The sequence below is a fragment of the Pleurodeles waltl genome, chromosome 3_1, assembly GCF_031143425.1.
Source record: "Pleurodeles waltl isolate 20211129_DDA chromosome 3_1, aPleWal1.hap1.20221129, whole genome shotgun sequence".
Lineage (NCBI taxonomy): Eukaryota > Metazoa > Chordata > Amphibia > Caudata > Salamandridae > Pleurodeles > Pleurodeles waltl.
In genome coordinates this window covers 291,133,253-291,604,241 of record NC_090440.1, presented here as the reverse complement: position 1 = coordinate 291,604,241, position 470,989 = coordinate 291,133,253, and the positions used below count along the sequence as shown (strand labels likewise).

At 44.2% G+C, this 470,989-nt stretch overlaps 4 protein-coding genes across 9 annotated transcripts; 2 read left to right on the top strand and 2 right to left on the bottom strand.

The window, feature by feature from the left end:
• Positions 1-43,393: 43,393 nt before the first annotated feature.
• PIGBOS1 (PIGB opposite strand 1) lies at positions 43,394-60,540 on the bottom strand. Its single transcript, XM_069222436.1, has 2 exons — positions 60,416-60,540; positions 43,394-43,852 (listed from the first exon to the last, which is right to left on the bottom strand). Exon 2 carries the CDS (start codon positions 43,788-43,790, stop codon positions 43,629-43,631), a length of 162 nt encoding a protein of 53 aa, XP_069078537.1. The 5' UTR covers positions 43,791-43,852; positions 60,416-60,540; the 3' UTR covers positions 43,394-43,628.
• Positions 60,541-61,164: 624 nt separating this feature from the next.
• PIGB (phosphatidylinositol glycan anchor biosynthesis class B) lies at positions 61,165-250,008 on the top strand. Its single transcript, XM_069222435.1, has 12 exons — positions 61,165-61,339; positions 108,370-108,505; positions 115,004-115,121; positions 122,408-122,512; positions 155,343-155,473; positions 155,654-155,794; positions 166,833-166,884; positions 167,026-167,237; positions 167,739-167,803; positions 187,853-188,072; positions 201,404-201,584; positions 249,610-250,008. Exons 1-12 carry the CDS (start codon positions 61,240-61,242, stop codon positions 249,730-249,732), a joined length of 1,584 nt encoding a protein of 527 aa, XP_069078536.1. The 5' UTR covers positions 61,165-61,239; the 3' UTR covers positions 249,733-250,008.
• CCPG1 (cell cycle progression 1) lies at positions 249,998-385,028 on the bottom strand. Of its 4 annotated transcripts, XM_069222434.1 has the most exons (11): positions 384,892-385,011; positions 367,905-367,938; positions 350,003-350,071; positions 327,261-327,375; positions 319,499-319,566; positions 318,653-318,860; positions 309,268-309,513; positions 273,735-273,856; positions 262,128-263,467; positions 253,714-253,804; positions 249,998-250,793 (listed from the first exon to the last, which is right to left on the bottom strand). In XM_069222434.1, exons 3-10 carry the CDS (start codon positions 350,060-350,062, stop codon positions 253,756-253,758), a joined length of 2,208 nt encoding a protein of 735 aa, XP_069078535.1. In that variant the 5' UTR covers positions 350,063-350,071; positions 367,905-367,938; positions 384,892-385,011; the 3' UTR covers positions 249,998-250,793; positions 253,714-253,755. The 4 variants fall into 4 exon arrangements, with proteins under 4 accessions (XP_069078535.1, XP_069078534.1, XP_069078533.1 ...); XM_069222433.1 differs by lacking the exon at positions 367,905-367,938 and having other exon boundaries at positions 384,892-385,028; XM_069222432.1 differs by lacking the exon at positions 253,714-253,804 and having other exon boundaries at positions 384,892-385,010.
• Positions 385,029-385,259: 231 nt separating this feature from the next.
• PIERCE2 (piercer of microtubule wall 2) lies at positions 385,260-418,110 on the top strand. Of its 3 annotated transcripts, none has more exons than XM_069222428.1 (3): positions 385,265-385,694; positions 405,133-405,177; positions 417,573-418,110. In XM_069222428.1, exon 3 carries the CDS (start codon positions 417,576-417,578, stop codon positions 417,924-417,926), a length of 351 nt encoding a protein of 116 aa, XP_069078529.1. In that variant the 5' UTR covers positions 385,265-385,694; positions 405,133-405,177; positions 417,573-417,575; the 3' UTR covers positions 417,927-418,110. The 3 variants fall into 3 exon arrangements, with proteins under 3 accessions (XP_069078531.1, XP_069078529.1, XP_069078530.1); XM_069222429.1 differs by lacking the exon at positions 385,265-385,694 and adding an exon at positions 395,501-395,584; XM_069222430.1 differs by lacking the exon at positions 405,133-405,177 and having other exon boundaries at positions 385,260-385,694.
• The last annotated feature ends 52,879 nt before the right edge of the window (positions 418,111-470,989 follow it).

Sequence of the window (470,989 nt, the reverse complement as noted above, 5' to 3'; positions counted from 1 at the left end):
CGCACTCTTCATGAGGGGCAAAAGGTGGGGGGGTGGCCCCACCACCCTAAAGGATTTTCCGTGGCTGACAGCATGTGTTTTTTCTTAGAACGATCCCCTATTTTTTAATTAAGAAACAAAAATCAAGATTACAGTCAGATCAAACTAGTTACACTGATTCATAAGCAAAAAGTCAGTCATCAAGTGAATAGCTATACTTAATGTCTATGTTAGTGTATACCCTGTTAGAAGTGAATGAGCCCTGTTGGAAATTTGCCCTTTCTGCAGGGTCATCCCAGATTTTTGGCATTCTGTTGCTGAACCCATATTTATTGACCATAGGACTCTGTGCACTTTACTCTTGCTTACCTGTGATAAAGTGCTTGTGCCCTCCTTTCAAACATGTTAAAATTAGCATACACCTAATTGTCACATTTAATTTACTTATGAGCGCCTAATATACGATACAACCTGTACCATGGGTCAGTAAATTAAATGCTACTAGTGGGCTGCAGCACTCTTTGTGTCACTCAAAGTAGCACTATAAAAGCATCTCTACAGGTCGGACCCTGCAGCCTGGATGTGCAGTTTTAAACTGCCATTTCACCCTGGAAAAAGCAAATCTTGTGCCAGGCATCAACCTTCATTTTTATTATTTATAAGCCACCCCTAAAGTAGACCCTAAAAGCCCATAAGGCAGCGCACATATTATTTAAAATATAGGACATGTGCATTTAATGTTTAATATGTCCTGACAGTGAAAACTCTCCTGAGTTGTTTTTCACTGTGGCAAGGCTGGAGTTCCCAGAGGCTAACACTGGTTTATAATATTACATTTATTAAGTTCTAAATTCATTTTGGGAGTAGCTCAAAAAATGTTTCAGAGGCTCATTTTAATAGTGATTTGAAATCCAACTTGATGGTCAAGTTGGATGTCAATTTAGCATTTTAGAAATTATACTTAGAGAGACTTGTAATTTTTCTGGCTAAAACTAGAATGCTTGTGTCCGCGTCACCTTACACGATGGAGTCCCGGTGGTGAAATGTGTATTGCGCTCAGACAGTGGATAAAGGGCTCTGGGTGTGGGTTTCACTCTTGACAGGATAGCCTGGGAGACCTGAGCTTCAAAGAATGAATACCTTGTCACTGTCAGCTGAATCTCATCACTAGGCATGCCTCCACTTTGTTTTTAGTCAGGCTGGCACCAAAGCAAGTGGGAGTTGAGTAACTGACCAGAACTGCTTTAGGGCATGGACAGTGGCTTGCCCTCCACTCACTCTCTGGCATAGGGCATAAAAGTGGACACCCCACTCTTCTAAGAACACTTTTGGGCATATGAAAAATCAGGACAGCCTTGCTCTCTGAAGAACCTGAAGCAAGACTGAACCTGCTTGTCCTGAACCAAGGACCGCAGCAGTGACTCCGAAGATCACCTGACAGAGCTACAGAGACAAAACAAGCATCCAGAGGGATCTCTCTCTGAAGCTGCCCAGTTGACCAGTTCCAACTGCACCTGCCCTGGACCCTGATGCTAGCTTCTTTTGGAGCGGGATCTAATCCTCTTGGCTGGCTTTAGAGTGTATTCCTCCTGTCCCCAACTGCAAAATCAGAGACTTTGAAACTTTTTGTCAACTCCCTGTCTGGAAACCAACAGTGACGGACCAGGATGACTGCCAAAGCATCAGCTGTTGATTCGCCAGTTGGCCTCAGCTTGCTGGTTTGCTATACTGAAGATCTGATTTTCAGAAATGTTTCTAAGGCTGAAAGTAGAAGGATTCATCAGGACAGATGCCAAGAAGGAACCCATCGACATTAAGGCCTTTCTGGGTACAGACTTCGGAGTTCACCTGCTTGGAGCTTTCCCGTCTTCATTGACTACCATGCTGGCACCCCGCTCTTCAGCAACTTGCTGTAGTCAAGCCCTGCTTTAGATCCAGCTTGTAGCTTGCCCTGCCAATGACCACTCTTCTTACAGAAATATTTTAAGTCAGAAAGCAATGTTTCCAACAGGACAAACCTGGTCTGTGCATCCAACCGCCACTTCATTGGGGTCGGCCTTCATTTTTTATTTGAACTTGGTTTAGTGCAACCAGATAACCACAGGTGACATTTTGTGCTTTTTGGCACTATTTTTAATTCATCCTTTAAAAATCTATATCTCCGGTTCTACTTATTGAGCTTATGCCATTTTGGTGTTGTTTTGTTTATTACAATCGTCTTTATCTTAGTGAGTTTGGGATTTTTCTTGTGTTGAATTTTCACTTTATTACTGTTTGAGTGCTGCATAATACTTTATACATTGCCACTAAATTAAGCCTGAATGCTCTGTGCCAAGCTACAAAGGGTCAAGCACAGGTTCATTTAGAGATTATTGTAGTTCACCCTCATAAGGACTGTGATTATTATTTGAGGTGGGGTTGCACCTATCTCCACTAATAATACCCCAATTTCTTACAAGTCCAAAATAAACCTAGGTCTAGTTTTTTGTGGAAAAGGACATGCATATGATTGAAGTTAAAATGATGCTCCATCTTAAGCCTGCTTCATGGCTGTAGAGTACATGTTCAATGGGACATATGAATATGTTCAATGTCTTTCAAAGAGAAAGCCAAGTCATGTAATTGTTTAATCCATATGCATCTGTGAGCAACATATGACTCCAGGATTGTTCTCTCACAAACAATGCATCTGTAACAACAGAGGTCAGAGTGTGTGGATTCAGTCATTTTATGATAGTCCACTTCATGTCATCTGTGTGTGTTTTCCCTGTAAAGTGTGAACTCTTCTTAGTTGTCCAGCACTTGCATCTAATTTTGGTCCAATATTCTTTAAAGCATAGCCTAATTGTCCAGGTGGTCATACCAATGTAACATAATTGAGACTGTCATGTAATCATACACACAATATTGTCAATATAACAGCAGGCATGGCTCTCCCACCCATGGAGTAGACAGTTCCTAATCTAAAGTGGCCCTGTATTCTGGAAAAAACAACATTCACTACAGCCTCCACAAAGGGAAATATCAGTTGACTAGTTGTAAATTCTGAAATGTACAATATTCTCCCTTTTTTGGTATTGTGTAGACCAGGTAACCTATTATTTTTGTACTTCTTTTAAATTCAAACAGTGGAGGTCTAAAACAGTGATTGCCAAGTTCAAGATGTTGCAATATCACTTAGTGATTTTGTAGATGTGATTGGAGGCCTGGGACAAAGTAATCACGCCAGGTTAATTTTATTTCTGGAATGTTTCAAGAAGAGAATCCTTGTTATTTCTTGCTTGTTTCTGGTGCAACAAATAATTATTTGTTGTGGACATTTTACTCTCTAATTTCTGTGTCAAAGCCTTTGCTTGTTCATCAAATCGAGATAGCAATGTCGTTTCTCCTCAGTCTCTAAAAGGGAAAGGTTTTCCCTCAGGGCTCTGGGATGCTGGCTATCAAGCAAAAGAGAGATTTGCAATGAGTGGGCTTGGAAAATAAGCATGTACTATGTCTCCCTTTATGTTCTATGAAGAGAAGATTAAGAATATTGAGGTTCTCTTGTCCAATCAGCTAGAGAAGTGAAGATGCAGGTTCAAGTTATTGATCCATTGTATAAATTGATTGGACCTTTTAATGTGATGATGCCACAAGGATAACCTTTAAGTACCACTTCAGCAGACATATGTGGTGGGTAAAAGGATTGCTAAGACTCTACAGGTGTTAATACTAAAACCTGGGCATGTATCCATTGGCTAAGCTCAGGACATACTTGCTGCTTATACATTTCCTCTTGAAGCATTAAAAAATTATTTCCATACTTAAAATAGTTCTTTTTCTTGCCCAGGAAGGCACAAACTACTGAAGGACACTGGAGTCACATACTCATATTCAGTGCTTCTCAGCAGATCTTCTATAGTCAGACCCTCTATGATTTTACAATGGCGCAATTTGCAAAACAAAAAACAAATTGGGACTTTTGTAAAAATCCTGCGATTTTTGCTAAAGCCCTGATAAAAATATTTTTTAAAAACTTGGAAGCTTATTCAACTCTCTTTTTATTGACCTTGCACTGCCGCACTAAATCAATAAAAGGAGGATAGGAATGAGAGAGATGCTTTCATTCTCTGTTTCTCCTTCGCTTCAATGCTGCTATGATCTTCCTGGAGGCAGAACCCTTATCTAAGAACCTCAAAGCAAGCCGTGCCAGGCCAGCACTGAAAGTGCTGGAGACTGGGACACAGCAGATATGCAAGTGCCCCGGCCTCCTTTGGCATTCTTTCTACTGATTACCCAACTGCCCTGCCCAATAGGGGTCTTCAAGCCTTCTCCTCACCCACCTGCCCCTTGCATTCATCCTACTTTCCTTTTTGGCCCCCTTCCCTGTTTCTCTCTGCTCCCCACCACCCCCTACATCACTGAGCTGCATGAAATACATGCTGTTGCAGGGGGCTGTTACAGTACACCTACCACCATTCTCACACCTTAGATTGAGATGAGAGGAGGGTGGGGGCATTAACATCTGCCTCTAGCAGCATGTATACTGTAGCGTTGTGAGGCTATGTGCACTAGGCAGGACACTTGCTGTTCAAGGCATACTCAACTGACACATTACTTAACTTGCTGGGAGGTGTTAAAGTGTGGTTATTAATGAGTATGATGTAATCTTAGTGCAGTATGTGATAATATGCTGAGGAATAAAGACATTTGTTACAGACCTCTGTGTGTTGCATTTTCATTTGCATGCTCCTAGGCTGGGCCGGTTGATACAATTGGTGATGAGCAGAGGATACATGCCCCAAAGAAAACACTGCTCTTCCTGAGAGTTTGCAATGATACAGCAAACTGCTTGTGCATGCCACATGAGCCCAAATCAATGAGAAGCAATCCAAAGTTGGCATGTGTGGAGTAAAACCCCCCCTCCAGGCCATATACAGCCTTGAAAAAGTAGAAGGCCCTGCAGAGGGGCACACTTGAAAAGGCCATCAAAATTAATTGGTAAGGCTGAAAGAAGAAATACTGAGTAGCGCCATAACACAGAGCCATCAACGATACAAAGCAAAATGCAGTGACAACCAGGTACGATGCAAAAAGGTAAACACTACAATGATCAAGTGTGAGAAACAGAACCATTACTCACCATCAAGAAAGAAGATGATGATTCAGGACATCAGGTTGGAGTGATGACCCAAGTGTGAGCACACAGCAGGTGATTGCAGAAGGTACAGGTCCAAGTGAACAGCGGCAGCCATCTGAACAGCATATGCTCTCAACGGTATTAGAAAAGAGTGCAGAGTATGATGCGGCTGTGTTTCTGAAACCATCACCGGCATTAGATACCACCAAGAAGCAAAATATTGGAACCAGGTGGATCACATGGATCGAGCCATTCAATGACTTCATAGATGCCCTAGAAGAAGTAGATGATAAGAAAATCATTAAGTGCCTGATTTAGAGTTTGGCGGAGAGGGTTACTTCTTCACAAACATGACAGATATCCTGTCCGCTGTATTACAGTTCCATTATAGCCTAAGGAACTAGTAATACGGCAGATGGGATATCCATAACGTTTGTGATGGAGTAACCCCTCTGCCAAACTGAATCAGGTCCTAAGTATTTGAAGAACCTTGCCAGTGATGGAGTAAAAGAAGTGCTGAAGAAACTCTTGAAGACTGATGCAATATAGTTCCATAAGATCAAAGAAGCATTAGGTAACAAGTTCAATCCAATTCCGAATTTCAAATATGAAAGCTACATGTTCAATCAAGCGAGACAGCAAGTTGGTGAAAGAATGAGTGAGTTTGTTGAAAGGCTTGATGTGCTTATCAAACACTAAGTTCAGTGACTTTAATGATGAAGAAGCCATACACCTGAGTCACTGATGGCTGTATTTCAGACTCTTTAAAAAGACTCATGTTCAGACAGATGCTCAGTTTAGAGAAATACTAATGGCTGCAAGAGCCATTGAAAGAACAGATCGACAAGCTGCTGAGATGGAACCTAGAACAACGAAAAATATATCAGCGTTGGTCATGAAAAGCAAGCATAAATACAAGGTAGATGCAATAAAGTCAACGTCTTCAAAGAAGAAAAAGGTATGTTTCCGATATGGGGTTTCATTTCCCTATGAAAGTAAATATCCAGCTATAGGACAGACAAGGTTTGCAAAGCGAAAGAGAAACTAAAAACGTCACAGCAAGAAGAGAAAATGGACGCCAGATGCCTCCAGAAGTATTTTCGCCATGCCCACAAGGTCAAAAAGCAGAACCAGTTACAACAAGTAGCAACTAGACAAAGTTGTTCATTGTCGAGCTCATTCTACAAAGGCTCTTCAATGTCATTATCAAGTGCCAGTGAAGAAGACTGATGTGCGATAATAGTTTCAACCAAGGAACAACAGGCACATGTTGGTTTGGCTGCTTGCAAGGAAGAACAAAATACAAAGCCAAACCATGAAACAAAACAAGTGAAATAATTTGGAGACTGCTCTAAGAACACAGTAAAAGTCAACGGTTGCCCCATAACCTTTATCATAGACAGTGGTGCGTTGATTATCATCATGCCATTGGAGACGTTCAATAGCCTGTCTCCTGTGCCACGACTCAACCAGTCAGACATGAAGGTATACACACAGGCTAATTCTAAACTGAAGCAGAGTCAAGGGTAATTCACAATGACAATGCGACAAAGCATTATCACTGCAAGCTCCAATTCACATTCTTCAAGAACTTTGTCCAGTGCATGCCTAATCAGTTTTGCCACTGCTGCTGACATGAGACTGATATCTCTTAATTATAGCCTCCACACTCGATATGAAATTGTGAGTCAGTTTCCGCTGTTGTTTCATAGCCTAGGAAGACTCAATACAATGAAATTGAGACTTCACATTATTAAGGACATTCACCCTGTTGCCCAGCGGCACAGCAGTCACTTATCACTTGCGAGAAGCAGTTGAAAAGAAATAGAAATGCTGTTGAAATATGACATTATTGAGTGCTCTACCGGTCATACGACATGGGTTTCGCCCATAGTTGTGGTGCGAAAAAAGGATAGTAGAGTTGTAGGATGCATCTGTGTTGATATACGCTAGGCCAACAAAGCAATCGAGAGAGAAAGACATCCTGGTCCACACATAGCAGACATGATTAGGCAACTGAACAGTGCCAAAGTCGTCTCCCGTCCTGACTTGAACAAGGGATACCATCAACTCTAATTGGAAGAGAACTACAGATACATTGCTACTTTTCTGACTCATGTTGGTTTGTTCAGACACAAAAGGTTACGTTTTGGAGTATTGTCACCTGCAGAAATATTTCAGGATGTTATACGCCCAATAATGAAATCTTCCATCCATGCTTTTATTTATAGTGATAACATACTTGTATTTGGAGCAATGCAGTAGGAGCATGACAAAGCTCTTACACAAGTGTGCCAGTTACTTGCTGATGTAGGTTCCACTCTGAACCCAGCAAATTGTGAGTTTAACAAGACAAAACTTAAATTCTTTTGGCACATATTCTCTGATGGGGGAATTACTTCTGATCCAGATAAAGTGCAAATACAGACAGCTACTTGTCCCCTACAAGATGTCACCATGCTGCGATCCTTCTCAGGCATGGCTAGTTATTGCTCAAAGTACATTTGTGACTTTGCTACAGTAAGTTCCCCAATGAAAGACTTGACAAAACAAAATGTCCTTTTCCAGTGGTCTGCTGGATATGATCAAAGTTTCAAAAGAATATAACATTATTGAGAATGCAACTGAGATGACCTATTTCGACCCCAAGCTACATACTGAGATCACAGTAGATGTAAGCCTGGGTGGTCAGAGAAGCATTGTGCCAGTTGAAGCCTGTCTGACATAGAAACTGCCTTTTCTCAGCCGGAGGAGAGTCTGGCTGTAGTGTGGGCCTCCAAACATTTCCATGTGTTCTATATGGAAAACATTTCACTATCATTACAGACTGCCAAGCGTTACTCACTATTTTTGGAAACCAGAAAGCCAAGTTGTCCCCTCGCACTGAGAGGTGCGGGTTGCAACTGCAGGAGTACGACTATGCAATTGTACACAAGCCGGGTAAACATCAGAACTGTGCTGATCACTTTTCACAAGTACCACTACACTGTCACAGTGCGACATTCAAAATGGCTGAGAAGTACATTAACTTCATTGTGAAGTCTAGCACGGCAGCAGCCCTATCCATTGAACAGAGGTTTGCTGCTATTAATGCCAATAAGAACATGCTTATCCTGAAAGGCATAATTTTAACTCAGTTGTGGAAGGAGAAAACTAAACCTTTTGCTGACAATGTTGAATTAAAAAAATGTACAGGATGAACTGTCCGTAACCAGGGAAGGTGTTGTATTGAGAGATTCAAGAATCGTCATACCTGAGAGTCTAAGACAGCAAGTCATTCAACTAGCCCATGAGGGACATTGCGGCATTGTAGCCACCAAAAAAGCCCCAACACTGAGTGTGGTTTGTGCGCTTAGACAAGCAAGTTGAAAGGTAACTAAAAGAGTGCTATGTTTGCCAATGTCTTTCCCCCAATCACGCAGCAGCCATTGACAATTTCTAACCTTCCTGCACAGGTTTGAGAAAAAGGCAGAATGGGAGCCTCTGCCTGCTCTCTCCAATCAGGCACTGCGGTGCTGGGTTCGACAGAGCCTACTGTGCATGTATGTTTGGCCGGCCCGAGACAGCCGGCCAAACATACATGCACAGTGAGGGGGAGTGCTGTGCACTTCCCCTCGGTCCCTGTCATGCCAGTGGCCCGCCCCTTTTGCAGTAAAAACATAATAAAGATAGTTTATTACATTTTTACTGTAAAGGTTTTGCAGCTACTGCTTCTGGCGGGGGTGATGCTCCTCTGCCATAGCGGAGGAGCTGCCCTTGAATGTTGTATCGTTCACATTTTAAGGTTGAGCATAGCAGTGCGCAAGCGTTGTTTTCCGACGTGTTGGTATGTATTTGGGCTTTTAGCCCCGCCCACCTCATGCCCATCACTACTACTTGTTCGTGCCCTTCAAAAATCCTTTCATGACATTGGTAAATGGTTTACCTTTGTCCCTCCTTGGGGCGGTTTTGTTACCGCCTTGGCCATTGCCCCTGTTACATGGCTAATTGTACTTTTGCCAATAAGTTTGACTGCGAGCGAACTTCTTTTTCCATTTGTGTCTCTCTTCACGCTGATGCTCACGGCGGCTGTGGAACTGTGAATCAGCTTGCTTATGTGAAACTGTTTTACTTTTAATTTTCAATTTATGTGGCAAGTAAAGTTGGATTAGGAGTTAACAACGCTAATAGCTCTTAACTCGAGCAAATGCAAGACTCATTACATTGAAAATGCTTGTTCTTCTTCCCATTACAGCGTTCAATATGCGGTAGAGGGTCAGCTCACTTGCTCACCCGTTGTCTAACTCCCCTTCTCTGTGACTGATGCCTTTCAGCCTTTTCAGAAAGAGCATAACCACACAAAGTTAGTTCACCTCACTGCTAGTAATTACTATTGCAATGTGTGCTTTCAAGACAAAAAGAATTGTGTTTTTCCATTGGTGAGGGGCTCACACAACAACATTTTGCAATAACAATGGCTAAGCATACAAGCGTTGACAAAGCCAACAGGTTGGCATGCACCACTAGGCCAGCTGGCCCTGCCAACGCTTGTTTAAAGATTAGAATGTGCTTGGTGGCTAGCACTGCCTGTCAAGAGGAACACAGAGGTGTGAAATAGCCTAGTCCTCAGAGTGAGTGGATTGGGAATGAGGCAGGGGTATCAATGACATGTTACTAGCCACTTGATTACAAGGAGACCCGGACTTCTGAGTAAACATCTCAAGATATGGACACACACATTCTCCCCATTCCATACCCTTTGGATGGCAGCAGCCTTGTCCCCACATGGGCTGTATACCTCAGTGCTGCTCTTAAGCCATGCTAGCACATGCTTACCTGTCTTTTTACTAGGAAAGTCACACTTTCAGACCTTCAGGCACATCACTGGTTGGGGCAAGCATGAAAGTCATTTAGAATACTTTCACCACCTTTAACTGTGCATACATGCCTTACACTGGTGACTGCACCATCATCTGCTTTCTTAATTTTTTTATTTTGCAGAGCCATTCAATAAATACACTGCTTTTTTTCTCTTGGCTGGAAATTAAAACTTAAATTAGCTCTTTCATGAATGCTTTTAACCTTTGGAGAATGTTGCCTTAAGATTACTGCAAATAAATGTTTGGCTACAGCAAAATCTAAGCTATGTAACTCAGACTGGTGTAACCGCACAGGATGCAGACTGCTTTCTGCCCTTCCCTTTCTCACGGCCATGCAAGGTGGTGGAGTGATGCATTCTCAAAAAGGGCAGGGATGAAGAAAGGAGCATGCATTTTTCAGAACAGTTGCTAACAGGTTCGCTGTCCTAAATATCGGATTTTTCCATAGGAGTACATCACCAGACTTAGAGGAGAGAAGCTGTTTGCACCAGTGTAGACTTTTATTCCTTTTCAGCAGCACGTACATTTTTGTGCCTCCTCACACTTACCAGATGGGTGCTTAATGTTTTGCTGAGGCACAAGCATTTTACAATTCTGCTTCTTCCATAAGGCATGTTGGTTATCAAGCCAGGCTACTGTGGGGCTTGGGCACACGCCCCGGAATAGTCCAGGCTGGAGAGAAGCTGTGGGGCTGGGCTTAACCAGTTGCTTCTCGGGAACTTTGTTTACATTTCTGTAATGACTGCTACAGTCAGAGCAAAATGCAGGCCCATCAACCTTCACTGGCAAGAAAACAGACTCAGCAAGTTTGTAACATTATTATATATATATATTTTTTTTTACAGTCCATCGAAGCACTCCACTGTACATATACCCACTCCACTCCATAACACAAAGCTAAAACACATTAACAATGCTTATAGCTCTTGATTGCTGAGACCTACTGGCTTTGCCAATGCTTATTGTGTGTTTGGGGTAGCTTGCACTTTCATAACTACCTTTCCACAAAAATATTCACAACAATTTTGCATCCTTTTTTCCAACATCCAGGGGAGTCCAAAAGAACCAAGCATTTGCGGACCCACTGAAGAAACAGAGAAAGTAGACACAATAGGGGCAAAGAAAAGTGGCATCAACTAAAGGATTCCCAGCAGGAACCAACAGAGTTGTATCAAAAAACAGTTTTCACTAGTTTTTAGATTTTCCTGAGAGTTAGTCAATTTTTCCTGATTTTTGTGGTCTCAACCTACTTGCAGTTCATGGTGGAAACCCATGGGCAACCCTCGAAAGCTACACACCTCTGCAAAAGTAGACAAACATTCTGAATTCAGCAAGGGATCATTTCTGTAGATGCCTCAAGGTTTTCTCAAAGAACCTAATCACTGGAATAAGAAAATAATAAAAAGAAGTAGGAAAAATAGCCACTGTTAGACAACCTTATAGGTTTTTACCGCTGCGACCAATGGAGCCTTCTGTCCACAGAGATATTTAGGGTTTGTCGGTTATCCAAAATGAATAAAAAATGGGAATAAAAAAAGCCCATATGTAGGAAAATGCCACTGTTGGCACGGTTACCCATTAACCTTTTGCCTTCTGTTGATGCCAGCTTTGATTGAAAGTGTGCCGGGACCCTGCTAACCAGGCCCCAGCACCAGTGTTTTTTCCCTAAAACTGTACTTTTGTCTCCACAATTGGCACAGCCTGGCACACAGTTAAGTCCCTTGTAAAAGGTACCCCTGGTACTAAGGGCCCTGTGGCCAGGGAAGGTTTCTAAGGGCTGCAGCATGTTTTATGGCACCCTGGGGACCCCTCACTCAGCACATGCACACTGCCTCACAGCTTGTGTGTGCTGGTGGGAAGAAAAAGACTAAGCCGACATGGCACTCCCCTCTGAGTGCCATGCCCACAACCCACTGCCTGTGGCATAGTTAAGTCACCCCTCTAGCGGGCCTTACAGCCCTAAGGCAGGGTGCACTATACCATAGGTGAGGGCACAGCTGCATGAGCACTATTCCCCTACAGTGTCTAAGACAATTCTTAGACATTGTAAGTGCAGCGTAGCCATCCAGAGTATATGGTTTAGGAGTCTGTCAAAAGCGAACTCCACAGTTCCATAATGGCTACACTGAATACTGAGAAGTTTGCTATCAAACTTCTCAGCACAATAAACCCACACTGATGCCAGTGTGGGATTTATTGAGAAATGCACACAGAGGGCATCTTAGAGATGCCCCCTGTATGCCAGCCCTACTGTTAGTGTGTGACTGACTGGTCTGTGCCAGCCTGCCACTTCCAGACGAGTTTCTGACCACTTTGGGCGAGTGAATTTGTGCACTCTGTGGTCAGAAGCAAAGCCTGTCCTGGGTGGAGGTGCTTCACACCTCCTCCTGCAGGAACTGTAACATCTGGCTGTAAGCCTCAAAGGCTCAAGCCTGGTGTAACAGCGCCCCAGGGCACTCCAGCTAGTGGAGATGCCCGCCCCCCGGACACAGCCCCCACTCTTGGCAGCAAGTCCGGGGAGATAATGAGAAAAACAAGGAGAAGTCACCTCCTCAGCCAGGTCCACCCCTAAGGTGACCAGAGCTGAAGTGAACCCCTCCTTGGAAAATCCTCCATCTTGTTTTGGAGGATTTAGCCCAATAGAGATAGGAATGTGCTCCCCTCCCCAAAGGGAGGGAGCACAAGGAGGGTGTAGCCACCCTCAAGGTCAGTAGCCATTGGCTACTGCCCTGTGACGCTAACATGCCCCTAAATTCAGTATTTAGGGGCGACACTAAACCCAGGATTTTAGATTCCTGACGACCTACAAAGAGGAAGGACTGCTTAGCTGAAAAACTGTGCAGAGAAGAAGGAAGACGACAACTGCTTTGGCCCCAGCCCTACCAGCCTGTCTCCTGCTTCAGAGAACCTACACCAGCGACGCATCCTGTGGGCCCAGCAACCTCTGCTAACTCAGAGGACTGCCCTGCAAATAAAAAGGATCAAGAACTCCCATGGACAGCGGACCTGTCCAACCAAGAAGGAAGAAACCATCTTTAAAGGGACTCTCACCTCACTCCAGAAGCGTGAGCCCCCACCACTCTGCAGCCGAAGCCCCTGGCCCTTGTCCAGAGAAACCAATGACCCAGAGAGGATCCCCAGGTGACTCAGACGACGTGTTCACCATGGGCTGACTTCTTTGCACCCCCAAAATGATGACTGCAGAGGGAATCCTAAGGACCCCCTGACCGTGACTGCCCGGGATGAAGACATCTGACGCCTGGAGAAGCCCTGCACCCGCAGCCCCCAGGCCTGTGAGAAACTGACCACCGTGCAACAGTGACCCGCATGCGGCCCTCACCCTTGCCCAGTCAATGGCTGGCCCGAGAAGCCCCCTGTGCCCTCCCTGCAACGTCTGAGTGACCCCCGGGTCCCTCCATTGAAATCTATTGAACACCCGATGCCAGGTTTGCCCACTGCACCCACCCGCCCCTGTGCCGCTGAGGATGTGTTTTGTGTGCCTACTTGGGTCCCCCCCCAGTGCTCTACTAAACCCCCCTGGTCTGCCCTCTGAGGATGCGGGTACTTACCTGCCAGCAGACTGGAACCGGAGCACCCCTTTTCTCCATAGGTGCCCATGTTATTTTGACTCCTCTTTGACCTCTGCACCTGACTGGCCCTGTGTTGCTGGTGCTGGGTGTTTGGGGTTGCCTTAAACCCCCAAGAGTGGGCTACCTATGCCCCAGAGACTTAACTTTTAAGTGATTTACTTACCATAATACTAAACTGTACTTACCTCCCCCAGGAGCTGTTGAAAATTGCAGTGTCCACTTTTAAAATAGCCTATTGCCATTTTATGAAAAACTATGTACATTACTGTTTTGGTTCAAAGTTCTAAGTATTACTATGTAAAGTACCTTACATCTAATGTACTTACCTGCAATCTGAATCTTGTGGTTCCAAAAATAAATTAACAAAAGAATATTTTTTCTATATAAAAACCTATTGGCCTGGAGTGAAGTCATTGAGTGTGTGTTTTCACTTATTGCTTGTGTGTGTACAACAAATGCTTAACACTACCCTCTGACAAGACTAACTGCTCAACCACACTACCACAAATAGAGCATTAGTATTATCTATTAGTGCCTCTGTCACGCCTCCTGGGGAACCCCTGGACTCTGCACACTATGGGGGTCATTCTGACCCTGGCGGTCTTAGACCGCCAGGGTCATGAATGACGGAAGCACCGCCAACAGGCTGGCGGTGCTTCAAATGGCATTCTGACCGCGGCGGTAAAGCTGTGGTCGCCCTGCCGGGGCCGGCGTTATTCCGCCGTTTTTGCCCCGGCTGGGAGAATCCGCCAGGGCAGCGCTGCAAGCAGCGCTGCCCTGGGGATTCTGACCCCCGTACCGCCAGCCTGTTTCTGGCGGTTTTCACTGCCAGGAAGAGGCTGGTGGTAAGGGGTGTCCTGGGGCCCCTGGGGGCCCCTGCACTGCCCATGCCAGTGGCATGGGCAGTGCAGGGGCCCCCTAACAGGGCCCCGGCCAGCTTTTCACTGTCTGCCTAGCAGACAGTGAAAAGCGTGACGGGTGCAACTGCACCCGTTGCACCGCCGCAACACCGCCGGCTCCATTCGGCTCCATGCTCCTGTGTTGCAGCCTCATTCCGCTGGGCCGGCGGGCGCTAACTTGGTTAGCGCCCGCCGGCCCAGCGGGAATGCTGGAATGGGGACCGCGGAAATTTGCCCGCATGGCAGGCAAATGGCGGTTTCCCCCTGGCGGGCGGCAGTAGCCGCCTGCCAGAGTTGGAATCACCCCCTATGTCTCATTTTGATATAGTATATACAGAACCAGCTTCCTACACCATATATTTCTGAAATATGCACCAGACACTAAGTTTGGGAAAAGTCGTTGTTTTCACACCTCGGAATTTGGGGTTACCCACACTATCATGGGATTTGGATAGCATTTACTGGCTTCAATTACAATTGAAAACCAAACATACACAGACATCCAATTGGTAATCACAAATGTTTTACTCATTTAAGTTACCCACTTCCCAAAACAAACCCACCTGTGTGTCTGGGTGAAGCGACCTGGGCGCAAAATGCCCCAAAAATGTACCTGGAGACATTATATTTTGTCATGGTGGCTGAGAGATCCTTCTGTCCGGAGAGATAATTAGGGTTTGTCGGTTCTCCAAAAACACACAGAACCCAGAGTCAACAACTGAGTTGCACCTCATACTGATTTTTCTTTGTGTACCAACCATACAGTAACTCATATGGTAAAATATAATGAAGGGCAGTGTGAATGGTATGGATCTAATGACTTAATTTTTATCCGGAAGCCCTTGCAAACTTCACAATTTGTCAAAAAAGTGCTAATTTTCCCAAACATTATATAAGGGAAATTTCAGGAATCAGCGAGAATCCATACATTTCCTGCCACCCAGAGTTCCTATGTTTGTTCTGCTAAAAAATGGTACACCACTTGTGTGAGTGGGCCTGGTGTCCACGACAGGGAAGGCCCCAAAATGCAACATGGACAGATCACATTTTTCCACTCAACACAAACCCTTTATAGGTATCGGCTGCTAAAAGAGCATGTGCTGTCATCACCGCGAGTGAGATCGTTTCCAATAAAGTGCTTAGATCCCACCCGTTTCGTATAATTTGTTGACATCATTATCGCTCTTCTTTGCTGCCTCCTATTTGGCCAGCTCATGCCGGGCGTCACTTCCTTCTCGGTCTGTGGAGCATGGAGCAAGAAAAGACTGATATATCTTAATTAGTGTCCATTGGCTGTTCGCTGTGATTGAGGTACTATTTTTTCTTCCTCTCCCACCCCACTTCTCCAGTTTGCTTCTTTCCTACCACCCCCTACTCCAGCGTCCAGCTCCACAACACTGCTGCCACCTGGCTTCATCTACTTTATCCCCACCTGGTACAATATCTGTTGCTCCCTCACCCACTAGCCACGCCCAGTCTAAAATGTATTTATTAGTAAACAAGCCATTTCTTGGATCAAAGGTTGAGATAGCCGGTACCATATTGTATAATAATTGCATTTATATAGCACAAGGTTCTGAAGCATTATAGGACAATTCCATGGCAACTCAGGCAACTTTCCATGCCACGGAACTCCACTCCACTCAATGCTACTCCACTCAGTGCCACTTCCACTCCATTCCACTCATTGCCACTTCCAGTCCACTCCATTCAATGCCATTTTACTCCACTCCATGCCACTCCACTCAGTGCCACTTCAATCCACATGCCACTTCACTCAGTGTTATTCCACTCAACTCAATGCCACATCCAGTCCACTCAGTGCCACTCCACTCTACTCAATGACACTGTACTCAATTCCACTCCACTTAGTGCCACTACACTCCATGCCACTTTATTTGGTGCCACACCAATCAGTGCCTCTCCACTCAGTGCCACTCTACTCAACTCAGTGCCACTCCTCTCCACTAACTGCTACCCCACTCAATGCCACTCCACTCCACTTAATGCCTCTCCACTTCAACAAAGCCAATAGATCTGACACCTACTGGATTTGCCAAAGCTTGTTTTGCAATGTGGGTAGCTGTGGGTTTTGGGTCTGGCTCAGTCGCCACCCTAAGAAACCATACCCAGACCCATCTGAAAACTAGACACCTTGGGCAGTCCAATGTGGTCTGTTTTTTTGGGGTCCAACTACCCTTTTTTACCCACAATGCCTATCAAATCTCAAACTTTGGCTAAAAACACATTTTCCCAATATTTTTCTGTGAAAGAATCTTACAGAATCTGTGGGGATCCCACTTATGTGGTTGGGGCCAGTGCCTGAACAGGAAACAATCAAACCAGGGACCATGTGAAGACCACATTGACTTTGGATGGTCTGTGGATTGATCCGTTCCTGTTGTTTAAGGTAGACCGATCCATACAAGTGGGATACTATTTTGTATCAGAAGTGTGGGATCATTGGGTGGTAGGAATGTTGTGCAGATTCTGTACCTTTCCCTCACAGAAATGTGAGCAAAATTTATGGTTTTAGGCAAAATTTGAGTTTTGCAGAACACTGTGGGTAGGAAAACATCATAGTACCCAGACAAGGCAGCCTGCTTTGGTCTCTCCTGGGTATCTAGTTTTCAGAAATGTTGTAGTTTGGTAGGTTTTCCTGGTTACCGGCTGACCCAGTGCTTGAAGAGTGCAGCCTTTCAGGATAGCAATTGGGAAGAAACAGATTTACCTACACTCTGCTGACCCATATGTTGTTTTTGCATTGGCCACCCTAAGTGTGCTGGGGATGGGCTCACTGGAACCAAGCTTTACATGACTGAAGAGCTTGTGTCCGGTTCATGGAGGACCTGGCCTGGCAGTTCAGGCTGGACTGTTACCAAGAGGAGCAGGGTCAAGACTGATTTGCATATGGCTGGGTCCAAACTGAGGTTGCATGGTGGGCAAAATAAGGATGGATTGGGATGCAGCCCAGAGCCATTATCTGTTGCTGAGATTATTTAAAGCATTCCATCCATCACCTTGTTGTTTTTGCCTTCAGGCGTGGGAGCATGGCCCAATGCTAGACAAGCCACTGCTAAACCCTCATTTTTGGGGCAGTAAAAAATTCCTGGTGTCAAATGGGTTTGTTTATTTCCTGGGGGAGCAAATTAGGGACCAAAACGCTCCAATATGTCTTGTGGTGGGCAGAAAGACAATTTTTTTAAAAAATATATTTTTATTGAGTTTTCATAACAGATCCATATACCATGATTTTATGATTGCATCAGCAGGATTTGGTTGATCCAGTAAAACATTTACATTCAAACAACAAAACAAAGTGTACACAAGTTAGGTCCGGTTATATCGTCCAGTATGTTTGTCTGCTATATCTGACTGATAGGTCTTGTATTTGGTGTTAAGTGGCCACTCCTTTAGTTGGTTGAATACTCTATTCCCTGCTGGCCTCTGCTTGTTTTAGTGGCCAGGAATGCCGTTCTGTTAGTCTATTAGTGGCGTGTGTTAGGAATGTGTTGTGTGTGTGTTCTGTGTGTTTGCCCTGCACTTGTTGGCTAGTATGGGTGTCAGCGGGTGTAGGGCTTGGGAATAATTGTGTTCGCGTTGGTGTGTCGTGTCACGGACGGTTGCGTAATAGTGTTATAAATGGACAAATACTATCTGGCTGTGTCTGTAATTCTTTCATTCCCTTGTTCATGGTGGTTTCTCATAGTTTTTAGCCTCTAGTCTGGCTACTAGCATTTCCCAGGCTTCACATCCTGTGTGTTGTTGGCCATCCCGCGCTAGTTTCCTTAGTACCTGGTGTTCTGTGCGGGACCAGCGCAATGTGAGGGTATGCCAAGTTTTCAGATCAGGCGCGTTGGGTGCTTTCCAGTACATGGCTATCAATCTTTTGTACATCACATAGGCTAGGTCTGCAAACTTGTGTAGGTGTCTATGTTTTTTTACTCTTGTCCTCAGCCCTAGTAAGCAGGATTTGGGATCCACTGTCAGTGCGAGTCCCGTCAGTTCTGTAATTTCTTTTACCACTCCATTCCATTCCTTTTGTACCCGAGGGCACTCCCAGACCATGTGGTAGAAGTGTGCCAATGGGGCGTTACATCTAGGGCAAGCCAGGTCCGACCCAGGGAACATTCGTTTAATCCTGGCTGGTGATAAATATGTTTGATGTGTGTAGCTAAACTGTGTGTAGCGGATTCTAGGATTTCTCGACACCCCTCGGGTGTGGTATAGGACTTTCGACCAGTCTTCTTGGGGAATCGGGTCCGGTAGAACAGTATTCCACCTGTCCCTAGCCCTCTCCAAATTAGGTTCAGGGGACTTACTCAGGAGTTTGTATAGGTTTGACACTACTTTTACTTGGATATCATATTGCAGCATGTGATGTAGTGTGGGGGAGATCTCTGGCTCTTGATTTCCGGCCGCCCATGTTTTTTTGATTGAATGGCATATGGCATGATAAGCTAAGAATTGTCCTGGGTTCACTGCTGTGAGGGCTTGTATAGATTTGAATGTCATTAGTTTACCTTCTTCAAAGCAGTCTCCTACTAATTGTATGCCAGCTTTCGTCCACACCGTGAGTGGGTGCAACCCAGCCTCAGCCCAGCCAGGGAGCCGTTCCAGAGGGATAAGCGGCGAGTAGGGGAGCACCTTGCGTCCTTTTTGTACATACCTCCCCCAGCATGAATGCGCCACTGCCATTCATGGATTATCAGACCCGCTTTTGAGGTTTTTATTTGTTAGCCATGTGAGCAGAGGAACCCCCTGTAGTCGGGCAGACAGCCATGCGGACCCCACTGACGCGGGCCTGTGGAGCCAGTTCAGTATCCACTGTAGCTGTGTGGCAGCATAGTAGAGTTCGAAGTTGGGAGTGCCCAGACCTCCAGCGCCAATTGGGCGCTGCAGTGTGGAGAGTGCAACGCCCATCCTGCCCCCTCACCATATAAGATGCAGCAAGACTGCGTTCAGATTACGGAAAAAGATCTTGGGGACACTGAGTGGCAGTGCCGCAAAGTAATATAACAGCCTGGGCAGTATCAGCATGTTCGCCACCGCCACCCTGCCCAATGGTGATAGTGGTAGTTTATTCCAGAATCGCAGCGACACCTTCATAGAAGCCAACGCTCTCCCCAGATTACCATCTCTGAGGTCCTCAGTTTTATGATATATGTAGACCCCTAAATATTTGAATGTTTCGAAACACCATTTCAGGCGTCCTGCTGGGGCATTTTCTTGTCTTGACGGGGGCCATCTAGTTAGTGGGTACACACACGATTTTTCCCAGTTTACCACCAGGCCCAATATCCCTCCGTATTCGGTCAGTAGTGATATTACAGAGGTTATCACCTCACTTCTTTTCCGTACATATATTAAGGCGTTGTCTGCATATAATGATATAGTGTGTTGTAGCCCATTTCTGATTATTCCCCATCTGTCTTTCATTGCGCGTATTCGTGTCGCTAATGGATCCATTGCTATGGCGAACAGCAGGGGGGAAAGGGAGCATCCCTGCCTTGTGCCCCTAGTGATCGGGAAGCTGTTGGATATATCCCCTCCCGTTTTCACCCTAGCTTGTGGTTTGGTGTATAATGTCTGTACCCAGCGTATATAATTAGGGCCAATTCCCATTCGCTGCATAGTGGTGATAGAAAGTCCCACTCTAGTGTGTCAAATGCCTTCTCGATGTCTAGTGAGAGTACCATTTCGTCATGTGCATTCGGAAGGGTGTCTCCCATTACGCTCAGCAACCTATGGATATTTTAAAAAGTATTACGTTTTGGGATGAATCCGTTTTGGTATTCATGTATCAGGGTGCGCATGATGGGGGCTATCCTGTTAGCCAATATTTTGCCTAGTATTTTACAATCTAAATTTAGGAACGAGAGTGGTCTGTAAGATTTAACATCTGTGGGATCGCGCCCTTGCTTAAGGAGGACCACTATCATCGCCTATCTCTGTGTTGGAGGCAATATCTTGTTGGCCCATGCCTCCTCAAATACTTTCAACCGATGAGGCTTTAAGCGTGCCAAGTAAGTGGAGTAGTATTCTATCGGGAGGCCATCTGTGCCTGGTGCTTTGTTCCTAGGCATCTGCGCTAAAGCTAAGTCTAGTTCCCCCAGCGCGAGGAGCCTCCAGTATCTCCCTATCTGCCTGTGAGAGCTGCGACAGGGATGAGCCTGCCAGAAAGGACTCAAGTCTTGCATGGTTGCCATTGTGCCTGCGCCTGCCCTTATAGCCCCAATGGGGGACTGCTGCCGGCCCTCACTTAGGAGCCACGCCAACAGCCTGCCCGATCTGTCTCCCTCTGTTTGTAGTCGCATTAAGTGGTATTTATGGTCATGTCGGCGGAGTCTGGTCTCTGCCTCGTTATATTTTTCTTCGCGCTTCTTTTAGTGCTGTGTAAGGTGTTTCATTGCGTGCCACTGCAATTTCTACTGCTCTCCGTTCCTTTTCCAGTTTGCTGACCTCTGCATGTAGGGTGCGTCTCACTCCCCATGTGGTTGAGATGCAATGGCCTCTGATCACTGCCTTGTGTGCATCCCATTCTACAGCTCTGGAGTTTGTGGATTCATCGTTTATTTCCCAGTACTGTCTCAGTGTTGTGTTCAGTGCTTCTGTGAATACCTGATCTTGAAGAGCTTCCACCTGTAATCTCCACCTGGGGATCACTGGGCGTTTCCTGCCCTAATTCAGTGTTATTCCAAGCGGTGAGTGATCCGATAATGTCTTAGCTAAGTATTCTGTCCTATTGACCAAAGTGCATATATCCTGAGTTCCCCATATTATGTCAATTCTGGTATGTACTTTGTGTGGTATTGAATAGAATGAGTATTCCCTCTGTTGTGGGTGTTTCATGCGCCATACGTCATGGAGTCTCATGTCGCCAGCCCATGCCTGCAGTGGGCATCTGGCATTTCTATTTGCTGTCGCTTTCAAGTGAGTGTTTGACCTATCTAATATTGGGTTCGGTGTGCTATTGAAGTCACCGCCCCATATGGCCGGGGTTTACCAGTAGTGCCGGAGTAAGTGTGCCCAAGAATTCTGTTATCGCGCTATTGGGGGCGTATATGCCAATTAACGATAATTGTCTGCCATCCAGCTGGCCTTCCACCACCACAAATCTGCCCCCTTGATCTATTCTGTGCGAAGTTTGGACATATGGGACGCCTCCTGCTATCCATATCAATACTCCTCTAGCAAAAGCCGAGTATGATGTGCCTATGACCTGTCCTCCCCACTTCACGCGCATCTCCTGTAAATCAGGCTTCAGTAGGTGAGTCTCTTGTAAGATGGCGATGTGTGTGCCCTGGCGCCTGAGGCGTGCATATACCCGGGATCTTTTGCTCGGTGCCCCCAGGCCCCTCACATTCCATGTGACTATTTCATATTAATGTGTGGTGTGATTCGCATTTTGAGCCATGTAACATTGTGAGGTGTATCTGCATGTGACACACTCCTATTTACCAAAACCCTTCCAAGCACCTCCCGGCCCTGCCGAATATTTAGTTAAGACTAACAGCCTCAGCAGTATTTTCTGTGTTTTGGATAGACCTATAGTGTACAAGTTAACTGTTCCCCCCCCCCTCCTCCCACCCCAAATGATTCCCTAACCCAACTATGAACTCGTGCTAAACTACACAACCCGCAGTTGTGTGAAAAAACCTGTATCCATGTGGATATCTGTGGTGGAGCTATTGTAACAACCAGATGTGGCTCTTTTACGGGGCTCACATCCTTCCGCAGACCTAGTCTGCAAATGCAATTGGGCGCTCCCGGAATGCTTGCACCCCCCCATTCACATGTTCAGCAGCATCAAACAGTGCACTCAGTAAAGAGATGGAAGTTTGTACAAAAGATACTCGTTGGTATAGGTTACATCCTCCATCGTGTAACCACGCTCACGGATGTCCTGTGCCTTCCTTCAAGTTTATCGGTCAGTTCAGTAGGAGAAGCTGCACGGCAGCATGCAGTCAAAGTGCATCCGCGGATCTGGGAGTGAGTTTCGGTCCCTTCAGCACGTCTGTTATCGTAGAATCTGAGTTAGCCGAGTCGGATTCCAGGCTGTCCACAGGGATCACCCTAAGTGCCTCGAAGGAGTTCTGTGTGAGCAGAGGAGTTTCTTTCAGAACTTTTGCCCTTTCCTCCGCTGCCTGTTTTTCAGTGGGTTGTCCCTTAGGTCGTTTCCTGGAGCGCTTCTGCGAGGGGGAAATTAGCCATTCCTCACCGTCATCCGTGCCCTCCTGGGATCGTGCAAGCCCCTTGGCGTGAAGCCACATCCAGGCATCCTCAGGGGAATTGAACACATGGGTGCGATCATCTGATGTCACTCTTAATTTAGCGGGAAACAGTAGGGCATATTTGATATTGTGCTCATGTAGCCGTTGTTTAATTTTAGCATAGGAATTACGTTGTCTCTGTACTTCTTGAGTGAAGTCTGGATAAGCATTAACAAGTGAGTCCTCATATCTGAATGGGCCTTTGTTGCGGAACTGCTGCAGTATTGCATCGCGGTCTCTGTAATTTAGGAATCTGGCTATCAGCGGTCTAGGTGGTTGGCCCGGAGCCGGCGGTCTCCCTGGGACTCTGTCCGCCCTTTCAACGGAGAAGAATTTCGATGGAGCCCCATTCAGTACTTCTTTAATTAACTATTGTTCTAGAAATATTTCTGTGTTTTGCTCCAGCAGTTTTTCGGGAAACACTAGAAAACGTACGTTATTGCGGCACGATCTGCCTTCTGCCCGTCTCCATAATATCTTCATCTCTGCGTCCAGGCGTTGAATTTGTTTTTGATTATCCAAGGCCATTGGAGTCCGCTCATTCAACACCTCTTCTGCTGATTTCACTCTCTCCGTCAATTTGCGGTGGTCCACTCTAAGTAGGTTCAGGTCTTGTGATACTGTGTCTATTTTATTTTCCAAAGAGGATTTAGTGTCCATGATCGCCTGTAGCACTTTTTCAAATTGTGTGGAGTGGGCTTGGAGCGTGCTTTCCAGTGATTGTAAGGTTGGTATTAACTGTTGGTTGCTGGGTGCTAGTCCATGTGTATTTCGGTCTTGATTTTTTGCTGATTGGATTTCTCAGCCATTTTGCTTTACTGTTGGGCACCTTCTGAGGTGCAGCGGAGCGTAACTAAGTGTTGCCTAATCAGCAGATTTCACTTTTGGTGCGCCCTCGACCCAGCGCGTATTACTCTTCACCTTGGTGCTGCCGGGAGCGCTTACATTTCCCCCGGACAAGCTGGGCAACGGTGGCGTGCGTCGCAGGCTTTTGGCTGACAGGCACTCACTCCAACTTATGGATGTTCTGGGGCAGGGGCCTGTTACCAACCAGCTGTCCCCAGTTATGTAGGGCCTTGGGAGGTCTGGGCGCCCCCTGCTGTGCAGCACCCGTGTAGCACCTGTGTGTCTATGTGGCCCCCAGCAAGGACGGGGGCAGGCGGCAGTAATGCACGAGGAGCAGCGGCGAGGAAAGAAAAGGGGGGGGGGGAAGGGCTCCGTCCTCACCCCCCCCAAACAGCTCCTTCACAGGTTCTGTGTCCAAGTTGCCGGCACCGCCGGGGAGGGGGGGTGGAAGGATCCGCTGTTAATAATGGGCAGGGAGCTGCAGCTCCGGTTCCTGAATATCGCCCCCGCGCCCGGGTGGGCAATCTCTGCAGCAGCGCGGCAAACAAGCGCCCGGGCCAAGTCAGCTCCTTTTTACCTGTCTTAATTGGCAGGCCTTCATTTCTTGTGCAGCACGCGGCTCCCAGATCCCCGCACGGGATCCGCCGCAGTCCAAGCACCGGGATGGCCCATCAGCAGGAGCGCCGGAGTTGCAGCGGTCGCCTCCACACAGCGCAGGTGGTGGGAGAGGGGGGAGAGAGCCCCAGCCGAGACCTGTCTCCTCCAGTTGAAAGCCCCCCTCTGCGGCTGCACAATCACTGCGCGTCCGTGTCTCACGGCCGGGGCTGCAGACCGTGCCCCGCGCCGCCCCAGCCTTCTTATTTCCTCCGGCTTCCACACGGCCGCTGCTCAATCTCCGCGACCATGTTGCCACTCACAGTGCCGAACGGCCCCTCCACCGCACGCCGGCCACCCAAGCCTGGCCACTGCTCCTGTAGGCACCGGACACCGCTCCGGGAGCACCCGGTTGAGTCCTTCTCGGCCGCCATTTTGGCTCCTCCGTCAGCAGAAAGACTGTATTGCCCATCTGTTGTAGGGGCATGCCCTGTGCCCAGGTGGGCTGCACTAATCCGTTTCCTTAAAAAAGCACCAAAAAAAAGCCCTGGTGCCTAGGGGGCTTTTTCCCCTCCCGTGAGGGCAGACTGGTAGCAAACCCCAATCTGACTCCAGTGAGGAGGGGACCAAAAGAATGTCTTTCATCCTTGGGAACAAGTCATTCAGTCAGAACATGGTAAAGACGAAATGCTACAAAGATGGGGCAAACAATCAGCATAGTAAGGAAGAAAAAGTACAGAGGCAGGACACTCAGAACATGGTAAAGAAGAAATGCTACAGACATGGAAGGGAACACATCAAACAGGAAGGAGGGGAATGGAATAGACATGAAAGCCACTCACTCAAGAGCAAGTGACTGGCACAAAGCAGACCATGGGGGTCATTACAACCCCAGCGGTCGACGATAATGTGGCAGTAAGTACTGCCAACGGGCTGGCGGTACTTACCGCCACATTCTGACATTGGCAGGTTGGCTGAAGCCAACCCGCCAATGTACCACTCAGACCGCCACGGCGGTAACAGCCACCGGGCTGGAGAGATACATCTCCAGCCCGGCGGCCACCATTGTGCTGCATGCGGGATTATGACCCCGCCTACCGCCATGGTTTTCGTGGCATTCGTAACGCCATGAAAACCATGGCGGTAGGCCATGTCAGTGACAGGTAATTCCTTTCCTGTCACTGATAGGGGTCTCCCCCCCTCCTCTCCAGCTACCCTCCCCTACCTCTCCCAGTCCCCCACCCCCCTACATTCACGCCCACCTTCACACACACATGCATACACACACCCATTCACACATGCTTACATGCATGCATACATCCAATCACACACACGCTTCCAAACATACCGCAGACATGCATTCACATTTCACAACATACACGCACTCACACGTCCGTACATGCACACACGCATTCAACAGTCAACATACACCGACATTCACGCACACACATATATTCACAAACACACAACATCCCCCTCCCCTGTCACTTACACAACTGTCACTTACACAACTTAGAATTATAAAAATAACCAACTTTTTCCTTTGCGAATAAAAAGCTGGGAACTACAAACAGTATTGACAGAAAGGTAATATCGCACCAACAAAAAAGTAAATCGGAGCGGCCATTGCATAGAAAGACAACTACGCACCGCCTCACATGAGACACAAACTGTGACACAAACCTGTAGTTGACATTAACTTATTTTTACAGAATGTAGTTGCACACTTATAGAGGGCAGGGTTCAGTGAGAACCAAAAACAAACAAGCTTTGTCACATAATCCCTCTGCCCAGTTTGAGGCCCTGAGTCCTACCAGCGTAATGGGGATTTGGTGGTTCCCTGCCCGAGAGTTTTTTTCTTTTAAAGGAGGACAAATAGTGCATTTTACAAAATAAAGAAGAATTTAAATTTCCATCAGTTCCTCAATAAGGAACTAAAACAGTTAGTGTGTTTACTCCAAGCAGCACAACAAGCCCATTTCATACCCTCACAGCGGAGTGTAACAGTCACCTCGAAGAATTACATTACAATCTTGCCAACAAAAGAAAGAAGCGGTCTCATAGCAACATCAAGACAGTAACAAAAGTGCTTAATTTGAGCCGGTGGATTCTGGTGCCAAAACCGGCTCTTATAACACAGTCTGCCTTATGGTGGCACTGTTGCTCTAATTTAGAGAGGAACATTACATTTGTTTGTTAATTCAATGTACCTTAAAATGACTAATACCTGCTTTCAAACCATGATTATAACTTTGGGTAACCTGGAGTAGTCTGAATTTTCACACTTCTAGGACTGTGATTAGTAGTTGAGTTGGGACTGCCTTTGGCAGCACTGGCAGAGTCAATGGGTGGTGCAAACTGCACTGATCTCCTGGTGAGGGCACTGGCACATTTTTTTTCTTCACATATTAAGCTCTGAGAAACAGCATTTCAAGTCCACAGAGATAGAACACACTGTGAGGCTCCATTCACCTTTTCAAAATAAAGACAGCCATGGGCCTGCAGTTACAGCCAAATAACCCTTATTGACCCATAGAAAGATGGTAGGAGGGAATACATCAATTCACATGCTCCTCACAAAAGTGTTAAGAGGGAGACAAACCTTAGTCATTGGTTGAATAATATTTATCCTTCGGTACCATAAGCCAGGTTTCAAAAGGGGTACAGTAGGCTGTGGATTTAAAGATGGGGTTTGCTGTAAATGCCCTACCATATGCAGATGACAAAATGCTAACATATTTTCTTGAAGCAGTGCCCCATTGCCCCACGGGTGACCATTATGAGAATATCTATCAGCTTAGTGACAGAGGGAGAGTGTGACAGGTGGTGCCTGTGCATAAAATCAGTTGTCCTTTGTGTCGATTTTAAAATACAATATTGATTCATGTCAACTGATTTCTGCCTGGTACAAGGAATGCGGAGGTGAAAGTAGGCTAGATCAGTGTGTGACTGCTTTTGACAACGCCTCGCTCTTATTTGCTAGCCGGGAGGATGGTTACTAAATAGTTGTGAAGTTTGGGGCAGCAATGATTTGCTTGGGGGTGATGCCTGCTATTCAGAGGTGAACCACGTCTGCTGGACATTTGAATTTACCTAGCGACTTTCCAAGTTTGCAGAGATTTCTTTTATTTCCATTCAGACCCGCGGCACATCAAGGTGGAAAAGATGTGGCATAATGGTCAGAGCTGCCAACTTTGGAACTGAGGAACCAGGTTCCGGCTTCGGCGCCGGCTCCAAATCCTGTAATTCAACGTAAATCACTTAATCTCCCCATGCCTAAAACAGATTCATGTATCCTTGTGTGATGTACATGGTGCTCATGTAAATCGCACCAAGACCTTCGTGCTATATAAAGCATCAAAGGGGAAAAAAGGTGAAGAATTAGATTTGACCCGTTTCGAGCACAAATGTGAATGAAGATTGTGTGCTAACAGAGGGCGTTTTTAGTGTGGAGAAAATGGTGCTGGGTTAGCGAGGAAATATTACAAGGAAGCGAGATCTGTGTTTTACTCAGAATGTTTAACGGTACATTTGAAATTGAGACTGTTTTGGATACAAGTTTGGATAGTCCATTGAATGGAAGCTCAAGGGTACCACTATGAAGAGGAATTGCCAAGTGGCCAGACCAATCTATAGGTAGGGGGCATTGACAGTTTAGACTGGGCAACCAATAAATAAAAAATAAAGAGTTCAAGGTGTTGTGTGTGAAATATTTTGGAACTGTGATGCGATACAAAATACTGTTTGAGCAAATGACATCTACAAAGGAATCTCTCATGTGTCTAGTGGTATAGTCCACTGGAAGATAAACCTCATCAAGTTATGAGCTACTAGAATGAGAGGTTATGGAGATGAAATAAATGAAGTCAGCAATTAAGGGTTTGTTATATCCTGGTGAGCGACTGGTAAGGCAAAAAGTGATAGCGAATGCAAGTGCGCGGGTCAATGGCATCAATGTGTTCAAGACAGCAGGAGACTCGTAACCTGGATGGAGATCCTGTGAATCATGACGTGGTGATGCTGGGTTTTGTGTATGCGTGGTCGGTGGATGCATGCATTTTTATGGATTCTAGGTGGATGATGGGTGTTTGAGAGAAGGGGTGATGTAGAAGACGGGGTGGTCCTGTCGCCATTCTCAGAGAAAAACAGGAGCTACTTGTACATGTTTTCAGATCCCGAAGGGATCAGGAACTGGTACCTGAACAAGAGTTTGAGCAAAATCCTGTGTATTCTTTAACATCGAATAACTCTTCATGAATATGTTTGAAGTGTTTTTTTTTTTGCATTTTCTTTTAGTGCTAGATTTGAAAAGGTAAAATAATTGACTTTAGTTTTTTTTCGAGTTTGTTTTACAAACGTTCATATAAATATACTTACTAAGGCAGTAAAATATTTGCCAGGTAGAAAACTTTGGATACACCAGGTGAGAACATGTTGCCAAATGATGGCTTATCTACTTTGTTAAATAGGGGAAGGAGGAGTATGGGTGAAAGTCCTATAGGGCCTTGCCTTTTTCAGCTTTGGCTGTTAGCTGTGGCAGCTGGGATCAGAGTCCTGGCAGGGTAATTGAAGAGAGAATGAAAAGAGTCACATGTAATCTAATCAACCAATTAGGAGGGTGGTGCCAGGCCCAGCTCTCCACCTACCTCTATTGACCCTCGGTCAGCTCCAGGATCCGTGTTTTTCTAGGCCCTCTCTCCTCCGCTGCATTCTTTTGCTTTCTCTTACGCCACTCTTTTCTCGAGCCTCTTCTTGCTCTCTTTCCCGCCCACTTCCCACTCCTTTTTCTCACTCTCCACTTCAGTCTTTCACCTATTGCTTCGTTCTCAACTTACTCCTTCATTCTTTTTGCTTTTATCTGCCCTCTTTGGGCCCTTTTAGTCAGCTTTTGCTGCTGTCCCTTTTTGACCTTTTCCCGCATTCTCTGCCCCCCTTACATGCTCCTGCTTTGCTTTCCCAGCTTTTCACTAGCCCCTCCCACCGCCTCTTAGCACCTGCCCCATCTCCCAGGACCTACTTAACGGCAGCACAGGTGCACCACTGGCGTGCAAAGTCAAGCCCATCTGCACCCATCCCTGTTTGGACCTGCCCATCGCCAGGAACGCTGATCCAATCGCCACCCAAAACTACATTTCTCCGCACCCTGGACACTACCACCACACCACACTCCATGGTAGGATTTTTCACCTGCACACTCTGCCACTTCACCTGCCACAACACATGCCCCACTCCTCTCAGCAACAACCAGACCACCTGCTGCTCAACCCCAGCTACCTACTACCAGCTCGCATGCACCCCCTCAACACTTGCTCACTCAGCAAATATGTCACCAAGGTCTGGGACCTTATTGAATCTCACGCGCCTGACTGCCTTTCTCACCGACACATGGCTCAACCCTGTGTTAGCTTCACACATTGTCACTGCCATACCAGCAGGAAACACAGTCACCCACCATGACTGCATCAACAAGCCAGGTGGAGCAATCACCATCATCCACGGGGATTTCATCAAATGCACCATCGCCATGGACGACCCCATCCCAGCATGGGAATAACCCAACTTCACTATCCACCAATAGGGGAAACCTCGCATACTGTCCACCAGGACCTCAAACCACCTTCATAACCAATTTTATCGCCCCCCTCACCATCGTCTCAAATGACTACATGTTCCTGGGCGACCACAACTTCCACTTCAACGACAAAACCAACCGTAACCCCGCCAATCTCCTTGACAGCCCAAACAATATTGGCTTCACCCAACTCGTACACAGCCCCATGCACTTCGCAGGACACACAACTCAACCCCATTTTCACCTCCAGCAACTGCATCAAATACAGCCACACCACCGAACTCAGAAGGACTGATCGCTTAACTGCCCATTTCATCACACAGCCCCCACGTCCCCCAACCCAACACAACCCAATTCCACCAGTCACAGCTGGAACAGGGCCTCAGAGTGAATAGACCAACACCCTCAACCCGCCTACACCACACCAACGTAAACCAAAATGTCAGAAGCTTCAACCCCTGGACAACTGACTGCGGCAACATCATTGCTTTCATAAAGAACAAAAAACACAGATGATTCAACAAGCAAGTCAGCTAGTACACTAAGGACCTCAGGACAGCCAACTGCCACTGCAAGCACCTCTAGAGAAAGTATTCCACCACCAACTATGTGAGACAAGGAAAAAAAGCTTAGGCATTGTGCATTGAAGCTAGGCCCAACAACAGTAAGGAGCTCTTCTGCATAATCAAGCAGGCAATGGCGACAAACATCTCTTCTGCTCAGGACCTATGAGACAGCCTTGCAGATTTCTTCCACAATGAAATCTACAAAATCTACAGAAACTTCAATCCCCAACTCAAGCCTGAAGAATTTTTCAATGGCCATACCTCCACAAACGCAACCATCCCAAGGCTAACCACCTGGAATCACCTCACCGCTCAGGACGCCATCACCATCTTGAAGTCCATCCACTCAAGGGCCCCATCTGACCCATGCCCACCACCACTTCTTCAACCTAGCGGCATCCAGGATCGGCCTTGAACTCTTCACCCTACTTAACACCTCACTGGAGTCTGCTACCTTCTCAGAGGACTGTGAGCACGCAGAAATCAACCCCCTGCTACAGAAACCTTCAGTGGACCCCAACAAACTCAGCAATTACAGACTCATCTCCCTGCTCCTTTTCCCAGCCAAAGTTGATGAAAAAGCCATCAACCAAAAAACTTACCGTCTACCTGGAACATAATCACCTCCTGAACAACTCCCAATCCGGATTCCGTAGCAACCACAGTACCATGACAGCCCTTATCGTGGCCACAGACAACATCCAGGCCTTCCTTGACAAAGAAGAGACAGTTGCCCTAATCCTCCTTGAACTCTCATCGGCCTTCAACACCATCTCCCACCACATGCTCATCACCAAACTTCACGACGTAGGCATCAAAGCAGCCGCCTCAGATGGATTGCTTCCTTCCTCACCCACAAGCACGAGTCCATCGACCACCCTATACCTCCAAACCCAAATCAATCATCTGCAGAGTCCCTCAAGTCTCATCACTCAGCTCCATCCTCTGGAACATCTATATGCTCCCCTCCCTTGCCAACGAAGTCAGATTCTATGGACTCAACATTGTATCCTACGCTGACAACCCACAAGTCACCCTATCCCTCCTCAAAAGCTGCAACACCTACATAACAAACTTCCACCAATACATGATGAGTATTGCCAATTTGATGAGGGATAACTGCCTCAAGTTCAACACAGACAAGACAGACGTCTTGCACTTCTGCAGCAACAACTCCCCCTGGGACGCCTCCAGGAGGCCCACAGAACTAGGGCCCAGTCCAACCCCAGCTGAGCACGCCAAGAACCTTGGTATCGTCAGCAAACTCACCATGAGGTCCAAAGTCAATGCAGTATCATCCTCCTGTTTCATCCTGCGCATTTTACATAAGATTTTCAAGTGGCTTTCCCAAAACACAAGACATACCATCACCCAAGACCTCTCCCTCGTCACCAGTTGATTGGACTATGGAAACAACCAATTATGTTGGAATCGAGGCCCACCTAGTTCAAAGACTACATGCTATCCGGAATGCCACAGCAAGATTCATCCTGGATATCCCTTGTCGCACCCATATCACCCCACCTCAAAAAATAAAACACTGGCTCAGAAGAGATGACAGTTCAAGTACCTCAGGGATGTGGAATTCCTATCGCCCGGGACATCTTGTTTGGGGTCAAGGGCAACAAGTTTTTATGTTTACTTTGTCCTTGGGACAAGTAGGCCCAACCCTCTGCAGCACAAACCCTTTGGCTGCCAGTTTACAGAGAGTGGAACTCTCTGCAGTTGAGGTAATGTGTTTCCAAAGGATAATGCTGTTCGAACTTGTATTTATGGTTCATTATTTGAAAGCCTTCATTATTAGGGTGAGTGCTGTAAATAAATGTTTTAAGGTCACACTTCACTACTGACGTTGGTTCCAGTACAAAAAAAACAAACGTGTATACACATGTTTGAAAAGTTTAGGCTATGAGGCTAAGTATAATGCACCCAGAATGCTCTCTGATTAGATGCAAATGAAGTGTCATTTAGTAAAATGTGTTGATGCATGCTAGTATTTCCCAAAAATATTTCTAATGGAAAATCAGTGTAACCATTTTCAACACGATTATGGGAAGCATGAAAATAAACAAACACTAACAAAGCCAACTGATCTGACATATTTTTATAAGTCTTTTAGTTTCATCAATGTGTGTCTTGTTTTGACATGGCTTTTGTAACACTTTATTGTTGTGGGACCTACCAGGCCCTCAACATTGTAACAAACACTGGCAAAACCCCCCCAAAAAGTTTTTGAACTCTAAAAGCACACGTTGCCAACAGTGGCATAACAAAGGCCCCGCAGCCGCCCTCCAGGGGGCCCCTTCAGCACAGCACCTGCCCCGAGTGAGTCTGGAGAGGGGGCTCCTCCATGTTCTTTGCAAAGGGGCACCCTCCAGTTTTGTTACGTCACTGATTGCCACTGTAGTTCCTGACACTGAACAAAACTACTTTGTGTGCCAATATGCTCCTTGTGGAAGAGCAGAATGCGATCACTCACAGTAAAGCTAGCCGAAAGAGAGAGGAATAGAAGTTTAATAAAAACAAAATGTCTTTGTTAACACCAGACCTAATTAGGGACCAAGACCCACATGTAGGTAGCTTTTTAACCTGGTTACCGAATCGCAAAACGGGTTTGCGACTCGCAATTAGGAAGGGGTGTCCCCTTCCTAATTGCGACTCGCAGTGCAATGTAGGATTGTTTTGTGACCGCGAACGCGGGCGCAAACCAATTGCAGTTTGCACCCATTTCAAATGGGTGCTAACACTTTCGCAAAAGTGAATGTCACTGTAAACATGTCCTGTGGACCACTGCCTGCTCTGAAAAAATGAAACAAAAACGTTTAATTTTTCGTTTTTGTAATGCATCTCGTTTTCCTTTAAGGAAAGCGGGCTGCAATACAAAAAAAAAAAAAAAATGCTTTATTGAAAAGCAGTCACAGACATGGTGGTCTGCTGTCTCCAGCAGGCCACCATCCCTGTGAGGGCCGCCATTCGCAAGGGGGTCGCAAATTGCGACCCACCTCATGATTATTCATGAGGTGGGCATTAGCGAAGCCCTTACAAATCACAGATAGTGTCAGGAACACCATCCTACATTCGGATTTGCGACTCGCAAATCTGAACCTACCTACATGTGGCCCCAAATTCTTAAAGAAAGTCACAAAAGTGCACCCATGGTATATGTCGTACCCCTATAAAATATTTGTGAACTGTATTTTAGCATGGGTAAATACGATGTGTAGATTTGCTCATGTGAAAATCTATTGAGCATTTGCAAGTCCATTTTCCCTCACGCCACTTTCTTTCCAACCCTGGAAGAAGTTCTAATTCTGCCATTGTCAGAAGTAAATGTCCAACCTTTCTTATTATGGGAAAATATTAGAGAGAAGCTGGTGAAAATCTTTAAAACATGCATGTTAGTAGGTTTGCAGACTCAAAGGCATTCCAGCCCTGGAGCTATTGCTTACTGCTTCCTCCAGCCCCAGTATGCAGATCTGCAGAAAGATGGCAAAATAAGGAAATTGCTACAGTGGGGATTGAAACTGCAAGTATTCAAGCCCTACTATGGTAGTAGCCCTGGCGTAATCAGAGAGGCTATTATCAGAGCTCTTACATAATGAGATTGCTGCCATAATTTGTCGTCACACTAAATGGCACCAAAGGGACAAGTAGATCTTTTTACAGGACAAGTAGATTTGAGAAGCAACCTGTCCCCTGGACAAGTAGATATTTTAATAAATTCCACACCCCTGTACCTCACCCATGCGTTCAAGGCCTTGCATGACTCTGGACCCTCCTACATTAACCACTGCTTCAGATTCCACAAACCCGTGAGCATATACCCCCTGCATATAAGCAGAGCGGGAGGATGTTCCTTCTCCTACCTCGAAGCCAAAGTCTGGAGCAGCCTCCCCCTGGAACCTCAGGATCTCCCCTACTCTATAGGACACTGAAAACCTGGCTCTTCGAATGAGACCCTGAATACTGCCAGCGCCTGGACAGCCTTACGGGTGACAAGTCCTGCTCTACAAGCCGACTGATTGATTCATTCATTTATTCATTGAGGCTGCAGTCGCTGATTGGACGTTCCTGCCTTCTATGCCCAGAAGGTCAACCGGAAGATGCCCGTGGAGCAAATTAGGAACATGGCAGTTGGAAACTTATTGTTGTTACAGGGTGGCTCTGGACTGACTCCAGTAAAACATAATGAACATTGTAAGAGAAGAAAATAAGCAACTGAGAGAGGAAGCTTTACATTGTGTAATATTTACTAAAGACCAAATGCCGTCTTTGAGAACTGTTTTGGTGGAGAGTAGGTGGGCTGATTTAGCACCAAAGGCACACATATCAAACTGTGTCTGTTAAGGTCCCTTTCCACTTCTAAAGCCCACTTAGTGCAGACCACATCAATCAAAATGTTATACAGTGAATGGGCAACAGAGAAGCCTTTCACTCTAAAATCATGAAGATATATATGTCACCAAAAATACAGCAAGGCGCAAGCCACTGACAAAACATCCTGCTGACTTGATTTTTTAAGGTAGATTGAAATGTGGGGTCAGAGTATAGTAAAAATGGTTAATGTTGTTTAGCAAGGGGGACATATGAGGGAGCTACAAAAGAGTAAAGATAGTTCTGAGCCATAAAAAAGCAGTAAAGACAGTTGTGTAACCCAATATGAGGGGACCCACCTGAAGAATCTGAAGAGGGCCCCTTTTTGGTTAGCAAGTGTTGAGAACTGGAGAGACCAAAAGCATCCTCACTAACCTGGAGGTAGGATTTCAAGGGGTCATTGCTACTGAAGGTCAAATTGTTTTAGGATTCTCATTATACTACCTTCCTCAACTGACTTTAATTGTCACTCAACTACAAAGCTCTTATGCATGCTATAATCTTGAAGTGCCTCCCAGTACGACCCCTACACAATACATGTGTTATTTAAAATTCATTATAGTTGTTTTTAATAGACAGACGCACTTACAGAAGCCTCAAGTGTGAACAGAAACTAAACCTGAAAATGAAGAAACGTTATACAAACCATTGGCAACGCCAAATTTGGCATTATGCAAAAATAATTGCCAAACATATACAAAATGTAAAAAGGAAGGAGTGGCCAGGCAGCCTAGGCACACCACGGCTGGCACTGCAGTGCACTCCTTTTCAGACGGCTGTTCACATGTGATCAGGCAAAATGCCCTCATGCTAGGTGCAAGAGGGCAGTTGATGAAGTAGACTGAGACACTGACCCATGCTGTGTACTGTGGTGGGCAGAAGCAAAATGTGAACTATAGTTGAACAGACCAATGGACAAAGATGACTGACCAAAAAAAGCCTATGCTAATCTGTATATACTTTTAGCGTTATTTTTTTCTGGAAACCTTGAAGCCGCAAGAAGTCTAAAGTTGTCTTTAGGCCAGGACAAAAAAAAACATAAATGGGATGTGAAGAATGCAGGATTGCAGGAGAGGCAGCTAAAGCTTGCTTTTAGCTAAGTGAACATTGAATATCTGTACAGAAATGAATCCACTCGGGGAAGTACAAATGGACAATGTTAAGAAAAAAAACACCACGTGCTTCCATGAAAGATAGTCCCCTCATTAGTGAATAATAATTTGGATAGAATCTTTTGTAGGTTTACGTTCTTAAGGAACGAATGAAATTTCTAAAGCATTGACACCCCATTGTATCAATGTAAGTTAGAATATGCAAGAAAAATTGCTTTGACTACATAATTTGCATTTGCTCTCTGCATCATTATTAAGTGAACCCCGCTACATAGTTCCATGCTCCACTGCCACATAACAAAGGGATCCAGCAATACTGTGTACTTTTTGCTATCGTCTCGAGTCAATCTAGCACACTGATGAGAGCTGCTGATATAGTCAGTCTGAGAATAAGACTGTGGCACACTTTCTCCTTTTAAGTTCATTGCCTGTTGAACAAAGCTATGATTAAGGCCTATGTTAGTCTGCAATAGCATACGGTCCTTACAGAAGTAAAGCCAGATGTACAAAGCCATTGTCAGGGTACACGCCCTGTGATTTGCAAAGCCATAGGTTCGAAGGTCACAACATGGCTTTTTGCTATGTACTAAACTCATTTTGAGAGTCTGAAAACCACTTCCAAATCACAAAATGTTCTTTGAGGGAGCAGGCAGTGCGTGGTCCAGGCAGGCCCCGTCCCCACGATGTTGTTGAGAAATTTATTTTCATTAGGTAGGTCATTCTGCGACCCCAAGTGACTGCAGAATTTGCAATGTAACCTATTAGTATTTAGGTCACCTTGCAAAGTTGGTCATAAAATGATGATGCACAGTTTGTGCCATATTTTGTGGTCAGTTGTGAAGTTATTTATGCAAGAAAAGCTTCTCCCGAAAGTCTTTGCTCTTCTATCTGACATAGGTGAAATAGTAATACAGTTAGAGGAGACTCTATAGTTGGTAAATTCGTCGGTGGTGTCAATTGTAACTTCTTCAGTGAGTAGCATCCTACCCCGGAATTCAAAGTGGATTAGTTGTGAATTTGTATACGGAAATTGAATTTGTTCATTTGAGCGGTGGACATGAAAGTCTGGTCGTTTGATTGAAAAGAATAAAGGAGGGATGGAGGAGGAGTTGAGAGTGTTATCTGGGAGATCATAGTAGAAAAACGAGGTTTAGGATGAGCCAAAGGAGGGACAAAGTCTAAAAAAGGTTATTAGGGAGATCACAGTAGTACAATGGGGTCTGGGATAAGTCAGAGAGTGGAGGATATATTGAAAGAGGTATAGGTAGGACCACTGGAATTATGGGATTTTGCAGCTGCAACGATTTTCACATAATTATAGCTTTGCCGCATTTTCCACATAATCTATCATTTGCTACATAATCTGCAGATTTTTTAAAAAAATTGATTTTAGCTCAAACGCTTGAAGAATGACAAAAAATGCAACAGCATGTTGCTGAATAGTGGACGGCCCTTTGCAAAGATGGACTGGTCAACTTTCTATCGCTTATATCTATATCTGGTGGTACTAATGAGGTGCAACCCATGCCCAGAGAGTGCTACCAAGGGTAGAAATTACAAAATAATAGAATTAATACTATTATAAAATGTGCTGCATTATGCTGCATTATTAGCCTTTTCTTGACGCATACTTTACTCAACTCTGCTGCATAATTCCAGTGGGCCTGGGTATAGGATGAGACAGAGTACTGAACTGGAGAGAGTTGAAGGTTTTTGTTATTTTTCTATGGCAGGCTTAGAGTAATCAATGTATGGATACATAAATACATAGAAAGGTATACATAGATGTCGTGGTCCGAACACAGGCACCAAAGACAGATTTCATGAGGGTTAGTGATGGTCATTTGACCCTAACAATCTAAATCTGGCTTGAATCAAGACCTCCTTGGCGCATTTCAACCCTGGCGGTACAGGACCGCCAGGGCTGAAATGACGGAAGCACCGCCAACAGGCTGGCGGTGCTTCCAAGGTCATTACGATCGCGGCGGAAGCGCCGCGGTCGCACCGCCGGGGCCGGCGGTTTCCCGCCACAATGGCCCCTGGCGGTAGTTATCCGCCAGGGCAGCGCTGCTAGCAGCGCTGCCCAGGGGATTACGAGGTTTGAACCGCCAGGAAAAGGCTGGCGGTACGGGGAGTCGCGGGGCCCCTGCACTGCCCATGCCACTGGCATGGGCAGTGCAGGGGCCCCCTGACAGGGCCCCATGCGGCTTTTCACCATCTGCTCTGCAGACAGTGAAAAGTGCGACGGGTGCAACTGCACCCGTCGCACGGCCGCAACACCGCCGGCTCCATTTGGAGCCGGCTCCCATGTTGCGGCCCACATCCCCGCCAGCCCAGCGGGGAGGTCATAATGGGCACCGCAGGAGTGCGGCCGCACGGCGGTTACAACTTGGCGGGCGGTTGTAATGAGGGCCATAGTTCGGAAAAAACTGCACCAAAAGTCTGTATGTTGAAAGAAGACTTTGAAAAATCAAGAGCTCTCCTCAGGAGAGTGGAAGAGTTCAGTATTGTGTAGAAGGAGATGAAAAAAGGGAACTGATGTCATTATGCAGACGGGGGCACTTCATGGCTCTAGTGATGTGATGCAGGGCCGCGTGCGGAGCTGTCTTTAAGCCAACTCCCCCTATCGGTGTGGGAGAGCTATTGAAAAGATTCCAGTTTAATGTGGTGCATAGGGCTATTCAAAAGACGAGGATTTTGCAGATAAATGTATACATCAGAATCCCAAGCAAATTGGTCCTTTTTACTGCATTAACACTCTTACCACGACTAGTGCTTACATATGAGAAAAATCTATTTCAAATAAACCTTTCTGTACGTTTCTCCTTTTTTGGTATAATCTGTTTTAACCAATTAGTTGTCCCTTTTTGAGGAATATATTGTATGCCTGAACTATTTTCTGAGCAAAAGCATTTCTGAATAATGGAGGATTGCACTAGTGTCAAAGGGGGCACCAAGAGGAAGTATCTGCACGTTCTATGCTGTTTTCAAGTGTGAGTTGAGGTTATGAGCATTTGGTAATAAGCACATTTGTGTTGGGCAAATATCACAAGGGGCACAGAACATGGTAGTCAAGATCACCAGGGGCACAGAAAATGGTAGTTTACTGATGGATGTTTGAGAGGGTGAATTTTACCTATTTATGCAACATATGGCATTTGTAATAAAATGTTGCAGCACACAGTGGTGGAGAGTGGATAATAGAGGACTGCTGAAAGAATGAAACATAAGACAGTGCCTGTGTTTAGGGTGCCATTCAACTTATTTTCCAGGATATCAAACCCAGTTCGATGATCTACTCAAGCATTGGCAGGGTCAACAACACCTCCTGCTGGAGAAGTGGTCATTCCCTCTGGTAGATTCAAAACAATCAAGAAAATCCAAACACGTTCTTTGAAACTACTAGAGAAATTAATGTGCCTACAAGCTACATAACAGCATGGACAGGGCGGAGTAGCTACAACATGTAAAACAAAACTTGCATCCTCCTTCCACTATAGCTCACACTTTAAAATTAACTAGCAGACCTTGTACAAACAAACAAGATCATGACACGAGTATGTGGCAGGACTCCCAGTCACAGCTCCTCCCTTGGTACGCAAATATATGAGAGAAACGAGACATCAGAGCACCTTTTACGAGGATATATGAGAGGAATAGGACATCGGAGCACCTGGCCTCAAGATAATCTTGTTTGTGGTGAACAAAATGTTCCACTTGTTCAAGGAGCGGCCAAAGATTTGTCACTCAAAATCCTAGCAAGTAAATTGTCAATGCTGCTGTGCCTCTCTTCTGAAACATACATTTAGATGCCAGGGAAATAGATGCATCACCTACATGTTTAATATTTCCCAGAGGACTAAAACTAGTATCAGGTTTGTAATGTATCAGGAATTACTGGCTGGACTGATCCAGAGTGTGTGTAGTCCACTGCCGTAGGTGTTAAGAGCAGTCAGTGGAATATGACTTGAAACACTCCCCCACAGCCACCCCTCACTAAGTTAGTTATCATCTTCTAACAAGATGGGTGCAAGAGGTGGGTTTCAACCTCTGATTTGAAATTAGTTGATCACAGGTCATGACAGTGTTGGTGAGTTTCAAGGCACGATAGCAACTTCCATGTCTTGCCATTGAATAACTAGTTTCTAAATAAATTTACAAGAACGTTCTGTTATTGTTATCCTGCCAGCTGATGTCCATCAACAGTGCTGCAAATGTTGTATTTTGATTTATTTACCCACAAAGGTGACTTATTAAATGTGCTGGATTGTGCATGGTCTATTATTATGGGGTCACTACCATGATAATCATAACATTTGATGCTGGCTTTTACAAGTGTGGATGCAATGTCTACCTGATCAGTGACTGAGAAGTGTTCAGAGTGTTTTTAGGTCGAGCGCGCAAGCGCTTCCGACCTGTTGTAAGTATTGTGGGCTTTTAACCACGCCCAAGTCATACCCATCACTTTCATTCGCTCGTGGGCTGGACTTTCAAAAATCCCTTGAGGGCGTTGGTAAATGCTTTATGTTTGTCCCACCTTGGGGCAGTTTTGTTACCACCTTGCCAATTGACCCTGCTACATGGATTATCGCAGGATTGCCAATATGTTTTATTTGCGCAAACAATTTTTTTCTTCTGTGTCTCTCCTTCGTGCTCGTGGTCATGGCAGTCATAGTGCTTTGAATTGGCTCGCACTGCCGTCCCCAGCACCATTGCCCGTGACATACAAAAGTTGCTTTCAAACGCTTGACTCTTTGGGAGCTCCATTCATACAACTGTTTATTTGTACTTTCACTAAATATTTTTCAAACACCGTTGCGTAGTCATATACTGTATTAGATTATTATGCATGTAAGGTATTACAATATGCGTTTTCAATGCTGTACATTACTTCACCCCACAGAGAAAATTCTCTCTAGGGAGTCCTCCATACTATAATGCTAACCCTCTTTTTATTTACAATAAACTGTTTTCTATTGTTACTATGGCAACATGGCCGACGCTGCGCCTGGCACTGATAAATGTAGTTGTGCACTATAGCGCACACCTAGACTAGCATGAGAAATGTGCTCCGAAATATTACAACTCCAGCAATACACCACCACCACCACCACGGGGAAACTGTACGATGGCAGGGACATATTTTTTCTCTACCTCGGAAAAGCTAATTGCATTGCAGTATTAAGTCTAAGCGGCAGGATGCAAGGCATGCATTAAAGTCTGCATTTTGCTTTGCTGTTTCATTTCAGGGACTAAGGGCCATATGTACGAACACTTTTTCCCATAGACACAGAAGGGGTAAAAACCTTTGCTACATCTGGCCCTAAGTGCGGTTTGTGCTGTAATGGCCATCGGGGCCAGCAGTTAGCATGTCGGTGTCACTTGCGGCTGCTGCACTGACTTTGGTGTGGACTATAAAGGTGTGCAGCTAGCATGTTAGTTGGGGTCAAGGCCATGTCGTATGGAAAGAACAAGCTTTATCAAGAGAAAGGGTTCAACAAGAAGGAAAGTCCAAAAGGTAATGTTTATTGTTTTAGTTTAACATTTTTGTACTAATTTTAACATAGGACGAGTGTAGTAGTCAGTACACTATCACAGATATACTGACAAAGACACAGACCAACTTGATCTGTATTTACATTATCCATCTGAAAGCTAAAGTTAAGAACAACCTTGAAGCAACAATAATGGAAGGCCTCAGCATGTCTGCGTAATTGCCAGCATTCTATGAGCTAAAACAGAGAGGATATTTTAGGCTTTCAAACCACCAATTATCTCGATTATGACATCACTGCAAATTACATTACGTGGCCTCTTTCCCACAGATGACATACATAACATGGGGGCCAAAGCAGAAAACATTAACTTCATTACTCTTAGCACCGTGGGTCCTGGTCACAGCCATTACAAATAAGGTAATATCACCTCATTTTTTTGTAGTTGTCGTTTTATATAGCCTTAAGGCTCAGGGAGAATAAGTGATTTGCCCAGAATCACAGAATGTTGAGCTGACACCGAGACTCAAACTTGATTCACCAACTTCAAAGTCGACAGCTCTTCGCGTTAACACTACATCTTCTCATGACAGCAACAAAACAGGAGGACCTAAGAAGGCTGACCCCACCACTCAACATGGGTGGAATAAAAGGTACTGGCACTCCTGGCTCCTTCTGTACATACAGTCAAATGACTGAAATGAGGATGGGTAATGTAATGGCTGTGACGAGGGCAAGATGAACTAAGGGTAATGAAGATTGCCCTTTTGTCCCTCGTACTCCTACCAGTCATTACAAAGGAGTCATTCTTGTGGTAGTCTAGGTGTGCGTGATTGTGCAGGACTGTTTCCCACAGTGCCTCACACAGCTTTAGAGCGGTGGCCATGTCGCCATAGTAACAATGGAAAACAGTTTATTGTAAATAAAAGGAAGGTTAGCATTATAGTATGGAGGAGCTCCCTAGAGAGAACTTTCTCCGTGAGGTAAACTACAGCATTGAAAATGCATGTTGTAATAAATGACGCGCATAATAATTTAACAGTATATTCCTACATAATGGTGTTTAAAATATATTTAGTGAAAGTACAAATAAACAGTTGTATGAGCGAAGCGTCCAAAAAGCCAAGAGTTTGAAAGCAACTTTAGTATGTCCAATCTTTATGTAAAGACCAGTGTAAAATATTCAGTGCCATCTGGTGTACAATGGAAAACGTAGACCTTTCTAATATGGCTCTTCTATTTGGGTACTCCTGGCTCATGGTGGTGGCCTGTTTTTGGGTCGAGCGCAAGTGATTCCGACCTGTTGTAAGTATTGTGGGCTTTTAACCACACCCATCACTTTCATCTGTTTGTGGGCTTGTCTTTCAAAAATCCCTTTGAGGGCGTTGGTAAACGCGTTATGTTTGTCCCGCCTTGGCGGCGGTTTTGTTACTGCCTTGCAGACTATTCTTGTTACATGGATTATCGCACAATTGCTGATACGTTTCATGTGAGCGAACTTTTTTTTTCTGTCTCTCCTCGTGATCATAGCAGCTATGGCGCTTTGAATCGGCTCGCACTGCCGTCCCAAGCACCTCCCATCTGTGCCTCAGTTTCCTGTTTGTGCCTGCCATCCCCACCACCCCTCCCAAGCCGTTTTTTTGTTATTTAACTTATGTCACAAGTCGCTGCTTGAGTGAAAGTTAATTGTGTGATACATTTAATTGCCAACATTCCCTTGCCATTGCATTCAATCCAGCAGCAAATAAGTTTCAAAGACCTTATTACAAAGGCCTTGATGATATAAGATTGCCTGAAGTGCAAGTTAGCTCAAATTTGCATTATATTGTTTTTTAGAATGTTGCATTCTAAGAAACACTAATTTGCAGGCAGAGTTGACCAATTTATGTGGCAAGGAAAGTCCAGTTATGAATTTACAATGCCAATAGCTCTAACTCGAGCAAATGTGAGACCCACTGCATTGCAAATTCTTGTTTAGAATGAGGATGATGGCCTTGCAGTCAAAGTCAATAGTTTATTAACCAAACATATTACTGTTGAAAGCGGAGTTGTTGTGAGATGTAGCTACTGACTGTTTCTATTTTGTTACGGAATTGGAAAAGTAAAGAAAGATAATCACAGTACTCAGTTATCTTTAATAGAATTTAACTGTCAGGTACAATACCATAGAAACCATATTCTTATTTTAAATGCATGCATGGTTACAAATAAACAAATTATGTCCTTTTATGCATTGAACCTTATTGATTGAGGACAGTACCAATTTTCTTTCTGCATCTCCACTTACTAACGATTTTTAAAGACATCCCTGCACTGTTGATATATATGGATCGTCCACATTGTTTTCACATCACTTTTGATTCTTTTCCTCTTGTGGTTTATCTTCTGTTTCTTTTGTTGTCCTGTTATCCCAATAATACTGTTCATAGATTGGTTTATAAATGTAGAATCCTCCTGCTATGCCAACGAGAGAGGCTAAAAGCATCTGGGGTACAGTAAATCTACGAAACATTTCAGAGACTGGAATGCAGATATTCTGGAACTTGGACTGGAACAAAAGTAAAATCTTCAAATCTGGAGAAAAAATAAAATAAACAAGGCAGGAAATTGGCCTTACTATATTGAGCTCCATTGCAGACTTATAGTCATTGACATAATACAGGCTTGCATTAGGGTTGGTGATGTATCAGATATGAGGTAGTCTAGCACAAGGGTTACAAACTTTCAAACACATTAAAACGGAACCATGCAATCTTTGATGCTCTGTTCAGAAGTAAGTTGGTTTCTGACAGTGTGTTGATCTCAAATGACCTAATTGTGTAAATCCAGTATGCTGTTCCTGTATTATGACTGATGCAGTTTAATGAAATGTCTTCGGACCACATATGCTATAGTGCCACAGCAAAAGGCAGTGGCTGCACTTTTAACTTGCGCCCGGAGCCCTAATGACGTTCAATGCAGGGTGACAAAATCAAAGCCATTTTCCCTTCACTTCTCTGGTAGACGGCACCCCGAACAGTTGGATGATCTTTAAATTATCTTTTAAAAGAGTAAAGTGGTTGTTAACTCAAACTATCAGCTTCATGTACTCAAACACAATGATTGCGGTGGAAAAAGCAAGGTAAACACAGTATCTGCCCACATATTAGCAATTTCCAACGAACTCTAGGACAGCACTTTAAAGCTGCTATTTAATTTAACTTAATAAAGGGCACTAAGTGGGAAGAAACGTATTTAGGACTTACAAACATTGGCATACAGATTTTTTAAATGTGGTCTGCAATCTCTAGAAGGCTTCGTTGGAGGCTTTCACGAGCCCTAAATATCTGGATAAGTAAAAACTGAAACGTTTTTTGGTTAAACTTTTAAATGTACAGAAAGTGGAAAGTGTTCTGGCCCATAAAGCTCCTAAACTGCTGTGGAGTTCATTTCCCAGTTAGAGGAGGCAGACTTATCAACATAGCCGAACTGATTTCATTTTTCAAATGTGTAAACCGATTGAATGCCTGATTCTGTCTGAGGATGAGCCTGATAAATGAATTGCTGAAAAGCCAAGTTTTAAGGGATTTCCTCATGGAAGGCAGGTTTGGACTTACCTTCTGCTGCACGGGAGTGAGTTCAACAATTTAGCAGTTTGCGTAATGAATCTTCCATTCCTCCTCCTCCACCACCACCACCCCACTTCCAATCCAACTGCCCCCTCCCCCCCTCTCCTCCAACGCCTCCCCCAAGAGACTTATTTGAACTCTGGGACAAACATATATTTGGCTGTGGAGGAACTGAGCTTCTGGGTGGAGAGTACCAGGCGAATTTTTTCCTCAAATATTCAGGGACAGAATTGTGTAAGGCTTTGAAGGCAGTGCAAAGGGCCTTGGATTCTATCCTTTTCATATATAGGAAGCCCGTGGAGCTTAATAAAGGCCTTAGGTGCAGGTTGGTGTTTAGGAACTCCTAGTAGAAAACGTGCAGATACATTCTGCAGTTTGTGAAGAGATCTGTGTTGAACATTTAGGAAAGGAGCATTACAGGAGTCCAGTTTGGATATGGCAAGTGCATTTACTATGGTTTTCTGAAGGTCCGTGGTAATGAAAGAATGTACCTTCCTGATGATTTTTAAAATAAAGAAAACTGAGCGGGCTAGGACGTTGACCTGATCTCTGCGGGTCAGTCTCCTGTCAAATACAATACCCACATTTCTAACTTTCTTCACGAGCATGGGCACTGAGCCCAGTTCTTGCGGTCACGAGATGGGTGTCCAGTAGGCGGTGTCACTGCCCAAGAGAAGCACCTTAGTTTTCTAGTTGTTTAATTTAAGACAGTTGATTTTCATCCAATTGTTTATCCGTCTCATACAATCCTCTGGATTTCTGGATACTGATACCACTATTTGTGTATCGTCAGCCTATGACAAGAGAAAATGTGAAAGATTTGATGAGCCTGACCAGTGGGGCGACAAAGATTGAAAGGAGTGGGGCTCAGGGAGGAGCCCTAGGGCACCCCACATGGCAGATGGAAAACGTCAGACACAAATTCGCTCACGGCTACAAATCGTTCCCTCTCCGAGAGGAAAAATTTCATGTGAAGACTGAAAAGCTGGTCAATCAATAGGCAAGGAATGACCATGTTGAATGCCGCTGAAAGATCCAACAGGATAACGGCGACCTTACCCCCTCATCAAGTGTGGATCTCAACTCCCATGAAACGACAATCAGAGCTGACTCGGTACTGGAAGCACCCACAAATCCAAATTGTGTGTAGTGCAAATGCTTGTTGGCATCAATAAAAAAAGGCATGTTCAAGATGTAATGCCTTTTCTAATATTTTAGCTGGAAAAGGTAGTCAGGAAATAAGCCTACCGCTACTGGGCTTTTGTGGATTAAGGTTTGGTTTCTTGATGAGAGGAAGAATGGAGGCTTTCTTCCATTCTACAGGAAAATGTCCTGTATTCATTATCTCAATAAAGATTTTGGCCAGATAAGTACTCAGAATTTCAGGGGTAAGATGTATTATTTTAGGTGGACATAGGTCTTGTGGGGTGGAGGGAGAAATGTTTACTTAATGGTCTTAGTTAGGCTTAATACTTGCTCAGTGCTGAGCAGGGAAAAGGCATTTAGGCTTTCAGGACTAGATGGGACTTCCTGGATGAAAAGGGATTACCGAGTTAAATGTTTATTTGTCACAAAAGTATTAAAAACATCCTACCCTTCAGCCTGGAAACAGCCCGCACAAGTATTACAGAAGGCTAGGCTGCAGTTATTATTGTGATTCTGGGTGAGTTGTTTTTTTTTTTTTTTTTTTTTTAACTTTAGGAGAGTTCTTTGATTGATGAATTTTATTAGTGAAGTATTGCTTTTTTCCCCTCTAGAATCAGTCTTATAGTCCACGATTAATTGTGTGTACAACTTTCTCACCAGTGGATCTCAATTTAATCTCTGCTTGTGTCACCTACAGAGCGGTTTCTTAGCTCGGAATCTACCTGCGAACCAGGGTTCTGATGGATTATTTCTCAGGTTAGTATGGATTTTTTTCAGGAGGAAGCAAATCCATCGCCGGACCTACGTATGACAAGTAGTTCAGTATGGCCGATTTGATATCCTTAAAAGCTAAAAGCAGTGGGCTTAGAACTGGACAGCACCCTATTAAAGTTTGAGGGCTCAATTTTGTGCCAGGTTCAACCCTTACTGACCGTGGGAGTAATCCCATTTCTAGATTGCGAGCAAGGTACCTTAATGGAGAACATGACTGCACTATGATCTGACCATGTTAATGGCAATGAGGTAGTGAAGTAAAGGGAGTGCTTATTGGAGAAGATGCCATCTAATGTATGACCTGCAACATGGGTAGGAAGGTTCACCAACTGATGAAGACCTAAACTGGCCATTATGTCGACCAAAAGATCTGTGTCTTTGTCAGCAGTGTTCTCCAAATAAAAATTGAAGTCTCCTAAGACGTCAAACCTGTACAATTAAAGCTTGATTCAAGCAGAGGACTAATGACATGTACAAAGGAGGTCCTAATGCCAGGTGGACGATATAGCAATAGCCCTTTAAAAGTATAGCTTTTTGTAAGTTCTATATGAAATAAGAGAGCTTCACAGTCAGAGCTACTAGGAACTGATAAGAAGGATGCAGTATGTTGGCACAAAGAACCATCACCAACCTGCCAATCCGCTTACCTAATCTATTTATATATCTAAAAAAATAGAGAATCCTGCTGGAATCACCTGGACCAAGTCAGGGCCAGAAGCTAGATCAGCCCACGTTTCCATGACAGCGTGATGTCTGGCTTATGGGCATGTAAAAACTCAGTAAATTTGCATTTATGCTTTATTAATGATCTGGCGAGAAGCAGGGAATGTGCAAAAACCTTGTGCGTGACCACTGTAGTAGCGAGGTCTGGCATGATTAGATGATTTCATTGGGTGGTGTGATTCATAAGAGTTAGGCTGCATGAAGTGTATTTCACTGTTTCAGACAAAAAATATGGCTCAAGGACGATAGGTTCTTACCTGACTTGTTTAGTGCCACCAGTTCCTCCCTCAAGTACCTCAGTAGCGGAGACACCACTGAAGAAAAATGGGCAGGGGTTCCAGCACGTGGTGCAATTCGGGTGTAGATGGGCTTCCCTTAGGCATGCCTCTGGCATGCCCACTGCACAGATGTGCAATGAAGGTGGTTAAGCAGCTCATCATCAGGGGGCGCGTCAGGGAGTGAAGAGGTCAGTGCAACTCAGGGTGATGGCAAAAAGGGGAGGACAAATAATATATGAAAGGGGGTTCAGCAACCCCTCTGTTCTTCCCCAGGACCCCCTCTGAGAAGAATAATACTGGTAAATTAAAACTAATTAAAGGAAACAAGTAAAAAAAAAAAAATTATAAAATGAATGAAAGAGAGGCAACAGCCTTCTCAATACGGCACCAGGAGTCAGGCACCTCCTGTAAAAACAGGCACGCTAATGCCTACAATTAAATAAATGTGGAGTAACTGGAGTCTCTACCTTAGAGGCAGAAGCTGCACAGAAGCACAATGATTGGTGGGTAAATAGTCTGTCATTATGGGGCGTGTCAGGGCAGGAAGAGGTCAGTGCAACTCAGTGCAGTGGCAAAAAGGTGAGGAGAAATAACATATGAACTGGGGTCACTAGCTCAAAGTCTTATGTCCAGACTCTAAAAGGTACTAGACGTGCCAGGAGAAATGTGAACAGTTCAACTAAAACTAGAATCTTCATAAACAGACTGTGTAGTGTGAAGATAATCCCTGAACAGCACCATCTGCGAACACCTGGAGCAGATGTGAAGAATTTGAAGAAACAAAGCCTCTGGTGAACGAAGGGGGAGACGGTGCTGGTGTCAAACTCACCTAAATCTCTTCCCCAATTTAATGGTTGTAGAATAAAACCCAGCAATGCCTTAATTTTTACTATGACATCTAACCTACATACAATTTCCTCCACATTTATCTCCTCTGATGCTGAACCATTTGCTCAAACAACATATGATGCCACTTTGCAATGGTGCCATTGGGTGTGTTGTGTGCTTTCTGTTACTACTATTTATTAAAACAAGGATTTCATGCTCACTTTTCGAATACTCTTGTTTGCCTTCCAAACTTCTCTATGGTTGTTCCTATTAAAGCACGCTAGTACCCATCTCGTGTAGAGAGCACTGTATATAACAAGCCTTGGCAAAGTCAATGAACTGGACACTTAAACTTTCTCAAAGAAAACTTAGGTTAAGTTTCAATGGGGTTGGGGCGACCAACTCTGGCAGGGAGCTAATCAGAGTGACCAGAAAGGTCCTCAAGTACAGTTACCTTCACAAAAGAAGCAGTCCTTAATTAGCTCAAGGCACTTTTTCTGTATTGCAATGGATTCCTATGGAGTGGTTCTGATACGAGTGATGAAGGATGCTGAAGATACTCAAAGGATGATGTGAATGTAATGCGGTCAACTGGGATCTTCCTGAAGGGATTCCTTGGTCCACAAAGATAATGAGTGGTCCTGGTTGCAGGATCAATGTCCCACTAGGTCATCTCTAGTCTGGCCAAAGTCCAGTTACCACTGGACTACCAGTCGGCGGCTGTTGTGGTCACAAGCCAATTCTTATTTGGTCAATAAGTTCCAACTCTCTGGCAGCACTTCTGGGCCCAGCGAACTCAGGTGCAACTCTGTGCACCGGGTCTTGGTCCTTACTGCTGGAGGCCGCAGTAGTGGTGATTTCAAGACTTTGGGCTACCAACTTGCCCCAGTATGCTTCTTCAGCTGTTGTGTCTCTCTGCTGCAAACAGGACAGTCAACTGGCCAATGGGGTTCTCTTGGCTTGACTGGGCTCTTGAAGTGTTGTGTAGTCATTTTAGTTATAGCTCCATGCACGTTATTTTAACACACTAGGCCGCTGTGCATTTTGACCTAGATATATTTTATTCAGCTTTGTCTTATTGTGACAATAACCAGTTTTATGGTCTTGTTTTATTTTCAATTTATCTAACTGTTTTTGCCTAGACCAGCACTCCGTTCTCAAACAAGACATCCTTGATCACTCTGTACTTCTTCCAAGGCTACAGCACGGAACATTGCTGGTGAACGTGGTAGAAGTTTAGTCTCCAACATTCGTAGAAAACACACATTCCAGCCAGGGAACCACGACTGTATGCGGATTGCTGAATGCTTTGCTACAGATGCTAATGCAGACCGCAGGCATTTGCACAGGTATGGGGGTGGATGTCTTCCCAGGGGAACCTGTAGGGCAGAATTAGAGCTTAACATGCTGTGCTCTATCATAGCCTAGGTAGGAGCTAGTCCATTGATTATAGTGACAATATGATAGCATTGTTTTTATGCTTCACTCTTCTCGTCACAATTTTAATACTGTCATGTTGTGTCGTCCTGGTTATTGCAGCTTTGCTATCTAAGATGCAGTTCTTTTATTAATTAAACTCATTATTGAAACATATACTGCTTCTGTTTGTCATTTATATATGGGACTGAATTGTAAATGAGAGCAACGGATGAGACCTGAGTGACCACGACTTCCCTGAGAAGCCAAGCATGTCATGCGCCCGGCTGCCCAGTCATCCCTATCCTTGGGTAGAGATGAGGCACTGCTAGTTAGCTGGAGCAAAACCCAGATTGGAGCTACAGGTGTCACCCACCATGGATGAGACTTAGTCTCCCACACCGCGGGACCTACATCCAGTAGTCTCATTAGAATAACGAGAGCCTACGCAACAGAAGGAGACTTCTCCTTCATCAGGATATGGCAGTAGCAGGGCAGTCCTGCTTCAGTCCTCCTTCCAAGTCAATTGAACTCTTATGCCTGGGTGCCAAGCGCGCACTCTTTATGCTTGGAAAGAGCCCTCAGAGCAGAATATGGTTGGTAACCACTGGGCTACCAGGTTACCTCACACCTGGTGACTACTTCTAGTGGAGTGTCACATTTGGCTATCTCTGGATGCACCATTCTGCCCACTTCCAAGGTGGCAAGACCCCTCTCTCAGTATTCAGACCTCAACAGCCCACCCCACAGGGCATGGCTACCTTAGGGCTATAACCCCTGGGAAAACAGGTTTGGCAACTTGTTTCCCATTCTCTGCGCCCTGTGCTTCACCTTTGAAGCTTGCCTTTTGAGGCTAACACACAAGTGGCTGCCTGCAGGAGGGATGTGAAACCTCCATGGCCTGCAATCTCTGACTGTTCTCTTTCCTGCAGGTCCCTGGCCTGACCCTCCAGGAGGGCAGAAAGTCGTCATGTGGAGCAAGCTCCAGGTGTGTCAATGAAGACACAGGACTTTTAAAGGCAACTATGTAGCAGCTTTGCTAAAGCTGCACAATGCAACAAGTTACATTAGTTTCTACTTGGGATACAAGTCGAGCATAATGTCATGAGTTATTTGCTTACTTGTAGGGCCTACTTTGGTCACACTGTTCACGAGTTAGCACAGCTGAGAGATCAGCATGTAACCCTGTACTCGCCAATTGGCGACTAAGTCTTCCCACATTCAAAACATTTGTTTTGCGTGTTTTACTGTCAGGACATGCAAAGTACATGTCCTGTGACATATGTTTCCCCCTGCCTTTAGGGCTTGGTAGGCCTGCCACAGGGATGACTTACACATACGCCCAGGGGAAGTGAAGGCTTTGCATTTGCTTTCAATGAGGAATCTCCAGGCAGGCACAATCAGTGCTGTAGGCCATGGGGTACCCTTCTCACTTACTTGTTCTGGGGACCAGGGGACCATTTACTAGCAACTTACAGGTTAATTAGCCATTTACAACTAGGTAGAGCCAATTTGACATACACTTTAGGGTCAGGGCACTAGCAACTTAGGTCTGATAGGAAACCACAGTACACTCTCAGAGTCGAAAAACCAGCACCAATAGTAGAACAACTTGGGGGTGACCATACAAAAAAGAGGCACTTCCTTACACTGTCCCAAAAATGTGTGCCTGCAAGTTTTACATTGGACACCTGAATAAATGAGGCAGCTACCTGTAAGTTTCATGCAGACTGTATATTGCAAGAAGGGGTCAGCAGATGTCAGGCAAGAAGGGATCCTGAATACTGTACGTATAGTGCTTTCGCATCTTAGTTGAGGTATCTCCATATATTGGGCAATCACTCCAGCCACCTCACCCTTCTCCTACCATGTAAATAACAACAGGTACCAACTTGCTTGCTTACAGTAAACAGAACAACATAACAGAAAATTGAATTTTCAAGGAAAATTTCACTCCATCTATTTCACCATTCTCCTTCCATGTAAATAGTAACAGGTACTTCTTCTCAGTAGACAGAACAACATATGAGACCATTTTCACAGCCAATTAAAGGCGAAATTGCCCTGGTTCAATGAAGTGCATGTAACAATATGGTACTTTCTGTCACCAAAGTGAGAATGCATGCAATAATGCAAGCCCATTGAAAATGCTAATTACTTGAGGTGACAAATATTTAAAAGGAGGGTTTTTGGCCGGTCCAAAGGGGTTATTTTGACTGGTCACGTTTGCAGTTTAAACCTGCACAGCCAGGCTTCAGAGGGTAAGACTACAGTCATGTTTGCATTGTCACTACAGTGTTTGATCCAATGAGTGCTGTAGCCCATTGGTGTCATTTAACTTACACATCATGGATAACCTTTGGGCACCATATACCAGGGACCTGGCAGCAAGTTAAATAAGCCAATTAGAGGTATGCCAATTTCACCATGTTGAACGAGGCGGGGGTTAAGAGCACCGAGTTCTAAAGCCAGTAAAAATAGCCTTCAACAAAAAGGCAAAAAACATCTAGTGTGGCCCTGTAAAAAAGGGCAAACCTCCCAACAGTTTATCACAAAATGGTGAGCTGCTGTAGAGATTAAGAATTTATTGAAAAGCAAAATCAATATTGAGCCATTTGATATGAATATTACTGTGGTCTAACATATAAAATATGTCTACCCAGAGAGATAACTCTGCGGTTTAGTGGATGAGATTGAGTGCGCTGTAACTTTAATTTTATTATTCTGTCCTGAAGGTTCCCATTCATACAGATGACTAGGAATCTGCTACTGTAGTTTCCAGGAACTACCATTTTTATGCCTAGGAATCTGTTTGGAAAAAGCAGGAAAATAAAATTAACGATGAAGGTATTCTTTAAAATACACCGTATTTGATCTGCCTTTTCAACCTATGTATTGACAGCCACTTTTGGACATTGTGCTGTAAATGCAAGTGGCATGACTTCATCCATAAGTACCACTCGGGAGAGTCAGGCTCACTCTCCAGACCGCAACATTGGACTACTAAAACAGATGCCATTCGGAGCTCCTTGTAAAAAATAAAATGGTTTGCTTCTTTAAAAAAATATGCTCTCAAAGGCACTATTTTACCCATTTTTTATTTCAAAATTATCACCAGGGGAACAAACCCTCCATGCTCGACCTGATGTAATGGGGTACACTTGTTTCATTTGCTCTTTTGTGCGTTTGCAACCCACCTGTTGGAATGCTCAGTTGTCGCCAGGACAGGAGAATGCAAATACTAATGTGAAATATACCAGGGTGACCTTATTTTGTTAAATTTGACTGGAGTAGGTTATTATTAAAATCCTCTTTGTGAGGTCTGCCTTGCTTGCTGGGGAACTCCAGGATAGAAGAACTCGGGCTGTAGAGTGAAGCAATGATCATTTGTGAGGAGCATCTTCTGAAAGGAAGCAAGATTCAATGTAGGGATAGCATATGTGAACAATATGCTTGCTAAATAAATATGGGAACCCATGTACTGGACGGACTCAACAAGGGCAAAGAGCAAGGTAGGTTTGGGGCTGTAGGAATCAATCCAAGAAGTATAAGAACAGGAGGGCTTCAGTATGGTTAAGTAATCATTTCGGGTGCATCCCTGCGACTTTGTGAATTGGCGTGAGGGATCAAATGTTTGGATTTAGCAACCGAAGAAAAGGGCAAGATATTACATTCCTCAGACTTGCGGGACAATGCTAGTCCACACAGTTTGCAATGACGAGAGCGGATAATGCACGCTTCTATTTAACATGTTGCGTTTCAGAGGGGATATTAATGAGGTCGCTTAGAGTAAGTCTTGTATTTCAAAGTGGACAGAAGTATAGAATGCAAGGGTGCATGCCTTGAACTGAACAATGGCTGCTTACAATCAGACATGATTGCTAAATTAAATTAGCAAATAGGGTCCCCTGACAATGGACTGCAGCATGAAAAGCAGAGGACTTGCACTGAACGATGCAGCAGGCTTTGTAGCAGTAAATGGAGACAGGCAACTCAATTCAAAAGAAGAGCATGCTTTAAAAGCTATTGACAATGTATTTCAGGAAGTACTAGTTTCTTGTCCAATTGTTCTATTATTTTCACTGTTCCTATATCAGATCTGGTTTTCCGTTCAGCATCATATGCCGCAGGGTTCAGCAGTGCTACATAAAACTATTAATTAAATAAATAAATGATGAACAAAAATGGCATTCCAATGAGGAGTGTTCAGTTAAAAGTGAGGGGCGGCACTCTATGAATAGGGCGAAACAGAAAAAATAAAACAGGAAATTAAAAATGCTGTAAGAAATAAAATCAGATACAACATTATAAAAATAGCACATACCTCTCGGGGACACGCGTCAATCGCCGTGAAGAGATCGGAAATCGATCGGCGTTTTTGCAGGAAATGTTAAGGACATTAATACAGGGCCTGCAATTGACCCGTTACAATATTAGTTTTAAATTCTATATCAGGACCGGAGGCGAGGATTATGCAGATCTTTCTTCACTTTTTATTAATTAGCAAGTTCAAAGTTAAACACAATATGAACAGAAAAACTACAAGTTCCATGAAGCCGCCGCCATGGTAACCAGCATCCAATGAGGACCCTCCAATCACGTCCATATAAATATTCCCAGGTGCGTCAACCGTCCTCTTTCTTCACTGCTACGAAGTCAGATAAGTGCCGTTTTTTCTGCCTCCGAGTAGAGTTTGGTTTGAAGTTAATGTTTGTTTGCTAGCGCGTTAGCCTATTTGCTTTCAGGGCTTCGCACGTTGTTTTCCTTCGTTTCTATTATTATTTATAAATACACGTCGGGCCCACTAGAGGGCGCCAGAGGTGTATTTTTGCAGCGTTTTTTCGGGATTCGAGTGTTTTAAACTCGACGCTCGAAATTACAAAGGTTTTTCCAATTTTATTCACAGTTGTTTGTAACAAAGTTGTAATTGCTTGGTTTTCCCTGCCCTGTGACACCTCATTGGTAGGATATTACCCCGAAGGGAAGTAATTTAGTTTTTTTCTTGTGAAAATAATTTATAATACAACAGAGGGGGTAGGGAATTACCCTTTATAAAATCTATAGGGTGTTTTCTCTGTCATTATTTTGTTTTCGTCTGAACCTCAGTATGCACTCCTCTCAGGAACATGAACCTTTCACCAACATGTCCCCAGGGGAGGGTCCCTCGCACAGTGCCCTTCCCCCTGGGATGGACGCTTTGTTTTCACAGGCAATTTCACATGCGTTGGCCCCCCTTAGGGACACCGTCGCTAAACTGATGGAACAAGTCTCCAAGGGGACGGGCATGTTTGGTATGACGGGAGTGGAAGGTACTACCTCTACCCTTCCGGCTCCCAAGAAACAGCGCAAGCGCGACGCGGGGCACCTGGAGGATAGTGAATTTCTATCTCACTCCAAGAGTGCGCGCGCGCATAAGCGTTTACCCTCCCGGGAGGGCCGTTTGCCCGGAGCAATGGGTGATTTCAGTCACCACCTATGGAACCCTGATAGCGGGTCACCTAGAGGCATCTTAGAAGGTTCAGACGACGGGTCCTCTGAGGATGATGACTCAGGCCGTCCTTGGCGTCCTGGCGCTTCGCTACCAGATCCTTCGGAGCTGGGGGATTCGGACTCTGATATGTTTGAACCGGAGGGTATCTATCATCCGCGTTCATCAGAGTGGCATCCTGACCACAGGGTGGCCGACTATGTGGCCAGCAAGATTAGGCAACCTTTGGACAAGGAAGTGCGTGCCCGTTTACGGGCGGAATGCCCACGCCCTTTTCTTTCCGATAAGGTTGCTTTTACTCCGGAAATAGACCCGAAAATGTGTACATTTTTTGCCAAGTACACTAAAGATCCCAAGAAGGGAATCGACCGCTCCTGGAGGGCATGCCAGGATAAACTTCTTGATATACTGGGCCCCCTCACTCAGATTATGCAATTGGCGGAACGCGCCAAGCAATCAAACACTACCCTTCAAACAGACATTATCGCAGGGTGGGCCCAGAGAGCAGTCTGTCTTCTGGGCAATGCGAACTGTGCCATTTCGGCAGAAAGACGCAGGTCTTTATTAATCAAGATAGACCCCAAATTAGGGGAACTTTCTCACTCGGAGGCAGGGGCTGTTGCCCAGGGCAATTTATTTGGTGACCCTTTTGTTAAGGAGTTGGGCAAATTCGTGGCTACGTTTTCGGCTCTCGATAAGGCCCAATCATCCATAAAAAAGATTTTTCCGAAGAAGGTTTTTGGCGGGGCCGGGCGAGGCAGGGGTCGCTCTTCCGGCCGTCCTTACCAACAAGACCCCGGTGCCTCCCGAAACAACGGCTGGCGTGACGGCAGACAGGGAACTTTCTTCCCCAACAGGGGAAGAGGGAGAGGCAGATACTCTAGGATCGCACGTGGAGCAGCCAATGCCCCAGGAGGTCCCTCTGGTAAGGATTATCCCTTTTTCCCCTCGCGATTTCGGAGGGAGATTGCGTTTTTTCAAGAACAATTGGAGGCGCATTACATCAGATGCATGGATTCTACAGACAGTATCAGGGTTCCAGATAGAATTCTGGGGTTCCCCGTGTCAGGATTCTCTGCCAACACCGATAGTGTTCTCAGCAGAAAACTCCAGGCTTATAGACTTGGAAGTTCAAGATCTTCTGCACAAGGGCGCCATATCCTTAGCGTCCCTTCACCCCACAGGTTTCGTAAGCAACATCTTCTTGGTAGAAAAGAAAGACAAGGGGTTTCGGCCTGTTATCAATCTTCGGGCCTTCAACGATTGGGTCATTTACAGACATTTCAAAATGGAGGGTATTCATATGCTCCGAGACCTCCTCCTGCAAGGGGACTGGATGGTGCGTCTAGACCTCAAGGACGCATACCTCACAGTCCCTATATTTCCCCCTCATCGCAGGTTCCTGCAATTTTTCTGGAACGATCAGGTCTTCGAATTCACCACTCTCCCTTTCGGGCTATCCTCAGCACCGTGGTGCTTTACCAAACTCCTCAAACCGGTCGTGGAAACCCTGAGATCACAAGGCATACGTCTCATCATTTACCTGGACGACATCCTTTTAATGGACCAATCCAGGTCTCAACTGTTATTCAATCTGAACACAACTATTGCTCTGTTCCAGGATCTGGGTTTCGTCATCAATCAGCAAAAATCGGAGCTCTCTCCGACCCAGTCATTAATCTTTCTCGGTTTCCGCATAGATTCTCGGTCAGCGTCCCTCAGTCTTCCGACGACCAAGATATCCAAAATAAAAAAGGAAATCAGGAAAGTCCTTCGTCGCGACAGCATCTCGCTACGGCAATTAGCCAGAGTGGTCGGTCTGCTTTCTTCCTCAATTCAGGCCATTTTTCCAGGTCCCCTGCATTACCGGGCCCTACAGCGCCTGAAGGCCTTTCACCTTCGTCGAGGGGTAACGTATTCCGAGCTCATCTCCCTGTCTCAGGAGGCAAGCACGGAACTACGTTGGTGGCTGGATCACATGGAGGCATGGAATGGCAGAGCCATTTTCGGGGCCGCCCCAGACCTGGTAATAGAGTCGGACGCCAGTCGCCAGGGATGGGGAGCTCGATGCGGGGACGTCTCGTTTGGGGGACGCTGGACCCCGCAAGAACTGACCATGCATATCAATTGTCTGGAGCTCCTTGCGGGATCGTTTGCGATCAGGTCTCTGACGAGGGACAGGGTCTCATGTAGAGTGCTACTACGGATGGACAATATATCGGCGGTACAATACATAAATCGCTTAGGGGGCACACGATCGAGAGCCTTAGCGGAATTGGCAAAGGATTTTTGGCATTTTTGCCTTCAACATCAAGTCTCGGTGACAGCGGAATATCTCCCAGGAGCCCAGAATGTTCGGGCGGACTGGAATTCCCGGTGTCTCACGGACCCCAGCGATTGGCAACTACATCTTTCGATTTTTCAGGCGATCATGGCCCGTTGGGGTCCTTGCTCAGTAGACCTCTTTGCTTCCAGATGGAATGCTCATCTTCCCCTATACTTCAGCTGGCGCCCGGATCCGGGAGCAGCGGCAGTAGATGCGTTTCTCCAGCACTGGGGGACGCTTCAGGGTTATGCTTTCCCACCTTTTCTTCTTATCCCGCGGGTCGCAGCTCAGGTGCGGCGTCAGGAGGAGACAGTGATTCTAATAACCCCCTGGTGGAGATCTCAGGCGTGGTTCCCAACTCTACTGGAACTCTCTTGCGAGTGCCCTCTTCGTCTCCCGGTTTTTCCATCGATCCTCAGGGATCCGTCGGGGCTTTATCACCCCCTGGTCCTTCAGGGTCATCTTTTCCTCATGGCCTGGAAGATTTCAGGCATCGTTGGCAAGACTACCGACTTTCGCAAGCAGCTAAAAACTTCATTGCGCAGGCATGGGCCCCTGGGACATGCAAGCGCTATAGATCTGCATGGAACAGATGGGCCAGTTGGTGTGTGGGCAAACACTGTGATCCCGTGGGGGCCAGTATTACAGACATCATGAATTTCCTAGCAGAATTAGCGGAGTCTGGTCTAGCTTATTGTACGATCAACTCTTTTCGTTCAGCCATCTCTGCGGGCCACCCCCCTCTGAACAATCACCCTATTGGGGAACACCCCTGGATTTGTAAACTTCTCAAGGGTATTAGACTCTCTAGGCCTCCTCAACCCAGATACGCAGAACTATGGGATGTCAACACAGTTCTTAATCTGTTAACCTCTTGGCAGGATAATCACCTTCTGTCGAGAAAGGAATTGTCCGCCAAATTAGCCATACTTTTGTGCCTCATCTCATGTAAGCGGGTATCAGATATCAGAGCTCTGGATGTTTCATCTCGAATCTTTACCCCAGAGGGAGTCACTTTTACTATCTCACGGAGAACGAAGAATCTTACCAGGTCAGTATCCTACCCAGCTTTCCCTGATTCACCAAAATTATGCGTCGTTAGATGTCTTAAAGTGTATGAAGAAGTGACCGTGAATCTTAGGCCTGCAGGAGAAAATCAATTATTGATTTCTTTAAAGAAACCATTTAAGGCGGTTTCTTCTCCTTCCATTGCCAGATGGGTCAGATGGATCCTGTCTGAGGCAGGTATTAATATTCAGGTGTTTGGCGCCCATTCGACTCGAGGAGCCATGGCTTCAAAGGCTGTACAGGTGGGTGGTAGATTAGAAGACATTATGCATGCGGCTGATTGGTCTTCTGAATCTACTTTTAAACGTTTTTACTTTAAACCAATTCATGATGCAGCCTCTCTGGTGGTGAGTAAGCTTTGAACCTGCATAATCCTCGCCTCCGGTCCTGATATAGAATACGAAATTTCCTAGCTATCGTGAAGGAAAGTTTCAATTCTATTAAGGACACGGAGGCGAGGATTATCCCACCCACATACTACTCACGAGTCTGTTCCCACCCGATCTGGTCTTCGTACTGAGGTGGTATATATCTTTGCAAAACATTTCTCTTATATTTGCTCTTATGTTTACTTTCATTAAAGGGAATTGATAACTATTATGCTTGTACTTTGGCATTACAGTTTCAGAACGTATATGTTTCCATTCTTTCATAACTACGCATTGTGACATTATTTATCAGTATAGCCCCTAATATCATCATCTTTTGTAGGTTCCGAGGCTACAACCAATTGATTCTACCAGGATTCTTTCTGCAGTGAAGTCGAGGACGGTTGACGCACCTGGGAATATTTATATGGACGTGATTGGAGGGTCCTCATTGGATGCTGGTTACCATGGCAGCGGCTTCATGGAACTTGTAGTTTTTCTGTTCATATTGTGTTTAACTTTGAACTTGCTAATTAATAAAAAGTGAAGAAAGATCTGCATAATCCTCGCCTCCGTGTCCTTAATAGAATTGAAACTTTCCTTCACGATAGCTAGGAAATTTCGTATTGTAACCAGGTCTGAGAACAGGAGGGACTCGACCCAACCCCCGAGTACACCTGCCTCAATGTCATACCGTGCAAAGCATCAGTAGCTAAAAAGACAGAAATTGTTAAGGTGCCTCGCTTCATGAAGAAATCTGTAGTTATGAACGTTATTTTTTTGTCTTAGTGCATTCACTGGCTGCTCCACAGAAGAATATTATTCGTCGAACGGGTCAGGGGTTGGCTAAATTTCCCTCGGCGCATACGTTCCCCCTTGCTGTTTCTCAATCACCCAGAAAGGGATTTCTCAAAGGACTGTTTTACATTTCCAGGGTCAATAAAACGTTCATTAAAGATAGTCCACACGTGTTAGGTTGAGAACCTGTATCCCATTTCTGCGACAGAGAGTACAGCGGCTTCCAGCGTGTGTCCCATCCATCGTGGCTACTGATTGTTAGTCATAGATTAGATTAGTTTATATCAGTGTTAACAAATAACTCGGTACTACTCACCTCTTAACGTTCCTGTCCCGCGCTACTATCACGTGCCTGACTTTATCATGGCGCCCTCCGAGAGAACGGATCACTCGCAAGGACGGGATATTTCGTCTTCTCCAGAGCACTGGAGAAATTGACACAGAAGAGGGACAAAAAGCCAAATACCTTATTGTAATAAATTAGCGGCCATCTTAAAGAGGAAAGGGCTGTCCTACTTCTATGACCTTCTCTGTACTGCTTTGAAACATCTCACCAGAGACTGTTTTGCAGTTTACGTCTAGTTCTGACTTCCCTTCAGAAGCCTACTACCTTTAGGAGGTAATCTTCCAGCCCAATCTCCCCGTATGCGGACTATAAAATTATCATCCAGCCTTTAACAGTGAAAACCCCACTCACCAAAACCTCTTAGTGGTCCACAAACATCCTAAAGCCACTGTTGCTCGATGGCCGTGTTATTCCTTGGGGAACCGTCAACTACCCCACGCCCTTTTCTTGTTTGCTATAACATTAATTCATAATAAATAAAAGATAATTATCCGTCTCTCTCACTCCAGGAAACTACCCTTCACTACCCATATCGCGATTAATTCACTTTACAATCAACCACGATGTGTTTGACTAATTTGCACAGCCTCTTCTGTGAAACCTCACTCTCAGGATTAGCGAGTGCGGTTCACCGCTGCTGCCCAAGACATACACCTAAGATCTAGATGGAAGTAGACACAACAAGTGTTGGGCGCTGTGCTTGTCATGTGATCTGATGTTATTGCTAAGGGTTACTCCTCTAATGGGACCAGGCACTTCTGTCCTGCTGTCTCTACTTTGCGGCACCGAGCAAGATGAGTTTTACGCTTCGTAAAAGAGACCAGCAGGTGCAACTGAGGAAGAGGAAATCAGTGCTTTACAGCACGGAGGGTGCAGGCACTCGGACTGGGGCAGGTACTGTGGGGAAATAGGAACTGTGGGAACAGGCGTGCATGATGGTAGGAAGTAATGGATAGTGTCAAGACAACAGGTGAGGAAGTATGGGATGAAGGTGTAGGGAGAAGGTCGAATTGTGCGAGGGGAATTAAATACGTGATGAGAGGCGAGTGGAGTGGTGAAGTGTGTCAGTAACACAGCAGTCCAAGCCTAAGTAGCTTATTGGGCCAGGTTTGTTTTGCTTTGCATTCTGGGACGTGTGGTCCGTATTTTATAATGAGCTAAACAAGACTACAAGTATCAAATTAGGTGTTAAAAACAGAGATTAGATGAGCTACGAGCACAGGTGTGTCCCGCCTTATATTTCTTTTGATACCTTATAAATAAATTAACACGGATAGGGTAACCATCAATTACCCTTAGAGGTCGACACAGATCTTTGGACACAGATAGGAATGAGATGCTCAACAACAATGAGATCAAATCAATAAACATCACTTTTCATTTTGGAGTTAGTAATTTATACGCACAATGACCTATGTGGCCATGAATCACCACAGCAGTTTAGTAAAGTTCAAACATTTATTGCCCTTTAACTTAACAATACTAAGATCACATAGACCAAACACAAGACCAAATGATAAAAGTACATGACTAAAACAGGCTGATTACATCTTCTAAAGAATCTTAGCCTAGACAGAATATTTATCATTAAGTGTTTAAGAAACACCATGCAGAATAACAGTAGCAAATGAATGATAGACACAGGATACATTTAGTTATCACAGATGAATTTGTTACAATCAATTTATATGAACAGTCAAATTTAGAATGTGATATCCTTAGCTATTACTCTAATCTGAGAAGCCATTTACCATTTATTTAATTGTTGTCAGCCTATCCGGCCTTAACAATAGTACACAATAAGTACCAATCCATCACACGCAATAAAATTACATTAAATAAAACATTGTAATAAAAGAAAGACTATACTTGAGTTTTTGATTTTACATGGCCCTAGGTGAATCCAATATACCCTGCAATATCATAAAACTTGATAATTAGCCATAATTGGCATAAGACTCTTTACTTATTCTAAAAGCATTATAGAACTAAAATTTAAATATCCTATTCTTGCACTAATCATTTGGGTTCTTGCGATACCTGCCAGCAATATAATAATAACCCAGGACCTAGCCCGGTTTGATCAGCAACCTTCAACAGTTTCCCATATAAATGATAGCTAGGATAACACAAGTAATTATACTTAGGCCAACTGTGAGTACATTAATGAACGTAGCTTCCATGCTTCCAATATATAAGTTGAAACCTTCGCCACAATATGTTTCTCATCTGATCGCATACAAAGCACTTCCGCCTCATTACATTTCCTGATTCCGTATGATCTAAAAAGCGGACGTAAGTACAATTTGCGGAGTTTAAGCGTAAAATTACATAATAAAAGGAAGTGGGATAATGTTTCTTGACCACCATGAAGGCAAGGACAGCAGTCTGAACCGCGCTGTGAGACGGCTTGCCATCTGTTAGTCACCGCCGTCACTGGTAATGTACCCATACGGAATTTAAAATAGCCCTTTTTTCTTCCGGATAAATGCAGTCAATGAAAATTGCTGGTTTAAGCTCTTGATTGAACAAAATGTACCGCTTGAGTAAAGGGCTAAGTATCTCACACATACTCTGGGTCTTTTGGTCCCAGTATGCCTTTTTAATGACAGATAAACTTGGCCTTCTGATTTTCCCTGGATGAAGCCAGAGGTCTTCTTGGCCAATAGTAGGGTAGTTGAGATGTGTTTAAACCAAGGCAATTTTCGATGATTTTGTAGCTTCATGATGTCCATGAGTGTATCTCTGTATGGTTTGAGTTCCTCTTTTGCCCAGATACGGATCCAATATCTTATTGGGGCCAGTGCAATGTAATCCTCGACCTTTCTCATTTGTAGATCAGTTCTCAACGCAATCATTGGTACGGCAGTGCCTAAGCAAAGTAATCGGCGTAGAAAATTATTCTCGGTTACTTGTATTAATGGGGTCTTTCTAAATCCCCAGATCTCTGCGCTGTAAAGTGCTGCAGTCCTTGCTTTGGTTTTATAAGCAAGCAGTGCAGAGCTCACAGAATGATTGCCTGTGGCTTTAGCAAATCTAAGTACCGCTCCAGCGTGCTGGGCCAAGGAGATGTTACTTTTGTAGATTTGTGATTTCCATGTCTGTTTTTCATCCAGTCTGCAACCTAGGTAGTCACTCGGGCCAAGGGCTTGTTGTTTACCCTAAAAGTCGAATGCATCGTTTGTTTTGGGTTAAGAATCATAAACTTTGTTTTCCCCTCATTAATTACCATGCTCCTTGAAGTGCAAAATGATTCGAAACCCCTTAGTAGACGATGCATTGCTATCTCTGTTCTTGCCAGTAGTACAGCGTCGTCAGCAAAAAGCAGGATAGGTATACTTTCGTTGGCTAGTTTTGGCACATCCAGATTTAATTTCCTCAGATCTTGGCTTACCTTATTTATATAACAGTTAAACAAGGTTGGGGCCAAAACACATCCTTGTTTTACACCACGCTGGATTGGAATTTCTGCTGTATAATCATTTCTCATAGAATATCTAACCCTGGCAGTATTCCCTGTATGCAGTAGAATTAGCAGCCTTAGAATTTTTCCCTGTATGCCCATTTCCGACAATAACTGCCATAATGTTTGGCGATTGACGCTATCAAAAGCTGTTTGGAGATCCACAAAGACCAGATATAATGCACAATCTTTTAGGGTGGCGTATTTCACGCAGATCATATTTAGCTTAAAAAGTTGGTCTATTGTACTTTGGCCTCTCCTAAAACCAGCTTGGTGTATCGATATTAAATCTCCATCCTCCAGCCATTGGTCTAAACGCAGCAGGATCAATTTGGCGAAGATTTTTTCAACGCTGTCAAGCAGTGAGATAGGCCTATAATTGCACACCATGTCCCAAGGTCCTTTTTTGTGAATTGGGACAATTATTGATTTCTTCCAAGAGGTAGGAATTACCTCGTGGTGCCAAATACTGTTGAATATACGTGTTAGAGCAGGCAGCCATAGCGTTAACTGATTACGATAGACGTCTGAAGGGATACCATCTGGGCCTACATGCCTTGTACGGCTTTTGAAGGAGAATAACTTGTTTAATCTCTTTCTCGCTGAATTCCGGTATCAGCTCCATTGCGCAAGGGATGGCATGGGTTACTTGCATGGCATTTGTGCCGGGGAGTTCGTTTGGGACTAATTCATTCTGGGTTCCATTTGTCGACCTAACAAACCTTTTTGATGATGCTACATAGGTCGTTTGAAGTGGAACTACCTTGTTTGATCTTTGATTACTACCTTCCAGTCCTTGGATGAGGCTGGTTGAGTTATTTGTACTCCGGGATGCCGTCTTGACCTCATCCTGATACAAGGCGGTAAAATGCTCTACCCAGAGTTGTGGGTTGATATTCAGTTCTAGGTTTTTTGAAGGGCCTTCGCATCCCCATCTGACTATCTCCCAAAACTTTTTGCAGTTTCCTGCCGATATTGCCTGCAGGAGGGATTTCCAGAGCTTATGTGGAAATGTCTTCCTTTTATATCTTAGTAATTTTTTGTACTGTTGCCTGCATTCATAAAAGTATTGCTCATTATGGTTATTCAAATGCCGATTCTTTAGTGCTTGCGATAAGGTATTTTTTAGTTTCAAACACTCTTCATCGAACCAGCCTTCCATCGTATTAGGGTTAGTTTGGGGATGCTTAATTCTTTCCTTTGTTGTTTGTAATAGCAAGTTGTTAAAATTATCCAGGAGGGGTAAAGCTTCATTAACTGGTAGGTTTAGAAACGTACTAAGTGATAGAAACCAGGTTTGACTAGGTACGCTCAAATAGGGTTCATCTACGTTTGACCTTAGTATGTTTTTCCTATTTGGTCTCATGGTTATAGCTAAGCAATTTCCGTTAAATGGAAACTCAACCTTCCCCAGGCTTGCGTCCGGATGGATTATCTCCATTAGCAATGGGTCGTGGTCACTCTCGATCCTGTCCCTTATTTCCATATCGATAACATAATGCCAGGCTTCGATGTTTATTGCCATATAGTCAATTATACTATGTCTTTTTCCAGTTCGAAAGGTAGATTTAAAAGTTCTATCTGAGTTGGTTCTTCCGTTTACTGTGCGAATTCCGCCTTCTATTAGTACTTCAAAGATTAGTTCCCCTTTTTTAGAATCTTGACAACGTTGGATGAGGGGCGTTGGTATATTCCAAGCGTGATCTTCCTCTACTACTTGTTCATCCCAAAGGATAGAATGGGGTTTAGTGTTAAAATCACCACATATTAGTAGAAGGGTTTTACAAAACTGAGGGGGACGGTTGTTCGCGTAACCTAGTATTGGGTTCCTCCAACCCTTAGATCTTTTATTTAAAATATGTTCTTCGAGGAGCCGCACACCAGGCGTGACTTGGGCCCGGCTAATGGGAGGGAAGTACACGTTTACTATTTCAAGTGACCACTCCTCATGTTTTACTGCAAGCGTCTGGATTTCCTTGCTTAGTATAGCATGGGTTACAGCAGAATTTCCCAATAGCGAAGTTCTGATCCAAATGATCAGACCTCCCGATGGTCTTCCTTTTTTTTGTTTGATAGCAGGTATGTAAAAAGTGGAAAACCCGTCTAGGTCAATGGCGTTGGTAGACCAAGTTTCTTGGAAACAGCTGATATCTTGCTGTTTAATAAATTCAACCCAATCCTTGTCTTCCATTTTGCTTTTTAGGCCTGCAATATTCCAGCTTAAGATTTTTAATGTAGGACTAGTACTATTTTTTATGTTTGAGCTGCCCATTTGTTGCTACAAATTTCTAGATGGTTGGTCTTCATCATTCTGCAACTGTGGGGGATTGCCCCTGCTGTTTCTAGGGGAGTTAACAAGCAGGCAGAACCTCATATTGCTCAGGTTTATTCGTTCAGGGAGTTGTTGTTTGGAACTAATTGCTCCCTGTAGTATCGAACCAGAATTGCCTTCTACCTCTTGCCTGCCCGAAACATTTTGCTTCGGAGCTTTTTCAAGAAATATTATTGGATACGGTTCCTTTTGTGGAGTAGCAGTAGATATTCCCCATGTCTTCATCATGTTAGAACATTTTAAAATCTGTTCTACTTTCCAGGGTGAAGCCCAGACTGTTTCTGTTGATTCCCCGTTCTCCAATTCTTTCCTTTGCATAAATCTTACTGAGAGGAGGTCTTTAGTTGTTACATTCTGCAGAGCTGGCAGAGAATTGACCAAATGTAGGATGTTAGTCCTATTTAGAATGTCATGACTTCCTCTTGAGGAGTACTCGGGAATAAACGTGATTGTGGCATCAGGCTCTTTAATTATTGCAGTGGGAATCTCGGTATGCCCGTTACCTCCCTGTGACCATCTTCCTTGAGATTGATTATCTTCCTTTGCTTTATTGTAAATAGTAGCTGCCCGACTAGTCAATGTTCGTTCTACCTGGCATTTTTCCCTCCCGAATTGCAACTCCTTGTTCCTATGTTCCTCATGAGGTTGTCTTTTTGGAGGCCAATTATCCTTTTTTCCTTTAGTTTCCAAGTCAAGCACCGGACGCGGTGGGGAAGGTGGATCAGTCACCCACCCTGGCTGGCTACTAAAGTTGTGGTTTCCCGAACTTGCCTGAGAGCAGTGTTTTACTTTTGACCGAGGTGCGGGAACCGGGGCTATTGTATTATCCACGCACAAGGTTTTTCTTGTGCTTTGTTCGCTTCTTGTGCATTCTGGGCTCTCTGCCCTTCCGTTTTCACTTTTGCTGTTTTCTTGTTCTACCCCCTCGGTAATAAAGTTCAGAGGCTGCTGACGTTTTCCATTATGGACTCCTACTGTATTTGGATAATGCGCCTGAATTGAGTGTTCTATTTTTATGGCTGGGAGGTGCTTATCAATGCCGGTACTTGATTTTGTTGTCTCTGGGCTCCATTTGTATTGTCCATTGGCTAGGGGATCGTTTGCCTCATTGATCCCGTGATTTGTACCTGAGTCTTTTTCTGGCCTCTTTCCTTTGTCTAAGTCGTGCCCAGATACTTGGTAGCCCCTAGGACCAATGGGAATTCGGTTTATATGAGAATGGTGGGTGCAGCTTTTGTCGCACAATAATCCAGGATTTTTATTTATAAAACTAATATCTTTGTCAGTTGGTTTCTCGAGACTCTCGGGCTTGATGCACTGATCTTTAGGCTGCTGTTGAGTAGACTCATCGCCTGTGTTCCTGGTCTGCCCTGTTGGGCTTGCCTGTTTCGGCATATTTTGAGCCTTTTTTGCTGGTACTTTGTTGTTTCCTCTAGGTTTTTTCCATGTGTATTTCCATCTACCTGTTTGTTGATGCCCTTTACTCAGAGTCTTTTTTTTTTAACTATATTTGTGATTTCGATTGCTGATACAGGACTTTTGTTGATTCTCTCCGTCTTGTCTATGTGGGTTTTTACGTCTGGGTGCTCGTCTCGTCCCGTGCCAGAGGGCCCTTCTTTATCTTCGCTATCTATTGGTCTTTCAGTTAATCTCGATTCTATTTTTGCTGACTCGTGATTGCACGCCTGTGTGTTTTTGAGACTAGATTTGCAATCTTCGATTATGTCTTTAATTACTTTCGGAACTTCCAGTAATTTTTCCAGCAGTGGGCCACAAGCTTGCCTGTCCATCTTGTCCATTTTTTCAGCCACTGCCTGATGTAACAGATTTTCCCTTATTACACCCTCTACTAAGGCCATCCTATGGTCTATGGTCTGTAATGAGTTAGTAAATTGTTTAGTTAGCTCAAGTTGATCATCAAATTTTTGAGACTGGACCATGATCGTTGTTGCAATTGAGTCCAATGTTGTGCATATAACTTTCATGATGCTTAGAATTGGTTGATCTAATGGGGGATCGTCTCTATTTCCCCAGGTTTGCTCACTTTGCTCATTATTTGTCTGGCCTTCTAGGTTCTTATCATCCTCTCCTCTATGACCTAACATTATACTACCTTCCAAGAGGTTTAAGTCTTCCGATGTTATACTGTTTAATTGGGGCTCTATACTACCAATTACGGAGTTGTCAGGCGAGGAGAGCTCCAGACTACAAGAACTATGATCAAATCTACTCAACGTTAGGTTCGTTTTTACAATTTGGCTTCCATGATGAAGCTGTGGCGTAGAGAGCTTGTGTGAGTATTTCTGTGATGATTGTTCTATTTCAGGCCCCTTTACATTTTGGAGGATTGTAGGTTCTACTTTTAGATGAGGTAAAGGGAATATCAGTGGAGAGCTCCCAGAATGTAGTGGTCCCATTAGGGCTTCCGAATGAGGTGATTCATTACTTTTTCTTTTTCTTTTTCTTTGTCTTTGTTCTTCCGAGAAACTGCCCCATTCTGGGGAACTAATTGACCCCACTTCACTACCCACAAAGGAGTCGTTTGTTCCACAGGGTAGTCGTGATGGTCGGGCAGGTCGCTGCTGGGATGGACAGGAATCCTGATGCCCGGTCTCTAAGAGCTCCAGCTCGCCCTCCACATTATTGTCAACTTTTTCCCCTGATGGCTGTGATGGGAGGTCGCTAGCTTTAGAGCTTTGCATCTGCAGCCAATCAGTATTTAGATTTATATGATTGTAATAGTTGGTAATAGTATTTATCTTTGATTTAATTTCCCTTGCTCCCCTGGTCCCACCTGGGCCCAGGTGCGTTGGTATATACTGTTGTCTCCTAAGTGGAGGACTTGCAGGGCCCCCCGCCATTTCACCTGCATTCAGTGATACATGCCCCATGTCGTCAGAGTCAGTATGGACTAGCAGCATAGACAGCATAGGCCCTGGTGCCGCTTCGGGTGTCCCACCCGGTTCTTCTCCTGATTTGCTTTCATCGTTGGGAATCCCAACTGAGAAGCATGTTTGGGCTTCATGCAAAATAAAAGAAGACAAAAATTAATTTGGAAAACATCTGACTATGGCACTAACCAAATATAGCAGTTGGGTTTCTAAAAGAGAAAACATAAAAATCTGCAAGAGAAATAAATGCACATTTTGGTTTTACCTCTCCTAAATGGATCAGCAGACAGCTATGTCTTTATCAGTGGAGCATCGTCTGGTCATCTTCATTTGACAGTAACATAATAGGGAACAGTTCAGTATTGTTTGGCATTAATGCATCTGTACTGTCAGTGGCAGGAAGCTAGAGACACAGCACGTTATTACACTAGCAGAATAAAAGAAATCTGCAAACAGCCGAGAGCTGCAAGGCACACAGGAACAGAAGAAACTAAACTTCCATCACCTAATTCTGTTATAGTAAACTCCTAGAAAGCAACTAGCCAAAACTCTATTGGTCAGTCTATGAGGTGGTTTAGGTCAGAGTCAATTGCATTTTCTCCATGTTCGAGAGGTATCTTTTCTTCATTTTATGCATTCACCGTTGGCTCATATCTCCTTGAAGTCATCAGTTTCCACAGTAGAATACAAATGTTGCATATTACACATAAGCCTATGTAGAAAGACAGTAAGCTTTTGTTCACAGGTACACATTATCTTCTGGAAGCCAAATAAATGTTACAGGAGTGGACCATAACTTTTCCACTGCAAACAAAGAACAAGTCACAGGATGCTTAGAAAAACATTTTCAAAGTATTAGCATTTTAAACATTGCTGCTTTATTTTACTAAAATCAAGCCTTTTAAAATGAATGCTAAAACATGAAAGGTAAAACATTTCCTAATTTTCCAGCCAATAATCCTTTTAGTGCATATTCATTTTTGTTTTTCAGTACATTTAATTATGAATTCACAAAATACATTTCATTAGACAGTTATTTATTATTATTATTCTCGAACTAGCTATGGCTGCCGCCAAAGTGGTCATGTTTTCCAAAACACACGTTTTCAGTATTGCACATTTTAAACACGTTATTTCATTTTGGTTTAGTGTCACAATTTTATTGATGATGTTTGCACTCCAACAATCTGATGACTGTATGTGTTGTCACAAAATATAATTACTAATACTTGTATTAATACTTATATCAGTTCAAAGTTTAGTTTGTCTACAGTATTTATTGTTTCTCGGTTTTCTCAATTTTTCAGTTTGTCTCAAATCATGAAAATATCTGCTTCTCATTTTCTCTAATTTAATTTCTTCCCTCCTCTGTTAAGTTTTCATCCTTTGTCTTTTAATCAGTATGTACAATTTGTAAAATCCGATCATACAGATGACACATACAAGCACAATTAATAATGGTTTCAATATTTTTCCCACAATACCCTTACCAACCCAATTTTTCACTTTTGTAACGCCTTTGCCAACATTCTCCCAACCCCTAGCTCTTTCAGATCTTGTAAGTCTGAATTTGAATCTGTCAGGGTCTTAATAAAATTTCTAATTCCTTTACTATTGTCGGGTATATAAGTACAACAATGTTTTGTTTGCAGCATCCAGCAGACTCCGCCCTCCTTTACTAAAAGGATGTCTAATGCAAGTCTGTTTTGCAGAACCATTGAACGGATCGTGACCATTTCAGTATCCATTAAAATGACAGCTTCAGAAAAACCAGTTAACATGTTATCTACAATAGTAGACAACTTTCTAATTTTCAAAGCATTCATAATAACTCCTACAGAAGGAATAACTGCTCCAACTATATCCCCAATTATTTCAGAATAAGTTTCCCTTTTTGATCTTGGTCTCCACAATTCATTCGAGGTATGTATGTCATCTATATTGTCAATCTGGTAAATCCTCGGGAATACAACTCCCAAGTAACAAGTCCTATACCATCCCCCTCGGAGACGATAATAAGCGTGTCTTCCACAGATGTAATATACCCCAGGAATCACAGGATCTTGTCCATTTAACATAAAGTCCCATATATGCTTAAAAATAAATACATGTCTGCACTCACTCATTCCCACAAATTTAGTAACAAATCTGGATTGAGGTCTAAAAATGCAAAGTTTTCCTACATGTTGAAAATCTAAAGAAAGCTTTCCTTGTTTTTTAGTTTCACTGAATGCATAGTCATTTCTGAATGTCCTATTAACTTACCCTTTCTCTGCTTTTCTCCTGTCATCAGTTTGATCTAGAAACCATTTTTCTACTGGTGAAAGCAAACGTCAAATTTTTGCAGTGAGCATAAGCTGTGCTAGATGATAATGTAGGCTCAAAGAAACCTCCTACAATATCAGTATGTCTCTCTTTAGCTATGTAACTCAAATGTTGGTAAAAAAGAAAACACTAGATCTAATTTGGAGTAGAAATATTGTATGTACTCTTGGTTATACAGCCTTGTTAACAAAAGACTACAACTAATTCCATATGTTAATGGCAAGCTATGGTAAGTAACTCCTTCCTGTACTGATGAAGGAATCTGCGTGCAAACATTACAGTCTCTCACATTCATCATTTCAACATATTCATACAACAAGCAATAGCAAACATTAGAAGAAAGATCTCCTTTTGAGATGTCTAAATGCAAATATTTCTCATCCCTGTTATTTTTTTCTAGCTTCAAAAGTGTAGTAGTTTCTAAAGAACTAATGTAACTATTTTCAGGTGTAGGATGAAACCCATACTCACAATCAACAACCAACATACTATCACACATACAATTCCCAAACTAATACACATACACTTGCAGCACCTATTGTTTTTAACACAATTGTGATTGTTATCCATGTCCTATAAAGAATCAGAAAGTAGAAGAAAAAGAAAAAAATAACTATGCAGACTAAATCAAAAATAATCTTTCATACTTTTCTCCAGAACTTTGTCAAAAATCGATTTAGCAGCTTGTCAAAAATCAGTTTTCAGAGCCTCTTTCAGTCAATCAGAGATTTGTAAAGCACAGCTAATCACCCATAGGGTCTCAAAGCACTGTTTGTGGGCGTGCTGCTCAGTTGAAGAGCCAGGTCTTGAGGTCCTTCCTGAACTGCTTCAGTGATGCAAACTGCCTGAGCTTGAGAGGTAGTGTGTTCCATGTCTGGGCTGCCAGGTAGGAGAAGGATCTTCCTCCTGCTGTGCTTTTCTGGATCTTTGGGACGGCTGCATGGGTGGGCTAGGAGGAGCTGAGATGTCTGTTGGGTACGTAGAAAGTGAGGCAGTGGTTAAGATATGCCGTTTCTATTTTGTGCAGTGCGTTGTAGGTGTGGATCAGGAGTTTGTTTGTGATGCACTTGTTGACTGGGAGCCAGTGTAGGTCTCTGAGGTGGGAGGAGATTTGGCTGTGTCGGGGGATCTCAAGGATGAGTCTGGCCGCTGCATTCTGGACTCTTTGTAGTCTTGATTGTAGTTTCTTTGTGATGCTGACATAGAGTGTGTTGTCGTAGTCCAGTTTGCTGGTGAGAAGTGTGAGGTTGACTGTCTTTCTCGTGCTGGAGGGGGGATCCACTTGAAAATCTTCCGCAGGAGGCGGAGAGTGTGAAAGCATGACGAAGAGACGGCTTGACTTGGTGAGTCATGGAGAGAGAGGAGTCCAAGATGCCCCTGGGCATTTCCCAGAGAGGTTCGCCACCAAGAATCGTTCCAGGCAGAAGGGGTGGAGCCGATTACGAGGATCTCTAACTTGTCCTTGTTGAGTTTGAGGCAGCTGGCCTCCATCCAGGCGGCGACTGCTCTCATCCTTTTGTGGAAATTTCTCTTGGCCTTTGGACTGGGAGAGGATCAGTTGGTTGTCGTCGGCATAGGAGACTATGTTTAGCCCGTGTTGTTTGATGATCTTGGCAAGCGGGGCCACGTAGTTGTTGTAAAGCGTGGGGCTGAGTGAAGATCCTTGGGGCACTCTGCAGCATGTGTCTCTGGGTACTGATGTGAACGGCGGCAGTCTGACTCTCTGTTCTTACGGTGAAGAAGGACCTGATCCAATCCAGTGCTTTATTCTCAGATCCTGGCATTGTGTAGTCTGTCGCAGAGGGTAGAGTGGGAGATGGTGTCAAATGCAGTGGAGAGGCCGAGGAGGATGTGTGCGGCCATGCCTCCTTGGTCCAGTATGATGGGTATGTCATCGGTAGCTGCTAAGAATGCAGTTTCAGTGCTGTGGTTGCTTCTGAATCCGGATTGGAATGGGTCCAGGATATGGTGTGTCTCGAGGAATTCGGTGAGTTGCTAGTTGACGGCCTTCTCTGTTACCTTGGATGGAAAAGGGAGTAGAGGGGTGCGTCTGTAGTTCTTCAGCTCCCTAGGGTCAGCAGTGGGTTTCTTGAGTAGTGGGCTGATTTCAGGGTGCTTCCAGTCTGAGGGGAAGGTGGCAGTCTAGAAGGATCGGTTGATAGTTCGGTAAAGCTGCAGTGCTATGGTGGCGCTGGCCAGGTTGAAGATATGATAAGGGCACGGATCCGAGGGTGCTCCTGAGTGGATGGAGTTCATCAGTCTTTGGGTGTCCTCTTTGGTGATGGGGTTCCAGGAGTTGAGTATACGGTGAGGTGCTGTGAGAAAGTAGCCTCTTTCTAGCCTTGTTACCCCCACTTTTGGCCTGTTTGTGAGTGTATGCCAGGGTGTTTTCACTGTCTCACTGGGATCCTGCTAGCCAGGGCCCAGTGCTCATAGTGAAAACCCTATGTCTTCAGTATGTTTGTTATGTGTCACTGGGACCCTGCTAGTCAGGACCCCAGTGCTCATAAGGTTGTGGCCTATATGTGTGTGTTCCCTGTGTAGTGCCTAACTGTCTCACTGAGGCTCTGCTAATCAGAACCTCAGTGGTTATGCTCTCTCATTTCTTTCAAAATTGTCACTAACAGGCTAGTGACCAATTTTACCAATTTACATTGGCTTACTGGAAAACCCTTATAATTCCCTAGTATATGGTACTGAGGTACCCAGGGTATTGGGGTTCCAGGAGATCCCTATGGGCTGCAGCATTTCTTTTGCCACCCATAGGGAGCTCTGACAATTCTTACACAGGCCTGCCACTGCAGCCTGAGAGAAATAACGTCCACGTTATTTCACAGCCATTTTACACTGCACTTAAGTAACTTATAAGTCACCTATATGTCTAACCTTTACCTGGTAAAGGTTAGGTGCAAAGTTACTTAGTGTGAGGGCACCCTGGCACTAGCCAAGGTGCCCCCACATTGTTCAGAGCCAATTCCCTGAACTTTGTGAGTGCGGGGACACCATTACACGCGTGCACTACATATAGGTCACTACCTATATGTAGCTTCACAATGGTAACTCCGAATATGGCCATGTAACATGTCTATGATCATGGAATTGCCCCCTCTATGCCATCCTGGCATAGTTGGCACAATCCCATGATCCCAGTGGTCTGTAGCACAGACCCTGGTACTGCCAAACTGCCCTTCCTGGGGTTTCACTGCAGCTGCTGCTGCTGCCAACCCCTCAGACAGGCATCTGCCCTCCTGGGGTCCAGCCAGGCCTGGCCCAGGATGGCAGAACAAAGGACTTCCTCTGAGAGAGGGTGTTACACCCTCTCCCTTTGGAAAATGGTGTGAAGGCAGGGGAGGAGTAGCCTCCCCCAGCCTCTGGACATGCTTTGTTGGGCACAGATGTGCCCAATTCTGCATATGCCAGTCTACACCGGTTCAGGGGACCCCTTAGCCCTGCTCTGGCGCGAAACTGGACAAAGGAAAGGGGAGTGACCACTCCCCTGACCTGCACCTCCCCTGGGAGGTGTCCAGAGCTCCTCCAGTGTGCTCCAGACCTCTGCCATCTTGGAAACAGAGGTGCTGCTGGCACACTGGACTGCTCTGAGTGGCCAGTGCCACCAAGTGACGTCAGAGACTCCTTCTGATAGGCTCCTTCAGGTGTTAGTAGCCTATCCTCTCTCCTAGGTAGCCAAACCCTCTTTTCTGGCTATTTAGGGTCTCTGTCTCTGGGGAAACTTTAGATAACGAATGCAAGAGCTCATCCGAGTTCCTCTGCATCTCTCTCTTCACCTTCTGCCAAGGAATCGACTGCTGACCGCGCTGGAAGCCTGCAAACCTGCAACATAGTAGCAAAGACGACTACTGCAACTCTGTAACGCTGATCCTGCCGCCTTCTCAACTGTTTTCCTGCTTGTGCATGCTGTGGGGGTAGTCTGCCTCCTCTCTGCACCAGAAGCTCCGAAGAAATCTCCCGTGGGTCGACGGAATCTTCCCCCTGCAACCGCAGGCACCAAAAAGCTGCATTACCGGTCCCTTGGGTCTCCTCTCAGCACGACGAGCGAGGTCCCTCGAATCCAGCGACTCTGTCCAAGTGACCCCCACAGTCCAGTGACTCTTCAGTCCAAGTTTGGTGGAGGTAAGTCCTTGCCTCACCTCGCTGGGCTGCATTGCTGGGAACCGCGACTTTTGCAGCTACTCCGGCCCCTGTGCACTTCCGGCGGAAATCCTTTGTGCACAGCCAAGCCTGGGTCCACGGCACTCTAACCTGCATTGCACGACTTTCTAAGTTGGTCTCCGGCGACGTGGGACTCCTTTGTGTAACTTCGGGTGAGCACCGTTTCACGCATCCTCGTAGTGCCTGTTTCTGGCACTTCTCCGGGTGCTACCTGCTGCTGAGAGGGCTCCTTGTCTTGCTCGACGTCCCCTCTCTCTCCTGGTCCAATTTGCGACCTCCTGGTCCCTCCAGGGCCACAGCAGCGTCCAAAAACGCTAACCGCACGATTTGCAGCTAGCAAGGCTTGTTGGCGTTCTTTCGGCGGGAAAACACTTCTGCACGACTCTCCACGGCGAGAGGGATCCGTCCACCAAAGGGGAAGTCTCTAGCCCTTTTCGTTCCTGCAGAAACCTCAGCTTCTTCTGTCCAGTAGAAGCTTCTTTGCATCCACAGCTGGCATTTCCTGGGCATATGCCCATCTCCGACTTGCTTGTGACTTTTGGACTTGGTCCCCTTGTTCCACTGGTACCCTAGATTGGAAATCCACAGTTGTTGCATTGTTGGTTTGTGTCTTTCCTGCATTATTCCTCTAACACGACTTCTTTGTCCTTAGGGGAACTTTAGTGCACTTTGCACTCACTTTTCAGGGTCTTGGGGAGGGTTATTTTTCTAACTCTCACTATTTTCTAATAGTCCCAGCGACCCTCTACAAGGTCACATAGGTTTGGGGTCCATTCGTGGTTCACATTCCACTTTCGGAGTATATGGTTTGTGTTGCCCCTATCCCTATGTTTCCCCATTGCATCCTATTGTAACTATACATTGTTTGCACTGTTTTCTAAGACTATACTGCATATTTTTGCTATTGTGTATATATATCTTGTGTATATTTCCTATCCTCTCACTGAGGGTACACTCTAAGATACTTTGGCATATTGTCATAAAAATAAAGTACCTTTATTTTTAGTATAACTGTGTATTGTGTTTTCTTATGATATTGTGCATATGACACTCGGTGGTACTGTAGTAGCTTCACACGTCTCCTAGTTCAGCCTAAGCTGCTCTGCTAAGCTACCATTATCTATCAGCCTAAGCTGCTAGACACCCTATACACTAATAAGGGATAACTGGGCCTGGTGCAAGATGCAAGTACCCCTTGGTACTCACTACAAGCCAGTCCAGCCTCCTACATTGGTTGTGCAGCGGTGGGATAAGTTCTTTGAGACTACTTACCACTCTTGTCATTGTACTTTTCATAAGAGAAAAATATACAAAACAAGGTCAGTGTATATACACATAGCCAAAAAGTTTTGCATTTCCTCTTTTCACTCTTTTCTAAGTGCTGAAAAGTACTTCTAACTTTCTAAAAAGTTCTAAAAAGTTTTAAAAGTTTTTTTTCTCTGTCTTTCTAAAAGCTCTGACAAACTTTTTTATCTTTTTCTATCACTTTAACTCTCTCTAAAAATGTCTGGCACAGGCCAAAATGTTGATCTGTCCAAACTTGCATATGATCACCTTAGCTGGAAAGGAGCAAGGAGTCTCTGCATAGAGAGAGGTTTGAGTGTAGGGAAGAATCCTTCCTTGGAATTGTTACTTAACATGCTTAGAGAACAAGATAAGGCAAGAAGTGCCCCATCTGTTGAAAAAGTAGCTAATGGTTCCCAATCTGATCCAGGGACTCCCCCAGGAAAAGATTCAGGAAAGAAACTTCCTAGCCTGCCCATTACTAGACAGTCTAGCATAGTTGGTAATGATGTGGAGTCACACCATACAAATAGTGTTGTCTCACATCATAGCAAAAGCATTTATTCTCACCACAGTGGTACTGATGTTTCTGTTAGCCAAGCTGTTAGGGTGCCCTCTGTAAGGGACAGGTCTCCTTCTGTCCATTCTCACCATACTTCTGTTTCAAGGCATGTCCCTCCCACCCACCCTGATGACAGATCGTTAGAAAGGGAGCTCAATAGATTGAGAGTGGAACAAACCAGACTGAAGCTCAAGAAGCAACAGCTGGATTTGGATAGACAGACTTTAGAAGTAGAGAAGGAGATACAGAAACTGGGTTTAGAAACCCATGGTGGCAGCAGCAGTATTCCCCATAGTCATCCTGCAAAAGAGCATGATTCCAGGAATCTGCAAAAGATAGTTCCCCCTTATAAGGAGGGGGATGACATTAAAAAGTGGTTTGCTGCACTTGAGAGGGCCTGTGCTGTACAGGATGTCCCTCAAAGGCAGTGGGCTGCTATCCTATGGCTATCATTTAGTGGAAAAGGTAGGGATAGGCTCCTTACTGTGAAAGAAAATGAAGCTAATGATTACAAAGTTCTTAAGAATGCACTCCTGGACGGTTATGGCTTAACCACTGAACAATACAGGATAAAGTTCAGAGAGACCAAAAAGGAGTCTTCACAAGACTGGGTTGATTTCATTGACCATTCAGTGAAGGCCTTGGAGGGGTGGTTACATGGCAGTAAAGTTACTGATTATGACAGCCTGTATAACTTGATCCTGAGAGAGCATATTCTTAATAATTGTGTGTCTGATTTGTTGCACCAGTACTTGGTGGACTCTGATCTGACCTCTCCCCAAGAATTGGGAAAGAAGGCAGACAAATGGTTCAGAACAAGGGTGAACAGAAAAGTCCATACAGGTGGTGACAAGGAGAACAATAAGAAGAAAGATGGTGAAAAATCTCAAGATAAGCATGGGGACAAGGGTAAAACCAAAGATCCCACTTCAAATCTTAAACACTCTTCAGGGGGTGGGGATAAAACAAATTCTTCCTCTTCTTCTCAACCTACACAATTTAAAAAGCCTTGGTGCTTTGTGTGTAAAAATAGAGGCAATAGGCCAGGGGATAAGTCCTGTCCAGGTAAACCCCCTGAGCCTACCACCACTAATACATCAAGCTCTAGTGCCCCTAGCAGTAGTGGTACTAGTGGTGGGACTGCTGGCAACAGTCAAGCAAAGGGTGTAGTTGGGTTCACTTATGGGTCCATCATAGAAACTGGGGTAGTCAGTCCCAAGACAGTTTCTGTCACACCTAGTGGCATTGGCCTTGCCACACTGGCTGCTTGTCCCCTTACAATGGATAAGTACAAGCAGACAGTTTCAATAAATGGTGTTGAGGCCTTGGCCTACAGGGACACAGGTGCCAGTATCACTTTGGTGACTGAAAACCTAGTGCACCCTGATCAGCACATCATTGGACAACAGTATAAGATTATTGATGTCCATAACTCCACTAAGTTTCTTCCCTTAGCTATAATTCAGTTTAGTTGGGGTGGAGTTACTGGCCCTAAGCAGGTGGTGGTATCACCTAGCTTACCTGTAGACTGTCTCTTAGGTAATGACCTAGAGGCCTCAGGTTGGGCTGATGTAGAGTTTTATGCCCATGCAGCCATGCTGGGCATCCCTGAGGAATTGTTCCCTCTCATTTCTATTGAAATGAAAAAGCAAAGGAGAGAAGGCCTGACAACTCAGGATCCCTCTCCATCAACAGGTAAAAAGGGTATCACAGTATCCCCTAACCACCCTACCATTCAGGATACCATTCCTGTGGTGGGAGAAACCTCTCCTGGGGTGGCACCTGTTCCAAGGGAATCATCAGCTGGCAAAGCTGGACTCCCTGAGGTAGAAGTACCTCTCTGTGGGATAACTAACATTGGTGAGAAAAGGAGCACCATTTTAGTTAACATGGAGCATCCCTCCAACCCTCCCAGAGAAACTTTAGTGCAGAAACCCTGCACTGCCTCACAACACTTAGGACAGCATCCCTGCCCTAGTGTGGAGCTCATAGGACAGCATCCCTGCCCTGCTCCAACTCAAGAGAAACAGCATCCCTGTTCTCTCTTCCAGCCATATGGACAAAGTTTTTGCCCAGCTATGGCTTTCCTGAGACAGCATCCCTGTCTGGCATTTCCATCACTACAAATAGGTTCAGTGGACAATTCCCACTGCTCTAAACTAAAACTTATTGATAGAAACTCTGAAAATACATCTTCACATTGTTGCTTAGCTAAAAAACTTCAAACAGGGTGGTTTACATCCCCACAGGGAAGTAACCATATAGTGGATGATAAAGGGAGTAACCAGTCTATTGCAGAGCTACTCTCTACTTATCACCACTTAGACAATAAAGTCTCAACTGGCCAAGGTTAGCCTTATTGTCCTTCGTTTGGGGGGGGGTTGTGTGAGAAAGTAGCCTCTTTCTAGCCTTGTTACCCCCACTTTTGGCCTGTTTGTGAGTGTATGCCAGGGTGTTTTCACTGTCTCACTGGGATCCTGCTAGCCAGGGCCCAGTGCTCATAGTGAAAACCCTATGTCTTCAGTATGTTTGTTATGTGTCACTGGGACCCTGCTAGTCAGGACCCCAGTGCTCATAAGGTTGTGGCCTATATGTGTGTGTTCCCTGTGTAGTGCCTAACTGTCTCACTGAGGCTCTGCTAATCAGAACCTCAGTGGTTATGCTCTCTCATTTCTTTCAAAATTGTCACTAACAGGCTATTGACCAATTTTACCAATTTACATTGGCTTACTGGAAAACCCTTATAATTCCCTAGTATATGGTACTGAGGTACCCAGGGTATTGGGGTTCCAGGAGATCCCTATGGGCTGCAGCATTTCTTTTGCCACCCATAGGGAGCTCTGACAATTCTTACACAGGCCTGCCACTGCAGCCTGAGTGAAATAACGTCCACGTTATTTCACAGCCATTTTACACTGCACTTAAGTAACTTATAAGTCACCTATATGTCTAACCTTTACCTGGTAAAGGTTAGGTGCAAAGTTACTTAGTGTGAGGGCACCCTGGCACTAGCCAAGGTGCCCCCACATTGTTCAGAGCCAATTCCCTGAACTTTGTGAGTGCGGGGACACCATTACACGCATGCACTACATATAGGTCACTACCTATATGTAGCTTCACAATGGTAACTCCGAATATGGCCATGTAACATGTCTATGATCATGGAATTGCCCCCTCTATGCCATCCTGGCATAGTTGGCACAATCCCATGATCCCAGTGGTCTGTAGCACAGACCCTGGTACTGCCAAACTGCCCTTCCTGGGGTTTCACTGCAGCTGCTGCTGCTGCCAACCCCTCAGACAGGCATCTGCCCTCCTGGGGTCCAGCCAGGCCTGGCCCAGGATGGCAGAACAAAGGACTTCCTCTGAGAGAGGGTGTTACACCCTCTCCCTTTGGAAAATGGTGTGAAGGCAGGGGAGGAGTAGCCTCCCCCAGCCTCTGGAAATGCTTTGTTGGGCACAGATGTGCCCAATTCTGCATAAGCCAGTCTACACCGGTTCAGGGGACCCCTTAGCCCTGCTCTGGCGCGAAACTGGACAAAGGAAAGGGGAGTGACCACTCCCCTGACCTGCACCTCCCCTGGGAGGTGTCCAGAGCTCCTCCAGTGTGCTCCAGACCTCTGCCATCTTGGAAACAGAGGTGCTGCTGGCACACTGGACTGCTCTGAGTGGCCAGTGCCACCAGGTGACGTCAGAGAGTCCTTCTGATAGGCTCCTTCAGGTGTTAGTAGCCTATCCTCTCTCCTAGGTAGCTAAACCCTCTTTTCTGGCTATTTAGGGTCTCTGTCTCTGGGGAAACTTTAGATAACGAATGCAAGAGCTCATCCGAGTTCCTCTGCATCTCTCTCTTCACCTTCTGCCAAGGAATCGACTGCTGACCGCGCTGGAAGCCTGCAAACCTGCAACATAGTAGCAAAGACGACTACTGCAACTCTGTAACGCTGATCCTGCCGCCTTCTCGACTGTTTTCCTGCTTGTGCATGCTGTGGGGGTAGTCTGCCTCCTCTCTGCACCAGAAGCTCCGAAGAAATCTCCCGTGGGTCGACGGAATCTTCCCCCTGCAACCGCAGGCACCAAAAAGCTGCATTACCGGTCCCTTGGGTCTCCTCTCAGCACGACGAGCGAGGTCCCTCGAATCCAGCGACTCTGTCCAAGTGACCCCCACAGTCCAGTGACTCTTCAGTCCAAGTTTGGTGGAGGTAAGTCCTTGCCTCACCTCGCTGGGCTGCATTGCTGGGAACCGCGACTTTTGCAGCTACTCCGGCCCCTGTGCACTTCCGGCGGAAATCCTTTGTGCACAGCCAAGCCTGGGTCCACGGCACTCTAACCTGCATTGCACGACTTTCTAAGTTGGTCTCCGGCGACGTGGGACTCCTTTGTGTAACTTCGGGTGAGCACCGTTTCACGCATCCTCGTAGTGCCTGTTTCTGGCACTTCTCCGGGTGCTACCTGCTGCTGAGAGGGCTCCTTGTCTTGCTCGACGTCCCCTCTCTCTCCTGGTCCAATTTGCGACCTCCTGGTCCCTCCAGGGCCACAGCAGCGTCCAAAAACGCTAACTGCACGATTTGCAGCTAGCAAGGCTTGTTGGCGTTCTTTCGGCAGGAAAACACTTCTGCACGACTCTCCATGGCGAGAGGGATCCGTCCACCAAAGGGGAAGTCTCTAGCCCTTTTCGTTCCTGCAGAAACCTCAGCTTCTTCTGTCCAGTAGAAGCTTCTTTGCATCCACAGCTGGCATTTCCGACTTGCTTGTGACTTTTGGACTTGGTCCCCTTGTTCCACAGGTACCCTAGATTGGAAATCCACAGTTGTTGCATTGTTGGTTTGTGTCTTTCCTGCATTATTCCTCTAACACGACTTCTTTGTCCTTAGGGGAACTTTAGTGCACTTTGCACTCACTTTTCAGGGTCTTGGGGAGGGTTATTTTTCTAACTCTCACTATTTTCTAATAGTCCCAGCGACCCTCTACAAGGTCACATAGGTTTGGGGTCCATTCGTGGTTCACATTCCACTTTTGGAGTATATGGTTTGTGTTGCCCCTATCCCTATGTTTCCCCATTGCATCCTATTGTAACTATACATTGTTTGCACTGTTTTCTAAGACTATACTGCATATTTTTGCTATTGTGTATATATATCTTGTGTATATTTCCTATCCTCTCACTGAGGGTACACTCTAAGATACTTTGGCATATTGTCATAAAAATAAAGTACCTTTATTTTTAGTATAACTGTGTATTGTGTTTTCTTATGATATTGTGCATATGACACTAGGTGGTACTGTAGTAGCTTCACACGTCTCCTAGTTCAGCCTAAGCTGCTCTTCTAAGCTACCATTATCTATCAGCCTAAGCTGCTAGACACCCTATACACTAATAAGGGATAACTGGGCCTGGTGCAAGGTGCAAGTATCCCTTGGTACTCACTACAAGCCAGTCCAGCCTCCTACAGGTGCTAGATCTGTGGTGGTGGTGTGCAATGCTAGTGGGTTTTGGTTCCTGAAACCTTCTTACATGTCCTGGATCTTTCAGTGAAAGAAGGTGGTGAGGTCGTTGCAGAGGTCTTGGGAGGGAGGGATGGCTGAGGTGGCTGTCCTGGGGTTTGTGAACTTTTTGACAATTGCGAAGAGCTCTTTGCTGTTGTGAGTGCTGGTGCTGAGGTGTGCTTGAAAGGCGGCTTTTTTGGCAGCTATGATATTCTGGTGGTGTGTGGTGACGGCATTCTTGTAGGCTGTGGGGTCTTTGGTTGATTTGCTGATCCTCCATTTCTGTTCCAGTCATCTGCAGGAGCGATTGGATTCATGTAGGTCTGCCGTAAACCATTTTGGTGTTTTGGTCTGTTGATATCCTTCTGATTTCCTTAGGGGGGCTAAATTGTCAGTGCAGTTCGATAGCCAGCAGTGTAGATTGCGTGCGGCTTCATTAGCGTCCGGTGGGAGACAGTGGTTGAGAGCGTTGGTGAGTTGTGCTTCTGTGACTTTGCCCCAGCATCGGGCAGGGGGGTGTAGTGGCATGCAGTGTTCCTTGTGTAGATAATGAGGAGTAGGTCGCCGAGCAGGATGTAGTTGGAGGAGGTGAGCGCTTGGGTGGTGATGAGGTCGGCAGTGTCTTCGCAGAACTGGGGTCAGGGTATGGGTGACCTGTAGATGAGGGTGCCCTGGAGGGAGGTTTTTGGGTTGGTCTGAATCTGGAAGTGTAGGTGCTCATGGGTTTACTGAGACTGTGACTCATTGGTGGTTGTCAGGCGGAGGTTGTTCTTGTAGACTATGGCAATACCTCCTCCAGGCCGGGTGGCTCTTTCAGCAGATCATAGTCTATTGGACAGTGATTATCACTTGTAGCATGCAGTGTCTCTCTTGTTCAGTTGACAATATAGTTTCAACTTTCAGTTCAAAAGCAATTTTATGTTCCAATATATTGATCTAGAAATTCACGATCAAAACAAAAAGACAAAATTCACGTTGCCACTCATCTGTTTAAAATACGCCCATTCAGAACCTGTGTATCTTCGACTTGCAACTCTTTTTCTCTTTGATCTCTGATTTGCACTTATTTCCCCTTCACTCAGATCTTCATCTGTATCTACTCTTATTGTTGTATCTGTCTCTTCATTAATGGTTGACAGTACATCTGGAACCCTTCCATTTCTCTGCCATTTAGGATACTTGTCTTCTTTCACAGCTTTCTTTGACAGTGTTGTTTGCAAAACTAGACTTGCAACTGTTCTTGATTCGTCAGGATTTTGACTTAAACTTGACTTAGCTGCAGCGGTAGCTAATTCCACGAGGAGTCAAATCTGTATGACTTTGATTCAACTTAGCTCCATCCTCAGCTGCTTCAGGAAAAGTGATTTGTTTCAGCTTATCTTCCCTATCGTCTACTTCTGGGAGAGTTCTCCTCTGACTTAACTCTTCTGCAACATTTGCTGATATTTGAGCAACTTCAGGTAACTCTATTTCATCTCACAGGGGTGTGTTTGCTTTGTCTCTTAGGAGAGGACCTGAATCTTCACCAGTTTGCTGTGTCTTCACAGTCTCTCTTCTTGCTCCTTGAGACTTTACAATAGTTGTTGGTACTCTCAGCAACTCTTCTTCATCTTCCAGAGGATAGGGCACTTGTCTAGTGTGTCTGACGTGAATCCAGTTTGGAATCCCAGCGTATGTCACCAGTACGACCTGGTGTGGGCCCTTCCACCTAGGTTCCACACAGTTTTCCTCATGTGCTTCTTGACGACCACCCAATCACCAGCTCGCAGACTATGACACTGGTCTTGGGATGGCTGCACGGTTGTAGCTTCCACCTGGTGAGAGAAAGAGCGAACCACAGCAGCCAGACTTTTGCAGTAGTCCAGCACCATATCATCCGTTCTAGTCACAAGAGCATTTGCAGGAACAGCTGGCAACCTTATTGCTCTACATATGTGGATTTTGTGAGGAGAAAGTCTGGACTTTCTATCAGGTGTGTTTCTCATGCTTATCAAAGGCAAAGCCTCTGGCAATTTTAGATTTGTAGATGCACACATTTTTGCAAGTCATGCTTTCAGAGTACCATTCATTTGCTCTACTAATCCAGATGCTTCAGGACGATAGCTACAGTGCAACTTCTGCTCAATGTTTAAGGCTGAACATAGTAATTTTATCACTTCGTTATTGAAGCAACTTCCTCTGTCTCATTCGAAAGAGGCCGGTAACCCAAAGCTACGTATTAACTCTCTAAGTAAAAGCTTTGCAACTGTGAGACTATCATTTCTACGTGTAGGGTAAACTTCAATCCAGTGACTGAAAATACAGACAATCACCAACACGTATCTGTGACCACCACACACAGGCATCTCAATAAAATCCATTTGCATTCTGTTGAATGGACCTCCTGCTCTCCCAAATTGACAACTGTTCTTTTCCCCACATTCATCTGTTGGCATGTAACACTTCTGTGAAAAAGTGCTGCAGCAACCTGTCTAAACTTTGGATTGAACCAGGACTGTTTAAATGTTCGAATCATTGCATCTCTGCCAATATTTGCTTAACCATGATAGTATCTTGCCATTTGCAATGGTAGACAGTTTGGCAACAACACCTGCCCTTCATTTCAAACCATAGGTTGTCATCTTCTTATGAATACACTTCAATTTTATCCAACCTTTCTTTTAATATTCAGAAACATTTTCTTGCAAACATTTGATTTCCTCCCATGTATCGATCACTGTTACCATGTAATTTTAATTTACTTCATCATCTTTTACTTCTTTCCATCTTTCATTAAAAGAAGTGCAGTTCAACGAGCAAAAACCTTGCGACTTGATCCGCATAATCATTTCCCTTTGAAATAAAATAATTTGATTTCTGGTGTGCACTGCATTTAACCACAACAATCCTCTCCGATAATTGTAGGGCTTGTAACAAATCATGAATTTGTTTTGCTTTACTGCTGACTGTGCCAAAATACACACACTGAAAGGAGTCGAAAAGATTCTCTGGAATTCACCTCTTAATCTGAAGAAGACATATATTATATCTTTTTGCAAGCCCCGTGAAGGAGGCCTGTATAGCCAAAAGTGTACTTTGAAAATGTGCAACAATGAAGTAAGACCATGTACAAGGAATCTTCAATCTATAAACAGCAAATATATACATGCAAGGATACAAACGCCTATATTGATATATGTATATATTCATATACAATGCAAAGCAAATAATTAATAAAAATGCTCCACAGTAGGGCCTGTCTGATGCTTCATCTTTCTCCTGCCAGCAAGTCGATGACCCTGTTCGACTGAAGCGAGAAAGAGAGAACTCTACCCTCACGGGAAATATATCAGACATTTGACGTAGAAAATTCTGATTGAGGTCTTTAAACTCCCTCTGTCAACCTGGGTCTCTTATATATCTTAAAACGAGGAAAGGGCTTTCTGGAAAAAACCCTCCTGCTGCGCAAGAAGTTTAAAAAAAATGCTGTCTATTTTAGATCCGAGTTGAAAGAAACAGGTTGGAAGTGGCCAGTTTCTCAAGGTGTCTCTCCAAGCCAAAGCCGTTCCCTACTGTATCATAAACATTATTCTAGTACATCCTTATTGTGATGACAGACTGACTCCTCCACGTTGTGTCCTAGCTCTACAGAGAAAAAGAACATGCAGAATAGAAAACACGTTGCATAACATGTTTTATATGGAAAATTTCTCGCACCTTTAACGTGGCAGTGAAGCTAAGGCTAAGCTGAATACAAAATTAAGTCTGTACCTGGTGACCACTAATGTGACGGTGGACAGCTAAGCCAAGTGCAAAGTGGTGTGACCGGAAGTCAGTGGCCAAAACGCCAATATCACTATAGAATTCTATCACCATTTCTAATTGGTGAGCCAGAAGACGTCATGAAACCTCTCTGTGACCACAGCTGACCAAAGTAATGGACAACTCCAAATCCATACTGACTGTCTATAAAAATTGTAACTTGAAGCTGGGCAAAAATACAGCATGCTCTATTAAGAGGCACCAGTTCAGCCGCTTGTGCAGAAAATACTCTTTAAAGCCATGAAGCTTCAAGTATACCAGAAATGTTGCACACCGCATATCCAGATTTCAATATTCCCACATTATTTCTTAGACAGAAACCATCAACAAAAACAATTTGATCATTTTCCTGTAACTGAGTATCTTGAATATCAGGTCTGTGTTTCGTGCACAATTCAGTAACCTCCAGACAACCTTGTTCAACTTCTTTCAATTTCAACATTGTCTACTGGGAGCAAGGTTGCTGGGTTAAGCACTGTAGTCATATGCATATTTTGTAAGCCTTTCATTTGTCATGTATTTGGTTTATGTTCTTGTGAGCAAAACTTTAACAGATTGAGGGACCAAGACAGTTAAAGAATGTGCCATCACAATACTCTCACCCTGAGCTGGTGACAAACCAACCACTGCTACAGCTCGCAAACAGACAGGTAAAGCTGCTGCAACTGGATCCAAAGCAGCAGAAAAATATGCTACTGGGCGATTTACACCACCATGTACCTGGGTAAGAACGGAAAGAGCACAAAAATCACGTTCATGACACAACAACATAAATGGTTTCATATAGTCAGGCATTCCCAAAGCTGGTGGACTGCACAAACTCTGTCTCAACTCAGTATAACATTTCATTCAAGCTTCATCAAAAGGCACCGGATCAGAAATATCTTTGTGGGTCAGTCTCTGCACTGGCTTTGAAATAACAGAAAAATTGGGAATCCGTTGGTGGCAGTAACTTACCATTCCCCAAAACATCCTGACATCTCTTTGTGCAACAGGAGGATTCATTTGCTAAATAGAATTATATGGACTGCTCAGCAGCTCTTTTAGAACTCCCTGCTTCACAAGATCTGCAATAACAAGAGCAACTCCTTCAATTACATCTAGTGCCATATGATATTGCAGAATTTGTGGAAAAACTACATTAGGCTGGACTGTGATTTTAACTGGTTCAACTCCTTTGAACAGACCAATATATTTCCCAGAAAGATCCCAAACTTTTAAAGTAACTGTACCCTGTAAGTCAGTTGGCAAATCTTGTACTGTAAATGCAGGATAGAAACTAATCAGTGGAAATTCTTCATTAACTGAATCACGTTCAATTTGCATAGATGAATCATCATCATCATCACTATTCATTTAAGTAGCCATTCCATAATTTGTACAGGTAATGAAACATTTTGTTTTGCACAACAAATCTCTTCCCAGTAAGGAAACTGGACTTGAGCCATAAACTACAAATTCATGCAAACCTTCAAAATTGCCAATTTTTACAGGAACCGGTTTAGTAATCGGGTTTGTCAAGAATTGATTTGCAACTCCTACAATCTGCACAGTTTCCCCAGAAAGTGGCACATTAGGAACTTCTGCAGTTCTTCCTGTAGAGCGTGTAGCTTCTGTATCAACTAAGAATGAACATCATGACCCATTACTTTTCCGTTTACATAAGGGCCCTTTTGATCCAGTTCTAGTGAAGCTGCTAACACACATTCTTCTTCGTCCAAACTCTCATTCATCACTTCACATTCCATAGTGAAGATGAATTGAATGATGAACTGTTTTACCATATGATTAATTTGGTTTAACCTTTGACCTGTGTTCTGCAGAGGAAGCATTGTCTGCTGCTATACCATTGGAGCTTGAGGTATCTGCATTTGTTGCTTTGGTATCATCTGCATTTGGGGCTGTATTTGCTGTGACTGTGGTACCTGGAAACGTGGCACCTGTGTCTGTTGCATCAGTTGGCAACTTTGCATTTGTTGAGGAATCCGCATCTGATTACTATTATTCTGTACATTCATCTTGTGTAACAGCACCTTCCTGTACCATCATTGGACACTCCCATTTCAAATGCCCTAGGCCTCCGCAAGCGTGACAAGGTAACATCCTTTTCATTGTCTGCATATCACCTGGATTAACAACAGACCACAATTTCCATTTCCATTACCACCACGATCTCTACCTCTTGCCTGTCTGTGATTTTGAAACAGTATACAAGTGTTTCCCTGCTGCTGTGGAAAAATTCCCTGCATTCCTGATTGTGCCGCTTTAATCTGTATCACTGTTAGACTTGACAGCCTTAGGGTGGTCACCCCCAACTTTTGCCTGCCTTCCTCCCCTTTTTGACTTTTGTTGCTGGTTTTAGGACTCTGCACTCTTTACCACTGCTAACCAGTGCTACAGTGCATATGCTCTCTCCCTCAAAATATGGTGACATTGGCTCATACCCAATTGGCATATTTGATTTACTTGTAAGTCCCTAGTAAAGTGCACTGCATATGCCCAAGGCATGTAAATTAAATGCTACTATTGTGCCACCCACATAAGCAGCCCCTTATCCATGTCTCAGGTCTGCCATTACAAGGCCTGTGTGTGCAGTTTCGACTTGGCATTTAAAAGTACTTGCCAAGCCTGAAACTCCCCTTTGTCTACATATAAGTAACCCCTAAGGTAGGCCCTAGGTAACCCATAGGGCAGGGTGCTGTGTAGGTAAAAGGCAGTACAAATACCTGTGTGTTTTATATGTTCTGTTAATGGAAAACTCCTAAATTTGTTTTCCACTACTGTGAGGCCTGCTTCTTTCATAGGCTAACATTAGGGCTACCCTCATCTACTGTTTGAGTTTAGGTTCTGATCAGACAGGGGTAGACAGGCCATACTTAGTATGGCCAGAATGGTAATACAAAATCCTGCTGACTGGTGAGGTTGGATGTTATATTACTATTTTAGAAATGCCACTTTTAGAAAGTGAGCATTTCTCTGCACTTTTAAAATCCTTCTGTGCCTTACAGCCTGTCTCCAATCCACGTCTGGGCTGAGCTGGTTGACAGCTACATTGTGCATTTCACTCAGACAACCACAAACATAGGATGCTCAGTCACACCTGCACACATCTGCATATAGAATGGGTCTTCCTGAGCTGGAAGGGTGGGGGGCCTGACACCTCCATTTCAAAGGACAGTGGCCTGCCCTCACACAACGGACTGCCAAACCCCCTACTGGGTCCCTGGTTGACAGGGTTGTACTGAAAGGGGACCTTGTGCACTTCAGAACCACTCTTTGAAGTCTCCCCCACTTCAAAGGCACTTTTGGGTATATAAACTGGGTCCCTGACCCTACCAATTTAGACACTTCCTGGGACATATACTCTGAACCAGACCCTGCAACCTACCAAGAGGAGCTGCCTGGCTGCCCAAAGGGCTCACCGGGACTGCTTTGCTGTGAAGGACTGCTGCCTTGCTGTTTCCCTGCTGCCTTGTTGGCCTCTGGTGCTGCTGAGAAGTGCTCTCCAAGGCCTTGGATAGAGCTTGCCTCCTGTTTCCTGAATCCTCAGGGCCAAAAAGACTTTGTCTCTGCAAAGAAACTCCTTGTGCGACAAAAATCGATGCATTGCCTGGCTTGTGGTGAAAGAATCAGTGCATCGCCGACCTGGAACGACCCAGCCCGCCTCCCCAAGTGGAGATCGACGCAGTGCCAGCATTGCGACCTGAACTTGGACGTAGAGACCACTGGATTGACGCATCGCCAAGCCGGAACGACTCAGTGCCTGCCATGTCACAGAAACTCTGATGCATCGTCCACTGGATCGACGCAGCACCTGTGACCTCGTCCTGCATGCTGAGGATTTGCACGCCTTCGTCCCTGGGCGTCAAAAGACCCCACATCGCAAAGAGGATTCAAGCATGCATGCCGGTATTTGACGCAGAGTGCTTGCAGCATGGAAAGGACTCGATGCATCGTCTGTGTGCACCCGGAAATCCGACGCACACCTTTCATTTTCCACACATCTCCTCCTGTGCGGTCTCCGTGCATGTAATTTTGATGCATACCAGGTACTTTGTTCTTGCAAGCGACACTTGTTGCTTTTTAAAGACCTAAAACTCTCCTTATCATTACAAAAGTGATATTTCAACTTGTACTTATCCAATCTTGATCGTTTTGACCTTACTTCATTCAGATAAATATCTCATATTTTTCTAAACCTGTGTGGTGTATTTTTGTGGTGGTCTCACTGTTATTGCATGATTTATTGCACAAATACTTTACACATTGAGGTCTAAGTTAAGCCTGACTGCTCAGTGCCAAAGTGCTCCTGTGCCTACCCTACTAGAAGGTGGGCCCAGCATAATTTGGATTGTGTATGACTAATCCTGACTGGGATTGTGGTCCCTACTTGGACAAGGGTGTATACCTCTGCCAAATAGAGACTCTATTTCTAACAATCACCATCACCCTTTCCTTCAATTTCTTCTGCTTCATTTCATTCTCATCACTACAGTATTTAGCGACTGGTTTTGCTTGCCAGCAAATCAAATGACTCTTAAGCATATGGCTAATTTCAGGTCTCATCCTTCAACAAATCTGAACAAAAAATTATTCATGTCTTTAGGCTCATTTGCTTTTGTACCTGTGTAATGTTTAAATGCTTGCAGCAATCTCTCATAGAATGCATGTACTGACTCTTTCGCTTCCTATGCTGTCCTATCAGTTCTCTGCCAATCAGTACTTTTAGGTGAAATTCTCGTTTAAAAAAATTCTATCACTTTGTAATAGTGCTTCATTGCATCGGGAGATGGTGCACCTGTAACTGGATCTCATAGAGGCTCTCTTATTGACCAGTCAACACTCCTTTTGCATTCAACCCACAAATCAGCTGGAACCACTAATTCTAACAAGGTATTCAAAATCTTCTTGCAGGCATTTTCCAAGCCTCACAAACCTATCTGTCTGCGGGTACCATTCCACTGCTTTCTCTCTTAATCTCGGGTAGTCATTTGTAAATGACAAAATATCACACCTACTCTAAGGAACATGTACATAATTCCCTCCAGGTATTTCTCTCATTGGTAATATCTTCAATGGATTATCAATCTGCTGCACATTAGCATTTGAATGTGCAGACTCCCTTTTCTTTTGATCTCTTTTCTTTACCCATCTGCCTTCCAGTTTCTTTAATGCTCCCCATGTTTGAATATTCTGAATTAATTCCTTAGTATGAATTTTCATTTCTGGTATTCTCATGTTCTCAATATCTTTTGAATCAAATTCTAATCTATAACCTCTTCTCAGTGGATTTGATTTCTCAATTTCTATTTCATATTTCTGTGCAAGTTCTGCTAATTTCTGGTGTACCAATTCTGCTCTGTTCGTAACATTTTTACATATGATGCGTAACTCGTCTTCATAATATGAATCAATCCTATTTAACTCAGGTGTTCCCTCAATCATTTAATTTAATTCTAATTTAAGTCTTGCCAGGGTCAATAAATTTCCTGCTTTAGCATTTTTTTGTTGCTCCACTCATTTTTTCTAACCAGTCTGTTAACTGCTGAGCTGTCAAACCGTGTGGTGAAGCATTATTATTTACATTAGGCACACATGGTGGAGTAATACATGGAGTTTCAGGACTTATCAGAAACAAATTTGAATTCAAATCTGACTTTCCAAAATTCAGTGAATCGAAGACCTGGAATAACAACTCAATCAGTGTACCTGTTTTGTCAAAAGTCTGATTCATTAGAGATATGTCTTCTGAATTAACATTGAATCTCTCCATTTCTACATTTGAATAACAAATATTCTGTACACTACTTTCATTATTTCCCTGGGTAAACAATGGTACAACAGGACCTGTAGTAACAGCTACTGTTACTGCTTCTGGACTTGATTGAACATTCAGATTTTTCGAGTACATTACTCCTGAATTCTGATCTGACAACATTGGAGAATTCAACTGTGATATTGTTACAGGTGTGTACTTCGGCATAGCCTGGACCTGCACTGGAGCCATTGAATTAGGTGCAGGCTCCACCTGGAGCATCATTGGTTTCTGGTGTGTCTGTGATAACTGTGATGATTGCACCACTGGTACTGTCATGCTCGGTGCAAAACTTACAACAGGAATTGTAGGATAGACTGCAGGTAGCTCAACCTGAGACATTGGTGTCTGAGTAACTGTGATAGCAGGAACACTGTTTGCAACCTGTACTTGACTCTGTGTTAGTACAACTGGTACGGGAGCACTTGGACCAGTACTAGTACCTTGACTTGTCTCTTGTGCTGCATATGGTGGAGGATGACTTCTCAGTTACGGCATTATTAATTCATCACCATCTGAGTCATCATCATAAGTCAGTGATTTCCTAGCCTCATCTGACTTGGACTCATCTTCTGCAGAAGAGTCCTTATTCTTCTTCTTGGACTTTTGTCTGACACTGCTCTCCTTCTCTTGTGTAACTGCAGGAAACATCCCAATTCCCTGTAAAGTTTCAGTTCTCCAAAATGTTTGCTCATTGTCCCTTCTTGCTTCTAATAATGTATTCTAAACCTTTCTCATTCTCCTCTCAAATTTTAATTTCTCTTGTTGTCTGGCCACTAACTCCCAAATGGCTAAAGCTTCAAATTGTGTTGGTCTCGGAGAAGGTTTTAATTCGTACAGCACTCCCTTCTCTGGGGCAAGTTCTCCTACTCTAACTGGAATAAAAGCATCTCCCTTGAGCACACTCTTCAACGCTTTCAAAATTTTAATTTTTACTTTAATTGGGCTTAAAACTACAATTTACTTTCAAAACAGTAAGTAATTCAATCCCAAAATCCTTTTCGCTTGCCTCTCTCAACCAATAGCCCTTCACGGTTGTCCACCAATCTGTTCACGGCTCCCTTTCGCAAATCGACCTATCCTAATGCGGACCTAAGTGACGTCACACTCACAGTGGCTGACAGAGTCTTGTGGCTTAGCCTCCAAAACACAATCCTCACAAAAAACGAATGCAGAATATTGCGAGCACTAAAGAAAAATCAACACATCAACTTGTCTGATTACTACCTGTAGGGCATACAATCACTTCGGAAGCCTTACAGAATTTTCAACTGTGGCTTTTAGCTCTGACAACTACTCGTTCGACTTTGGCTTTTTTTGATTCGCAAGTAAAATTTGACCAGCAAATTCTACCCTTAACTAGATCCTCCTTGTGCACTTAGGAATCACCAATATCTGTCAAACTAACACTCCCTTTAACACACACTTTAGGAATACTATTTGTCAACCACGCCAGATTGACCAACTAAACTGACAAGTTACAACAAGAACAACCAAGTGTACTACACTACTCCTGAGTCTTAGACCACGCACGGTCCGTATACCAACAACCATGTGGGCAATTTTTGAGCACAGAGTGCCACACCCAATTGAAGTATGAGTTTCCTATATACACCCTCTGGAGTACGCACACTCCCTAACAAACTACATTGGAGTACGCAAACTCCCTAATTCTCACAAACATCAGTTTGCTAAAGCAGTGGAAGCGCAAACCCTATCTCAATCACAAACCACACTAGGAACATCTTCAAACAAGCATTGGCAAAACCAGTTTTCATCCAAGCAAGCATTGGCAAAACCAAAATGTCACATTTTCATCAAGCACTGGTAAAACCAAATCACCCAATTCTTTCTAAATGACCTATAACCACCTTCTATTGAGACATAACCATCCTCTGCTCTACCAAATGTATGGGTGTGTCCATCCTTATATTTCTTTTCATAATTTATTTATAAGGTGACTATTATAGGGTAACCATCAATTACCCTTAGAGCTCGACACTGATCTTTGGACTCATATAGGAGTCAGATGGTTAACGACAATGAAATCAAATCAATAAACATCACTTTTCATTTTGGAGTCAGTAATTTATACTCTATGTGGCCATGAATCACCACACCAATATTGCTAGGATCACGTAGACCAAACGCAAGACCAAATGCTAAAAGTACATGAATAACACAGGCTGACCTAATCTTCTAAAGACTCTTAGCCCAGACAGAATATTTATCATTAGGCATTGAAGTACCACCATGCAGAATAACAACAATAGCAAATGAATGATAGACACAGGACACATTTAGTTATCACAGATTAATTTTATTACAGTCAATTCATTTGAACAGTCACATTTAGAAAGTGATATTCTTAACTGTTACTCTAATCTGATAAGCATGTTTGGGCTTCATGCAAAAAAAAAAAAAGACAAAAAAAAATTTGGAAAACATCTGAGTATGGCACTAACCAAAAATAGCAGTTGGGTTTTTGAAAGAGAAAACCTAAAAATCTCCTAGAAAATTAAATGCATACTTTGGTTATACCGCTTCTAAATGGATCATCGGACAGTGATGTCTTTATCAGTGGAGCATCTTTTGGTCACCTTCATTGGACAGTGACATAACTGGGAACAGTTCAGTAATGTTTGGCCTTAATGCATCTGAACTGTCAGTGGCAGAAAGCTAGAGACACAGCACATTATTACACCAGCAGAATAAAATAAGTCTGAAAACAGCTGAAAGCTGCAAGGCACGCAGGAACAGAAGAAACTAACCTTACATCACCCAATTCTGTTTTATTAAACTCCTAGAAAGCAACTAGCCAAAACTCTATTGGTCAGTCTATGGGGTGGTTTAGGACAGAGCCAATTGCATTTTCTCTGCGTTTAGAAGTATTTTTTTCTTCATTTTATGCATTCACCATTGGTCCATCTATTCCCCATGCAGTCATCAGTTTCCGCAGTAGAATACAAATGTTGCATATTACACGTAGGCCTGTTCAGAAAGTCAGTAAGCTTTTGTTCACGGGTACATATTATCTTCAGGAAGCCAAATAAATGTTACAGCAGTGGAACTTAACTTTTCCACTGCGAGCAAAGAACAAGTCACAGGATGCATAGAAAAACATTTTCACAATGTTATCATTTAAACATTTCTGCTTTATTTTACTAACATCAAGCCTTTCAAAACAAACGCTAAAACATGAAAGGTAAAACATTTAATACATTTCAAACCATTAATTCTTTTAGTACATATTAATATTAGTTTTCAGTACATTTAATTATGAATACGCAAAATACATTTCATTAGACAGTTATTTATTATTATTGTCGAACTAGATTATGGCTGCCACGAAAGTGGTCATGTTTTCCAAAACACACTTTTTTCCAAAACACACGTTTTTCAATATTTCACACTTTAAACACATTATTTCATTTCAGTTTAGTGTCACAATTTTATTGATGTTTGCGCTCCAACACCAGTAATCACTTTTAGTGTACGGATCATGGTGAGATGCATGTAAGTAAAAAGAGAGGTGTAAGTAGAGAGACTGATTTGTGGGGATACAGATGATGGAGAGGATGCCTGCAGAGGGTCAAGACAAGAGTTAGAGCCAAGAGAACAACGAACAACAGGATAAGTGTATAGCAGTGGTTCCCAACCTGTGGTGTGGGGGCACCTGGTGATCCACGAAACCTACCCATGGGGTCTGCGACTGCTTTGAAAATTAAATAATATTTACAGATTAATAAAGGGCTATAAATTAAAAAAATGAAAATGTGAACCTTTTGAAATGTTCTATAAACATGCAGGAATTTAAAATTGGAGGCTAAAATATCAGTTAGTGTCCTCATTTTGATTTGTTGAAGCATCACAAGTGCATCAAACAGAATTTAGTATGGGTGAATAGTTGCCTCATTTGAATTAAGAAAAGGTCTGACTTTCCTATTAAAATTTAGATTATTTTTAAAATATTTGTTTCGGAATTAAATAATTGATTGAATGGTTTGTGTATTTGTTAGAAAAATGCTTGTTTCTGTATTTTTTTTTTCTGTATTGCTTTACGGTTCAGATAATCGAAAAATGCTTAGGTGGGGGGTTTCCTGCTTCAAGTAATGACTCTGTGGGGGCCCCTGGATTTTAATAGTGATTCAATAGGGGTCCTTGGGTTCCAGTGGGTTTTACAGGAGTCAAAAGGTTAAGTACCACTGGCGTATAGGATAAGTTTGTCACGTTTGTCTAAAACAAAAATCCGATTATATGCTGTACTTGCAATACATTCTATGTTCAGCCACCAGAGAACCCTTTTCAGCCACTCCGCTGAGATCGCCTCAGAGGACGCTCCTACTCCCACCTCGCTGCCAAGTCCCGGAACAAACTCCACCTCCACACTGCCACCTCTCTGAAGGACTTAAGGAAGCAGCTCAAGACTTGGCTATTTGACCACCACCACCAAGCAGGCCTCCTTCGCAGCACCAAACCAGCACCCGTAGACCTCCCAGGGTGACAAGCTTGCACTCTACAAGAGCCTCCTGATTGATGTGGAGACCAGAGGCTTCAGATTAGAATTTCTCTTACTCTTTCGTGTTTTTTTTTTTTTTTTCCAACCAGAAGCAACATGCATCCATATAAACAGAACAAACCATAAAGATGTAGGCAAAAACTACAAATCCAAGGGATCCAAGTTAACCAGACATGTCAGAGAGAATGTCCAACATCCAATCAGCAATTCCATCAATGTTTAAACCAGAGCAACAGTATTCTCTCTGCCTCTTCTTTGCTGCTCGGCGGCCATAATAAGTGTTACCTCACTGTATTCAGTATTGTATTTTGTGAATATTGTTTGTTTTCCTGGCTTAAATTTGTAGTATGCCCCCGGATTGTTTGTTTTTCACTATCTATACTGTCCCAGCCCACTGCTTGTCAATGACGGTCTTACTTTAGTTTGTCCCCAGCTGGGTAGCACCATACCACCGGTGTAGTTGCCATTTTATGATTCTTTCTCAGGAAACAGATGCAGGCGGTATCTCACTGTGAACACTAACTGAGAATGTGGTGGTTGCTTTCCTTGTCTGCTATGCTCCTTCTTCTCATAGCTCGCTCATCAGAACCTGCAGCGGCTGCTCTAACTGCCGGCTCTGCCTACACTATTCCTCAAAAGTCCTATCGAGCACACTCTTATGTGACCTACACTTCGCAGCCATACACTTACAAGCCCTCTCTCTGGGCCTTTCCTCTGGTGGAGATGGCCGTTTTTTTTTTCAGGCCATGAGACGCCTTCAAGTGGAGCTGCAAAAATATTAACCTTTACACCCGCAAGGGCTGCATTAATGACTGAAGAAAGGCTATAGCCCGTGAGTGATAATTTAAAGAGCATATATGCCAACTCCCCCGATTGAGGTGGGAACCTAATACTACCATTTTCAAGGCTAATCTCCCACTTTTCAATTCCTGCACGCAGAAATCCAGTTGTAGCAGAATCATGATCTGCTGGTGATAGGCAAAGCAGCTAGAGTTCCTGCACAACCCCTTTGTCACTCTCTCTACCTGCCATAGCACTGACTCTGTGTTATTATCAGGTAAGGGAAAAACAAAATATATCTTGCCATTGCTTTGACATCCAATCCTGCAGCAGTGCGCTTGCGCTAGCCCTTTCTCCCCTCTGTCCCGCTATCCTTATTCCTTGATGTGCTTGCTTTTTTAATTCACATGTATATAGACTTATATTTGGGATGTTAGTGTTCATGCACTCATTTATTTGTCTGTGTATTGGTGTGTTTTAGACCACACGTGCCTTTGTGGCCTCACCAAGGTTCACCCGCCTGTCAAAACAAGGCTTACTGTGAGCAGTGAAGAGGTGCCCTTTATATCTGTAGGACTTTTGGGGTTTTAAATTAAGACTGCTCATTCCTTTCTGTCACAATGTCTCAGCTCAGTTCTACTGACCTACCTATTGATCTAACACAGGTGAATACTGCCATTTTCATTATGAGTCCTGAGAGACAGGATCTGTCCCAAGCCATGCAAAAGTATGTCCACAGGACCATAAAAAGTCTTTAGGACCTTTGGCAGAAAAGCTTCAAACCTTCTTTGAAGGTATGACTCAGACGATGCCTCAGTTCCGCCAGAGCAGAGACCCCCTCCACTGAAAGCAATGTCCTATGTGGACTTCCTGGCACAATTTAAATCAGCCTACTTGGATTCTATGGCATCCCTTCTGGAAATTTTGAAGAAAACGCCACCGTTAGTCTGGTGTCCATACAGTATTTAAAACATTGAGTGGGTGGTTCAGATGTTTCTGATGAAAATGACTCTAGGTCCTTCTGGCTCGTCTCTGACCCCCTTGTAATGGAATACCTTTGATCTTGAAGATATTGCAAATCTGTGTTCCACAGAGTGTACGCCTTTTCCCAGGACTGCCGCCCTTCTAGAACAGACTTCACATGTTTTTCCCTAAGGAGGTTTGAAGTCTCCTTTGCTCGGAGTGTCCCTGGCCTTCCTTAGCAGACAAGGTGCTTTGACCCCTGACATTGATCCTAAATTGTTCACCTTCCTATGTAAATTTGTCAAAGACCCATTAAAGGGATTGATCGTTCTGTGAAAGATTGCTAGGACAAGCTCCTGGGTATTTCAGGCTCTTGCGCAATAATCTTCGGCATGGTCTTCCTGGCAAAAGGACCAAGGTCCCCGGTTGATCCTGACATGCTAGCTGGTTGGGCCCAACGAGCAGTCTGTTTTTTGGGCAATGCTAATTGCTCTTTGTCCTCAATATGCCGTCACTCTGTCCTCCGTTGCATCAACCCCAAACTCTGTGAGTTGGCTGTGAATGAGGCTGGTCCTTTGACCGAGGGTCTGCTTTTTTACAACGTTTTTGTGAAGGAGGTGGCGAAATTTGTGGATACTTTCAATTCCCTGGATGTAACACAGGCAGCATCAAAAAAGGTATCTATTTTCTCGGGCTTGTCGAGGCTGGGGCACCTCCACCGGTCGCTCTCAATATCTAGGCTCCTTATTTTGAAGGCAGCAGAAATAACAATTCTTGGGATGGAATGATGCACAGAGGGGAACCTCCTACTGCCCTACTCAAGCACGGGGATGTAGAGGCAGATATCACCATGGGCATATCAGTGGGGCAGTACCTCCTTCCAAGGCAAGTCTTCTCCTTTCTTCCCAAGTATTGTTAGGGGGCAGGATCTGTTGCTTTCTGCACAACTGGACATCCATTACCCGTGATGTGTAGGTTCTCCAGACTGTTCCAAGTTTTCACCTGGAGTTCTACCAGACTCCAGTACAGCAGTTAATTCCTCACCAGCTCCTTTTTAAGTCTCTCTGGAGTTGATTCATAGACCAGGAATTGTCTTCCCTTTTACGGAAACGAGCCGAATGCAGTATGCAATCTTTGTCCCTTAGGGTTTCTCAGCATCGTCTTCCTCGTGGACAAAAAAGGTGGAAGTTTCCTTCTAGTTATCAACTGCAAGGAGTTCAACTCTTTTCTCCTTTTCAAAATGGAAAGGATTCATTTGTTAAGAGTTTTACTGAGACAAGGTGACTACATGGTCCGTTTGGACCTGAAGGATGCCTACCTAACAGTTCCCATCTTTCCGCCACATCGTCATGTCTTGGAGTTTTAATGGTGGAGTCTTGCCTAGGAATTCTTCGCAATGCCATTTCCACTATTGTTAGCCCCTTGGTGCTTCACCAAGCGCCTCAAGCTAGTCGTAGAGAGAGAAAGGGATCCAGTTGTTTGTGTACTTGGATAATATCCTCTTGATATCTCACAATATGAATTTTCTCATATAACAGTTGAGTTTTAAAATCGCCCTCTTGGAATCCCTAGGATGTCATCAACTACAAGAAATCAGATCTTCTCCCAGCTCAACAAATGACATTCCTAGGATTCACCATTGATTCTGTGTCAGCCACCCTGGCCCTCCCAGGCTAGCATGCCTGGTGGGCCTTCTGGCGTTGTTCATCCAAACCATTTTCTCTGGCCAACTCCATTACCATGCTTTGCAGTGTCTGAAGATTGCTCATTTACACAAGGGCATGTCTTATGCTCATCAAGTGGCCTTCACTCCAGAGGTGCAGCATGAACTGCATTGGTGACTCGGCTTCATGGACGGTTGGAGTGGGAAGGCCATTTTTGGTCTCACATTGGACATGGTGGTGGAATCCGACACCTGCTGTTGAGGTTGGGGCACCCGCTGCGGCAACGTTTCAACAGTGGGGGTGCTTTTCCAAAGCTGAACTTTCTTCTCATATCAACTTCCTAGAGCTTCTAGCGGTACCTTTGTGATTCACTCATTTTTGCCCCTGCATGTGCATTGCTGTATTCTCTTGAAAATGGACAGCATGTCTGCAGTCCACGATGCCAACCATTTGGGAAGCAAGCATTCCCGGCTGCTAGCAGCCATAGCAAAATACTTTTGCCATTATTGCCTTCACAGTGTGACCTTAGTCATAGCTATTCACCTTCCAAGCACTCAGAATTCAGTAGTTGACTGGACCTCGCTGCACCTCAGAGATGCCACGAGTGGAGGTTGAATCTGGACCTGTTCTCCAGATTTATGCAGATATGGGGTCGATGCCAGACAGACCTGTTTGCATCCTGTCTGACATTCCAATTACCATTCTTCTATAGTTGGAGACCAGACCCTTTGGCTCTCGTGAAGGATGCCTTCTTGAAGAATTGATGTGGGCTGAATTATGCCTTTTCCCCTCTTCTCCATGTTATTAAGAGTGACCCTTCAGATCTAGCGTCGGGTGCAGAGGTGATTCTGATTCCTTCCCTTTGGAAAGCTCAGAGTTGGTTTCCGACTCTGCTGGAACTCTCTAGTGAGTGTCCTCTCCTACTTCCTTGTTTTACAGTTCTCTTGCTGGATCCCCTCGGGGGCCAACATCACTTAGTCATGATTCAAAAATTGAAACTAGTGGCTTAGAGACTCAGCAAACCCTGGTAAATGCCACACCTTTCCGAACAGACTCTCTACCTCACTGACAAAGCCTGGGCGGATTCCACACACAAAAGCTATTAGGAAGCTTGGAAGCAATGGTCCGGCTAGTGCGTGTAATGGAGTTTGAATCCCGCTTTAGCAGATGTGATTCATATAACCAGTCTTTTGGCTTGTCTTGCCTCAATGGCCTTTCTTACAGTACCATCAGTTCTTACAGATCACCTATTTCTGCAGGTCACCTTCCTGTTTTCAACAAACTGGTGGTGGAATGGCCGCTGGTGTCCAAGCTGCTTGGAGGAGCACATTTTTCCGTTTCTGCACAACCAAAATATTCCTCTCTTTGAGATGTCTCCATTGTCCTCAAATTTCTTCACTTTTGGCCTGAAAACTTTCTTTTATCCAGGAAACAACTCTGTGAAATTAACTCTTTTTGTGCCTCATCTCCTGCAAACGGGTCTCTGATATTTGAGCACTGTATCTCACAGGTTGATCTTATACCCCAAGACGGTTTTATTCCTCATCTCCAAGCGTTCTAAAACTGCAATCCAGCTCTTCCAACGGACAAAAACTCAGTGTAGTTCATTGTCTATGGGAATATAAAAGAGCTACGACTCCCTTACAAAACCCCCCTGATGGTCCGCTACTAATCTCTTGGTTACGGGCCAATGACCCTGTGTCTTGCCCTACTTTTGCACACAAGGTAAAATGGCTTCTTTCTGAAGTGAGTCAACACTTCTATATTTGGCGCTCACTCGGTCCGGGGAGACATGGCTACCAAGCCCTTTGTGGTGGGAGATTGATTGGAAGAAATCATCTGCCAGCAGCTTGGTTGTTGTAGTCTGTGTTTAGAGAATTCTATCATAAGCCACTAATTAATCCTTTTGGTGGTTGATAAACTTTAAACTTGCATAATCTGAAGCCTCTGGTTCTGACATAGAATCGAAAATTCTGAAGAGGAATTGTCAATTCTTCTAAGGACACAGAGGCAAAGATTATCCCACCATTTACTTGTATTATGGAATCCTACTGACTTTGTTAAAGATACTGATATAGTTGTTTATGTTATTTTCAGAAAGATGTAATTTTTACCCACTCACATGTATAGCTGATGTTTAGGTTGTTTTGTTTTCAGTTTCAGATTAAAAGCAAGAATGATGTTGAGAATTTCGGTATCCAGGACAGCGTTTCCTCACTGCAGAAGAGGAAGAGTTAATGCTATTGCTCTGTTTTATACATTGACCGGATTGCTGATTGGATGTTGGGCTATCTCTATAACATGTTTGGTGAACTTGGATCCCTGGGATTTATAGCTTTTGCGCATATCTTTTTTTTCTGTTTATATGGCTATACATGGCTGCTATTTTAAAATAAAGCAAGGAAGAGAATGCATAATCATCGCCCATGTGTCCTTAATAGAATTGAAAAATATTTTTCCACAAATTAATACAATTTACGATAAACACCCTTTTGAAGCAAGTGTGAACACATATAGACACACGCATTCTTTTGTATTTTTTCTGCATGTTTCTTGTTACCATTTTCTTGCAGTTTAGGGGCCATGCTAGTGGGAGTTATTGCTGGGCTCTGTTTTACTTGTTTTGTTCACATTACCCGAATGACAGTATGAACTGGCCGCAGGAAGACTTGAACAGTGAGATTTAGACCAACTAATTTGGAGTCTCTCTTGGAATGATCATTTATATTCCGGGTCACTGGAATTATGTGGCAGAGTTGACTAATTTATGTGTCAAGAAAAGGAGAATTCTGTAGATGTTTTTGTGATAGCAGTACTGCATAATTTTGTAATTTATGCATTGTTTGTCACAAATCTCACCTCATTTGGACCAATCTAACAACCAAAAATAGCAATAAGTAACTGAAAGATGACTAGTCCGCCTTTATGAAGGGCCTTCCACTGCACAGGGAACACCCGCCACCACGTTTTAAATAACTTTTGATTCTTTTGAGCTAGAAACAATCTACAGATAATGGATTATGTGGCAAATGTGACCACAAAAATTATATGGAAAACACAGTAGCCACAAAATAGCTTAATTTCAAAGCTTGTGGAATTGTAACAGCCAAAGTTTTGGTATGTCCTCTGAGTACCACAGTTTATTATTACTTGCCCAGACACATACCATATTTGAAAGATATTTGACAAAGCTTTGCTTACAAGTGCAAAGGACTTAAAAGACAACACTCACCCATGTATGATAAACCTTAATATAAGAAACGGTGGCAGTTTGTAAAATTTGTAAGTGATTGACTGACAAATTAGCTGTCAAGGAGGAGGATTTTAGAAATGTATTTGGGCTCACATACTACTGAAGACAGTATATAGGACACAAATCAAGCTTCCAAGATGGCAATAGTTGATGGCTGGGGTTTGGTCTCCCCTACACTAATTAAGGAGTTTCACTAATCGAGAATAAAGACAGATTTGTTCTTAAGATGGACATGTAGGATGCATTCAATTAACTAAAAAAACTATTTTAACAAATTTAAACAGGGCAGTAGATATGACTCTCACCTCAGGTGTTCTTTAGCAGGTTTTAACATTATTAGAGAATTTAGCTTATCATTTACAAGCCAGCCATGCACAAGTTCCTATTTCACACCTATGAGAGTGCATGGTTTTTATTCGCTTCACTTTTTTGTGCTCCAGCTCTCATATCCCTGCCCCTCCGTGCTCTCTTTGTTGGTCTCATACTGACCTGTTGCTCTTGTTTGAGCTTTTTTTTTCTTTTCAACCAGCCTAGCTCCTTGTTGTTCCCCTGTCACCACTGCTGCACGGCACTGAGTTGCTCCTCCATTTTCCTCCCAACAACTTTCCATTGTTTTTGTTAATTTCTGATTCTTCTTTTGTTTTTTTTGTTTTCTGTCGGGGGCCGAGGATTGCCTTTTATTAGCGAGATCTATTGACTTTATTAATGCTTGTTTCTATTACAGTTAACCATTTTGACAGAGCCTTGAATATTCAATATTTAGTATTCAACAGAGTTGCACTCTCAACCCAGTAGTTGGGGGACATTGCTTTAATTTTTTGTTTTCTACTAAGTTCTTCCTTATACATTTCTTGTGTTCAGTGAAGCACAAAGGGTGCACAAAACATGAAATTAAGTCCACAGGAGTCCTGTGGCAGGGCAATCAGTCAATCAATAATATCAGTGGCGACTAATCAGAAATATAGCAAAAATGTAATGCTGAATGAAAAGCCTACCTTAGTTTCTCACTGTGAGAAATTGGGTTGTTGGTTCAGGGTGGTGTGAGCCCTTTTCAATAAACAGCCACAATTCTTGTCAGGGTGAACTACGAGCATCACTAAATTAACCTGTGCTTAACCCCCTGTGGTAGCCTGGCACAAACGTAGTCAAGCTTAACTTAGAAGCAATGTGTAAACTATTGATGCAGCACTCAAACAGTAATAAAGTGAAAACACAACACTAGAAAAATCCCACACCAATTTAGAAAAATAGAGTAAAATTTGATAAGTGACTTTACACCAAAATGACAAAAATAATCAGTAGAACTTGAGATATGCTATTTCAAAATGTAAGATGCATATAGAGCCTAAAAACACAAAGTGTCTCTTGCACGTATCTAGTCATGCAAGACCAGATGAAAGTCACAAGTTCATCGGCTGTGATGGAGCACAGGCCAAATACAGGAACTGGGTTAGTCCAGTTGAAAATGTTACCACTAAAGTCCAGAGCAATGAATTCCATACATGTTGGAGGAGGCCGCAAGAAACAGTGAGAGCATTGGGGAATGGCTGTCACTGTAGCAAAAAGAGCACGCCGGGTGTCATGGACTGTTGTTCCTGTAGCATGAAGCGTCATGGATGGTCCATGCTGGTGCTTCGTGGGGGCAATCACTGCGGGTTGTCGATGCTGTAGCGTGAAGTCCAGCTCTTGCTTTGCTAGTCCTGACTGGCTGTCCCTGTAGCGCAATGAGTCTAGTTCACCAGAGCTTCACATTGGCGGTCAGCGCAGGTGGCAAGACCTTTGTGTGGACATGCCTGAGAAGAGCCTATAACATCAGGATTTCTCCTTTTCTTTTAGGAGGAGCTCAGCTAATGCCACAGCAAGGGCCCAGTGCAACAGGTCATCTAAGCAGTTTCAGGTAGACCACTCAAGTTTGTTTTATCCATCTAGCTCAAAAGAGGAAGTCAGTAAGCTGACCCGTGGAGTCACTTCCACCAGGGATAAAGGTTGCAAGTCTAGGCCTCTTTTTCAGACAGCAGGGTAGGCTTCAGGAAGTAGGGTAGTCCTCTGGCAGTAGGACAGTCCTTCTGTAATATCCACAGGTCCAGGAGTGTACCAAAGGCAGGGTCCCAATTTTATACCTGGTGCTAGCTTTGAAATGGGAGAAGCTTCTGGAGTTTTCCCCTCGCAGTGGGACCTACCCTAGTCCCAGTCTGTCTGGAGTCGCAATAGCCTAGTGTGAAATTATTTGTGTGTATGCTGAGGCAGTGTTTTTGAAGTGCACATGTGGTAGGGGACCCACCCCCCCTCAAATCAGGATGGCTCATCCTGCCAACAGCCAGACCACCTATTTTGTGGCTGTCTGTGAGGAATACACAAAGTCCAGCTGCCAACTACACGTAGTCATGTGACCCAGGAACAGGCTGCAGGCATGGTTAGGGCAAGAAGGTGGCATTTTCTGAATTATGACTTAACATCCGACTTTACCATTGAAGAGGGTTTTAAATACCAATTCCTCAGACACCAAACATGGTATTCCCACTTGCTACCAATTGAAAGTTATCACTCATTAAATGTAATAAGGTAACCCAGTGTTATCCTATGGGAGAGGTAGGCCTTGCAGCAATGAAAAACAAACTTGACAGATTTTCACTACCAGGACATGCGAAACTTAAATGTACACATCCAACCTTTCAAATACAATGTGTATAGTGCAGTATAAATTAACCAAAGGATTCACAGAGGGCACTGATAACCAGAACTGAGTGACCAGGTGTTAAAATGGAGGTGAGCATCATGGATCTGGAAAATAGCAGAAAATGGATCAGTATCTCTGTATTATCAATTATCATAATAACTATATATTATGGTTTTCTAATACTGTAGAACAGCGGTTCCAAACCTGTGGTCCACATGTGGTTCCCAACCTGTGGTCCACGGACACATTCCCAGGGGGTCCGAAAGCCTGGGCTGCCAGGAAGACACTTCTCCAGCTGAGGCTTCATCAGAAACATGCTACTTCATTTCTGCAGCAGCTTTAAAAGGACTGCAAAGTTCCTAGTACATCCAGCAGATTTCTTGGCAAAAATAAGTGTCAGGATAACTCTGGTGATTAATGTACCTGCTGGAGAGAGATGGGAGTTTTGTCTACTGGCAGTTTTGACTCATCTAAGGTAGTGCAGATGGTTAATATGCTTGCTGCAAAGAACGTGGATCATGCAAAGAAAAGTATTTTATGTGCATAACACTGTGGGTTACTGCTTATGTCACACACATTCTTTTGTAACTGTGCAGCTCATAAGTTACAATTGTAATCTAGCACAGTGAGCTATGAATGCTACTGAAGAACTGCATGGAACAAATTAGAAACTTATGTTTCTTTCCCATTCTTTCATTTTCCTTATGCTTGTAAAAAAAGCTTTGCTTGTGTAGAAATACATTATTATTAAAGTCAACGCTAGCCACTGTGTTATGTTCTGAATTCTGTGTTTGTGCTTCTCCAGACCAAGCACTCTTAGAAAATGCCTACCAGTATGGATGGCGTGAATCCTACACCTCGTAGTCTCCTGTAAAGTGCTCCAACACCCTACACTGGTATGAGAGGTGCTATAAAACAAACAAAATACCTGTGAGAGGCTATGGAGATATGAGAGGCCCGTATGGTTTTACGTCCTTTCCCTACCACATATTATATGAAAAAGCTTTTTCAGATCTTATGCACCTAAAAAATAAAAATTGTTTGGGAAATGTAGAATCTGAGCTGAGAACTCAGCTTTCCTAAACAAAACCAAACATTGAAAAGTTAGTTGCCGAGATTCAGCACCAACCTTCCCTTTAAAATTGATCAGTTTTTCCATATTTTTTCAATATAAAATAATTAAATCATTAGTAATTAGAATATTTGTTTGGTGTGTACGTGTTTGTGTATTTTTTGAGAATTACTTTTGTAATGTTTGAAATTTAAATCGTACAAATTGCTTGGGAATCTCCATCTTCCAGTAGTGATTCAATGAGGGTCCTCAGGAGTCAAAAGGCGGTGAACCACTGCTGTCAGTGAGATGATACTAACACCTGAGTCCTCTGGTTGAGCGCTTTGTGAAAGTCAGCAGAGCCCAGACCACTAGTGGACGACATTCACATCACCATTAAGAGTTTTTTTTTATCTTTTATATGCCATGTTTTTCAAACGGAAACATGTTGATTGAAAGTAATGCTGTACCTACATTTACTTCTGGGCTTCCTGCTTATATGATGTAATTCATGTTAAATAATGCACAGATCTGATATTGTCCCAGGGAATTCAGGACTTTGAAAACACTGCCCTCTGTAAAATAATAATAACCAAACATGTAAAATATGTGGCTAACTGGGCATTATGATGCTTTTGCAAGTAGCTAAAGGAGTTTGTGACCTTATACTGTGAAGTGACGTTGAAAGCTGCATTTCCTTTTAAGGTGCTAGAACGCCCAGGTCCGTTACAATACAGTTGTAATAGAACAATCCCCAACCTTTCACAGCGCTCGCATGCTCATATCCACCAGTGATGTATTGTCAGAAATGTGCCATACTTCACGTTTCTGACATTAAACAGATTTAGAAACCTAGAGTAATGCTAATAATTTCTGTTTTGTTTCCACAGGTCTTTTTGGTGAAAACGTCTATCTGGTGTTGCTGGCCATAGCTTTCCGAATAATTAATTGTTTTTTAGTGCAAACAAGTTTTGTTCCAGATGAATATTGGCAGTCGCTAGAAGTTGCACATCACATGGTGTTTGAATATCCTTTGACTTTGAAACCATCATAAGCAGTTGTATGACTTTGTGTTAACCATGGCATAACTGGTGCAATTGTGTGCTTGACCTGGAAGCTGTTCAGTCATTTCTTAAACCCCTAATTGTGTTAATCTATGCAAGAGAGGTGTCATTTTACTTGGTGAATTGTTGTAAGGGTACTCTGTATACTTTGTCATTTTTTGTATGACCTGCATTAGCGAGTGCGGAGTGGAATCTGGGCGATATTAAGATGGCTACAAAGAGTTACTAAAGTGATGCGTGTCGGACACTACGATGCAACAGCCACGCAACTCAACAAAGCAATTTATGAGTTATGTCAAATAACCTACTAAGGACAGGAGTGTTCATATGGGAGGCACATTCATCAGAAAGAAGGTACAATTTGTTATGCTTTAGTTGAAGATGGTCTTGAGTAATAGGTGGCACTCGGTGTTTCTGTTTCCTGGCTTTTGTGAACATTTTTGTGGAAGCATCACATTGGAGCTTGTTGTATTTCACAGAATGCTTACATTTTAGCAGATTATAGGCTTTCCAAAGTACCTTTTTGTCGAAATATAAAAAAAAAATAACGTTGAGAATTTGCAGCAAATTTAGGTTTTTAATGAAAATATTGTCTGACTGGTTTGTAGTTTGGGTGCTTCTAGGTTTCCTATCTAGCACGCATCCATCCAGGTAAAGTAGCATTTTTGTTGGACCCATCCGATAACTCTGCTCAAAACTTAAAAAGCCAGGTCTTGAGTTTCTACTTGAACCCTATGCATTTTGATAATCCTCTTCTCTCCAGTGGAAGGGTGTTCCATGCTGTCGCCACCTGAAAGGCAAGAACTGTGCCACCTTGATAGGGCTTCATATTCTTCTATACCTTTAGGACAAATGCTGGGGGAAAACGCCAAAGACCTAGGTGATGGAAACCAAAAGAACATTTGCCAAATGAAGAGAGGACCTTTGCCATAAAGAGATTTAAATTGATACAAAGACAGGGCAGAGATGGAGAAAGTAGCACTGTCCAAGATCATAATCTTATCTAGGTTCCTCTCTCTGTTTGTGAGTGTGTCCACTGTCGTTCCGAGGTGATTCTTCAAAATGCTGAACTCTCAGCTGTTAGATTTAATCTGGCTGGAGGCAGACACAGGATTGCGCGGTCAGTAAACTCCAGTTGCCAACTGCAGAGGGAGGCCTCAATCTCTCAATGTGCCTGTTTCAGAAAACTATTTAAATGCAACCCCACTGCAGTAGGTCTCCCGATGGTGCGGTCATTGTGGGTGGGGGTAGGGGGCCTTGCTCTAGTCCCATCCCAGCTGCTCTAGTGTTTTTTTTTTTTTTTATTGTTTATTTATGCGTAGAAAAGAACATATATAACTATGCACTACATTATAGCAGATTACATTTAGGGGGAAATTACAGTTAGCCGACCGGCCAATGGCAGTACCAGTTTGAGACCCCAACCCGAGTCCACACATTGTGCTCTGACCTAGTAAGCATAGAGAAATAAAGCTGTTCTAGTCTTTAGCAGTGAAAAACAGATGCCCTTGCAGTCCCTGCTTCTGACAGAGGCTCAACACTGCTGGAAGAGTTGCTTGCCCCATACCGGGATAATGAGGGCCTACACACCTGTCTTTCCATTACATTAGTAAGCTGAATTCAAGCACTAGGGCGCGTGTGCCGTTCTGGCAGGAGGCGGACCTTGACATACTGAGTGTGTTATTTGAGGGTCATCAGTTGAGGTCATCAAGGAGGTAAGTGAACCTGAGGGCTAACAGTGCGACAGTGTTCAATATTCAGAGCTGTAAAGCGTGACAACGCACACAGCCTTACTGGAAGTACTAGCACATGGGAAGGGTAGGAAGGCCATGACTATGTTGTACAGAGCAATCTCAATCTGAACAAAGGTCAGCCTGACACAATCTGAGAGAGAAATGAAAGGCAGATGCGCAGGTGCCATTCACAGATGGGGAGTGAGGCTAGAATTCTGCAGTATCCTACAGTTGTCTCCAGGAATGCAAAATGTAAATTATTACAAAACAGACTCCTTCACAGGGCACACTTAACGCCATATATTTGCACAGAATCTTTGTGGCAGTGAGAGACACTTGCTGTAGGTGTGGCACTGGGAATTCCGATCCTCTTGGCATTGCACCACTCTGAATTCCCTTTAGTAGGAAGTAGCAGAAATACTCTCGGAGGTCACAGGGAGGACTGGGCTCCTACACTTCAAGGGATGCATATTGGGTCTTAGCTAACTCAAGACCGCTAAAATAACGAACAGGTTTGCACACCTGAGCTTTCTTTTTGTGTTGCAACAGACAACCGTGACCTGGAAACCCTCCATCCTGCCCAAACAGAGAGCGGCTGACAGAAATGGTAAATTGGAAGGCAACTTACTGACTGCAAAGCAGCATAATTTCCTTAGGCCCCCAGAATGCCTGTGATGTAATACGGGGGGCCCCTCCGGTCTGTGTGACTCTGAAGTAGGAGTGGTCGACACACCGGATGGTAGTTGTGCTTCCTTGGCTACGCTCTCATATGAGTGAGTAACCTCTGCCTCCTCCCATTTTTGGAAGGTAGAAGAATGTCATAAGGTGGGAACCATGTGTTAAGATGTTAATGTGTCGTGTAAAGTTCCTCTGAGTCATGGAAATGGCAGATGAAGGAGGGGAGATGTCCTTGTGCATGGGAGTTATTAGTTTATTGTGATGGATGGCTATGAGTTACGTAATGAGGAGACAATTCAAAAGATAATCGACCATCCCCAATGTTATGTTATTATCTGTACAAGTGAAAAAAAAGAATTTACAAAAATAAACTGATACAAAGGTATTTAAACAACACAAATGGACTGACCGTCCATGCACAGCCTGCTGATGGCAACAAATAGAGGCGCGCGTAGGCAGTTGAGTAGGAAACAGGTTCCTGCATTCTCCAAGATACACTGCATTGTCCTAATCTGTTTGTGCACCAACTAGTGTTTGGAGAATCAGGTCATGGTCTTGCCCAGAAGGAAGGGCGATAGTTTTCTTAAAACGTTACGTTAAAAAAAGAAACAGGAGGAAAAGACTTTTGACGCCTGTGCTTTGAATGATGATTCATCATTGTACACGAGTCCCAAGTTTTTCACTGTGTTAGTAGGTGGGGATAGTGGCCCATAGCCTGCGGCCACCAACCTGTAGACAAGATTGAGGCTGGGACACCGTGTATAATGAACTCTGTTTTATCTGAATTTAATTTGAGACAATTACTAGACATCCAGCCTGCAGCAGCCCTGAGACCCACATGGAAGATTGTCTGCAGTATTGTTCCCATCAAGCCTACGAATCCGCTGAGTATCCTCAGTGGAACATATGAAAGACAAATGGTAGAAACACCTAAGTCCAGTAAAGGCAGACGCATAAAAATTAAATATCATAACGATCAATATATAACTCTATTGTATGCCACGAAATACTTGGTGAGCCGATGACCTAAATGAAGGCATAATGTCTCTCTTGCTACGAACAGTTAGAAGGGAGTGGATCCGTTACAGTGCCTTCCTTTGACTCCAAACTCTTGCAGCCTCTACATAAGTGTGGTGTGATGCATAGTGCCAAAGGCTGCAGAGAGTTCAGAGAGACGGAACTCACCCACATCTCTCTGAAATGGAAGTAATCGAAGTTAATTCTGCACAACTAAAGGAGTGACTTCTGTTCATCGCTCCCCCAAAACCCTGCATGAAATGGGATGAGCAGTGAGTTATCTGCAATAAAATTGGGAGATCTGAGCAATCCCCTCCGCAAACAACCCTAATCTCACAAGCAATCCCCAAAACACTGATACAAATCTCACTCCGAATTCTAATCTAAACAAAAATCCCTTTAAAATGTACAATATAAAAAACAAAAACACAAGGAGCAATAAAAATGGTCAGGATGCATACAGTCCTGCAAACAGTCGAACTATATATTCCCCTGCAGCGTTGCACATGCTCTTACATCCCTTATTAAGCTACCTCCAAAATGGCTCTAGCGAATTGGGGTGGCTTCTAAACAGCTATAAAATGAATGAAATACTTATGCACCCCAATCCCACAAGCACTACTCTAGTACTCTTAAAAATCTCTCTCAGAAACATTCTCTAAGCAAAAACAAAACACTAGAATTAGGATACATACGGAGTATTAACTGGGACCAGTGTAGAGATGCTTTTTTTGCATTTCGTTTTGTTTTTTTATGTAATCTCAGAGGTGCTTCATACCACACAAGCACTATAATTATCTGGAGTTATGGCTGTTTCCAGTTTTGTGATAATGTATGTTATTCTCACGAAGAGTTGTAGGGCAAGACAAGCATTAGCATTCAAGTATAGTTTTTCAAGCGGGGGTGCGAGGGGTGCACACAATTGCTGCTGGAAGCAGGAAATGTGAATGTGATGCTAGAGTAGATGCTGAAATACGTAGCTTCATATTGTTGAAATTATATTTTAATCTGCCCTTCTTTTTTCTTGATTGAATGGTCCTGGCTACTTGGAATATTAAATTGTATTCAAAGTTATAACATTTACTTTAATATTGTCTGTGTGGTTATGCTTTACGATGCCAAAGATGTTTTTGATCATTACTTAATAGGGCTTTGGTGTGCTCTTTAATTAAAGAAATGAATATATAAAAGCAATCTTGCTTTATTCGTGCAACATATTTTTAATAGATTATGTTGCCCTATCAGTTATTCTGATACCTAATTCCCTATTTCATTGCACAATGGACAGATATAATGCTTGCTCTTGTCCTGAGGTTTATTGGTGTGATTACTAAGATGTATCTCTTCACCCGAATTGTATTCACTGGTGTGGATAGTCTCTTTGCACTATTGAGGTAGCTTAGTGCTCTGACACAGATGCCCTGATGAAAAACAGTCTTAATCTGTTTTATATTCTTCACTGAAAAGAAAGTGCTAACATCTCAAGGATCAGCAAAATGCGCGGTTGATAGGGAAATATGAGTTACTGCCCTGGCTACATCGTTTTGTTGCAACACTTACAGTTTCTGTAGTATTTATTCAGTAGTTAGCTCTAGTAGAGCAATTAGGTAATTTCTTTGATGAACGTAGCAATGGTATCCTTCCATGCTGTACAAACACCCAAAGAGATATTTTGGCAAATGTGGGGTAAAACAAATAATCTCATAGTTTGAAGAGGCCCTGATGAAATTCACATACATACTTATTGTTAACATACTATCAAATACCACTCACAGTGATCAACTGTGTCTTATCTCAAAATGTGAGCACCTAAGAAGGAAATGGTTATATATAAATTCCCTGATTTTTATAATATTTCTAGGGTGGCAGTTATGAGCATCCGTGTTTTTGTCTTTAAGTCTGCCAGTGTTCTGTATTCCACTTTGGAATTAAGCTATGATCATACTCTAGATTGTATGTGTGAATATGTTCAGAGTTAGTCATCTGAGCTTTCTGCTTGCCTAATGCTTGGTCATTGCAGTATGGACCAGAAAAACCATATCAGAAAGGAGCGTTGTCACTTTAAAAGAATTAGAAGCCGAGTGTTTTTTAGGTTATGCTCTCTAAATGTTTACTAGGTTAGAAATCCATATTTCTGTAAGAGTCATAAGTATTTTATACTTTCTTTGTTGCTTCTAGTGTAACATATGTGAATCCGATTATAGGCATTTTAGCTCTTTCAAATTCATATTATTTGACAGCCAAATATTGTTGTGTTGGTTCCTAAGGCCCCTCCTCTCTCACCTTTTTAGTTTCTATTGCCCTTTGGTAAACCATTTTCTATTTTGATTATCCAGTAGATTTGTTCGAGTGCTCCAAAATGTCTTTGGCCAGGTTCATCTTGTTATAATGGATTTAAACATCCTCTCTATGGAAATTTCCTTTGCTCTGTTGAGTGTGCTGTTACATGCTTGATGGAATGATGACTATTTTTTAAAATTCGATTCTCCCATTTGAATTTTATGCATTTTCTTTTTATATACTGTGTTGACATGTAAAACGAATCGCCTGTAATACAAAGAAGCAGGATCAGTGGATTATGCTTAACAGTATACATACACTACAAAGTGGATGATTTTATGTGAATGGCTTTATAGTAATGATCAAAGTGTAAAAGAATCAGAACTCCTTTTTGTATAATTTATAGTTAGTGTCAAACCAGGCTAGGGTCTTATCTATCTTTAATTACTTCGTATAGGACCTTGCTGTTACGGTTTGAATACTGTTTTGAGAATATTTATTGAAGAACTGGCAAAGACAATTTTTTTTTAATTTTCACTATTTTCTCCAGTGTGAAAGCTGATGCGTTTTCTGTCAATTAGAGTAAAACATGAATCTGAATTTAACCAAGAGGATACTGTTATTTTTTTTCACATGGAACTGTAGAAAATTGACCTAAATGGTGTGTGTACTCCAAACTGGTATATCGGCTGTAAAATCGAACTCTTTTAGCATGTTACATACTTTGAGAACTCTCTCCTTAACAATCTTAATTATGGTTACTTAACCTGGGAATGGATTGAAGGATTACGAGGTTACTCTTACCCATTGTTCTTTGCAAGCATCTATAAAGCTCTACAGCTGCTGAACAAGGATAATGCCCAGCTTCTGGTGAGTAGTTTGATCCGGGGGCCTCTCTAAAACTAAAGCTCTAAAGGCATGTTAACGTAGGCTGATGTAAAACCCGTGGCCTTTGGTTACTTAGATCACATTTATCACTACCCATGCTTGAAAATAAGTAAAAAGCTCAGCTAATAATCTAATTTGTGTTACAATGTACCTTTACTCAATAGATCACACGTGGCAATCCTCAAAAAGCTTCACTGATAAATTGGAGCATAGGGTCAGATGTAGCGAGCCGTTTTGCATGTCGCAAACTGCAAAAATCGCAGTTTGCGGCATGCAAACGGCCGAACGCGATGCACATTCACAAATTGCGAGTCGGTACCGACTCGCAATTTGTGAATGCGACTCGCAATTAGGAAGGGGTGTTCCCTTCCTATTTGCGACTCGCATCGCAATTCAGACTTGCTTTGTGACCGCGAATGCGGTTGTAAAGCAACTCGCAGTTACCACCAGTGTCACAGAGTGCCACACAGTGGTAACTCATTCGCAAAAGGGAAGGGGTCCCTATGGGACCCCTTCCCCTTTGTGAATGTCGAGAAGAACGAGTTACTTACCTTCGGTAACGACTTTTCTGGTGGATACATTAGCTACCTGTGGATTCCTCACCTCATGAATACTCCCATGGCGCCAGCATTCTACGGAAATCTTCTTACTAGTCTCTGCACGTCGACGAGGACGTCACTGTCTCGCACGCGACGCCGTCTGACGTCATACAGGCAATAAGAGGTCCTCGACGACGTGCGGACGTCAGTACCAATCATTTTTTACGTGCATGAGAACAACCAGGCAATGCAATGAAAGAACAAAGCAACATCCATTATATTGTAAAAATACACCACATTGTATGAATAACTGTAAATCTTTTTTATGTACATATATATATATATATATATATATAAAACTCTTTCTTTTTAAAAATATATACACACACCAAGTATATACATAAAGATATATACACCTATACCCATATATATATATATAAATATATTATATATATACACATCTATTGCACCCTCAAAGATCAAGAGGAGCGCACTCAAGGATTACTTGGCAAGACCATAAAGGCAACGGGGAGGCGGGTGGGACCGTGAGGAATCCACAGGTAGCTAATGTATCCACCAGAAAAGTCGTTACCGAAGGTAAGTAACTCGTTCTTCTGATGGATACAACTACCTGTGGATTCCTCACCTCATGAATAGAGTCCCAAAGCAGTACCACGCCCGGCGGTGGGTGCCTAAATGGTCAAACCAAGAAATCCTGCAGCACTGACCGTGCAAAATGGCCGTCCCTTCTAACCTCAGAATCTAAACAGTAATGTTTTGCAAAAGTGTGAAGGGACGACCAAGTTGCGGCCTTGCAGATGTCGACCACAGGAACACCTCTGGCTAAGGCCGAAGTGGCCGACTTAGCTCTGGTGGAATGAGCTCTAATGCCCTCAGGAGGATCCTTCTTTGCCAAAGAGTAACATATTTTAATGCAAAGAACAACCCACCTGGATAGTGTTCTCTTGTGGACTGCCTTTCCTCTCCTCTTGCCCACGTATCCAATAAACAGCTGATCCTCCAGCCTGAAATCCTTTGTTCTATTGATAAAGAAGCTCAACGCTCTCTTTGGATCCAGACGGTGCAGTCTTTCTTCCTCTTTGGAAGGATGAGGCGGAGGATAGAACGTGGACAAAGTAATTGCCTGAGCCAAATGGAAGGGTGAAACAACCTTCGGGAGGAAAGCAGCCTTGGTCCTCAACACCACCTTATCCCCATAAAAAGTTGTATAAGGGGGTTTTACTGATAAGGCCTGCAACTCACTCACTCTCCTTGCTGATGTTATAGCTATCAGGAAGACTGTTTTTAAAAACAAATACCTTAAGGGGCAAGAATGCATAGGTTCAAAAGGGGACCCCATAAGGAAAGTCAGGACTAAGGACAAATCCCATTGCGGCATAACGAATGGCTTTGGAGGATATTGATTTAGAAGACCTTTCAAGAATCTGATAACAATAGGGGATTTAAATAAAGATGGTTGGTCTGGAAGACATATGAAGGCTGACAAGGCCGATAAATAACCTTTAATGGTAGCCACTGCACAACCTTTCTGCGCCAGAGATAGAGCAAAAGACAAAACGTCCGATAGATGAGCTTGTAAAGGATCAATCTGCCTCTCTCCACACCACGCAACAAATTTAGACCACCTATTAGCGTAGATAGATTTAGTGGAGTGTCGCCTGGCCGCTAATATAACATCCACTACCTCAGGCGGGAGAGAGAAGGAACTCAGGTTGCCCCGTTCAATCTCCAGGCATGTAGGTGCAGACTCTGGAGGTTGGGGTGTAGAACCTGCCCCTGCGACTGCGAGAGGAGGTCTGCCCTGAAAGGGAGACGGAGCGGCGGGCACGTTGAGAGTTGGAGAAGGTCGGAGTACCACACCCTCCTTGGCCAATCCGGAGCTATTACGATTACTAGAGCCCGGTCTTGGCGAATCTTCCTCAATACTCGAGGAATCAAGGGTATGGGAGGAAACGCGTAAAGCAACTGGCCGCACCAGGTCATTTGAAACGCGTCCCCCAATGCTTCCTGCATCGGATACTGAAGGCTGCAGAACAACGGACAATGCGCGTTCTCTCGAGTGGCGAACAGATCTACCCGAGGAAACCCCCACTTCTGGAAGATTAAACGGACTTGATCTGGATGGAGACGCCACTCGTGGTCTGCCGAGAAGTGGCGACTGAGACTGTCCGCACGCACGTTCAAGACTCCGGCCAGATGGTTTGCTATCAAGCAAATCCGATGGTCCTTTGCCCAGGACCATAGTCGAAGAGCTTCTCTGCAGAGAAGGTACGACCCCACTCCTCCTTGCTTGTTTATGTACCACATCGTGGTAGTATTGTCCGTTAGGACCTGTACCGACTGACCACGAAGGGAAGGGAGGAAGGCCTTGAGAGCCAGACGTACAGCCCGTAACTCTAACAGATTGATGTGAAAAATCTGTTCCTCTGGAGACCAAAGACCTTTGATCTCCAGATCCCCCAGATGAGCTCCCCACCCTAGAGTGGAAGCATCCGTTATGACTGTGGCCACTGGTGGCGACTGCTGGAACGGTTTTCCTTGTGAAAGATTGTTGCTTGCAATCCACCACTTCAAATCCACAGCAGCATCTCTGGAGATCTTGACAGTACCCTCTAGATCCCCTCTGTGTTGAGACCACTGCCTTCGGAGGCACCACTGAAGAGCCCTCATGTGCCAGCGAGCATGCGTGACCAACAGAATGCAGGAGGCAAAAAGACCGAGCAGACGAAGAACCTTGAGGACTGGAACTACCGCTCCGTTTCGAAACATTGGAACCAAATCCTGAATATCTTGAATCCGCTGAGGCGGAGGAAAGGCCCGACCCAATGTCGTATCCAGTACTGCCCCTATGAACAGGAGGCGCTGAGAGGGCTCCAGGTGAGATTTGGGCTCGTTCACCGAAAAGCCCAGGTCGAACAACAACTGGGTTGTTGACTGCAGATGACGCAACACAAGCTCCGGGGACTTGGCTTTGATCAACCAATCGTCCAAGTAAGGGAATACTGCTATCCCCTTCCTTCTGAGCTCTGCCGCAACCACCGACATCACCTTCGTGAAGACTCGAGGTGCTGAAGTAAGACCAAACGGAAGGACCGCAAACTGGTAGTGTTGCGATCCCACCACAAACCGGAGATACTTCCTGTGTGACTTGAGTATCGGGATATGAAAGTAAGCATCCTGCAAGTCGACAGACACCATCCAGTCTTCCATGTTCAACGCCAAAAGCACCTGTGCTAGGGTCAGCATCTTGAACTTTTCCTGCTTGAGGAACCAATTCAAGATCCTCAGGTCCAGAATTGGTCTCAAACGACCATCCTTCTTGGGAATTAGGAAATACCTTGAGTAAACTCCTTGACCCCTTTCCTGCTCCGGGACCAACTCCACCGCGCCCTTTAAAAGGAGGACTTCCACCTCCTGTTCTAGCAACAGGAGGTGTTCTTGTGAACAATACGAAGGGCGGGGCGGGATGAGGGGCGGAAACTCCCGAAAGGGAAGGGTGTAGCCTTTTCCCACAACACTGAGAACCCAAGTGTCCGACGTAACAGTCTCCCATTTGGTGAGAAAATGCTGTAATCTTCCCCCTACAGGAGAGGAGTGAGTGGGAAATGGTGGAAGCCTAAGGCTGCTTCCCCTGCTGCACCCCGCCAGAGGATGAGGAAGAGGCAGAGTGCTGCTGAGAGGCTCCCCTGGTGCGGACCCTACCCCTCCCCCTAAAAGATCTATAGGGGTGGGAAGAGGCAGGTTGCTGATATCTTCCCCGAAAGGAAGAGGAGGAAGAGCCACGCCCAAATCCACGAAACCTCCTGAAGAATCTGGAAGAGGCCGTGGAAGAAGGAGCTTGGAGTCCCAACGACTTAGCCGTGGCCCTGCTCTCCTTAAAACGTTCCAAGGCCGAATCAGCCTTAGCCCCAAACAGTTTGTCCCCATCAAACGGGAGATCCAACAATGTGGACTGTACATCTGCCGAAAAGCCCGAGTTACGTAGCCAGGCCTGTCTCCTTTCCACCACAGTTGTGCCCATTGCTCTGGCTACCGAGTCGGTGGTATCCAGTCCCGTCTGGATAATTTGGGTCGCAGCAGCCTGGGCATCAGAGACAAGATCCAAAAGACCCTGGGGAAGCTCTGTAAACGAAGAGGAGATGTCATCCATCAGAGCATGAATATACCTCCCCAGGATACAGGTCGCATTAGTGGCTTTTAACGCCAGACTGCAGGACGAAAAAATCTTCTTCGACTGCGCCTCTAGCTTTTTTGAGTCTCTGTCCCCAGGCACCGTCGGGAAAGAACCAGGCGCTGATTTGGACGAACAGGAGGCCTGCACAACCAAGCTCTCCGGCGTAGGGTGCCTAGATAGGAAACCAGGATCAGTTGGAGCCGTCCGATACCTCCTGGCCACGGCTCTGTGAACTGCTGGGGAAGATGCCGGCTTCTTCCACACCTCTAAAACCGGATCCAGCAGAGCGTCATTAAAAGGTAATAGAGGCTCCGCCGCGGCTGAGGCCGGATGCAACACCTCTGTCAAAAGGTTTTGTTTCGCCTCCACCACCGGCAAAGGCAGGTCCAAAAAACTAGCTGCCTTCCGTACCACTGTATGAAAGGAAGCAGCTTCCTCGGTATATTCCCCCGGGGACGAAAGGTCCCACTCAGGGGAAGTGTCCAGCCCACTGGCCGACTCCAGTCCACGCAGCCCATCACCCGAGTCCTCTAGCTCTCCTTCCTCTAGGGCTCGTTGGTACTCCTGCTCCTCTAGTACCCGGAGAGCACGCCTCCTTGAATGCAGTCGTTGCTCAATCCGCGGAGTCGACAACACCTCCGCCGAAGTCGGAGATCGGCGCCGATCTTCCGAAGCCACCGACGCCGCATCCGGCGCCACAGGTAACTTCGGCGCCGACTGAAGAGCAGATGAAACGGATGGACCCACCGGAGTCACAGGCCGAAATCTCGACGTCGACGGGATGGAAATCCCTGGGGCCAATCCCTCCGAAGCCATCGGAGCGGCCACCGGCGCCGACACTGGCGCCGAGCCCACGTTCCCAAACGGGAGAAAGGGCATAAAGGGTGCCGGCCGAAGAGGCGCAGGATCACCCAAAGAAAAGGCCAAAGGCCCAGCCGGAGCACCCCCTGGAGCCATCTGTTGGAAGATGGCATACATCGCATTCAAGAATGCGGAACTATCGGCTCCAGGGGTGGGAAAAGCCGGATACTGGGGTGCCTGACTCGGAGGCGACCCCGACGCCGGCCTCGGCGTCTGCGCCGGAGAAAACACCTGAGGCTCCAATACCTCAATCACCGACGCCTGTCCAGGCGAAGTTGGAGACGTCGGAGAGAGCAACGGCGTCGAAGGATGCGGCGTCACCGTGGGGCTGACCTCCCATGTCCTCCGGCGCCGATCCGGAGACCTGGAACGAGCCTCCCTTGAATGACGCCGAGATTCTCTACGGCGCCGGGAGTCTCGATGACGCCGATGTCTTGGAGAAGACTTTTTCTTGTGATGCTTCTCCTTTGACTTGGCCATAAACAGCTTCGCCTCGCGTTCTTTAATGGCCTTCGGATTCATGTGCTGACACGAATCACAAGTCGAGACGTCGTGGTCGGAGCTCAAACACCAAAGGCAATCGGAATGAGGATCCGTCACCGACATCTTGCCTCCACACTCACGACAAGGCTTAAATCCAGACTTTCTCTGCGACATTATTTCCACAGAGAAGGAGTACGCAGCAAGATATACACTGTAACCGCAAGAGTAACAGTTGCTCCCTCGAAGATAACCGTTTCGAATGCACGGAAAAAAGGGAACTGACGTCCGCACGTCGTCGAGGACCTCTTATTGCCTGTATGACGTCAGACGGCGTCGCGTGCGAGACAGTGACGTCCTCGTCGACGTGCAGAGACTAGTAAGAAGATTTCCGTAGAATGCTGGCGCCATGGGAGTATTCATGAGGTGAGGAATCCACAGGTAGTTGTATCCATCAGAAAAATATTTTTTCAGAGCAGGCAGTGGTCCTATGGACCACTGCCGTCTCTGAAAAAGGAAACCAAATGGTTTTGGTATCGTTTTCATTTTGCAACTCATTTTCCTTTAAGGTAAACTGGCTGCAAAATGAAAAAAAAAAAAAATGCTTTATTTAAAAAGCAGTCACAGACATGGAGGTCTGCTGACTGCAGCAGGCCACCATCCCTGTGAGTGCAGGGACTCGCTATAGGGTCACAAAATGCGACCCACCTCATGAATATTGATGAGGTGGGTCTTTGCGACCCCATATCGAGTCGCAGAAAGTGTCTGAGACGCCATTCTGCATCCGTTTTTGCGACTTGCAAATTGCGAGTCGGTTAGACTCGCAATTTGCAAGTCGCAAAAACTGATTTTGCTACATCTGGCCCTAAGTGTGTTATCACCAATCCCATCACATAACAGTTTGTAAAACTTCATTGTTACTTGTGAAGTGAGTTTTCCTAATAGTTTGTGTTGCTTGTTTTACAATTTTTTTTACAGTATTTGCTAGGCTCCAAGAACATATTTTTAAGTGTACGTCTTTAAAAAAAGGTGGCATTTTGCATTCTTTTCGGCTCATTAATACACTTGAAGAAAGACAGTTGTCTTGCCCTAAGTGAAACAAACTCTGTGATTTTTATGAAAATGTTACGTACTTGTTTGTGGTAAATCCGTACAACGGCATTAAACACAACCTGTCTATTTTTCATGTGTAGATTTGGATACCTCGACTGGTACAAGCTAGTCTTTCAGCTGTAGCAGATGTAAAGATGTACTCACTACTAAAGCAACTAGAAAATGCAGAAGTGGCAAAGTGGGTGGTAAGTGTGTCACTGAGCCCTGTCTGGGGGGCATATACCATACCTTTTGGACAAACAAAACATTATTGGAAAAATACATATATTGTCGCCTCAGAAAAGAAGTTTGAGTTTCTAATTAATTACTTAATGCTTCCTAACATTCCCTACAGTTGTACCCGTTGTTTTCCTCTATGTGCTGTAGGCACTACGATTCTGTATTCAAAGGTGCACTTTTGACCACAAACTAAATGTTGCTGCCTTCTCTTTGGATGAATGCTCAGTTTTACAATGTTATGCTCGAGCTAAGTATTCAGATTCAGAGTCCTCATTCAATTTTCAGGAAAACCATGGTGTGGGATGCTGACACTGTCTTGGACTGCAAAATGCCTTAATTATAATTTCAAAATATGTTTAGAACAAATGCCATCTGAACGCCATCTGGCAGGTGACTTCATTGCCCACACTGCCCTGCAAACTGGGAGCTGAGTGGAGTCGAGCAAAGGCTCACAACACTATTGAGAGCCTACCCTCATCCCAGTGCGCAGGACTTGCCCGGGCGATAGAGCAGGCTCATGTGCGGCCAGAAGAGGATGGGCTGGGCCACCACTCTTGGCCCCAAGTCCTGTATCCTTTGTCCTTTTATCATCCAGGTATCCCTCCTTTTCCCTTTTAAACTACTATTCATTCGCGTTATTTTTTAACTCTCCTGGAAGTCTTGCGTTGGGGCACTTTTCTGGTTACAGAGTAAGGTCTGTGCAATTCTAGTGGGTCTGGACGGCATTTGTTCTAATTGATGGTTTGTGCCCTCTCATTGGTATCTCATGTTATTGTTTCAGGTGTCTGTTCGTTTTTCCCTGCCCCTTATCCTTCCTTTCCTTTTTTTTATCCTACATATTGATTTTTATCCCTATTTTTTTTCAATTGTTACATCAAGAATTCACTTGCATACTTTATAGTGTTATTGTTTAGGGGATAGAAGTTCCCGGATTTATCCAGCATGGGGAAGAAAAAGGTAGATGAGGTCGAGCATGGGCCTCATAAGGTCAAAAAACATCTGTCACTCGGCAGAGAATTGTACATCAAAGGAAATTGACTCCCTAATCAAGGAGATAAAACAGAAGGGCTCATGTGCTGCAACCGAGATCACTCACTTCTTTAGTAATACTGAGAAACGGATTTTACCCACCACAACTATCACTACTAAGCTTCCCACCCCCAACTCTTCTGATGACAATAAACCAACCGCCCTCCTTAAGGAAAATGAGGTCGCTAATATTCTGCTACCCTGCAGCAATAGATATACATGGTTAGCGAACTTTGAAGACCACGAGATAAACAATCCCTAAGTATTCTCTGTTCCCCTTTCTCGAACCTGCCCATAAAGATTTGTCCCAATCAAATAGTCATTTCTTTTTCTGTTTCTGATCATCCCAGGCAGGCAATTGGGCATTTGAAATCCAGGGTCTCCAAGTTGACCAGATAGCTAAGGACAATCTCCTAGGGGTGTTCAATTGTGCCCCCTGAACTCAAGTCGAACCCCATTCCATGACTGACATCTTGACCCCACTAGTTTCCAAGAAACCTGGCCTCTCTGACAGACCATTTCCTGAGCTTGTTCTCCCCACCCCCCCCACTGAAACACACTTGATCCAAGATTGGTGGGTTACGTGCCTGTAGGAGGCTGGCCTGGTTTCTAGTGGGTAACTAAGGTACTTACACCTTTATAAAGGTCCAGTTATCTCTTATTAGTGAAATGCAGTCAGTGTCTAGAAGCCAGGCTCTCTAGGGATAGTGTGGATGAGCAGCCAGGGTCTAACTAGGAGACATGCAAAGCTCATGCAATACCACTGTAGTAACACAGTACTCATACACTTGAAAGAAAATACTCAGTGTTACAAAAATAAAGGTACTTTATTTTGGTGACACAAATGTCAAAAATACCATAGAGACTATACTTCCTTAGGAGGTAAGTAATACACAAATTATATACACTAGTATGCAGAAATAGCTGTAAAAACAGTTCGAAAACAGTGCATACAGTGAAAATCACAATAGTTAGAAATGGGCCTGGGGGAACACAAACCATATACTAAGAAAGTGGAATGCGAAAGTCAGTTTCCTACCTAGGCAAGTGTAGTTTGTAGAGGGGCGCTGGGAGTATTAGAAAACACCAAAGGTAAGTAATAGAACCCACCCCAGAGCCCAGGAAAGCAGGAGTAAATCACACAAACACACAAGAACACGAGAAAGAAGATTATGCAAGAACCAGAAGAGCCTGCAAGACACCAGCAATGGATTCTTGGACCTGAAGACCTGTGGAAGAAGGTGACCAAGTCCAAGAAGCACAGAAGAGTCCAGGAAGAAAAGGAGTCCCTGCTAACCCGGATGAAGGTACAAAAGAAGAACCGCTGGTGAAGAACAACAGTAAGTACTGCACCCAAGAAGACAGATGTGGCTTCCTGGTTGGTGCAGATAATGTCCCACTAGAAACCAGGCCAGCAACTCAGAGAGCCCTCAGAAAACCAGGCAGCATGCACAGGAGTCCCACAGCACGGGGACAAAGAAGGTACAAAATGAGGCCCACGCACCACTACAACAAAGGGTCTCACGCGGTCGGAGAAACATGCAGGAAGCTGTGCATCACAGAAAGAAGTGCTGGGGGCCGGAGCTGCACGAAGAACTTTGTGGAAGGGTGCCAACAAGCTTTGGCAACTGCAAAACATGCAGTGCATGGGTTACTGTCTTGCAAGATCTTACCTCCACTAAATTTGGACAGTAGGACTTCAAAACCGTCTGTACCACTTCAGTCCACCAACTGTGGTGCTGGATTCATGCACTTCGTCAGTAGAGGGGACCCAAGCCACCGGTCGTCGCTGCAGAGGGGTGCCTGCTGAAGCAGGGGTGTGACTCTTTCACTCCAAAGGAGATTCCTTCGTTCTTCTGGTGCAGGATGATACAGGACCTGGAAACAGTTGCAGTTGATTGCTGGAGCTGAAGATACAATGTTGCAGAAGTCGTCTTTGCTGCTTGTTGCAGTTTGTAGAGTTCCTGGAGGGTCCAGATGCAGTTTCTTCGGTAAGAAGGTGAAGTAAAGGATGCAGAGGATTCCTGCTAGAGTCTTGCAATCCAACTCTGAAGAACCACCCAAGAGAGAGACGCTAAAAACCCCTGAATGAGGAATTGGCCAGCTAAACGGGTAAGCACCTATCAGGGGAGGGCTCTGACGTCACCTGCTGGCACTGGCCACTCAGATGCTCCCAGAGTTCCCTGCCAACTTGGAATCCAAGATGGCAAAACCCAAGGACCCTCTGAAGGAGCTCTGAGGTGGTGATGGACAGGGGAGTGGTTACTCCCCTTTCCTTTGTCCAGTTTCGCACCAGAGCAGGGACTGGGTGGTCCCTGAACTGGTGTAGACTGGATTATGCAAGGAGAGCACCAAATGTGCCCTTCAAAGCATTTCCAGTGGGATGGGGAGGCCCTATTTCCAAAGGGAGAGGGTGTAACACCCCTCTCCCAAAGGAAATCCTTTGTTCTGCCTTCCTGGGCTTGAGCAGCTCAAGCAACAGGAGGGCATAAACCTGTCTGAGAGGTTGCAGCAGGAGCCCCCAGAGTGCATGGAATCATACAACCAATGCTTGCAAAAGCATGGGGGAATGATTGCTACATGTTTGATACCAAACATGGCCATATTCAGAGTTACCATTGTGGAGCTGGACATAGGTAGTGACCTATGTCCAGTGCACAAGTAAAATGGCGTCCCGCACTCAAATGTTCCGGGAAAATGGTTGTGGGGGCACCTCTGCTAATGCGGGGGTGCCCTCACACACAGATACTCTGCACCCTGCCTTCAGGGCTGGAAGGCCTGCTATAGGGGTGACTTATAAGTGACCTGGTGCAGTGTAAATGGCAGTGAAAGAGTGCATGCACCTTTTCATGCAGGCTTATATGGCAGTCCTGCAGAGCCCTTTGCATGGGATCCCTATGGGTGGCAAAAGATATGCTGCAGCCCATAGTGATCGCCTGGAACCCTAACGCCCTGGGTACCTAGGTACCATATACTAGGAACTTATAAGGGAGCACCAGTATGCCAATTATGAGTGGAATACTGTGTGAACAGTATCCAGCAACCACATTTAAAGGGAGAGAGCATAACTACTGGGGTCCTGGTTAGCAGGATCCCAGTAGACACAGTCAAACACACCGACAAACAGGCCAAGAGTGGGAGCAACCATGCTAGAAAGAGGCTACTTTCCTACAGTGCCTATTGGGACACAACCCCCCAATGCTCGTGTCAGGGGACCATCCTTGAAAAGCCTGTCCTTGACTTCTAGGCCTTGTGATGGACATGCAATACCAATCACATATATGAACATTTCTTACGTGGGCGATCTCTCTTCGAACAATGAAAAGGGTATTGCTGGGACTCTTCTTTTGTCAATTCCACCTTGCGCAATAGAAAGGACAGCACAATATTCATGGCTAATGTCCCAAAATATAGGGGGCAGGGACGGGAGGATACTGAATCTTTGATTAGTAAAGTAATTCACTGGCCCAGGCATCGGAGGGGCTGTCTCTTCCTTAGTCGCTCCAATATTATTTTCGCCCCAGCGCTTTGCCAGAACTTCAAATCCCCTACATTTCATAAAAGTAGAATTTATAGATTAAAAATTAGCTGAAGGTTTGGTGAGCTTGGATGCCGGCTTATTCCCTTTGAATGGCTCCTTCATCCAGTTCAGATATATTGCTATTTAGCCTAAGTCCATCCCAGTTGACCAGGACATCCCTTCCTGTGAACCATTTGGCAGTGTTAAAAGGTACTTCGTCCTCCTGACCTAACTCTGGTAGCCCATTAATAGAAGTTGATTGACTACCTTCACCTGGGTACCTAACAGGTCTCACAGATCCCATAGAAAGGATCCATTCTTCTGTCCTGATGCATTGTCCAGTAATTTGAACAAGGACCCTATAAACAAAGCGAATAATTTTACCATCTCCCAATAATCTGACCCAGTTTCACTTTCTCAAAATCATATAGAAAACAAACATATTTCCAAGCCTGGTACCTGCATCATCTCTTGAATTGTTGCTGGTTTACGGCACAAATTAGTTGGTCCTGCCTGGCATACTTTTATGGATACTTATCACATCGGTTTAATCCAGGAATCTTGGCCTTTGACCCAGTTACATAGACCTGGTTATGCTACCTACAGTATAGATACCATATCATTGAGCTCTGTCTGTCCTTCGAACAGGCTGATTACCTGGTTAAAAATCTCCTTACAATGCCATGTCGAAAAAATTAATATTCCATCTCTTGATATTTTAGATCTTAATATCAAGACCTCCAGTGGGCTCTGTGTCCGTATTTTTAATGTGTTATATCTTTGTTGACTATCTTTTCTCTCTAAATAACTCTTCCTTTATAATCCTTGCTGGCAATTTTAATACCACCTATGAATCCCTCAAATGTATATCAGATCTAACTCAGTGGGAGGAAGAGATTGCGGGGGTACCTGCTCTAGAGGCTGTTTCTAATAACAATCTGGCATACAGTTGCCTTACAATTAGCATTTTTAACCCTGTCTCGTGGATTATGGGCATGTAATGGGAGGTCTATAATAAGACAGGGACCTAGCTTTTACATTTAGAAGGGGCAACCTGAAAAGCAGAATCTACTATTATATCTTGAAAATTAGGATCTGTGGGAAGTTCGTTGATTTCAAGATCATCCCAAATTGGGATAGTGTTCATAATGCTTTAGATTTATCGTTAATTACTGAAATCTTTCAAGATCTGCCCATCTTGAATCAGTGCACCTCAAGAAAGCTGATTATTTCCAACAATAGAAGAGAAATAAAATGGCCAAGTATCTCAGGGAACCCTGCTTTACTGGCCAATATTTATGACCTTTTTTTTCCTACCATTTTGGCTTCTTTTGAAGACTCCCCAGAATATATCAATAACTGATTGTCACACTAAATTGTTTGCCTCCATAAAAGGTCTCTAGTTCCAGTATGCCCCTAAGCGAGGACATAAAGTAACTTCATTGTTTTTCAAGGACTTCCTTCAGTCCAAATTCCATCTTATCTCAGCCATTGAATGTCCTCCTACTAGTATTATCTGGTCATCAAAAAATGTGATTGGGATGAGGCCAATAGATAGGACCTGCTAGATGCTGCTCAGAATAGAAATAATATTGCAGTTTGTCAAATAGCCCATGGCAGTTTAGCCGATAGCACATTGACATAACATTTTCTTCAGCCTAAACTTTGTTGCAATCATTTCTATGATTTATATTCTGATATTGATTGTGATGCTTCTCATTTAGAAGGTGGTACACCAGGGATGACACTAATAGAAATCCCTGCGGCAGACCAAATTGTTTTCTTCTTACTTGATACTAGGAAGGCCATTGAGGTTTTCCATCTGGAGAAGGCCCCAGGTCCCAACAGCATCCTAAGCAACCTATACAGATCTGAGATTGATATTTGGGCCTCCTGTATCAATATCCAATAAGATACTAAGTGGAGCAGATCTACCTGCTTTTTGGTCTGGAACCCACATCATACCAGTTTATAAAAAAGGGTTGACAGGGTGACCCTGGGAACTATCGACCAATAAGCTTTCTTGACAAACTACAAAAACATTTTTGTAAGCATGTCCTGGACAAGCTCCAGGGAAGGATGGATGATGCCCAAATCCTTTTTAGACAGGGTTTCGCTCCAAACACAGCACTATTCATCTAATTTTGTGATTCTCACTTATCTCTTGGAAATACATTACTCTGTTGAATGAACACTTGTATGTGGCCTTTGTCGATCTAAGGTCTGTATTTGATTTAGTCACCAGAAACACTTTATGAGAAGTCCTTAGATCAAAGGGTACGCCCTCTCATATTTTAGACATTATACTTAGGCTCCACCAGTCCAGTTATGCTCAGGGTTGGTGGAGCAGGTCGGGGAACTTTACTAGTTCAATACCAATTCATAGAGGTGTTCCCCAGGGCTGTGTTTTGGTCCCTACTTTATTTTATCAAGCAACTTAATTGTTGCACTAATGATTCTCCGAAATTGAGGGGTAATAAGGTTCCAGCACTCCTCTTATTGGATGATAGTTCATTTTTCTAGAAGAGCTTTTGGTCTTTAAAACCTTTTAAACAAGTTACAAGACTTTTGTAACATTAAAGGGCTGGATATAAATATCCAGTAAACTAACTATATGGTCAGTAACCTTCACAAAACTGGAAAGGCCAAACCCAGTTTGGGAACCTCCTTCCTTGTACCTCCTTCATTGTACAGACATTTGGCTATCTAGCTCTGAGGGTGTCTAACTCTTTATCATAGTGCCCCCAGATACAGAAAAGCAGCCTTTTTGTACATCATAGAACCGTAGCAATCTTAAAAAAGGCAGATGTCTACCCAGTGCAAAGCAGTTTCCCTGGCTCTCCAAGTGTATAAAGCTAAGGTCCAACTGGCTGCTCCGTATGGAGCAGAATGCTGGGATTCCACTAATGTGAGCTGTTTGGCAACAGAGGAGTTCATTTTTCTAAAAACCTTATTTAGACTTCCTCACAGCTCTCCAAACCTGCACCTGATCCTTGGCACTGGTCTTAAAAGTATTGATCATTTAGCTGCACTGATGCCTCTCCTCTATTGGGTGAGGCTGTTGTTCCACCACAAACTGGACATTTTATATAGTTGAATTGCAAGAGGTCTTGGGTCTGGACACTAACATAAAAGTAAAGTGGTTCTCCTACGAGAAAAGTTGGTTCATCAGAATGGGGCTTCACACATTACGCCATGATCCATTATCCATTAGAAATGCTATGAAAAGTACTTTAAAAATACCTGTTGGGGTTTCATTGTAGAACAAAGGCATCAATCGGCTAATACTGGGAGTCGTACCAATCAGTTTTTGAACCACAAATCAACCCCAAGCTTGAAGTATTTTAGATGAAATCTTTCCACCTTCTGCTAAAACCCTTTATATTAAATTCAGATGTGGACCTTACCCCTAAATGCATTTACCACTAAGTGGAGCACCAATCAGGGAGCTACCCCCTTCTGCTAAAGTTGTACCAGCATAATTAAACATATTGAGCATTTTGTATTTTTTGTCCTTGTTACATTAGACCAAGACACAAATGGATCCGCCCCTTATGTCTGAGTCTAGAAGTTAGGTATATCACTGCCTCCTGGCTTCTGATCTGATATAGTAGGCTAGTTGTATTTGGTTTGAGGAAATATTTGCTCTCTGCCTGGATCCTAAGGAAAAAAGTTTTATATTATGACTTTTGGTGAAGGCTTTAAGAGCTGGCGAACGTTTTGGTAGTAAGCATTTAATTTTGCCTTGGTCCATATTTAGTGCTGTTTTTAAGCCTATTTTTATTTAGCCACCATTACGTGTCCTAGGGTGTGTGAAGGTCCTCTTCTCCGTTTAGTACGAAATTATGTTCTCCTTAAAAGGAATCAACTCAAGCAGCCTGTTAATTTGCATATTTCTGGTATATATTATGCACATTGAATTGAATTCTAAATGACTGTTTAATGGGGATTTTCCTGATATTATTGAGCCTTTTGCTGACTTGATGATTTAAGAGGTGGCTCCGAACACCACTGTGAATATAGTGAACCCCATATTTGAAGTTTTTGTTGACAGGCATTTGTTATGTGAGTCCACCTGATAGTAATTGTCTTTAGTCTCTCTTTGCTAGTTGTATATTGTAATTTCACTCTGCACATTGCACTTTTTTATTGTTTCTATATATTTGTAATTAATTTTATCTACGTTTGAATATGTGCTATTATGGTGTAAATTGACTGAAATAAAGGGCTGAATTTAGAACAAAATTCAACCAAAGCTTTTTTTTACGTTTTATTGCGATTTGTTTCCATCAGCTTTATCCATTTCAACAATTTTGCAGCGTACAATTATTGTTCAGTATTAACATACAACTGAGGCTTTGAAGCACAACAAGCTTCCTTTTAACTGGTCCCAGAGATGGGATCTGTTAGAAATAGGGTCTCTGGTTGGTAGTCAGTTTGCACTCTGTCCAAACAGGAACCCTCACTCTAGTCAGTGCAATGGAGATACACACCTAGGCCCTGCTCACCCCCTTGGTAACTTGGCACAAGCAGTCAGGCTTATCTCAGAGGCAGTTTGTGAAGTATTTGTGACAACACACACACAGTAATGCAGTGAAAACACTACAAAATTTATCTAAGTTGAACTAGTCCAAAACGACAAAAATCCAGCATACACAAGTAAAGTTATGAATTTTTTAAATAAAGACTCTTTCTCCATAGAACATAATCAATGCGATGGTGTTACACAAAGTACCTGGTTTGCGTAAAAAAACAAAGCCGCGCGGGCAAGTGCACATCGGAAAATTCTGCAATGCAGTGATTCCTTACACACAAGTGAGGCCATGCATTGTTTCTTCTCTGGTTTGGAAGGCGATGCGTCATTTTGCTCTCCCGCAAGAGAACGATGCGTCGATTTTCAGAAAGGCACCTTGGTTCTGCCAGCTTCACCTTTCAATGGCCCAGGGACTGAATAGGGCACCACTTGGCAGGGTAGGAGTCTCAGCAGAGAGCCCAGCTGCTGGCAGAGGAAGTCTTTGGTGGCCCGAGACTTCAAAACAGGAGGCAAGCTCAGTCCAAGCCCTTGAAGACACCTCACATGCAGGAATATACCACAAAGTCCAGTCTTTGTCCTCTTTCAGGTAGAAGCAGCAACTGCAGGCCAACCCAGCAAAGCACAGTCACAGGCAAAGGGGCAGTACTCCTCCTCCAGCTCTTGGTTCCAGAAGTAATCTAAAAGTCTGGGGTTTTTGGGTCTACTACTTATACCCCTTTCTGCCTTTGGTGTAGGCAAACTGCAAAGGAAAGTCTCTGTTGTTCACAAGATCCTGCCTTGCTCAGGCCTGGCCTCAGACACACATTTTTGAATTGTGGGTTCAGAGACCCCAAACTCCACATCTCCATCTGCTCCCAATGGGAAACTACACTTAAAAGCTATTTCAAGGCAATCCCAATGTTAACCTATGGGAGAAACAAGCTTTGCAATAGTGGAAACCGAATTTAGCAATGATTCACTAACAGGACATGTCCTACCTTTCAAATACACTGTACCCTACCCATGGGGCTGCCTTGGGCCTACCTCAGGTGTGACTTACATGTAGTAAAAGAGAAGGATTGGGCCTCGCAAGTGGGTGTACTTGTCAGGCTGACACAGCAGTTTAAAGCTCCACCCACAGACAGTGCAGTGGCAGGTCTGAGCCATGTTTACAGAGCTACCCATGTGGGTGGCACAATAAGTGCTGCAGGCCCACTAGTAGCATTTGGCTTACACTTCTAGTGCACTTCACTAGACACTTACTAGCAAATCAAATATGCCAATTATGGAAAAGCCAATTACACATACAGTTTTACACAGAGAGCACTTGCACTTTAGCACTGGTCATCAGTGGTAAAGTGCCCAGAGTACAAAAACCAGCAAAAACAAAGTCCAGCACACAGTCGAAACATAGGAAGTAGAGGCAAAAAAAACATTGGAGATTATGCCAAAGATGCTAGGTCTAACAGGATTCAACTGCAGCTGTGCCCCCAGATCGGCTACACCCCACTGGGGTCCTGAATTTCTCTCCATGGACCCACATCCTGTCAGATACTCACAGGCTTTGTACATGGTCCATTCTAGCTGTCCAAAGTGCCAAGCCCGGGATTTCTCCACTCACACATAATCAGGCGATGTCCCTCCTGGTGGCCAAGAGAGCCACATTACAGAACAACAGGGTGCATTAAGGTCGGCTCTTTTTCCCCATATTCTCAGTGTGGCCAATGGAGGGGGTGGGTTGTTAAGTGCCAGGCTTTCTTCAGTGACCGTTGAGGTACGTCGTCCCACCCATGTCCAGAATGACTGCTGCCTCAGGCAGTCCCATGGGGTAGGTAACATTGTGGCAACACGAAAGTATGATGGATGGAGTGTTGAAACATTTCAAACACTCACCCCCCAGTCACAAATCAGGGTTTATTCCACCGTTCTTTTGCTCACCATGCCACCCCAGTTTGGACCCAGCCACATGCAAATCAGTCTTGACCCTGTTTTCCATGGGAACAGCCCAGCCTGAACTGCCAAGCCAGGTCCTCCCTGGACTGGAAATAAGCATCCTAGGATCGGTTTCAGGGTATCACCCTTCCTCAGCAAGGGTAGCTTGAATCCAGTGGCACAGTGAGCAAGGGACCCACATCTGGGAATATCCTTCCCACTTAGGGCAATTTTAGCAACACATAAGGATGATGGACAGAGAGTTGAAAAGGTAAGAGTGTGTTAGCCTGCCAATGTAGAGAAGAGGGGTTGCCCTAGTCCTAGTCCCAGTCTGATGTCACTATATCTGTCTCCTGGGAGAAATTGTTGGGGACTTCATATAGCGTGTTCTCCAGCATATAAAGGAACTTGGGTAACATTATCATTTTATAAGGGGCAGCTCTGACCATTAGGGGCATGGGGAGTTTCCTCCAGTACCCAACATCTTGCCTATACTGTTCCGAGATCCTTCAGAAATTATGCTGTTGGAATTCAGTTGTGGCCAAGGTTACATAAGCTCCTAAATTCTTCAGGAAACCTCTGCAGAGGACACATCCAATCCGCCAAGGGCTGCAAATGAGTGATTAGAAAAAGCACAGACTTATGCCAGTTTGTGCACACCCCTGAGTGCTTCCCAAATGTGTCTAGGATCTCAAGGGCTCTAGGGATGGAACGCAACAGGTTTGCTAAGTATAGAAGCATGTAATTTGCATAAAGGGATATGCCATCCTCCCACTCCAAGTCACACTGTAATCTCCATCTCTGAGCATCTACCCTCACCCAGCATGCTAGGGACTCAGGTGCAAGAGAGGACAGAGGAGATAAAGCAAGCAACCCTGGCTCATCTCCCTCCCTAAGCTGAATTATTTCAAGGTTGTCCCATTGATGCTGACTCTAGCCACAGGACTAGTATAAAATAAATGTATCCAAGATAAGAACTCCATTCTAATCCCCATCTTATACTAGGCTGCCAATAAATAACTCCAGTCTATTGAATCAAAATCCTTTTCAACATCTGAGGCCAGCAGAATTACTGGCTCTCATAGAACTTGGCATCTTGTCAGACACCCAAACAACCTTCTAAGTGTATGGCGTGTGGATCGCATAGGTATAAAGGCAGACTGGTCAGGTGCAATGAATTTGTCAATCACCTGCAGGAGGTGGTTGGCCAGCTCTTTTGCCAAGATCTTAACAACCGTATTAAGCAGTGTGATTGGCCTGTTGGGGGCAGACTGGTCCACAGGCTTGTCTCCTTTATGAATACGTACAATGGATGCCGTTCTGATATCCTTTGTTAAACTCCCCTCCATCCTAGCCTCATACAGTATATGTGAGAGTGGCTGTCCCACGTGCCTTCCCAGGCTTTTAAAAAATATGGGTAGTATCCATTGGGTCTCGGAGATTACCACTCTTTGGACGTTTGTCTTGCCTCCCACTTCTCTTCTAATTTCCATGTTCTGCGTTTTCGAATCATCCCAACTAAGTGCTGGGATAGGATGTCCTCCAGAAATTCCTGGATTCGGTCTGCGAAGTCTCTGGTCATAGAGTGGTATGTCAGCGATATAGGGCGCAAATGTCTGGGCTATTTTTTCCACTGTGTCTACCACCATTCCCTCATCATTCACCACCATGTGAACACCGCGCCGCCTTTCTTCCCGTCTTGTCAGTCATGCTAGTAATTTATTCGCCTAGTTACCAACCACGTACAGTTTGTGCTGTTTGGACCTAAATGGTCCATTCCCCTCTCCTTCTACCAGTCAGTCTATATTCTTCCATGGCTATCACAAGTTGGTGCATTAGCTCCGAGTTGAGCTGCTGAATACACTGCCTCCCAGACCCTCAGCCTGGTGTCTAGTTCTGTTACTTCAAGTCTCGCTCCTTTCCCCATTGTGTGGAATAAAAAAATCCCCGATTACTGCCTTGTATTTTACCCATAGTGCCACTCCTGAACCCACCTATCCCACATGCTTCTTGAAATATAATACTGTGTTAGCCATTGTCAACCCTCTGGTGTGCCAGTCACTTAGCTCACAGGGTCTGATTTCCAATCAGCTTGTGTCTGAGCAGCATGCTGGGTTGTCCACATGCTTAATGGGGAGTGTCCTGAGATTCCCATAGGCAAGTATCTTGTGTTGTGAATCTCCAGTCCCCCCATCTGCAGAACCAAAAAAATAGTTCAGTCTAAACATGGAGCTGGTGGTGCCGGAAGCATAGGAGTATTGTCTATTGTAGGGTGCTAATACATCTTCAGATCTTCTAGTCCCAGGGCCATGACAAAAGTCCACAGTCAAGTGCCCTCCCCCCCAACCCAGGAACATCTCCCTCCATCCCCCAACCTTTGTCAGCTGGTTACCTCTGAAGTCTGTCTAGCACTCCCTTCACGGTGAGGTTAAAGTAACCCCCTAATACTATGATCATGTCCCGAGTTCTTGCCATCCGTTCACCTACTTGTTCTAGCATCATGGATTGAAGTCCAGGAGGGAAATACCAGCAGGCCAATATCTGCATTTCACTCCCTCTGCACTGATGTATGTCACCGTCCAGGGTGAATAAATGTCTCAGTGACAGTCAGCTAAAGTGAACTGCAGACCAGTAAGCCTACTCCCATGGAGCATGATGTGAATCCCTAGTACACCAGAATTGTACATGGACCTCTTCCCATGAAGCCACAGTTATTCTCCACCAGGTGAGTCCCTTGCAGCCACCAGGTGGGTCCCTTCCAGCCAGATGAGATCAGGGTTGTGCCTGAGTGATATATGATACTACCCCTCTTTTCAGTGTATTTCCCAAACCTTCGGCATCCCCGGATAAGTTGTTAAGTCCCTGTCTCTAGAGGTCAACTTCTTCCCATGTAGTCACTGATCAAGTTTGGCAGAACGTCCCCAAGGTGTCTTCCCCTGCGTTTCTGCTTGTATATGCCCTGTAGTGTCGAACCTCCCATGCATTCATGAGGAACCTCCCTCCCTCATTCTCCCTACTCCCTTAATCTGCGAGTGTGGAACTACCCACGTCCCCAAAGCCTGATGTATCTGTGGCCCTCCCAATCCTGACTTTAACCCTGTTTGTATTCACCAGCTTTGTCTCCTTTCTCCAAATTGGAGAAGTGCCACTTAGTTGTTTTTTCTGGTGCATGGTTGTTGCGTGTGTCCTGCCTCTGATAGTGTTGTCACTTTTCTCTTTGTTAGCACTTCCAGCTTTGCCATCTTCCCAGAGAATGTCTGGTTTGGAACAGCCCCTGCGTGTTGTTCCCGCACGGTGCCTTCCACCTTTTCACCTGCAGCCGCCAGTATTACATTACGGTCCGCTGTACTTTGGGACGTAAAAGCTCCCCCGTGTCTCTTGTTTTCCACGGGGTGACATCCATCCAGTCCTCCCTGGGGAAGCACAGAACCTGTTTTTTCCATCTCCTTTTATTCTCCCTTTCTCCGGGAATAACATCATATACCGCAGTTTAGGTTTTCAGATTTTAATGTAACTTTGTCAAACGTTCTCAGTCTGGCCTGTACCTTTTGTGCATATGCTGTGAATACCATAATAATTCGTTTTTCATATTGCATCGAACTATGTTGATATGCCGCCTGCAGGATTACATCACAGTCTTTGAAGCTGAAAATGCAAAATATGGTCGATTGTGATTTCTGAGGGTACCCGGTGTGCACCCCCACCTTACAAATTGGGGGGACAAACTTCGGGGATTCAACGTATTGCACACAAAATCCTATATACATTTTCTGCATTTGACTCTTAAGCAGTGCTTGAAATGGAAAAATAGAATTGCAGCGGCTCATGGGCCCTGAAAACTGCCTCATACACAGATCTGGTCATGGTTGGGAGAAGCCGGAAAGGCCCTGCGATCACCCACCTCATTCTATCCTTGTGGACTTCACTCAGTTTGGGCAGGTCTCACCACCTCATTTCCTGGGACATAGAATTGAGTCCACAGTCAGAGGGTGGATTCGGCCAGCCCTGCAGTCTGCTGCAAGCACACCACAGGAGTTTTCCCTGAGAGTGCCAGACTCCTGGTGCTTCCAGGGGTGTGGAATTTATTAAAATATCTACTTGTCCAGGGGACAGGTTGCTTCTCAAATCTACTTGTCCGGTAAAAAGATCTACTTGTCCCTTTGGTGCCATGTGGTGTGGCGACAAATTATGGCAGCAATTAATAGCCTCTCTGATTATGCCAGGGCTACTACCATAGTAGGGCTTGAATACTTGGAGTTTCAATCCCTACTGTAGCAATTTCCTTATTTTGCCACCTTTCTGCAGATCTGCATAATGGGGCTGGAGGAAGCAGTAAGCAATAGTTCCAGGGCTGGAATGCCTTTGAGTCTGCAAACCTACTAACCTGCATGTTTTAAAGATTTTTACCAGCTTCTCTCTAATATTTTCCCATAATAAGAAAGGTTGGACATTTACTCCTGACAATGGCAGAATTAGAACTTCTTCCATGGTTGGGAAGAAAGTGGCTGGAGGGAAAATGAACTTGCAAATGCTCAATAGATTTTCACATGAGCAAATCTACACATCGTATTTACCCATGCTAAAATACAGTTCACAAATATTTTATAGGGGTACGACATATACCATGGGTGCACTTTTGTGACTTTCTTTAGGAATTTGGGGCCACATGTAGGTAGGTTCAGATTTGTGACCTGCAAATTGCGAGTCGCAAATCCGAATGTAGGATGGTGTCCTTGACACCACCTGTGATTCGCAAGGGCTTCGCAAATGCCCACATCATGAATAATCATGAGGTGGGTCGCAATTTGCGACCCCCTCGCGAATGGTGGCCTGCTGGAGACAGCAGACCACCATGTCTGTGACTGCTTTTCAATAAAGCAGTTTTTTTTGTTTTTTTTTTGTAATGCAGCCCGTTTTCCTTAAAGGAAAACGAGATGCATAACAAAAACGAAAAATGAAACGTTTTCGTTTCATTTTTTCAGAGCAGGCAGTGGTCCACAGGACCACTGCCTGCTCTGAAAAAATGTTTACAGTGACATTCACAATGGGGAAGGGGTCCCATGGGGATCCCTTCCCTTTTGCGAAAGTGTTAGCACCCATTTGAAATGGGTGCAAACTGCGATTGGTTTGCGCCCGCGGTCACAAAACAATCCTACATTGCACTGCGAGTTGCAATTAGGAAGGGAACACCCCTTACTAACTGCGAGTCGCAAACCCGTTTTGTGATTCGGTAACCAGGTTACTGAATCGCAAAACTGGGTTTGTGCATCGCAATGTGCTTTTTGCACGTCGCAAACAGCGAAAGTCGCTGTTTGCGACATGCAAAAAGCTACCTACATGTGGGTCTTGGTCCCTAATTAGGTCTGGTGTTAACAAAGACATTTTGTTTTTATTAAACTTCTATTTCTCTCTCTTTCGGCTGGCTTTACTGTGAGTGATCACATTCTGCTCTTCCACAAGGAGCATATTGCCACTCAAAGTAGTTTTGTTCAGTGTCAGGAACTACAGTGGCAATCAGTGACGTAACGAAACTGGAGGGTGCCCCTTTGCAAAGAACATGGAGGAGCCCCTTCTCCAGACTCACTCAGGGCAGGTGCTGTGCTGAAGGGGCCCCCTGGAGGGCGGCTGCGGGGCCTTTGTTATGCCGCTGGTGGCAACGTGTGCTTTAAGAGTTCAAAAACTTTTTGGGGGGGTTTTGCCAATGTTTGTTACAACGTTGAGGGCCTGGTAGCTCCCACAACAATAAAGTGTTACAAAAGCCATGTAAAAACAAGACACGCATTGATGAAACTAAAAGACTTATCAAAATATGTCAGATCAGTTGGCTTTGTCAGTGTTTGTTTATTTTCATGCTTCCCATAATCGTGTTGAAAATGGTTACACTGATTTTCCATTAGAAATATTTTTGGGAAATACTAGCATGCATCAACACATTTTACTAAATGACACTTCATTTGCATATAATCAGAGAGCATTCTGGGAGCATTATACTTAGCCTCTTAGCCTAAACTTTTCAAACATGTGTGTACACGTTTTTCTTTTTTTGTACTGGAACCAACGTCAGTATTGAAGTGTGACCTTAAAACATTTATTTACAGCACGCACCCTAATAATGAAGGCTTTCAAATAATGAACCATAAATACAAGTTTGAACAGCATTATCTTTTGGAAACACATTACCTCAACTGCAGAGAGTGTTTGTGCTGCAGGGGGTTGGGCCTACTTGTCCCAAGGACAAAGTAAACATAAAAACTTGTTGCCCTTGACCCCAAACAAGATGTCCCGGGCGTCAGGAATTCCACATCCCTGTGCTTCTCAGGGGCTTCTGATTACCAGCTGCCATCTAGAGATATGGCCCCAGCGATCGTTCAACCCAACACTATGCCAGTTATGGGAGTTTTTGTTTCCCCCAAGATTGCCTGCCCCTGCTAATCGCCACTCCTCACCATCCATGATCAGAGGATGGCTCTAACGCCCTTGGAGATGGCAGATAATTTCTGCACACGGTCATCCTAGGTAGGAGCTCACTTGGCAGGCAACATGTCCTTCTGCATCCAAGCCACCAATTTCTCAGCCAAAGTTACAGACTTAAGTGTCTCTATTATATTTTATAAAGAATTAGAAATTGTGATTAAATATGCATTTATTTTTACAGAACCTTAAAAAATTATTTTTGCAACTAAATCCAAGGGTGTATAATTTTGGGTTTGTAGAGGATTCTGTGGATGATACAGGCCAAACCCTGTATTTTGATGTTGAGGCTCGTTTCAATGTTCACATTTAAAGGAAAGAATCTCCCCTGTTTTAACTCATTTTAAGGGAGTAATTTCACAACAACTTGTTTTGCTCTGTCAAAGTATGTATGCCTCAGGCTTTTTGAAGGCTGCAGTATTAATCAACATATATACACAAGTAAACCTATTATCTTGAGTTTCACGAAGAGTTCCCAGTACATCACTTATGGACCATGGTCACACTAGTGTCACAGCATGCGTGAGAGTAGATGACGCTACAATTTGTGGCACATGTGAGCTAATGTAAAAAAGGGGCACGAGTGTGTGATGCATTCATATGTTGACATTTTTGTTAAACAAAACAAAAAAAGTTTGCCAAAAAAATGGTTATTATTATTGAGAAGGAGTTTGTTGTGAATGTCAATATGGATGCTCTCCACAGCTGGTCTTTTATGTGCCAGTAATATTGGATGAGTGTTGTACAATTGCACATTGTTGGTGAATTGGCTGTAGCGCCTTAAAATTACTCCGACCAGTTGACAAATTGAGATGGGATCGAAATAGTTATGGCTGACTCTTTTAGGATTAGGATTAAATCTCAAGGTTTAGCGCCACATGATTTTTAGTTATGCGGCCACAGGGGCATTAATGTCAGGTTTTACCTTAAAGACCAATAATCGATTAATAAATTACAAAATAGAAATGTTGAAGTAGGCTGGAAAGTATAATTTAACAAGAAAAAGGATAATATTGAATAAATTGTAGAAGAGCACGGAGTAGTGCTAATGAAGAATATTTAAGGGTATTCAAATAGGTACCGGTTAGAAAATTGAGTTAAGGTACCACTAGCTTAGGAATGGTCATCACAGAAATCCTTCCTTAGTATATATAAAAATGGGGGAAGCGATTTAGAGAGATTTCATAAATAGTCAAAAGTACAGTCTGCAAAAGAGGTGAGCATGCATTGTTTACATTTGTTATTTAGGATAAAGGTCTAAATAGAGGAAGAAAATAAGACAAGTTTTTAGATTTATACCAACTGACCAAAAATAACAGATAGGTTTAGAGACCATAGAGTCTGTGGAGCGGTTACTAGTCCTCAGAGTGCATGTGATAGATTGCAGCCCCTTACCTAGCTCTTGTGAGGGGATCTATATTAGAAAGTGGATAGTTACCATCATCTCTGTTTGATGGAATCTGGATGCCTCCTCAAATTAAAGTGGCATGCTGAAAATTGAACTGTAGTTACAATCTAAAATGAATTGTGATTTGCCATGCACATGAAAAGGAAGTCTCACCTGAAGCTGGTCAGAAGAAAAAGAGCTAATCAAATCACTTGGATGTAATATGTAAGGGGGTGACTAGGTGGCATTAACCAGTAGAAAACAGTTACATTGCAGGTTCAGAATATGAACTGATAGGCAGTCGTGGTTGTTTCTATAAGGTTTTGTCTGTGTCTCCTCAATTGGCTGGTATGTCTGTTCAGTGGCCCACAATTACTATTAATTAGCAAATTAAGCATGCATTATGATATAGGAGATCACACGAGTCCTTATTGGACCCAGTCAATACTGAGTCAGAGTGACCCAATCTAACCAGGCCCTTGGTGGCCAGATCGGAGTAAGGATGAAGTAACAGCTGACTCCAGTAAGAGTGGTTGTATTGCAAGGATAGATTAATCTTAGCGATGACAGGGTGACATGAAGGATAATGAAAAATATATAGAGTAGATGGCATGGGAAATTGGTGGAAACAAGAAATATACTTATCTGGCAATGCTGACATTAATATGTCTCCATTTTTAAGTAGTTTTATAAACCCATGAATAGGAGTACAATTGCTGTAAAAACTGACAAAATTTTAAATAACCCACCTATTGGTAGAAGATGAAAAACCAACTATGTCTGCATGCACAAGATGGCACTTGTGAGGCTCCCGTTGGGCACCTAGGAACCCACAACATCCTTCAACAATCCTGCAAGAAATGCACCGTAGCCGCACGCCCAGGAGACTCCATGCCTTCCACAGTGTCCCTGACTGCAGAAGTGATCTCAGGGCGTGGACGAAGGCCGCTGCACTCTTCATGCGAGACAGGGGACAGTAAGACTGCACAGGCCCTGAAAGGGCACAATTGGTCCGGGCGTGCTGAAACCCCACTCCTGCCCGACTCTTCCTGCGGACCACTAGCGGACTCCCCTGTCTTCCTCAGGTTACCACACCATTCAGCGCTGTGGGGGTTGGGGCTTTGCAGCATCAACCTGTGCAGCTTTGGAAGCAAACGCGGCCCCATGAGGAGTGGGCCCCGGATCTTGTACACCGCCTGCTGACCGAGCCCACGGCATCAGCGGTGAACTGGTTCTGGTCGCCAATCCTACCTACGCAATGAAAAAGGAGCATGCCTGCACTGGAGTGGAGTGGCGGGAAGTCTGGGCCTGCTGCAGTGAGGACGATCAGCTCTTGCTTCGTGGCCCGCCCTGGGGTGCCTGCGCGATGGGATGACTAAACTTGCCCTGCCTGGGTAACTCACCTGCACCACCATAAGTGGATGGCTCCTGGGATTGCTGCCTACAGGAGTGGAGAGGAGGCCTTGCCTCTAAGGACATTCCTTACAGAGTGATTCCTGTACCTGGTTGGGGTGATGGGATCATGTATTGCAATTGTTCCACTTGCAAGACTAAACATGCAGCCCTTACAACAGTGCCTTGCACAACAATGGTCACAGGCACACAGTCATCTTCAAGATCTAGTGTTGATAGACCGCCAAACATACATGTCCCTTCAGTGGTGGAATTCCACAAACCTAAACAAAGGGCGGCCATTTCAAGACCCTGTGCCTCAGACCATAATTACAACAGATGCATCAATGATCGGCTGGGGAGCTCACCTCAACAATCACAACATCCAAGGACAATGGGATGCCCAACACAAACAGCTACACACAAATCACCTAAAGTTGTTAGCTGTTTCCCTAGCACTCAAAGCTTTTCAGCCTCTTCTCATTCAGAAGAATGTCCTGATCAGAACAGACAACATGACCACCATGTATTACCTCAACAAGCAAGGAGGGACACATTCGTCCCAACTCTCCCTCCTAGCTCAAAACATTTGGCAATGGACAAGCAAGGAGGGACACATTCATCCCAACTCTCCCTACTATCTCAAAAATTTAGAAATGGGCAATACACAAGCAAATTCACCTGGTAGCACAATACATCCCAGGGATACACAAACAACTTGCAGATGTTCTCAGCAGAAATCATAAACAAACACAAGTGGGAGATTTACCCCCAAGTACTTCAAAAATACTTTCAACAATGGGGAACACCAAACATAGATCTGTTAGCCACGAGCGAAAACGCAAAATGCCAAAACTTCGCATCCAGACACCCACATGCCCTATCCAAGGGCAATGCTCTATGGATCAATTGCTTAGGGATATTTGCTTACGTTTTTCCCCCTCTCCCACTCATTCCATTTGTAGTCAACAACTTGCGTCAAAACACACTCCATATTATACTCATAGCACCAACCTGGGCCCGTCAACCGTGGTACACAACATTATTTGACCTATCCGTAATACCACACTCCAAACTCCCAAACAGACCAGACCTGTTGACACAAAACAAAGGGCAGATCAGACACCCAAATCCCAACACACTCAATCTAGCGATTTGCCTCCTGAAATCATAGAGTTTGCGTATTTACAACTACCATCAGAATGTATGGAAGTGATTAAACAAGCAAGAAAACCCACTACTAGACAGTGCTATGCTAACAAATGGAAAATATTTGTATATTATTGTCAATCTAAACAGATTGCCCCTCTTACAGCATCAATACAAGATAGTGTGGGCTATTTACTTCATTTACAAAAATCTAATTTAGCATTTTCTTCTATAAAAATACATCTTACTGCAATTTCAGCATATTTACAAAATATACAGCACAGCTCTTTATTTAGAGTTCCTGTTATTAAAGCCTTCATGGAAGGCTTCAAATGCATCATTCCACCCAGAACACCTCCAGTTCCTTCTTGGAATTTAAACATAGTGCTTACGCAACTTATGGGTCCACCATTTGAACCTATGCACTCATGTCAAATGCAATTCTTAACATGGAAGGTTGCCTTCCTAGTCGCAATTACATCATTGCGAAGAGTCAGTGAAATTCAAGCTTTCACTATTGAAGAACCGTTCATACAAGTACATAAGCATAAAGTCGTACTACAAACTAACCCCAAATTGTTTCAAAAAGTAGTATCACCTTTTCATATCAATCAAACAATGGAACTGCAAGTCTTCTTCCCACAGCCAGATTCTGTGGCAGAAAGAGCTCTACATACATTAGATATTAAAAAAGCACTAATGTACTATATAGATAGAACAAAACCATTCAGGGAAACTAAACAGCTGTTTGTAGCCTTTCAAAAGCATCATACTGGTAACCCCATTTCAAAACAAGGATCAGCAAGATGGATAGTAAGATGCATCCAAACATGCTACGTTAAAGCCAAAAGACAATTCTTAGTTACTCCTAAAGCACATTCCACAAGGAAGAAAGGTGCTACAATGGCTTTTTTTTAGGAAACATACCAATGGCTGAAATATGTAAAGCAGCTACTTGGTCAACACCACATACATTTACTAAACACTATTGTGTAGATGTTTCAGCAACACAGCAAGACACAGTAGGTCAAGCTGTACTCAGAGCATTATTTCAAACAACTTCAACTCCTACAGGCTAACCACAGTTTTTATGGGAGGACTAACTGTTTTGTAGTCTATGCACAGCATGTTTATCTGAAGCTACACATGCCATTGAACGGAAAATGTCACTTACCCAGTGTACATCTGTTTGTGGCATGTTCCGCTGCAGATTCACATGCTTCTCCCACTACCCCGGCAGCCTGTAATCGTTTAAGTTAACAACATTTGTACATATGTAGATATATATATATTATATTAAACATTCCATTAGCATGGACATCTCTTTTCTTTATACTCTATCACTCCTACCTTACCCTCTGCGGGAAAACAATCTAACATGGAGTCGATGCCCATGCGCAATGGAGCCGAAGAGGAGGAGACACTCGATCCTGTGACTCGAAAACACTTCTTCGAAGAAAAACAACTTGTAACACTCCGAGCCCAACACTAGATGGCAGAAGTATATGCGCAGCATGTGAATCTGCAGCAGGACATGCCACAAACAGATGTACACTGCGTAAGTGACATTTTACATATATATATATGTATTTAAATAATGTTATCACTGAACTCTATACACTTATGTCTGGTACTTATACTACTATATGAAATGATGTTATCAATTATTGCATGTAATATTTTGATGTTTCTTTTTTCCTTTCTCTTCCCTTTTTTTTAACTGAAAAATTAACAAAATCTGTTTAAAAAAAAAAAAAATGCACCCCAGGTATTAGTAAACACATCAAACAATTGACAACCTGGTGGTATGGTACAGTTTCAAATATGCGGGCACAGAAAGGCCAGGATTAGAAGGATACGCAGGGCAGTACATACGCCTCTCCTTTCGTTCTCCTATTTTGACACAGACTCTGCATCTCTAACAAGGAAAGTCTTTTTTTTGTGTCTTGGAGGACTATATTAAGGAAACTGGCAATCTTTCAGACTAGCCACATCCTCAACTACTCTGATTCTAGGAACACTTTATTGCTCTACTTCAACCTGGCTGCCTATTACAGATGACTGAAACTATTCAAAAGTAATCTTGAAATCTGAAGACCTTTCTTCGAAAACAACATAAGCCAACATTTTGTATCAGATATTTGACTTTCAAGCAACATTGAAAAGTTCCAAACTTTGATCTACTTATCTATTCCTCCCATGTGCTTGTTGTAGTCTCTAATGCACTCTGGTTTGTGCACCTCTGCTACCTGACCCCAAACAGTCAAGAGTGAAGTACTGTCATTGTGAATAGTTGTGAGCATTTAGACATCCCTTCTGTCTGACAATTTCAATGCAAGTAGTTCATTGTTACACCAGGCACTGCTCTGTCCTCTTAAAGGTTTCTTACACACAAGCTCCTTAAGATAACCTTGATGGTAAGACTGCCACAATGCCAACTCTGAACAGATGTTTAAATAATTGCGCACCGGTCTAGAAATTGTCCATTTATAAATGGTGACATTTGTGAAAAAAAGATCTGGCCAGTCGTCACACAATTTTTTTCACTGACTCCAAAAATGGAAGGACAGTCAGGGGGGTCATTTGAAGAATCCCTACTAGTGTACTCCCTGAAATTGTACACATATCCACCACATACAGCTTAATAACATAACATGCTCCCTTGCTGGGTATGTATTGTCTGAAAACCAGACGGCACTTGAATAATACTAGAGACTCGTCCATGGATATATCTTGAACTGAAACATAGATCTCTGAGAAACAATGAACTAAATGGTCAGGATAGGCCGAATCTGGAAGGGAAGGTCAGGTCACAATCTTGGTGATCTTATGGCAATGCTATAGCATTATTCACAAAATGCATCATCCGCTGCAGACACAAAAACCGATCTCAACTCATGTTTGCTGGAAAAATAGCAGTTACCATCAGGGAAGAGCAGACAAATATAAAGACAGTTTCTTTAACAATCCCATCAAAAGTTAAACCACAGATCTGCTTCACCTCATAGATGTTTAGGGTTCTACTGCATAGTTCTAGTGTGGGTCTTAAAGATAGCACTGTTCTCCCTTAAAAACTGTTCTGAATACCAATTGGTCGGCTCAACCATATCATCCCAAAACACATCATTAATAAAGAGCTGGAATAAGTTGATAAGCAAAAAGTTATCTGTATTAACTCTACAACACACAACACCACTAAAGGCAGGCAGACAGACTGCACCAAGTTAAGGACATCAATGTCTTCCTCTAAATGAGGCACTTCATCAGTGTTAATAGTGGACCAGATGATTCCTCTTGGAGAGAAAATTCAGTGCCAGAATCTTGCGCATAGTCCTCTGCCTCAGATGCAGTCAGTCCCAGAGCCAAGTTCAGAGGCAGAATTATAAAGCAAACTAACTACCTGCTGGGCAGTCTGCCTGCAAGTAGACATACTGTTTACGAATAAAAGTGTCACAAAAAACAAGCAACCATAAACAGCACTGTGTCAAATTAGAACTCCACAAACTGTGGCTGGATCAAATAGTAAATACAACTATTGAAATATTACAATCCGCAAAAAATCTGTCAATACAAACCATACAATGACCTTTCTACTTCAAAAAGATACCTAGATACCTCTTACTTGCCACGTACAGCTAGAATGAGGATCAACTGCACCTACTTTGCACAGGCACAGCAACCACCAAAGATATCCCACTAGAAAGGAAAAGCAAAAACATTGCACACAAGACAACACATTACAGATCTTGCACAAATCCAAATGTAAATTTGAAACACAATGAAACATAACCTAAGTATGCTACAATTATTACAACAGTTAAAAAAAAAAAAACATTCCAGCAGGGCAATGATACTCATTTGAAGTAAACACTTCAATAACCGTTTAGTTACCAAACACATCCAGCTACACAAACAGCAGATCTACCAGTGCCGAAACCGCAACCACGATCAGCCTAAAAATCAGGCAGCCTGCACTCTAGACGGTTGAGTGGGCAACAAAGCATGTGTGCATCAATATGTGGACTGACCCTCACTCAAGCGGCTGCTTCCCCACGAACACCAACAAAAAATCTCTGGTGGCACAGTGGAGTGTATTCCTTCTGCATGACACATTCCTGCTGGTGATACACTCAAAAAAGACACTGGGGTAAAGGAAAAACTTTTTCTTTTTCCGTCGGTGGCTCCATACCCTCTTGATCCTCCCTGCAGCAGAAGACGTACCAGCCATTTGCTTCCTTTGGGCTCCTGGTGACCCTTGACAACATGTGCGCACCAGCCTCATCATATTGCTGGGGAAGGGAGCACTGGTGCAGGTCCATAGCACCCAAGGATTAAAGCTGCTCAGCCAGGGTGTAGCCAGGTGGTTATGTCATGATGAAGCTCATAGGTCCTCACACTACAAATTACTTTAGACCTGCTCAGGAATATAACTTTTTATGTAATCAAGTTGCTCTTCCATTGATGTTAGTCATCTTAGATATATTGTATACCACCATTTATGAACACTCACTTTACACTGAACGCTGCATCATCTACACCACAATGTTTAATATTCACATTCTTTGTCCACTTTGTTTTTTGTATATACAGGCCCCTTCATTTTTTATGTACAGAAAGCTATATTGAAGTTGATGCTTTTTTTAGTCAGGAGGGTAGTTATCTAAAAAAAAAAGGTAATTAGTGTGTAATATATTAATAATATGGAATTTCAAATCTGCAGAGCAGTAATTAATGAGTGAAAGTGTGTTTTACTATGGTGAATCCAAATAATGTGTTATTTGGCGACATTTATTTTCCTCATTATGACATACATGTATCTATGCTTGGCAGTGAAAATATATCTGGCCCAATACAACTATTCTTTAAAGCATTTTTACTAATAAACACACATTTATAACGCCAGTGCCAAGGTCAATTTGTAATTTATTGCCACAGTACAGCAGAAGTGACATAAAACAGTTAAATTATACTACCTCACAGACTGCATGTAACAATTACTTTACACATGGAAAAAACTCTTAATATTTAAAATTTCTCTTGAGTGTAATTTTAGCTTGTTGCACACATTTAATCCCTGGCATCCTGGTTTTGGTTAAATACATGTAATAAGAGATGCACATGAAGAAATAGGCCATGGTATAACCCTTATAAGCAGATGTGCATGGTATAATATGCTATTTCCATTGTTGAAGAAGGAGATAGGCATCATGACTCCATTAAAACGTTGCCTGTTGTAAGACGTGGCCTCTGCACCCACCTCACTCACCAATGGTAACCTGTAGCATATTACACTTCGAACATCTACAAGCATAATATTTATTTAAGGTGTACAAACAATCCTTTTTAACTATAACCAGAATGCAAGGGGTTATGTCTGTGCAGTGCGATAAATTCACAGTAAATAGGCCTCATGAGCATGGCCACAGTTATCTTCTGTGAAGTGATTCTAGAATGGAATCTGTGAGGCATTAAACAGACAGTTACACTCTGCTGTGATAATAACACCGCATGTGTAGCGTTCCCCCAGCCTGGGTACCCTCTAGGTACTCCAGCCAGGTACTCCACAAACAGAGGTGTGTATTACATGTTTTTTTTCCTCAATGGGTAATTACAAACTCCGCATTCTAAACTTGCATTCACTGCCCCATGTTCTAACACTTGCATCATCATGCTACAGAGTCTTTCAGGATTCAAAAAAGGTTCCGTCATTCATAATCCCAAGACGCACTTCTCCCCATCTGTTAAATATAAAATTACGATTTTGTTTTATAAAGTATGCATATTATAATTCTTCAGTGAGTCTTATTTATGCTCTTATAACTCGTCCGATGATGTCTTTGGAAACTGGGAATCAATAATCAGACTGTCCATGATCTACCTTGGTGATGTAAGAGTAATGACAGTCTGGGATTTTCCATAGGTTTTCTCTGATCCAGTCTCTGACATTAACGACCGCCGAGCATTGAGCCAGCTGTTTGAAGTGCAAGGAATCTTGTATGAGAGATTTTCCTGGACGTTGGGCTAGCATGTGCCCTTTGCAGGTGACAACTTGAAATGGCTCAGCATGAAAAGGAGCGTCAGAGTTTTGCCATTGTGGTTGACAAACAAGCACTTGATCTCCTGGCTTGAAAACAATGTTCTTTGTATGTTGCCTTTTGTCAGCAAAGGCCTTCATTTTCTGCTTACGGCTGAAGTTTGTTGGCTGTATCTTAGCATCAGTTTTGGATCTGATGTTGGTCCATTGAGGCAAATTGGTCGTTATGGCTCTCCCAAACATCAGTGTTGCAGGGCTTTCACCTGTGGTCGTGTGAGGAGTTGAATAGTAAGCCAGTAGAATAGAATTCAAGACAGTCTTGAGGTTGAGATTTTATTGTGCAGCATGCTGAACAGCTTTCTTTAACTTACTTATGAAATGTTCAACTAGGCCGTTAGCCTGTGGTCAGAGAGGTGTGCTTTTTAGATGCTTCACATTAAGCAGATAGAGAAAGTCTCTGAATTCTCTGCTATTAAAAGGTGGGCCATTGTCAGTTTTCAAAATCATAGGAATCCCCATGTCACGAAAATGCCATCTAATGTCTTAATAACTCGGTGATCAACAAGAGATCTTCATCTAATGGGACGCAAGAGTATTGTCCACAATCACCATCAGATGATGTCCATTGTCAATTTGACCAAAAAAGTCAACAACATTTCTTTCCCAGGCATACTTGGGCATCTTCGACTTGTTTAAGGGGTGTGGAGTAGTTTTCGAAGACAGGCAGTTTTACAGATTACTGGTTTCTCATTCTTTTTCAATTCATTCATCGAGATGAGGAAATCCGTCTTGATCGCGGAGAGCTCATTTATTGGCAACAATTCCATTATGTCCCTCATAAGCCGCTTCAATCACTTGCTGTCGCAAACTCTCTGGAATAACAATTCTTGAACCCCCCCGGATAATTCCTTCTTGTGTCACTGACTGTTCATCTTTGAAATTTTTGTATTTCTGAAACTGAGTATCACTGGTAGGAGGTCGAGTATGTAGATTCAATGACTGATGGGTGAAAATGTCTTTCAGTTTTAACATGTCACTATTTTGGCTCATGGCAGTGACAATTTGTTCTAACAAAATGGCAGCTTGTGTGTTCGATTTTACTGTAAGACTAGGCTTCAGCAGTCTTAGATAAGATACCTGGACATTGTATGGGTGCTCTTGAGAAGTAGTCAGCAGGGTTTTGAGCTTTCCTTGGATGATGTACAATTGTATAGCCATACTCTTGGAATTGTAGACCCCAAACCCACCTTTCAATTTATGGAGACTTCTTGGCTTTTGAATTGCCAAAGATAGTTAGAAGTGATTGATGATCCATCACAAGTGTGAAAGGTTTTCTGTACAAGAATACATACAAATGTTCACCAACCACACCACTGATAGACTTTCTTTTTCTGGTTGGGACTAAGCACGTTCAGTCTTGGACAGACTTTTACTTACTTAGGCCACAGTATGCCTTCTAGCATTTGGCTGTCTTCTGTGTTGTGCAAGAATAGTGCCTAATCCAACTGGGCTGGTGACAATAACAACTTCAATATGTAATTTCGGATCAAACTATGCCATTTCAGTATCATTTTCCATAGCTTCTGTAATGCTCTTAAAACTCAGCTTGCATTCATGTGACCAGTGAAATGGAACATGAAAACATTGTGGGTGAATGGCAGTTGACAACGCTTTTACTTTAACTGGATCGGGTGTCATGCCCCTATAAGAAAAGCTATGGGCAAAGAATTTTAGCTTTGTCATATTGAATTCACATTTTCCAGCATTTAGTGTTAAACCAGCATCAAGTAAACAACACTTGCTGTAGAGCCTTTTCATGTTCCTTTTGTGTAGCTCTGAAAACCAATATGTCGTCACTATAGTTGAAAGTATTTACAACAGGTTGTATGATACGTCTAATGACATCTTGAAAAATCTCTGCATCTGAAGACACAGCAAAACTTAGGGCCGGGTTTAGAGTTTGGCAGCGGGTTTACTCTGTCACAAAAGTGAGTTTTATCCCATCCGCTGTATTACGATTTCCATAGGATATAATGGAATCATAATACGGCGAACGGGATAGCCGTCACGTTCGTGATGAAGTAGCACTATTGGCCAAACTCTTAAATCAGGTCCATAGTCTTTTCGTATTGAAACAGACCAATATGTGTAGAAAAAGTTGTAATGAAAGTGAAATTCTCCTTGAGTTCCAACTGATAATATCCTTTTTTTAAATCAAGGCGAGAGGAGACTTTCACATTATTCTATTGTATTATCATATCAGCAATGTGCAGACCTGGATGTCATTCTCTTTCATTTGCCTTGTTCTCTTGACACATGTCCACACAGATGCCTATAGCTCTCTCACTTTTTTGGCACTATTACTATGGGGAAAACCCATGGTGTCGGAACAGTAGAAAGCTCAATAATGTCATGCTTAAATAGTGATTAGAGTTCCTTTTCAACAGCTTCTTGTAAATTAAATGCAATTCTTCTGTGTCTTTGAGCAACAGATTGAACAACTTCATTGATATGAAATTGTACTTTCATAGTCTTTTTTTCTTAGGTTTCCTAATCCATGAAATAATGAAGAGATCTGACTCACTATTTCATGATGAGCATTGATATTGTAATTCACCAGTCCGATGTCAGCAGCTGCGCTGAAATGGAGTAGACGGGCACTTGATGCTGTATCTTTCAGTACATGAACGGGTGCTTGCACTTTTGTTTTCTTGTGTTTCATAGGCCTTTACCTTTACTTTTCAGAGGCATTAATGCAGCCCATGTGTACACTTTTGTTTTCAATGGTGTAAGTTGCAGTAATGGAGACAGTTCATTGTACTTCTCCTCAGGTATAATATTTATTGATACACCGCTGTCGATAATAAAAGGTATCGCACAACTAATTATTTTCATTTTAATCTTTGGACATGTTTGAATGATTTGGTTGCTTTCTTATGTTGACTGTTATTTGACTGGTATTTCTCTTCACATATGGCCAGTCCAACATGTGCGCATTTCTCTGAGGTAAACATTGACAATGTGCAATCATCTTCTTTACTTCCACTTGATACTGACAAACTTTTCATTGATGATTTAGATGACGATCAACTTAGTTTGGTATTGATTTGTCTCAAGTGGTGTTGTCACTTGGCCTTGTGGGCGCACATCGACCGTCACTTCTGGAAAATTCGGTCTGCCATTTTGCCTTCTCGACGTGACTTGCTTACTTTTTCCTTTGCCTTGCAAACCATCACAGCGTGGCCTTTGCATTTCTGTCCGATGGCGGTACATTTGTTTTCATGTGGAAACGACAATCCACATCTGAAACACAACTTCTTTTTCCATGGAGGCATCACCTTGTGTCCTTCAGCTTTGTGTTTGTGCTTGCTTTTCATGTTCATGACTGACTCACTTTGGGCGCCTCCGGCCTCTATGTCAGCAGCTTGTCGATGAGCAAGCTCTTTGGCTCTAGCAGCCATGAGAACTCGCTTCAGACTAGGAATTTCTCTTAGCATTCGTCGTCTGAATGAATCTGACAGGCATCAGTCAATAACTCTGAGAAGTATAGCTTCTTTGTCATTAATTCATTGAATCTGCAGTGTTTTATGAGTGTATCCAGTCTCTCAACAAGTACATTTACTGTTTCACCAACTCTGTCATACCTGACTAAAAATATACCTTTCGTAATCTGCATTCAGCACTGGATTGAACTGGAAGTTCAAGGCTTCCTTCATTTGACAGCACATAACTTCATCAGCTCACTGCATTTTTTGACTCTCTTACACCATCACCAGCAAGAGTTTTGAGGTACTTGATAATCATCTGTTTCTTGTAGCGCATCAATGAAATCATCAATGTTTCTATCTAAGCAGTCCATCTATCGCCAAAATATTTTGCTTTTTGGCAGCATCGAAAGGTGGTGGTGGTGTCAAGAAGACTGCAGCATTGTAACTGTTCACAGGACTGGCTAATACTACAACTGGAGCTCTCTCCAGCTTGCCTGTTGGATGTGGTGAATTGGTTCATGCATACCATTTTTGAGGGCTTGTGACATGCTAGCTTCTGGATTGTCTTTGACAGCCTCTGGAACAGTAGCCTCTTTCTTGGTCTCCATTGGAGCCCTTCACTTCTTGGAGGGTTCTTGAGTTTTGCTAAGCCGCCACCCAGCAGCTTTGGTGGTGGGCCAGTTCAAGTATTGGATAGCTTCATAAGCACAACCTCTGTGCTTCTTTTTGGGTCTCCTTGCCCGTCACTGAGGTCATAGAGCTCTCCTTGTCAAGTCTTAGGTAGGTGTAACTACAGTATGCTTCGTTATCAATCGTTCTGTCAGCTAGTGCTCTTTTAACACTTTTAATTTGCTCTTTTATTAGCTCTTTTAATTTGATTGCAGCATTAATGCCTATTCTACTGTTGATAACTGCTGCACTTTTGAAATGTGGTTGTATCCGCCTTCAGCAGTAGAACTCTGTTAACTGTACAGCTCTTTATTGCGTAGTAGCACAGTACTTGTATGGCCTTGATCATTATTTCTTGAACACTGATGTGTAGACTTCTCAGTAAAGCTTTCTTTATCTTCAAATGCTCTATATAGGCTGGAGTTGCGCTTTGACTCCACACCTGCCAACTGTTGATTCAGCACTTTGACGTTTGGACCACTGTAAACTCTCCGGGAGAGAACTGTAGATCTTCGAGTTACTTATCCACTATCTCATCGCCAATTGTAAGGTCCTCCCCAACCTAGGTACCCACTAATGAAGAATGCCACACACTGAGTTATGTATTATTCTTCAGCATGTAACCACGAACTCGACATTCTAAACTTACATTCAGTGCCCCACATTCTAACACATATGTCATCATATTACATAGTCTTTCAGGATACAAAAAGGCTCCATCATTAATTCTCGCAAGACATGACACCATGCTATAGTAATAAATATGTGAATTTGTAATTGTTATTAACTGTCCTGAATAACATGTTATTGATGTATATTTATTTTTACCCACCTCCACATGCTATATATATATATATAAATAAATATGGCTTACTAGTGAAAATAAATGTGGCACAATCTCATATTATTTAGAACGTATAACCAGAATTTTTTTATTTTGGTGAAATATGGACAATATGTCACATGGCATCATCTCTGTGAGATGTGGATTTTATACCATAATATTTTTTAAATAAAAGCACTCAAAAATGTATATCATATTTTCAGATGATAGAGTGTAATATGCTATTTATTACCATTGTTGATTATAGGGAGGAGACATCGCATGTTCTGGAATCATTAAGAAATTAATAATGTGCTCTAAATAAATTAATATTGGAAAGAGTTTGATACTCTTACCTTGGTAGGTAATACTACGTTTTATTTCTACAGTTCTTTTGCCAGCTCTGCTCCTGGTTCACCTGGTATTGCTCCACGAGAACTCTGACGAACACAATGGAAACTGTTCTTACCATATTTGCTCTATTTTATTATCCGATTGAGGGTTCAAAATCCAGAAACAGGTAAGAATAGCTTGCACTAATCCTCATTGTTGCTATATGAAGTAATAGACGTGAGCCTAAATTAGTCAAGCTCTAGACCAATTTAAGTGAGGCATAGGGAGGTTATGGACTGATAGCAATACTAGAAATGTGCCTATATGTAATTAAATAATGCTGATCATGTTTTCTCCTTACTTGCAGTTCTAAATATTTAAGCCTAGTGGCTCTTGCATTTGTCATTCGACCGACTGCTGTCATTATTTGGATCCCTTTACTCATCAGCCATTTTTGGAAAGAACAGAAGAAAGTGGACCTTGTTGTACACCATTATTTACCTGTGGGGTAAGATGGAATTTAGAATCATCTACCTTAACTACGCAGCACTATACAGCGGGACTGGAAAGAAAAAGCAATTTTGGCAAATGTGCACCTTACTCTTGGATCATATTGTAATTGCATTTGTATAGTGCTTACTACCCTTGATAAAGCACTAAAGCGCTTTGTTCCTGAGTAGCTGCCACTCTGGAACCCAAGGTTAGCAGCTTGTCCAGTGGTTATTCATTATTGTTGATTTTTAGGATTCGTCTTGTGCTCTCAAGGAAGCCATTCCATGCATTTACTTCAGTTTCTTTATGGTAAAATAAAATAGAAGGCGTTATGGGGGATATGCAAGTTCATGCAAGATGTTGGTGGGATGAACAGATAAGTGCAGGAGATTAAGTATGGTTAGTTTGCAGGCACATGGTTTCATAGAAGGTGAGGTTGTGATCTATGAATGAGGTGTGGGCAATTTGCAGAGGTACAAAAATAGAGAATATGGCAGAGAGTCATATAACTTAGAGCAAGCTACACTCAAAGAGGAGATATGCAGAGGATAAAGGTATGGAGAGGGACATTTGATAGAAATAACAGAGAGGGAAACAACCAATAATTTGAAGTGGGATTAGGTGACTCATAAAAGCTTCATTGGAGTACAGGCACCTAATCACTTGGGCATTGGATCCTGATTACCTGACTGTTAGGATTAGAACTCCCATTTGATCTAGGTCACCTGAATGATTGAGACCCACTGGATCTAGGTCATCTGAATTCTAGAGTTAGAGCTCACATTGGATCCGGGTACCTTGACTGATAGGGGAACATTCGTATCTAGGTCACCTGTTAGGTCTCTCATTGAATCTAGGTCACTTAGCTGTTAGAGCTTCCACTGGACTAGGTCACCCAACAACTAGAGCTTTCCCTCCTATTTAACCAAATGTCCTAAGAGTTATGGTTAAAGGGTGAGGTTGAGATTGCTGCCTGTATGGGCAAGGAAATGGTCTAGGAATAGAAATTCTACCTCTACACATGCCAAACACAAGGTAAGCAGACATGTGCCAAAACAGGGGATAACCGTTATTGGGTCATAGTGGATTAGCATGTCTGGGTACACAACCCTGCATACAACCACAGGGTGAGGACTGATTTTACTGTACTCTATAAGATAACAGTCAAATTCCACCCTACTTCCTACCTCTAACCACAAGATGGAGAGCTTTAATCTTTCGAGTGGTCCTTCAGGTCTATATTCTGTGATACCATATACCAGTTTCCTACCTTATCCCCTCATCTTTAACACAGCGGGCATGTAATGTGGGTAAGAACTTGGGGATCCTTGATGGCAACTGGAGAGCATGGGTATAGGCTATACCAGCCCATCTAACCAACCACTCAACACTAACCAGACAGGTCTACGAATGTCATTGAAATCTGCACTGCATTGCTGTTCAAAGGATAATTCTAACATAGTCCATCCTGCAGGTCCCAAATAGTTCCATACACTGAGCACAAACATCCAATTATGGCAAAATTGATCTCATAATGGCAGTCATGAGTACTGCAATGCAGTCTATGATTGGAGAGCTCTGATTCCCGTTCACTGCTTCTCCACCCCTGCTGCATCGCTTAGATCCATAAGATCACAGGATGAATGACCCTCCTGTAAGAACCATTAGCTAGTGTGGAGGCATGGCCGAGGGGGCCAAGATGGCGGTCAAGCTTTAGGTGAACTCCCGCTGCCCAATATGTATCCTGCCCCATCCTGCCTACCAGCGGGCTCCTATCCTCCCAGGCAGGCCCCTGCCCTTTCGTGTGTAGGGCGTGTCCCCCATTTGGATCCTCCTGCAGGTGCCCAGCGACCCCTGGAAGACTTTTCCCGAGGACACATGGACTCGGCCAGAACAAACAGCAGCGGCAGCAGCTTAGGCAGCAGACCGGGGCCAGCACGTGGGACTGATTTGCCCTGGATGACCTGTGATTCTATTGTAACTAGGGGGAGGTGAAGGAGGGGGAGACGGGGGAGGGGGAACTGTATGATCAGAGCCCCCCCCCCCCCTGGTTTCTGGAGGTGGTGGCGGAGCTCCAGTGCTGCCCCAGCACGGGAATCCTGGTGGAGGGTGCCACCAGCAATGCGCGAGTGGATCGGTGGACTTGTGTGAGGCCTTGGCCCCATTGATTGAAAGTGGCGGCATGCCTTCTCTGGGCCCAGGACACTGAGCGGTGACATGAGAGCAGATCGGCTGGCACAGCGAGAGCTGGACCACACTGGTTGAGAGCGGCGGCCTGCAATGTGCACTGCTGTGAGGTGTGGCGGGTGGGACTGTGCGGCGTGGGGAGCTGTGACGCTGGGGTCTAGGTGGGCCGGCATTGTTGCTTGCCTTGCCCACCTGGACCCCCTTTCCCTCCAGAGACCGGTATTTTGCTGGAGTATGTACCGCGGTGGCCCAGATTCTTCCCACTTGCTGCCCGAACTTATATCTGAAGGTCTGCAGGGCCCCGGGGAGCTGCTGAGCATCGGAGGAGACTGTGGGCTGCGGGGCCAATTGTTAATAATGGCAGTGTTGCTGTAGACTGCACTTTTCTGAGCGCCAAACGGTGCGAGGAACCCTCGTGGAGGCAATTGAGCGCCTTGTAACGGAGAGCAGAGGAGTCCCCCGTCGCCTCATGTACCATTTGCACACTGTGGGCATGCATTTCAGAGCCCTCAAGACCGTTTGGCTGGATTTATTATAGGCGGCGAACATTGGGAGACTACACAGCAGCCCTGACTCTAGTGTACTTCCTAGGTGTTTCCTGGACTTCCCTGTTGTAAGACTGCACCTGCTTTCCCACCAGTGGTGCCTTGGGGGCCATCCTTCTGTGAATCCAGACTCAACTACCATTATGTGTGGAAGTGCTCGGGGGAGTTCAGCGGGCTGTGGGAGGCACCGCTATCCCAGCTGCTTATGTTTGAAACCTGCTCCTGCTCTTTTCTGTATCAGTTGTCACCTGCCCCCCCCCCCACCTCCCCCCTGGGGTAGAGCCAGGCTGTTGGCTGCCAACTGCTCTTGCTGCCTTGCGGCAAGCAGGTCAGACCCAGAGGACCACCAAGCCTGGCCCATCTGTGTGCCCCCGTAGCCTCTGCACCACTCCCCACGTTATCACAGTGCTCTGCTGCGGGTCCTGGGACTCACTGGAGTGGGCTGCTCTTGCAGAGAGCAAATTGGCCTGCTCCCTGGCACTCTGCCTCTCTCCCTCCTTTACTACCCTGCATCTGGAGATGGGATGCTGAGCCCCACTGCCCCTCCACCCCTCCAGCCCCACCAATTGCACAGACCAAAATGGGCCAATTGAATGTTGTGACATCTGCTGCTCTGTTCCAGCCACCCACAGAGCTACAGGCTTTCCTTAAAGCGATCCAGGACTCTAGGTAGACCGTGGAGGCTTACGTAGACGGTGTCCAAATTGACCTCTCCCTCTTGCCTACCGAAACGTGAATCTCAACAAATGAAGACGATGTGGTAACTTTTAAGCATCAAGTATCAAAGCTGATGTCCACAATGACTGCCTTAGATGGGGGGGCAGAGGACCCTGAAAACCGCTTCAGACACAACAGCCTACACTTTATTGGGCTCATGGAAGGAACAGAGGGCTCTGGAATAAGCAACATCCTGGTAGACTGGTTTGGATCTTGGATACCAGCAGACAAGCTGTCATGCTGCTTAGTTTTGGAGAGAGTGCAACATGCCTTAACCAAAAAACCTCCGCCTGGGACGCTTCCCAGCCCTGTCATAGTAATTGTATTTATATAGTGCTTACTACCCCTGATGAGGTGTTGAAACGCTTTTTGGCGAGTAGCATTCTAGTCCAGAACCCAAAAGAGATTAGTGATCGATTTGTATAGAATAACGTGAGTACAGTATTAGTATTCGTATAGGGAGGTATGGGTTAATTTGAGCGGAGGACATGCGAGTCTGTTAGTTCGATTGAAAAGAATAATGGAGGGATATTTAAGGGAAGAATCCAGAAGTGTTAATTGGGAAATCATAGTAGTAAGATGAGGTTGGGATGTGTAAAGGAGAGATGGAGGAGGGAAGAGTCTGTAGTAAGGTGGTGGTTTGCTGAAAATCACGTTTTTTTTATTAAGTGTCGATGCTGGAATTGGAAACCAGATTTCCACATCCTGAGTTGATCAATTCTGTGAGGCACAAATCAAGGAGTACTAGAGTACCATGGAGTGAGCACCCTGTAAGAGAGACCCAGCGGTGAGTACTTAAGTACTCCTCTATAGCCATTCCCTGCTCATAGCTGCTATTCGTAGAGTAGCTGCACCTATCTTACTCTGCGAGTTTAAGCTTCAAAGCAATGGCGAAGCCAGTCTTTGTGTCAATAGCAGGCAGGAAGTGGTCCGGCAGGATGAGCCTCGGGGAGCTTATCTGATGTCAGCATCTATTATCATTCCAGTTCCCTGCACTGAGCACAGAATGCCAGCAACCAAAAGCAGAGGGCACCCCGCCGCCTCCTGGTACAGAACCAAAAAGTCCTAGAATTCGAGAGAATAGTAGTTTGTAGCCAGAAACCTTTTTGCGCACCAATTTACTTGGATTTTCTCTGAAAAAAAACATCTTTTGATATTGCCTCAAAGAAGTATAATATTTTTAACAATGTTAATGGACTCTGCCTCCCTCCAATGTCAGGCAGCTCAGTCGTGGGCTGGTTTTCTGGGGATGGGGCACAGGGGGCTGCAAGGGCCTGTACAAGCTGTGGGGGCCAGAACTTGAAGGGTCAGTAAGGCTGGATTGGGGTTTCCTCACATGGGAAGTGTTATTTTGGAGGTCGTGTTCAGGCTAGGAATGGATTCTCTCACCTGGTGAAAGCCTCTGCTCTCCTGCAGCTGAGGCCGTGTTCCACTTTCACGACCCTGCTTCCTGCAGCTGCCAGACCTCTGTCTGCTCTGGACCTGCCCTGCCTGCAGCCCTCCTCCTTCCTCCGTCCTGCCAAACACAGTTTTCCCTTTAAAGAATGCTGATCAAATAACTTTTCCAGCCTCCTGAATTTTTGGGGCCGCAAAACAATTCTGCATGAGGCTCTGAACCATCAGGACATCCATCACCTTAACGCCAATATCCTGAGCGGTCCAGCAGAAGCGGCGCTTTTTTGAAGACGTTAAACAGAAGCCCCGGCACTCAACATCCGTTACGTTTCTTTTCCCGGGCCGTCTTAAGGTCATTTTTAATTCGACCTTTTTTTTTTTTTTTATATATATATATATATTTTTTTTAAGACTCCCGAGTTGGCCTTGGGCGATGGAGTGGTGGCCGCTGCGGCTCGAGGGAGCAGCATACCAGAAAAACTCATAACGGGAGGGGGGAGCCACCTATCCACCCACCACTTCCCACCCGAGGGCCTAAGAGGAAACGTTCTCGATCTAAGAAGGCCGGTCTGGGCCGGAGCAGACGACAGGCTTTGGCGAGCCTACCTCCAGTTGAGGAGAAGCCATTTGAAGCTGAACTAGACCTGATACCCCGCAGCTGTTTGTATCCTGTGATAGTGCACCGGATCTCCTGACTTGATCCTCTCCTCACTGCTCTGAATGGGCGGTGACCACCTTCTATCGAGGGGCCCTTGCATGAACTTGTTGATTGGGGGTGGCGGTTGTGCAGACTTCTTTACTATTGGAAGAGAAGAGAAATATTCATACTTATTCATACTGGGACTGTTGTTTTACTGTTTTTAATTTTTTTTTTTTACTTTCAGACATTATTTGCGCAAGGTTCTCACTGTGTTTACCTTAATTCCTGGGCAAGGCTCTAGGGTACTATTTACTGACCGGCCCCTTACATTGTGGGACCCTACTCCACCACACCCTTAATCTAACAGCCCTCCCCAATGGTTAAAAATATTTCCTGGAACATAAACTGTCTCCTGGACAGCATTAAAAAGTCTGCAGTATTGTGCTGTACCAAAAGATACAAAGCAAATGTGATCCTCTTTCAGGAGACACATGTCCTGGTCTCTCAGTGCCCTTTCCTAGGTCGATTTGGGTATGATTGGATTTACCAGGCAGGTTTCACTAGGGGCTCAAGGGGAGCTGTGATACTGCTTCACAAAACCCTTCCAATGACAATCACTAAGGTACATGAAGACTCTCAGGGAAGATTTGTGGCGATCGAGGGACAAATGACAGCAAAACACTATGGCCCTCATTACGACCCTGGCTGACGGCGTTATTTTGGAGAAAGGTACTGCCAACAGGCTGGCGGTACCTTTCCCCAAAATATGACATTGGCAGTTTGGCACAAGCCAAGCTGCCAATGTACCACTCCGTCCGCCAGGGCAGTAACAGCCACCGGGCTGGAGACTTCGGTTTCCAACCAGGGGGCCGTCACAATCCCACCCTCGGGATTATGACCCCCGCCTACCGCCATGGTTTTCATGGCAATCTTACCGCGACGAAAACTATGGCGGTAGGCACTGATAGGGGTCTTCCCCTTCCCCTCCCCAGAGTCCTCGCTCACCCTCCTGACCCCCGACATACACACTCATACACACACGCATACCTTCATTCACCCACGAATGCATATATTCATACACACACACACAGCAATACACACCAACATACATAAAAGCACACACGCATTCCCACGACGCAACATACACGTACACTCACACCCATTCCTGCACACATGCATTCCACACACCTCACACCCGCATGCACACATACAAAAACAGTCACACACAGCCACACATACACACACACAACACACTCCTCCCCTCTCCCCTGTTGGAGAACTCGACTTACCTGCTTGCAGGGGGTCCTGCGGCAGGAGGCGGGACGCGGCTCTGCTGCCAGCAGCAGCGTCCGCCAGTGGAACACCGCCAGGCCGTATCATGTGTAATGATATGGTCTGCAGCATTCTACTGGCGTCACACTGCTGCTGGCAGCTGCGCCACCTTACCGCCATCCACCGCCATGACCGTAGCCGGAATTCTGCCAGCCTTGTGGCGGAATTATGGCTACGGTCATAATATTGCGGATGGTAGGTAGCCACGAAGACGGTCTTTTGGAGGCCGTCGCCGTGGCGGTAGGCGGGATTTACCGCCAATGTTATAATGAGGGCCTATACCTCTATCTCCTGCTACATTCCCCAACGGCTCCTGCAACCTACTTTATGGGGAGTCCGGTCCCTAATACTTTAATGTGGTCCCAGGCCCTACGTCAGACACGTCTGACACACCACGCCCTGTAGAAAGTTGCGCTTTTCACACTTAGTCTCCTGGACTGATTCCATGGGCCCCTGTGATGCTTGGTGCATATGGAACCCATAACTGCAGTCTTGCACCCACCAGTCTGCTGCTTACCACACCGAGTCTAGAATTGACCTCCTCTGGGTACCCGTTAGTGACCTTCTGTCTCTACAATCAGTTTTAATCCTACTGCAAGGTATATCTGATTGCGCGCCCCTTCTTCTCGAGCAGGGGCCCTTTGCCCGATGTGGAGGTTTAGCGTATGGCACTTATTAGATTCGGAATGTGCAGCATTTGTGGAGGAGGAAATAAAAACCTTCTTTCTGACCAATGCAAACTTGGTGTCCTCTGCTGCAAAATTGTGGGTGGCAAGTAAGCCTACCCTACAGGGCCTGCTCAAGGGTTGTGTGCGCTGGAAGGAGTTAGCGCACCAGGCACAAATAGCAGACTTGGAGACCCAGATCATTGCCTTGGAAAGCTCGGTGGGTGGTCCTGACTCAAATGAGGTGAGTCGCCGGTTGATGGTGGCACAGTCCAGACTACAGTAGGTCTCACTGGAGGAGGCGAAGCAGTGCCGGAAGGCGTCAACCCAACAAGTTTATGAATCGGGAGACACATCAGGCAAGCTTTTATATTGACTGGCAACCTGTGACATCTTCAATAGAATTGTACCAGCCATTAGAGATTCCTCAGGTACTCTCTATGAGAAACCCTCTGCGATTGCTCAAACGTTTGCGACATTCTATCAAACTCTTTGAGGTGACTCCACCACCCCAATGTGAGGCCGAGAGTCCCCTCCTTAAAGACATACCTCTACCCTCAATTCCACCTGGCCCGTGAATTGGATCTGCCCTTAACAGCCGATGAAGTGAACCAAACAATATCTGGTTTCCAATCAGACAAGACCTTGGGCCTGACGGCTTTCCCTTCAAATACTTTCAAATCTATTGTGCTTTATTGGTGCTGTACTTGCTGGCCCTCTATGGGGAGGTGCTGTCCCCAGGCTCCTTCCCCCCAGACCTAGATAAAGGGACAGTCGTCGACATTCCCATAGCGGGATTGCCCACAGACCAATGTTCATCCTACCGACCAATTTCTTTAATTAACGTTGACATCAACTTCTTTGCTGAAGTCTTGGCAACTAGTTTGAGTCAGATCTCCTACATCCCGACCGAAGTAACTTTATGCCAGCTAGAAGCACTCAACACTGCATCCGTAGGGTACAAGTGGCACTCTCTGTCTCATCCACTGAATCATGACCAGGTCCTCCTTCTGATTGATTTCCAGAACGTTTCAGTTTCTTGGTCCTTTCTCAATGCTGTGCTCCAACGAACTGGCTTCGGCTTACCCTTCCGGAAAATGGTGGGCTTTCTGTATAATACTCCTACAGCCTAAGTTCTGGTCAACAAAGTTCTGTCCCCACTCTTCCCGATCTGTAAGGGTACGCATCAGAGGTGCCCTTTATCCCCACTTCTATTTGCCCTGGGCATAGAACTCCTGGCACACCTGATATGATATAACTCTCAGATTTGGGGCTGGCAGTGGGAGGGGGGCACTGAAGATCGCATTGCCCTTTATGCAGATGACGTGCTACACTTCCTCAGTGGTCCACAGGCCAGTCCGTCTCTATGAGATGGCCTCCGGTCTGCGAGGTCAATGCCCGTAAACCCCTTCTGGTGGTGGTGACCATAAAAACTGCAGCACATTACTGGTGCACTGACATTCTAGTTTGTCTTAACTCCTTTATATACCTGGGGGTTCATCTTTCACACCTTCTGTAATTGGTGTGGTCCCCCAATTTCCAACCCCTTGCAACAGCCCTGGACAGGGACTTGTGTAGGTGGAGTTGCCTGCCCTTCAATCGATGGGATGCATCGCAGTCCTTAAAATGTTGTGCCTTTTCCGGTATCTATATATCTTAATAAACTTTCGATAACTGATTTCTCTGAAATGGTTTCGTTCTCTGACACCGAAAATGCCTGCCTTTATTTAAGTGGGTGGACGACAGAGTAACCTTCCTCATGGCACAGAAGTCTCCGTTAGACGGTGCCTTGGTATGACCGACATTTATGATTACTACCTTGATGCACATCAGGTCCCCTTTAATAAATGATTTACAGGAGGGTGGAATGACCCCGCACACCGCCTGGAACTACACCTGCTGGGTTTGAGCGGCGTCTTGGCCTTCTATATAGAGACTGGCTGCCTCTAACGGCTTCCTCCTGCACCTCCGGGGTAGTGCACTGCTGAAAGGCAACTCTATATTTAATTATATGGGCTAATTGTCTGACAGATATGACCCCCTCTCTGGCGGGGCACCGGGCTTTGGCAAATGTTGAGTCTTGGGGGTTTTGCCCACTGGGACAGAATAGGGATCACGTATCTTGGGGATGTTCGCTGGGGATGCACTCTAATGTCCTTTCAGGAATTACTAGACCAATATGCTTTATCCCACACTCAGCTCTTTTGTTTCCTCCACTTGAGCCATGCTCTGCGGGCTCATCTCCCCATGGACGTTGAGATCCCTGAATATAGTCAGTTGGAAGCAAAACTTCTCATGAGGCACTTAGGCATGGGTGCCATATCTGCAATTTATCGTTCACTAATGATTAACGCACCAGATGGGTTCACTTCCCTCTGACAGAAATGGGAGAGCTGGGTGGGTGAACTAGATAATGATTGGCAAAAAGCATGTTTCGCCCCAAGAGAATTGGCGATCTCATCACGGTTGAGAACGATCCAAATTAACTACCTTCATGCCACTCATATATCCCCTCATCAATTGCAACAGATAGTCCGAATGGCTAAGGCCGTGTGTGCATTCTGTCTTTTCCCTGATGCAGACTTCTACCATGTGACCTGGGGCTGCCTGGCTCTACGGCCCTTTTTGGAGGGGGTGGGTCATGAGATTTCAGCAGTTCTTGCAACCCCATTGATTTGTGTCACCAGGTGGCCTTGCTGGTCCTTTTTGAGGAACTTGGAGGGCCCCGCTCCGAAAGGATTTTCAAACAGGTCATCCCGATTGGTGGCTAAAAGAGATATTGCCTGCTACTGGAAACAACCTACGCCCTCTCACTGCTGGCCTGGTAAAAGGGAGTCAACTGGTGTACTCACCAAGAGAAGCCAATTTATGAAGTAAGGGAAGGCCCCCAAAAACATGATCAAATATGGGGAAAGTGGTGGACTTATCTGCTTGATGAAGAGCTGTTTGAGTTGACTTTTCAGTATCAAGTTTGTACTCCAGAGCTATTATTGTCATGGAATCATATTTGTGCCATGGTGAATGATGTTGCCTCGTTAAACTTAAGAAAAAATTGGTTATAAAAAAATAAATAAAAAAAACACTGGCTAGCAGATTGACAAAGCCTAAGTAGACCTTGCTATTCAGCTGATATACCCTCTGTAACGTGCAGTGCAACGTGCATATAACAATTTATATTTAGATATTTGAGTTGCTGTATACAGAATAGTATGCTACCAGGAGTGTGGCCTAGACTGGAATACAGAAACAAGGCTGCGATAGGGGTCGGAACATGTAATTGAGGCTGAAAGAGATTGCGCTGTTAACATTGCAGTTTTACACTATGCGTTTGCTATTTGGACACAAGGTAAAAAAGTGATTGTCCTAGAGTCACACACTTGTTTGGTTAAGTGGCAAAGCTAGCATCAGACTTCAGTTCTCTAGGTTGCAACGTTGGCAGGTAGTTAGTGGACTTCATCTCATCCCATGTTTATCCGCAGTCATTGCTTTTTCGGAATGTCAAGCAATCTGTGTATATGAGACCACAGCATTGTAGAATGATTTGAAAAAAACTTGTTTTGCTTTATGTTACAGATTAACTACTCTAGGAATTTCTCTGCTAATTGATCGCATATTTTATGGTAAGGTAAGTTTCCATCCTTTAGAACTATGATATATAACTGTATTAACTTGTTGGTAGTAGCACTTTTTAAAGTTGTGAACTGTGGTAAGGTAGACCACTTTGTTAATGAAACAGTTTGTGTTAACAGTATCTTTTATTTTCTAGTGGATTGTGGTTCAACTGAACTTCTTGAAGTTCAACGTGTTACAGAATTTGGGCACCTTCTATGGATCTCATCCATGGCACTGGTACATATTCCAGGGACTCCCGGTTGTTCTGGGGACACATCTCCCTTTTTTTATTCATGGCTGCTGCCTGGCCCCGAAGAGGTTTCGAATCCTTCTAGTAGCTGTGATTTGGACAGTGCTGATATACAGGTGAGTACGGTGGCCTCTAGCATGACTTCAGTTAACAATCAATAATTATTGGGATAAATGTTGGACCCTTTTACTGTACAGTAAGGCAGTTTTGTCCTGGATAATTGTTAATCCAGAATACACTTGATATTGAATATAGTTGGAATGGAAAGGAGTTAGAATGTAGATGTAGGAAAGTAGCACCTTTCTGACATAGTTACCTGGTATCTTGCCTGGTGTCAGTATGTTGAGACTGTAGTACACTGGGACCCTGCTAACCAGGACCCCAGCTCAGCTATCATTTGAGAGCTCTGGTTATCTAGAACCTACTACACTACCACTAAGGGTTGCCTGGACTCGGTACAGGGTGCCTCACCTGTAGGTGTACACTATATACTGAGTCAGCCTTCTACAGTAGACTAAGGCATAGTCACTCCAGCATCTACCTAATATATTACTGTTCATATGTCAGTCAAATCACAAATGTAATGTTTGTTTTTTGTGTTGCACTGTTTCTTTCAGCATGTTGAGCCATAAAGAATTCCGGTTTATATATCCCGTGTTACCCCTCTGCATGGTGTTCTGTGGTGAGATTTTTGACTCTTCCTTTTAGAAATCTGTGCATTATTCTGTGATGGGTTCTTCTCTTCAAGTGCTGGTGTTTGTGTTATGCCTATCCAAGCAGAAAGTGCCCAGATGCTATCAATATTGCAGTGGACAGTTTCTTGGTGTCTGAATTACCCACTTGCCAAAAATGAAAATTGATTGCTTTCTAACATAAAGCATTATTTCATGTACACACTTAAGCCCCCTATTAAACCTCAGCGGAGAAAGAGGCGTTTGACACTCTCCGCAAGTGTTCGTCCACCCACCTGCCTAATTATGAGCGGGAATACCATCAATAAGATGATGATTTCTCAACAACTGGCCCTACCAAAGGCCCACCAAACATCATTCATTTAAACATCTGCCATGTAAACTGCCAGTGTTGCACGCTGCCCATTGTGTACGTGGCTTAGAGGGAGGGAAGAAAGGATGGTGGTAAAGCTTCTTGATAACTGTGTTCTGCCTGTCAAGCCTGAAGAATATTTACCAGGACTATGGAATCTCCACACTCCTCCTCCAGCACTGCCATTCTCGCACAACAGTGTGGGACGAATCTTAGGATTGGTAGTGGTTCCACGCAGCATGGTACAAATAAGGAATACTTTCAATGTAGCTGTTGTCCAGGTGCAGAACATTGATCCTGAGTGCCCAAGCTTCTTTTGGGATCAGGGCCTACCCCTCAACCAGACGTTGTGCTCAATAATCCAGTTACTAGAGGTGATTTGACATGTTAGTTGGTCATGTCCATTGTGTGTATGGTCATGATTGGTTTATTAAGGGATGTTATGGTGTTGCTGCTCACCATGACTTGTGGATTTCCTTCTTTTTATTTTACATTTTGTGCTTTTGTTTAACAAAGATTTTTCAGGTAATGTGTTGAGTTTTGTAATGCTATGCTTTAGTACTTTGCCAAAGCAAAGAAACTCGGTACACAAACTGTTGTCCTGAAAAAAACACCCAAGGGGAAAAGCAGTGAATGGCACATTTGGGGAGGTGGGGAGATCTCAAGGCCTTTGAGGCCAAGGAAGGCATAATGTTTTAAGCTCACCAGGAGTATCATAGCCTGCTCCCAAAAAGCTTGGTGAGCTTTGGGCCTGGGTGAAATTTTCATTATGCTGGTGTAATCCTGCGTAATTTCTGGCATTTCATGTAACTCTGCTTACATGAAATTCATGAAATTACTGCACTGCCCCATGTCGCGCAATTTCAGATTCTTTTGGCTAAAAATACTCTTGCAGAAGCATGGGAACACATAGAACCAAAAAAACACAAACAGCTGTTGTTCGTGCTTTGTTTCTAGCATGAAATGTGTCTCCTCGGAAATGGATACAAGGGCACATTTTGAGCAAAAGTATAGCACTAAGGGCCCAATTTTAAATTTGGCGGAAAGGATACTCCATCTCAACGGTAATGGAGTATCCTTAGTGGCAACATAATGGTCCGTCAGCCGAACCTAGATGTGGGTGGACCATACTTTGGCCACAGCTGAGACTACTCCATCTCCCCTGTGGCCAAACTTCTCAGAAGGAGTAAGGTCAGTCAGAGAAATGGCCATGTTTCCACCCACCCAATTTAGATGTGTGGACATACTGCACTTTTTTTACTCCCTGAAAAACTTGGTGGTAAGGGGCAGAAAAAACTAAAAATGCTGTCCTCGCCATAGGAGATGACTCCTATGGCGAGGAGAGCATTTTTTTAATCTTCTTAAAGATAATTATAAGTTTGACGGATGGCTTGGACATGTTGATGAAGCCCTCGGCCAAACTTAAAAAGGCATTGACAAGAACTGCTGTGATGGTGGTTCCTGCCAGTGCTTTAGAAATGACTGCCGAGTTGGCAGTCATTTCTAAATTTGGCAGACAGGGAACTCCGTCTGGGCAGAGGAGTTATATCCATCCGTCAAGATATATATCTGGCCTTAATTGCCAGATTTGCATTTAGTATAATTTGTATAAAATCTCTTATAATTACGCAAAAATGAAATTCCGCACATTTCACACTCTCCTAGCTTTAGATAATATGAATCAGGTGGAATTATATGATCCAGTATCAAGGGCACAAAAAGTGGCCATTCTGATCCTTTCCAATTAGTTGTCTGGAAATAGAGTTAGATATAGGTACAGATGAGTTTCTTGTATTATGCCCTACTTGTGGTGCATGTGGCGTTTACGAAATAGCCCATTCTGCCTTCCAGTCCCTACAAACCTATTTTATTAATGCAAGGACTCGCCTAGGACAGGTTCCATTTAGACCAGTCATTAAATGGAACAAATGTGATTGTAGTTAATCTTTCAAAAATAAATAATTACCACATTTTTGTGGCAACTGCAAAATACACTGTTCAAAGCAACGTACCTAGATACAATGCAAAATCCACCTGATAAAAACTAGTTATGACGAGAATACACAAACAAAAAAAACAATATAAAATGAAGTGTTCAAAGACATTATTTATCCTTCATATGAAAAAGCATAGCCATCCTAAGAAAGACGGACCGTTTTATTTGGTGTATTACGGAAAAAGAGCAAATTAAAATAATGTCCTAACTTACTCTCATGTTCAGAAGACCTGAAAAATAACTCTTGCTAATTCCAAGTGCCTTCAGTTTGGTAGCGCTAGGTATAAATGCCATCAGTTTCTGTGGCCCATACATCAGGTTATCTTTTCTCCCTGGTTTGTTTGGACTTAAAGTTGAACAGTCCTTTGACACTCACTCTTTCATCAGTTCTGAGAGGCTTGGGATGCTAGACTCTTTGTCAGCACCTTGGACTCCAGCTTTACTCCTGATCAGCTGGCTGACTTGCTTTTGCTGTCAGTGGAAGGCACACCTACAACTCTGCTACCTGGTCCCTTCTCAAGATTACAGGTCTCTAGTTTTACTAGGGGGTCAGGTGTCCATTCTTATTTTTTCTCTCCTTCCTCTTTCTCAAGGACATTCATCTGCTATTGTTTGGCTTGTTTGCTGTGCTGGCTAGACCAAAACCCCTGTTTATCAACTTAATCTTCCAGGGCTGTCCTCTCTCACCACAGCCACACTGATAAACTCACAGTTGCGTCCTCGATGAGGAGTTTAGGAAGATCACCTGAGCTGCCCCTTTTAGGACGAATGTGCTAGAGCGTTGGCTTTCACTCATTAGGACCATACTACTGCTTTAGATCTCGGGTCACAAAACATTAAGAATGTGGATAGTCCTTAAATTATGCTTTTGTGTGTACCTTTTGGCCATTCTACTGGAGTGTATACCATGTTCTTTTTGTCGATAGGCTTATCACTTCTGAATCCCCATGTCCTGACAGTCTTGAGCCACGACTCCATTTTTGTCTGTCCAGTCAATAAGGAAAGGATCGCTCTTTGTCCTAGTTAACTAGCCCCACTTAATGATTAGTGTCCCTGTATTTCTGAGACCTGGTCAAAATTGTAGTTTTTACTATTGTGAATGGACGTTTATTACTAGGCCAAGCACACCAAGCCTCTTAGTGTCACAGGCGAGTTGCAGCCATGAATCTGCACATGCATCACATAATTCTAACATCCTCCAGTCAGGTGACTTCTACCTATCCATCCACTGGGAGAACGAATGGAGTTTGCTTTCAAACTTTACAGTCTTCAGACTGTTTACACTTTTCTTGAGGTGTCTGGTAATTAAGTGAAGCCTCTGGGTGGTTTTCGAGCTTGCAAGATTGAGGTTAAGTGGATCATAGAGATTTGTAGTGACAAATGGACCATTTCTATATCCAAGGCCTATGCTACTGCATGATTTTGTGCTTGTAGGGATAAAGAAGAACTGTGTTTTTTTTATGGAATATTTCCAAAATATGTTTATTAAACTTGCACTAAAACATAATCAATGATAAATAAAGTAAGACCTCTACTGCCACTAATGTCTTCTTCTGACAGTAGCAGTAAAGTACTGTTCTTTCATTATGTGGTTGGAGACCGATGAATACATTTCTAGAGCCTAATCTGATTTGGTATTTGGTGAAATATTTAACACAGTTGTAAGATGTACAAAGAGTAAATTTTAAACCCATGTGATCTTGCCTTTCTAGTTGTGCAACTCTTCTAAAAGGCTTGATCTTTGAAAGTGGTGTGAATTATAGCGAGAGAACGCAGCAAGAAAACTCAACTTGTTTGAGAGTGGAGGCTCTCTTTACAAGACAAGTTTGTTAGTACAATGCAAATGCCTAATTATTTGTAAATTGTTACAAGTGTTTTCCAGGGATTGACCCTCTTTCCTTTTAAATGTTGCTGGGGGGTTCCCCCCACTATAAGGTAAGAATTATATCTAGTATGCAATTGCCAGCATTTTGTGTCAGTTACCCCTTGTGTGCCAAGAATTACATACACCATGCTAGTACTACAGATGTACCACTTGTGCTACCCATATATCATAGATGCTTCATATTTCACAAATTGCTTCCAGTATGCCAGTGCCAGCCATTTGCCCTTAGTGGTCCCATATTCCAGGAATCACCTCCAATATGCTTGGGACTGCATTTTGCCACAGATGACATCCTTTAAGAAATTACCTCTAGTAGGCCAGTGTAAGTAGAAGGCTATAGGTAGCTGCATAAATCAAGAATTATCTCGAAAATGCCATTGCCACTAGCAGACTCTCAGGCATAACACACACACACACACACTCTTGCTCACTTCCCCTCACTCACTCACATTCCCTCCTCACTTGTTCATTCATTCTAACTTACTGAAGCTCAGTCCTCTGTCACTCATCCATTCTAACACACTCGCACTCCCCCACACTCTCATTCTAACTCACTAACTCATTCATTCTAACTCACTTTAACAGTCACTCCCATTTTAATTCCTACTCCCACTCACCCAAAAATACTGACACTTGCTCACTCTCTCACTTACTTTCACAAATTCATTCTCACTCACACACCACATTCTCAAACACATACTTTCACTCTTTCACACTTCCTTTCTCGCTTGCTCTTACTCACTCACTGTAAGTCACCCAAACTTTCTCACTCACTCTGTCACTTCTTCTCCCTCTCATTAATTCCCACTCATTTCCCCACACAGATGCACTCACATATACACTATCACTCTCACCAGTTCTCAGTCTCGTGCACACATATATTCACTTTCACTCATAAATGCACAGAGCAATAACCTTGGAATTATTTATTTATTTGACTTACCTTGCCTTTACTGGTGACTTCTACATTGCGGCAACAGAGCAGGAATCCAGGGTCCATCAAGGCCTGGTATAAATGAGGAACCAACAGGAAAGCAGAGCCACAAGGAACACCTTTCTCAAACCCGCACCCAGCCTCTGATGGTATACCTGTGCACCAGCGGTGTTCTAGAAACACCTAACACTGTATTTTAATGAAAACAGCTAAATTAAATAAAGAGTTGTTTGGGAAGAGGCAAGTGGCTCGAGGTGCCAAGGTGTTGCCCTGACACCCCTGCTGACAAGCCACCACGGATTAAAAATTTGTACCTGAAGGATGTAAACCTTTTGATTAAAGTACAACATTTTATCTGAATTACTTGTAAATTGTTACAAGCGGTGAGTGCTTATACTTTGGTTGTCATCTTGTTTATAGCCTCATTCCTGATAACCAGTACACGTGAAAAAATACCATGGTATAAACCACATAAGCATATGTGCAAAGTGTAAAATGTAATTTATTACCTTTGTTGAGAGAGAGGGAGGAAGAGCATAGTTAATTACTCAAGGCAATGCCGCGTGAATCATGGCTCCTCCCTACACTAAACAGTAGTAATGAGTAGCATATTACATTTGGCACATCTGCATACATACTAATACATGTGTGTGTATATGTATATATATATATATATATATATATATATGTTCGATGGCATGTGTAGCTGCAGATACACATGCTGTGCACAGTCCGCCATCTGGTGTTGGGCTCGGAGTGTTACAAGTTGTTTTTCTTCGAAGAAGTCTTTTCGAGTCACAAGACCGAGGGACTCCTCCCATTTCGACTCCATTGCGCATGGGTGTCGACTCCATCTTAGATTGTTTTTTTTCTGCCATCGGGTTCGGACGTGTTCCTTTTCGCTCCGTGTTTCGGGTCGGAAAGTTAGTTAGAATCTTGGAAAAAAACGTCAGTATTGTTTGCGTTCGGTATCGGGTTAGTTAGAACAAATCGACACCGAATTCTGAAGAGCTCCGGTGGCCCTTCAGGGATTTTTCGATCCCCCGTCGGGGCCTGGTCGGCCCGGCCACACGTGACTTCAAGGCTGATGGAACGGACCCCATTCCGCTTCTGCCCAAAATGCCATAACAAGTATCCGTATACGGATCAGCATCTGGTCTGTAACTTGTGCTTGTCTCCCGAGCACAAGGAAGATACTTGTGAAGCCTGTCGAGCGTTTCGGTCGAGAAAGACATTAAGAGACCGAAGAGCCAGAAGACTGCAAATGGCGTAGACGCCGACAGGACAAAAGCGTTTCGAGGAGGAAGAAGAAGCTTTCTCCATCCACGAATCGGACTCGGAAGAGCTCGAGGCCGAAGAAACGTAAAAAACCGTGAGTAACACGTCGAAACATAAGACTCACGAGAAGTCAACAAAAGCCCAGGGGACGCCACCGCCAACCGGCCATGGCTTAACCCGAAAAAGAGGTGACCGATCATCGGCACCGAAAAAGGGCACGCTTGTGGCGAAGTCATCCGACTCAGGTCGAGATACTGCCACACAGCAACCTCGGACCCGAGACAGCGGCTCCGAAAAAATTCGGCACCGAGACAGCGGCACCGAAGAAGTTCGGCACCGAGACACCACGCCGAAAATAAAAAAGGTTTCTTCGGAGCCTAAAAAGACATCCGAAAAAGTTTCGGTTCCGAAACATCCAGCCTCGGAGCCGAAAACAGGTTCCTACACACAGGAACAAGGATTAACCTCCCAAATGCAAAAGCATAGATTCGGAGAGGAACTTGACGCTGTAGAGACAGACTATACACAAAGAAGGCTCCACATTCATGAGGACACAGGGAAGATAACCACTCTTCCCCCAATTAAAATAAAAAGAAAAATTGCCTTTCAACAAAAGGACAAGCAGCCACAGGCAAAAGTGGCAAGGAAAACAACTCCACCACCGTCTCCACCACCATCAATACACGCATCACCAGTAACAACTCCACCACTGATGCACTCCCCAGCTCATACTACAATGAGTCAGGATGATCCCGATGCATGGGACCTTTACGACGCCCCAGTATCAGACAACAGCCCAGACTCGTACCCTGCAAGACCGTCGCCACCTGAGGACAGTACATCTTACACACAGGTGGTCGCAAGAGCAGCTGCTTTTCACAACGTCAACTTGCATTCCGAACCAATTGAGGATGACTTTTTGTTTAACACCCTATCATCCACCCATAGCCAGTACCAAAGCCTACCTATGCTCCCAGGAATGCTAAAACATTCAAAACAAATCTTTCAAGATCCTGTTAAAGGCAGAGCCATAACTCCAAGGGTGGAGAAAAAATACAAGCCACCGCCAACAGATCCCGTTTATATTACAACGCAATTGACACCAGACTCAGTAGTTGTCGGGGCAGCTCGTAAGAGAGCGAACTCTCATACCTCAGGGGACGCACCACCTCCAGACAAGGAGAGTCTCAAATTTGATGCAGCGGGCAAAAGGGTGGCAGCACAAGCAGCAAACCAATGGCGCATTGCCAATTCACAAGCACTTTTGGCAAGATATGATAGAGCTCATTGGGATGAGATGCAGCATTTCATAGAACACTTACCCAAAGAGTTCCAGAAAAGGGCGCAACAGGTGGTGGAAGAAGGACAAAGTATCTCAAATAATCAGATACGGTCTTCAATGGATGCAGCATATACGGCTGCAAGGACAGTAAACACTGCAATAACAATAAGAAGGCACGCATGGCTGCGTACTTCGGGGTTCAAGCCGGAAATTCAACAAGCCGTGCTAAATATGCCCTTTAATGAACAGCAGTTGTTTGGGCCGGAAGTCGACACTGCTATTGAAAAACTCAAGAAAGACACTGATACAGCCAAAGCCATGGGTGCACTCTACTCCCCGCAGAGCAGAGGCACTTTTCGCAAAACACCTTTTAGGGGAGGGTTTCGAGGTCAACCAACAGAAACCACAACATCACAAGCAAGGCCCACTTACCAGAGCCAATATCAGCGGGGAGGTTTTCGGGGGCAATATAGAGGAGGCCAATTCCAGAAGAATAGGGGAAAGTTCCAAAGCCCCAAAACTCCTCAAAATAAACAGTGACTTACAAGTCACACAACCCCATCACATAACACCTGTGGGGGGGAGACTAAGCCAATTTTACAAACATTGGGAGGAAATAACAACAGACACTTGGGTCTTAGCAATTATCCAGCATGGTTATTGCATAGAATTTCTCAAATTCCCTCCAAACATCCCACCAAAAACACACAGTATGTCAAAACAACATATAGACCTTCTAGGACTAGAAGTTCAAGCATTGCTACAAAAAGAAGCAATAGAATTAGTACCAAATCTACAAATAAACACAGGAGTTTACTCACTGTACTTTCTAATACCCAAAAAGGATGGCAGTCTGTGACCAATACTAGATCTCAGAACACTAAATACCTACATCAAATCAGACCACTTTCACATGGTTACATTACAAGACGTAAGCCCACTGCTCAAACAACAAGACTACATGACAACACTAGACCTAAAGTATGCGTATTTCCATATACCAATACATCCTTCACACAGAAAATACCTAAGGTTCGTATTCCAAGGAATACATTACCAATTCAAAGTGTTGCCATTCGGAATAACAACTGCGCCAAGAGTTTTTACAAAATGCCTGGCGGTAGTAGCTGCACATATCAGAAGGCAGCAAATACATGTGTTCCCGTACTTAGACGACTGGTTAATCAAAACCAACACGCTAAGACAGTGTTCACAGCACACAAAATATGTCATACAAATCCTCCACAAACTAGGTTTCTCGATCAACTACACAAAGTCACACCTTATGCCGTGTCAAACACAGCAATACTTAGGAGCGACAATCAACACAGCAAAAGGGATTGCCACTCCAAGTCCACAAAGGGTTCAAACATTTCACAATGTAATACAGGCCATGTACCCAAAACAAAGGATACAAGTCAGAATGGTAATGAAACTGCTAGGCATGATGTCTTCATGCATAGCCATTGTCCCAAACGCAAGGTTGCACATGCGGCCCTTACAACAGTGCCTAGCATCACAATGGTCACAAGCACAGGGTCAGCTTCTAGATCTGGTGTTGATAGACCGCCAAACATACATCTCGCTTCTATGGTGGAACAGTATAAATTTAAACCAAGGGCGGCCTTTCCAAGACCCAGTGCCACAATACGTCATAACGACAGATGCTTCTATGACAGGGTGGGGAGCACACCTCAATCAACACAGCATCCAAGGACAATGGGACATACATCAAAGACAGTTTCACATAAATCACTTAGAACTGTTAGCGGTATTTCTAGCGCTGAAAGCATTTCAGCCCATAATAACCCAAAAATACATTCTAGTCAAAACAGACAACATGACAACAATGTATTACTTAAACAAACAGGGAGGGACGCACTCGACACAGTTGTATCTCCTTACACAAAAAATATGGCATTGGGCGATTCACAACCACATTCGCCTAACAGCACAATTTATTCCAGGAATTCAGAACCAGTTAGCGGACAATCTCTCTCGGGATCAGGATCACCAACAAATCCACGAATGGGAGATTCACCCCCAAATAATAAAAACTTACTTTCAAATTTGGGGAACACCTCAAATAGATCTATTTGCAACAAAGGAAAACTCAAAATGCCAAAACTTCGCATCCAGGTACCCACAGGACCAATCCCAAGGCAATGCTCTATGGATTAACTGGTCAGGGATATTTGCGTACGCTTTTCCCCCTCTCCCGCTCCTTTCATATCTAGTAAACAGGTTGAGTCAAAACAAACTCAAACTCATACTAATAGCACCAACATGGGCGAGGCAACCTTGGTACACAACACTACTAGACCTTTCAGTAGTACCTTATGTCAAACTATCCAACAGACCAGATCTGTTAACACAACACAAACAACAGATCAGACATCCAAATCCAGCATCTCTGAATCTAGCAATTTGGCTCCTGAAATCTTAGAATTCGGACACTTAGACCTCACACAAGAATGTATGGAGGTCATAAGACAAGCTAGGAAACCTACCACTAGACACTGCTATGCAAATAAGTGGAAAAGATTTGTTTATTACTGCCAAAATAATCAAATCCAGCCATTACACACATCTCCAAAAGATATAGTAGGATATTTACTACATTTACAAAAATCAAATCTAGCTTTCTCTTCCATAAAGATACATCTTACCGCAATATCAGCTTACCTGCAAATTACTCATTCAACTTCATTATTTAGAATACCAGTAATAAAAGCGTTTATGGAAGGCCTAAAGAGAATTATACCACCAAGAACGCCACCTGTTCCTTCATGGAACCTCAACATTGTCTTAACACGACTCATGGGTCCACCATTTGAACCCATGCATTCTTGTGAAATGCAATACTTAACGTGGAAAGTTGCGTTTTTAATTGCCATCACATCTCTAAGAAGAGTGAGTGAAATTCAAGCTTTTACCATACAAGAACCATTTATTCAAATACACAAAAATAAAATAGTCCTACGAATAAATCCAAAATTTTTACCAAAGGTAATCTCACCGTTCCACTTGAATCAAACAGTAGAATTACCAGTGTTCTTCCCACAGCCAGATTCTATAGCTGAAAGAGCACTACATACATTAGACATCAAAAGAGCGCTAATGTATTACATTGACAGAATAAAACTAATTCGGAAAACAAAACAACTATTTATTGCTTTTCAAAAACCTCATACAGGAAATCCAATTTCAAAACAAGGCATTGCTAGATGGATAGTTAAATGCATTCAAACCTGCTATATTAAAGCAAAGAGAGAGCTGCCTATTACACCAAAGGCACACTCAACCAGAAAGAAAGGTGCTACCATGGCCTTTCTAGGAAATATTCCAATGAACGAAATATGTAAGGCAGCAACATGGTCTACGCCTCATACATTTACCAAGCACTACTGTGTGGATGTGTTAACTGCACAACAGGCCACAGTAGGTCAAGCTGTACTAAGAACATTATTTCAAACAACTTCAACTCCTACAGGCTGAACCACCGCTTTTGGGGAGATAACTGCTTACTAGTCTATGCACAGCATGTGTATCTGCAGCTACACATGCCATCGAACGGAAAATGTCACTTACCCAGTGTACATCTGTTCGTGGCATTAGTTGCTGCAGATTCACATGCGCCCACCCACCTCCCCGGCAGCCTGTAGCCGTTTAGAAGTAGATCTTGAACATTTGTACATTTGTAAATATATTACTTTAAGCTTCATTATGTACATACGTATTCACTCCATTGCATGGGCACTATTACTAGCATACACAACTCCTACCTCACCCTCTGCGGGGAAAACAATCTAAGATGGAGTCGACGCCCATGCGCAATGGAGTCGAAATGGGAGGAGTCCCTCGGTCTCGTGACTCGAAAAGACTTCTTCGAAGAAAAACAACTTGTAACACTCCGAGCCCAACACCAGATGGCGGACTGTGCACAGCATGTGAATCTGCAGCGACTAATGCAACGAACAGATGTACACTGGGTAAGTGACATTTTCCATATATATATATATATACTGAAAAAAACAAAGGTTACAGGGACTTTATAGTAAGGAAGTTGAAAATATATAAAAACATAAAAATTCACTTAAAAAAACAAAGGTTACAGTGATGTCATAAGCAGGCTCACATTTTAAACATACCAAACCATAGAATTTTACCTGTTATAGTTAGTTATCTCAAGTAACTATAACTCGTGCCCCGCCATGCACAGTTTTTTCGTCGAACATTTTACTGAAAATATTTAATTTATATTATCAGTGATGTTGTCAAAGATGTCATCAGTGCCGTAATTTGTGGGGTAATTAGCAGTGCATGGCAAGGGCGCGAGTTATAGTCACCTTAGGGCACAAGATACACTTACTTGAGATAACTATAACTATAATAATGGGTGAATGTCTATGATTTGGTAGGTTTAAAATGTGAACCGTACTAGTTCATCCCTGTAACCTTTGTTTTATTTAACTGAATTTGTATTTTTTTTTTTTTTTGTCAATTAAAAAGAGTGAGATCACCTTTCAGAATGAACCTTAAACTTCTGAAGTTTAAAAGAAACTAAAGAAGGAAAATGACCACGGACACACCTGGAGTAGAACCCTCAACTTCCAGTGCCAGGATTCTGTGACTGTAACCTTTAGGCCATAGGTGACTCCTTACTGTGATGCTTTCAGACAAACCTATGAGAGTCAACCCATGCTTGTTATTGGAAAGAAATGTAATTGTCCATCACTTGGAAGGTTTAACAGCCAATACACCAATAAATAAACAAACTGCCAAGCAATACTAGAATTTCGACCTTCAGCCTCCTGAGTGACAGCACAAGACCATGACCATTAGGCCAGCAGTGACTCTGTTCTGCATCCAAACATAACTGTAACATTGTATAGATAGACCATTGCAATGACAATTTGGGAGGGGAGGGCATTTTGTGGGAATGAGGGACGTGGTGGGAAGCATCAAGGCCCCCACGGTCCTAGCGGGCTCCCCGCATCCTGCGGGAGCCGGCACTGCTCCCAGAAGCATGGAGCTGCTTCAAATAGGATCTCCCTGCTTGTGGGAGCAATGTTTTCATCTGTTTCCCTGCACTCATATTTGCGTGCAGGGAAACAGATGAAAATGTTGCTTTCTGACAGCAGGAACTGTTTGACAGCTCTGCTGTCAGTAAGCAAGCAAAAGCAAACAGCTATGTCTCGGGGTGGGCAACCTGGGACATAGCAGAAGCTTGTCCTAGGTGTGGCGTTGCCTCAGGGAGGTGGTGGTCCCTGGGGCTCAGGGGTCGGAACAGACCACCTTCACTCTTTTATTGTAGTCCAGGGGAGGTAGTGGGCCCTGTGGCTGGGGGGGGAGTTGCCCGGCCTCCCTGCCTTGTATTTATGTAAAACCCAGTGTAGGTGGCATTCGTGGGGCTGTGGGAGGCCACACAGCCCCTGCATCATATTTTTTTAAAGCCTCAGGGGATGACTCTACTTTGACCCCTTTTGTTTTTTTCCTCATCATTTTTTTCAGGGACTCGACTAAGGCAGAATCCCAACATGCCTACCAACATTTCCTTGTTGAAGTATTGGCAGCCAATCAGATCTCACCACAAGATCGGGAGGCTTTGCGAAGCTTACGCGTCCCTATATATATATTCAAATTTGGATTCTTTTTAATTTCCCAAAAACTACTGAATGGATTTACAACAAATAACAAAAAGGGGTCTTTCTGGACCAACAGTTACCTTTCTGCCACATTTGGTGTAATTCCGTCCAGTGGTTAGGGTGCTACTGCTGTTCAGAATTCCCAGGGAAAAATTAATAGGGAAAAAACATTTTGAGACCCCCCTTCTTCTTAGCCCCCACTTGATGGATCACCCCAAAACTTTCCAGACAGACTCTGAAGTGAGCATTGTATTTTCTTGGAAACTTTCATGAAGATTCATAAAACGGCACCAAACACATTAGCAGAAAAAAACCTTTTTCAATAGAAACTAGGTCCTAACTATAACTACCTAGTGGCAACTATGTATGTTCGATGGCATGTGTAGCTGCAGATACACATGCTGTGCATATCCCGCCATCTAGTGTTAGGCTCGGAGTGTTACAAGTTGTTTTTCTTCGAATAAGTGTTTTTTTCGAGTCATGGGATCGAGTGACTCCTCCTCTTGGTGATGGTGCGCATGGGCATAGACTCCTTTGTTAGATTGTTTTCTTTCCGCCGTCGAGTTCGGACGTGTTCCCTCTCGCTCGGAGACTTTCGATTCAGAAACTTTATATTCGCTTTATTATACCGTCTGTACTGTTTCGACCACGGTTACATCTGCAATTGATCCGATAGTACCGTCTGGATCAAGAAAACGCCCTTTTGGGCGCTTGCTCCCTTCTTGGACCTGTTCAGTCCTACCACAACACAGCCTGATGGGTCGGACTACATTCCAATTCTGTCCTCGATGCCACGCAAAATTCCCTTATACTGACCAGCACATAATGTGTAATCTTTTCCTTTCTCCCGAACATCGAGAGGAGAATTGTGAAGCTTGCCGTTCGTTTCAGTCGAAAAAGACACTGCGTGACTGAAGAGCAAGAAGACTCGAGATGGCGTTGAAATATTCAGAGTCCACTGACACCTTAGAGGAGGAGCAGGCACAGACGGCTGTTTCGCTTCAAGATTCCGACTCCAAACCAGGATCAGAAGACGACAGCCAACCGTTCACAGCGGCACAGCATGTGAGTACACCTGCCCATGCACCCACTTTAAAAAAAAATCTGGCAAGGCCTTGGGTGCATCACTGCTGGAAAGCCATGGTTCCACTCGAAAGAAAGTTGTCGGCAACCGGCCCTTCGGTTCGGCGCCGAAGAAGGCCAAGTCACCCCATCAACAGGCCACTCCTATTTCGGTGCCGGAGTCTAGCAAAAGAATAAGAAGCTCCACCTCCGAGCTGACGCCTACAATCTTTGGATCCAAAATTACTGCGTCCGGCTTCGGATCCGAAACCTCGGCTACTACCTTCAGGTCCGAAAAAAGTTTGGAACTGCTTCGGAGCCGAAAACATCCTTCTACACAGAAGAGACAGGACTTTCAAGCTGTTTGAAACAAATGCCCAAAACAGCCATTGAACAATCCTCTACGGGCACAAAAACATCAGAATGTCAAATAGAGGAATCTGATATCCAACTAATTTTGGAGGTTATGGACAGTAAGCAGAGAAGAATAAACATCCACAAAGAGACTGGAAAAATTATTGCTTCTACAACCCCACAGACTAAAAGAAAGCTGGCATTTCAAGAGACTCTTGATACTGCTCCACCACCAGCAAAAACAATTTAAGCAAAAGGAGAAGCCATCACCTCTCCAGCTTTTTCCACCACATTCACCACAGCTTTCTTTTCTCCACCATCTTCTACTCCGCCACCACTACCGTCACCATCACACTCCCATACCTATTCACAGGGAGACACAGTGGACCCTTGGGACATGTATGACTTGGATTCTATACCGTCCAATGATCCTGATCTTTATCCTACTAAACCATCCCCACCAGAGGATAGTACAGTTTACACCCAAGTCATATATAGGGAAGCTGCATACCATGGGTCCAAATGCATGCAGAACCTTTGGAAGAGGATTTCCTTTTTAATACATTATCCTCTACCCATAAACACTACCAGTTCTTACCAATGCTTCCTGGTATGCTTAGACATGCAGACAACATATTCAAAGAACCAGTCAAAGCTAGGGTTGTAACCCCAAGAATTGATAAAAAATATAAGCCTGCACCAATAGACCCAGTCGACATTACGCAACAACTGTCACCAATTCCCAGACCCTGTTGGCAAGATATGACAGGGCACATTGGGATGAAATGCAAGAATTCTTGCAATATCTACCCAGGGAACACCAAAAGAGAACACAGCAAATTGTAGAAGAGGGACAGGCTATTACAAATAACCAGATTATATCTGCCCTGGATGCAGCTGACACTTCAGATAGAAGTATTAATTCTAGCATTACAATCCGACAACATGCATGGCTAAGGTCCTCGGGTTTTAAACCTGAAATACAGCAAGCAGTGCTTAACATGCCTTTCGATAAACAGCATCTCTTCGGACCCCAAGTAGATACTACCATTGAGAAACTCCGAAAGAATTCAGATACTGCAAGAGCCATGGGAGCCCTATATACCACACCTTTTCGGGGTTCCTTTCAGAAACAACAGTTTAGGGGAGGTTTTAAACCCCAAACTACAGAGGCTTCTACCTCCCATCCAAAACAAATGCAACAGTATTATTCAAGAGGGTCAAAACTTCAGAGCCAGAGGAACGTTTACTGCCTCAAAGAGTGCTACCGCACCCATAAAACAATTACTTCCCAAACATCCCGCAATCCCACACATTTCCTGTGGGAGGAAGACTGCAACAATTCCACTCTCTCTGGCAAAACATCACCACAGATCAGTGGGTACTCAAGTACCCGCAGTGGTTATTGCCTAGAACTCATCTCTGCTTCACCAAATATTCTCCCCTCGTTCTCACAGACTCTCTCCAGAATACACTGTTCAACTAAAACAAAAAGTACAATCTGTGTTACTAAAAGGGGCAATAGAAATGGCTCCCATCTCACAGCAAGGGACAGTAGTACATTCTCTATACTTCCCTATACCAAAAAATTATGGTGCTCTCAGACCCATTCTAGATCTCAGGCCTCTAAATCTATATATCCTGTCAGAACATTTTCACATGGTCACTCTACAGGACGTCATTCCCCTACTACAAAAACACGATTACATGATCACGTTAGATCTGAAGGACGCCTACTTCCACATTCCCATACATCCAGCTCACTGCAAGTACTTAAGGTTCGTAATATCAGGCAACCACTACCAATTTAAAGTACTACCCTTCGGGATAACAACAGCTCCAAGGGTTTTCACAAAATGTCTAGCTGTGGTAGCAGCTCACCTCTGATGACAGCACACACATGTCTTCCCTTATCTAGACGATTGGTTAATGAAATACAGCACTATTCTACAGTGTCAACAACACACTCAGTACACAATAGATACCCTACGCACATTAGGGTTCACAATTAATTACCAGAAATCACATCTTCAACCAGCAGAGATTCAACCTTATCTAGGTGCAATTCTCAATACTTAAGCAGCATTCGCCTACCCAAATCCACAGAGATTTCAGGCTTTTCAATACCTCATATCACACATCCAGGTCAATCATGCTTACACAGTAAGATTTATCATGAAACTATTGGGAATGATGGCATCATGTATAGCAATAGTACTGCATGCAAGACTAAACATGACATCATTGCAACAGCGTCTCTCATAACAATGGTCTCAGGCACAGGGTCAGTTACAGGATCTAGTGTGGTTAGACTGCCAAACTTACAAATCTCTGCAATGGTGGAATCACAACTTAACAAAAGGGTGGTCCTTTCAAGACCCAGTGCCACAGACCATAATCACAACAGATGTGTCAATGACAGGTTGGGGAGCTCATCTCAACAACCTATCCATACAAGGGGAATGGGACTCAACCCAATCAACTTGCCACATAAACCACTTGGAATTATTAGCTGTGTTCTTGTCCATCAAAGCATTTCAACCTCAGATCATACGCAAGACAGTCCTAATAAGAACAGACAACATGACAACGATTTATTATCTGAAAAAACAAGGGGGGACACATTCATCCCAATTGTCCCTTCTAGCGCAAACAATATGGAAATGGGCAATTCACAATCAGATTCATTTACTAGTGGAATACATCCCAGGGATACACAACCGGTTAGCAGACCTTCTTAGCATGACGCAGCAACAAATACACGAGCGGGAGATTCACCCACAGGTACTTCAACATTACTTTCAAATGTGGGGAACACCAGACATAGACCTTTTCGCAAAAACAAGCGAAAACGCAAAATGGCAAAACTTCACATCCAGACACCCACTCCCTCAGTCCAAGGTCAATGCTCTATGGATCAACTAGTCAGGGATATTTGCTTACGCTTCCCCCCCTCTCCCGTTAATTCAATTTCTTGTCAACAAAATGTGTCATACCTCTCTCACAATGATACTCGTAGCTCCCACATGGGCACGCCAACACTGGTACACAACATTTCTGGATCTGTCAGTAGTGCCCCATCACAAACTTCCAAACAGACCAGATCTGTTAACACAGAACAAAGGTAAAATCAGGCATCCCAATCCCAGTGTACTCAACTTAGCGATTTGGCTCCTGAAGTCATAGAGTTTGGATATTTACAGCTTCCATTAGCATGTATGAACGTTCTAAAACAAGCATGTAAACCAACAGACAATGTATGCAAATAAGTGAAAACGGTTTGTATACTACTGCCAACCTAAAAATAGAGATCCACTTAAAGCATCAGTACAAGATATTGTGTGCTATTTGCTTTATTTACAAAAAGCAAACCTACCTTTTTCCTCTATCAAAATTCATCTAACAGCCATATTAGCATACCTACAAACCATACAACGTAATTCTCTCTTTAGCGTTCCTGTCATAAAAGCATTTATGGAAGGACTTAAACGCATTATTCCACCCAGAACTCCACAAGTTCTTGCATGGAATCTTAATATTGCACTCACAAGACTAATGGGCTCACCGTTCGAACCCATGCACTCCTTATATTCAGTTTCTCACATGGAAGGTTGCTTTCTTAGTAGCAATTTCTTCATTAAGAAGAGTAAGTGATATTCAAGCATTTACTCTAGAGGAACCATTCTTCCAAGTACAGAAACACAAAGTAGTACTTACGACAAACCCAACATTTTTACCTAAAGTGGTTTCACCTTTTTCACATTAATCAGTCAGTGGAATTGTCAGTCTTCTTTCCACAGCCAGACTCTACTGCTGAAAGAGCTCTACACACTCTTGACCTTAAAAGAGCTCTAATGTACTACGTAGACAGAACAAAAGATTTTCGGAAAACTAATCAACTTTTTGTTGCTTTCCCACAACCACATAAAGGTAATCCCATTTCAAAACAAGGATTAGCTAGATGTATTGTGAGATGTATTCAAACATGTTACCTTAAGGCAAAAAGGCAACTATTAATAACTCCAAAAGCATATTCCACTAGGAAAAAGGGTGCCTCTCTGGCATTCTTAGGGAATATACCAATGGCAGACATATGCAGAGCTGCCACATGGTCCACACCACATAGATTTCACAAAGAATTACTGTGTGGATGTTTTATCAAGACAACAAGCCAATGTAGGACAAGCAGTGCTAAAAACACTCTTTCAGACCACTTCAATCCCTACAAGCTAACCACTGCTTAATTGGGAGAACTGCTTTTTGGGATATGCACAGCATGTGTATCTGCGGCTACACATGCCATTGAATGGAGATTGTCACTTACCTAGTATACATCTGTTTGTAGCATGTAGTGCTGCAGATTCACATGCGCCCTCCCTCCTCCCCGGCAGCCTGTAGTCGTTGTAGTACTCATTTGTACGTATGTATGTGTGTGTATATATATATATATAGTTTTGCATGGACATCTTACTTACTTATTACATATCTATAGTTGTACCTACACAATCTTTCACTCCTTCCTACACCCTTCTGCGGGAAAACAATCTAACAAAGGAGTCTATGCCCATGCTCACTAACACTGAGAGGAGGAGTCACTCGATACTGTGACTCGAAAAAAAGACTTCTTCGAAGGAAAACAACTTGTAACAGTCCGAGCCCAACACTAGATGGCGGGATAGGCACAGCATGTGAATCTGCAGCACTACATGCCACGAACAGATGTACACTAAGTAAGTGACATTTTATATATATACATATATATATAAAATATGCACAAAGTTTAATAGGTTATTTACCATCATTGATAGCAGGGAGGGGGCAGTGACTCATGAGATAACGTATTACACTCTGCGCATCTGCTGCATATGTGGTTTATGCCATTGTTGTTATTCATGTGTAATTGTTTCAATAAAAGGTATTTAACCGAAACAGCATGCAAGGGGTTAAATGTGTGCAGTGGGGTAAAATCATAATGAAGATAACCCTTGTGACTTTTAGGAGGATTGTTAGTGTGTGTAAAGTAACTGTAGCATGCAAGTTAATAAGCAATAAAAAGTGTTTTTCTCATGTTATTTTGTCGTATTGGGGTAATAAACCTGAATTTGACACGTCACTTTAGCAATCCATGCATAATGGTTAGTTGCACTTTCTGCTTCATTGCACAGCAGTAGGAAAGCATCTTTAATATGCTATGATGTGACGTTGATTTGTCTAACAATCGGCACATTTTCACTGATCTGAAATGCAGGCTTTTCTCTTACCCATTTGAAAACATGGAAGAAACCAGCAGTGGCGTTTCTCTTTCTCTCAAATCTCGTCCCTGCTTTATATACTGGTTTGATCCATCAGCGAGGCACTCTGGACGTCATGAGCCATATTCAGCATCTTTGTACGGCGGAAGACTCATCAGTTCAGTCCAGAACGTCTATTTGGGTACTGATGCCATGCCACTCGACTCCATTTTACAGGTAACTGTCGGTATTTGCAGGCGTTTGTAACACAGCACTATTAATTTTGAGAATATTGTTTGATTTTTTTTTTCTAATTACAGAGGTTAAGAAACTCATTTTGAAAATGTGCATGCATTTTACTTGAAAAGAACTCTTAAACATGTTTGTGGCCGCATTTCTGCACAGTGTTTCATCCAACTTGATTTTTTTTGCTTTCGAACTTGTATGTGACAGGAGTGAATTCATAGCGCCATTACTGTTAAGCATAGATGTAGGTCCGCCCATTCGTCTATCAAAGTTTGAGGATCCACGTACTGAGTTTAGGAACCTATATTGGCTACTAATTTTCGCACTTCAACAATGTTCGCATTGTAATTTTTGAGACCGAGAGATAGTGAGAATATCAATATACATTCATCAGTTGGAAACCCTATACGAACAGTCTTGTTATATATATATATATATATATATATATATATTTAACACTGTTGGCCTACAGAGCTTATTCAGAATTGGGCTCAGTGAGTCCTAGGGTTGTCTGCCCGACACCCGGATCAAACTCCCTGAACGCTTCTTTTGGTTAAACGTTGCTTGTAAAGTCAAGTTTCCCTTACTTGGTATCAGTTTCCGGTTGGGCGTGTAGGCTGTGAAATAAATCTTGTAGGCATCTGGAACCAAGAAGAATGTTTAAATGTTATTCTCTGTATAACTGGCAGACGGGTTTTTTAGAGGGCAGCGGACATGTAAGATTTGTTCAAATTGAGGCAGGGGCTCTCTAATTTTGCAGTCAATTTCGTACTAGACAGTGCTGCACTAATCAAGTCTTTAAAACGCCAAAGCCCTAGTCAGTTCATGTGTCGGAAGCAGCTGAATTATCCGTCCCACTAGAATAATATGACAATTAATTGTTTTGCAGCTTTTTCCAATCTGTCAGTTTCTGGTAATATGATCGGATTAGACGGAATATATGTTGGCTTTGAGAGACAACATATAATTACCTTGTTTAGACTCCCAGGAAAGCAAGAGAAACTTTACAGGGATGAACTGAGAATCTTGATGGCTGCAGTTTGCAACCTAGTTAAGTTACTATTGTTGACAGGATCTCTGGAGCCCTTAGTTCCCTGCACACTTGTCTCTTACTTTCCAAAGGCTGCACTACATTTTGACAGCCGTTTAATTAACAAACAAAATGCATAGCAGGGGCTCATAGAAATCGCATGAGGTGTATTACCAAAACAGAATATTACATCTAAATAGCTTAGATGGCTATAAACTATTAATAAAAATGTACACTTCAGTTGTTTTACTCTCCCACGGTTTTCCTTCATTGTCTCCCCCCCCCCCTTCACTGCAATGTTTCCCTTGCAGCAAGATGTTAAAACTTAGAAACTCTGGATTCTTGCTTAAGTTGCATGCTGGATTTCTAATAAGCCAGCTACTTTCAAGCCTCCCGTACCCCTTCCTATTGATGTGGCCCACATTTAGGAGGGTAGTGAAGCTTTTTTAATAATTCCACCCATATGTGCACACCAGTTGACTTTACAAGAGGAGGCACTATTGACACTCATTTCCTAGGCATCTCTTGGAAAAGAGGTGCAGTCTCCCTGTCCATTTTTATATGGCCTGACAAGTGTTTTTCCTCCAGTGAATTGACAATTTTGAAGTTCACTGATTTATTTCACATACGTACTATAATGTTAGTTAACGGAGCTTAGTTAAGCCTAACAAGCACAAGGTAGCATTTAAATAGAACTCCCAAATGTGGGTGTAAGAAATAGGATTATTGGATGAGGTGCGTGGCAACAACCACAATCCTTGTCGGGGTTTACCACAAAAGTCACTAAATTAACCTGTGCCTAACTCTCTAGTAGCTTGGCACAAATGCAATGGAGCTTCCTAGAGGTAAGGTGTAAAGTGTTTAGGCAGCACACAAACAGTAATAAAGTGAAAATACAACAAAAGAAAAATCCCAAACCAGTTTAGATAAGTAGACTTAACAAATAAAATTATATTAGAACGACAAAAATCCAATCAGAAAAAACAGAGATATGCAATTTCAAAGTTTTAGGTGAGTATAGTGCCTAAAAGCACAAAGTGCCACTCATGATCATCTGGTTATGCTAGACCAGGGGAAAGTCATGAGTTCAGACCAACTACAATGGAGCACGGGCCTGATACAGGGACCAGATTTTTCCAGCAGAAACGTTTACCTTCTCAAAGTCCGGTATGAAGAGTTCCATTTGCAGTGAAGGAGGCTGCAAGGAGCAGGGAGAGTGGCATGGTTAGACGTCACTATAGCAAGGAGAGCAGACTGGATGCTATGGGCTGTCATCGCTGTAGCACAAAGAGCTGGTAGGATGTCCCGGACAGTCATTGCTGGACCTTCGCGTTGGTCATATCGGGCTGTCACTGCTGTAGTGCTAAGTCCAGATCTCACGCTGGTGATCACTGTTGCCTTTGTGTGTGGCAGAGTTGCAACCACGAACATGCGTATTCGTGCCAACAACAACCCAAAACTTCGGAATTACACCTTTCTTCACAGGAGGAGCTCAAATGATGTCAGCCAAGGGTCCAGGACCTGGGGGATTTCTCTTGAGGATCGAGAATTTACTGCAGCAGATGCCAACAGAGTTTAGAGATGTCCAGTGCAGCAGGTGGGCTGTGCAGTTGCAGGGAGGCCTCTGGAGCTTGGAGTGTCCCTGGAGCTTGGAGTGTCCCTGGAGCTGACCCTTAAAGTTACTCAGGTTAGCCTAGGATGAAGGTAGCAGGTCCAGTCTTCCTTCTCAGAGAGCAAGGCAGTCCTCTGGTAGCCACAAGGCAGTCCTGTGGGGCCCATGGCAGTACTACATTTTTTCCAAAGGGCTCAGGTGTATACTGAAGAGTGCCCCAGGAGGTCCAATATTTATACCTGGTGCCAACCTTTGTATGTGGGGGAGGACCATATCAACCCCCTACATTTGGTTCTGAAAAGTTCTTCCTTTCCCGTATCATGGCTCCAAGAAATCTGTGTGACAAAAGGCTAATGCCGGGTTCCTTTGTGCATGCTGGAGGCAAGCCCTTTGAACTGTAAGTGGGGCAGGGAATAGTCCCCCCTTAGCCATCTTGGCAGGATGGCTCATCCTGCCCACTCCAAGTTCCCTTTGTGTCAATGTATGGAAGGAAACCCCACAAACCCCAAAAGCAGAGCCATTCACAGTCACGTGGCCCACGATACTGGCAGAAGGCACAAAGGGTTAAGACAAGAAAATGCCAACTTTCTAAAAGTGCCATTTTTAGAATTATGACTTAACATCTGACTTTACCCTTAAAAAGGATCTTAAATTACAATTTGTTTGAGTCTAAACATGACATCTCTACCTGCTCTCAATCCAAAGTTATCACTTATTCACTGTAATAAGATAACTTAGTGTTAGTCAATGAGAGAGATAGGCCTTACAGTAGTAAAACTAGCAAGACATGTAAAACACAAACCCAAAGTTCCTACTTTTGAAATACAGTGCACCCTGCCCTATATATTTTTATGTCCTACCTTAGATATCATTTATAAGTATTAAAAAGGAAGGTTTAGGCCTGTTAGAAAGTTTATTTTGCTAGATCAGTATTCAAAATGGCACTCTAAAACTTCACTCCAGGCTGTAATGGTAGGCCTGTGACATGTTTTCAATGGCTACTTTAGTGGGTGGCACAATGAGTGTGCAGGCCCACTAGTAGCATTCAATTTACAAGTAAATTAAATGTACCAATTTGGTGTAGTCCAATTTTACCATGTTTTACTTTGTGCACTTTACCACAGCTAACCAGTGCTAGAGTCCTAAAAGCGAACAAAATTGGGTTCAGCAAAGGGCCGGAGTGAAGGCAAAAAGTTTGGGGTGATCATACAAATAGGACCAGGTCCAAAAGTGGGTGGGGGTGTACTGGCCACTTGAAACCATGGTATCACTTGACATATAGTGGTGGCAGCAATTAAAGTTCAGTTTTACAGACCTTTATCTCCCATGCCTTGCCGTAACTGGGTGGAGTGTGGTGTCTATTGGACACAGTGTGCCTGACTGCAGAAGATGGTAGCTCTCCATCCGATCATGATAGTCTGAATGTCCCTGTGCTCTGACCCCCGCAATGAAACTAGTCTGTTAGGTGAAGGTAGGTTGCCATCCAGTTCCTTTATTTAGGGAAGGCTTCTATTGCCTTGGTAAAATCCAGCTCTCTCTTCCTGTATTACAAATCATCATCCAGCATTTTTAGATCTCTTTTGGGATCTGACTTGGGCATGTTTACATCTACACCTTTACCAGTCCAAACTAGTTTGACCTAGGATTCCCTGGCTCAGATACCACATACAAGCGGAACACAAACAAGGAAGATGCACTTCTCCATGATTGAGAGAAGACCTTGAATTGTAAATGAGGCAGACCTTAGTATAGCTCAGGATTCCTGCACTGACATCCGGACACTGTACCTCAGCCCCAGACAGATGCATTGCCAGAACCAGAACCAGTTACTTTGGTGGTTTACTGTCTCCTCATCTGGCTGTGGCAAAACCAGAATCCTGGACACCCTTGTTGCTGTTAACTTTTGAACAGACCTACCATGTGAGCAGAGGAGTTGATCTGACCACTGGAGGATCTGCATGGGTCTAGGTGACTGAAGATACGGCACAGAGAACACCTTAAGAAACTACACTGCCCAAGAGCCACAATACCCCGATAGCCCTGGTAGCAAGACAAAGATGACAAATGAGCATTGCCTGGATGATGAAGATGCAGAAAAGCATTCCACATTGGTGAGCCTGCACTATCAGAAACCTCACAGGGAAACCTTGTATCTGTCCTCCAACAGACTCCGAGAGCCTTGGATGTTCTAAACCTTCTATTACTGGGGGGGGGGGTGGGGGCTGATGACACTTTTGGGTCCAGTGGGTGCCCTGGTGCCTGAAAGTTGTGGCTATTTTTAATATACAGCACCTACAGTTTTGTATACCCTGAGGTGCTGACCCACTTCTACGTATATCCTGGTAAAAATGGAGAGACATGTTTGGTGTACAACTCTTTCTACAAACATTTGGACAGTGTCATGGTTGGACAATTGTTAATGATCATAACAATCTTCCTTGCACTTGAACCCCTTGTCTGTGGCCCTCTGCAGCACAACAGTTATGGAGATCATGTTCAAGAAATTATAATTATTCCGTACCAAAATAAAAAATGATGTCAATCTATAACAGTCCAGGTTTATGGAAACCTGTCTAGTACATCCAAAAACCGATAGCAGAGGCTATAGGACCTGTCTAGCACACTACCTTATCCCTGTGTGCCAACCCCACAACTTGGAGTACCACACCGGATTAGATCGCCTAAGCCATAGGCGGGAATAATACATAATGTACCATCTTCGAAGAAAGAGAACTGGCAGGTGTCTCTGACTTTAATGAGGTATGCTTATTCAGATAAGGAGCGGTATGCGCGTCTATGTATCTCTTGTGTCGAGGGGTAGTATTGTATTTTGATACAGATTCCTACAAACAGTAGACTCGCACAGTTGTTGGTAGTTTCCAGCATAATTGTTTATCACTTGGTAAACTTTGTGTATCAGAATGATGGTAATTATTATACCAATATCAGCATTCATGATATAAAAAAAATAAACGTTAGGATAACAAAGTTTTAAGTTCTACTGTCTAAAGACTTTCCCCATTAATATATTTTAATTGGCGAGATACCTAGACAACATTTCTCAGGCACATATAGAGAAAACCAACTGGAGAATATCCTCTAAGATGAGGGATGAAAATGTGCAATTTCCTATCAAGTTCCAAGGTGTTTTCATCAATGGCATATGTTCAATGGAGAATACTTTTCAGTTTATATTAGAATTTGGCTCGTTCAGTTATCTCATCCTGTAAATGGTACAATTATTGGTATTATATTTTTAAGTGAATTAATGCTTACAGCAAGTATTACTAAGCTACCAAACGTGGGCATTCTAGTTGTCATTTTTTATCAAATTAATTTACATGGTTACAAATCTCTGACTGCTATGAAAACCAAGGACACACCCAAAGGAGCTAGTGTACCTGTTGCATCTATGAGACGATAGTGATTAAAAGAAGGATCATGGCAAATTGTTCATGATTGATGCCGCTATAGATTTGCTGTTGACCGAGTATTCATTTTTGTGTTCCCTGTGACCCCGTATCTTACATCTGTCTACTTCTGTTGGTGTCTTTAAATATTGGAGGAGGTTTACTTTTATATTTGAATAATCTTTGTAGGTTATTACTACATCAATTATGGAGAGTTTAGGAAGTAGAGATGAAGTGAGAGGGGAACCAGCAGAGAAGGAGACTCTCATGGGTTGTAGAATAGTATTTTACGTTCAGGATCTCTATTTATGAATATATTGCAGCTAGCATTCCCGGCTCTAGTTGTCTTTCCTAGTTCCTATGCAGTTGCACTTAAGTGCCCTGATTACTCAATAAAAAAGAAAGAAAAGTACTGTGTAGACAGGGACTTACTATTCACAAAATCCAAGGCTATATTAGGATGCAAGATCCTAGCTCAGAAGATTCTACCATAAGAAATAATGAAATCATGAGATGATTGGGGCTGAGATTTTCAGTGATGGTTAACCAGCAGATAGTTATCTCAAAGAACACCTAAGGCATGCTTAAAAAGCGAAAATATATTTTAATTAAAAATACATGAATGATGCTTAGTGAATGTGACATATCAGATTAAAGCCCTCATTATGATCTTGGCAGTCGAGCACTGCCGCGGTGGCGGTATGACCGCCGACGGCATGGCGGTGCTCGACCGCCATATAATGATTTGAGTAGTGAACTGGCTGCGAAGTAGCCAGTTCACTACCACCCACCGCCAGGGCTGAGTCGACCGCCGGGCCGAAGGTAGCCACCGTCGACCCGATGGTCGACCATAGACTGCCGGTGGGATAATGATCCCATTTCGACCAGGGATTTCCTGGCGGGTTAGAAAGCATACTGGTGACAGTAATTCTCATTCTTGTCAACAGTATGTGACAAGCCAGCCTCCCCCCACCACTGCCACAACCTACACCCATCCTCCCAAGCCCCTAGACCCACACCCACCCCCGAACCCATCCTCTCCCGATCTCCCTGTAGGCCCTCCCCAAACCCCCACTCCATCCCCCACCTGCCCCACCCCCATTCAGGACCACCCCCCCAAAAAAACATGGACGCATCCACACATGCACACACTCATTCAGACACATCCACCTCCTCCACTGACCGCCAGCATGGTGCCTGGCGGTTCACACCACCATCAATGGTGGTGTACCACCAGGCGTCATTATATGGCGGTCCTGCCGCGGTGGTGATCTTGGCGGTCCACTGTTTGGACCGCCGAGATCATAATAAGGACCTAAGTGTATATATTCATTGACGTACTAAATGGCATATTTATGAGAGCTTTGTTATGCTAGCACAATGCAACGTGGTACATACATGATGCAAACCTCTAGGACAGATTTTTGAAGCCACGCAAAGACACTTTCTGTGGCTTTGGCTTAAAAATATGGAGTAATGAAACACAGCGCAAATCACTGCATTGCATTACTCCTCACAAGGGAGGCTTTTCCTGGGTGTTGCCTGGGTGTTCCCACGCGGCTCCCATGGTTTTTGACGCATTCCTAGATTTATCAAACCTGGTAAACCTGGTAAACCTGGTAATGCACCAAAAAGATACGCCCCCCCAGGAGAGAAATACTGAAGAGAAATATCTTTATTTCTCCTTGTTACTTACTCGTTCTATGTGTGCTGCAATGTACCCCTTCTGCTTAAAAACATCCCTGCATGCAAAGCAGGCCCCCCTGCACCATGTTGCAAGGGTGCCTGCATTGGGGCTAGGCAGCTGATTGAAGGCCATCACTGGGGGAAAAGGACAGAAATGTGCAGTATACCTTAAAAATGGCACATTCCTGCACTTTCCCAGTGATGCAGCAAGGCAATTTGCTGTGCTGCACTGCACCACTATGCCATAAATATGGCCCTAAGAGTTCTGCAACAGGGTAGGGCACAAGCTCCATTCCTACCCACAAATTATTGGGAGTAGCGCCAAATTCAAAAAATAGGTTTGTCTACTAAGGGATGAAGCACCAATATATCTAGCACCAGAGACAAAGAAAATTAGATATTCGATAAAGCTTTGGCACCAGAGTCCTTCTATGACTAGGTGGTATATTGCAGATTTCCAAAGTCATGCAAAAGGATGACTGGGTCTTACCTACATGGATGAAAAAAACTTTGCAACCTGCGTCTATAGACCAACGTGCTCCACATAAGATACTCAGCTATACCCAACTGTGACATTATGAGATTACAAAATGGCTCTTAGCCGTGAGCGGGACAACTGTATTTACAGCATAGATTATACTGTTGATTACTGACTTCAGTGAACCTCCTCAATAGAACAAATAGATTTGTTCTTACACTGGCACGACAAAAACAGCTGTGGGGTTAGTGTGATATCCAGTTTCCACTCTAAAGAAAGCGAAGATTAGGTTGTTCGAGAGACATTGATTTTTATGCCATCTCCTCGAATGATGGAGTTGCACTCTTCAAGATGGCCAGACAAATTACAGTGTATTTTTATTTTATTGTAAGCATTTGCAAGATAGACATTACAAAAGGATTAAGTCAGTAGCAAACTTTTTGATTTACGTATTAGTGAAGACTTGGCTATGCTTACCCTACACTGGCCCATATTAATTGCAGAAAAGTTCGCAATTTTCTTCTTTAGTGATTGTCCTAAAATCTCTCATCTTTTTTTATACATTATCATCCCAGCATTGCTGCTGGAAATTGCCTCTATGCAGGGTCACCCCCAAACTCTATGCCTTCCTCCTCTTCTTTTTCTGACCTCATTATTGCTGGCTTTAGGGCTCTGGACACTTTACTACTGCTAACCAGTGCTAAAGTGCATGTGCTCTCTTCCTAAAAACATGGTAACATTGGTTCATTCCCACTTGGCATATTTAATTTACTTTTAAGTCCCTAGTAAAGTGCACTACATGTGCCCAGGGCCTGTAAATTGAATGCTACTAGTGGGCTGCAGCACTGGTTGTGCCACCCACATAAGTAGCCTCTTAACCATGTCTCAGGCCTGCCATTGCAAGGCCTGTGTGTGCAGTTTCACTGCCACTTCGACTTGACATTTAACAGTACTTGCCAAGCCTTAAACTCCCCTTTTTCTCCATATATTTCAGCCCTAAGGTAAGCCCTAGGTAACCCATAGAGCAGAGTGCTATGTAGGTAAAAGGCAGGCCAGGTACATGGGTGTTTTTATATGTCCTAGTAGTGGAAACCTCCTAAATCTTGTCTTCCACTACTGTCAGTCCTGCTCCTTTCATAGGATAGCATTAGGGCTACCCTTGTATAATGTTTGAGTGGTAGATTCTGACTAGAAAGGGCTAACCAGGTCATATTAAGTATTGCCAGAATGGTAATGGAAAGCCCTGCTTATTGGCGAGGTTGGATTTTATATTACTATTTTAGAAATGCCACTTTTAGAAAGTGAGCATTTCTCTGCACTCAAATCCATCTGTGCCTTACAGCCTGTCTCCAATCAGCGTCTGGGCTGGTTGACAGCTCCCTTTTGCATTTCACCCAGACAACCACAAACGTAGGACACTCAGTCACACCTGCACACATCTGATTACTGAATGGGTCTTCCTGGGCTGGAAGGGTGGAGGGCCTGACACTTACATTTCAAAGGATAGTGGCCTGCCCTCACACAATGGACTGCCAAACCCTCTACTGAGACCCTGGCAGACAGACCTGTACTGAAAGGGGACCTTGTGCACTTCAAGCCTTTGTGATGAGAAAATCGCCACACAGCTGAACCAGAACGACGCAGCCTGACTTCCTGAGTGAAGATTCAAGGCAGCGCCTGCCTTGCAGCCAGAAGTTTGATGCACAGCCCCACCGGATCGACACAGAGTCGATCTGGAATGACGCAGCCTGATTTTCCCAAGTGAAGAATCGACGCAGCGCCTGCTGCGTGACACAGAGTTAGAGGCCTCACCATACTGGATCGACGCAATGCCTGTGACTTCGACCCACTCGCCCAGGATTTCCACGCATCACCTCTAGGCATCAAAAAGAACCCTGCATCGCAGTGAGGAACCAAGATTGTGTGCCGGAAATCGACGCAAAGCCCCTTGCAGCGTGGAAAGAAACGACGCATTGTCTCTGCAGTGCCAGAAATTCAGACGCACACCCTACTTTTTTCACACATCTCCTCCTCTGCTGTGCGTGAACTTTTGACACAAACCAGATACTCTGTGTGATCAAGAGACAATTCTTGATTTCTAAGATTTAAGACTCTTTTTAATCTTGCTAAAGTGTTATCTAAACTTGTGGTTATTTAATCTTTATTGTTTTGACCTTATTTTACCCAGATAAATATCTTATATTTTTCTAAACCTGTGTGGTGTATTTTTGTGGTGTTTTCACTGTGTTACTGTATGGTTTCTTGCACAAATACTTTACACATTGCCTTCTAAGTTAAGCCTGACTGCTCAGTGCCAAGCTACCAGAAGGTGGGCACAGGATAGTTTTGATTATGTGTGACTTACCCGGACTAGGATTTTGGTCCCTATTTGGACAAAGGTGAATACCTCTGCCAACTAGAAACCCCATTTCTAACAATTGCCCACTAACTTAGGCTTTTCTGATCCACTTTCCAAGGATGTGGTAAATTCGGTAATGAAGTACTGTCATCGAAGTAGCAATAACTAATTTAAGGTTTGAGAATAACCTTGCATCTGCCCTTTAAAACACACTTTCCTGCTGTATATTCTAACTGTTGGGCTGTGTTATGATTAGATGTTAGTGTGATAAAGATTCCAAAACAATTACTATAAACAGTGGTCCCTATTAATAAGTTGATAACAGGCAACAAGATATCAACACAGTTTCAGAATAGTACCTTTCCATGTGGGATCCTCGGAGTCGATGGGGGCAGATTTAGTTGTAGAAGTATGTGGTGAACTGGCATTGCAGGAAGGAGCAGTCCACAATATGACTAGTGTGCCAGAAAAGGAGCAGTCAGAAAGAAAATCATTGGCACGTAACTGGAGCTACTTCATGCCGGAGATATAGATAGGGGTCCGCTGATGACCATGTAGGGCTGACCTGGACCCCTCAAAGCCTGTTTACAAAGGAAAAACTTACATTTCATCGTTGAATATTACAGATAAGTAACTTAGTTACCATAAATTATACAATGAAAACAAAAATGGTGTCTATCTTTGAATAGGACTTTTGTTCAGAAATCAGTCGATTTAGAAGAAGGGGCACAATGGGGAGTGTTTTAAACAATAGGGTTCTTCCTCCCATAATGATCTTTAAGAACCTGCTACCGATGAAAGGCAGATTGATGCACAATGGAATTCTCTAAGGGTAAACACTGCAAATTTGAAGATTTGTATTGCCACAGTGGTGCGTGCTGTGGAGAATAAGGACGAGATTTAGAACTCGGCAGACAGGTTACTCCCTCACAATGGTGATTGGTATCCCGTCCTATGAAATCTAAACCCATAGAATGTAATGGGATTTAGATTTTGGCAGACGGGATACCTGCCACCGTTGTGACGGCGTAACCTGTCCACGAGTTCTGAATCAGGCCCTAAGTTGGTAGGCATGCAGAGAGAGGGAAGGCTTCGGAGCAAACACTGAACAAGGTGGCCATGCACATTACTTCACTTCACAGGAGAAGGTGCACATGGATATTTCTTGCCAGAACTGGGCAACTGTAAAAATGCTGTTGTGGGTAGTGTTCTAAATATGTTTACTACGGTGAAAACTCTCAATAACGTATGCACAGGTGCCCAAACTGCATGTTCTAGAGGGTCCTGAAGTAACTCCCTGCATCAAGTTAGATGGCTAAATGGAGGGGTTGTTTAGTTGCTTGATCAGTGACAGCAGGAGAAGGGAGAACTGCCATCGTGATCCTACATTCAGATGAAGTCTGTGACGGGGTTATTTCGGAGGTGAGTTGGAAGGAGGAGGTCGGGTATGGGGATGCCCGGCTTCTCTTGTTTGCAGACATGTTGACCACTGAACGTGACTCTTTGTATGAAGGCTGTGCTGCACTTCCTAGCAAAACCCACATTGTATCCCAGAAGTTAAACCAGTTTACCTGGCGAAAGGATGTTGAAACGTTTATGGTGGGCATCAGAAATGGGCGTTTGGCTTACACGGAAGGTCAACGTTTGTCTTTATGCTTCCTGTTTGTGAAATGGGCAAGGAGGCTGCATGCCAATTTTCCTGACTGGTGAAAGGGACTTTTCAGGGGAGCTGGAGGATGTGGTAGGAAAGGCATGGACTCACATAATGGGGTGAACACCACATGATTATCTTTGTAGCTGAGATGCCCCGTACTCACTATCTCCCCTCTCAGGTCGTCCAGACCTCGATGGTTTATTACTCCTAATTTGTTTGACCTCATGTAATTTCTTGTTTTAAAATGTTAATTTTGGGGCTGTGGCATGACAAAGGTAGTGCCTGGTTTTGGTTGAATTATTTGATTTACCACACTATGCTACTAGTACTTTGTTTTTATTGTAATGGTTTTAATTAACTGAACAATAAAGCGGACAATGAAATTACTACTTCTGTGGCTTTTAACAAAAACATTTTAAACAAAGTGGCCTTCACTTCTGTAAATTTAGGGATTTGGACACTACTAATGATGCCTTGGGTGAAATTTGCAAACTATATGTAGCTCTCATTCTTCCCCATTTCACCAATTAAACAGCGTTTAAAGTGTCCCCATTTGTCACCCTAGACAATAGTAGGAAAAAACTTGTGGCAGCTTTTATTGCAGTTTTTTCAGTTACTAGAGCAATTATACTGATAGTTTTGTCCCTACTGGTTAGGAAAATGGGTGTGCACGAAACCCATCCACCTAGAACAACGTACTGTATTTCCATTTGCAATACTGCTATGTTTATATGATAATATTTATTATCCACTTTCAAAGGTTTCTGGAAATATGTTTGTTGTACTCTCTATTCTCAGCACGTTAGAGTTCCTTCTTCGGAAATATATGATTTGATGTCCCTTTAAAAAAAAATGTAATGCCTACACTGTTGTTACCGGTTTCTGTAGTAATTTTTGTATTTTTTTCTTTGAAAAAGTTCCAAGAAATCTGGTTCTGTTATGTATTTTATGAATTGGTGTGTTATTTTATATTTTGAATGTCCATTTCCTTGCTTTGTGGACCATTTTATACCCAATAGGCAATCTGCTTCTAGTATGTCTTTGTAAGAGGATGTACATGCTTGAGCATTCTTAATACATGTCTATTTTACAGCCATGTTCACTGTCCACTTTCGCTGAACTTCCTTGAGTGCCCTCCAGACTTAACCGAACATGATGCTTACATTGATGAGGCAGATTTATTTTACATGAGTCCGCTGGCCTGGCTCAATGCAGAGTTTTTCAATGAAACACTATTGCCATCACACTTGATTTTCTTCAGTGTACTGGAAAAGGTAAGGAAATGTTTACAGTGCTTTATATATGCGCCACAAGATGTATAGTTCTTTGGAATTATTAATACTCTACATATGATACAGGTAGAGTAACGGCCCTAATCCTTTCACAACTGTGTTGCTTGTCAGTTTATTCCTAACATTTCACACTGAAGAAAAGTATTGTGAGGATAATCTGAATAATATTATGTGAAAATGTAAACAACGTGTTGCAGGTGGCTTCCACAACTTGGGAAGTCTTTCAGAACATGCTAAGGATTGCAGATACTGAAGCAAATACATTTTAAAAGACTGCTGCTAAATTCAGACGTCCTTCTATTTGCATCCAGGGAGAAACCATCCAGGCTTTTGCATAATGTCTTGACCAAGAGATGGCTAATGTGAAAACTGAACAGCCCAGGATGGCACACAGCCATCTCCCCACCCCACCTTGTAGCACATCCAGAGCGAAGAAGTCCCATACTAGAGCATCACAACTACCGGTGCATGAACACAAGTGGATGGAGTACCAGACACATCGTAGCTCCAGATTGTGCTGGTAAGAGCTGGGAGTGGTTGTACTCCACATGTCCAGTACGTGTGTGATCGCAGCAGCAGATCAGATCCTGAACCCTGCTTCTAGCTTATGCACCTTAATCTGGTACACCTGTATAAGGGCGCATCAAATACCAGCCTCTGCACAGCCTGCTGCTTCGAAATATGACCCTGAGACTTCGTTCTTACGGGCCACTCCTCTTCTCTTAATACGATAAAAACTGCAGCCCATGGTACCAATTGGGAAAGTGAGGAGAGGAGTGACTTTCAAATGATCCTTTAACAACATTCCACACATGGATGAAACAACATTGACGTCTTGGCTGCTGTTCTTACTCTGTTTGTATGATGACCTCTCATGACCACACCTCTGCCCTTCCTGAAGGCAGGGATCTTATGACAGGCTTTAGCTCTCCCCTTGATACTTTTTTTTTCTTCTTGGGCAAGCTCAACACAATCATATCTACTTCAAAAGGCAATTGCTGTTCTGCAAGGTGGTGGAGATTTCCATGGCACTGCACGCTTCCTCTCTCCTTGACTCCCAGAGAGCAACTCTTAATTGTACACATGTGAAAACTACAGCCATTTGCTCCAAAGTAGGAGCTATGGATACCAGTCTGTTGAAAGTGAGATCGAAATTAGGTCAGTGAGAACACAGTTGGCCATCTTCCAAAACGGACTAACTATGGCTGAGATCTTGATGAATCGGAAGACGGTTTCTACAGCACATGACTTTGCCGAAGACATGACAGTTTTACATTAAGCTTATCTACATGGAGGATAGATGATATTTCTAATGTACACTTTTCGTGCATACTGGAGCGGTTCAGAAAAGATGTTGTAACCCTTGCTGCTGCAGGAGCTTCTAAGATTGAATGCACAACCCCCATTTGCGTTCCAGAGAGCACACCAGATCAGACCTAGGAATGTGGCAATGAATGACACCCACCTCCCCATAACTGCATACTTTGTGAAGCATGAACATGCACAACAGGATCCCCCAGACCTGCCCATAGAAACGGTCCATTCAACTTAGATGGTCACACTGTACACATCTCAGCAGAAATCATCATGAAAATAAAAGCTTTGCTGGCACTGAAACGTTGCAAATGGGACATTAAACATTGCATTCTGTAACAGTCCATGAGGTTGATCACTGTAGTTGCTGGGTCATAGGAATATTTTGAACCAGATGAACTGACCAAGTTCTAATACTATCTCACACTGACTTCAATGGAAATCTCTCCAGGCAATTGCCCATCTTAAAGAGAATATTCTCCACCAGGACACGTAGCCTGTCTACAGAATGAGCATGTGTGCAGAATGTCTCAATGATGCTTGGATACAAAAGACTTGGGTTCAGTTGCCGAGGCTCTGGTGAAAGGCTGTGACCAGTAACCCTGAAGCAGACAGTGGTTGATCCACCCACTAGACAACTGAACCCTATCCCGGAAAGCACATCTCAGCTTCTGCCCTCCCCAGGCTCCTCATCCTTTGCAGTCCCCCATCAGCTGAATATCAGAGTTAGCCTACTGCTGAAGGATCCTTATAAGTCTAGCACCCTCTCCTGGAATCCCAAGTCTAGTCAGATCTGTTATTTCCACACAATCAACAGGTTATTAAGCCTATGAGCTTTACTCCGCTTACCATAAATGAAGTAAAACACCATCATCCTAGTTGTCAATGGTGGCCAGGATACAAAAGTGCTTGGAGAAGTAACCCACAGCTTAAAGGTGAAGCCTAACCCCAAATGTCTACTATGTCGGTCTCCTTCCTCTCTGGAAGCTACACATTTTCACAACCTTTCCTGTCATCACTGTAGTACACTGGCATGCATAACACTACTATATCCCTCCCTGATTTCTTTCCTTTGTATTTGTTTCTCTTCCTTCGATATTGTAACCAGCTCCGACTGTCTCACACGCAACTAGAATTGCCCCCAGGAACCCTCAGGTTGTTCAATACAGCACACAATGTTTAGGCACGAGTCTTGCACTGCATCAAAAGAAAACAGTACCTATTATACTTCTGCTCTAAACAGGATGACAGCCCTCACGTAGGAAACTCGCCTTTCACAGGAGCCTGAAAAGCTAAAACACAACTACCATGCTAGACCCAAGATGTGTGGGGTTGTGATTCTTCCCAGGAAATCCCTACCTTCTAAGTTACAGAAAACGTGAATAGATAAGTAAGGATATATATGTTGGTAAAACTATCAAAATCTAATAGGTCTATTTTGGTTGGATCAGTATATGCCCTCAACCAGTCCGAAGCTAGCTTCCCTCTAAGGTTTCCAGAGTGCTTACCACATTTGTCTCAATACAAATGATGATTGGAGTCGACTGGACACTGGCCATGGACCTAGCTGCCGCCACATCTATACCTATGACATCCCACTTCTCATGTAATGTAATTGAAGATAATGGCCTGGCCAATGTTTGAAGACTAATGAACCCAACTGAGGAAAAGCTATACTTTCTCACTTGCGTTCATGGCACCTTGTCAAGAATAACTTACATTATTTTCGCACGTTCACTTTTGCCAAGAGTTGTTACTTATATAGCACGTGTACACTAACGGTGCTGTAAAAGATAACACAGCAGATACTTAATCAAATAAAATTACATTTTTAATTACTAAAATTGGATTAAAAAAAAGAATGTCAGCAACTCCTTTCCAATGACTAGAAAACAGTGACAAAGATATACTGGCAGTTTATTCCACTCTCTTGCTGTAGCCACCAAGAAGGTCCGTTCACCAAATGTGACTGTTTTGACCTTTGAAATCTGGGTAGTGGAGCACGAAGAATACGCTGAGAGAAACTGAACTGCAGTTTGAGGTCTAATGGAATTCTCGAAGCAGTAGTCTCAGCTCTTTCCTTCATACCCATCACCATTGCATTTGAATTTATGAGCTCTGTGACAAAACCATGAAGAATGAACAAACGCGTTGGGTTGGTTTCATTGTACTAGCATTCATGAGATTATGGAAGTGATGAAGATTGAATAAATTAATACGATGCTTAATGTTCGTGTACTTCCCCGGGAAATGCGAGGAGTGGTTTGTGGACAATTATAATTATATTTATATGTCTTTTTTTACCAAAACGACCGACAGGCTTCACAATCTTCCTCTCGATGTTCTGGAGAAAGGCAAAGATTACATACCATGTGGTGATCAGTGCTGATCAGTGTAAGGGAATTTGGCTTGGCAACGAGGACAAAATCGGAGTGGAGACCGATCCATCAGGCTATGGCGTGGTAGGCCTGAACAGGCCCAAGTAGGGCGCAGGTGCCCGAAAGGGCGTTTTCTTGATCCCAACGGTACTATCGGATCGATTGCAGATGGAAACGTGATCGAAACAATACCGACGGTAGACTAAAGTGAAGTTAAAGTTTCAGAGTCAAAAGTCTCAGAGCAAGAGAAAAACACATCCGAACCCGACAGTGGAAAGAAAACAATCTAACAAAGGAGTCGATGCCCATGCGCATTAGCACCGAGAGGAGTCACTCAAGCCTGTGACTCGAGAAAAGACTTCTTCGAAGAAAAACAACTTGTAACACTCTGAGCCCAACACTAGATGGTGGAATAATCACAGCATGTGTATCTACACATGCCACCGAACATACATACATACATACATACATACATATATATATATATGTTCGATGGCATGTGTAGCTGCAGATACACATGCTGTGCACATCCCGCCATCTGGTGTTGGGCTCGGAGTGTTACAAGTTGTTTTTCTTCGAAGAAGTCTTTTTGAGTCACGAGATCGAGGGACTCCTCCCATTTCTGCTCCATTGCGCATGGGCGTCGACTCCATCTTAGATTGTTTTTTTTCCGCCATCGGGTTCGGACGTGTTCCTTTTCGCTCCGTGTTTCGGGTCGGAAAGTTAGTTAGAATCTCGGAAAAATCGTCTGTATTGTTTGCGTTCGGTATCGGGTTAGTTACAACAGATCGACACCGACTTTTGAAGAGCTCCGGTGGCCCTTTGGGGTTTTTTCGATTTCCCCCGTCGGGGCCTGGTCGGCCCGGCCACGTGTCTCTTCAAGGCTGATTGAACGGACCCCATTCCGCTTCTGCCCAAAATGCCATAACAAGTATCCATATACAGATCAGCATCTGGTCTGTAACTTGTGTTTGTCGCCGGAACACAAGGAATATACTTGTGAAGCCTGTCGAGCGTTTCGGTCCAGCAAGACACTAAGAGACCGAAAAGCAAGGAGACTGCAAATGGCGTCGGCGCCGACAGGACAAGAGCATTTCGAGGAGGAGGAAGAAACATTCTCCATCCAGGAATCGGACTCGGACGAGCTCGATCCCGAAGAAACACCGAAAACCATGAGTAAGACGTCGAAACATAAAACTCACGAGAAGACAACAAAAGCCCAGGGGACGCCACCGCCAACAGGCCATGGCTTAACCCGAAAAATAGGTGACCGATCATCGGCACCGAAAAAAGGCATGCATGTGGCGAAGTCATCCGACTCCGGTCGAGATACCGCCACACAACAATCTCGGGCCCGAGACAGCTGCTCCGAGCAGATTCGGCACAGAGACAGTGGCACCGAAATGGAGACACAAATGGAAATGGAGACACCACGACGCCGAAAATAAAGAAGGTTTCCTCGGAGCCCAAAAAGGCGACCAAAAGGATTTCGATTCCGAAACATCCAGCCTCGGAACCGAAAACAGGTTCCTACACAGAGGAACAGGGATTGTCCTCCCAGATGCAAAGACATAAGTTCGGAGAGGAACTTGAATTTGTTGAGCCAGACTACACTCAAAGAAGGCTCCACATTCAAAAAGACACAGGGAAGATAAGCACTCTTCCCCCAATTAAAACAAAAAGAAAACTTGCTTTTCAAGAAAAGGACAAGCAGCCACAGGCAAAGGTGGCAAGACAAACAACTCCACCACCATCTCCACCACCATCAATGCACACATCACCGGTAGCCACTCCACCACTGATGCAATCCCCGACTCATACTGCAATGAGTCAAGATGATCCTGATGCATGGGACCTTTATGATGCTCCTGTATCAGATAACAGCCCAGACTGTTACCCTGCGAGGCCGTCGCCACCTGAAGACAGTACATCCTACATGCAGTTGGTCTCAAGGGCTGCTGCGTTTCATAACGTCACCTTGCATTCAGAACCAATTGAGGATGACTTTTTGTTTAATACACTCTCCTCCACTCATAGCCAATACCAAAGCTTACCTATGCTCCCAGGAATGATAAAACATTCCAAACAAATATTTCAGGATCCTGTAAAAGGCAGAGCCATAACTCCAAGGGTGGAGAAGAAGTACAAGCCACCACCAACAGACCCTGTTTATATTACGCAGCAATTAACACCAGATTCTGTGGTTGTTGGGGCAGCTCGCAAGAGAGCAAACTCTCATACCTCGGGAGATGCACCACCTCCAGACAAGGAGAGTCGCAAATTCGATGCTGCGGGTAAAAGAGTGGCAGCACAAGCAGCAAACCAATGGCGTATTGCCAATTCACAAGCACTTTTGGCAAGATACGATAGAGCTCATTGGGACGAAATGCAGCATTTCATAGAACACTTATCCAAAGAGTTCCAGAAAAGGGCACAACAAGTGGTAGAAGAAGGACAAAGTATCTCCAATAATCAGATACGGTCATCAATGGACGCAGCAGATACGGCTGCAAGGACAGTAAATACTGCAATAACGATAAGGAGACACGCATGGTTGCGTACGTCAGGATTCAAGCCGGAAATACAAAAAGCCGTGCTGAATATGCCCTTTAATGAACAGCAGTTGTTTGGGCCGGAGGTTGACACTGCTATTGAAAAACTCAAAAAAGATACTGATACCGCAAAAGCCATGGGCGCACTCTACTCCCCACAAAGCAGAGGCACATTTCGCAAAACACAATTTAGGGGAGGGTTTCGAGGTCAACCTACAGAAGCCACAACCTCACAAGCAAGGCCCACTTATCAAAGCCAATATCAGCGGGGAAGTTTTCTGGGGCAATATAGAGGGGGACAATTCCAAAAAAATAGAGGGAAGTTCCAAAGCCCCAAAATCCCTCAAAACAAGCAGTGACTTACAAGTCACACATCCCCAACACATAACACCTGTGGGGGGAGACTAAGCCAATTTTACAAACATTGGGAGGAGATAACAACAGACACTTGGGTACTGGCAATTATCCAGCATGGTTATTGCATAGAATTTCTCAAATTCCCTCCAAATGTCCCACCGAAACACACAATATGTCAAAACAACATATAGATCTTCTAGGACTAGAAGTTCAGGCATTGCTACTAAAAGAAGCTATAGAATTAGTACCAAAACACCAGAAAGGAACAGGAGTTTACTCTCTGTACTTTCTCATACCCAAAAAAGACAAGAGTCTGAGACCTATATTAGATCTCCGAACATTAAATACCTACATCAAATCAGATCACTTTCACATGGTGACATTACAAGACGTAATCCCACTACTCAAACAACAAGACTACATGACAACACTAGACCTAAAGGATGCATATTTCCATATACCGATACATCCTTCACACAGAAAGTACTTAAGGTTTGTATTCCAAGGGATACATTACCAATTCAAGGTGTTGCCATTCGGAATAACAACTGCGCCAAGAGTTTTTACAAAGTGCCTAGCAGTCGTAGCTGCACATATCAGAAGGCAGCAAATACATGTGTTCCCGTACCTAGACGATTGGTTAATCAAAACCAACACGCTAGAAAGGTGTTCACAACACACAAAGTATGTCATAGAAACCCTCCACAAACTAGGTTTCTCAATCAACTACACAAAGTCACACCTTCTGCCGTGTCAAACACAGCAATACTTAGGGGCGACAATCAACACAGCAAAAGGGATTGTCACTCCAAGTCCACAAAAGGTTCAGGCATTTCACAAGGTAATACAGGCCATGTATCCAAATCAAAAAATACAAGTCAAAATGGTGATGAAACTCCTAGGCATGATGTCCTCATGCATAGCCATTGTCCCAAACGCAAGGTTGCACATGCGGCCCTTACAACAGTGCCTAGCATCACAGTGGTCACAGGCACAGGGTCAACTTCTAGATCTGGTGTTGGTAGACCGCCAAACATACACCTCGCTTCAATGGTGGAACAGTATTAATTTAAACCAAGGGCGGCCTTTCCAAGACCCAGTGCCACAATATGTAATCACTACAGATGCCTCCATGATAGGGTGGGGAGCACACCTCAATCAATACAGCATCCAAGGACAATGGGACACTCACCAAAAACAGTTTCACATAAATCACTTAGAACTATTGGCAGTATTTCTAGCGCTGAAAGCATTTCAACCCATAATAAGCCACAAACACATTCTTGTCAAAACAGACAACATGACAACGATGTATTACCTAAACAAACAGGGAGGCACACACTCAACACAGTTGTGTCTCCTGGCACAGAAAATATGGCATTGGGCGATTCACAACCACATTCGCCTAATAGCACAATTTATTCCAGGAATTCAGAATCAGTTAGCAGACACTCTCTCTCGGGATCACCAACAGATCCACGAATGGGAGATTCACCCCCAAATACTGAATACTTACTTCCAGAGTTGGGGAACACCACAAATAGATCTATTTGCAACAAAGGAAAACGCAAAATGCCAAAACTTCGCATCCAGGTACCCACAAGATCAGTCTCAGGGCAATGCGTTATGGATGAGTTGGTAAGGGATATTTGCTTACGCTTTTCCCCCTCTCCCACTCCTTCCATATCTAGTAAACAAGTTGAGTCAAAACAAACTCATACTAATAGCGCCAACATGGGCAAGACAACCTTGGTACACAACACTACTAGACCTCTCAGTAGTGCCTCATGTCAAATTACCAAACATACCAGATCTGTTAACGCAACACAAACAACAGATCAGACACCCAAATCCAGCATCATTGCTATGCAAATAAGTGGAAAAGATGTGTGTATTACTGCCATAATAGTCAAATTCAACCCTTACACGCATCTGCCACAGACGTCGTAGGATACTTACTACATCTGCAAAAGTCAAAGCTAGCTTTTTCTTCCATTAAGATACATCTTACAGCAATTTCAGCTTACCTGCAAATTACGCACTCAACTTCTCTATTTAGGATACCAGTCATAAAAGCATTTATGGAAGGTCTAAAGAGAATTATACCACCAAGAACACCACCAGTTCCTTCATAGAACCTCAACATTGTCTTAACACGACTCATGGGTCCACCTTTTGAGCCCATGCACTCTTGTGAAATGCAATACTTAACATGGAAAGTTGCATTTTTAATTGCCTTCACATCTTTAAGAAGAGTAAGTGAGATTCAAGCATTTACCATACAAGAACCATTTATTCAAATACACAAACATAAAGTAGTTCTACGGACAAATCCTAAATTTTTACCAAAAGTCATATCACCGTTCCACTTAAATCAAACAGTAGAACTACCAGTGTTCTTCCCACAGCCAGACTCTGTAGCTGAAAGAGCACTACATACATTAGACATCAAAAGAGCGTTAATGTACTACATTGACAGAACAAAACTAATTCGCAAAACAAAGCAATTATTTATTGCTTTCCAAAAACCTCATACAGGAAATCCAATTTCTAAACAAGGCATTGCTAGATGGATAGTTAAGTGCATTCAAACCTGTTATCTTAAAGCAAACAGAGAACTGCCTATTACACCAAAGGCACACTCAACTAGAAAGAAAGTTGCTACCATGGCCTTTCTAGGAAATATTCCAATGACCGAAATATGTAAGGCAGCTACATGGTCTACGCCTCATACATTTACCAAACACTACTGTGTAGATGTGCTAACGGCACAACAAGCCACAGTAGGCCAAGCAGTACTAAGAACATTGTTTCAAACAACTTCAACTCCTACAGGCTGAACCACCGCTTTTGGGGAGATAACTGCTTACTAGTCTATGCACAGCATGTGTATCTGCAGCTACACATGCCATCGAACGGAAAATGTCACTTACCCAGTGTACATCTGTTCGTGGCATTAGTCGCTGCAGATTCACATGCGCCCACCCGCCTCCCCGGGAGCCTGTAGCCGTTTAGAAGTTGATCTTGAACATCTGTATATTTGTAAATATATTACTTTAAACTACATTATGTACATACGTATTCACTCCATTGCATGGGCACTATTACTAGCATATACAACTCCTACCTCACCCGCTGCGGGGAAAACAATCTAAGATGGAGTCGACGCCCATGCGTAATGGAGTCGAAATGGGAGGAGTCCCTCGAACTCGTGACTCGAAAAGACTTCTTCGAAGAAAAACAACTTGTAACACTCCGAGCCCAACACCAGATGGCGGGATGTGCACAGCATGTGAATCTGCAGCGACTAATGCCACGAACAGATGTACACTGGGTAAGTGACATTTTCCATATATATATATATATATAAATATATACACACAAACACAGAGTCAAGTTAGATAATTAAGAATTAAAATGCATGACCATGGGGGTTGAATCCTTCGTCCTTGTCAGCATCAAGCCGAGGAACCCTGAACAGCTGCGGCAGGAGGTCTTTCCAAAAGTCTCGAAGCAGTATCTCAGCTCTTTCCTTCATACTCATCACCATTGCATTTGAATTTATGAGCTCTGTGACAAAACCATCAAGAATGAACAAAAGAACATCTCAAGATCATATTTATGTACCTTACTGAAAACAAGGGCTCAGATGGAAAAGGAAGATGATGATGACGATTGTGAGAGACACTGCCATACCAAAGGGGAAAAAAAATAATTGGTACATATTCAGCTGCGGTCCACCATCAAACTCTTACTGCATTAAGTACACTATTAAGCTGAACAAACCAGCTTTGGAAAGAGCAGCATTTTCTCTGAACTCTCCTTTTCACAAATATGCTCTACTCAATCCCATCTGCAACTGTATCAATACGAACATGGCAAAAAAAGCACAAGCTCTAAATCTGCTGCCTTTTATAAAAATCGTTATAAACCCTAAGAAACTCACAGGGGTATCCGAGGAATTTGCCCCTCCCCCCAACCCCTTTATGGCCCTGCCGTGTTTCAGATGAAGAAAAGACTTAGCTCAGTGGCAAAATCACTAAAGAAGCAATACCTGAAGTTCTAACTGACCTTACAAGTCGCCAAGAGAAGTCTGTTTCCATAGAAAACTGTGTATACTAGGCAAGGCACAGCTTCTGGACTTTTTATATGAATCATATAGGAAGCAGAGACTACTGGCTATTCACCCTTCAACTCCAATAACCTCCTTTATAGTGGTTACTGACCTACCTTGCTGATCAATTTAGGCATAAAATTACTAGCGAAGATCCTGACAAATAGACTTAAGAGCATGATCCATCCACATCAGAAGAGGGTTTGTCCCTAAAAGATGTACACAAACCCACCATAGAATGTTGCCCCATCTGCTCTAGTGTAGTAAAGACTCCCCTGATGGAACCATCAACCTATCCCTATATGCAGAGAAAACATTCAACAGAATTAACTTGAGTTCTCTATTTTGAATGCTTGAGAGTTGGGATTAGGTAATGACTTGATATCTACAATTAATTTGTTGTACAATAATCCTTTGATACAGGTGAACTCGGGAGCCTCCTCTCTTCCACAGTCAGGCCGGACACAAGACAGGGGTGCCCTCTATCCATTCTGCTCTTCCTACTAGACTTAAAACTCCAAGCAAAAACTAATTGGCAGTCCTCTTCAGCCACAAGAATACACTCAAATGGTAAAGTAAATGTCCTGTTGTATTCTCATAGGTCTAGCTCAGTTCTCTTTTCTTTCAGGCTTTGAGGTGGAGTACCCCCGTGCGTGTGCCCCCGAGTGCCGTGCGCCGCCCTCCCCTCTCAGCCCCTCCTTTTTAGTAGATTTCCCTTTTCGCCGTCTTGCCGCTTTTCCCGCCGCTCCTACCGCGCTTTTCCGCAGTTTTTTGCCGCTCTTTTTTTGCCGCTTCCAGCTCCCCTGCCCGCCCACCTCCCGCCTCCCAGCTGACCCCGCCTCCCCACCTACCCCTTAAATGGCGGCCGCTGCGAGGCCGCTGCGAGGCCGCGCAGCGGGCGCGCCGCTGGCGCGCCAAAGGCGCGCCTAAGGCAAGCCCGTCTGCGCCCGTCCGCGCCTGGACCGCGCCCGAACCCCTGGCCCCCGCGCCCCCCGCCTGACCTATGACTCCGCCACCCTCGCCAACCTCAACCCTGGCCGCGTGCCGGGCTGCTACCGCGCCACCCCCAAACGAACCCACGGACCCTTCACCTGCAGCAACTGCCGCTTCACCTGCCTACGGACCCACACCGCCACCACCAAGAACGACGCCCCCGGAAGCAACCTCGAATGCATCCTGGTCAACACCCGCTCCGTCCACAGGCACGCCATCGAACTGTGGAACCTCATCAACTCAACGAACCCAGACATCGCCTTCCTCACCGAGACCTGGATGAACCCCTCCTCGGCACCCGACATCGCCATAGCCATCCCCGACGGCTACAAAATCATCCGGAGAGACCGCTTCAACCGCACCGGAGGAGGCATCGCCATCGCACACAAAAGCTCCATCAGCATCTCGACCCACACTGACAACTCACTTCCCGACGCCGAACACCTCCACTTCGCGATCCACATCGACCCCAAGACAACCCTAAGAGGCACCCTCATGTACAGACCACCAGGACCCCGCACCAAGTTCAGCAAAGACATCGCAGACTTCGTCAACCCCCACGCACTCTCATCCACCGACTACATCCTCCTAGGAGACCTCAACTTTCACCTGGAGAACCACACCGACAACAACACCACCGCCGTTCTAGACAACCTCGCCAACCTGGGACTGAAACAACTGGTCAACACCCCCACCCACTACGCCGGACACACGCTCGACCCCATCTTCTCCTCAAGCAAACACATCACCTTCAGCCACACCACCGAACTCACATGGTCGGACCACAGCTGCGTCCACTTCAACTTCAAGAAAACCACCGTGCATCACCACACCCGACAACCACCAAAAAGACACTGGAACCGAATCACCACAGAACAACTCGCAGCAACGCTCTCCCTGAACCAACCCACCAGCACCAGCAACCCCAACGAGGCCGCCAACAACCTCACCAACTGGATCTCCGACTGCGCCAACCTCCTGGCCCCTCTGAAGACCCAAACCAACACCAACAACCACAAGAAAAACTCCTGGTTCACCACCGAACTCAAAAACTCCAAGAAAGAATGCCGCCTCCGCGAGAAGACATGGCGCCTCAACCCGACGGAGGAAAACCTGACAGCTCTCAAGGACACCACCCGCCAACACCACCAACGCCTCCGCACCGCACGAAAAACAGCCTACCAGAACAGACTTGACAACAACGCCCACAACAGCAAAGAACTATTTGGCATCGTCAAAGAGCTCTCCAACCCGGACGCAGAAACCAACCCCATCCCTCCCTCACAGGACCTCTGCGACTCCCTCGCGACCTTCTTCCACCGTAAGATCGCCGACATCTACAACAGCTTCACGACCACCAACATGAACCCGCCCCCGGAAGCCGCAAACGACATCTCCACCATCCTCGCCTGGAACCCTACCACCACCGAGGAAACCACCCGCGCCATGAACTCGATCCACTCGGGATCACCCTCCGACCCCTGTCCTCACCACATTTACGACAAGGCCGACAACATCATCGCACCCCACCTCCGAGACGTCATCAACGCCTCCCTCACCACTGCTACCTTCCCTGAAAGCTGGAAACACGCAGAACTCAACGCCCTCTTAAAGAAACCTACAGCAGACCCCACCAAACTCAAAAACTTCCGGCCTATCTCCCTCCTACCGTTCCCCGCCAAAGTGATTGAGAAAATCGTCAACGCTCAACTCACCGCCGCCCTGGAATCCTCCGACTCCCTCGACTCCACTCAGTTCGGATTCAGGGCCAACCACAGCACCGAAACCGCCCTCATCGCAGCCACGGACGACATCCGAGCCCTGACCGACAAGGGTGAAACTGTGGCCCTCATTCTCCTGGATCTCTCTGCAGCCTTCGACACGGTCTGCCACCGCACCCTGATAGACCGCCTCGGCAGCGCCGGCATCAGAGGCAAGGCCCTGGAATGGGTCATCTCCTTCCTCTCCGGAAGGACCCAGAGAGTCCGCCTCCCCCCCTTCAGATCCGCAGCCACGGAGATCATCTGCGGCGTACCCCAAGGATCCTCCCTCAGCCCCACCCTATTCAACGTCTACATGACCCCCCTGGCAAACATCGCACGCAAACACGGACTCGACATCATATCCTACGCCAACGACACCCAGCTCATCTTATCCCTCACCAACAACCCCACATCAGCAAGGACCAGACTACACGACGGCATGAAGGAAGTAGCGACCTGGATGACAGACAGCCGACTGAAACTGAACACAGATAAAACGGAGGTCCTCATCCTCGGCCCTACCCCCTCCGCATGGGACGACTCCTGGTGGCCCCCCGCCCTAGGCAGCACTCCCCAACCGACCAACCATGCACGCAACCTCGGCTTCATCCTGGACTCCTCCCTCTCGATGACCAGACAGGTCAACTCAGTGACCTCGGCGTGCTTCAACACCCTCTGCATGCTCCGCAAGATTTTCCGCTGGATCCCCATCGACACCAGGAAGACCGTCACCCACGCCCTCGTCACCAGCCGCCTGGACTACGGGAACACTCTGTACGCCGGCATCACCACCAAGCTGCAGAGGAAACTTCAACGGATCCAGAACGCCGCAGCACGACTCATCCTGGACATACCTCGCCACCACCACATCTCCGGACACCTGAGAAAACTCCATTGGCTCCCGGTCAACAAGAGGATCACCTTCAGACTCCTCACCCACGCACACAAAGCCCTCTACAACCTCGGACCCAAACTCATCAACTCCCGCGTCTCCTTCTACACTCCTCCGCGCACTCTGCGCTCCACCGGTCAGGCCTTGGCAGCCGTTCCTCGCATCCGCAAAACCACAGCCGGAGGAAAATCCTTCTCTTTTCTGGCAGCGAAGACCTGGAACTCCCTGCCCAGTCACCTTCGCGCCATACCCGAACACCTCCCCTTCAGAAGGCAGCTCAAGACCTGGCTCTTCGAGCACTGACCCCCTCCCCCCCAGCGCCTTGAGACCCTTATGGGTGAGTAGCGCGCTTTATAAATGTGATTGATTGATTGATTGATTGATTGATTGAGTAAACTTGGAATCGACCAGGGTAACTGCTGAAGGTTAATGCTTCAATTGTAAGCAGAGTAGACTCAGTTAATTGGGTATCCTTGTTAATAGAGGCCTTGAGCAGTTGGTTGAAGACAACCTATGTCCAGTAATAACCCAAAAAGTTGCTTTATTATGTGCTGCGGTCTCGGTTGTAGGTGCCATAGGGTTGTAAAGATAATGGTGCCTCCATGTTTTATTTAACTATAGTTTCAGAATGCTGCTCCTGACAAAGAAATTATTACTCTAAATAGACCTAGAGAATCAATTATCTGAGCCAACAGCTGATGGCCTTTGAGTTACAGGCTGAATCACTTTCTGGTGGGCTCAGTTTGCCCCATATAACTGTTAATCACCGGGCAGATCAGTAGTCCCATCTGGCTCGCTTTCTACTTCATGATACTCCCCGTCTTTTGCTGGTCACAGAAAAGGACTTATTAGATGGCACTACTGGGATGATTCATGTGTACCTTGCCAAATCCCCCTAAGTGGTGTCAGGAAACCATATTATCCAACCCATAGTCAGGTTAGAACTGAGGCCATTTGAAATTGAAAACTGACCCCCTTCCCACATAAATGTAGCAATTTAGATTTGGGTAAAGGAAGTCAATGGGTAGTACTAGGTCTAACACTATGGGTGTGATTTATCATACTTTCATGCAACGCAAGGCAGCAAGACACCTTGAATGAAAGGGAGAGGTTGGGAATGGACCACATTTAACATTATATGGTACATTCCTGTCCTCTCCTTGCGCTGGCGCACATGGGCTGCCTTGCGTCAACGCAATCACCCTTGCACTGTGGTGCAGGGGTGCCTGCATTGTCGGCAGGCATGCATTTGTCCAGGAAAGGGCACCTTCCAGCAAAAAACTATCCTCAGAGGCATTTTCCTCTAAGTGTGCTGCAAATATTATACTTACTGTTACAACAGAGAAAATGAAGAAAATAAACATTATGGTGAAAACTAACTATCTATATTGCCTCCTGCTACTAATCACTAGCCTCTAGAAAATCTGCCATTCTGAGAGGCAGACTACAGCAATCTCATAGCTGATGAAAAAGGCAAGGTGCAGTCCGATAGCACAACGCAATCTCTGTTGCACGCTGCGCTAAACAAGATATCCTTTGGAGTGATGAATCTCCCTAGAATGGGGGAATTCCCTCTCCCGGACAAAATAGGCAGGGTGCTGTCAGCTAGCATAGTCCCTGAGAAAAATATAATGAGAATTCACACAGCACTATGCACCTGTAAATGTTCAAAAATACGTCCGGCCTTAAGAAAACACAATACTACCTTAGATGTATGTATGAAAGAAAACGTAAAGTTTCTTTTTCATGGGTGTAGTTTTGCACCTTGAAGAATTTTCTGGATTCACATGCTGTGCATTATTCCGCCATCTAGTGGTTGTGTCCAGAATTCTCCAGTACTTTCTAGACTTTCTTTTCTTTGTGTTTGCTTAGTCCTTCCTCTTTTTTGTTGTTTGTTGGTTGGCGTTGCCTGTACCTCCATTTGGTGTTCCTTGTGACATAGTCATGCTTCCGCCGGAAGCTCCCACCTTTGGTTGCCATCTTCAGATTTATTTTGTCTTTTCTCCATCTTCCTGGTGGAGGTGAATGGGTCACTTGTTAGTCCAGAAAATTCTTCAAGCTGCAAAACTACACTTACAGGCAAAAAAACTTTGTTTCACAGCTGAATCTTTTCTGGATTCACATGCTGTGCATAGATTACGTGGCAGTATGATTATCTTGTGGAGGATGGGTTGAAGATGGACTTAAATTTAAAAATAGATGTTTTAGTACCTTCTGGCCCACCTGAGCTTCCTTGCTCATTTGGATCTCTATGCAGTAATGCTTTGTAAAAGTTGCAAGGAAGCCCACATTGCAGCCACACAATTCTCTAGTAATGGTGTGTTTGAAAGAAGGGTGATGGTTCCCCCCTTCTTCCTTGTTGGGTGTGCCTTAGGTTTTGTTCCCAATCTTCCCCCAGCATTTGTGTGACATACCTTTATGGTGTCCAAAGTCCATCTGGCCACTGTATCCTTAGTAACTGGCTTCTATCCACATCGACCCCAAGATAACCCTAAGAGGCACCCTCATGTACAGACCACCAGGACCCCGCACCAAGTTCAGCAAAGACATCGCAGACTTCGTCAACCCCCACGCACTCTCATCCACCGACTACATCCTCCTAGGAGACCTCAACTTTCACCTGGAGAACCACACCGACAACAACACCACCGCCGTTCTAGACAACCTCGCCAACCTGGGACTGAAACAACTGGTCAACACCCCCACCCACTACGCCGGACACACGCTCGACCCCATCTTCTCCTCAAGCAAACACATCACCTTCAGCCACACCACCGAACTCACATGGTCGGACCACAGCTGCGTCCACTTCAACTTCAAGAAAACCACTGTGCATCACCACACCCGACAACCACCAAAAAGACACTGGAACCGAATCACCACAGAACAACTCGCAGCAACGCTCTCCCTGAACCAACCCACCAGCACCAGCAACCCCAACGAGGCCGCCAACAACCTCACCAACTGGATCTCCGACTGCGCCAACCTCCTGGCCCCTCTGAAGACCCAAACCAACACCAACAACCACAAGAAAAACTCCTGGTTCACCACCGAACTCAAAAACTCCAAGAAAGAATGCCGCCTCCGCGAGAAGACATGGCGCCTCAACCCGACGGAGGAAAACCTGACAGCTCTCAAGGACACCACCCGCCAACACCACCAACGCCTCCGCACCGCACGAAAAACAGCCTACCAGAACAGACTTGACAACAACGCCCACAACAGCAAAGAACTATTTGGCATCGTCAAAGAGCTCTCCAACCCGGACGCAGAAACCAACCCCATCCCTCCCTCACAGGACCTCTGCGACTCCCTCGCGACCTTCTTCCACCGTAAGATCGCCGACATCTACAACAGCTTCACGACCACCAACATGAACCCGCCCCCGGAAGCCGCAAACGACATCTCCACCATCCTCGCCTGGAACCCTACCACCACCGAGGAAACCACCCGCGCCATGAACTCGATCCACTCGGGATCACCCTCCGACCCCTGTCCTCACCACATTTACGACAAGGCCGACAACATCATCGCACCCCACCTCCGAGACGTCATCAACGCCTCCCTCACCACTGCTACCTTCCCTGAAAGCTGGAAACACGCAGAACTCAACGCCCTCTTAAAGAAACCTACAGCAGACCCCACCAAACTCAAAAACTTCCGGCCTATCTCCCTCCTACCGTTCCCCGCCAAAGTGATTGAGAAAATCGTCAACGCTCAACTCACCGCCGCCCTGGAATCCTCCGACTCCCTCGACTCCACTCAGTTCGGATTCAGGGCCAACCACAGCACCGAAACCGCCCTCATCGCAGCCACGGACGACATCCGAGCCCTGACCGACAAGGGTGAAACTGTGGCCCTCATTCTCCTGGATCTCTCTGCAGCCTTCGACACGGTCTGCCACCGCACCCTGATAGACCGCCTCGGCAGCGCCGGCATCAGAGGCAAGGCCCTGGAATGGGTCATCTCCTTCCTCTCCGGAAGGACCCAGAGAGTCCGCCTCCCCCCCTTCAGATCCGCAGCCACGGAGATCATCTGCGGCGTACCCCAAGGATCCTCCCTCAGCCCCACCCTATTCAACGTCTACATGACCCCCCTGGCAAACATCGCACGCAAACACGGACTCGACATCATATCCTACGCCAACGACACCCAGCTCATCTTATCCCTCACCAACAACCCCACATCAGCAAGGACCAGACTACACGACGGCATGAAGGAAGTAGCGACCTGGATGACAGACAGCCGACTGAAACTGAACACAGATAAAACGGAGGTCCTCATCCTCGGCCCTACCCCCTCCGCATGGGACGACTCCTGGTGGCCCCCCGCCCTAGGCAGCACTCCCCAACCGACCAACCATGCACGCAACCTCGGCTTCATCCTGGACTCCTCCCTCTCGATGACCAGACAGGTCAACTCAGTGACCTCAGCGTGCTTCAACACCCTCTGCATGCTCCGCAAGATTTTCCGCTGGATCCCCATCGACACCAGGAAGACCGTCACCCACGCCCTCGTCACCAGCCGCCTGGACTACGGGAACACTCTGTACGCCGGCATCACCACCAAGCTGCAGAGGAAACTTCAACGGATCCAGAACGCCGCAGCACGACTCATCCTGGACATACCTCGCCACCACCACATCTCCGGACACCTGAGAAAACTCCATTGGCTCCCGGTCAACAAGAGGATCACCTTCAGACTCCTCACCCACGCACACAAAGCCCTCTACAACCTCGTACCCAAACTCATCAACTCCCGCGTCTCCTTCTACACTCCTCCGCGCACTCTGCGCTCCACCGGTCAGGCCTTGGCAGCCGTTCCTCGCATCCGCAAAACCACAGCCGGAGGAAAATCCTTCTCTTTTCTGGCAGCGAAGACCTGGAACTCCCTGCCCAGTCACCTTCGCGCCATACCCGAACACCTCCCCTTCAGAAGGCAGCTCAAGACCTGGCTCTTGAGCACTGACCCCCTCCCCCCCAGCGCCTTGAGACCCTTATGGGTGAGTAGCGCGCTTTATAAATGTGATTGATTGATTGATTGATTGATTGAGTAAACTTGGAATCGACCAGGGTAACTGCTGAAGGTTAATGCTTCAATTGTAAGCAGAGTAGACTCAGTTAATTGGGTATCCTTGTTAATAGAGGCCTTGAGCAGTTGGTTGAAGACAACCTATGTCCAGTAATAACCCAAAAAGTTGCTTTATTATGTGCTGCGGTCTCGGTTGTAGGTGTCATAGGGTTGTAAAGATAATGGTGCCTCCATGTTTTATTTAACTATAGTTTCAGAATGCTGCTCCTGACAAAGAAATTATTACTCTAAATAGACCTAGAGAATCAATTATCTGAGCCAACAGCTGATGGCCTTTGAGTTACAGGCTGAATCACTTTCTGGTGGGCTCAGTTTGCCCCATATAACTGTTAATCACCGGGCAGATCAGTAGTCCCATCTGGCTCGCTTTCTACTTCATGATACTCCCCGTCTTTTGCTGGTCACAGAAAAGGACTTATTAGATGGCACTACTGGGATGATTCATGTGTACCTTGCCAAATCCCCCTAAGTGGTGTCAGGAAACCATATTATCCAACCCATAGTCAGGTTAGAACTGAGGCCATTTGAAATTGAAAACTGACCCCCTTCCCACATAAATGTAGCAATTTAGATTTGGGTAAAGGAAGTCAATGGGTAGTACTAGGTCTAACACTATGGGTGTGATTTATCATACTTTCATGCAACGCAAGGCAGCAAGACACCTTGAATGAAAGGGAGAGGTTGGGAATGGACCACATTTAACATTATATGGTACATTCCTGTCCTCTCCTTGCGCTGGCGCACATGGGCTGCCTTGCGTCAACGCAATCACCCTTGCACTGTGGTGCAGGGGTGCCTGCATTGTCGGCAGGCATGCATTTGTCCAGGAAAGGGCACCTTCCAGCAAAAAACTATCCTCAGAGGCATTTTCCTCTAAGTGTGCTGCAAATATTATACTTACTGTTACAACAGAGAAAATGAAGAAAATAAACATTATGGTGAAAACTAACTATCTATATTGCCTCCTGCTACTAATCACTAGCCTCTAGAAAATCTGCCATTCTGAGAGGCAGACTACAGCAATCTCATAGCTGATGAAAAAGGCAAGGTGCAGTCCGATAGCACAACGCAATCTCTGTTGCACGCTGCGCTAAACAAGATATCCTTTGGAGTGATGAATCTCCCTAGAATGGGGGAATTCCCTCTCCCGGACAAAATAGGCAGGGTGCTGTCAGCTAGCATAGTCCCTGAGAAAAATATAATGAGAATTCACACAGCACTATGCACCTGTAAATGTTCAAAAATACGTCCGGCCTTAAGAAAACACAATACTACCTTAGATGTATGTATGAAAGAAAACGTAAAGTTTCTTTTTCATGGGTGTAGTTTTGCACCTTGAAGAATTTTCTGGATTCACATGCTGTGCATTATTCCGCCATCTAGTGGTTGTGTCCAGAATTCTCCAGTACTTTCTAGACTTTCTTTTCTTTGTGTTTGCTTAGTCCTTCCTCTTTTTTGTTGTTTGTTGGTTGGCGTTGCCTATACCTCCATTTGGTGTTCCTTGTGACATAGTCATGCTTCCGCCGGAAGCTCCCACCTTTGGTTGCCATCTTCAGATTTATTTTGTCTTTTCTCCATCTTCCTGGTGGAGGTGAATGGGTCACTTGTTAGTCCAGAAAATTCTTCAAGCTGCAAAACTACACTTACAGGCAAAAAAACTTTGTTTCACAGCTGAATCTTTTCTGGATTCACATGCTGTGCATAGATTACGTGGCAGTATGATTATCTTGTGGAGGATGGGTTGAAGATGGACTTAAATTTAAAAATAGATGTTTTAGTACCTTCTGGCCCACCTGAGCTTCCTTGCTCATTTGGATCTCTATGCAGTAATGCTTTGTAAAAGTTGCAAGGAAGCCCACATTGCAGCCACACAATTCTCTAGTAATGGTGTGTTTGAAAGAAGGGTGATGGTTCCCCCCTTCTTCCTTGTTGGGTGTGCCTTAGGTTTTGTTCCCAATCTTCCCCCAGCATTTGTGTGACATACCTTTATGGTGTCCAAAGTCCATCTGGCCACTGTATCCTTAGTAACTGGCTTTCCCATGTTCTTCTCTGCATTTGAGACACATAGGGCCATATTTATACTTTTTGACGCAAAACTGCGCTATCGCAGTTTTGCGTCAAAAAAATTAGCGCCGGCTAACGCCATTCTGAAGCACCATGCGGGCGCCGTATTTATTGAATGGCGTTAGCCGGCGCTAGCAGACCGGCGCTGCCTGGTGTGCGTGGAAAAAAACCACGTACACCAGGCAGCGCCGGCGTTGGGGAAAATGGCGTTAGGGCGTCTTAAAATGGGGCAAGTCAGGTAGAGGCAAAAAAATCACCTCCACCCGATTTGCGCCATTTTTAACGACGCCCAGACGCCATTGACATGACTCCTGTCTCAGTAAAGACAGGAGTCATGCCCCCTTGCCCAATGGCCATGCCCAGGGGACTTATGTCCCCTGGGCATGGTCATTGGGCATTGTGGCATGTAGGGGGGCACAAATCAGGCCCCCCTATGCCAAATCTTTTTTTACAAAAAATAAAAAATTATACTTACCTGAACTTACCTGAATGTCCCTGGGATGGGTCCCTCCATCCTTGGGTGTCCTCCTGGGGTGGGCAAGGGGGGTCCCTGGGGGCATGGGAGGGCAGCTGTGGGCTCATTTTCAGCCCACAGGTCCCTTAACGCCTGCCCTGACCCAGGCGTTAATAAGAGGCGCAAATGTGGGTTTTTTTGCCCCGCCCACTCCCGGGCGTGATTTTTGCCCGGGAGTATAAATACGACGCATTTGCGTCGCAGTCATTTTTTTAGACGGGAACGCCTACCTTGCATCTCATTAACGCAAGGAAGGCGTTCACGCAAAAAAATGACGCTCATTCCTCATACTTTGGCGCTAGACGCGTCTAACGCCAAAGTATAAATATGGCGTTGGTTTTGCGCCGAATTTGCGTAAAAAAAACGACGCAAATTCGGCGCGAACGGAGTATAAATATGCCCCATAGTTGTTTTGATTTCGAATATGGTTTTGTCCTGTCTATATCGTACATTATCACTCTTCTAACGTCCAATGTATGTAAAGCTCTCACTGCATGATCTTTTGGGTTTTGGAAAAATAAACTTGGTATTTGGATAGTTTGGTTCATATGAAATTGTGAAACTACTTTTGGTAGAAACTGATGATCTGTCTTCATGACTATTCTGTCCCTATACATTTGTGTGTTCCTGGATTGTGAGGGCTTGTGTTTCACTCACTCTCCAAAGCGACGAGGTAGCTACCAAAAATGCAGTCTTTAATGTGAGCTTCTTATGTGATACTTGATTTAATGGTTCAAATGGCAGTTTCATCAATTGGGTTAACACCAGGCTAAGGTTCCATGTGGGTGCAGGTACTTTTCTCAGAGGTGCTAATCTTTTTGCACCTTTTAAGAAATGCTTTATTACTGGTGCAGTAAATAAACTCCTTCCTGAACTACCCCTTCTGTAAGCTACTATTGCTGCTAGATGTACCCCGTAGTGGACCATAACTTAGGTTACAATAATTTAGGTATGTTAAGTAGCTTAATACTTAAGTGTTTTTTCATAACAAGCCCCTTTTAAAGACACCATAAGAAATATTGCTTCCATTTTGAAGAATAGCACTTTCGTGTTGTTGGTCTTCCTGTCTCTCCAAATACAGCCATAATCTTTTCGTATATCTTTAGATGTCCAAATCCTATGTCTTCAGGAGCCAGGCTGCTAAGCTTAGGCTTTCTGGCTCTGGAAGTAGGACTCTTCGCTTGTCCATAAATAACAGATTATTTTTGTATTAGTAACCTTTGAATCTTTCCCTTTTGCCAACTGGATTAGTTCTGAAAAACAAGTTTACCTTGCACATTGTGGTGCAATTAAGAGCAGCTTCATCCTGCTCCTTTTGCATTTGCTGGTCACCCTGTGCAAGAGTGGCATAGGGGGATATGCATAAGCAAATGTCCCTGAACAGTTTATTGACTGGGCATTCCCCAGAGACTGGTGGTGATGTTGTCTGGACGTGAAGCTTTGGCATTTTACATTCTCTGGCGTTGCAAGCAGGTTGATTTGTGGTTGTGTTGCTCCACTTTAAACAAAGAGGAAACAATGCCAAAGAGTGCAGCACTCTTAGTCTGAGTAATGAATTTATTAAGGCACTTCCCAGATAGCAAATAGAAGCACACGAAAATATGAGCATTTAACTTAAATGCAGTAAAACACGTGTACGTACCAAAATACACACAACAGTTAAACAATGACAGACAGTAAATGTGTAATACATCAACAATGAATATATACAGTGAATATATATATATATATATATATATATATATATATATATTTGAAATTCACACTGTTGCCTGACGAGTTCCCACGATAGCGGTTCGTGTACGGATCAGGCTTCCCTTACATAATTGTCTACAAACCACTCGTCGCATTTCCCGAGGAAGTACAGGAACTCCGCAGTGTTAAGCATCATATTCATTTATTCAATCTTCATCATTTCCATGACCTGTGAGCAAAGCAGAGGACGCCGAAACGCGTTGGGTTGGTTTCATGGTGCTAGTGTTCATGAGATTATGGAAATGATAAAGATTGAATAAATGAATACGATGCTTAACGTTGCAGAGTTTGTGTACTTCCTCGGGAAATGCGAGGAGTGGTTTTTGGACAATTATATTTATATGTCTTTTTCGACCAAAACGACCGACAGGCTTCACAATCTTCCTCTCGATGTTCTGGAGAAAGGCAAAGATTACATAACACGTGCTGATCAGTGTAAGGGAATTTTGCGTGGCATCGAGGACAAAATCGGAGTGGATTCTGATCGATCAGGCTATGGTGTGGTTGGCCTGAACAGGCCCAAGCACAAGCAGGGTGCAGGTGCCCGAAAGTGTGTTTTTCTTGATCCTGACGGTACTATTGAAGAGGAAAACACGTCTGAACCCGAACCAGATGGCGGAAAGAAAACAATCTAACAAAGGAGTTGATGCCCATGCGCACTATCACTGTAACTCGAGAAAATACTTATTCGAAGAAAAACAACTTGTAACACTCCGAGCCCAACACTAGATGGCGGAATATGCACAGCATGTGTATCTGCAGCTACACTTGCCACCAAATATATATAGATATAGATATATATATATTAATTTTCATATTCTCTCTCTTTCTCTCTCTGTCTCTCTCGTCCTTCTTCAGCATCAAGCCGAGGGACCCTGAATGGCTGAGGCAGGAGGTCTGCCCAACATGTTTTTTTTTTTTTTCTCCCCCCTGAACCGTGCGTCCACGTTCAGGCGAGCTCCTTCTATCTCAGTGCCAAGTTTCCCCCACCTTATATACCTTAAACAAACTGAAGACGACAACTCTGGTACTCTTCCCCCTCCTTTCGGTTACAAAATTCAAGCGCTGGCTGTACTAGGTCTGTGTCGAAAACACACGAAGGAATGGGCCCTGCCCCAATGCGCATTCTAGAGACAGAGGACCTGTACTTTTCCTTCATGAAAACATTCATAGGCTGAGACTCTCCTATCACGTCTACTTTCCACATCCCCCATGTTGTGTTCCAATACGGTGCAACACTGTGCTGGTGAGAAAACTGAAAACAGGTTCTGCGTGGAAAACAAGCTTGGTGTGGAGGAAAAAAAAAACCTGCGCAGCAACTGTGACGGCACCTGAAGCTAAGCACAAAATGGAGTCAGTGGTCAAATACACACAGCATTACATTCCACCCTTTGACAAATGACACTCATATCATACTGGTCTAAAAGTAACCCTTTTTGGTCTAAACTTTGTAAGTAGATTAGGTACGCATTGTATACAGCAACATAACATTATTATAATACAAATTACTACAAGTATTCCATCAAAATATGGACCTAAGTTGTCCTGAATCAAGAAGCCAGTTAAATAACCAATCCCGCCACCCTTTGTCTACATCTTGCTTCGCTCCCTTCACCAATTCATACTGGGCTTCAATGTAGGTTTGGATGGATTTAGAGTTATCTGACAGGTTAAAACCGCATATACCATCAAATTCTGAGCAACCATGATCATGCTTCAAAAGCAAATAGTCAATGGCTGCCCTGTTTTGCAAAGCAGCTTTTCTAGTGCCTCGTATATATAATAATAATTCTGCTAAAGTAATAGATGTTATTAATCTTCTTAACCATCAAACATGCTAATTTGTTAATAACTCAAGTATTTTAAACTGCTAATCCTGGAGCTCCTACTATAGAAAGGCTCACATATTCTGACTTAGATAATAACTTAATGTTCGATGGCATCTGTCGCTGTAGATACACATGGTCTGCATAGTTCGCCATCTGGTGTTGGGTCGGAGTGTTACAAGTTGTTTTTCTTCGAAGAAGTGTTTTCGAGTCACGGGACCGAGTGACTCCTCCTTCTGTGCTCATTGCGCATGGGCGTCGACTCCATCTTCGATTGTTTTCTTTCCGCCATCGGGTTCGGACGTGTTCCTGTCGCTCCGAGTTTCGGAACGGAAAGATAGCTGAAAACTGAAGATTTTCGACAGTATCGTTGCGATCCGGTTCGAGATACACACATACGACGACGCGTTGAACATCGAAGCGCTTCGGTGCCCTTCGGGGTAGATTTCGGCACACCGTCGGGGCCTAGTCGGCCCGACCGCGTGGAGAACAACATCGATGGAACGGACCCCGTTTCGATTCTGCCCTGAATGCCACAATAAATATCCTTATACGGACCAACACTCGGTCTGTAACCTGTGCCTGTCACCCGAGCACAGCGAAGAATCCTGTGAGGCCTGTCGGGCGTTCCGGTCCCGAAAAACTCTGCGTGACCGTCGAGCGAGAAGACTGCAGATGGCGTCCAGGCCAAAGGAGCATCGACAGTTCGAGACAGAAGAGGAACAGGAGGAATCCTTTTCCATCCAGGATTCAGACTCCGACGAACTCGACAATACAAAAACTGTGAGTAAGACGTCGAGATCAGAACTTAAAAAAGGAAAAAAGGCCCAGGGGACGCCACTGCCAACCGGCCATGGCTCAACCCAAATTCCCGGTGACCAACAATCGGCACCGAAAAAGGCCCATTCAGTGTCGAGATCGTCCGACTTCGGTCGAGACACCGGCACGCAGCCTCCTCGGGACCGAGAGAGTGCTAAACAGAAGCATCGACACCGAGAGTTCGGTGTCGACACGGATTGACGCCGAGACAGTGGCGCCGAAGACCATAGAGGCCAAGAATTTTCGGCACAGAAGAAGAGGAAGGTTACCTCGGAGCCGAAAAAACAAACAACAGGGTTTTCGGAGCCGAAAAAAGCACCAACAGACCCAGTTTCAGGCTCCTATACTGAAGAACAGTCTATGTCTTCACAAATGAAAAAACACAGATTCGAACAAGAACTGCAATCCACTGACGTGGATCACACGCAAAAGCGTATCTTTATTCAGCAGGGGACAGGGAAGATCAGTACCCTTCCACCTGTCAAAAGAAAGAGAACACTTCAGTTTACTCCTCAGCAACAAACAGCACAGAAGGTAACACCTCCTCCCTCGCCTCCACCTGTAACTCCGGCTTCGCCAACTTACACTCCGTCACATTCGCCAGCTCACACCGCCATGAGCCACGATGACCAAGATCAAGACGCGTGGGACTTGTACGATGCACCAGTGTCTGATAACAGCCCAGACACATACCCAACTAGGCCATCACCACCTGAAGACAGCACAGCCTATTCACAAGTGGTGGCTAGAGCAGCACAGTTCCATAATGTGGAACTACACTCTGAACAAGTAGAGGATGACTTTTTATTTAACACCCTCTCCTCCACCCACAGCTCCTACCAAAGCCTGCCGATGCTCCCAGGCATGCTTCGCCATGCAAAGGAGATCTTCAAGGAGCCAGTTAAAAGTAGAGCAGTAACGCCTAGAGTGGACAAAAAGTATAAGGCGCCTCCTACGGACCCTGTATTCATCACCTCTCAGCTGCCACCAGATTCTGTGGTGGTAGGGGCTGCCAGAAAACGGGCAAATTCACACACTTCTGGGGATGCACCTCCCCCAGATAAAGAAAGCAGAAAGTTCGATGCAGCCGGGAAGAGGGTCGCTGTCCAAGCAGCAAACCAGTGGCGCATCGCAAATTCACAAGCGCTGCTAGCGCGATACGACAGAGCCCACTGGGATGAGATGCAGCATCTCATTGAACATCTCCCAAAAGATCTACAAAAAAGAGCAAAACAGGTTGTTGAGGAGGGTCAAAACATTTCCAACAATCAAATACGCTCCTCTATGGATGCAGCAGACACGGCCGCAAGGACCATTAATACGTCGGTTACCATCCGTAGGCACGCATGGCTCAGAACGTCTGGATTCAAGCCAGAAATTCAGCAGGCAGTACTTAACATGCCAGTAAACGAAAAACTTCTGTTCGGTCCGGAGGTCGACACAGCCATAGAAAAGCTCAAAAAGGACACTGACACTGCCAAGGCCATGGGCGCACTCTACTCCCCGCAGAGCAGAGGATCTTATACCACCTTCCGCAAAACACCTTTTAGAGGAGGGTTTCGGGGTCAGGCCACACAAGCTAGTACCTCACAGTCCGCACCGTCCACCTACCAGGGACAGTACAGGGGAGGCTTTCGGGGCCAGTATAGAGGAGGGCAATTCCCTAGGAATAGAGGAAGATTTCAAAGCCCCAAAACCACTACCAACAAGCAGTGACTCACACGTCACTCACCCCCCCCACACAACACCAGTGGGGGGAAGGATAGGTCAATATTACGAAGCATGGGAGAAAATAACTACAGACACATGGGTCCTAGCAATTATCCAACATGGTTATTGCATAGAATTCCTGCAATTCCCTCCAGACATACCACCAAAATCACAAAATTTATCAAAACACCATTCACAGCTTCTAGAGATAGAAGTTCAAGCACTACTGCAAAAAAATGCAATAGAATTAGTACCAAGCACACAAATAAACACAGGGGTTTATTCACTGTACTTCTTGATACCAAAAAAGGACGAAACACTGAGACCAATTCTAGACCTCAGAGTAGTAAACACATTCATCAAATCAGACCACTTTCACATGGTCACACTACAAGAAGTGTTACCATTGCTCAAAAAACACAACTACATGACAACCCTAGACCTCAAAGACGCATATTTCCATATACCAATACATCAATCACACAGGAAATATCTAAGGTTTGTATTCAAAGGAATACATTACCAATTCAAAGTATTGCCGTTTGGTTTAACAACCGCTCCAAGAGTATTCACAAAATGCCTAGCAGTAGTCGCTGCACACATCAGAAGGCAGCAAATACATGTATTCCCGTATCTAGACGACTGGCTAATCAAAACCAGTTCGCTCACACAATGCTCAAACCTCACAAATCAAGTCATACAAACCCTCTACAAACTAGGGTTCACCGTCAACTTTGCAAAATCCAACATTCAGCCAAGCAAAGTACAGCAATATCTAGGAGCCATAATAGACACGACAAAAGGAGTAGCAACGCCAACTCCACAAAGAATTCACAATTTCAACAGAGTCATTCAACACATGTCTCCAAATCAAACAATACAAGCGAGAACAATACTACAGCTCCTAGGCATGATGTCCTCATGCATAGCCATTGTCCCAAACGCAAGACTGCACATGAGGCCCTTACAACAGTGCCTAGCCTCACAGTGGTCTCAAGCACAGGGTCACCTTCTAGATCTGGTGTTGCTAGACCGCCAAACTTACCTCTCGCTTCTATGGTGGAACAGTATAAATTTAAACAAAGGGCGGCCTTTCCAAGACCCAGTGCCACAGTACGTAATAACAACAGATGCTTCCATGACAGGGTGGGGAGCACATCTCAATCAACACAACATAAGAGGACAATGGAACATACATCAAACAAAACTGCATATAAATCATCTAGAATTATTAGCAGTTTTCCAAGCACTAAAAGCTTTCCAACCAATCATAATCCACAAATACATCCTTGTCAAAACAGACAACATGACAACGATGTATTATCTAAACAAACAAGGAGGAACACATTCAACGCAGTTAAGCTTATTAGCTCAAAAAATATGGAAGTGGGCAATCCACCATCAAATTCGTCTAATAGCACAGTTTATTCCGGGGATCCAGAATCAACTGGCAGACAATCTCTCTCGAGATCACCAGCAAGTCCACGAATGGGAAATCCACCCACAGATTCTGAACACCTACTTCACACTCTGGGGAACACCTCAAATAGACTTATTTGCAACAAAAGAGAACGCAAAATGCCAAAACTTCGCGTCCAGATACCCACACAAGCAATCCCAAGGCAATGCCCTATGGATGAACTGGTCAGGAATATTTGCTTACGCTTTTCCTCCTCTCCCTCTCCTCCCTTACCTAGTAAACAAATTGAGTCAAAACAAACTCAAACTCATTTTAATAGCACCAACGTGGGCAAGACAACCCTGGTACACAACACTGCTAGATCTGTCTGTAGTACCCCACATCAAACTGCCCAACAAACCAGATCTGTTAACGCAACACAACCAACAGATCAGACACCCAGATCCAGCATCGCTGAATCTAGCAATCTGGCTCCTGAAATCCTAGAATTCGGACACTTACAACTTAGCCAAGAGTGTATGGAAGTCATAAAGCAGGCCAGAAGGCCATCCACTAGACACTGCTACGCAAGTAAGTGGAAAAGATTTGTTTGGTACTGCCATCATAATCAGATACAACCACTAGACGCAACTCCAAAACATATAGTAAATTACTTGCTCCATTTACAAAAAGCAAAGCTAGCCTTCTCTTCTATTAAAATACACCTTGCAGCAATATCTGCATACCTGCAGACTACCTACTCAACTTCCTTGTATAGGATACCAGTCATCAAAGCATTCATAGAAGGTCTTAAAAGAATTATACCACCAAGAACACCACCTGTTCCTTCATGGAACCTAAACGTGGTCCTAACAAGACTCATGGGCCCACCTTTCGAACCCATGCACTCTTGCGGAATACAATTCCTAACCTGGAAAGTTGCCTTTCTCATCGCCATTACATCTCTAAGAAGAGTAAGCGAAATTCAAGCGTTCACAACACAAGAACCTTTTATACAAATACATAAAAATAAGGTCGTCCTACGACCTAATCCAAAATTCTTACCAAAAGTTATTTCACCATTCCATCTAAATCAAACGGTAGAACTACCAGTTTTTTTCCCACAGCCAGATTCTGTGGCTGAAAGAGCACTACATACATTAGATGTCAAAAGAGCATTAATGTACTACATTGACAGAACAAAGAACATCAGAAAGACTAAACAGCTATTTATTGCATTCCAAAAACCTCATGCAGGTAACCCAATATCAAAACAAGGTATAGCCAGATGGATAGTTAAATGCATCCAAATCTGCTACCTTAAAGCAAAAAGACAACTGCCCATTACTCCCAGGGCACATTCAACAAGGAAAAAAGGTGCTTCAATGGCCTTTTTAGGAAACATCCCAATGCATGAGATATGTAAGGCAGCCACATGGTCTACGCCTCACACATTCACCAAACACTACTGTATAGATGTGCTATCCGCACAACAAGCTACAGTAGGTCAAGCTGTATTAAGAACTCTATTTCAGACAACTTCTACTCCTACAGGCTAAACCACCGCTTATGGGGAAATAACTGCTTACTAGTCTATGCAGACCATGTGTATCTACAGCGACAGATGCCATCGAACTGAAAATGTCACTTACCCAGTGTACATCTGTTCGTGGCATCAGTCGCTGAGATTCACATGGGCCCACCCACCTCCCCGGAAGCCTGTAGCAGTTCAGAAGTTACCTTCAATTTTGTACATTTGTATATATATTATTTAAACCTTTAATAGGTACATACTTACACATTTCATTGCGCGGGCATTATTACTATAGTACAACTCCTACCTCATCCTCTGCGGGGAAAACAATCGAAGATGGAGTCGACGCCCATGCGCAATGAGCACAGAAGGAGGAGTCACTCGGTCCCGTGACTCGAAAACACTTCTTCGAAGAAAAACAACTTGTAACACTCCGACCCAACACCAGATGGCGAACTATGCAGACCATGTGAATCTCAGCGACTGATGCCACGAACAAATGTACACTGGGTAAGTGACATTTTCATTCACAGTCATAGTCTTCACTTAATTAAACTGCTTCCCTTGTCTGTCAAGTACGTAATACAGAGTGAAATGGAAACCGCGTAAAAGCACACGGCCATCCGGCTATATTGGCAGTAATGTACGTATAGGTGGAATTTCCACAGGGAAAAAAACACTACACCAGTAATTTGACATGCTTGATGTGACTAGGAGCAGTGACAATATGTTTACAAGACATGCTGTTGATGACATTTCTGCATGTTTATAATTTCTTTGCTGACATAGCACTGGTTGTTCCCACGGATCTCTTGAGGATATTATGTTGTTGCTTCAAGGCGCATTTGAGCACATTTTCAGATTTTGTAAGTGTTGTAAGTTAAGTTGTAACAGACATCACCAGTAGTATTATTGTAACTAATCACGTCTGTTAGATTATTATATTTTTCATACGTTGTCTCTTGGGAAAACCGCCAACATTCATAGAGTCTAAAGTGTGTCAACACATCACTTTCTCTCACCGCTCCATCCTTGTTGATGGCATTAAAGATTTGCAGCAAAATGCTGGCAGGAGTCAGTATAGCAACTAAACACGTTAAAATTACATCTGCAGTGCTTTCAATATTCGTCATGCAGAAATCTTATCGGTTAAGCAGTTTGTGCTAGATAAGTCCAGACATTTTGAGTCTGGTGCAGAAGAGACGATCAGCACTGTTGGTCAGTCACGTCAGGCCTGGGGTCTTTCGGTCCCTCCCGACCTCACTTGCACGCACCCAACCCGAGACCAGGTAGAACAGCTAGCACACAGACACCCCGTAGTATGATCTGTAAAAGAGACAAGTATGATCATTCTTGCAAGTAACATTTATCAGCTCGTACATACTCCCATCCTGGTTTCATGACTATCAACACATTGTCTTTGCCTCTTGCTATGATTTCTGCTGGTTCAGGAGGACGATTTGGGGATTCTTCCCAAACCTTAGCACCAGGATTATTGTTAGTTGAGCCAAAATCACCCTCCCCACGTACTGTAAAAAGGGCTGGGGCTGTCTCCTTTTTAATTATTCCTCCATATACGACAGTGTGAGCAATTCTGTCTCCAGGTTGTATTATCAAATCCGTGTCTCCACTGTTCAATAATATTACCTTAATCCCTTCTTGGTGATCTGCATCAATCACTCTCCTTCCAAGACCTGAAAACCTTTGAGTGCCAACCCAGATCAAGTAGCAATCAATCCAAAATGCTCCAGGGGAATTTGTATTCCAACACCTATCTCAATACGTGCCATGTCTCTTAGTTTCAATCTGTACATGTTCAAAGCATGTAAATTAAGACCTGCAGATTCTGGTGTGGCTTGCTAGGGAGCTAAGCCTCCTGTTTTTGTTTCCCAATACAGGATAGTATTTATAGCGACAAGGGGTTGTATCTGTAATGGTGGGGTTAACATTCGCATTAATGGTGTTTCTGCATTTGTCAAGGGTCTATTATTAAGTATCAACATGGCCTCATTCGAATGATCTCTCCAATTTCTCAGGGTACCGTCCGCTAGTTTTCTTAATTGGGCTTCTAATAAACCGTTTGTTCTCTCAATTAATCCTGCGGCTTGTGGGTAGTATGGAATATGATAAATCCACTCAATATCATGTTGTGAACAATAGACTCCTACAAATTGACCTATAAAATGTGATCCATTGTCACTTTGGACTTACAGTGGGACTCTGTAATACAACATTAACAAGTCCAGCGTTTTGATGGTGTTGAATTGAGTAGCATGTTTACATGGAAACGCCATCAGATATCCAGAATAAGTATCCACCATTGTGCAAGTGTATTGACACCCGCGACTATTCGGTAGTGGCCAAATGTAATCGATTTGCCATATCTGCACTGGCAACTTCCCTCTCTTCAACTGACCTCTGACAGTTTGCGGGACAGATCTCTGTTGTGTGTGTTGACACACAGGACACTGCATTATGGCAGTTTTGATAATTTCTAGTTGAATGTGCATCCCTTTCATTTCTGCCCACCTTTTAGTGGCCTTCTCTCCCAGGTGTCCACATTTTTTGGTGTGCCCATTTGGCCATCTCAACCAAGTCAGAATCCTGAATTGCCACTTCTGCCTCTGAGATTTTGGCTTTATTGTCTACCAAGGAAGCCAAGGAACTCTGAACAGATAAAGCAGGAGGTCTCCCAACATGGGATTTTTTTTTCCTGAACCTTGCGTCCACATTCAGGCGAGCTCCTTCTACCTCAGTGCCTAGTTTCCCCAACCTTATATACCTTAAATTCAAGAGGAAAATTCTCGCAGTCTCCCCCATCCCTTCTGTTATGAAATTCAAGCACGGCTGTAATTGGTCTGGGTCAAAAACACGCATAGGAACAACCCCTGTCCCAGTGTGCATTCCAGAGACAGAGGAGCTGTACTTTTTCTTGATGAAAATATTCCCAGGCTGAAACTATCTTATCACGTGTAACTTCCACATCCCCACTTTTGTGTTCCAATACAGTGCAACCCTGGCCTGGTGAGAAAAGCGCAAACACGTTCAGTGTGGAAAACAAGCTCAGTGTGGAAAAAACCCTGCGCCACTACTGTGACGGCACCTGAAGCTAAGCATAAAATGAGTCAGTCGTCAAGATGGAGTTAATGTTCAAATACACAGCATTACAGTGGTGTCCCTATTTCTGAAATATTCTTATGAACACTTTTTGATACAACTCCCATTTGTGTGAGCAGGGTGCTTGCCTGCTGAGTTTGTCTGCCTCTACATTGTCCTTCCCCGGCATATGTATTGCTGTTACAGAATTTTGCTTTGTATGGCCCAGTTCCTGGGCTAATCTTGATAACAATGGGGATTGAGTTCCCCCCGTTTGTTGATGTAGAACAGTGGTTCCCAACCTTTTGACCCCCACTTTATCATTACTGGAACCCGGGGACCTCCACTGTATTATTATTGGAATCTGGGGAGCCCACTCCACTCCACTCCACTCCCCCCGCAACCCCACTCCTCTGTCCCTGAGTCATTACTACTGAAAAATGGGGACCTTATCTGTTAATATTATTTAATTTTTTAAACAGTCGGGGACCCCCTGAGGAAGCTTCGCAGACCACAGGTTGGGAACAACTAATGTAGAACATTGTTGTAGTGTTGTCTGTTTGAATTAACGCTGATTGACTGGCCTCTAAAATAATTTTAAGGCTAGGAATACTATTTTCAATTGTAGGGTGTTGATGTGTTGCACTGCTGCCTCTGCCTCCTCCTCCTCCTCCTCCTCCTCATTCTAAAGTCCTCTGACTGTGAGTGAGTTCATGTGTGCTCCTCTTCTTTTATGTGAGGCATCTGTTTTTATTGCTATTGAAGGAGTTAGCTGTTGAAATTTCATTCTCTGCGTTGTATCTCCATTTCTATTCTTTGCGTGGCAACTACTAGATCTTCCCAACTCTCTGTCACTTGTGACCATTGTGCTTGAAGTCCTGTAATGGTCTTGTGAAGTCTTGCGTATGGTATTATGGGTTGCATGATGCCATTTTCCCCAGTAGTTTTCCCATCAACCTCACTGTCAGAGCTTGCATCTCCCAGTATTGCTGAATCAATGATTGTGTTCTCTTCTCATTTGGAAATACTTTCCCTTGAATAGAATTTATTCTTGCTCCTAGAAATATATTTTCCTGTCCTGGATGGGGGATGATTTCTCTATATTTATTAAGCATCCCATGGTGAATAGTGCCTTTATTACTAGTTGAATGTTATTCTTGCATCTTTTGTAAGCGTTTGCTTTAACAAGCCAATCGTCTAAGTATGGCTAGACATAAATACCGCTTCTTCTGAGATGCGCTGCTGCCAAGCACTTTGTGAACACCCTTGGTGCATATTTTATTTCGAATGAGAACTGATAGTGAATCTTGTTCACCATAAAGCGCAGAATTCCTTTGTGGTGTGCATTGACATGCATTCATGGCAACATGCAAGTAAGCGTCTTTTAAGTCTATAGTTGCCATGAAGACTCCCCCCCGTAGTTGAGGGATGACCTCCAGCAGTGTCATCTTGAATTTTTGAGTCTTTATGAACTTTTTTTTATGAACCTTCAGTCTAAAATTGGACAAAGTAAAAGTCTACCTTGGGAGTAAGGAAATATGTTGAATAGTTTCCCTTGTTGATTTCCTGTTTTGGAACCTTTTCTATTGCATTTTTTGCTAGTAGCTTTCCACTTCTTTAAGGAACCGTGTTGTTTCCTGCTTGAAATTTATTGCTCTCCTTGGACTTTTAACAGTGGAATTTTTAAAAATTTGATGAAATATCCAAATTAGATTACGTTTTTCCATTTTTCTGAATTCATTTCCGCCACTCCGGAAGGAATTTTTTTATTTTGCCTCTGTCATGGGCCCATTTTTGTTTTTGTCGCTTGGGCACAGTGATGGTTTAGCTTAAGCTCTTGGCCTGTGCCCTTTTACCTAGTATTATGCGCTGTACTTCTGTATTCAATTTTACTATTGCTTCTTCTAGAGGCATTGTTTCATTTCATTATCAACTGCTATTCTGTGAAAGCTTCATTATCAGAGCTATGGATGACATACTCTGCATCATGTTCTTTCCTCGGAATTACAAGAACAGAATGCAAGGCACACAGAATATTATTTTGTATTTCTGGTCTCAAGACTGCATAAACAGTCCAGCGCTTAGGCACATACCCGCTTCAGACTTCTGTGTCTGAACATATCCCCTATAAAAGCATCTTGTAGGACAAAGGCATTAGAAGGGGGGTTCAGCCAGAGTTTCAATCCATGCTGTATGGCGGTTTTCAGTTGTGTCTCCACGGATCCTGATCAGGGGACTGGCAGCCTGACCTTGTACCAAGGTAACAGGAGTGTGGTGTGCTTCTCATGGACACTGTACAGCCAGATTTGGCTAAAATCGCCATGCTCTCGCTTAGGGGCAGGCTCCTGAAATGCTTCCCTTCCGTGGTCCAGAATACTAGGGAGCATTGGCAAAAACTCATTTCTAGCCTGTGTTGGTATTAAGGTTGCTGAGAGAAAACATGGTTGTGTTTTTCCTTCTTCCAATTGAACCCTAAATGTATCAGCAGGCTGTTTGATGACTTGATCGTACATGCCTATGTCATCAGGAGGTGAATGCCTGGATAGGTGAGTCTACTCCCTCCTTTGGGGAGTCTGCTTCTAACTCCTGCCATTGATCTGTGTACTCAGCTTCGGAACCTTGGAAGCTTTCCATGAGTTGGTCTTCCTCTTCATCATAAAAGGGTTCATCCTCCTCTTCTTAAAGTTCAGGAATCAGCGGGGTTCCAATTCCTCAACGACCCCACCCCCCAATGTCCCCAAAGTCCTTGTGCGCTGAAGCCTTTGGTGGAATCCTGGAATCCTGACACTGTCATCGAATTCCTTTTTTTTTTTTCTTTCTTTTGGAGGCACGCCGACATCTCAGCCTCCAGTCTTCTTCGCTTCCTTTCGATTTCAGTGACCCATTCTTCGGGGTCCAGACTGGGAGTCTTCTTTGTGTCTGTGGAAGAATCTTTCGATGATCTAACAGCCAGAGACCTTCGGTGGTCATGTTTTGACCCTGCTTTTTTATGACGTTGAAGAGTCTTTATCCCGTACGTCCTTTGATGCCTTGGTTTTTTCTGGAGTCTTTCTTCCACTTGATTCCCGCTCGAGGGATCGGTGAGACTCCTTCTCTTGGGGCGTGCCTTCCAGCAGCACATGTTTCAACACGGCAGTTCCCCTTGATGTCCGTGAGTCAGATTTCTTTGACTCAGGTGATTTTGTTTTTTTGTGTGCCCGAAGGCTCTATTATCTTATCTTTTTTTCTTCTTCATCACCTGCTCCTCAACGTCGACGAACTTCACCTCCGCGTCTGGTGTCTCTTCTCCTGGTTACTCTGTGACATTATCCTCCTCTTAGCTAGAGAGGCCCAGGTATCTCAAAGACTGTGCCATCTGCTAGTTCTGCATGCTGTGGTGAACCCTTCTCTGGATCTCCCTTACTCTACAGTGTACAGTGTAAATGCCGAGCAAGCATTGCAGTCCTTGCTCCGGTGATCCACAGAGAGATAAATGTTGCAGACTGGGTCTGTATTTTTCTTTTTTTTTTAAACTTGTGGTAGCAATTCTTACAAAACTGAAGCGGTGTGTTCGATGGCATGTGTAGCTGTAGATACACATTCTTTGCATAATTCCACCAGCTAGTGTTGGGCTCAGAGTGTTACAAGTTGTTTTTCTTTTAGGAATATTTTTGAGTCACAAGATTGAGTGACTCCTCCTCTCGGTGATACTACACATGAGCATGAAGTCCTTTGTAAAATTATTTTCCCGCAGGCGGGGAAGTGAAGAGTGTACATTTGTTTCGATATTGAGGTGAAAATCGGACATTTCCATTTCGGAGTCGAAAAAATCAATACTACTTTTAGAGCTGATATTTTCGGTCCGAGTCAAACATTCTCAGAATAGTAAACCATCATTAGTAAGAATACTACAGCTACAGTGGAGTCATCTACAATAGACCCTATTTTAGAGGTTATGGATGCCAAACAGCCCAAACTTCATATAAGGAAGGAAACAGGAAGGATCATTGCTTCTCTTCCTGTAACCATTAAAAGAAACTGACTTTTCAGGAGACTCTGGAGGCTGGGCCTCCACCAAAGCAAATCTCTAAACAAAAGGCGAAGGAAAAAGGCCCCACAACAACCTCAGCCTTCACCACCACATTCTCCTTCCCTTCCTTCTACCCCACCACCCTCACCAACATATTCTACACAGTTTTCTCCACAGACATCGTCAGCATCACCTCATAGGGATGACCTAGGTGATATTCAACAAGATATAGACCCATGGGATCTATATGATCATGATCTATACCCAGCGAGACCATCTCCACTTGAAGATACCACTGCCTGATAGCTAGGTAGCTGCGTATCACAATGTTCAATTGCATACAGATCCCTTTGAAGAGGATTTCTTGAACATTACATTGACATCCACACATAAGGAGTACCAAGGCCTCCCCATGCTTCCAGGCATGCGTCAGTCATTTTTAAAGAATCCGTTAAGGCTAGATCATTACACCTAGGGTTGATAAAAAGAACAAACCTGCACACTCTGATTCAGTTTTTATTAGGGCTCAATTACCACCTGACTCTATAGTTGTGAGTGTGGAAAGAAAACGGGCTAATAGTCAGTCTACAGGAGATGCTCCTCCTCCAGACAAAGAAAGCTAAAAAAATAAATGCAGCAGGAAAAAGTGTAGCTTCCCAGGTTGCATACCACTGGAGGATTGCAAATTCCCAAGCACTCCTGGCAAGGCATGTTAGGGCCCACTGGGACGAGATGGAAGAGCTTTTACAGTATCTTCCAACGGAACATCACAAAAGAGGGCAACAAATAGTAACGACAAGCAATATCCAATAATGCAATTAGATGTGCTTCAGAAGCAATTGTTACAGCAGCAAGAGTGGTCAACACTGGTGTGGTGATTAGGAGGCATGTTTGGTTAAGATGTTCAGCTTTTAAACCTTAAATACAGCAAGCTGTCTTGAACATGCCCTTTGATAACCAGCACTTATTCGGACCGGAGGTGGACATCACCATGGAGCAGCTCAAAAAGGATTCAGAGACAGCTAAGGATATGGGTGTGCTATACACCACACCCACTAGAAGCACTTTTTATAGGACACAATTTAGAGGTAGGTTCAAACCATCAGCTACAGAACGATCGATCCTCACAACAGAAACAGGGCTCACATTTATATACCAGATGCTCTTGCAGAGGATCTAATAATAGAGGAAGAGGGAAAGCATCTGCTTCTAGAGGTTGCTCTACCTCAACAAAACAGTGACTTCTTAAAAATCCCCACAGTGCATACATCTCCTGTGGGAGGAAGACTGGTAAATTTGTATCCACAATGGTGCAACATCACTACAGACCAGTGGGTTCTATCAATTATCCAGCATGGTTATTGTCTAGATCTAATCTCCACTCCACCAAACATTCCCCCTTGTTCCCACAAACTCTCTCAAGACCATCTCACTCTGTTGAAGGTAGAGGTACAGTACCATCTTCTCAAAGGGGCTATAGAACCAGTACCTATAACCCAACAAAGATCACAAGTTTACTCACTTTACTTCCTGATACCCAAAAAGGAGGGTTCATTAAGACCAATTCTAGATCCCAGGCCTCTCATCCTATAATACTCTCAGAGCACTTCCATATGGTCATTCTGCAAGATGTTTTTCCCCTACTGCAGCAAGGGGATTACATGACAGCACTGGCACTCAATGATGCCTATTTCCACATTCCCACACACCCAGCATAACGCAAATATCTAAGATTTGTCATTGCTGAAAAGCACTAACAATTCAAGGTACTACTACAATTTGGGGTAACCATAGCACCAAGGGTACTCAACAAATACTTAGCAGTAGTTGCAGCATTTCTAAGAAGACAACACATACATGTGTTCCCATATCTATACGACTGGCCAATAAAAGCCAATGCAATTCACACTTGCCAGCAACACATGCAGTACACTGTCAATCTTCTACACATTTTGGGATTCACAATAAATTACCTGAACGTCAACCATCACAAATACAGCCGTATCTGGGAGCAATTCTGAACATCAGATTCGCCGCTCTCTGCAATGGTGGAATCCCACTAGTCTTTCAAAAGGACGGCCCTTTCAGGACCCTGTGCCTCAGATCACACTAGCAACAGATGCATCAAAGATAGGTTGGGGAGCTCACCTCAACAAATTCGCCATACAAGGGAAATTAGATCACACTCAAGAGAATTATCATATCAATTACTTGGAATTACTGGCAGTCTTCCTAGCACTCAAGGCATTTCTTACACAAATCTCACACAAGGTAGTGTTAGTACACACAAACAATATGACAACAATGTATTATCTGCAAAAACGGGGGGCACACTCTTCTCAATTGCCCCTTCTAGCCCAAACAATTTGGAAGTGGGCAATTCACAATCACATTTAATTACTGGCAGAATATCTCCCAGGAATGGACAATCAATTAGCAGACCTATTAAGCAGGACGCAGCAATAAGTCCATGAATGGGAAATTCACCCACAAGTAGTCCAAAAATACTTTGAACTATGAGGAACACCCGAGATAGATCTCTTCGCCACCGCAGAAAACTCAAAATGCCAAAGCTTCACGTCCAGATACCCACACCCTCAGTCCAAGGGCAATGCTTTATGGATCAATTGGTCAGGGATATTTGCTTACGCTTTTCAGCCTCTCCCACCCATACCATTTCTGATACGCAAACTGAAACAAACCTCACTCTCCATGATTCTTGTAGCCCCCACGTGGGCATGTCATGTTGGTGTATACAAACACTGTTGGATCTGTCAGTAGTACCACATTACAAGCTTCCAAACAGACCACATATTTTGACCTCAAGGAGAGGTCAAATCAGACATCCAAACCCCAACACACTCAATTTTGCGATTATGGTTCCTGAGGTCATAGAATTTGGTTACTTACAACTTCCATCCAAATGTATGGATATTCTTAAAGAAGCATGCAAACCTACAACTAGGCGGTGTTATGCTGCTAAATGGAAACGATTTGTATATTATTGTCAACCTAAAAACATTGATCCACCTAAGGCTTCAGTACAAGGCACTGTCTGTTATTTGTTACATTTGCAAAAAGCACATTTAGCATATTCTTCTAGTAGGCTTCATTCAGTGGCTATAGCTGCTTACCTTCAAAACAGACATATTTCTCTATTTAGAATTCCTGTCATCAGAGCATTATTGAGGGCCTTAAGAGAGTCATTCCACCCACCGTTCCTCCAGCTCCTGTATGAAATCTTAATATTGTACTCACAAGACTTATGGGTCCACCATTTGAACCTATGCATTCTTGTCCTTTACAGTTTCTTTCCTGGAAGGTTACTTTTTTTTAGTAGCCATAACGTCCATAAAAAGAGTTAGCAAGATTCAAGCGTCCAGTGTAGAGGAACATTTCTTCCAAATACACAAAGACAAAATAGTACTTACAACAAATCCAAAATTCTCACCTAAGATAGTTTCACCTTTTCTTCTTAATCAATCAGTGGAATTACCAGTCTTCCTTCCACAACCAGATTCTGTTGCTGAAAGAGCTGTACATGCACTGGATGTAAAATGAGCTCTTATGTATCACATTGACAGTACAAAAAGCTCTAGGAAATCAAAACAACTATTTGTAGCTATTTGTAACTATGGATTAGCTAGATGGATAGTTAAGTGAATTCAAACTTGCTATCTTACAGCCAAAAGGCAGCTACCAGTAGCTCCTAAAGCACACTCTACCAGGAAAAATGTGCTTCTATGGCCTTTTTAGGGAACATTCCAATAGTAGATATCTTTAAAGCTGTTACATGGTCTACACCACACACCTTTACTTAACACTACTATGTAGATGTTTTAGCTCCCCCACGGCCAAATGTTGGACAGGCAGTACTTAGAGCATTATTTCAAGCAACTCCAACTCCTACAGGCTAGCCACCGTTTACTTGAGAGGGGACTGCTTTACAGTCTATGCAGATCATGTGTTTCTACAGCTAAGCATTCTATTGAAAGGAAAATGTTACTTACCCAGTGGACGTCTGTTTGTGGCATGTAGTGCTGTATATTCACATGCACCCTCCCTCCTCACTGGAAGCCTGTGGTCGTTGTAGTACAACATTGTAAATAAGTACATACATTGCATGGACATCTCTCCTACTTACTAGCTACTTACATATACATATATACACTCTTTACTTCACTCACCTGCAGGAAAACAATCTAACAAAGGACTTGATGCCCATGCGCATTATCACAGAGAGAAGGAGTCACTCAGTCTTGAGACTAGTAAATATTTTTTGAAGAAAAACAACTTGTAACACTCCAAGCCCAACACTAGATGGCAGACTTATGCAAAGCATGTGAATGTACAGCACTACATGGCATGAACAGATGTCTATTGTGTAAGTAACTTTCCTTTCTCCGTCTAGGCCCTTCAGGAAAACCCCTGAACGGATATTCTCCGAAGTTCTTCACAACTCGTTGAACTTTCCTTCTTTAATCTTCCTCTTAGGTTACTGCATTAGTCTACAACACCAATCCGGTAACTTTTTTGGTGGTTTCCGCAACGTCCTCGTCCCAAACTTCCTCTCTGTGTTAGAGACCCTTCTGCAGGCTTCCAGACCCAACGGTAGAAAAAAAAAAAAAAAAAGAAAGAAAGAAAAAGAATCTGAAGATGGCGACTAAAGGTGGGTGCTTCTAGAGTAAACACAACTGTGTCTTAAGGGAGTTACCGTCAACGCCCACCAACAAAGAAAACAAAAAAGAGAGGAAGGACTAAGTAAAGAAAAAGAAAAGGAGGACTACAGAATACTGGAGAATTCTGGGCCCAACCCCTAGATGTCGGATTAATTCACAGGATGTGAATCCACAAAAGATTCATGCTGCAAAACCATAGTATCATCTTATGAAAAAATAATAATTCTATATGTACAGTGTGGCACAAGTAATTTGGGAGGAGCACGTCATGCATTACACACCATAGGTCAGAGGTCACAGAATATAACATGAATGTGTGTATACACACAATATTGTCACCAAGTTTGCACATTTTGGCTGTCCCATACTACAGCTGCTTTTCAAAATCAACAGCCTACAGGTTTTCACATCTTTATTGTGCCCATCTCATCTAAAACAAAGATTGTGTGCAACACTTCAGAGATCCCTTCCCATATCCACAACTACCCTTAAACGCAGAGCCCTGTTGATAACCAAAACCATACTCCATGAGAAATACTAGTCTAAGAATTGGCTACATTGGCTGGTGCACTGTTTTTTTTTCTTCTTAGTGTCAAAGAACACAAAAATCCCCAATAGGAAAAAATTTAGTATTGTATCCAATCGTCAGACATTAGCTATCCTATCTTAAGCACTTCTTGTTATCTTGAAAACAGCTCCTTCCATAGCTATGTTAACTTAATTAACACTGGTACCATGCCAATCAACTGACAACACAATGTGCACACCCTTATCTTCCCAGTGTCATTCATACAGACCTCGGGGAATGAAACCTAATGCGATAAATAGGTAGTAGGGACCATAAAGTCAATCAGTAGATTTCTAGAGCGCCTCTTGTCACTGGTGAGGATATCGCCCATACACTGGCAGGGTCCAGTTGATTTGCCAGGTCTTCAAGGACTTTCAGAACTCTGAAAGAGATAAGGAGGTGTGAAGGGGAAAGGGTAACTTGTTCCATATTTTTACTGCTAAGTAGTAGAAGGAGCGACATCTCCTATGCTGGATGCAGGGAGTGGGGGGGGGTAGAGAAAGGGAAGTGGAGGGGTGGTGTCTGGTAGGTTGATGGAAGTTCAGTTAGTGGCTCAAGTAAGAGTTCCCGCAGTTGTGTGGGGCCTTGTATGCATGGGTCAGAAGCGTGAACTACCATCTTTTCAGTATAGGGAGACAGTGGAGTTCCCTGAGGTGGGGGTGATATTGGTTCATCTAGGGAGATCCAGGACGAGTCTGGCTGCGGCCAGACAAAGCTGCTTCTCCCTGCCACTGCCCTACCTGTGGCACCTTCTTATGGTGAGCCCAGAACATACAACAACCTCAACTTTCAATGCACATTACCCGTAACATGCCTGAATACTCTTTGATCACCAATCCCACAACATTTTTCCACAGTATACAGCGGAAGGCATTGTAAACAAAGATCAATTTGGCCAACAACTTCAGAAAAATCACCTTCTTTCAACCCACTGAATCATCTACATATTACAGCTACCTTCCAGAAATGTAGATGTTAGACCCGGTTTCCTGGGAACTCAGGGGTTACTATGCTCCAGTTGCATCAACTGGAGTGTTCCCCACAGGTCTCCTGGGGCCTCAGTATTAGTGGACCCAAATCTGAAACAAGTACGTCTCTCCAGCACTTGACACTCTCAGGGTAGTGAGACAGAGGAGTCCAACGCTTACTCAAAGAGGTGAGGTCAGAATACAGTGCACACCGTACTGTAGTGAATCCTAGTTTGTTTTAATGGGATAACAGGAGTTAGCTTAGCCTTTGGCTTGCAGACTCGTGCCCTCGTCACCTAGTGACTTTTAACCTACTTAGCTTGCTCGGTCATAGCCCATTTAATTATGTAATTCATCTAAGATGGCTGCCTTGTTTATAGTTAGGCCACTTGTTATATGCTCTGCATTATCAGTGCCACCGCGCTAAGGCGTCAAGATCAAGTGACAAAGACAAACAAACAGTAGGTGTTCACACTTAGGGACTTTCCCTCTCTATGCTTTCGAGGGATTTGTTTATAATAATTGCCGCCCCAAGCATGTCTGTTATCTATTAGGGGTCCTGGTAGATCTGTAGAAATACATCGCACTTTAGACAGATAATCAGAGGGATTCCGACCAGAGGGCATCGCCGATATCGATGCTGCACGTCGTCTTGACGCTGACCCAGTCTTCATGTCCCTATGGAGTCTGAGATAGAGACCTCATTCCAAGGTAACGAGGGTTGGGGGCTCCTCTCATGGACATGGCATTGGCAGATTAGGTTTAGCAAACCCAGCTCTCCTTTAGGTAGGTTAGGCTTATCATATTAGGGTATTAGGACATATACATCTTATGTATTTTACATGCTATTGCAAGATGGTGGGGGTCTTTATAATAATGACTCTTCACAATTCTGTTTCTTGCACTGTTCATTATCCTAATCATTGCAGCCCATGCAACATATCGCAGATTGCAGTTGTGTACTGCATCTTCGTTATTGCCTGTGTTTGGTTGAGACATGATGCATCTGTGAGAAAGGGGTAATCTCTGTTTAACCACGACACTCCCTGAGATGTCTTATTCTCGAGTCCATGTGTAAAGGCTGCCACAAATCACCTTTTACTATTTGGGTTTTTGGTGAGGTGCTGCTACTGAGCCAGAAGGTTTGGGACGACAGTTGCGACTTGTTGTAGGATAGGCATAGTCGCCTACAAACATAAGTACAGTCATCCTGTTTAATAAAGACGGAACTGTGCACTTTAGTAATGTTGGTGACTCTGTCTTTGGAAAATACTTCATATAATGAATCTGCAGACGAGGGCTGTAAAGCATTCATTTTTTGGTTAAAGGTATGTCCACAAAGTAGTTATACAGGTAAGGTTTCCGACAATCAACTGAGCCATCACTCAGTGTGAGTGGTGTAGAGCAGTAATGTAAACAACTGACAGAGACCTAAGTCCTACAACATTTGAGAAACCAGTGCTCAAATATAGTAGAGAAGAATCATCTTAAGAGCTACTCGATAACAGCTACCAGATCTTTACTAGTTGCAAACAAATGTTAAAATTTAAGATACAAGTAGATCCAGATGTTTCTGATTACATATCAACAAACCCAAACCGTCTCCATTCTGACAACAGACTGCTCAAATTCAGTTCTCCACCTTGTCAGGGAGGCATCCAGTTACCAACAGAACCTCACATTTTAGGAGTGTGGAATCCTGATCCTTATGTCTTCCCCCATTTACCATACAGCATCATGTCTTCCAAACAGAAGATCTATAAGTAATCTGTTCTTAATCGGAGGTGTCAGAAGGATGCAGTGCACGTATCAACTAAAATCCTTATCCGCCAGTGCAGATTAATCTAGTGTAAATAATGAGCCATTACTCTGTGGTGGACCCTCTCCAGAGGAGGGACTGCTTCTTCAGAGACTTGTCTATCAATGTTTCACTGATTCCTTTTACTTTGTGAATATTTTCCAACAATGCAACTGTCCAGTGGTCATCCAAGCATGGAAATATCTTCTGAGTACCCAGCGTGACCATTGCCAAAACCTTTGTGAACACTGTAGGTGCAGACCTAAAGCTTAACAGTCCAACCTTGAATTGAGAAAGCCTGGTTTGGACGTAAATCCTTATCTAATAATATGTATAGCCAAGGATTTGCGCCAAAGGCTTATGACTCCTCAAGACCGGTTTAATGAGGAAAATAATTGTAAATAACAACTTTGTATGTGTTCTGCATTGTACAGCAGCACACAAAGTGGAAAAAGCCTCAAAAGATAGTTCTTGCACAGGAAGCACCTCTTCCAGTTCAAAACCTATGCTTTAGTGCCCACAAACTCCCTTCTCCTGTGGCACAGGGGAGTGTGTGTTGGTGAACGTCCGCCAAACATGTGCCAACACTAGGGAGAGCAGAAATGCACCATGTCTTAGAGATACGGCACATTTTTTCCTCTCTCCCCATGACACTTGAAACGCAGCAACTTTGGTTGCTGTGCTGCATCAAATATTAGTAAATCTGGACCTACATTTCCTTATCTTATGAATACATGATGGACAGAAAGCTTATTGTGGCCTTTGCAACTACTTCCACTGGTTTAGCTGAAAATGTTGCAATACACTCAGTCATACATTTGTCAATACTAGGAAGATAAGACCCCACCCCAAACGCATGCTGTCAGGTGCAGAGCAGCCAATGTTCTTTTTATGAAAGATACACATGATATTCCCTCCATTCTGCAGAGCAGTGCTGCAATTGAGATGCCAGGGCTATGGCCCTGTTTCGCAATTCAGCATATTTGTACTGGTATTTCTGGATATTCTGTTGAAGACAGTTGTCTCCAGAGTGCATGGTATCCACTGAAAGAAACGTTTACATAGTTTTTGGTAACACTGGTTTTGATGGGGACTGACGTCCTACTGAATGGCCCTTACCACATACTACTCAACACTCAGACATTGAAAATCTGGAATCTGAAGAAATTGGGGGGGGGGTCCCACTTTTTTGAGCTTGTGTCATGCCACACTGAAACAGCAGCTTGTAAAACAGACAAGACTTATGAACGTTCATGATGTCCAGTCTTACAACTGGTAAGTTTATTTTTTTACTCCTTTTTATGGGAACACTAAAAATAATTAAAAAAATGTTTTCGACATTCTTTTTTGTCAAGGTTTAATTGCTCCAATTAAGGATTTTGAAGACTTTTTTCTTTGCTGTCATCAGAGGCAGAGTGGCTTTTTTTACACTAAGGTTTAATCCTACTGTTAAAGGCGGTCACCTCTAAAAAGCTTTTTTGTCCTTTTGGTAATTCCATCATTCACATTGGGAGGCAAATCAGAAGTTGTTGAGAGATTTGGAGGGAAGTGTCTTTAATAACTAGATTCCATCTGGCCACCTTTTATTTAGTGTTTTTTGTTATTTCAGGAGGGTGGTTTTTACTGATTTGGTTTAAAAGAAAATGGCTTTGTAATTTGCGCATGCAGTTATTGGGAGCTATTTGATCAGTTTTTATGTGCATTATTGAATTATAACACCATGTTGTATGAACTCAAAAGCTCATTCAAGAAAGATGTGCGAGCGATAATTGAACTGTCTGTAACGTCTCGATGATTTCTTTTTCTCATCACAGGACATTTCGTCATTTCTTGCTTCAAACAATTATGTGAGGACAGCAGCTTTATTTCATACACACGTGCCAGAGGGTAGAATTGGAAAACACATATTTGTGTATGAAAGAAAGGCCGAAATTTAGCAATGAACATTGTACCCAACCTTGACAAGAGATTTCCGAAAATATTCTTCTGTGCTTTATGTCGAGATAAGATGCATAGAAGAGTTTTCTCTGTTTTAGGAGAAACAAGTACTTTTCTTTGTGCTTAATATGCACTCTGTGAAGTGATAAACAGAAGAGACCGACACTACCGTCAAAGAGCAAACCGCGTGGAACACCTTGACTTCTTGCTAACAGAGAATCTGCTGCATAATATTGTGGTTTTAATTTTTAAATAAACACACCATTTTTATCCCACTGCAAATTTATTGTCTTTCCACAAATATTCAGAAGTGCAAGAAAGTTATGGAAATCAAAAATCATGTCAATGGAAATGCAGCACAGAGCTTTCTTTGCAATGTAACAGGCTCTTCAAGATAACAGGATAGAAGGGTGCAAGAGTGCAAAACATGAGCAAAGAACGATCCATCATTATCACACGCACTGTTTACAAAAATAGACCTAGATGCATTTAGCACACAAACATCAGTGTTGAATTTCTACTTTACATCTTTTTTTAAACTTGTTTGAGCAAAATCAAACGAGGCTTGATTTCCCTACGCACGTACCGCTTGAATGATTTGCTCCGTAGCAGTTCAACTGCAAACCGCGCGAATATTTTAGTGGCTGAAACACAACTTGCAATAAATTTCAGCTACAGAAAGCGCTAGCTAAGAAGCGGTTGTTGATTGCTAAGAATTACACTGTGAAATCACCGAACCAGAGTTTGAGCTGCAGAACATCTTGCATCTGTGGAAAAGACGCAGCTTCAGAGTCTCAACAGCTCAGAGTCAGTTGGACCAATTTTCCAGTTTACCCTGCACCATCACTGTTCGTGGCGCACGCAGGTCCATCAATATTTTGGATCAAAGGGCAAGGGCCCTAGTTCTATTTCGAGGTTTGCCGCGTGTCTTCCGTTTGTGCGGCCATCTTTATGCCATTTACCTTCCCTTTTATTGCGAGGTCGCTGATGGCATCTGTGGCCCCGTTTTTCATGTACAGGACCTTCCGTGTTCTTGAATGGAGGCCTTGTTTCCGCTTGACTGAAAATGTAAAAAAAAAAAAAAAAAGTAAACTGGGGTGGGGGTCAATAGTAAGCAAAACACTGCTTGCCCAACCTGTATAGACTAAGCCTCCTGCTTGCCGTCTGCAACACTCAAAAGATTTACTTAGCAAAGTGATGGGAGCAACACCACATGCTAATACTGCATTTCCAAATGTTGGTATTTATAAAGGATGTAGGTAGACTGGAGATGACCATCCTCAAACATTACAGGTTAACTATGCAGGTGCTCTACTACCCTTCTCGCAGCATTCCACCATCATGAATGCCTGCCACAGCAGCCCTCATATACTGGAGGCATCTAATATAGATCTAGTAGGGCCAGATCTATGCAATACTTTTACGATAATCACAGTTTTGTTACATATTTTGCCTTTTAAGAGCACCCATATATTGTGCCTTACCTTTGTTACTCATGGAGACATTAGATCATACATAGTTGTTCATCTGCAATAGCTAATGTGTTTATTTTCATTACTGTGCACCAATAAGGATATCGTTTATTATGTGGTTTGATAGTATGCTTCTAGTTCATATATTTATGAATTCATTTGAATAGCTGGTGATATTTCCTGAACAACTATCCGCTGAGGGTGGACTAACCTCAGCTAGTCTCGGACCACCTTCATACAACTGTGTTGCTACTGTCCACTGTATGGTTTTCCATCAACCAACCCAAGACCCATTTTCGACTGTTTATGAAGTTTTGCTTCCCTTTATCAAGGTCCATCTGGATACATTTGATCTGAGAGCATTTCCACTACCTATGGTTTTCACAGTAGAGCTACTGTAGCATCCTCCACAGTTCTGAGACTGCTTGATCTCTTAGCATCTTGCATCCTCCTGTCCTAGCATCAGGGCCTGTTATTGAATCCATCTCTTCAAAATCTACATCTTGTGTGGAGAACTAGCTGAGAGAGTTTTTTTGGCATTTTGTTGTAGGTGGTGAGTGATATCCAGACATCATTGGTCAAAGTTCATCACCTGGTGCGAGGAAAAGCAGTCTGAACCTTTACAAGGTCAAGATATCTACTGTCCATATTGTTTTTGGTCATCTTTTGTCCGGTAAGGCTGCGCACTGAGCACTATTCAGGGTTCCTCAAGGTCCCTTCAGCAGTGGTGGCTCACATTTATGGGCTTCAGGGCTACACTCTCCTTGTATTTTGGGCCTGTTCCATTATGCCAATACTGAAAAATAACCTTCTATTCACTGCTGGTATAATAAAGAAAAATGCTGACCTTTAGGGTTCAGCAGCAGGTGAAAACAGCCAGGGAAACTCATGCCTGCACTAGCCAGCGACTATATTACCCAAGGCTGGTAAAGCTCCAGCCCTGGCCTCAGAGGCCTGGCATTTCCTCAGTGCCTTCCTATCTAACGTGCTCATGCTTCGCTGCTAAATGTAGCCATGGGTGCTGTAGACTAAAGCCCTGCAATGACAGCTGCACATCAATCAGTCTGTTAACCCCGATTTCCCTACTTATCACAGAGTTGGTTAAGGGGTGGTTTGAAAAACCAGAGACGAAACCTGATTGCTGCCAACTGCAGAGGTTAGAGGTTTCAGTTTTATGCACCAGTGCTTTTTGAAGCAGAAAGAAGGTGTGCTGCTGCATTGAGGGAATATGAAGAAGAGGTATCCTAAAAAGGACCTTCGCAGGTAGCACAGTGGGTGTGCGTGTGGGTGAAAGTGTGCGCCTGTGAGTGAGAGCATGTGTGTCTACAGTGTGCTTCTTTCGAGCCGCTCTTTACTTGTTCCCGAGGCTCCTACCTCTAAAGTTTTTTTTTTCCTCAATGCAATCACTTCTGCACATTTCATCTGTGAGCTACAAGTCAAGCCTCTGACACTAACTTCTTCCGAGAAAAGCAGATGCTTAGGATTCGTGCATCTCTTCTTCTGAAAATGGTGTCACAGTTTCATGTGAAGCAGTCATCAAGTTTTTCCACATTCTTCTCTCCACCACTTTCCAACACTGGTTGGATCCATGTCAGGCCTCTAGCTCCTACAATGATTGGATTAAAGAGTACTCCGTGGATGACCAGCTCTTCATTGGATTCCCTGGTGCCAAGAAAGGAAAGGCTAGTCAAGAAATTTACTTTAACATGATGACTTGTACTTTGCATTGAACTGCTATACCTTGGCCAAGAAAGACCTTTCTGAGGGATTTGGGGCCAATTTCACTAGGTCAAACGCAATAACTACAGTCCCCATTTTGGACATGTTCAAGACAGCCACTTCGGATTCTATCCATATTTTCACCAGGCACTACTGGGCTGATTCTCCAGTCCACTGGGTGGGTCATTTTGTCTACTTTGTTCTGCACAACTTCCTGGTGTAAAGTCCGCTCCTGAGACTCACCTTCTTACAGCAGCTGTTGCTTTATTACTGATTCGCAAGGTAAGCAATCTGTGATTAGACCAGCCATTAAAAGAATATGTTATTTATCTTCAGTAATGCTCTTTGTGGTGGAGTGTCTCTCCGATCACAAATTCCATACCTCCATCATCCATGGAGGTGACTTTTAGGAATTCATGTTTTCAAGTTAGATTTTCCATGCTGTCCATGTTCTCCAGCTTTCAGTTACGGTGTGCATGTAAGGGCATAGATAAGACCAATTAATAAATTGTCAACAGCACACAGGGGTGGTGCCTATATGAGGCTCTGCGTCACATCTGGAGTTGGGACTGAAGTGTGTATGCGATCGATGGTGCAGCCTGCTGGTGCACAGGAGCTATTGCAAGAGTACCAAGATCCAGAATGGCAGGCACCTCAGGAGCTTCACAAGGAGAGGAATCTGCAGTTAATGTATCCAGCAGAAAGAGCATTCCTGAAGGTAAACAACTGTTCGATGCCATGTGCAGCAGTTGCTTTTATACCAATACTTTTTTTTAAAAAAACACATACTCATTTCACAAAGCACATAGAGGGATGGAGGTCTGCTGTCTCCTACTGGCCTTGACCCTGGAAGCCTTCGACAGTGTTCACATATTGCGACCTACAAGATAAATATTTATTAGGCAGATCATTCTGCCACCCCGAAGCAAATAAACAATTTGCGATGCAACCTGTTAGTACATATGCTGCATTACAACTTGCATGCCCTTTTGCAAGCCAGTTAGGATGCAAACTGCACACTCCAATTTGCAAATTGGAATGGTATATCGGGCTTTTATTCTTTTCAAACTGTGGGATCGCACAATAGACATTAAAAAAAATCACTAGCATGATGACCCTTTCCATCAGCACTTTCTCAGCAATCTCACTCCAACAGCACTTTCACTATCAGCCCTCCCGCTCCCCTTCAGTGGCTCGCCAAGTGAACCACATGGATGCATAAGGCCTTTATATGAAAGAATTACCAATGCTGAAGTCACATAATATTTGGAAATATGGTACTTGACCTGCTTTAACAATATCTGCACAGATGTGTCAATCACTGCTCCTGTACACTAAGGACCTGATTTATAGAAAGTTAGTGTAGCCTTTGCGTCATTTTTTGACAGAAAAACATCACAAACTTACAAAATATAATTAGATTTTGTAAGAAATATAATTATATTTTGTAAGTTTATGCCGCTTTTGTGTAAAAAAATGACGCAAAGGCTGCACTAACTTTCTATAAAAGTTAGTGCAGCCTTTGCGTAATTTTTTGACAGAAAAACATCACAAACTTAGAAAAAATAATTATATTTTGTAAGAAATATAATTATATTTTGTACGTTTATGCCGTTTTTGTGTAAAAAAAATTACGCAAAGGCGGCACTAACTTTCCATAAATCAGGCCCATAGTCTCTGCAGTGGTAAACAGGGTCTTGTCCATCAAGTTGTCTAAGAGTAAATTTTAACATCCAAGATGGGCAGCTATAACTAAGAGAGCTTTCAAGAACATCGTGCAACAGAGTTCAGGGTAAAAGGGAGACATCATAGAGTAGTTGCTCTTTAGATCAAACACTCAGAAAATTGACAATGCTTTTCCCTTGATTACAATATTGAAATTTGCATTCTCATTCCGCATGGACTTTAGGAATCACTGTGAAAATGCCCTACTGCCTTCAATGACTGTTTCAAGAGGTAAAACAGGTTTGATGGTGAGTTGCTACTAATCGTTTTGTAGGGTGTCCATGTTGTAAGCAAGATGAAAATTGTCTGGGGCATGCTCAACTACGGCACTGCTCCTTCTAGTGAATACATAACTGCAGATTCCTTACCTGTCAAATATTCCCCAGGCACTAAACTAGATCCAAAAAGCTCTCAGTAATGCTCTTGCATGCTGCCAGGTATGGTCTACCTGCCGTTGAGGGAGCAGAGCTACACATAAGCGCCATCCCCGAGTGCGGATGTCAATTTCTTGCTTAAATCTTTCTGCGTTGTCAGAGGCAGACTATTTACCATTATGGTTGGTACAAGTATTTCTAACTTTTTAGATGTTAAAAAAGAGGCCACCTCAAAGAACCCCTGCGTCCAGATGTCAATTACTGGTTTAACTCTTTCAGCGCTGTCGGAGATCTGCATACTGGTACCAACAACTAAATTGTCTGCGTCAAATTTGGGACCTTTTTTAGAAGTTAAAAAAAAGAGGCCACTTCAAAGATCAAGGAGGTGGGAGGGCAGTGAGGAATCTGCAGTTAGAGTATTCACTAGAAAGAACATTACCAACGGTAAGTAACTTATTCTTCTCATGGATACCTCTAACTCCAGATTCCTCACCTTTACAATGAATACCAGAGAAATTGCTCACAAAAGGTGGAGTAACTGCGGCCTGGACACAGTCCAAAACGAACAAAAGAAATATCCTTCTTGTGGGACCTGGCTGCCAAGGAAGTAGTGCTTCAGGAATGTATGCACTGACATCCACGCTGGAGCATGGCAGATTCAAGAACAGGCACTTCATCTGCCAACACATTAGTGGTAGCCGCTTTAGCCTTGGTGAATGAGCTCTCAGAGCTATTGAAAGCTATTTTTTTGGCCAGTGTGTAGCAGATCTTAATGGCTGTCCACTTTGACAGCATCTGTTCTACACAGCCTTTTCTTTGTTCAATACGAAGAACACCATGAAAAACTGATAACTCACCCAATGGTCCCTGGTACAATCAACGAAAAAGCTTTAAGTGGTTTTGGGGTCCACTCGATGGAGCCTCTCGTCCTCTTTCGAGGGGTGAGGAAGGGTAATGAAGGCTGGGACAGTGAGGGATAGATAGCCCAATGTGGAAAGCGGTCACAAACTTAGGCAAGAAGGACACCCAGTCCAAAGCAACAGTTTGTCTAGAAAAAAAAGGTGGTGTGTGGCAGCTGCACCAACAGTGCATGAAGGTTCCACATACAACAAGCTGCAGTGATCACAACAAGGAACACATATGTCAAAGTCAGAATATGCAACAATTAGCTGTGCATTGGCTCGAAGCAGGACACATGAGAAACATCAAGCCCAAATTAAGGACCCACTCTGGTATCACAAATAGTCTGAAAGGAAATAGATTTGTAAAACCTTTATTGAATGGGATCACAACAGGTGATTTAAGTCAGATCAGGTAATTATAAAATTGCTAAAAGGGCCTTTAAATGCCATTTTATAGTGCCCACTGAATTTCCAGCAGTTTGGCTTGTAAAGAGTCTACCTTTGCGAACTCCACACCAGGCCACAACTTTGTCTCAATGCCTGACATAGATGCACTTCATGGAAGAGCACCTGACGGCAAGGATGACATCCACGTCAGGGAGAAATGCAGTTAATTTAGGTCATTTAATCACCATGCATGGGGTGTCCATTGTGCAGCTTCAGCACCCTGTCCAGCTGCGACAGACAATCCTCTTGAAGTGGAACTTGACCAGAGGCTAATGCTCATGCCTAGGTTTTGGTGCCACACTCTCCTGACCCAATCTGCAGCCACTAGAATAACTTGAGCCTGGTCATTCTTGATCCTCTTCAGAACTCGGGGAAGAGATGGGAAGACATATAGGTGTCCCATGTTCCATTCAATTTGAAACAAATCTTTTTGGTGAAACTGACATACAAAACTACTGACAGCGCAACAGTGCTGAAAAGATCCAGCCAAGTTTCTATTCGCTGCTGGAAGCAGCCCTGCCACCGCCAGAGGTAGACAGCATTCCTAATCTGCCAGACATGGCAGACCGAGACCATCTGCGCTTCCTTTCTGGTACTCCACCACGTGCTTCGCAGCCAGAAAAATGCTGTGATACTCTATCCAAATTCCAAAGATGCAGCACCGGATCCAGGACTCTGCTTCCCCTGGCCTTGTTGCACTACCACCTGGTGGTTGTGTTGTCCGTGATAACCTGCAACAGCCGCACCTTGATGGATAGCAGGAACATCTTCAGCACCAGGTGAATGGCGCACAGTTCCAAATCCTCTGATTTCCACCTCCCCCAGATGAAATCCCCAACCCATTGGTGACGTATCCATCATGACTGTCAGCTCTGGAAGAGAAAGACAGGGGCCTGCTGCCCTAACAACTGTGTTCAAGCAGCCACCACTTCAAATCGCAGGCTGTCCCTTCTGAAATCTGAATGGAATCAGGCAGATTTCTGCACTGGGTCTTCAAATTCTATTGCAGAGCCTGCATGTACCACTGGGCGCAGCTGACCAAGAAAATGCAGGAGGCCGATAGGCCAAGAAGCATCTGAGCTGTTTTTCACCATGATCTAGGACAAGGCTGAACTATTTGAATCAAAGCACTAATGTCTTCGACTCGATGCTGTGGAGGGAATGCCTTCTACTGCACTGTGTCCAGGAGAGCCCCAAAGAATGGCAACCACTGCGAGGGAACGAAGTAGGACTTCAATTTGTTGATTTAGAGCAGCAGCGATGTTAAGATGCTTTCTATACCAGAAAGTGGGCTATGACCGATTGCAGTAATCCCATCTTCAGGAGCCTGAGGTGCACTGGTGTAGGAGCAGGTGTATGCTACGGAATCAGTATCAGTACCAGATCCGAAACAGGGCCATTGAGGTGAGTTGGCACCAGAGTAGGTTCCACCAGTGGAACCCCAACTGGAGGCCTCTGAATATTTAAGGCAAGTAGGCATACTAGGGAGAAACTGCTACAGAGCAAGCAGAGAGACCATAAACAGCCAGTAAAGAGCCAAAGATCTATCAGGTGGTATCGTTGAAGGCTTCCACTTGATGTAGCATTGCCGCTGTACAGGGAATGTGGGGTGCATCCAGATCAATTGGGGGGATTGATTCCATGCCTGATGACCCCGTAGGAGAACTGACTAGTATCATGACTCCCTTCCACCTTCTCATTGGACACGTTATAGGAGGACAGGGATGCATCCCGCTTTTCTTTTTTGTTTTTTCTTTGATTTTGACATTGGCTTAATGGAAGACTTTCACTGTGAGGTGGACTTTCGTGAGACCTGCCCCGGAAGTAGGACTAGGTGTGTGCTTACAGACTGTACCAGGACCTGCACAAAGGCTTTAACTTCTTCTACAGCTCAACAATATCAGCTTTGTCTTTCCGTCCCAGTCCGCTTTAGGATGTGTAAGTGCACATGACTTTGAATCATGACACAAACCCAGATATCGTAGGAGCATCTCATGCCGGTATGTAACCAGCAACTTTTCCCTACAGTCATTGCATGACTTAAAGCCTGTCATTTAGGAGGGAACATTGTGCCACAGCACACTGTTTTTATACTTTTTTAAATCGTGGAAGGCCCGATGAAAGTAGGAGCAGAGCTCATGATGCACTCCTGAATGGGCAGGAAGAAAAGAGCGGATGTTTGAGCAGGGCTGACACTAATATGTGGGCACTACCTTGTGGCGCGCAGGACATTACTGAGAGGTTTCCGGATCCAGTCTGACGACTGGAGGATAATCTGAAGATGAGGAATCTGCAGTAAGAAGTATGCAACAAAAGAGTACATATTCACGGACTTTCTTAAAGCAAAAACGGCAGTGGTACACTATGAATCTTTTAAGCATTGAGATAAACTGTTGTGGTAATCAATACACGTTAAGACACAACTGTTTTTCTATTCTAACACATCAATGGTTAATATATCACACAATCACAGTACTCACATCTTTTCCAAGCACACTTTAGTGTTCATATGTTAGTCACTCAAATCAATGCTATGTGCCTTTCACTACTGTGTACTCATCTCTGGTCTACACCTATACTCTGTACACTCTTGGCACAAGGTGAATTTTATACATTTATAAATTCTCAAAATGGGGACTTTGTTGTACTTCTAATCTTAAAGACGACCAACGCAGTAACGGGTAAGTGCTAGGATGTTTTTCTAGAAAAGCGTTAAAGCATAGGGCCCTTCAAAGGGCAATAAAAAGGATCTGCACCTTCAACAATATTGATGTATATGGGAAGAACAATCACACAATGCAGCACTTCATTATAGCCTTCTCAGTTTATTTATTAACGTGATTGTTGAGACCTTGAAATGTAGTCTGGTTTCTTTCCAACTTTATGACACTTCTTGCTGTTTTTCAGGTTTATTCAACACCTTTCTCTTTAATTTTGCTATTCTCTTAAGTTGTTTTCCCACACATATTCCTTTGTTAGGATTCACTTTTCTGCTAGGAAAATATAATTTTTCAACATGATTAGTAGGTGTAATGTTTTGTGTTCACTTCAATAATTTCTTTCCACAAATCTTTCTTTGTTTTGTTGTATCTGATCCTGGTTCTCACGATAAGCTGATGCCACATGGCTCTATAATTTCAACTATTCAGGCCCATAGTCTGCACCACCATGTACCACTTTAGCCACTCTATTCTACTTGCCTGGAAGTTGGGTAGTGATTGTACATGCCTCCACGTATCTAGCTAGAGAAGGGTTCATGTCCACATACCCCTAAAAAAATGTTGAGTGGACAAATATCCCCAAGCCTTCATTTGGCCTCTAGAGGGGCAGTTTTCAATCAACACCGACAATGATCTCCTCAAAACTGAGAAAATGTCCTTGAGAGAGTGGAAAATACACTAAAATGGGCGTCTTTAATTCTAGGGAAGGGGGAGGGGGATAGGTAACAACCATACCCCTGCTTCAGTGTCATTCATGAGGTCATCAGCGATGTTTGCCTTGAAATCTGTCCATGAAGTCAAATAGCAAGTCATCTGTGACGTCCGTAGAAGAACAACTGTGTGGTTGGTTAGCTAGCTAAAGGGTGAAAGGAGGGAGACCAAGCGAGAGTGACCCACATTTCACCAGTTAAGTTAGGCAATGCAGTCTTCTCTTCTCAATAGTTGTTCTCTAGGACTCAGGAGCACATGCCATAAGTAGCAGAAGCAGTTACTAAACACCATACTGCAACAGACAATTATTGAATGTCTTATCGTCACAAGGGTGCAATTCTACAAGCCACTACTACTTCAGCAGTACGTGAGTTAATGAGTCTCTCTCTGGCCACAGGGGTGGGTTGGTCCCTTGTAGGCTAAGGGAATGTAAATATGGTATGATGTTGACGGGTGAGGCAGTAGAATACTCAGCTTTCAAGTGCAGTTGTGCTTCACTCTGTGTTGTGTATGAAGGAGCGCTTTTCAAAGTGGGTGAATTTAGTGTTTTTTGATTTGGAATTATGCACAGTGCCTCGAAACCATTTCCACTGCTAGCCTCTTCAAAACTACAGTTACTGAATCTCATTGTTGCTGCAGGTTACCCCTTTTAGTATAGGCTCAAATTTTCATGAGCACTTGCACGACTTCTCTCTCGGAGTTCACAAATTCTGTGATCCAAAAGAGACATTTATTTTATAACCTAAATCTTTAATTTACCCCCTCTACACTATCCTCTGATACACGCTGGTGTCACAGCTTGACTACTACGGGCCTCATTTACTAACATCTGGTGCAATGCAACAAGACAACTTGCTGTGTCAAACGGAAAGAGCAGGAATGTGACATTTCTTCTATGTACCTCTATCAGGAAGGCATACAATTTTGACGCATTCCCAGGTTTACTACTCTTAGTAAATCTGGACATACAGCAAAAAGCATGGGTAGAGAACTCCCACTATCCACCCATGTAACCCCTTCTTGGCGCAGGTTAAGCAAGGCAGCGACTTGCACTGCCTTGCATTTCTCTGGATTTACCAAGCCACGCAGAGGCCAAGGAAGGTGGCTTTGCTTGGGTTGGTAAATCTGACTTAAGGACTGCATTGCTCTTGCATCACCTTGCGTGACACAAGAGCAATGCAGTCCTTCAGTAAATATGGCCCCAGGTGTCTATTATAACTTTTACACACATTAACATATCTAAAAGGGCAGATCTTTAAAAATGACTAGTCGCCTCCCACCAACCAGATGTCTAGTGTGAGATTGTCATTTTGGATGAAGAACTTTGAATCCAGTTAATGGATATATTTTGAGATTAAGTGTTTGAATGAACCAACCAAAAATCAAATAAATTAGTATTTTGCCATGTGTATTTGTGTGCCAAATACAATGCACACACCAGTACTTATGTTCTGAGGGGCAAACAATACTTACGAAAAACAATTTTTTTTTGTCCTGCTTTTAAAATATATCTCCAAACAGGCCTACACATCGAAAGCTGCTCAAGGCATTTCTAGGAGTGACAAGCGTCAGGCCAGAGGGTATAGTTTTGTGTTTTATTCAGTGCCTGCAACGCAAGCCCACAGGCCATGGATTGTATGTACTGCTGGCATGAATACCTAGCACAGGACATTGTTACAGGCCATACAACTCTGGGTGCTATCCCCATAGGTTTAAACAGTCCATTACAAAACAGTAACAGTTCACAAGCAAATCTTTAGTTTAAAGGAGTTCTGGTTTACTACTCTGAGCACATACCTGAAAAACATTAATAATATTAGCTGGAAAATGTGTGGGCTTACGAGACATCGCAAAGAGGCTATGGAAGTTATCATTGCTAACTAAGGGTAACTGGACTTAATGTATTTCTATGCTTAGGATCACAACCATAACGTCTCTAACTACTGTTCTTTTCAATAAATTTTTATAATAGAGTTGTACTGTCCCTTATCAAAAAATAAGATGGAGAAAGGGTGCGCATTAGTGTGCGTGTGTGACTAGGCACCTTTCAAACGCTCACTGCCACACTTTCAAATATGAACAGGAAGAAGCATGCATTTGGTAGGCTTTAGTGTGTTGTGGTCAAAGTGGCAACTAAAACTGCCCAATTTCAGTTGCTCTAATTTTTAGAAACTACCATAATATTCTTTAATTTTTATTTGGCCACTGAACTCAAACACAATTTACAATGTCAATTCAAATGTACAGTATTCACAGATCTTAAACATAAAACAAGGATTCATTGTACAAACACTTAGATTTGTAGAAATTAGTTAGAAACCAACCTGGGTCCATATGGTGCAGAGTAAGTATCACCAAAGAAGTAGCTATAAACATAATCATCTAGATCTTCAAATGTTCCAACACTGGACCTCTGGTACTCTTTAATATCCCCGAGATACTGTTCCAAATCATTTACAAAATCGGTAAACAGCATCCGATCATGTATGAACAGCCCATCACTGAAAAACCGTTTGATAAATTTCTCGAGCTCTTTCCAGTGATGGAAGTCAGCTACTTCCTGCTGCAGATAACTTTGCACTAAATATGTAAATTCATCTACTTTAATCGGATCAAGAACCTTGTTGAAAAAACTAAAGGACTCCTGATGTGCGCATTCAAGAACACCAGAGCAGCCCTGCGGATTTAGGTGTGGACTTTTCTCATGTTCCTGATTATGGCTGCTTTTCGTATAATGTTCATGTCTTGAACTTTTTGACTGAGTTTTCGTTTTCTCTGTACTTTCATCTGCAAATCTGGAATCATCTGCATTATAGTAGTCTTGAAAATCCTTAAATTTCGATTTTGCATTAGCAGTCTCTTCTTTATGAGAGCCATCCTTTCTTTTTTTCTTGTGTCCATCAAACATAACTTTGGTAGAGTCCTTAAAGTGCCTGAAAGTAGATTTTACTGAATCTGAAAATCTCTTCAGTTTCTCTTTAACCGCTTGTTTAGCTTGTTTAATCTTTTCTTTGTGGTGCCTCACAAATTCCTTTGTGGAATTCTTCATAGCATCAAAGGTATCCTTAACAGAACCAAAAAAGGAATGTTTGGACTTCTTTTCGGTCTTGGCGTTTTCTTTTCTTTCATTGTGCTCTCTAGCTTCAATGTACAACCTTTCCCATAAATCAGAACGCTGTTGCTCAAAGGTGAGCTTCTTTTCAAGTTCCTTTACTCTTTTTTGCATAGTTTGCATCTCTTGGTCTTCTTTCAATGAGTTTTCATAGTCTTTGTTCCAGAAAGACTGCATATAACTATATTCATTAAGTTCATCTTTCAGAGCTTGTATGTTTAATCTTTCTTTGTCTAACTCACTTTTTAACAACTGTGTCTCTGTGAGCAGGGTCTCCTTCTGTCTCAGAACTGTTTGACCAAATCGTTTTTCTCCTTCTAGTTGTTCTTTCAGCTTCTGATTTTCTGTAAGAATTGATTCAACATTTGTATCTTCATTCTCCAAGGTTATCACTGGTTTTAGCAGTTTCTTTGAGTTTAAAACATTTTCTTCATTCTCTGGAGATTGCCTGAAGTCCAGATTATTGGCAGCTTGGTTTTTCTTAAGGTCTATAAAAGATAACGTCTCAGGTTCGTGTACTTCCAAAGAGGTTACATGTTTCTCATTCTCTACCTAAAAAACAAAGAATAAAACAGGCAAACTTTAAGATTTAACCCACAAAACTGCAAACAGATAATTCAATGTACAGGGAGTTCATTGGCATAATTTGTATGTTAATGGACATGGAGGCCCCACTTCGTGCCCACCCAGTATTCACCCTTTTTTCCAGTTTTTTAGCTATTGCCCTGTATTTCCTCTTCACCCCACACTTAACAAATATCATATTTTTGTAAAAACAATTCACTATGCATGTTAAATTATGTCATTCAACTCTCTTCATAGTTTTTCCCACCCATTTCCCCCCTTTGCAGCGATTTTGCCACAGTATTTTATTTCTAAAATCCCTTCAAATCAAAGCATCTTTATTAGCATGTTATCTTCTCTACCCCCTCTTTATTGAAACAAACACCATCATACTACTGAGCAGTGGTCTATTATTCTTTACATTTTATAGAAAGGAATCAATGGATGGAGCCCTAGGACTATTCTGTTTTGTAGTTTGTTATTCATCTCTCCCATTCTCCCCTCTTCTTCTTTAACTTCCTTTACTTAAATGGTTCTGTCCTCAACTATCATGTGTTTCTTTCTCATCTCGTGCAGTCAATTTTTGATACAGCTCCCTCCATTTCATTAACTCATCAGGCACTACATAATCTGTGTGTACCAGATACATTCTCAGTTCTTTAACCAGCAGCCATTCGAATATGTCTCACTTCGATTTCTAATCTGAAAGACCGATGTTTTGTAAGCAGTGTATTACTATATATTCTTTAGACAACAGTTGGGAATGTTCAACTATCATGTACCACATTTTTCAGCTATGAGTGTAATCCTAGTAAACAGTGTTGTCCTATTGTCGTTTGCAAATGTTATAATTCTTTTCCATTAAGTAGTCACCAATTTACATGGTCATATCATATGTAAAAAAAACTGTACGTACTGCTGTGCTTATGGGACCCTCATCCATCTAGTCAGATAAATCTTGGCTACAACTCTGGAGGGTTATCGATGCTGTATGTATGAATTTGAATTGAGTATCAAAATCTAGCACTGATTGTCACCCGTTTGACCATTCTGTGTCTGTAAATTTTATTCCTAAACCTTATTTCCATTTACCTTTTACTCCTAACACTTAACAGATCCTTACATAGACCTGCGTCCAGTAATGTTATGGCTCTCCCCCTTTTCTTAATCTTATCTACTCTTCATATGCTGGTTTCTTGTGACCTATCTGGTAATCATTTCCAGTTACTGCTGTGCAGCACTCCCCTACCAGGCAAATAACAGGAATTGTCTGAACTAACACCAAACCACTCTTGGTTTAAGAATGTATCACCATTGAAGGGAGTCACCCATCTGGATGCAACCACCCTCATCTAGTTTGCCACATTTACATTTTAACTTAATGACACAAACCATGGCAGGCCCAATATCATGTGGCGACTGTTAACAACAAACAACCATTTTCACCAGTTTGTCCGACACTTGTGGCACTAAATACACTAGTTGTGGGATTTCAGGTTCCTTTTAATGTGGAGAAAGAAACATCCTATTTAAACGGATCTGTGCATGGCTTCTGGCTAATAAAAAAGTGTTCCATATTATGTTGGTTGCCAAGCTATTGCGGCATACACTGAATGTGAGACACCTAGCGGAGTGAGCCCCTCTTGCTCACAGAGCAGTTTAAGAGTTGTCAGTTTTATTCAGTTTGGATCTAGGCCATATTAAGGTAGTCAGCATGCTGGCCAGTTCTTTAAAAACTGAACTATATTGCAGTTGCATTGTTCCCCGGAATACATATGGTGCATGGTGAGGGCATGAGTTATAGTTGCTTGAAAGAACTCCAACTATAACCGCTGAATGTCTATGGTTTTGCATGAGTAAATTCAAAACCTATTTATAACGCCACTGTAACCTTTGTTTTTTTCCAGTTAATTTCTAAGTTTTTTTTTTTTTTTTTAACGTAAAGTAATTTTAATTCCGATACGTTAATCCAACCACCACCTGCGTCGGTTGGCCGCAGAGCCTGGCCTGCGCCCGGGCCCTATAGCCGCCTAACCCTGAGCTGTGCACAGCAGGGGTTTGCCACAGGGTCTGTCCTTTGGCCAGACCCTGTCAACCCAACCCCGCACAGCCCCTCCTCCCCAGCCTGATCTCAGCCCCGGGGACTCCTTTCCCCGAGGCCCAGCCAAAATATATATTTTTTCCAGGAAGGGGGGGGCCGCACGGAAGTGGAAGAGGGCTGCGAAGCCCCAATCCCCAGTCCGATCTCGGCCCTGGGGACCCCACCCCGAGGCCCGGTCTATAAAATCTTTTTTTGTGGGAGGGGGGTCGCATGGCCTCCCCCTCCCGAGGCCAATCTCAGCCCCAGGGACTCCATCACCCAGAGTCCACCCTAAATATTAATTCTTTTCCTGGGGCATGGGTGCCGCGCAGCCCTCCCACCCCAGGCTGATCTTGTGGCCCTGGGGACCCCATGCCTCGCCCTATACATTTATTTTAAAAACAAATTTGGAAGGGGGACCACGTGAATCCATTCACAGGATTCTTCTGCTAGTGCTGCATGGACCTTTCAAGTCAATTTTAAATGTGGTTGTTTTATTTATTTTTAGTCACTTCTGTACAGCGCTCATACATTCACCACTTACAAAGAAATAGTCTGTTCTGCTATTAGAGTAATGCTGTGAGTAGTAAAATGAGACTCTGCAATCTTCCCTGTGCAGTTCCCTCAAGAAATCCTTGTTTACGTGATCTGTAAAAAACAACTAACTGCATTGTTATTTTATATTATGGGCCAAGTTGGGGGTGGGGGAGGAGCGTTTGAGTGGGGTGGGGGGGGGGGGGGTTTGAGGGGTTGTGGAGAGTTTGCCTGTCCCTCAATCCTGTCCTGAGATCACACAGTCTCCAGCCCATATCATGGGTGTCCCCACCACAGAGTCGCATATTTACCATCCATCCTCTTCTGCAAAGAAACGGACTTCCCTGCAGGCTGCTCTCAGTCCATGGTACATGTGGACTGAGGGCCTGCTCCTCCAATCTGGGTTTAGCATGTGTGGGGAGAGGGGAGCAGAACTTCAGTTAGCATCAACTTCACACCTTTTAACAGTTGGATAAATAAATACTAGGTATTTTTAGCCCGTAACGGCAGACACATTGCCAATGACCAAATATTTTCTGTTGGCTGTCCTCCCATAAAGGTGGGGCTAAGTCTGGAACCACATTGCTGCTGTGGCCTGTGTGAAAGATTAAGAGCTAGTCTTCCCTGTGGGGAAAGGAGATGAGCAGGTTACCTCGAAGACCTGAACATAGCCCAGCTGACTGAAGACCTGTGTGAGGTACCAGAGCAAAACAGGAGCCAGGAGATCCCTGACAACCAGCTTGGGACAACAAGCAGGAGAAAGACCAAGATCCCTCACCATCAGATCTACACTGCATTTTCAAGATTACTGCAGTCAGGGTGCATCATAACCCCCTTTGTATCCTTAGGGTACCCATATCTGCCTCAGAAAGACCCAGATGTTTCCTACTTTCACAACAACGGTAAAGGGTTTTATTTAGTTGATTGTATTCCTAATTCTGGAATTGTTCATACCATCTCATGGCTGCAACAGTTCAGATGATAGTGATATTTGAAGTTGTCGTTGATCGCTAATTCTGAAGCCCGTTTCACTGGCGAAGTTTTGACATATAGTGAACCACACAAGTCCAGTGGATACCCCAGCGCTATCCACTATAGCTTACAACTGGTAGTTTCCAAGATACCTATGCTTAATGTTTAGTAGCCTCAGAGTGAACACCATGCTGGGTGCTCATTCAATACAGCACTTGCCCCGTCACTCAAAGTAGTGGGTAAATCTAGGCCTGTAGGTGGTATCAAACTGGACTATGTCCCAAATAGACACCAACTATGAGCTCTCTGTAGCCGATCTAAAATGTGACTCTCAAATTTCTAAAAACTCAATGTACCTAACTTCTGGGGTGGTCACTGTTTTGATAGTGGTAACGAACATTTAGGGACAATTTATACTGGAAACTCAGCCACTGGAGCTTCCACCCACCAAGTCGTTCAGTGTTGCACCCATGGCCGGAGCTACAGGTTGAGGAATCCATCATTTGAAAATAAATCAATCTGGTCCCTTATGTAGGAGGCTGGCTCAGTTTATGGTGTAAACTTATGGTGTGGTACCCTATACTGAGCCCAGGCAACCCTTAGTGGTAATGTGTAAGTCCAGATAGCAAAAGCTCTCTAGGGGGTAACGGAGGCAAGCAGCTTAAGCTTATCAAGGCAGAGTGGTAGCACTTGCAATACCACAGTAGTCAGACAGTAATTCCCACACAAGAAGGAACTTTGCAAAAACAAAGGATTCTTTACTACAGCACTAACTACTAGACTAGCATTGGTATAGCTCCCTTTGGAGATATCTACACACAATATATACATCGAAGAACCAGCAGAAATAGCATAAAAGAAACAGGGTCCTATTTGGGGGTGGGGGGGCAAACGATATACTAAGTAAGTGGAATGCAAAATAGTGAACCCAACAAAGGTAAGTGTGGTAGTTAGCAAGGGGCTGAGCAAGAACGAAAACACCAGAGGTAAGTACAGCAAGTGTCCCTAGCGACTGGTTCCAGAGTGGTTACCTATCCGGTCGTCCCATAAACTAACACAGAGAAGTCACGATTGGAATTTGTGAATTTCAGGACCCCTCCCAGTGGACCCTGAGGAAACCCAAAGACAGAAGGGCGGTTGTAAAGTGTCCCCACCCAAGAATACCCAGGAGACAGGAGACCTGGATGCATAGGGGTGAAAAGATGTCAGAAACCCTTGCTCAAGTCAATGGAGGCCTTGGTTGTCCAGCTGCTGTCGCAACCAGTGGCCCAGGCCGATAGAATCCAAGGACTGATTCCGGACATAGAAGACCTGAAAAAGAAGGGGACAGAGTCAAGCGCCCTCGGAGGTGCCCAGGTGGTGAAGGTGGCAATGCCCACCCTCCTAGAGATGAAGTTCCTGTAGGTTGGTGAAAGAAGAAGTTCAGCTGTGGGGTCCAGGAGCTGCAGAAGATACCAGGAGTTGCCTATGAGCGGTCCCATGTTGGTTGCCAGACTGCAGGAGGGTCAGTTCCCAGCAAGGCCAACAGCAACCACTGGCAAATGCAAGCAGGAGCGGAAGATGGTTTGCAAGTTTCTGGGGGCCAGCAAGGTCCAGGAGACTCTACCCACGTTGGGGAGTCAGGGTTGGCCCTCGGCACACAGGGAGGCCAGCAGAAGTAATCGGAGCCCCCATGAGTAACCTATAGGCAATGGACACAGGGAGCCACAAGGAGGCATCAGCAGCACAACAAAACAGAAGTCCCACGTTGCAGGAGCTGCAGAACAAAGGTTCATCTTCGAGTTGCAGAATGCTGGAAGCAGGGGCTTCTTTGTGCTCGAAGATCTTTTGGAGGAAGAGCTAACAAGCCTTGGCAAGAACAACAGATGCGGTGCACAGGGGTGCTGTTCCAGTGGCTGCAGCAGGGGTCCACAGTCTCCCAAGTGGATAGACTCCCAAGTGGATCAGAAGACAGGAGGAAGCCGAAGAGGACCACAGAACCACCACCTGTGAGCAGAGGCTTCATGTTGTCTGTGGGATAGCAGAGTCCACCAGCCAGTTGTCCTTGCCTTGAAGTGCCTGCAGATGCAAGGTGGGAGGGGGGGGTGGAGTGACTCCTTCACTCCAAGGGAGATTCCTTCATGCTTCCAGGGGCAAACAGAGTCCTTGTGACCCTGGAGGATGCACAGCCTTGGACGTAGCAGAATGTTTGCAGGATCCAGAGAAACAATCTTGCAATGGGAGTCTTCCCAAAAGGAGCAGACTTGTATTGGGTCCAAAGCAAACCAGCAGCGTTTCCAGAGGCCAGCAGAAGATGTCTTGCAGAGAGTTCCTTGTAGAGACTTGTTCGATGAATCAGAGGACCCACCCACAGGAAAGCCTGTAAGTAACCCTAAAAGGGAGTTGGTCACTCTCTGTAGTGACCCACCTATTAGGGGCTTCCATGGGTGCACCAGTGTCCCAATTGTGGGGCAAGAAAGTTACCTAACAACCAAATTTAGAGGAGAGAGCACAGCCACTGGGATCCTGGTTAGCAAGATCCCAGTGAACTACAGTCTAAACATACTGACATCAGCCAAAAAGTGTGGAACTAGGCTAGCAAGATAGTACTTTTTTACAGCTTATATAACACATAAAAACTCAAAGGGCAATTTAACACTGATTAGTGAGTCATCCCTTGACTACCATGAGAGCTGTAATGCCATTGCAATGGCAAAGTGTGCGCTATACTAATTACAACAAAGCAAAGTTATTAATTTGCACGTCTTTATTAGGTACTGGTTCAGTTAATCGCACAGTGCTTACAAATACAAGAGTAGACCTGACAAGTGCCTATGCCTTCTGAGTTCACACCAGCACACCCTCATAGCCCAAAGTACAATAAAAATGTGTTGGGAGTATGCAAAGGTAAAAGTGGGTGGAGAAGGAGGGGGTTCTTGAGGAATTGTCAGTAAAACAGGGAAGGGGGGCAGTGAGAGAGAAAAGGGGGGGGTCAGTGAGACTGGGAAAAGGGTGGGTGGGGGCCAGTGAGACACAGAAAGGGGTGGGTGTGTGGTGTGAGCCAGCGAGACACAGAAAGGGGTGGGTGGGTGCGGTCCAGCGAGAAACAGAAAGGGGTAGGTGACTGGGGACCAGCCAGACAGGGAAAGGGGTGGGTGGCAGCCAGACAGGGAAAAGGGTGGGTGGGTGGAAAGGGTGCCAGCCAGGGAAAGGGGTTGCCAGATAGGGAAAGAGGTGGGTGGGTGTAGACCAACCAGACATGGAAAGCTGGAGGCCAGCCAGACAAGGAAACGGGTGGGTGGGGGGGTTTAAAGTTGGGGGAGGCCAGCCTGACAGGGAAAGGGGTGGGTGGGTGGAGGCCAGTCAGGCAGGGAAAGGGGTGGATGGGTGGAGGCCAGCCAGACAAGGAAAGGGGTTGCCAGTCAGGGAAAGGGGTGAGTGGAGGCCAGCCAGACAGGGAAAGTTTAAGGCCAGTCAGACAGGGAAAGGGGTTGGTGGGTGGGTTAAGGCCAGTCAGACAGGGAAAGGGGTTGCCAGTCAGGGAAAGGGGTGGGTGGAGGCCAGCCAGACAGGGAAAGGGGTGGGTGGGCGAGTTAACGCTAGTCAGACAGGGAAAGGGGTGGGTGGGTTAAGTCAGACAGAGAAAGGGGTCGGTGGGTGGGTTAAGGAAAGTCAGACAGAGAAAGGGGTGGGTTGTTTTAAGGCAAGTCAGACAGAAAGGTTGGGTGGGTGGGATGAGGTAAGTCAGACCGAGAAGTGGGTGGGTGGGTGTTTTAAGGCAAGTCAGACCGAGAAAGGGGTGGGTGGGTGGCTTAAGGCAAGTCAGACCGAGAAAGGGGTGGGTGGGTTAAGGCAAGTCAGATAGAGAAAGGGGTTGGTGGGTGGGTTAAGGCAAGTCAGACAGAGAAAGGGGTGGGTGGGTGGGTTAAGGCAAGTCAGACAGAGAAAGGGGTGGGTGGGTGGGTTAAGGCAAGTCAGACAGAGAAAGGGGTGGGTTAAGGCAAGTCAGACAGAGAAAGGGGTGCGTTTAAGGAAAGTCAGGCAGAGAAAGGGGTGGGTGAGTGGGTAGGTTAAAGCCAGTCAGACAGGGAAAGGGGTGGGGCTAGCCAGACAGGGAAAAGGGTGTGAGGTGGGTGGGGGCCAGCCAGACATGGAAAGGGGTGTGGTGGTGGGTGGGGCCAGCCAGACAGGAAAAGGGGTGTGGAGGTGGGTGGGGGATAGTCAGACAGGTAAAAGGGTGTGGGTGGGTTGGGGCTACCCAGACAGGAAAAGGGGTATGGGGGTGGCTGGGAGCCAGCCAGACAGGAAAAAGGGTTTGGGACCCAGCCAGACAGGAAAAGGGGTGGGTGAGTGGGAGGCGCCAAGCCAGACAGGGACAGGGGTGGTTGGGTGGTGTGCCAGCCATACAGGGACAGGGGTTGGGTAGGGATGATTGGGTGTGGGCCAGCCAGAGAGGAAAAGGGGTGGGTAGGTGTGGTTGCCTACCAGACAGGGAAAGGGGTGGGTAGGGGTGGTTGCCTACCAAACAGGGACAGGAGATGGTGGGGGTCTACCAGACAGGGACAGGGGGTTTCTAGACAGACAGGAAAAGGGGTGGGTGGGTTCCAGCCAGACAGGAAAAGGGGTGGGTGGGTAGGGGTTGGGCCAGCCAGAGGGACATTGGCCAGCCAGACAAGGTTGGATAGAGGTGGTTGGGTGAGGTGTCAGCCAGACAGGGGCAGGTGGGGGTACAGGGACACATGGGGGGCAGGGGTGGGTGGGGGGTATCAGCGGCACAAGGAAGGGGGTGGGTGGGTGGAGGGATTACCAGTGTGACAGGGTAGGGGTGGGTGGAGGGGTGGCCGGCGACACAGGGAAGGGGATGGGGGGCAGGGACCATGAAAGGAGGTGGGGGGGGGGGCAGGGACGTTGGCAGCGACACATGAAATAGGGGGTGAGTGGGTGGTCAGCCACACAGGGAATGGGGTCCAACTATACAGGGAATGAGGGTGGGTCAGTGGGTGATTGGGGGGCCAGCACCATAGGACCCAGGGGAGGGGGCATTCTTTGACGACTCCCTGTGTCACAGTCATCACAAATAATCACAGATTTTCATGTATGTGATTCTGTAGAACTATGGCATTCTTTCACTTTATGTGTTAAAATAACCAAAATAGCCAGCAAAGCTTTTCTATGTGATCTCAACTCAACTGTAATTTTCCTAATGAATGATTGGTATGGGAAGATGATATTCGTACGTTTGTTTTAAAACAAACATATAAAAAGAACTTGTTGACATCTTATTTTTTTTTTTAGCATAACTTAATAGTTCTTTTAATCACCTTTAAAAAAAAAAATCCAGAATACCACCCATAGATGGAATTATTTAGGGTTAATTAAACATAATGAAGAATCCATGAAGAAGAACTAATGTAATACTACTTTCCTAAACTAGGAATTGGTTGAGAGTGTCCATTAGAACGGGAGAGCAGTGCCCACGCCATAGGCGCCCTTTATCAGAGGTGCATTTTCTGTATGAAGAAAAGGACTTCTTTTTGGGTTGCCTTTTCTTGGAGTGTCAAGTGGAAACCTACTCTTCAGATAAACTGTAAGACCCCAGCTAGCTCCAGGAAGGAGACCATGATTTAGACGCCTTCCTTTAAAAATAAAAAAGGAAAGTAAATACAAAAATATAAAAGGCTTAACATCCTTATTTCTGACAACTTTTGGGTGCATTAAGCAAGTATTTAATCTAAGTGGGATCCTTCTAATCAAACCTTAAATAGAGGCGAGGGGGCAGGTTTGGGAGGGTTTAATGGGGTGTACACAAGCATCTGTCTGTTAAACTTTAGACATCATAAACAATTCAATGACCTTGGTGGCGACGAGCTCCGAGGTGCAAAACATGTGAAAAACCAGCGATAATATCATCATAAAAACAATAAGCAGATCAAGACTCGTGTCTGTGATGCACGCAAATAAGGGTCACGTATCATATTAACAGGTGCTGCCTTGATGAACTTAAGACATTATTTCAAGAGGCAATGCTGTAGCAGGGCCACCTAGCTTTAATTGAAACCTTCGGTGAATAATATTTTGGATCCAATCTGGAACTTTAAGAAAATTAAAAAATAAGTAACCTTCAGGAAGAATTATGCATTAGATTACTATTACGGAGAATCAGTGCCACTGATTAAAGAAAACTTTAATGGGTGCTCATGAGCCATAGTGTTCAACAGAAAAGAAAATGTGTCACCAGAAGTGGACTGAGGACATGAAAAGCTATGGAATACTGCAAAAACATATCTGTTCTAGAGTTCCAATATATAGTTTTAGTTTCAACAAAGAAACTGACTACATCGAAAATTATTCAGTATTTAAAGTTTTTAAGCCTGGTGACAGGTTAAGTTAGAAACGTGTTTTTTGTCTAACTATTAAACATGAAAAGAAACGTCTCCATTAGTTATAAATCACCTTTGTGCACTTTGATTTTTTTTTTATTACACCCTGTTTTAATAATTAAACATGTCATAGTTTTGAAAAAGTTAATAAACTACAAAATCAGATAGCAGGCATCCATTTTTGTTGAATCAATGTACTTCCTTTGTTGGAATATTGCCTTTAGTATTATAAAACAAAATAACTTGTGGAATATCAGCAGCACAACGATCGTCTTAAAATACGGAGAGTGTAAGTGACTGCACCACTTACTTTCAGATCTCCGGAGGATTCTTGTTCTTTTTGACACTGATAGAGGTCGTCCTTCATATCATTTAATTCCTCTTCAAGGACCTTTTCAACATACTTCTGATGTTCTCGTATTTGGATGGTTCCTATGAAGTAAAAAGGATCTTAAGTACTTTACACATCCTAAAACCGTAGGGTACAGTCAATTTAAAAATAATAAGAACATCACAGCTTTGTGAATCGTTACTATCAATAAAGCAGCTGTATATATGGTTCCTTTCACAAACAAAGTGACAAAATGTAAATAAAAAGCTTAACTGTGCTATGTATGGGCGAAGAACTGATGAAATAGAATACAGATCAATTTCATCAGTGGTCAAATATATGGGTAATATAACAAATGAATGCTTACATACGATAGATGCCATAGCACTCTGTACTGGAGTAAAAATAACCACTAAACTATGTTTGGGGGGGTCTGCAGCAAAATGGGTAAAAGTTCTAATGTATCACATACCGACTGTGCCGAAGCCTGCTCCTGCCAGAGTCTTTAAAAAATATATGTCTATTTTCCAGCACTGTTCCCTGCTCCCTGAAGGAATGCTGGGTAATTCAACTTCTGAAAACAACTAATCTGGATGCCAACACTTTAACTCATTTTCGCTCTATTGCCATTTTGCTTTTCTAGCTAAGCTAACAGGAAAAAAGTAGTGAAATCGCTCCAACAGAATTTGGACAAAACCCACTGCCTTTCTGCATTCCATCCATATCTATTCCCAGAAACAGCACTTACATCAGGACATTGCACAAAGGCCAAACTCACAAATACCAAACCGGTTATTTCCTCAATTGTGGCGAGGATCCATAAAAGATGTATCAGAGAGCAGGACCAACGGATGTGTGTCAAAGACTCATCTTCCTGACATCCTCTCCAGCAACCCGCACCACCCGATGACTCATCCGAGCTAACCTTGTCGGGGGGTGTAGTGCCACCTTTAAATTATTTTTTTGCATAGCTGACCTACTGCCTGCTTGAGTGGCAAATTTGTTCATGTAGATGAGACTATCATCGCATTGCTTCTCATAGGGCCATATGTACGAACACATTTTCCCATAGACACAGAATGGGTAAAACCCTTTACTACATCTGGCCCATAGAGATATTTGGAGTTCCCTTCCCCATCAGCGTTGGGATTCATGTCCAGAACTGAGCAAATTGTAAAATAGAAAAAGTAGCATGCTGATCTTCCATAAAGGTCAGTAAGTATCTCTCGAATGGTGATATGCGGTCATAGAGCTAATGGTTTTGCTACATACATATGTAGCGCTCTGATTCGGGAACAGGGCCGGCCTTAGTGCTGGGGGCACCCTGTGCGACAATGCTTGTTGGTGTTCCCCAATGACCACCTTCGCCACGGATTCCCTCACTACCACCCTTTAACAGTGCCCCTCAAGTCTCCATAACTAATCTGTCTCAGATGCATTTGATTAGTTTTGTAGTGCCACCCGTTCCAGTGTAGGGTGTCAGAACACTTTATATCGCACTTACATAGAGACAATCAATCATAAGTGCGTAAATTAGTGTATACGAAATGTTACAAAAGACAAAGCACTAAAAGATCACGTCATTCATCCTGGTGGGCAGTATAGTTTGAGTGCTTGGTCTGTAAAAGCAGAAACTCAGAATTTAAAATGTAACCCCATGTTTGGAGGTTCTCTTTAACACTAAGAATTAATTTATACACAAATGAACCCTTTTTGCATTATTAGGATAATGAAAGGCTGAGGAAAAGATAATAACAGTTTAATTTATACCTTATAGAATGCATGCAGTTCTTTGATGACAGTTGGTAGCTTACTATTCTATATTAGGATTTCAGCTTATAAACTGTAAGTAACAAAATGAATTCTCTGGCAAAAGCAGTAACCCAATGACCTATCTGCATACATGCACTTTGTGCTCTGCATGGTACATCTTCTTTGCAGGAGGCATTTTAACCACCTTGCTACCTTAATACTTCCACTAATGAAAACTCCAAACTCTCTTCAGGCAGAACATTAAACACCAGCGTTATCTTGACATTGTTATTGTTGCCTGAAACTTGATGGAGGTAAGGAATGCTGCAGCAGGAGCTTTTAAAATTATAATATACTTGCAAACACGGCGCCCCTCCCAAAGTCAGCACCCGGTGCGCCCTAGAGCCGGCCGGGTTCTGGAAAAATCAACCCCGACTTTCACATGTTCAAACGTGTTAACACCATCATGATCAAACATCTCTCTCGGGGCTTTGCAGCCTTACTCTACCCATTATTGGTAATTAAGTCTAATCAGGCTGGGTGTAAACTTGGTATTCCCCCAGACTGGTGTAAAGGGCAAAGCAAAGACAGTTAGTCTCTTTTTTTAACCGGGTGACAGACCCAATCCTGTAGGACAATCCTCTTGGGGAAAAAAAAACATGCAGGTGGGTTGCAGCAGGGTAGTTGGACGACTCGGGGACCCCAGGCCTCCCTGTTATGGCCGTATAGAACATTGGTGTTGAGCCATTTTCTGCTTCCTACCCTTCTAGATAAAGGAGCAGAATGACTGGTGCGCACGTATATATAAGCTCTAGGAATGTGAAGGTGCACATTTGGAATATGTAAAGGATCTTTGTAAGAATGCAAAACTCAAGGGCAGTAATACTTCGTTAGAGGGATAGTGTCTTATGTTTCTAGCTACTAAGTACAGACTTCACTATCCTTCGTAATTGCTGTATGTTCACCTCTCATTTTCCTTGGAGTATTCGCTAAAGTGAGGCCCAGATATGAGATAGTTGAGAATGCCCATTTAAACAGGGTTATGCTCCGCAGCACTCCGATGCATCCTTTAGGGGCTGACCCAGTGCGAATTTCGGATTTACTAACATTGAGGTTAAACCCAGGTATCTGCTGGTAGGGCTTAAATTTAGCCATAATATGTGGGAGACAATTTACTGGGTCCATCACTGAGAGCAGAATGTTGTTGGCAAACATTTCCAGGTTGTATGTCTCGGTGCCAAATTTGATCCCTTTGTTTTGGGATTTAGACTGAATCTGTTGGGCCAGATGTTGAAGTATGAGGGAAAAACAGAGACATGACGAGGGCATCCCTATCCGGTACCCTTCCCACTGCACAGTCACTAGGTATGATGGGCACTGACTCAGATTCGAGCTCTGGGGCTATGAAAGCCAGAAATTAATTATTTTGGAAACCTCCTCCTATCCACATTGCCTGCAGCATGTCAGCCATGAGGCCCAGTGAACCCTGTCAAATGCTTATTAAGGGTCCAGGGTAACCAGGACAGAGTGTTTGTGTCCCTTGCTGCCTTCATCAAGCAAGCAAATATCATTTTTGTGTTGTCACTTGTTTGGCGCTCCTAAATGAAACCCAGCTGGTCAGGATGGACCAATTCTCCTATCAGATCCTGCAAGCACAGAGTGGCAATCTTAGTAAAGATTTGTACGTCTAGGTTGAGGAGTGAGATCAGTCTGTGAGATCTGCACTCATCAGGCTTCTTACCCATTTGAGGATAACAGATATTGTTGAATGTGGCATTGCAGGAGTCACACCGCCCTCACAGGAGGCCCTAACAAGAGGCTAGGGGGTATCGCTAAGGATGCTGCCTCCCTTTAGTATTACTTCAAATCATTGATGATACTGTGGCAAAATCGCCAATTAATTTCATCCCCAACTCCAGGGCAGGAGAGGCCTCTGTTCATTTTGAACCTGTTTTAGCACTTCAGGCAAAACTGCACTTGATGGGGTGCTGTGTATTTTACTATAGATGGCAGCAAATAAAGTACCCCATGTAGTGCAATCTTCAACTGGGGAAACCATTCCAAGTGGAAGACGCATAGTGAGCATTCTAATTTTGTCATGGGGTCCCATATGGGAAACACTGCTTCAAGCTGGTTTGTTTTTTCTGCAATCCAAGAAGTGATTTCCTCCTGTTTGGTGGGGATTTTACCCATAATGGCAGTAATAGTAACTGGGATAATAGCAGAGACAGCTAACTGTGGCTGCCCAGCTTCAACAGCCTTTGCTGGGGCAGTAGTTAATGTATGCATAAACTGCATTAGATGTCAATACAGTCTAACTAAATGGTTATACAGGCCTTGTAACTTGCGATTATGTAATGGCCCTAAATTTGGATATGGTGGGTAGATGCATCGTTACAGAAGGGCCCTAGTCTTTCATTTTGTAATGCATGTGGGAGGGCGCCTTAGAACCAACTGTTATGTTAATGATATTTATAAATCTTCATAAGCTCTACATTGAGCTGGTGCTGCTTCTTCAGTGTAATGTAGAAAATGTTTGTGTATTAGCATCAACTGCAGAAAAATTAACCCAGGAATAAAAAGTTTTGCCTTTATAAGCTTCTTGTGCCTCAACCACGAAGATACCATCTCCCTCGCAATTGAGGAGCAATCAAATGTGCATCTACTGTCTGGCTACAATTAACAAGAATGTTCGCTGGTTGTGCCATATTTAATTAATAAAATTCAATGAAAAGTAAGATTATATTGGGGTAATACTTTAAACATACAAGCTTGAACAACCTACAGACATAAATTGGTGCTTCCTATTAGGCTGAGGAGGATGAATCCTTTTCACCACGGCATCTCCGCATTGAGGTGAAAAAGGAATCTTGGGCACATTAGGAAGCTGGCCTGGTGTGTGGCGGGTACCTAAGGTACTTGCACCTTATATCAGGTCCAGGTATCCCCTATTAGGGAAGTGGAGGCAGTGTCTAGAACCCAGGCTTTCTAGAGGTAGCTGTGGATGAGCAGCCAAGGCTTATCTAGGAGACATGCAAAGCTCATGCAATACCACTGTAGTCATATAGCACTTACACACATGAGAAGAAAAAAAAAGAAGAAAAAAAAACGTACAAAAATAAAGGTACTTTATTTCTGGAACATAATACCACAAATTACTAGAAGGGCAACCCTCCAATAGGAGGTAAGTAATACACCACATATATAGACTAGCAGTCAGAAATAGCCATAGAAAAGGTTAGAAAACATTGCAAATAGCAATAACCAATAGTGACCCTGAGGGAGCACAAACCATATACTAAAAAAATGGAATGCAAACATGGTAACCCCACCTAGGTAAGTGGAATATGTAGAGGGGAGCTGGGAGTACTAGAAAACCACAGAGGTAAGTAACACAGTACACCCCAGTGACCAGGAAAGTAGGAGTAAATTACAGGTTTTCCCACAAACCACCCAAAAGGAAGGAAAAAAAGAGAAAGAAGACACCCAGTCAAGACTGCAAGAAAACCAGTGGTGGATTCTGAAAGAAAGAAGACCTGTGGAGAGAGGGGACCAAGTCCAAGACTCACAGTGGAGTCCAAGAGGAGTAGGAGCTACTACCCACAAAGCTGTAGTTGCTGCACTACACTGCAGCCCTGGAGCCGGAGAAGAGTTCCTGAAGGATGCAGAAGGTGACCCACACTGGAAGGAAGATTGCAGATGGGTGTTGGTGTAGGAATTCCACCAACAAGCCTTGGCAAAGGCAAACTTGCGGTTAGTGGAAAAGAGATGCTGCCGGGGACCAGAAAGGCCCAGGAAGACTCAACCCAGGAGAGGGAGTCACAGGGGACCCTCAGCATTGCAGAGTCCACGGGAGCAGAGGCAGCACCCAGAGCAGTCCCACAGGAGTCGCAGAAGAAGCCCACACAGCACTACAAAAGGGGATCCCACGCCGCAGGAGAACCATGCAGGAGGCTGTGCTGTGCAGGACGGAGTGCTGGGGGCTGCAGCTACACATTGCCTGACGATCCCTTGGAGGAGATCCAAAATAGCCGTGGCAGCTGCAAGGGATGCGGTACATGGGGTGTACTGTCCTGCGTGGGTAGGCAAAGGCTTATCTCTACCAAAGTTGGACAGCTGGCAGAGAGGACCAAGAGGACTACTCCAGACCACCACCTGTCATGCAGGATCCACGCAGCTGAAGATGAGAGGAGAGCCACACAGCCGGTCGTCGCTTGCTGTAGGTGCCTGCGGTTGCAGGGAAGTGTTTCCTTCAGTCCAAGGGAGATTCCTCCTTCTTCTTGTGCAGACTGAAGAGTTGCAATCTTCTGAGGATGTACGGTGGGGGAAATGTTGCAAAGCTGGCAGGAGACGTGGAAACAAAGTTGCAGAAGAGTCTTCTTCATAGTAGCAGCGTTTGTCAGTTCCTGGAGGGTCCAGTCGCGGTTCCAGTGGGCAGAAGTCGAAGCAGAGGTTGCAGAGGAGTCCTGCTGGAAACCTTCAAGCCGAATCTGAGGACCCACCCAAGAGAGAGACCCTGAATAGCCCCGAAAGGGGGATTGGTCACCTAACCAGGTAAGAGCCTATCAGGAGGGGGCTCTGACATCACCTGTCTGGCCCCACCACTCAGATGCTCCCAGAGTTCCCTGCCAACCTTGGAAACAAGAAGGCAGAACCCAGGGACCCTCTGGAGGAGCTCTGGGCACCACCCCTGGGGTGGTGATGGACAGGGGAGTGGTCACTCCCCTTTCCATTGTTCAGTTTTACGCCAGAGAAGGGACCGGGGTCCCTGAGCCGGTGTGGGCTGGTTTATGCACAGAGGCCTTCAAAGCAAACCAGGGGCTTGGTGAGGCTACCCCTCTCAAGCCTGTCACACTTATTTCCAAAGGGAGAGGGTGTTACCTCCCTCTCCCAAAGGAAATCCTTTGTTCTGCCTTCTTGGGTTTGATCACATCAAGCAACAGGAGGGCAGAAACCTGTCTGAGGGGTGGCAGCAGCCGGGCTGCCCAGAAAACCCTGTAAGACTGGTGGTAGCAATGCTGGAGGTCCTCTAAGGAGCCCCCAGAGTGCATGGAATCATACTTCCAATACCTGCAACAGTATTGGGGTATGATTCTGACCTGTTTGATACCAAACATGCCCAGGATCGGAGTTACCATTATATAGCTGGACATAGGTAGTGACCTATTGTCCAGGTCACACGTAAAATGGCGTCCCCACACTCACAAAGTCCAGGAAAATGGATCTGGAGTTTGTGGGGGCACCTCTGCTACTGAAGGGGTGTCCTCACACACAGGTCCCTGCATCTTGCCCTCTGGGCTGAGAGGGCCTACCATAGAGGTGACTTATAGTGACCTGGTGCAGTGACCTGTAGTGAAAACGGGTGCATGCACCTGTTTCACGCAGACCACCATGGCAGATCTGCAGAACCTGTTGCAAGGGCTCCCTATGGGTGGCAGAATAACTGCTGCAGTCCACAGGGATCCCCTGGAGCCCCAATGCCCTGGGTACCTAGGTACCATATAGTAGGGACTTTCATGGGGGGGGGGGGGGGGGAGAGAGGGGGGGGACGATTATGCCAGTTGTGGGAAGAAAAAGTAACTAGCAACCAAATTTAGAGGAGAGAGCACAGTCACTGGGGTGCTGGTTAGCAGGATCCCAATGAACACAGTCAAACACACTGACAAACAGGCAACAAGTGGGGGTAACCAAGCTAGAAAGAGGCCACTTTCCTACACAACCGGCCCCCCAAACGAAGGACAATAAGGGTAACCTCGGCCAGTTGAGACTGTATTGTCTAAGTGGTGATAAGTGGAGAGTAGCTCTGCAGTAGAGTGGTTACTCCCTTTATCATCCACTATGTGGCTCCTTCCCTGTGGGAAGGTGAACCACCCTGTTTGGTTACTTCTACCTGAAGTACATTTACACTGTGAACCCTGTGATTCCCTATTTTAAGGTGTGCAAAAAGTGATAGAGCAGGGCAGGATAACTATGTTAGGACAAGGTTGCTGTCCTAAGGGTTGTAAAGCTAGACATGGGGCGCTCTTTTAGCAGGGCTATCAATCAATCAATCAAATCAAACAAAATATTTGTAGAGCGCGCTACTCACCCGTGAGGGTCTCAAGGCGCTGGGGGAGGGGAAACTGGGGTGGGGGGGTAAGGGGTTGGGAGCAGGGAGGGTCACTGATCGAACAACCGTGTCTTGAGCTTCTTTCTGAAGACCAGTAGGTCCTTGGTTTTGCGGAGGTCGGTGGGGAGGGAGTTCCAGGTTTTGGGGGCGAGGTAGGAGAAAGACCTGCCTCCTGTGGTGGTGCGTTGGATGCGGGTACTGTGGCTAGGGCGAGGTCGGCTGATCGGAGGTTGCGTGTGGAAGTTAACTCTTTCATTGAGGTAGGTTGGGCCGGTGTTGTGGAGGGATTTGAGTGCGTGGATGAGGATCTTGAATGAGATTCTCTTGTCTATGGGGAGCCAATGAAGATATTTGAGGTGTGGTGAGATTTGTTTGTGGCGGGGGAGGCCAAGGACGAGGCGAGCGGCTGTGTTCTGGATTCTCTGGAGTTTGCGTTTGAGTTTGAGTGTGGTGCCGGCGTAGAGGGCATTACCGTAGTCCAGTCTGCTGCTGATGAGTGCGTGGGTGACTGTCTTTCTGGTTTCTGGGGGAATCCATTTGAAGGATTTTTTTAGAGTGCGGAGTGTGTTGAAGCAGGAGGAGGTTAGACCATTGATTTGCTGTGTCATGGAGAGGGAGGGATCGAGGATGATGCCGAGGTTGCATGCGTGGTTTGCGGGGTGGGTGCGGGGCCTAGGGCGGTGGGCCACCAGGAGTCGTCCCATGTGGTTTTGTTGGGGCCGAAGATGATGATCTCGGTTTTGTTTGAGTTGAGCTTGAGGTGGTTAGTGGTCATCCAGTTGGCGGTGTCGAGGAGAGCGGCGTGTAGTTTGGTTTTGGCGGTGGTGGGGTTGCCGGTGAGGGAGAGGATGAGGTGGGTGTCATATGCATAGGAGAGGATAGTGATTCCGTGCGCTCGGAGGATGTTAGCTAGGGGGATCATGTAGATGTTGAAGAGTGTGGGGCAGAGGGAGGACCCCTAGGGGCCTCCGCTGTTGATCTTTGTAGTGTTGGAATGGAAGGGTGGAAGGCGGACTCTCTGGGTCCGGTCGGTGAGGAAGGAGGTGAGCCAGTCTAAGGCTTGGTGGCAAATTCCTATGTTGTGGAGGCGTGTGCGGAGTGTGTGGTGGCAGATGGTGTCAAAGGCTGCGGAGAGGTCTAGGAGGATGAGTGCGACGGTCTCGCCTTATAAAAGGGTTGCTGTCCTACCTGGGGTAGAGCAGAACAGGGTTGCTGTCCTAAAGGCTCTACAAAAGGACAGGTTTGCTGTCCTGCGGTGTCAGGGGTGGTGCAGGGTTGCTGCACCAAAGTTTCTCTGGTAGGGCAGGAGGGCTGCTCCAAGTTTTCTAAGACAGGGGTACTTTTACCTCTGGGAACTCAGCTGCGGCAGCTTTTGGCTCCTGTGGCACAGGCTCCACCCTGGGGGTGGTATCCTCCCCCAGAGGAATGGGATAATTAGTGGGAGGGTGGACATGAGATAATTTGAAATCCTGTAGGCCTGTGTTTTTAGGAGTGTCCTGGGCTATTATTTCAAGCTCCAGGGCTCCTTCCCTACTTTGCTCTTTCGTCTGTTTGGAGACTAAAGGGTGCAAACGTTTGGGGATGCCCAGCATGGCTGCATGGGCAAGAACTCTACCTCAGCCCAATCGAAGGTCTCCAGGTCATTTCCTAGGACACACTCAGGTAGGTGAGGAGAGATTACCACCTGTTTAGGACCAGTAACTCCACCCCAGCTAAAGTGTACTACAGCTAAGGGGAGAAACTGAGTGGAGTTGTTCACATCAGTGATTTGGTACTTCTGACCAAGTAGGTGTTGTGCAGGTGACACAAACCTTTCAGTAACTATAGTGACACTGGCACCAGGTCCCTGAAGGCCTCAGCCTCAACACCATTTACCTGAATGTGCTGCTTGTACTTATCCATGTTAAGGGGACAATCAGCTAGGGTGGCAAGGCCAGTGCCACCCTGGGAGACAAACTGTCTTAGGGGCCTCTACACCTACTCCACATTCCACTATGGCCCCATATGTGAACCCAACTACACTTTTGGGCTGACTATTGCCAGTAGTCCCACCAATATTACTACTACTAGGGGAACTAGGAGTGGAAGTGGATGTAGAGGTGGTGGAAGGCTCAGAGCCTTTTCCAGGACAAGAGCTGTCTCCTGGCCTATGGCATTTATTTCTGCACACATAGCACCAAGGATTTTTAACATATAGAGAGGAGGAAGAGGTTTTAGTCCCACCCACAGAGGAGCCTACTGTCTCTGGGGGACCTTCTGAACTTTACAGGCCGTCTCCAGAGCAACAAACCAATTCTGGATGTCATCCCCCACCTTGTATGGGGGAACAACCTTGCTAAGGTTTCTAGAATCAAAAACGTCCTCCCTGACCCTACGTTCCCTGAAACCAAAGCTGCTGCCACCATGGGGTGCTAACCCCAATCCCTGCCTTTCTCGCTCCCTCTCTCTACTGCCAAGGCATCTTGGGCTTGCTGTTGCTGCTGCAGCCTCAGCTTGGCCTCCTCCAGCCTCAGTTTCCTGAGCTCCCTACCTAGAGAATCCTCTGCTGGAGTTAAGCGATGTGTCCCCTCAGATACTGAGGTGACATGAGGGTGGCAGGATCAGGATCTGTCCCCTAGGCTTACTAACCCTCTGAACTAGTCCCCTGGGTACAAAGGGAGTCCTACTAACATGGCCACCTTTGGCACTACCTGTAGTGCTCCCAGCTACACTAGGGTTTACTAGAGACCCTGTGATCCTCTGTGGGACCCTCCTGACACTCCTCAGAGTCCAGCTCCTCTCTTTCAAACACTGGGTGGGGTTAGAATCTATATCCTCCACCCTCTCCTCCTGGCTACCAGCTTGATCCTGGTCATCCTGGAGAAGTCCTAGGCGCAGACTCTTATTAGGGTTTCTCCATGTCTTCAGTTTCCTTATCTTACACTCTTTCTTCAGTTCCTGAAAGGTGAGGTCCTCATAGTGAGAGCCCATGTTCTGAGATGTGCTAGATACTGAAGACATGTTAGAGTGGTGTGGGTGTGCCTAACCTGCCTAACTTCCAGTCTCTCTTACAGAAGTTTGGAGTAAGGGCTATGCCTAGACCCCTCTCTTACGCAAAACCCAGAGACTATATCCGGACAGTAGGTGTATGTGTATCCCTAGCTAGTAAGTGGTCTTTCTTGTGGAAAGTACCATGTGACAGAGTGGTAAGGCATTTGCAACTGTTTATTCCACCGCTGCATCACCAATGTAGGAAGCTGGCCTGGTGTGTGCTGGGTACCTGTGGTACTTACACCTTATACCAGGTCCAGGTATCCCCCTCTTAGTGAAGTGTAGGCAGTGTCTAGAAACCAAGCTCTCTAGAGATAGCTGTGGATGAGCAGCCAAGGCTTATCTAGGAGATATGCAAAGCTCATGCAATACCACTGTAGTCACACAGCACTTACACACATGAATGAAAACACTCAGTTGTACGAAAATAAAGTGTAGGAAAGTGCCACTGTTGGCATGGTTACCCCCCCCCACACACTTTTTGCCTAGAGTTGATGCCAACTTTGATTGTAAGTGTACTGGGATCCTGCTAACCATGCCCCAGCACCACTGTTCTTTCCACAAATCTGTACCTTTGTTTCCTCAATTGGCGCACAGTTAAGTTCCTTGTAAAAGGTACCCATGGTAGCAAGGGCCCTGTGACCAGGGAAGGTCCCTAAGGGCTGCAGCATGTATTATGCCACCCTAGGGGATCCCTCACCAAGCACATGTACACTGCCTTTGCTGTTTTCTCCCCACCAGCACACACAAGCTGCAAAGTCAACATTCTCAGGGTACCATGCCCACAAACCACTCCCTGTGGCATACGTAAGACACCCCTCTAGCAGGCCTTACAGCCCTAAGGCAGGGTGCACTATGCCACAGGTAAGGGCATAGCTGCATAAGCAAAATGCCCCTACTGCGTCTAAGACCATTCTTAGACATTGTAAGTGCAGTGTAGCCATATTGAGTATATGGTTTGGGAGTTTGTCATTATGAACTCCACAGCTCCATAATGGCTCCACTGAATACTAGGAGGTTTGATATCAAACGTCTCAGCACAATAAACCCCCATTGATTCTAGTGTGGGATTTATTGAAAAAAATGCACATAGGGGGCATCTTAGAGATGCCCCCTGTATGTTAGCCAAACTGCTAGTGTAGGACTGACTGGTCTGTACCAGCCTGCCCCTTTCAGACAAGTTTCTGACCACACGGGGTGAGAGCCATTGTGCTCTCTGTGGTCAGAAACAAAGCCTGTCCTGGGTGGAGGTGCTTCACACCTCCCCCTCTACAGGAACTGTAACACCTGGCGGTGAGCCTCAAAGGCTCAAGCCTCGGTTTATAGTGCCCCAGGGCACTCCAGCTAGTGGAACTGCCCGCCCCCGGGCAAAGCCCCACTTTTGGCGGCAAATCCAGCGGGAAAATGAAGGAAAACAGGGAGGAGTGACCACCCCTGCCAGGTGCACCCGGCTGGCCCGTGTTGCGGATGGTGGGTGTTTGGGGTTAACTTGAGCCCGACCTGTAGACTCCCTAACCCCCGGAGACTGGAACTGTAAGTGTTGTACCTACCTGCAAATCGATCTAACTTTTCTTCCCCCCAGGAACTGTTTATGAAAATTGCAGTGTCGTCTTTTAAAACGGATAATTGCCAATATTTCAAAAACTGTATAACTTAACGATTTCAAACAAAGTGCTACTGATACATATGTGAAATATGAAACTATTGAAGTGCTTTTCTTAAACTTGAATCTTGTGGTTCTAAAAATAAATTAAGAAAATATATTTTTGCTACATAAAAGCCATTGGTATGGAGTTGTCATCGAGTGTGTGTGCTTCTTCTATTGTCTGTGTGTGCACAACAAAATGCTTTGCACTGCCCTCTGATAACTGCTCGACCACACTACCACAGAAGAAAGCATTAGTATTATCTACTTCAGCCTCTGTTAAGCCGCTGGGGAACCCCTGGACTCCCAGCATACTATATCTCATTTTGATATAGCATATAGAGAGCCATCTTCCTACATAAAGGTACTTTATTTCTGGACAAATCACCACAAAATACTAGAAAAGGTAACCTACCCTTAGGAGGTAAGTAATAAACTAAATATAGGCACTAGTAATCAGAAACAAGCATAGAAAGGGTTAGAAAACAGAGCAAATAGCAATAACCAATAGTGACCCTTGGGGGGAGCACAAACCACATACAAAAAAAATGGAATGCGAATAAGGTACCTCCACCTAGGTAAGTAAAATATGTAGAGGGGAGCTGGGAGTACTACAAAACCACAGAGGTAAGTAACACAGTACCCCCCAGCGACCAGGAATGCAGGAGTAAAACACTGGATTTTTCCCAAACCACCCAAAAGGAGGAAAATAAGAAAAAGAAGACACCCAGAGAAGACTGCAGGAAAACCAGCAGTGGATTACAGAAGAGGAATACCTGTGGAGAGAGGGGACCAAGTCCAGAAGTATCGGTGGAGTCCAGGAGGAGTAGGAGAATACTACCCACCCAGAAGTACTTATTGGAGTTGGTCAACATGGAAGGAAGACAGGTCAGCACTGCAGCCAAGAAGCCGGAGAAGAGTTCCTGATGAGTGCAAGAAGTGTTCAACGCTGGAAGCTGGATTTGCTGATGGGTGTCAGTGAAGGATTTCCACCAACAAGCCTTGGCAAAGGCAAACTCGCGGTTAGAGGTAAAGAGGTGCTGCCGGGAACCAGCAAAGTCCAGTAGGAATCTACCCAGGAGGGGGAGTCACAGAGGAACCTCCGCGTCGCACAAGGCTCACAGGGGCAGAGACAACACCCACAGGTGTCCCACAGGACAGGGACACAGGAGTTGCTGGATCAGCCCACGCAGTACCAAGGAAGAGGCTCCCACGTCTCAGGAGGACCACGCAGATGCCCGGGCGTTGCATGAGGGAGTGCTGGAGGCTGGGCTGCCACGTTGCCTGAAGTTCCCCTTGGAAGTGAAGCAAACAAGCCTTGGCAGCTGCAAAGGATGCGGTGCATGGGGGTACTGTCTTGCGTGGGGTGGAAAGGACTTACCACCACCAAACTGCGACAGCTAGTAGAGAGGACCAAGGGGACTACTCCGGTCGATCCCCCCGTGATGTAGGATCCATGCCACTCAGAATGAGGGGAGACCCACACAGCCAGTTGTCGTTGCAGCCAGGTACTGTCACGGTCTGCACAATGCTTCTCACCTTTGGCTGAGGAACTTGAAAGAGCACCCGGTCTTCTGCTGGTTCTGGACTGACCAAGATAAGGGAGACCCTTCCTAGAAGTCACAATGCTGCTTGACAGGGAACGCCTAAGCAGACCGTACCCTCCAGAAGGAGTCCCAGAGGAAAAAAAAAACAAAATGTGGGAAAAACCTCTACACAGGAACTTCTGAAAAAGAGGAAAAAACAAAAAGGGATAAAAGGGGGAAAAAGGTGGGAAGAAGGAGGGAAAAAGGGGGGAAAAAGGGAGACAAAAAAGGAAGAAGAAAAAAGGAAAAAGGGGACAAAAAAGGGAAAAAAGGAGAAAAAAAAAGGAAAAAGGGGAAAAAGGGAACATTGAAAATCTCAATCAAAAGCAGCAGGAACTGGAGAAAAGTACAACGAAACGGGAGCGAGGATCACCACCAAACGGAAGTGTTTGCAACGCAAAGAAGACCAGGACTGAATGACTTATATACCAGGAGACAGAAAGTGACAAAACAGGAAGAGAGAGAGCGACACGATCTTGGATTGGGAAAGGCCAATAGAAAAGAATACGAAAAAGGTAGCAGTATAAAAGAAAAGAGCATGCTGGGAAAAAAAGAACAAAAAGACCACATGGAGACCAGAAGAAAGAAAAGGCGAAGTGAACAGAGAAAAGTAAGAAAAAAGAGAAAAAAAAGAAGAAGAGGAGTACCCCCCTCAACCAGGTAGAGAAAGAAGATCTGTCAGGGAGACAGGCTATAAAGGCGGCGCGAGAGGGATCACGAATTGTGCTTCCTAAAACGCGCTGTCAAAGAAATACAAAAATGCAGGCCGCGGTAAGGGCGGCGCTCCGATACTCGGAGTGGCGGCCCGGCCGTGGCTGGCAAAAGTGTTGCCACGGATGAATGGGAGTGATGCCTTCAACCCAAGGGAGATTCCTTCTTCTTCTTGTGCAGGCTGAAGAGTTACAGTCTTCTGAAGATGCACAGCCAGGGAAATGTTGCAAAGGTGACAGGAGCCAGAGAAACAAAGTTGCAGAAGAGTTTTCTTCCAAGTTAGCAGCAATGTTGGTTCCTGGAGGATCCAGACGCAGTAGCCAGAAGTCAAAGTGGAGGTTGCAGAGGAGTCCTGCTGGAATCTTGCAAGCTGACTTGGAGGACCCACCCATGAGAGAGACCCTAAATAGCCCTGAAAGGGGCATTTCTACGGACCTCCGCGATAACATGAGCAATCCTAATTGTATCATGACAACTCCAGTGCCAAAAACCCAGTGTAACCATGTACAAAAGTTCTAATGACAAACCACCTTGTCCAACATACTATAATATCATACCAAAAAAACTTAATAACATTTCACCTTGTCGATACGACTTCAAACCACACGTGTAATCTACTGACAACAAATGGTAGGAATCAAAATATAACCTTGAATTGAGTGGCGAATGACATGTAAATAATGGTCCTCCGACAGAAAACGCAATATCAAACAATGTCCGAATCCAAGAGGAGTCCAAAGCTGTGGGCATGAACAAGATACAACATCAAATTTTGTAATCTAGTATATAGTCAATCATCCGGTAACTAAAACCCCATGACACACTTACCTGGTTATGAAGAAATCTCTCGATTGCAAACAGACCGCGAGTACGCTAATGTCACAATAATGTGGGAGTGCCCAGACGAGCTTTGCGCTACCGTCACGTAAAGACGGAAGTACTTAAATAGAATAACTGACAACGGGTTCAAAGTAAAGAAACAAAGAGCAGACTATATTCCACCCTTCGCCCGTAAATGACAGGCACCTAAGTAACAAAACTGTGCGCTGCCCTCACATGGAGACGAAAATGCCTCAATAAGTTGCACAACAACAATAACCGAATACTACATTTATAATTAAAAAACAAATCATGACCTACAACCTATAATTCACCTAAATCCAACGGGCACCTTAGTATTCCAAACCATACTAAATACACCAAACAAAATGCAAAACTCGAGCTATCTGTAACCCAGCGATCATCCCATTCTACCAAAATGTTGAAGAGTGTACCACTCGAGATGAAAAGCATCGCCGAGCGAGTGCTGCCTTTATAACCCCAGCGGGCAAAACAGCTGACATTGCTGGTTCTCTGCGAAGGCGAACAGATCTAACCAAGGCTCTCCCCATTGCTGAAAAAGACATTACATCACCTCCGGATGGAGACGCCATTCATGATCGACTATGCTTCAACAGCTGAGTTTGTCTGCTCTGGTGTTCAGAGACCTCGCCAGATGTTGAATCAACAGGGATATGCTCTGGTGTTCCAGCCCCATCCAAAGGCGCAGAGCCACTAGACAAAAGGTCGACGACCCCACTCTGCCCTGCTTGGGAAGTACCACATAGCAGAGGTTTTGTCCATGAAAATGCCCCACTTTCCCTTTCAGAGAGAGAAGGAATGTTCTAAATGCAAGCCTGATCATCCAGATCTCGAAAACACTGATGTGGAGCCCGGGCTCCACTGGAGACCAAAGTCCTCTGATCTCGGCCTCTCCCACATGGTCATCCCATCCCATGAGTGACGCATGTGTCTGGTTGAGAAAGGGAGAAGGATCTGCCGTTGACCCAATCTTGATTGGAAAGCCACCACTGCAGATCTTGCAAAGTTCACTTTGAGATCTGGACCATGTCAGAGAGGTTTCCCTGATGCTGCACCCACTGGAACTTCAGGTCACACTGCAGAGCCTGCATATGCCATCTAGCATGTGTCACCAGGAGGATGCCATGAGGCCGAGCAGCCTCAAAGTCATTCTCACCGAAAACCAGGATAAATGCTGAAACATCGGTATCATATTCGGAATATCCTGGACTCGCTTTTGGGGAGAATAAGTTCATAGTAGCTCCAATGAAAGAAAGAGCCTGAGAGGGATTCAGGTGTGACTTCGGCATGTTTATAGTGAACAACAGCTAATGTAGGAGGTTTGCCGTAGACTGAAGATGGGAGACGACAGTCTGGGGCGTGCTCGCCTTCAAAAGACAGTCGTTGAGATAAGGGAAGTCTAAAACCCCTAACCTGCGCAGATGAGCTGCAACCACTGCCATCACTCGTGAACACATGAGGGGTGCTAGTAAGTCTGAAGGGACACACAGTAAATTGAAACTGCTTGTGATCTACTACGAATCGCAAGTAGCGTCTGTGGCAGGCAGGACGTGTCTAAGGAAGTAGATGTCTTGCAAGTCCAACGCTCCCATCCAGTCTCCAGGTCCAAGGCAGACAGGGCCTGAACCAAGGTTGAGCATTTTGAACTTCTCCTTCCTGAGGAAAATATTGAGGGCCCAGAGGTCTAGGATAGGGCAAAGGCCCTTGTCCTTCTTGTACACCAAAAAGTCGTGGGAATAACAACCACAATCTACTTCTGGCACAAGGACCCTCTCTATGGTCCCTTGACCAAGAGAACTGCAACTTCCTCACGGAGAAGTGTCAAATGATCCTCCGGTAAATGGTTGTAAGACAGTGGCATGGTCGGAGGTGTAGTCTCGAAGGGGAAGTAGTAGCCTCTTCAGACTACTTGCAAAACCCACCAGTCCGTCGTGATGGATTCCCAGTGGGGGAGGTGATGGCAGATCCTGCCTCCAAATGGTCCGGGATGGTGCAACTGACTAGGAGGCTTTGGAGGCTGCAGCAGAAGCAAGGGTGGACTGGGCAGATCTCTGGCTCTCTGATTAATGAGCCTGTGGGATTCCGTGGCCACGCAGTGGCTATGCAGCATGAAAAGCTCGGTGTCTGGCAGGGAAAGGACGCAGGAGGGAGCCCCTTCAATGGGCACGAGAGAGTCGAAAAGTGGACTGTGGAGGGTGAGGAACGACTGTGAGGCCAATGGATTGAGCCGTAGCCCGGGACTCCTTCAAACACTCGGGAACGGAGTCCGCTTGGTCTTCAAAGAGATGGGTGCCATCGAAGGGCATGTCCATGAGAGACTGTTGGGCATCCCCCAAAAAGCCAGACGTCCTCAACCAGGCGTGACACCCTAAAGCCACATTTGGCGCAATCGATTTACCCAGTGAGTCAGTCGTGCCCAGCCCACAACGTAGCGTGAACTGAGCTGCAACCCTCCCATCAGCAACTGCTTGGGAAATGAAGGTTCGGTCCTCCTCGAGAACCTGCGGCAAAACCTGTGCACCTGTATTCCATTAGGTAGAGGTATAGCTGCCAAGAGACATGCAGTGTTCACAGACAGTAATGCCATACTGGAGGAAGAAAACATCTTCTTCCCAAGCTGATCCAATATTTTTGATTCCCGATCCGGAAGGGTGGATGAGAATGCACCAGATGAGTTAGAAGCCTGAATGACAAGGCTCTCAGGGGTGGGGGGTTGGGACAGGAATTTAGGGTCGTTCGGTGCAGGCTGATGGTGGGGGGAGATTGTCCTATTCACAGGAGCCCCTGTGCTGGGTAGGACATCAGTGAGGGCTTCATAAAGGGTAACTAGTTCCGAGGTGGAAGCCCCAGGCGTAAGCACCTCTGGAAGGAGGTTAGCCCTGACTGCCACAGAAGGAAGCTCGAATCCGAGGACCTCAGCCGCCCTTCTGACCACCAAGGAATTTGAAGCTCCCTTTGCCATAGCCACGGTAGGGGGGAGAGCAGAGGGAGGTGGAACGGGGAGGGGAATGGGGAGTTCAGTCTGTCCAAAAATGAGGCACATGGCCTCATAAAACTCTCTCGGCTATGCAGGGTTGGCTCTGGCTCCCAGAAACTCTGGAAGGTGCAGAGCCAGCACAGAAGTAGGCTCTGCACACAGAGGCCTAGTGCGACAACGCTCTTCCTGCATCGCGTCTTACGAGTGACGGGGCAAAGTCGAAGAACATTTGGCCTTCTTCGAATTCTTCTTCTTGTGAACAGAGTGTCCCACGGACTTGGAGTGGGACGACAAAGTGGTGGTAACTCCGTTAGCGGTCTTGTGACCTTCCTCTCGAACGGGACAGGGAGCAATGCGGAGTTGAGTACCAGGCCGCCATGAGCTTAAGCAATGGTTCCCTCAAAGCTGTTGGGTTCATGGCCCTGCACTCGGAACACGACTTCGGGTCGTGGTGGTGCTCCAGGCACCATAAGCACATAAGGTGCGGATCAGTCACATCTGACAATGCGCAAGGGTACTGCTCGAAGAAAAATCTTCGGATCCAGTGTGATGCCTGGGGAAAATTCTAAGGTAAGGAATCTGCAACTAGAGGGCTTTTTCAGATCACTATTTCACTCAAGCTCCCAGTAACATTATGAGCGATATATCTGGAGATCGTCTTACCATGGCAAAAACTGTTGAAACTTGTAACAAAGTTGTTTCATCTTCAGTAGCCTTCGCCACTTCTCCTACATCAACCGCAAGTCAATTTAAAGTACCTGCAACCAGATCATGGTCCAACAGAGTCTGCAAACTTTGCTCAGCTGATGTAACCAGGTTAAGGAGTCGCCTATCAAACAAGATATACTCTAATCATGCAACGGTATTATGTGCTGCTGAGAAATAAGAGTAGTCAATGGTTAGAGGGTGGCAGCACCTCCATAGGTCTACTAGGCCAAGATCTTCGGATACTACCCTGCCCCATGGTGATAGCTAGGGGGTAACCCTGTAACCCTTAGGTGATGAACAGACGTTCATCATCTAATTTAATTCACCGCCAATAATTAACCAATGCACCATCAAGGCAGTCCAAAACTGGTGCACAAAGTGTCTTGACCCTAATTGGGAGCAATGGATATAGTTTGGGCCTCCCACAGGACATTTAGCACTATCCACATTTCTACTTTGCCTTGTTTCACTCAGATTTCTTTAAAATGCCTGTGTTCACTCAGTAAAATTCCCACCTATGCTGCTTTCTTTTGATTAGAGGTCTAATATTGCAGGGGACAAAGTGCCTGTAGTATGTCCTTTTTGAGTATTCCCACAAGAGGTGCGTCTCTTCTATGCAGCAGATGTCGGATGCAATCTCTCTCACTTCCCTGAGGATGCTTATCCATTTGACTGGGTAGTTTAAACCCCTAACATTACATAGGACTACTTTCAATGTAATTGTCATGTGTTGTGACGTCTAGTGTCTTGCGTAATATAGATTAACCTTAAAGATCCACAGGGTCCAAGAACAGCTGATAGTGAAGAGGGGAAGGTTCAATCCACCGAAGCTTCAGCTCTCACTATCTCAACAAGATAAACACATGCTGCATACCCAAACTGAGAAGTGTTTAGAGAAATGTTTAGAGTTGGTTAACTTCTGATTCTCATTGTTTTGATTTGGTTAACTTCTTTTTCACATTCTTAACTCTTTCTAAATTTGTGATGAAATGCCATGTTTGCATGGAAATATATTATACCCATATCACCTCTCTTGTATTATCATCAAACGATACTGAGGTCAGGCTTTACAGTTTACCTAGCTAGCTTCACTGTTCTTGAAGGCAGAGGTTCATGCCACTACAAGTTTGATATAGATTCTACAGGACTTTGTCTTTGTCTTTCGTGATTTTGGAATTGTGTGACTGTGAGATGACAATCTCTTGATCTAAGGCATAATTTTCTGACTGGTTAGAAAAGGGACCTATTCAGGAGACTATGGGGGTCATTACGACCCCGGCGGTCGGTGCTATAGTGGAGGTATTACCGCCAACAGGCTGGTGGTACCTACCTCCACTATTATGACATTGGCGGTAACGAACGCAGGGCTTTAGACTTTAGTCTCCAGCCCGGTGGCCGTCACTAGGCTGCCCATGGCATTTTGACCCCACCCACCGCCATGGTTTCCGTGGTTTCTGTACCGCCATGGAAACCATGGCAGTAGGCCTTTGCTTGCCTGGCACTGATAGGGGCCTCCCCTGCAAGCTTCCCCCCCCCCCCCCTTCTCCCAACTCCCTTCCTCACATATACACACATACACGCACATACATACACACCCATACACACACGCATAAACACATTCACCCACGCATGCATACATACATACACACATACATACATACATACATACATACACACTCACTTCAAAACTCAAACATACATCCAGGCACACACGCAAGCACATGACACAACATGCACGTACACACACGCATGCACACACGCATTCAGAGACAGTCACACACACCCCCACAACACACTCCACCCTCCTCTCCTGTCCGAGAACCCAACTTACCTGCTTGCAGGGGGGTGTTCCGGCAGGAGACGGGACGCAGCGCTGCTGCCAGCAGCGGCATCCGCCAGCAAAACACCGCCAGGCCGTATTGGCCGTACCATGGAACATGATACGGTAGGCGGTGTTTTGCTGGCGTGCTGCTGCTGCTGGCAGCAGCGCCACCTTACTGCTGTCCGCTGCCATGCCCATCGCCGGAATTCCACCAGCCTTCTGGCAGAATTCCGGCTACAGTCATAATGGCATGGATGGTCGGTAGCCACGGCGATGGTATGTTGGTGGCCATCGCCGTGGCGGTAGGCGGCATTTGCTGCCAATTTCATAATGAGGGCCTATGTCTTGTCCCCCTCGAAGGATGCACAGGCATACTGAAGGTATCCAAACAAAGTGATTACACTAAGGGTATTTAATGTTTTTTGAGTATAAATATTCGTGGATCGGTTTGAAAGCTCTACGTTTTGCAAAGGTGACCGCTGACAAACCCTGAACAAGCTGGGGCACAATCCTTTGAATGATACAAGACCCCTTGCCTCACTTTATTCCAGATAATTTGTCACAATATTAATGAGCTCTAACTGTGGGAAAGTACCCTCTTTTTGGTAGGGTTACCTTCACTTTTTGTTCCTGCTCTCAGTATGTTTTCACTGTTTTCACTGGGCTCCTGCTAACCAGGACCCCAGTGATAGTGCTCTTTCCCTGTAAATTTGGTTGTTTAGGACTTTTCACACCCGAGAATTGGCATACTGGTGCCCCCATGTAAGTCCCTGGTATACTGTACTTGGGTACCCAGGGCACTGGGGCACCAGGGGTTCATGGCAGCATGTATTATGCCACCCATGGGGGCCCGTGCAAAATATGTCTGCAGGTCTGCCATTGCAGCCTGCGTGAAAAAGTGCATGCGCCCTTTCATTACAGGTCACTGCTTCAGATCAATGTAAATCACCCTCCTAGCCCAGAGGGTGGGGTACAGGTACCTGTTTGTGAGGACACCCCTGCATGAGCAGAGGTGTCCCTATAAACTCCAGGTCCATTAGAGTGGACTTCATAAGTGCGGGGAAGCCATTTTACCCGTGTACTGGACATAGGTCACTACTTGCGTCCAGCTACATAATGGAAACTCCAAACCGCGCATGTTTGGTATCAAACATGTCGGAAGCATACCCCAATACTGTTGCCAATATTGGTTGCATGATTCCATGCACTCTGGGGGCTCCTTAGAGGACACTCAGCATTGCTCCTACCAGTCTTCTTGGGTTTTCCAGGCAGCCTGCACTGCTGCCACCCCTCAGACAGGTTTCTGCCCTCCTGCTGCCTGACAAGCTTAAGCAGAGGAAGGCAGAACAATGGATTTCCTGTAGAAGGAATGGAGGTAGGCCACCAGAGGGGTTTCTGCCGAAGATGAGGATCTCTGTTTTGTCTGTGTTTAACTGGAGGCAGCTTGATTCCATCCAGTTGGCGATGGCGTGAAGTCCATTGTGGAGGTTGTTTCTTGTGGTTGTAGGGTCTTTCGTGAGGGAGATGATCAGCTGGGTGTTGTCTGCGTAGGATACTATGTTGATGTGGTGGGATAGTGCAATGTTGGCGAGAGGAGCCATGTAAACGTTGAAAAGTGTTGGGCAGAGGGAGGATCCCTGAGGGACGCCACAGATGGCTTCGGAGGATTCGGACAGGTAAGGCGGAAGACGGACTCTCTGGGTTCTGCCGGAGAGGAATGAAGAGATCCAGTCGAGGGCCTTGCCGCGGATCCCGGCGTTGTGGAGGCATGTTCGAAGGGTGTGGTGACAAACGGTGTCGAAGGCTGCGGAGAGGTCCAGGAGGATGAGCGCTGCCTTCGTTGAGCATGGTCCTGATGTCATCTGTAGCAGCAATGAGTGCGGTCTCAGTGCTGTGGTTCTTGCGAAATCCGGATTGGGAGGGATTGAGCACTTTGCTGTCTTACAGGAAGCGGGATAGTTGGCTGTTCACGATTTTCTCAATGACCTTGGCTGGAAAGGGGAGGAGGGAGATGGGCCAGTAGTTTTTGGGGTCATCTGGGTCCGCCTTGGGTTTCTTCAACAGGGCGTTGACATCAGTGTGTTTCCAGCTCTCCGGGAAGGTGGCTGTCTCGAAGGAGCTGTTGAGGATGGCGAGGAGATGGGGGGGTCGATGATGTTGCAGGCTTTGTTGAAGATCTGGTGTGGGCAGGGGTCCGAGGGGGTGTCGGAGTGGATGGAGGCCATGGTGTTGATGGTGTCTTCATTGTTGACGTGGGTCCTGGTGCATAGAGGGTTGATGTTGCTTGGTGCGTTGGGTTCGTGGCTGTCTGTGGTTGGCTGGTGGGTCTGGGCTTTGAAGCTGTTGTGGATGTCTTCGATATTTCAACGGAAGTAAGTGGCAAGGGAGTTGCAGAGCTCTTGTGATGGTGGGGGTTCCTAGGAGCAGGGCTCGGGGTTGGAGAGTTCTTTGATGATGCCGAAGAGCTCTCTGTTGTTGTGAGCGTTGGTGTCTATGCGGCTTTTGTAGTAGGTTCTTTTGGTGGTGCGGATCAGCTGGTGATGTTTGCGGATGGCAGTCTTGAGGGCGATGTGGTTGGATTCGGTAGGTACAAGGCGCCAGGTCTTCTCCATTCTTCGGCATTCCCGTTTGGAGGCCTGTAGGTCGGGGGTGAACCAGCTGGCCTTGGAACTGTGGTGGATGTCGGAGGGTTGTTTGAGTGGCGCGAGGGTGTTGGCGCAGTCGTCTATTCATTGATGCAGGTTGGTGGTGGCTGAGTTGGGGTCCCGGGTCCTAGGAGGAGGTGCCTGGGCGAGGGTGGAGATCAGCTGTTCTGTCGAGATTCTGTTCCAATAGCGGCGGGGGGGTTGCGTGGTGAGGTGGTGAGTGATCAGCTTCTGGAAGGAGAAATGGATGCAGCGATGGTCGGTCTAGTGGAGTTCAGTGGTGTGGCTGAAGGAGACGTGGTTGCTGGCTGAGAAGATGGGGTCGAGTGTGTGTCCTGCAGTGTGGGTGGGCGACGTGACGAGTTGCTTGAGGCCAAAGTTGTCGAGGTTGTCGAGTAGGTTGGTGGCGTTGATATCGTTGTTTTTTTCTAGGTGGAAGTTCAGGTCGCCAAGGAGGATGTAGTCAGTTGAGGCGAGGGCTTGGGCGCTGATGATGTCGGCAATGCCGTCGCAGAAGTGAGGTCGGGGGCCCTGGGGTCTGTAGACCAGTGTTCCTCTGAGGGTCGCCAAAGGACCTTTTTCCTGCCGCACCTGCAACTTCTCCTGCAACAGAACAACGAAGCCAGCAACAACCAACACAAACCACCTGCACTGCATCCTCCTCAACACACGCTCCGCACGAAAACACGCCATCGAGCTCTGGGACTTGCTCGACACCACCGCCCCAGACGTGGCCTTCCTGACCGAAACCTGGTGGAACGACTCTTCGGCCCCTGACATCGCCATCGCCATACCTGACGGATACAAGATCACCAGAAGAGATCGCACCAACGGAATTGGCGGAGGGATAGCCATCGCCCACAAATCTACCCTCAAGATCCACACCCACACGGACGACACCCTCAAGACAGCCGAACACCTCCACTTCCAGATTCACACAGACCCCAACACTACCCTCAGAGGAACCCTCATATACCGCCCTCCAGGACCAAGAGCCCCCTTTAGCGACACCGTCTCCGACCTCGCAAGCACCCACGCCCTCGCCTCTCCAGACTACATCCTCCTGGGAGATCTAAACTTCCACCTGGAAAACAACAACGACGCCAACACCGCATCACTGACCACCAACCTCCTCAACCTCGGACTCCGTCAACTGGTCAACACCCCCACCCACATCGCTGGACACACGCTTGACCCACTCTTCACCTCAAGCAACCACATCTCTTTCAGCCACACCTCCGAACTCCACTGGACCGACCATCACTGCGTCCACTTCACCTTCAAGAAAAACACCGAACACCACCGCATCCCTCTACCGCCTCACCGCCGCTGGGGAAAAGTCACCGAAGACCAACTAACCAGCACACTCGCCAAATACCCACCACCCGAACCCACCGACCCGAGCACCGCCGCCATCAACCTCCATCAATGGATCCTCAACTGCGCCAAACCCTTAGCCCCACTCAAGAAACCCACCGCCAACCAAGAAAAGAAAAAAACAGCCTGGTTCACAGACGAACTGACCACCTCCAAACGCACCTGCCAGAAACTCAAGAAGAAATGGATCCTCAAGCGCACACCAGACAACCTTGCTACCCTCCAGGACGCCAACCGTGAACACCACCAACGGATCCGACTCGCCAAGCGCGCCCACTTCACAGAACGCCTCAACAACAACGCCCACGACTGCAAAGAACTCTTCTGCATCGTGAAGGAACTCTCCAACCCTAACGCCAACGTCAACGACGTCCCTCCCTCCCAGAAACTCTGCGACGATCTCTCCGCCTTCTTCCACCAGCAAATCGCAGCCATCCACGACAGCTTCAACACCGCACCTCCGCCAGACCCCACCCCCGACGACTCCTCCCACGCCTGCCGCCTCACCACCTGGACCCAAGTAGACGACGCCGAAACCCTAACAACCATGAATTCCATTCACTCAGGCTCTCCCACGGACCCGTGCCCACATCACGTATTCAACAAAGCCGACGCCACCATCGCCCCCAAACTCTGCAAGATCATCAACCTCTCCTTCAACACCGCCACCTTCCCGGACAGCTGGAAGCACGCAGAAATCCAACCCCTCCTCAAGAAACCCAAGGCTGACCCCAACGATCTCAAAAACCTCCGACCGATCTCTCTCCTCCCTTTTCCAGCGAATGTCATCGAGAAGATCGTCAACGCACAGCTCGCCCACTTCCTAGAAGACAACTCCATCCTAGACCCCTCACAATCTGGATTCAGACGAAACCACAGCACTGAGACCGCACTCCTCGCCGCCACAGATGACATCAGACAACAAATGGACAACGGCGAAACCTCAGCCCTCATCCTCCTCGACCTATCAGCAGCTTTCGACACAGTCTGCCACCGCACCCTGCTAACCCGTCTCCACGAAGCCGGCATCCAAGACAAAGCCCTCAACTGGATCTCATCCTTCCTCTCCGACAGAACCCAGAGAGTCCGACTCTCACCCTTCCGCTCCAAAGCCACCAACCTCATCTGCGGCGTCCCCCAAGGCTCCTCTCTTAGCCCAACGTTGTTCAACGTCTACATAGCCCCCCTCGCACAACTGGCCCGTCATCACAACCTCAGCATCATCTCCTACGCCGACGACACCCAGCTCGTCCTCTCCCTGACCAAAGATCCGCTCACCGCCAAAACCAACCTCCACGAGGGACTAAAATCCATCGCCGAGTGGATGAGCAACAGGCGCCTGAAGCTCAACTCCGACAAGACGGAAGTCCTCATCCTCGGACGCACCCCCTCGGCCTGGAACGACTCCTGGTGGCCCACCGCTCTCGGACCCCCACCCACCCCAGCCAGCCATGCACGAAACCTCGGCTTCGTCCTCGACACTGCTCTCACCATGTCCAAACAGATCAACGCCGTCTCCTCTTCTTGTTTCAACACCCTCTGCATGCTCCGCAGCATCTTCAAGTGGATTCCAACAGGAACCAGGAAGACGGTGACTCAAGCCTTCGTCAGCAGCAGACTTGACTACGGCAACGCACTCTACACAGGCATCCCAACGAAAGACATCAAACGACTCCAACGCATCCAGAACGCATCCGCCCGCCTGATCCTCGACATACCCCGCCGATGTCACATCTCCCCCCACCTGAAGGACCTCCACTGGCTCCCTGTGGACAAAAGGATCACCTTCAAACTCCTCACCCACGCACACAAGGCACTACACAACACAGGACCCACCTACCTGAACACCAGACTGAACTTCTACGTCCCCACACGTCAACTCCGCTCTGCCAACCTCGCCCTCGCCATCGTCCCCCGAATCCAGCGCAAGACCTCTGGCGGCAGATCCTTCTCCTTCCTCGCCGCCAAGACCTGGAACTCTCTCCCCACCTCACTACGCCAGACCCAGGACCTCCTCACCTTCAGGAGACTCCTCAAGACATGGCTCTTCGAACGCTAGCAGAACCCCACCCCACCCCCACCTCCCCAGCGCCTCAAAACCCTGTCGGGTACATAGCGCGCTTTATAAATTCACTGATTGATTGATTGATTGAGGGTGGTGTTGGCGTGGACGTGGATTTTGAAATGGAGATGCTCGGTAGAGTGGATAGTGTTGTGGGAGCTGGTGGAGACTCTGATGGTTCTTTTGTGCATTATGGCGATTCCTCCTCCTGGTTTGTTGGTGCGGTCTCTTCTAGTGATCCTGTAGCCTTCATGTATGGCTACGGCTATGTCTGGTTCCGAGGCCGAATTCATCCAGGTTTCGGTGAGAAATGCGAAGTCAGGTGATGATGAGGTCAGTAGGTCCCAGAGTTCGATTGCATGCTTGTGGACAGAGAGGGTGTTGAGCAGAATGCAGCTGAGGTGGTTGTCTGTGGCTCTGTATTGGAGCTTGGTGGGTAGGGTGCAGGTGAAGTTGCAGGCTCTGCAGGCGAATGGTCCTTTGGTGTGCTTTGGAGTGGACTGGAGGCAGATGGAGGAGCATTCTGGATTGAGGGCGTGGAGGTCATTGGCTGTGTAGCGGTGATTGGAGGTGCAGGGGGCGCGTGGGCCTGGGGGACTGGCGATGGGCGAGGTCTGGGCGCGGATGGGCACATATGGGCTTGCCTTAGGCACGCTGCCTTATGAGGGGAGGTGGGAGGGAGTGGCAGCAGGGAGGGGAACAGCGAATGGGAGAGCAGGGGGGCGAGCCGCAGGGACGCAGCAGCGGGAAAAGAGAACTGAGGTGGAGGGAGGGGGCAGGGGCCGAGGGGAGCATGAAAAAAAAAAAGAATCCAAAATCACGGGCACCTGGAGCAGAGGCAGCGGTGCAGGGGAGCGACCTGCCTGAAGCAGGGGTCGCTCTCCTCAACGCGCCACAGCTGCCACATGAGGGGAGGTGGGAGGGAGTGGCAGCAGGGAGGAGAACAGCGAATGGGAGAGCAGGGGGGTGGGGCTGCAGGGACGCAGCAGCGGGAAAAGAGAACTGAGGTGGGGGGAGGGGGGCGAGGCCGCAGAGACACAGCAGCAGGGGCTGAGGGGAGCGGGAAAAAAAAGAATCCAAAATCACGGGCACCTGGAGCAGAGGCAGCGGTGCAGGGGAGTGACCTGCCTGAAGCAGGGTCAAGGGTCGCTCTCCTCACCGCGCCGCGGCTGCCATATGAGGGGAGGTGGGAGGGCGTGGCAGCAGGGAGGAGGGAGGGGAACAGCGAATGGAGAGCAGGGGGGCGGGGCCGCAGGAACGCAGAGGCGGGTTAAAGAGAACTGAGGTGGAGGGAGGGGGCGGGGTCGTGGGGAAAAAAAAAAGAATCCAAAATCACGGGCACCTGGAGCAGAGGCAGCGGTGCAGGGGAGTGACCTGCCTGAAGCAGGGTCAAGGGTCGCTCTCCTCACCGCGCCGCGGCTGCCATATGAGGGGAGGTGGGAGGGCGTGGCAGCAGGGAGGAGGGAGGGGAACAGCGAATGGAGAGCAGGGGGGCGGGGCCGCAGGAACGCAGAGGCGGGTTAAAGAGAACTGAGGTGGAGGGAGGGGGTGGGATCGTGGGAAAAAAAAAAAGAATCCAAAATCACGGGCACCTGGAGCAGAGGCAGCGGTGCAGGGGAGTGACCTGCCTGAAGCAGGGTCAAGGGTCGCTCTCCTCACCGCGCCGCGGCTGCCATATGAGGGGAGGTGGGAGGGCGTGGCAGCAGGGAGGAGGGAGGGGAACAGCGAATGGAGAGCAGGGGGGCGGGGCCGCAGGAACGCAGAGGCGGGTTAAAGAGAACTGAGGTGGAGGGAGGGGGCGGGGTCGTGGGAAAAAAAAAAAGAATCCAAAATCACGGGCACCTGGAGCAGAGGCAGTGGTGCAGGGGAGCGACCTGCCTGAAGCAGGGTCAAGGGTCGCTCTCCTCACCAAGCCGTGGCTGCCATATCAGGGGAGGTGGGAGGGAGTGGCAGCAGGGAGGAGGGTGGGGCACAGCGAATGGGAGAGCAGGGGGGCGGGTCCGCAGGGACGCAGCGGCGGGAAAAGAGAACTGAGGTGGAAAGAGGGGGCAGGGGCGCAGCGGCAGGGGCCGAGGGGAGCGGGGGAAAAGAAAAAGAATCCAAAATCACTGGCACCTGAGCAGAGGCAGCGGTGCAGTGGAGCGACCTGCCTAAATCAGTTTGCACCAGTCCAGGGAACCCTGGTCCCTGCTCTGGCGCGAAACTGGACAAAGGAAAGGGTAGTGACCACTCCCCTGTCCATCTCCCTAGGGGTAGTGCCCCGAGATCCTCCAGGTGGCCACTTGATTCTGCCATCTTGAATCCAAGATGGGCAGAGGCCCCTGGGAGCATCTGAGTTGTCAGGTCAGGTAGGTGACGTCACAGACCACTTCTGATATGTGGTCACTTCCCGGTCTATTTGGGGTCTCCCTCTTGGGTGGGTCCTTAGATTTGATGTGCAAATTTCCAGCAGGACTCCTCTGCATTGTTTACTTCATCTTCTGGCCACTGGGACTGCAACTGGACCTTCCAGGAACCGACAATCTGCAACTACAGTGACGACTCTGCTCTGCAACACTGTTTCTCTGGCTCATTCCAGCAACTGCAAAATATCCCCGGCTGTGCATCCTCTGAGGGCAACGAGTCTTTGGCCTGCACAAGACGTTAGAAGGAATCTCCTTTGGAGTGAAGGAGTCACTCCCCTACATTCATAGGCACCAACTGCAACGACGACCGGCAGCGTGGCTCTTCTCTCCTCCAGAGAAGCATGGATCCTGTATCACAGGTGGTAGTCTGGAGTGGTCCCCTTGGTCCGCTCTATCAGTTGTCCAACTTGGGAGACGGTAAGCCCTTGCCTTTCCTTGCAGGACAGTACCTCTGTGCACCGCGACTCTTACAGCTACCAAGGCTTGTTTGTTCCTCCTCCAAGGGATCATCAGGCTCCGTGCAGCCCAGCCCCCAGCACTCCGTCCTGCAAACCACAGTCTCCTGCCTGCTGCTCCAGCGACGTAGGACTCCTCTTCAGGTGTGCTTAGTGGGCCTCATTGCGACTCCTGTGCCTGCTGCTAGTTGGTTGCCTGTGGGGGCTGCCTCAGTTTCTTGTGACTCTCCCAGCTGCTGAGGGTCATCCTGGACTCCCCTCCTTGCATCGGTCCCCTGGACCTGGCTGGTCCTCTTCAGCCTTGCAGACCTTCCTTCACCGTCTCTTGCATTTGCCAAGGCTTGTTGGTGGTTTTCAGCACCATTAACCGACTGCATCTTGACCGCCGACGTGGCATATCACTTGCATCACTTCTGGGACTCCTCTTCAGCTCCTGTGCTGCACTGCTGATCTTCTTTGTCCGTCGATCTGGTCCTGCATCCACAGAAAGGTGGGTAATGCCTCCTGCCACAACCGAACACTCCAACTCGAACTAGACTTGGTCCCCTTCCTTTGCAGGTCCTCTTCTGTCAGGATCCACCTATGGGTTCTTCCATTCTTGGATGGGTCTTGCATAACCCTCTTCCAAAGTCCTCCAGTTCGTTTTGGAGAAAACCAGGTACTTACCTCTGCTCTCCTGGTCGCTGGGGGTCACTCTGGTACTCACCTCTTGGGGTTCTTAGTTCCTCCAGCTCCTTTCTACCGAGTCTACTTCCTTCAGTGGGAGAACTGGCTTTCACATTCTACTTTGTTAGTATTTGGTTTGGCCCTCCCCTAGGGGCCTCACTATTTTCTATTGCCTTTACCAAAGCCTATTGCTTTCTATGCTATTTACTGATTGCTAATGTGTATATAATAGTGTGTTTACTTACCTCCAGCTGGGGGATTGCTTATTCAGTATTCTAGTATTTGTGTTACTATAATAAAGTACCTTTACTATTTGTAACACTGTGTGGGTCTTTCATGTGTATAAGTGCTGTGTGACTATAGTGGTATTGCATAAGCTTTGCATGTCTCCTAGATAAGTCTTGGCTGCTTATCCACAGCTACCTCTAGAAAGCCCTGGCTTCCTAGACACTGCCTACACTTTACTAATAGGGGTACCTGGATCTGGTATAAGGTGATAACACCATAGGTGCTCACCACACACCAGGCCAGCTTCCTACACTAAAAATCACATCAGGCAGCTGGTTTCTAAATGAAGACAAAGAAATTCCTTTGATATCACTGTGCAGCTCTGTTCTGAATGTCACATAGTCAGCATTGATATCCTGAAGACCTGTTTGGGCTTTGGTCTAGTATTTGTTGTTCGCTGTCCCCATGCTACCCTCCCACCTCCATGATCTTTTGGGGTTCAGTTTTCAGAAAAGCTTAATTCTGTATCAAGTTTTTCATGTTCCAAATCTATTTTGTATCATTCTCCTCATGACCAGATCACCTTGGATTCTCACTCTGGTATCTCCTCAGGTGATCCCTTCGGGGGTGGTGTTATTAAGCTCCAGGAGGACTAACTCACCAGGTCGGGTAGTCTTTCAGCACCAGTGACATTTTTTGACAGTTCTGTCTGGGACAAGGAGTATGAGACTCCCCTACAGTCCCACCAGTCTGAAGTGAGAAGTGGGAGCAAGCACAGCAAGGACACCACTCTAAAAGGTTAGATTTAGCCTGCTTCTTCCAATGAAGTAAATCAAATGTCACATTACAGGGGCACACCATTTTCCATCCCAATCAGAAGTCAAAGGTTCAGGCGAGAGTGGGCTTAATGCAAGAGGCACCCCATGTTCCTCTCCCTGCCAATGTGTTGCAGTCTCTGCTGTTGCCACACCTATCTTACTTGAAAGGAGTGCAGACCATGTAAAGATAACCTCTTAAGTTTGTGTTGCAATGGGCTGGTCACAGGAGCGGTCCAGAAAACTGCTGGCAGGTAATGATTCAAATGGTGGCAAACCCATCAGTCTCTCCACCACCCCCAAATCCCATGTTGTTTTCCTAGGCCACATTGCCTGGCAAGGCAGATGCTCTACCACCAGTAAAAGCTTGGTCCTAGGGCTCCCCCCCAAAATCTGAATGCAAGAACATGCTTCTGAATTTTGTCTGCGTACTTTATTTGGGCCACTAGGCCTCCACAGTCTCCCCATATCTGTCTTGGCAAGGACTGTCAAACAAGTGACTTACCTTTGGTAATGCCTTATCTGGTAGAGACTATATCTAGCCGCAAATTCCTTAACTTAGGACTATCTTCAGGCGTCAGACTGGATCGGGAAGATATTTCATGAGCAGAACCCCTGCGTCGTCTGCACTGGAAGTGACTTTCACAGTCCTTATATAGGTGGCAACCAGGCGCACTGACTTCAGTTTCTTTTTGCGACTTTCCATGCCAGGAGTGCAGAGCCACAAGAAACACCGATGACTGGTGTGGAAAACCAGGACCCTGAAACAGTCCTGTCCCTAGAAATCCATTTGCCTGGTGGGAAGGATGGGTGGGTCACTAAGGAATCTGCAGCTAGATATTGTCTCTACCAGGTAAGACGTTAGTTACTGAAGGTAAGTAATTTGTTCATCTGATAGAGACTTCTAGCCAGAGATTGCATAACTTAGAACATATACCCAAGTAATACCATCCCCAGAGGTGGGTCTTTGGACCAATTTCAGACGAGGAAGTCCCGCAGGACCGAATGGGTACTGTCCCCATCCCTACTGACTTGACTACTCAGGCAGTAGTGCTTTGTGAACGTGTGCAAGGAAGCCCACATTGCTGCATGGCAGATGTCCAGGACCAAAACTCTGAGTGCTAATGCAGTGGTCACAGTTTTAGCTGCCGAAAGCCTACAAACCCTCAGGGTGCTGCTTTTTGGCCAGCGTGCAGCACATTTGAATGCAGAGTAGAACCCATCTTGAGATGGTCCGCTTCTGCATGCCCAGTCCTTTCTTCGCTCAGACATAGCCTACGAAGAGCTGGTCGTCCACCTGGAACTCTTTAGTGAGGTCAAGGTAGAACCACAACAATGTTCTTTTTGGGTCCAGACAGTGGAGTCGCTCCTCTTCTTTAGTGAGAGAAAAGGGTAGGCTAAGGTCTAGGACCTCTGTCGCCTTCTGCACCACCACTGAAATGGGTTCTCCCTCCTCCGTATCCACTGTAGGGGGAGGAAGCATATCAGTACCTGGAGAAGTATCCAGCCCACTGTCTTCACCCAGATCCGCACACCTGTCTATTTTAGGGACTTCATAATGCTGGTATTCCTCAGGGTCCAACAACCCATTCCAATCCTCCCCTAACCCTACCCCATAGGAACTGGGCTGAGGCTTCGGCCTAGAGGGCATGGCTCCATTCGGTGCTGGAGGCAGAGTTAGTCGACGCCCTTCCAGCTCCATGTCACATTCGGGGATGAGGATTGGGGCTTGGCCACAGAAGAGCACTGATGGATTGGCATCAAGACAAACACCGGGGAAAGTCAACATCGTATGATCGGATGGATGGAAGGGGTCCTACTAGCGCAAGGCCAGAGCTATTGTTTTGGATCCAGAAAGGGCCCTTTCTAGACACTCGGGCCTGAAGATGCACCAGAAGGAACAGGCCGCCCAAATATGAGGTGCATGGCCTCACAGAATTCTTTTAATTGGGCGGGTGTCGCTCTGGCTCCTGAAAACTCTGAAAAGTGCAGAGATGGCCCAGGTGCTGGCTCAACCGCAGAGCCAGGCCTTGATGTACAACACTCTGTCATCTCTGTGGTCAACGGACGAGAAGTCAAAGATCTCTTCAATTTCTCTTTCTTGTGGTGGTACAACTTACCCGAGTGACCCGATGACTCAGAGTGTGCCAAAGGTCTTGGATCCGCTGCCACTACCAGGACATTCCTCTCGATCGGGATGTGAATCGTCACATGTCAAGCAGCCAGGAGCTTGAGGGATTAATCCCTCAAGTCCTTCAGGTTCATGGGTTGGCAATCAGTGCAGGCCTTTTGGTCATGGCGGCACTCAAGGCTCGAGAAGCATACAACGTGTGGGTCCAAACCAACATTAAATCAATGATAGGCGCTGCAGAGCTTGAAGTTGGCATTTCTGGAGGACATCCCTGCCACACCAGGAGGAAAACACCTGAAAAAGAGTCCACAAAACATTAGTAAAAAAATTACTAGGGGTAGCTTTTCTCTCGATCTGCGCTGATAGGTGCTGAAAGAAAAGAACTGACGTCAGTGCGCCTGGGCGGTGCCTATACAGGCACTGTGAACGTCACTTCTGCAGCAGAAGCACCATACGGAGGCGACCTGCACCATCTACCAGCAGGCAGAGGTACTACTCATGAAAAATCTTCCAGATCCAGTCTGACGCCTGGGGATAATTCTAAAATAAGCAATCTGTGGCTAGAAGTCTCTATCAGATTAGTATTATAGGACAAACCCCATTTCATGTGGCTCTCCAACCTGTTTGGCTTCAACCTGTCCATCCTTTGCTGTTGGGGCCCATCGCTGACATGGCCCTCTAGTCCGCCGGCCTTAATCACAGTAAGCTCCATCCCTCTTCTCACCTTACTCCACGCAAAAACTTCCATCAGTGCTCAGGAAAACAAGTTTTCTTACCTAGGAGACCCCCTTCCTCAACATTGTATCGTAGTGCTAATTGTCTTCGAGCCCCTACTCAATGCGCTGCAAGTACCTTATTCAGTCCACACATCCTCTGCGATTTCACCAAGCCAAACTTTAATGGAGCCAATGTGTGGGCCTTGTTCTATCTGAGCCCTCCGCTGCTGCTATCCAGGGTCTCTCCACGCTGCCTTCAGCTCTCGAGGCTTTTAATCCACCAGTCTCATTGCTGGCAGCCAGGGCTGACTGTCCTGTCTCAACCGGTGCCACCACATGCTCAACATGCTTAACTCCAACTCCAAAGTTGCACCCAGAACTCGCCGGCTCTCCTAGCACTTACTACTTTGTTCGGTGAACAGACCAGCACTTCATCTCCACTGGCCTACTACCACGCTTCATTTCTTGAGTTTTGAGTCAGGCCTTCTTGGTGGTCACTTCCAGGTGCTTCAGTCGGCCTGGCCACAATTTAGTGAGGAGGGTGCCTCTGACTCTTGTGTGACTTGAAGGCATAGTCCGGCAGTGCGAATACCACCCCAAATATCCACTAAGTATCCCCACAACAAGTGAGTGGGATCTCAGCAAGAGTATGGGCAGGCATGGCCTCTTTGAAGAAGGGACACCCATCTTAGGCAGAGTGTCAAGGGACCAAACACACACACACACACACCAACCACCCCCACCCCCTTCATAACACCCACCCCCCCACCCCAGGAAGAGTCAAGAAACAATACATATTTTCAGCACTTACCATAAAAATGTCCAAAGCCCATGCTGACTGCAATTACCAAAGCAAGGACAATACATCCATTCAGGCTGCTACCCAGTTTAGATGAAGGTGCTTTCTGCAATGGGATAACCTCTTCAGCAGATTTCACCTCAGATTCAGACCCAGAGACAGTCCTGCGCTTGGCACGTCGCTTCCTAGGAGCTGGACCAGAGGAATCGCTAACTTCATCATTACTTGATTCATCTGATGTTTGCCGAGATGGAAAGACTGAAAAGAAAAAGGAGCCACTTCACAAGAGGTTGAAGATAAAAACAGCTCACTGTTTACACTGTCACTGAATGGGAACTAAAGACTCAGAGGGCTTCTTTAACAAATCCAAAACAACACAGTGGAAACCCCATTTGTAGGTTGGTTTCTTGGTGACAGCATCTTCTTTGCAGCATAATCTGATTTGGCTTGCACAGTTTAAGGGTCAAACAGTTCATCGAAGGGGCTGCTAATCATCACTTTGTGCACAAGTAAGAAAGCTGAGCCCACTAAAATACAGAGCATCTGATTGTTTTACATTTTTTAATGAGCAGTAGTCTTATCTGCTAACATTTTACCTTTCCTTCTGTGAACCATGCAATACATTCACAGTCTTTCCAAATGGCTTTAGGCGCTATCGCAGAAAAACACACACAAACAAGCAGCCTTTCAAATTTTCACCATACTCTTCTTCCACTTAGTGAAAAAAGTAAAATAATAATTAGAATAGCAAGCAAACTGGCGAAAATATTGGTTCTAAGTTTGGCAAGTCCATCAGAGGATCATGTGTAATGCAGTGATGTGGCCCCAACAAAAAGTCAGGCCAAACAATATTAAGGCACCACAAGTAGAACCGTTCTCCCTAGCACAGCAATTATACATTCTCCTCAAATATTTTGCTGGCCATCAAAAATTAAACTGGTGACATGATTTATGTTAGTGTTTTGTGACAAAGCATAACAAACCTGTCCCAGAGCTTAGATCTGATTTTATTTCGGGTGGTTAATGAAACTATTTTCAGATTCTATTATTGATATTATCTAGTAGTCAAAAACTCTTGTCGTTTCCAAGCATATGGCAAATTAGATGCAGTGGTAGATCTTTTTCTTATCTGGCTCCCACCCTCTGGAACTGACTGCCCTTTGCTGTCCAAACTTGCCTTAATTACAGGAAATTCAGAAAACAGCACTATTCTAGCTTCAGTGTTTCTTTCTTCCAGGCGGACCATGAGCCAAGATACCCAGGTTAGGGTGAATCATGCGCAAAATCAAATCAACTTAATTATAATAATATAAAAAAACAAGGCAAAAGCATTTCCGTATTATCCATAAATCCAAGGTTTCAATGTCATTCGATCCACGGGATGGTTAACACTACCATTTGAATTTGTTAGTAAGCCAAACATTAACAACAAGGTGAGAATTGAACATATGTGCTGCATTCTCCAATCACAAGAAAGCATGGAAAAATCCAGCGCATAATTTCCTCATGCAAGCTGCCAAATGTAGCCCATATTGTTTAGGATACATTTTTACCATTAAAAAGAACACTGGAAAGCTGAAACGCGTAAAAGGGGGTAAAAAAAGCTAAGGAGAACTCCTGTGAGAAAAGAAACCTCATATATAGAAACCAATGCCAGCGCACTTTCATGGAGTACTATGGAAAAACCTTTGTCTGTCACACAAATCCAGGAGCACCCAAATGGGTACGTAATGCAACAGTGAGAATGTATGTATGTATGAATGTGATAGTCCAATAGTGCAAACTGAGCCCAAAGGCAGCAGAGCACTGTACATGGTCAAAGACCAAAGTCAATGAGTAACAGGAAGGGGAGGTAGGCTGTGGACGGTTAATGCACTGTGATGTAGTGCCTTTAAACAGGTGAGTATTCAACTCTCTCTTATACTGGAGCAGCATCAGAGTGGTCCTGATGGATAGAGTGATATTGTTCCAGATTCTGGGTGCAGGGACTCAAAAGGCCTGCTGTCTTGTTCTTTCTTTTTTTACACTTCTTAGCCTCCAGTCTGGTGTGGGTCTACCAACCACACTCAAATCCATCCCTATCACTAGATTTTAAGAGACGGAAATTTCACCATGCTGATGGAATTTGGATATTCGAAAATGGAAATTTCATCACGCTGATGTCATTTCCCTTTACGGGGATTATTTCACTGTAAATTCTTTTGTGCAGCCATGTTGATCCCTGGTGCCCAAGCACTTTGAAAAATTGCGTCTAATGATGGCTGGTGTGACGTTACAAAATTGTACACCTTGACATGAGGATGCTACGCTCTCAGATGGATGAGAATAAAAATAAACACTATGATCTTTCTGTTTTGGGAAACACTGGGTCTTCAAGCAACCTGGCCAGGCATCATCATAGGGGCAAATGTGACATGGTGACCTGCAACCTACATTTATTTTTTGGAATGCCACCGTCCTCTCACAGAGACAATTCTGTGCTGAAATGTAATATCTTTAACAGACTGTATTTGATAACTTCCCAAAACTGTGGTTACTTCTTGTTCTTTTAAGTAATAAGAATGTGCAGTTGGCATTCTTTACATCAAAGAGACTTCTTCCTCTAGCAATAATATGATCAGTTCTGCTGAGAAGGTCCAAAAAGTTGTTATACACTTCCGGCAAAAGCTCAGACAGCAGTGGATATTGTTTTGGGCTGCAAATACCAAATTTCCTGAGCTAGTTCAGAGATGTGGGGAAGAGTTGGTGCTCCCTACTTCTGGATGTAAGAAATGACTGTCATGTTGTCTGTTCTTATTAGTACTATTTCCCATGAATAAGAATAATAAATGCTTTCAGGGCTGATGTGATTGCTAGAAGCTCCGGTTCATGGGGTGCCTCTTTTTGTGAGATCCAGGTCCCTTGGACAGTCATCTTGCAAGGGGATCGCCCCACCCCACAAGAGACGCATCGGTAAAAACAGTGACTACAGAAAGAGCCCTAAAAACATCATGCCCAGCAACAAGCTATTGAAGGCAGTGCTGGACCCTGGTTGTTACCAACATTTTATCCTCTCAATGCTCAAAGGCGCACTCACAATGCACGAAGCCACCATTCCCAACAGTTTCGTGACAGCACTAGTTTAGTGTCCCTGAAAAAGAGACAGCAGCTGATGGAATGCCATCACCATCTGTATGTTGAACAATGCCTTACCCGTTACCCCACTGAGAACAAATCTGAGCAATGGCTTCATTTGTTTCAATTGACGATGAATTTTTTTTTGCATTGATGGTGAAGCCTAGGCCATGAAGTAGGGACACTCTTGCCTGAGTGTGTAATAGAAAGTGCCATTTGCTGCTGCTCTTGATCAGTCAATCGTCTAAGTAAGGAAGCACAAGTATGGCATTTCTTATCACTACTGTCACTTTGTAAACACCCTTAGAGTTGTAGTGATCTCAAAGGACAATGCCTTGAACTAGTAGTGCCGTCCATGACCACAAACCAAAGGAAATGTGGATGCACTGGGTAGATCGGGAGGTTAAAGTAGGAGTCTTTTAAATCCAGCTCTGACATTAGGTCCCCTTGGGGTAGCAGCACGATGAAATACTGTATGTGACCATGTGAAAGTGTTCGGAGAGGATGAAACAATTTAATGATCCAAGACTGAGGATCGGCAGAAGTGAGTAGTCCTATTTCGGGAGTAAAATGTATAGGGAATACACCCCTGTCCACGATGGTGTATGGGTGGTATTTCAACACACCTTTTGCTAGGAACATTTGCACCTCTTTCCCCAGAAAGCGAAGGTTGTCTGAACTTATGTAGCAGCAGGGTGGGATGTTGGCAAGGGCTGTCTGCAATTAAGGCAATAGATAGAACCCATTGGTTAGTGTAATGCTTTGGCCCATGATAAGTGCCTCAGTCTTACTGCCACAGGTGTAATGTGACGGGCGGTGGGGGGGTGTGGGAGGGTACTGTCACTGTTTTGAAGTGGAGGCACCACTTGCGGAGCCACCTCTGCCTTCCCCACACCCATCCATCTATAGCCCACTCTAAGGAAGAACCTAGGCTGCTGGGGATACTGAAAGGACTGCTGATATTCTTGATATGGGGGTCCCTATCCTGAGGCCCCTGGTTTAGCACCTTTTCTAATCTGCTGTTTTCAAAAAGCATATTTGGGGCTTTGGACTGTAGACCTCCCATATTGTTGGCTATGTCGGTGTCCTTTTTGATTTTTTTGAGCAACAGATTGACCGGAGGGTGGAACAGATGCGTGCCATCAAATGGAACATTTAAGAGATTCTATTACATCTTATACCTAAATCTTGACACTCTAATCTTGGTACGCCTGCGGAGGAGGAATCCTGTATTGATACCGCTAGAGGCTCTATCTGCTGCATCAAGGGCACACTGAACTTTTGATGAGCCCTGGTAGGTGCTTCACCAGCCACTCCATATCCTTACAGTGGTATCAGTCATACCTGGAGAGGAGGCTCACTTAATTAACTTTATACCAGTGAGTGGGTGTCCAAGTGCTATCCGCTTTCAAGTAGTATCAATTTACTTGGGCTCCTTGTCAGGAGGTATCTCCTGTGGCCTGTGTAGAGGCCTTTTTACAGGCAGTGTGGACCATCAGGGAGTTTGGAACAATTTGGCTTTGTATGCAAGCCAGATCATCTGAAGCAGGCTTATATTTTTTCTCCTCACGTGGAGTGACCACCCTGGCTCTCAATGTCTCCCTGAAATTATCACTGGAGGACTTTTGCATCCCTTTTAGCATTGGACGGTAATGTACTGTGAGAGATTTTCAACCAGAAAGATGTCCACATCCTCTACAATGTGCAATTCAGGTGGTGGTGGTGGTGTGTAGCCATTTGTAATCCTGCATGATGTGCAACAATATCAGCTGTTGGGGATGGATTTGAAGGATATTGCTCTAAATTTGTGTTGTGTTGCATATCTACTGCATAATCTTCCCATGTCTCATCTCCCTAAAGTGAGATAAAAACGACCCTTCATGTGGATAGCAGGGACTGCCTGGGTCAGAGCCACTATTATGTGGCTAGGTGGAGGAGACTATGGAGGTAGAGGAAGCACTGGAGGTGGAGGTGTTGATGGCAATGGGGAACAAGATGTAGGACTGGTGACTGATTCTCAAACCCTTATGGGACTAGATGGTGTAGCATAGTCAAGTCCTGGTTCTCCCTCAAAAGCAAGTTGTGGCTTTCTGGGGATATGAATGAGTCCTGGAGGAGGGGCTTGGCAAGCAACTTACCTGTGTCGAGATAAATTAAATCTTTTTTCTGTTTCTCATTTAGAATATCTAACAGTTCCTTAAAGAATCACCCTTCTGTGGTGTCTGACATTAGCATTGATTGGGGCTTTTAAACTGGTTTTAATGCCAGTTGAAGAAGGCTTTTCAGTGTTAACTTTGGCTGAGACTGCGGTCTCTTAGCTCTTTGGGCTGATGAGGAGGTGAATTTGATGCATAGTGCAGCTTTTCTTTGGCCTCAGTTCTGAACGGGTATTGAAATTTAATCTGGTTTGTGACCTTGGGTGGGGCTTTGCCAGGTGCCGACACATCCTCTTGAGTCTCTGGTGTTCCCATATGGAGGTACCAGACCCGCAGGTTTATGTTGTTTTTGCACTTGATTCAGAAGAGGTGCTCTGACTCAGTCGATGTGGGCTTAAGGGCTATAGACTAACCTTGAAGGACGGTAAATGCAGCATTTGACACTGATTTCAACTTTGGCCATGCATGGCTTGTGCTGTGCCAGCGGCATGAGGACCCCTACCTCTTCATCGATGTTAGAGTCCTCAGAATATGGGCTCTGGATTTTCTCCCTTATGGCCTGCTGCAATCACCAAAGGGCTGTTTCCTTCCTCAGTGCGCCACATACCTTCAGCCCCAAAAATGCTGGACATCTCTAACAAGGAGTGCCTCTGCATCTTGTATTATGCCCACCTTCTTTCTCTCCAGTATCTCAGAGTGTTCTTGCAAAGGAAGGCAAGACAGGCCTTGTAGGATGGATGGATGCAGTCACATGTTCCGGGGAGAGGAAGAGGTTGCTCACCTCGCGGAGGTAGCTTCACAAGAATTTTACACTTCAGACAGAAGCGAAAGTAACTCAGCTCCCAATCACTGCTCTACGTGCTTCTAGAAGAAGCCTCGGAGAAGACTCGAAAAACCGTTGGGTCGAGGTCAGTGTGTGTGGAGGCGCCCCTGGCTTATGACCAAAACGTATTGTTTTCATCACAGGGACTGAAAGGGGAGGCTACTGAACACAAAGAGGAACCGAAATGAAAGGTCCTGAGCGTATTAATAAATCTACCTTAGAGCAGCGTTCCCAAACACTGGAGCCCAATGGCAGAAGAAAACAATCTGAGGTGGAACAAGGGAGGAGTCAGAACAAGTCTTGTAACTTGAACGCCTTCAACACTAGAAGGCAGGAGTATGCAGAGCATACATATCAACAGCCACACATGCTATTAACCTATATATTAGATGTACAGTATTGTGTTAGCAAACCTATGCCCAATTCTACTAGTGCAGGCTAATCCTCATTTCAGCATCATCTGTTCAAGCACTAAGACTTCTCCAAACAGCACTGTGTTGAGGCAACCCAGGGTTGACTGGCAGCCCCAAGGATACTGGAGTTTAGTGAAAGTTTCACATTGTTTACTCCTGCTATTCCAACACAGAGCCTCTAGAATTAACTTAAAGCCACATGAGTATTTTTTTGTACCCAGCGCAGCCATGAAAAGATGGAAACATTTTATATATCACTGCGAGCCACTAAAGGAAGCAGAGAAAAGTGAATTGGGCTGTGCATAAAACTGAATAGTAAGTCATGTCTTCCTGGAGTGTGCGTTTCATGAGCCCAGAATACATGATGAAAAAACCTGCATACAAATGGCCAATATAGTTTAGGAAATGTTGTTTTAACAGGAAAGGAAATAATAGTGCTGTAAGAAATTGGACAGCCACTACCTAGAGAGTACCTAGCACATGTAGCTGAAAGTAAGTCAAAATGCAACTTTCTACCTTTATTTTTAAACAATTATTGAAAGTGGCAAACACCACTGATTGCAAGCAAGCTCAGTGTGTGAGCTTCAACATACAGAGTTGTTGCATATCTTCTACGCACATTGCCCTGGGTGAAGTGCACAACCTTTTATTGCCGCACAAGGAAGAACAAAAATTAGAGGGAACATTGATCACAGCTACTTGGAGGATAAGCAAACTTTCTGTGGAAGCACAAAGTTTTTGCCGAATCAAAAGCTGAACCAAAATTTGGTTAAAGCCACAGTCCTTCCGTAGAGTACTACTGAGAGTTTTTATTTTTATTTAAATCACATCAGGTAAAGTGATAAATGCACCGTCGAGCCAGACCGAAAATGGTACCCCTGTTTAGGTTTTAAATACAACATGAACAGATTAATATGGCAGCCATGCATTGAAAGGGCTCCCTTTAAACACTGCAAAGAAAAAGCAGAGAGCAAACAAAGCACGCTAATTAAATTCAGTCACACCACCTTGGAAAGTATGGATGACAGCCACATGCTTCATCAGTTGATCACTCCATTCCCTTACATTCTCTGGAACCTGCCAATACGTCTCCAATAGCTCTTCTTTATAACCAAAGAACAGGAGGGAAATCGAATACAACATTAAAAGAGATTTTAAAAAAACATTCTGGGTTGGTGTCAATAAGAAAAGCTTTGTGTTCCTCAAATCTGTATGAAAACGCATTATGCCAAAAAAGAAGCATTACTGATGTGCTTTATGGAGAGAACTAGCTGCAGAATCTACACTCAGGCATAAAAGGAAAGGGTGAGCACGTTCTCACTCACTCAAGGTTCAGAATACAAGATGGCATTTTCATTTTTAAAAGCAATTTTTATTGGCTATATTAAAACATGACTAATTACCCTACTGAATGACAATTTCATTTGCATCAAGTACCCAACAAAAGGAGGGTGTGGTGGGCAGGTGAATTAAAGTAACAAATGGGGGACTTGCAGGTGGCATTTGGACTTTCTGGAAACTTTTAGAAGTAAAAAAAGTAAAACTGAAAAAACCTGCAGAGGTCATTCCCAGCTTGCCGTGCACTTTGGGGGAACTCTGTATGAGCCTACTCTTGGTAGAGGCAGATATGCCCTGGTGAGGAAGCATGCTCGAGTCCAAAACACAGAGTAGATGATCCTCAATACAACAAAATGTTCTACAAGAATGCAATGGAGCTTGGTGCTTTTTTTCATTTTCAGGAGATAACACCTCCAGTCTGGGCAAGTACAAACAACTTTGCTCGGAGTAAGAACATGCAGCTAGGCTAAGAAATGAGAACGTACCTGCCATAAGCAACTGATATCAGACAAAGGATTGGGTGAGTTGGCTTTTGTTTGGGGTGAAGGTCAAAGTTACACACAGTTGCGTTTGAAGAAAACCAAAGGTCATGAAAACAGCTATTCCATCCAGTCCATGCTGTAAAAACTTTGTAACAACCAAAACAAAACATAAGTATATCCATCATGTAAATAGCATTCTGCCTAATTTATTATAAAAATTGGCTCCAATACCATAGGAGCTAATACTAAGGGAAAACTTGTGTTTTCTGAAGTCACAGAGCAAAACTCACAGCAGTCAGTCGATCACATTTCACAACTTTAAAGCTCTTCCTTGTCTCACAGTGATAGAAGCTTATTAAATTGCTCTACACAATTAGATCCTATGCAAAATGTGTTTACTTTTGCCCTTTATGTATTGAAGTTCACTGCAAAGGATTCAGAATAGTGTCACACAGTGCTTAGTTTGTGCTGCTTGTTTGCGGGCAGACGCTTATTTTTCTGCCTCAGGCACTCACTGTGAGCAAAAGACACATTTGGAAAAAACGGAGGAAGAGAACAAACGAAAAAAAGAGTCACAATGGGAGAAAGCAGAAAGCTGCAAGACTGGGCTGAGGGGGCATGAAGTGCCTTTAAATGGATTGAAGAGGCCCAAGATGGCTTCAGGATTACTCTGCCTCTGTATTCCTTGTTCGCACATTTAATTGCAGCAGCCGCGTGTTTAGGAGGAGGGCTTTGGACCCGGCACCTTTTTCTTTACAAATTCAGCACTGGTGTCACACATGTAAATGCACGGGCATCGCTATATCTTTCTGCTGACTTCAATAAAAAGAAATAGAGAATGAAAATGGTATGCTGTCAGTACGGCAATGTTTAAAAATGAGCATTTGGCTAGCATGCCACAGCACTCTCAATGTACATTTTAACTATTACACTAAATTGGCTTTTCAGTACCCAAATGCATCAGTATGATGCCTGTAAATCAATGTTAAAAAAAGCAAAGATTTCCATTTATAGTACTGTCCCACCTGAAGCCTCTCACCTGTACCTTATTTGTGTATTAGGTACTCTTACCAGTTTCTGGTTGGCTGAATGCATACTGGCTGCTGGAAGAAGAGCCCAAGTTCAAATCCTCACTGTCCTCCGCTTCCTCATTCACAGCATCATCAAATTCTTGTGGCCCAACTTCTTCCACCTTGGGTGCCTCAAGGGTAACAATATCAGAGTCATCGCTGGTGGTCCCAATACACATATTGTCATCAGGCAATTTTTCCTCCTCAAGCTAATAAAATAATTAAAAAAGTTAAGTGGTGAATTATGTTTGATTTTAGTAACAAGAAATTTCCACAGCAAAAGAAATGAAACAGAAGTGTACCTTCACTTCATATGAGCACACCATTTCAAACATTATCACCTAGGAATGACCTACTACTACTACACAGACAATAAGGACAGCCTTTTCTTTAAATCACAGGTAGACCTACTTTAGCACAGAAGAAAAGCTAAATTGTTAGCAAAGCACAGAACAGAAATGACAGGTTTTAACAGTCTGCATAGAGGTGAAGCTGTGTTCTGCTGATTCCACACAAAGGGACTTATACAAAAAAAAAAGGAAAATTTAAAAGTGTGAGTATGGTGGTGACTTAACTAGTGATGAGTAAACTGCTAACAACAATCAAAATAGTTTAGTTTAACTTGTAGTAAAATGTTTGGTGGTGTTGAGACAGATCATTTTAAATTGTACATCAGATGTAAAACCATTTTCTGTATCAAATGGGAAGTAAAATTGGGCTTTATTCAAAAGGATAATGGAGTGCTGATTTCAAATGCAGCTGGAATGGACGACTCTGAAGAGACAACTTTGGAAGGTCAAAGATTTTATATTAAAAAATGTTCAAACCACTTCAACTCAGCTTCTACCTTGACTTCATCCGGAGACAGAGGTGTCGGTTCTAAGGATGCTGGTGTGGCATTTTCGCTGCACTGAGCTGTTAAACCAAAATAACAACAAGCAAGATGTGAAACATTACATAGCTGTTCATTTGTTCGTATTTAATATTTTAATACAGATGGTCCTAACTCAGCCCAATTAACACAGGGTACTCACTGAAGGGACTTCAATATTATGCATCTATCAGCTAATTCCCATTTTTCAATGGCCGTGGGATGTGTTTGCTATTTAGTGCACGGGACTGGAAGTATCTACCAGAGTAGTGGAAAATCTCTGGTGGTTGCTCCCTGGGCATAGCCCGTATTCCATATGCAGCGCTTGGCATTTCTTTTTAAATTTCTTTTCTCCTAAGCACATAAGTAAGCATAAGTAGGCCAGATAACACTAAAAATGAGAAACGTACTTACTAGGAGAACAAAGAATATTAAGGCACTAATCTTTACTTACTCCTGTGTCCTTGGCACTCCTTCCTTTTTCACAGAACAGACAAGGAAGATGGGTACCGGTTGTCAAAACTTATTAGGGTTAAGTCAAGGATATTTGTCATCACGGGATGGTTGAATTAAGTTTGGCTCTGGAGCTAGCACCAAAGAACGTACAGAAAGCAGTGTTGGGTTTCCCACACTGTAGCATGTTTCTATAAAGCAGCCCAACAGCAAGGAGGAGAATCCCCTGCACAGATGGAAACCCCTACATGGATTATCAATTTCTAAGGTGGGACACACCACTTTATGTAATAAAGGCGTGAGTCTCTCTCTCAAATTTAGAAAGTAAACTGTTGCAGAGGAATCGACACTGCCACAAATAAGAAAGGAACCCCCCAATATATACTAGTATGCAGGACCTCTAAGGACTCTGAAGGGAATACACCTTTTTATGGGAGAAGGCTCCAAATTACATACCAGGAGGACAAAGAATATTAAAGCGCTAATCCTTACTCCTGTACCCTTGGTGTTTCTTCCTTTTTCACAGAACAGACAAGGAAGGTGGATATTGGATGTCAACATTTATGAGGGTTAAATCAAAAATATTGGTCAACACAGCATGTTTGAAGTGAGTTTGGCTCTGAAGCTAGGACCCAAAGAACGTACAGAAAGCAGTGTTAGGTGTCTTAAACTGTAGCATGTTTCTATAAAGCAGCCCAACAACAAGGAGGTGAATCCCCTGAACAGATGGCAAACCCTACATGGATTATCAATTTCTAAGGCGTGACACACCATTTTACGTGATAAAGGTCATGAGTCTCTCTCCCAAATTTAGAAAGTAAACTGTTGCAGAGGAATCGACACTGCCACAAATAAGAAAGGAACCCCCCAATATATACCAGTATGCAGGACCTCTAAGGACTCTGAAGGTTCTATACCTTTATGTGGGAGAAGTCTCTCGTATTTCAGAATTGAGTGCAAACATAAATCAATCCACTAGGCTGATAAGACGAAGCAATTTCACAAACACAATACCTTTATGTCCAGTTTCTACGTAATATTAAGAGATGACTGAGCACTAACGTGGGAACGTTCTGGGCAACCCTACCAAAGAGATGTTTAGGGATGGCTTGACAGCATGGCTGTGGCAAACTTTCTGTGATCAACAGGGAAAAAAGGTTTAATAAGCACTAATGGAAGCTTTGGCTCCACCAACATGCTGATTGTCATGCTCCCACTGAAAAAGTGTGTGTGTGTGTGTGTGTGTGTGTACTGCAATTTGTCTTTCAGAAAGCTTATGCTTAATACAGTACAGCTCAGTTAGTTATAACGATAAGCAAATGATCAAGGCCACAGGCCTCAGCTATTCATTGTGGAAAGTTAAGACAAAGACAATAGGACTGACACCTTCATTGTGAAAACATATGTTAAAGCCAGTAAGCATTTAAGGCTCGATCGTCATTACATCGTGATAAAGCCTGTCCAAACGTATTGTGTTAGCTGGGTTCTCACATATTATTGAAGTAGGCAAGGGTTTTGGTGTTGGACACTTACAAACCTTGGGGATAGATTTGCACATTTTGTTAAACTCTCTTCAAAGAGATTGCATTGTTTTGCCAACTCTAATTTTTATAAATTTGCTATTTTCTGACAAGGTTTTTGATGTTTGACAAGAGGAAAAGCTTGTTCACAATACAGTAGGCCTGAGCTGGTTATGGCAACACGTCAATGATAGGTGATAGGCTTGACAGATTCATTAGGAAAAGTTAAGTCAGATGCCCTAGGTCGTGTCTGTTCATTATGAAAATATACAACAAAGACAGTAGGCCAGACATATTTATTATGAAAGGTACATAAAAAAAGCCAATAGGCAAGTGAGGGCAGGATTGTGTTAAAGCCTCAAGCCAGGTATTTTGGCACATAACATGTTACAGATTATTGCCGCAGGCAATGTGTAGTGTAGTGATACCAACTATAACAAATCAACAAATCCTGGGGGGTAGAGAATTTGCGGCGTGGAAATCCCTGTTAGGCCCTTTAAAAAGGAAATTTAATTGTTTTGCTAGTGAAAAGGGGAATAGACCTGTTTAGTTCATTTATTCAGGAAAGTTATGTCAAATGTCAGATGGCTAATGTGTTTATTCTGAAATGTTAAAACAAATACAGTAGGCATAATATATGTATCATGGAAAGGATAATCACAAACCCAATAGGCCTTTAAAGGTGGGTTTTTATTAGACTGTGTTAGAACGTGAAGACAGCAATGTGTTTGATGGAATCTCACTGATTTCTGCAGTAAGCAAGGGATTTGGTGTTGGCCACACCCTAGGATAACCCGAGGGGCAGACAATTTGCATGTTGAAGCTCTTTATTAAACCTCCTTGGGATGGGATTATATTGTTTTGCCAACTGCAATTTCGAAATTGTATTTGTGAACATATTTGCAGTTTTTATGCCTGATCGTTGCCTTATGAGAAAGCATACGTTAACAGTTGAATAGGCCCGATTACTTATATAGTGACAAGCCAGCGAAAAATAGGCCTTATCTGTTCACTGGGAAAAGCTATGTCAGGTGCCTTAGGTCTGATCTGGTCAATATGATAAGTAACGAAAAAAGTAGTAGACCTGACACATCTATGTGAAAACTTTAAGTTAAAGCCAATAGGCATTTACGGATGGGTTGTTAAACTGTGTTAAAACCTAGACAGATATTTAATTACATGGAATCTCACAATTTACCTAGCTAGGTAAGGGTTTTGGTGTTGGCAAATGGCAGACCCAGGAGATTGCATATTTGCACTGTTTAAGCCCACATAAGAGGGGCTGCATTTTATTTTCCCAAATGCAATTTTGTACATATTTATAATTTCTTGGTTATCTTTTTGGAAACCTTATGCTCGATACAGCAGGCCTGTGTTGCTTATAGTGGCGAAACAGTTTTAAATACTGTAGGTCTGATTGGTTCACTAGAAAAGGCTATGTCAGATGATCTTTTTAGTAAGAAAGGTTACGATAAACACAGTAATCCTGACTTGTTAATAGCCTTTAAAGTGTAGATTAATATTACACTTTACTAAAGCCCGTATGGGTACTTTACAACATGGAATATTCCAAATTATCTTACTTGGCAAGAATTCTGGTGTTGGTTACCCCCTTTAACAAACTCTGGAAATTATGGTTTGTGCTGTCAGGCTCTCATGGGACAGCCTGACAACTTTAGTTGTCTGCTAGGCTCTATAATCAAGCATTTTTTGGGATATTACAAGTTTACTTAAGCAGGGCCACTCAAATTCCACTGACAGAAATTATCTGTCACATTTCATCCACGCCCACTAAAGAAAGGTCTCTCTTTAAACATGGAAGCAGATTATGATGAGCGGAGGAATATCTAATCTTGAAGAAACGCCATTGGACATAATAAACTATAACAGAACGTGCACTTGTAAAGCACGTGTTAAATGTAAATTGTAAATGTAAATTAGCACTTGTATAGCGCACTACTCACCCGTTAGGGTCTCAAGGCGCTGTACTCATACCGCTATGGAACCCCTCCTGGCTTTTCCCTGTGAGGCACCCACTCCTGAGCACCCCCAGGGTGAAGCCAGGCATCCAATCGCTGTTGGGGCCGTTGTGGAGATTAAGCAAGCTATTGCCCAGAGTTGCAGAGTGGGACCCATGAATTAGATTAGGCACCGAGGCGAGAATTATCTGGTCAAGGGGAATTGAGCCCAAGACCTGCCGAAGCGGGACTTGAACCCTGGTCTTGAGCCAGATCTCTGCTTCAGGGTCTGCCGCTCTAACCATTGAGCCACACTTCTCCAGGTGTTCACCCCCTGTGTCATTTGGACACTAACGGCAGTTCACGGTTACCAATTTAATTACACTCATTTTATCAACATATAAATGTTCAAAGGAAAAGTGGGCAAGTCTGATTTCAACCAGTGTTCATAAGGTTAAACATAGACCCTCTTGAATGGATGGTTAAGTCCAGCAGGCCACAAGATATGGCAATCTACAGTGCAAGAAGAAAGGGGTTCATGGAGAAGGATGAGACAGAGGGGTAGCAGCGAGGTTGTATTTGTATGTCTGTGTGTGCGACAGTTTGTTAATGGATTTGTGCCATCAGTAAGAGAAGGTGTGTTTGTGAATACATGTGAGAGTGAGTTTATATCCAGTTTTGTTTGCACATGTAACTTTATGAGAACTCTAATCAGGAATTTCTTTAGCCTTAACTGCAATGTCATGAATACTAGAAACTATGTATAAATTTAAAACACTCAAAATTACCTTGAACATTTCCAACAAAAACTGGCACAGGCAAGTGGATGATGTGTGAATATCTAGATACCAAAGTGTCATGATAAAGTATACAGAGAAAACCCATACAAACTGTATGTTACAGCGTATATTTTTTCTTTACTCTGTGTAATTTCAGATGAGTCACACACTTTGTTTACAACATACATAAGCTAATGAAAACAAACTAATCTCTCCTAGTTTTATACTTCGATTGGTTGGTGATCAATTAAGTATTAGATAATACAGAAATTATTTTGTTCCTTCAGAAGCACACAGTATTTTTCACCATGAAGCATGAAGGAGGGCAGTGCGAATACTTATCCAGTCTAATGTTTGTTTCAACAGGAGTATTTCCCAAAATAGATAATTACATGGCCACTAATAAAGACTTCTATTTAAGATACCTAAAAACTGTGATATATGGTAAATGATTATGTAATCATATAATCTTGACATTACATTATGTATGATAACTGCACTTTTATTCAGAAATTTGACCTGAGATGTGGGATGAAATAAGTGTACTTGGAACTCAGATAGACCGTCTGCCAGGCTTTCCAGCCACATTTATACACTAATTTATTTATAAAGCGCAACTTTTAGGCATCATGCCTAAAGGCATCATGTCGCAAGAATATCAAACAGCTAGGACGACACAGAAACAGAATATAACACAGTTCAGTAGAAGTTGGTGAAAGAGATGTTATTGTGCTTCTGAAGCAGGGAATAGTCAAGTCTGTCTAAGCAAATAGGGAATAGCATTCCACAACTGTAGACCAAGAGCTTGTAGACAAGACCTCTAAAAGCTCTCCCTCCACACCAGGCTTTCTTGAAGCGCTTAACTTTCTGCAATCACAGAATGCTAAATCTAAGTACCCATAAGACCATATGAAGTGATGAAATCAGACAAACTTTGGGCCAATGTGCTAAACCGTACACTGTACAAGGAAAGAGTACTGGACACATTGTCTTATGGTGAGCCAGTGTAGATTCCACTTTGACTGAGATACCTGGTCGAATTTCCGAAAATAACAGATGATAAGTCAAACGCATTTAGAGAGGCAAAGGTATAAAGCGGTGCAAAAACCCAGGCACATCAGTATAACAGAGCTGCTACAAGGTCATCTCACTCTCCAAGGGTCAAAGGCATAATCTGTTTTTAGAGTGGGTAACTGTAGAAAGCAGGGGAAATCAAACCTTTAGCATCTAGGTCTCAAAGCTTAAGTTATGGTCATGCCAAACCTCTTTTTTTTTTTTTACTTTAGTTGCGAGTACTCGAAGATCAAAAATGGAGGCAGGCTGAAATCTCTCAGTCCACACAAACAGCTTGCCCCAGCCACCAAAATCACAGGTTTACTGCTGATGTTCAACTGAAGCAAATCCCCGCCCCGCCCTCCCCATCCATGCCTGAGTTGCAAATCAATGCAACCTAAGAAGCTATGATTTAACTTCACTAGCAGTATAATGGAGACATTGGAGAGACTCAAAGCTAAAACTGTGAATGAGCTCTCCCAGACGCTAGACATAAAGGTTGGAAAAGAGAGTAGGCCCTTCAGGAAAAAAGTGAGTGATCAGGGTATCTGAAGACCAGAAGAGAGGCAGTGCAACAGCCTGCGTTCCTTCACCAATGAGGAAGGATGTGAAGAGCCATGCTGCACAATCCACACTGATCTAGACAATCAATCAGAAGGACATATCAAAGGGCACTGCGAGATCAACAGCAGCAGCCCGACAGGGAGGCGCAGCTTGCTTGTAATTATTAGCTCATAAAAGATGGGCACTAAAACTGACTCAGATGTGCTTTGCCAAAAAGCCAGCCTGAGACTAGTCTAGAAAACCTAAGCTATCAATGATAGTGGCCAAGATTATTCTCAATGATTTACGAAAATGCTTAGAGCAAAGTGATTGGCTTATATTTATTTTAATCCTCAGGATGTAGGTTCACCTTCTTCAGTAAAGACATTACTGTCTGTTTCTGTCAAGCCTTTACCACTGTTCCTTTAGCAATCAACGTATTACTAAACTTGCTAAAACATGGACGGAAAGAGTGTTGTTTATTTCAGGCAAGTGGTATTATGCTTTTTTTTAGGATTTGTTGACATAAAGACCAACTGGGACTTTCCACTGAAAGGTACAAATAGCACAGTGTGTAAGTAGGGAGTGAAAACTGACATACAAAAAACAACAAGATTAAGAAAAAATAATTAAGGGAAAAGGGAAGAGTGGACACAGATGTCACGGGATTTAGGATAGTTAGGTAAGGTGATAAAATCTTACTTCATGTTAAAAAAAAAAAAAACTAGAAAATTCAATCAAAAAACAAAAGTGAAACTGGTGTTCTAGTTAGGTAATGTCTTTGAAACTCACCAGAACAGTGCCCGAAGCTGGAGGATACCGTTGGGGATGTATGCCGGTGCCTGTAGCCCTGTCAAGTTTTCCAAATCCGTGGGTGATGTGCTACTCCAGTCCAGGTTTTTTCTTTGAATTATGTGACTTACAGCCTTGTGTATTCCATGGAAACACAAGTCCCAGAATTCAAAGAAAAAAACCTCGAGTAGCACAGCGTGAGTGAGTGAGTGTAAGGAAAATCTAAAGATTGTGAAACCAAAATCCTCCCAAAGTCGCCTGAAGGGAGACCGGCAAAATCAAACCATCTCCCACTAACCAATGAAAACAAAAAAAATCAGATTGATGGGGAAAGCTAAATAATAGTAATTAATTAATGGGCTTAAGTGCTTTTTTTTTTTTAGGAAAAATAGATCTTGAGTAACAGCGCATGCACTGTCTCAGACGAGATCTAATAAAGGAAATGAAAATGCCAGCAATTACAATTTTAAAGTTCAAGGAGGACACTATTTTTCACTTTCACATAAAATGACAAAAGAGGGAGCTAGGAAAGGTGTGTCTATGTCGGCCTGCTTCAAACAGCATACTAATCTGCGGCCTCTAGTTTTATGCCCACAAAATAAAACGTTGGTTAGTAGGTCTGTGTTTTTTTTAATGTTACCTTGCAGTAGCAGAGATCCACCATGTTCTTCATCTTTAAGTGAAGCAGGAGTTTCATCAGCCACTGGGTCTCTACTTGGTTCATGTTCAGAATTCAAAGTCTCTATATCAGATCCCTGAAAAGGGAATTTATGTTATTCAAGTTTAGGTTCACATTTAATTGCCCAAAGATACCACACATTCAGTTATAGCAGTCATAATTCACAATATGAGCACAGCTGCAAAATACCCACTAGCTGAAGAGTAAAGTCGACTTCCTTTTAGCAAGTAAACAAGCAAGGTTAGCTATGCTTGTTGTTAACAGCTATGAAACTGTGGTCATGTGCAGATTATTGTGCATATTATTTTCTCTTTGCTCAAGCAGTTGCATGCAAGTTTAATTTACAAAGGGAGAGGGGGGCTATGTATTCACCTAAGCGCTGGATTACTATCTGCCATAGTAAAAAATAACACCCGTTCATAAAAGAAAAGCATACAACCCTACTATATACCACATTACATAGATGCAGTCGCACCTCTGTGGTAAATGTTAACATCACTTCATAGGTTATCCTATTTTTGCACTCTTAATAACTCTGCACCATCTAGACTAAATGCACAAAACAGATTAATCAAATGATACAAACGTTAACAAGCATTTGCAATGCAATTGGTCTCACATTTGGTAGAGTTAGAGCTATTGTTGTTGTAAATACATAACTGGACTTTTCTTGCCACAAAAATTGGTCAACCAGGGACATAATTTGTTCCTCTTTCCGACATAATTCCAGTGACCCTGCTTATAACTGAAGCACTTCTATTTACGTTCTTCCTCTATCTGCAGCAAAAAATGAAAATATTGCCATTATTTATTATGTTTTATATTATTATTTTGGGGTCCCCCCCAACTTAGTGTGGGGACCCAGAGATGACCTAGAGAGAAAGAGTGCATCGTACTGAACCTTTTGATGGCAGCCCTATTATCCGAGGACCACCACACAGTGAGTTATGGGCACAAATGTTTTGTAAAAGGAATAACCGCAAAGCAATATGGGGCAAGTTTCCGAGTGCAGCGAATTTTGCAGTATCTTGACTGTAATGCTCAGAACAGCTCCCAGAGGGCACCACAAGAAAAATAGCATTTAAAAGAAACATGGTCATGTAACCGTAAAAAGAGAATGGCAGAAAGTAATGCAATGGAACCATATATTTAGCCCCTAAAAAGTGAAGCGCATTACACATTTTCAGGCCTATTACAATATTATTACAAACAAGGCCCTTCAAACACAAACTACTGCCAGCTGTAAAACAAAGGTTCTAGCCAGAAGAGAGCCTAAAAAGACATTGATTGGTCTGAGGCATTATTATTTTGGGGTCCTCCAACCTAGTGTGGGGACCCTGAGATGACCTAGACAGAAAGAGAACATTTTGATGGTGGTCCCATTGTCCTAGGACCACCACTAAGAGAGTTACGGGCACAAATGTTTTGCAAAAGGAATGCCCCGCAAAAGCATTATGGGGCGAGTTTCCGAGTGCAGCGAATATTGTAGTATCTTGAATGTAATGCTTAAAACAGCCCCTAGAGGCAACCACAATAAAAATAGCATTTGTAAGAAACATGGTGTAAGGAAATGCCTCCTTGGCATGGTTGCCCCCTGACTTTTTGCCTTTGCTGATGCTATGTTTACAATTGAAAGTGTGCTGAGGCCTGCTAACCAGGCCCCAGCACCAGTGTTCTTTCCCTAACCTGTACTTTTGTATCCACAATTGGCAGACCCTGGCATCCAGATAAGTCCCTTGTAACTGGTACTTCTAGTACCAAGGGCCCTGATGCCAAGGAAGGTCTCTAAGGGCTGCAGCATGTCTTATGCCACCCTGGAGACCTCTCACTCAGCACAGACACACTGCTTGCCAGCTTGTGTGTGCTAGTGAGGACAAAACGAGTAAGTCGACATGGCACTCCCCTCAGGGTGCCATGCCAGCCTCTCACTGCCTATGCAGTATAGGTAAGACACCCCTCTAGCAGGCCTTACAGCCCTAAGGCAGGGTGCACTATACCATAGGTGAGGGTACCAGTGCATGAGCATGGTACCCCTACAGTGTCTAAACAAAACCTTAGACATTGTAAGTGCAGGGTAGCCATAAGAGTATATGGTCTGGGAGTCTGTCAAACACGAACTCCACAGCACCATAATGGCTACACTGAAAACTGGGAAGTTTGGTATCAAACTTCTCAGCACAATAAATGCACACTGATACCAGTGTACATTTTATTGTAAAATACACCACAGAGGGCACCTTAGAGGTGCCCCCTGAAACTTAACCGACTGTCTGTGTAGGCTGACTAGTTCCAGCAGCCTGCCACACCAGAGACATTTTGCTGGCCCCATGGGGAGAGTGCCTTTGTCACTCTGAGGCCAGTAACAAAGCCTGCACTGGGTGGAGATGCTAACACCTCCCCCAGGCAGGAGCTGTAACACCTGGCGGTGAGCCTCAAAGGCTCACCCCTTTGTCACAGCCCAGCAGGGCACTCCAGCTTAGTGGAGTTGCCCGCCCCCTCCGGCCACGGCCCCCACTTTTGGCGGCAAGGCTGGAGGGAACAAAGAAAGCAACAAGGAGGAGTCACTGGCCAGTCAGGACAGCCCCTAAGGTGTCCTGAGCTGAGGTGACTCTGACTTTTAGAAATCCTCCATCTTGCAGATGGAGGATTCCCCCAATAGGGTTAGGATTGTGACCCCCTCCCCTTGGGAGGAGGCACAAAGAGGGTGTACCCACCCTCAGGGCTAGTAGCCATTGGCTACTAACCCCCCAGACCTAAACACGCCCTTAAATTTAGTATTTAAGGGCTACCCTGAACCCTAGAAAATTAGATTCCTGCAACTACAAGAAGAAGGACTGCCTAGCTGAAAACCCCTGCAGAGGAAGACCAGAAGACGACAACTGCCTTGGCTCCAGAAACTCACCGGCCTGTCTCCTGCCTTCCAAAGATCCTGCTCCAGCGACGCCTTCCAAAGGGACCAGCGACCTCGACATCCTCTGAGGACTGCCCCGGCTTCGAAAAGACAAGAAACTCCAGAGGACAGCGGACCTGCTCCAAGAAAAGCTGCAACTTTGTTTCCAGCAGCTTTGAAAGAACCCTGCAAGCTCCCCGCAAGAAGCGTGAGACTTGCAACACTGCACCCGGCGACCCCGACTCGGCTGGTGGCGATCCAACACCTCAGGAGGGACCCCAGGACTACTCTAAGACTGTGAGTACAAAAACCTGTCCCCCCTGAGCCCCCACAGCGCCGCCTGCAGAGGGAATCCCGAGGCTTCCCCTGACCGCGACTCTTTGAATCCTAAGTCCCGACACCTGGGAGAGACCCTGCACCCGCAGCCCCCAGGACCTGAAGGACCGGACTTTCACTGGAGGAGTGACCCCCAGGAGTCCCTCTCCCTTGATCAAGTGGAGGTTTCCCCGAGGAACCCCCCCCTTGCCTGCCTGCAGCGCTGAAGAGATCCCTAGATCTCCCATTGACTTCCATTACAAACCCGACGCTTGTTTCTACACTGCACCCGGCCGCCCCCGCGCTGCTGAGGGTGAAATTTCTGTGTGGGCTTGTGTCCCCCCCGGTGCCATACAAAACCCCCCTGGTCTGCCCTCCGAAGACGCGGGTACTTACCTGCAAGCAGACCGGAACCGGGGCACCCCCTTCTCTCCATTCTAGCCTATGTGTTTTGGGCACCACTTTGAACTCTGCACCTGACCGGCCCTGAGCTGCTGGTGGGGTGACTTTGGGGTTGCTCTGAACCCCCAACGGTGGGCTACCTTGGACCAAGAACTAAGCCCTGTAAGTGTCTTACTTACCTGGTTAACCTAACAAATACTTACCTCCCCTAGGAACTGTGAAAATTGCACTAAGTGTCCACTTTTAAAACAGCTATTTGTGAATAACTTGAAAAGTATACATGCAATTTTGATGATTTGAAGTTCCTAAAGTACTTACCTGCAATACCTTTCGAATGAGATATTACATGTAGAATTTGAACCTGTGGTTCTTAAAATAAACTAAGAAAAGATATTTTTCTATACAAAAACCTATTGGCTGGATTTGTCTCTGAGTGTGTGTACCTCATTTATTGTCTATGTGTATGTACAACAAATGCTTAACACTACTCCTTGGATAAGCCTACTGCTCGACCACACTACCACAAAATAGAGCATTAGTATTATCTCTTTTTACCACTATTTTACCTCTAAGGGGAACCCTTGGACTCTGTGCATGCTATTCCTTACTTTGAAATAGCACATACAGAGCCAACCTCCTACATTGGTGGATCAGCGGTGGGGTACAAGACTTTGCATTTGCTGGACTACTCAGCCAATACCTGATCACACGACAAATTCCAAAATTGTCATTAGAAATTCATTTTTGCAATTTGAAATTTTTCTAAATTCTTAAAAGTCCTGCTAGGGCCTTGTGTGTTAAGTCCCTGTTTAGCATTGTCTTTTAGAGTTTAAAAGTTTGTTAAAAGTTTGAAATTAGATTCTAGAAACAGTTTTAGATTCTTTAAAAAGTCTTCCAACTCTTAGCAAAATAATGTCTGATACAGAGATGAATGTGGTGGAACTCGACACCACACCTTACCTCCATCTTAAGATGAGGGAGCTAAGGTCTCTCTGTAATATCAAAAAAATAACCATTGGCTCCAGACCTACCAAAATTCAGCTCCAGGAGCTGTTGGCAGAGTTTGAAAAAGCCAACCCCTCTGATGATGACCTCACAGAGGAAGAAATTAGTGACTTGGAGGCCAATGTCCCTCCTCCAGTCCTAAATAGGGAGAACCGGACCCCTCAAGTCCTGTCTCCAACTGTGTTAGTCAGAAATAGTGAGTCCCTCACAGGAGGGTCCCACATTTCTGAAATCACTGAGGATGCTCTCAGTGAAGATGACCTCCTGTTAGCCAGGATGGCCAAAAGATTGGCTTTAGAGAGACAGCTCCTAGCCATAGAAAGGGAAAGACAAGAGATGGGCCTAGGACCCATCAATGGTGGCAGCAATATAAATAGGGTCAGAGATTCTCCTGACATGTTAAAAATCCCCAAAGGGATTGTGACAAAATTTGAAGATGGTGATGACATCACCAAGTGGTTCACAGCTTTTGAGAGGGCTTGTGTAACCAGAAAAGTGAACAGATCTCACTGGGGTGCTCTCCTTTGGGAAATGTTCACTGGAAAGTGTAGGGATAGACTCCTCACACTCTCTGGGAAAGATGCAGAATCTTATGACCTCATGAAGGGTACCCTGATTGAGGGCTTTGGATTCTCCACTGAGGAGTAGAGGATTAGGTTCAGGGGGGCTCAAAAATCCTCGAGCCAGACCTGGGTTGACTTTGTTGACTACTCAGTGAAAACACTAGATGGTTGGATTCAAGGCAGTGGTGTAAGTAATTATGATGGGCTGTACAATTTATTTGTGAAAGAACACCTATTGAGTAATTGTTTCAATGATAAACTGCATCAGCATCTGGTAGACCTAGGACCAATTTCTCCCCAAGAATTGGGAAAGAAGGCGGACCATTGGGTCAAGACAAGGGTGTCCAAGACTTCAACAGGGGGTGACCAAAAGAAAGGGGTCACAAAGACTCCCCAGGGGAAGGGTGATGAGACAACCAAAACTAAAAATAGTAAAGAGTCTTCTACAGGCCCCCAAAAACCTGCACAGGAGGGTGGGCCCAGAGCCTCTTCACAAAACAATGGGTACAAGGGTAAAAACTTTGATCCCAAAAAGGCCTGGTGTCATAGCTGTAAACAGCATGGACACCAAACTGGAGACAAGGCCTGTCCCAAGAAAGGTTCCACTCCAAACTCCCATCCAGGTAACACTGGTATGGCTAGTCTCCAAGTGGGATCAACAGTGTGCCCAGAGCAAATCAGGGTCCACACTGAAGCTACTCTAGTTTCTGAGGGTGGGGTGGATTTAGCCACACTAGCTGTCTGGCCGCCTAACATGCAAAAATACAGACAGCAACTCTTAATTAATGGGACTAGAATAGAGGGCCTGAGGGATACAGGTGCCAGTGTCACCATGGTGACAGAGAAACTGGTTTCCCCTGGCCAATACCTGACTGGAAAAACTTACACAGTCACCAACGCTGACAATCAGAGAAAAGTACATCCCATGGCAATGGTTACTTTAGAATGGGGAGGGGTCAATGGCCTGAAACAGGTGGTGGTCTCCTCAAATATCCCAGTGGACTGTCTGCTTGGAAATGACCTGGAGTCCTCAGCATGGGCTGAGGTGGAACTAAAAACCCATGCAGCAATGCTGGGTATCCCTGAACTGGTATGTGTGAAAACAAGAGCACAGTGCAAGGCACAGGGTGAAAAAGTAGAGCTGGAGTCTGGAAAAATGGCCCAGCCTACCAAGAGAACAGGAAAGTCAGTTGGGAAACCAACTGCAACACAGCAAAAGAAAGGGAACCTCTCTTCTCAGGAAGAAGTTCTGCCCTCTGAGGGAACTGAGCCTTTGGAGCTTGAACCTTATCAGGTTGAGCTCTTAGGCCCAGGGGGACCCTCAAGGGAAGAGCTGTGTAAGGGACAAGAAACCTGTCCCTCTCTTGAAGGCCTTAGGCAGCAAGCTGCTGAAGAGTCCGAGGGCAAGAAAACTGGAACCCATAGGGTCTATTGGGAAGATGGACTCCTGTACACTGAGGCCAGAGACCCCAAACCTGGTGCCACTAGGAGAGTGGTAGTGCCTCAGCTGTTCAGAGAGTTCATCCTAACATTGGCCCATGACATTCCCCTTGCTGGACATTTGGGACAAACCAAGACGTGGGAGAGGTTAGTCAACCACTTCTACTGGCCCAATATGTCCAACATGGTTAAGGAGTTTTGCCTCTCCTGCCCCACCTGTCAAGCCAGTGGTAAGACAGGTGGGCATCCAAAGGCCCCCCTCATTCCACTTCCAGTGGTGGGGGTTCCCTTTGAAAGAGTGGGTGTGGACATAGTTGGTCCACTAGAACCTCCCACAGCCTCAGGAAATATGTATATCCTGGTAGTAGTGGATCATGCTACCAGGTATCCTGAAGCTATTCCCCTTAGGTCGACTACTGCCCCTGCAGTAGCCAAGGCCCTCATTGGTATCTTTACCAGAGTGGGTTTCCCTAAGGAGGTGGTGTCTGACAGAGGTACCAACTTCATGTCAGCATACCTAAAGCACATGTGGAATGAGTGTGGAGTGACTTATAAATTCACTACACCATACCATCCACAAACTAATGGCTTGGTTGAGAGATTCAACAAGACATTAAAAGGCATGATCATGGGGCTCCCAGAAAAACTCAAAAGGAGATGGGATGTCCTCTTGCCATGTCTGCTTTTCGCTTACAGAGAGGTGCCACAGAAGGGAGTAGGATTCTCACCCTTTGAACTTCTGTTTGGTCATCCTGTAAGGGGACCACTTGCCCTTGTTAAAGAAGGCTGGGAGAGACCTCTCCATGAGCCTAAACAGGACATAGTGGACTATGTACTTGGCCTTCGCTCTAGAATGGCAGAGTACATGGAAAAGGCAACCAAAAACCTTGAGGCCAGCCAACAGCTCCAGAAGTTTTGGTATGACCAAAAGGCTGCACTGGTTGAGTTCCAACCAGGGCAGAAAGTCTGGGTTCTGGAGCCTGTGGCTCCCAGGGCACTCCAGGACAAATGGAGTGGCCCTTACCCAGTGCTAGAAAGGAAGAGTCAGGTCACCTACCTGGTGGACCTGGGCACAAGCAGGAGCCCCAGGAGGGTGATCCATGTGAACCGCCTTAAGCTCTTCCATGACAGGGCTGATGTGAATCTGTTGATGGTAACAGATGAGGATCAGGAGGCAGAGAGTGAACCTCTCCCTGATCTTCTGTCATCAGACCCAAAAGATGGCACAGTAGATGGAGTGATCTACTCAGACACCCTCTCTGGCCAACAGCAAGCTGATTGTAGGAGAGTCCTACAACAGTTTCCTGAACTCTTCTCCTTAACCCCTGGTCAGACACACCTGTGTACCCATGATGTGGACACAGGAGACAGCATGCCTGTCAAAAACAAAATCTTTAGACAGTCTGACCATGTTAAGGAAAGCATCAAGGTGGAAGTCCACAAGATGCTAGAATTGGGAGTAATTGAGCGCTCTGACAGCCCCTGGGCTAGCCCAGTGGTCTTAGTCCCCAAACCTCACACCAAAGATGGAAAGAAAGAGATGAGGTTTTGTGTGGACTACAGAGGGCTCAATTCTGTCACCAAGACAGATGCTCATCCAATTCCAAGAGCTGATGAGCTCATAGACAAATTAGGTGCTGCCAAATTCTTAAGTACCTTTGACTTGACAGCAGGGTACTGGCAAATAAAAATGGCACCTGGAGCAAAAGAGAAAACAGCATTCTCCACACCTGATGGGCATTATCAGTTTACTGTTATGCCCTTTGGTTTAAAGAATGCCCCTGCCACCTTCCAAAGGTTGGTGAATCAAGTCCTTGCTGGCTTGGAGTCCTTTAGCACAGCTTATCTTGATGATATTGCTGTCTTTAGCTCCACCTGGCAGGATCACCTGGTCCACCTGAAGAAGGTTTTGAAGGCTCTGCAATCTGCAGGCCTCTCTATCAAGGCATCCAAATGCCAGATAGGGCAGGGAACTGTGGTTTACTTGGGACACCTTGTAGGTGGAGGCCAAGTTCAGCCACTCCAACCCAAGATCCAGACTATTCTGGACGGGGTAGCTCCAAAAACCCAGACTCAAGTCAGGGCATTCCTTGGCTTGACTGGGTATTACAGGAGGTTTGTGAAGGGATATGGATCCATTGTGACAGCCCTCACTGAACTCACCTCCAAGAAAATGCCCAAGAAAGTGAACTGGACTGTGGAATGCCAACAGGCCTTTGACACCCTGAAACAGGCAATGTGCTCAGCACCAGTTCTAAAAGCTCCAGATTATTCTAAGCAGTTCATTGTGCAGACTGATGCCTCTGAACATGGGATAGGGGCAGTTTTGTCCCAAACAAATGATGATGGCCTTGACCAGCCTGTTGCTTTCATTAGCAGGAGGTTACTCCCCAGGGAGCAGCGTTGGAGTGCCATTGAGAGGGAGGCCTTTGCTGTGGTTTGGTCCCTGAAGAAGCTGAGACCATACCTCTTTGGGACTCACTTCCTAGTTCAAACTGACCACAGACCTCTCAAATGGCTGATGCAAATGAAAGGTGAAAATCCTAAACTGTTGAGGTGGTCCATCTCCCTACAGGGAATGGACTTTATAGTGGAACACAGACCTGGGACTGCCCATGCCAATGCAGATGGCCTTTCCAGGTTCTTCCACTTAGAAAATGAAGACTCTCTTGGGAAAGGTTAGTCTCATCCTCTTTCGTTTGGGGGGGGGTTGTGTAAGGAAATGCCTCCTTGGCATGGTTGCCCCCTGACTTTTTGCCTTTGCTGATGCTATGTTTACAATTGAAAGTGTGCTGAGGCCTGCTAACCAGGCCCCAGCACCAGTGTTCTTTCCCTAACCTGTACTTTTGTATCCACAATTGGCAGACCCTGGCATCCAGATAAGTCCCTTGTAACTGGTACTTCTAGTATCAAGGGCCCTGATGCCAAGGAAGGTCTCTAAGGGCTGCAGCATGTCTTATGCCACCCTGGAGACCTCTCACTCAGCACAGACACACTGCTTGCCAGCTTGTGTGTGCTAGTGAGGACAAAACGAGTAAGTCGACATGGCACTCCCCTCAGGGTGCCATGCCAGCCTCTCACTGCCTATGCAGTATAGGTAAGACACCCCTCTAGCAGGCCTTACAGCCCTAAGGCAGGGTGCACTATACCATAGGTGAGGGTACCAGTGCATGAGCATGGTACCCCTACAGTGTCTAAACAAAACCTTAGACATTGTAAGTGCAGGGTAGCCATAAGAGTATATGGTCTGGGAGTCTGTCAAACACGAACTCCACAGCACCATAATGGCTACACTGAAAACTGGGAAGTTTGGTATCAAACTTCTCAGCACAATAAATGCACACTGATACCAGTGTACATTTTATTGTAAAATACACCACAGAGGGCACCTTAGAGGTGCCCCCTGAAACTTAACCGACTGTCTGTGTAGGCTGACTAGTTCCAGCAGCCTGCCACACCAGAGACATGTTGCTGGCCCCATGGGGAGAGTGCCTTTGTCACTCTGAGGCCAGTAACAAAGCCTGCACTGGGTGGAGATGCTAACACCTCCCCCAGGCAGGAGCTGTAACACCTGGCGGTGAGCCTCAAAGGCTCACCCCTTTGTCACAGCCCAGCAGGGCACTCCAGCTTAGTGGAGTTGCCCGCCCCCTCCGGCCACGGCCCCCACTTTTGGCGGCAAGGCTGGAGGGAACAAAGAAAGCAACAAGGAGGAGTCACTGGCCAGTCAGGACAGCCCCTAAGGTGTCCTGAGCTGAGGTGACTCTGACTTTTAGAAATCCTCCATCTTGCAGATGGAGGATTCCCCCAATAGGGTTAGGATTGTGACCCCCTCCCCTTGGGAGGAGGCACAAAGAGGGTGTACCCACCCTCAGGGCTAGTAGCCATTGGCTACTAACCCCCCAGACCTAAACACGCCCTTAAATTTAGTATTTAAGGGCTACCCTGAACCCTAGAAAATTAGATTCCTGCAACTACAAGAAGAAGGACTGCCTAGCTGAAAACCCCTGCAGAGGAAGACCAGAAGACGACAACTGCCTTGGCTCCAGAAACTCACCGGCCTGTCTCCTGCCTTCCAAAGATCCTGCTCCAGCGACGCCTTCCAAAGGGACCAGCGACCTCGACATCCTCTGAGGACTGCCCCGGCTTCGAAAAGACAAGAAACTCCCGAGGACAGCGGACCTGCTCCAAGAAAAGCTGCAACTTTGTTTCCAGCAGCTTTGAAAGAACCCTGCAAGCTCCCCGCAAGAAGCGTGAGACTTGCAACACTGCACCCGGCGACCCCGACTCGGCTGGTGGCGATCCAACACCTCAGGAGGGACCCCAGGACTACTCTAAGACTGTGAGTACAAAAACCTGTCCCCCCTGAGCCCCCACAGCGCCGCCTGCAGAGGGAATCCCGAGGCTTCCCCTGACCGCGACTCTTTGAATCCTAAGTCCCGACACCTGGGAGAGACCCTGCACCCGCAGCCCCCAGGACCTGAAGGACCAAACTTTCACTGGAGGAGTGACCCCCAGGAGTCCCTCTCCCTTGATCAAGTGGAGGTTTCCCCGAGGAACCCCCCCCTTGCCTGCCTGCAGCGCTGAAGAGATCCCTAGATCTCCCATTGACTTCCATTACAAACCCGACGCTTGTTTCTACACTGCACCCGGCCGCCCCCGCGCTGCTGAGGGTGAAATTTCTGTGTGGGCTTGTGTCCCCCCCGGTGCCCTACAAAACCCCCCTGGTCTGCCCTCCGAAGACGCGGGTACTTACCTGCAAGCAGACCGGAACCGGGGCACCCCCTTCTCTCCATTCTAGCCTATGTGTTTTGGGCACCACTTTGAACTCTGCACCTGACCGGCCCTGAGCTGCTGGTGGGGTGACTTTGGGGTTGCTCTGAACCCCCAACGGTGGGCTACCTTGGACCAAGAACTAAGCCCTGTAAGTGTCTTACTTACCTGGTTAACCTAACAAATACTTACCTCCCCTAGGAACTGTGAAAATTGCACTAAGTGTCCACTTTTAAAACAGCTATTTGTGAATAACTTGAAAAGTATACATGCAATTTTGATGATTTGAAGTTCCTAAAGTACTTACCTGCAATACCTTTCGAATGAGATATTACATGTAGAATTTGAACCTGTGGTTCTTAAAATAAACTAAGAAAAGATATTTTTCTATACAAAAACCTATTGGCTGGATTTGTCTCTGAGTGTGTGTACCTCATTTATTGTCTATGTGTATGTACAACAAATGCTTAACACTACTCCTTGGATAAGCCTACTGCTCGACCACACTACCACAAAATAGAGCATTAGTATTATCTCTTTTTACCACTATTTTACCTCTAAGGGGAACCCTTGGACTCTGTGCATGCTATTCCTTACTTTGAAATAGCACATACAGAGCCAACCTCCTACACATGGTCATGTAACCATATAGTCAGCCCTAGAGGGCATAACCACATGAAGAGAATGGCAGAAAGTATTGCAGTGTAACCATATATTTCGCCCCTAGAGGGCATAGTGCCTTACACATTTTCAGGCCTAGCAGGTCTACTGCAATAATATTACAAACAAGGCCCTTAAAAACACAATCTATTCCCAGCCGTAAAACAAAAGTTCCAGTCACAAGAGCCTAAAAAGACACTGCATGGTGGGCGAGGTTACTATTTTGGGGTCCCCCAACCTAGTGTGGGCACTTAGATATGCCAACATGTTTTGAAAAAGAAATGCCCCGCAAAGCATTATGGGGTGAGTTTCCAGAGTGCAGTGAATACTGTAGTATCGGCTCTCTCGCTGTGCCGGGAGAGATGCGTTGAGGATTTCTGTGTTTTTTTCTGTTTTAAAAGCGCCAGTTGGTATATTTTTCAACTGCTAAATTTGTACCCAAGGAATACTCATGTAAAGCCCTCCCCCGATCAAGTTCAAGCTATATGAAACTTCATGTACGTAAGTGGTACTCATGTAAAGCAGTCCTCCGATCGAGTTTGCGCTATATGAAACTTTAAAAAAATGAAAAAATAAAAAAGAACCTCCCTCCAGCTTGCAACCTTTGGGTGCAGACACCACAAACAAATAGCAGCATGCTTAAAAACAAGGAAGAGAAGAAACAAAGTACGGCCAAAGAGCGTGAAGCGGAAAGGCAAAAGAAAAAAGTAGTGTGCCACACTAAGGTATAAGGTCGATCATGCAATAATCCATGTAACAGGGTCAGTCTCCAAGGTGGTAACAAAGCAGCCTCAAGGCGGGACAAACGTAAAGCATTTACCTATGAAATCGAGGGAATTTTGAAAGGCACGCCAAGAAAAGAATAAAAGTGATGGGCATGGTGAAAGCCCATAGATGTAGATTACAACATGTCGGTAGACAGCGCTTGCGCGCTGCCTAGGCTCACCCTAAAAAGGAAACATCTACTGTGTCACCAATATTTTTATGGCTCTCCATCTATTATTGCCTATACTTAGTTAAATGAATTTCCATGCTGCGGGTTTGAGGATCTAAGAGAAGTTATGACTGTAAAGTTTGCAAGATGCATATTCAACAAAATGTTTGTGATCTTCAGATACAAACGGAAAAACTCATAGTGAACAAAAAACAATGAGGCGCATGTGCAACAGACTGATCACATGCTCTCAAAACTAAAACAAATGTTCGCATACATCTAAAGTTAAAAAAGAAAAAACAAAGACAAGAAAAACTGCACAATGGGAAAGCTGAAGATGCATAAGTGGGCAAATCTGAGCCCACCAAAAACTAAAGCGTGAGCTTAAACTATCCCGTGTAACAGCACCACCACCACACCTGTGTCACCCCTGGACAGGATCAGAAGTTATGAATATATCTCATGACTGACCAGAATAAGCTGTAAAAAAAAAAAAAAAAAAACTCCCCAGTTTTGCAAAACAAACAAGAAGCAATAGTTGGCCCAGCAACTCCCACCTAACCCAACAGTGTGTACTTACATTCACTCACTTTCTCCTCCCCACTCCACTCCACACACACACACACCCCCAACCTCCCACTCCCCCCCACCTACCATCACTCCCTAGTAATCACAAACTCAGTCAGTACCCATCGTGAACTGTTATTTGGAGGCAAGAGCGTCAACAATCTGACTACTGGAAACAGATGGGATATTAAGAAGGTAAATAATATTTTTCCTAAAACCCTAGACGTAGCTGTATCTTTACTGCAGACTGCTTGAAAAAGATAATTTCTCTTGCTAAATTCACCCCAAAAAAAATTAACGTGTGTGTGTGTGTGTGTGTGTGTGTGCATATATATATATACATATATATATAGAAGAGTGAAGGAAGATATTGGGTGGAGGAAGGAAGCAAACATTTAAGAATGCCATACAGTTTGCTTTACCCTTATGCTTCTCTCAGTAGCTGTGGAGTACAGGAGAGGCCGGGGTTTAAGGATTGAATGCAGGGACAGAAAGGGAAAAAAGGAAGGTAATGAGTGAAGAGAGCATGAACATTGTGTCCATTCTTTAGTTGTTATTCTCTTTTGAAACCAAACTTCAAACTAAAAGGAACTTATATACCAGTCAGACGTGCACACTGTAATTCAACTGACCAGGACACATCCTGAGAACCACCTTTATCTGGTCTCTAAATATATACTTGAGTAGTTGCAGGAACAATTAGCTGTGTGCAAGGGTGGGCATGCCCCTAGGCTGCACATATTTACTCTCCATCGCTTACCTGACCAGAGAGCAGATCAGCAGAATCTATAAATCAGTTGCTTCTGAATGTCGGTGGTGTTCTACTCCACATGCAGACATTAAGCATATGTTTTGGAACTGCTCATTTACTCAAACATTTTAGGACACAGTTTGGAATACACTCTCGGCTGCCACTGGCTGCAATATATTGAATAAACCAAGTGCTGCATACTGGAGCTATACAAGCCAGAACAGTGGTGACTACATTTTTAAAATTGGCTCTACTCATTGCCAGACAGTTGATTACAATGCGGTTGAAGGTACTGTTGCTGGCCAGATTGGCTCACTAGCATGCCACAGTAATCTGCTGGGCTGAAGCACAGTTCATAGCTTTCTGGATTGAAGAGGCGAGACTACTCCGTAGAACCCACCACTATTCTTTTGTAGGGGAATGAGCTAATCTTCTCCTTTGAAGACTGCATCAAAGATGACACCAATCACACTTGCCCTAGGCTCAACATCATGGTGACTGCCTCCCACTTTAACAATTACATCACCTCCTCTTAGGTGTCAAAGATATTGTCCTGTAACTGGGGGAGGATAAACCCACCATGTACCAGTCTATCAACTATACACCATGACTTGTCCCCACTCAAATCACCTGCATAATAGGATCAGGCATGGTAATGTTACTTTAATATGTTTTGTTTTTTCTTAATTATGCAGATGAAATGTATGACCACAAAGCAACACACCTGTATACCTATGTTATATGTCGTTGACAAAAAGAGGTTGTTATTTCTTAACAGCTGTACACAGGGATAACGTCCCAATACCTCTGAAACGCTGACGTGCTGTGTTTTTGTAAGTGCAAGTAAACAGAAAAACATAATAAAACGTGTTAAAAAAAATGACAGATGTTAACTTTATATGAAGATCTTAAAGAGTTAGCCAAGCCTATCAAACACCCTACAGCAACTTCCTTCTACCTAGCATCAAAAATAGAATGAAAAACATGCTTCAGTACTTCATATCACCAATAAGCTTTGAGGTACAAAGAGCAATCTAAGAACAAATGCTCCAACAGTTGGTTAAACAAACCATGGAAGTAATACCAGGTGGTTGGGGTTTCAGCAAAGTAATAATTTTTTCAGGTGCGGCTCTATCAGATAAAGCAAAGCACTCCATAGTTCTAAACCTTTTGCTGCCTTACTAAGTACAAAACATATGTCCCCACCAGTTGAATAAAGACATCACCAACTTTTGTATTGACCTTTTCAGTTTAAGTTTTGCAGGGTGCAAGACTGATGCCTGGACATGCAGCTCCAACCGAGATAGCTGTCTAAACTGCATGTCCTAGTGCACCTATTTGGTTAATCTGGAATACTATAATAGAAAAGGTTAAACTACAACTTGCTTAAGCGTTTTAACTGAATCGGAAATACCATAAATGCCTAAAGATAACACTCACGACACAGCTAAATGACATATGTTAGCTTGGAAGCACCAGAGTACATTCAGCGGTCAGTACCTTGAGATGGTTGGCTTAAACATTTATAATTAGGTTTCAGAAGAGGCTATGCGAACAAACATAGTATTACAAACTCAAAGTAGCAACTGAAACAATGTAATGCGTGAAAAATGTATATCTCTACTAATGCTTAGTCAAAGACAAGAGAACGGATTGCCCTGTGCCAGACCCCCCGTTTAAAGGGCCACAGGGCAAGCAGCCAAACAAGATGGTTGAGGCCTTTAACCCTTGATGTCCCATGGGCCTCCCTAATTTAGATCTCGCTCAACTGGGTCATGCATCCCCTCCTCTACACCCGATTGTCAGTTAGTGGCGCAGCACGAGCAGGAGTTAAGGCTCCTTCGGAGGGCAGTGAAGATACAGATTACAGAACACAACTTATAACTCAATGTGCAAGGAGCAAACAAAATAAATCAATGTCCAGTCAAATATTTATTTTGTATAAAAGAAGTATTTTAATTTGAATTCTAATTCTACACATGCAAAGGTAAACAGCAGTCACACTACTAGTTGTCAGAGTTCGTATTTCCCATGTAATGGGTGTGCTGGCAACATCCCGGGAATGTAAACTATTAGGCCCTGTTCGCTGGGTGTTCCCCTCTCAGAATCAGTTAATAAGGTGTAGTCATTTAGAGTCAAGTAGGACTGAAAACCAAAGTGGTATATCCCCTGGTCCTGGTAGGCCCAATTCTCAGCTTACCCGCTCCAGCAGTATGAAACCTGGCAGTGGTGCAGTGCAGTCCTGACCGTGATCCGCAAAGTCAGGCTACACGTGTTTGTACGTGCAACTCCTGGCAGGCTCTGGCTCTCTTCTGAGCCGCACTCACCAGCATCCTGAAAATCAGAGCAGCTCCAGACACACAGGGTGAGTCCCTTTCCTTCCTTGCTCGGGGATAGGGCAGTCTCCTTGCTCCGGTGGGGCTCTGATGGCGTCTCTTGGTTCTCGTGCTTCTCTAATACAAAGCCTCCCTTCTTTTGGGAGCAGTTTGGGTCATGGGCAACAACCCGGACCTCCGGCCTCAGCTCAAGGCCCTCGAGGCATACGGAGTTGGTCTGATGAACCTCATTGACAGGCCATGCTGGCCTCAGGTTGTCTATCTTGCACCCCTTTCTGGCATATGGGGGTTGCAGCAACTTCCCACACACAGGCAACAGCCCAGTCAATGCAACACAGTTCCTTGTCACACAGCAGCCCCTACTGGCATATGGGATTGTCAGCTTCCACAACACTGCACACAGGCACTTGTTCTTGGTGCATACCAGCTGCTCCTGGAATTTAGGGGTGGGGATGAATGGGGGAGGGTCGCCAAACTCACAATGCTGAACAAGGGCAATGGCCTCACACCTCGCTCAGGAGCCCCACACATCTGTGCTTTTCTCTACATCTCGCTCCCTTTAACATTCTCCTCTCCCTCCGGGGCACAACGGGCAGACATGTACTGGTGCTCCAGACTCCAGGGCAGGTGGTCTTGGTTTTCCTGGGTGAGATCCTCTCTCACTCAGCAAGGAGACTAGCAGGCTGTGCCCTAGTCCTGGTCACAGGCAGAGGTCTTGCAGAGCTTCCCCTCCTCCTGTAGCCTAGCTGGCAGTTCGGCAGATGACTAAGTATGAGGTCTCAGACTCCTCTACTTGTAGTTCTTTTCCAGACACAAAATGTGATTTAGGGTCTGGACCTTTGAAGTTTTATGTTTGGGGTTCTGCTTTCTTGAAATGGACATCTTTCCCCTTCATCCTTTCTCCTGAAAGATGTCTATCACAGTAGGCAGGACTCCGAATCTGATTAACCCATCACAAGATTCATGGGAGTGACCAGAGTTCACCTCTGGATGTCAGCCACAGTGGTATGTGCATCAAAGGTTTATCCTAGGCCCTCAGCTCTTCCCTTTATGATTCTCTTATCACCATCTCTCGCTCTTTCTCTCACTCTCTCTCCCTGAGATGTGTCAAGCCTCCTTCCTTGTGATCGGTCATTGAATCAAAGAGCCCTTTGAAAGGCACAAGGAGAGCCTGTTCCCCCATCCAGTGCTTGCCCTTCCCTCCTCCCCTCCAGCTTACAGGAATGCAGCAATATACAATTCTGTTTGGGGGAGATTCCTCTACTCCTCATGTTTTCACCTGGGCTTTCCAAAATGGAACCTAAGGTTCTCCATGTAATGTACCAGTGTAGGCACTTCTGCACTCAGTGCACATTCACAGCACATTCCATTGTCCAGTTCTGTTGTGCCCATGTACGATGCTATCACCAGCATTCCCACATACAGCACACACACTCAGTCTGAGCACAATGTTCTGAACTACAGTCTCTCTGTACTTTAAACACACTGCCAACGCACACACATTTGCCATGTGCACACTGTTCCATACGACACCCTCTGTGTAGCGTCCTGTGCGCTCACATGCACTTAGCACATGTTTTCATCATGCACACACCTCCTCATGTACCTGATCTAGGCTAAGGGTGAGTTAAACACACAGCAGTGGAACATTCAAAAGGTGAGTGAACCAGTAGGCCGCATTCCAGTGGAAAAATGACCTGTTCACTACTACTGATCACTACACGGTATGCTGCCACCACCGTGCTTGTTCTGTTTAACTCCTGGGGAAGGCAGTAGCCTTCCACGACCATGAGGGTAGTGCTTGGTACACCCCTCTTGTTGCAAAAAGACTGCAATCTGCAAGACAGGCCAATGTCATGGTGCACATGCATAACCCTTGTTCGCCTATCACACACAAAAAATAAAAAAAATAAAAAAACAGCATTAGGGATCCGAACAACAATAAAGTTGAGCAGTTAGGCCGGGGTTCACTTATCTTCCCATACAGAGGACTTTTCCGTCCCAACACCCTGCAAAACCTCTTGTTTGCAGAAAGGCATAGTGAACCACACCATGATCAGTCTTTCCTCCTTCAGAGAATGAAACTGAATAACACAGATTATGATAATTTAAGTATAACACTTCCTTTATTGTACAGAAAATGTAATATGAGCACTACATGAATAGATGTTACTAATAATTGCTATAACTGAAAGTGGGGAATGAGAAATATCCTTGCCAAACAGAACTTGTCATTTCCATTGGTGCTTGGTAAAAATCGATCCTATATTTACATTCACAGACATCCTTTATAGAAGACTGGCATCAATAATGACCTTTTGAGAGCTATCTGAAGTGCCAGTGTCTTCTAAGGTATGGTAATTGAGAATGGAGAATAATGACAACTTTTAAGTTGGTTTGCCAAGTGGACTGGCATTTTTTTTTACTATTATATATTTATATTATTTATACATTCTTTAGAGTTAGGATCCAAATAAAAAGATAAATGTCACCTTCTAAAGTGGGTAGGGATTATTTATACAATATGCGTTTTAAGGAAATACAACACTATGCCATCTTTTTGGTTTGTGTGCCTTGAGCAAATGTAATGAACAAAAATTATTTCGGGTTAGGGAAGGTGTTATTAAAAAGTTCAAGTGGAATGCTTAAACCTAGCAAATAAAATGTGTACAATTTAGGTCTTGAAAACAAAGACTAAAAGACAACACAAGGCAACAAAAGAAAATCCAATTGAGCAACTCTATTGACAAACAAACCAGGCTACACTACTACAACAATGCTAAACAATGCTAAATGTTAACTAAATGCCACAGATAATGGGATATTGTTCTGAAACCTAAGGAACCCTTTAGCAAAAAATGTAAGCAGAGTAGTGCAGTACAAGGTGAAAATGACACTTAGCAACAATGTAACGTGAGGGAGTCACAAAGTAAAAAAACACACAAACTCTTAAAAGGGCTACAATGTTGTGATCAAAAGAAAGTGTGCTTTATGGGCATTAGCCTTCCACAACTACAAGTTCTGTAGAAAAGTAGTGTTTGCATACTTACCACCAGTATCAAGTATTAAAGACGTCTATATGTTACATGCTAACAGGAAGCAACAATTCCCTTTAAATGGCCATAATTTAGTTTTTTTAGCATGATATCACATGAGTAGCAGTAGTAGTCGCTGAGCGGGGAAGTCGGGGGTACTGAAGGCAGTGGGTTCCATTCTTAGATGCGCATGGTTTAGCATGGTACAAAGCCAGATGATGACAACAGTTTCCTCAAACACTGTAAGTGGATGACATGTATTCCTTTTGCTGAAGGGTAGTGATAAAGGCACCAAAATGAGGAGGATGGAGTAAGGGCTACTTTTAGAAAGTCCATGAAGGATTTGTTAGCAAGGGGCTACTGCTCAGTTCTTCCTGAGCACTGCTATTTGGTTGATGGTAGGGGTGAAGTGTGAAACTGCAATTTCTATTGTATAAGGGCCTACCATTTTGTATATCCCAGATTACTGCTTCAGAGAAGCGTATGTCAGTCCAGTGCAAATGCGTCACAATTCATTGTGCCATATCGTGGGTGACTGAGTTTGGAGACAGTGCTAACTGCTGAGAAGAATCACTTTCCAAAAAAGCTGTGTCTGGAAAGCAGCCTGAGAAGGACACATGAAAGAGAACCACCCTCAACCTGTTCTTAAGTTTGAGACAGTGAATCCACATCCTGCATAAGAAGTGTGTAATAGTGAGAACTAAGCCACAACACTTTGGCCCTTATTACAGTTGTGGCGGTCTTACAGCCGCTGACCCAGTGGTAAAGACTGCCGCATCACGAGTCTGACGGTTTGGCAAAAGCCAAACCGCCATAATGCCGCCAGTACGGCCAGGGTGGTCAGACTGCCGGGCTGGAGGTAAGCACCTCCGGCCTGGAGGCAGCCGTAAGACCGCCAGCGGTATTATGGCTCGGCAAACCGCCAGACGTTCTGCAGTGGTCACCCTTCCCGAAAACCCTGGCGGTAACGCACCTGGCGACAGGAATCCCCATTCCTGTCACCAGCACACACACACCTCACACGTCCACACACCTGTAAAACCCCACCCACCCATCCACACACATAACCCCACACTTGCAGACACGCACCCCCAACCGCACGCATACATCCAGACACCACCACTCGTTTCACATACATGCACCCCCACTCATCAACACACTCCGACATACACCCCCACTCGCTCGCACTCACCCATACAAACACCACTACCCTCATGCATTCCAATACACACACCTACTCACTCGCACTCCGACACAAACCCCGCCCCTCTGCTTCTATTCAGACACACAAACACTCCACACACACACACACACACACACACACACACACACACACACATCCAAACATGCACACCCATATCGCTGCGCATACACACACACACTACACACATGCACACAAAGCTCCTCTGCCTTTTGGACGGTGCAACTACCCGTCTGGGCGAGGTGGTCGTCTGGGAGGGGATGAGTGTCAGCATTTCCACTGCCAGCGATGCACTGCTGCGCAGGAACCGCCATGCCGTATTACGTCTCGTAATACGGCGGGCGGAGTCCTTTTGGCGTGGCGGTGCTGGAACTGCCTCTCATCCGTCATCGGTCAGGCCGATGGTGTCGGATTTAGGCCCTAAATGGGTGGAAATCCTGGGGTGAGTTCTGATACATCAGTCTTTCAGACCGCCAACACTGCCGGTCTTTTGGCGTCTGAGTCTTGAGCGTTCTTTCCAAAAGACTGCCGAAGTCATAATGAGGGCCTTTGTTCCAGTTCCAAGTCATTTCATACCCAAAGAGAGGGTGCTCTGCAGAGTACTCAAAGGAGTGCTGTGTGATTAGGGCTGGTTTCTGCCTGGCAGTCACTCTCTGAGAGGTGGAAGGACATCACCTGAAGTCTACACTCTCTGCCTGTAGAAGGACAGATTGCCCATGAGGAGAAGCCCAGTATGTCAGTAGACAAGAGGACTCCAAGAGAAAGCTGAATGCCAGAGACCAAAGCAAGGAGCGACATCTTCTTCAGAAGGTACCCTGGGCTCCTAGAAAGCTCAAAAGCCTACATGAAAACACCAGGACGGTTGGGGCTACAAATGCTATGGCAACTAGGTCAGCCTGGTTGGCACATCAACTTCTCCGGTGAGCGAGAGCTAGAGCTGCCCTAATTTTCCTAATCAGTTCCTCCTGTCTAAGGTTTAGGAGTGCGCCGCATACTCATCTATTCATTGACTCCCATAACACATGTGGCTGTAGGGAAAGAGACCCTACTGGAATCACATGGGGGATGAAAGCCAAGTTTGAGAAAATGTCCTTAACTGCCTGCCCCTTTACGTGCAGATTTTCCTTGGCTACCCCTAACAGAGGGGTGCAAAATAAACAGTTATGACAAAGTTTAGTTTGTACAGGATTGTAGCTATGAAGCATTACAGTGCAAACAGGAGTCTAATGAGGTCTCTGCTTTGCACATACCCCAAAGTTTGTCTTGAAACTGCTCAGACCAGACATGAATGAAAACACAGCCATGTCCTTTCCTGGACAAATCTTAAGCTTCGCACACACTGCAGTTATGCAAATGTCATTTGCAAGCATATTTTGTGAACTTTTTGTCTTACATGTGTTTCAAATGCACACACAATTTAAAAATGTATTGTGACATATACAAAGAAGGAAAACAATTGATATCGCTAGGTTAAAATAATAAAAGATGCTGAACTACAAGAGAAACATTAAAGTAATCATCTCAAATCAAAAGATGACTACTCTCAAAAGCAGTTGTGAATAATTTAATGGAGAACAGTTTCAATCATGACAGTGGTTATTTCTGATTTATGGGCAATGCCATCAATTCATTAACAAACAATGCATTTCTGTGTATTTTCTACCTATTTCATGTGCTAACAAACATAGATATAAAAACACTAACAGAACATTAAAAATGCTACCAAAACATTCCAACGACCAGCACTTTTACTCCATAAAATAAACAATACAATATGCACCTTCATAAAATTCACTGGAAGTTGATTGCCTATGAGTTACTGTAGTAAACATACCTCATTATTAATGATCGTCCAACCACAGGATGATTCACTGTCACTTGAGTTCCCAGACATATTTAAATACTGTAAAACAAAAAGAAAAAACACTGAGCTTTAAGAAAATACACCAAGCTCAAAAATAAATATGCTTTAAGTCCCCTACAGATTGGAAACAATGTAGGCTAGATAAGCATGTGTCTTACACTTATAAAAAACAACATGTGACAGTCAAATCTAAGCTGGTAGTAAGACATAGCTATTTACAAAAGAATCATAGTCAATCAGGCCCTGTACTAGGACAATATAGCTTAGTCAACACTCGCTGCTGACATTTGTTGTGATCTGCTTGAATCTCGGTGCACAACAGGACGTGCTATGTAAAATCAAGTTAACATCATTATTATAAATATTAATGCAAGACATAGCATTTGATAAAACGTACAAAACAAATTGAAAATTACACTTTTTGTGGGCAGAAACAGTTTTCTACTACTGTCTGCTGATCAGATTGGGTACAAAAAGAAATCAAAAAATGTACAAGTAATCAAACAAATAACTTTTTCAAGTGATTTTGATCATCATAATATGTATGAATGTATGATAGGATGTAGATTATACAATAAAATTGAACTGATTGAAGGCACTGAAGAAATAGGTCTCCTTCCACAATCTTCTTTACTACGTATAAAATGCTCTAGTCGAATCAAAACTTTAAGAATCACACATATGTTCAGATATATCAAGATAAAAACTGAATACCTCCCTCAATTTAATTTGTACACACTACAAATATTGTTTTTTCAGTCTTCACTGTTTCTTCTACTAAAGAATATTATCTTTGAAAACATTTTAAAAGATTTAATCAACTACAAAGGGATAAAAGCTAGTAAAGGTGAAGTAACTAACCAAGAAAAGGTAACTATTCCATCTTTCTTGTGGGAAATAAGAGAAACAATTAAAATGATGATTGCCCACAAGTACCAGTAGCTGAGCAAATCTAACTTTGAAAATTCCCACCGCTTTCTTTTTCCACACTAATACACTTACCACAAACTTCTCAAGTTATGTTAATTAAATGTGTAGAGTGTATAGCTGCCCTAGCAATGGGGCTTCCAGGTGCTATCCAACAAGCAAATATACTTCACCAAGTGGGCAGAAGAGGGGGGGGGGTGACAACATGGCAGCCGAGACAGACGTGAGTTGCTGAGTTCTGGGCCACCCGCCAAGTTTCCAGTTTCCCGCAATAAACTGCCAGACCCATATGCTTTTTATGCCTGAATGAGTGAGGGAGTGGAGCCTGCTGTGGGGAAGGCGCTGCGGGAACGCTGGCAAGCAGCATCCGAGGAGGACGTGCAAGGCATACTACAACAAACCAAGGAGGAGAGAATAAGCATGTGGGTCTGAAGTGATTATTTTGATCACTGGCGGGCAGGCGAGTTGGCCTGGCACCTACTGGGAAGTGCCACACCTCCAAAAAAGAACAGAATTGGATGGCGTTTATACTTGATGGAAGTCAGATAATATTTTTTGCAATTAATGTTTCTTGGGGGAATTTAGGCTGGAGACCCTCAGTCTATCCAGCGAGTGGGGATGTTCAGTTAAATATGGCTGCTATCTTCTATCTTTCTTACCTGTTTACTGTAATTCTTTTAATGCACTGTGATATATGGGATCGTAAACACATGTTAGAAACAAGGATAAGAGCACTACATTATACCTCTAGAGACATAGGGCCTCCAAGCTTTAGAAATGGCAGTGGATCCCTGCTCTCACTACCCAGTGGCCCTAATGGACAACAAGAGCACAAACTCAAACATCACTAATCACACCCCTCCCTATACGTTTCTCACGGTGAACGTAAGAGGGATGGCCAAAATAACTAAATGATGTAAAATACAGTCATATCGTAAATGACACCATACACATGTGGCAATATTACAGGAGACACATATTGTACAATCTATGCTTACTGCAATACAAAATAGATGGAGGGGCAGACATATAGCACTACTGCCTCTGCTTATGTTAGGGGGGTGCTGATATGGATCGCTCCCAACGTGCCCTAAGTAGCGAGAATAGCAAAGATCGACCAGGATGGCTGATATGTGATCTTAGAGGGACACCTTGATGGTTCTTCTTTAGTGATAGCAGGGATACATGCCCCTTAATGTTGGCGAAATGGCGTTCCTTGATACCCTCACGCCTGTATTGCTACTAAACTATCAGATTTCGGGTATACAGGGGAGTGATGATAATTGTGCACCTGATATTCTAATGGATAGATCGGTTCCCACTTTACAGGGATCGGCGTGTATCTACGTGTCGCGCAGATTGCGGGAATGGATGACACAACATCATCTCTGCGATGTTTGGTGAATGCGTACCCCCTTGGTAAGGGACTATTCTTATTAGCCACCAGTACTTGATGTTCACACAAGACTTGATTTGTTCCCAAGTAGTGATTCACTGGGAGGAAGAACTGAGGGGACTGAATATCTGACGTGCACGCGATCCGATCATTCCCAACTAATGTTATCACTGAAATGGGGCAGGGAGCAGTTGACGATTTCCACCTGGCAGCTCCAGCAAGAAGCTCTATTAGATCTCCAGTACAGGGCGAATCTTTCAACAATACTGACCACTTACTTTGAGAATAATCCCAATACGGCAATGACCCGGGCCTTAGAATGGGAGGCACATAAAGCTGTGGTGAGGGGACACTGTATGGGGGCTATGTGGGGGGTTCGGAGAGTACTAACTGCAGTGACCAAACTAGAGACAGAAATGGGAACTCTACAGACAAACGGTGGGCCAACCTACAGCGAAGGAGAAGTTTCATAAACCAAGAGGAGAATATAAAGAGGAGGATACAAGATTGGGAAGACATGATTTCAGGCGATGAATGGCAACACTACATGCAGAGGGAGACCGCTCCGATACACTATTAGTCTGGGTAATCAAGGAAGATAGAACTAGGCAACCAATCGGAGAGATCAGTTAGATGACGGGCACACTGAGAATACACAGGTGGCCATAAAGTCTGCATTTAGAGCCTACTATCAATTACTGTATAGCGCTACACCTCCACCCCTTGGGGGAACAGGTATGTGACTATTTAAAAGATCTGGCACTACCCACACTTTTACCAGCGCATAGTGAGGAAACAGAAGCACCACTGCAATTGGCTGAAGTTCAACTGGCAATACAGAGGATTGTCAGGAACAAGACTTCCGGGACTGACTGTCTTCCTGTCGACCACTATGCACAATATACAGCCATATTACCACCCAAATTACTAGAGACCTTTAATGAGGCACAACAGACGGATCATCTACCCGGAACACTTAGGGAAGCACTCATAGTGGTGTTACTTAAACCTGACCGAGATCTATTAGATGTTCACTCCTTTAGGCCCCAGTCCCTACTAAATCTGGACTGTAAAATATTTGGGAAAAATACTGGCCAATAGATTACTCCCCATAATTAGCACCATGGTACACCCGGACCAATCGGGCTTTATTTCTGGCCGGAATACCTTCATTAATATTCGGCGGTTGCTCCATCTTGTTGATGTGATGCCCAAGCGTAGTAATGGGATGTGTGCAGTGTCACTAGATATCGAGAAGGCTTTCGATACTCTGGAATGGGGATTTCTATGGGCTACACTTGTGCAGATGGGCTTTGGCCCGGTTTTATAAGCTGGGCTAAGACACTATATGGTGATCCGATGGCGAAGGTGCGCACAGGTATTAACATAATGGATGTTTTCACTGTTAATAGTGGTACTAGACAGGGATGCCCTTTGTCACCACTATTGTTTGCTCTTGCTATGGAACCTCTGGCATGAAAGCCCAATCCATGGGGAGTCCAATGTAATTTCCCTGTATGTGAATGATGTGTTGGTAATCCTGCGCAATGCCCGCTCTACGCTTCTGCGCTTAATGACTTTGATGGAGTGTTTTGGGGAGATGTTGGGGTTGCAAGTTAATTGGGATAAATCATGTATCTACCGCTAGTCCAGTTCCTGTGCTGGAACAAGATCTTCTTCCTAATTATCGCCTGAGATGGTGTCATGACACTTTTAAATACTTAGGAATGCAGATTTATCATGATCCAAATGACCTCAGAGAGGGCCATTTTAACAAAGCCCTAAAGGGAATACGTAAATCCTTGTCCTTTTGGACCTCTCTGCCATGGACCTCTGTGGGGCAAATTGCAATAGCTAAGATGCTAGTATTACCTCAGCTACTATATTATTTTGCAGCTCTCCCACTTTACTTGCCTAGAGCCTTATTTAGAGAAGTGCATAGTATACTAACAGAATTGATCTGGGGGGTTGGCAGGCGACAAATCACTTTGTCAGTAATACAAACACCAGAACTAGAAGGGAGCCTGGGGGCGCTCAATTATGAACAGAACTATATAGCGGCCCAACTGCAATGGCCAAGGTGGTGACTGGGGTCTGAAGATTCTTCGGAGAGACAATGGATCCAGAGTCCTCAATGGTGTCCCGATGTATTCCTGGTTGTTGTCCCCGAGACCATATCAGATTGTGGAATGTAGACATAAACGGGTAGCTCACATGTGCTGGGTGAAATATGTCGTAGGACGTGGTAAATCACCACCATACTCCCCCTAAGACTCCCTATGGCAGATGCCGGGCCTGGTCACCGTGCCCAGCTGAACTATGGTGGAACTATGGAAAACAAAGGGTCTCTCAACGTTAGGAGATCTATACAAGAACAGCACCCTCCTATCATTTCAAGAACACCAAGACAAATTCAAGATCCCTATTGGTCATTCCCTAACATACTATGCGCTGCAACAATGGTTACTAACTACATGGGGGAGGATAATAAGGAGCTTCCTTGCTCACTGCACACTTTGAGCACCTGTTGCCCCCATTTGTGAGCAATCATTTAGACCATCATCAGACCATCATTTACCCGGTGCTACAGGGTACAGCAGCCAAAGGGTGTACATAAGCGTGGGCAAGATGGGATGCGGTATTGGCTGCTCCGTTAACTGATGGTCTACGGACACAGGTGCTGAAACAGATAAAGGATGTCTCTTGCAATGCACGCTTTCGTTACACACAATTTAATTACTTGCATCACACGTACTTACATGCCCATAGAATAGCACACGTTTCCAGCTGCAGCTTAACATGCCCCGATGTACATTTACTGGGGCGAATTTCTATCATATGACATGGGACTGCCTTATTTTTCAACATGCTTGGGAAATGATAGAAAAAGCCATTAATGAGTTTATGGAACACACCTTAGCACTTAGACCGGAATCCTGCATTCTGGGGATCCGAACACGCAATCCGAAGGCCAAACACACCCACAGATTCATTGATTTAGTTTTAATCTTATTTAAAAGTCAAATAGCAATGCACTGGAAAGCACCGACTGCTCCAGAGGCGAGGGAGTGGCTAAGAATACTCTTGCCATGGACACGAGCTGAAGCTGCTTACTATTCAACTATGACATTGAAAGGGGTACCAATACAAGGTGGGGAAAGTTAGGATGCTTTTGTGGTAAAAACTGAAGTTAAGAACGATGAGTGTCCTCCCGGAGATTAGTCCTAAGGGAGACACAGATCAATGTCTCAGTATTGGACATTCATGCTCAGTAAGACCCAGCGATATCAAATGACGTTTCATGTACTTATACTGGACAAACTTTAAGTAGCGGACACACGATAGAATCACCAACTAGTATTAATAATCAGATAGTTTAGATGGAAACCACTGTTTTGATGTTAGACATGTTGTCAACAAATAGCAATGATTATATCAATGATGTTTTGGTGCCTGAAACCTGGAAGAATATGGTTCTCTCTTTTTTCTTTCTTTTTCCTCACTTTTTTGCCTTAACTAGCTGATATATGTAGACAAAATCCGTTAGTAGAAATAATGACAAGATACACATAAGCAGACAATGACATGTTCGAAATATTTCTACAATGAAACAAGTGCAGTTCTTGTAACGTATGTCAAAGCAGTTGCTACATGAAAAATTTATAAAAAATATATATAATAAAAAAAAAAAGAAAGAAAGCAGAAGAAGGGGAAACAGGGCTTACTAATAAATGAAAAGCCAGGTTTTGAGCTTTTACCTGAAATCAAAAAAGGTTCAGGGTATTTCTTAGTCGAGGGGCAGACTGTTCCAGCGGACCGGAGCTGAAAATCGAAAGGAGCTGCCAGTTCTTTTCTGAAGGAAACACAGAGACACACTCAAATTTAGCTCGACCGAGCAGAGTGCTCTGTTTGGAAGATAAGGCCGTATTAGATAAGACATGATAGGAGCACCTAGTGCATGCATAATCCTATGCACCATACTAAGGGCTTTAAATTAAATTTGACTCTCATCGGCAGCCAATGGAGCTTGCGAAGAAGCCCAAAAACTGAGCAAAACTTAGGGAGGGAAAACAGCAATCTGGCCACCAGATATGGGACCGACTGTAACCTCTTTAGGATTGATTTCTTGCAACCTAGGTAGAGGATGTTGCAGTAGGCTAGGTGAGATAGCAGCGGCAGCTCCTCTGTGAGGGTGGAGGAGTGTCAACCCACTGCTCTCTCAGCAGGGCAAGCATAAAAAATAAAATGATAATGAAACAATGTTATTTTATTTTTCATCACAAAAGTCGAGTCTAGGGTGGGGCGGGCCATCCTGACGGACAGCAGCAAGGAGGAGGAGTGGTGTGCACTGAGAGCCTGCATGTCGGTTTGGACAGCTGTGTCAGCACAGCCGAATTGACATGTGCACTTAGGTTTCTCCAACCCAAGCTGTGTTGCACAGCCAAGTAGAGAACAGGCACAGGCTCCCAGGTCCTGACTGAGCTCCAAACCAGCATGCTCAGACCAATCTGGGCTCTTCTCTCATGCTGGGTAATACTATTGCAACCTAATATGTATGTAGCTGTGGCATCTTTCAATCAAATGAAACGTGACTATGTAAGCCTTAGGACATGTAAAGGTTCCAGAGCGGTTGAGTGAAGAGTAAGAAGCTATTTGTGTCTGGCTTGCCAGGCATTGGATTTCATCTGCTTAGTAAATGGAAAGTGAACCTACCGCAGAAGTTTCCATTCATGTTTGAATGAAGATCACAACACTTACTACACTAATGTCAAATAAAAAAAGAGCACCCTAATGCCAAAGGAACAGTGCTGCTGACCCACATTCCTTAATGATATTCCAAAGCTAAATAGTACTGTCTGTACATTAATATATTACAAGTCTTTAAGATCAAGACTTTTGGATTTCCACCTTTGGCATAAATAGAAGACCTTTAAAACAGAAGGGAACAGGTTCAATCTAGAGGGACATCCTCTAACTCACAGACACAGAACAAAATATATCTTACACAGTGAAACGGGGGGGGATTTAGTATCTGATACAATTACTAATAGATGCCCAAGTATCAGAAAAGATTTATACTAGGTGGAGGGGCGTGGCCTCAAGATGAAGGAAGATGGGGGATGCAGTCTGCCAACATTCTGCCCTGGTGCCCAAGAACCTGCATCATCCTGTTCACATGGACGAAACGTACAGTTCAAGCACAAGATCTGCTTAGGTGCACTAAGGCAACCCGATTATCAAAGAGGATGTCATTAGAGGAGCCTGCACGATGGAGGAAAGTCATGGAGTCTTGCAATGCACATCATTTCCAAGATGGCGGTAGGACTGAAGTACTGTGGACCTGAATGTGCCTTGATCGTTCTAAAGCCAGGCAAGCGACGGCCACCAATGATGGAGTCCTGCTGAGAGGGGGGCCGGCCTGTGGTTGCAGTGGCCTCTGTGCCAGAGTAATCCTTTGGAGAGGCTTTCTAGTGAGCCTTTCTGATATGGTAGGCTGATTTCCATCGCAGTATGAGACTTTCTTGTGAATGGGGCCCGACCTTAGTCTCCTCCTTGACTAAGACTAAATAGACACTCCAAGGCAGTGAGCATAAGTGTAGATACCCTCCTTGAATACTGTGGGTGCCACACCATAATGACTCTATACTGTCACTGGCTGCTAGAGGCCGTTGGAAAAGTGAGGCCTTCGTGGTGGGCTTCACTGCCATCAGGGGCAGACCTACATCCATTGGGGGAACTGACAACACCTGGGATGGGGTTGCTTGTGCAGGCCCAATGTTGGGGGTCGATCAGGCAGGACAGGAGTGCCGGAGTCACTTTCTCACCTCCCAAATCCGTGTACGTAGTCCACACCAGACCAAACAAGACTGAGAAGATGGGGAAAGAAAAGACCCCCACAAAAAAAAAAAAAAGGAAACATTTACTAATTTTCTACCCAGTGGAGTTATGCACAAGACAAAGAAGTCTTAGACCTTACAGACAGCACGGTTTCTACCACCAACATCAGACTACAGTTGGGGGGGGGGGTGGACATGGAGCTCTTCTGCTAAGACCTCCACAATACTACTTCCAGAGTTACCGAAGCAGAAGGATGCATATCTACACTGGAGGACAATGTCTCCACACTATGCCAGATGATCAGGAAGCTCCAGAGGTCAGTGAGGGAAACAGAAGGTAGCGCAAGGTGCAACAATCTGTCTGACTGGTTTTCTGGTGGGAGTGGAGGGTCCACATCCAGAATTGTTCTTTGAAATATGTCTCTGCTCCTTCCTCCCGCCTGACAGACAGAATATCCCCATGATTCAAGTGGAATGGGTACATTGGCACTTGTGCAATGACCCCCTCATGGTGCCCCCCCCAAACACATCCTAATCGACCGCATCTTCAATTACAGAGACTGCAATATTTGACCAGTAAGTGAACTTGTTTTCCCAGACTACACCTGCCTAGTCCAAAAACAAAGGAGATCCTCTGAACACTTAAAACACAAGCTAAGTATGATGGAAGACATATGTAAGACCCTTTAACCTGTAAGGCTAAAAGTTCTCAATCAATACAAAGCGTTGTTTGTTCTTTGACTCCTCAGATCAACATTGAGATTAAGTAGAAGAACGTCTCCCTTTGAACCGAGAAGGGTAGAGGTTGTCTAGGCCATGGGAAGTGTGCTGAGGGATATCTTGCTCATAGCTGATGTCACCAGCAGGGGCTTTATTCCAGGCGGGTATGACCAACTCTAGACATCATGCCAACAATACAGATAACTCCTCTGTGTGAGAGGATGAAGGAGGGTCCTCTGCTAAGCCCTGAGAGCAATGGACAAGATACTGTAGCTGGCCATCCAAAACATGGATGGCACACAATAAATACAGAATAGCCACAGTTGTGCTAGTTTAGTGCTTACAGGATTTACTTTGCATGCACTGTCTACTGGGATGGGTATTGTTTACTATAAAGGGCTTGGAGCCCACACATTCCTTACCATTCATTGGCATCATTGTCACTTTTCACTTGCTCACTCCTAACTGGCCAAAATGAGCCAGGCATCATTTCCATTTATTTGTGTGGAGCTTAAACCAAGCACAGGTTAAATCATCTTAAGTAGTGTCCGTTCATTGCTCGCTCTGTGATTCAGGTACTATTTCTTTCACTGCTGCACTTTTTACAGTGTTGCCTGTCTACAGTCCATGTGCTGTCTGCTTGGAGGGGGATTGTTAGTCACCCCTAAGGTAGGCCCAAGGCAGCCACGTGGGCAGGGTGCAGTGTATTTAAAAGGTAGGACATGTACTGGTCTGTTTTACATGCCTGATAGTGAAATACTGCTACATTCACTTTTCAGGGTCGCAAGGCCTATCTCTTCCACAGGGTAACATGGGGATTGCCTTGAAATATCCTTCGGATGTAACTTCCCCATTGGGAGCAGATGGCAATCAGGAGTTTGGGGTCTCTGAACTCACAATTTAAAAATACATCTCCTGAAATGCAGCAGTGAAAGAAATAGTACCTTATTCACAGTGTCAGCTGTGGTAAGACATGGATGAATTAATCTGTGCTTGGTCCATGCACGACACAAAGAAAAGGAAGTGATACCTGGCACACACTAGCAAATTAGGAGGGAGCAAGCAAGAGTGAAAATGATACCAACAAATTGAAAGCAAGCCTTTTATAGTAAATGTTAGAAATGGAGTCTCTAGTTGGCAGAGGTTTGCACCCTGTCCAAGTAGGGACCCTCCCTCTAGTCAGGGAGCCACACAGCTAGGATAACCCCTGCTCACCCCCTTGGTAGCTTGGCATGAGCAGGCAGGCTTATCTCAGAGGCAATGTGTAAAGTATTTACACACACACATACGCACTGAAAACACCACAAAAGTACTCCACACCAGTTTAGAAAAATAGCCAATATTTATCGGAATAAAACAAGACCAACAAGAATCCAACATACACATTTTCAAAGATTAAATCTTAGTAAAGCGCTTAGAAACACAATAGTTCCAACTGGGGCTATCACAGCGTCTTGACGGAGTCATTCTCAACAGCCTGGCACCACTTGCAAGGGAGGGTGGGCCAGTCACAGAGTCACACGGACCCCAGGAACCAGTATCTTGGAAAACGATGAGGAAACAAAGATGTTACACAGAGTCGAGGAGGTGAGGTGTGCGTTGATTCCTTACTGCTACTGGGGAGGTGAGGCGTTGGTTCCTTACTGCCAGGCAGGGGAAGTGAGGCATTGGTTCCTTACAGTTGCAGAGGAGGTGACGCGAAATTGGTGGCGAGACGTCTGTTCCTTATGACCCGGTGAGTCGATGAATCCAGCAGGTCAAGAAGCGAGGCGTCAACTTTGCTTTGTCAGAATCACACCACGCGGCCCAGGTGTTGCAGCAGAGTTGGGTGTCACGGATGTCCTTGACATGGCACTCGGAACTCAAGCTGTGGCGGGACTTCAGAAGAACTGCGGCGGCGGGCCTGTGTTGCAGTTCGCAGTTGTTGCGCTCAGTGGAGACCACAGCTCCAGTGCAGGCGGCGGCACAGAGTCTGAGAGCAGCACCAGTCCGAAGTCGCTCTGGAGTCAATGTGCTTAGTTTCTTCTTAGTTTCACAAAAGCTCACTTGCGAGGGCCCAGGAACTGGATTTGGCACCAGTTACCAAGTAAGGACTCTCAGCAAGAAAGCAAGTGACCCCCAGTGCAGCCTTGCTGAAGAAAGGCTGCTGTGGCGCAGCAAGAGTATGAGGCTCGGGGCAGGCTACACAGGACATGTGTGCACCCATGTAAGGGCTGTGCAGGGAGGGATTCTGGCATGCGCAGCCCAAAAACTGCATTCAGGGAGCCTGGCACAGAAGGTACTATGCAGAATGAGTGGTGACCTGGAGTAGGCCTCATGTCATGAGATGGGTGCAGCCAGGGGAGAGATAGTCAGTGAACTGAATTTTTACCGTAGGTACACTCCAGTCCTTGCCAACATCTGTGTGCTTACTGTATTTTCACTTTATGGACACTCCATTCAATGTCAATAGGAAAGAGTGGCCTAGAGCCTAACTCCGGTCCCCCTAGGGCCCACAGAGACCAGAGTTGCACCAATGTACACTGTAACCTGTATGAAAAGAATGATGCAGTAGGTTACAAAAGCATAGTTGTACAATTTATGGGTCATCCAGGAATGTCATCTTTCTCTTACTCAGCGCAGGATTAGGGTCAATTTTACTGCTCTGTCCAGCTGCCTGAGCAGGGCCCTGCATCCATCAGCCAGCTGTCAGCCCCTGCCAGGAAATGGGCTGAGAAGCCCTGAAAGGAATGCTAAGAAGGGGGGGCTGAGTTTCAGACCACATGTGGCCCAAGCTCCGGGACGACCCCGTTTTGAAGCTATCCCAGAAGGCTCTGCAGGAAGGAGGGGACAGGGGCAAGGAAGTGATGTGGCACGTCTGGATTGGCCAGAGGTGCAGGTCTGCTGGACATTTCCACCCACACTTAAAAGGTTCTGCACAGGGGAGAGCTCTCTCTTTTTAGGGTGTGCTTCACTGCTGGACACTGGGACTACAGATAGGCATCATGGACAACTGGAAAGAAGAACCCCCTGACCACCCACTGGGGCAGGGACTCTGTCCCTGAACAACTTCAGAACCAGTGAGGTGCTGGCCCCCTTACTCCTCCTGAGGACTAGTTGGGGGAGACTGGGCTGGCGCAAGGAGGGAGCGCAGCCCAGAAGAAAAGGAGGGCACCCAGAGCAAAGGCTAGTGCAGGGAGTCAGTGGGAGTGGCCCCGTATCATCGGGGATCCTAGCAGGCCAGGAGGCCTAAGGAGAGTGCTCCTGGTGGCAAGGGCTCGTCACCAGGAGTGAAACTACACCAGAACCTCCCACATCGGCCCTTGGGGGCCAGAGATATCCAAAGACGAAGGTCGGTGACCTTTGACCTATTTCAGAGCAAGCAGCTAAGCACGTGGGGCTCTGTTGCTACTCCGGTAGGTGCCCCCAGTGTGTGGGGATTACTAGCCCACAGCACCTCCCTTGAGTAAGACTTAGACTGCTCAGCAATGCTACCCTATGAGAGTCAAGCCCTACAATGGGGTGTTTGGTTCCCAGTGGTGGTCGTGTGCAGATCCATCACTTGTGCAGGCCACACAACTAATGACCCACTTTCCAACAGAGAAGAATTACATATTAAATAACTGAAGGATAAGCGACCTATACTTCGCTCGGGTGCCAATGCAATATGACAGGTGGTCTGTTTCAATAGTTCAGCGTGCATATTACACTTTATTGACAGACAGACTTGATTAACAAGCAGCCTGAAATGCAAATATCACTCCCATTCTAAATCACACTTGATTGGATCTGGAATCTTGGGACTTGATACCCATGAATTTCATGAGGCAAGTCGTGCTGGGCAAGACAATGGTTCTTCCGCACTTTTTTTATGTACTACAAAATTACCCATACATACTTCAGACAAAGTTATTTCAAGATTTAGAGACACCGAGCTTTAAGTTTCTCTGGCCAGGCAAGATCACTAAGGTTTCATACACTAAATTCTCCCTCCTTACGTATGTTGCCTAGATGCCCCTGACCTACTGCTTTATTATTGGGCAAAGCAACTAATACTCTTTGGAGACCGCCACAACTCCCTATTGCTGGAGCTATAAACAGTGAAGAAGCACCAAATAACAGAATCTCTGAATTATCTGAATTCAGCTTCAGACAGCTACTGTGCAACCAATTGACAACATCCCTAAGACAGCCTTGAAAATATACTACTATCAAGCTGCTGAAAGGAGAGTCAACTGTGTCATCAGCATAAGACAATATTAAAACTCCCAGGCCCAACTTCTCAACAGTACCATATAAGTGGTGAACAATGTGGGGCTTAAAGCTGAACCCTGCAGTATGCCACATCTCAATTTCCTGTAACTCAAGATGTAAAGGAATAAGTGGAATGCTTGTTCGCTATTAAAAAGAATGTAAGACATAACCAGGCTTTATTCGCAATCACGCCAAGATAGTCTCTCTCCAAGAGGATCTCAGAAGATACCATGTCAAACTCGGCCGAGAGAGCAAGCAGAAAAGGTACAGCTTTTTTATCTAGGTCAAGATTGGTCCTGATTAATTCTGTAACTTTTAATACAGCTACTTCTGTGCCAAAGCCTGCTCCATTCTTCTTAGAGCCCAGATCCCTTACAGGGCTCTAGATCAGGCAGGGAAACAGACATAAGTGATCTAGATGAGGACGACTGGTGGGAGCCGGTCCACTGACCCAATCTCCCGGGGCCAGTGCCGGTGACAGCAGTGCCCAGTAACCCCCCCATTCCCAGGACACTGCATTTCCCTGCTGAAAGTGTGCAGGCTGGGAGAGCTTAACCTCCCTGCCCCTGCTACTGCAGGCAGAGAATACTAATTTGCTTCCGCCAGCTCACCTCAAAATATTACAGAAAGCAGCGGAGGTGGATGAACCTTTTTTGGAAAGTTTCATGAAGATTCGTCAACTGGTGCCAATTTTATCAGCACACCAAAAGATGCTTTTCTATAGAAATGTGGTTCTAACAATAATCACTCAGTTGCAACCACCACCAAGCGAAGCGCTAGTGTAAAAAAAAAAACTGATACCTTCACAGAATAGGAGAATAAGAAGTACATATCAGAACATTTTCTGTTTTAATATCTAGTAATGGGGCTGGGCAAATATTAATTTTATGTCCTGGTTCCTAATCTATGCGGTTTATAACTTTTTTTTGTCCTACCAATATTATTTGCTTTTATAGGTGATGACAGACAGATGGAAGCTGATGCTGCTGCCTACAGCAAACAACCTTTGCTACTCCCAAAAGCCTTAAAAATCCCTTGCACAGTCTTCACATATTTTTGAAGTCCAAAATAAATAAAATATCCTGGCAAGAAGGGACTGATAACTAACCACCCTACAGGCTTCTGTGGACCTAATGGAGAAGCACAATGTTTCTTCAATCATAATAGAGTCAAAAAGTGTTCAAAGACAAAAACCTTTTATATCCTCTCCATAAGGCAGGGAACTCCGCCTCTTGTAGGTTATATTAAGAGTGCAAATAAGTCCCACCTAAAAGATTATTTGACTACATAAAAGTCAGAAACATGATCTATCAATGTCAAGATACACGGATTGTCCATGTCAAAACAAATTTCTTCTAAATATAGTTTTATCCCAAGTTGTTGGCCGTACAACACTATTGTATCCCCCATCTCAGCATACTTAGTTACCTCTGAATAAAACAATGGGGACCCATGCATCATCATCATCATCATCTTAATAATAACAATAATTACAGAAAGATAATACTCAAAGGAAAAAATAATGATACTCAAAGCCCTTCTACACATTTACGTGAGACCACCTCTCTAACCTGCTTCCTTCAATCAGGATAAAAATCACCATGATTAACTAGAAAGAATCATCACAAGTCTCCAATATAGACGATGGGAGTGGGCGAGTTGCACCAGAGTGTAGACATTCTTACAAATTACAAGACTGGCATATTCCAGGTTCCCCTAAAAATCTGACTTTTCATCAGTTGCCATGGAACTGACACTGCACCAGTTGTTGAATAAAGTACTGCTGAAAGAATGGTTTACGTTATTTTCTATAGATGATCAATCCATTTACGCCCAGTTTTTAATTCCTGCTATGTTATTTATTATTAGGTACCTGTGCTGATAATATCACAAGATACATAATTATAAATAGGTACCTGTCAAAAGGGGGTTGTTTTCCATCGAGAGACTCCAAATGGCATCTAGCATAAAATGATAGTGAGGCATCATAATGTAAAACAAATGACACTTCACTTGAAACCACAAAGTAGGGGGCTCTACATTGTGGAGAGCTATGCTTTTCCAATTTTATGTTACATATTCCCCCGTCACACCTTTTTAACTGCACAGCTGATACTATGAATCAATTGAGTCACGGCAGGAGTAGAAGAACCATAAGGAAGCCATACACAACACAGCCTCGTGTTATTCAGCCTTGTTCCGCCTTTTTTAGTACCTCTCCTTTCAAATACACAAAGATAGCAGCATCCTGCTACCCTCCCACACTAGCATCGAAACTACATATAGTTAAGAGGTAATTCATTGGGTCATATGCTACAAGACTATGCTGCCCCAAAATATATATACATTTTAGCAGGGAGTAGGTCATCTTTTAAAATTTTAGATTTGTATAAAGCAAGAACAATGTGCATACAGTAGAGTGGGCAGAGACATACTGCCATGTTAAAACAACATCCTGTGTTGCTATCATTCCAGTTTGAGGTAGGTGTTTAAGGCCAGTCCTACCTAAAAATGGGTTCTGCGAGGGTGAGGTTTTCAGGACACCAAAGGGAATTTAAGAAAGCCCTAAGAAATATAAACAGACATTTGGAAGAAAAACACACAGAGCAACATGAAAGTACATAAATGAACAGGGATACTGATTTTTAAAATATTTTCATTGAGGTTGGGGGTCTCAACATTTTGGGTTCTATCAAGGTCTTCCAAAGTAAAACTCTGGATAGTTCATAGAGGGATCCGCACAGAAGTTGATACATAATTGGGGACAGTTGATACTAGTACAGAAGTGCTCAGTGGTGATGGAAATGTTTACCGAGTTGTAGGTTGAGTTTCTCTTATCTGTGAGGGACACCCAACATCCAATCCTAAGTCGCATGAGGACCATCTTCAATTAATAATGGAGCGTCCATCTATATTACTCGAGTAAACTTTTCCACTTCCCTCAGTTAAAGGACACTGTGTTTCCATTGTTTAATTTATTGCTCTCTATAGTCATCATCTATTCCTGGTGCAAAATATATACTGCCATAGACTCTTACCGGCCTCCCTTTTAAAGCACAACAAGCCAGGACAATGGGAAAAAAACTGGCCAGTTGGCAATCTACCCAGATGGCAGCCGTTGTGCACAGCTCCTTTAAAATAGGAATACCGGCCCTCAAATCCCCAAATTAATTCTCTACTGCTAAACCGGCACTCACAGGCCACACACGCAACACAGGACGCAAATGCTAACTGTACAGACCCATCCATTCAGATCCCAATCATATCTAAGTGAAAGATGGAAAGAACCCTTTACACAGTGATGGCCAGTTAGCACACACCCCTGAAGGAGACTGAAATAGCATAGTAATCACTTTGTCACTACCACCTGTCCCACAAAACTCAGTTTGAGAGGACAGTAGTCGGAAGGTGGAGGGTCAGTAAACTTCAGACTACCACTCAGCTCATTGTTAAGACTCATTGTGGGAATGGGGAGAGAAAATAAAAGAACCATAGAGACTGAATAGGGAAAAGATACCGGACAAGGAAGTGCATTCTACAGTAAGGCAGGGCTTTCCATCTCAGCAACTACTTCCACACACTCTAAGTAACAGTCATTAATTGTGTCCAATTCAACAGTGCCCAAGTTACCAACCTCGGGAAAATAGTACACTCATTTAGTCATGCTGGAATTCGAACTCAACCTGCGAGTTATGCTAACAGTTTGGGTCGAGCGTGTGCTGCATGCATTCAATACATCAGTTTACCCTCACTTGTGAGATCTATGAAAAAAAAAAAATACCTCACTGCTTCATGCCACTTGCTCCAATAATTGGGAACAGAAAGCAAAATACTTGTAAAAACCTACATCGCGCTAAAATGAATCACACATATTATTCCTCATATTAGAACTGCTTCGCTGAAGTCTGTTTTAGGTCCTGCAAGATTCACATACTTGGAATTATCAATTATTAACACACACTTCCTGACTCTAAACTGGCGCCTCCTGATTAGACAAATACTTCATGTGCATTCAAACATAACGTTTGATACTCTTTATTTTTCCACTATTTTCCACTTCAAAAACTTCCTGAAACAAAGTTATCAAACACCTGCCAAAGATCTGACAAACGTGTGGCAAATCTCTGACGGTAAGGGTGTTCAACTACACGATCAAGTTTGCAAAGAGGTTTCATCAGCTGGGGTTTTCCATAAGAAATCTGCTTCCAATCAGATGGGTACACATACACCAATCCAGAGAAGAAAAAACAGTAGCGAATACACGTTGTGCAGGAAGCAGCAATGTTACTAAAAAAAAGCGTCATGTTTTTCACCCTCAGCACTGCCTAAGAAAACAAAAACATTACAAGTATCAGCACTATCTGCACAGCAGAAAATTAGATTACCAATGGCTTTGCTTAACCCTCCTCCCTCTCCCAAACTCTTTCTACTCATTGGGTATTACAAAGTAACATTAACAATATAGTGCCTATTAGTATTTGCACAGTCCTATTTAATCATCAAATAATTTTACTGTATACCAAAATATACCCATTACACAGGTGCAACTTCAAAAACATGCCCGGAGAATTAAAACATAATATCTCACAACGTGTGCCTGTAAGTAAATACCTTAATAACATGTAAATATACATACACACCTAGATATACGACGCCTTGTGAGACATATTCCAAAAAGTACTATTTTCCATTTTAATTTCTAAAAGGACACAGAGGGAAGGGTGAGCAACAATAAAAAGCACTGGCAATGTCAACATACCTGGCTTGCTTTTTGAATCCTGACTAAAACATTGCTGCAGTGAAGATATAAAACAAATATGTATTACTTTCTTCGGACAATGCATCTATGAACAAAACAAATCAATATCAGATGATTCAGTGTACTTCTGAGATGTGAACTGGTCACTCATGCACTGTAATGCAAGCGCTCCATAGGAAGAGGAATGTAACACCGCTTGCCAATAGCATGAGGGGTGAGAGTACTACACCACTGGACGAAGCCAAAGCCCACTGTATGTATATTTGGCTTACGGAAGAGGCTATGCTTACCATGTTGCTCCAGGGACAGAAATAAGTGAATGATCTCTGCAACTATTCCCTGTAATCAGGGATGTTTCCTGTGTAGACGTCTGTGCGTAATAATGATTGTTTCTCGTTATCAGAACAGGTAAGCATCTGCAGAGGCATTAGTTAATGCAAAGTAATGGAATAATAGTTGTAGCAATGGCAGGTCCAACTGGATTTTAACGCTCATTCGAGTCTAGAAATCTCCATCGGTGTTAATGCATAATAGGCTTAGCTTCAATTGTACCTATAGACTGCTTTTTAATGTTGTTACTCAATTGGTAATCTATACACCAGGATTGGAAGCATTTTAGTATTGTGTGCTATTAACATGGTCCGTTTGAGTTAATTCAGGCAATGGCGCTTTGAAAATCTTTGTAACTAAACTCTAAAACTCCCCCTAAAAGTCATTAGATTATTCTGTTTTTATTTAGAATTAGATGATTCTTATTAGATTATTTCTCATGTATCTCCAGTACTAACTGGCAACGAATGGGAGTTGGTCCAGGAGGCCAACAAGCTCTTCGACATAGAGGAGTGCAGGGATGGTTTATATGCCTAGGCCTGTGGACAAAAGATAGTCTGACCTAAATTCTTTATAGCATGGGTACTCGCAAATGTTTCCCTAGGACCAAAAAGTTTGTATGTGATGTGACTGAGGGCCACATCAATGCCAGCAGGGTAGTGATCCTTTTGGGGGGGGATGAGAGGAGGTGGGGGTAGGAGGGGCAGTAAGGTGGGTATAAGGGAAGCACATCTAGGAGGTTTAACTCGCCCAATGTAAAACCAGAAAACATGGAATTAATTCCAGCTTTGCTCTTTTACCAAACTGTGTAGTCCTAGGCAACTTTTTGTCACTTTCCCTCCTTTTTCTTTTCTTATCACATATAAGAGGACCTTGAAATACATGACTACAGGATGTGCGTGGTACACAACCTTCCTTCTTTTGATTCAATAAGCTACAACGCTGTTCATGTATAATAGAAACCTAGACCACCTTACGAGTGCACATAACAACTGACTTGCCTCTTAGTTCACTGTTAGCATTGTTTTCAGTTTTGGGAGGGAGTGGAATGAATGTTTCTAAATTCATATTTGAAAACTGTCACTTAAAAAAATACTTCTCAATGCACGGATATAATCTGATAAGATAAAGTGAAATGGTTCTCCCCCCATGTTAATGGAATACAGTTTTTGAACTTTGAAGAGACCTTATATTATTACACTTCTGCTGCAAGATGGCTTTGAAAATTAAGGTGTTCCTAAAGTTAAGTGGTGCAGGACAACCTAGTTACTTCCTTTCTCTAACTTCAATTAACATTTAAATGAAGGCATGCCTCTTTATTTAACATCTTTCTTAATGTGAGTACTGAGCCCTGTGAACGACAGCCCAGTGCTGCTGTTGGTCAGGGGGCCGCATGTAAAGGTTAGAGGGCCGTACTCTGAGTATCACTGCTGTAAAGGATCACCAACATACTGATTAAATAATGGATGAGGAACATGTGCCTATTTTTCTCCTGTCAAGTATGGGATCTGCCAGAAAACAAGTATTTTCAACACTACAAACCACTGCCAGCATCATATTAGAACTTGCCTGTCAGTGTCAGCCCACGTTTGAGTTGCACATCATATGAGCTATTTATCTTAGCACACTCTACTTTGTTGTGACAGTGAAGAAGTCAACAAATGCAAAATACGATTGTAAAGCTTCCCTTGCCTGGAATGCTATAAACATCAATGCCTGGTGGACGAATGCCTCTTCAGGCAAAAAAAAAAAAAAGGAGAAACTGAATTCATCTGTCCAGCACTTCTAATGTTCCTAAAGGACATGAACAAGGTATTTGCGGATGTGATCATCACAGAGAGAAGCGGATAACTATTATGATCAGACTGACGATATTCCACAACTTCAAGCAACCGGTAAAAATACGGTTCATTACGGAAACCCATTACCTGGCATATGCTCATAACAGAAAAAGTCCTTCCAAAACCAGGGCTGGTTAAGTTTCCTTTTCAAGATCAGGCACCGGCAGCAATCTCAACCAGAATATAATAAAAAAGTTTAATATTAAATATAGAGTTTTCCTTCTTGTTTCACTAGTGGCATCCCATCACTCCCAGAGCTGTTTGACACCACCAATTTAGCTAGCCTCAGTTAATGAAATTCCCTCCACTCCGGCATCAGCTGAAACCAACCCATTAGCAACTGACTTTAAAAGCAGTTTACCATTTTTTGCTGAGATTATTTCTTATGTGATTTTCCAATTGGTCACCTTTGCTTCACTTTCTTAGGTTTCACAAAGTAACTGGAGCATTTTTCAGTACACAATGAGGCTTTTGATGACAGCAATGTGTGCTTTTTTACCTCTATTTTGTGTTTTCGCTCCTCTAGATGTACTTATCTACCTCTTTCCATGCTCAGTCTTTCACGGACAGTACAGGCTCTGCATTTTGTGAAACTCTCCATGTCTGCCTCTTTTTTCCCCTAAGTCCCTTACTCGTGTAGTCCTAAACTCTCCTACTCATCAGAACTACCATTTATGCCTTTCCTCTCTCACCATAATCATTCTTTTGGTTGCTTCTTGTTCATTGCTCCATTCCCTACTTAATGTTAATAATTTCTACATTCTCCTCCTCAACGCCATTCCCGTCTCTTTTCTCTTTCTGACTCTTCTCTATATATTTCTCCTAGATCTCAGTTCATCTGACTGCTCCTCTCCACTCTTGTTCCTCTTGCTGTTTCCCTCGTTTCAACCTCCATTTGTCTTTGGTCTTGATCTCTTTTCTCCATCTTCTTCCTTCAAGGTTTTACTAGAGGATATTAATTGACGGGCAGCATTGTTTTGAACGAAGACTGAACGTGAACAGCTACAGCAACAGATAAAGGGCTAAGGCTATTAAGAATGATTTAAAGGCTTCTAGGTAGCCAATAGTCTCTTTGCACTGACGTTATTAACCACTGTATGAGTTAAAATAGAACATTATGTACAATTTGTTGTTCTTACCCCAGCATCCTTTTGCACTCCCGAGGCCCAGAGAAGGAAGTGAAAAACATTCAGTTTGTTCCTCTTCACCCAGCCCCCAACTACTCTAGGATTTCAAAGATCTATAGGCAGGGTTCCAATTTCGAATTTTGTAAACACGGATTACGTCCGGAGAATTTTAGGAATTTACTCCCAATGTAAATGAGGGGGCGCACCATTTTAAGATCATCAAGCTTCATTAACTGCCGTTTAAACAGAGGTCTAAACTTTACACAAATGAAATAAGAGTTGAATAGGCCCTACCCGACAGAAGATGATTCTGATGTAACCGAAAATTAGTCAATATTAACTGCCACCTGCAAGTGTGTCAGTAACATAGGAGTGCAGGGGGGAAGTGCCAACTGTGTCAATACTAAGTCACTTTCAGCATTACACCCCCCCTCACACACACCCTCTGGTGCTAATACAACAGTTACTCTCACTTCAAGTCCACTCTTGCCAGATACTGATTTAGTTTAAGTAGCCGCAGTAAAACAGATATCACTTGTACAATATGCAAACACTTCTTGTGAACATAAAGGTCAAGATCAGTCACTGAAGATTGACATGTATGAGAGGACCATTAAACTCTTTGTGGCTCAAAGTATGACTATCAGCATTTCACTGCTTCTATATACTCCAGGGGTGTGGAATTCCTATAGCCAACAGGTCCAACGTTGGTGGTCAGTCTTTTGGTTTTGTCAATGCGTGCCTGTTTTGACATGGCTTTTGTAAAACTTAATTGTTATGGGAGCTGCTGAGCCCTCACCATTGTAACAAGTATTAGAAAAAAGCAAAAATATTTTTGGTTGCAATAAACACACATTGCCACAGTTGTTCCTGGCAATGAACAAAACTACTTTGTGTGGCTGTATGCTCCTTGTGAAAGAGCAGATTGTGATCATTGTAATGTATTGTAACATGAATTTATAGAGCATGGAACTTGTCACGTGTCAGTGTATCCTGGCGCTAAGTAGGAGAGGGTTCTGCAAGTAGGATCAGTCACAGTGAAGCCAACCAATAGATGGATGGAGATATAATTGTAATAAAACAAAAGGTCTTGGCTAACACCAGACCTAATTAGGGGCCTAATTCTTAAAAAATGTCACAAAAGTGCACCCATGATATACGCCTTTGCATTAGTGAAGATTTGCATGTTTCATCATTTACGAGAATGTACAGAAGTAGTCCAGGAAATAGTAGTTCTAGAAACTATTTGTGAACTGCATTTTAACACGAGCAAATATGCAGGTGTAGATTTGCTCATGTGAAAATCTGTTGAGTGTTTACAGGTTCACTTTCCCTTTATCTACTCCCCCCCCCCACCAATGTTGGAAAATGTTTTACCTCTGATCCTTGTCAGAAGTACATTTCCAACCTTTCTAAGTATGATAAATGATTAGAGAAGAACTAGCGAAAACCCTTGAAACATGCAAGTTAATAGCTTTTCACAAACTAAAAAAGGCATTCCAACCTTGGAACTATTACTTACTGCTGCCTACCACCCAAGTATGTAGATCTGCGGAAAGGTGGCAAAATAAAGACATTGCTAGTTTTCAAGCTCTACTATTGTAGGAGCCCTGGCATAATCAGAGAGGCTATTATCAGAACTCTAATATGTGATTGCTGCCATAATTTTTCGCCACACCACATGGTACCAGAGGGACAAGTAGATTTTTTTTTTTTTTACAGGACATGTAGATTTATGAAGCAACCTGCAGCATATATGAGTAGATATTTTATTAAATTCCACACCCCTGAATACTCCTATCATAATTTCTGTGGTACAAAAAAAATCTCATATTTGTTATTTCACAAAGCAAAATATTGTAGTGAATATGGTGGCAGTTTCTGTTATGACTTTTCCATTTCCCCCACTTTGTCCTTTCCGACTCTATTTCCATTTCCTGCCCTACTCAGAATTTCTTATTTCTTTCATAGAAAGTGATCAGGCTATCCAAATTCTCCTTGGGTAGCAAATCAACCACTTGCGCAAAACAAGCATGGGCAAGGACAACAGGTTTCACCTATGTGAGAACTATTGAAGTGCCCGTTAGCCTTGTACAGTCTTCTACAGCAGAGTGGAGTAGAGTGGAGTAGCATGGCGTAGAGTGGACTGGAATAGGGCAGAGTAACGCTGAGTGGTGTGGCACAAAGTAGAGTGGTGTGGAGTGAAGTAAACAAGTGACAGATGTGAGTGAAGCAGAATGAGTGGCATGGCGCAGTTATGTGGAATAGAGTGGCATAGTGTAAAGTGGAATGGCGTACAATGGTGTGGAGTAGACTGGTGTGGCGTAGAGTAGCATTGTGTGGAGTGAATTGGGGACCAGTGGCACAGAGTGGTGTTGAGTGGCGCACAGTAGAGTGGACTGATGTAGAGTGCAGTGGCATATTGTGCAGAGGTGCAAAATGCAGTGGCATTAAGTACATTGGTGTAGAGTAGTGTGGCAGTGTAGTGGCGTAAAGTAGAATGATGTTGAATATAATGGTGCAAAATAGAACGGTGTAGAGTGCTTTGGTATAGAGAGCAGTGGCATACACTGAAGTGGCAGAGTGGTGCAAAGTACAGTAGTGTAGAAAACAGGTCAGTGCAATAAAGTGGTGTAGAGTAGAGTGACGTACAATGCAGTGGCCACAGAGTGCAGCTGCGCAGAGTAGAGAGGAGTGGCGTATAGTGCAGTGGCGTACAGTGGAGCAGAGTAGACTGGAGTGGCATAAAGTGGCGTGGTGCAGAGCATAGTGCATTGGCACAGAGTAAAGTGGTGTAGAGTGCAGTGGCCTGAGCGCAGTGGTGCAGAGTTACATACAGTCGAGTGCAGCGGCGTGTAGTAGAATGGCACAGAGTAGAGTGGAGTAGAGTGAAATATAGTTAGTCAGATTAGAGTGGCATAAAGTGCAGCGGCATTGAGGGGAGTGGGGTAGTCTGGTGTGGTGCAAAGTATGCCAATTTATGTCACTCTGCACCGCTCCATTTTACGCCACTGCACATTATAAAACTCCATTCTATGTCTCTCTACTCTTTCTAGTCTACTGCACTCTGCCCCACTTTTCTCTACTCTGCATCACAGCAGTCTATGTAAGTGTGCTCTGCACCACTCTACTCTGTGCCAATGCACTCTACGCCACTGCACTCCATTGCACTGCTATAGTCTACATCAATGCACCATATTCTATGCCACTGCACTCTACTCTGCACCACAGCACTCTACAACAATCAACTCAACTCTATGCCACTCCACTCTACCTCCATGCCACTCGCCTCCATGCCAATCCACTCCACCCAATGATGTAGAATGGAGTGGCGCAGAGTAGAGTGGAATGGCGTACAGTCGCGTGGCATAAAGTGCAGTGGAGTAGCATAGAGTTGAGTGGTGAAGAGTAGTATGGAGTGCTGTGGCATAGAATCGTGTGGTGGCATAGAGTGCAGTAGTATGGAGTGTTGCAGAGTACAGTGGCCTAGAGGAATGCAGTCAAGAGCCTATGTCAGGGCCTCAGTTCAAGTTGAACCTTAATCTCTGAAGAGCAGACTCTCTCATGGATTTTGACATTTTTTCACAAGTACTATAATGGTGAGCACTTTATTTTGGACAAAGTAGAAGAAAACAGCAGAAACAATGTTTTACTCAGTAAATGATATATGGGGGACAACTAATAATGTTGCCCTGTTCTTTATTTTGAAGGCACACTGAATCATAGTCACAATGTACAGTACAAAGATTTGCGTATTCTGTGCTACAATGAAGGACCAATTTGCTGCCATAGGGGGCAGGAGGGAATATAAGCTATTTGGATGGACTAAAAAACAGAAGAACCCATTTGGAGTGCTTGAACTCCCCCTGCCCCACCCCCAAAAAACAAAAATAAGTAGCTACAAAAACGGGAGCAGTGAAAGGACACTAAGTACTTGGTCCGTACTCCAAGGGAAGGCAGATCACAAGCAGAGGACATGATGGAGGCATGCCAAGACAAACAGGAATGAAGGAAATGAAACTGATGCTGAAGCTATCAATTGGTGAGCTCAGGGCAGGCTGTAACCTGACTGTACGTAAACAAAAGGTCTCACAGAGACAGCATATGTGGCATCTAGGCGAAACCTAAAAACGCAATAAGGAAGAAAAGCTATTTCCAAACTAAAAACATGTTCAGAAACAGGTTGTTTGCCTTGTCCATTATTATATTGCACAAGTTAAAGATATAGCAGCCATTTTTGACAGGCCCTCATCAGACTTAAAGTGACATTATCCTAGGAGGAAAAAACACAAATGCAAGAAATGTTCTGAAAATAATTAAAAGTAGGGCACCAAGGGGTGGATTATGGCATAACCACGCGGTCTTGGCTCGTGGCTTATGGCAATGACAAGCAGTAAGCATGTTTATCAGCTGCTCGTGAATATTTAACCAGAAGCTACTGAAATATGCCTACTCCCAATACACAATTGCTCAGTGAGTTAGTTGCTTGGTATTTATGGGAAGGTACGGATGAATAGCATTGCCCCATGCGCTGCCATCACAAAATACCCTCTGTTAATAGCACGTACAAACAAAACTTAAACAGAACGTCCTTTATCTCCCGCTTTACACTTGTCTACAGGACGTGCAATCATAGAGGACGGCCTTGTGGGGTTGCAGTTCGTCACTCACAAGCGTTCTAGTGAAAAAAGGATCTTCACTAAGGAGATTAAGACATGGCTGCTTGTAGAGTAACAAAGAATGCATCATAATTGGCACCAAAAGTATATGAAACATTACTTAAAGCCGAGCAGACACCTCTTCCACTAAGGAGGTGTTCTTTCTGGCACCAGAACAACCTGGGTGGCATCAACACAGTCTTCATACTTCATAATTCATACCGTAAGTGGGAGGATGTAACAGTGGCTGGACCTGTTAGGACGGACATCTTTTATTTACTTTGTACACAGCACACAAGTATTTAACACAGACACGAAACCTAGGTCACATGACAAAGTAATCCCTCTTTGAAAATGTGCTATGAAAAATGTTGCAATTAAAACTTGACTACATAAATATATTTTATTTACATTCTGTAACTGAAAAACAGTGGAGATAAGCTAAACTGTCTTCAATAAAAATCCACTCTTTCCAACATCAAAAGAATAAACAAATAGAGCAAATATCTCTCACCTTTCAACGATATCACACAATTTGTCAAAAAGAAAACAAGCACTGGCATAGTCAACAGGTCTCGTCTTTGGATCTTTCTAAGCATTCAGCCATGCAGCACATTCTCCTGAGTGCAAAGACAATAGGTATTGGCAACCCGAGAGCTCTGGACATCATTCCCTCCTCTCTGCACCCATCTTAAACTTAACTAAATCTGTAGTGGGGGCAAGCCAAACTTCATAAACTAACAAGCAGGCACCGTGCTGATAAGAGAAATATGTGTGGTCGCCATGTTCAGAAATGACAGTCGGAAAAATCAAGCTGATTCTATATGACATGGAATTTTTTACTATGAAAAAATGTTAGTCCTCCCCTCTACACTTCTGATAATTAACTAGCTGGTAAACCGAAATTAAGGAAGTGCATTTTACATGCAGAACTCCTTTTCTGAGACTATTCTTCTTGTAACAACATTTTCTGGTTCGACGAAGAGGAATGTATTAAAACCAACAAGCATGTTGGCAAAAATATATGGACTGATTAGGAAACAATGTTTTGATTAAACAATTACACACAGCGGGCCTATAAGAATAATTTCATAACATTTTGTGTGGAAATCAGTCTGCATTTACAATTAAAATTAAGTGTGGGCTGGTTTAAGTGTAAACTAACAAGTGGGCTCGACTTGACCGATATGAGCGTAACCAAAGTCCTGCATGGCTGTAGTAGAGAGCTGGGCAGGAACAATATACGGCAACGGAGCTCAGAGTGGAAAGAACGAAAGAAAAGTTCCACAAAAACAACACATAAAGACAAACGCGTAAAAAGATACCAGTAGACAGACGCTGCTACGTGGGAGGATACAAATGAAAAGAAGGAGGGAACAAAGAAGGATTAACCACTAGCATGCAAGCCTTTTGGAATGACAACCAAAGTGTTGAATAAAAAGGCAATGGGCGGGCTCTAAGTCCACAGAGTAAATACAGCATGTCTCGAAGAGACAGCGCATGCGCTGCCCTAGCTTCGACCTAAAAATGGCTGGTTTGCAAAAGTGGAACAGCCTCAAAGGCTGTGAAGAAGTTAATTTAAAAACATGTGTGAAAGTACATCAAAGTGAAAGGAAGAGGCTTGTAGCAAATTGCAGCTGCCAGGCCCACTTTAGTAAAAAATTAAATTGCAATTTAAAAAAGGTAGGAAGAGGCACAGTAGCAATAGAGTAGTGGGTGCAGGGTTGAGGGAGCAAGTCACTGCCGCCAAGTGACAAGAAAGCCACAGAGGATCCTAAAGAGTTTCAAAAATAAAAAGCAGAAAATATAGGAAGTGATTGTGGACAACTAGGTGGGGGTGTTTGAGAGATGAAACAACACAAGAGGGAAAGGGCAAGAATACGTGTGCTTCTATGGAGTGCTGAAGAAAAAGAAACTAGCATTTGCAAAGCCAACAGGTTTCGCCTATACGAGATCTATTGGCTTTGTAAATGTTTTTTTAGAGATGCTGCACAGCAACACAGGCTGCACTATTAGGGAGAGCATGTAAAAAGCTTAAAAAATTAAAATATAAAATAAAGTACCTGCGGGAGCAGTGGAAGAGGCCTGGCTGCAGACATGAAGCTGTACATGGTCATGGTCTAAACTTCACAGCAGGGACACAGACAGAAGTCCCAAGAGGAAATAGGAGGCGTTGGCAGGAAGTGTTGACGAATAAGAAGCAAGGAAACGAGTGTGATATAGATGCAAACTAATGGTAAAGAATGAGCAGGCACCAAGTTTGGTTTAAAGCTTTTTTTTAAACAAAAGATTTCATCAACAATTGAAGTCAAGCGCTGTCTTAGGCGAAACCTAAAAAGCAGTTCCCTTAAATTAAGCAGTAGAAGTGTACAAGTTATTCAATCAAAGGGATGAAAAAAAATCTATGCTCAAGGGGAAGGTCAGATACAAGAATAAGAAATTAAAACTTTGGAAAAAAAGACAAACAAATGAGATTGACAAGAAAGCCAACCAAGTGTAAGCAACAGTCTGACCAAAAGCCCAGTGTCAGTATTTCTATTCTCCAAATTATGTCTTTGACAACCTATAGCTAAAAACGGTAGGAGAAAACCCTGTAAGGAAGATTTTCTCCAGGGAACATACGCCTGGTGGGTTTACTTGAGTGTTTTGTCAATTCCAAATACTACCTTATGAAGCTAGATACACTATCAATCAAAGCAAATGTTCTAAAGTCACCACTTTCACTTTCCATTATTGGGCTGAAACACACCCATGAAACTACCTTTTGTTTAAAAAAAAAAAAAAAAAGTGGCTCTCTAGAAATTGGCCATGAGTCTTTAACATTACACGATAAACGCCACATGATTTTGCCTAAAGCATTCCAAGAGACTACTCTATGACTGATATTGTGTGCCCTACAGATTCTTAGCACTGCCCAGTACTATGTCTACGTTTCAAATCCCACTTCACGCAACCACCATAAGCAATCACCTGCAAAAATGTATAATTTATTCAGCAAACATAAATGCATTTTTCCAACTATTTACTCTGCAAAGTCGATGGCTGGTTTTGTTTTCCTGTGTGAATAAACATATGGTCTTGCTAAAGTTTGCATAGCAAATTAAACAGACCAAAATCGCATCTTACTTGCAGCAAAACGATTACTGCATAATAGAAAACCTTTCCTTTTCATTTGATATAACAACATTATTTCCCAAAATGGCATGAGACTAACTACCATAGATGGCATTGTTATTAATAGCAAATCAGCTTGTGGGTCTCTACTGGCACCACAACACTGAATGCATAGGTGATAGCCAAGGCCAAAACAATGTGCTGGGAACCGTATCATTATCAACCAGAGTGAAAACAACACTTCTTTTTGTGTTAGTTTCACTTCCTGTAACCGGGAGGGGAGAATTCAGAATTGCAGGCCAGGCTGGTTCTGCAAGTGGAAAATATAAGATGAATGGCTGAGAAACATTCTCTTCAGAAAACCCGATACCTGCAGCAGATAGCAGTTTACAACGTAGAGTACAGCAGTATTAATTACTGGCCTTTGGCATGCTTTGAATCAGAGACGTTAGATAATTTCGGGTTGGAGTGATAGCTTCACATGTGAAAGCCATTTTGAAAGAAAATGAATTATACTCATGCGTTCTGCAAAATTATGTAAACCATCAACCAGTTTTAAATTATCCATCCTGCACAGTGACTCAAGCAAATGAACATCGTGGGTCTATTTTAGGTTCTTCCAAGCACATAAGGAGTTCTTTTGCTTTCAAAATAATTCATAAATGATTAATGTGATACTGGAATGATGAACACGCCAATGTGAGTGATCTACCACTGAATATAAAATGTATGGTTAATAACAATGTAGACAAAAAATCACCATACAACCATCAAGCCGTATTCTATGACTTCCACTACACATTCGCTTGACAATGTTTCAAAGTTAAAATAGAGGAAAACACAAAGCAATAACAAGTGGATGAGCCGGAGCCTTCTGTGGTTGACTGCCCTGCAGTTGCCTTCTCTCCTGGTAAAGAGAACAGGTCCTCTCTTCATTGATAAATACACCACCTTATCATGCCTGATTCTTTGGTCAGTAGGCTAAGTAAAAGGACATACTATTTAAAAGAGGTCCCAATCACATGTTCAGGCTTGCTACGTTCACTCAAGGGGAGAAGGCTCCTTAGGTTTGCCAGAAGGAAAGGGGGCTGCTAGAATTTATTAATTAACTGATAGATAGATCTAACAGCTTTTTTTTTCAAAAACATATGCTAACCAAATCAGCTGAAGGTGCTGAGTGAACAGAACAGCAACACCATACGTGAACAGACCCTCAACCCTAAAACAGAGACGTTTTGGCCGCGTTGGAATGTCACACCTTCAGCCAAATGATTTCTGGTTGGGTATTCCACATCAATCAATCAACTTGGATTTATACGTGTGGTTAATCACCTAAGAGGGGATCTTGCTGGACCTAGTGGAAAAGACATATCTTGATTCCCTTTATGAATTACTGCAAGGAGGATGCTGTCTGGAGGAGGAGGTTGTCCAGGATTTGGTGGTGAGGTAGGAAAAGGATCACCCTCCACTCTAGCTTTGGCAGATGCGGGGAGTGTGTGCGAGGGTGAGGGAGACAAGGACCAGTCGTCTAGAGGGTTGGTGGCAGTTCAAACGGTGATTGATGTATGCTGGTTGTCGGTCATGGAGAGGCTTGTAAAAGTGGCATCTTTTCTGGATGGGCTGCCAGTGGAGGTTCCTGAGGTGGGCGTGATGTGGGTGAGTCTCACTGCACTCCGTCCGTGGCGTCTCCAGCAGACCCTCCTCCTCTCTACCCGACGCACCCTCTGGGTTATGTGTCATCCAATTATAGCGATCTCCTTTGTGGGATCCAAGGTCAAACTCTGCCCCTTTCCAATCTGCACAATACTGATTAAAGGGGTAGTGCACCGAGTCTGTGGGTAAATTAAATGCACGTGGTTTGTTGAGCTGGAAGACGTATGGGGCCATAATACATACTTAGGTTAGTCCTCAACCACCTCACAGACTTATCCTTGGGGATTGTGAAACTGCTGTGTGATTCTTGATCTGCACCTTGCACCTACATACTAGAACTCCGTCTCACCTTCTCAGTTGTGCTGCAATAACTGTCTCCTGGGACATAACATAGTTATTTACAAAACCTGAGTGAACCACTGGTTATGTTTGGTAACTCAAGCGTTGGTGCTGTAACAACTGTGTACAGAACACTAGAACAGGTTTCTCGTCGCTGTAACAAGGTAATGCCACTGTGCCATTAATACTTTGCGTGCTAAAATGTTCATATTTCAAGAGTGATTCTTCCATATTTTGTTTCTGTAGCAAGCTACCATTCATGTGAAATCCATGTAAAAGAAAAACAAATGCATGTAACTGAAATTGCTGTAAGAACAGAGAACAACAATAGTTGTGTTTTAGTATAAAAGAGCAATAAGTCGTGAGACACTGCAGACTACTGAGAGAACCTCAATATAACAAAACAAGCTGCATGAGACATCTTGTGTGCCTTCTTTCATATTGCTACGTCCCATATGCCTTTTTTGTTGTCTGTATCGAGCACAGCCTTGGACATCTTCAGCATTATTGATAGTGAAGTAGACTGGTGGGTTCCTGACTTGATTCTGACATACCACATTTTTAGAATATTCCAAGACCTCAGTCTCAATATGCCACTTTCAGGGAACCTGAATCATGCTCTTTGTAAGAGTGATCTCAACTAACAGTTCTCTAATATCTCACTCACCCTGCAGTACCACAAGTCTACTTCAAGGCCCTGGTGTGTTCCAAACAAGGAGAAATGTGCTGATAACTACTGAAAATCTTTGAGAGATGACCAGCTTAGGATGACAATGTTGTGCTTAAAGTAACACTGCTTACAGAATATAAGATCTTTCTAAGTATTTTCTCAGAACTAATAATATTCAACAAATCAAGTAGTCCATTAGAATTTTCCCAGCAGTTTCTGCTTGCGCCTATAAAATTATAAAAAGTTACAGACAGGCCAAGTGGTGAGGATGTGATCATGAGTCATGTTTCTTGTCCACCACCTTTTGCTGGACAGAAGTAGTGCTTGTGAAGAAACGTGTGAACCTATACATGTCTCTTATCTGTTTCCAAAACAGAGAAATTCTGAACTAGGACCTTCACCCAATTGACAGGCCACGTCTGCCACCTTGGCATTATCCTGGATAGCTAGCTCACTATGAAGAGCAAGATCAACGCAGTCTTTTCCGTCTGCTTCCTCTTTCTTTGCATGCTCCGTAAGATCTTCAAATGGCTCCTTGTCAACACTAGACAAACCGACATACAAGCCCTAGTCACCAACCAGCTGGACTAGGGAAGCGCTCTACATAGGAATCACCACACACCTCCTGAAAAGACTGCAGACCATGCAGAACTCAGCAGCCAGACACATCCTCGACCTCCCCAAATGGACCCAACTCACCCCGACCTCATGAAGCTCCACTGGCTCCTCATTCGGAAGAGATGCCAATTAAAGATGATGATCCACACCTACAAAGCCCTTCACCATCAAGGACTAGAATACATCAACCACCGCATGAACTTCACCAACCCTTCAGACACCTATACTCTGCCCCCTGCTCCCTCGCTCATACCCTCCGCGTTTACTGAAGCAATAGTGGAAGGTGCCCATTCTATCTCACTGCAAAGTCCTGGAACGCTCTCCCTCTTCATCTCATCCTCTCTTATGGAATTCAGGAAAGGACTCAAGACCTGGCTGTTCAAAAGAACGCCCCTGAAGCTGCAAGGTTCTCAGCAACTAGATACCCTGCGGGTGATTAGCTACACTTTATAAATGTTGACCGATTTAGAAATAGTATGCCAGATGGTGTATGGCATATTCTGTCTCTGCAGGTACAAAAGATGCTGAAAATACTTTTTTTTTTTAAAGTGACACATGCACAAACAATGGTGAGCACAAGTGGAATACAAACATGTCTAATGGATATTGTCCTGCATACATGAGCAACAGCCTTTAAGTGTACACTTTTCTGTCTCATGGTCCTTGCCCATGCACTCAGAAAAAAAAAAAACTAACAAACACTCTATTCCAGGTAGCCATTTGAGTGGCTGGAAAGGTAGGTAGCTCATAGGTCTTTTGGCTATTTCCAGTTACATAGTTGTGCTGGTGGAGGGAAACAACCTCGGAGACTTGCCTCCTTCGCTGACAACCTGCAGCACACATGCTCTGAGCTGTGCATGTTCATATTGCTCAGTGACCCATTCATCTTTGGAGTGGGAAAGTAGCTTTTATTAACAAGCATTTGAAATGCAATGGGTCTCACGTATGCTCGAGTTAGAGCTATTGGGGTTGTAAATTCCTAAATGGACTTTTTCTTGCCACATAAATTGAAAATATAAAGTAAAACAGTTCACATAAGCAAGTCAGTTCAAAGCAACATAGCCACCATGAGCGTGAAGGGGAGACACAAAAGGAAAAGGAAGTTTGCTTGCAGTCAAGCGTACCGGCAAGCGTGCAATTACCCATGTAACAGGGTCCACAGCCAAGGCCGTAACAAAACTGCCCCGAGGAGGAACAAACGTAAAGCATTTACCAATGCCATCAAAGGATTTTTTAAAGGCAAGCCCATGAACGAGTGAAAGTGATGGGCGTGAGGTGGGCGTGGTTAAAAGTCCCCATAGATACCAACTCGACCTTAAAATGGGTGTGGCACAAACACTCCGTCTAGAAGTACAAAAATACCCAAGCTTGGGAAGGAACGGAGATATCAAACTTCAAAGGACTGAAATAATCGGCAATAACGACAGCTAGGGCTACGGTCTCTTCAGTGGGAACAATATCTTGCCTCTGGTTAAGTATTTAAGCACAGAGTAGTGAAAAGAAGAACTTTTGAAGTGGACCAGGAGAGGCAAAGCCTTAAGGACAGAAATCTTTAGGTGTTGTGCATATCAACAGATTGCTCTGTTGACAATAAACAAGCCTTGGACATTTTAGTCATAGACAGGAAAGTGACATACGCATACTACATATGAATGGGCAGTTACCTTGTCACATATAAACCCTCGGAAATTCATAAAATAATTTTGTGGATTTTGGGAACAGGGATAAGGATCTGACTTGGGAAACAAGATCCCTCCAAGTTAGATAAGTAGTCAAGGAGTGCAAGATTCCTAAAAGTCCACCCATATTTTTTATGGAGTGAGCAACAAAACATGGATTTCAAAGAAAAACTAAGCAGTTCTCGTAACAGATTCAGGAGCTCACTAGAACACAGAACGGAACCGTGGAGATTACACATACTCGCTAGGCTCCTACGAAAGGTTGGCACATCACAAGGTTAAAGAGCGCTAAATTAGGTTAACCTCCTTTTAAACTACGCGCCACAGGGAACTGTTCATAATTCCGAAACGGAGTCTGTTCCAATATGAAGCCCAGAAACACGGCTGTGTCCAAGACAAGTCATATACTGTGTATTTTTCTAGTATTATAAATCAGTTCCAAGGGGAAGAATATGGCAATTTGATGTCTCATATGAGAGTTATGTATGGGTACCGTCAAATTCTTCATACGGCATTCAGAAAGCTGCTATATGGCAGATAAGGTTGCTGTGACTAACAAGTATGTGTTCGCCAGTGTGCTGCACTCTCACTCGTGATCTAGCAAAGATCCGGGAGCAGGCTTTCCAGTCAGGCGTTGCCTACTGCAGGTGCTTGGTAGATATCGCCAATCGCTTACACGAACTTTTAGGATGTTTAAGACCGAGTGGGACGCGCTGCTTGCAGGATCGGTTTTGGACATGTGGTTGACGACCACCGACGGCCCCTTGCTGAGTAGAATTCATATACTCTGTGTCTGATGTGTAGGGTGACTAACCAGCTTCCTTCCTGGCTATTTAAAGGGGCGTATGGGAGGCACGACCATGGGGATTATCCTTTCCTACATGCTGCCTAAAGTAGAAACGGAACCTACATTAAGAGATATCCGACTCTCAACCTCCCTGCCAGCAAGATTACTTACCCGCCTCTCCACACGGTTCAAGAGGCGGCCTGAGCAGGTCTCACATCAGCCTCTCTTTCCAGCCAGGTCTGTGTTTGTCTATTCGTCAGCCTCACAGTTCCGTTTGCGTAGCGCCACCTTCAGACGACAACAATAAGCACGTAGGGCTGAGGCACGCGAAGTGCAGCATGGGAAGGGTGGTCCTTGCGGCAGGCCAGTGGGCCGCCCAACCCCTTAAGAAAAATACAACACCCAGGAACCCGGGCAGCAACGCGGAAGTTGCAGTTGTCAACAAAGGGGCGGTGTGGTGTCGTCACTGGACGCATGCGAGGGGTGTACATAATGCGGAGCGGCATAAGTACGTGACACGTCAAACTCAATCATCGAGTCCTGATATTTTTTAGCGAAAATCACATTTGTATGCTGGGATTGCTAAACGTACGCTTACAAAGTGAATAAGAATTACGTGTCCCTGTATCTTTGGCATCTGTGAGACATACCATGCGCTTGTACCGTCTTAAGATCAGGGTGAGCATCACCTGAGAAAACCTTAGGGTTATTAAAAGGACCACCTGACTTTAATCGTAGGGTCGCTCATTTCGCCAACATCTATGTACTCTGAGCATGCGTGCATGATTTCCTGAAAGGTAGGTGATGTAAAGATCACGTGACTTTTTCTGACGTCGGGGACTCTGTTACCTTGGAAATGGACAACAAATGTGGTTGAGGCGAGCGTAGCGTTCGTGACACAGGTGACCAGACCGTCCTAGGATTTGACTTTGGTTCACTGCAGCGGGACTTGACACAATCTCAATACGCCGCCTGTGAGTATGACAGCTTATCAATTGCAGTGTTTCACACCGAAAGTCAGAAATTTCAAGGGGCGTATCTGCGTTACATTTCTATATTTGTTAGCAGTTAGCTCTTAAAAAACTCCTTTTGCAGCACAATTTCAAAGAATTTAACCAAGAACCAACACATTTACCAGACAGTTTTAAAGGACACTTGTGATGTAATATAAAAAATCCAGATCCACCAATGGAGGCTTCCCTGTGCAAGCGCGTCTGGTCCTTAGTAAAGGGGATGCGTATAGGCCGATTAACCTTTTGGATCACATGCAGTATCCTAGCTATGTAATAATCGATGATCATCAATTATCAGTATAATCAATCAGCAACCACTAAGAGAATCATTAAGCATGAGACAATAAATCAACATTTCATGAATAACCACAACTCAATTATATGTTTTATCAATTTTATTTCCCTATTAGTTACAATACTAAGTCATCAAATTAGATAAAACTTTATTCAATCCACTCAGAATTAGTTCATTAATGACCACTAATAACATAATCTAATCAGAACTTGAGAAAACATATGCTCGAATGCTTCAGCATAAGCCAGCAAAGATGAATATAACAGCATTAACAGCAGAGTTCAGCAAACAGTGCATCAGTCATTTGTCACTGTCAATCCTCACCCAAAAGACCCTTACCTAACCCAGATTGCATTTAGCATGTGGGACTTCATGCAAAAACAATTTAGAAAATGTGAATTTGGAAAACATCTAGCTAAGAGAAAATCTATAAAACAGCGCAGTTGGTACCTAGAAAGAAAGGCATAAAAGTTAATCAGTCACATTGTCATAGCTACCTATCCACGAAATGGATCAGCAACAAAGTCAGTCTTCGTCTTCAGGTCATCATTCGATCAGCAACACATCAGGTTCTCAAGAGCATGAGCCCAATGACGCAATCTCGAAACGTGTCTCTTGACATTATCAATTCTCCCTTCGCATCTGAAGTTTTAGCCCCTTGTCATGACTTTTTATTAGAGGTTTTCAGTCCATCCCCCTAATTCCTAATTGGTCAATCAGTTCTTCATATGTGACGTTACTCAATGCCTTTTATTCTACATATCTAAGAGTTCTAATATTTCGTCTTTCTCAGTTCATGGATTGGTCCACTGTACGAGGTCTTCATCATCTGGCTCTCCAATGTTGCATGTTTCTCTTCAGTCAGTGTCTCTATTGTTCAAGTCCTGGGAAAGTACATTCAGCCTACTCTACACATAATCAAATTGACATCATAATTTCCTGTTCGTCAGTACATTGCAGAAAATTCTAGCTAAGCACACAGTTCACGGTCAGTACATAGGCACCAGCAACTTCTACATCGCGTGTTTATTAATTCTGCTTCTGCATGAGGCCTGGCAAGTATGCCACGACTTGTGCTAAGTTAGCTTCTACGATATAATGCAAAACATAGGTTATACATCTCAATATGCCATATTACTACATTATTATTATACATTTTCATTATTTCATACATTTTTAGTTCTTTTAGTATAAATTTGTATAAGTGGCTGACATATCCCGTGGGCACATTTTCAAAACATGCACATTAATTTTCTCTACGATTAATTTCTCTATGAACTTTTATAAGTCATAGCATATACTCATTTACTGAAAATTTCTACTTAGCATATCTGCGTCAACACCTGTCATAAAAAATATTACATTGGTTACTTACCAGTAATCTTCATTACTCCGACTCTAAGTCTTCCTCGCCACAGTAATCACTAGATGAGCAGTAGCGCCTTGCACCAGTTGTGTAACGTGAAATGATGGGGCTCCTTGCAGAATGGGCTCAACGGGGGCCTCCTGAACAGCAGCCCCCCCTTACACTTCAGCAGCCTGCTCGGTAAAGCACTGTGGCTCTCCCCATTGTTTATTTCTTATTCTGTGCCATCATATGCATTTTGCTGGCATGGCTTAGAGATTGTGGGGCCAACTCCTGGGGCCTCTGTTACTCTCCTGCCTTGCACTGAACCTTATAAGCAAAACAAACAAGCATTTGCAATACAATAGGTCTCACATTTCCTTGAGTTAGAGCAATTGGCACTGTAAATTCAGAACTGGACTTTTCTTGCCACATATCATTTCATCTTTGCCTGCCATGTTTTGGTGGTCACTGGCAGCTACTGACATCAGAAATCACAAGCCCTTGATGAGAGATGAGAAGAATGACTGCACTACCTCATGTTGCGTGGACGTCTAAACAGAAATTGGAAAATTAGGCTGGAAAAGTATTTTCTTTTTATTTTAACAAAATGAAAAGTCTTGCAAGCATTCTTGCCTCACAGAGCAGCCTGAGAAGATTTATGGCCCCAATAAAGGAGATAAGCAATGCTCTGTGTGAAATGTTGTGAGTGCTGGCAGGAAGGGGCCCTAGAGAGAAAGAGACTCATATGCGATGAGAGGTAAGCAAGTTTAACATCATTGCTTCTAGGTTTAGCTACATTCTACTAGAAAGGGCATATCATGGCTTTCGTGAGCAGTGAGCTAACAGACCGGGTATTTCTTTTGTAAAATAAGCTTATTTTAGGAGCCAGAGATAAACGAGGACAGCACTAGAATAAAGCTAAAACAAATGTCAGCTACATGGGAGAAGATGAAAGGAACATAATGTTTCAATAAAACACAGGCAGCTACCAGCCTAAAACACCCACAGTGAAAGGGGAGCACCAAAGAAATAAAAATAGCCATCACAGCAACAGAGAAAGAAATCAAACCAAAGTGGAATAATACAGTAGTTGGTCACTGCTCGGAAATAGAAAAAGGAGGGAGAAAAAGGCAGAACTGACCACTAGCGAGCAAGAATTGTTAAAGGACACTGCACCCAATAAATGAAATCGCTTTAAGCCATAAGAAGTATTCTAAAAGTATTCATAAGGTCGAAAGCTTAAACTCGACCTAAAAACATGTTCTAGTTGGTCCTAGCCCGCCCAAGATGGTTGACTTCCTCTTGTCCCAAATCGTAAGGAAATATTTGGATTTCCCTCATATAAATGGTGTGGTGTTAGGGCCTACTGGTGACTGTGGGCCTAGTGGGCTGAACAGAAGCATCACAGAGACAACAATTCTGGTTAACTTACTGACCACATCTATTGCGCCCCAAGCCTTTTTATTAACCCCTGCATGTCGGCGCATCAGACTGTACTATAGTCTGGACGGCCACAGTGTATGTGGGAGGAAATCTTGTGATGGAAAACTATAAATCCCTTGTATGATGATGTGCGCCCACAAGGTTGTGTCTTCTCCCAAAAAACACAACAATACATTTCTCCCTTATTATAGAGAACAAAAATGTGAAACAAAATATTTGTCACGTCAACAAATTCAAACATTACTTAATACTGCATCACAGCACAGTTCGCAGAGTTGGCTCTGGAGAGTGAATACGAATCCAACACAAAGCTTCTGGGCTGGAGCCAGGTTGGCACACAGATGGTATTACTCAGCACCTCCTTCCTGAGTCAAGCAGGGAGACACTTGATCTCCAGGCAGGGCCTCTGCTTGAGGTTGAGATGTTGATTGAGGAGATGGTGGTATGACTCCAGACATGGGGAAAGTCGGGCTGCTGGCATTACTTGAACCCATGGCTGTCAAGTCAGAGAATATGTCTGATCCCTCTGTCTGGCTGTCTTCCAGAGAGCTGGGACCCAGACGATCACCGTTCAAAGTTCTCTGTATCTTTCTGAAATGGTAAATATTCCAAGGGACCATTTCTGATCATCTGGTGGCAGTGATCATGGTCCCTTTTGCCTCTGTGACCACCCATGGGGATGGTTCAAAAGGCAAGCTGAACTTTCCAAGGTGGGTGTCTGTCTCACACCAACACAAAGTCTCCTTGCTAGACGAACCTAGATTTTTCTGTTTCCTCCTTGAGGCGTACTAATTGTTGCAGGCCTGACAAGTGTACAGTTGATTTGAGGAAGGGGGTCGCTCGAACCATGTTGGGTGATGGTGTACCGTGTTGATTTTGCGGCCTAGACATACTCTGCTATGAGATATTCTGGTGGTGTGGGGTCACCCCGTACTCCTGCAGGAATGAGTAGATGGTGCCCTCCACATTAATGCTTTCAGCTGTCACAATTCTGATTACTTTTGTTATATTCTGTACAAATCTTTCCACCTCCCCATTCTATTGTGGGGTAATGCGCAGGTGTTTGGTGTTGGAAGACTGGAGGTATTCAGCCCCCTCATGGCAGTTGAATGGGGGCCCATTGTCTGTGTGAAGCTCCCCAATCAGACCATGGGTAGCTCTGATCTTTTCCAGTTTCGGCATTAGTTCTGAGGCTGCAGTGGAGGCTACAATTTTTACCTCTTGATAGCGCAATAAATCATCTATCCTGATGAGCATGTGCGTGCTATTGGCTAAACTCCAAAAATCCCCACTCGATTGATGCTACTGGGCTGTGGGTCCCTCTTCCATGATGACTGGAGCGGGGGTGTCCAGCGGACTGCTCACTTGGCAGAATGCACAGTCTCTCATGGCTGTTTCCACACTCTGGTTTAAACCTGGGAACCAGACTTTGCTGCGATGACGGCACTTCGATTTCACAATTCCCTGGTGTGCCCGGTGAGCCGTCTGACCTGCTTGTTGCTAGAGGTAGGACTAGCCCGGGACCTCGCATCAGACAGCCTTTTGTGGTTACTGAGAGTTCTTGGTGCAGGTCTTGTAGTGCAGATCTGGCCTCCTCGTCCCCCTGAAACTCCTGCCCAATGCTATACTTGGGTAAAGGAGGCCCCCAGGGATGGGAAAAGACACAGTGACCTGAACTTTCTTGGCAGCCTGCACACCGTTACAACACACATATATTCTTTCCAGTAATACTCTTTTTTTCATGAAAATGTCTGATTTATAAGTCCAACAAAAATATAGTTCAGTTACTTGCCAGGCATTCAATAATAAACATACAGGAAATCAACCTAGTCCCAGGTTGCAGTCACTTTCAAACAAAGCCTGGCTTTTAAATATTCTCCTAAGCAAAAGATATGCTCCTGAATTGTTTCCATCTGAAAAAGAAAACAAAGCTTTCAAATGTATTTTTCCATTTCACATTACCAACTCCTAAATAACTCTGTTAAAAAATCCTGACCTTTGTAATCTCTTCAGTCAAGCAGCAGAAAACTCAGAAATAGAAAGGTGACCTTAACTCGCATTTAGTCAAGCAAAATGAAAACCTGTAAATTCAATGAAAAAAAATAAAGGCTGTTAGAAATATTCCTACTTGACCTCTGCAACCCTTAATTTCTTCACATCCAATATCAGCACAGCAACTGGCACCAAAACAAACACAATGGAAGTCTTGTGTTCACATTCTCAAGAACCTTCAAACTAACACATCACTGCACCAACTAAGACTAGACTACAGTTCCAAAAATAACTTCAATATGGTGATTTAATCTGTGAAGTACTTAAGTTCTGCAAGTCCTTTTAATTCCGATTTGACCACTCCTCTGAAGGCAATCTCTGAGCTGGAAATAGTTCCTTGCTGATTTGTTTTTAAGGAAATTATCTTAACTAAAACAACAGATGAGTCTTAGTAAATGTTTTTAAAACATAATTTCCTTAAAAAACCAATACAGAATCTTTTCTTATGACATGTACGTGTTTACCTTAATCTACACAAAATATTGACAGGTAAAATTGTCAAAACAAATCTCTAAAAGAGAGAAGTTGGAAACACTTCAATCTTGACAGTGTCTGTGTGCTCACTCCTCAACTATTGATGGACACTCAAGCTATTCAAATATGTGATAATTTCCTTTAAATCCTCACACTACGTTAAATCATCTCTTTGATCAGTTGTTACCCTCATTTTTTTACCACTCATAATAGCGATTTGATAAGGGAACAAAATAGAGGATTCACTGAGAAATTAGCAAAAACCTGGTGCAAAACTGCAAATGAAGTTGATGCAAATCCCATGGTCCTTTGCTAAACGTTCCCTATCATCACCAACCCTTAATATATAAAGATCAAATCAAAAATGTAAAGATCGTTTTTTGAGACGTGTACAGTTAGCTGTGCATTTTAATCTCCCTTTGCAGGTCAACCTTTTCTCCCTATTTCTCAAGAGCTCCGTAATAAAATGTCATTTTCTTTAGGGCAAGATAATTACCATCAACTTGCAGCTTAACACAGAACAGATTCCAAAACCTCTGATGACGGTTACAATACGTGACCAATATCAGAACCAAGGGCAGTTGCAGCAAATCTTATTGCTTACAGAAGAAATGTTACCTACCTTGCAAAATAGCCTCCCTTCTGATTCAAACGGAGATCCCTGTCCTACCAGAAGCATGAAACAGCTTCCATCTATGATATGCTCTGCTTATTTGACTTGTTCACCTGCCATTTAAACACCAGCTTAGTCCCTAAAATCTGGAAATCATCCTAGTGAATCTGAGCTGTGGTCATAAATAATGGGTTCCCCCCTTACTTGTAAGTACTCCAGAATCCTGTAGGTCAAATCGAAGGTCACACCTTTCCCTATATATAGCAAAGTTGTCCCAACAAAGTTGCTACCTCCTGTTTTTTACAACTGAACATTCAATAAAGAAATACTACCTTTCTTTGAAGTGACTCAGCACACCTCAGTACTTAACATGCACTGTCAAACTAGACTAGACTATGGAAAATCTTTCTACCTGGCTTCTCCCTCCAAACTATCAACAAACACCCAACTAGTCTAAAATGCTATAGTTGAAAACATGGTTGTTTGCACAATTCATACTCACTAGTTTTTACACACAACAGTGTCACCATATTGGGACAGAAAGGTCCCCTGCATGGCAATGGATGTGCATCCCTGCCCTGAGTGCTCCAGCTGTACTGGTACTGAATTTTAGTCAGGAGCCAACATGGATCATGCTTGTGTGCCATGACCTCGGCCTGTCTTATGGTAATTCTGTCTTGTTAGACCTGGAGGAGCATACCAATCACTACCCTCGTAATGGTAGAGGGCTACTGCCTTTACTACTATTTAAGTGACATGAGCACAGTGGTAGCAGCATACCCTTTTTGTGTTTAGTAGTGATCAGTCATATGAACATACTGTTTTACTTTTGTCATAATGTGATGCCTACTCATGTAAAGTTCTGCTACTGTGTACATAACAGACCCTTGGCCTACTTGGTGATTGTTTGTAGCACCTGACAGCGTGTGGTACTTGAATGTGTGCCTGGATGTATGTGTGCCTGATACATAACATGAATGCCTGTGGGTTTAATTTTGGAAGCCTAGGGAATGGAAGGGCTAGTCGAGGTGAGGACTGCAACCCCCCAGACAGGAGATGCGGATTGTTGACATTGCCGAAAGCTGGGGTGGGAACACACACACTGCACCAAGGGGAGCAGAGCATCATCTGTGCCCATCAAAAGTCTCTTTGATTCTCGGAAGAGTTACTGGACATTGGGGCCTGGGTTTATTCAGATAGGTCTGATAAGGTTGTAACTGTAAGACCACGGAGTCATGAAAGAGGGAAACGCTTAGGCCTTTGAACCTTTATGAGGCCTATTTCAGTGGAGGCTGACCTTCAGGCACTTCCTGAAGTTACAATCCACCAGCAACACCATATGTCAAAATTGGCGCTCAATAATAGAAAGCAACGTTGCTCTGTGATGTTGGTCACGGAATCGGAAGTCCACACCTGCTTGTGTTACTCTAACCCTGATTGTAACTTCAGGATGTGCCTGAGGAATTCTTTCTCTTCTGTGAATTTGCCCTGGGTAGACCAAATTAATTTACATCATGTTTTTTATAGATATGCCCTGAAGAAGTTTATTAGAATGAAACGCATTGAATGTGGCTGTATAATTTTTACATGGAATTGAATAAAGAAGATTTATGAATTACGATTATCACACCTGTATTTTCGACTCTACACATTTTTATTTTCATTTGGTGGACTTTCTCTGAGTGCCCCTGCAGCGGTATCACTAGCAGCTGGGACTGTCCAGAATGTGCACCTGTTGATAATTTGGGACAGATTTGGATGTGCTGTATTTTTTGCTTAATGCTGAATATTTTTTGTTTGTACCCAATTAGGATATGTTCTGCCTCTTTCTGTTCATTTGCCCTCAGACACGTTGTGCCAGGTTTTTCCTGGAAAAATGATTCCTGGGAAAAATTAGAATGTGTGTGTCAAATAGTCATGCAGCAGGGACGTGTCAGGATGTATACACGTCTTTAATCTGTATGACGTTACTCTCTTTGCAGTAATACTCCATAACCCACTTTATGTATGATCATTGTAGTCTTTTCCTAATAGTCTTTGGGAATTTCACATGTATTCCTCATTAAACACTGGTATGGGCTTTTTAGCAGTAGTGAAATTCTGGAAGGGAGTTATCATCCATGGCCTGCAAAAGAGATAAAGAACTCTTCAATCCTCCAGTTTGGATGGTTCTTTCTTTCAGTCTCTTTCATCTATCCCTTCCTCCCTTTGCCCTGCAACTTAAAATAATCATCTGGCCCCATTCTTCCTCTGTGGAACCTTGTAGTGAGTGATCTGTTCTGGAGACAGATTACGGACACATCATGGTACTTCAGCATTAAAGATACAATAGCAGTTGGGCCTGAAAGGGGTCAGCCTCCTGACCATCCTTAGTACACCACTGCCCCACCTGTGGCATCTCAGCAGAGTACAAACTATATGCAAGAGACATGGCAACAAATGTGGTACATATGCTAATGCTGAGGGAGGAAAATTATTTTTCTTCTAAGTCTTCTCCATGACTTTGCTCTACATGTGAGTGCTTAAAATGTGTTGGGGAGTACCCAAGAATCTTTCCTATATGAACCTCACCGTGATAGTGGGGACTTGTGTCTCGCCTCCATTTATGGGTATTTGATATCTCACAGTGTAGTAATGGTCATAAAACTTTGAATCCTGTTTCAGACTCAAACTCAAGTTTGTGGCCAAATTAGGATTGAAGTAGGCTTGAGTGATTAAAACAGTGTCATGTTCTTAATAACATATGAATGTTGACGCAGTTGAACACAATCTGAGAGGTATGGAACAAATGATCACTATGAGTTTGAAAGACTAAAATAACATTAATGCACCCATTTTAATTAGAACTGAACCCAGACTAGTGTTTTATAATGGTTGATTCCAAGATGGCGACACAGTAAAAGAGGAGCCTGTCAAAAAATATTGGACTGTATCATTTAAACATATGTGCGATGATCAATAGCCTTGCATATAGAGACACTTTACCTTCCACTTGTTCACCTATGCCTTGGAATCACATGCTTTCTTGGATGCAAACTTTGGTCTTGAGATTGCCCTAGTGTTCAACATATGTCAGCTTGATGACTCAACTAGTGAGGGTAGCATGATGCATGACCCAAACAAGGGTGCACCTTCCTCATATGAAGACAGTTTGTGGCAGACATCTATAATGACAGTCAGTGGTTGGTGGGTTTTGAGAGTGCTGGTGCTTTTCCTGTAAATGTCTCTTGGGTGTGGACCCTAATAGTCTTCTGTAGGCACCTGTCCTTGGCTTTCACTGCAACAATTTTCTCTAGGTTTATTAAATACAAAGGTTTTTTTGAAGATTGTTTTGCCCCCGACCTCCTCTAAATCAAGCCCTGAGTCTCTTTATGATTCCTTTTGTTCAGTTGGTTTTGAATGCTAAACACCATTTGCTCTTTAGGCATCTTTAGTGTAAATCAAGCTCTGACATGAACTGCATTTATGCTGTTTTCAAATAATATGAGATAGCCCATTCTGAGGTTTTTTTTCAACATTTTGATTTTCAGCATGAGCAAAAACAACAGAATATAACATAACAACAAACATATCGCCTTCCTCCCCTTTCCCAATCATCATCATCACCCCTCAGAATACTGCACAAGGTAATCTTTCCATTTGCCACCAAATATACCAAGAAATGTCTTGACTTCAACCTCCATCTCCATTAATCCTATTGTTGTGTTCTAAAGTTTCATATGATCAGTTCATTCTCAAAGCCCTTAGAGTACGAGGATAAAAACATTCTGGGAACGCTCTTAGAAATAGTCCATCAGGGATTTCCAGATGGTTTGAAGATATTTCTCTCATCCCTCAAATTGTACGTTATTATTTCCATAACCATTATAGTCTGTAGCCTGCGAGACCATCCTTCACCATCGGGAATCTTAGTGGATTTCCAGTGTGCCATCAACTCTTGTTTTGCTGCCAAAAAACATGAATTACTGGCCAGTCTCCCTTCTCTAAATGTTCCCAACCCCAAGGGCGTATGCCTAAACTCACCGTAATTGGTTGCTGTGGTATCGGAAGACTTGTAATCTTCCTGACATGACTTAGTATTTATTTCCAAAAGGCTTCAGTCAGATCAACCATACATGTAGTTCCGTTCTCTCTTTCCCATATCCCCTCCATTACAGCCCAGAGAATATTGGGAAACATATTTTTCAGCTTGTGCAGTGTAAGATACCAATTGTACATAATTTTATACTATGTGTCTCTGCCTTGTATCCTCTGCAGTAGCTTAGGTCCTACTGACCATTCTACGGATCACCATTCAAGGTTATCATGCACGGCTTTCTCTTGCCTTGCCAGAACCTGTAAACTCACTGACACGAAGAAACCCTATGCTCCTGCACTACCTTTGCTAAGCCTTCCCACTCGCACAGGATGGCTGTGCTCAGAGCAACTCCATCAGTGGCATGTTGCAGGTGTCTTACAATTGGGGACTTTGTTTCTGAACAGTGAGCTACTAAATTTCCAAACCCTTTTGGCAGACTACCATTTTCACCCCGGTCAACTCCTTACTTACAACCACCTTAAATAATCATTAAATGCCCTATTTCATGTCTGCCACCTAGCACTAACCCTACAAGAGGTGTGCCAGAAGCTCTGTACCATAGGAAATGGTGGCAAACTGATAGAATGGGCGTACAGACCTATCCTGCAACATGGAAACCACTCCAGGTCTTCTCGTCATAATACCTGGGTGATTGATGTGGCAAAACCTCTGAAAGATATCGACTAAAATACTGGACTTTCCCCACAAAGTATCCCACAGCTGTCACTTTAAGTAAATTCATAGTGCTTCCTTGTGAATGCATTCTGCCTGTTGCTTGCCATTGGCCTTGTGGTTTGTAACTCACAATTTGTTGCTTTCAATTTGCTGGCTTTATTTGTTTTAGGCTATGCAGCTTGAATTCATCCCTTCCCTTGGCAAAACCTTATTTACAGTATTGTGCCGAGTGCTCCCTTTCTGTAAACAGGCCTGTAAATCTTGTTCTTATCTTATCATATTTGCTGTGCATTCAAAGAACAAAGTCAAATGTCAGGCTCTGTCTTCGGTGGGAACTTAGGGCCACATGTAGCAAAGTCCGATATTGCGACTCGGAAATTGCGAGTCTGTCTGACTCGCAATTTCCGAGTCGCAATATCGGATGCAGAACGGTGTCTCAGACATCGTCTGCGACTCGCTATGGGGTCGCAAAGACCCACCTCATCAATATTAATGAGGTGGGTTGCATTTTGCGACCCCATAGCGAGTCCCTGCACTCACAGGGATGGTGGCCTGCTGAAGTCAGCAGACCTCCATGTCTGTGACTGCTTTTTCAATAAAGCAGTTTTTTTTTTTCATTTTGCAGCCCGTTTTCCTTAAAGGAAAACGAGTTGCAAAATGAAAAAAATGTAGAAACCATTTGCTTTCGTTTTTTCAGTGTAGGCAGTGGTCCATTGTACCACTGCCTGCTCTGAAAAAACCTTTATGCCCACATTCACAAAGGGGAAGGGGTCCCATGGGGACCCCTTCCCTTTTGCGAATGAGTTACCACCAGTGTGACACTGGTGGTAACTGCGAGTTGCTTTGCGACCGCATTCGCGGTCACAAAGCAATTCTGAATCGCGATGCAAGTCGCAAATAGGAAGGGAACACCCCTTCCTATTTGCGAGTCGCATTCACAAATTGTGAGTCGGTACCGACTCGCAATTTGTGAATGAGCATCGCTTTAGGCTGTTTGCATGGCGCAAACTGCGATTTTCGCAGTTTGCACCATGCAAACTGCTACCTACATCTGGCCCTAAGTGTTTACTTTCCTTTCTCTGACTTCAAAGTGAGAGGATTTATGCGACAATCTTGCTGGACACTGGGGTTAGGAAAGAGTTTTTTCTATGACATGACAATATTTAAATAAACTTCAGAATATATCAGAATTAGAAGTACAAATCAAGCACATTTTTGTTAATTCTGAACTGTGCTGGAAACAAATACCTTTACATGATTAAAACAAATCATTGCATTAGGTGATGCAATTTCCACACATTATCGTCTGTGTACAGTATAGTCTGATTTGAAAAACTGTATATCTGCGCAAATGTAATGGTCATTTCAATCAAAAATGTGTTGTCTGTAATGGCAGTGTGTTAGCATACCATTCATACTGCACTACACTCTGCTCTGCACCACTATACACCACTGCACCCTACTCTGTATCACTATACTTTACTCCACTCCATGCCACTGCACTCTTCTCCATTCGGAACCACTCCACATTATGCCACTGCACTCTATGCTACTTCACACTATGGGGGTCATTCTGACCCTGGCGGTAATTACCGCCATGGCGGAGGTCGGCGGTAGCACTGCCAACAGGCTGGCGGTGCACCGCTGGGCATTCTGACCGCGGCGGTTCAGCCGCGGCCAGAAACGGAAAGTCGGCGGTGTCCCGCCGACTTTCCGCTGCCCTTGAGAATCCTCCATGGCGGCGGAGCGCGCTCCGCCGCCATGGGGATTCTGACACCCCCTACCGCCATCCAGTTCCTGGCGGTTCTCCCGCCGGGAACAGGATGGCGGTAGGGGGTGCTGCGGGGCCCCTGGGCATGGCCAGTGGCATGGGCACTGCAGGGCCCCCGTAAGAGGGCCCCAAAATGAATTTCAGTGTCTGCCTAGCAGACACTGAAATTCGCGACGGGTGCAACTGCACCCGTCGCACCTTCCCACACCGCCGGCTCAATTCTGAGCCGGCGTCCTCGTGGGAAGGGTGTTTCCCGCTGGGCTGGCGGGCGGACTTTCGGCGGTCGCCCGCCAGCCCAGTGGGAAAGCCAGAATGACCGCCGCGGTCTTTTGACCGCAGAGCGGTCTTTCGGCGGGAACCGCGTGGCGGGCGGCGACCGCCGTCCGCCGCGGTCAGAATCACCCCCTATGCCTCTCCACTCTACTCTATACCACTCTACTCTATGCCACTGCACTTTACGCCTTTCTACACCACTGCACTCTGCTCGTCTGTACGCCATACCACTCCAGTCTAAGCAACACCAATCTAATCGGCACAACTCCACTCTCTGCCACTCTGCAACACTGCACTGTACGCCACTGCACTCTAGGCTAATACACTATGCTAATGCACTTTACTCTGTAACACTCAACTCTATGCCCCTGCACTCTACATCAATACACTGTACATCACTCTAATCTACTCTGCACTCTATGCCACGGCACTCTACACTACTTTACTCCATGCCATCACACTCTATGCCACCTTATGCATCTCCACTCTAACCTGCACCTCTCCACCCTAAGGCACCTCACTCTACTGTGAAATAATCTACTTTATGCCACTGCACTCTGTGCCACTGCATTTTATGCCACTGCACTCTACCCCGCACCTCTCCACTCCATGCAACTGCACTCTACTCTGAAACAATCTATTATACGCCACTGTACTCTATAGCACTCTGACCACTGCACTCTAGTTCAATGCACTCTACACTACTGAGAGCTGACACTGCAACACTGCACTGGCCGCCACTATACTCTACACCACTCTGCTCTGTACTACTGCATTCTGCACCAATATACTCTATTCCACTGCATTCTATGCCACTCTACTCTGCCCAATGCCACTCTATGCAACTGCACTCTACACCAGTGCACTCTAAACAACTGCACTGTATGCTACTGCCCTTTACTCTGCACCACTGTACTCTATGCCACTGTTCTCTGTACCACTCTACACCACTGCACTGACACTCTACTCTGCAACTCTGCACTCTGCACCACTCTACTCTATGCAACTGCACTCCAGGCACTATACTGTACTCTACACCAGTCTACAATACTCCACTCTGCACCACTCTACACCACTGCACTCTATGCCACATGAGTCTACTCTGCACTCTGACACTGCACCACTCTGCATTACTGCACTTTCTGCTACTCTATTGTATGCCACTCTACTCCACTGCACTCTATGTAACTCTACCCCATGCCACTCTATGCCAATGCACTCTAAACAACTGCACTGTACGCCGCTGCCCTCTACTTTATACCACTGTTCTATACGCCACTGCTCTCTGTGCCACTCTACTCCACTCTACATCACTGCACTGACACTCTACTCTGCAGCGTTGCACTCTCCACCACTGTACTATACACCAATGTACTATGTACTACTGCATTCTATGCCACTGCACTCTTTGCCACTCTACTCTGCATCACTCCACTCTACAGCACTTTGCTCTACTCTGCACCACGCCACTGCTCTCCCTGCACCGTGAGTCTACTCTGCAATCTGTGCCACTGCACCACTCTACACTACTGCTCTCTCTGCCACTCTATTGTATGCCACTCTACTCCACTGCACTCTATTCCACTCTACTCTGTCCCACGCCACTCCATGCCACTGCACTCTAAACCACTGCACTCTAAGCTAACGCACTCTAGACAACTGCACTGTACCCCACTGCACTGTACTTTGCACCACTGGGCTTTACGCCACTGCTCCTATGCTACTCTACTCCACTCCACACCACTAACTTTAAGCCATGCTGAACAGCAGCTACTCTGGTGTATAACATGGCTAATGGCTAACACTCATTAGCAAAGCCAATAACTCTTTCGTAGATGAGACCTATTGCTTTGCCAATGTTTGTTAGTACTATGAGGTACCGAAGTACCTGAAAGAACTGTGAAAAATACAATTACATCATAATAAAGGCTGCCACAAAACGCACAAATACATTTTGGCTAAATAAAAAAAAGTGCTTCTCAAATACAGATTTGAATAATATACAGTTTATACCTAGTACTAATTTTTTTTTAACACTCCTTTAAATCCACACACTCCACAGCTCACCTTGGAACACCATTACAATACCTCTCTAACAGAAATATCTTTGCCACCAGAAAACTCCAAGTGACTCGTTTTAGTAAAGCCAATGCAGGTTTTCAAGCCCCTTTGTATTTGCAGATTTACCAGTTGGGCACATTTGCATGTCTTTAGGGAAGGAGACCCCCTGGTAAGAAGGTCTGATTCTTATCTGTCTGCCCCTCCCTCAGAGCACAGGAGACTCCCTGCCTTCCCAGTCCATCTGGGGAAACTGATCTGCCCATAATTTCGCCCTGACTCTGTTGCCCTTTAGGTGAAAGGCTAAAATTACGGACAAATGCCATCCGTTAAAGCTTTCATCACGGACAACGGACGGCAGGGCGAAATTACGGACAGTCCGTGAAATTTACGGACGGGTGGTCACCCTAGCGTGTTCCGTGTAGCGGCCATCTCTATGAATGCCTTTTCATGGCTGAGTTTGTCCGAGTTTTAATCTCACACTACAAGCTGATTATATAGCTCCTCCTGTGAGTCACTGTAAACATCAGCCTCGTGCATACTTCTAACCACGGGAAGTCAATGGGTACCTCAGGGCAGAGGTACAGCCTGTGCAGAAGACTGAGGCAGCCGCGGTGGTTGCTGGAGAAGTAAAGGCTGCAGGACACCTGGCGCGCGTGCAGGGAGCACAGGGCAGCAGAATCCAGGCACACCCATGTGAGTGCTCCCTCCACTGCTTGCATCCCATCAGAACCAGCTACCATGATTCGATCACATCTCTGATCCCTCCCCATCGACACCATCGGACAGAACCCATCCTCCACGATATTCACCCGCGCTGTCAGCAGGCTGAGAAGAGACGGCCTTCTTAAGAATCCCTTTGTTAGACCGAACGAGGGTCATCTCTTTGGAGCAATCCGCTGCCTAGTTGCAGGAAACTCCTGATGATGCGGTGAGAGTTCTGCCGTAGTGGGCCTGCAGTTGACAGTGGAAGGTGTTTCCTTTCGGACACAGCAGCAGTCTGACTGCAAGGTAGCCCCGCTTGGGATACTGCTCTTAGGAACTCAGTTGATGTCCTAATCCTCATGCTTCCTTACGCCCCAATCCCTCACATGAGATGAAAACTCATGTAAAAATGCAGAACAGGGACTCATGGACGAGTCCCCTTTTCCCAGGACTTGCACCCGTGAAGGGAGGATTGTCTCAGCTCTGTCCCAGCCAACTATCTACTCTAGTGAGTTCTTTCTTAAAATTTTAAAGACTCATCTGTCCGACAAGGTTTCCCGCTGCTATTGCTTCAATCTTCACACACTCCCTGTCTCTTCCTCTCACTCCCTTCACAACATCTCTCGTCTCTATGTTGACTTTTTATCTCTGCCTTCTCTCTCCTTCTCACTCTGTCTTTTCTTTCTCTTCCTCCCTATCTCAGATCGCTCTGTCTGCCCCCGTACACTCACTGTTTCGTGGGCTATGTTTCTTTCTTTTAGTCTCTCCACTATTTCCTGTGCTCCTAGCCCTCCCCGTCCCCCTTCTCTCTCAAACTATTTATTCACTGATTCTATTGAACTTTCTAAGCACGCCAACTTAGGCCACAACGATCAAAGTACAGTTAATGGAAAAAGTGTTTTTCGTAACTTGTGGGTTTTTTGCTTAGATATCACAGTTTTCCAAAATAAACAGGGTTGGGTTGATGTGTTTGGGTCGTGTCTCGCTGGATGGCATGATATAACATCAGCATCAGCTGTATGTCTTCTCCTGGGTGCTGCACATATTTACAGGGAAGTTTGTATCTTTCACAGAAAACTTCTCAAAGAATGTTTCTCAGCTGCACTGTATTTTGGTCGGGGCCCAGGACAAACCTCTTCTAACAGGGGAGCCAGGCGTCCTGCCCAGCTGTTTGCCCCAGCTGAAAGTGCATTAGCTTCTTAAGGCTTACTTTCGGGCTCTTCCTCAGCTGGGCAGTGGTGTGCAAGATCTGCCTAGCAATGTTAACATGGCCTAGCATGTTGGATATATCTAGGGCCTCTAGAATCACGTGCCTATGGAGGATAAAAGCAGGCAGCACTGTTCATTCTGATGGAACCAGGAGGGTGATGAGCATGTCGGAGTGTTGCTTAGAGTGGCTTTCTTATAAGGAGGCTACAATCTCAGCAGTGACGGACAGCTCTGCATACTACATGGTCCTGAAAATACGAGACTATTAGGTCAATCTTGGTAATTATACACTTTCCCTCCGATACGACCAATTAAGGGAGAAGCAAATGTCAATATGATAAGCAGGTGAGATATAATAAAAATGTTCAGACATCTCATATTTGAAATTTTCAGTCTGTAGCCTTGACATTGTGAATACGAACAATTCAAGTGTAAGTTATATATGTCATATATTTAGTGTCTTGATGATTGGCAGAAAATACATGTGCTCGGAGGGAAAAACAACATTGTTGACAATGAATATTAAGCTCAGTGCTGTGCACCTCTAATTGATGGAGTTTGGAACTCCCAAGGTGAAGTGGCTATTAGTTAAAAATGTCCACTCTGCAAATAAGTCTGCTCAGAAAAATGGGTCAATATAGAAACCGATGTTACTGTAGAAAACGATGTTACAAATGTATAATTATATTTTAATCTGATGGTCAAGAATGGACGTGAAAGACATTTTGTATGAAGCATTATATAAATGGGTTTAATTTATGAAGAACAAAAGTTGAATTGTGTAAATGTTGTATTTTCGTATTTTGTGAAATAAATGAGCTGCATAATATATATTTGTGTAAATATAATGTAGAATGGGGTATATTGAAGGTAGGGCAGTGGTCATAGATTCAATACACAAGTAGGCATTATTAAATATAAATGAATAGAATTAAAGTGGTACCCTATTAAATTAAGATTACCACTTAAGGCATTGGCTCTGTTCACCATTGGCGATGGCATTTGCTCTTGCACATGTACACATCCACCTAGAAAGTAGTCCACTTCAGTGCTAGGGTTGTGCATGCCAATCTCTGTTTTCATTTAATTTCTCTAAATTTATTTTTTGTAATGAGTCATTTTTGTGATAGGTCAAGGTTTATTTATTTATTGTTTGTTTGCAAACATTAGTCCTGTATTTTCAGATCTTGTGTACTAGACAGCCTTTAGTTTTCTGGTTGTGAAAGACCTCTTGGGGATCAGTGGGTTTACTGCACAGCCATTGCTTACCATTGATTGGCTTTATTGTTGCTTTCGTTTGATTGCTTCTTAATCAACAGCTTGCCTTCCTCTTAATGCATTTGTCAGTTCCTTAGAGCACTGTCCCTTTACCATCCTTTTAAGACAACGATTGTATTCTTCCACTGCTCACACTCCAGGAACTACTTTTTTCTTTCAGCACTCCATGAGAGTGCAGATGTTTTCTAGCTCTCTCTCTTGTGTGCTGCTTACCCCTCAAGCACCCATCCCCACGTTCTCAGTATTGCTCACCACCCCTCCCAACGTTTCTTTAAAAGCAAAACATATGTTTTTGTCAGCATATGACTAAAGAGGTGACTTTACAGGTTGTTTTTGTTTTTATCTCCTGCATTCCGAGTATTACATGAAAACACAGCCCTTGGTACTCAACGGCTTTTATGGAGCTGTGGCTGCTACGCACAAAACTGTGTTTTGCGGCAGAAGGTGTACATAGCATGTCTGAAAAGGAGGTTTCTTCTCTTTGAGGCCCATAAATCTGCTCCCTGGGCTACTGCAGAGGGCCAAAATAGCTTTTACATTTGTTTTAATTCTGAGTCTTATGGAAAGTAAATTAGGCCTTGGAAGAATTTACCTTTACATTTAGACACTTCTTCATTCTAAGGAAACTCTGAACAGAATTTAAAGAGTGAAACATATTTGAAAAATAAACCATGCCTTTTATAAAGGTTGAAAATATTACATTCAACGTGCATTACTGCTATACCTTAAAATATGTTTGCATTTTCATGCAGTATTTTGTATTTTTAAAAAATATATATATTTTTTTCAAAACTGTGCTTGACAAGCAGGCTTTGGCAAAATGATTAGGTAGGTGCTCACATTATAAAGGCAAAACCTATTGGCTTTGCCAAAGCTTGTTTCCTCGTCTGTCCTAGTCAAGTGACCTTCTCACGTCATATTAGGAATGCATATAACATCTTTTGCTCTATGCAGTGGTGTCACCTTTATTGGCTATCTCATACATTCTTTGCTTGAGACGAAGTACAACTTTTTCGGACCCCTCAGTTAATAACAAGTCGAACAAATGATGATTTGTGTCATTTCTCTAAGGAGGCAATTAATTTGTTGGCTCTATACTGATGGAACTGTTGTTCTATGTCTTTCAGGTCAGTATCCAGTTTTTCTTTTATAAGGAACCCTGCACAATACAGGTGAGCTTTAATGGCAATAGGTTTACTTCTGACTCGTCTGTCTGGTCTCTTAGTTTCAGATTGTGAGCCTATTCTTCAAAATAGTATGATCAAATTTCCAATTGTGCCCACACGTAAAGTCCCAGACAATAGGTGCGTGGTCCGAAACGGGAATCGGGCCAGTTGTATAATGTGAATTTTAGTCAAGGAGCAAATGATTAGCCCAGACCTGGTCAATAAGGCAGAACATTCTCTTTAAATCTGACAATTTGGCTGTGAATTTGTCCAGAGGATGTCTGCCTCTTCTAGATCTGGGGGATTATTAGAATCACAGACCCAGACAACCCACACCCTCTTTTGCTCTCTCCTGTATAAATGTGAGAATATACTTCATGTGTCCCTCCTGCCCATATTGGGACCATAGGAAGTTATCAATGTTATATCCGAGCTAGAGTGCCGACCAAAAATACATATTGTCCCTCTGCTTTGTCATTTATCACCTCCTCCGCCACTAAGGGTAATAGTTTATGGGCACCGATCATCACACCTTTTGTCTTCTTATCCTTTGATGATGCAAACAATTGTGTCAGGTGATGTTTATTGACCATCATTCTCATATCTTACAGCAATAAGTGTGTCTCTTGGAAGCAAAGATTGTCCTGGGCATCTTTACAAACAGCCCTCCATACTATGTGTTTCAGTGGTGTATTCAGCACCCTAATATGCTAGGTCAGTATCCTAACCAGCAGGTAGTTTTGGGCAGTTAATTCCCCATTTCCAACCGTCTGTTGTCTTCAGAACTTAGGAAGTTGTGCTATATGTCAGAGTGTGATGATGTTTATCTGCCGTTATGAGGGGTCAGACTCCCCCCCCATCCTAAACCCCTAACCTAATATTTCAAAACTGTAACAAAAACACCTCTGTCACGTAGGCTCTCATTATTCTAATCAGACTACTGGATTTGGGCAGCAGAATCGCCTGCGGTGTGGGAGATAGAGTCTAATCCACTACAGGTGACACCTGTCGCCCCAATCCGGGTTTTTGCTCCGGCTAACTAGCAGTGCCTCATCTCCATCCAAGAGCAGGGATGATTGGGCAGCCGAGCGCATGACACAATTGACTCCTCAGGGAAATCGTGGTCACTCAGATCTCATCCGTTTCTCTGTTACATTAGTCTCACATACACAAGGACAAGCAGAGACAGTATATGTTTCAATAAGGTTTTTAACGAAGCAACTGCATCTTTGATAATAAAGCATGTGCTGCAATAACCAGGATGATAAAACATGACAGGATTAAAATTGTGACAAGGAGAGTGTAGCATAGAAATAACGCTACCATATTGTCACCAAAGGCAATAGACTAATTCCTACCTAGGCTATATTAGAGCACAGCATGTTAAGATCTAATTCTGCCCTTCAGGTTCCCCTGGGAAGACACCATCCCCTATACCTGAGCAAAGGCCTGAAGTCTGCATAGGCAGCTGTAGCGAAGCGTTCAGCAATCAGCATACAGTCCTGGTCATCTGGCTGGAATCTCCCTTTAGCGTGTATGGGACAGGGAAGTGTTTTTTATAATAAAACAGCTGATGTTCTGAGAAAATGTCCCTACGTAAGGATGTGTATGTTTCTATGAATACCAGAGGCAAAATGTTACCACGTTTACTGGCAACCTATCTCACTGCAGCCTTGAAAGAAGCACAGAGTGAAAGAAATGTCTTGTTTAAGAACGCAGTGCTGGCCTAGGCAAAGAACAGTTAGATAGAGAGAAATAAAAGAAGACCGCAAGTGTGGCTATTGTGAAAATAATAAACAAAGCTGAATAAAATATATCTAGGTTAAAGTGCACGGTGGTAGGCCTAGTGTGCTAAAATAATGTGCATGGAGCAATAACTAAAATGGCTACACAACCGTAACTATCAACCTCCTTGTGGGCATGAAACAGAAAATACTACCCTTGGTACCACATACTACCTTCTTGTGGGTGCTACCCACCTCTAGTCCCTGTAATTCTTCATCATAGGAGCATTCAGGGATAGATGGGTCCTGTGAATCAGTCATTTCAAGGAACTTTTCACGAGTCCTTCCCGGCGGGTCTCCCTTTCCACCTCTACTCAATTGTGTAGGTTTTTCCCAATATCTCTTTCAGGTGCCCCAGCCTGACCACAGTTTTCTCAGGATCCTCACTCCTCTCTGATAGTCCAACAGTTGCTGATCTTCTTGCACTGAGGTGATCAATCAAATTTTTGCCTCCAGAGCACACAAGCGCAAATAGCAAAGCCCAACTAAAGCAGATTTGTCTGTTCCTCAGCTCTGAAATTACTTTCCCATCGTGCTCCTGCCAGCCAGTGTCACCTGAGATAATCCTTGGTAAAGTTGCATCAAGCATTCATCCATTCAATCATTTGTTTGCATCTGGCTTCTCAAAGAATCCTATTGTTGAATAAAGAGGACACCAGTTTCACTATAATATCTCTAGGTCTCAAGCTGCGTTCCTTCTTGGGTGGGCTTATTTTGTGTGTTCGTACAATTAATATTGCAGGTGAGATTTCTTCTCCCAGTAGTTGGGCAAACAGAGATGAGCAAAAGATTGGTTTGTTTGATGCTCTCCCTGTCTCTTTAGGAACTATCCTCCAAGTCCTCGCATTTCCTTCTCAAGTCCTCCACTTCCTCTGCCATCAACCAAATCATATTTGTAACTATCTCCCTGGAAGTAGTTGGAAGATATTGTTCTCATTCCTGTCTACTCTCTCCCCGAAAGTGCCTGTCTCCCTGGAAATGTCTACCATTGATGCACAGATCTCCTCTTTTACTTCATGGATCTGACCAGTCAGGGTTTTGGCTAACTCAGCTTGCATTTCTGACAGACTGAAGAGAAGATCTTTTTTTGTGAGGGTCTGGTGTCACTCTCCTTTGGAAGTAGCCATCATGGGGTCTTGCTGAAGGTTAACTGCAGTCGGACTTTGACAGGCAAGTTGGGGTGGAAGTCACCAGCAGGTTCTTAGGTCCCATTGAGCCCTCAGGGGTTCCACAAGTTTTATGTGGTGCATGTTCAAAGTCAGATTCCAGGGCTATTATCAACACATTCGCTAAGCAGGCTAGAGGCCAGCACTTCACCCATCACAGATCAACAACCTAAAGCCATCAGTGGCAGATCCCAGGTGCACAAGCCATAGATATCCGACCCATCAGCTCCACTCGGCGCACTACCCAGCATGACTGTCTCTCTGTAAACAAAAGGCTCGTACTCCCAAAAGTGCTAATGTAGAGTCTGTAGGGCAGGGATGGATCCACATAAAGTGGGTTTCACAGTGAGGTTTCTCAGAGCACCCCGAAGCAATCTTGGTCTCAGATTATGTCTCAAGGGAAGTCTTGTTACAAACTGCTGAGCATTTCCCCTGCCCCAGGGCTGTGTACCTTGTGTAGGCAGACACCTACCTCAAGATGGGGGGCAAGAGAGGCAGTTGAAATCATCACATGGGGCTCTTTTCACAGTCATGCTCCCCAAAACAGCAGGAGGTGCCACTTTGGGGTGAGGGGGTGTTCCAGGATCGCAATCACTGCTGGAAGGTCTGATTTTCAATCAGTAGGGTCACTGGGCCCTTGCTCCAGCTTCCATCCCCCATGGCTGTGACACTGCAGCGCACATCATCCTTCCTGCACACCCCACTCAAAGGCAAGTCGGCTGTTCCCCTCAGATCCTAGGTCTGGCATGGCCAGTCCACTATGTAAGGCTGCAGCAGAGTAGGCCTTGTAGTTCTTCCAGGCGGAATCAAGATGGCTGCCTTTCAGCCTTGTGACGCCAGCTGTCTCCAACAATGGGCATTCCATCGGTCAGCCTTGACTGCTCTGTCTCTTGGGTGACTCCAGGTTGCAGGTGGCTCCTTATCACATTTTCTCACATTCACTGCTGGAGAAGTGGATTTTCAACAAAAATAAAGGCAACATGGCTGGGAGTTCTCTATAGACGTGTCTACACCGTGCTGTACCAGCCATGTCCACCCTTGAGTTCTTTTATAAGAGCCAAGAGATATAAATTGAGCTTAAGGTTAACGGTTTCTCTTTCTAAGCTTAGAAAATATCTGGAGCAAAACCACAGTTTTCAATCCATCTGCTGCACCTTTTCTATGGGCTCTTTGTATTAGCATTGTTATTGCTATATAATGGTTAAAATAACCCTTACTGTCAGGCAGGTAACTCTGATTTTAAATAATAATGTCACTAAGTCAAAGTACACTTTGTTGATCACAATGTGGTGTTCCTGATATTTAAAAGTAGAACATGTGTAAAATTCAAGTTGGCATTTCCTTCCAGTGACTAGCTGAATCCTAGAAATTTCTAAACTACAGATTATGAACTGTAATCTGTAACGTTTGACAGGACAAAGCTACAAACGTTGTTCAAAAACATTTACTATCTATTAAAAACCCTATTTAATGAGAAAGGCGGAGTTTTAATAAATATTAAGGAAAAGTAATTTTAGAAAGTATCCTGAACATGCAATAGGTTAATAAGCATTGGCCTACTAACAGCTTTTACTTTGCCAGTGCTTTACCTTAATGAGGTGTGAAAATTGCTCCCAGTGCATAAACAACGACTTGGAAGTGGGGAGGTTTCCTTTACAGGAAGACCAGTTAGAGAAGATCCATAAACTTAATTAACTTGTAAATAGTCTTTTGTTTCTCAAGTAATGGAAGGTGAGACCTGGGGAAACCAAACCTTTGTTCCTCCAGCTAGACTGGCTCCAAACTCAGTGAGAGAGAAGCTAACCCCAGAACCAGTTTTGGGTGACCACAAAAGAGGAGGCTACCCATTTCCCTGAGCATGTTTCTGGACCCATCCTGAACAGTGAACCACTTTCTTACAGTGATCATACATTTAGAGTAACACAACTGCTGAAACAATAATGCCCATTAGAAAACCAACTTTAGCATAGTCACAGAGTTCAGTGTTTTAAGGCTGTTCCTGAAGCCCAGCACTACTTAGCAAAGAAAAGAAACTGCAGAGAGATAAGTTGTCTGGGGGAAAACAAATGTAATGGATAGAAAATATCTTGTTAATCAGGATCAAAGAGTGGGTAACAAATTGGTAGAAATGCAGTATGAAGTTAGCAAGCACTTAAAAAGACAAAAATGTGTACTTTTTAAAATCTGTTTATTGCTCTCTGTACAATTGTGAATTTCACATAAAAATGTACCATTATAGAATGGCTTTTCACTGTAGTTCCACATTATGCAGTACCATTCTTCACTCTTTGCCCATTTACATACAAACATTTTCCATTGCTCGATGGGTTGTGCCAGGTCTGACCTCCTTTACCAGGCACTTTTTTACCATTTCCCATACTAGGTCAGCAATGTCCACTACATCTTCTGTCAAAGAGATATTGACAATGTGGGGAGAAAAGAAGAGAAATACAGGTAGTCAAAATTTAACAGGTCTCCTTAACCAGCAGTGTAAATAAAACAAGGATTGTAAGTTGAAAATAAAGTCCAAGCTACTACAGCATGTCAAATAATTAGATCTGGTTTTAGCCCAGTCCCTTTGCTTTTACTAATATTAAATGTATAACATACTTAAAGGGGTTTCAGTCAGTCCTCTTCATCTATTGGTTATTGTGTCATTTACAGCATACAGTAATGGGACAGCCCACATCAGACATTGGCTAACGTCACTGCGAGTGAGAACATTCTGCCCTTTCACAAGGAGCACACTTACACACGAAGCAGTTCCCACGAGTGCCAGGAAATACTAAAACGATGTGTGTTTTTTTTAGACCAAAAAATAGCCAATGATTTTGTGGATTGACAGGCTCCTAGCAGCTTCCTAGACAATGAAGATTTGCAAAAACAATGCTAAAGCAAAACAAGCAATGACAAAACCATATGGCTGGTGGCCAATGCCAGACCTGTTGGCTTTGACAATGATTGTTACAAAATGCATGAGCTTGGGGAGGCAAGAAACATGCATGGTAAAACTTTTTCAAATTTTGTTGATCCTCCATTGTCACGAGGGCTCTCATTCTCCTAATGAGGCTGCTGTATTCGGACGGCAGCATCACCTGAATTGTGGGGAACTGAGTCCAATCCCACACCATGTGACAACTGTTGGCCTAATCTGTTTCCAGCCAACTAGCATCGCTTCATCTCTGCCCAAGAGCACGGATGATTTGTGGCAACTATGCACATGACATAATGACTTGTCAGAGAAGGCATGGTGGATCAGATCTCATCCTTTTCTCTCAGTTACAATAGTCTCACACATGCAAAGACGAACAGAGACAGAAAATGATTCAATAAGATTTCATTGAAACAGCTGCGTTTTAGATAAAAATGGCATGAAATGCAATAATTAGAATGATGAAACATACCGGAAGCAAAATGGTGACAAGGAAAGTGAAACACAGGAAGAGTCCCACCATACTGTCACAATGCATAATCTATGCGATTCTTACCTAAGCTTTGTTAGAGCACAGCAGGATAAGCTCAAATCCACCCTTCAGGATTCCCCCCTGGGAAGACATCATTACCCATACCTGAGAAAGGAAGCCTGTTGTCTACAGAGACACCATCCCCATGCAGGTCAGGGAACTGGTGGTCTCAGCAAGCAGCTGTAGCATAGTCAATCAGCATGCGGATGTGGTCATCTTGCTGAAACCTCCCTCTAAAGTGCATGAGACAGAGAAATTGTTTTATAATAGAACAGCTGATGTTCTGAGAAAATGTCCCTAAGTAAGGATGTATGTGTTTCTGTGAACATTGAAGACGCAGTGTTCCACTTGTGCCGGCAACCCTATCTCGCTGCAGCTTTGAGGAAAGCACAAAGTGCTTGCTAAGAAACGCAATGCTTTTCTAGGCGAAATAACAACTAGGTAAAGAAAATAAAACAAAAGCATGAATGTGACCTATTCTAAAATAATAAAAATGAAGTAAAATAAAATGTAACTGTGCTAAATGGCACAAGAGCCAGGCCTCAGTACTAAAATAATGTGCCCAGAGACATCACTAAAATGGCTATACAACACCATCACTGAATGAAAACGATTTAAAATGCTAGATAAACTATTAGGACAGGGTTAGATTAGAAATATAATTAAAATACTTTCAAATTAAAAATACCCTTGTGTAAATGGGCTCCTGGGTGTTACTTATATGAGGCTTATAGGGAGTAAGTGGAACTACTTAGAGCGAAAAACGCATTAAGACAATACCATATAATGTGAATTTGAAAGAGACAAAAACATAGTTGTATCAGTCATCCATAAAAATAGAAAAGGTGTGAAGCTCTTTGGCATCTATAAACCAACAGTCTTGATTATTGCAGCCAGGACAATTTTGGTGAAAGTGCTGTGTGATGAAATTATAAAGTATATTGAAATTTTAATTCAGAAAGACCAGGTAGGCATTATTACAGTTCGGCATGTACATAGTGGACTTTTTTCCTATATAAAGCCCCCTAGTTATAATGCAATATGTATGCAGTCTTCAAATTGGTGTCTGAATTGCACAATCTTTTATCTGATGTAGCTCTCTATCTTGTTATAAAGGAAGAAATTCAATTAAACAAAATATAAACCACATTAGTGAAAAAAGTAAGGAGACGGGCAGTTTTGATTATTGCTTGAAAAAGCATTTAACTATTTGCACTACCACATTTGTCAACGTTTTGCCACATATAGGCTCACTCATATCTCCTTATCTGAACATTTTAAATAAATAGTAAAGCTTATTTTCCCTACCACCTTCTAGTAAAGAAATAGATGTAGCCTCCTGGAGACAAAAGGAGCACTGGGGCTTGGGTTCTAAGGGGTAAGCAGATGGTGGATAAATAAAACACAGTTAAATGTACACAACATGCTAAATATGGTCTAAGCGAAGCAGATCAGTGTCTCTCATTCTGGCAAAATATAATTTTATTCAGTGAACTCAGAAGATTTGAAGACCTTGGTAGTTTCTCGATGCAGGTGAATAGAACAGGCACTATATAGTTTATTGAATTGTCAGCAGAAGTCAGACAATATCTGTCAATTATTATATTTTTCAAAAGACTTCATTAATTTTCACATTTAAATAAATAGTAACATGGCATAAAGCATTTCCTTACAATATTCAGTAAACATACATACATGATAATGCTCCTCATTATGAGTTTGGTGGCCAGAAAAGGCTGCCCGCCAAACTCCCACGGTCGGGTTACCGCCAGTGCGATCCCCTTCCCGTGGCCCCTATTTAGAGTTTTCTGCTGGGTCAGCAGGTGGAAACAGAGCTTCCAGCCGCTGGCCCAGAGGCAAACAGCCCACTACATTGAGCAAAGCAGACAGTGAAAAGTACGACGAGACTGGCCATGGAGGCACCTGCAGTGCCCATACCAAGTGCATGGGCAGTGCAGGGACCCCCAACGGGGCCCCCTGCATCCTGTCTCCGCCAGCCTTTACATGACGGTGCTACTGCCATCTAGAGGTGGGACTCGTAATCCCCAGGGCAGCACTGCCCTGGCGGCTCAGGTCCACCAGACCGATGACAAGTCATGATCTGGCGGTCCGACCATGGCCGCAACGGTCTGACCTCCACCACGGGCCTGGCGTTCTGAAGGCCACCAGGGTCTTAATGAGCGCCAATGTCTGGGCTTCCTCACAGTGTCTGTTATATGATGCAATCACTAGGTCGTAGACTAGCATTTTCCAAACTTTCAGGCCTGTTGTAACCATTCTGTTGATCCTGTTTCACTTCAAGACAACTGGTTCTACATCCACCTATGCCTGAATGTCATGTGGGCATAACCCCACTGTAGGTGCAAGATCACCCAACTTCCTCATTATAGCCAATCACCGCATACCCAGAAGAAGCACTAAAAACAAAACATTTGTGTCACCCTTTCTTTTTTTAAACCTCTGACTCGGCTCTTTTTTTTTAATCAAAATCTTCAGAGCTATAAATATCCTCCTACCTGTGAGATTGGGCAGTACCTCAAAAACATTTAACCATTATTCCAATATACAAGGACATATCATCATCATCAACATCATATCAGAAAGTCTCATGTAGACGGGGGCACCATACCAGTGCTATAACTGTATTCATCCTATGGAGAAGAGACAGCAATATTAAATTGTATAATTTAGAACCTTTCGTTCACACATCTTTTTGAATTGTAAATAAACCATAGCCCATTCTGCATCTGTCACACATTTGCTGTTGCCTTGAGTAGCAGGGCTGTGCAGTTGCTATTGCCAAATGCCCAGGACAAGCAGGTCCAAAACCCAGCAGCACAAACTCTTTGGCTGACAATTTACGTGCCACCAAACGGCAATTTGAAACAGGATTGTTTGCCACTGAAGACAAGGTTGTAATCCATATGTATACAAATGTCAAACTTGTATACACAATTAATTAACATTACAGCTATTATTATAATGGAGAACATTCTAAGGAAGCACAGTGAGCTGTGCACTGGCTTCCATTACTCCCAGTGATTCCAGCACAACACTTGCACACATTCACAAAATATAACAATTTGAGGCTATTGAAAATTTCCAGAATATATGCAAACCCCTATACAAATAAATATGCAATCTCATGAAAGCAAGCTTGATAATTGTTGGCTTTTAAAACGAAATGTATAACAAACCTGCAACTTACAATAGTTTTGCTGATCTATTGTGCAATTTTAAATGCCATTTCTCTGAGACCTAATTTACTAAAAAGTGGTTTATACATGCAAATATTTAAAAACATGTATATTAGAGAGAATCTGTGTAAAACCAATATGGGCATCATGAAAATAAACTAGTGGCCAATTCTTAAAGGATGCAACAAAGTCCACTTGCATTGGTGCAGATTTACAATTTTTAGGACTTCACAAGAATTTACTGTATTATGCCCGGAAACCATACTGCTAGTAAACACTTGTGATTTTTTTTTGCACAAGGGCAAACATGCATGCGTACATTTACTATTGCAAAAATCTAAGTAATTGCAAATTCACTTTCCCCACACCCCATTTTTTCTGACTCTTGGAAAACCTTTACTCATGTCATATTTTATAAAATACCATACCCCTAACTGTTCCCTCTATACTATTTTGTAGGTCTGCTATTCCTGTGTGAGTCCCACTAGTGATAGCAAGGTTTATGATTCTTCATGTATGTCAGGGAACATACTCCATGTTTCCCCAACTATATTCAGTAGTCATGAAAATTGTATACAGTTATAAATTACTCTTTGTCAGGCCCCCCTACAAATGTTAGAGATTTAAATATAAATAACAATTTCCTGCAGCCTCTAGCTTTTCGTTACACAACAAGCTGGCAAATCCTCACAATGGAGCCTGCTATGCAAAAGAAGTGCTCCCTATGGTTCTCATGACTGATGTTTCCAGAATGTCCTTTGCAGCTTTATAGGCAAACATTGGGTACTTTTTTTCCAGAGAAGAAAGGTGATAAAGTTACATGACATAACCCGTCCCTGTATAAGGCTTTCTTGTATCAGCCTTCCATGACCCATTTATTGGCAAAATGCAGTTGTGCTCTCTCATCTTCATCTGTGCACTGAGGATTTGGAATAATATTTTCAACACAACAGGCATGCACCATCACTTTAAGAAATGAGCTAAAGACTCTCCTTTTCAAGTAGAGGAGTGCCTTGCCACACACACGTAGCTCCGCCAGCTTTTTCCACCCATTACCAGGAATCCATTTCCCTTTCTCTCACTCAGATGTACACAGAAATGACTCATTTGTTCCCTCCCCAGCACAGTGCCCTGCAAGTCCCCCGCTGCGTGTACAGCACTCTGGTGCTCCCTAGCTAAATTCACATGTTAGGAATAACATTGTATCATGCAAGATGTCCTAAAGTGATCATATTTCAAAACATAACTAACCAGGGCTCTGTGCATTAGTTAAAAGGTTTGTGGCTGTAAATAACCTGTTGCTGTAACATACACAGGTATTTTTAAGAAATGGAAATGCAGAAACCTCAAAAAGAGGACATGACAAAAAATTTAACGAAAGACATTTGCTACTAGAGACATAGAGGTATTAAAGAAATATGAAATGATTACCTTGAACTTGGGCATAAAAATATTAATTCCTTTGTGCCTTTTTCAAACTACAGTATATTAAAATTATGGATTAAAAACTATTATTTATAACTGTTTGTACTCAGTGCTGATTTAACCCTTTACAATTGACTATGTTAAACAGTTTTATGAATGGCTACATGTATGGGTTTTATAATTGTGATGAACAGAAATACAAAGGCCCATATTTATACTTTTTGACGCTAAACTGCGCTAACGCAGTTTAGCGTCAAAAAGTTTTGCGCCGGCTAACGCCATTCTGAAGCGCCATGCGGGCGCCGTATTTATTGAATGGCGTTAGCCGGCGCAAGCAGACCGGCGCTGCCTGGTGTGCGCGAGAAAAACCACGTACACCAGGCAGCGCCGGCGTAGGGGGAAAATGGCGCATGGGCGTCTTAAAATGGGGCAAGTCAGGTTACGTCGAAAAAATCGTCGTAACCCGACTTGCGCCATTTATTTTCGACGCCCATCCCCCATCAACATGACTCCTATCATTGTAAAGATAGGAGTCATGCCCCCTTGCCCAATGGCCATGCCCAGGGGACTTCTGTCCCCTGGGCATGGTCATTGGGCATAGTGGCATGTAGGGGGGCACAAATCAGGCCCCCCTATGCCAAAAAAAATTATTAAAAAAAAATAAAAAAATACTTACCTGAATGTCCCTGGGGTGGGTCCCTCCAGCCTTGGGTGTCCTCCTGGGGTGGGCAAGGGTGGCAGGGGGTGTCCCTGGGGGCAGGGGAGGGCACTCTGGGCTCATTTTGAGCCCACTTGTCCCTTAACGCCATGCCTGACCCAGGCGTTAAAAAGCGGCGCAAATGCGCCGTTTTTAGCCACGCCCACTCCCGGGCGTCTCTTTTGCCCGGGAGTATAAATACCACGTAAAGGCCTGGGAGTCATTTTTTAGACGGGAACGCCTCCCTTGCATATCATTAACGCAAGGAAGGGGTTCACGCTAAAAAATGACGCACATTCCGGGAACTTTGGCGCTATTCGCCTCTAACGCCATAGTATAAATATGGCGTTAGTTGGCGTTAGTTTAGCGTCGAATTTGCGTCGAAAAAAACGACGCAAATTCGGCGCAAACGGAGTATAAATACGGCCCAAAGTGTAAATGCAAATATATCGTTGTGTTTATTCTCGTCTACTTTACTGTGACCTTCAGAATGTTCCCCAGGTCACAGTTTGTTTCCCAGTAAAATAATTCGATATTACATTATAGAAAATAGCTTCTTCTATAGGTTTTTACTATGTGCTGATATATTCATGTATCGCTCATTTTATTTTAAACCTATGTTTTTGTTTGAATCTTCTCTCTTCCTGTACCTCGTTGCTTTCATCCAGATCATGACTTCTTGCGAGAGATCATCAACTACTTCGAGCTCAAAGAAGAAAGAATCAGACGAGTTGTTTCTTGGCGTGAATCCTGGCAATCCAATATTTTCCTGCATGATGCCTCCAAGTGACAGTAGCAATAGTTTGGGGGCAAAACCTCAAAGCATCTTATTTAAAACAACATCCGGTCAATATGGAGCTCTGACCCCTACATACGAAATGTCACCTTGTGTCTACTATCCAATGACTCAGTACTTTTCAGATGAATTAGGAAAGTGTGGGATGTATCGAAACCATTCTCTTAATACGGCTCTGGATAGAAGCAAGGTGTATGACTATCCCAATTTCCAGAATACCCTATAGCAAAATACTTTCCTAAAATAACCCTTTAAAGCCTTAGTGGCCCTTTTGTCTTCAGACACTGATGTTTTGAATTTTTATGTAAAACTGTAATTCAAGCTAAATACATTAAACAAGTTGTTTCAATTTTTTTTACAAAGCGTGATTTAATTTCCGTATTTACAATAATAAACACGCTTTCTCTGGATCGGTTTCTGTTCTCTCCTGCTATTGTGATCTGGTTCCACAATGCCTATATCTACCTGTAAATACCTTTATGTGTTGTATAATGCTAAAATATGTCTGTTTTGTGGCAGATGCATGGCGGATGTGTTCCTGGCACATTAATCTGTGGCTACTGTAGCTCAAAATGAATATTATTATAAATGTATAAGCCGTATGGTACCAAAGCAGTTATGGAACATTTGTAACTGTTCGCTGAAGCTTTCATTACAATACTCTTAATTATTGTGGCCCAATTCTTAGAACATAAATAAATCTGAGCCTTAAAGTCTTTATTAAAATTGGGTGCAGATTTACAAATGTTTAGCATTTCCAAAGTTTTCCCAAAGTACCCCTGGAAACCTATGTCAGTCTCAGTTGTCTATAAGCATGCCTGGAAAACTGTAGTTTACTTCCATGTGCAGACAGTTCTGCACACGTGTACAATTACACATGTTTGTTTACATGAGTGCTTTTTCACATATATTTACTCCCTATGGAGAACCCCTTTATCTTCACCCCTGCCAGTTTTGAGGGTGTTCCTTGTCAATCGACACAGTGGAAAGGGATTTACTCGCCTTTGAAATGAGAAAAGCGCCACCCATTCCCAAAGCGACATTGGGCCGAGAACAGGTTGTGAATACTACAAGCGCACACGTTTGCCTGTGTGCACAAACGTTTCAGGGCATCTGCACCCCACATCGTCCACTCTTGGCATCTGGGAGAACCGTGTCATATCACACCATACCGGAGATAGAGATGTGTATATATATATGTATATATATATATTTATTTATTTAAGTAGACAGAGAATGTGTGTGTAGAACTTTCTATGAGTGTTATTCAATGCCTTGTGAATATCAGTAGCAGATTTTTGAAGCTAGCTTCAAGTGCTCGTTGGTTGAAGTTACCTCTACAAATAAGTTTGTGAATCAGTACCTTTGTTTTCAATGATAATGCATGCTTCCTTTCTTTGTGAATAGAACTGATGTGGCTGTTGACAAATGAATTTTTGTACCACAGTGTAACTTGGAGGCATCTTGCCATACTATATTCATTTCTTTTTCCTATAATTCATTGATTAGGTGTTCTATTTGTTGCTTTCAATAATGGTGATGTGTTCTATTAAATCGGGCTTCTTCAATGAGTAGCTCTCCAGGTACTTGCAAGTAGTTCTCGTGTGTGCAGCCCAGCCTACTAAGTTAAAAACCTTTGCTTTGCTGAATTAATGTATGTATCCCATAATTGAAAAGCCTGTGTTGAGAGGTAAATGTGCATATTTTTAGAATTCATAAGCTGATGTTTGGGATTAAATTGCTGAATTTCCAAAAGCTGATGTTTGAGTGATAAATTATGCAGTGCTGGAGAGAGTTATTATTAATATTATCTTGTTGCCATGGGCATTGCAGCTATTTGCCATGTAGATGCATTCCAAATTGATTAATACTTTTTTGCATTACTGCTGGCAACTCTACCTGATGCACAAAGGTGATTACCAATGGTAATCGTACATGGGGCTAGCCACTAATATAATCTTGTGTGATGGGCTCTCTATTACAACAATAATATTAGTAGCTAAGGGTGATTTTAATTGAACATAAGTAACTCTTACTTACCACTGAGAATGTTGGATGCCTCTGTATTAAAACCTTTCAGTAAAGAAAACAGCATATTTTGAAACAAGGTTAATTTGTTTATGTCTACCTTTAAATCCAAATCAACTCTGGAATATGAAAAGACAAATATAGAAAGAAATTCAAAAGCAAATTTACTTCGATCATGGTGAAGATGGCAGTGTGTGATCCTAAGGATGGAAAGACAGTTGAATCACCTACCAATGGAAATTGTGAGAAAAGGTGAGCAATCCATAAAAATATGTTATTGAAGATGTGGTAAAAAATTAGATTAACAAGGCAGAACAAAAGATTATAACAGTTTTGACATTCAAAAGTGAATGTTGCAACACCCAGGCCTACCTGAGAGCATAATGTTTGTGATTAGCTTAAGGTAGTGTCACAATTCAATCCCTTAAGCATGGGGTAATATATACTTTATCTGGGTGACTACGATTTTGGCAATGAATTAAGGTCAGGAGAAGTAATGGTTAGTTGCTTCCGAGGGGTCATTTAAAATGCATGTTCTGAATTGCAAAATAAGATTCAGCTTTTGTATTTTTGTATAATCCAATATGAATCTTTACTTATCAAATACACATAGCCAAATTACCATTCACTATCAACTGCAGAACTGCCGTTAAATGGCACCCCAATTAAGAAAGTGCTACATTGGCATAGGAGTGGTAGAAGGTAACTGAACACAAGATGCAATACCCAATTAATTCAATCAACATACATTGCTGGATAGCTGCTGACACCACAGAGTCGTCTGGGAGAGGAAACAGCGCTTTAGGTAATGGCATATGGCTACTATTGTTTAGTAGAAATGCCTTTTGTTAGAGGTGAGAGGAGAGTCAAGTCGGTGGAGCCTGGGAGGTGGAGTGAGAGGCATGCAAACTAATTATCAGTAGCATGGTGGGGAGGCAGTTGGGAGGCCTTCTAGAGAATACGTGGGATAAGATTGAAAAAACAAGCCCAGACTAAAGCTATATTCTGCTGATATCCTAGCCAACAAAATCTTCTTCTTCACCACAATATTACTTGTCCTTAGGTCTGCCAGATGGTTTATCGAGGCCTGGCTAAAAAAACATGATTCAGCGCGCAGTTGGCACTTCTTCAGTTCAGGCTAGGTGGCGGGAGCACTTGCTTGAATATAAATAAACAAGCACTTTCAATGCAATGGGTCTCCTATTTGTTCGAGTTAGAGCTATTAGCGTTGTAAAGCAAATAAACGCAGCGCGATCGCGCTATGTAAAATGCAGTGCGATCGCGCTGCGTGGAAAATAAACAGATAAAGTAGTCCAGACTCCAGGCTGAAAACATCGAGCCTCGTATGTTTTTGGTACTTTACCGGTGCTGTGTAGGTGGGCTAAACACCGGAAAAGGCATGACGTATGCATGTCTTTCTCAAATGAAAGCAAGCGGATTTTAAAAGGCAGGCCCACGAAGCAATGTAAGTGACTGACATGGCATGGGTGTGGGTGTGGTTTCAAGCCCAAAGAGAGATTACAGAATGGACGGAGCACTTTGTGCTCGCCCATAAAAAGGGAAACCACAAGGAGGAACGGAGCGACACCCAGTCCCAGCTAACAGAAGGACTGCTTTGCCCCTGGCAAGGAGGGGCCAACAATGCTGCTGCGCTTAATAGCGCTTTTCTTCTAACCACGGCACAGGTGTTTGGGAAGCCACAAGGAGGAACAAAGGGACTCCCAGTCCCAGACAACAGCAGGACAGCTTTGCCCTGTGCAAGGAGGGACCAACGCTGCTGCTGCACTTCATAGCACTTTTCTTCTCCCGCAGCGAGGGTGTTTGGGAAGCCACAAGGAGGAGCAGAGGGACTCCCAGGCACAGATTGCAACAGGACAGCTTTGCCCTTTGAAAGGCGGGACCAACACTGCTACTGCGCTTTATATCGCTTTTCTTCTCCCGCATTGCGGGTGTTTAGGAAACCTCAAGGAGGAATAGAGGGACTCCCAGTCCCAAATAACAATAGCACTGCTTCCCCCCATGCAACAAGGGACCAACACTGCTGCTGTGATTTATAGCGCTTTTCTTCTCCTGTGGCGGGGGTGTTTGGGAAGCCACAAGGAGGAACAGAGGGACTCCCAGTCCCAGATAACAACAGGACTGCTTTGAATAAAAGGCACTTCATATTTTTTTTTATTACTCTATGTGCCAAAGTTTCTATATCACTGATCTAGCCTTGCAAGTGAACTGGCACATTTTCCTTCCTCTGATGTCTCAGCTAGTCCTGGTTTGTCCACAATTTTCTCCAATGTCATTGACAGAACTCTCAGATCTCTGGCCCTCCAGCCACCCACTGCTACTCCACAAAGGAGCTCAGAGCCATGAATTCTGGGTGCCACAACAACAACAACTGCTGCACCACAACCCCTTGTGATATCACAGGATCCTTCACCTGCCAAAACTGCCACTTCTCATGCAGCACCGAGCTACCTGCTCACACAGGACCCTGGCCAACACCCACCAGACGGCTGCAGTCAATCCAGAACCTCTCCAATGTATCCTGCACAATGCCCAATCCCTCTGCAAACCTGCCACAGAAATCTGGGACACCATCACTGCCCTCTCACCAGACATAGCCTTCATCACTGAAACCTGGCTGAACCCTACCCAAACCCGACATCACCACTGCAATACCTGACGGCTACAAGATCATACACCGAGACCACACCAACAAGCACGGCAGGGGCATCACCATCATATTCAAAAACACCACTTGATGCATCACCACCAATGACGACACCTCACCCCTCATTGTACACCTCAATTTCAACTACAAACCAACGCCAAAACTACCTTAAGAGGCACCCTTGTATACAGACTCCCAGGACCACGATTGCCTTCTGCGACGCCATCCTCGACATCATCACACCACTAGCCATCGACTCCAACCACTACATTCTACTCAGCAACCTACATTTCCAAACTGACAACCCCAGTGACGCCAACTCCCCCACCCTCCTCAAGAACTTGAGAAAATAGGCCTCACCCAACTGGTCAACTTATCCACTCACAATGCGGGACACACTCTTGACCCCCTCCTTACCCTTAGCGACAGAGTTAGATTCAGCCACGTCACAGTACTCTCATGGTCCAACCACAGCATTGTCCACTTCACCATCGCCGACACCCAACAGTTCATCCAAACCCAAAGCCTCATCCGACCTTGACCAGGACATCCTGAACTTGTCCTCCTCGATCACCAAATGCACCAACTCAGTTGCCCTGTTGAAACCAGCCAGAACTAACAAAACCTCTACAAATGCCAGCTGTTACACTCCAGAGCTCAGAGCTACCAATCACAGCTGCTAAAAACTTGAGAAACAACAGTGATCCACCAGGAATCCCTCCGATAGAACAGCCCAGAAAGCTCCCCTCAACAACTACCACCAACAACTCAAGGATACCAAGAGAGCGGCCATCACGACCCACATTGACTCAGCATCCAGCCATACAAAAGAACTTTTTAAAATAATCAAAGAATCCTCCCAACCCAGCAACCACAGATAACACCATCCACCCCTTTCAAAAACTCTGCAACACCCTCTCAGACTACTTCCAAAGCAAGATCTCCACCATCGACAGCAACTTCAACATCCAACCCACGATCTCCAACCTCAGCTCTCTCTATCCTCCAGCACACACCAACAGCACTATCTCCACGTAGGCACCGCTCACCACTCACTTCACCTCAGCCATCATTTCATTAATTCACTCCTGGGCATCCACGACCCATGGCCCCACCCCCTAATCAACCTCGGAACCAAAATGAGCACAGAACTCACCAGCATCCTCAACAACTCCATCACATCTGCAGTTTTTCTGGACAAATAGAAGCATGTGGAAGTCTAACCCCCGTGAATAAACCCTCTGCCGACCCCAACAAACTCAAGAATTACTTACCCATCTATCACCTCCCCTACAGACTCCACAGCATCAGAATACAAAACGACACCCTCAATTGGATCGCCTCCTTCCTGACAGGACGCACTCAGAGCATCTGACTACCCCCTTTCCCCTCTGTACCCAAGAGCATACTTGTAGCATACTCTAAGGTTCATCCCTCAGTCCTACTTCTTTCAATACCTACATGACTCACCTGGCCGACGTCTTTAGATCCCACGGACTCAACATCACACCCTATGCAGACAATACTCAACTGATCCTCACGCTTATTGAAGACCCCTCCACCACCAGAACCAACTTCTGCCATGCCACAACCACTGTAGCCAACTGGATGAAAACTAACTGCCTGAAGCTCAATTCCAACAAGATGGAAGTCCTGATCTTTAGGAAAAACACCTCCATATGGGACCGTAGCTGGTGGCCAGCTGAACTCAAACTCCCATGCCAACTGTCCACGCTTGCAACCTTGGCATCATCCTCGACAGTGAGCTGACCGTGAAGGGGCAGATCAATGCAGTCACCTCTTTCTGCCGCCACACCCTCCGCATGATCCGCAGAATCTTCAGGTGGATCCGAGCCAACATCAGGAAAACTGTCACCCAGGCCCTTGTCGCCAGCCACCTTGACTATAGTAATGCTCTCTACGCCGGCAAGTCCTCCCAGATCCAAAAGAGGTGCCAGACATCCTGGAGCTTCCCAGGCGCACCCACATCACCCACCCACCTTAGGAACCTTCACTGGCTCCCCATCCAGATGTTGTTTCAAGCTCCTCATGCACACCTACAAAGCCATATATGATTAAGGACCGGACTACATCAACCACCATCTACACTTCCACCAACTCACCAGACTCCTGCGCTCTTCTTTTCTGGCCCTCGCACACACACCTAGAATCTGACACAGATGCAGTAGTGGCCGCTCTTTTTAATACATCATCCCCATGGCCTGGAACAACCTACCCCTCCCCCTTCAAACTGCACCCTCACTGGCAGACTTCAGAAAGAGACTCACGACCTGGCTCTTCAACTGAGACATCACACCACAGTGCCCAGAAAAACCTAGGGGTCATAGCAACATGCTCTACAAATGACTGCTTGTTTGGTCCATCTCTTTTTTGCAATTAAGTTATGGACGGTGCCCAGGGCATGGAAACGAGCTTTCATCGTTCTTATGCTTAAAAAACACACAGTAGACCCTTCTGTTTTAAGCAATTTTCATTCTTTGCACCCCTTCCCTAGCACTTTGCTAGAAAAATCCATCAATAATTAGCTTCCTCATTTCCTTTGAAACCAATGCACTGCAGTACTGTACCCAATCCTGCATCTATCCCTCCCACAGTACAGAATCTGTGCTGGTTGCGGCCCTAGACTACCTAGTGATGCTGATGGACCAGGGAAATCCTCTGCCCTTGTCCTGCTAGATCTGTCCACTGCACTTGACACAATACTCCAACAAAACCTCCCAGTAGACTTTCTGAAACTAGAATTTAAGGTGCTGCCCTTGCCTGGCGCAAGGATTATGTTTCCAACAGATCCCAGATGATGTATCTTGCCCCTTTTCAGTCCGACTTCAGAGCAATCTCCATGAGGAGATCCTCGTGGTTCTATCAATCAGTGATTTCTAAAGTGCGGCTAATCACCCATAGGGTTGCAAGGCGCACTTTGCAGGCAGGCTTCTCAATTGAAGAGCCTGGTATTGAGGTTCTTCCTGAACTGCTTCAGTAATGCGGTCTGCTTGAGTTTGAGAGGTAGCATGTGCCATGTCCGCGCTGTGAGGTTGGACAAGGATCTTCCTCCTGCTGTGCTTTTCCAGATCGAGGGCGAGCTGGGAAGAACAGAAATGTCTGTTAGGTACGTAAAGGCAAGGTGTGGTTGAGGTATGCCGGGCATTTGTTGTGTACGATGAACCCACCCTCTTCAGCGATTACATTGACCCTCTGGCTCAGGGGCGTAGTTTCAGGGAGGGAGGTTGAGGTGTTACATCCCCCTAATAAATGTATTTTGTTACAAATAGTTGGGGTCAGATGCTTTCAGTCGGTTATGGTGAGGTGTCTGTCAGAGTTTGCCAGGAATTTTTACACACAGCCAAAATGCACACATACTCTCTCCCTATTTCTGTAAAGACTTAAAATGTTGATTATTTCACAACACAATGTGTTTTCTCTCACTTAGTACCCCTACCAATCTGCCCTCCTCTCCCTTTCCACTGCCCCTTAAGCACCTTTCGTGCACCCCGCTTCTCGTAAAATGTATTTTGACATTATGTGCCTGCATGATTGTTGGGAAATCTGAAGCAACCCCTCCCCCACAATCTTATTGACCAGGCTATGCTCCTGCCCTGGCTGAACTGAATCGTTCATTCGGCTTAAAATCCAAGAGCTGTCCCTTGCGACCAACAATCTTAACGAATTTTCTGAATCGTCTCAGCAGTGCATGGGATGGGCCAGAACTCACTCAAGCTTACTACCGACAAGACAGAGAAGGTGTTAATTTCCTCTTCTAAACATGTGGCCTTCTGGATTAGGCAGAATGGCAGTACCCGCTACTTCTGTGCACAATCTGGGCCTCCGCATGGACGCTTTCTCTCAGCCTAGGTCAGCAATCTTTCCTCTACTTGCTTCAGAAACTATTACGTGGAACACTTCCTGATCTACCTGACCACACCCGTCAAGCAGTAATTCTGGCGATTCCGAACTCGGCAGCTAGACTTACCCTACGACTTCCTCGCAGTTCGTCAGGTCCCGCTGCTCTCTGCAGGTTACATTGGCTACTTATCCCGAGGTGCCTCGTTTTTAAACCTATGCGCATTACTTTCCGGGCATTCTATCCAGTGGACCTCACCAGTCTGCCAAGTTAGAACACTGCCATCCCCTGCGCCCCCAGTGCTCCTCTGAAGCTCAGCTCCTTGCTATTCTCACATTCCGGCGGTCTAGAGCCTTCTCCCTGACGGGGACCAAGATAGAGAACTCACTCCCTTCGCTAATCAGATCACCAGATCACTTTCTTCCTTTCACAATGACTTGAAAGCTCCCCACTGATTAACCTTCTTCCCTTAAACCGCTGCCACCGCTTCTCAGTTTTGTCCCTTTGAATTCTTTAGCAAAATGTTCGTAAGCGTTGTGCTTAACAAATCGCATAAATAATCACATTGTTGAATAAAAGAGAAAACATGCAACTCCAGCGGCTGGCGCCATCTACTGGCACGTCCCTGATTAGCTAACTCAACAATAGCGCCTTCATGCCTAAAATAATTGTGTAGAAGGAGCTTGGGAGCACTAGTGAAGGGAGACGGGGGCGGTTGCAAAGATATTATTTTCAGTTTTTTTTCTTATACATCAGCCAAAAAATCTTAACAAATGTCCAATACATCTTTTGTGATTAAGCAATGATTCGTCAGGGAGAGGGAGAGAGAGTGAGAGATCAAAAAACTGGATGCAATTGAGGGAAATCCCAGATTAGTCCAAAATGGCACCCAAGTTAAGATAGTGCTGAAGTGTGCCATACTAATGTTGGAAGGTGCTGTACAAATATAGAAACTGATATACCTATTTTAAATAATCAGCTTTTAGGCATATGTTGGCACAATAATCTACACTGCAAATAATTTTTTTGTCTTTTTTTGCCAAAGTATATAGACGAAAATCCAAGCTGTGCCTGCCTGTTTCTGTATTTTCCCCTTGTGGATTCCCCTGTCTGGGAGTCTACTGAAGGTGCTCCATGTTTTTCTGAGATGCTCAACAGCACATCATTAGCTCTGCTGCCCCTTAGCCTCTGCAGCTGATTTTTATCTCGGGCTAAAGGGCATTTTCACTAGTGTCCCTAGAGGAGAGAGAGCACACTTATTTCTACCATTTGAAATCTTTGCAGTCACAGATAACTGGAGTTGTTACATTCAGGGGCGGCTCCTCGGCTAGGGCAGAGGAGCGTCGCCCCCCGCCAGCAGCAGCAGCCAAACTTCTTCAAAACAATGATAATAATAAACTATGCTTATTATCATTGTTTTGTAGAAGGGGCGGGGCCGCGGGCTGTGACGAGCACAGCATGGGAGTGCTTAGCACTCCCCCTCAGTGCGTATGTATGTTTGTCCGGCCGTCTCGGGCCGGCCAAACATACATGAACACTAAGCTCTGTCCAACCCAGCAATGCAGTGCCAGGTTGGAGAGAGCAGGCAGACTCTCCCCGTCTGCCTGGGAGCGCCAAGGCTGGGCACTCCGACCAATCTGATGCTGCTGTCATTCATGATAGCAGCATTCGGATTGGCCAACCTCAACATGCGTATCCCAGTATGCCATGATAACTGAGAACAGCTGTTACTGTGAATGCCCCCACCCTCCTGCCTAAAGTACACCCACAAGCTCCTTTATTTTAAAGGCGCTGCAGAGTGTACGTAGTTCCTTAACCAGGAAGAAGTGTGCACTGAATTTACTAAGCCTTTAAAGTTCACAGAAATATAAGTCTTATTTCTGTTTAGAAAGACGCAGCAGCGACTGGACAATATATTTTACTGAAAGTCATCCGTGTGCTGCCTGAATCTAACGTTGTATGTCACAGTGGTCTGCAAGAATAAGCCTTGTCTAGTCAGCATCACTTCCCCTGAAATCCAAAGCCCAAAAGAAAAGGCACTTGGTAATTTATTGAGCTTGCATCAGGACCTGGGTCCTTTGTTTCCTGAGGCGATGCAAATACTCGTTACAAGTACTGCTTAGCTGGAGCATTAAAAACTTGTGTGGCAAGATATGCACCGTTTATTTCCTAACTTGGCGTTTATGTTGGGAGAATTACTGTTCAGTTTTGCCCCTGGTACAGTATCACTGCGGCATTCTGAGATCTGTGGGGCAGAACAGTGAGTAGTCCAATATCGAGGTACCAACTCAGAATACTGCCCTATAGCTCTGCGTAAACGTTGCCTCGTTTTACCTGGCGGAAGTCCTGCGACTAACAAGCACTGGGCCCGAGTGAAATGTGACTACAAACTGTAATCCCGCTCTGGGAGTGAACACCTGTTTATAGACGAGGCGGGAATATAAACCTCATTGTAACGAGGGATTTAGGCTTTTGTTTTTAAATTTAAAAAAATCCTCTGACACATACATTAAGAGACCAGCTTTGCTGTTATCGGCAGAGCTAGTCTGATTATTATAAATATGGTTGATATTTTTTTTGATTTCGGAAACGCTCGTTTTTCTTGCACATGTATTATGTAACTGTTTGGAGTGGGTTGTTCATTTCAGTGGGCTTCCTTGTAGGTTCTAGGGAAATTCCCTGCAACCGAAAGCAATTATTAGTTACTTAAATGGCACTATTGTTTAGGTCTGGCCTCAAGACAGCTTTGTTGCGACAATCTCCTGTACTAAAATAAGCATAATACATAAAAAAAAAAATACGTACATGTATACATGCAGATAGAGCCAGCATAGGACATAGTCAGTTCACTTTAGCCATAGGGTCTCTTGCACTGTGAGTGACAGCATTTTGCCTGATTGTGTGTGAACATTCACATAGAAAGAAGTGCGAATCATTGCTAGGACTGATGCCAATACTTTACTCTGCCAATGTTATATTATTTCCATTCCTTAACCTTTTGTTTATTTGTTAGCCATCTTTGTGTATTTAAGGAATATCTTCATGTTACAAAAATTCCAATGCAATAGTGCCTTTTCTTTGTGTCAATAAAAATCATATTTCCCTGTGATGTACATTAAAACAAAATGGTTTTCTATTCCTGTTCGAAGTCTATCTAGCTGCTAGGAAGCACTGTACCACATTATTAAAATTATAAGCAATGCATTATTTTTGTACTATAAAATTTCATTTCAAGCCTATGTCTGTCACATTTAGGTGGTGGTATGTTTATTTTTTTTTTGTTGGCATGTGCTTAAAATAAAGAAATTGCCATCTCATCAGCTTGCCAAGGCCAGACCTGTGAGTTTGAGGTGTGTCAAGTCGTGTTTTGTTTTGTGCTGAATACTAATATGCAACGTTGACACAAGTTCTGGTTTGGTGCAACCAATACATTCATCTGCCCTGCTGCTGAAGGTAAACAAAAATACTTTCACTAACATGTAAAAGACTTGGGTATTCATTAAAATACAGAAACCTTTTAGGTTGGAACTTACTATAAGTTTACAGAAATTATGTACTGCAAAATAATATATATATATATGTTAATTGAAACAAGTCAATATGTTCTTTTGTAATATGCTTCCATCGATGAAGAATGCAATAACTGATCTCAGTAAAATGTATGTCCTATGTTGGCTTAATTTGATGTTCATGCTTTCTACTTGTGATACATATGGAAAACAAAAAAACTGTTTCATGCATGTAATCATATTTTCAATTACCTTCTAAAATATCTTAAAGACACTCATTATGACTGACGGGTGTTTGGAATTTAACCTTAGTAACCCGTTTTATGACGGTATAACGTGGCTGGAGCAAAGGCTTGGACAGTTAAGACCTCATTACAAGTTGCCCGGTGTTTATTGCAATAATTATTGTACCCGGTAAAAACCGACTCTAATGTGGTTTGGAATTTATCGATTGTGATAATTATTGTCGATCACAAGTTTTGCCCTCATAATGGGGCACAACATGCGTATTCTGGTACTTACTGCACCAAAGCCTGCATGTTGCAGTATTTACCCGGCATTTTTGCTGTTTAAATTGCAGCAGGAGGAACTTTGACAAGGGAGCAATCTTTATCAGACCAGGAAAATACATCTCAACACTAATTATTGTGGTCTGGGAGATCGTAATTATTGGACCACTCATTATGAGGGCCCCATAAAAGGAACACCTTAACACAAGGCAACCTCTCTAGCAACATGGTTACACAAGCCTCTGCAGGTCTGAAGCTTTGAAGCTTGTGCATACCCTGATTAGAACATACAGAACATTGTTAAATACTTTAAAGAACACAAAATCAAATGTCCGGCATTCATTTTAGCATTGTACATGAATCCTCATTACAGCTAGACATGAAGAATAGCTGCTTCTTCCTATTGTCCTACTTATTTAGTAGGATAAACAAATACAGGTATTCATTTTCCTTAGTTCACCTTTTTGGTGTATTTGGTATTTATATAGTGTAAACATCGCCAAAAGGTAACAGAGCACTGTACGCAGTCAAAGGCATAGATACAGTCAATCTATGATTGAAGGGTTTGCTGGTTTCTTGTTACTTAAAAATAATCTAGTGTTTTTTTTTTAAAGAGGAATGTCTTTAGCTCTTTCTTAAATTTGAGCAGTGCTGAAGCAGTCCTGATGGATACATGGCTGTTGTTCTGGATCCTAGGAGCATACATGGAGAAAGCCTGTTGTTTTGCTGTTTTGTTTTTACAAATCTTTGTCGTCAGTCTGCTGGTGTCTGGGCTGTGAGTGTGCAAATAGCAACTGGAGATGGTGAGTATGTTAATCTTACAGACAAGGTTGCCATGTGTGATGAATTTGCAGATGATGCAGCCGGTTTTGAAGATGGTGAGAGCAGGAGCCAGTGAAGTGATGTGGTCCTGTATTTTAGGCCCTGGATGAGGCTTGCTAAGGCATGCAAGGTGCACTTGGTGGGAGTAGGGCAACATAAAGTCTGCAAAGTGCTGTAGCAGCCATTGCCAACATCCAAATGAAAGAGTACAAATACCAGTTCTGAGATTACATGCTGGAAGGAATAGTTTCCCGTTCTTCAGTAGAAAGTGCTGGTACTAGACATCCTAATGTTTTGGCAACGTGTTCTTTGAGGGTGAGGTCAGTGTCCAGGGTGAACCCAAGTGATGTGGCATTGAGTGTAAATTGAGGTTTGAATCCTCCAAGGTTCGTGTTGAGTCAGCTGTGGACTATTTCTCACTAGCTGTTCTTGGTGATTAGCAGGACTTCGTTTTTAATGGGGTTAAGCTGCAGGTAGATGGTGAACATCAACATCTGTATGAGGTGGGGGGAGTGTTTCAGACATTGGTTGTCTGCAACAGATTAGGCTTTCAAATACAGTTGTGTGTCATGTTCTTATTGGTGACTTTTGATGCTGTTTTTAGTGAGTAGGGTTCCCAGGGGCTTAATGTAGAGGCTGAAGATGAGGGGGGCATGATGGAACCCTGTGTGACACTGCAAGTGTTTGGAATCAAATGGATGTTCCCTTCTGAATGAACTGGTGTTGGTCTGATAAATAGGAGGAAAAACAGTGAAGTATACTGCCTTCTGACCCCTTTCACGACTTTAAGGTATGGATGAGGGTGGGATGGTGGATGGTGTTGAAGGCACGTGAGACATCCGGCAGGATCAGGAGGCATGGCTTATCTGTGATTATTAAGTGAAATGTCTCTGTGCTGCAGTAGAAGCTGAAACTTCATTTGTGGTCATGCAGGGGATGGGGATGGGGACATTGATGTGATTTTGAAGTAATGCATAGACTTCTTTTTAAATGATCTTGCCAATGAAGGGCAGGACAGCAATGGACAGGTAGTACGCAATGCCATCAGGATATAGTGCGTGTTTCTTCAGCAGCTCTCAAGACTGAATATGACCTATCTTGAGAGCTTCTGGGAAAATTTCTTGAGGTCGGGAGGCATTGATGATGGCAATAAGGGGAAACCAAGCTTTTCCATAGATGATTTTGGTTTCAATCAATTTTTTATTTATGTTTTATGAAGCACTATTACACCCTAACTGACATTCCCCAAATTGAACACCCACTCATTCTCACCACCCTGTTACAAGAAACCTTCCTACACCTCACACCTATGTAATGACATTCCCTACTATGCCTTCTGGGATTCACTACTCCCCTGATTCTCAAGTCGATTTGCTTCCCTTTCCTCAATTATGCATCAGTCCATATCTAACAAACCAAGGGGCATATTTATACTCTGTTTGCGCCGAATGTGCGTCACAATTTTTGATGCACAATCGGCGCAAACCCTGCCCCATATTTATACTTTGACGTCCGACCCCACGGGCGTCAAAATTCCATCATGTGCATCATTTTTTGGAAGGGGGAATCAGCCTTGCGTTAATTATATGCAAGGTAGGCGTTCCCTTCCAAAAAATGACTTTAAGGCCTGTGCCCCATATTTATACTCTGACGTCATTTTGACGCACAGGAGGGGGTGGGCCTTAAAAAACGACGCACAGCCTGATGGGCGCCGTTTTTTAACGCCTGGGTCAGGGCAGGTGTTAAGGGACCTGTGGGCGTGGAAGAAGCCCAGAGGTGCCCTCCCCTACCCCCAGGGACACCCCCTGCCACCTTTGCCCACCCCAGGAGGACACCCAAGGATGGAGGGACCCATCCCAGGGAAGCAAAGGTAAGTGCGGGTAAGTATTTTTGTCAGTTTTTTTTTGTGGCATGAGGGGGGCCTGATTTGGGCCCCCCTACATGCCACTATGCCCAATGACCATGCCCAGGGGAGTTAAGTCCCCTGGGCATGGCCATTGGGCAAGGGGGCATGACTCCTGTCTTTGCTAAGACAGGAGTCATGTCAATGGAGGTTGGGCGTAAAAACAAATGGCGCAAATCCGGTTTGAGGCCTGAATTTTGCCTCAGACCTGACTTGCCCCATTTTTTGACGCACAACCCCCATTTTCCCATACGCCGGCGCTGCCTGGTGTGAGTCATTTTTTTTGACGCACACCAGTCCGCAGCGTCGGCTAACGTCATTCCATAAATAAGGCGCCCGCATGGTGCATTGGAATGGCGTTAGCCGGCGTTAAAATTTTTGACGCACAACTGCGTTGGCGCAGTTGTGCGTCAAAAAGTATAAATATGGGCCCAAGTACTTTAGTAGTCTTGACTGAGGCGAATGAGTTACGGACCCCATGTTTTTCTGGCTATATGCCAACTTTTCATGGTTCATGTGTAGCCAAAGTTTCTCTGTCATACTTTGGTCCTTGCCCCCACAAAATCATCGGATATCTGGTATTACCTCTAGCACCAGGTATGAGACCATCTCCTCTCTGGGTGCAGTGGATAAATGTTTTGGGAAGGCTGAACCAGGATTATCATTTCAGGACACTGCTCTGTATCCTTCCCTATTGCTTGGGAGATACTTCCTAGGACATCTGCCCAAAACATTTCTAGCCTAGGGCAACTTTAGAGAATAAGTAGTATAGTCCCTATCCCTCTAGAAGTCCTCCAACATTTTTCTGAGTTAGCAGGGCTCAATGAATGTAGCTGGAGTGTAATGCCAACAATATAGTAGCTTGTAAACTGACTCATTTCCTTGACAATGCGCTGGAGGAAGTCCAGGTTGACATTAAGCTCTTTTTTCCAACTGCATTGGTATGGAAGCATGGTGGCTGTCTGCTATTAGTTTAGGATTATGCAAATTTGGGAGACCAATCTTTTAGTTGAGGAGAGTGTCCATATGAATCACTCAAAGCCCGATAGGTCCCTCATTGACCCCTACTAACTTTCAGTTAAAGAGTCCAATGTCGTAGCTGCAGGTAGTGGAATATGTGTGTGTGTTTCAAAGTTTCTGCATGCATGTTTTATTTCCAGATTTGGTTTGATTGTTGAAGAGATCCAGCAATCTGAAACACCTCTTATCACCCCAGTTATGTAAAACTGTGGGTATCTAGCTAGGGTGTAAAATCAGCATTACCAAACTGAAATGAGGGCTGTGGGATGTCAGCGCTGCACTATGAGTCCAAAAGTCCCACACCTCCAGAATGGGCCTAACGAGCTGGGAGAGGTATTACATTTTAGTCTGAGTACCAAGGAAGCCACCCCAGGAGAGGGGTAACCAACATTTAGGCCCCTATCTATACTTTTTGACGCAAACCAGCGCCGGCGCTGGTTTGCGTCAAAAATGTTACCGCCGGCTAACCCCATTCCTACACGCCATGCGGGTGCCTTATTTAAGGAATGACATTAGCCGACGCTGCGGACTGGTCTGAGTTAAAAAAAAAAAAAAAAGACTCAAACTAGGCAGCGCCCGCATTGGGGAAAATGGAGGCTGTGCGTAAAAAAATGGTGCAAGTCAGGTGTGAGGCAAAAATCATGCCTCAAACCTGACTTGCGCCTTTTTTTGACGCACAACCCCTATTGAAATGACTCCTGTCTTAGCAAAGACAGGAGTCATGCCTCCTTGCCCAATGGTCACCTGAGCATGGTCATTGGGCACAGTGGCATGTAGGGGGGCCCAAATTAGGCCCCCCCCCCTATGCCACTTAAAAAAAATAAAAAATACTTACCTGTACATACCTGGGATGGGTCAGAGACCATGGAAGTGAGCCCACAGGTCCCTTAACGCCTGCCCTGATCCAGGTGTTAAAAAACAGCGCACATCAGGATGTGCGCCATTTTTATGGCCCACCCCCTCCTATGCGTCAAAATGACACTGGAGTATAAATAAGGCGCACAGGCCTTAAAGTCATTTTTGGGACGGGAACGCCTACCTTGCATGTCATTAACACAAGGCAGTTTCCTGCATCCAAAAAATAACGCACCCATAGGAATTTTGACATTCGCGGGCTCGGGCATCAAAGTTTAAATATGGTGCACGCTTTGCGCCAATGTGCATCAAAATTGCTTACGCACATTCAGCGCAAATAGAGTATAAATATGCCCCTTAATCTATCAAGCACCACAATCTGTCCAACTCTCCTCACAGACATTAAAGCATATAGTGAAGTCGGGAGGTCTGATAGTAATGGAAGAGATGAGGAACTCCCACCTATTCCTGTTTAGGTTGTTTTGTGCATATTTTCTAGATTAACCTAAACATCATTCTGAACCACACGAAGTACCTGTAGATGCCTTGAAGGCAGCCAATGTCATTGTGGTTAAAGGTTAAGGTGATGGGTTAGAAACATACAGATTTTGGGTAGGACTACCATCTTTAAGGCTGCAATTCATCCTACCCAGGAAAGCCAGGACATGACCCCTGTTATAACCTTCCAGAATAAGACCATTACATTTTGTGCCACACAGATGCATAGGTAAGCTTGCAGTCTAATACCTAGGTGTTGTATACCTTCCGTTGACCAATAATAGGGTGTGCTGGATTGAAGCTAACTCACCCGTTGCTTCCCTCCCACCACTACAAATGCTTCCAATTTGGTAGGGTTTACATGGAACCCAGCCACTGCTTGATATGCCTCCAGGTTAATCAGCAACTTCAGTGAGAATTGTGGTTCTTCTAATTTTATCAAAATAACGTTTGCAAAAGCTGTGGTTTTAATGTATTGAGCCTCACACTAATTCCTTTAATCAAGGCATTATCTCTGATCTTTTGTAGGAGGGGTTCTTGGTTAAGTGCAAAAAGTCTGAGAGGGAAAACCTGAAGTGTCCCACAGAGGATTTCTATGTCTCTAGATCTGACCCTCATCCTAATTCTACCCTGAGGAGCTCTGAATTTAGTAATTGGCCAGTTTAGAAAGTGAGGTTGAAACACCATCATTTGTAAAATGTCTGTCATCATCCTCCAGTTCACCCAAATGAGATGTAGGGCTTTGTTTAGTGTTGTTGCCAGTCTGTGCCCTGAGATAAAACCCTCCTGACCCTTGTGTATCAATGCAGGCATTGCATCATCTAACCTATGAACTAGGACTTTTGGCATTGATATTTAGCAGTGATATCGACTGATATGAGGCACACAATGTTGAATCTTTGACTGGTTTAGCAAACTTGGAGATTGCTGTTTCTGTCAAGGGATGTTACCCCTTGAACATCATCGATCCCATTAAAGACTTCAGTTAAAGGCAGAGCTAGATGTAGGACACGAGTCTTATTGAACACTGCAGAAAAACCATCAGGCCTTGGACATTAGCCGTCTTCAAGGACCCTATCACCCTCAACACATATGTCTTTAGTTACTGGCTCATCTAGCCATTTTGCCTCAGGCACATCAAGGTGAGATGGTGACATAGAGCCCCCCCATGGCAGCAACAGCAGCTGCAAAACATTTGAAAAAAACGATAATAAACTTGTAAAAGGGGTGGGGTCACGGGAGATGACAGTGCACTCCCCCTCAGTGCGCATGTATGTTTGACCAGCTGTCTCGGGCCAGCCAAACACACACTGCGTTGAGGGGTTGGACACTCCGTCCAATCCTAACGCTTCTTTCATGCTGCCAGCAGCATGAAAACAGCGTTAGGGTTGGACGCAGGGCAGGCTGGGAGCCTCTGCATGCAGTGGAGGACCGAGGAATGGATCAGAGCGATGCAGCGAGAAAGGTAAGTTTAAAAAAAGAAAATATATATTTTTTTGTTGTCCCCTCCCCTGCCACACACTGCCCCACCCCTTTTCTCTCCCGCAAGCCACCACTGTCCTTTTATATTTTAGATTTCCGCTACATAGCTGCAAATGAAATGTGGTGTTCCGGTTGATACCAAAAAAAATACTTAATTTGGCCACTAGATGACAGTAGAATTCTATCTCCACATGGTAGCTGGTCCAACCTTTCCTTTTTCGAAACAAGACTAGAGTGCAAAATGTAAACATAATTGTAATTGAAAGACAACTGTTTCATTTTTGACAAATATTGCTATCATCAGTGGAACCTTTGCTTGGAAAAGCAAAATATTATTTGGAAATTGAGTCAATATTTTATGGACTTCTCGATTTAAGTCTGCAACTTCATCACAAATGCAAGAAAGAGTACACATTTTAATAGTGCAGCTTTTACTTGATTTCCTGTTGAAAATGAAGAACTTAACTTGATAACCTTTCAACAGACCTTCATTAGTATAACAAAGGAATCTACTCTTCCTAACTTTTAAATAAAAAAAAATGCCAGTCTCTGAAAACACATAATAATATCGGCCCCTTGAAATACTGCCGTAAAAATTGTTGCCCAGAGATTTTCATTTTTGATTTGTGTTTTTGTGTCTTTAGAGAAGTAATTTAGCTTGGGTAGACATTGTTATCTGATGCTTTCGGGACAACATTTTTAAAAATGGGGGGGATGTTGCAGCGATTATGTAATATTTCAGGAACCAGGATACCTATATACTTCATTTTGGTGTCAAAACATAGGTTTGGGGGGTCAAGTAGTCTTAGAGAGACAGAAAGTAACTCCTCAGAGCAACCCTTTCAACATTTTCCAAAATGGTGGCTGTACAATGATGTGTTTTAACTGTCATAGTGGTAATTTATTTTAATATTTTTTTGCTTCAGGTTTTCCTGTGAATCAAATTCGTAAACATGAGCGAAGCAAGTGGTAGCAGAGAATCTTTTCCTCCTGACAGAGTGTTGCTAACTACAAAATCTGAGGACTTCTTTAACAAAGAATAATGTGTCACATGCCGAACTAATCTGAAAGAAAAGCTAACATCAACTGCGGCTGTGTAGAAGAAAGTTCGAGATGCTGCAGATATACGGCAAGATGAAGTTCACAAAATATTTAAACTGATGGGTGAAGAGGATCAAATATTTATCATTGTAACAACAAGTGCTACAAGTTGTACACAAAGGAAAAAGGCCTGGAAAAAAGTGACAAATAATAGCAGAAACCAATGAATCACAACAAGAATCCAAGCCTTCTGAGAAAGTGATGACAACCAAACTCAATGCATATCCACCTAGAAAATTGATGGTTACCCCGTCCACCTCCAACAACTGCTCAGAAAGCAGAGAATCTTCAATGTGTAATCTGTGGTTTAGCCAGACGAAAGGACCAAAGGGCTTGACGAAAGAACAAAGTACAGAGTATGTGAGTCTCAAAGGGCAAACATGTTCTTATCTGCAGCTAGTTTCTTCCAAGATGAAGTTTTCCGCTGAGTAGCTGATCTAAACAGTGAAGTGAATGTATTTGCAGAGGATTTGTATGCCCACCTGAACTGGATGCATGTATACATTCAAAAATATGAATGCACAATGAGCTCCCAGCAGCAACGTAACTGCCAGCCTTCAGTTAAGTTTGCACTCTTTGAAAAAGCAAATTAAGTTTTAGGGCCATTCTTGAGTGCTGGCTATGAGTTCACACTCAGCGAGATCAGAGAAATAAAGGTCAACATTGATGAAAATGTATTGATCCATAATAATGAAATCAAGATTTTTCAGGTGATAATGTACAATGACAGAATTCATTTTTGTAAACTCTAACAAAAAGAATGAGCCACTTATGGTGTTCTCAGCTGATTTGACTCCTGAAGTTCTTGTTTCCAAAATAAGATCACAGGATGCAGTAAAATCGTCAGGAACCATTTTACGAAATGTCCCAAAAGATTTAGATTTTGAACTTAATGACAATATAATTATATTTTGTAAGTTTGCGCTGCTTTTGCGTCAAATAATGACACAAAGGTGGCGTTAATTTTTCATAAATCAGGCCCTTAGTTCTAAAGTTTTTGAGTTCGGAACAGAAACCAACAACATTGATGATGGCTTTGAAGATATAAGCTAAGAAGTGGAAGACCATCCCATGAACTCACAGGCTTATGCTGTGCAGATGTGCTGTCTTTTCCAAATCATGTTTTATGAATTACATCACAGCAAAAAGAAAACTCTGTTACACATGATGACTGCCCACACAATCAATGACAAGTGCAATAGTAGAGAGCTAATCACTTCAATGAATAGGATTTGCGTTATCAACAAGTTATAATGACAGTATGGAGCAGGAACTTGTGAGCAGCTCATGCTGTAAAATCTAGTAAATTTGACAACACACCACTACAAAGTCACCTTACCAGGAAAGGATGCTATAAATCGACCTCCCCATCTTGCTTTCTTAATCTGTGAAACCTTAATTAGAGAGGCCGTCAAGGATCTAAGAGCTCTTTTGGGGATGCAGGGCGTTGTAATCTGTTTAAGGAAGGCCGGACCATTATTATGCAGAGCTCTGTGCAAAGTGCAGAGGGCCTTGAGTTGATCCGTGGTTCAACAGACGGCCAGTGAAGGGACACTAAAGAAGGTTTTGCGGACAGGTGTCTAGGAATCTCCATAAGTAGGCGTTCTGCATCACCTGAATTCTTTTTAATACATATCGAGGTGAACTCAGATAGAGGATATTTCCATAGTCCAGGCATGAAATTATGAGAGCCTGATTGATTAGTCTTTTGGCTTGAAAAGAAGACTTTTCTAAGAAGTCTTAATAGACTAAAACAGGTGGCTGACAGCTTTTTAGAATGATAGTCCATAGTCAGGTGGGAGTCCAGCTAAAAACCCAAAGACTTTATGTTGTTTTTTGGTGGAGGCAGGCCTTCCAACCCATCAGGGAGCAGAGAAGGGGATCTGAGTGGGCCAAAATTACCCACCCGCATGACTTCTGTTTCTTTTTTTTCCGTTCAGCTTATGTTTAGAGCTGGCCATCCATCTAGCTACTGCTTGAAGAAAGGGTGTCAGGTTGGGCTGACCTGTCTTAGAGATGGTTGAGAACGAGAAGACAAGCTGTTTATCATCAGCACAGGAAACCAGTGACAAGCCTGTACTAATGAAGTAGCTGCTGGAAAACAAGCTGTGTCAGCTGTAGGCATAAACAAATGAAGCTGCAAACCTTTAATACAACTGCCTTGCCAACATGTGCAAAATCACTACAAGCCATTACCACTAGGGTCTACCAGAAAGTTTCAAAGTGGTTGAGAACATGGATGTTTTTCAACCTGATGCTGCGGTCAGCAAGGCTGATGTAACTGAATTTATCATATTGCTTATTTAGTGCGGACTGAAGGATGAAGAAAAGCCAGTTCCTCCATGGGTTGGAATTAATGCTCTGATCTCCCACAAAACCGTACCACTGAAGAAGTTTGGGTTTTTACCAGTAATAAAATCTCCAGTCAGAAACTATATAACAGATCTAAAAAAGATTCCAAAATGTGTGCTCATCTTGAAGACCAGCCTCTCCAACCAATTTTCTGCGATTAAGGTGTTTTAGCTGACATTTTTATGAGCAAACCAGTAGAACTTGATGATCTTTATCTAATAATGGGCATTTTCTACATGACAAAAGTTGTGCTGCGGTGTGCAAGAAGTTATCTCAGTGGATGTGGTATAGACAATGCACTTAATGGGGCTGAAATCTCTGGAAGGAAAACTGTCCAGTCTCTATTGAGCGGAACTTATTATGTTTGTTTGTTACAAGGTATGCTTATCATATCTGAGGCTATAGAAACATTCCATTGGAATGCTTTCTGGAAAAAGAATGACAAATTAGGGTTTGCATATCTTATCTCAGAAGTGAACAAGTCACAGGGTGCATGCACTTCATTCAAAAGACATAATGCAAAGCCAGGCAATGTTCAATACACTCAGTTCAAAATCAGAAAACCAAGTTTATAGACTTTGTCAAAGAATGTGAAGAATAATCAGAGCTTTGCCAGTACTGTGGAAATGTTTTACATATGATAACTCTAGTGAAAAACTTGGTACATGCTGATCCGGAAGGTGATTGGGAGCTGCACGTGAAGACTGATTACTGTGTTTCGTAAATTCGATTGCATAAAGTACCTGACATATGGGTCCTGGTATTGGGAAAGAGTGAAAAAGCTAGAGTTGGAAAAACCATACCGCTACAGAAAATGTATCCAAAGACATTTTCTGGTGAATGAAAGGGAGAGATGTTTCAATTCTGTGGCTCCAGATATGAAACTGGAACAGATGATCCAGAGATCACAGAAAAGCTCCAAGGGAAGTGTTGGTCAGACACGTAAAAGTGAATATGTTGCTCAATGGCAGCTACTTTACCTCAAAGTCCTTTCTATCTGAAATGTTTTCAGAGAGATGAGAAATGCAAAATTAATGGACCATCATGAAACTGTTCCTCACCACGAACTTGTGGGAAAGAGGGGAACATTTTAATAAATATGTTGACAGCCTTCTTTATTTCATGCAGCAGCAAGGAACCCCCTTTGAAATTACTGATCCTGTGCGACTACAGAACTTTGTGACCAAACAATATGTGGATAACGATATAAAGACACGTCTACTAGATGTCCTGGAACATGGATCGAAACTATACACAGAACTGAACCAGGAGAGATTTGTATTGCAAGAGAAAAAAGCTATCTGACAATCACTAAAGCTAAACTTTCATGCTTTAAATGCCATAGTAGGAGTTTCTGCCAACCAGCCACTCCAAAACAGGTTACAAAAAACCAACCTTTGCAAGCACATAGAGAGATGGATGTAGCAAAAGAAACATGTGCATTTATCAAGGACATTCTGTCGCATGATTTTCTTCCAACGAACGCATTATTTGATGGAGATGCTGCAATCAGACCAGAGAACCACAGACTCTCATAAGAGTTTGAAAAAAAACCTTTCACCTGAAGAATTTCAAATTGAAAAGGTGTCCTCACTAAAAAACTGCTGTTAATGTGGACTATATGTCATAATTGCGAACGGTCAAGATTTCATCAATGCAAAACTTCGGAGAGGTGGTTCAGACTGTTCTACAGGTATCAAAGTCAGTGTGCACCTTGCAAGAACTACACATTGCCTTTGCCAGTTATCTTGAACTATCTGTCAAAGAATGTGAGAAAATCAGTCAAATGTCTACAAGTGGAGCAACTGACCTTGCCTGCATCAAAAATTTGGCACCTGTACCTGTGGAACTTGATAAATTCTGGTCATCAGCATCAAACAAGATGAACTTGGAGATGTTGACTCGCCAAAACATTGCTGATGCTTCAGTGAACACTGAATATCCAATTATTGCAAGTGGAATGATTGTCAATGAGGAATAGGTGCCTGCAGAGACATTTTCAAAAGGTACGGGTGATATTGTTCAAAAACTTAACAGTAAATTGGAGGAAGCTGTCATTGATGTTGTGCCACATGTTGAGTGGGCTGTTTGAAATGGTTCCAATTGAGTCATTGTACTGTCAAATGACACAGATGTTATTATTGTGCTACTTAGATTTATTGTAATGTTCATAAATCAAGGATTGTCAGAGTTATTGATAAATTATGGAACACGCGAGAAAAGACACTTAATCCTGCTTCATATACTGTACAAGATACTTGACCCAGAGATGCCCAGTGTTCTTATCAAAGCACATATTCTTCAGGGTGATTACACTATGAGCAAAACTGGAACAAAGCTTTGAGCTTTAACTGCTGAACCTGTGATGTTTCTAAAAGGACTTGCTGAGAAAGAAGAAGAACGTTTATAGACGTCGAAAAATACCTTGTGGGTGTGTGGAAAACAAATTCTGACTGTCACACATTTGACGATCTTCTGTACAGTGAGTTCAAGAGATCAGCCCCACTAAGTGACCCTCCACCGACGTCATATTCTGTGTGTGGACACATTAAAAGAGCATTCTACTTGATCAGAAGATGTGTAAATGTTTTGGTTCATACATATGTAAAGAAAGATCCATGTGAATTTGGTTGGGAAGATATTGAGGGGATGCTAAAACCTACAAAATTTCAAGAGCCTCTACCCACAGAACTTACACGTACATGTACTTGCAAAACCTGTGCTACAGAAAGATGTCCCTGTCGATATGCTCTTCTCAAATGTTCAACATTCTGCAAATGTACCATGAGCAATTGCTGAAACAAATAAATAAAATGAACTATGAAAATGTGTCTAAAACAGGAGTGATAAACATTATTTTTCATGCGCGGATCATAAACAGTGTTTGGTGTATACATAAAAGGATTATAAACCATTATCATTTGTTTAATTTCTGCATATGTCTCTTCTTCCTCTATTACAGCCACCATTTTGGAAAATGGAGAAAGGGTTGCTATGAGGAGTTATTTTCTGTCTGTATAAGACTACTTGATTCCCAAAACCTATGTTTTGACACCAAAATGAAGTATATATGTCTCATGGTTCCTTAAATATTACATCATCACTGAAACACATCCATCATTTTTGAAAATGTCATCCGGAAAAATGTCTACCCAACCTAAATTACTTCTCCAATGATCCAAGAACACAAATCAAAAATGAAAATCTCTAGACAACAATTTGTTACGGAGGTATTTCAGAGGGCCGAGATTATAATGAGTTTATGCACAGCACACAAACACAGACAGGCATTCACATACACATACTGATCAGCACATGCAATAACCTTTGTTATGTTAAAAACTCTACCAGTTATGCTGAACTGCAGAGAAGCAATTCACAGCCCAGCTGCAGCAGTAATGTTTTGCTTTTATGGTGGCATGTGTTTTGTCTACCTGATGTCTACTGCCTCAAAGCATGAGTGCTTTGTATTAGGATTTTTTTCCCCCACGCCAAAGAGACACCCAGCGCTGTTCCCCTAAAGCTCCTAAACTCGAAATCCCTGCAGCACAATACTGAAGAGCTGAGCCACAATAGAAGCATTCAAAGTAGCAGCTTACAAATAAAACACAAATAAAACACATGTAAATAAAAACAAATGAGAGAAATTGCAATGCATGACATACAGAAGCCTCCTCCTGTACTTGGGGTGTGGAGTGGACAGGGATACTCTCAGAATTAAAGCACTAGAAATTAAACACAAGTACAGCAAGCTGTTCATCACAAAATATAATTCTTTTTACATTTAAAATGGAAACATATCCCAGTTCCCCCATTCCATTTCTAGATTCCATATACTTTCTAAACAAACCCTCCTTGTGATCATAAATTGTCAAATCCTTGTGACTCTCCGGGTTCATAATGGGACAAGCCTGGTGCCATTTCACTGAGTAAAGTGAATTGATAAATGATGAGTCATTGCAAGGAATATTGAGGGAATGACAGACAAAACAATTCGATTTTGCAAGCAAACAGGAGAGGCAGGGGGATGTAAAAGAAAAGTGGCGAGTTCATGTATTGAGGGAAGGAGACAGAAGAAGATGAGAAGAGGTCACTTCTTCTAAAAGGAAAAAGATGAAGTTGTGAGTGGGGGAGAATATATGAGAAAAGAGAGGGAAGAAAAAGTGAGAGTGGGAAAGAAATTGGTCAATAAAAGAAAGGAGAAAGGGAATAAAATAGTGGTAGGGAGAGAGCTGCAGCAGATGAAATGTATGAAAGAGGGGAAAAAAGCCTGGAAGAGTAAGAAAGAGGAAAACTAGAAAGCAGAAGGCAAGAGTGAAAAAAGAAGATCAGGCTTTGGGGAAAACAGGGATAGAGAGAGAGCGAGGCAGAGGTTGGGTGAAACATACAGAGGGTAAGCGGGAGAACCGGAGAAATGACACAGAAAAAGATAGCAAAGATCAGGTAGTGATAAACAGAGGGATGCAGCACCAGCAAGAGAATGCTGAGAGGAAAACAGGGGGAGAGGATGACATTGTTACAAAGAGAGACAACAAGTTTAAATCAGAGATTAAAAGAGAGAAAAAGTTATACAAAGAGTGACAAGCAGAACTGTAAAGAAACAGAACCTGTGAAGAACAGACAGACAGAAGACCGAGGTGAGAAAATATGGATAAACAGTGGGGAATATTTTCAAAGAGATTGCAAGAAACACAGTTTTGTCTATTTTGGTTGTTAGGCAGCTGAATAAACACTTGTAAGCTCTGATTATCAAAACGTTTGGAAAACACAGAAAAAACACCACAGAATCTACAAAAAATAAACACAGAAAACAGGACAGCCCATTTGTTAGCTTAGAGTTAACTGGCATTGTTGTCATCCTCATGACAGCAAGCATCCAACCTCGTCAACATAAGGTTGCCATGTAATTTTCAATAGAGCATATATGTCCACTACATGAGTTAGTAATGGCCATATGTTTCCTACAGGTTTGGTTTATGTTTTGGTTTATGTTTAATGTAAAAAAAAAAAAAGGGATCAGAGGAAAATTGGTCATACTCTTGGACACTCTGCCTTAGGAATTACAGATAATGTCAATGGATGACTCCATGTTTCTTTTCCCATGATCCAACACCACTCCATACTTTTATGGCTGGATACTTCTACAGAAGAGATGCCCATGATCCAACTTCCCTCTATAATTTTACAGGTGGATACTTCCACAAAATAGATGCCCATAATCTAACTTCCCTCCATACTTATACAGGTGGATACTTCCACAAAAAAGATACCCATGATCCAAAGCCCCTCCATACTTTTATGGGTGAATACTTTCACAAAAGAGATAATGGGTTCACCAGAATTCACACTACAGCTATCTTGGTGGACTCTGAGGCTACATATTGCTTGGGTACAGTTAAAAACACATTCTTGATTGATATGTGTGGTGGAGGTGTGTCTCCTGGAGCAAGCATATATCCATTTTTATGTTGGTCAGCTTCTGAGAAATGCTCAACTGCCTAGCTGGGTTACTGAGGCCTTGAACAATGCATGTTGTAAATGTCACTGTTATTATGTTATAAATAGTATAGGGTTGTTTCAGGTGCATGACTGACTAGGTGGGAACACCTTGGCAGTACCAGTGGTGTGACTGTTGAAGTAAGTGTGACAACAGAGCAAAGCTCCCCTGGGCTACCCCAGGTTAGGCAATGGCCCTATTGTACCTGGAGCACTGTTCTTCGGAGTACATTTATGCAAGTGTAATTATCTTACTGTGACCGGGTATTCCCGTTCACGATAGCAAGACGTGCTGACGGTAACGTATCGGAATCCTCCGATACGTCATTTCCGCGTCACGGCGTTTCCCCGGCAACGTGGCCAGAGAGAGACAGGCGTCCAGAGGTTGCCGGGGTAACCCTGGAGGGTTTCCGGCCCGGGACGCTGAAGAGCCCGAGTAACACGGAGGGAGGGGAAGAGGAGCTGGAGGAGAAAAGAGGACAGAGAGCAGCGGAGCACGAAAAGAAGAAACCCGAGGAAGAGGAGATCTTCGGAGACGGCTGGCCGGGAAATCCCAACAGAAGAGATCCCGCGCATATCGAGGTGCCGAGACCGGTTAACCCTGTCGAAGGAGACCAGCATACGGACCACGAGAGAGCCAGCCACGACCCTGGAGGGTCGTGGCTTAACAAGACTGGAATCACCCGAGAGACCACCTGAGCAACAACCTGAAAGAGAAGAAAAATAAAAGACAGAAGAAACCATCAGTCGGAGACGAAGAACCCTATCTAAAAATCTAAAAACCCATACTCCCTGAAAACGAACATTTAAAACCCTTTAATTTGAATAAACCACTTACCTGAGCAACACCAACGCCTCTCTGTTACCTTTATACTGTACGTACTGTCACAGTGGTGTCAGAAGTGGGATACAGAAATACCCACCCAGAGTACGAACAGTATAAACCATGAGTGAGAGCCCATCTTTGGAGGATATGATCAAGCAGCTGGCAGAAGGCCAGCGACATTTGCAGTTGGTATGGGAGGCGCACCAACGAGAAGCAAAAGAGGACAGGGAAGCCTTGCAGTCGGCTCTGAAAAGCCAGGCGACAATCCTCGCAAACAATCAACTGGTACACGAGACTGCCATGAAGAAATTAACCGAAACCATTGCTATCAGTAAGGTCCACCCCAATGTACCCAGTTCCGTGTTGCAGAAATATCAAGACGGGGAAGACCCAGAGTCTTTTTTCACTAACTTTGAGAGATTGGCCTCTTCAGCCCAGTGGCCTGAGGATAGATGGGGTCAGTATGTCGCACCCTTACTTACCGGTTTATTACAAGCAGCCTATCAAGCAGCCAACCCGGGGGGCACCACACCATACCAAGAAATAAAGACTAGCATCCTAGAACGGGTGGGACATGACACAGAATACTACCGGGTCAAATTCCGGAAAATCAAATGGGGACCAAGTGAGGACCCCGTACCTTTTATTATCGTTTAAAGGATTTGGCTTTGAAATGGTTGGGTTCTATCGGGAATAGCCGTGAGGAGTTGATACAAACCATTGTTCTCGAACAATACTTGGATGCTTTACCTACTTCTACAAAAAATTGGATCCGCCAACATCCAAAAGTGAATACTGAGATGGCGATCGATTTAGCATGTGCATATCATCGCTCTGTGGATGTAAGGGGTGTACCACCCAGACCCAGCATAAAAGTGGGTGTGTCCAGCCCCAAAAGCACTCCGAGAGTCCTTCCCGACGAGCCAGGTCCCCGTAGACTAATAGAAAGTCCGCCGGTACCGGGACCCCAATGTTATAACTGTGGGGAATGGGGACACATAGCCCGCATGTGTCTGAGGAAACATGACAGTAGTGAGCCGATGGAGATCGGAGTGACTCGACGACGGGTACTGTGTACCGGAAGAGGTAACATGAAGTTTAAACAAACAATGAGCATTAATGGACGGTCGGTATGCGCTCTAGTTGATTCGGGCTGCAGCCAATCCGTAGTTAGGAAAGACCTTATAAATCCAGCTGACAGGGAAACAGGACAGTGGGTGAATATTTGCTGTATTCATGGAGACAAAGAGCAATATCCATTACAAATACTGACAATAGAGTGGGGAAACTACAGGGATTTCCTGTCTATGGGAATAATGACACAATTGATTGAGGAATGTATCATCGGGACTGATTATGAACATTTCCAAGAACTCCTGGATCAGGTTAGAAACCCCAAGGTGACGCAGGACTGGTGGAGGGAAGCTCCTTTTTCGGACAGTACTATTGAATGCCCTGTCACAAGTAGGAAACTCTCACGTCGAGAGAAAAGGGAAGGAAAAGGGCAGTTCAGGGATCAGAAGGGCCAGAACAAGCCCAAGGACTTGTAGCAGAAATCCACGAAGCACCTGTCAGTTTCCATCAAACCCAGAGGGAAGATCCCTCTCTCGCTCAGGCTTGGAGATCCGCAAAATCAGAAGAGACCGAGGAGGTGGGTCCTTACTTCCTAATTAAGAGAAACCTCTTATACAGGATAACCACTACTCGTACGGGGGAACGTAAACAACAACTATTGGTACCAGAACAGTTTAGGGATTATGTCCTGACCCTGGCCCATAATCAACCAGGTGGGGGTCATTATGGAAGAGAAAAAAACGAAGAATACCTCCTCAGGCGGTTTTATTGGCCGGGGGTGTTTGCACACATAAGAAAATATTGTTCTCAGTGTCCCAGGTGCCAGCTTACGGAACCAGGTAAACCTAAAAAAGCACCGCTGATGCCCCTACCCATCATAGACATCCCCTTTAGCAGGATAGGGATGGATCTGATTGGGCCCATAGTACCCTCGACTAAAGGTCACACATATATCCTAGTTATGGTTGATTATGCCACCAGATACCCCGAGGCTATTCCTCTGACAAGTATAACTACCAAGGCAGTAGCCCAAGCAATGATAACCGTCTTCTCTCGAATTGGGTTTCCCCATGAAATACTTACCGACCAGGGGACCCCCTTTATGTCTAATCTCATGAAACAGGTGTGTAAAACATTAGGTATTTCCCAAATCCGAACCTTGGTTTACCATCCACAGACGGATGGATTGGTAGAATGGTACAACCGCACAATAAAAACCCTACTGAGAAAATTAGTGCAGGACTCAGGGAGAGACTGGGATCAAAAATTACCACTAGTATTATACGCTATCCGAACCCACAAACAAGCCTCAACAGGTCATAGCCCCTTTGAGTTAGTGTTCGGCCGACAGCCCCGTTCCCTTCTAGACATGGCCTTTGAAACATGGGAAGAGGAGGCGGAAGGAGGGGGAAGGCCACTTTTAGAATATGCCCACAACTTACGGTCTCACCTACAAACTTTATGGGAAGAGGTAAGAGTGAATATGGAACAGGCCCAAAGTACCCAAAAACAGTATTATGACCGAGGGAGTAAGCTGAGGGTTTTACAACCAGGAGACCAGGTACTAATAATGCGTCCCACATCAGAACACAAACTCCTAGCAAGATGGCAGGGTCCATATAGGGTAATTCGATCAGTGTCTCCTGTTACTTATCTGATTGAAATCCCAGCCAATCCTAAAAAAAAACAGATTTATCATAGAAATCTCTTTAAAAAATGGGAAGAACCCAACACCTCTGACGGTTCCGTAGGACTGAGTCGGTTGCTATGTCCCAGTAAAAATTTGAATATTGAGTTCTGTCCCACCGGATCCCATGATGGGAAAGGGTTACCCTCGGTAAATGAAGCCTTGACGAATCTAGAGAAGGGACAGGTGTATAGCTTACTGAAACACTTCCAACATTTCTTTTCAGAAACGCCGGGTAAAACCACCTTGATATACCATAAGATAAGGACGACACCAGGTAAAATCGTTAGGTTACGTCCGTATCGTATCCCCGAGGCGCGGAAGCAGATTATGGAGGACGAGATACAGAAAATGCTAGAACTAGGGGTAGTAGAACCATCGAATAGTCCCTGGTGCTCCCCAGTCGTTCTGGTACCAAAACCGGACGGTACTATCAGATTCTGTATCGACTTCCGGAAGCTTAACGAAAGTTCCATGTTTGACACATATCCAATCCCTAGAGTAGATGACGTCCTAGAAAAGCTTGGAAAAGCGAAATATATGTCCACGATAGACTTAACTAAAGGGTATTGGCAGATCCCATTATCCCCGGAGGACAAAGAAAAAACGGCTTTTGCGACCCAGTCCGGCCTGTATCATTTCACTGTGCTACCATTTGGATTGCACGGAGCACCAGCCACGTTCCAAAGGTTAATGGATAGGCTATTAAAACCATTTCATACCTTTGCAGCAGCCTACCTAGACGATGTAGTCATATTTAGTGAAACCTGGGAAGATCATCTAAACCATTTACATCAGATATTCCACACTCTCGCAAGAGCAGGGCTAACTGCCAACCCAAAAAAATGCGTTATCGGAAAACCAGACATTTCATACCTAGGATACAAAATCTGCCAGGGGACTCTGCAACCCCAAACTAAGAAAGTAGAAGCCATTCTACACGCCCCTAACCCAAAAACAAAAAAAGATCTACGCTCGTTTTTGGGATTAGTCGGCTACTATCGAATGTTCATACCCGAGTATTCCACCCTTGCAGCTCCACTCACAGATCTACTGTCTAAATCACACCCCAACCAGTTAGCGCCTTTTTCAGATCACCAGACGGCCAGTTTCGAACAACTAAAATCCTATCTGACCAAAGAACCCATATTGCAGTGTCCAGACTTCTCGAAACCCTTCCATCTATACATGGATGCCTCCGACGTAGGACTGGGGGGGGGTTCTAGCTCAACCCGACGGGGAGGGTTGTGATCACCCTGTAGTATATATCAGTAGGAAACTGTTTCCCCGGGAACGTCATTTTCCCATCATTGAAAGGGAGTGTTTGGCTATCAAATGGGCCGTGGACACTTTACAGTATTATCTGTTGGGTCGACCTTTTATTCTTTTTACGGATCATGCCCCCCTCACTTGGTTGGCCGCGCATAAAGATACGAATTCCCGGATTCTGAGATGGTTCCTTGAACTGCAGCCATTTTCCTTTCAGTTACGCCACATACCAGGGTCACAGCAGGCCCCGGCTGATTATTTGTCTCGATTCCCGGACTCTACCACGGTCCTCGAACAGGACCGTTCATGGGGAGAGGTGTGTGACCGGGTATTCCCGTTCATGATAGCAAGACGTGCTGACGGTAACGTATTGGAATCCTCCGATACGTCATTTCCGCGTCCCGGCATTTCCCCGGCAACGCGGCCAGAGAGAGACAGGCGTCCAGAGGTTGCCGGGGTAACCCTGGAGGGTTTCCGGCCCGGGACGCTGAAGAGCCCGAGTAACACGGAGAGAGGGGAAGAGGAGCTGGAGGAGAAAAGAGGAGAGAGAGCAGCGGAGCACGAAAAGAAGAAACCCGAGGAAGAGGAGATCTTCGGAGACGGCTGGCCGGGAATCCCGCGCATATCGAGGTGCCGAGACCGGTTAACCCTGTCGAAGGAGACCAGCATACGGACCACGAGAGAGCCAGCCACGACCCTGGAGGGTCGTGGCTTAACAAGACTGGAATCACCCGAGAGACCACCTGAGCAACAACCTGAAAGAGAAGAAAAATAAAAGACAGAAGAAACCATCAGTCGGAGACGAAGAACCCTATCTAAAAATCTAAAAACCCATACTCCCTGAAAACGAACATTTAAAACCCTTTAATTTGAATAAACCACTTACCTGAGCAACACCAACGCCTCTCTGTTACCTTTATACTGTACCTACTGTCACACTTACACATTCAATAGTTTTTAAATTTGCGTTTAATAGCCAGTCCCATTTGGTTTCATAGAGGACAGCAGGACTGACAGTGCACTACCTCCTAATGGGGGGTTTGTTAACTAATTGACCAGCGACTTTAGGTCCTAAAGAAGGCAGCTGACCTTGTGAGGCATATTTAGGATAGCTGAAACATGTTGACCATGATCGGATGACAGAGTTACTAATTTCTCCGGTTACATCTCCCTGTTTATTTTCCTATCAGGGCATCCTACTAATAAATTAATAGGTTAGGATAGCTCTAAGTAGTTTTATTATTTTTTTACCTGGTGTCTGGTTGATGTGGAGTATATACTCTGTGTGGTAGAGCCCACCTTGGGCTCAACTTGGGTCCAGTGTGTGGGAAGCCCGATGATGAAGCATGCCACATCTCGATGTGGATGAGGGTCCTGTTTTTCCCAGAGAGACCTCTGTGTAGACAAAAGTCTTTTAGGTGAAAACTGTCTCAGAATATTGTGGTTCGTATATGAGTGAGGGATCATGGCTGTGGTAGGCGCGCCTTATCAATCTGCTCCTCCGCTCTTCCCTTTTACCGATCTCTCTATTCTCAAAACACCAAACAAAACTGCAACTCGGTAACAAACTTGTGACAAACTCAAACTAGTTGTATCTTGAAAAGGATCTGCAAGACTGCAGGCCTCATTTTTGTACTACTGCTAGAAATAATCTCCAAGATCCCACCCAACAATAAAGAGTATGGGGTATTTGGCCAGTCACTATCAACTCAATGGATTACCACCACAAGCTCATTTTATCAGTCTAGCAGATCTGGTTGTCTGCATCTGTCTCACAGAACACCAGACTGGGTAACCAAAAGCAGCCCTGGCAAAAACACTTGATTATGGATTCCCCCAGGTAATGAGTGTGAGGTGAACCTGGGCTTATTATAGTTATCTTGTGCCATAATAAGTGAACCACCATGTTTGCTTGGGCTGCACGCAGTCTATGGTACATTTTAAAAAATGCACTCCGACTTTCTAAATCCAGTTTGACTAAGCCAAACTCTGGTTGCACCTGGCTATCCGAAGACTTGTCTGTCAGGTTTGAGCAATTAAACAATCCAGCAGGGAGGTTTGTCTGCCTCTCATTATTTGTCTTCTGTAGGCAATGGCTGGTGTCAGCTTGGTGCTCATAACCTCCTTCAAGGGACTCAGTAGTGGGCCCTATATTTACTTTAATAGTGAGTTAAGTGCTGTTCAGGGAGCCAATGTTTTTGATTGCATCGATTTACCTTGTGGTGTTAGAAGCCCCTGCTGTCTAAAATGACCGTTACATATTTGTTTTGCGCTACAATTTCTCACCTCTTTTATGCCAAGATCCTTGGATGTTGATTTTTCCCAATTGTTAGTGTCTGCGTTTTTTGTGGCTAACTACAAGTTTATTGTTGGTTGCATAAATGTGGAGGGCATCTGGAAGCCTATCCTTATTTTGCTTAATAGTAGTAGATCATCTGCATATGGTAAATTTGATATCTGCCGGGCACCCACTTTTGGGGCATCTCCATTAGCCTTGCTTAGTTCACTCGACAAATCTGAAATATATAGGTTGAATAGGAGAGAAGCGAGCATGCACCCTTTTTTGAGGCCAATGTAGACTTCCCTAGAGAGCCTGGTTCCGACACAGAGTTTAATCCGCAGTCATGTATTTGGATATAGGAGTTGGAAGGCTCTTAATGCGGCTTAGGGGATACCCAAATTACATAGTTTTATCCATACCAAGGGTCACAGCATGCTACTGAATGAGGCCTTGAAGTTGATGGAGCAGGGAACGTCATCGTTTTGGCTAGAAATGTTTTTTCCATGCAGACAGACATGGCCAAGAGGTTTGACAGAATTCCATATCCAGACCGGAATTCTGTTTGATTTAGAGGCATTAATTTTGAGGTTGAGTCAGCCAAGTCTTGAAGGAGCAATCTTATAAAGAATGTGGCCTCTACATCATGGAGGGATATACGCCTGTAATTGGCTGGGTTACTTTTCACATCTCCTTTAAAAAATTGGATTTATTATCAAGCCTCTCCATGATTCTGGGACCTCTACCATCAAAAAGGCTGCCCTGTATAGTTTGTGGAGTTCTTTGGCCCAGAATTTTGAGTTGGTTTTATAAATGGCCAGTGGCATACTGTTTGGGCCAGGTGTCTTGCTGCTCTTGCATGGTTGATTACCTTTGTTAGTTTTTCCATACAGATCGCTTCTGGTAATAGCATTAGTGAGGGGTCCAAGGTCATGTTATTCATGTTGGTACTGGGGTCTGGAACCAGATTTTGAGTATTCTCTATTGATATAGAGAAATGATCCTGTAGATGCTGGACCCATGCAGTTTCAAATAAGTTTATATTACATTATTTTTCTGGACCTCTCTCAATATTGTGCATCATCCTACAGAAGTACCTTGGTACTTTCATTTTATTAATGTAGAGCAGTTTGCTCCAATACTGGCCTTGGTACAACTATTAAGCCAGCCATATGTCTTTTTTATATCTTTCCTGATTGTGTGGACCTTGTACTGCTGCACTAAGTTTGTAGGGTGTTTCTTCAGTAGGAGAAATTCTGTTTATAGAAAACCTCAGTCTTGTTTGGTATTTGTTCATCTAAGGGGATTTGTGATTGACAAACCTTGACCACTTGAATTTGCTTGGGTATTGAGTAAGAAGAGAGATTACAAATTGCTGGCAAGCTGCAATTTCATTTCTCTGTTTATGCTTTATGTCTTCTAGTAATTTGAAGCTGTTTTCCAGTACCTCTTTGTGAGATGTGTACATTCCAGGACAGCCTCTTAAGACCGTCTGCCTAAGCATCTTCCAGCAGGTTAACTGATTTATAGACATTTGGGTTTGCTTGAGTGATGCTGTTTGGAGGAAGATAGTCATCGCTTTCTGTGCGGTAGTCAATGGTATAGGTAGTGATGTGTTTAAACAGGGCAAGACCTGCTAATGTGTAGTCGATGGCGGAGTCTGTCTTTGCGCTATGTGTCTACATTGTGGAGGTGGGCTTCCTTAAATCGCCCTTGAATCCTGGCAGAAAAGGTTTAAGTTGAAGTCTCCAGTAATTAGGAAGAGGACTTTCCGATTCTAGGCTATAAATCTGGTTATTAGCTCTTCTAGTGCTGCAGTACATTTTCTCCTTGCCTCACTGCTCAGGTGTATGTAGGCATTTATTATAACTAAAGGCTCCTTAAGTGATGATGACCAACCTTTTAGATTCACTGTCTAAACCCACTTTTCATTATTGACCAATGGTTGAACCTTTATGTCAGATTTCACATGTATATAGACAGCTAAGCCACCTCTTAGTCTCCCCCATGGACTCACTCCATCCGCCAGAACATAGAATTCAAGAAAGCGTGGGATAGGCAGAGGGTTTGCAGACCAGGTTTCCAGGAAGGCTATTACCTCAATTTGTTGTAAGTGGGCTAGTACATTTGTATCATTGATCTTAGTCATAAACCCGTCCACGTTCCATGCACAAATGTTTAAGCTGGTTAGAGTGTCAGTGGTGGAGTAAATTGCGATGGGTCAACTTCTGCTAATGCCAGTCCAGGTCATGCAATCAACTCTGTCTGGAGTGTTGCCGGGAGCCAAGCCTAATCTGTGTAACAGAATACTCTTTTCCCGGTTGGACTTCCCCAAGGGGCTGAGGTCGGTCTGTCTGTCTTCACTAGTGGCTTTCCAATTGTTGGGATCTAGACTAGATGGATCATTCCCTATTTTCTTTTTAAAAATTCAGCATGCTGTTGTGTATTTTGATGATCACCATTCTGCTTTGACTTGGCTACTCCTTGACCCCTTCCTTCCATTTGGCCTCATGCTGAGAGGTACTAGGTAGCACTTTAAGTTTGTTGTGCGTTGAAAGTCACGTATTCTTGTCTTCGCCTGGCTGTGAACCTGGGTTCTTGTCTGTGAATTTGCCTTGCGTAATTGTCCCTAAATGGCAATTTTAATATTGTGGGATAAGCATTTGTGAGAAAACTGGTGACCTTTATACCCTAAAGCCTACATTTGTCCAAGACTGATTTAACTATTCACATGAAGAGAATGGGACTAGGATTGGATCAGCATGTTGATCACCTCTTGGTTTTGGGAATTCTAGACATATAAGATCCTCAGACATCAGGCTTTCCAAAACTGCTGAATGATGCCTTACTAAGTTGCTCCCGTTCAAGATGTCATGTCTTCCTTAAGAGTGATGTTTGGCGGCCAATAGAATTTTAGGGAGGTCAAATCCACATCCTGGCAATCCTCCCCTAGGCTTGTCGTTTCTTTGTGATAATTGTTTGACTTGTTTTCTATGCCCACTACCAGGTAATCATAGCATGATATTTTGGGGCTGGAGTCCCCCTACAGGTACCGGTCAAAATTTAGGTTGTGTGAGTGAACATCTTCTGTATCTCTTTAGTCTTCTTTTTTTAATCACAATGGGTATTACTGTTGTTTCTATTCTTATGATAGGTGAACCATTGATTCTTCTTGCATCGGGTGCTTTTGGAGGTTTTTGATCAATACATGAGTGTTGGGTAATTTGTGGTCATTGTTGCCCATGTATTTTGTTTGTCTGTTGATTTGCCTCAGCAGGACTCCATTCTTTTGAGGCTGGACTGGAGTAAGTGCTCTTCGAGTTGTCACAGTGGCGTCCTGTGCTCTCCCCTTGGCTTTCGACTGTAGCTTCAAACCCATTAATGATTCATTGATTGATTCATTCATCTTTGCTTCAAGCTCGGGCTCCTTGGCTGAGTTAGCTTTAAAGCTACCCCACTTGCAGCTTTGATGAATATCGGGAACCACTTTTGCTCCTCTCTCTGTTGCTCCAAGGTGGTATTTTTCATTTCTTTTGAGCAAATCTTTAACAAAAATGTCCTTTGTTTGAGCTGCTTTCTTTGAGTGGAGTATGTCTTTTCAAACAACCAGCTGAGGGATCCAGTTCTGGTGGCGTGCAAGTGATGCTGCTGATTTTGAAAACGATGGCAGCATATATGTGTTTAAACGGGGCAAGGCCTGCTAATGTGTTGTCAATGGTGGAGTCTGTCTTTGCGATATGTGTCTACATTGTGGAGGTGGGCTTCCTTGAATCGCCCTTGAATCCTGGCGGAAAAGGTTTAAGTTGAACTCTCCAGTAATTAGGAAGAGGACTTTCCGATTCTAGGCTATAAATCTGGTTATTAGCTCTTCTAGTGCTGCAGTACATTTTCTCCTTGCCTCACTGCTCAGGTGTATGTAGGCGTTTATTATAACTAAAGGTTCCTTAAGTGATGATGACCAATCTTTTAGATTCACTTTCTATACCCACTTTTCATTATTGACCACTGGTTGAACCTTTATGTCAAATTTCACATGTATATAGACAGCTAAGCCACCTCTTAGTCTCCCCCTTGGATTCACTCCATCCGCCGGAACATAGAATTCAAGAAAGCATGGGATAGGCAGAGTGTTTGCAGACCAGATCTCCAGGAAGGCTATTACCTCAATTTGTTGTAAGTGGGCTAGGTCGGTCTGTCGTCGCTAGTGGCTTCCCAATTTTAAAAAAATTTCCTTTGTTTGAGCTGCTTTCTTTGAGTGGAGTATATCTTTTCAACCAACCAGCTGAGGGATCCAGTTCTGGTGGCCGTGTAAGTGATGCTGCTAATTTTGAAAATGATGCCAGCATAGAGAGGAAGCCAATGAAGTTCCATCAGGGTTGCGGTGGCATGGTTGCTATAGAGGTGTCAAGAAACCATGCAGGACTGTGTTACCTTGGGGTGCTTTGCAAGCGAATGGGATCTTAGGGCATCTTGAACTAGCTGGTGTTGGCTGGAAAGAAAGGAGAAGAACAAAGGAATTAATTCCTATTACCAGACAAATTTATTGGGATCAAGGATCACAATTTCTCATTTATTTTGTCCCTTGGACAAATAGGCCCAACACCCTGACGACCAAGCCCTTTGGCTGGCAGTTTACAATACTACAGTATGTTTGGGGTAAAGAGGATTGGCTGTTGACAAGATAAACATCCATTCGCATTCCATGTTCGAAATTCTATGTATGGTGCACTAACGAAAAGCCTTTATTGTTAGAGCAAGCACCCTTGGAAAATACAGTGCACTGAAAAATAAGCTTACAGACGGCGGATACAATATATAAAAATGTATGTATGCTTGCAATATTTAACGATTTGTGGGTATTTATAATGTTACCACTGTGCTCCCTGATTATAAGCAAACAGGCAAAAGAATGGAAGCAGGATGGATTGGCAGATGTTTTCAAAATAAAAATGTACATAAATATTTCCAGATTGAAGAAAGACTAAAGGTCATAGGCAGTTTAGTTAAACTAGTGTGCTATTTTTAAATGGTTACTTTAAATATCATTTATTTTAAGGCACCATTTATTAAAAAGTATTTGATGCTCACCAACATTTAAAAAACAGAATGATAGTAATGGGAAAGCAGTTTAAAGCCATAAAGGGCAACATTATAGGCCAAATGTAAAAAAAACTATTAAGGGCCCTAAAGTCAGTAAAGTGCACCCTCAGTTTTATTATTTCACATGGTGGCAGATTTAAAACTTTCAGGAATTCACAATAGTTTATAGAAGTAGGCCTGGAACTGTACTGCTAACAAAGTTTCGTGAATTCCAGTTTTGCATGAGCACATATAAGAAAATCTGCAGAGCAGAAACAATTCACTTTTTTCTTTTTTCCCCCAAAAGACAATGGGCCTCATTACGACTTTGGCGGTCTTTTTTAAAGACAGACGAAACCGCTACAGCCAGCATACTGCCAGTGCAGTATGCTGGTCCCCTATTAGGAATTTTCAGCTGGGCCAGAAGGCAAAAACAGCATTTCCGCTCGCTGGCCCAGCATAATACTCACCTCAACATTGATGCCGGCTCGTAATTGAGCCAGCGGCAATGTTGTGGTGCATCGGGTGCAACAGCACCCGTCACGCATTTCACTGTTCATAATTCGGGCAGTGAAAAGCACTACGGGGCTATCCATGGGGGGCCCTGCACAGCCCATGCCAAGTGCATGGGCAGTGCAGGGGCCCCCAACACCCTCTTTCCACCAGCCTTTGCATGGCAGTGAGCACGCCACGCAAAGGCTGGCAGAAAGGGGCCTCGTAATCCCCAGGGCTGCGCTGGCAGATTGCGACCGCCAGGCTGTTGACAGACAGCAACCTAGCGGTGCCGGCAGTCATACCGTGGCCCATCTGCCACGGTCATAATAAGACGGTCGGAATGTCCTGTCTGCAGCGGTTCGACCGCCATCGCTAGTGTGGCAATCTTGAGACCGCCACAGTCGTAATGAGGGCCAATATTTTTCAACAGGGGGAAACTCCTTTGCTTACACTCCTACCTTTGTATTGGAGGGAAATTCAGTGCCACCCTAGAAATAGCTTTACTCAAAGGAATACATTTCTGACTTTTTCTAGAGTAGGAATGCGTTCAAAAGGAGTCGTGAATAGGATTTAACATGCACGTTTGTGTGTGTGCACAAGCTCGGAGGGCATTCCGTAAGTGCAACTACCGCATTGCATTTTCCCCTGACCCTTAAGTAGGTTTGTTCCCATGAAAATCTTCAAGTGAATATGTTCTTTTATGAGAAAAAAAACAAAAAACTTTTGCAGTAAATTTCTGACTTTTTCTGGAGTAGGAATGAGTTCAAGAGAAGTTGCGAGTTAGCATTAAACATGCAAGTTTGTGTGTGTGCACAAATTCAGAGGGTATTCCCAAAGTGCAACTACCACTTTCTATTTACTCCCAGCCCTTAAGTAGGTTAGTTCCTACTAACATTTTCATGTGAGTAAATCCTTTTATGAGAAAAACAGCTTTTGCACATGTAAGCCCAAGACCTGGACTGTGGTGGTATCTTCTATTGTTTGGAATATATATATATTATACTTCCTTATAAAATACTTACATTTCCGTTGTAAAAGCTTCATGGTAAAGGCAAACTTGTGGCAAAAACACATGCACCCTAAACTCTAAAAATACTATTACCACCCAAACACACATACCCACCCTAAATCCTAAAATTATCTTCAGCACCCAAAAACCCATGCACATCCTAAACCCTAAAATTACCCTTAGCACCCAAAAACCCATACACACCCTGAACCCTAACAATTACCCTTGCCGCCCAAAAAGCCATACCTGCCCAAAAATCTAAAAATTACCCTAATGACCCAAAAATCCACATCCACCCTGACCCCTAAAATTACCCTTGCCATCCCAAAACCCATAGCACCCTAAAACCCATACCACCCTAAACTCTAGAAATACCCTTACCACCCTAAAACTGATACCCACCATAAACCCTAAAAATACCCTTACCACCCAAAAACCCATACCCACCCTAAACCCTAAAAATACCCCTCCCACCCAAAAACCCATAAATCCTAAAATTACCCTTAGCAACCCAAAACACATACAAACCCTAAAATTACCCTTGACACCCAAAAAATTGTACCCACCCCAAAACTACCCTTAGCACCCAAAAACGCACACCCACCCTGACCCCTAAAAATATCTTTGCCATCCCAAAACTCATACCCACCCTGAACCCTAAAATTACCCTTGGAACCCAAAAAGCCATACCCACCCCAACCCCTAAAAATACCCTTGCCATTCCAAAACCTATACCCACCCTAAACCCTAAAAATACCCTTGCCACTGAAAACCCCATCCCCACCTTAAACCCTAAAAATAACCTTGCCATCCCAAAACCCATACCCACTCTAAACACAGAAATAAAAAATGCTCTTCCTATGGAAACTAGGTCCTAACTATAACTGGTGACCGCCAATAAGTTATATATATATATATATATATATATATATATATATATATATATATATATATATATATATTCAAAAAACAAGATTCTCTTTCTGTTTTAGCAAGAGAAAACCGCACTCTGTCGTTGTGCCAAAAATACCTTAACTTTTAATACATTAGTGAGATCATAAACAAACAAACAGGAATCCCCTGACGCGTTTCGGTCTCACCAGACCTTGTTCACAGGTGTTTCCTGTGTGCTAATTTCGGCGCTTAAAATAAAGTACTCCTAAGTAACAGAAAAAATACTCAAGTTACACCACTTATCAAGAGTTACTCCATAACATCACTAAATATATATACTTTAACAAAGAAAAATTAAACGTTTTTCTATATACATATTTACCAAATTGTAACAGTGTTTTGACTACAATCCAAGGTGTTTTTCACTGAGTTCCACATTGCATTCTGGTATATGTAGTTTATAGCATTTCATTAAATCAAATTATTTTTAAATATATGTCATAAAATCTTGTTTCAGCGACTAATGGAGACTTCAAAACAATTTCTGAGGTGTGTTAACAAAATATAGGGGCCCTCATTAGTTTTTTATTTATATTCACATTGGATTCATATTCATGTATTGCATGTTACCTACAATAGCCCAATCCCCAAAGTTTCTTTTAAACAAGGCCCTCGCTAAATCCTGCACCTCTGATGGAAGAAAATTAATGTTTGGGTATTATTCCTTCAGTCAATTTATATTGATAGCACCAAAATTGTATGTCTATCTGACAAATGACAACGGGAAAGAAAGCATCTTATCAATTGGTGGAAATGACATAAAATAAATGAATGGCAACATCTTATGAGCTATGACAACTCTTATAGGTGTACAAATAACTCCTCATCCTGGTTTAAACCTAGCGGGGTGAGAGATCGGATATCAAGTATATGTCTGGATTCTAGTTGACGCAATTTCTTTTCTCTGTCACCACCGCGTTCTGATTTTAGTACCTGATCAATTACATAGAATGTCATGAGTTCCCACTTGCTATCATGTTTCTGTTCCATATGTCTCGCTGTTGCATAGCTCCTATCTATATTGATAGTTGCTCGAATATGTTCTAAAATTCGCTTTTTAGTCTCACATATGGTACTGCCAACATATTTCAACCCACAAGGACATTCAATCACATATACTGTGAATCGACTTTTACAGTTCAAGTGCTTACGTATCACTCTCTCCATGCCAGTATTTGTTGAGTACTCTTTCTTATTCACCCCAATTTTACATGCCTTACAGCTGCTGCACTTCCAAAAGCCAGTTTTCTGTAACCAGTTTGCTTTTGTAGTTTGGAAATGGCTGTGCGATAATTTATCCCTTAAGTTTGCTGTTCTTCTGAAAGTCATTAATGGGTATTGTCCCATGATTTCCCCCACTATTGGGTCCATTTGTAAAATTGCCCAATGGTTTTCCAAGATTTTACGAACTTGTGTAGCACTCTGTGAGTATGTTGTTATGAACCTCAGCTGTTGTTGTTTGGCATGTTTAATGGCTTGGTTTCCTCCATGAATTAGTTGTTCTCTTGATGATTGTTTCACACGTTTCTGTGCCAGAGCTAAACACTTTTTCGGATATTGTCTTGCCAGGAATCTCTCCTCCGCTAATTTCAAGTGCTTCTCACACTCTTCCGGCTCTGAGCAGATTTTCTTTATTCGTAGAAATTCACCATAGGGAATGTTCCACTTTGTTCGTGGTGGGTGAAAACTGTTAGCATGTAATATGGAGTTCGTAGCTGTTATTTTCCTGTGCAATGAAGTCTGAATTGTCCCCTCTTTAACATAAATTTCTGTATCTAGAAATCTCACACGTGTTGCACTGATGTCGTAGGTGAAATTAAGTTTGGCTACATTAGAGTTCAAGATCTTAAAGTATTCATCAAATTCTGACTCAGTACCATCCCAGATAAGAAAAAGGTCATCAATAAACCTCAACCAAGTCACTACTTTTTGTTGGTAAATCTCGTTTTCTTCTGCCCAAGCTATTCGTTGTTCAAACCATCCCATCGTCAGATTCGCAAAATTGGGAGAAAAAATAAAAAATAAAAATTAACTTTGTTAAACGAGATGCGCCTCGCCCTCCAACAACAATCCAAAGATCAGCAAGTCAAAACAAGAGGGAGAGGAAGAGGACGAGGCGCAAAAGGAATAAACCCACACGAAGGGGACAAAGAGGGAAGACAAAGAAAAACCAGGGCTCAAACAGCGGCAACTTTCAAGAGCTAAATATTATTAATCTTTCCACCAGAGAAATGTCCCAATCGGAGGAATCTGTCCTAAAAAAGGGGCTACAATTCTGTCCCTCTACAGATTTGGATTTAGTACAAACACGCATAGACTTTTATAAGTATATACGCAAAATCAAACTTGCCAAAACCTTTGCGGAAACTAAAATGAAAGAGAAAAATGATCCACCAACACAGGAGTATGACCTTACTGTGGGAGATAAAGAGACGTTGATGACTCTGGTGAATTTAGATCTGGGAAACAAACCATTGGAAGTTACTGAAATAGTTAAACCCCTTGGGGCGGGCCTGACAGATAAAAGACCACCTTCCAAGTTTTACCCAGCACTACCAGCAGGGAATAAAATAGATTTATTTGCGGAGATGGTCATTCATGATCTTTATAAAAAGAATTGGAATAAGAAAGAGGAGAACTTAACCATACCAGAGAAACAGGCGTTGCACAGACTTCAGATGGAAACAATGGTTGAAATCAAACCTGCGGACAAAGGTGGAAACATTGTAATACAAAATAAACAGGATTATGTGAAAGAAGCGATGCGGCAATTGTCGGATAAAACCTGTTATGCACTTGCTACTGGGAACCCAGTAATAAAACTGAAGGAGGAGATAAATTTGTGTATCTTAAGGTGGGAAGATCAAGGCCTCATTGATCAAGTAGATGCAAAATATTTGTTAGTGGAACATCCTGTAACTCCAACAATATACTTCCTCCCTAAAATTCATAAAAATTTGCAACATCCACCAGGTAGACCTATAATATCAGCCAAAGCATCTCTATTAGAACCTATGTCAGAATACATAGATTTCTTTCTAGCACCCTTGGCAAGAAATTTGAACTCCTATTTACGTGATACAGGAGACTTACTGTTACAATTGGAAGGGATACCTTGGCAGGACACCTATAAATTAGTAACAATGGATGTAGTTTCGCTGTACACGAACATTGAACATCAAATAGGAATCCAGGCATGCAAATTCTTTCTCAACCAAAGGAATATACGTTTTTATCAACACAATGAGATGCTTCTGGAAATGATTAACATTTGTCTAACAAATAATTATTTTTTGTTTAACCAACAACTGTATCTGCAAATTAAGGGCACGGCAATGGGTTTTTCTTTTTCTCCCAATTTTGCGAATCTGACGATGGGATGGTTTGAACAACGAATAGCTTGGGCAGAAGAAAACGAGATTTACCAACAAAAAGTAGTGACTTGGTTGAGGTTTATTGATGACCTTTTTCTTATCTGGGATGGTACTGAGTCAGAATTTGATGAATACTTTAAGATCTTGAACTCTAATGTAGCCAAACTTAATTTCACCTACGACATCAGTGCAACACGTGTGAGATTTCTAGATACAGAAATTTATGTTAAAGAGGGGACAATTCAGACTTCATTGCACAGGAAAATAACAGCTACGAACTCCATATTACATGCTAACAGTTTTCACCCACCACGAACAAAGTGGAACATTCCCTATGGTGAATTTCTACGAATAAAGAAAATCTGCTCAGAGCCGGAAGAGTGTGAGAAGCACTTGAAATTAGCAGAGGAGAGATTCCTGGCAAGACAATATCCGAAAAAGTGTTTAGCTCTGGCACAGAAACGTGTGAAACAATCATCAAGAGAACAACTAATTCATGGAGGAAACCAAGCCATTAAACATGCCAAACAACAACAGCTGAGGTTCATAACAACATACTCACAGAGTGCTACACAAGTTCGTAAAATCTTGGAAAACCATTGGGCAATTTTACAAATGGACCCAATAGTGGGGGAAATCATGGGACAATACCCATTAATGACTTTCAGAAGAACAGCAAACTTAAGGGATAAATTATCGCACAGCCATTTCCAAACTACAAAAGCAAACTGGTTACAGAAAACTGGCTTTTGGAAGTGCAGCAGCTGTAAGGCATGTAAAATTGGGGTGAATAAGAAAGAGTACTCAACAAATACTGGCATGGAGAGAGTGATACGTAAGCACTTGAACTGTAAAAGTCGATTCACAGTATATGTGATTGAATGTCCTTGTGGGTTGAAATATGTTGGCAGTACCATATGTGAGACTAAAAAGCGAATTTTAGAACATATTCGAGCAACTATCAATATAGATAGGAGCTATGCAACAGCGAGACATATGGAACAGAAACATGATAGCAAGTGGGAACTCATGACATTCTATGTAATTGATCAGGTACTAAAATCAGAACGCGGTGGTGACAGAGAAAAGAAATTGCGTCAACTAGAATCCAGACATATACTTGATATCCGATCTCTCACCCCGCTAGGTTTAAACCAGGATGAGGAGTTATTTGTACACCTATAAGAGTTGTCATAGCTCATAAGATGTTGCCATTCATTTATTTTATGTCATTTCCACCAATTGATAAGATGCTTTCTTTCCCGTTGTCATTTGTCAGATAGACATACAATTTTGGTGCTATCAATATAAATTGACTGAAGGAATAATACCCAAACATTAATTTTCTTCCATCAGAGGTGCAGGATTTAGCGAGGGCCTTGTTTAAAAGAAACTTTGGGGATTGTGCTATTGTAGGTAACATGCAATACATGAATATGAATCCAATGTGAATATAAATAAAAAACTAATGAGGGCCCCTATATTTTGTTAACACACCTCAGAAATTGTTTTGAAGTCTCCATTAGTCGCTGAAACAAGATTTTATGACATATATTTAAAAATAATTTGATTTAATGAAATGCTATAAACTACATATACCAGAATGCAATGTGGAACTCAGTGAAAAACACCTTGGATTGTAGTCAAAACACTGTTACAATTTGGTAAATATGTATATAGAAAAACGTTTAATTTTTCTTTGTTAAAGTATATATATTTAGTGATGTTATGGTGTAACTCTTGATAAGTGGTGTAACTTGAGTATTTTTTCTGTTACTTTGGAGTACTTTATTTTAAGCGCCGAAATTAGCACACAGGAAACACCTGTGAACAAGGTCTGGTGAGACCGAAACGCGTCAGGGGATTCCTGTTTGTTTGTTTATGATCTCACTAATGTATTAAAAGTTAAGGTATTTTTGGCACAACGACAGAGTGCGGTTTTCTCTTGCTAAAACAGAAAGAGAATCTTGTTTTTTGAAAATATGGTTGTCCTGCCTCAAACCAGCACCACCGGAAAATTAAGTGCGCCGTAACACGCAGATCAGGACATCTTTTCTTTCATATATATATATATATATATATATATATATATATATATATATATATATATATATATATATATATACATATACATAGACTTACTTGCATAATACTTACAAATACATGTACAGTTTTTTTGTACCATGAATATATTTCACTATTCATGCCTTGATAACGAAATTCGTTGTAAACGCATCGGTGGTAAAGGCATTCTCGTGGTAAAAAATGTTTTCTGTAAAACCAGTTGTGGTGAAGACTGTTTCGTTCTGAAGCCTTCGTTGTAAAGGCTTTCGTGGTTTCGGCCTTGTTGTAAACCATGTATCCGGTTTCCAGATTCCGTTTACAATGGGCCAAATTAAACAATGCTTCTATTAAGCAATAGGGGAGCACCTTTACAAGGTAATTAGAAGTCACAAATCATACAAAAAGTCAAACCGACTGCAGGGAGGATAGTTGGGAATGACTTGTCCATTTACGATTAACTATTCATATCTCAGAGTTTCTGGAAGGCCACAGTCATCAACTTGGTAAAAACCATCCGTCACACCCCAGGCAAACAGTAAAACATTGCACTAGCATTATTCGCCTATAGCATATAATTTGAAAACTTTTCTGTGAGGGTAATAGAGACGAACATGAAAGCATTCTTCGACGAAAAGCCCAGTCAGTCCCCCAGCATCAGAAAAGCCAAAGATTATGCTAGAACACCACCTTGAAACACTACTTGGAAAATTATAGTTTGAAGAAGTGGAGGTATAAAATTCTACTAAATAATCCACTGATCTTTGAACCTCAAAAAACAGAGAAATAGAAATTATCTCAACCTCCTCCATAGAAACAGGAGAATGATTAATGAGGTGGAAGTTCGTGATGAGTCAAAACAATCAAAGTCTAAATAATTCCCGGATGTTAGTCTTCATAAGAGATCTTTATATACAGGTATAGTAGGTGTTGAGTAGTGTGGTACCCCACTGAAACGGACTAGGTCTGTGAGGAAAATGACCTTCAAGAAGGAGTCCACTTACATATTAATGCTGTTATAATGAAACTCATCTGTGTGGGAATGGAAGTATGCAATAACATTACAGAACTAGTTGAAATGAGGGTACAGAGTGCCTGTAAAGACCTTACCCAGTGTTTTGTGGGAACTGAAAGGAATGTGTTCTAGGAAGCTATACAGAAGTAAGGCAAATGCACTGCAATATTCTTTTAAGGCATGGATAATACTGGCTTATGAGTACCGCTCAGGATATCCGTCCACCTTCACTCATACAATTATCTTTTTCATGTGGTATGCAAACTTTGAGTAGACTTGACCACTGCAGTTTGGGAGCAATCTTTCTCCTCAGTTTTGGAGCTCATCGTGGTGTTTACATTACTCTAAATGGGGGATGTTAACACAGGATCATCATCTTCTAGCAGGAGGTGTCAAGAGCTTTCTATGGTATGGAGTTATTATGCGCTTGTGTATCCATGGACATTTACTGAAAGAAGTTATTATACTTGTGTGTACAGTTTGACGCGTAGCCCCACTTTGTGCAGAACCAGAGAACAGGTCTGCGAGAACAGCTATTGCACTCCCTAAACTCGAACCTATGCTTGTGATGGAAGTTTGGTTCATAGGCTAAACCCAGGTACCACCTTTGAACCCAGTTTACTGACAGGGTTGGCTGAGTCCTGTGTGAGAACCTCTGGTTTAAGAATTTTTACTGATTACTTCAGAGTTCCACTTAGGTGTGAGCACAGTGTTTCCAATGAATGTCAGGTTTAGGTTTAAATTGTTATTACTAGAAAACCCTCCCCCATTTACTGAATTTAAATATACAGATTAATACCAGCCGGAAACTGACTGCATCAATGGGAATGGCCACTCAGGATTTAACTGCATACATGGTGCACGTTCAATTAAAGGAATATTCACTGCATAAACAAAATGGAAGGAAAGTAATGGGTTGGTGTTCTACTCAATGTTGTCTTGTGCATTTCCCCGTATGCATTTAATGATTTACTCTTTGCCCTTACTATTCCTTCCCATTGTTTCCTATAGGAACACCCTCTATAAAAGCAATCATTAAAATGACTGTTCTCCATCCAAACGGCCTTGAGAGCTCTCCAACTGGAAGTACACAAGTGGCAATGCCTTTCAGGCTTGTGCTTCCATTCATTAGTAGTTGTACCACAGTGTACCTTCAAGGAATCCAAAAACCGATTTTTCAGATATACAAGACTTTCCATCCTTTTCATTTTCAGAAATGCAAGAAACCGAATTGCAGCTAAAACACCCATGACATCCAAACCCTTCTGCCTCACCCTCCTCCTAGCCCGTTATTTCAAGCTCAAGTCATGAAACAAAAGGCATTCACTATCATTCCACTTGTAGGTCTTGGTTCAGGCATGCCCCCTTGTAAAACATTAGGTTACTTGTTGAGGGGGAAACCATACTCAAGCAGGAACCACAATCCTTGTCAGGGTGAAGTCGCAAGCCAACCCTAGGGTGGCTTAGCACAGAGCAGTCAGCCTTAACTCAGAGGCAGGGTGTAAGGTATTTGTGCAACATTTCACACAGTAACACAACAAAAAAGGAACCCATGCCAGTTTAGAAAAATAGAGTAATTTAAAAAAATAAAAAGACAAAACCACAAAAATCCAATCAGTAGAACCGAGGATATGTTTTAAAGATTTCAGTTAAAATAGCACCAAAATGCACAAGGCGACAACTGTGGATATCTACCAGACATGGACAAAATCACAAGTTCAGGCCGATGGTGATGGAGCACTGGCCAGCTACAGGGACCCAATTTGGCCTACTGAATGAAAGTAGCTTAAGTCCTGATTGCGGAATGTTGTGAGGTCCCGCACCAAGGATGTGTTGTGCAGCCGAGATGTGTCACTTTGGAGGTGCAGTGATGCGAGGTCCTGCGTTGTTGAGGATCCTATTGATGATGGCTTGAGATGCAAGTCCGACGTCAAGGATGCGTTGTGCAGTTGAGGTGATGCATCTGTTTAGAGGAGCTGTGTGGCTGTGATGGGAGAACCTGCATGGGTCAGTTGTAGAGGCTGCCATCGATGAGAGATTTGCCATGCAAGGGCCTGTGCCAGGAAAGCTTCGCACAGGCGGCCGTTTCAATGCAGACTGCGAGGTCGATGCTGAAAAATGCCAACTTTCTAACAGTGGCATTTTCAAAATTGTAATTTACAAACAGACTTCACCATGAGTGAGGATTTTTCATTACAATTACAAAGACACCAAACATGAACTGATCCTCTGTTCCCATTTGAAAATTACAGCTTAGTAAATGTAATAAGGTAACTCCAATGTTAATCTATGGCAGAAGGAGGCCTTGCAGTAGTAAAAAACGAATTGAAGAGTTCTTCACTACCAGGACATGTAAAACTTAAAACGAGGGGCCTAATTTTGGCGGTCTGGACTGCCACTGATGCAGTGGTCTGACTGCCACATAATAACCCTAGTGGTCCGACCGCCAGATTCTTGGATCCTGGCGGGCTGGCGCATATCCTAATCCACCAGGGCAGCAACATGAAAAGGCTGGCGGAGAACAGGTGCAGGGGGATACAGAGTCCCCAGCACTGCCCATGCACTTAGCATGGGCAGCGCAGGGGCCCCCCTGTCCAGCACCATCGCTTTGCAGACCGTGAACATTGCGAGGGTGCTGATGCACCCTGCTCACTACAGCATTGCTGCTGGTTCGATTACGAGCCGAAGACAATGTTGTAGCCTGTTTCCTGCTAGGCCAGTGTGCGAAAACGTTGGTTTCCGCCCACCGACCTAGTGGGATACCCTTAATAACTCAGGCAGGGAGGTCACTGTGTAGGCGGCAGCCGCCCTACTGGGAGTTTGGCAGATGGATTTTTCCGTCCGCCAAACTCAAAATGACCCCCTATATGTTCAATTTCTTAAGTACATTGCATTGTGCCCTGAGAACTATTTAGGGCCTACTCTAAGGGTGACCGATAGGTATTAAAAAGGAAAGGTTTGAGCTTGGCTAAAGGCTTATTTTGGCAGGTCGAAATGGCAGCCTAGAACTACACACACAGGCTCTAAATAGCAGGCCCGAGACCTATTTAAAGGGCTACTTAAGTAGGTGGCACAATTAGTGCTGTGGGCCCACTAATAGCAATTAATTTACAGGCCCTGGGTACATAGAGTAACACTTTTACTAGAGACTTATAAGTACATTAAATATGCAAATTGGGTATACACCAATGTTACCATTTTTTAAGGTGGGGCACATGCACTTTAGCACTGGTCAGCAGTGGTAAAGTGCACAAAGTCCTAAAGCCAGCAAAAACTAAATCACCAAATTGGAGGTGGAAGGAAAAAGGTTTGGGGGAAGACCACCCTACGGCTCACAGGCTTAACACACCTGATTTAGGATCAGGGCATAAAGGTCTCAGTTCCACAGAACTACAATCATGGGGCCACTACCACATTTGTTCCGGGAGTGCAAAGACCTAGCAGGCAGTAGATTCTCCAGAGATTTTAGTCTGAGGTTGAGCTCCAGGTACTCCGTTCCTAAAAGAAAGTGCCTGTTCCTTCACTTCCTCCTCTGCCTGGCTTACCTGGTCCTCCATCTATGTTAACCCGAAGCCCAACTCATTCATCGGACCGCCCGTTCTAGATACCTTGTTCTTTACACAGCCCAGATGGGATTTCGCCACCACAGTCATCTTTTCCACTGAGTCTAGCATATGTAAAATATTTTCTAGTGCTGCTATCATGCTCTACTGGCACTCTTAATCACCTTTCGCCACGGTCCCTTCAACTTTTTCCCACTTATTTCACAGATGAGGTCAGGAAATCCTTCTCTTGTCTTCCCCCTTGTGTGCCATGGCTGTGAGATCGCAGAACGCTCCCCACTGTCAATCTGTAGCAACATATCACTGTGGATCCTATAACTATTGCCACGTACTCTTAGGTATCTCCCAGCATGTTGTCTCTCCCAAAGACATGGTCCAATTCCAATTGCACTTTCTCATGTACAGGCCCCGGTTCAGATTGCACATTCCTGTAGGTCTAAGTGGCATCTCAACACAAGCGGAGAAGTCGCAGGATGGCCGCTCTCAAAGTGATTCAACACCAGCCC

Bases quoted from the DNA above. Each gene is read 5' to 3' on its own strand.
- PIERCE2 (XM_069222430.1), top strand. From the start codon at position 417,576: ATGACTTCTTGCGAGAGATCATCAACTACTTCGAGCTCAAAGAAGAAA.
- PIGB (XM_069222435.1), top strand. From the start codon at position 61,240: ATGAGTTTTACGCTTCGTAAAAGAGACCAGCAGGTGCAACTGAGGAAG. The intron at 166,885-167,025 runs GTAAGTTTCCAT...TTTATTTTCTAG, and splicing joins ATCGCATATTTTATGGTAAG to TGGATTGTGGTTCAACTGAA. The intron at 167,804-187,852 runs GTGAGATTTTTG...TCTGAAATGCAG, and splicing joins CCTCTGCATGGTGTTCTGTG to GCTTTTCTCTTACCCATTTG.
- CCPG1 (XM_069222431.1), bottom strand. From the start codon at position 350,062: ATGTCTGGGAACTCAAGTGACAGTGAATCATCCTGTGGTTGGACGATC. The intron at 263,468-273,734 runs GTAAGTGGTGCA...TTTGTTTTTTAG, and splicing joins AATCCTCCGGAGATCTGAAA to GTAGAGAATGAGAAACATGT. The intron at 250,794-262,127 runs GTTGGTTTCTAA...TTACATTTTCAG, and splicing joins TCTGCACCATATGGACCCAG to TCAAGCGGAAACAAGGCCTC.
- PIGBOS1 (XM_069222436.1), bottom strand. From the start codon at position 43,790: ATGTTTCGTAGATTTACTGTACCCCAGATGCTTTTAGCCTCTCTCGTT.